General features: G+C 33.3%; 2 protein-coding genes across 12 annotated transcripts; one reads left to right on the top strand and one right to left on the bottom strand.

The window, feature by feature from the left end:
- Nucleotides 1-49,984: 49,984 nt before the first annotated feature.
- Nucleotides 49,985-175,020, top strand: LUBEL (Linear Ubiquitin E3 ligase). 2 transcript variants are annotated; one of them, XM_085822058.1, is made up of 24 exons: nt 49,992-50,322; nt 101,454-101,523; nt 103,581-103,903; nt 107,184-107,361; nt 113,054-113,160; nt 115,014-115,177; nt 120,435-120,793; nt 121,483-121,814; nt 124,369-124,549; nt 127,308-127,624; nt 127,739-128,485; nt 133,625-133,753; nt 135,297-135,560; nt 142,301-146,515; nt 148,994-149,191; nt 152,100-152,273; nt 157,201-157,299; nt 159,659-159,748; nt 160,901-161,015; nt 165,749-165,867; nt 167,172-167,285; nt 169,572-169,720; nt 173,129-173,297; nt 174,638-175,020. In XM_085822058.1, exons 2-24 carry the CDS (start codon nt 101,499-101,501, stop codon nt 174,680-174,682), a joined length of 8,613 nt encoding a protein of 2,870 aa, XP_085678184.1. In that variant the 5' UTR covers nt 49,992-50,322; nt 101,454-101,498; the 3' UTR covers nt 174,683-175,020. The 2 variants fall into 2 exon arrangements, with proteins under 2 accessions (XP_085678185.1, XP_085678184.1); XM_085822059.1 differs by lacking the exons at nt 165,749-165,867; nt 169,572-169,720; nt 173,129-173,297; nt 174,638-175,020 and having other exon boundaries at nt 49,985-50,322.
- Nucleotides 175,021-177,535: 2,515 nt separating this feature from the next.
- On the bottom strand, nt 177,536-455,079 carry LOC118193314 (uncharacterized). Of its 10 annotated transcripts, none has more exons than XM_085822060.1 (8): nt 454,913-455,079; nt 381,730-381,840; nt 310,766-310,848; nt 276,739-276,791; nt 190,714-191,066; nt 188,633-189,648; nt 183,960-184,333; nt 177,536-182,692 (listed from the first exon to the last, which is right to left on the bottom strand). In XM_085822060.1, exons 4-8 carry the CDS (start codon nt 276,746-276,748, stop codon nt 181,596-181,598), a joined length of 2,850 nt encoding a protein of 949 aa, XP_085678186.1. In that variant the 5' UTR covers nt 276,749-276,791; nt 310,766-310,848; nt 381,730-381,840; nt 454,913-455,079; the 3' UTR covers nt 177,536-181,595. The 10 variants fall into 10 exon arrangements, with proteins under 10 accessions (XP_085678186.1, XP_085678189.1, XP_085678187.1 ...); XM_085822063.1 differs by lacking the exon at nt 276,739-276,791 and adding an exon at nt 247,634-247,858; XM_085822061.1 differs by lacking the exon at nt 454,913-455,079 and adding an exon at nt 387,160-387,260.
- Nucleotides 455,080-576,716: the final 121,637 nt, after the last annotated feature.

The following is a 576,716-nucleotide window of genomic DNA, read 5'->3' as shown; positions in this document are numbered from 1 at the left end:
AGTTTAATAATTGCAAGCAAATTTTGTACTGTATACCGTGATTTCCTAACTAAAAATATCCATAAAGTAGGATTTAAATCAAATTCTGAATCTCTAGGGAGCAAGAAAAAGAAAGCATATATTTGGCGGCTCTTTGGTAATCATTAACAATGTTAATAAAACTGTTTGTGGCATCACCGCATGAGCCAATTTCGAGTTGCCACGAGTTGATAGTCAAGTGATGATGAAATCTAAAATGACAAAAACTTATGGGATATCTCATGGGATCCCAGTCTCAAAAAGAACTTAACAGGCTCAACAAACAAATTAAGAAAAATGTGAATAAGTACAGAAATGACAAATGGGAGAACAAAATTATTAGTTCATCAATAAATTTAACGTAAGATGTTGCATCAGGTTCTTCTATTTACAATACAATTAATGTAAAATTCCTTACCTGCTGCATCTTCAGTGTTCGCAACGCCAGGCTTCTAATAATCACGTTTTCAGTAAGAGTTTCTATTACAATTAACAGGCCATCTTGTCTTTTAATTATTTATTCAAAATAAAACACTATTATACACTATTTACAAGGTAGGTGATAATTATTTTAAAACAGTACATTTTTAATCCTTAGTCTTTACGCTCCTCAGAGCGGTTCCAATCTAGTGTCGTTCTCGGGACTCAATTCCAGAAAAAGTAAAGGAAGAGATGCCCGCCATCTAGTGGCAAGAATGCGACATCCTCCCACCTTTTGATTTTACCTCGATAAGACGGGAAAATCAAAACAAAATTTATCAATAATGAAACAAAAATTCAAGTACAACTTTCACAAATATGAAAAGTAACTAATGCTCTAAAATTAATACTTACAAAGAAGGATTACACATCTAAACATTTTCTGCATTACATTCATACCATATCCAGATAACATGTTCCAATTGACTACTGTTAGGACAATTAAATTTCTAAAATACTGAAAAGAAACAAAAATTAGTATAGCAATTTAAAAATATGTAACAGGTTTTACAGTTTTACGTCCATATCTAGTTTGATAGTTCATATCACTGTCACACTTATCGGCAGAGTTTTTTCTGTTCATGGTGAAGTCACTAAACAAGTTAGGTCTATCAAGTTCGAGAGGATAAATACGTTTCACAGGTCTTAGGAGTTCACCCGTTGCAGTTTTCACTTTGACAACACGTACTTCGTTGTCTTTCCCAGGATATAGTTCTACAACACGACCTATTGGCCAATCTATTCTCTTCTTGTTGTCGCTGCCGACAAACACCAAGTCATTTTTGTTGATAGTCCGAGTCGATCGTTTAGATGGTTTTTGCACTAGGATAGCTAAATATTCATCACGAAATCTTTTGCGAAAATGTTCTCTTAAGTTCTGCAAGAACTTGTATCTTTTTGTCAGATTGATGGTATCTAGGTAGTCTAAGTCTGGTACTCCGACGTTGTGCACATCTTGTAGAAACATTGAAGGAGTTAGTGCCGTTAGATCATTTGGATCTTCTGAAAGGTACGTAAGGGGTCTTGAGTTAATCACCGATTCGATATCACAAAGTATAGTCAACATTTCCTCGTAAAAGACACGGGACTTTCCAAGAACATTTGTCAGCATCTTCTTCACTGTTTGTACCAACCTCTCCCACCAACCGCCCCACCATGAAGCAGTTGGGGGATTAAACTTCCACTGTATTCTCATACTAGTTGAATGACATTCTATTTCTTTCCAATCTATCGATTTCAACATATTTTCAGTTCCAACGAAATTAGTGCCATTGTTGCTGTAAATAATACTTGGACGACCTCTTCTGGCAATAAATCTCCTTAATCCCAAGATGAACGCATTTGTTGATAAACTTTCTATCAGCTCAAGATGTATCGCACGATAGACTGCGCAAGTAAAGAGCACGATCCATGCCTTTTTTCTTTCCTTAAATAAAGAGGACCGGCTACATCGACTCCGGTCACTTCAAACACCAGAGCAACTCGAACTCGATCTTCAGGAAGAGGTGCTGGAACAGTCTCTATATTCTTTGCGCTATATCTTCTACAGCGAACACACTTCATAAGAGCTTTACGTATTGTTTCTCTTCCTCTCAGGACCCAGAATTTCTGTCGAATATCGGCTAGAACGAATTGCACACCAGCGTGGGATAGTCGCAAATGGTAATCTAAAATTAACCTATGAACTAAGTCATGATTTGAGGGCAATACAATTGGACAGAGAAAATTTTCTTCCTCTCTTCTAGTAATCTTGGTCTTTAACCGAATAATGCCATCTGAGTCAAAAAAGGTACAAAGGTTGCTAACTTTAAGTTCTTTGCCAAATGCTTCTATCTGTATTATCTTGCATATTTTCTTTTCTACAGTTTCTATTTCAGGGACCGTGAGTTCTCCTGATTGTTTAGAATCTGGTCTTCTGCAGTTGTTGATAAATCTGCATATCCAAGCAGTTATTCTTAACATTTTATGGTAAGATGAATATTTCTCAAAAAAATGTTCTACCCTTTGAGTATTTAGTGCAGAAATTACTGATTTCCTTTTTTCTGAATTCACTATTTCCATGTCCGGTATTTCCCTTTGTCTAGGCCATTCTTCCTGATTTTTCTTCAGCCAATCGGGGCGCTCCCACTATCTAACTACTAAAAGTTGTTTGGCGGTGCAACCTCTTGATGGGAGGTCAGCTGGATTTTTTGTTCCAGCAATATGTTTCCACGTTTTTGGATCAGTCAGTTTCCTAATCTCCTTGGATCCTCCAATAGGATCAAATATTTTGTGTGTTACAGCGAGAATTGTTCTCTTCGTTATTATACCCATTTCAAAATCTTCTAGCCAATTCAGATTCAAAGTTAAATTATCTTTCTGAGAGTTCCATAACAGACCCAATACGGTTGAAATAGTTTCCTGTTCCAAGTTATCTCCGTTATGTAACCAACCTCGAAGATTAAACTTTCCTTCATACATTATTTCTCGAGATTTTTCGATAAACTGGATCATCTCGGATTTTTTGTCAAAACTGGCAACAACGTTATCTACGTAGAAGCTACGCAAGAGTTTAGCTATCATCTCCGTATCATATGAAGAATTTTTCATGTACTTTTGTAGATGGAATTCTATAACAGCTGTCAAAAGGAAAGGACTACTTTTAAACCCAAATACTACTCTAGTATGACGAAATATTTTCGTTTTCTTTTCTTCCACATCATCCCACCAGAAAAACCGAAGCCAGTCTCTATCTTGAGGCTGTACACTGATCTGTAAGAAAGCCTTTTTAATGTCTGCTATAGCAGCAAACTTGCCTTCCCGAAATCTCAACAAAAGAGAAGGAATTAGTTCTATCAAATTTGGTCCACACTCCAAACACTGATTTAGAGAAGGAGACGATTGTTTCCTCGCAGACGCATCAAACACCGTTCAATTGGTGTTGAGCCATTTTCTTTGATCACCGGCCTATGTGGCAAATAATGTCCATAGTCAACCGCTATATTTTCTTTAACTTCTTCGATCACTCCTAAGTTACACAAGTCATTAAAAACTGCATTGTATGAAGAAAATAAATTTTGAGATAAAAGTTTCTGGGTGGTAGATTGTAGACGTTTCAAAGCTAAATCCTTGTGTGTGGAAAGTGGTACATGATTCTCCGCCCACGGAAGTGTGACTTCATAACGCCCTTCTTCGTTTAGAGATACAGAATTTTGGAACTGCAATTTTGCTTTCAAATATGTATACATGGATGATTTACTATCGGGTTTAAGTACCGATAGTGATGCAATATCACTTTGTAAGGAAATTACCAATATTTTAGAAACGCATGGTTTCCACCTACGAAAGTGGAATTGTAATTCAAATGCATTTCTTGCAGAATTTCAAGAATATTGTTCAACGGACACTAATTGAGAAATAATTCCTAATGATAAGGAAACCACGAAAGTCTTATGATTATTTTGGAACTATTCAACAGACACATTCATTTTCAAACCCGCACTTGCACTCACCTCACCGCTGACAAAAAGACACATTTTGTCCCAATCGGTACGCATTTTCGATCCATTAGGATTAATTTCACCATGTACTGTTGTATTGAAAAATTTTTATCAAAAGCTCTGGCCTACAAAAGGGGACTGGGATTCTCCTATTCCCCAAAGTCTTGCTGAAGATTTGTTTAAATTTCAGAAATCTTTCAATGCTGTTGAACATTTTACCGTTCCTAGATGTATCACGCTTATTTCATCTGACACATTTGAATTGCACGGCTTTTGCGACGCTTCAGCACTTGCTTACGCTGCTGCAATATATTGCAAACAAATACACGGAAATGAAATAAAAGTTTCTCTCTTAGTTTCTAAAACTAAAGTCGCACCTATCAAACAAGTATCTGTTCCTAAATTGGAACTATGGAGTGCTCATTTGCTTTCAAAGTTATATCGAGCAGTCATGAACACTCTCAAAAAATATAAGTTTGATGTTTACGCTTGGACTGACTCCAAAGTCATACTTTCCTGGCTTTCGGCACATCCTTGTAAATGGAAGACTTCTGTTGCAAACCGGACGTCTCAAATAATCGAAGTACTTCCAAAAAAATACTGGAGGCATGTCCCTTCGAAAGAGAACCCAGCAGATATCGCTTCGCGTGATATTAATCCCAAATGTCTTCCTAATTGCAACTTGTGGTGGAATGGCCCAAGTTGGCTTTTTTTGGATTCGTCTCACTGGCCGAAAGAGGAATCCGCTTCCAAAGAAATCAAGGATCTAATTAAAGCTGAACAAAGATCTGATCCTATATTTTCATTTCATAGTGCTATGTCAAGTGAATTATATAGTGATTTATTAAAAAAATATTCAGCATTTTCTAAGATTATACGCATTTTAGCATATTGTTTAAGATTCATCAATAAGTGCAAAACCAATAACAAATGTCAAACACTTATAACTGATTCCTTTTCTCCACTCACTTATACGGAAACTAAAAATGCGGAAATAATCATAATTAAGTGGGTTCAGGAAGATTATTTTAATGAAGACCTAAAATGCATTAAAAATCAAAGATCGTTGCCTAAGAAAAGTCAGCTACACTCCCTCCATCCGTTTACAGATGGAAACAGTCTTTTACGGGTGGGAGGGCGTTTACAAAATTCAGAATTGTCTTTTAATCAAAAGCACCAGTGATTCTTCCTGCTAAACACAAGCTAAGTGAGCTCATCGTAAAAGAAAAGCATGTGACTTATTTACATGCTTTCATTACTGTCCCACATTATCAAACAATCATATTGGATAATAGGTGGAAAAAAGCTCATTAATAAATGTGTTCACAAATGCATCAAATGCTTCAAATTTAAAGCATCCACCGCATCTCAGCTTATGGGTAATCTACCTAAGCATCGTGTAACACTCGAGAAGCCTTTCTTCAACTGCTGAGTGGACTATGCCGGCCCTATTTCAATCAAATTCAACAAGGGTCGTGGAGAAAACTCAACCAAGGGTTATATTGCTTTATTTATTTGTCTCGCTACTAAGGCACTACACATCGAGGCAGCAAGCGATTTAACCGCTGATGCATTTTTAGCTGCTTTGCGTCGCTTCGGTGCTAGACGAGGAGGTTCAAGTCACATTTACAGGGACAATGCAACAAACTTCGTTGGTGTGTTCACAAATGCATCAAATGCTTCAAATTTAAAGCATCCACCGCATCTCAGCTTATGGGTAATCTACCTAAGCATCGTGTAACACTCGAGAAGCCTTTCTTCAACTGCGGAGTGGACTATGCCGGCCCTATTTCAATCAAATTCAACAAGGGTCGTGGAGCAAAATCAACCAAGGGTTATATTGCTCTATTTATTTGTCTCGCTACTAAGGCACTACACATCGAGGCAGTCAGCGATTTAACCGCTGATGCATTTTTAGCTGCTTTGCGTCGCTTCAGTGCTAGACGAGGAGGTTCAAGTCACATTTACAGCGACAATGCAACAAACTTCGTTGGGGCTAATCGAAAGCTCAGCGAAATACAACGATTGTGGGCTTCACTTCCTAAGAACGAAGCCGTTGCTCATCATTTAACTGAAGCATCAATAGAATGGCACTTTATACCTCCAGCATCTCCTCATTTCGGAGGAATTTAGGAGGCCGCAATTAAATCAACCAAATATCACTGTAAAAGAGTAATCGGTGAAACTCTACTTACTTTCGAAGAATTGACAACTCTATTGGCTCAGATAGAAGCCATTTTAAATGCTCGTCCGTTATGTAGTGTAAACGATACTGACATTGATTGCATTAATATTCTCACTCCTTCACATTTTCTTACAGGAGACGTGATCCTATCCCCTCCTGAACTACCTCTTACTAGTCCTGCCAATATACGGAATAGGTGGGATCTCCTTCAAAAGATGCGGAAGGACTTCTGCAAATCATAGATATACCAAAGCATATCTATCTTCTCTTCAAACCAGAAAGAAATGGAAGGACACTCAGACGAATATGAAAATTGGAGACATCGTCCTGTTACTAGATGATGGTCATCTTCCAGGTTCTTGGCCACTAGGACAAGTGGTCGAACTTCATCATGGTGCTGACGGACTGGTTCGTGTGGCCACGGTTAAAACCAAAATCTCTATTTTTAAAAGAAACATTCATAAATTAGTTCCTTTGCCCATATATCAGGACTAATGCCTGATAGGGTGGGAGTATGTTCCATTGCACCGGAACAGAACAACTCAACCTGACTCTTTCGCTACTGAAACTATGCCAAAGAACATTGAATTCAGTTGAACTGTCGGACTCAGACGAACGCATTCGCAAGGCAGCTGGAATGCTGTCTATTTTTCACTATTTTTGTTGTGTTCTCGTGTTTATGCGTTTTATATGTCATTTTCTTGTTTATGCTTGTATTGTGCAATTATTTAATATAAGTTTTGTGTTTAAAACGAGGACGTGTATCGAGTTAATTCACATTACATCGCAACACTTATGTTTCTTAATGCGAAGGCTCTCTTGGTGTTTTGGTCTAAGGCTGTCTTGGTCTGACCAATGTGAATTAAACCACACTGGTAAGAATCATGTATATACTCCAGGAGTTCATACCTGAAATCGGGTCCTTAAGTATAGAACTATGAATTTTATTGACAGAAAAGAAAACGACACGAAAGCTGAATTTCTGTAAAATACGTGCAATTTTATTGTTAATCCATGAAAAGAAAAGCATTACAACAGAATTTTTATAATCTTTTAAAAGAGTGGGTGCTTTTTTGATGTTTTGAGATGAGTAATTTTTTCCTCGCTTGGTCAATAATGTTACGTGAAACGTCGCTGTCAGTAATTTATTCAGTAATTAATAACTGCTTTTAATTAATTTAGTTCTTGATCAAGAGCCGACTTGCGCACGAAAAAATAAGGCATTAAATGAAGCTAACATCTATTTAGTCTAATGACACGATTTAAAGTGTGGTGGAAGGCAAACAGATGAAGGTTTACGGTAAACAGTAGTACTGAAGTTGGATATGTTGCGTGCGATCAAGATATCGAGGAAGGGAAGAGAATTGGATGTCTCAAGTTCAAAGTGTACTGAATAGCAGGATAAATGGAATTCACTATTGAAAGAACTTTGTTTAAATTATCTTTATTGTCCTCAGACTGGATAAAGGCATCGCCCACGTAGCGGAACCACTCAGGGAAGTTTAAAATTTCAAATAATTATGACTCATAATAATGCATATAAATATCAGCAAGGTTAGGACTGAGAGGACTTTCACATGGTTAATCCTCATTTCGGTTGTAATACTTATTTCTGAAAACAAAATATGTTTGTTTGAGACAGAGTAAGTCGACAAGGTTTAGGGGAGTAATAAGATATTATTACTATCACATACATATATTATCACTTCCGCTGTCCAATATTCCATCGATAAATCATTAAAGATCATAAGATGAGGAAATTGATTTTTGCCCAGATGAATGGAACATAATTCTGTAAACACAGAAACATATTGATAATAAAAAAATTTTCCTAATTATCATTAGAAAGGAGATTTGAACTTAAAAACTGCATGGTGTAAAAAATTTGGTTTTAATCCAAGAATCTGTTTCGCTATAAAAGAAAAATTTCCGTAAATGTTGAATTATTGATTGCTTCTCTAAAAAATAATTATTTCCGTAAATTTGGAAGTATAGTTTTTAATACATCTTTATAATTGTATAAGAATCACAGCTGTTCCTTTTGTCAATCTTCAAATTTCAAAAGCGAACCATCTAAAAATTACAGTAAGAATATAATATTGCTGATACTGTTCATTTTCAACTGGATAAGTTAATCATTTAACATTTATGGAAAGGTGGGGAAACTAGGGACAAATAAGCGATTTTGCTGTGAAACATACTTAACGTAAACATTAATTTATTCTAGCTATATTTATGCAAATTACAATTATTTAAATTACAAATATAGGTAATATCAATATTTTAATCATAAAACCAAAAGTCTTTAGCGTAATAAAAAAAGATCAATCATTTTCGAGCAGTTTTCCACCATATAGAACATAATGAAGGTAAAGGGAAAAAATAAAAAAATTAAGGTTTGAAATTGTGCTGTTTTCCCCTGAAAGTTATCAAAATATTATTCTAAACTGCTCACTGAGCTTTTTTATTTTCTTTTAACTTGTTTTCAATTCTTCCGAAGCTTTCTTGTGCGAATTATTCCAATTTTCCTCTTGCAGTCTTTCAGTAACTTAAAACAAAATAAGGAACTGATTAATTACACTAATTAATAGCAAAGGGGCTTTTAAAACTCTTCCAATAAGAGAAAAGAACTTCTGATAATTAGCTTTAAAATTGTACATCATTAACTCGACTTAAAATGCAAATAAACAATATCATTAATAGAAGACTAATTGGAAAAAATTAGATTTGTTTTCATTCAAAAGCTATGGAAAAACTCTTAGAAGGGGATTACTAATGGATAATAGTTAACATAAAAATCTTTTATTTCATAATGTTTATATAGCAATACTTTTTTAATGCATACTACTTATGCTACACATTTTATTATTGAAGCTCTAAAATGACAACAATTAAATTCGAGAAAAACAATTTGCAAAAATTCACTGATGAATTCATGCAGAGATGCATATCGTATTATAATGAAATCTTGGATTACAGTGAAGTTCTTAAGCTTTCCTTGATCATTGAGAGGCTTAGAAGAAGCTTTTGTAGTCTCGCAGCCGGAAAACGATGATGCACACCATTACCCACAAATTATTGCCTGCACATTGTTACTCTACATTCCGCTTATAATTTTTAAAACACATTTAATTTAATGCAGCTTTGATAATAACATACATTACCCTTTTTCTGTTTCCTATTGTGAATAATCCGTTAAATCGATGGTCAGATAGGAATGAAATTTGGCAAGACAAAGGAGTAATATGACGCAATTTCAAATATTACAATTTGAAAACTTCAGATTGCAGGGTAATAAATGAAGAGTTATACTGAAATTAAAAAACTTAAATATATAAAAAATATTTAAATAAATAAAAACAAGAGAAATTATCACTTCTGAGAAAACACAACAGGTAAGGAAAAAATCATCCCGATCGTTGTTGCTAGAGCTTCACGCGTTTTAGCCTCTCTCTTTTCTGCTTTCTTTATCCTTTTTTCTGACTAGAAGCAAGCCCTCAACTTTATTTCCTGTTTCATTTACTTTATATAATAATTAATTATTAATTTGTAAAGATTTATTTTAGGGACCAGATGTTCTTAATTGATGATAAATAAAAATTGAAATAAAGCAATGAATCTGTTAATTTTAAACGGTTTTAATACTTTATAAAAAATTTGCAATGGTTTACAATTAAGTATTTTGTTTGTTAAACTGTATTTGGCAGGGTTTTGTATTCTAGTTTTAATAATGATGTTTTGGCAACTGCTAACGAAGAACATGATGCTTTAATCCCCTTGTAGCTATAATAATCTATGACGAATACTGTTAAGTTCTAACTCCTATTAATGAACTGGGAAGCCAAGTGTTGGTAGCCCGTTGCAAGGGCACGGAGTGCATCTGCTGTAGTCCTTTAACGCGGATGTGAATCTTTTTTTTTTTTTTTTTTTTTTTTCTTCGGGATATGAGATAATAATGGGAAAATTTCGAAGATTCATGAAAGCCTGCAAAACATTTCTTGTCGAACTTAGGTTTTATTTTAATGAGATCGCTTAGAATGTATTATAAGCATATCTACCAGTATCTGCATGGTTCCGTCTAAGTGTATTGTTCTACAAGATTTCTGTTCCCGACAAGAAGTCTTTGGGTGTGGGATGTCATTGGCTCGTAGTCTACTCAAAAGCAACTATTCCCTTTGGGTCTTCGTTTCTTCGAGTTCCTTATGTCAAGGGACATCACTGAACTCGAAGGCTGAGATGAATTTAACCATGTGAACTGACATTGGAAAATTCCTTGGTTTCTATGAGTCTGCTTCAAACCACTGGTCAACAAAAGTAGTCTGCATTTGGTAACATCTTCTTATCCTGGGACTTTGATGTTGATCTTGAGCTTGTACGCAGCAAACATTCTTAGCTAGTTTGTCTGATCTTTCATTTCCTGCGAATCATATGTGATCACGGATCCAATTAACAGTGGTGAGTAGTTAGGCCTTCATTAATGTAACTGTTTTAGCGTTGCTTTGTGAGGAGTTGGGGAATAAGACTTCGAAAGAGACCAAGAGAACGCTCATACTAAACGCATGTGTTTCACTATGTATACTAACGTATGTGTTTGCATTTTCTAATTTTTCCTATCCAAAAGGTTCCTTTGTGCAGTGCGAATACTTATTCTGCTTAGAACATTGTTTCGTAATCATTTAGTTTGAAATTTTGTGAGTAGATCTTTGCTATCTTAAAACATAAGAGATGTCTTTAGTTTCTTGAAACATTAGAGATGCTGCTCCTACTTTGCCTTCTGCTTTTGATCCATAATTTCAAAGTATTAAAAAAGAAGTTGTTGAGAAATACTATTAGACAAAGTGGCCGACAGGACTTTTCAAATGCTTATCTTAATGTTGTATGGGTTAAATATCATTGCATTAAATGCAACGAATTTTATAATATCGAAGGTGAATGAAACATGTTACTTGTCGTTGACTGGTTTTACGTCTATTTATTTAGATCCCGATTTTAGCTCTACAAATTTATAAAATCACGTAACATGTTATGAATGTCTATAAAAGGATAATTTTAAAGGAAAAAGTTAATTTATTCCATTTTATGAGTTAACATTCTATAAATCCTTATTAAAAGGGAGACTACATAATAAACTATGATTAGTCTATGTAACTACTTTCCCAAGCTGTACTAAAAAGGAATATACGAATATAAATTTGTCCTCTCTTAAACTCCCCAAAACACAATTATCTTCAAATGTATTATGAAGATTTAAGCGAGATTTTTTCCTAAATAATTTATAACTAAAGATTTTAGTTCTTTCGGTATTATTTAAGAGAGTTCTTTCTCCTCTTTACAGGACACAATAATTTTTCCTCGTACATCTTGCTTAAAAAGACCTCTTTCAATCGATCATATTCACCGTTGTTTAAGTGCCTGAATTACTGAAACTGGTTGCATTGTTCTCCTAGTAGATATAGAGGATTTTAAAAATAAAATGCCTAAGCTGTATAATACACTATCCGCTACGCGGCCAGCCTTCGTCTGGCTTTTAAATGTACAGGAAAAATGCCTAAAGGGAACACCAAACATTAAATTTAAGAACTGCACAAAATTTTATACTGCAGAACAACTTTATCAAAAAAAAAAAAAAAAAAAAAAAACCATACACACACACATTTTAATAAAAATGGATTACATATAGAAAAATTACAATGAAATAAGCTATATCCCTTAATACAAATATTAATTATCCTAATGAATAAATTAACCGACTTCCCATTGTCTTCTCTCGACAAACGTCCAGTATCCAAGAAAAACATTAAATTTAAAAACTGCACAGAATTATCGCCCTCATTTTTCCGAGTGTCAATCATCCCGATCGTTGTTGCTAGAGCTTCACGCGTTTTAGCCTCTCTCTTTTCTGCTTTCTTTATCCTTTTTTCTGACTAGAAGCAAGCCCTCAACTTTATTTCCTGTTCTGATATCAGATATTTATTTCCTGTTCTGATATATTCCAGTGCTGATATCAGCAACAGTGATATATCAGCAACAACGGCTGCGTGCCACTGTTGCTGATATAATGAGACAGAATTATCGATTTGATGCGATTCCATCAAAAAACATAAAATAAAAAAAACCTCTTCGAGGTGCACTCGCTATTGTCTAAATGCACTCCTATGTATCAAATTTCGTATCCCTGGGTATATTAGCTTACGCGCAGCACGAACGAAGACACACGCAGACAGACAGACTCTTCCTTTTATATATATACAGATTTATAGGCTTACAGGATAAAATTTCATTCTATGTGCTCCTGTTTTACTGAAGAAGTTCAATATTGTAAATTTAAATAAATGTTCGTGTTTATTACATTGTATCTCGATTTATACACATTTTATAGTGTTTTGAATTGTTTTTATTTATTTATTTAATGAGCTTTATTAGTCCAAAGGGGAAATTTGCCCAGAAGGACTATTAATTTCGTTTTGGCATTTTGCGTGGATTCACTATAAACGTTGATTCACTTTTCAAATTGTTGCCAGCAAATATTATCGCCGTGTGTTACATCTAAAGGAATTAAATAATAAAAAATCTGCATGAATGGATGTTTCTCGCATTGTGATAAAACAACGGTACCTAGAGCCATCAAATTTTGAATAACGTAATCTTCCACCGAATATGGGCATTTGAAAGCTCTAATTTGGAATTTGAATTTTGTTTTATTATGGATTTCCTATTTTGTAACACTTTAACGAATTTTTGATTAACAAATTCAATGACTTCAAACACTGTACGGCAACTCTGTACGGGAAAAAAAAATTCATATCCAGCGCGCGAGACTGTGTATCAGAAATTGTGCGAAGAACATGATATTTAATAAAGAAAGAAACACCTCTTTGGGCGTAATGTAAAATCTGAAAGCTTTCAGATTTTCAGCTGTGAGTGGGCATTCGAACTTTATTTGAAAAGACTTTATGCAATGGTAAAATTCATAGTTTCAATATAAAAATTAATTAAATATCGTTAAACTACGAGTAAATTTATCTAGCAGTAAGCTTATTCATTAAATGTGTTTGTCGTATGCATTTTTTTCAATTTCTCAATATCTTTAATAACGCGGAAAAAAATCGTTTCGCGGGTGTATGTAATTTTAATCGGATTATTGGATTTTTACTGTACACAGATATGTATGTGAAGAAAGAAAGAAAAATTCCAGAATGCATTATATTAACATGGATTAATGAAACACAAAAATCGATAAAGAAATAGGCTGAGTAGCATACCGGCAGTTAAAAATTCCTTTTTAGACATAGGTGACAAGTGTCCTTTAACATTATTTTATAAATATGAAATCTTTGAGTTATTTGGAAAACATCGAAATCTCTCGTAATATTTAAACATCGTAATATTTAAGCTTTAAGTTACTAAAAGTGAAGCATTTCTTCCACACTGAAGCACAATTTAATTAAAATGGTCCGTTTCATAAAAATATAATCTTCAAGCGAACTGCGGCATATAAAAAAATTCAAGGTCAAGATGATATCTAGATCGATGTAGAATATGCTGCTAGAAAATGCACTCAGCGTGAAAATTCTAATCCTTACTTCAAAGACACACCCTTCTCGGAGGCACCTGCCAGACATGATCCAATCCCCACCCTCCAGATATCTGGGGGGTCATCGACCCACCCTTCGTTGGGTCCGTGCACGGAACAGCTGAAAGAACTCTCCCAGAACTTAAAAATGTAAAGGAAATCGATATATCATAAAGCTTGTGCCTGTGACCTACCTTCCCCTCCCTCTTAGATATTTTACTTCCTCTTACCTTGTTTTGTTTGATTTCCCCAGGAAATGTGAGGTAAATGGCTTCTGTTGTTTTCGCTCTTCATACCTGAAGCAGGTGGAAGGTTCAAACGGTGTCTGTTTTTTCAGAAACATGGAGCATTAAAACTTTTGCAAGTTGCAGGTGTTTCCGATTTCGATAGCTTAGATTTTTTAAATCGTTTCTCTGGTGTAAATATTTCTCTTTTGTCGACATGAGAGTTATGCATCAATATCCTCATTGCATTTTTATCTTTATTGTGGACTTCATATAGTTGTTTTTTAGGTGATCCTTGACTTAGATGGTTCAAGTTATTGCTTTTACTTTCATATGCAAATAGTTTTCCTTTCCTTACATAATGTTTACAAAAATACAACGAGCTGGTATATGAAATCGTTTTTTATTGTGGGTAACTTGGTAGTATAGTATCTCCCTTTTATTTTAATAGTCTCGACTTTCCAGAGCCATAATTCATCCAGCTAGTTAAAAAAAAATCTTTAAAATTCGTCTATGTTTAATGCAGTAATTCTGAACAAATTAGTATGTTTCTCGAAGCAGAAAACATGAACTGTGCCATCGCCAGAATTCGAACCAGATCTTCCAGTTTGCTGCGTATGTTGGTTTATTACAGAAGCATACATAGAGGGAACAGCGATATTTCCTTAAACGCTAAACAGAAATCTACAAATAAACAAATACACCTACAGGAATTTTTCTTCGTTATTTTAAGATTTTATTTTAATTAAGATCATACAGTTAAAAAATGAATTTTTTTATTTTGTTACAATAAAATACAAACATCAGTTTTAGAAACTGAAAGAGGTATTATTATTTTCTGTTAACGTAAAAATCACGTCCCTAAAAAATCCATAGATACAATCATTTCTTGGAAACTAACAGACGAAGAACTGAAAGAATCTAGAAAAATGTTTCTCAGACTATGCTACATTTGTCAGTAACTGTACATTTTATTAGTTTTGTTGGAACAATTTTTACACAAAAAATTTGAATGAAGGTATAATAGCGCTTTTGGTACAAGATGGTGCATATATTTTTTATTTTTATTTATGTGATACAAAATTTTAAAAAAAAAACAAAATTGAGATCCCTTTACCTAGAAGAAGCATTTATCCTCCATGCACCTTAGAGAATGTTTCCATTGTGCGAAACATGAAGCTTTTCATTCATCATCCATGCATAGTCATTCTCGGAGAACTGATTCAACAAAGCACAAAATCTAATTTATCTCATGAATTTAATCAGTCTCTTTTTTTAAGATTAAGTGATTTAATCATTTAAATGTTAATTTTTAACAAACTCTCTAAACGATATAAATTAAAATATATTTAAATTACATCAAACTGTAATTATAGAAGTATTATAATCTCGAAAAATCATATTTCAGCGAAAATATTCATTTTAACTGTACCCGAATCCATCTGGACAGTTTCCTAATCTATTTGGACAATTTTTTGCGTGTCATCTGTACGTATGTACAGAATAAAAGAATAAAGGACTCTTTTGTTCCAAAATGGATTGTGAAAGGGATTTAAAACGGAGTGAAAAGAGATTCATTTCCTGACATCTGTAGGCACGAACGTACGTTTGTATTCGAAAATGATCAGTCATAGAACGTTTAAATTTTGTATAAGGGTCATCTAGATGTGCATCTCCCTTTTTTACTGTAATAGGCAGTACACCCACCGCCTTTCCTGGCTTGAAATTAATTAACCGGCCTTTATTTTCGTCATCGCTGGTCGTAGTTACGTACGCTCAGTTACAGAAGTGTTTCAAAAGTGTACAGGAGTGTTCAGAAGTGACAAAAAAGATATTCATATTTGACAATGTCAGATTAAAAAAAGTAATTTTCGACAAATAGAGAAATCTAACTCTTAATGCGGTCTCTCGGTTTCTGTACTCATATTTGAGAAAATTTTATACTCGTTATGAAAAAATAAAATTATAAGAAGTTTGACTCCCGTATGACAAAAATTCACCGGGATATTTATTCATTTTTCTTGAATATTTCATAATTTGCATATTTGCTGTGGTAAAGCTACTCATCTACACTTTTATTTAAATTAAGTTTATTGCTTCTTACAAATACAATACAAAGTACAATACAAAGTAAATAACGTCTGTATTTTCGTTTTAGATTATTTACGTCAGTCGAAACATAAGAATTAAGATAATTAAAAACCAGCTTAATTTTATTTGTCCTAAAACCTGAAATTCTGTTGCGCTAAAATTTAACATACGTGTTCCGCTATCCATTTTATTAAGGTGGCAACATGATATACAAAACAACAGCTTTCGAAGCTTGAATGACTTTTTTGAAATTCTAAAGATACTAAGAATATCTTTTTAACAAATGGCTAATTTAACATTGGATGATGAGAAAGAAAAAGTTAAAAAGCGATTAAAATTTGCTTTGAGTACTGCAATTAAAATTACATATTGCTTTAATCACAGAACATAAAAACTTGCTTAACTATATTTAATGGAGATATGATGAACTGTAGAAAAGTAAAATCGAGGAAAGGTAGTATTCGTTTATTTGAGAACGAAAATTAAGATATAGCCTAACAATGCAGATACTGGAACTTTCTTTGAAGTGGGAAGAGAAACAGGAAAGAGCGCAACAGCCGGAAACTTAGAACCACGCAATTCAGGCAATTAGAAAAAAAAAAGTAAATTTTGTAAAATTAGTATAAAATGCAAAAGATGTGATTTTGGAAAATGCCTTTAATAAGCCAGTCGTTTTCCTTGTATGTTTGCAAAGAAAAGTATTTATTTTTGTCCAATAATTTTACTTTATTTTTTTATCGCTAGTTTACCAATGCTTTTTATGACGTGTATTAAATTTATGTCCTGACTTATTCAGTAGCTGATGTGTCATTAGCACTGGAGATGCAAATAGTCTTGAAATGCGCTTTCAATCCGTATAACTTTTGCTGCAGAATCTCTATTTAAATTGTTGCCGCCGAATGTTATCACGACGTATTATAAAAAGTAGTAAATAATGAAAACGTGTATGTGTGTATGTATGTTCCTCTCATTAAAGGAAAACAACGGCACCTACAGTCATCGAATTTTTAATACACTTAGTCCTATACCCGAATATGGGGACTTCGAAGCCCGAATTTGGAATCTGTTTTTAATTTATTTCATATTCTCTACCAATTTAACGTATGTTTGCTTAACAAGCGCAGCGATTTTAAAGCGAGAGGTGGCAATACTGTCTGCAATAAAACATTTTCATCTTTCAGGGTACAAGACTATTGCCCTTCGGCAAATATAAGAAATTTATCTTGGACTATTTCAAAGCTATGTGTGACCATTGCCTCAAATAGAATACTTGTTATCCTCACGCAAAACGTGTTTCTATTCAATAAAGCGTAAGGTATTTAACTTCCGAATTTAATCCTTTTATTACTCAGTAGAAAACCAAATAATCGAAAAGCAACAAACGCAATTCAAAAAAAAATTTTTTTTTGCTTTTTAATCTGATTGATTTAAGTAAAAATACATTGAAATTATAAAGTTAAGTCCTTTTAGCTACCATAAACTGCAACCAAACTTTGGGTAGACTGACAGCGAAATATTGCTAAGTCTAAAATAATAATTGAGACATGAAAAGGGTGTAAAAGACTTTTTTTATTAAAACTAAAGTAGAAAAGAAGGCCCAACTGGTACTTACAACTCAGCCAGGACTTGTGGTGGGATAACGTAAAATAACATCAAGCTGAAATTTAAAATAAGTTAATAGTCGAAGATACTTTTGGTTTAAAATCTAATGTTATTGATATGATTTATAAGCAGGGTATTGTCCCCTTTATTTGCTATGCTTCTAGAGTGTGGGGAACAGCTTTAGAAAAGAAGATTAATTCCCGTATACTTCGCAGAATTCAAAGAAGAATTTTACTAAGAGTTGTGCGTGGCTACAGAACAATTAGCTATGAAGCCTGTTTCGCAATTTCAGGATTTCCTCCGATTGACATTCATGTTTTGAATGACAAAAAGTTTAAAGATACCATCAGCAAATTTATGTTCGATACCAAGGTGTTGTTTGAAGTTCTTCCTCATCCTGCCAATCGTTTGCCAATTCAAACTATCTTTTATGACAATTCTGTTGATGATAATTTCCCTGTTGTGTGTTATACAGATGGCAGTAAAATTAATAATCGAGTTGGATTAGCTTATGTCGCTTTCCATAATGGTTCTGAACTGGAATACAAACTCTTTAGAATTCCCAATGAATGCAGTGTTTTCCAAGCCGAATTACTGTGCATTAGTGAGTTAGTTAAGTGGATATCTAACAACTGTTCGCTAAGTGCTAAATTTCTTATTCGCACTGATTCTCTTTCATCCTTATTTTCTCTTAGGAATATCTTCTCATATAATAAATTAATTGTGACTTCCCATGCTCTTCTTAAAGACCTTAATAATAAAGGTGTTGATGTTATCTTTTCTCATGTACGTGGCCACACTGGCAATCTAGGAAATGAAAGGGCTGATTGGTTGGCAAAACAAGCTACACATCTTCAAGTAATTACTCCAATGATACTTCCTAAGTTTTTTTACAAGAACAAAAGTAGGGATGATACAATACTCGAGTGGAATGAACTATACAGGAATTCTACTACTGCCTTTTTGACTAAACTATATTTTCCTTCCATTCCTCACAGACTGAATAATAAACACTTTTTCTGCAATTTTGAAGTTACTCATTTTCTAACAATAATGGTAAATTCAATTCATATCTGAAGAGATTTAGATTATCTAGTACAGACTTGTGTTCATGCAGTTTCGGGGGAGTGCAAAATGTCGAACATTTGTTGTTCTATTGTTCAAAGCTTAAGGAAGGACGAAAGGAACTCATTTCTAGGTTAAAACTCTGTGAATATTACATTTCCTCCCCCTCTTCATGTATTTGTCCAACATAAAATGGCTTTCTCTTTCTTCTGTAAATTTATCTCTTACGTATCATCTGTGAATTTGTAAGTTTATTTTTTTTTTGTGTTGTGTTGTTGTATTTGTTTGTTTTTTTTTACTTACCTTTGTAAGCCTTGTGTAATATTATGTGGTGCACAAGGATTTAAAATTTTTAATAAAAAAACCTAACCGAGGTAGATATCAGATATCGGCAATTCTAATGAAGGTCCAAGGCTACAAATCTAATTTGAGCTAGCAAACTTAGCAACGGGGCCTCGAAAGGTGGAACACGCTTTGTGTATCAATATAAAAACCTGAGTTTAAATACTCGCGAACTAATTTGCATTCTGACGTGGAAACGGAAAGAAGAAGTTTCAGTAAAGATCCCAGTCATAATAACTGCTTATTTAAATTAATAAAAACACTACAATGTTCCCTCCAGAATTTAAGTAATCGCAACGATCTCCAACGACCTTGATAGGATTTTAAATTCTAAACCTAACTGGAGCCAACTTTTACAATCAACAGCTTACAAACTAATCATATTAAGACGAATTTCCACATAACAATTCTTCAGGAATGCGTCTATTTCTTCCTATAAGCATCTGCTTTCCTTCCAGTCATCTGAAAGGAAAAATACTTTAGCACAAAAACATTACATATTCATTTCCATTTTAGCTTTACATAGAAAACTGTTACTTTATACATTCCTTTTGGGATTTATTTCGCCCTGCCCTTTAGCCAAATGTACTGAAAGGAACAGCCTATGATGTTGTACAAGTATCACCTGAGCATTATCTACACTGTCACCCGAGCGAAATTCTGCATGTGAATAACGTAGGCACTAGACCTCAATGACGCCTTAAATTCAAAACTATTCCTAATGTGCTAAGTAAAATAGATCATTAAATTTTAGTGCTGGTCGGAGAGCGTACTTTTTAATAATTTTCATGGACATGGCTTGCTTTTACTTTAATTATGTTAGCTATTTTAACGCACACATCAAGAATTCAACTTTTACAAGCAGACAAAAAACTTCTTTCGGGTTTAACACATAGTTTAACATGTTAGTAAGTTATTATATGTTATAGTAAGTTATTTTTACGTTTACAAAACTAATTTATCAAACATACTTCATGAAACATTTACAATTAATTTATATTGAATAATTATCAATAAAATAAATTTCTCAGTTTGTACTTTACATCGTATGTACACAAGTTACTTAAAATTATTTTAGAAAAACCGCAAAGTTCCTCAAACAGTCTCTCGGACTAAACTCAGAAATCTTACTTTTATACTAAACATCATTGCGATAAATGCTTAATTAAATTAAAAGCTCCTTACTATGTAACAAAACTGAAGTATTCACGCTTGAGGCAAAAACTTTAGATAAATGGCAACTGTTCACGTTAGACATATATTAAAAATTCAACAAAGAACGAGGCCTCTTTGCCTTCCACATGCTCTGGCAATTTTTGTTTCTTAAGTCCTTCCCGGAATCTTGTAAATATCGTCTGGCGCTCGGAGAACTTTGGAGTCGCAGGCCGCTTCTTCTTGTCCAACTTCGGAGTTGGTTCAACGGAACTGTCCTCTGGTTCTTGTAAAATTTCCTCCTCCGGTTCCTCCTGGTTCCTCCCCATTGACACGTTGCGCTGAAGGTTCGTCGTTGGCATCCTTTCTCGGCAACTGAGATATTGTTGACTGACTCTCTCAGCTGGCGCTGATTCTCCGCCGGTGGATTTTTGAACTTTCTTTTTCATTTTTTGTTTCTTGAAGTCCTGGTGTCCTTTTCTGCGTCAACTCGCCTTCTTTTGGTGCGTCGAACCTTGTTTTTTGCCCCTTTTCTCCTTCATCATTTGCAGGACCCCCTAATTTTCCTTTCCGGCACTTTCATTCTGGCAGTTGATGAAACTTCTATGGCTTTTCCAGTTGGCTCTTAATTTGTGCGCAAAGCTGATGCCTGCAAAATATATTTCAATATGGGCTAGTCTTTTAAATACTTCTCGACAAAGTGCTGGTTTAACGCGTCGGTCAGACCTTCGAAGAGCTTCTAATTTTCGGGCAGAGTTTGAAGGATGTCCGCTGTGTCTGTTCTCAGAGAAGAGGTTAGATGGCAGGCTTTAGCTTCAGAATCCTAACCATTTGCGTTTATCACTATACAGTATTGAGTCTTATACACCTGTTAGGATGCCTTTCCATCAAATGTGGATAGCTTTAGAGAGCGTCGGAAGGCGAAAGTATGAGAACGGGAATCAGCTGTCATTATGGATATCTTCAGGCTATCAGCTTCTTTGGCCACAGCAGCAGAAACTCTTTCTTCAATTTTTCCAACTTTATTTTCAACCGTGTCTACCTTTTTTTTTCTATAGCCTCAAATTTGTTTGTATTTTGGCAGTGGTCTCTCTTTACATTTCCTCTTGACCAGCTTTAATCTCTTATTGGCCGCCTGCTTCCATATCTTCTTTAACGTATTTTTGAGTCGCATTCATCTCTTCTTTGAATGTAGTAAAGCCTGCTATTAGCTGTCTTAGTGGCTTCTCCATTGCTCTTGCTAACGGAATTCATTCCCACTCCTGGTACCAAAAGTTGTTGCGTGCGTGCGGTTTGGTAGTGTATTGAATGCACACAGAACCTATGATAGGTTGATGCGATTTAGTTTCCCAAAAGAAACATTTTACATTCTGGAACTTTCCACGATAGTATATAGCATTAGTACAGCTCTTCTCAATATCACAATGTACAATCAGCACTTACACTTCAAATTACTAAGAACGTTAAACAAAAAGCAACGTAAAGCGCATCTAAAAGGCTAAGCTTGCTCAGAGATCTCAATATTCCGAAGATAGCTCTGAACTAAAAGCTGATAACTGATGCTCTCTCTTGGTTTATACAGGCCAGTCGCCACGAAATTTCTAGACATTTCATTCCTCGAAACTACTGGAAGACCTTAAGACAAGACAGACAGACAGACAGACAAAGTAGACAGATGTCTTTTGTTGCACCCGCTAAGTCTTTCTGCACCGATGGGCGAAAAAGTTACATATAAAGGCCAGATACAGTTACAGTTACAGTGTCCGCCGAAAACATCGTGGGCGAAAACGTGGTGGCACAAAACATTGTGGGAGAAAACATCGTAGTTTTAAAACATCGTGGTACAAAATATCATCGTCGAAAATAAAGCGATTCAAAAACTTCGCAGTTTAAAAACTTCGTCGTCCAAAATATCGTGGTAAAAAATAAAGCAGATACAAAATCATTGCATGACAATAACATCGCAGATATGCGTTTTTCAGGCTTTAATAATTGCGAAAAGATACTCGCATAATAATTTGTGAGCGTAAGATGGAAAGAAGGATAATTTTTACTTTCATATTTTTATTAACTAATAAATATTTGCTGAAAATGTAAATTGGAAATTCAAGCATAGAAAATGCAACAACGTAATAGCACGTAATAGAATTTTAAATTGACAAAATTAACTAACAAAGATCATTAATAAATTATTTTTTATAAAGTTTTACTGGTAATTTTTCATGAAAAATATAATCTAAAAAAAAGATTTAAAAAAGTAAGATAAGTAACTGCATGCCCTTATCTATAAAAAATTATTGTTAATCATGAGATTATTTTCTTCAATTTTGTTAATCTGATACTCTTATAATGAAAATTATTTCTTTTTTGTTTAAATTTCTTGTTTTGTTTTTTATAAATTAATTAGTTGATAAAAAATATGAAAGTAAAAATTATCCTTCTTTCCATCTTGGGCTCACAAATCATTGCAAATATCCATTTACAAATATTAAAGCCTAAAAACGCATGTGTGCGTTGTTATCGTCATGCGATGATTTGTAGGTACTTTTTTTTTACCACGATATTTTAGACGACGATGTTTTTAAACTGCGATGTTTTCTCTTTGCTTTATTTTCTCCCACGATGTTTTGTGCCACTATGTTTTTGCCTTGCGTTTCGTCCGCGATGTTTTCGGCTGCATCCGGAAGTACCCACAAAGGCTATCTTTCTAAGCGAAGGAATGCGTTTCTGGAGGACTTCTGAAGAGAAACTGAGTCACATTCCCTTTACAGTACAGAACATCTATGACTATCTCCCATGCAGTCAGCCCATTGCCCAATAGTTGAACCCAGGTAAAACTAACCAGTGTTAAGTGATTGTTGACAGAATCATGAACTGTGTTGCATGTGCTTAATTTTAAGTGATAGTGATAGGTATCATAAAAGCGTGTATATTAAAAGCGTATATATCATTAAAGCATATTATTTGTAGATTGTGTGGATACATTCATAAATAAATTTGTACTTAGCAATATATTTAAAAAGAGTCGTTATAAACCTTCTTGACTACTAAAATCTCTCCGCCACTGACTTACTTTGAAAGAAAAATTTCGCGTTTGGGAGACAGAAAGGGAGAGGAAATAAAATCACTTGTTAGATAACTATAAGTATAAAATCCTTGTTAGATAACTCTAGAGGAAATAAAATCACTTGTTAGATAACTATAAGTATAAAATCCTTGTTAGATAACTCTAAGTATAATTTGTACCTACTGCAGATTAGTGCAGCTACGGGACTCTTACCTTTTTTAGTCCAACTCTGTTTAATGCAGAAGAAGCAGACTCAAATTAGCTCAGAAATTTCCAGAAAATTCATTCGCGAAGCCCGACAGCCGAGGCTACCTGAGTGCAGATCTCATCTAGCACAATAAAGAATCCCAAGGAGACGTTTATGAGATAAAGGGAACAAAATAGAAGTGGGAAAAAAGTTTGAGTTAGTAGTTAGTTCGTACAGTTCATTCATACTGATACTTCCAATAGCGTGAATTTTATCAGCTTTAAAACTAAATTACGAACCTAATTGTATAGCTTATCTGAAGGGTAAAGAGGAAAAATTTTATTATTCGGTTAACACACACACACGCTGAAAACAAGAAAGACCTATTAACCGAATTTTAAGAAAATTAGGATGACCAGCGATCACAGTTATAGTCCGAATATTTAAAGTTCTACTACACTTCAAACCACCTTCATTTCAAAGTAAGCCTTTTCCCGCACGTGAAAACAAATGTCAATTCGAAGGACATAGTAAAAAATCCAGCACACGCAATTCTAGGTCGCAGGAGTATGTCATAAAAGTAATTAAACTTGTTTTGAATGATGTATGCATACAACATGTGAAGGACGCTAGCAATTTAACTATGTTGCGTAATTACGACGATATCGGGGGCTACAGGCAGCAATAAACGGGTAGGAGAAAAGGCGATGCGTTGAAGGAAATGCAGCACGTACTAGGAAAAAATAGACATTTTTTTATACACAAATACACACTTGGAAGGAAACGAACTCACTTCATTCCTTTCGAACAGAGTTTTCTTTCTTCGCCAAGTTTTTCTCTTAACAGCCAGATTCCAAACGGCTCTCGTTTATAGTCATTTGGTATGTGTGGCACGTGTTGTCTGCATCACTTCCTGGAACTATTCTTGAAATGTGGAACACAATACTAAGCTTAGAGAGCACCGTATTATGTACAAAAATTTGAGGGGGTTATTTAGTGAAAAACAGTCTTCTGAAGTTCATTACAATAAAAAAATTTCAAGGTTTCGTGAAATAATGGCTAGCGGAGCTCTGTTCTTTCAAATATTAATGTCATTTTTTATGAAAATAATAAAGTTTTCCTCGTCAATGCACTATTGCCGACTTAAATAATAATTTTAGAATAAATGTTGTCGATTTGTCAATTTAAATATAAGCATTTTTAAACTTTTTGTATTCTTTAACTAGAGTAGCATTATGAATGCTTACTTAAAGTTTCAAATAGTGAATTAAAAGTAATTCTTGAGATATTAACAACAGCAGTTCAATACACTAATTAGCAATAATATTTAAAAAGAAGTATTCCGAATATTAATACGATTTGGAAGTTGAGAGAAAGAACTGTTGCAAAACAAGGCATGCGTCTTTGCTAAGTGTTGAAATTCGAACTGTTGATGCGATGTTTCTGGAAGAATGCCTTCATCCCATTATGAGATAGCTGTTACAGCAAATGTTCTAAAATGACCTGTAGGTATATTATTCACAAAGAGTAGAATTTAATGATGAAACTGTTATTTTTCACTCACTTTGCAAACTCAGCTGTAATTATCTTTCCAGTCATTTCAATCCCATTTGATCCGTCGATGTAGTTATTGGATTGCTTAGAAAAATTAGATTGCTCATCTTGGATAAGATTTGGATTCCTTAGATTAAATTGGATTTAGATCAAAAGCCGACTCATCCTAGCCAATATGTTTGCTAAGTAAAATAGATGGCTTAATTTTCTGAATGAGCATTTTTTAGCCCAAAGGAGCAATTTAACCAGAAGGGCTATTAATTTCGTTTTGGCATTTTGCGTCGGTGCACCATAAATGTCGGTTCACTTTTCAAATTGTTGCCATCAAATATTAGAGCCCTGCATTATATTTAAAGAAATAACGAAGAATCTGCATGAATGTATGTATGTTTTTCGCACTGTGAAAAACCAACGGTACCTAGATACATCAAATTTTGAATAACGTAGTCCTCCATTCGAATATCGGCATCTGGTGTGTCTGTGTGATTATGGCAAAGCCTCGAGGGCTGCCTAAGGGAAGGGATGCCTTCGTGGAGGACTTTCTAAGGGAAACTGGCTCGTATACGCGTTACACATGGGGAAAACCACGAAAACGCCCATGCAGCCAGCCCGTTCGCGGGATTCGAACTTTGGACTGAACTACCAGTGTTCAGCGACTTTACCGCTCGGCCGCTGGTGGGCTATGGAAGCCCTAATTTGGAATTTGTTTTATTATCTATTTCATATTTTGTCAAACATTAACAAACTCAACGATTTCAAAGCGAGCAATGGCAACACTGTACAAAAAACAAAACAAACAAAAAAAAAAAAAAATCTTATCTCTAGTACACGAGACTGTGTATCGGAAATTCTAATGATGTAATCTTTTAAATGTTTTGTGGATGTTGAATTGAATTTTAAGGTTTATGGTTTAAGTGCAAAGAATATGATATTTATTAAGTAAAGGTAACACACAAAACGTTAAAAAACGCCCATTCGGGCGTAATATAAAATCTGAAAGCTTTCAGAATTTTTAAAAATTGTTTCTTATAATTTCACGTTATCTTTTAACTCACTGATGTTTGCGAACGAATATGAAACTTTATAATGATTAAAGCAGAGATCGCTATCATTCCACATGCATTCCGGAATGCATACTTTGTCCGAGATCTTACTTTTTGTCATGTGCACTTTGATATAATGTTGAGTTACCTCTTTTTGCTGAGTGACAAGCAGATAGTAACTATCATTTCGCTATGGGGAATTTCAGATTGAAATCTTCATAGTGAGTTTTGAACAGAGCAATTAAAGATAAGGGTTGCTTTGGCCGTAATATAATATGGTAAAAGGCATAAAAACATAACATAGAAAAGATAACATAAAAATGTTTCTAAAGGCAAGAAATATATCTCTTAAAGTAGATAGATTTTAAATTAAACAGACCAGCGGGCAATAATGTCTACTAAGATTTGTTCAAATAGAATGACGATCTTTATTTCAGCGTCTTCACATGAAATCACATAAATAAGAATAAAATATAATATCAGGTTATACGTGTATCTTTTTAGAGAAATCAATGTGGGGCGTGTTTGTCCTATATCGGAAAAAAATAATAAATAAAAAATTGGTTGATTTGGTGTTCGTGTTTGCAAAATATTGATTGTAAAGTTTCCGAGTTTCATTTTTCGAGATTTTCATTTAACAGAACATCTGAAATTTTTTGTTGGATACTTTAGCTAACTTTGTTGTCAAAGTTTTAAATTCACAAATTTCATGTTCCGAGGACTGAGTGAGAACAGTGTTGGACACATTTGAATTACAGTGTAGTTGATCAATAACTGCGTTACAATGCATAGTTACAAGTAATCCAATTGTATGGCAATTATTACATAGTAACTGAATTATTTACGCTTACAATGTAACTGAGGTTACAGTTAAAGAAATTACCGCGTAATTGTAATTATAAATCGTGCAATTACAATATAAATGAAAATACAATTATATTCAATACAATTGTGTTACAATACAATTGTGTTAAAAATCATACAATACAACGTAACTGTAATTGCAGTTCTTTCAGTAAAACGTAACTGAATGCGCTCTGGCACGTAGCAGTTTCTCAGAATATTGTCATTCGGCAAACCGTAAGACTTTTAATTTATCTTTAAAATTTAACCTACCTGTTACAGATTGAACGAAGTCGGTAATTCATTGTAGTTATATTTCAGTTGAAGCTACAGTTAATGAGGTTATAATATAATAGAATTTAGAATAACAATGTTACTGCAAAAGTAATTACATTTTTGGCATAACATAAACCGAGAAGAAAAGGATTTTGTTTGAATAGTGGTAGTTCGACTTGATTTGGCTTGGGTTGGGTTTATTTAAGCACTCAAAGGCTATCTGCTGAAGGTAAGGTCTGCTTGCTTGGAAGATTTTCTAAAGGAAACTACCTGTATACACATTACGAACACGATAAACCACGAAACCTCCCATGCAGCCAGTCCGTTCACCGGGATTCGAACATTGAGCTTATTAGTATTCAGGGACTTTACCACTCGGACGCAGGTAGGCCTAGTTCGAATTTCGGCTTTCTTTGGATGTTTATACATTTTCGTAGTTGTTCTTATGTGTGACATGAATACAAACCAGTTTCCTTAGAACGTTCTCCCCAAAGATATCCTTCTCATACAATAACTAAGCAAGATGGTCTCAGATTCAAAATAAAGTCTTTTTTTTTCCACCAACTGTCATCCTTAGACAATTTTCTGAATAATAGTATGCTTTTTATAACAAGCTGAAGCTATGGAAAATAATTCATACAGGTGCATCCACTTTTAAAAAAATAATGCATTTTAACTATTTATTTAAAATAAGGATTATATTTAATAAAGACCTACTTCATATTTAATGTCATTACTGCAAGTTGGAGTTCCCGCAGTAAATGTGCAGGATGTTCTCGGATGAAATATAAGGTCCTTTCTCTGCATTCAACGCCCGTGGTAGGATAACCAGCGGGCAAGCAGTAAAAGCCACTGAACACTAGTATTCGAGTCTCGGACAACGGAAAATAATATTGTATGCAGAGGAAACTTGACTGTCAGACTTAATTTTACTTTTTTTCTTCAATATTGTGACAAAAAAAGTAAAGTACAGAACAATTCCTATTTATATTTGCACTACGATTTGCATGCGTAATAAAAACCTTATATTCCTAGCAATTATTTGATACTTCTTTCGTGTGACATTTAAAGTCATACTGAGCTTTCACCTAGAAACTACGTGTATTTTTGATTCAGCAGTGAAGAAAGATTAGATTAACTTTCGTAATAATAAAAACTTATATAATATATATTATGTATTTTTTCTAACTAAAATTCTGTCTCTAATACTTTTTTCTTTTTATTTTTAGAAATGATTCATATTACTTTAAGGAATCGAATACCCATAAAGTATTGAATAAACATAGGATAGTATGAACAAAAGTGAGGTTTTGCATTATTCCGCTGAAAAGTGGAGTGGTAGAAGTCCTGAAGATAAGTCACCTTAATTACCACCATGTTAAAAACTCAATATGACGGTGGATGGTCAAATTACCGAATATGCGGACTGGAGGGGAATGGGATGTGTGCATAGTGGTGCTACATACAATCAGTCCAAGTGCTGGGAGATGAAGCTAGGTGCTGGCGTCAACTGTCAACTAACTCAAGACCTTCACCTACGCCAACAACCACTCCTGCATTCAAACGCCTTCTAATTGCACAATTCAACTTCAGCTATAATGTAAAGAAAATAATATATAAAGTAACTCATATGGAACAAAAATTTGTCAAACTTCTCATGATATCCTAAAGCAATGAGACATTTCCTAACCAAGCAAGAGGAATAGAATCCATGTACCTCAGTAACGAAAAAGATTCAAATATGGGCTCAAGGAATTATAATCTGATTAATGAACTTAAATCCTGATGAACAACAAAATTAGGACCCAGGAGCTCTACACCAAGACTAGTGATGCTTAGCAACTCGGAACACGATACATCTCCATAGTGCTACAGAGTATTTCTACAAAACAGAAAGACCAATCCCTGTAACTACTACCCCTCACTTAATGTACTCCTGAAATGACCAAAACCAAATACTTTAAAAAAATTACATTAACTTACCTTATTTTATTTAATATTTATTTCATTATCTTCCCTTTTCTAACTACTACTTATGATTAACACTATAACCGGCAAATGGCGAAAACACACTTTGCGTCTGAGCAATCGTGCTAAATAAAAGGTTAATGTAACATTATCTTACGAATTATCTGTATTATAACAGGTATGTTCAATAACCCACGTAATGTAGTATATCAAGTTATATAATCAAGTACCAAAATATTTGTTCAATCTATTATAGCTACCTCAAATCGTGAAGTGAGCATAATTGCATATTTCAGTAAATCACAGTGTTATCCGAGTAATAATGAAATATATTAGCCCTCCGACCGATAAGGATAGCAGATGCAAGAAACGCGCTCTCATCCGGTAAATTACAAATTTAGACAAATATCTCAAAACTTCAAGTTTCGCCCAACAAGGCGCTCGCAATACACGCTGGAAGTGTTCTTTCCTCTAGAGCAGAGTTTCTTAAAGTGTGGGTCGCCAAAAATTTTAACAGTTTTGATATTTTTTTTAACTTATAAGGTATTTCTCCCGCCTTCTTAGCGTGCCTTCGTGGTGTATTGGTCTGCACGCTGGGCGCGTATCCCAGAGGTCCGCGGTTTGTTTTCCGGCGAAGGCGTTGCACATTTTTCATCACTTCTCCTGCTTCCAAAAAAAATACTGATGTCTCTACAAGTGACAAGTGACTAAAAGGGTGGTGGATGATGATTCTCCACACCCGGGATTTGGCGATTGGGTCCCCTAAAACACCAGTCGCCTTTTAAAAGGAGGAGTATATAAGGTATTTCTTCCGCCTTCTGAATGTGCCTTCGTGATGTAGTGGTCTGTACGCTGGGCGCGTATTCCAGATGTCCGAGATTCGATTCCCGGCGAAGGCGTTGCTGATTTTTCACTTCTCCTGCTTCCAAAATACGTAATGTCTCTACAAACTTATAATAAGTTTACAGTTACCAATGCATTTGAACACAATGCATTTGAAAATAGATAAAGATAAGACTATACAGAAAAAGAAGAAGCAAAAAGGTTTCGACGCATTCTTTTTATAATATAAACGTTCATTTTACTTGCTTTGCAAGTGACGCTGTCATTTCGTCTGTTACTTATTTAAAATTTTCACATTGCTCTATGTCTTAAAATTATAAATTAAAGTTAATGGCCTAAAACTGCAATAGTATATTACATTACGAGTGAAAAAACGGATAGTTTCACTCACGCGTGTATGGATTTGCGCAATGCTTATGGGGTCCCACAAAATTTTCGTAAATATTATGGGGTCCTGGGATCGCGAAACAAATCTCTGTGATATATAGGGGTCACGATTGAAAAACGTTTAAGAAGCCCTGCTCTAGACGATTATTATGAGGAGACAATACTTGGGAAATCTCATAGAAATTCTGCCGTCGCCCACACTTTTACCTGTCATCTATAATAGGGATTGGCGAGTGGGGGCAAGTGAGATCTCGCATGTCGCCAAATGTGGCCCTCGCGGACCCATCAACTGAAAATTTTCATAATAGTGATTGATCTCCAGTAAAAGGACCGACAACTGTGCGAAAAGACAATCCTCAGTCCCAATAGGAACGAATTCCGAGACAGGATATATAAGTTCCTTCTTCTTATACGATCACGATCTTCAACAGAATAAACCACGAATAAAAGCGATTTTTGAATCCAAAAACAGTATTTTACTCCCTTTTTATACTGTTTTGGAGTATCATTAGTCGTATCAGTAATTTGTGCATGTTGTCAAATGCTAATTAGTTGCATACTTGTTCTATTCTTATTCAGCATGTTCTATTCTTCATGCAGATCTCTAGTATGCTGCGTGCTTTGTGTTTTCATTTTTTTGGGTAACAATTCAAATGGTGATAGTGTATTCTCGGCATTAACTATCGTCTTTATGGCCAAGGTTTTCTCAGCTACTAATTCAAATTAGGAATTTTGAACTCAAACATCTGCTTTGCCATGTTTCTGACGTATTTGATCATGTGACCGAATAGGTGATCCTATGATATGACCGAATGGGTGATCCTTGAATTCTCACTTAATTCAAGTACAGATAGCATTTGAAATTAAGGGATCGAAAATCATAAAGCTGGTATTTCATTTCGTAATTAAAATTATAGAAGCTTATGTCTGGTGCCCATTTACGGAATTATATGAATAAGTATCATACTGTTTGTTTTATTCTATATTTTTCCTTGATTAAAATATGCGTTCAGAACTAGAAACACTGTCTATTTCTTTTACGGAATCTCATGCGGACTATCAAGAAGAACATGAAAGGTGCAACATTTAAAAGTAACTGCCACTTTCATTTCCTTGAAATCCGATAATAGTCACTACACCTCAGTAGACCCGGAATCATTCTTTGGAACAGCATAAATAAATTCGCCGAAAGTGAATTTGCATTAACGTATCTGAGAGTGAACATGCAAGGATAGCTTCAGTATTCGTGTCCAGATAGCGTGTAAAATTGGAGTAACCAACTGATAAATCTTAACACGCGAGATGGTTCGACAACTCTACAGAAATTTTCGTCATGTTCCGCTTTCTTTATTGTGGTATAAATTTGTTCAAATATTCGTGTTACAGATCAGAGTTTCTGACATTTCCGCGATATTTGATAAACGTTTTTATTTCTATGATGACTTCTTAGTAGTAGTAGTAGTGGGTTTTCCTTTATTCGCTTTGCACGAAGATGAAAGAATTTTATTAATCTAAAATCCTAAATAATAATAAAAAAGGGCAATAATTCTCACAAGAGAAAAATAAAGAAATATAAAACTGAAAAGAGGAAATGTTGTAAGTGTTATGTTATATATAATATGTTAGTAAAACTCAGAGAAACCCCGGATAATTCTCTGTAAAAGAAGCTAATTACGTATCATGAGCCCCCCCCCAGATAAACAGCCAAAATGCTGCTCACAATCCACTGTGAATGCATACACCGAACATCGGTTCCAGCGAAACTGTTTCGACTAGGAACCCTTATATGATAGGAAACGAAGAAATTCGTTTCTCGGAAAATTTCTCCTTGTTTTACATTTATTAAGATTTGGTAATTCCATTATCGCGCTATAGACTGGTCTGAGACGTACAATACTGCACCGTTTTTTGACGTACAGCATTAATACTATACTGGAAAATATTTTCAGAATATATAAAGCAATTACCTTTTTCTTAAAATGAAAATTTCTCCTAGCCTAACGTTTATTAAGATGTGGCCTCACGTTTGTTAAGTGCATGTCTTTTTGCTGCTTCTTGTGAGCATTTCCAGCATATCTAGTAGCACTTGTTTTGAGATATTTAATAGAAAAATTTATTTTGAATTCAACACGCATTAAAAAATTTAAATTATAATTTAAATTTGCATTAAATAACTGAAAACCGTAAAAGACTATAATTAATTGCAATTTCCATTTACGGTATTAACGAAAGGACTTGAAGAATTGTTTACATGAAAATAAAACTCGAAATTCAAATTCGGCAGTTTAAACAAATACTACAAAACATGGCAGTTTAAACAAATACTACAAAACATGGCAGTTTAAACAAATACTACAAATAATGGATACTAGTAAATACGATGGTTGTGAAATTAGCAAGTTAACTGAAGCATGTATTATAATTAAATTCATACAGATAGGGTTTAATACTGAATCGTTATATTTGTTTCCATTTCACTCACTGCAAATAGCATTGTGTGAAATTTTCAATAGTTTGTAGGTTGACATCTTGATAAATTTCTTTTTCTGATCATAGGTTTGTATATACTTTATGACAGTCAGTCACAAACTAAGACATATTTTACACATTTTTTACGAAGTTTTTTTTTTTATTTTTTTTATTAGCAAAGTAATAAAACGAATGTATTTATTTATTAGGTTATTTAGAAAATCTGGCCATAGGTTTTGCTTTCTTGAACGTGTGTCTTAGACAAGTATTTGAACAAACTTCTTAAAAGAAAATACAGAGATTTACTAACCTGGTTTCAATACTGTGGGAAAATAGGTTCTTTAAAATATGTATGTGTGTATGTATATATATGTAAAATATATGTATATGTATGTATATATATGAAAAATATAAAAAATACGATGGCTTTGCTCTATGCGAACTAGCAACCTCTAATTAACTTTCCGCAATTTCAGAATCTTCCCCCTAGACCAGTACTTTCGAGAACATTCGAGCCTATTACGTAACCGCTTCTATAAATGAAGAATTCGCGCCATTTTGCGTCAGAGACCGCTTTCTCCCTCTACTGCTGTTAAGACCTATGCTGCTGCTCTTCTCATCTGCCTCTTTTTGTCCGAATACTATGACGCAGTGAATTTAAAGTTAATCTTATCTTAGTAAAGACTAATGATTTGCCATTTGAATTGAATAAAGATATGGAGCTATAAATTTAAATCCTTCTGTGTCGTCATTGGATGCCGCCTTACACTCAGCCACAACAATGTCCAGAATTCTGATGTGGCCAAGCTTCACTCGTGTCCCCGACTGCCACAATATTATATATATACGTATATATATCTTATTTATACTGTCTCCTACAGCAAGTATTTCAATAAGTAGCTATATTTTATAAGCTATCCATAATTTTTTTTTAATCTGTCGACAGCGCTATACTCTCATGCTATCTCATCAGTGTGAGTCCACTGATGAGAAATAAACTTTCTGCTGCGTCTGTTGGAAAACAACAATTTGAAAGATGACTGTACAATTTTGTGAAAATAAAATTAAAATGACTTTCTCAGGTGATAAAAGAGTTATGCTTCGCCAGAATGGCAGCATTAGAATATTCTGAAGATTGGATATTAAAAAAATGAGACTTCTAGTTTTTGTTTAAAATGAAGCAGCTGTTTTTTTGTGCCTTAAAAAATACCAAAAATCACTATAAACGGCTGTATCACTTTTCAAATTGTTGCCACCAAATATTATCGCCCTGTGCTATATTTAAAGAAATTAAATAATTAAGTATCTGCATGAATATATGTATGGTTCTCGCACTGTGAAAAATCAGCGATACCTAGAGTCATTAAATTTTCAATAACGTAGTCCTCCACCCGAATATGGGCCCTTGGAATCCCGAATCCTGAATTTCAATTTTTTTTTTATTATTTATTTCGTATTTTTTAAACTTAAACAAATTTTCATTAAGAAACTCAACGTTTTCAAAGAAAGCAGTGACAACACGCTGTGAGGAATAAAATATTTTTATCTCTAATGCGCGAGACTGTCTATCGAAAATTCTAAAGATATGCTGTTTTTAAATATTTTTAGCTCAAATACTCTCGAAACGTGTATGTATGTGTAAATGCAAAAACGCCCCTTTGGGCGTAATATAAAACCTGAAAGCTTTCAGATTTTTTTATTATTAATTTTTATTTCAAAACCCTTTATTGAGTAAAATTCAATAAACTGAGGGAAGAGTCAACGTGGACGGAACAAGACACTTGAAATAGAATTATATTTCTGAGGATAGAAAAAAGCTTTCTGAGGCTATTTGACATATTGTTATGCTAGAAAAGCATAACAATATATCAAATAAAACGTTGATGTCTATAGAAATATGAAAAAACTCGTTAGCCTTGATTGAACTGACCAGAATTTTTTTTTCCGATGGAATAATATTAGTTCATCTAATTTTAATTATTTAATAAAGCATTCGAATAAAACCAAATTCTTTAAAGAAAAGGATTTTGCCTTAAAATAAATTTCCTTTTTTGTGAAATTATTACTTATGAAGCCTCTCATTTTCCATTACTTGGTTAACAGGACTTCAAAGTAACTATCCTTCAGAAGAGCTTCAGTTGCTCATCAGTCTTGGAAATGTTGTACTGACCGATGAATAATAGATAATGTACAGCATTTAAAACTCGCGCCATACTTTCAAAACTTTTCAGTATGGATATTAGAAACAAATCGTTCAATGAATGACTCGCTATACTATTACAAGTAATATATCACTTGAAATTTCATTTGCAGTTTGTGTTGTTAGCTTTAAAACACCTTGTTTCATGCAAGATAAAAATGAGATTTTCTCAAACAAAACGAAATTTTATGATTAAGCATTATCTCGCAAAGATACCCGGACGGCCTCTTCGTTTCTTATGGTGGATACTTTCAGTTTCTCGAAATCAGATTATAAAACGAAAAAACCGTTTTCTGGTTTCATTCACAAATTGTTGGTTTGGATTATTGAAAATACGGCAAAGCACACTAGGGCTGGGAAATTGGCTCGTACATACACGTTGCACATGGAGAAAGCCACTAAAGCGACCATGCGACCAGTCCGTCCGCGGAATTCGAACCTCGGACCGAACTACCAGTGTTCAGCGATTTTACCGCTCGGCCGCTGGTGGGCCACAAATACTTGGAAAAATCTCTTTAAAGGCGTCATTAATTTTTTTTAAAGTTGCGTTGCGAAATAATGCTCAGTCATAAAAATTAATCTTTCGTATCTTGCGGGGTCTTAAAGTTCAAATATTTACTTAAAGTAAAAGGAAATTTTCATCACCTGTGGGCTAACGAACAGAAAATCATTCACTAATATCCACATCGGCACACGTGTAGATGTCTCAGAGATAGGCAGCTTTCTGACAGGTTGCGACAGCTCTTTTTCGCAACAAATTCGGTCGCCATTTAAGCTCACCCTGCTTTACAGAAAAAATAGAAAGTATAGAAAGCAATTTACAGAAAAATAATGTTTCATTTAAAATAAACCCTACAAATCGAAGTTTTTTCCCAATCAGACTCTATTTAACTCACTCTTAGTCGAGATAATTAGAAAAAGCTCTATAATATTTAGACCCTCCTAATATTTTTGTTTCCGAAAGAAAACGTAACCTGGGAGAACAATCCTAACGCCTTGTGGACGCATTGCGTAGTTTAGTAATCTGAATGTTAATCTTAATGTGAATGTGATAAATCTGCAATATCAGATAGGATAGTCAGTGTTATGGTTGAAATTAAAGTATATTTTTCAAAGCAGTAAAAATTTTTATAATTCCTCCCTCCCTCCTTTTTTGTCTTCAAATAATAAAGACCACTCGAGAACTTTTACATTATTTATAATACAAATCATCCACCAGATGGCAGCATGAATCTATCCACCCTTTTAGCTGTCTTTTGTATTCTTAAAATATTAAGTTTTTAATCGCACTTTGAAAAATCTGCCATTAATTAACCGATAAAAATAATTTTTAATTAAAAACCGAAACTTTGAGGAATAACTTTTGTGCTTTATCAATTCTTAAAGCAATGTAGATTTTCAGGACAATGGATATAGCATTATGAAACTAGCCATGCTCCCCACAGACATCTTAAATTTTCTTTCGTTCCAGTATCGTTAATTCTCATACTAATATTATTACATGCGTTTTATTCGTTCACTAGCATAAAAATTCAAGTATAAGAGCTTTTTTGATAGTTATAATTTATCTGGAATGACGCAAAACCTTTAGATAATTATTTCTCTGAGAACAAGTAAAAGAAAAACATATTTCTGTCAGCGTACAATAAAATTCATGTATCGTCAAAAGCGTTTTCAGTTTATTAATATTTTCAATGCAGTTTAAATTTCAGATTCAAGAGGAATATCATACCTTCAAATCTAAAAAACCATAATTTGTGACATCCCCATTTTTTTTTTTTTTTTTTTTTTTTTTGGTTACTTCTCTAATCTTGTTCTTAAAGTTATAACACATTTTATGCTTAATCTTTCTAAAGCCCGTCATTCCAAAGTTAACGAAAAATCACTTGACGTCATTTGACTCCAGGATAGCACATATTAAATTAGAACGAATGCGAAAATGAAATCATTTATCCAATTGCATTCTTATCGAAACTTTGAACAACCAGTCGTAATAAATGCATATCATTGCTCGAGAAATAAAATAATTTCATCACTTTATAAGTTACTTAAAAAAACACGTAGATTTTTCGACTGCAGATTTTTAAGATGAGCCTGTTTAGCGTTTTTTCGTCCGCCTGATGATTTTCCGCCCTCTGTCATCGATTGTATAAAATTACAACACATTTTGATTCAATACAAAATAAAAATATGAAGAAACAATACCTGGAATAAGCCGCTGCATCATCCCACAAACATCTACAAAGTTTTAAGAATAAATTATTTAACCGATTTCAGAAACTTTCAAAACATAACTGACAGGATTTATTAATCTGATAACTCAACTAGCTTTTCCTAAAATAGCGTCTATTTCATATAATTTTCTATGGTGTTAAATCCTGTACTTTGAGCCAGTGCTGCCATGAATTCAAAATGAGAAAAGAATATAAATAAAACTGTAATGAAAAAATTTGATGTGTGTTCAGCGAACGAGGATCAAATATTTACACGATCTAATACTTTTTGTCAGTACACACAGTTTCGTGATGGATCCAGAGATATTAATGATGAACCGAGTATAGTCCTTTTCGGCAGTCTAGGATGCATAAGACACCGAAAAAAGTTCGATAACTGTTGCTGTAAAATTGTTCCCCTTCTTTTCGATCGATAGCTCATAAGCTTAACATTAGTAAAGATATTTCTCCAAAAACTGTCGTGAAAGACATTGAAAAAAAGAAAAATTTGTTCTCTCTTTTTAAATCACACATTGACTACGGGGGGAAAAAAGTCATGATTTGATTCAAATGACTGAAATTAAGAAACGTGGGGGTTTGGTTATGATCCTGAAAAAAATGGAGATCATCTCTATCATAGTTCTGGAGACTTTTCACAGCGACAATAAAACCTTCGATTTCAAAAATCTCAAAGGAAAAAAAAACCATAGTGTCCGTTTTTTTACTGGAAATGGATAATTCATGGAAAACCTTTTCTTGCAGGACAGTCAGGGGCTTCTTACTTTATAAAAACATAATGGATTAGCTTTTGAAGAGAATTTAGCATATTAGACTTGAAAAAGCCCAATCCCCAACTGGTTTCTGATGCACAAAAATGCTCCCTCACACTCCTTTTATTCATCAGACTTGGCACCCGCTGTTTACTATCTCTACCCTAAAGAAATGTCTGACCATAAGGTTTTATTTTAATTGCACTGATTATATTCAGGTAAACCATAACCTGAGACTTTAGCGATATTCTCAGATATGAATTCTACGAAGGATTCAAGCAGCTGCATGAAGATGCCAAGAACTGTATAGGCAGACTTTCTAGGATTGTGTACTGAAGATAAAGATCTGAGTAATTAGCATCATATTGAGGCGGCATTTTATTCTATTTTACACACACAAAAAAAAGAAAAAAATATTTCTTCACAAACATCTCACTGCTAATTATTACTCTTGACTCTCGTTACCTGCAACGGAATACAGGATGCTACTTATAAATACCTTGTAGAACAAAGAATAAGGTAGTATTTTTTATCGTAGAACAAAGTATAATGACTTCTTTAACTTTTGATTTCTTACAAACTTAGTCCTAATACTTTGTAGAGGCAATGCAAAAGATGACAACGACACGTCGCTGCGAAATTATATTCTTACTATTAAATGCTATTCCTGATGTAAAAAAGAGTGAATGCAAGAAGTATAGTTAGAAAACTGACAAGTAAAAGAGCATTAGTTTTTAGTTTATTAATGCAAGTGAAAAATTTAACATACATCAATATATTATATGGTCTTAAAAACATACTTTATTTATTAATTTTAGATATTTCCGTATGCAATTCTTATTGCAAGACAGTTAAAGGCATGACGTCATGTAATTATAACTACTAAGTAGAAGTGGCAGCAGAAGAAAATTTAAAATTAAGTAAAAAGGCAACTATAGACTGGAGTAGATTTTGAATAAAATTCTACAGAGTTCAAACATAGTATCTTTTTCTTTAGGAGAAAAAAATACTTAATTAAATCAACTTTAAATTAATTTCAATTTAGTAAATTAATTTAACTTATTAAATTATAAAATTTAAATAATTTAAATTTAATTATAGATTTTCAAAATAGGAAATACTATTATTTCTCCCTCCTAAAGAAGTTCCTATGTCTGAGTGTCCTTGAACTCGATAGAGTTTTATTGAAAATCCACTCCAGTCCTAAATTACTTTTTCAACCAATTTAAATTGCATATTTGTTTGTTTATCTTCCAGTTAGAACAACATGATGTTTTGCGGATAATTTTTGCTTTTCTGTCCATGCATACTCCCTAAGGGAACTGCCGTCTTCGCTGCTGTTTACCTGATATCAGAATATCTCTCTTAATCGATTAAGTTTGAGAAGTTCACTTTCTGTTCTTAGACGTAATCGTTTCCGTTTTACGATTTTTAATATTTCATATATTAGTTCCTACATTATTTCTGTAGTTAGATTATTCTTGTAGTGGAGACTGGGCCCAGGGACAGAACTTTCTCAGTTATCTGTGAACCGAGGCCAAAGTTTCTAAAAAAACAATTCAAAGCACGAATTTTTAGCTCAGTTATTCAGTTCCACTGAGAAGAAAATATTTTACAAATCGTGTCTTACAATGTGTTACGTTTCTTACAAAGCGTGTGTGCATGGCTTCTGAACAATTAAATTCCTGCTACCATTGAATTATTGCCTTTATTATCTCATTTCAAAGAACATAATGTAATAAGTTAGTAAACTGACGAACTTTATTCTATATAGGTATTTAATTTAGGCATTTCAAAAACTTATTTTATTAAAGGCAGTCTTAATTTATAAGCAAATTCCTTTATATTTTATTTAATTTTTTTTTACTTATAATCACTCTAATGATATAAAACAACAGTTATTAAAATTTTCAGATTATTCATTTGGTTAATCTGATGAGCAATGTTCTTTAATAAAATGGAAGATAAATCACTGATCTTAGGTACTGATGTTTGGCAGTAATTCCATACTTTTATTTGCATGTAATAAAAGCGATAACTATAACACTTGCACGTATTGAAAAAAAAAATGGTAAAAACAAAGAAGGGAAGAAAACTTTTAAGATCTTTAAGGCCAGTCTAAGACTTTCTTATGACTAATAATTTTTTAGAACTGTTAAAGTACGAAAAGAAAGATTAAAATTTTGAATTTTTTACATAAATCCTTTATGAATTAATATTCATCTTGTTTAAAATGTAACAAAACTGTTGTAACTAAGTTTCTGATCACAATAATATTTCTTTCTTAAATAATGAAATATTCCTTAAAAGGTTTTAACTTATTTTGAAAATTTTTATCTTATTTTAGTGTTTGAATCTTATTTTAATGCCAGAATCTTATTTCATTGCTTTATTTCCTCGCTTTTTAATGTCTTTCAAACCTTCAATGTCGAATCTTATTTCCTTGCTGTATTTCAACGTTTTCCCAAGTCCATAAAAGGCTGAAAATCATTGGAAGGAAGATAATTTCATATAACGAAAATTATTTCTGTAAATTAAGTAAAATTTACGGTTTAATGAAAAAAAGCTATTAAAAATATTGATGAATGTGTAAGTTAAATTCGCGTTAAACTGATATAAATTAAACCTGAAAATAACACTTTCATGATATTGTTTGTTTGGATATTTCATAAGAATAAGTAACTAATACTGTTTCTTTAAAAATAACTCTTTCCTTTAATGTAAATTAAAAAAAAAATTATTCTAATGAAATAAATATAAAAATTAATTATTTGGAGCATATTTTTCCTATGTTTAACACAATCAACAGAAATATTCATTATGTCTATAAAAGCCTCATGATTGAGCAAATATTGAGACATGAAAAGATGTTATTTAATGTGATGTAAAGATGCTTTTTAATGTGACAAGCTTTTGAAATATGATAGTTGACATCTCAAAAAGAAATCATTCGTTGTTAAACGACAATCTATGCATGCGCTTTTCCACCTTCTGTACATATCTTTCACATGCGCGGACATCTTTATACCTTTCCTGTTTCTTTTATTTACTGCAGAGTCTTAAAATCTCTTGCAGACGAAGTTGTCTTTTCGAATGTACGTCACAAAAATTTCTGCTTTTGTTGCGGTTTTAAATCTGTTTAAGGTCGTAGACACAAGTCGTCCATTTTCGCCCACGCAAGAAATATCTGCATAGCCGAGAACGTCATATACAAAGATAAATCGCTCTTTATAGAGTAACTATTTTTTACTCTCACCTTGAAGCTAAAAAGAGAGATAAAATTATATTAAGAAAATTTCCATGAAGGATGAATGTAACATATGAAAATTTTGAATGTAATGTAGCAATTAATAATTCACTGATTGTTTTTAAGCAAACGTTCCTGATCTTAATTTTGAACATAACGGTTTTGCAAGGGAATTAACGCATTTGCTTCCAGTGAATCTGCTCAGAAAAGTAATATGGTTCGCAGAATTTGAATGCCGACGCTGTTAGTTCAGGGTTGAAATTTTGGATAAGAGACAGGCATTCGTGACTGTAGTGCCATTGCGGAATGAGGATACTTAAAATCTGTTGAATGAGGATACTCACAATCTGTTGAATGAGGATACTTAAAATCTGTTGAAAGCTTTTCTAGAGTCGACGACAGGCAAAGAGCGATTACGAGGCCCTTGGATTTCCTTTTTTGGGGTGATGTCAGTGAAAACTAGGATGGAACTTTGTAGAGATATTAGGTATTTTTGGAAGAAGGCAAGATGAAAAATTAGCAACGCCTTTGCCGGGAATCGAACCACGGACCTCTGGAGTACCCAATGTGCAGAACCACTACACGACGAAGGCACGCTAGAAAGGCGGGAGAAATACTTTATATATCCCCCTTTTAAAGGGCGACTGGGGTTTTTAGGGGACCCAATCCGCCAAATTATGGGTGTGGAGAGTCCTCATCTAACACCCTTTTAGTTCGGGCGCCACTGTAGAGACTTTAGGTATTTTTGAAAGTAGGCAAGGTGAAAAACTAGCAACGCCTTCGCCGGGAATCGAACCACGGACCTCTGAAATACCGGCCCAGTGTGCAGAACCGAAGAACCACTACACCACGAAGGCACGCCAGGAAGGCGGGAGAAATATCTTATAACTTAAGCAGATGGTCTTCATTAGCTTTGCTTGAATTAAAGCAGTCGAAATCTTTTCAATAAAGCCTTGTAAAGTCTATGTATCTTTGGGGATATAGACTTTTAAAAGGACTAATGAAGAATTATCTTCTAACCTTGAGAAACAAAAAAGGAATCAGAAGGATGTTTAAGACTTGTTTTATTCAAACATAAAATTAACAAATGAGCTTATTGTAACTTGAGTTACAATAAGCTGAGCACTTATGGTTTAACAGAAATACGTAACAAATAATAATTTCAAGGTGTGGTAGGTTAGCCTAACGGAAGGCTCTGGTTTGTAGTTAACCGGTGAGATAAGCTTGAACACTCAACGCCACTAAAGCAAGTCGCTGATAATCATAGTACAACGTGGCCTAGAATAGGCAGACACGCTATAAAACTAACTTCCGAAGCTCTTGCTTAAATAGCACCTCTTTCTATCTTAATCTGAATAAACACTCGCTACCTCATTTACATTCTGGCATGAAAAGCGTGGGTGAAAAGAGGGTAATAGGAAAGTATAAATTTAAAATGAACTGTTAGTTTAAAATAAATAGATAAACCTTTATTGCAAAACGTATACAAACTAAGCTTTAATTAAGACACAATAACACGCCGAATAATTACTAATTCAGAAGTCAAACAACAAATCATTTGCGTTTCGCAGCTGAGGATGGTGGTTTGGTAAAACCATCGAAACTAATCCTGTGAAAATTTTGAAAATATAACGCTGATTTTTGTTGTTTGACTTCTGAATTAGAAACTAAGATTTGTTTTGCATTTATAAATAAAAGTATTTCTGGCGCTTATCAAGGATAGTTTTTTGTCGCAATATATAACTTTGTTTTCTTATTTCTGTTTTTCTTGCTAGATTAACATCAAGAATTTCACAAATATTTTAACTGTACCATAAAAATTTTAAATATTTGGAGTATACACTTATATCTGGCGAGCAAAAAATGCGTGAATCTGACTGCTTTTACTGTACAACTTATGTGATAAACTTTCTTGATACAATTATTTCATATCGCTGTATATAGAAGTAAAGAAAATCTGTGAGCTGTTTAATGTTAACCAGTGCGTATCATGGGTAGATTCAAAAATTTTTCAATGTATTCTCAGTGTGACTTTGGACAACCCATGGACAAACAGTATTTAAACACGATTTGTTCACTTAATGGCTTTAGTTCTGTAACCCAAAAGTATTGGGAGACAAGATAGGTAATGACAAGTTCCGAAAGCTAGCTGCGTGTAAGTAAATAGATGTATCACTCTATACTAATACACAAAACAATTTGAATGTTAAGAAAACAACATTTTGATGAGAACGCATCATACTTACATAAATCCATAAATATTACAGATCTTGTAGTATCTGAGAAATGTTTATTTAAACAAGAAATTATATGAATGTTTCATATAAAGATTGGGTAAGACTAGCTGTTTGAAAAATTATACTCATACACGAGTAAGAGTACCTATAACTACACTGAAGTGCCACTAAATTATAAATACCAAGTTAAAAACGAGTTTGGGCTCCTCTGACCTTGTTAATGGATGCCAAACGACAAGGTATATAGTCAATAAGTTTGCGAAAGCATTGAATGGGCTTGCTAAACATCGGTCAGAGCTGTCCATAATTCAGGCAGGGTCGCTAATTTTTGTGATTCATCAGCCTGACGCCATATTCTCAGCCTCCCGTTGGTATTAGGTAATCGAAATCGAAATCGAGAACTTACTTAAGTAGGTTATTGATAGTAGTCCGTGCTACTCGTTTTCAGTCTTCTAGCTGCACAAAACGCCCGACCATTCAGACATCGGCAGGTCCATCCCCCATAACGCCTGAATCATTTTTTACCTAGTGCTACCCCCATCACGTTAGTGCATTGCTCATTGTTCTCGGGAATTAATAACGTGTCAATCATTCTCTTGAAGCGACTAAAAGCGACTGTTATATTAATGCACCTTCTTTTTCCTTTGTTTACTGTTGCTAATATTTAGCTATTGATGCCCGAAGTTGCAATCCTCTCCCAAGAGGAAACCGCACACAGAGGTGAAAGCGTCCAAAAAAGAAGTTGCCGCTTACTTAAGTAGGTTATTGATAGCACTGTAGCATTCTACTTCATGTGGGAAGGAAACCCATTCCAAGAGAAATTCCTACACACAGGCACGTTTTTGATATTTGACGAAAACAGATTTGGTCTTCTCTCGATGCGAAAGAGCTAGAATCTATTCTCTAGTTTCTCATGGCCAAGTAAGACGTGCAGCTCGATGGCATGCATTAAGCAATGGCACTATCGTGGGTCTACGGTCCCCCCAAGCCCATACGGTGAAGCTAGCGTTGCACAATCCATTCACTGAGTATATGACTGGCACCCTGATTCTAGTGTTAATTTGAGCTAATATTGGCTGGTATAATACGGCTGAGCCGTCTCACGCCACACTCGTTCAAGACTAATTGTCCTTTGCAATTTGGCCGATCGTTAGTTTTTCCTCTCACCATCCGTGTATTCTCGGTATACTCCTGACACTGTCAACCTCGAAAATCCTAGCCTTCTGACAATTTCGAAAATTCAATGGCCCAATGCTTCGAACGCCTAATATCTGTCCGCGATCGAAAGTATCTAAATCAGAAGTTTTACTCATACTGACATTTGAAACGATTGATTAAAAACAACCATAGTGCTAGTTATATATGCAGTTACCATAACGCCTTCACGTCAGCGTAAATGAGGCGCAGCGCTACACAATTCGCATAGCCATGAATATCTCTAATTCAGTGGCACTTCAGTGCATATATATAATTTTTTAAGCACGCTTTCAGTTTAAACAGAGAGACAGAGAGAAATAAAAAAAAGAAAAGAAGAAATCTTTCATGTTTTTATATGCTAACGTAAGCAAAATTGAGGGAAATTTTGCTATGTTATATAAAACATGAAAGAGTTTCAGGATTAAATTTTAGTCTACTGGAAAGTAAAAGAGAAGAAATCTGATGTATTCTTATTGAATCATCTTCAGTCCCTCTTCCGTACGTCGACACTTAGCCTAGCAAATGATCCGTACATCGACACTTAGCGTTTTAAGGTTCGATGTATATGACCTTTATATGGTGATCTTTATTCTAAAGAAGAATAATCTGTCGGCGGCATTTCTGTTAGGAGCGAAATTTCATCTTTTATAATAAAAGAGTTAATTTTACTTTCAATTAGAATTCTTCGTTTATTAACATGACGGGAAAATAAAGATAATTTCTTCTTAAGTAAAAATTCAATCTCATTTGCCTCCAAATCTCTCCACTCTTTAGATAAAAATGCTTACGTTACAGTGTTATAAGATACTGGGTTTGATCTGGATTTCTAAACCAGAACCTCGATGATCCACGTTCTTACCAACATAGATATTAACTGTCATTAAATTTCTATCTAACGATATGTCTGGAGACATTTCCTCTTGAGTTAATTGTTGGTATTTTATTTCTCTTGTTTTCTGAAATCATAATGGTCAAGCAGTATATTTATGAAACCAGCTGACGATACCTTATTTACAAACATCAAACTTACGTGAAAATTTAAAATAATGTATAGAATTTTAGTGTAATGCCACAGCATTTGTATACAAATTAATTGAAAATGATACGCAGCCCGAGAATTAGCATTATTCACACGCAAAATGAATAAATTTCTTTGATCGCAGATTAATAAACCAACCTTAATGAACTTCTCCATAGCTGAATAATAATCCAATACAGTTAAACTGATTGAGAATTTATTTGAGTTTTTTGAACTTCTCATCGCTAAGCACTACACAGAAATCTTAAATAATTATTAAGTAATCAGTTGCATAAGACTCTGGTTAACAGAGGACTAACTGTTAGACATCTTAACCTGCAAATGACTGCTGTCAGACCAACAGGGTCAAAGAAGCTATGAAGAACAAAGCTCTGATTTCACTTTTCAACTTCATTCTTATTACTCTGAAGTAATCAATTTCGACAAAAACACATTATTTCATCCGAAATCTAAATATTTCCATATAGAGGTAATATTAGTGTGCTTTATTAGCAAAATTCGAAAAAGTTAACGTAAAACATTTCACGTAATTGCTGATTTGATTAATGTAATTTAAGTTCTCATATATTAATGCTGTTATATATATTTCTTATCGCGTTGTATGTTTCATTACTTAAGCTACTGGCATGAAATACTTTCTAAAAATAGACGCAACGATTGAAGTTAATTCCAAAAAAGATGACGAAAGTTTTCACAAAGCAAATGAGTTGTATTACATTAAGAAAGTTCTCATAGATAAATTTTTCGATTTTTCAAATGAACTCGTATTATATAAAATTTTTAAGTAAAACGTATCCAAATTTTTATTACTCTATCTCTTACATCTAACTGACATATAAAACGTTTTCTATTCTTTCTATATACGATTCTGACTTATTGAAATGAAGATATAACACACTTAAACGCTATTTTGGAAACATATGCTAATTAAAATGCACCTCTTGTATAAAAGCAATTGAATTAAATCTGAATAATAGCTATTTAAATCACACTCCTCATTACTTGTACTTTTATAACTACTTAGTTCACTGTTTTTCAACCGATACGGTATTCTCTCGCGTACTTTTCTCCCTATCGTTTTGTCGCTAGGTTCTGAAAATTTTAAAAATATTCGCCTAATTTTCCCTTTCCTTTGCTGTAAATAGTTTTTATCATTAAGAACTAGTAAATTTTATTGTTTGATTATTTTAATTTTATTCGGTGCTTTTAGTTTGTATTAAAATATTATCCATTTTAGTTTCCTGTGCATTTATTATTTGAAGCGCATTTTGTGCAGATTCTTTGTTAATCTAGTTCATGATAATTATTGAAGGGTGAAACAACAAAATATTTATGTCCTAGCAATTAAATACTTTTTACAGGAAATTCAAAGCTCTTACAAGCATATTTACGCAACTTGAAGATTTTTATTTTTAAATGGGCAGGTAGCACATGCTTTCGGTAATAATTTTTAACAATTATTTTTAAAGATACTATTTAAAAATACTTTTTTTTTGCTTACATCATTACGAAAACCCATATACACCCTTGTACATGAAATGCATTTTGCACGCTGTTAAACACAGAAACTGAAAAACAAAAATGATTCTGTTGAGATTACACGAGTCAGTATTTTTTCCATACAATTCTTCCCAAAGTTCAAGGTTCCGATATTACACGAGCTTTTTCAGTAATTAATCTGAATAATGTTTGACCTGGTAAAGAAATATAAAATCTCCATTCACAGGCAGAAAAAAGTCATATGTTTGCAGCTAATTAATATGATTTTTTGACAACGAAAATTTAATAAAAGATATTTTATTTATCTATATTTCAATGAATTGCGATGCATTCTGAATTAATGCAGCTTAAAATTATATGTTTCCTAACGGATACATAAACTCATAAATTTTCTCACGTCTCTTGTAAACTTCAACGTCAATTCTTCTGTTAATGTGAAAAATATTCACCCGTAATCTACTTCATCACATATATTCAAGCATTTGTGGTGCAGCACTAGTTCTACAGCTTTAAGTCTTTCAGATCATTTTTCGATTATGCGCTTGGTTTTTAGTAAGTGGTTATAGAAAACAGATTAAGGTATGGTGACTTTGTGACCGTATAATGACTGTTGGTACTCTCCCAATTCATCCTGCGTTGAAGTAATTATATATGAACGTATGATTATCATTAGCAAAGAAAGAAGAGACTTTGGCTGATGATACTGCCTCAGTTTCTTGAAAGAAACACCCTCTTGAAAGATCATCCTGCAGAAAACCTGAGGCATAATACTTAGATTCTCGAGTAACGTATTCCCTTTATATCTCATAGAGATATCATGTTTACAGAAACATGCTGAAGAATGTATATCCTCGTATATGTTAACAAGTCACTGTGCCTTTGAAAAAAGGTAAAGGTACTAGAGCCAATATGATAATTATTTTGAAAATTTTTTACAAGGTTCAAAACGTATATAATTACAGATAATATTAGGAAATTTTATCCCCGTCTAAGGAGACATCTTGTACATTATGTTCAGTAAGTTCGTTACTGCTGCATGATCTTTATAATTAGTATTTCGTAACAATTAAACAAAATTATTAAATTCGATGACGTGAGGCAGAGTTTACTTAATTAAGAGAAAATGAGTTTCTCATGTTGGGGGCGAGGTTAATGTGCAACTAAATCACAAATGACTTAGATGTACATAATATTATATTCAATATGCTGTACAACATATAGACTCCTTGAACAAATACAAAGGGAGAGCTCATACAGATTTCTTGGGCACAAGATAAGTGTTAAAATTAATTGCAAAGGTTTATGATAAACTGGTAAAAAAATTTGTATTTATTTAAATACTTCTGGAACACAAAGTATATCAAATTCTATTTACTTTTCATTTAGGAGCTACAACGAACAACGTAATGGTAACCAAACGCTAACTGCTTATTCGATTCTGGTCAAGTTCTAAGCTCAAACGAAATATGAACATTTAACCATCCATCAGAGCTGGGATGGAACTTAAGAAGATTAATTTTCGTATCGTTTATTTTAATTAAATAGCAACATTTGCATTTATATGAAATAGTCCTTTTGTATACCAAAGCGAACTGCTTCATTTCTGTCGTACATAATAAACTATTGTCTTTTTTAACTTATTCCTTATTAAATGCTGACATTTTTAATTATTTATGGTAAATTAAAAAAATTTTTATACACGAAGATTAAAACCTCTGAGTAAGGTGATTAAGGTCTAAGAGTTTAAGTAAGATTTCTAAAGCTCTAAGTAATTATATATAGATACACTACAATCTATGAAGACTTACTATAAAGCACATATAATTTTTCCTTATTATCATCCAGGCATATATTCCTCGTTATCATATCTACCATTATATATATTAAGCTAGAAAATATAAGAAAGTTACAAAGCTTTAAAATTAGACAAAATAATTTTATTAAGAATTTTTTTTATAAAATTATATCAGTTTTTAGAACGATCTATTTAGATTTAGGATATATGTCCATCTTCATCTCGAGTAAAATAATTTGACATATTTAAGAACACTATTATAGCAAAATTTATTGATGGCTGCAATGTTTGTTTCTGAAGAAAAACGTCTTTTGTCAGACCGCTTTCGAAATCGATAGAATTTTATTTAAAATCTGAGCCAATTTAGGGTTACTTTTTTGTCGAATTTTAAATTAAACATTTGTCTTCCAATTAAAATTAGCTTTGAAAATCAGTTGAAAAATTATAAATGAAAGATTGTGGAGGCGAATCATATTTACAGAAACAGCATTTAATGATTGACTGTTTTCAATAATTCTTTCTTCACGTATAGTGATGGCTTCCTTAGCATTTAGCTTCCAATTATGATGAGATGGATATTTAGTTCTTTAGCATTTGTTTTCATTTTGACATGAAATATGCATATTTCTGCAGATATTGTTTGAAATTTCTTTATAATTTTATGGATTTATGGCTATCAACTTTACTCTAAATTTTCAATCTAAATAAACTTTGTTGATGGAGTAGCGTATCTACTACATATGGAGACAAGCAATTATTTTTTGCCTCTGGAAGAGGTCATCCATGTGTGTGTGCTGAAATGGTGACTCACGGTGACTTGGCTTTCCGGCGGTTTTTATTTGCGAATGCGAGGTTCTTTTTGAAAGAACGCCAATCTAAGTTTATCCTCAAACTCCACTTTCCTCCCAGTCTCCAACATTGGATGTAAATATAGTTCCTTCTTTCTTCTTTTTTCTAAACTGTACCGTTTCTTCCTTGTCCAAATCTTTCAGACCTGCTGGAAAGTTTTCGAGCTGGAAAGGAGGAGTAGCCACATTCAATCATACCGCATAAGGTCAGACAAGAGTACCTTGAATGTCCATTTTCAGTTTGTTTTCATCTTTGGATAACGGTGGCAATCTTGATTCTTCTAGTTGGTCTTATGCTTAATGTTGACTGTGGATACTTCTTTTTATCCAGTGCAACTTGAACTGGCGAATATATTTTTATGCAAAAGGAATTTAAAATTGTAAATATTAAGCCCAAAAGAAGCAGCTGTTAACGTCTTCTTTTCAAGGTAGTCATTTAATGTATCTTTCCTATTACTGTTATAAAAGAAATATTATTTGATTGCATTCTTCAGGGAAATATATATTTTGAGAAACATGTTATGCAATATTATTTTAAATCCGGTCACTTCCATAATAGTATTAAATATTTATAAAATGCTAGTTATATTATAATTTCCAAATAATATGTCTGAATTTTGTTAAAAAATGAAATATTCTTAGTTTTTCTATGCCTTTCAGACTATTCCCCATTTATTTAGTTATTTAATATTTATACTACTTTAAATCTATACATAAAGTTAGATTAGTCTTTTATTATTGCGCGTTCTTCAATATAATATATTGAAGTATTTAGGGCATGAATTTATTTTCGTTAGTTGTTAAAAGTTTTTTATCACTATATGAGAAGCATGTTCCATGTTTCACAGTTTTTTTTTTTTTTTTTTTTTTTTTTTTTTTTTTTTTTTTTTTTAATTTTCGTAATGCTTTAAGTATTTTAGGTTTAAATCAAAGCAAAATAAACAATCTTTTTCTATACATTTTATTCTCTTACTTTTTTTAAGTTTTATAAAAAAAAAGTCAAACGTAAAACTTTATACTTTGTTAACAGACTACTAATTATTAAAAATTCAGTATAATTTATATAGTATATATATATATATATATATATATATAATGAAGAGCTACTAGTTAAACCAAAAGTAGGTGGGCAACAGTCTAACAGGAAGACAGATTAAAATAAGGAATTTAATATTTACTCAATTAGCCTACTTCACAAATTCGCAACTTGAATACTGAATAATCTAATCTCGAAATTTCTAGTGCTTTGTGTGTATAAGAAAGAGAGAGGAGCGAGAAGAAAGAGAGGAAATTATTAATTTCAAAATCTTCTTTTGTGGAGTTTGAATTTCCTTTCTACTTCACGTGCGACCAAATGATATTTTGTTGAAATCGTAATAACTCCTTGAGAATAAGGCCCACCAGCGGCCGAGCGGTAAAGTCGCTGAACACTGGTAGTTCAGTCCGAGGTTCGAATCCCACGAACGGGCTGGCTGCATGGGCGTTTTCGTGGTTTTCCCCATGTGTAACGTGTATACGAGCCAGTTTCCCTTAGAAAGTCCTCCACGAAAGCATCCCTCCCGTTAGGCAGATAGCCCTCGAGGCTTTGCCATAATCACACACACACACACCTTGAGAATAAATTAAATTAAATTATCCTCCTCACGATATTCAGTTAATTACTCTATTAATACTTTTAATCTTAAGCTCTAACTTCAAAACTCTAGATATCAGACGAGGAGCAAGATTTTATGTAGAATTAAAGTGTCAGTTACCTTTACAATATCGAATTCCAACTTTGATAATGTTGTTATTTTGAAATAAATTGACATCTAGGACAAACTGATAATTCAGTCTTAATAGTTTCATAAAGCATTTTATTTTTAAAACTCAGATTAATAACTGAAATAATTAATTCGATTACTAATATAAAACTAAAATAAAGACTTTAAATTTTGTATAATATGTAAACTATTATTATATACTTTTCTCGAAGTTTAATGATCTTTTAATGACAACAAAGTAATATTTTTTTTCTGACTATGGTTTATAAAATATCAAAGTATAAATAAAGCGTTAATATTTAACTTTAGATCATAAAAATATTTAAATGGTCTGCACAATAAAACGTCTGCGTCTAGAGGTAGTATTACATTAATACGGCGTAAGCTTTTCATTGGGGGCGGGAAGGGGGTTAATGTTGCTGCCATTCGTTTTTGAAATAACCGAGTGAATTTAGAAAAATGTCTTAGGAAAATTTCTGCAACAATTTGAGTTTTACAATTATTTCTGAAAATCTAGCATCTTCTTCTGATAACTTCCTCTTACTTGGGCTGTTAATCTGACTGTGTAAAGTTCTTTACTTTTCCAAATATAACGACACATGCCTCGATATTGTGATCCTCAAAAAAATCCTCCAAAAAACAGAAAAACGGAATTCTTCTCGTCTTAATAACAAATGCTTCAACAGGACATGCACAAAGAATTTGCTCTCTTTCGAACACTTTTATATTCTTCATTATTCCTTCTCAGAGTCTGAAAACAGAATCTTTGTTATAAATTTAGATTTAACATTTGCTTCTATTAATAAAATTCGAAAACATTTAGAATTCCCAGCGAAACGTGCATGCGAAAGGCTTGAAATGTGCCATACAATATTCACCATATCGTTAGTTTTATTAGTGTTGTTCTTGTATATAATGTATATAAAATGAAATATTAAAAGATTATAAGCATATAAAAAGAAACCACTTACGTTAATTTAATTGCATAAATAATTTCACATTTTGAAACATAATTACAAAACCGATAAAAACGTTGAAACATTAACCCAGAAGTTGCTTCTGTGATTTTATTACCACATACACAATTTTTTTATCTAATAAATTCATCAGTAACCTACATAATTTTCTAGATTAGCTACATATAATGAAAATCACGAAACTCTCATGTGTGTGTTGCGCTTAAACAAATAAAAAACAATTTCAGTGTTTAATATGGTTGGGAAAAGTGAATGTGTTTTGTATTTTGTTTAAAAGGAATGGAAATTTTACTATTTTTAATGGTATCATCTTTGTTAAAATAAAATAGTGTTTGAGAGGGGTGGCACTCAGCCTAGTGTGCCTTTTAAGCAGAATTTGTTAAGTTAAAAAAATAACTAAAGTGAAAATGGGAAACGTAAAAGTATATTTTGTGCATATAGAAGCATGAAAGGACTTTAGATTATGCACCAATAATTCCATTATCCTATACTCGTTAAATAATTAAATAATAAAAAAGAATCAGTTATCTGAATTCCATTCAAATTGAAATTTTTGCTGTTAAGAAAACAGAGTTTGTATTTGAAACTGGAGTCTTACCAGGGTACACAACAGATTTCCCTTTTGAAGAGCTTGACTCGTAAATTTGTACATCAGGAGTAGTCTAGACCTGTAAACTTTCAGTCTGATCTCTCTAGTTCGTGAAATTTGGCCGCTCAGATGGGAAAGTGGTTAGTGACACTGACTGCCGCAGCGAAGGGCCCGGGCTGGCAACCTCCAGAAGGCATGAATTTAAATTATGTGTCCTTTCATAGGTGGTAACGGTGGCACACCTATTTAGTGCCTCCATAATAAAGTGACCCCAGCTTTTGGGCTTAGTAGTGGCCAACGTGTATAATGGCTAGTACCCGCCACTGGAAAAAAAAAAGTTCTTGAAATTTTGCGTTTTTCAGACTCTAAGTTACACATTAAATACGCAAACCACGTTTAAGCTTAAACATGGTTATTTATTGCGATCTTTATAATACCTTCTTAAAATACTTTCTATAGAGAAATAATAATAAAATAATAATAAATCTTAATCCCACCATCAATGTACTATTAATTCCCTCGAACTCTGCGGTTTCACTTGAATTTTATCAAATTTCAATTCCGTTTTAATTTCTGTTCCTTATTCCATGCAAATGGTTGTTGTTTATTACTTTATGGTGTAGGATTCTCCACCGTGAACTTCTAAATTACAGTTGGATGGGAAGAATCTTAAGAACTAGTAAGCGAATAATCGCTTGAGTTCGTGAGGTAGAAAACAAGTGAGAAGGGTGAAGTAACCCTTTATTATTCAAATTAAAGTTTAACAAAGCTAAGTCTTGGAGTTGTACAATAAAGCCGACACTCGGGCTTCAACTTAAGAGACTAAGAAATAAACTAAACTAATCTTAACTAAAAAGATATAGCCGAAGTTATCAATATTCTAACAGAGTTGGTCCCTCAACGCTAATTGACTTCGAAGCTATCAAGGGCCTAAAGCACGGCCGAGCGTAATAATAGCTTACGAGAGAGTAGCCTAAAAAGGCGGACGCGTGCTAGCCAGAATTACTGGTTCTCTCTCACTAAGACAGTAGAACTTCGCACGCCAAGTCATTATTTACAAAACATTTGTTTCTGTGGATAATAGTAAAATAGTGTGCATATTACAATGAACTTCCAAATTGCAATTTCGTGATTGCCTTGTGGATAATTGCGACACAGTGTGCAAATTGCTATGGACGCACATAATGAGGTGTGCAAACTGTTAAGGACACGAAGTTATGATGTATCGAAGTGGACAAGTAGTATTTACTTGAACGATGAACTTAACAAAAGTGAACATTGAATAGCCTACACAACATCATATACTTTGGGATATGGAACTATCAATTGCCTGAACTGATGTGACTGGCTTACTCTGTGGATAACTGCAAAAATAATACGGACACACATCATTAGGTGTGTAACTGACATGAAGTTATGACGTATTGAAGAAGACATAGGTTTAAAAACTGGCTAATATATAAGTTCCACTCTCCACAACATAGATCCTATCCATGACAATGTAATTATTAATTGATCGTATATTTATTTTTCATACGGATTATTATGCAACAATTATTGTATAGATGACATTGTCAATTTAGCATTGTAATATTACTATCATTGATTCAGTGAATGCCGCTGGCGGTGGATGGTAGATTCTTTTCCGTCGCATGGGCATATAACTCTGATTAGTGTAGAACCTTAGGTCGGAGGTCCATGCGACTGCGTATCAGTAGAACTTCGCGTTTAAATGCCGCTCTTTCTCATTAGCATTCAGACGTGATTCAAAAACTACGTTCTGGCCGGAAGTGGTAAGTTGATTTAAGAAGCGATGGGAAAGGAAGTTTAACTCAAAATTTAACTGTTAATAAAATTAACATAATCCTTAAAATGTTATTTTTTAATGGGAAGTAGTAAAATCTAACGAAACATTACAGATTTAATTGTTGCTCCAAATGCGCATATTAAGTAAATTTCCTGTAATTTCAAAAGAAATTTTGTTTTATTTTCTCATATGTATTTATTTTTGATTTGAAATGTGATTCGACGCAAAAGTGAGGATCGAGTGCAATATTCCCGCTATTGCTAAAAAGGAAAGTGAAGGGAATCTGCTTAGTTACAAGACAGATGTTACAGAGTGTTTCATATTCATTGGGGTAAAAAAAAATCATAGTAGAAATTCTGTAACTGACTTATTAAGCCGAAACAAATTAATTCTGGAATAACAATTACACAAATTTTATCTGACAACAACGAAAAATCTTCTGATTACGAAATTGCCATTAGAGGCACTGTTAATGAAAACGGCGCCATCTATGCCGGAGAAAACGTACTGTGTATTGTAATACGCCAAAACATCATCGCTTTTCGTCGTTTAAATGCATTTTCGCGCGAAATTTGGTAAATAACTACATCATCGCCACTACATCGAACAGTGGGTGAAGCAGTTTCAGGACACGAGATGCTTGTTAAGAAACCAGCCGAGGACGAACAGTAACCAAAACCGAAGTGGTTGAAAAAATTCGTGAAATGTTTTTACAAAATCCCCAAAATCAAGCAATCGTACGAATTCTGAACTCGATGTAATTCATGTAACGATGTTGCGTGTGTTACAGAAACATCTAAGATTCCGGCTATTTAACTTTCAAATGGTGTAGGCGTTAAAAAACTTCCTAAAAACCATTGCTTAATGCTTTCTGTGAGAATTTTCAAAATAAACTACAGGTAATTGTTTTGCGAACAGACTTGTTTAGGGATGAAGCTACTTTTCACGTTTCTGGCAAAGTTAATCGCCGTAGTTTACGATTAGGAGACACGGAAAATCTACATGGTGTAATAGAATATAAGGGTGATTCTCCAAAGTTGAACGTTTTCGGATCCATTTACAACAGTTGAGTTTTTGGTCCTTTTTCTTCTTGGAAAAATTTATTAATGGGTGCATTTACCAAAATATACTATCATAGTCGTTGTTCCCTTAGTTGAAGAAAGCCGTTTTCGGCTTCATTCTTCAGCAAGACGGTGATCCACCACATTTCCAAAAAACAGTACTTGAATGGTAATCTACCCCATCGCTGCACCGGCGACGGCTTATCCCATTGCTTTCACGGCCACAGAAATACCCAGATCTAACCTCTTGTGATTTTTTCTTCTGGGGTTTTGTTAATAAAGGTGTTAGTGCCTCCAGTTCCCCAGGACTTAAGTAACAACTGACGCAGCGGACAACTGAAATGCTCGAATCATTAATAAATATATTCTATCCCGAGTGTACCAGAAGAACTTGAATACATCGTAGATATTTGCCGTTTGACGGAAGAGGCACACATAGAACATCAATAGAAGCTTGGATAACTATACTTTCAAATTGGATTTAAAATAATTGGATATATCAAAATATACTGAAAATTGGATTTATCAAAATATACAGCTTTCACGGGTATGCTTTGTTTATCTTCCATTCAGAATTAAACACACTGTATTTTGATATACCGACTGCACATAAGGATATAATAGAGGGGAGAGAGACAACAATGGCATGATGAGTATTATCTCGGATATTTCATTCTTCCCTCATGATGCTTTCTTTTAAGCCGCTTTATGTACAAAACTTACTCCGATAGACCCTAGTCTTTAGACAAGCCCAGAACCAGAGATCAGCTTTTGACAGATGAAAGGAATATAGCAGTTACGGGAACTGAAAATAACTGGCGGAGATGATTTCTAAATTGATCTTAAAGAAATCATTCATGGTTGTATGTAGTGGTACCACACCATAATTTGTATAACATTGCGTGCCCTAAACTCTAAACAGTATAGCTCCATAGATTGCAACTGTGATATTGTACATTGCGTAACTATAGGTATGTGATTATCTAAAAAACATGGATCTGGAAGAAGTAAAGCTGTGTTTCCGGATCATACATTCACTGTCTTAAGCCGTGTCCCCTATTCACACATTCACTCACTTCATCCATATCTGCTATTCATGTAGTCTGCAATAATTTATAGAAAGTAGCTTTGGAAACATATAAACAATTCTGGTTTAAATGCCGAATTATGAAACTGACATACGCTTTTAAAACACTGCAATCTTTCTTGTAATATATCTTCATGTTTTTACAAAGTTGGCTCATCCTTTTCTTTTTTGAATGTGCAACCAGTACAAAACAAATGGGAGAATGAGCTCTTTCTCACAATCCGGAGTGATGTTTATATACCTCAGGTAAAGTGCTACCGTCTTATCTGTGAACGTACTGTAGGCATTCTGCAGCGAACATTGGCTCGCTCACTTTAATAGTTTAAAGACTGCAAATTTTAAAATGTACACAAACTTTTATTTGTATATCTCTGCGAATTTTTAACTGTACACGCACGATTCGAACGCTTTGTGCCGTTTCTTCTCACGTAGAATCTTCTTTTATTGCGAACCCCTGGTTGAAGCTGCTTGTATTATCCTGCAAAAATTGCTACGAATTTCTGACTCTCTGTGCTTCTGAGTTGGTCATGTTATTTTATGTCTATCTTATCTACATAAATGGGGTTCACATAAAATAAACAGTATAGTTTCACAGTTCAAAACTGACAAGATCTGGAACACACTGGAAACTCGACACAGTAACAGTAACAATGGTGCATTTCAAGTGAGTCTCCGGAGATTTTTGTATCGGAAGATAAAGTGTCTGTGTGTAACAGAAAAAGAAAGAGAGAACAGGGATCACGTATTAATAGTGTCTTATTGTGTTTGCTAGGTCTTCGTTTTCTTTGCTTGTCAGCTTAATGATAAATTTTAACGTTCAAGTACATGGTGGCAAGAAATCCCTAAAGACATACATGCTTTACATTATACATTAATGATAATAACTTACTCATATAACCTTCAAATATTAATAAATAACATTAATGATATAACCTCAAGTAGACACGTAAAAACAAGTAAACTGTTCATTTTATGATTTTGAGAAATAATGTATAGCAATTTAAAAAATAACTGTTTACGAGTTTGAGAAGTAAGGCACAGAAATTGAAAAGAAAACTTACTGCTTCCAAATTTGAAAAAAAATATATATATAGATTTTTTTTTAAATTTCTAATTCCGACTTTGAAAAATAAGATGTAGAAATTTCAGAAAACAATTACTGTATCTGGCTTTGATAAATAAGGCATAAAACGTTTTCAAAACTGCTATTTTCCATGTAAAGATATTGCATGTTTTCTTTTCAATACATTAATGAATATTCGTCTGACCGAAAGTTTTATTTTACGGTAGTTGAATAAAAGGCTATACTTTATTTCTAAAGAGTTCTTTCCCGTATACTATTAAATGTCCTCATAAAATTTTCTGTTTCCTTTAAAGGAATTATGACACTTGTAAGACATTTTCTCCCTCTTTTCAGTATGGCTTCGTAGTGTAATTGATAGCATACTCGACGCGTATTCAAGAGGTCCAGGGTTCGAGTTCCGGCGAGGGCATTGCACATTTTTCACATTTCCAGCATCAAAAAACATAATGACTACACAAGTGGTCCTCACACTTAAATCTGATGGACCACAATTTGTCCCCACTAGGATTTGGTGACTGAGTCCCCTAATGCCCTTTAAAAGTAGGAGTATGTTAAGTTATTTTTGCTCCCTCCTTTCCCCACGCCTACCTGGTTTAATCGAAAGCATACTTGACGCGGTTTTGATAGGTCCAAGGTTCGAGTCCCGGCGAGGACACCGCACTTTTTTCACGCCTCTCGCTTAAAAAAGCCTAATGACTCTACACACTAAAGCAGAAAAATCTAGAAACATTCTATTTTTTTAATTAAGTATGTTTTTTTAACATTTAAAAAATTTAGTATATATTAAGAATCATAATTTAAAAAAGAAAAGCTTGTATCCATTTTTAACACCTTGTATTTATGTTTAAATAATATAACATAGTCTGTCAATTTTGAAAATAAGAATTGATTTTTAAATTTTAGAGATCACTAAATTTAAAAATAAGGTTTTATATCAGATACTCTACTTAGTTATATATTTCCAGGGAAAAGTAACAGCTTTAAGTATTGTTGTTAAACTCTTGTACAATTTAAATAGATGAATAATAATATATATGTTAAGGGCAATGCTTGAAACGCAGGCTCGAGAGCGCATGCGGTTCTCTTTCATCTTGTGAAATTAACGTGTTAAATAAAGTCATTGCTGTGTTCCATCAATGGAATTTGCTTCGACTGCGAAAGAAGTATCACAGTCTTAATTATTTTTGGAGGCACCGACCGAGATCGAATAATCGTGCGCATTTTTATTTTATTAACTGCAGAGTAATCCCGTTCAACGATTCCATAGAACGCTGAAAAGGGTATTAAGAGTCGTACATATAGGAGAGACCTTCTGATTGTGAGAACAATCTACAATCAGTTCTTTTTGCCCTCAGAACAGTCACACACGAAAGTACTGGTTTCAAACCAGAAGAATTAGTTCATGGCAAAAACCTATGAAGGCCAGCATTTTACTTTATGAATAGTGGCTAGAACAGACTGAAGAAAGAAATAATGTTGTCAGTTACGTTTTCGAAGTATTCATTTCCGAAATATTCACTAAAATAAATGTTGATGCTGTTGGTGCGCTACCTACTTCAAAGACTGGAAATAATATATTATTATAGCTTTGTGTATGTCGCCCAAGCATTGATGCTGTTGGGGTAGCAGACTTTTCTTTGCCTTTTCTTAAATAAATGAGAAAGCCGAGCTCGTAATCTTTCGAATTTTACAGAGCTTTTCGGAAAAAGTCTCACTGTTGGGGGAGAGGTTGTAATATATATAGATGATTAAAACTGACTGATATTAAAACTATTTAAATAGATGCAGAATAATATATATGTTAACGGCAATGTTTGAAACGCAGCCTCGAGAGCATCATGCGGGTTCTCGAACGAAGAAAGTATTTATTTAAAAAACGTTAGAATACGTTTTCTCTTCTTGTTTCCATGTCGCTTTTTTTCCTGAGTGTATCTTTCATCTTGTGAAATTAAAAAGTTTTAAATAAAATCATTGCTGTGTTTCATTAATGGAGTTTGCTTCAATTGCTAAAGAAGTATCATAGCTCTATTATCTGTTCTGTCTAATTATTTGTTTCGCATATAATATAAATATTGCATACTCGTCAAGAAAATTTTCTTTAAATCTGTACCATTGGTACCTGTATTTTGAAACTAAATCCACATTAAACTACAATTACTTGCCATCCTATTCACTTTGCTATTGAGATTTCTTCAAATGTTAAATTCAAGAATATTTTAAAAGTTTTAAATATCTTACGTGTATTTCTTGGCTTATAAATCGGAAATCATTGTTTTGATCATGAATAACAGAGACATCATTTGAATTTTAATGCATTCCGAAAGCTGGCCATTTAAACGGATAAGTTATTTGTTTATTATTCTTTCTTCCTGTAAACAGTTCTAATTTTCCTTTTTCATAAATTTAAATTTCGCTAAATGTTAAATTAAGCGAAAACCTCAACAATGCTTATTTAAAGGTAATTATTTTCCTTTATAAAGGGACTTCTATACGAGTATTTCTAGCTGCATAAATGAAGTAGGAATTGATTTATAAAAAATTTCATCTAAATTTATCTTGAGCATTTAGTCTTACACGGGATTTCCATTTAAAAAATAACTTAAGAAAGATAGGTTTCAAGCCCGAAAAGCCTGATCGAATAACAAAGTACAAGATATTAAAGCGGCGTTTATATAATTTCTATCGGGAAAAAATGTCAACGGAAGAATTAATTTTTATAGCAGATGTGATCTAACGAAACAAAACAAGAAAAGACACGCCCTTGTGCGGTTAAAATTACCCCACGTATCTAGCTGCTCTACGTCAAATTTTTAAAAACGTCTACAGGTATTATTAAAAATTGCTGCATTATAAGTCTGCTACTTAAACCATACCTTAATATATGTCTATATTATGATATTTTACTCAGAGCTGCATTCTAATTGTCAGTGAATTATCACTCTGACTCTAATTAGTTCATACCGCAAAACAGGCATTTTTGTCCAGTTGTTTTGCCCAGTCTTTGAGTTACAACTACCAGGACCAGTGTTAGAGCTGGTGGAACCGGTGCGTGTCAACCTTAAGAATTAAGAAACCTTGGATATTGCACCTGAAAGCAAAAAGATTAGAGATGACCCTGACAACTAAGGCAAAAACTTAAAACTAAAATGTTGGTTACTTCTCGACAATAAATTGTTTCGGCTACCTGCCTTTGGAATTCACAATGATCAAAATCAAAATCAAAATCAACTTCTCTCGAACAAAACGCCGGATTTTACTCTAAGTAATCTTTATAAAGGCACTTAGTACCTTCGATCCTCCCTACGGCTTCCATCAAATAAAAGAGGTCTCCTTACAGTAGACTGGTGCTAGTCTTTATGATCCGGAAGACAGTTGTTTTAAAGGGTAATGAGTTACAGTCAAGTTAGAATACTTTTAATTTTTCCCTGCATATTTTTAATTTGGATATGCTTCAGATTGGAGCGTATATATGTTACGTATATGAAAACGACAGTGTTAAGCTTAAATGTTAGTAAAAATTTCAAATAAATTGTCATAATGTAAATTAAGTTTTTAAATAAAAGTTTTTGAAAAATGTTCTTCACATCATTATGATGCCTTAAATTAATAATTATGATTAAGATAAAACTGGCATAAATTAGGGGTCTCAAACTGGCAAACCGCAAGCCTCTTGTGGTCCTTGAAGCAATTTCATGCGGCCCGCAAATTAATTAGCATTAATATAATATTAATTATTACGAGAAAAATTTGAAGAAAGTTTTAAAATTGTAATGATCTGGAGTCCAATTTTACATGATCTTCTTTACATTTGAAAACGAACATTGGTAACCTCCTTGAAAATCTACAAATGAAGCTTGTAGAGACATTAGGAATTCTTTTTGGAGGACGGAGAGATGAAAAATGAGCAATCGCCTTCGCCGGGAATCGAACCACGGACCTCTGGAATACCGACCCAGCGTGCAGAACCACTACACCACGAAGGCACGCTAGGAAGGCGGGAGAAATACCTTATATACTCGCCTTTTAAAGGGCGACTGGGGTTTTTAGGCAACCCAGTCGCCAAATCCTGGATGAGGAGAATCATCATCCAAAACCCTTTTAGTTCGGGCGCCACTGCAGAGACATTAGGATTTATTTGGAGGCCGGAGAGATGGAAAATGAGCATTCGCCTTCGCCGGGAATCGAACCACGGACCTCTGGAATACCGGCCTAGCGTGCAGAACCACTACACCACGAAGGCGGGAGAAATACCTTATAGGCTAATTAATTTACACTGCGATATAAATCGTATTCAAGGATTTTAAGATTCATTAACGTTTTTTTCATACTCGTCAAAGATGAGTACTCTCAGTTAATTAATTGCAATCGGAATATTTGCTTTGTTTGAGGTTGCATTTATATGTAAATAGTTTTCTCTTTCAGCAGTTGAAAATTATTAAGTTAAAAAAAAAGAATCAGATTGACCGATGAACATCTACAATTCGAGATGAAGACAGTTCCTAGTAATTTTTTACAAGGTTATAAACTTTATCAAAATCGAAACGGCAGGAGGCATTGTGATTAAAAGTTATAGTAAGAAATAAAAGAAATTTATAATTATTTATATGCATTTTTTCAGTATACGTGAAAGAAAAATTTAACAAATAAAAGAAAGAAAATAAGTTTTCAGTCTTTATTCTCTTGTTCTACTGGAAAAGTTTTCGTGATTAGTTTTATTTTTAATTTAAGTAATTTATTTAGTAGTTTATTTAACGTATTAGAAGAATTTAAAACAAATTTCAGTTTGAAAATTTAATATTTAATTGTCAATACAATTGAATTATAAAGTGTAAATATTAGAAGTTTCTTACTTCGTCAGATACGATTTATGTTTTAAACATAAATAAATATAAATCAGAATTTTCCTTTGGATCGTTGTTATTACTATTATGCATGTTTTGATATATATTTAGTAAATAAAGTTCTAAATTTAGTTTAAAAAGTTTGTTTTAAAAAAATACTCATTTTGATAAAAGAAAATTTCGGTCCATCAGCTGCTTTCGTACCCTGTATTCGGCCCACATGTAATTTGAGTATGAGACTACTGCCATAAATCGTTTTAAGTTTTAATACTTTTTTTAAAAATACTTTTTTTGTGTTACGGAGTAGGATTTCTCTGTGAAAGTTCTTTAGGATTAAAAACAGCTTTAGGATAAGGAACAACTTACATATTGAAACTTTCTCCTTAAGAACTTGTATAAAATTTTTAGTTACGAGTACTTTTATTAAAAAGTGTCTCATAACCAAAACCAACATACATTCTTAAATTCCCATCTTACTTTACTCATTTTCTGAAACTTTTTAGACAGACTATTTAGGGAATATTTAAATTCAAAAGCACGTAAACTGAAATAACTAAGAAATAACAGGTGTGATAAATGTGATTGAAAAGTTTTGCTTCCTCTATTGACAATGTACCAACCAGGTGGTTTGGCAACAAAATGGTGGATCTAATAGAAGTGTTTCGAAATTTCTTGCTGTGTTGTGACGCTTTATTCTTTGAAGATCTGCCAGAGGAAAGTAGAAGTTTTGTTCAATCTTATTTTAACTTCTGATTTCCGAGTTTGTGAGACTAATGCTGCTTGAAAAAATGCATACATTTTGTTGTCTCTTTGTTACCAGTACGCATGTGAGAATTTAAAAGTGAAATACTTCTTAAAATGCATTTTTCATAATTTTAGGGAACTTTGGAAATGAAGATTCATTTATGCATCAATAATAAACCGATACATATATATAATGACATATTAAGACTTTATAACCGGTTTAGATCAGTGAATTGGATTAAGTCGTTAAACTTGAACTGATTCAAAATTCCCATCAGTTCTGTATTTAAATAAATCATCTATTGGACAAAAGTTTCAAATGATTAATAATACGTGAGAGACTTTATCGTTCACAAATATAGTGAAAAGGAGGATATGCCAAAGTAAATAAAGAATTTAGAATCCTTTCAATCTAAGAAATGAAAAAATTATGCAGTGTTTGTTTTGCAAGTAGAAATCGCAGTTCGAACCGTCGATACGGTGTGTTTAATAACATCTCAGTAATATCGCAAATCAGTGCAAGGTTATTTGTTGTTTCAGCAGTGCCAAGAGATAAATTACTGCTTTCTAGCGACGTGCAGCCGAGAGAATTTAAACAAATTAATAGTTCACCGTACTGTCTGAGAAAGATGGTATTTAATCTCCGTGGTGATTTCGATAATCGCGCATACTTGTGCAAGTGCAGAGTTATTATCATAGTAAAAATGTATAACAGGCTCGTAATCGTAGATCATCAATGATTTTAGAAATTTTGGTTCGTCAGATAATAAATATTCATTCAGTGGTATTGGGACAGTCAAACTATTGCACGATCTTTGCCCAAGAATTTCTTCTTGCCGGAATGTACCATGGGATAAATTTCGAAGAAGTATGATAGCACGCGCAATATTTTCTTAGGAAGTACTTGGACACGTTCCTACAAAGCTCACTCCGGCAGCTCAACTCAACTTGAACATCATAGCTAATGACAGTGTCGGATTTACCTATAAGCTGCACAAGCTATAGCTTAGGACCCCACTTTCTTGGGGCTATCCCCATAAATTGTACCATATCCCATACAACAAAAATTGACCTCATAAAGGTCCCCATATCTCAAACAGCTTAGCATATCGTCAAATCCAAATCCGATCCTGCTAATGAATGATAATCCTATGCAGAGACTTTGTTCTCGATTGAAGCTAGCAACTTTCATTAAAATAATGTCCCATTTCATTCAGGGAAGGAGCTTAAGAAATACTTCCACGAATATAAAAAGCGATTCTAATAGCTTTATCCCCGAAACGTGAGGTATCAATCCAACACAGTATTTATAGTTTGAATTGGAAAAATATTGAGTTTATATTATATATTCCACTTTTATAAGCATTTACAAATAATTCACAGAATGCTATTTATTTTTAGACAACTAAAATAGTCGTTTATATGTAACATTCTTCTGTGCTTCATTTAGAATATTCCTATTTTCTATTATGCTCTGATTGCTTATCGACTAAGCAGGGAAAGGCTGTAGTTGTTTATTGAATGCTCCTTTGATGATCATAATATTTATTTCGTCAAACGTTAGGAGTTATGTAATTTGACCTATAAATAATGTCAATACTTTATGAGGAATACATTTTTGGGTGTGATCTAATTCAAAATTTAAATTCGTACGTGTAAGAAAGCCTTCATACTGTAAATTGTCTAGGCATTCTCTACTTTATTTTACTATTTCACTATTTCATAATGACAGTCTTGGAAATATATATATTTATATTGCTAGCATGACTGTTTAAATCTACTTATATATATATACAATAGAAATGAAGTAATTCAATAATAATGTCCAGTTATGCGTTGTAAGTTGCAACAATTAGGGGTAATATTGAAAAATAAAAACATTTAAATCCAATACGTATTCAGCCTGGAATAAGCTAATACAAAAAATAGAAAATAAAATTTTTTGCTTAAATAAAAAACTACTGTAAATAAATAAACAAGTTCAGAAGTAAAATTAATAGTGAATAAATGTTTAATAAGTGCTAAAAAGTACCAAAGAAAAGATAGAGAAAATAATGAAGAATTTACATCTATCGGTACATCGTTGTCAGGGAGTTGATGTGCCAAGGAAAGCAAAAGTTTCTGAACTGACATTGACGAAAAAGTTTAAAACCTTCAATAAACTACAAAACAACAAAACAGTTTGTGTCTGTATCATTTCAGTCTCTATAGGCTGGAATAAGAAGAGTATTTTGCCCAGTTTTCCAAGAAACCCAAATATGTAGAGATTAAAAAAAACGCATAAATCAACAACAAAACTTTTCATTTTATTTGAATACATAATATTTCATTCAGACTAAATTTATAACCAAATATACAAATAACACTCAAAATAATAAAAATAGCAGAAAGAATCAAATTGTATCCTGTAATAATCTTGTGTAAATAAGGAAATAACTATTGCGTTGTATATTAAAAATGAATTATATTAGAATATACAATCTAGATACCCTGCATAAATTAAATCCATGTTTATTCGAAGCGCTTGGATGAACTAATTTTAACATGTGCTTCGAAGCAATAAATTACTCTCCTACTCAAAACATAAACAACAATGGCAGAACACGGAGTAAAACAAAAAACGTTTAATGGATGTGCATAAAACTGATCCAAGATGTTGGTGGGGCATTATTGGACCACAAAGCAGCGAACAAAGTAAAGACATACAAAAGCATATATATTACGACCATCACACCGCCGAAAGACCAAATGAAAGGCCCGAAGAATGTGCAATGAAAACATCGCGCTAATAACGAGTATGATACCCTCAGGCTTAACAACGGCGAGGCAAGCTGGCAATAATATTAAAGAGGAAGCCCCTAGTCCACCTAGTTGGGCATATGACTAAAAGAAGGACCGGCCAATCCAACCAAAAACGAGGGAGCCAGCAGTCCGGCTGCGCCCTTCCCCCCCAAAAAAATACCAAAGTAACAAAATTAAATCAACCCCAAAGAAACCAGGTCAGGGCCTCGAGTAACAAGGGGGGGGAAGAAATTACTCTGAAAAAAAAGACATTGCAAACTCAAAATTACTGTTAGCAAAAGGTTGCAAAGCCAGTCAATTAAAGCAACACTCACGCAAAGAGCCTAAAAGTTCAAATATAATAGAGTTGTTAAAATTAAATTAAACTAGTCACAGATCTCAAAGGCATACATAGCCAATTTCAAATGAAAACAAAAATAAAAGTAGAATTAGTTCTCAACTCCAATAATCCTCTTATTCATATGAATAATGTTTATTATTTTTCTAGCATATCTTCTTGCATTTCTATTTTTCTTATTTAAATCTTGCAAATAGTGTCGTTGATCGCTTGTTGTGGCAGTAGAGCCCATTCCTGTATTAATAAATGTCGGAGCTCTTGGAGGGTACCTAGCGGCACCATGCGACCTACTACCCGTCGTCCCAACATGTTACACACATGCTGTCTGGGATTCAGATCCGGTGACCTAGCAAGCCACAGCAAATTTTGAATGGTTTCATTCTCCAGATAACAAAACACTACTCGACTTCGATGCTGGCGGGCGTTATCATCCATAAATATTGCTTTGGTACCTAATTCAGGGATGAAAGGACGCACGAGAAGGTGTAGAATCTCGTTTCGATATCGGACTGCTATAATGGAACCACCAGGAATTATTTAGAGATCGGTGCGACCGCTCGTTGCTATCCCAGCCTACACAAGTAAGCCTCCTCGTCTATAACAGTCTCTTTCGACAAAGTCTGACGCCCGATAGCGTGTCCCTGGGCCTTGCTATATTATTGCCCTTCGGGAATCATTCTGGATGTTAAATCGAGGCCCATCCATAAAGCGCCTGTGGCCCCACTGCTCAGGTAACTGCAATGATCACGGGCCCAATTCAACAGCCGTCTGATATACAGTGGGGACAAATGTACAGAAATCACATGTCATCGTGCATATGGTGCACCTTCATGCAGACGACGAGACACAGTTTGGCAGTATATGGGTCATGCTGAAGCAGCAAAGAGATGAGACGCTAGGTGACGTGCTGTTAATGATTTACGAAGTCTTGCACATGGCAACAGGAAACGATCATATGCTATTCTGGTAATCTTCTGGAATCCAGATCTTCATCTTCCACGGGGGTTTTGATCGGCTTGGTAACGACTCCACAGCCTACTGATGACACTACGATGCACATTCAGCTCTCTCGCAGCAACAGCGGATTGTCTTTCCTCAGCTTGCAACATCCCCACAGCCTTGAAACGCATTTCTACGTGCAAATAGTGTTCTTTGGACCATGCTTTCCACTTTGCTATCTCGGATTGCACGAAACTATCACTCCATACGAACTAATGCGTGCTCCTTTTTAAGGTATTATGGTCTGACTTCGAGATTTCTTTTTATGCTACTTTTGGTTTGCTATTTGCATTAAGCCATGCAACCTTTAGCTCATATGTAAATTGTACGCTTATTTCTTCTTTTTACATTCGTACCTTTTTTAGCTTTTATTGCTTACTTTTTGAGCACGCGTGTAATATCAAATAGAACTGCTAAATTAAAGCTAAAACACTTTCGCGAGCCAAAAAGTCTGAAAAGTTTCAGATTAAAGCTAACGCTTAAAAGAGTCTGTTAAGGTATTTTACTCTCTCGCTGTCTTCGCAATCTACAAGCCTGACTCCTACTAAAATCTTTTTGTCTTTTTAGCTTTATTATTAATCATCATTTTTTTCGCACTTACACCACATACAATTCAACATCAAAATAAGAAAATTTTAACACCAGAATAGTTGTACACGTATGGAATTTCCCATACAGCATACAAGTGTCGGCATACATTTTTCTTTTTTTTTTTTTTCTTTTTTTTTCTTTTTTTTTTTTTTTTTTTTTTTTCAGTCTTTTCTCAGTCCATTATATCAATGTTTTCTCACTAAGATGGCTTTACAAAATACTATTTTTTTATTGTTAACATTTTGCATGTTTACCTTATTTATTAAATATCAGGTTCTCGGCGCTTACGCCACATAAAATTCGATTCAAGATCAAAATCACAAAATATTTAAAAACAGCATGCATATCTTTAGACTTTCGGATAGACAGTCTCGCTCGCTGGAGATAAACATATTTTATTCCATACAGTGTTGCATTGCTCGTTTTGAAATATTTGAGTTCGTTAATAAGAAATTCGTTAAAGTTTTACACAACATGAAACAGATAAAACAAAGTGGAAATTCAAAATTCGGGTGGCGAACTACGTTATTGAAAATTTGTTGGCTCTCGGTATTGTTGTTTTTGCACAATGCGAGAAACTAACATACATTCATCCATATTCTTCATTATTTAATTTCATTGAATAACACAGGGCGATAATATTTGGTGGCAACAATTTGAAAACGGATACGCTGTTTTTAATAATTCAACGAAAAATTCCTTTTCGAGACTAATATCAAGGGGGGGAAATCTCGACAAAAATTAATCCAAAAAATAAACGCAAACTGAAAGGGAAAGAAGCGATTTTACCTTTATTTAGCTGTAGTTTAGAGGGGTCATTGTATTTTTATGAGCGTTGAAACCTGCCAAATATATTTCAAATCAGACTTTAAGATCGGTAGTCACTTTTGAACGAAAGCAGCAGTGGGAGTAATTAATCTTCATGAATTTTTCTTAAGCAATAAAAAAATCTTACATGTGGTGTCGTATGTAAATTGAATGTTTGAAGAATAAAATTAAGTGAAGCAAGTCAATTTAATGCTAAAATAAATGTGACTTAAACTTCAAATAGGTATTCGAGGAGTTCTGCTTAACGTTTCAATTCTCTGAATTCATTCTCTGAATTTCACCACGAACCATTATTAATGAATGCTTATTTATTGTAAAACAATAATATGTTTCGAAAGTAGCTTTATGTTTTTCTTTTTAATATTTGCTTAGATGAACCAATAACGAGATCCTTTTAAAAATTCTTGAGAATTCACTCTTCTCCACTCTTGAGAATAGTCCCGAAAAAGTGCCATTTGCTATGGGATTATCTCTTCCGGACTGCACGTCGGATCATCTGGCAAGTCTAACATACATGACATCACTGCCAATTTTGAAACAAAGCACATTATTTCTTCTGCCATTAATGTTTCATCATAGGATTTAGCGCATAAGTTATTGCCTTTGTATTCGATTGACAGAGAGAGCACATCTGAATACGATATGCAAATTATGCCAACAAAAACTTTTGCTAATTTTATGACATTTATATTTAGTTTGGACTACACTAATTTCCCATCTAAAATTTGATACAATATGTGCACAGATGTAACATTCACTATACGTATTCCTATTATATCGTACTTACTATATGTATCGTATTTTCATATCATAGACCTTATCATGTATTGAATAGATCGATATTATACAATAGTAAACAATAAATATATTCATAAATAATTTATTTTTCAAATGCCTAGCCATTGACCATCAGGTCTTTAGGCAACGAGCTCTCCAATACTTCTTTACAATACAATCCACACTCTTAAGTAATAGACCGCGCACACCTAAATATATACATCTGCACGCGTCCAGATGAGCAGCGTCCATGACTTGTCCAGAATCACACAAAGCACATAAAGGTGATGAAATCAAATTAAAATGAAACAAATGAGAACCAAGGCAGTCACGTCCAGTGAAAGTCTAAACTCAGCCACAACAGTAGCACGAGGAGAGTGCTTTACAAGTAAAGAGCGGTAATATATATTCATTTACGCCATCAAAACCTTATCCCCGCTAATTAATGAATTAAAATAATTTTTTAGTGCAAGAAGTTAGTAGTGAAATTATCTTAAATTTCAGATTCTGAAATTTGATCAGTATAAGTACTTTACTTTAATTGATGAGGCAACGAATGTGCCTTCCTATGAATTTTTCAGAAAAATATCCAGGAGTTTTTTGCAATTTAGAAAAAAATCTAAATTTTAATAAATGTCAGATCTAAGCTGCTTTCAATCTATTTTAAATTTTATTTTTATTACTCATCCCAAAACCACTGTGATATTAGGAAGCAAAGGAATCATTAAGGAATAGTACTAAGATTAAGGAAGCAATATTAAGGAATTAACTGATCAATTTTTCTCTCTCATGCTGTGAAAGAAAACATTATTATCTTAAGGTTACAATCAATCTTTTTTTTTCTATTGAATCAATAGATATGAATACTATATTACCGTAACCACATCAGTATAATATATAGGCCTAATTGTAATTACATATAGCATTCGAAGACAATCGTAAATACGTTAAAACCTAACGTAATATTCATAGCTATATATTCATGTAATGTACTATAATAGAATAACCATATAATTACACTATCCACTAAATATTATTGGGTATTATTCATGCGACAAGATATTACCAGCATTGAAAATCGTAAATTAATTAATAACGTGTATTTAATTTTTTTCTCAGAAGACGATATAGCAATGAGAGAAGACTATACTTACAGTTTGTAATATGATGTGCAATTTTGAAATATGATATAGTGATTAAAATCATATTTGCTATCAAAGCATTCATAATCTCATCCAGATTATGCATCTCTGTGTATACTTACAATAGAGATTGCCGTCTTATTGGAATACAGAGTGCTTTGAACTAAAGTTTTTCACCATATTATAACTAAAAAAAATGTCACAAAAACAAAACAGCAATTAGTGATTGGAGGGTAGTGATTTTGTGTAATATATTGATTTCGTTTTGAGATATTGATTTCGATATTATATATTCATTTCGATTTTGTCGAGAGTAGGACTGTTTTGTTTTTTGAGGCCACGATATACCGCGGTTGTAGTATTTTTGTATAATTATTTATTAGTCCAAAGGATTTTTCCCTGAAGGACTATTGTTTTCGTTTTGCGATTTTGCGTTGAATCACTGTAAATGTCCGTTTCACTTTTCAAACTGTTGCCACCAAATGTTAGAGTCCAGCACTATATTTCAAGGAATTAAATAATGAAAAATCTGCATAAATGCATGTATATTTCTCGCATTGTGATAAAACAACGGTACATAGAGCCATCAAATTTTGAATGACGTAATCCTCCTATGAATATGGGCATGTGGAAGACCAAATTTGAAATTTATAATTTATTTTATTATCGGTTTCATATTTTGTAAAACTTTAACGAATTTTTGAGTAACAAATTCAACGATTTAAAAGCGAGCAATGGCAACACTCTACGGCGGGGGGGGGGACCTTTTTATCTCCAGCGAGCGCGAAACTGTGTATCAGAAATTCTAAAGATATGCTCACTTTAAAATTATTTTGCGACATTGCTACTGAACTGAATTTTATGGTTTAAGTGCAAAGAGCATGATATTCAATAAATAAAGGTGACACACAAAACGTTAAAAAAACCGCCCCTTTGAACGTAATTTAAAATCTGAAACCTTTCAGATTTTTTTTGTTTTGTTTTGTTTTTTAGGATACCGCAGTTTTTGATATACCGCGGTTACTGGGAATCCGGGGGAGGTGAGAGTAGGACACGCATATTCTAAAACTTTCTTATATGTGCAAAATTGTGTCTCGAATAGATTTTTGTTTCAAATGCTAATAAAAGGATTCACATAGCTTTAATTACTGACTTGTTTATGCAACGAAGTGGCTGAAAATAATACTTTAACTACATGGCAGTAAGAACTTCACGTTATTCCAGACTTTGCATTTATAATGCATTCTTATTTACTTTGTTTTTGATACGTATTTTATAAGCGTATTTACAGAAATAAAAATGCAATAACAGATTATTTATTCTTTCTTTTAAAAATTTTAACAGAAAAGAGAACATTGTATGCCGTTGAGATTCATTATGTAATAAATATCTCTGTTCTGTATTTAAAAATTCTTTTTGTTTTTATTTCTTCAACTTTAAATGCAAATTTCACACTGCAGTATAGACTTACTTTTGAATTTGACACTTACTTTTGAATGAGGTCAGCAGCTTTAAAGAAACAAAAGAATAAATATACAGGTCTAGCATAAATGATTCATTCATTTTGAAAAAGCTATATTTTGAAACGTATTATGTGTACACACATGAAAAATATATGAAACGAACCACAAACTCACTACATTTTTTCCTCTACTTCACCAAGTTTCTCGGATAAGTGGAATCACCGCTAAATATCGTCTTGGTAGCTTCATCCTCCAGTGTTCACGCAAAAATCTAGTCAACGAGCCTAATCCTCACCAAAGGGTCGTGCCACCATAGGGGGGCACATACTAAATATTTGAAAGAGTCTATAAACTTGGTGAGTTTGTGGTTCTTTTCATATATCTTTCATGTGTGTACGTGATATACTTTTGAAAATAAGCCTTTTCAAAACGAATGAACCATTTATGCTAGCACTGTACTTCTAACCAGATATTTGTTTTAAAATCCATCATCCTTTTTACCCATAATTTTAAAAGCTTAAAGAGATCCGTTTAACATGAAGCTGAGGTAAATAAATCTTTCGTTTAAAACTAAGATAAATAAATTGTTTGTATGAAGCTGACATAAATAGATCAAAAAATAAAAGCATTCTTTCTAGATAATTGCTCTTAAAATCCATCTTCCTTTTACTCGTAACTTTTAACTCTTTAACGAGACCCGTAGTGAAGCAGAGGTAAATAAATCCTTCTGTTGTCTACTAAATCTTCGCGCATCATATTTTTCTCCCCAACCACTTTATATTTCCGCACAGACAATTTTTAATGGGGTAATATTTGCGACTTCTTCATCTATTCCATTTACATTAAAAAAATTCGTTATAACTTATTTGCAGTGCGATCAATGATTCTACAGCCTTTAAATCAACTTCGAGAATCCTCGGGTGGATTTCGTAGGGCATAATTTGATATAACACTAGAATAAGTTCATTCACGTTAGATGGTAAAACTGCCTTTAAATGCCTTTAAATTTGGGATGATTAGTTTTACAAGTTATTATGCCAGCTTAACTTTATTAAGTATTTCTCCCGTTTTCTTAGCACGCCTTCGTGGTGTTATGGTCAGCACGCTCGGCGCGTATTCGAGAAGTCCGAGGTTCGAGTCCCGGCGAGGGAATTGCTCATTTTTCAAGGTCTCTTGCATCAAAATAACCTAATGTATCAACAGCGGCGCCCGAACTAAAAAATTGTGGTGGATAAGATTCTCCACCACCGGGATTTTGCGATTGGGTCTCCTAATCACCAGTCGCCCTTTAAAAGGGGGAGTATATAATGTATTTCTCCCGCCTTCTTAGCATGCCTTCGTGGTGTAATGGTCAGCACACTCGGAGCGTATACAAGAGGTCCGAGGAGGGGAGGGCATTGCTCATTTTTCATCTCTCCTGCTTCGAAATAACCTAATGCCTCTATAACTTCATTAGTTAATCTTTGACTGTCATGACAGTAATACAGGATACTTCAGTTAAGTACATACAAATTTCAAACAGGAGTAGGTTGCACAAATGCAGGTTCAGAAACAGCAGTACTTTCATACGTTCGTTATTAATAAACATTATATAATGAATCAGGCATATTGTTTGCGGTCATTGATTTTCAAAATCACCGGATTAAACACTCACCGATTAGTATTTCTTCTGCGTAACAGCAAAGCCTCAGGTGTGATACGCCTGTTGAAAGTGAAACGAACCTAGTAACACGCATCTCTATAGTTGCTTCGAAAGTTAGAGACAACACGGCAAGTATTTTCCAGGATGTACGTAACTCCATGCGTCGATGATATCAATCACAAGTTCACGATCCCTATTTTGAACATCGTTAATTCGCAAAAGGTTTGTGAATAATAAAAAGTATTTAATTCTCTTAGAGCCCTTTAATTTCTCTTCCTTTCGGCACACAAATACATAAAGATGGCGGCTCCGACCCTGCAATGTTGCATGATTGCGATTTATCATTATACAACCTGACGGCCGTAAACTTTTGTACACTTTCAGCTCAATCGCTTTGTATAATTTAATTTCGTCCACAAATATTAAAACCTTTTTTAATTCATATGAAATTTGCATTTTATGGTGCTCGAACAGCTAGTTATAAAACTTAGCATATAACTGACCTATAATAATAATAATAATAATAATAATAATAATAAACTATTCTGCTGCTTTAAAAAATTATTTCTCATAAATGGTATGTGATACAGCATTTTAAAGGCCGATTTCCAAGAAAATAGATTCTAGGTTATATAGAATATCAATGAATTTCATAAGGAATATTTTGTTATAAGAAACAATAAGTAAGTTATCTTGCATATTTACCAAAATATATTCATCTTAGTGATCAATATGTTTTGATAAATTTATATTATTTATCAAGCTATATTGAGAGGGAAAAGCTATGTCGTGATTATTTATCAAGTTGTTGACGAGTTATCTATTATTGGTATCTGCATATTATTATCTCTGTTTCTTGTCTCTGTGGATCGTTATTTATTCTAGCATTTCCCCGTATGAATATTTTCTTGCTGATTTTCACATTTTCTGAGTTTCTGTTTCATCTGCACATTCATATCTCAGTTTTTTTTATAAAATACTTTCTTCATATAACATTAAGTACTGGTAAAAGAACAAAAATAATCATGCGTAACTTAATTCTTATTCATATGAATATAACGTTTCTAGATTTATTAATGTTCTTTTGTAAAAATTTTGAGATGCTTCTGTACACCTAGTAGTAATAGCAAAAAGACTACAAACAAGCTGTGGAGGTGTAAAGAAAGACACTCCCTCGTTGGCTAAAAATATCATGCAAGAAGTACGTTCAACGACATCGTAGCAGTGTTCTTTTAATAAAGGCTTCGATGGAGACAGTCTTGTAAGATGATCCTTCGTTTTGTGTGCTGAAGAGGGCGTTCCCCCGTTTATTTTGGCAAAGCTGGAGTCTTTGAACCATTTCTGGCTCACTCTGAAAACTTTTAAAAACATGAATTTTTGAAATTTAGAAACAATGGAATCAAGCTCACTGAAGTTATACTTTGAGTTTCGAAAAGATTGCGCTATAAATATCTCTTGAATATTGCATTGTAGACCGATGGCTACAGATTTAAGAAATTATTCCCACCTCCCAAAACAAGAGACATTCAGATTGCTGTAATTGGTTATGTAGTGTCTTTTGGTAAAATTTAAATGATTATACGGGTTCCTTTAGGATCAAAAATATGTCAGAGTAAAATAGATTTTCATAGCCAAGTTATCCAAAAAAAAAAAAAAATTCGATCCTCGTACAATTAAAATTACTCGAGATACAATTAATTAAACTTTTAGGGGAATGTCTTTTAGTGGATAACGATTAATTAGGTATGCTACGTTAAAAGACACCTTTAGTGATAAACAAACCTATCAGAAACATTGGGTTTAAATTACCGTTAAAAGGACTGTTGAAATTCAAAATTTTATATTTAATGAGATTTAATTTATACAAATTCTACGTATGTCTGGTGGAAGCAATCTAAATCGTGTGAATCTTGGCAATTTTTTCCCATCCTAATTCTGCAGGTTATGAACCATCCCCCCTTTTTCCTCTAAAAGTTCTTTAATCCATGAAAAAGAATTTAGTAATTGAACTTTTATTCGTAGATAACATAAAATATACTCTTCATATACTTTTATTAAAATAGGTCATGAGACCAAAACTATTTAAATCTGAAAAATCTACCGAATTTGATTTGGTTACTTAAACTAGGATCCCTAGTTCATTGTTCAAAAGATATAGAAAGCCAATTGTAAAGTAAAAATAGGCCCTTCTCACTAGGTTGGCTTCATTTCTAATTAAGACCCGAAGTTACGAATGCTCATGGTGAAATTTTCATGCACATTCAAGCTCATTAGGGGCAGAACTAGGACATCTGAACACTGGTACTTCGATCCAAGTTCGAATCCAGGTGAATGGGCTGCATAGGAGTTTTTGTGATTTTCCTTATCTGTGACGTGAATACGAGCCAGTTTCTCTTTAAACGTTTTTCGAGAAGGCATCCTTCCGATAGACTTTGCTTTAATCAATAACCCTAATCAGAAGCATTCACAACTTCGATTTTTAATAGACGTCTCTAGCGACATCAGAAAATTGTCGAGTGAAACATAAAATTCTAACTTACTGAAATTGTAGATTATGCTTATTGCGTACGTATCCGAATGAAACAGAATGTTCATTAAAAATAAAGTGTACGTACTCAAACAAGGAAATTTATTATTTGGATGTTATGATACAAAAATGGTAAAAGTTAGCGTATCCTTGACGCGAAAATTGCCAACATAAACACCAGGATTTTGTAACGGCTCAAGAATTTATATGTCGAAGCAAAGGTATTGGAATAACATGTGTTAATAGAAATACAGCTCTGAAACGCTTTTGACGCGGAGACAACGGTAGTGTAAAAATAACAGAAGATGAACAAGAAATATATGATGCTTAGTTAAAAGTGAAGAGAACCTATATAATTATAGTCAGATGTTTACATATCCTATATGTCAATCGTGATTATCAAGAACACACTTCTTAGGGTAAAAGATGGAGATAACAGTGTTACGATGCACGTTACTTTGAACACTCACTCTTTTCTTTATTCCACTAAATTTACGGGAACTGTTTCAGTACGGTTTAGAATTTAAATAATCTCAAAGCCTGAGGTCATTTAGTGTTAAATTAAGAAAGCAAAGAGGCCATAAGTACAGAAGATTACGCTACAGAAAATATCTTAAAAAATTTTAAAACACTCATTTCACTCTCATGACCACATATGGTGGTCTGTTTCCAAATGATATTCTGCAAAGAAAACCTGGAATCTCGTCTTCGGACAAATTGCTGCGTAACTTTATAATTTTGACCCTAGATATATATAAACTGTGCCTGAGTATTTTTGCAGAATCCTAAATCTAGGATAAGACAACGGTAACTTCAACGCATAGAGTCGCTGCAGCATCTTATAGAAATTTTAATGTATTATCAACAGAATCGGATTTAGACTTGATAAGGCTCTTAGCTATTTGAGGTATGGAGCTCTTTATAAGTCTGTTACACTATATTTTAATACTATATTTATAATATATTTTAATTTTGGGGGGCATCCAAGAAAATGAGGGCCCTAAGCTATAACTTGTGTAGCTTATATGCATTAACCGTACCTTAGATGGCTTTCTGAAAATAGCGGACTCCTTCTAATTGTAATAAAAATAGTTATGAAATCAAAAAAAATTTATTCGTCTTACATTGTAGAGTCATTAGATTTTTTTGAATCAGGAGAAGTGACAAATGTGAAATGCCCTCGCTGGGACTCGAAACCTGGACCTTTCGAATACGCGTCGAGTACGCTTCCAATTCTATCACTAAAGCATGTGGAAATGTGAGAAAAAGTACCTTATGCACTCTCTCTTTTTTAAAAGAGAGACTGGGGATTACAGGACCCAGTCACCAAATCCTGGGGTAACAAATTTTCACCTACCACCTTTTAGTTCGGGCCCTGCTTGTGGAGTCATTAGGGTTTTTTTATTTAAAAAAAAAAAAAAAAAAAAAAAACAGGGGACGAGAAAAGTGTGCAATGCCCTCGCCGCAGTATGTTTCTAATTACACTACGAAGGCACGCGGAAAAGAGGGAAAAAATTGTATACTACCCCTTTTAAGAGGCGACTGGGAATTGGCTATCCAATCGTCAAATCCTGAGGTGAAGAATTATCGTTCACCACCCTTTTCCGGTTCCTTAGATCACGTCCACACTTGAGCTAAGTCACAAAAATGTCTAACCCTCGTTTGAATTTATGGAATTCAACTCAATGAAACTTGATGTAGGTTATAATTATATATAACAGGAATTGTAATTAAACTGACATACCTCCTATTGACGACGTTATGCCGAAGTTGATTGATTCCTCTTCTTTCTTGTTCTTTTATATTCTTTTTTGGTTCTTGTTATGATGGTTTATTTTAAAATTTTTACGTTTTCAAATAATTCTAATTCTACAATTATATGAGTTTTTGAACTGAACTTCAATTTTTGGTCTTTGTGACAAATTGGTTCTAAATTTCTTTCTCTCTCTCTCTCTCTCTCTCTCTATATATATATATATATACACTGCTGGCCATTAAAATTGCAACACCATGAGGGAAAACAAATAAAAAAAACAATAAAAAAATAAAAAAAATTATTTATTATACTTAAGCGTATGGCATGAATACAAAATATTAAATTAAATTTCTAAGCAGTTTGGGGGTTTAGAATGGTGCGAAACTAGGAGAAACAGCTGCCATCCCTGGCAGCTAAAACGGCTCTTACACGATTAGACATGGAGTCGAAATGGGCTTGGATGACAGAAACAGGCAACTCATTCCTGCTACTTCAAGGCTATGCCACACTTCATCAACCGGATTAGCTGGAGAGGCATGGCGGGCAGTCTCTCAGCAACCCACGACCAGTTATTTTCAATGGGTGACAGATCTGAACACCGTGCAGGCCAGAGCAGCAATCGAATATCCTGTGTATCGAGAAAGGTCCGAACACGACGTGGAACATGTGGTCTTGCACTATCTTATTGGAACATAACGTTTGGGAGGCCTCGAAAATAGAGCACAACCACTGAACGTATAATATCAGAAATGTACCAATCTACGCTCAAATTACCTTCGATCCAAACTAGAGATGTGCGTGTCGTGTACCCAATGGATTCCCGAACCATCATACCAGGTGCAGGGCCTCTATGCCGATATCGAATGCAAACAGGCGACGGGGTCTCCTGGGGCCTCCAGATATGTATGCGGCCATCAGAATGCTTCACGAAGAACCGAGACTCGTCTAAAAAGATGACATTTTGCCACTCCTGTATTCAGCTTTGTGGTTCGAAGCACCAGAGTCACTGTCTCTCTCTGTGCTGCGTTGTCAAGGGAAGCCGAACTAATGGTCGCCGTGCTGAAAGTCCACACTGCTGCACCGTACAAGAGGATACTAGGCATGCTGCAAACATGTCCATTTTTTGACTAATTGTCCGTGATGCAGTTAAACCGTTTTGCAGGGCTGACCTCCCAATATGTCTCTCCTCTCGGGCGTTAGTCATGGGAGGACATTGAGATTCTGCATGCCGTTCTGTATGACCCTCAGCAACCTATTGATTCCATAGTCGCGTGACAGTGGTTGGATATCGACCAGTGCGATGGGTGATATCACGTAACGATAATCTACACTCTCAATAGACAACGATCCTGCCCTTATCGAATTCCGACACTTGCTGGTAAGCATTTCTTCTTATTATTCAAGTCACAACACGATCTTCTGAGAAAACTTACAAGGGCTTTCCGAATAAGTAATCCACTCCACACCTCTTCTTTATTTTTTTATGCTTCAGATGTCGTTTCTCCCTCCTGCTCTGAAATACATTTGCATATCCCACCTCTTCTTCCTTTAATGTGATTTTGACGTTCGTCAGATCAGTCCTTCCTGGTGTTGCAGTCATATATATGTTATAGCAAATTATACTTTGCTTTCAAATAGCATCATTGTAATTGATATGTATCAGTAGCCTTTTGTTAATTTGCCACTGTCAAGCGAAATGCATCATTCGAGTCACATTTACAGTAAGCTCAGATCATGCATTTTACATACAATAAGTTCTTAGGAACGAATGAATATGTTCACATTGTTCTAAAAATAGGAGAAACATTCACTCCCCAAACATATAGTACGTCATCTGCAGATAAAAATTTGTAAATTTATGAATTAATTGATTGGAATGCTAGATGGTTCTTATTTCGAAATTTTACATAGCTTTTTTAACGTTCATTTTATGAAAAGAGAAGTTACGTCACATCTGTTGTTACAAATTCTACATATATATTTGGACTACTCGGTATACATTTGCTTCGCTTTGGAGCGTTTGGTCCAACAGCCAAATACTTACCTGAAGACATTTGTCAGAGACTGCAGAACCTATTTTTCAGTCATCTGTTTCATCACCGAGAAAATTGTTCAGAGGGTAGACTGAGCACCACAAAAAGTAGACAAAGAAGGATGAGTAGCACCACAAAAAGTAGACTAAGAAGGATGAGTAGCACCACAAAAAGTAGACTAAAGTACTAGAAGGCTAGGTTAAAGCATCACAAAGGGTAGACTCGCTCCCGCGAGAAGGGAAGAACACTCACATTTAGTTAAGGTTTACCTGAAAACTGAATTTACACCCTTGGTTTTTGAATAGTAGGCAATTTTCGTTAACCACTACACAGTCCACGGTAACTCATTTTGCAACCTTTCAATCTAACATAATTCAATTTTTTTTTTTTTTTTTTTTTTTTGTTAATAATACCAAATCTAATTTTTATTCGTCACTATTTTCAACTGAAAAGACACAGTTTATGAGCGGTTTCTTGATGTGACGTGCAAATTATTTTGCGCAAGGGCCATGGGTCTTAACCCTTATGTACGGGATGTAGAATGCCCGCTAATGCGCAAAACAGTAGACAAAATCTTATGAGAGAAAATGAGTAAATATTTTTTTTAATTCTGAGAATTGCAGTTAAAATATTTAATTAAAATTTACAGACATTTTAAATGGGAAAGACTGTGATGAAATCTCTATCAGAGCTTTTTATTTTTTAGGCATAGGCATACTGCTCCATGTTTCAGTATTTGGAAAATTTATAATTTCTCTGGAAAATTTTATTTTCTTGTCAATTTAATGCAAACCGAAAGAGCAATGAAATTAAAGAATATGAATAATCAATACATGTTCAGTAGTTAAACCCTGCTGATTTTTTTATTTTTCAATTTCGTTTCTTTTGCCAAATCTATCCAGAATCTTCTTGATTTCATAGATTTATTTAAAATCTTTCCCTTTAAAAAATTTTTAATAATTTTGTTTTCTAAATTTGATAACAATTTTAAGCATCTATTGCGTTTACACTGTTTCATAGTTTTAACTAAAAAATCTACAGTATAAGTTATCATTAATATTTTTTCACTTTTTGCCTCGTGTTATGATGCCACAATATTTATTAATCGACCATGCTAACTGGCATATTGTCACTTCTTATTTGCTGTTTTTATAGGCCAACTTATGGGCAACGAATTTTACTGTAAAGCAATATTAACAAAAAAAAAAAAAAAAAAAAAAAAAAAAAAAAAAAAGGACGGAGAATCTTAGTTTATGCTAGGAGAATAATGCAAATTAAACGATGAAACTGACTAACAAACTGTCTTCTCTAAGAGCTGTTGCCAGTTTTATGAAAGATATTTAATTTATCATTCAATAATTACATATTTATAATTAACATATTTAGAGATTTAAAAACACTATAGGTATTTCTTAATTATTTTTTCATTTATTTTATTTGATGTATGATTAATTTTCAGTGCATTTATAAGGTATTTCTCCAGCCTTCCTAACGTGTCTTCGTGGTGTAGTGGTCAGCACACTGAACCGGTATTCTCAGAGGTCCGCGGTTCGATTCCCGGCGAAGGCCTTTGCTAATTTTTCATCTTGTCTGTTTCAAAAAATATACCTAATGTCTCTACAGTGGCGCCCGATCTAAAAGGGTGTTGGATGAGGATTCTCCACACCCAGGATTTGGCGATTGGGTCCCCTAAAAACCACAGTCGCCTTTTAAAAAGGGAAGTATATAAGGTATTTCTCCTACTTTCCTAGCGTGCCTTCGTGGTGTATTGGTCAGCACACTGAACCAGTATTTCAGAGGTCCGTGGTTCGATTCCCGGGGATGGCGTTGCTAATTTTTCATCTCTCCGGCCTCGAATTAACCTAATGTCTCTACAAAACGGAAGCTTAGTTATTGGCTGGAAGTAAGGAAAGCACCAGAGCACAGAAATCTACAGGCTTGTTCCAAATAATAAAATGCAAATAATAACACAAACAGGTATAACATATTATAACGGCTTTTAACAGCATAAAGTAAAATGAATAGAAGCACAACTAATGAATATAATAATCAGTCTAAATATCTAACAACGGCTCCAGGCCGTCTTCTGTTACCTTCATAATGAGGATCATAATTTAGCATTAGAATTGAGGGGTTGTTAACCCTGAAAATTCTGTTAATATTTTTTTTAGACTTCTGTCTCCCGCCTTCTTAGATAAGGTATTTCTCCCGCCTTCTTAGCGTGCCTTCGTGGTGTGAGTGGTCTGCACGCTGGGCGCGTATTCCAGAGGTCCGTGGTTCGATTCCTGGTGAGGGCATTGTTCATTTTTCATCTCTCCTGCTTTAAAAATAACCTAATGACTCTACATGTTAACTTCATGATAAGGATCCTAATTTAGCTTTGGAATTGAGGGGTTGCTAGCCTTGGAACTGTTAAAAACGTTTTTAGACATTTTTACAATAAATACAGCAATAGGTTTTATCCTGAGTTCTTCGTGTATGAATATTGATAAGAATATTGATCTGTAGAATTAAGTCTTCGTTAAGAATATTCTTCGTTTAATCGTTCGCTCTTCGTTTAAGAATATTGATCTGTAGATTTGTTTCATTTGATCACATAAATTAAATCAGTACCTGAAACATGAAGAACACCCTGAAAAAACAGAAAGAAAAATGTTTATGTTTAATTAATTCTTGTATTTCGGTAAGAATCAGTGTGGAACCGAAGATTAATGGTTGCTCACATGATTACATTTTTGACTTTTATGATTGAACAGTTTTCTTTCGGCAAATGATTTACCAATGCATATTTTGGATAATGCATTATATTATACAATTAAATTACGTATTGTTGTCTATGATAAACTCCCAAATATTATAATCGTGCCTGCTGTCAGTGCTATTATTGCACGCATTTTTATTTTTATTTTCCTTTTTGAATTTTCCACTGACAGTTTTGTTTGAAGCAGCTGAAATTAAACATTGCCCCTGGCCTTTGAAATAAGAAGTACAGTAGATTACTACCTATTATTTTTCAGCAGCATAAAAAGCTGTTACTTAAAATAGCGTACTAGATAAAAATGTTCCTTATGCATTTTTATTTTAGCATCCCTATCGCGTAAGAAACGCAAATTTAGAATCTTCTTTTTAACCTCTTTTGTTGCTACGAAGCGAACCGCCCTCGCATCTAAGTATTTTTATGAATAAACGCAACGCAGAATAAAATTTGAAACAGCTAGAGCAACAATAACTTTCATTTTGCAGAAATTTTCTGTGAAAATAATTATGTGCAAAAGTATAGTTACATTTCCAATTTGCGTCATGTAATTAAAAGACTGTTTAAGTTTGAAAGCTCGGAGATTACTACTTTTTTTTCAGTTATATCCATTAGAACGTTTAGAAGTAAATTATTGTTTCTGAAAAAACATTATGTGAAAAGATATCAGAAATTTTGACCGACGTATAATCCTAACAACAAATAAATTACACTTTCTGTAAAAAAATGTATGTGAAAAAGAAATTAAAAATTTTGACCAACATATATTTCCTCACAACATACTGCTCATAAATGCATTTTTAAGTTCAGCTTTTAATTTTATGTAAACATTTTATACCATCTTGAATTTTATGTTTAATAGATTATTCCTGCATAATGATTTGCAAGGAAGGAGTGAAAAATCATTTTCACATTGCAATTATAAATAGTTTGTAGGCTTTAGTAAAACCTCAAAGGTATATATTTCTAACGTTAAATCTTTTCTGCACTTCCACTGTTTTGTCTGTTCCACCAGAAAATGCAATTTAAGTGGGTTTAAATAACGAATAGGCCTAAAGATAAAGCTAGAGCTCTGACGAATTCGGCTCGGCGTGTCGTGATTCGAATTGTCCTGTTGGAGTGGCGCGCTGATTATGGATCATTTAATTTTTTTTCACTTGCAGTTACATGAAAAAGGCGTTAGAAAATAATTCCAGATTTTTCTTTCTTATCCTGTCGATTCGCCGCATATTTAGAGTGCCCCCATGCCACACAGACACTATGCATTTACAAACAACCATACATTTTCCAAGATTCCCTTCGGTACGGCAGCCGGCATCACTAACCACTATCTTAGTTAGGGGGCTCTCTATCTCTCTTTTTTTTCTTTCTGGCTAATATCCAAAAGCTCTCAACTTCTACAATTGCTATCAGCTTAAATACACTACAGAATACGTAACAAGCTAATTGGCATTCTAATGAGGAATACGGAAAGAAGCTGTTAAAGCTCAAAATGTTTTTTTTTTTTTTTTCGACATTGGCCACTCCTAAGGCCGGATCTGGTGATTTTCTTGTAGAGGCACCTAATAGCCTGACCACTATACCGCCTGGGCGGCCAAGCTCAAAATCATAATAACTGGTTAATTTAACACAAGACCCTTATAAAGTTACTCGGTATTTAGATTGAGAGTAATTAGAGCCTTACAAAGGGAACTTATGATTTTTATTTTGAATATTTTCCGCAAATGAATGATTACTTTTGAAGCAGACGATAAAAAGTTAACATTAATTTTTTGTCATAAAAGTTTAGTTACTTTAACACTCACATTTTCATTTCTGCTGAAAATGTTCAAGACTTAAATTTCTCGCTTATAAACTTCGGAATTTTTTTGAAAAGTTGCTTTACTCTACTACTCAACTTATACGTTGGTAACAATTGCTAAAGACGGATGACAGTAGCAGTGGTAGCAGTCACAAAATGGAAGGCAAGAAAATTTGGAAAAAGTGCGCGATACAGTACGAAGTATTGTGCGTATGCAAATTTCGGATTGCCGATGTTGCTCGTTACGTGATGCGCTGAGAAAAATGATAAAGGGTGTGGCGTATATTGACTTTTGTTGTTCAAAAGCAACATTTAACGATAAAGACTCAATTGACGAATTTGCAGTTTTGGGTGTGTCTTCTCGATATCATTTAGATAATTTTACGTATCACTATACGTTTCCCGATATCAACTGGATAATTTAACATTGAAGAAAGGTGAAAAATAACAGATGCTGCTTGGGAGTTCAACGTCAAGCACAGTGTTGTTTCAAAACGGAATGTGTAGCAAATGTCACGGGGAGGTCGTGTTCGCAGTGCGACGCCTGCAGAAGATAGCTATACAGTACTATCGACTTCAGGTAGCAAATCATTTAGTTGATGCTATTGACAAGCGATCTCCAAAAAAACTTTAGCCAGACGTTTGCACCAAGGAAAGCTGCACGCTCGCAGATGTGTTGTGCGCATTCTATTGTCCAGGCAGCAGCGTACCGCTCGTTTGCAGTGGTATCGCGATAGTCGTAATTCGACTCAATAGACCTGGATTTTTGTACTATTCTTAGATGAGAGCAAATTTAGTCTGTTCTAGGATTATAGACGCCAATTGATGTCGCGTGAGAGTGGTACTGCTTATTGCCCAGAAAATATCCAGGAAAGGACCGGTATCCGAGATGTAGTAGCATGGAATGAGCTGGTACTATGATCAATGGCCGCCCGCCTCTACATGTGATTGCAACTGGGACTATGACTGGGCAACGATGCATTAATGATGCTGTGTTAACTCATGATCACATGTTTGGTGGTACGGTAGGGGATAAATTTGTTGTCCAGAACAGTCGTTGTCCAGGAGTGTCTAGAGAGTGAGGACATTCAACGCCTCATATTATGAGCACGTTCTCTAGATCTCAATCCATTTGAAAATGCCTGGGATGCTTTGTACAGGAGTCTTACCAGTCGATAAAGCCCTGCAATAAACAAGGACACTCTCACCCGTGCACTGACAGAGGAATGGGAAAAATTGCCCCAGCAGCTGTTGGATAATGTTGTGCAAAGTATGAGAAGATGTGTGAAATCTTACATCGCTCTCCTTGGTGACCATATCTCGAACTAACATCTTACGCCAGAGTGCCTGTGGACGGTAACTGCAATTTTTTCACTTTTACGTATTCAGCACAATATGACCATTTTGTCCCTTAAACTCTTTTCAAAGCCTTCTAGATTTCAGAGCACAATAAATTATCTTTATTGTTATGTCCTAGTATTCTGGAATTATTTTATTTCACATGGCATCCAAAGACATTTACTTTTTAAAGCGCTGTGTAGTAATTTTTCCTTAAAATCATTATACTATCAGTAACATTCATGCCTTATCAACGATCAAAACTCCGTCTTAGAGTATTGCTGAGAACAGTTTCTAACCCTTCTAACACCTGTGATGTTATAGATTAATAGATGAACGATAATACAACGGTAATAATAGTAACAATAATATTCCAAATAATAATTTAAAAGCTCAATCAGTGTGTCACAAAATTCCTTCTTTAGTGTCTGGGAACCACATATTTGTTTGACATTTCGGGGAGCTATTTATTCATTCCAACGTGTAATAAAAAATAAAGAGATTTCAAACAGAAAGATAGTGGCAATAACGTATATTAAATTCCATAATTTAGTCTACTATTTATACTACATATTGTGTCTTATAAACTGGTATTCTTTTATTTATTCACTTGTTTTCAAACAATAGCTTTTGGACTGGCTTATTCCTCTTAGAGAGGATATCTGTCACGATAGTGAAAAAGATAGTGAAAAACGGATTACGCTTTGGATTTAACCTGAGAATGTATGAAAATGAATTACTAGAATAGTCTTTCTCCTTATTGTTAATTATGCAGTGGTTCAATAGGGTCTTATTTTAATATAAAGGGTTGATTTTGTATACATTTTTGATCTAATTTTATCAATAAAACGTTGCTACTTCATTCGAATTCTTTTACGCCGCAACACCTCGGTGTCCTTTCCCTGGGGATACGGATCAAATTTATCCATGCGCTAATGAGGTAATGAGCTAAATCCCTGGGGCCTGGGATTTATCTCAAACACACTACCATGAGTTCGGAACTTGTGAAATCTGTAAGTTTCGCTACTGATTCGGATGACTTAAGCCACTACCCTCCGGGACAGCATACAAAAATGTCATGCCATTTTGGGTATTCAATGTGCCTACAATCAACATTATAAGTACTAACGGCTATCAGTGAATCAATATAATCGCTTTTAGATTCTGGACAAATTAGAGCAGCAGATGAAAATGTAAAAATTATTTTTTTGTATTTCGCAAAGTATATTTTATCTCGACCATACGTAGCACAACTGTGCGCAATAACAAAATCAACACTTACTACCTGCTATGTTCAATAAATGCCAACTGATCAACCGGCCACACCTTGGTTGTGGTGGCTGGTGGGTAGTAGTTTTTTTTCCGTATGATGACATATTTTGTTTGTTTACTTGTGACATCTAAGACCAGAAGTCATACCGTCGGGTTAAGTACAAGACACTAAACTCGTATATGTTGTGCCTTAAAAGTCGAGTATGTTAGAGCATAATACTAAGCCAAGATATATGACCCAAGAGAGTATAGTGTAATTGTATGTTCGGAATATTGCTTGTTTTATACTGTACTATCATTAGTTAACTATTACACTGCTGTCATGACCTCATGACCGCCTTACTGTTGCGAGATACCTAAGGTATTTACACTCATGGCCATAAATTAAGGATAATGCAAAATCAGGCAAAGGAAGAGTTAGAAGCAAAACAAATTTGACTTATTTGTAAAGCTTATTTATTAAAAAAAAAGGTAAAGAGCAAAAAAAGATGCTATATGTTTGGTATTATTAAAAAAATTAGCGATTTTTTCTCCCTGGAGCAAATTACAAAAAAAAAAAAAAAAAAAAAAAAAAAAAAAAAAAAAAAAAAAAAACAATTTACAAGAAACCAATATTACATGGTTCGTATGATTGTTAATACATTGTATGTCTCCCAGACGATGCAATACAGTCCGTACAACGCTTAGGCATGCTGAGTATCAAATTATCGATCTGGTCTTGGGGGATATTGCACCACTCAAAAAGCAATGCTCTCCGAAGTTCCGGTAGAAATGTAGGAGGATGTTGACGGGCTGCAAATCGTCGGCCAAGCATGTCTCACACGTGCTCTACTGGATTCAAGTCCAGTGAGAATGCTGGCCAGCCCATACCGGTGATATCCTCCGATTAAAGGCATTCGCTTACGATGTTTGTACGGTGAGGACGGGCGTTGTCATCTATAAACACAAATTGTGCGCCCATGGCGCCCCGAAACAAACGTACATGTTGTTCCAGAATGACGTCCCGATAGATTTGGCTTGTCATAGTTCCAATTTGAACATGCAGGTCAGTTCTAGAACCCAGAATAATTTCACCCCGAACGAGCACTCCTGCACCACCGTAACGATGTCGTTCAATGATGTTTTCTTGGTGGTAACGGGTACCTGGAGCTCTCCATATGAAAGTCCGGCGAAAATCAGACTGCAAGCTAAACCTTAACTCGTCGGGAAACATCACACAAGCCCACTGTTGCGGTTTCCACAATGCATGCTCTCTACTCCAGGCTAACCGCAGGTGACAGTGAGTTGCAGTAAGTGGAACGCATCTGACAGGTCTACGAGCATATAGACCAATCTGCCCTAAGCGTCTGTACACGGTCTGCCTTGAAATTGTCGTACGAGTGTGGCTGAAGAGAGCTGACGAGACAGGTGTGCTCCGCCTGTTTCTTTTGGCAGTAACTGCCAAATACCGGTCATCATTCGGCGTTGTAACTCTGGGGCGACCTGTGCTGTAACGTCTACTCACAATACCATCATCTTGGAATCGTTGCCAAAGCCTGGAGATGACACTCTGGGCAATTCCAAGTTCGTCTGATACTTCCAGTTGGGTACGCCCACATTCCAGACTGCCAATAATTCTACCACGTAAAAAATCATCCAAATGCGTCCTTTATGTCATAACTATTCGGTTATTGCACTGAAATGCTTATAAAGCGCCTGCGAACAATTTTACTTCTTTGCCTGTATTTCTTATATATCACTCTCTTACACTCTCGTCATTGTGACGTACCATCGGTGTCATCTGAATCCTTCCTGAAATTTGCATATGATTCTGGAAGATGTGTGTTGTGATTTTACAGGCCATATATTTATTTTAGAGTTCGATATCCGCGTGACTCCGAATTATCCTTAATTTATGGACATGAGTGTAAAATGCATTGAAAGGTCGGCTTATTTTAGGTACCGTCAACGCACTTTCTTTAAAGTGTGCCAAATGGTCTTTCCTTGATCAACTAATTTGTGGCCTACGCAAGTTAGTTGACCAAGACAAAATGCTTGATTATAATATATGTTACTGTGGTCACTTTACAGTAGGAGATCGCAAGTTATTTAAAATAATGGGTTATAAATGTATTGTTTATGATGTGTTCTTGTCGTTCGTGTAACTGTTGAATGGCTAAAAATTTTAAGATTAGGGACTGTTGAATATTTTCCTCCTACAAGTATATTGGATATAGTCTAATTACTTAGCACTTACTATAATAATAAACTAACAGCGATTAAATTGCTTTTAAGTTTTTGATGAATAAAAAGACTTTGGTGACTCATTTTATTTCTAAATATTTCTTCTTGGAGTCACTAAGCTATATTATCATACGCTAATTCAAACCTTATCTCGTAAATATTTAGGTATTGATGACAAGATAATGTCTGTATATAGTGCAATTGATAAAACGTACTTTCACATTCGCTGAAACTTCTAAAGAAGAAGATTAAGAAACCTAGTTTAACCAAAATAAACATATTTAACCTAAATAAGTTTAACAAAGTTCAGCTCTTATGTTACCTTAAGATGCACGTATTAATTTCTTCAGTTTCTTTGTTAATAATGGAAACATCATATCACATGTTAAAGTGTGAGTGAAAAAGAAATCCATAAAACTGACAGAAGAATATTTGATTGCATTCCAAAGAACGGTAGCAGAGTAAAACAAAAGTTAAAAAGGTCTCTTGCAGTATCGTATAAAATGATGGAAGAGTTCCAAGAATATCGATGGACAAAGACACTTGAAAATCCCCGGCAGACATTCACCCTTAAATAACAAAAAGAGAATAAAAATGTGTAGTGTCTACAGGCTTGCAGTTCGTGTCTAGGATATTTATCCTGGCAGTTTTATTTTCGTTGCATACTGGTATTTCATTTCATGATTAACATGTCTTTTCAAAAACGTTTTTTCAAAACATAGTCATTGAGGCTTAATAACTTTAGAGTTTTAGGAATAAAATGCCAGCATTTAAGTTTATTAAGCTCTTAATAGAGTATATTTTATTAAGCAACTAAAACAAATATTATGAAGACTGAAATTATAATGTTGATTTCCCAAAGACGAATGTCAAAAGTTGAAATATTTATATCAGAAATGCTTATTTGATTTTACTTTTCAATTTATTTTTTGTAAAAGCAAGCAATTTTCATGACCCGAATTTTCAAAACGAATCACTCTGCACTCTCACAGTCACTTTTATTTTCAATGAATAATTTTAAATTTCAATCTTTAATTAAATTGACTCGTTAGTTTTTCTAGAACGGAAATATCAGATGTTGCATCGATTCGAAATTTTTCTTGTAGTTCGTAAATATCGTATATTTTAGAACAGTTTCTTAAACTGTAGGCCGAAACCCCGAATAGGGTAGAGAAAATTTAATTTTGATACATGAATTTTAAAATATTCCATTACCAGACTTTTAAGGAGATTGCATTGATTGACATAAATTAGATTAATCCGTTATTAAGCCCAAAAGGAATTTATGGGGCTAAGAGTGATTCAAACTAGAGCTTTTCAGAGTTTCTGAAATGACATTAAATGTCATTAAGGACAACTCACTTATATGAAACGACTTTTCAGTTTTAACACATTTTGAATCAAATATCATTTAAAGGTGAAAAACGATGCAGATGCTTAATGTCCAGCATAGAGCTCTAAATAAATAATAAAATAGAGCTCTAAAATTTAATATGATATGCAATAAAAATAAGCGCAGTTAAAACATGATTTTCCTTCATTAATTTTTGTGTACTTGAAGCAGATCCTAAAACTACTACTTTTCATACATATATTATTTACCAAAACAGTAAATGATATATGAGAAAACATTTATTTTTATATCCTTGTAGAGATATTAGGATTTTTTGGAAGCAAGAGAGATTGAAAAATATGCAACGCCTTCCCCGGGAATCGAAACGCAGACCTCTCAATTACTCTCTGAGCTTGCAGACCACTACACCACGAAGGCTCACTAAGAAGACGAGAGAAATACCTTATATCCTTATTGTGTATTTAACATCTGGGGTCGAGAAAAGATCTCGATGATAAAAAGGGGTTATGATAGACAAAAAATTAAGAAGCGATTTTTAATATAAGTCTATCCTTATATAAGCCGAAGTTTGATGCAAAATTTAGAAAAAAAAATGAAAACCATAACCGATTTTAAAATATCCGTATAAATCCCGCTTTGTCTTAGCTAGATTTTAGTAGACGAGTCGAATGTTAAGTCCCTATTCACCTTGAGCTTCAATTCGAAAACTGAAAGAAGAGTATAATAGAAAGCAAAAGCACTTTGGGCACCATTAGTTTCACTTTCTCAATTTCTTCCAAATTTTGATAGTGCCTATCATTTGGCTGTTTGGTATTATCATGAAGAATTCTGCTTTGGTTTGCAGTAACCATTCTCAAACAGTAAATCTGTATATACATTTGTGCTTTCACTTTTATGAATAAAACGCAATTCTTTATTTATTTTCAACTATGTATAGTGAAAAATGCTTCAAAAAAAAAAAAAAAAAAAAAAAAAAAGACTGCACTTTCTCCTATCCTTAAATTAAAAGCTAAGCTTATGTCACATTTGATGAGCAATTCTATAGATTGAACTAAAGATTGTGTTATCTACGAAGAGGGTGTCCAGCAGTACTAATAGTGATATTGAGGACAATGACTTTCATCTGGACGCCTCGAGCAAAAAGCTCTAAGAAATGGAAAAAAAACAAAAAAACGAGTCGGATATCAACATTTGCCGAGTTAAAACCAAACCTTAAGCCGTATTAAGACTAAATAAAATTAAAATAATATTTTTTCAATCATTGAACTTATACTATTATATTTGTGATCACAATATTTATAAATTATTTTTAATTCTTAGACCAACTTCCAAATCTCAAAGTAGTAGTGAAAGCTTTCCTGAAAATTTTCGACTTATGCACGGAAATATACGGTCTATGTTCCTGAAAACAAATTGCTTATAAAATATTCTTAAACGGCAAGTAAAGTTCTTAAGAATTCATTCGGCCTTTTAACTGCAGAATATTGCCCTTTGACTTTCACTCCTACATAAATGTTTTTAACAGCCTTCTATATTTATCGATGACGTAGTACATGTCACATGTCACGAAGTTGTTCAACATGAGCATCATTTAACATTTTGGCTAGAGCACGGCAAATTTTAACGTTGGTTTTAGTTCTACTATCATACTCAAACAGCTACAGTCCCTTCCCCCCTCATCCTGAACTTTCACTTTTATAAAATAAGGTGCGATTCTTCGTTTCTACTGCAGATTGAAAGATGCCCGGACAAAAACGGACTGCATATTATGGTAAATCTAATATAAAAGTTATCACTACTAATTTTAATCTAAAAGCTATCCCTTTTTTTTTTTTTTGAAGAACGACATGGATGGAATTAAATATGATATTATTTACAAGGAGGATAGCGGATATATTAATGGTGAAATGGAGGTCCATGGTAGTCACTAGGACTTGTTTCAAGCATAGACTTCGGAAAATTGTTGAGAAACTCTGAGTCGAATATGGGTATTAAACGATTTAATTAATATTTATTAGGATTAAATAAAACGAAATTAATGTTTTTTTAGTTATTTAATTTACAGCATCATTTTTGTAATACTATTATTTATCATTAATAAATTATTTTGAATTCCTATGTAAGTGGACCCCGAAACTTCAGTAGTAAAATATTTGCTAAAATGCCTCTGCTAATTTAGGAAAATATACATTAAGCTGAATTAGAACACAGGCCGATAAATATTCCGAATTTCAGCGTTATTCCCAAGGAAGTTCAAGAAAAAACAGTGTAATGAACTTTGTTGGATTTTTAACAACAGCACTGTAATTATCGTGGCGCAGTTCACAAGAACATGCAGTGTTCCAAGGCTAAATAACGTGGTATCGTTTTCTGATAGTGTATGGGGAAAAAGCAAATGATTTCCTAATTTTGCTCTAAAGAAACTGAAAAAGATCTGGCAGTACTGAGAACGCCTATAACATTTCTAAGATAGCCGCAAGTGTTGAAAAGAATTGTGAGCACATTTTAATTCTTTTTGCAACTGTAGAAATTATATGTGTGAAAATGGTAGATTTTAGTGCACTTGACAAAATAATTATTATTATATCATTTTCAGGCTTTGGTTATGCTGTAAAGGAAAAGAGGCTAATAAATAAATGAAACAGCATAGCGTTAAGAATTAGTTTTGCATAAGTAAATATATCTTGAAACAGTATTTGTTGAATGATTGGTTGTAGACATATTTCTGGCACCTAGAGACATCAAATTTTGAATAGCGTAGTCCTCCACTCGAATATGGGCATCCGGAAGCCCAGATTAAGAATTTCTTTTGTTATATATTTCATATTTTATGAAACTTTAACGAATTTTTAATTAAGAAACTCAACGATTTCAAAGTGAGCGATGGCAACACTGTACGAAAAAAAAAAACATTTTTATCTCAAGCGCGAGAGGCTGTGTATCAGAAATACTAAGGATATGCTCTTTTAAAATTACTTTATTACTGTTGAATTGAATTTTATGGTTTAAGGGACAAGAACATGATATTTAATAAATAAAAGTAACACACAAACCATTAAATAAACGGTCCTTTGGGCGTACTATGAAATCTGAAAGCTTTCAGATTTTTTTAATCCCAAAGGAGCGTTATCTCAGAAGGCTATTGGTCTCAAAAGGGGATTTTGCGTTGAATCACTATAGAAGACTGAATCACTTTTGAAATTGCTGCCACCAAATATTACAGCACTGCGTTATATTTAAAGAAATTAAATAATGAAGAATTTGCATGAATGTATGTATTTTTTCGCATGGTGGAAAAACAACAGTACCTAGAGCCATCAAATTTTGAATAACGTAGTACTTTTCCCTGATATGGACACCTGGAATCTCGAATTTTAAATTTGAAGTTGGATTATTTTATTATCGATTTCATATTAGGTAAAACTTTAATGCATTTTTGATTAACAAAGTCAATGATTTCAAAGCAAGCAATGGCAACACTGTACGCGGAAAAAAACATTTTTATCTCCAGAGCGCGAGACTTCCTATTAGAAAGTCTAAAGATAACCTGTTTTTGAATACTTTATTGTATATTTCAAATTTTATAAAACTTTAACGAACTTTTAATTAACAAACTCAACGATTTCTAAGCGAGCAGTGGCAACACTGTATGGAAAAAAAAATTATCTCCAGTGCGCGAGACTGTCTATCGAAAAATCTAAAGATAGGCTGTTTTAAAATATTTTGAACCCAAAGGAATATCAGCCTAAAAGCTCTCGAAACGTGTATGTGTATGCAAAAAAAAAAAGAGAAAAAAAAAAAAAAAACGCCTCCTTGGGAGGAAATATAAAATCTGAAAGCTTTCAGATTTTTTTGACTGCGCTGTAAGTAAAATAACTAATAAATTCAAAGAAAAATAAAGGAATGTTAAAAGATACTTTTTTATCACCAAAAAAATAAGTTACTAATTATTAAACTTCATAATCGCAATGATTTTGTTTGGTTTTGTTATTTAGGGGCGGGAGGAATTTCACTAGTTAAGCTTTTGTTTCTCAAGTAACGGGAGCTCCGTTATTTCTGGGTTTATAGATATTTTTAGGTTTATTTTTATTATTATTCCACTGACAAGAGAAAAACATTACCTTTCATCATTAAATCGTCTTAAATTAATTTACATATATATAATAAATGTGCTAGTTACTGCTGTTGATTATGCTGATAATTTATGCTTTAAGTCCTTGGTCTTTAACAGACAGCAGCCGAAAGAATTATCAGCACAGCCCTATTTCTGAAATATATCTGGATGAATTGCATAAGAAAAATAATAGAAGGAAAATATTCTGTTTTAATTTAAAAGGAAAAAATTAATTAAAAATAATTTTGCAAACCTTAAAAAAATTGAAGAAAAACTTTTAAGAAATTGAAAGCATTTTTTAAAATCATTCATTTAAGCTTAGGTTATATCTCGATAAATTCTTTAAATATTCTCAATTTTGCTAATTACATGGTCCACCTTAATGTGATGAATTTGTATAACATGATTATCAGCTTTAGTATTTCACACACATTCAAATAAATTAATAGTTTCATAGGATAAAATAACAATTTTTTTTCCAGTGGCGGTCCGAGCCGACTTTGCCACTACTAAGGCCAGAAATGGTGGTCACTTTATTACGGAGGCATCTAATAGGTGGGCCATCTTTGCCTCCTATGAAAGGACGGACAATTGCAACCATGCGTTCTCTGGGATTCTAACCCAGGCCCTTTGGTATCGCAGTCGGGTCTCCTAACCACTATATGGTGTGGGCGGCAATAAGTAACATATTATTATTATCTCTTTGTACTATTTAAATAGGCAAACAAAAATTTAACTTTCAATTGCCTCGTAAGGAAAGCAAGCTATTCGAATAATTAGAGTTCGAAATAAGTAGATCTATACTTTAAAGGAAAAAAACATAGTCGATATTTTTAATTCTTATAAGACTTCCCGAAGTTCGCAAAGTAATTAATTTAATTTCCGTCAATTTTCTAAAAAGAAAAAAAACATGGATGCTTGAGAAACGGCCTCAAAAGAACAAGTGATTCGGATAAATGGGTATCTGAATATCTGAAATTCTGCTACAAAAGCATGTACAGTTGATTTTGTGAATTTTTACAATTTTTCCAAAATTCCAGAAATAAATGTCAAGAAAAAGATACTGCAGATATGCGAAAGACATGTATTTGCAAAAATAATATTGACTTCAACGTCATTTACTTGTATTTTACTTTCCTAGCATTAGCATATTATTTCGTCGACGCTACCCGGAAGCAATATATAATGAACTCGTAAAACTGTTTTGAAATATTAATAACCCTTTATCATTTATCTCATCCGTAAGGTAGCATATTTTTAAAACTACAAAGTGGGCTTAAAAAAAGTGGTCATGTTTATAAATGTAATACAGTTAAGGACGAACTTGACGTTCCCTATGCTAAAAAAGAAAAAAATTAGAATGGAAAAGTAAATCCACGGCGATTGCTTCCGCTGAGCGAAACTAAGTTTAGAAGATGTAATGAGACTTCGACGACGGCAGTCCAGGCAGTGAGCCAAATACTTCGTCACACAGCAAGGCTAACTGCATCGCTTGATTCTTATTCACAACAAAGCTTACTGTTGGCATGTACATTTGGATCATTATCTGGACATGCCTCTGAATGTTATAGATATCTGAAAACAATGAACCAGGGAATGGGAGTTCTGAAATAAAAGAAGCTCAAATTGGAAATGTACATGAGGATGCATTGTACATGATTTTTTTAATGAATCCTGTTTCTGCTTCAAATCAAGAAACATACAAGTGAGAAAAGTTAACGTTACTTTGCTTATATAATCTGCGAATAAACACAGCAAATGGCTATGGCACTATTAGATTTAAGTTCAGATAGAAATTCGCTCAAATTCGGATCTTCAAGTGCAGCTTTAGAAGACATGAACTTACATTAGAATGGTATATACACTGCTCAAAACAATTAAAGGATATTGCGGTTTTAGGTGAATCTTGTGGCTGGGAAACTTTTTAGCTGATTGATACATGGTCGACAGACGTAGTAGGTTATATGAGAATGAATTACACATGTTTGGCAGAAAAAAAAATGCATTTTATTGCGCATTTGTGTACGAAAGGAAAAACCCACAATTTGTGCATATGAGAAAAAAAGAATAATAAAAGGTGTTTTCTTCAAAAGAAATCATTTTCAGTAGGAGGTATGGCTTCCACGGACTGCCAGCAACGTTGAACACCTTTGAGGCATGGAGTCAATGAGGCTATTAATCACAAGTTGGGGTATTCTGTCCCACTCTTCCAGAAGAGCTCTTTCTAGTTCTTGGAGAAGTTGTGGGGGTGGTTGCCGGCCAGCAACTCGTCTTCCTAAAGCATCCCAAACGTGCTCTATTGGAATCATGTCTGGAGAACACGCATTCATATTTCGGTGTCTCCGAGCCGTTAACACTAAATAACGATCTTCATTGGGCGTTGTCTTCAGTCTGCACTTCCAGTTTCCAAAAAACGGTTCCAGATCCTGGAAATCACACTTTGTGACACTCCATTGGCTTGCGCTACTTCGGCTTGAGTTTGGCCTCCTTCTAACCTACCAACAACTCTCCAACCTTCTGAATCGGTTAAATAACTTCGCTGAGACATCGTAGTCATCGAAACAAAGCAGTCACTGAATGCCGATCATCCTTGTCTTCATTGTCTTTTATTCAGTTGAAAGGCAAATTTCATTCGCTGCCGCTGAAGCGACGTTTTTGACGTCGAACTCAAAATTAGCATAGTATGAAAATCAGAAAAATGTGCATTTGTGATTTTCTTCTTCCATTTTCGGCAAAAAAAAATTTCTCTTATATCTTTATTTTATATAAAACTTATAATACCCTTTAATTGTTTTAGCAGTTTACATTAGAAATCACGAATAAGCATCAAAAACCATGAAGTCTATGAGTGAGATTTGTATTAAATATGAAGTAAACATGTGAACTAATGAAACCATTTAGCCATATACACGTGTTGGAGAAAACAAGTGCACAAGAAACTCTGTAGAAGGATAATGCGTTGAGACAGGATGCTCAGCTAGATGAACTTCATAAATCCTTTCGATATCTTTATTTCATATTTATAGCTTCTACATACAGCACTCTTTGAAAGTTTTAATGATACATAATTTTAAAAAAGTTCAAAAGTTTTAAGCTATTTGATTTGTGTTCTGTTAACTTTAACACCAAAAAAGAAAAAACACTTAAACTTCAAATAGCTTCTGTTTGAGTGTTCTGTTAACATTCTACAAAAGCTACCACAGCTTAAAGTCTAACACTAACTACTTCGTGGCTTCTCTCCCTCTCATGCTTTGGCAATGAGGAGGAAGCTGATGACTAAAGACGGAGGATTGCGTAACAGATAATATTTAAAAATTAATTATAGTGATATTGATCAAGTCTATGTAAAATTCCTAGGTTAATACTTAGGGTAACTAAGTTACAGCCGCCAAAAGGGATAGTGGTTAGCGTCGTTGACTGCCATACCGAAAGGCCAGTGTTTGAATCCCGTAGATGAAATGTATGTTTGTAAATGTATAGTGTCTGTGCGGCATGGGAACACTCTAAGTACGGAGCGAGCCGAAAGTCCTCTTGAGAGCTTTGTGGTAGGGAAAGAGGGGTGGCAGACCTCGGACCCGTCCTACCGGAGGTGTTCTGCTTCAAAATTGGGACGGAAGTGAGTACAGTCGTTTTGTCACCTATATGGTGTTCAAGGTTATTGCTAACGGCAGGCTCAGTCTTGCTCTTCTTGCCACGATGAATTTCGTGGGCTTGTTCTGATGTAACTCTCAGACAAGTGAGATAAGTCACAACACAAGCACACCGCACGAAACTTATTTACACATTTAAAAAATTATTTGTGGAAAAGAATGAATGCATTATAGGAGAGTCGAATTTACAGAGATTGTAATTAACAATTAAAAAGGTTTTGTTTTATCATTTTCGTTTAAAATAAATTTGCTATCACAGAAGAACTTTAGCTGCAGTTGATAAAAAATTTTAAAATCTGATTTAATAATAACGTTACAATAATACTGAATAACGTTACAAAACCAAAAATAATTTCTTCTATTTCTTCGATTCTAAGACCCAATGGATTTTAAGACGGATCTCTTAACTTCAACTTTACCAATAGAGAAAAATAGTTTGATTTCAAGAAAATAAAATGAGTAAAATCAAACGCTAAAACCATTTTAACGTTAGAATATACTGACTTCTTTTTCTTGGAGGCCAAAGATTTATAAAAACAATAATATTCCTGTTTAAATCAGTAATTTGGAAAGCTACGCTTTTTTTGAATAATTTAAGGTTATTAATCTGAGTAATTCTGTAAATTCGGCAACTCTAAGACGTCGGTAATTCCGAAGAATAACCTATTTTTAGGGACGTTTATATGGTGTTGTTACTAATCTTACTTGTTTGAATCATAATAAATCCACGAATTATTATCGTGACAAGAACTAGATCGTCGTACTAGTATTATCGCTGACCAGAGTCTTTAGGTGACAGTTCGACTTTGCTCATTTCTGCCCTATTCTTACCGCTAACACAATGTGCAGAATAATAGCAGCAATAGCAGATGATATCACAGTATTTAAGAACTGTTTTTATCCTCAACAGTACATACTTTAGTCATTAACATCAGTTAAAAATGAATTGCTAAGTCATAAAAATTAATTAAGTGCACGGCCATTAATATTCTGTTTCTTATTGACTTCTACCTAAATAAAAGAGTATCATAAACATTGTTCTCTCTGTTTTAAAGTGCATTCATTTCGTTTTGAATGCTAATTTAATTTACATAATATAAAATAATTATTCCACAATTTAAGCTGCTTAGCAAATGAAGGTAGAATGCCAATAGTATTTTTCTGCTAATTATAATATAGATTATCTCTCTTTTGTGTGTTTCTCTTAATTACTGTCAAATTGATTGGTATTTCGGATTAACATGTAATATTAGCATTGCGAATACTATGTCAAGAGTCATAAAAACTACTCTTTCAGCTATTGAAATCTTTTCGCGAATGAATTTTATATAAAAATCTACAGCTAAAATTTCTTATGAAGAGAAAATTCCTGCAAATTACATTAAGGTATTTGTCATTTAACAATGATAAAAACTGCGTATTTGTAAATTTTATAGCTTCTGAGAAAATGATGCGCAAATCTGTAAAATTTACATGAGAAATAGATATTTTTAGTTGTTGCTAATGATACATCTAGACTACGGAGGAACTTTATATTATTAAGTTATGTATAGATCAAACAATGTTTCTGCCGTGGTTCTAAAATATTCAGCACCAATGATACAGTATGACTTCGCTCAGTTTTTCAGAAGATGAACTCTACTTTAAAGAAAATAGCATAGAAAAGTACTGTATTCTCTTTCCTATCATCAGCCTCTCTACAAGACTTTCGGATGGACTATTTTAAGTGCACCCATTCCGCAAAGGTACTGCAATAGCAACAACCATGTATTTCTCATGCCCATAATCAATCCGAGACACCTTCGGCGTGGTAGCCCTATTAAGTAATAATTTGAAATAATTTCATTGTTAATTCATATACAAGGCCATACACAAGGTCATATACTATAAGTCATATACAAGGCCTCTACGTATGTAGTTGTTTTGAATTTAAGATATATGTTTCATTCTTGGAAAAGAAACGATAATTTATTGAAAAAAATAATTATTTAAATTTTAAAATTATAAAATTGGATTCTACTAATAATTGTGGATGTTAAACATTTATTTTTTGGAGGTTAAAAATATATAATTAAAGCGTTAATATGAGAAAGAAAGACACTTAAAAACAATTATAGAAGTTTATGTTCTTGAAATATATAAAATGAAAACTAATTTTTATGTTTAATTACGTTTAAAAGATATTTTAATTTTTCTTTCCAGAAACTCTCGCCATTTGGAAAGACGTAAAATACATTGTCAAGAATCATGATGGGCAAAACAGAAACCCGGCGTAAGTATCGTATGATGAAACTGCTATGAAACAAAATGGATAAATAGTACTTAACTTTAGAATAAATTTTTGAAAAAGTAATAATTAATAATTTGCAAATCGCTGATTTTCAAATTGACAAAATTTCTGAAATGACTATGTCGTATCTCGCGATAATCTTAAAATCTATAACCATATGATGCTTCATGCCGTTGTATTTCAAGCCGTAAAATTCCCAGGTTAACAAACTTAGTTTTTACATATCTCAGTAAAAATATTCCATTGTAAAAAGAAGTGCAAAATCAAATTTCGTACTCTCCGAATAAAACAATCTCACATGCAAAATGATACTGAATTTTAAAGGTGTTTACGAGAAAAATTGGTTGTATATAAGATAGTCTGAGTCATTAAGAGTAGATCTTTTACAAGATGGATAATTAAAGGTCTAAATATCCTACTTTGGAATAAAATTAAGTAAATATATTTTCTTTTAGTGTAAGGATAAAATATAAATTATCTTAACGTACCTGCGCTTGTACGAAGGTTGCGGTTCATCAAGGCATTTTAAATTGAAAATCATTGTCTTCATTTGAGTATATGCTATTTTATTTGCTATTTTAGAAAAATATTATGAATTATATTCTTTATTTTTCTTAAATTAGTATAGATACCTCGCTCCTGTGAAATTGTTCGTTCCTAACATCACTGCGTGAAAAGGTAATTAGTGAAGCAAGTCAATTAAGGAATTCGGATATTAATTCTGAGACGTCACTGTTAGATGATCTTTTTTACGTTGGATGAGCAAAACTGACGGAAGCAAAGGTTTATTATTCTAGAATGATGTGCCAAAAAAGATGGGCACCTATCCAATACTTAGTTGATCACTCATGGAAATATAAAGCTGCAAAAATGCTCTATGCGGAAGTAGTCCTTAGGAAATGAACCCTATATTTCCTATGGAACGTTTCATCACATCTCAAGTTTCAGGATTTGTGAGTTTCAGAAAGCATGACACTGCAAGTGTATTTCATACACATGGGATCTGCGTATCTTAAGTGGCATATCATAAGCCACAAACTCGGCTGTATCATAATCTGCGTAGCTGTGCATTGCCTTTCTAGAATAAGCTCAAAACATCAAAACGAATGCATAACATAAACGGGTTACTATTAGAACGAACACAGTGTTCACCTGTAAAGGGCTTTGTAGACGTACCTATCGTGAACACCAGCTTAAATTCCATATCATTATGCAGCCTCTACAGTTTTTGTAGTTTGGTCATTTCAGTGCGGCAAAGCAAAAGAGGGTTTATATGCCCAAGGGGAGGTATACCTTCGTGGAGAACTTTCTAAGGGAACATAGCTATAGCTCCTATTCACATTATACATGGGGAAGGCCACAAAAATTAACCGTACAGCCAGCCCATTTGCCTGGGTTCGAACTCAGGATGAAATAGCAGTATTCAGAAAACAGATCTAGAAGCCTATACAAATGTTTGTGTTGTTACTTTGCATAGGTTCTGTCAGTTTTGAACATAATGTACAAATGTAGTATTACTATGTATTCTGCGTATGCTCATCTGTACTAATTTTAATATTTCCTGGAGCACATTAAACTAAAATATCTTAACACCTCTCTGTGAAAATTTCATGTGAAAAAAATCATCGTGGAAAAACATCCCGGAGGAGACAAGGAAAGCAGTAAATATTGCTGAACAAATCACTGAAAAAGGATAAACTTCATAGTGTTAGAATATCATATGAGCAATGAAAGTGACGTCGAAATTTCGAAAAATTCGTCGAAAAACATTGTAGTAAAGCAGAAACCATTTACAAAGCATCACATAAACAAAAATTTTATGCTTCGAAATTTTTTTTTTCATTATGATCTCATGCACAACGTTGTTTTGAAATTTCGAAATTTCACAACTTTTTATTTTTTTCAAAAATTTCCAGCTGAGGTACATTTATAAGGCTTAAATAACTTAATGCTAATTTTCTTTTACTATTATTTCACAAATATTAATACTAATAATAAAAATGCGTTCAATAATTAATTTACATATTTTATTATTTCAGCAAATAGACCTCGAGATGGTCGTCACTGTGACTTATGTGGTTGCTCTCAGCCTGCTGTCCGTTGCGACAAGTGCGGCTGTCAAATATTTTGTCTCTCTTGTGACGACATGTACCACAGGCATCCTAAAAGGAGATTTCATCTCAGAAAAGCTGTTGATCCCACTCCACCCATACCACAGGCACGCCCCGTGTTGCCAATGAAAGTTTCCCATTTACCCACAACGCCAGGTGATCCGTCTAAAATGCCATTGCCACCGCCCAGGAAGAAAAAACCAGGGAAATCTTTTTTCGATACTTTCCGAAGAGGCAGTCCTTCTTCAGATGTAAGTTGGAATAATACATAAAGACAGAAATACTTTAAATAAGTAATAATCATAAAATTTAAATAGATTAGTGAACAATTCGTATTACTCACAGTACTTTATCGATGGTTGCTAATTTTACAAATTTTTATGTTTTTAACACATATAAAGCTCTTGTAGTTGTGCTGCAGGTATAAAGTGTGTGACATTTTATTAAATTTCAACTTAAGTAGTTATTTTTTTCTTAATTTGCCTTGGTCTTTATTACCGTTTCATTGTTTGTTTGCTCTCCTATCAGATTGCTTTCAAATGAGCGTCAAGGTTATGCAGTTCTTTTATAACTAAATTACTTGTATATAAAATAAATTTTTGTTGTGGGTAAATTACTTGCATTCAACGTTGTGAGTAAATTATTTGTATATAAAATAAATTCCAAAAAAAAAAAAAAAAAAGAAAGAAAGAAAGAAAGTGCAGTATTTCTATGCGAGAATAAAATTTGTTTGCTGTTAAATTACTCTAGATGTTATAAAGTATTTAAAAATCCTTTAAATACTATAAATTACTGTAAAAATTTCTAAATAGACATAACTCCTATAAAAATTCTTATTTTGGATATTGCACTAAGCTCAGAAAATTTAAATGTTTCTTTACATAAATTTTTCAGCCATATTTATTGTCGATATAGACTTATACTGAATGTAAACAGCCCTAACATATTTTTCATATTCTATTTTAAAGAAAACGATTGTAAAACTTACTCTAATAAGATATAGAGAAAATTTACAGAAAACGTTTTTCAATGTAAATTTTGCAATTTATGTTGCAATAGTACACCGAAAACTAGTTAACTAGGATGGAAATCAATTTATTTTTTAAAAGTTTCATACTCTAACTTTTGGGGGGATTTAGAAAGCTTCTAAGTCCTTCTATTTTTTTATTTATTTGAAAGAGTTCCTAATATAGTGCGATATCCGAAAATTAGAAAAAAAAGTGTTGTAATAGTTTTTATTGCTAACAATAACAAGAAATCTGTGATACAAACATAGTGGTTAATAGCGGCATACAGACATAGAATCAGTAAATAAAAAGCGAATTACTTTAAAACTAAAAAAGCTTCTTGGTTTTATTTAGGGTTGCCAACCATCCTTTTTTGGAAAGAACATTTTTTCAATCAGCTTTCTTTTCCTTGTCTTCTTTTTTTTTAAGTTCTGAAAAAAAATGTCCAATGATAATAAATAAGTAAAATAAATAATCTATAGAAATCACGCACATAATTGAACTATATTTATTATTCTCGCAATGTGTCGATATTCAGCCTTTGAAGAATTAAAGAGGAAAATATTTTGGCGTAGATATTTTAAATGTTTTGACCATCTTCAAAAAAGGCTTAAATTTCGATATAATGAAGAATTTTTTTAATTTCAAGTTCATCAAAATTGAAATAATTAGATGATGCTGAATCGCAAACATTATGGAAGTTTAAATTATTTTTTTCTTCAGCAATTCCTGTTTAGAATACTTTGATGAAATTCTATATATGTCAAACTTTCAACTCTAAATTTGTTTTCGAAGCTAAAAAAAAATCTGGACTTGAGTATGGATGACCTTTCTGGTGAAGAAACATTAACTAAAAAAACTTACAGGATCCAAAACAATAAGCAACAAATGCACATGGTTTAAAAATGTGCTTTTTATAAATGTATCAAGATTTCAAAACTAATTTCATACGTATTTTCATTACTGCAATATCAGCATGCTATGAAATAATTTTAGTGTCATGTGAATTAAACGGAAAAGTGAATGAAACAGGTGTCGATTGAATTTATAAAAAATGAATTATTTATATATTTTAATTTGAAAGAAAATTTTTCAAAATTTGCCAAAAAAGGGAAAAGCGATGCCCATTTTATCATGTCTGTCAAAAATCAGAACAAATATAATTCTAAAAATTAGAAGTTTACAGTAAAATAAAAGTTTTTAAAAGTGTCAAATGATTTTATTAAAGTTATTCTATATTTTTGAATTAACACATTTTTACGAAACTCAAATCCATACTGTAACAATGTATCTTTTCTGTTTAATGAGTGTTTAATAATATTTTAGTACTTAAATTACTGAACCTAAACTTTTCCCATTTATTTTCGAGGCTCTAAAAAATTCTTTGTTCATATGAACAGTAATTCAAAAATTTGATATGGACACCACCACATGACTTCATTTACACTTACTTTTTCGAATTATTCTAAGTTTGTTAACCGATCCCTCAAAGCAAATTGAAAATGACATCAAAAGTTGCAAATTTTGAAATTAAATATCCCGTTCAACTTTTGTTTTACGGAAGTCGAACTTCTCATATTTTTTCCATAACAAATATAAAACTTTCCTAAACATAAATATAGGAACCGAGAGACAATATTAAAAGTTAGATTTCATTATTTTTAGAATGTTTTTTTTAATTTTGCATTGCCAAAATATGAAAATTTACGTCATTGTATTTAGAAGTATATGTCCGTCAAACAATTGTGAAAAATAAAGGCCTAGTAAAGACTTTTAAGCCGAGTAAGGAAGTTGGTATATTTATACATAATTATTAGTAATAAAAAGCCAAATACTTGCACTAACGCTGATAAGTAATAAAATAAAAATTTATTTATTAGATTATCACTACAATAGAATCTTAATTAGCTTTTTATTTAAATTTTCTAAACTGCTTTATTTTCCTATTAGAAGATATATAAAATACCCTTCTAATATATATATATATATATATATATATGCACGTTTGGTACTACCTATTGCATTAAAAACAGAGGTGCACAACTAGATGTTGCAGCAATCTCATAGAAAAAATTTCAGCTTTCTACAGATAGGATTAATTTTTTTTGTGTCATGCGAAATACATACACACGTACCTATACACGTCACGGAAAAGTCCCTTTTAGGTCCCTTTTTAGGCCCATTTTATAATACATTTTTGAAGAAAGAGTCCTTTACTCTGTCCGTACATACAGACCTCATGCAAAAAAATCTTCGAAATGGATTCGGGAACATTCACTATGTATATTTTCGCTGAAATATCATAGCCGAATTTTTTCGCGATTACAATACTTTCTTTGCTTCGTAGAAGGAAGTAAAAATTGTATTTTAACAGCTTTTAGGAATGGTAAAAAAAGGAAATGAAATAAATAGATTTTGTAGTGTCTTTTACTGCCACGTGTCAGTATTGGCATTCTTAATTTTTGCTATATCAAGTAAGAATTAATTCTGTTTTAGCGATTTTTCACAAATCTGTATCATTCAGGTTAGTCCGACTCTACCTAAAAAAGAATATTCTTGGACGGATCGCTTGGGTAGCATCAAGAAATTCATGAGCAATCGTCCACTTCCACCATTACCTGTCAACAGTGACACTGAGGAAGCTCAGCCGCCGCCCACTAGCGACCTCCAGAAAGGTGATTTATCGTTCATTCACAAAAGAGGTAAGGAAAAAGATCAATATCATATACTTAAAATTATTAGTTAGCCGTGAACAGTTTTCTTTCGGGTATCTAACACAAAATACGTCATTACAAGCAATAATTAACTCTGCAGAGAAAACACAGAAATGTAAGAAAATACAGAACGATAATTGAATAGTTTTAAATATTCCATCATTAAATGCAGTTTTGAATGACAGCAGGAATAAAGCCTTTTAGACGGTTGATTTTTTTGTTTGTGATTGGGCTCTGAAATTTGTTCTGCTGGTTGAGGGGGGAAATCTGTCCTCTATGATTATGAAAATGATTAAAATAAACCCTTAAATGATTGTTTTTACAATCTGTGGTATTGTTTTATTTAGTTTCAAATAAATTAATGAATTGTTTTTATGATATTAAAAAAGCGTTGTGCTAACGTTTAATTCAGAGCAATAACTTTCAAGACAATGCAAAACTATCTGTAGATAAACAGACTAAACAGATACTAATTCAGAAGTCAAACAACAAAAACAGACTGAACAGATATTAGTGTGTAAAATTTGTCATCCTTTATATTTCAAAAAACAGGGACTTCAAGAAAATAATCTTATATATGCGCATGAAAATGCTACTCAATAAAACGGAACTAATTTATTACTAACTAAGGGATTCTGACAAGAAATGAACGTACGAAAACATTTAACATTGAGATAAATAAAGAAAATTTGAATCTGGAAAAAGTATCTCCTGTGAACCTGCATATTTTATTATTTATGCAGATTTGGAAATCACAAATTCTGCTTAACAATTCTACTTGTTTTTAAAGGTATTTAGAAACCTTTCATTATGGAAATAATGATAAATCATGTGTATTCGTTGATACCATAATGCAAATTCAAAAATAAACATTCATTTACATGTGTGTGGAAATTAGAATAATCAGATATTCCGTATCCAAAAATGATTTCAGCTTTCCTCCGTTAGATATAATATTATTATAACTAGCTTTAAGATTAAATTAAATCAGTGAAAAATGATCTATTGAAACCTATTTTGGGGCGGTTGTCAGTACATTTAAAAATATTGTGAAATTTAATTTTTTTAATTAAATTTCACAGAACAAGAACTAGCCTAAATTAAAGGCTAGTTCTTGTTTTGTTCCCTTTTTCCCCATTGAAACTGCATTTATTGTTTCTAACTTTGTGTTGTGTCATAATATCTGTTTCATAAGACGTATTTCCTTTGGATGGATAAGAAGTTTTTCTCAGCATTCTCTAGCCCTCATGTTTTGTAGATTTTTCTGCAGACAACGGTTTTTCTAACTGTGTGCATTCTTAATTCCTTCTAAGATATTTTTATTGTTGCTTCTAAGATATCTGTACTGTTATCTTTACTGTATCAAGGCCTACGCAGTAATTTACGAACTTGAGAAATCATCTAGTTATGACACTGTGCCATTGGGAGCATTAAATCTAAATTTTTAACTTGTACAATTTCTATTATTTTGCTAACAATAAAATCTTTCAATTAAAAGCATATATTTTACTACAGATTCTTTACTTTTAGAGCAGTCATTTTTGAGAAAATCACAAAAAGGGTTAATTATGCCTTTCTCTTCTTCAGCACTTCTCTGAGAATCTTGTTATTAGGGAAAGTTGAATAGAAGCGTTAATATGTATAACCGATCTCCACCCAAGCCGCCTTTCTACCACTGAATGGCCGATGCAAGTATTGAAAACAAATCTAACGCGAGAAGTTTGTTTATCCGGTCTTATCACTGCTCTATAGGACACACAATAACTAGATTCGAAATCTTTATTTTGATTCCGTCAGATGCAATTCCGTTTTGCAAATGACGCACTTCTGTAACCTTATCTAACTTTTCTCTAAAAATGTCAAAATGCTTATTTGCAATTTGAAAATTATTATTTAATTCATAATTCGTTCCAGAATTGCACAAATTAGCAGCTAATATAAAAGTGTTATGAGAAATTTGGCACTCTGTTACATTATTCATTTCTGCTATTTTATTGTTGTTATTTAGAATTGGACTGTCTGCCAGTTTTTAAATTTTAACCCATTGCATTTGGTTGCTGCAAATAAGTGACGGCTCCCTCCCACAAATACACGATCGTAATTCCTTTCTCCTTCACAAAGGATTAAAATCATTTAGTAATATGAATAATGAAGCTGCTGAGCCTACTATAAAAGTAAATGAAGTTTCAGGTTAATTGATTGTGAGCTAGGCGATTTTTATATTTAACAGTTCTCTGGGTTGTCTTTTCCTTTTAGAGGGAGAAAATAATCAATATGTCTGTATATATGAACATTTTTCAGGGTTTTTACTTTGAATTTTAATTTTTGTGAGATGCAAAAATTATATAAATAAGTTTAGTTGTGTTTTTTACTTATCTAGAGTGCTGGCTATTAAAATTGAACCATGAAGGAAAACAAGTACCAAAAATATATTTATTATACGTAAACAGTATGGCATGACGATAACATTATTAAACTTGTAAGCAGTTTGAGGGCTTCTAGGAGGGCGAAATTAGTAGAAACAGCTGCCACCTCTGGCAACTAAAACGGCCCTTTACCGGTTAGGCATGGAGTCGAACTGGGTTTGAATGATCGAAACAGGCAACTCATTCCATGCTGCTTCAAGTCTATGCCACACGTCATCAACCGCATTAGCTGGAGAGTGGTGGTGGTGGGTCAGTCTCTCAGCAATTCATGACCAGATGTGTTCAATGGGTGACAGATCCGGAGACCGTGCAGGCCAGGACAGCAATCGAATACCCTGTGCATCGAAGAAGGCCAGAACACGATGTGAAATATGTGGTCTTGCATCATTTTGTTGGAAGATGTCGTTTGGTAGGCCTCGAAGTTAAGGCACAACCACTGAACGAAAGACCTCAGAAATGGATCTTCGTTCATATTACCTTCGATCCGAACCAGAGGTGTGCGTATGGTGTACCCAATGACTCCCCAAACCATCATACCATGTGCAGGGGCTCCTATGCCGATATCGAATGCAAGCCGGTGATTTGTGGTCTCCTCAGAGCCTCCAGATACGTATACGGCCATCAGAATCAGAATACTGCACACAGAACCGGAACATGTCTGAAAAGACGACATTGTGCCCCTTCTGTGTCCAGCTTTGTCGTTCGGCGCGCCAGAGTCGCCGTCTTTCTCTGTACTTGCTTTAGCAAGTGAAGACGAAGTAATGGTCGCTGCGCGGATAATCCACGCTGCTGCAAACGTCGACGCACCGTATGAGCGGATACTGGGCGTGCTGCAAACATGCCCATTTGTTAACTAGTGGTCCGTGATGTGCTTGTACGGTTTTGCAGGGCTGACTTCACAATATGCCTGTTATCTCTAGCATTAGTCATGGAGGGCAGTGAGATTCTGCATGTCGTTCAGTATGATCCTCAGCAGCCCATTGATTCCATATTCGAATGACATTGGTTGGATGTAGACCAGTGCTACGGGCGATATCACGGAACGATAATCCGCCCTCTTGATAGGCAACGATCCTGCCTTTATCGAATTCCGACACTTGTTGGTAAGTACTTCTTATTATTAAAGTCATAACACGATATTCTGAGCAAACCCCAATTTTACAAAACGCTTTACGAATGAGAAATCCACTACACAACTTTTCTTTTATGCAGTGCTTCAGATGTCGTTCTTCCTTCCTGCATCGTCTAAATGCGCTGAAATACTAATCATTTGCATATCCCAACCTGTTCTTCCTTTCATGTGATTTTGACGTTCGTCAGATTGTTCCGTCCTGGTGTTGCAATTTTAATGGCCAGGAATGTATATATATATATATATTGAATTAAAGTTAACTCCAGATGGCAATGTCTTGATAAAGATGAGACAGGTCTATATAAGCAACTAAATTTAACAAGTATCCAAGCTATGGAAAGCATTTTTTTCACCTATTGCAGTGTTTTATTGTGCTTGACTTCGCGTATTTGATAGGCTTCAAAATCTGTTGGAAAAAAAAAAAACTCATGATACTCTAAAAGATTTTGCTCCTGAAGAACAGGGAGCTGTGTCTGATAACCCTCTAAATCGATAGAATTTTAATCAAAATCTACACCAAACTAAGTTTGATTTTTTGGCCTAATATTAAATACGAATTTAATGTTTAGAAGCAGCTATTTTAAATACAATGTTACTTTGATGCGTTATATACGAAGCTGCAAGACTTCATTTATCCATTTGAAAGCTATTCCAACTGTCTATCAATCTGAAACTTCCTTCTGTGGGTGCGACATCTGCCAGCTTCCGTGTGGAGCACTACGGGCAACATTCTCGATAACGAAATAATTAAACTATCAATGGTTTCAGTCAATTTCTTAGCTGACAAATTTTGACAGATGAGTTAAAAAAATTATTGACCAAAATCATGTAATAAAATGTTAAATTAAAAGTTTATTTTAAGGTTTTGGTTTTAAATATTAAAATAAAAATTTAGAAAACTATGAGTAACCTTCTGTATCCAGTTCTGTTCAGGTGACAAATATTCAGTCCTGGTAATAAGACACGATATAGAAATATCTTAAAAAAGTATTTGAAGCCAAATTTTATTTGGTATTTACTCCGAAAACCAACAGATGTAGAGGCACCTGTATTCACTTTGTGCAAATGTGTATATCCTAGCAAACTTTTTTAAGAAATGTCGATGAAAGGTCTTCATTCATCCACTTTGTGCTCGAAGCCAAATTTTTGCACCGAGTAATGAATATGACTGCAATAAACTAATTCACTCTCAGTAAAATATTTCTACGTAAATATACCGAAATTCCAACTGCTAACATTTGTTTCTCTTAAGTTGGCATCTAAAAGTGCAATAAATCCTTTCAGTCATTTCAACTTCTAAATCTTTCCGTCCTTGTTTAGTGACCAACTGGAATCGCAATTTTTTCTGGCACTGAAATTCTTCATTATTCTTGCAACAAATGGCAAACGGAACTTCCTTCAATGTTACAAAAGAATTTTATTTAAAAGTATGTATAAATGTATAGTTAGGTTACTGTTATAATATTGACATCTGTATGTATTATTAAGAAATTTCTATGTACTCTTAAGTAATTCGTATATTTATATTATAAATATTTACTTTTTAATTTGAAAAGTAAAAATAGCGATAAAACATATCAGCGTTACCTATAAAAACGTTCTTAAATATTTTAATCATATTGATAAATAATGTACTGTTACAATTTTAAAGATAAATTAAAAATGCTGAGCAAGACAAAATCTTATGAGCAGGACAAAATCTTATACAAACAGTTATTTTCAAGGTCATACGAATAATTCATTAAAAACATCACGTTGCTTGTAATAGCAATAAATCTCAAAACTGATGATTGTGACGCCACATGGTTGAAGAATGTGGTTACAAATAGACCAACGAAAGGTAATATTAAAAAGACTTCAATATAGATGTTTCTAATGTCAGGAAAAGAGCCTCCACAATTAAAACAATTATAGAAAAATCCATTCTATAAAATGAAAATTTTGTTATGGTTGTCATATTGGTGAACGTTGAAAACATATAAAATTGTTTAAGCGCATTTTCATCTCAGACCTCTTCGTGTATCAGTAATAGACTTCATTGTTAGGCAAATTAAATTAATCATTAATTACACAGAAAAAAATAGTATTGGTATTACATTAAATATTTGGCTTTCTGTTTCAGTCGATGACAGACCTCCGCAACTTCCACAGCGTTCTATGAAACCTCAAGAGTTTTCTGGAGACAAAGAAAACCACCCAAGAGATATAGGAAGACATTTCAACCCAGAGGTATTGTTCTAGATAGAGACTTACTGGTCGAATTTTCATATACTATTTTATATATATTGCATAATTTATACTAGTTCGAAACAGAACGTTTGATATTTTTAACCAAATGACTGGTACGTTTGTTTTATAATTCAAGTAAATCTCAAAACATTTACAATTTATAGAAAATAAGTGGATCGATAAATTTAATAATACTTATGATATTCTTAGTAGGTCAAATATATAGCAGTTGAAACCAACTATTTTGTTAATCTTGCTTTACTCATTTCAGAACATTTATTCAATACCTTTATTCCTTTCTTGAACGACTGGCATTTCATTATATAAGGAATGTAAAACAGACTTTCTTTGGAGTCGCTTTGCAGTCCAGTTTCATTTCTAATTACTACTTAAAACCGTAGTCGCCCTGACGGTATAGTGGTTAGAGGAGCCTTTTGGGGTACTGAAGGGCCCGGTTTCGAATCCCGAAAAAGACATGGGGTTTGTAAATGTGCCCGGCCAATTGAGGGCACTTCAAATATGCGACGAACCGAAAGTCCTCTCGTGTGGTTTGAGGGAAGGGGTGGGAGACCTCCGGAGCACCCTCAGGGTGCTTGCTCCCCCTCAAAATTGGAGTGGAAAATAGAAGTCCGGCACCTCGCTGGATGCTTAATTTTTTTGTAATATAAATAATAGAAGCTGACTCTTTCTGAAGCAATAAACTTCGAATTTATGGAATTTTTACTTTATTCGTCTTTTTTGTTTGTCTGCAAAAACAACAAAGTTGTAAAAGTATCAGAAGATGGCTTTCGTGTATACGTTTACTCAAATTGAGGCAGAGGGAAAATGTTGCATAGAATAATAAAGCTTGGAATGCAAAAAAAAATTAATGAGGCATTATTTATGTAAATACCATATCTAGATAATATAGTTTTTCTTGTTTTTGTAAGAGTGTTACATTTTGGGTGATAGACTTCGGCACATCTTCTATCTAATCCCGATATATAGACAAATCATTTCCACTTTTTGCTAGCTTTGTTCTCTCTCCGTTTCTCCTGTTTCAAATAGCGTGGCTGTAATTTGAGAATGGCCATAATTTAAGTGTGATGCAGAAGTTAAAATAACGGTGACATGTGAATTGACATACAGATCATTATGTTTTAGATAGGCATCGAAAACCTCGTGCCGCGCTTGAAATAAAAATATGCTTATTACTCAAATTCAGGTTTCCGATACTAATGAAAACAGAGAACTCCGAATACTGTCAACGCTGAAGCCGTAAAATACTATGAAATCCTTTCCCTTCGTCTGGTATTTAAAAAATCTTCTTCATTATGATATTAATTATGTTTCTTTTTTTCAAAATAACGTGATGAATTTTACAAAACATATTATCATTTTTCTTAGTATTCATCATAATTTATTTTGTTATTAATATCATAATAGTTTCCTCTTTATTTGTATCTCTTGTATCGCAATAGGTTTCTCTTTATTTTTAAACTTGCTTGAGATGTCATTACTACCTCTGTGAAAAAAAAATAGTTTTCCGCATAATGCATTCGTTATACCTAAATACATTTTGTGTTTGAAGTTTGAAATTGCTACTTACACCGATCCACTTTTTTCAGCAGCAATGCTGAAAAATTAAATTCTCCGAAAATTTCCCCGAACGGGGAAGTAATTGATAATTTTTATTCCATTTTTTAGAGCAAGTATTAGACTTTTTTCTTCTAAAGAAAGTGGACCCATTCATATGCAATAAACACCACTTTTTGTAACCGTACACATAGTTATAGGTAATAGTAAAATAAAAATGTGATTGCCAACCAAACTCTGCTTAATAAATTATTTTATTTATTTATTTTTCCCTCCAGATGCGAAACGGCACAATGGACGCAATTCACATGAATCGCAACCGAGGCTACAGCTTAGGAGATGAAAATCAGTGGGCTGCACGCATGATGGACAACCAATCGCCTCCTCAGCAGTTTGCCACCTTAACCAGACAAAATCAACATGCTTTTACCCAGCAAGGAGGGTAAATATTTTTTCCGCATTAGTACTTACTTAACTAAAATACATTATACTTTGAAAATTAAAACAGATCAATGAAACATATATCATTTTATCCATAAAATGATCGTATAAGATGATATAGTATAATACAGGGTGTCAAGCAACAAAGGGCATTAAAATGAGCCAAAAATATATCCAAATTCAATATGTTTACTGCATTGCGGTTTGTATAGCTGTAAAGAAGAATTTAAAAAGTTTTGTTCACTGGAAAGACTGAAGAGGCGCGAACTGGCTACTGAGCTGTATGCTACCTCTAAATTTGTATGCTGAAATTATGGAAACGAAAGACTAAGTATCCTCAGTAATGTTTTAGAAAGTGTTGAATGAGGTAAAGTATTGCTTAGGCATAGCCCAAGCTATATAGTCTATAAATGACGCTCACTTAGAGGGGCACTTAAAATTTCCAGTTGTGTAAATCAGGGTTTCTTAAACTGTGGGTCGCGATTCCCAAGGGGGTCGCGGGACCTGCAGCAGGGGTCGCCAAAAATTTTAACAGTTTTGATATTTCTTTATCTTATTATAATAATTTTACAATTACCAAATATTTTTGCACAATGTATCTGAAAATAGATAAAGATAAACCAATACAGACAAAGAAAAACGAAAACGTTTCTTTTATAATATAAACGTACAATAATTGTGTAATATAAACGTTCTTTTTATAATATAAAAGTATAATAATTGTGTAATATAAGCGTTCTTTTTATAATATAAACGTTCTTTTTAAAATATAAACGTTCATTTTATTTGCTTTGCACGTGACGCTATCATCTCGTCTGTTACTTATTTAAAATTTTCACATTGTTCTATGCCTTAAAATTAGAAATTAAAGTTAATGACCTAAAACTGCAATAGTATATTACAATACAAGTGAAGAAATTGACAGTTTCACGCACGCGCCTGTCTGTTTGCGCAATACTTATGGAGTCTCCCAAAATTTTGTAAATATTGCGGGGTCCTGGGGGTCGCGAAAAAATCTCAGTGATTAAAAGGGGTCGTGACTGAAAAAGTTTAAGAAACCCTGGTGTAAATCAAGTTTAAGAAACCCTGGTGTAAATCATAACGCAATAAACACATTAATATCGTGTATATGTATCGTTCTTTCCTCATTTCTTTTTCGAACACCCTATACATCTTGCATAGAAGAGTTAGATAAGTTTTAAATTCCCTATAGCGTATAATAGAAATGTGGAATGCGCAGAATCTATTATGCATAGCGATGTTAATATAAGATATGCATCTGTTAGTATCTCTCGCTTAAAAACTAATAATGTAAGAATCCGGCATTTCTTCCTTAGAATAGTGTAAAAAATGTAGCATCTATTCTATGAAGGAGTACAGCACGCATAGCTTCTCTTGCGTATGTAGTAAATGCTTCGTACAGTCCCGTTAACTACTAGACGACATTCTGGATTATCTAAAACTGAACGGTTCTGGGATTGCAATTTATGCGAAGTAGTAGTTAAGTATAAGAACTTAAGTCTTTTTCCACACTTGATAAAAGATTCTATATCTAAAATGAATAATTTAAAAAAGACGAACAAAGAAGAAAGACGAATAGTTTTTATAAAATATAGTTGAACAGCAAGTATTTAGCAGTTTTAGTTTCTAATAATATGCCTAAGATATGCTTTCCCTTCAAAAAAGTCTTTAGAACAACGGACTGTTTCGTTTAAAGACTGGAAAAATAAAATGCTATATTCAATTTTAGAATTGCTTTCCATAATATATATTCTGTATTCAGCCTAAATTGGCCTCTACACGAGGTTTTAGTCGCATACAGATTCGGTGCAAGCTATGTAGTATTGCTATAAAATAAAGCTGTACTGATGGGGGATTGAGAATGATAGTAGTATCAACAGAAATTTTATTCCGTTTTTAGTATTACAACAAAGTTTTGAAGAAATTTTAAACGTGATAGTACCTTTCAAAATTTCTTCAAATGTTAATTATTTTGTAACCATTTTTTTTCTTGATCTTACAGCTTATAATAATTTTTCTATCTGATAATTATTTTATTCTTTTAAATTTTTTAATAAGTTTCCGATCTGATGATTAGTCTATTCCTTTAGCTTTATTCAAGCAGGTGATTTGTTTTAGCAAAATATGGGCCTTCTTCGTAACTCTCAACTAAATCAAACTTTATTTTAAAACCACCTATTTAAATTTCTCAAGAACAGGAATGCTAAAGAAATTTACAAAAACCCCTTATGAAATAACAACGTTATTCTAAGGTGTTCTTTATTCTTTTAATAGAATACTGAGCAATGTGTATCACGCGCTTGTGTTATTCACGTATTCTTTCATTACACGATGCAGATTCAGTATACACTGTTAAACTATTACATTGTAGAGTCTTTTATTAAGTAAAATGAATAGCCATGAATGTACAGATGACGGAATGAGATGGAGAATTGTCGGTAGACTGTAGGCAGGCCAATCACAAGCACAGGTGGCTACAGAGCCCAATGTAATACTCAGTGTAAACAGTTGTGGAAGCAGGTTCAGGACATTAGATCCATATCGCGAAGACCTAAACAAAATCGACCAAGATCCACAACGGTGAATAAGGAAAGTTCTTTCGCACATTCAGCGTGGCAACGCAGGGTTGCTACAGCTTCGCAGATCTCATGTGAGCTGTATGTTGCCAATGAAACCCGAGTTTCACATTTTATAATTACTCGAAGACTTCATGTTATAGGGCTGTATGCCAGAATGGCGCAGACAGCAAGCGGCTCCATAAAGCACGGTGATTTTACAGATGATTTGAGATTCAGTATGGACACTGATGCTCGCCGTACCTATATGTGGAGAGAGATTGGAAAATAATACAGTAAATACCGTCTCTCCCTTTTCAGGGAAAAGGATCATTACGGTGGTGGAGGTGTGATGGTTTGAGAAGGTTTGGACAGCCGCACACTCCTCCATCATGTGTTTCACAAAGTTCACCATACTGTTACATGGTACAGAGAGGAGATCTTAGATCCCTATTTTCGACTTTTTAAGAGCGCGGATTGTCCTGAGCTCCTGTTAATGGACGACAACGCTTGTAACTTAAGATTCAACTAATCGACGATTACCTGGAAAGTGAGAATGTTTCTCGCATGGATTGCTTAGCCAGATCTATTGATCTTAACCTTATTACGATGTCTGAGGAGCTCTTAGGAGGGCAATTTCATCTCGCCATCCTCTCCGAGAACCATCCTTGAGATAAAAACTGCTTTGCTGCAGGAGTAAGGTCCACTATCAAAAGGATTTCTCAACTGTCTTATGTCCAGTACCCCGCAATGCAGCGCGATCGAGCTGACTGCTAGGAGGGGACCACACCCCATATGGGACTGATTTTCAGTTCGGATTTTGGATATACCTGTGCTACGAACCTTACTGTACCATACTTTGGTACATATTTTTTCTGTTATAAATGTATATTCATATCAAATTTCATTAAAATCTCTCCATTATTTTTTCAGAAGTTCTATGTAATGCGCAGATTATTTAAATTCTGCCCAAAAATGTATGCGTTTTTCGAATTTTGGAAAGGATGGAGGAGGATGATTCTCTAGTAATGGTGAAAGGAGTGCATGGAGCAAAATTTGTTGAGAATCACTATTTTAAGCATACATTCATATTCCACTATCAAAAGGATTTCTCATCTGTCTTATGTCCAGTACCCCGCAAAGCAGCGCGATCAAGCTGACTGCTAGGAGGGGACCACACCCCATATGGGACTGATTTTCAGTTCGGATTTTGGATATACCTGTGCTAAGAACCTTACTGTACCATACTTTGGTACATATTTTTTCTGTTATAAATGTATATTCATATCAAATTTCATTAAAATCTCTCCATTATTTTTTCAGAAGTTCTATGTAATGCGCAGATTATTTAAATTCTGCCCAAAAATGTATGCGTTTTTCGAATTTTGGAAAGGATGGAGGAGGATGATTCTCTAGTAATGGTGAAAGGAGTGCATGGAGCAAAATTTGTTGAGAATCACTATTTTAAGCATACATTCATATTCCACTATCAAAAGGATTTCTCAACTGTCTTATGTCCAGTACCCCGCAAAGCAGCGCGATCAAGCTGACTGCTAGGAGGGGACCACACCCCATATGGGACTGATTTTCAGTTCGGATTTTGGATATACCTGTGCTAAGAACCTTACTGTACCATACTTTGGTACATATTTTTTTCTGTTATAAATGTATATTCATATCAAATTTCATTAAAATCTCTCCATTATTTTTTCAGAAGTTCTATATAATGCGCAGATTATTTAAATTCTGCCCAAAAATGTATGCGTTTTTCGAATTTTGGAAAGGAGGGAGGAGGATGATTCTCTAGTAATGGTGAAAGGAGTGCATGGAGCAAAATTTGTTGAGAATCACTATTTTAAGCATACATTCATATTCCTCCTGAAGTAAATAATAGACATACACCTAATATTGTATTTTATGAATTTTACATACAGGCTTTCTAATAGTTTAATGTTTTTTTGGCATATAATGCGTATTATTATGCAAAATTAACTTCATGTATCATGCTTTTGTTATAGGTCCTAGTTAGTTACTCACGTATAATAATTTCTCTAAATATGTTTTTACTGTTTTTTATGTATTTTATTGTCTAAGTATGTTTCTAATAATCATTTACAAAATGTTTATTATTAACGAAAGCAGCTAATGTTTTCAATTTTCCGTTATTCCTTTTATATACCTGTGCACCCATTTTCGAACCAAATACAGTCTTAATGTCATCTTTTGCTCCTAATATTCACACTCGCCTTGTCAATTTTCATAAACTCTTTTTAAACTATCCCCTTGCAGATCTTTCATTTCTTCATATCAGTACAGGATACAGATTACGTTCACCAGATTAGTAACTTTCATCATATAGTTAACTAGAAAGAACTTTGGCAGCGTCCATTTATGTTTTCCATTTTAATATGACATACTCAGATATGCGTACCGTATACAGGCTATACCCGAATAGTTAATGCTTTCAATTTGTCTCTAAAACATTTTTCATTTAAAATTTTACATTCTTAATTAAAGTATCGGATAGTAGCAAGATAAAGCTGAGCCAAAGTGGGATAAATGAGGTATACCTGTGAAGAGTCATGTAAATAAGTAGTATGTTTTATGTTAGTTTTCTTTATTTGGAAGTCAAAAAAATTTTTTAATATAATACTTATCACATATATTTTCTGTTATTTATAGACCAAATTACCCTGTCAATCACGCAGCTACAATGCATCAAAGTTCCAGTGCGACAGATCTTCACAAAATGTCAAATGTCGATGGCATGCCGTTGCCAGGAATGCCACCTCCTCATTATCCACATTATCCAATGAATCCTCATTTACCACCGCACTATCCTTACCCAATGTATCCTCAGTATCCTAATTATCCACAGTATTTTGGAAATTCGTTTGCTAACTTGTCAAATCCACCAACGACTGATGGAGATTTAAGTGATTCGGAAGCATCTTCTCGTCACCATTCGGGAAAAAAGTATCCCTTCAGGAAAAGAGCTAAACGCAGTCAAAGTGTCATGATGGACAGAATGGCCTATCATGGTAAGTAAAATATCCTTTTCCGAAGTACAAACCGAATTACTTAATTAAAAGGGAGGGGAACTGGACGTGATTTTATATTATACAATCAATGTAGTCTCCAATCTATGCATGAAAAAAGTAGAATTTAAAACCATTAGTAAACATTTTCTCATATTGGCACCTTTTTTTTATCTACTAACGACAATTAAAGCACCACGAAAGCTCTTTTTAAAGGATTTTGTTTAGTCTGTACTGAAGATCATCTCTAAATTGGCAATAATTCTTATATTATATTTTACAATAGTAGAATAAGGAACTTGAGAAAATAAATACTTTAAACACAGAATATCGATAGTTTAAATTACTATAAACATATGCTTCTTTCTAATTTCCTTACTTCCTTGTAATTTCGGGAAATTTTCATTGGTGTTAACGACCAAAAGCTTCAATTTTCTTACTTCAAAATCTGAGTGATCATAAGAAAAAAGGGAAATTTCACTGAATTTCTTTAATGTTATTTGTGCAATAAAGATTATCATTTACTATTTTTCGTAGAACTTTTTAACTAATTACTCATGAAGTTTCGCATACCTTTATTTTAATTTTATTTAATCATAACACTTTGTTTAAACTTTTAGTATGTATCGATTTTATTTAAAATTATGTGAATGAAAATTTACCTTTTGATTGATATTTTTCATCTTCTACAGGACAGTTTTATCCTTTTGGTCCATTTCCCCCCGGTTATGGACCAGGACCCTGGGGAACTCCAGTTCCCATGGATGCTCCACCCTCCCCTACGAGTTCTGTCAGATCACTAAATAGAGTGGGCCGAACAAGACGGAGAAAAAAGGCGGCCAGCGAAGATGATGACGAAGAGTTTTCGGTGTCCAGTTCACCTATGAGTCGCCCAAAGTCTTCTTCTTCCGAACGACCGCCCCGCAGTCCTCGTAAAGCTCCACTGGCAACACAGACTACGTCATCAGAAGAGACCAGTGACAGCGGAAGAAGGAAAGAGAATATTAGTAATAACTCAGAAAAGGTAATTAATGTCATTTAATTCATTAAAGTCATTTTGTGTGTCGTAGAAATCCAAATATCTGCGCTTAATGGAACCACAATCCATTCAGATACTCCGAAAATTCAAGTGACTGTGTTACATTTTCATCTACATCAAAACTCAGTATACTGTAATGGAGATGAAAGAGTTTTTTTGAGCAATGAGAATATTCTTAACAAATATCTTGCAACTAAAATGATTATATTTGTAATAAAAATCATATAACTGAAAAAACTGTATTCACAACAAAAATTATTAGTCAACAAAAGCAAAGTTATATTTTTAGTAAAAATTATGTAACTAAAAAGAGCTAACTAAAAAATTTCCAATCAAAATAGTGCAATTAAAAATTTCAATGCCCCCAAAAAGCATGCAACTAAAAAAACGCATATTTCCCAACAGAAACATGGAACTAAAAATTACATTCCTAATAAAAATCGTACAACTGAAAAATGTAAAACATAAACAAAGCATGCATTTGTCGATAAAATTAAGCATTAAAATTATCTTTTATTTACTTACAAAGCTTATTTTTATTTTCAACTAATTTGAAATAACGGAATTACATTTTATTTTTATAGGTCCTAAAAACAAACAGATTTTTATTTTTGTTGCAATAAAACTAAATAAAAAAAACTATTTTAATTTGAAAAAAGCAAAATTCAGACATGTTTTTATTCAAGTAAATGAAGTCGTTATACCTTTATTGCATTAATGATTGCATAATGGAGCAATAAATACCTTTATTGCATAATGGAGTGCTAAGACAATTTTGTGTTCAAAAAGCAGAAAATATTATGTCATAGAATAAGACCTAAAAAACATAGTTAATACAGTTCGTATTTAGGCTGGGTATAAACTGATACTATTGAGTTATGCCGATAGTAACTGGGTATTAAAGCTGCTCATGCACGTAATTCATCATTAAAGCGATTTCTGGTTTTGGTTTCATGCGAGTTTGTGTTTGTCCTCTCACTGTATATCGCAATTACCAATCAATTTCCTTGTGGAAAATCTTTTAGGGAAGCATCTCTCATCTTCGGCAGATAGCTCTCACGTGCTTTGCTTTAATTAATCTAATTCATCGCGTGACAGTTTTTCTTCACACTGAGCTATGGCAAATTTTATGTGAAGCTGATTTCAGTCAATATATATATCAGGTTTATACCTTTAAGCCGAATGATTTTTATACCTTAAACAATAGTCACAATAGATATTCCAGGAAAAAGCATTCAATAATTGTCGGCTTTAAAAAAGTAATTTTTCTTTTCTAGAAACTTCAGAAAAATCAATCTAAATAGTAGTATAAGTTTAAGGGAGTATTTAAAAAATGATATGTAGGTTATTTTCTCATGAATCTTTACTTAGATCAGAAGATTACATAGAAAACTCCGACTTTTCTGAACTACCGACCCCTTTACCAAACAAAACAAAAACAAAAACAAAAAAAAAAAAAAAACAAAAAAAAAAAATCCAACATTCTCTCTTCTATAATAGTTAATTTTACCAAGTATTAAAATGTTGTTGCATATTATTCATATTTATTTTTTGGTCTCATTTGAAACCCATATGAATATGAAACTACTCGTAAATTTCAATAGTTACTCGAATCTGTGTCTTTTCAATTTGATTTACTCAAAACGTCACAAGACAGTTGAGAAATAATGGCTTGTTCTATTCGAAGTAATGCACCTAATCAAAATTTTGTTAGGTTTATGTCCCTCTGCAAGTCACTCCTCGCTTAAAGTTTCTTACCGTGCCTTTTATGCAGGAAAACCGTGCCTGTGTAGGAAAAATCCTATCTGTTGCGTATAACGCAACTTTTCACTGTACTATGTAAATACAGTTCAAAACGAAAGAATATAAAAGAAAAAACCAACAGGAATGAAACTCTAGTAATTTACTGAATTCCTTCATTTGCCTGGCGTCGTATGTACCTGTATAATGAAACAGTGAAGAATAATTTCAGCTAGCTGAATTTAAATTCGGATTTAGCTTCAAAGCGTAATGTTCTTTTTTGAGCGTAAATGTTCCAGCGTAAATGTTCTTTTTTGAGATTGTTAAGAACGCTGTCTTGGATGACAAGAAGGAGTTTTTATCCTCTGCACATATTTGAAAAATATTTTAGATTGGATTTTGTAATGTTTAACTTGTTTTGAAACTACGATATTTTTGCTGGTTATATTTAATTTTCGTAACTGAGTAAAATATGCAATTAATTAAATGATTTCCGAATGTATTCGCTGCTACTTTAAAGCAATATTTTGCTGAATTAGTGAAGATATCAGGTTAAGTGAAACGGATGTTTTTTCGCCGCTTATATCTTAAATAACATGTAAAGTTATGATGCTTCAGTGTAAACTGTTGCATGTAGAGTGGAGTAAAATATCAAACTCACTAACATAGATCTTTGGATTTTTACTGCTACAATGAGAAATGCAACTAAAATTTATTTCCTTTTAAGAGATTTCACTTTTTCTAATAGATTTCATAAACGTTTGCCTCTGTTAACTTAAAACCATCTTGCAATTTTCAGCTTTTACGGCGAGACTCTAGTTCAAGAAGGACAGAATCTCCAGCTACCAGGAGTCCTCATGGAGAGTCGAAAAAAGTCCAAAAGCAAAAACGACGAGAAATATCTAAACTTTCAGATGCCGAAATGCCAGATACTGCTAACATTAAGAATGATAGACGTTCATCAAGAGAATCAAATGCAGGTAATTTGTCATTGTGTAATCAGTTATTTTTAACAGAGGTTATTCAAGATACTGGAGTCATGATCAGCTTTAAATCTTCGTATAAGATTACTGAAGTTCGCAAATTTAGTGTCATTTTGTTGCCCCCCCCCCAAATTTTGTACTGTAAATTTTCATAACTTTTAATTTCATAACTTTCTTTATTGTTGTTAAGTTATTTCCTTGCTATTAATTTAAAGTTTCATGCGGTGTTTCAAATTGAATCCAGGAAGCCTTGATGAAGTAATGGAAAAGAAAATAATTTTGTTTTTCTTAAATGGTTGAGCATTTCCTGGGATGTTACTTATTCATCTGATCACCGAGAATATTTTCCACGATACATCACAGGGGTAGACTGATACTGCTTCCGTAGAGTGAGGGAAAAGTAATTTATATACGGAGTATCATGGAAGTCGAACCCATACCTTTTAACTCCAGTAACCGCCATAACTTTCACAGCAGCAAAAAGAAGTAAATACAAATTTTAAATTAATTCCAGAAAGGATTAAGCATGATTTAATTCGCAATAATAAATGAAGGCGTTATTTTTGTGTTGCGAAGCTTAGTGTCTCTAGATTGGCAACAAATCTACAACTCTGCTGTTTCAAATGTAAACAAATATGTTCGCCATGTTATTTAAAACTTAACCGCACTTAAACAGCTTTTAAATTGCTGATAATTGTACAAATATTGCTTCCAGAATTACGAAAGGCATAAAAACTTTAACCGGAAGATAAAAACAACATAATTCAATCATTTTTAAAGCAAAAAATGTACAATTTACAAACATATAAGAGTAAAGAAACTGAGATCACTGAGCCGGGTAACAGAGTGGATATATTTATAAATATATTTATATACGTTTGGCGCAGCCGATTGAAACCAAAATACGAGGTGCACATTTACATGTTATAGTAGTCTTATATACAAAATTTCAACGTTCTGAGGCCACTCGTTTTTGAGTTATGCGAGATATGTACGTCTGTACGTACCTTTGTACAGACGCCACGAAAAATTCTCAGCAGAATTCATTTTAAAGCAGTTTCTTAGTTTTTTGGAGGAAAAGAGTCTTTTATTCTGTCCTTACGTATAGATATTACGCATAAACATCGTTAAACTGCATTCGAAAGCGGTCAAAGTGGATATTTTCGTTGAAATATGCTGCCTGAAGCTTTTCGCGATTACAATGCTTCCTTTTTACTTCGTACAAGAAAGTAAAAAGGGTTAATGTGCACCTTTAGATTACTTTTGATTCCCTGAAGAGAAATCTCCTCTCATAAGGTACCATTTCAGGAGCTTTTCAGAAAGTTAGAAATCATGAAAAGTTTAATGACAGGACCAAATCGAGCTGCAAAAACTTATTTCTATAAACTAATCTGGAAGCTCTCAGAACGCGTCAAGGGAATCTTATCATAGTATCCGAAGGATTGAATGCCGAAAATTATATAGTGAATAATTCGTTTTCTTTAATCATCTAATAAATTAGTCCCAATTACTGAAACAAATTCCCATTTTCGGACAGCCCATAACTTTTTAAATCATAGAATCAAACAGAACACAACAGCCTTATTTCTTTTTCCATGATGATTTTTCTCGCGGTACTTATTATATATTTTTTATCACATCCACCACTGAAAACACAGCTTTGCACAAACATGATGTCACGCAAATGTGACTCATCTTTTGATAATACTTCAAAAGTTAACGAACTCTCTGCCATCGAATTTTGTCTTCAGAGCATTTCGCAAGACAGTTCAGTGAGATTTTCCTTCCACAGAAGGAAGTTCAGATAGAGTCATGTAGCTTGGAGACGGCCTTAAATCTATACTGTATCGAGATTATTTTATTGAAAGTAATTTTCAAGCAAATTGAAAGTTGATAGATAATTTTCAAAACTACGTCTGATATAATACTGAGTAGAGTTTTTTCTTGTCATACCATCAATACGTGAATGGCCTGACTTTAAAATCGAAACGGATTAATTAAATTTTCCATGAAAGTACAAGAATATTTTGAGTAGCCTAATCATGGCCCACTGTTTGAAAAACACAAGCACGCAATTCGCAATTTAAGCAACATTCGCATAATATCTGAAAAGTGACACATTGAGCCATACTTTAACTCGAGATTAATGTATATACAAAGCTGTGTCAGCCAAAACGCTTTTCAAATGTTCAAACACTTAACCTGAGATCTCACTTGAAGTCCAGGGTATTATTGATAAAATAAATCGATTTTCAGTTTCCCGTAGGCATTAAGGTTCATTTGCTTACACCAGTCTAGAATCTATTTCTCAGCAGGTACTAAGGCATCTTGCTACGCAACAGGCAAACTTTCTTCATTCAACTTCATATTAAATGGAAGTTACATAACTGATATGGGTTGCGTCCTTTTAGAAAATAACTAAATTTTTTTGTATATCTCAAATGGAATAAGTTAAAAATGAGACAAATAATGCAGACTAAAGAAATAACTAAAAATAAAACTTTTAAAACATTACTCAATCTTATAAAAAAATCACAAAAATGCTTTAATCAGTTAAGAGCTTCAAAAACTAAATTCCATCATGACTATTTTCTTTGAATCCGTTAGCGTACTATACTAAATACGACTACTAACATTTTATGAAATTACGAAATTCTCTATCGGCAGATAGTGAAAATTCTGTAGCGACTTTTAATTAAACGTTGAAAATTTTAAAATTATTATTGAAGTAAATTGTGCTTTGTACATTTTACAGATCAAAGTGATACAGGTCAACGATCTGCAGCTGCTACCCATACAAGCGAATGGCAGTGTAAACACTGTACTTTTATAAACAGCAGTGACAATCGAATTTGTCAAGTTTGCTGCAAAACTGCGTCTCCAATTCAAGGAACTGCCGTTTCGACAAGTCGTCCCAGTAGCGCATGCGCAGGGAGTAGAAAACACAGTTTGCAATCTGATGACGATCGTAGGTCACCGGTAAAAAAGATGGAAGTTGAAAACAACAAGGCAACTCTGGATGATAAGCAGGATATGGAGAACCTCAATTCTGCTTTGGATGAAGCTGAAAAGGTGAGCACTGCATGGCCAGCTATTGAATAAGAATTTCTCATTAATGATAAAAAACAACAGCAACGTAATAACCAAAACTATTATTGTATAATGCATAATCTCAAATATTTTCAGGAAATAAGCCGCGGCTTGGAAGAACTAATGAAATTGAAAGACGATTTCCTATCAGAAACGCCTACAAAACAAAAGAATACTGAATCTAAAAATGAAATGATAAGTGATTCAGGAGATTCCCCGGAGAAAGGTAAGCCAGTTTATAAATCTACTGGCAAGATGCGCACTAGCATTTTGGACAAACTGAATTTAGCTACAAACAAGCAACCCACTAAATCAACAGCCACAACATCAACTTCAACAGAAACACAGACCGGTTCTCCAAGAAGTGATTCTGGCTGGACAGCATGTAATGCGACAGAAATTAGAAGAGCTTCCAATTCTTCCACAACATCTGAAACATATAATTCTCCAATAGCTCAAAGTCCAGACTTAAAGAGGAAGAATCCACCAAATGACTCAAGCTCCAGAAAGGATTCATCATGTCAGACGCAACAGGATACCCTTCTGGAGTATTTACAACGTAAAAAAGCAGAAGAAGAAGCTTATTTTGGCAGACTTGGAGGCAACAATTCATTTGGTTATGGAGACAGAATGGACACAATAACATCACCTTTGCCAGCTATGTACGATAGGCCCTTTTTAGGTGGGTTTGGATTGATGCAGAGATCGCATTCCAGAGCATCCCTCTTTTCTGGGAGACTAAATGACACTGCTCCAATGGACTTTGGCAACGCGGGATTCGGGTTTGGACCAGTTCCTATGTACAGAAGTGTCAGTCGAAGTTCTCTGACTGGCGATTATCCAGTAAGTATTAAAAATGCGTCTTAAATCGTACAAATGAATCCAAGTTCGTAAGCTATTTGACAATTTTGTTTCACACCGTACATTTATACGTAAATGTGATTTGACAACATATTTCAAACAGTATATGAGTAATGGCTGTGCATTGCTTATACACTCATGTCCATAAATTAAGGATAATGCAAAATCAGGCAAAGGAAAAGTTAGAAGCAAAAAAAATTGACTTATTTGTAAAGCTTATTTATTAAACAAAAGGTAAAGAGCAAAAAAAGATGCTATATGTTTGGTATTATTAAAAAAATTAGCGATTTTTTCTCCCTGGAGCAAATTTCAAAAAGAACCTATTTACAAAAAACCAATATTACACGGTTGGTATGATTGTTAATACATTGTATGTCTCCCAGACGATGCAATACAGTCCGTACAACGCCTAGGCATGCTGAGTATCAAATTATCGATCTGATTTTGGGTGGGATATTACACCACTCAAAAAGCAATGCTCTACGAAGTTCCGGTAGACATGTAGGAGGAGGTTGACGGGCTGCAACTCGTCGGCCAAGCATATCTCACACGTGCTCTACTGGATTCAAGTCCGGTGACAATGCTGGCCAGTCCATACGGATGATATCCTCCGATTGAAGGCATTCGTTTACGATGTTTGCACGGTGAGAACGGGCGTAGTCATCCATAAACACAAATTGTGCGCCCATGGCGCCCCGAAACAAACGTACATGTTGTTCCAGAATGACGTCCCGATAGATTTGGCTTGTCATGGTTACAATTTGAATATGTAGGTCAGTTCTGAAACCCAGAATAATTCCACCCCAAACGAGCACTCCTGCACCACCGTAACGGTGTCGTTCAATGATGTTTTCTTGGTGGTAACGGGTACCTGGAGCTCTCCATATGAAAGTCTGGCGAAAATCAGACTGCAAGCTAAACCTTAACTCGTCGGAAAACATCCCACAAGCCCACTGTTGCAGTGTCCACAATGCATGCTCTCTACTCCAGGCTAACCGCAGGCGACAGTGAGTTGCAGTAAGTGTAACGCATCTGACAGGTCTACTAGCATATAGACCAATCTGCTCTAAGCGTCTGTACACGGTCTGCCTTGAAATTGTCATACCAGTGGCTGAAAAGAGCTGACGAGACAGGTTTGAGGCTGTGCTCCACCTGTTTCTTTTGGCAGTAACTGCCAAATACCGGTTATCATTCGGCGTTGTAACTTTGGGGCGACCTGTGCTGTAACGTCTACTCACATTACCCATCATCTTGGAATCGTTGCCAAGGCCTGGAGATGACACTCTGGGCAATTCCAAGTTCGTCTGGTACTTCCAGTTGGGTACGCCCACATTCCAGACGACCGATAACTCTACCACGTAAAAAAATCATCCAAATGCGTCCTTTGTGTCATAACTATTCGGTTATTGCACTGAAATGCTTATAAAGCGCCTAAGAACAATTTTACTTCTTTACCTGTATTTCTTATATATCACTCTCTTACACTCTCGTCATTGTGACGTACCATCGGTGTCATCTGGTTACTTCCTGAAATTTGCAAATGATTCTTGAAGATGGGCGTAGTGATTTTACAGGTGATATATTTATTTTAGAGTTCGATTTCCGCGTGACTCCGAATTATCCTTAATTTATGGACATGAGTGTATTTACAATAATTCTCAAAGAAGATTTTTATGAACGCAAAAATATTTATTAGAAGGAAGGATAGGCCCATTTTTGATTTTGAGAAATTTTATTGCATTTTATACCGACATGAAAGTCTAAACTCTCGTTTTTATTTTCATCAAAACTTATAATAAAACCTCAAATAAAATAATCTGGAGCACTAAATTATTTATCAGGAATTAATTTTGCCTAAGTTAGTACTGTGGTTAGTATTTTTTTAATCACTTCTTAGATCTCATTCTTCTCTGAAAGATTACTAATAAGGCCACCGCAGCATAACTACATCTCAGTTTTAAAGCAAAATCTGCATTTTGTTCTTTTATATTAATAGCATACATATTATAATATCCCTGAATCCTTTGATAAACACAGAAGTTATGTACATTAATGCATTGCGCTCACGGCAAAATCGCGTTCCGTAAAGTTAACTTTCCAAGAAAAAACACGTATTAGGGTTGATTCAAATTAAGAAAGTATACACAATTTAAACAACTGTTCCAATTAAAATAAAAATGAAACAAATGTTAATTGAAAGGTTTTTTGTTAATGTTTAATAAGTAGATACATGGCAATATTAGTTTTTAAAAAGCTGGTGACTTTTGCTTGAAAAACATTGCTGACGCTACTTTTCAAACATTTCGCAGTAAAGAACGCAGAGCTTTTCATCGTCTGTTATAAAGTTTCATTTTCTTTCTTCATTGCAAAATCAGACAGTTCCTGCGCCTTTTTTTCACTTTTAACTTCTTTCAAGTTTAAAACGTTTTATCTTTCTTCACTACCGTTTTATATTTTGTACTGCAGCTGCAGTTTGCTTCTATACTTGATCCACTTCTTCATTCGTCATATCTCGATTGTTTCTTTGACATTTTCATTATCTCAAAACTATTCACGGCTAGTTGCATTTGGAATTTCTACGATTTCTTTGGCTTCATTTTCAACTGATCGAAATCCTTTAAAATTGTTGAAGGCATCTGGCTTGAGTTAACAGCAGCAAGCATTCAATGTTGATAAATTCATTTTCTTTCCATTATTCATTCCTATGCAGCGGCTTATATTAAATTGCTTCCAAAATGACCAGATGCGTGCATGGGGGATAACTTGTAAAGTGTACCTTGCTATTGCAACGCGGCCATGATTTGCTGCCTACCGCGTATGAATGAAATTCTACAGTTAGACAAATTAAACGGAAACAATTAAGATAAAGCATATACGCAATTATAAGATATAATATGCGTATTAATACGCATATTATATCTTATAATTGCGTGCGTATTAATACGCATATTATATCTTATATGCTTATTATATACGCAATTATAAGATAAAGCGTATTATACACGCAAAATTGCTTTCTTCAGATTCGCGCCCTCGGCAAAGATTTACTAAATTGAACCGTTATTTGTTGAAACTGTTACCTCAGTAACGATTTGAGCTACAACGAAATATATTTACAAGATAACATAGTGATAGAAAATTTAAATCATCAGAGTTAAATGTTTATGCAAGTGTGAATATATTAAGATTAGTTTTTTGGGTTTACCCCTAGAACAGTGATAAATGCTAACTTACTGTACATGCCGCGGCGCTGATCAATGGAGACTGTGGAGCACCCTCTGAGGAATATCGTTTCAAAGAAATTCTGTATGAACTGAAAATTTTTCAATTCAAGTGACTGCAGATGAGTCATTCTTGATGATATCATAATCTGTTTTTGAAATACAAATTGGGTAAGAAAATAAGTCAGAGTGGAAGTGCCGAATGTTGATAGGAAATAGTGGTAAAGATCGGTTGGAGATGTCTTTAAATCTCTGAAGTATCGCTGATTGTTTATCATGATCGCAAAGTAAGAGTGTGAAGGAAACGGAACAGTTACAAAATTACTTGCTAAGAGTGAAATCAAAATAAAATTCATATAATGTACCTTTCTGGCTGCCGTTCTTTGTAACAAGTTCTTTTGTTCAGAAAGTTTGTTCTTTGTAATACCTGTAAACCAGCTTCACGGTGTACGAAACTGGATCTGAACTGATCCAATTTCGTACACCGTGAAGTGATCCAATTTCGAACTGAAATTGAATATTGTCAAGAAACAATATTCATTGCCTCGAAACAATATTTGCGCTCTTCTCAGTCTTAATTTTCTCATCAATCTTTATACCATTTCAGCCCCGACATTTGTGGCGAAGAGAAAATACAACAATGGACGCTGAGTTGAGAATCCTAGTTTTAGTAATCGGTAGGCAAGAATGTTTTCAAAATTTACCCGATATCTTACGCTATATGATTCACAGTTAACGTACAATTGCTGGTGATTGTTTTCGTTTCAAAGCTTGTATTTAAGAGCTTTTAACTTTCTCACTAAGAAATGTAGAATTATCTTCTTTACATTAATGCATTAATTAATGTAAAGAAGATAATTCTACATTTCTTACATTAATGCAGCTAATCATAAATTTCAATCCTTACATTAATGCAGCTAATCATAAATTTCTACCATTCTGTAAAGGAACACAACAAAAATAAGTCGAATTTACTTGCACAATGTTTCGAAATTTCCTTAGTTACCCATTGTTTTATATCTAACGAGTCGAGTTTCTTCCTGTGCTGCATGCCGTTCACGATGAGACTACAATAATTTGCATCTTTCAAGAAATCTGTCTATCTTGAAAGTTTCCAGATTATCTTCTCTTTTATGGTATTGCATTTTCAGTGGTCAGAAATATATAACTATTATATAAGAGATGTAATATAGTGTAATATCAAATGAGCTTAGAATACCAAAATAATTTCGATAAGTTGATTTTCTCTTTAAAAATTAAATTTTTATTTAAGGTAATAATAGCGTTTTTTATTGTATATCGATGCTAAGTGAGCAAAACTTGAAAAGTGTTTGTGCTTTTTATTATTTTTGCTTTCATAAACTTAACCCCGAAATTTTGAAACATTGTGAAAGTAGGAAACACGGAGAATTTTTAAGCATAATTTGTAAACCCTTTAACTTGTAATATTTAAAGTTAATTGCGAAAAGTAAATTTTAATTAATAGTAAATTTAATAACAATTCTTTTACCGTTTTATTTCAGAATTTATATAACAAGAAGAAGATATTTATATTTCGTAATTTTTTAAATTCTTATGGGTAACTGATTGAGTGAACTGTAGATAAGATTTAAGGACCAATATCAGAAGCTTCTTACAGATATAGATAGATAGATAAGTATAGTAAGATATTTAGGGCAAAAATGCATAAGAAGCAAATATTTTCCTATATATTTTAATAATCTTCGGATCACGAAACTTCCTTACATTGCAAACTTACATTAATTTTAAAAGCTGATAAAGCGGTACTGTTGCCAGAAGCTTTATAGAAATTTATAAATTTTACAAAAGTGTTCTTTAATTTTAATTATTATAGCTAACTGATCTTGAAGATTTAAAATTCGCCAATTTTTCATTTCAGGATAGTCGACTTTCTGAATTCCATAACTTGCGAAAGCCTGATTATTACCTCAGTATGGAAGAATTGGTAGAAAGAAGACGGCAAGAAACCATGAGAGCCCAGGGCTTAGAACTTGTTCGAATGATACGAGTAAGAAAACTTCTACATATTTATCATTTTAAAAGCTCAATTAAAAAAAAGAAAAAGGAAAAGAAAGAAAGAAAGAGCTCGCGTATTTTAAAAGAAAAAATATCAGCTTTCTTACTCAAATGAATAATTAAAAAAACAATAATTATTTTTCTTCCTTCGTAATATGGTTTCGACTATCAAGCTACTCATTCATATTCCTTCCAAACATTATAGATGTTGAAAAACTCCATTTTGAATTTTTAAAATTAATTCGCTTCGGAAAAATATTGTTCTATTCTCATGTAACAGTGTATTAAACCATTTTACTTTCTTCAGTGAGAAAAATGACTACGAAGAAAAGTTTATTGAAGCTTTTATAGCGATTTTCCCTCTCTTTCCTGAATTTCAGAAAGAATATGTTACTTCAAAACCTTAAAGTTTGCTTGTTTGATAAAAAAAATGTATGGTAATATACGAATTCTTAAAATAGCCTATTCTCATATTTTAGTACCGATAGTATCTTGAAATTAAATAAATATTTTTGCCTAAAATTATTACAAATGTATATTAGAGTACTTATTATGATAAAATATAAGTTTCATTTGACTGAGCCCTGACATTCATTGAGAATATTATAAAGTAGTAGTTACTACGAATCATAATAAAAACTATTGTGAATTACTTGTATAATCACTGATAAATCATAACGTATAACTAAATCATGACATATAAAACGCATAAAAAACATGATTTTTACATTATTTCACAATACGTTTTCTCTAAATTAAATTAAATGAAATGAAACGCTTGCCTTCCACGTCGTTTTGCGATGCAACTGTTAAGGACAACAATCCAGTCCTCGACTTCGGGCAACGGCAGGTTTTTTTTCTCCTTTTTTTTTTAATTTCCTGCTTCTCAATTATACTGATCCTGCGTAAAGTTTAATTTATTATTTTGCGAAAAGTGCAGGCGTTGTTACTATCTAAGCAATTAATAGAGTTCTGCTTGCTCTGAATGTTTTCAGTAACAGTATGAAAAGTATGTTATTAGTCAGAAGATTTTACAGTTCGCTGAAGCAATTACTACATTTATACTTCCACTTTAAAGCGATTTAAGGAATCTTCTAACTGTTCGTGCTTCAAACAATCAGTAACAAAGCATTTGGATGCTTCAAAAAATATTTAGATAACTTTTCAAAAAAAAAATTATATTTGCTCTTATTTGCTATTTGCTCTTATTTGCAAATATATGTGCAAAAAGAGATGCAATAAAATTCTAAAGAGTAGTTACATTCTAATGTAAAAATAATAAGTATTTTAGTCTCTGCTTAACTAATTTTCACCTCAAAGTGAAAGAAAACATTGCAATAAATGTATAGCTTTATTGTATATTATTCTTTCAGAGCGAAATGAATTTAGCTATCTTATATTAGAATGTAGTTTTTATGAACAAATTACACATACATTCTCTTAAACAAAACATGCTTCAGCAGAAAGACTTGAATGCTTAGCGATATGATTTTTCTTAATTTTCATTAATACATATAATTGTATCTAATTTCTAGGAAGCCGAACAACAAGGATTTACTGCCGAGGATATCCAAATAGCTTTAAGCAAATGTGGGAAACAGACTCCTATAGACTGGTTACAAGAAAATTGGAGAAATATGGTAGACAGTGTCGTCACTCTATCCACCAATTACGGTAACGATAAAAAAGAAAACGATATTGGAGTGCTTAGCGAGAGTGAAGCCAGGGAAGCTTTGAGACTCCATAAGGGTAACATCTGGGCAGCAGTCACAGAATGTGTTGAAAGCAGGCAAAGAAAGGTAAGTAAGGTACTCGGAAAGTTCATATACAAGAAAAATAGACTATAGTCAACTGCCCGACTTCTGGGGTAGCACCGAAGATTAAATTCATGATTAACTCAAAATCGTAGTTTATTCGAAGGCAGTTAAAAAACTACAGGAAAGGGGAATAACCCAAATTATAGTTAACGGAAAAAATAACAATTTTATTTTATTTTTAAGTGAGTATCGGTGAATAAATTAATTTGGTTAAGTAAACTAAATCAATATTCAAAGCAAAAAGAAAACTGTGAAACAGCAGAAGAATAAACATCGCTAGAAATGAAGAAATTAAGTAATAAGTGACAGTACAGAACAAAATTTACGAGAAACCTTGAAGAATGGCCAAAATATTCAAACCCGCATAAGAAATTCAGTTAAAACGTCTTGTTTCTTGTTGTACAATGCATATATTTTTTTTTCGGATTCTATGTGGTTAATTAGTTAGCTTTGTGAATAAAAAATAATTCCTAAACACGGAAGATTCCTAATTCCTAAATACAGGTAGAAGCTTATAGGTTACGAATAAAAGTAATTTTTATATGCAAAAGAATCCTAATTCCTAAATGCGGGTAAAAGCTCATAGATTGTGAATAAAAGTAATTTCTAAATACATGTAGCAGTTAGGCCAGCACCGATGTAGTGCCACAGGTGACTGAAGTATTGCTGAAGCTATCTATCTGTTAAGCTTCCTTCCCTATTTTGACGAAGAACATTCCAAGGAGCGGTCCGAGGGTCTCCCATCCCTCTTTTTTTTTTACTATCAACCTCTCGAAAGAACTTTGCTCTCGCCGTTTATTTTGAGTCACCCCTTGCCACACAGATACTGTACGCTTACAAACATCCACGCTTTCTAAGGAATTCCAGCCTCGAAGTCACTAACCACTAAACTATTGTACTTGCTTCGGCAGTACATATATTAAACTAACCACTATACTAGCATTCCTGTATTAGTCAAATCCTGATTAATTAGCGACGGATTATCCCAGCTACTGATTAACCGGGTAGTATGCGAAAAAAAATTGCGGAACGGTGCAATACTGTGTTAGAAAAGGAAAATAAAAATAAGTGGAATGACAGCACCAATAGCATATAATGCCAAGTACTTCGAAATTGCTTTCATGCACTATGTTTCGTAATTTAATTGCACATATTTTGGATAGAAACATTTTAGTGAAGGGAAACTTCTCTCTCTTTTTATACAAGTTTGATCTCAATAATATTTTTCAAGTTCTGTCCTAAATATTACCATTCATAACACAGTTTCTTCATGTCTAATGATGGTTCTATTTTCGTTATTTGCAATATTTTTTTCGTTATTTACAATTATTTTCTCGCGACCCCAGTTATTTAATATAAAATAAGGATATAAAAAACAAATATCCTCCGTAAATAATTTACTTCTTTGGTAAACAATATACATATAAAAATGAGGATTTACAGTAAGACCCCGCTTAACGCGGGGGATACGTTCCATCAAAGTAGAGCGTAATGCGAAACAGCGCTAAACGAGGCTATCTTTACATGTAAATATTGGGGTTAGGGGAAGATGGCTAGGAAATTGGTTAGGTATTAAATTTAAAAAGTATGTTTTTTTAATAAAAATAAAACCAAACATTTATTTCTTAAAGCCCAAATTAATACCACATTATTATTTCTTGCAAAAATAAAAACAAAATATAAATAACAAAACGAATATTCTTAAAAAAAATAAATAAATAAAATAAAATTCTAAGCCAGTCATATTTAGTTAGCCTTCCGCGTTTTCAGTGTTCTGCCTTTTTGTGACAAAAGCATCTAATGTTGTTTGCCTTTTTCTTTTGCGTTGTTCTCTTAAAAGTTCTTCATAAACGGATAGAGCATCTCTAACACCACGCCTTACTTTTGAGCTCCTGTCAAAATTCGGATCATTTTCAATGAATTGATCCATTATTTCAGTTATGGTAGACAAACTCCTTTTTACAAACGCCATCGAAAGTTCTTTTTGCTGAATCACTGCTGTCAACATTTTTGTTTTCTTCTTGTTCAGTTAATTCCTTGAGCTCATCATTAGAAAGACTAGCCGCTGCTTCTTGAATTATTTCTTCGACGTCTTCCACATTTACCCCTTCAAAATATGTCTGTACAATACCGCACCAAACAAGAAATACAAGTACACTCTTTCGGATATGTATTTGAAACCTATCGCTGCATAATATTTCGGGGAATCCCCGTATGCTGCGAGCGATTTCGTGGAATCCCCGGGTTGAAATAAAAGAGCGCTAAACCGAAACAGCGCTAAACGAAACAGCGTTAAGCGGGGTCTTACTGTATTTTATTAATTGTTACATTTTAGGATTTATTTTATTAAATGTTGGTGCGATATTAAATGTTGGTGGGACATTGCTGGAAATAAAGCATCTTCAGCATGTTTCAGCGTTGAACGACATTTGGTTTTAATTAGCATTAACGCTGAAAAAGTAGTTTCATAAAAATATGTAGTGCTTAATGGGAGAAGAATATTTAATGCCGTTTCAGAGATAGGGAGAAATATAGTTCTAACTTCGATCCAAAATTCATCAAGGATTTTTGCGAAAACTCAACTATTAAATTTGAATCGCTAGATAGCTTTACAAATTCCTTTTGCACTTTATATAATAGGTAATTAATCGCATTAATATCAATTAATATAATGTCTTTAAAAGTCTAATCTCATTAATGTCAATTAATGTAATTTCATTAAAAATCTTATGAATACAGTTTCTTTAAATTCAGCCATCGAATTGAATTTTCGCGACCCCAAAATTTCGATTTGCGACCCCATCTGAGGTTGCGACCGTCGTCAGAGTTTAAGAAACTCTGCTTTAGTTCAATAGCACATGCCAACAAATTGAACGTTACGTGTATCATTTAGATCGCAGCAAAAATTTCAGTCAAAGTAATCCTGATTAACTAAATTGTAAAACAATTTGTTACCTTAATATTATAATAAACTGTTAAGAAGATTCTCCAAAAATTCTCACGGATTAAAAAATAATTATTAGGTATCTACTCAGATTATGACTGGTGATGATATTAAATTGCTTCTTAAAAGTTTCGTTTATTCATGCGTATCTTACTTATTTTGCATACCGAGGTAAAATATGTTTTTGAGGTGAAAAAAGTAATGAAAATTTGAATATAATAAAAATTAATTCTGCTACGTCTGTTGGTTATTAAAATATTTATTCAAAACTATTTTGGGGGGAGGAAGGGAAAAGAATTAGAATCATCAGTAGTAGTGCATTAAAGATTAGATTAGCAATCTCACTTACTCTCTAAAGTAAGGGCATTTTGGGCTATCTTTATTATTTAAATATAAGTTGGTTGCTCTGTAATGACGCTAATGACTTAACACTTTTTTTAAAGTTTCCAGCGGAATTCTATTTTTTATTGCATCTCATTTTTTTAACTCGAGAAAAATTATGTTTGTTTTTAATTTATTTACACTTTTTTAATTATGTTCGCTGATTTAAATAATATATAAAAATATGCAGTCCAACGCTTATTTTATTAAATTATAATGTTAATTCAAGTTAATGTAAACGACGCAGGAGTTAGGCTGCAATGTGTGGTAAATACCTATTTATAAACTTGCAGAGACATTAGGTTATTTAAAAGCAGAAGACGTGAAAAATGTGCAATTCCCTCGCCGGGACTCGAACCAGGGACCTCTCGAATAGATAACCGAGTGTGCTGACCACTACACCATAAAGGCATGCTAAGCAGGCGGGAGAAACATCTTATATACTCCTTCTTTTAAAGGGCGACTGGGGATTAGGAGACCCATCGCCAAATCCTGGTGGTGGAGAATCATCATCCACCACCGCCTTTTAGTTTGGGAGCTACTGTGGAGATATTAGGTTATTTCGAAGCAGAAGACATGAAAAATGAACAATGCCCTCACCGGGACTCGAGTCTCAGACCTCTTGAATACGCGCCGAGCGTGCTGAACATTACACCACGAAGGCATGCTAAGAAGGCGGGGAAAATACCTTATAAACTTCAATAAAAAGGTAGGCTTACTTTTCTTAATTCAGTTTTAAAACTTACTTAAACAAAAATTAATTTTCTTCTAGAAATTTGTATTTCAAATGAAAGAGAAATGCATCGCATGTTTACTAAAATAATAATAATAATAACAGCGTGCTGACGACTACAAAGAGCCAACTACTATTTAAGTGAATGTCGTTTATAGTAATTTTTATCAGCAACTAAAAATACGACTTTTCAAGACTTAAAATAGTTTCCTGTTCAGCATCTTTTCCACTCTGAGCACATATAAAAAATGAAGTTCTGAAAGAGCCCAGGTTTTAACGTTCACTCAACGTTCAGTGCTCTTTTAAAGTTTAACATGGCTTATCAGCAGAAATTATGAATAGAAATGGCTCGGGTGGATTAGCAAAACGTTTTACGGAATAGCAGATGAATATGCCTTTAGACTAACATGGAAACGTTATATATCTTCTGTATATTTAAAAAGCAAATATATATATATATGTAGAATTCTCTTTTAAATCAGATCATGAGAGCAGCATCGTACGATTTTAGAATATGCTTTTATTTAAAAGATAAGAAATAAAAAAAATATAAAGATAAATTAAGTAAAGTTTAAATGTTGAATGGTTCATGTAATGATGTACAATCACAGACAGTCCTAGTCCCTTTACACAGAGTTCTAATTCCAGCTAGTTTTAAATAGTATGATCATCTAAAGTCATCACAGCTAAAGGCGAAAAATCAAAAGCAGAATCTAAATTTCATAAACTCTTGAAAACGAGTGAGCCGTCTGCTCACGTCCACCTTCCGCTCTCGACCAGGTCTGACGCTATCTCTCGCCGTTTGGGATGATTCTTACTGCGCTGGGCTATACTGATGACGTCATCTGGTATTCTAATTCAGCATTGGTTGTTGATGATTCCCACATATATATATATATATATGCAATGTAATCTTATAAAAAATATTTAATGTTTTTAATTAGATAAATCAGGAATTAAATGCATTTTTATTTAAATCGATCAGATTAAAAAGTACAGAAATATTATTTCCAAGAACTGCATCCATTGCTTTCAAATAGTTTAGTCTGTTTGTCGGTAGAAAACAGATTCGATATGAAAGAATAATAGCTTATGTTTTTCCGAAAGGCAACAGATTCGAATGAAATCTGAAACAATGCAAAATTGCGTTTCGAGACTAGCTCTTCCCTTTTCCAAAGAGGAAAATTAATTTTGCCTAATTTGTTTAATTTTGCCTAAAAAGGATTTTGTTTAATTTTGTTCAAAAGCATTTAATGCTTTTTTATCATTTGGTATTTTTCAATAAATGGTGGGATAGATGAAAAAAACAAGCCCTTTGTTCCAAACAAACTTTATTGCAATATATATGTATTTGGAATACTGTCGCCTTTTCCCAATACTGGAACAAAAATCCGATCTTTTATTCGTGTAAACGTAGTACTTTTCTTTCAACCAGTACGAAAAATTTCGGTGTCGATCTTCTAATACCTTTTTTCTTGCCAATGTAACAATTTAAACTGAGGAGTTTTCAGTCTGTTCATAATATTGCATAAAAGTGCAGGTATGCACTTTAAAAAATATATTCTATTCGTTGTTATTGATAAAGTACACTTTTATAATTTTCAATTTATGTAACTTATTTCAAATTTTGAATATTTATCTTAAAATTATTAAACGGTTTTATTTTTCATTAAGTGGGGAAAATCATTAATCAATAATATATAAAATACATAACATACGTAATATATATATATATAATTTATTTACTAAAGAAATGTTGATTATATTATCTCCTAAGATTAATTTTAGTAAAATATATATATATATATATAATAATTTCAATTTCAATATATATATATAATAATTCATAATAAAAATTTCAATGGCTGTAGAAATAATTGTTCTGTATAGCTTAGATAATATGAACGCATAAGTATTATCTTTTTCAAAAATATGATTTTTCAGTTCATTAATTACACATTAAAGCAAATAAATAAAGTATTCAATATCCCTTTAAGCAAAATAATATTTTGAAGTTTAATACAGTGAAATCACTGCTTCTCCTAAAGTTCATTATTAAGCACCTAAATGTCATATTTGCTTATGATTATTACAAATTATGCTGCATAATTACGTTGTTGTTTATATATATAAAGGGATCAGATTACTTACCATGGCACAGAGCAAGGAGATTGCATCCTACTTCAGTATTCTGGTTTCAGGATCAGGATCAAATAATTGAAAGTAAAATTTCAGTTTATTGTACAACAGTGCTCACATTTCGTCAACAGCCACAACTTTAAGTGGGTAACTTAAATCCTGTAATCCAAATTTCTAAGAAAGATATTTCCACTTTTGGTTACTTGAAAATTTCACTAAACGATGTCATTTAGTAAGATAATAACGTTGTATAAGGTTATTCAGTAAAGCAATAGCACAACAACTTTGTATAGGACCCTTTCATGCATCAACCTGCTATCAAAATGGAACCTTCAAATTGATACATCAATTGCACAACTGCTTAACGCCATCCGATGTCTTCAAAATAAAGTGCTCATGCAGTCTTGGAAGAAATTTTCTGATATCTTATTACAGTTTTATTTTATTTATTGTTTAATTACTTCAATTCAAACTGCCTTATTTGTGATATTGATTATTAAATTGTAACTTATAACTTTTTTATAGTTCTTGGAACTGAGTACTCGAGGAAAATTCAGCCGTAAAGATATAGTCGATGCTTTGACTACAAGTGAAGGAGATGTAGAGGGAGCTTACGCAAAACTGACTAAATCAACATCAAAACCTTTTCTTATGAGGATATGGGGTGCCGGAGAAGGAGTTCAAAACCAAGATGGAGCCATGCCTTTGACAATGGATGACGTCGAAAGTATTGAAGACAGGCATAAACCCGAAGAAGAATGTATAGAGAGCGATGAAATTTGGGAAGAAGATGTAGACTGGGAGGATGACGATGAAGAACCTGATGAAGAAGAGGAAGGAGATCTGGATGACCTACAGCACGTTGAAGAGGATGATTACCATTCTCAAGATATGAAAACTCCTGAAAGTGATAAGAGTGACTATTGCGATGCTTTTTCTTCCGGTACACTGGAAAGAAATGCAGCTTCACCGTCATCTGATGATGTGTTTTTTGTGATACCAGGCCAAATAGAAACAAAAAAGAAAGGTACTGGATTCTTGAGCAAGCTTGCATCTCTAAGGAATCAAAATAAAGATCAGAATGGTGGAACATCTACTTTCTGTGATACGGAACTTGAGACATCCCCAAAAAATATCATTGAAAATGATACCGTTGAAGAAACAAGTTCTATTTCAAGTCAGTCAAAAAACTATGGACCTTTTAATATTTTGAAAAACACTATATCTGCCATTAAGGACACTGTAACCGGTTCAGGTAGGAATGAAAAGAAACTGCCTTGTTCGGCACCCGAACGTAGAACAATTATTGTCAAAGGTCAGATTCCTCATGAATCACTAGTGTCCAATAATGATATTAAATCAGTTGTACTTACTTCAGTGAAACCTATGGCAGCAGAAGAAACATCAAGTTTCACTTCAGAATTAGAAAAGAAAAGCACGCATCAGTGTAACATCGAAAAGATATCAGAACAACGAATTTCAAACGAGAATATTGCTGATGTTGATAATGGTCCACTAAATACGCTTGTTATAAAAGCTTCCTCAAGTACTGAAACGGAAAATCATGCGAATAGTTTAGAAATACAAGCTTCAAACATAGAAAAAGCTGAGTTATCAGAAAAGAAGCAACAGGAGCAAACTAAAACAAAATTATTAATAAATGACATAAAATGTCTCGGTACTGATGATAGAAATTCTATTACTAAAAGCATAGAAAATTTATCAACTCGGGATTCAAAAGACACAGTAGTGGAAAAGCAAAATTTAACTGATAAATCTCATAAAGCAACAAAAAAATTAACAGAAATTAAATCTTCTGAACAAACTTTATCTAACAAGAACGCAGGAATATATGCGATAAAAAACGAAAAGGCTGAATCTGAAACACAAATCAAAATTGAAGATTTACCTTCTAATAAATCTGGTAACAGTAAATCGTTAACATTGGGTAAGGAAGAAATTTCAAATGCATTTGCAAAAAATACTGCAAAAGCCAGTGAAGGAATGCTAAACAGACAAATGGAATCACACAGAGAAACTATCAAACACGAACAACAACCAAAATCTAATTCCTTAACACCACTTTCCAGTAAATTCGAAATATCAATTGCAGAAACTTCAAAAGAGAGATCAGAACAAAACGAAAATCAATCTTCTGAAAGAATGCACTTAGTTCCATCAACTTCTAAAATGAAATCCCTAGATAACAGTCAAATTGATGATCGCAATTTATTTCAAGCTGATGCGAGATTACCACAATCGACGTCATTCAATCTCACTAATGAAATCCAAAACACAGACGTCCAGAATTCCAATGAAAAACTTCCTTATGTTAACACAGCTAGCACAGTTAGTAATACTGCGATAAATGTAAGTAACACTGAAATCAACACTACTCAAGCAAATAAAATTTCGATAAATGATTCGTTAAAAAAACAAGACAAGAGTTTAACTGAAAATACAACTATATCAGAAATAATAAGCCAACCACTTATCGAAGAAAAAGATTACTTGCCTGCTTCAAAAACTGAACACGGATCTGAGGAAAAATCCGATAACCTAGTTTCCGAACCGTCAAACAAATTGCTAGACTCGGATACTAAGATTACAGTCGTATCTTCTGCACCAAGTAATTCAGCATCTGAAAATAATGCACTTAATGGAAAACGGAGTACTGATGAACTGAATTCATTTATTGTAGATGATATTAAAGGGAAGAAAGAAACTATAATACTTTCTATGGATTCTGTCATAGTCCATGATCCAACTGCCAAAGAAACGGGAGAAACGTTTTTTCAAGAAACTGTGATGGAGGTCCTGGAAAGTAGAGGAAAGGTAGTACAGCAGCCTCAACATAATGATACTGCAGAAAACAGCGCGCACAATAGTGGTAATAGTGATCCAAAAATAAAAGAGACTAATGAATCAAGAAGAATTGATAATTCAAATTTAATAACAGAAAGCTCACTTCCCGTCCCCTCAGTTGCATCTCCTGTGTCATTGAACTCCAAATCCACAAAATATAAGAGCACATATGTACCTGACAGCTCATATTCACTACCTGAATGTTCCTCTTCCTTTATAGAAAGTAGAGCTTCAGCTGAAAATGTTTCGTCTCAAGTTTTCGAAATTTCTACTCCTATTGCTGAATGTTCATCATCTTCTACTGAATTACCATTTTCCATGGCTAAAACTAATTCTGTTACTAAAATTTCACCTCTTATTTCTGAAGATGCGTCATCACCTCTAAGAGAAAATAAGACTTTAGATGATAAAAGCGGACTTCTTATGTCTGAAAGCTTGTCTTCCATGAAAAACAGATCTTTTCCATCACCTTCATCCCAAGTGTCTGAAAACACACCCCTAAATACTGAAAGCATATCTCCAAAGCCTAAAGATATAGACCGAGTCATTGAAAGAGAATCTCCGTTGTCTCAAACAAAGTCTATGATACTCCATGACTCAAACGAAGTAAATGAAGCCCTTTCTTCAGAGCTTACCCAAATAGGAACATCTGAAACCCATTCTGCTGTATTAAAAAGTTCTGAAAATGAACTTGCAGTTGAAGAATTAAGTTCATCACCGAATAAGAAAACATCAAATACTAGTGATAATTTAGCATTAAATATTTTCAATGAGGTTAATAGTGAAACTGTTTCAAAAGGTAGGCCTAAATCTTTTTCAATTACAGAAAATGTAAGCATTGTTAAACACCAAGAAGCAAACACAAGTGACACTCAGTCGAATTCTGCAAGGCATACTGATTCCAGCACGGACACATCTATTGCTAAGGGGGATTCAACATTTAACTTGAATGCGGAAAATATTGCCACATCGGCAGACTTACAAGAATCCAAAGTTATTTCAAATTCCGCTAATACTGATACTATGGAGATAAATGAATCCAATACCGACGCGGAAGCTGATATTTCTAGGTCAAATACTCAGACTGCACATGAAATATCGGCAGCGCAAAGTGAAAAAATGCCTTCAGATGTAAGTGTTGGAAAGGAATCAGTTTTGAATCGTCATGTCTCCGCTGGCAGTTCATCAAATGATGGCGGCACAAGCACAGTTAAATCTCCATCAAAAGAAGATACAAATATTTCTGTACGTTTAAAAAACAAAAAGAAGTCTGGTAAGGTATCTCCAGTACCTAAAAATCTCGAAGAAAATAATATAAATTCGTCAAATTTCAATACACACGCTATACAAAAACCTCAAATTCCTGAAAGCAATACTGATGAGGAAAGAAGTGAAAATTCCATAGCAAATACAAATGTCATGAACGATTCCGCACAAGACCTTGCTCAGGAAATATCTAGTCACTCAAATTCTCAGGAAGAAAATGATGCTCAGAATACCCAAACGGCGGCAGAAGGAGTAGCAGCTACAGAAACAAATGGTGAAGTAAATGGTGAAACAAATAATGATGAGCCGCAAGATTTCGATTCGGAAGAAAGTACACCTTATAGTATCACACCACCAAGCCCGGTTGATGCATTAAGAAATAGATTTGAAGGTTTAATTGATGGTAATACTATGCGAAGAACGGGCACAATTCGGCCCCAAAGTCCATTCCGTCGTATGTCTTTCAATTCCAGAAAACAAGCAATTGCTCTGGAAAGAAAGCGGGAAATTAATACAGAGAAAACACCATGGTTTCTGCAAAAAGTTAGCAAGGAGCCAGTTAAGGTTGTTCTTCCAAAAAGGAGTATCAAACAGCAGCTGGAAATTGAGGTAAATTTAGAAAACTATTTTACAACTTTTTTATATTAAGTTGATTTTTTTATATTCAGTCTAAATGTGTAACGTGTCAGTTCCCCTTAGAAAGTTCTCCACGAAGGCATCTCTTCTCTTAGGCAGATAGCCCTAGTGTGCTTTGCCGTAATCTCAATAAACCTATATTCAGTCTAACTTTCATTTTTTTCTACGTATTTCCTCCCCTTTATACCGATTACTAAGTAATTTCTAGTCGTTAAGATCTAGAGTGTCTAATAATTTCTAATATGTAGTTCCTCAAGGAAACTTAAGCAATGACTTTAAATTTAATATAGTTTAAATTATTAATTTAATTTAAATAATTACTTAATTATTAACTTAATTTAAATATAGTTTAAAAAATTTTAAATATAGTTTATAATCTAATGCAGTTTACTATTGGGAAAACTAAACCAATTTCTCTAGAAAAAAATTCGCGTTCTCTAAAATTAAATGGAAAAGATTCTAGAAGTATAAAAACAATAAATTAATGTCCAGTATTAAAACTTTCGTTCGTAGTAAATGGAATTAATTAAAGTTATCAGGACTCGTATTCCTTTTTATCTGCTTCGGAAACATTACGTATCCTGAATAGGAACAGGGAGAGTACTCAAACCATGTTCAAGTTTGTGTAGAATGGACGACACAAGCAGGAAGGGTTGACTTTACCCTTTATTCTCTGCAAGATTACAGGTGCTCCCACACTTCGGGATACAGAGACCAACCATTTGTGGTCTGAACGCAAAACTATAAAACTCCTAAATAAAATTTTAAATTAGAGCTAACTTTGATTAGTTAATTAGTTTACAAATGCCTAACACTAAGACTGGCCTTTTAAATTATTACGTTTGTGATACTCAAACTGCCGAAACTACAATACGTTTTACAATATCAAGAGAACTAAACCTCTGGCCCTAAAGGCGGACAACAGCTGATTGAAAACTCGTACAGAATGCAGTCGGAAGGCGGCTCACTTTCCTTCTCTCTCTCTTGGCAAAAAGCCACAACTTAAATACTTGGGCGTTAGCAAGTACAATTTGCATAAACAAGTTAACACATTTAATTCTGGCCGGAAGTGAAAAATAAGAAAAGATAATAAAGTTTTAGAACAAAATATACGTTAGTAAAACTTATCCTTACAAAGACAGGTTCATAAAATTTGAATCGTTATAGTACTTTCTGCTTCCTAAGGTTTGATCTCAGAAGGATCCTTTTTCCATGTTCAGTTCTCTTACGGATGTCAGTTTCGCAAATTTATACTGTAGTCAGAGCTCCAAGGTTTCAGATCCATAGTTATCTTTGTTTCTTAGAAGAGTAGTAAGTTCATTGATTTATTATATTTCTAAATAAAAATGTTTTCAAGGTTAATAAATACTACTATTCAAACCTTTAAGGTATACTAGACACTTTCTGCAGAATATGTGTGTTATTGAATATCTATCTTTTTGCTGAGGATTTTAGGTTCCTTAAATGGCCTTTGAATTTGCATTTAGTTAATTTTAGAAATTTCTGGATACTAAAATTCTTGAACTACGATCTTAAGCGTTCTTAATTTTATTGCATTCGAGTATGATGTTACGATGTTACACGCTGATATTACACCCCGATAACAGCATTCTGAAATCATAGTACGAAAGTGTTTTTCTCCATAAAGATTAATATCCAGTCATTAACAAATATATTCACATCTTCAGGGCTACATGTCAGAATTACACAAGATACGACAAACACAAAGTATGCAAACGAGCGTATAATGCGACAACAAGCTTGAAAAATATCATCGCAGATCAATAATTCAATAAACAATGCCTTTGAATCAAACAATGATTTTAATGCAAAGGATGAAAAGAGAAAACTGATACAATGCTAATGTATCTTACAAACTTCTTCAGCCTTCAGACATTAGGTATTTAGCATTCGGACTTCTTTAAAAAAATATTATGCTTATCTTAATACCTTCTTTTTTACACAATAAATTCATCATCCAAAAGCGTTGCACCTAATCCCGGAAAAATCGCTATATTTATTTGCCCAATAATCTTCTATGGTTTACATTCCATTTAGCTCGTTTAAAACAGAAACCTGTGTACGGTTTGTCTGTATAAAATAATAGATATCTTAAAAATTGATTAACTCCAAATATCTTCTTCCAGAGGAAAGCAGCATAGATTTTTTTTTACGATCAAAGATGCTAAAAACGTTAAAATTTGTTCGCTTGCTTCAGACCATACTTCGTTTCGTTAAATTTATGTCTTATGTGGTATATAAGCTAAAATTATACAATCTGTAAGCTTATAAAATTTTAAAACTCAAATAATTAATAAAAATCTTTATTAAACTAATATCTGAATTGTTCTTAATGAATTAAAAATTCTACTTGTAATTTATAAATTTACGGATCAATTAACACTTTTTTCTCTTTTGAAGTTTTCATTTACGAATTGTAAATATTTTCAGAGGAAAGTTAGAAAAATGGTGGCAGATCGTAAATGTAGGACGTACAGAAAAGCTGAAATTGTGGTGCAGTTGATGGATATGAATTTCGAGGAAGAAGAAGCGATCCAAGCCGCCAATGAATGTTCTACTTTAGAGCAGGCAATCAGCTATCTGCAGCAGGAGTGTCTGCTGTGCGCAGGCTTCTTTCCCGTCTCACAGGTAATGTAATAAAGAAAATAGTTATACTACCTATCACACGTCCTTGCATGTAAAATAAGTATGATCACACTATGTAAAATAATATAAATACTTTCAGGGAAGAGCCTAAATGGAAAGGACAAAAGGGAGAAGGCCGAACTCAAAGCCGAAAATCATGATATCGATAGTGAAGAAACATGTTTTTAATTGCAAAATAAAATCTCCAAGTTATAGTCAAATACTTCAGAAAGTTAACCAGTAAAGTTAAAAAAATCGACTAAAAATTATAAGTTTAAAAGGAGTGCAATATAATCTTAGTATTCAGAACACCTAATATAGCTTTAAACTAAGCAGTTAGGATAGGATTACAATTTTAGAGTTGTCTTCTAGAAGTTAAAGTTATAGGATATAAACTCTTAAGTTTAAAATGGCAATTGTTAAGACATTATTTTATCAGCATTTAGAGATATATGAACTCATTTAATAAAGAACATCTTTGAACCAAATGGCTCCGACATTTGCAGTTTATTGCATTTGTCGACAATGGACGAACCCATTGGTTATTTAACTGTCTGATCATCGAGAACATTACCAAGGGGCGATTGAAATTACAACCCCGAGAAGGAAGTGGGAAGGACGCTTAGAAATAAAATTTTAATTAGTCAGCTGCATTCTTTTCATCAAAAAAGGCATCATATAATAAATTTATGTAAATATTCATCATTAATTATAAGGGAAAAGGAAAATGGGATTAGTTCAAAATGCTAAACATTTCTAATAGGCAGTTGACGAATTAAAAGTAGAGAATAAATAAAGATGATTAGCTCTGCTTGGATAATGAGGTAGCAAATTGCCCTTTTACCCTTTTGAAGACTGAAGGTACTATTTCGATACCTGGTCAAAGGAAATCTACACGATAATACTTCATTGAAGTAAAGTTGTTGGAGAAGTAAAATGAGTTTCTCTTCATAATTCTACATGCTGTTTGAAAAAGTTGACTTTTATCCTTATATATACCCTGCACATATGCTTTCGGTTTCAAAACCCTCAATATGAGGCTCATAATTTTATAAAAATGAATTTAGCTTTGAAAGTAAGAAATTTCTATAAACATAAAACCTAATTTTCACGTTGTTCGCCTGCAATTAGCATAACGGTCCTTATGCTTAAATAAATTAAGTAAACTATACTAAATTAATCTATCATGAGAATCAAACTTTAAATAATGTTCTACGTAGTTTTACGGATACATTAATAATTGTAACATACTTGAATATAAATTACAGAATATGCATAATTTATTCTTAATCGATTTGTGTTTTGGAATTTACTATATTGCTGTTGTTTGAAGACTAAGAATTCGAATGTCCAGTTCTTGTGAAAACAACATTGATAAAAATATGAAAAAATTCTTTATTTCTACATTAACATGGATTAATATGGGGTTAAAATTAACGATGGTAAATTCCACAAATGCATTTAATGGCTTAACGTCATTACCAAAAGTGATATTAGTTTAACTTTGTTCTTTGTCACACTCCACTTCTTTCCGTATTTTCTATAATCGGCTCATCTTTGAGTAGCCTATTCAAAAAATTTCGCCTTATGTGACCAGAGAACTTTTCTAAAGAAAGCTTTAGATTGATTTCGTCGATCGAGAGTGGATAATCGAGACTATTAAGACCTTTGCTTTGTTCGATAAAATTTTGCTACGTAACATTCAGCCATATTGATGCTGGTTCCAAAACAAATTGAGAATGCAATCGGTTACGTCTGTTGTCTGTTGTTGTTGTGACTTATCTCATTTGTCTGACACTAACATCAGAACAAGCCCACGGAATTCACAGTGGTAAGGAGGGCAAGATTACACCTGTCGTTGGCAAGAGCCTTAAGCATCATACAGGTGACCATACGACTTCGCTCAGTTCCGGCCCCCAATTTAGATTGAGGGCGTCCTAGAAAGGCCGGGTCTGAGGGTCTCCCCCTCTCTTTCCCTAACACAACCTCTCGAGAGGACTTTCAGCTCGCCGCATATTTATAATATCTCTCCATGCCGCACGGGCACTATACATGTATAAAAATCCATGCCTTCTCCGGGATTCGAACCCGAGCCCTTCGGTATCGCAGTAGGCTCCCCTAACCACTCTACCGTCTGAACGGCTCGATTACTTCTGAACTACATATTCATAGTTTCATCAAGTAGCACTCCTGTGAGGATATACGCGAACTGGATTATTGGCTGCGCAAATAATCGGGTACCAAACTATTGTACTTTACTGCAATAGTTTTTTGGGATATTAATAATCAGACATATTGCAGTTAATCGCCAAATTACCAAAACAATCCATTTTTGTAATCTGGTAAAACAGCTTGACAAGAGATCTGAAATGTGGACTAAATCAGTAAACTTGTTTTGAAGATCTGTATGATCTTGCTTATAAATGTAAGAGGCTTTTTATATTTAATTTATCAAAGCATAATGAAAATGTCGTTACTTTTTCCCTTAATGCAATTGTATAAAAAATTAGATTTTGCGTTTAAAGTGTTTTTCTCCCTTCAGTGCTGAAAACGTTTTCATAAAAATCTCTGTTTTATTTTGAGAAACTCTGTATTGGTAATACGTGTCTAGGCTCAATTTCGGGAAATAAAGCCTAGAATCCTGCTACCGAATACTTGATAATAAACAGGTATATGCACCTTGGAAGATTGTCTCAATCCACGAACTTGAAATTAAATAAGAGTATTCAGCGGTTTCGGTAGCTAAATGATGCTGAGGCTTTTAACTCCTTTCAAATTGAAAAATGTGACCTCCTCTGCGGAAAACTGAGCTGTTGGAACAGCAACGAAAAATTGCGGGAATGTTTTATTAGTTTCGTTTTTAAGTCATCACTCGCCGCAAATTTACTGTTTCATTCTTCTATCATTCTAGATCATTTCTATGGTCCATTGTCCTCATAAAGCATGCCGGGAATGCATACGGGCCTATTTCACAGTGCAGATACGGGATCGAACTATTGTGGAATTGTTGTGTCCTTTCTGTAATGAGCCTGATATTAGCGATGAAGATATTGCTCAAGATTATTTCAATCACTTAGATATAATGGTAAGTAAAGTACTATTCTTGTATGAAACGAATGTCGAAAAAATACGTAATTCATTAAGAAAATGAAACAGTAAAAGATATGCACTCTTTATGCTCATGCATGTTTCGGTAAGATCTTATAATCTACTGCTTATAAATACAAAGAAAAATTTAGCTTTTACATTTGGCACAGATGGTAATAAAAAGAAAATTCAAAAAGCATTTATTTTGAATTGCATTTTTGTCATAAGATCTCAAAAAAGCATTAAAAATTTTGAAAAATCCCCCATATTTAAACTCATTTTATGCTTATATTTTAGGATTAAAATTTGTAACGTTATTTTAGTTTTTCCAAGTCACTGAGGAAATTTTCGTATGAATCCAAATGTATTTTGTTATTATAACAATGCTATCAGATTATATACAAATGTATGTGTTTTATAGTTTAGGTTGTTAGATTTTGTCTTTCGCAACAATCTTCAAGTGTGTGTGACAATACCCATCAAATTTCAAGTGATTTGTACAGAATGTTTTAGTTACTCTTCCTACCGTAGCACAAATACACAGGTAATCCGACTCTGAATATGTACTGGACTAAGTTTCATTTCTATGAAAGTAATGAAATATTTTGCTGTCCTCCAATATATAAGCCAACCATGGTGTTACAAAGCGCCACGAAGCATAATTTGAGAACTATTTTCAGAGTGCGGCGATACGTAAAAATAGGGAAATAACATATAAATCATAAAACAGAAAACACTTTTTTCCCTAATTCGGTATTGTACTCGGATAACTTTGGTAGGGAAGCGAATGTAACTGGGGTTTAAGAGTCTAAAAGCCGATGATAGTTGAAAAGCTGCCTTTGGCTGCTGGCTGTGGTCGGTTAGATTCGCCTAACGTCGTCAACAGTTGTATGAATCTCTTTGTTCCTTGCGTTACCAATTCCATTGTTGAAAAAAAATGATAAATTAAAAAATATGGAAAGAGATTAATTTGTTCTTTAGCAATTTTCGTTAATTGTACATAGGCATTGCAAGGCTATGCATGCAACACAAATCTAACCGAGCACTGCCGAACAGAAAAAGGCACATTTTCAGTTGTCACAGACTAGAATCTAGTGTTACTGTATATGCGTTAGTGATGAAACAGGAGTAGTATCATGTGATTGGTTAAATAGAATGCCTAATGCGTATTTTTTATTTTATTGTTATTTAGTTTATTTTATTATTATTTTTACTACTATTTTATTAGTTAAAAGTACTAACAAAATATTCGATTTTGTTTCTCCCTTTTTAATTTCTTCAGTAAATTTTAACGGTGAAAATGTGACGATACTTGAAGACAAAAACCGAGATAATTCTAATGAGACTAATGATGAAAATTTAGAATCTCATGCAAAATTTCAAAAAATTTATAAAGAAAGAGATGCAAAATAGATTCCTTGTTATACTAAAAGTTTTTTTATCAATGGGCTTTACATGGACTTAATCCTCTTTCATTGTGTTACGTCTACGATTAAAAAAACTTTCGAACACAGCAGTGGTTCCAACAAAATTGAAGAGATGTTTCACGACAAATCATCATAATAATATGAAAAATAAAAATGTTGATTATTTTAAAAGTGTTAAAATCTCAAAATAGGCAGAGTGTAGCTTTTGTAAACACATTCATAGTTAACCCTTTGCGGCACAGTTTGTCCGGTCTGAACACACCTAAAAATTTCCTTCTGTACGCACAGCAAAATTGAATGGAAAAGGATTTATAGGTTACTATAGGTTACTCTGAACCTTCTTTATTTATAGTAGATGGCAGCTCAACACAGACCAGTCCATATATTTTAGCAATGTTTAGTTTTTTAAGACCCTCATTTTTCAAAGAAATCTTCCAGATTTTTTTAGGGTATAAAAGGAATTGTTTGAAAAGAAATTTCTATGTTATTTTTGGCTGTATGCTAATCTCCTTATTCTATGTTAGTTTTAAATTTTCGCCTTGAAATATTGCCTAAAATCAAACGGCGAACCCTAGGTGTGCCCAGACCGGGCTCACCGATAATCTAGGACAACTGTCTAGATTCTTTGTTTGTAGGTCTGTACTCTTTGTTTCTCTGCATCTCATCGGTCAGTTCATTGACAAGAATGCTTGTTTCAGCACTCTTTTCGAAGCTCTATTCAATCAGTGTGCCCTCTTCGGGCACACCCATAGAAATAAACGATAAGTGCTATCTTCACAAAATTTTACTTGCGTACTCCTCTAGGCCTAATTAGACTGCCTACTTTTTTTATCAAAACTCCGACTTTAAAATGTAGAGTGCCGGGAAGGGTTAATGGAAATACTCAAGAAGCAAGCTTTTTAATAGCAGAGTTTTTTGCACAGAAAAGAAAAAAATTACACGGTGAGAACCTGATAATGCCAGCATGTAAAGTTATAGTGGGTAAAATGCTGGGAAAAGATGCAGTAAGGAAAACTAAAAATATTCCATTTTCGAGCAATACAGTAATTAGAAGAATCAATGACATGATGTTGAAGAGGATTTGTGCAATAAACTGAAAAATGACAATTTTTCAATTTAGGTGCAAGAGTCAACAGTTTTAACTAACAAATATTATGTTCTAGCATTTGTAAGATTCTATATTATACAAATATTATGTTCTAACATTTGTAAGTTCTAGCATTCTAGCATTTGTCTGGAAAAAAACGATCTTTCTTGAAAGACTTGTATTTGCATTTGTATGGATGGTGCTGCTTCCATGGTTGGCCCCATAAAGGCTTTACAACTGTTATAAAGAAAAAAATTCCAACTTTGTTTCCACACACTATTTTATTCTAGAGAAGTGCTGATAGGAAATCTTTTGGTAATGAACTATCAAAAGGTTTTGACTGTATTATAAAAATGGCAAACTTCATTAAACGAAAGCCACTTTACTCTAATTTTCAATTTAAAAAAAATTAAAAACTCTATGAAGACATGGACAAAGAGCTCGCAAAACCATTGGTATACTATGAAATCCAGTGGTTAAGTAGAGGCAAAGCTTTTAATAAAGTTATTGAGCTAAAGGAAGAAAATAGATGCACATTTTCAACAGAATGACAAACAATATTTTACTACGTGCTTTGAGGATCAAAGATGGGCGCAAATCCTAGCATATTTAGAATATATTTTTCATCCCTTGAATCAACTGAATAAGTTATCACAAGACGGCGGAGAAAATATAAACTTCAAGCTACAAGGTTTTTGGATTTAAAAATTAAACTTATTAAAAGATCATGTAAAAGGGAATCCTAATATGTTTGAATCACTGGCGGGACTAAAAACGGAAGATGCATACCAGGAAATGTCAAGTTTTATTATAAGAAGCTGCCGAAACAAATTTATAATTATTTTTCATCCCTGTGAACAGAAACAATACGATTGGGTAAAGGAATTCATTCTCTTCACTTCCATTCATCCTCGGAACGTACTTTTAAAAGAAAAAAAGAAAAAGAAGAATTTTGGGACTTAAAACCGGATGGTTCATTATAAATGAGGTTTAATGACATGATATAGGACATTCTGGATTTCAGTTGAAAGTAAATATCCAACATTTTATAGAAAAACTATTAATATATTGCAGTTTTCAACATTCTAGATGCGTGAACAAGCTTTTCTTTGCCGTTTAACAGATATTAAGAATAAGAATAGAAATGGACTCTTTTCGATGAGAGATAAAAATCTGCGCATGTATATAAAAAATCAGACACCGAATTCAACATTTCTGTTCCAAAAAAAAAACAGTTGTAGAGTCACATTAATATTTTTCATAAATTCTTAGACTAAATAAATTTATTATTTATCTATACTTACTTATATTAAGAACTAGACCAATAGCATGTAACTGATATTTTTTAAATAAACGACTAAAATGTTGGTCATTTTTTGTTTCTATTAGTGACCATTAATAAAAATATTACGAAATATTGTTACAGGAACGATGGTGTTCCCTAGAACTTGAAAATTGTCTCAAGAATTCTATAAGAGTAAAAAGGTTGGGAAACGTTGCTTTACACAATTGCCATATATTTGTGTTTTGAAATCAAATTAAGTATTATTTGTGAAAATTTATATGAACAAAAAACTACTAGCCAAAATTACATTTCTACTATAGTTATTTAAGTTTTTTTTTTTTTTTTTTTTTTTTTTTTACCTTTTAACTTGTCTTATTGTATTTACTTACTTTTCAGTCGCATTTCTAAGTTCTATGATCCTAAATTTCTTCAAATTAGTAAAACATTTCGACGTAAAAAACGTCCCTCTTCTTTCCAATATTCTTGGGCCATTACGATACATTACATTACATTACACTACTCTAGATATTATCTGCTTGTCTTCGCGAGGGTGATCTCACATTTTTTCCAGTCAACTTATCTTCCATGTATTTCGAACATAACTAATTCTCAGAATGTTCGAAATGGAAATGGTATAATTTAAAGCTGCTAGATTTTTACGTTCGTAAAGAATTGGGAATAAATTACACATTGTAACACTTGGATACCTGTGGTGTGTAACACTGGAAGCTTACACATTGTAACACTTGGAGTCCTAAAACCAACCTTTGGTAACTGCTACCACAGTGCGAAACCTAAGATACTGAATCTGGGAAATTTCATCCTAGCAGGGTACAGAGCGAAGCCGAAGTGCGTAGTTGTCCGATATGGAAGCACACGAAGAGAAAGGTTTTGGTTTGAGTTAACAGTTTCAGTTCCCAATTATTACGTCATCAGCGCTGCGCAGGCCATGCAAAATCGAATGATCTTGAAATGACGCAATCCAGAGACGTTATTATGATTTTTATAACAGAGAGGAAGAATTAAATTATAATTTTGATTTACATATACATAATCAGTTTTGAAAGTGTTGCAATTCAAGTTGCAAAGTGTTGCAAGTGAACAGTTTTTATATGTTTCTTTGTAGTTAAAGAAGCTAGTGGAACCTGATATACATGAATTGTTCCAAAGGAAACTGCGAGATCGTGTGTTGATGAAAGATCCGAATTTTAGGTGGTGTTCTCAGGTAAGTTTAAGAAACATAATTCAAGAGCTATCTAAAATTTACTCAACAAGAAATCATTTTTAAGCTGTTTTAACCGCTTTAATTTATTTTCAAGTAGACCGTTATGTATTAGCTTAACTTTTAATTGCGGTGAAGAAAAAGAGTATATTTCATATTAAAATTAGAAATATAACTCAATTACTGAAATTATTTTTGTAAAAAAAATAATATTCTTTAAAAAATTTAAACCTTGCAACAATGCAAACAAAACAAGGCCCTCATTTGTCAAATGAGTTGTAAAGTACAATCAAAATTTAATCACGCTCCATTTAGGGTAATTTCTATTGAATTTCGTTTCATATTAAATTTCCTCATAACAGAGACTGAATTGTATAGATTATTAAAGATGATATTACTCGTATACTAATTCGAAGGAAATATTTATTGATTAATGTTTTATAGACAGCTAATTTATTACAAGAAGCATTTAAAGGTTCGATGTCTATGGAAATCATTAAGTGTTCCAAAGGAGGAATTGAGAAAAATCATTTGCTCCCTCACAGTGTCTCAAACCACAGGTATTGCAGTTTGCTAATCGAACTTGCTAACCATTTACACCATGACAGCATACACGATAATTCCTTATATGCCTCCTAAAAGGGCCAAATTTGGTAAAGACGTTTATACAAAACTGAACCATATTCATGTTACAGATGGGAAAAACCAAATTCAGTAGACAAACAGGTAACTTTTCTCTGTTCAATTCAGTGCCAACATTTGAATTATAGAATTAGGAGAAACGAAGAGATAAAGGGAGTAAGGAATAGTTGATTTTGAACAGGCAATAAGTCAGCGAACGTCATAGACTCAAAGATTTCTGGTAGGGAAGAGCAAACCGTGTAATACAGTAAGCCTGGGAAAGGCTATGGAACCCCTCTATGACAACCGGTTATTGAACTCGGAGCAAGCTACCAACATACAGTGATCTTATTCATTCAGCAGATAATAATAGATAGCGCGCATGTACTCATGGATTAAATGTCCATCTAATAGTTCCATCATCAAATCCTAAGATCCGTAGGTCAAATTTCGATGAGATATGAACCACAAATTTGTTAATTGTTAACTTGACATGCTAAGTTATTCAATGCTAAGCTCAAGTTATTCAATGCGGGAAACGTGAAAAATTTCGAAAAACTTAAAGTCTCTACAACATTCTTAGTTTAACTTGGAAGAGCATAAAAATTAGCAAAATAATTGACACTAAATAAAATGTGCTGTTCTGTGTTTCGAAGGTCAAAAAATACTTTCTTCTTGACTGCGATAGACAGAAACTGAAGATCATATAGGAACTGAAGGAAGAAAATATGTTTCATGAGCTAGAGAAAATTTCGTTTGTTAATTTTCGTTTTTTTTTTGTTTTTTTTTTTTTTTTTCTGATTCAAGTCATTTATGTTACATGCTTCGCTTTGTATAAATATTTTACACAATTTGGTTCATTTCAAAGGCTATGCTTTGTTCACGAATTTTACGAAAAGCAATTCTATGCTGCTTACATATAGGAATTCTACAAAAATTATTTAAACGTGTGGTAAATGGCAAGAATAAGCCGACTAGTGTCGATAAGGACATTAACAGTGATTTAACACATTAAGTTTTACGCAGTTTACTACTTGTTGACCAAACTTTACTACTTGTTGTTGTTTACTACTTGTTGAATATATTTTGGATAATATCCAAAATGTATTTGCATAAGTAAATATTTTTGCGAACCCTTAATTTTATTCTTCTTTCCTCCTTTCCTTTTTCTTCTCTTTATCTCTTTTTAATAGTATTTTACAAGTTTTTAGTGACAATTTTTAAACTCAAATGGAAGAGAAACAAGTCAATTTAAAATTTAAAATCAGAGGGGGGGGAAAGGGAAGCTTTAGTTGGGCGCAATTTTGATGAAACTATATCAATTTTAAAGGCGATGAGAAGCAAGTTCCTCTCCTTCGGGAGTAGTTTCTTGCTTTTTTGCCTAATTTTAAATATTTTTAGCTAACTCTTTAAATATTTTTTGTGAACAATGGGAGAAATATTGCCTCGAAATTGTCTAAGAAATGTTTAAAAAATTGTCATTACGTTTTTGCTTTCTTGTAAAAATATTTTACGTACATTTAAATTTATAAAAATTTGCAATCTATCTTTCCTGAAAATTTTCTTGCATACTCCTTATGTTCTGAAGTAGTTATTTTTGTGTCTGGTAATATTATATCCAGTACTTTTTCTTTTTCTTTTTTAATATTTACTGTGATTACTTTTCATATAACTATTAATCTGTATTTGAGAATTTTATTGGATGCTGGCTCTAATTTTTAATAATACATTTTCTTTCTAGTGTTCTTCAGGTTTCATTGCAAATCCAAATTTAAAACGTCTGGTATGTCCCGACTGCAATGCTGTTACCTGCGCAAACTGTAGACGTCCGGTAAGTAAAAAAGGCCAACAGCCAGGTATTTAGAGAATGGGAGTTTGTCTGTATCAGTGTCATTCAAAATGATTTTTTTCTCCCTATAAAAAAAGGAAAACAATAGCGCATAATATATTTCAATTCTATATAAGACTTGTTAAGGAAAGAATCTTCTTTAATCAAACAATCTAGAGCGTAATATTTGACCCATGACAGAAAGCGCACAATGTGATCCATTTCTTGTTAATGTTCCTGAAGAATACTGGAAAACGACTTTTCTTAGTTAATATTTCTTTTTGTGATTCCCATTCTAGTCTTACATTAAAACTGGAAAAATTACTGTACGTAAATTGATTCTTGATTTTTCATGAGTAAAGAAAGAAGGCACAACTTTACTTAAATCAACCGTAATGTAGGTTAAAATGATTAACGTTTCTATGTTGTAATGAAATTGGATATATATATTCAACTGCATTCCAACACTGCTTTTATTAATGTAATGTGAACGTTACATGGTACCTACCGCATTATGGCACGTTTAAGAGCAATCTCTCTATAGGAAATATCTGATCTGTAATATTCTAAAATGTACCTTGAAGCTGACTCTTAGGAATTTTCACAATTACTGCTGTGATTTTAATGCTAAGTTCATCAATGGTTAGTCGATTATTGGAATACGCTTGACCCTTAAGTGTTCTCCATAAGAAGTTACAGAGCAACAGATTAGAGGACTGAGCTAGCCACGCGTCCTTTGCTCACAATGTTTTCCTCGAGGAAGACTTGAAAAATTTTCCATGTTACATCCTCTTTATATACTGCACATCATCTTCAGTGATATGCTCATGTGCACTTCTCCAAAAAACGTCATTAATTAGATTCTTCGCATTGCTACTAACTTTGAATTAATAAAACAGAATTATCAAAAAACAAGGTACATCTAGCATTAGAGACACAAATCAAATCAGTACGCTTTTTTGATAACTTTGAGCATATTTTTATTTAGGAATCTCTGTATTTATTAAAAAGGAATAGAAAATAAAACGCTTGCATTTTCTATTTATCCAATAAAAAATGTATAAAAGTATAACGTAACTACTGAGCTTGAATCTCTGAGTTTATTAACAGATTTTAATATCATTTCTTATTCATGTGTGTTTTGTCTGTTGTTAGTGGGAAAGGGAGCATCAGAGGATGACCTGTGAAGCTTTTGCAGCTTGGAAAGATGCCACAGACCCAGAAGCTCACGCTGCTGGATTGGCGAAGCTTCTGACAGAAGACGGCATTGGTAAATAACTCTTCTTTTAGTAACCTACTCCACTTTCTACACATCATAGTTTTAAAATTGGGAATTTTTTTTTTCTTACTAACAGATTTTAAAAAGGGAAAAGAGTTTAAAGAATATCAATATACATAAAGTATGTTGTAACTAAAATTAACTTGCAGGAGCCATTAAAAAGGTATCGAATTCTGAAACAATTTGGGATACCAAGATATTCAAAAGTACTGACCATTAATTTCTTTACGAAAATTCTTGCCTCGCTCAGAATCGGTTCTCAATCTCTCTCTTGAAATGAGCATCGATTAACATAAATACTCAAGAAAATGTTCGTTTAGCAGAAGCAAAATTAAGCAACAGAAAAATTTTAAGATTAAAGCTGATTATTTCATAACTGTACCTTGTTTTGCTTAGTTTAATCTTTCTGCGCTGTAGATGAATGATCGTCCTTCGGCTAAGTTAAAAGGTATGGAACTCTACGAAACACAATCAGATGGTAAAACTAAACTAAAAAGTTTTCTTACGCTACTTTTCATACTCTTTTTCTTTCTGAAAATATAACAAAACTTTGAAGGGTCTTGAAAGGCAAAATCTTAAATATATACTGCATAATAAATGGATGTAATATCTATTAACTCGGCTTCAAATAACGCGAGACCTCTCATCATAAACACTAACAAATGCCGAAAACTAATAGAGACAGCAGCTTTCCTACAGTTTTGCTAAACTCTTTTTTTTTTTTAATTTACACCTTCGCGCGAGATTTAAATGTCACTTAATTTGCAGTCTGACATGGACCTTATAAGAGATAGACTAAACCAGTGGGCGGGGCGCGCGTCACCGACATATCGGCCAGAAAGAGTAGGGACGATCTGGTTTACTTTAACACAGAAACCTATGGCGTTTATATCACATAACTCTTTTTAATTATTAAATGCGATACGTTATATAGTGATGAGAATATGAAAGCCACAGTTTTTTCCAAGTAGGATTCAATATATATCATTAAAGCACTTCTTACTGCATTTCGCGCATTTTTTTCACGCGTAATTCCTGTACAAACATCTTTACTTTGGTAAAACGGTAAAAACTCTAAGCACAAAATTTATGAACTTAATTTTGCGTAAAAATAAAGTAAAATTAAATAAGATTGATAGTACGCGATGCTTTGAAATAAGTAAGGTAAAATTAAACAAGATCTGATAATTTTTTTTAATTTAATGAACATTTTCAGGCAGTGATTTTCCAAACTATAATAACATTACAAAACGATCATATTTATTTGATTATATGACCATTAAGTTATTAACATTAAATTCGATTAGTTATTTTAATAATTCATAAAATTCGGAGCATAAAATTTTCTGAGCGTAATGAAGGGAAAAAAAAGATAAAATAAAATCTAGAAACACTCAGATTTTATATTACCTCCAAAAGGAACCTTTTTTTAACGTTTTGTGTGTTACCTATATGTATTGAATATCATGTTCTTTGCCCGTAAACCACATACATTTGAAAATAGCATATCTTTAGAATTTCCGCACTGGAGATAAAACTGTTATTTTCCGCTCTGAACTCGTTGAGTTTGTTAATCAAAAATTCGTTAAAGTCTTACAAAATATGAAATAGGTTAAAACAAATTCGAAATTCGGCCGTAAAGATGCCCATGTTCAGGTGGAGGATTACATTATTCAAAATTTGCTGTCGTTTTTGTTCACAGTGCGAGAAACATACATGTATTCATGCAGATTCTTCATTATTTAATTTCTTTACATATAATACAAGGCGATAATATTTGGTAACAACAATTTGCAAGGAGACACGGACATTTATAGTGAAACAGCGCAAAATGCCGCTTCGAAACTAAAAGCCTTTCTAGGCTACCGCCCCTTTAGGTTAATAAATTAAATTAACAGTAAATAAAAAAATCTTATGCAGAACTAAAAATAAATTTTAAAAAATAATCACTAGAAAATACAAGCAAAATTAATTATTACGGTTAAATACAATTTTAATATTAGAATTAAATGTATAAAAATTTTTCAGGAGTCAAAAGTGTTTATCACTATGATGTATTATGAAATATAATTGAAATAAAATTCCTTTATACAAATTGTGCTATGATACTCATCTATAATTTTAAAAAAGCAGCAGAATTTAGAATTTTAAACAAAACTTTCAAAAATTCGTTTTTATTTACACCAATAAAAAGCATAAAATTGCTTGTTTGAAATTTTCTATTAGTTCAGATTTAAAATATTATTTTCTAAAAGAAATAGTTACAAATTTCCTTACAGCATAGAAAGCTAAAAATATATCCAGTTCTGAAAGCATGCAAGAGCTTTATAATTATTTGGAACGTTAATTATGCTTGATAAATATGCTAAATTTTTAAAAATCAGTCTCAATTTCAAAAATAAAAATATGCAGAAATTCTAATTTGTGAAATGAGGCGCTACAACCAGCTTTTTCTTGACAATTTACGCACTGCAATGGAAAAAACCCGTTTGGGTTAGTCTATTTCTTATAAGATCCATGCAGTCTGGTTAATGACGTAAGCAATTAAAGTAACAAATCAGAATTAACGCAAAAATAATATGCTTATTAAAATAAACCTTAGCATGTAGTTAATCCAGCTGAACAGAATTGCTATTCAAATGTTGCTCACAAACAGTCCCAAATCGGTTGTTAGTACTTTTTAAAAACGTTCTCCTTCAGGCTTGCACCATCTTGAAAATATCCTATTCGTTTACAAACTACTAAAAAACATTTTGACTATCTTTAGATATGCACAAAAAAACAATCATTTTATTCATTCGCTCGCCTGTTCAGCTTCCGTGGCTCTTAGTTATAATTCTATGGCCTTAATATTTTGGAAACAATTTTTTTTTCATATTTTCAAAAACTCCTATGCCAATTTCATGTGCTAATTACGCCATTCCCACTTGTAATGTCAATTGCTGCAAAGCGATGAACAAAATTTATTACAGCCAGTCAATGAGATTCTACAACTCTAAACATCCGCATCACTAAATGGACAATTATGTGGCTCTGTATCTTTTCATCTAAATGTTCATATACTCCATTAGCATATTCGTGTTTCTGTAAATTTAATATTAAATAATAACAAGCACATATTTAAACAAATCTATACGGGGAATTAGTATATAAATTGGCTGCTAGACCCTTAGCATAGAGAAAGTAACAGTAGTAAGCTATAACATTACATGCTGCTGTACACTATACTACACTTTAAAGTTATTGTATCGTGGAAAAGAATGTCAGTATCTCCGTAAACAATAGCAGCTGTTAATACGTTTGGGCGCAGATTCGAACAGAGATTTTGAATTATTGCTGTTTATGCGGCTTCAATTCCGTGTCAGACTTCATATGCCATCTGCCATACTGGCTGCAGGCATCTGCCATACTGACTGTCGTGCCTGTCCATCGGGAAACATTGACCGGAAGTTTTCAGTTGGTGAGCCCTGGAAATCGTCTCGGCGAAGTCAAGAGTCTAACATATTGTTATTTTTTTCCCCCTGACATCAGTTGTTACGTTATTTCCTTCCTTTTTGTTACGTACGTTACGTGGTTCGTGCGGATTTGGAGTGAATAAAGACGACACTTGATGAAGTATCGAAACACACTTTATTTAGCGAATATTAATCAGGACAGATCCAAAATTACGTTTTACAGTCGTCGAAGAACTACTAAAAACACGCTGGAACAATCAGCGACACAGCCTTCAGGTTATCAGGCCATCACAATGAAGACAGCTTCACTGCAAAGCACCAGAGTACAACTCCCGACTCTGCTTGGCCGTACTCTACGTACTTTCGAGACTCTCCACGCTACAACTCGCGTTGCACTCGACGGCACACAGAGCACAGCTTCCGACTCTTCGGTTCAGTCGTTCCCGGAGCACAACACGCTCTCTCGACGATGGACTAACCGCGATACACTGAGAGGATCTTTCGGTGCACTCGACGACCCACTCGGCCCTTGCTGCCCAGCTGTCAACTCGATCGAGTCCGCACGGACTAACTCGAAACTAACATCTCGCACTCACTCTCCGCGTACCAGCATTGTTTATATAGTTTTTGGCTTGTATTCGAGAACATTCTGGGCTAAACCAGTAAGAATTCGTTCCAGAAGGTTCTCCATGCGTCCATGGCATATCGCCAAATGTCGCCAAATGGGCGATTTCTTTTTAGATATGGCAACCCTAACTTTCCTTGCCATTTTATGGCAACCCTAAACCTGCTTTGCGGGGAAGCTATCTCACCGCGACTGTACATTTCGTAACAATATGTATTAAGGAAATGCAGGATATCATGGGTACTATTCGGTCGCAAAATTGAAAACTTCTTATATGAGAAATTTTATAGGTTTAATTATTATCGTATTTGAGGACTAGGCTGAATTATAACATACTATATTAAGATGAGACGACTGACCTCAAATATAATTCCATCGAAAATTTCCTGTGAAATAGGTCTTATATTGAGAGATATCACACAGGACAGAGATATCTGCTAAGTTATTATTTAGTAAACAAAAAATTATTTATGTTGCAGATCATCTATACTAGTTTTTATATACAAATATAAAATTTTTTAAAAATGCTAATAATTATTCAAAATGTTATTCCAGTTGACTTTCACTCATTAATTACTTAGATTCTGACTGTTGCTTCTGAGCTGAATACGTTAAATGCATATTTTAAATACATATTTTTGCAGATTGTCCAAGCTGTCATTTCCGGTATGCGCTAGCTAAAGGTGGTTGCATGCATTTCCGTTGTATTCAGTGCCAACACGATTTCTGCAGCGGTTGTTCAAGACCTTTCAAAATGGGCCAGGTAAAGAATCACAGTAAATTTAATGTTATTTTTACTGGTAATAATGAATTTGACGGCATCAAATTAGTTAAAATTTACGTGATACGTAAATATTTTTTGAATAGAGTTCAGGAAATATGTAAAAAATAAAAGAATATTTTTTAAAGTTTCTACTTAATTGCGCTTATCTTTTTCAGTGTAATTTCTTCATTTAAACTAGCCTAAATTAGACCTTTGTCTATAAGAAGTCAGAGCTAGCAGAAAAAGGAAGATATAAAGGCTCCTATTGTACCTCGTATATTAACTATTTACTATATTTGCTTTTTATTCAATGGCTCACTTGTTACTAAAGCATTCCCTGGAAAAAGGTTAACCATCATTTAGCCTTCTGACTACTAAGAACGTTACCCAGGATTGTCCCAGGTAGCGACTGATATTACACTTGCAAGACAGGGGGATAGATAATTTTTGCATATATCGATGTCTTCACCAGGATTCGAACCCAGGCCAAAGAACGTGCTTAGAAGTTCCTTGCCCATTCCCGGTGATATGGCAATCGGCTTAGTTAACCGCCACAATGATAAAGGTGGCATATCTTACATTATTAAATAATGCAAAAAGAAAAAAGAGAAAAATATCTCTTTATGACTGAAAGTTCCCTTGAACTTTATGGTAAGCAGTAAAGTCTTTGTCCGCATGGTTATTAGTTAAAATTTACGTGATCCGTAAGTATTTTTTGAAAGGTATAAACTGCCAAAATATGGAAGCATTAAGTATGCGAATGAATTATCAAAAAACCACTAATTACTAAAATTATGAAAAACAATAATTGTGATAAAGATAAATAAAATTAACAATTATTTTACAATTGTGGTTGCACATTATTTCCTTTAAGTAATTTAAATGAGAATAAAAATTTTATAATGAAAATTTAAAGTTCAGATTGTGAAAATATGCTCAAAATAGCATTGCTTTCGAAAAGGAGTTGCTCCAAAGTTAGTCATTTCCTTTTATTCCTAAAATCAAGCCTTGGATATAGATTATTTGTGGAAAGAAATGTTATCCAAAATGGATCCATCCTATTTAATAAATTTGCATTACTCAGAAATCAGTAATGAGATTCTGAGAATAATAAAATGAAAGGGAAGAGTAATTCAAAACCGAAACTGCTTAATTAAACTTACTGGTAAACTGGTAACTTATGCAGTTACTTATGTAATAATTTTATATAAAAATCCCGAAAACAGGAAACGTAGCAGCAGAAAATTTTATGTAACATATCATGATAAAAATTTGTTAAGTAATGTGAATTATTTCTCTTACAGAAATGTGGTGTATCAGAATTTTGTGCGAAACTAGGTCTGCACGCTCATCATCCAAGAAATTGCTTGTTCTATCTCAGAGATAAAGAACCGGGGGATTTACAAAAACTCCTGGATGTAAGCATACTGTAAACATTTTATCTTTTAATTACTGCATTTTATGCTTTTATATTTCAATTTCTGTTCTTCACTAATACAGCTTATTTAGACAAGTTATTGTATAAATTAGAGCAAAGCAGTTGGATCTGCAAGGAATCAAAGCATTTCCTTGACATGATTTCTTGATGCAAGTGGTCAACACGTCCAGTTGGTTGTTGAAATATCCGTGATTCGAGGAAGGAGCACAGTTGGATACTTTTAGTTCCCCGGTCCAAAATTATATCTATATATTATTATTTCTATATATTATTACTTATGATCTTTACCAATAGATTTCAACAATGTCACCCTACTATCGCCTTTCGCAATTTCCAATTTCTAGCCAATCATTTCATTTAATATTTAACTTAAGTGGCTAGAGTACTTATTTGTGATTTATCCTGAACAGCTTATATCAACAACAAATATATATATTTGCACTAACTAATATGAGAATTATAATAAAAATAGTGAACTGTAATAAAATAGTATAGAAAAAAAATTTCGAGAATTGCCTATTGAAAGTAAAAAATTCACTAAAAGAAAAAATCTTATGTTAATTGTGAATATTGAAACAATTATTGTTGTTAATCAGATATTAATTAAATTTTCAAGGGCTATAATTGTGATATTATATTGCGTATAGAAAAATATAATGAAAGTAAATAAATTTAATCGAACAAGATACAATTTAAAAGTACAATTTTTTTTTAAATTTTAAAGAAATTTTATTAATTATGTTCTAAACCAGCAATATTAAAAGCTTTAATAAATAAGTAATAATTAATAATGTATTGCTTTCCAATAAGAAACTAAAATAAAACACGAATAATAAAACGTGTATGCAGGCTATGTAATAATAAAAATTATAATGCACTAAATTCGAAAGATTTTGCGATTGGAAATTAATTACAATTTTTAAAAAATTATTAAATTTGAAATTTTAGATACATATTAAATTAAAATTTGGAAAAGTAAAGATTGAAAATAAAAATATAGCTAAATTAAATAAAGAAAGAATCATTCAGCCTAATTCTCTATTAAGGAGACAGCCCAACATGAATGTGTCTTTCTTCATTTATCAAAGAAATTTTCATCTGTTCCAGCTAACAACAAATAAAGTACTTTTGTGGATTTAGAATAAACTGCCCCAGTTTAATGCATGTATTAAACAACAAATTAGTGTACACGAGAACTTCGTAAGAAATCGCAGGATCTGGGGAATTTTGAGAATCCAGAAAACTGGATCTTTTCTCACAAATGGCTGTGCAATATTAGAGGCTAATACTCCTTATCCGAAATACTTAACGACCACAAGGATTCCAAATCTCGGTATTTTCAGAATCCGAATATTTGGGTAAAAATAATTGTATATTTTTTAAACAGGACTTAAGTCATGTTACTAACTAATTTTTATTTCATATGAACCTTAAAAATCTTTTATAAAGATGAGTTTATAAATTATTTTTAATAATTGTATACATAATAAATCATAAGAAAGTAAAATATCATTAGCTCCTTCAGCTCAGTGGTTATTAACATCGTTTTTTTCTCTGATTCTTATATATTGATAAGTATCCACTTATTCATGCAATAATAGAATTAAAATGAGATTCATATGACCACTCGTCATACATGTGACATAATTTCTGTACTTAAAATATTTTACGCTTTGGAATATTTCGAATTTCAAAATTTTAATAATAGATTCAAAATCTTTACAATACAAGACATAGGTAAGTTTGAATGCAAGTAGGAATGACTTAACGATTCTGCTTATATTCATACATATCAAGTTCTTGGAAAAATTCTAGCCGTCCCAAACTTTCGCAAAACATATCTTCACTGAAGCATACTTAAAATTTCTGTTGTAGACATTGTGGAATTACACGTTAGAATCAAAAAGTAAATTACATTTTGCGCTAGGTGGCGACATGTTGCAATAAGTCCATGCTCATTTAGAGAAGACGTAAAAGTAGCCACTATAGAGAGAAGTACCTTCGACTGGGCCTTAGTCCTGCGTTCTCTGCTACACTTCTTCAGATGCAGGCTCAGTTTTGTTAATTAAGTTGTCTCGTACAATTACATAAACATCGTAAATTATTTATGCAGTTTTAGGCTTAATTAATTTCTAATGTTTTTATTGACAACATAAATACTTATCTGACTTAAGACCTTCCTGCAGGTCTTATAAAATAGCGTCGTCATTAATTGTTAATATAGAAAAAAATATTGCTTTTTTATATTAATTCTGACCAATTCTAGATGAATAATATAAAGTACAATAAGGATCCGCCTGACGGAATGGAAGTGAACGGTGCTTGTCAGGTTATGGAGCAAAAAGAAACTGCAGATGGAATGATAGATGACCACTGTGGGAAAGAGGTAGAAGACGGCTTTGCGGGATTATGCAGGTAATCAATGTTTTCCAAAGTCTACATGCTCAAAGTTGATAATAACTAAAATTTTAAATCAACTTATTTCATAATTAAAAACGAAAAATTCAAAAGAAAAGTATATCAAAAGAAAAGTTAAGAGCAAGCTTTGAATAGATAGTAAAGAAATTCTTCAATGAACTAAAGTATTGAGATGTGACGTGTTCACATGCAAACTCGAGAAACATTTCTAAATGTTTTCATCAATCTTTGTTCAATACGTATTCATAGTAAGCCGTATTGCTATGCTGAACAATCGGTAATTCAATATTGGCCAAACTATTTTGGCATCCCAACCGGGACAGTGGTTAGTGACTCAATATTGAAGGGCTCGGGTTGGAATCCCGGAGAATGTTTCTAAATGTATAGTATCTGTGCATCATAGGAGCACCTTAAATATGCGGCGAACTGAAAGTCTTCTGGTGGTAGGAGATCCTCGGGCCCGTCCTTCTGGGGTGCTCCCTATCAAAATTGGGGTTGAACTAAGCAAAGTCGTACTGTCACCTGTATTGTGCTCACGGCTTTTGCCAACGACAGGCGTAGTCTTACCTTTCTCGCCACGATGAATTTCGTCGGCTTATTCTGATGTTACTATCAGACAAGTGAGATAAGTCACAACAACAAATTATATTCGGACAGGAAAGCTCTAAGTTGATACATTAGGAAAAAATTCCAATTTATCTGTTGCTCAAGCAATAACAACTTGCTCTCAGTCAACAACATGTTGAATAACAACTTGTTCTCAGTCATTCTGAAAAACAAGATGCGCAACGAGTAGTCTAATTCTGTATCGAATAAGGAAATATTCAGTCTTGAATCATGTATGCAGTTTAAGAGTTATGACTTGGGGCAAAATATCGAATAAAAAACCTTCATGCTAATTTTACTGACGCAGAATTGTATATTTGTAGCGTAAAGTCAGATTAATTAGATTGATTTAAGTTCTACAAAAACTAAATTCGTTTCGACAAACATTCTACAGTATGAACAGTACCAAGTATCTTCTCTATTTAATGCACTGTAATTATGGAAGAAAATAAAAGCGATGAGAGATAAAAAATGTATCTTCTAACCTCGCGAATCCTGTATTTTAAAACGCTACTTAGCTTAATAAATTCCAATGTATTTTTCAGTTATGCCTTCCGATGATTATTGAAACCAGATTAGATTGCATCAGTGAATCATAGATTACAGTGAACAAGCTGATGCATTTATAGCAACGCTTTCTATACATGTCAATTAAACCATGTATAAAATGGAACGAACTCCTGTCTGAAAATCGATATCAGCTGAAAATAATGGATGATTAATTAAAAGTCTTTGCTCACAAAGTAAAAGATTTTAATTAGTTTATAAATATTATGCCAGAATTAATTTTAAACTGAGGCAAAGTTTAAAATTAATTTCATAACGATTCTATTATTATTTCTTAAAATGGCGCTGGTTTCAACAAAAAAACTAGGATATGTTTTTTTCCAAAAACTACATTGCTGCGGAGTAGGACCGACTGCCACAGAATCTCATAAATTGCTTCATTTCCTCTATGAAATCACATTGAGAGAGCTATTTGACTTTTCGAGGGAACCATAACTCTATTAACCTCCTTTTTGTTCGATCTTGCAATCTTTCAGACCTTCCTGTGCCGTAAGGTTTATGCACGATTATATTTGTATACCATTACTGATGTACGGTATATTTTTTGTATTATATCAACGCATGTCTGCACCGAATTTCATAAAATCTTTCAATCAGTTCTGAAGATAATTGACCAAATGTGATTTTTTTCTTTTAATATGAATTTGAATACCAGTGTTATTTGCAGAACTGCAAACAAAGGAAATTACTACACACGATATTCGTCCTGTCAATCTTATTTTAACTTCTGAAACAAAAGGGCTAAAACTGAAACTAAAACAAAACAAACAAACAAAACAACAACAAACTGAAACAAAAGGGCTGATTTAAGTAAAAGGACTAATGACCATAAAAACACTAAAGAAAATCAAAGTCTCCGAATAACAGAAGTTTAATTTGACTTACGAAATGGGTGGTGCTGAATAAATTATTAATATTATTTCTTTCCAAAACTAGGCAATCAGTTTGATTACAAATATCGCAAAGATATGACTTGAAAAAACATAAAAATATATCTTCACTCTAACTTCTCCTTCAAAAAAAGTTATCTACTAATTCAGTGCTCGACTGTGCTTCATAAATATTCGACTAACAGCTCGCATTTTCGCAACAAGGTTAAGCTGAGAAATGAGAAAGAACTGGAGCAAAATGTTAAATGTTTATGACTCTCACCCATAGGACCTACATACAACTGATAATGTTGTAATAATGAATAAGAGGATTAACGCACATTTATCCGTTACAGAATCGTCACAAGTATGAGATCCGTCCCGCATGGTATCAAGAATGTGTAAAATAGACACACTGATAGGATTTAATATTTATATAATCGATATCAGCATAGAATCCATATTGGTATAGCTAACGAGGCTTAGAATTTGCAAAAGCGCATAGTTAAAAGAGTAAGAATGTGATTAAATTAAATGATTTTTAGGGTACTTGCATAGGATCATAGCTAACTTACAATCGACATTGGCACGTGATCGAAACCAATTTTGGTGTTTCTGTGTAGATCTTGTGCCGGCAGAGAACAAGTTTTCCTAAGCTCTCAAAATTCTTTTAATATTTTAGGGTTGATACGGATGATTTTAGAGCATCACAGATAGGTGAAAGCGAACTAAGTAAAAGTGAAAATACTTCTAGCCAAACGATGAAATCGAAATGAAGACTATTACGCTCTCATTCCTAAAATTGCAAAAATCCAAGTACATTTGTTCTACACAACTTTAAAATGTTAACCTACTAAGTGAACCGAAGAGAGAAACAGAGGACTTATTTTCCACTTTTACCTTCTTACTGCGGAAAACACATCTCAAATGAAGGTTTAAAATAAAAACTTCTGTATCAATACTTCAGTCTGACGGTAACACAAAACAGATAAATATAAAAAAATCCTCTCCGAAGCCAGTGGGTACTAACGAACGACAAATGTAAAAGTAAATTCAAATTAAAATGCGCAATATAATTTAAAACGCGCCTAAATAAACTTTGGTTTGGTCTTAAGTATTCGGGAAACCAACGCGACTTGCCGAAACTAAAGCCAATAAATCAAGCAAGAATGCTAAAAAGCTCTCTCTAACTCTCAGGACATCTGCGCTTTAAAAAGTAATCTGTATTCCGGTAAGGGTTAACGAGAGTAGAATTGAAAGTAAAGACAATGATGATAGGATAACTGGATTAATTAACGTGGAATTTTAAATTAAAAGGAAGGAATTGAAAGTAACATTATTAAAATTATTTTTCTTTCGTTAGAGTTCATTACGTGGAATACCTTGGCCAGTTGGTGAACAAGCATAAAGTAGATCCAATCCAGATCTTTGATAATGATGATTTGGAGCTCGTACTGAAAAGAGCAAGCATTCGATTGCCACCGAAGAGGTACAGGGAGTCAGACGCACAGTACAGAGAAAAGCTAGTACAGGTGAGAAAAATTTAATAGTATTTATTGCAATGTAACGCATTAAATAGTAATATATTATACAATTTAATATAAATTTACGAAAAAATATGCGTTGACATTCAAGGGGAAAGTATAATTGGATCCGCTATTATCAAGTTGTCAATTAACTAGGACACGTATTAACTTGTCTTAATTTTTTTCCTGTTCTGATCGTATTAACCTTAATTTCGATTCAACTTTGCTCCTTATCCCGATATTAATCGGTTAGTTACGTTGATGATGTGCTAAAAAGTCTTATAAAATTCTCTTATGAAGCAGTTTTTCCATGCGTATATAAATCTAAAATCTAAAGCAATAATACTTTATTAGAACAGAAACATGTCGCAACCGACATTTGAAATATATAGTATAACAGAAGAGAGACATGTTTACAAAATGATTACATTCATTTAAATTTCTCTTTGGATATATATATATATATATATTATGATAAAATGCCTATCATTCTTGGTAAATTTGCTCTGTTTTTTTATTTATTATTATTATTATTTTATTTTTTTTTATTCGCACATGAGGAAAAATTGTTGTAATAGCTAACACATACTTATTTATTCAGTGCATATAACTTAAAGAGTGGTGTAACTTAAAAAGTTTTATCTAGATATATTATACGTAAAAAATCGAAAATCTCTTCTTTCAGTTGGCTCCCAAGATTATATCTTTAACTGAAGTGGATTTTTTTTTCTTTTTGCCATTTACATTATTTGTGATTTTCAAAGTTATGTGGTACTACTATCAGGTACAGGAGCCCTATTTTTTTTTTATAAATATAAGCTTTACATACTGATGTTACTCAGCTTTTGCATATTGATGTTACTCAGCTTTTACATACTGATGTTATTTTAAGTAACAGATACTTTGTTTAAATGAGTGTATATGTGAGCATACAGTACACTAAAAGTAAAAAGTTTAAGTGGAAGAAGAAATTAAAGAAAATGAGTGGTGCATAGCTCCAAACTTCATGTTGACATGCTTAATTATTATTTTTTCTTTTTCCTAAATTTATCAAACTACATAACATTGGAGCCGCAATGTTACGTTTATATAAGTCGCGTTGAAGCCGAAATATTACGGTTAAGGATGATTGTACAATATACGCTTTCTTCCCGACTGTATAAATGGATGACCGAGCATACATTTTTCGTTCAAAGAATATTAATGCACGAAAAATTTTGTGTGTGCCTACTTAAAATTTTTAAATGTTTTACTCATCACAAATTTTATAAAGATATTTCCCATTTATTTCGGAAAAAAAATAGCACAGAACAATGAACTGAATCAAAATTTCTCTTTCTTTACAGCTAATAGAAGAAGAGCTGCCTTTAGATAAAATGGATGGCAGCTGATTTTGAACTGCAAGACAAAACTGCATGACTCAAAGTCAAACAAATCATCACCAAAACACAAGGGTGGTTCACTACGAGAAAATGATTGTACAGTGAAGCATGTACGTCATTCATGGATGCATAAGGCTACATTTGCTCCATAACATCACTGTCAGCTTGAAACTACAGCTGTGCTGTTTTGCAAGCACTCCAACATTCACGATAGAAACTGCTGAAGCTGATCAAAGATCATTAAACTTTAATGAAACTGTCGTAGGAAAGAAACGAATTCTTACGGTAACAAAAGTTGCTAAAATAGTGTGTTTTTTAAATAAATGGAATTAATGACAGTTATCAAATATTTGAATTTCACAGGAAGTCACTATATATTTGAACAGGGAAAAACAATCGACTCCTAAAATGATTATTTAATTCTTTTTTTACTCCATATAAAACCTCTTTCAGAACCAAATTTATACTAGTATTAATAACACTTGAATTATCCTTTTTCTTAATTCTAGCAAAAAAACAAAAGATAATAAAGTTTATTGCCTATTCACCAGTGAAGAATAATATATCGGATTCTAGTTACCATTAATAGATTACTATTTTATAGAACTCCGGCACTTGTCTTATCTTTAACTAAAATGATGGTAAATCTACGTTTGGAAATAATGAAAGTTATTCAGAAAATATACAGAAGATATGTTATGTAGATTCATCGTACAGCCCTCCCTTTCTGTCAAAATTACTTTTTTTATTTTAGTAACATTTTTTTAAAAACCAGAAAAGAATTAATAAATGAATTAAAACTTCCATAAAGCCAAACTCTCATTTTTATTTTATTAATTATGAGTTATTATTGAATTTTTCAAACATTCATGCACTTAAATATTTCAGCCAAAATATTAATATCTTACAATATATTGCATTACACTTTTTTATTGGGGCGCCATCTATTGTCATTATTATTAATATTTTTAAATTAACATCCGTCGCGAATCTTTTGAATTTACATTTTTTGTGCATCGCATCATCTACAGATATTTTTTATCTTTTACTTTTATTAATGAAACTTTTTTAATTAAGATCATATTTTTAAACATTTTAGATATGTTGAAGGAGGTTACGCGCAACAGTGATAATAGTTTCATACAAAATAAAATGAGAAAAAGAGTGCTCATTTCATCCGACTAAATATACCGTTTAAACAAAATTTTAAACTGAAATACGAGCGAAACTACGTTTCAAGCACGGAATTATAGAAAAGGAGCTGTACATATATAAATTCAATAGTAATTCGTAAAACATTTATCTTGGTAGGCTGTTGTAATTGCACTTTTTTCTATTTTTTTTTCGAAGACAGAACTAATAAATTCATGAACTACTGATCCAATCTTTAAAAATTAAAATCATTGAAAAAATTATTTTTCTCCACTTTTAAAATAAAAGTCTAGACAGATATTAGATTCTAGACAGAAATTCAATATAGAAAAATAATTACAGAAAAATTTACAAAACAAACTTTCAGTTTAAAGTTTGAAAAATAATTATATAACGCGTAGTTCTCAGATCTCATTGGGTAATTATTATCGATCTTAACAAGTCTGATATAGTGTTTAAAAATCTGATTACTAAAATCCCTTGAATGATTAGTAGCAGACACATGGTTTTAATTTAAAAACTCTGATTTCTGAAAAGTTTGATATTTGACGTAATTTTTTAATTGGAAGCATTAGTTTGCAACCAAACGTTCAAGAAATATTCAGTTATGCAATCTTTTTAAGATACTCTGTAGATAATGCAGTAAAACCTGTTTTAGAAGGTTACCGCTTAAGAAATTTTATTTCTCATCATCCAAAATATTTTCCTATTTCGGAAGTATTAAATATTCTGGTATAAAACGTTTCCACTTCAGAAATTTGCAGTAACCTTTACGGAAAATGTAGTCTTTCAACATTTGCGTAGTAAGCTTTATACAATTCAGTTATTTCCTCAGCATGAAGCAGAAACAAAAAGTCATCTTGTACTTAAATCTGTAACGACACTCAATCTAGTGCCAATGCTTCTCGATTGACAGCACAATACTTACTATCATCATTATGGTTAGCATAATCGTTAACGAAATAGACAGTTAATGCGGAAAGAAAGGCTGCTAAGATTAGCTTTATTTCTTTTAAAATTTATAAAATAGAAAAGAAGAGCACTCAAAATAGGAAAAAGAAGTCTATTGCAGTACCTTTTCTATTTCTTTTAAAATGGTTTTGTCCACATCCAAAAAATTACATGAAATTTTTAAAGAATTAACGAATGGATGTCTTTAATGAATTAGTTAATAAAAGTTTCAAGAAAAACATACCAAAATATTTTAAATGCTAATAATTTTGTTTTATTTTGCATATTTAAATAAATTTCAAATAACTAAGTTCTAAAATAATTCATTGAGATTTAAATTTAAATAATAAAATTTTAAAATAGTAACTTAGTTGAAAATGAATTTTAGTGTGAATTATTTAAATTATATTTAAAAATAAAAGTATATTGATTTAATTTCAAAATAGTTAATAAATTTAGAGTTTAGTATTATATCTTAATAAGCTGTTTTATGAATTTTGAAAAAAAGTTATCCATGTTTACGATTTTTTATTTGAGTTTCATGGAAAACTTTTCACTCGGCTCTGCTGTACATAAATTCAGAGAAAAAGCAAATATACATCATACACAGAAATGAAAAACTTTTTATAAAGAAAATGCACTGAGAAAAAGCAAATATACATCATACACAGAAATGAAATACTTTTTATAAAGAAAATGCACTGAAGTAGTTTAATTTGTGTACCTACATCCATGATTGTTAAAGAAAGAAAAGCTTACTTGAAAGTTAAAGACAATTTTATTGAGCATATATTTATATTCATTTATATATATATATATTTATAGAAAGTACATAAATCGAACATCTAATCATTTCTCAAAATATATAACTTTGATACATATATTAAATCACCGGTTCATCAAAATCATTTTGACACATTTCAAGATTTAAAAAATTCTCTCTTTAAGGAATAAAATATATATTTTAAATGCAACCATTTTCTCACCTCATACAATACTGTATATGCACTTTGCCCTTTTGATTATAAATAAATGAAAAGATAAAACTTTAATTTAAAAATCTACTCAAAAAAAATATTCTCTCAAACAGTATATCAATGAATTTTTTTAATGCACTCACCATGGGAAAAAAATTTCCAAAAATATACCCATAATATAATTAAAAATCACTTTATGAAATAAAAATTCGAATAACCACTTCGTGAAAATGTGAGTACAATTAACTGATACTCTGCTTACAGAACACATAAGTTCACATTCATGAATTTTAAAGAACAAAAAAATTAAATTTTTTTCAAATAAAATAACCAACACAATAATAACTTGAGATATTTTCTCAGTATAAATATGACCATAGTTAAAAAAAAACTATATAAATTTGTTTGTCTGAATACATAGAAAATTATTCCTATTGTATTTTATACATAATCAGTACAATATTAATGCTCTTTTCCTCTATTTCTTTAGGAGAAAAATAGTCATAGCATTTATCAGTTATTTACTGTTTTTAGAATCTCAAATTTATTTCTCAAATTGTTACTGATGCAAATATATTATTTTTTTATTAAATAACTGATACAACAATAGCATGAAATAGTTTAATGGTGAATTTATAGCTTAAAAACATTAGCTATTTCCCCGTTTTAAAAATGTAAACATTTTCAACATTTATATTTTTTGAAGTAAAAGTATTTTTTTATAATTTGAAATATTTTCTTATTAAAGAAATTATATACATTTTTTTTTAGAAAATACAAATATTTTCTGCTTTAATTTCAAAATAATCAACACATTAATAACAGGAAGTACTTTCACAATAGAAGAAATTACCATAGTTCAAAGAAATTACCTATATTTTTTAACGTAAAATTTTTTTATATATTTATTGATTCATAATAATGGCAAATATATTTCAGGTTACTTTGAACACATTCTTCACATGTTTATCATTGAAAATAGCACAAATATGAACGGAAAGTTAATACATTTCTACCAAGACTCATGGTCTGCCGCACAGATATATTCAAGAAATATATTTCAGTAATTTTTCTGACTCAGATGCTTTCTTTGAGATTATTAAGCATCTGTTAAATGGCAAGCTGGCAAGTTAATGTGTCAAACTGGACAGTGTATGATTAACTTAATGTGTCAGCTAAATAGCTTAAGGTGACAACTTTATCAGTATGTCAGCTTTCATATAATATGTTATTTAAGTTATTCGACCTTGAATAAGGATAGTAACTAAAAATGCTAAGCTTTAGCGTAACAGTCTAGCGTGTTTCAAACTACATTAAAATCATTAAATGGTCTAATGGTTCTTTACAAAAGACCACAATCAATATGTCTTATTTTTGTCAATTTATATTTTAGATTATCAGGTATTATTACAAACACAACATATAAGAATTAAAACTTTTCTCTATTACCACATAAATTTTAAATATATTTTAATTACTTCTATTAAGCATGAAAATTGGAATAAATAATATTTTTAAATTAAGAATACAAATCTGAACATTTGTTCACGTAAAAGGTTTCATTTGGTTGAAATTTGCTTTACGTTTACTTTCTTACGTTTCTGGGTGGATTCAGAAATTTGCAAACACGCCTGTTAGATTTTAATTATTTTTTCGTAACAGTTGTATTTTATTATACCAGTGTTGTTGATTTTATTATACTTCAAAAGATCTAAACTGCACTAAAATAAAAAAAAAAAAATTGGAACTACTCCCAGAGTTGTGAAATCCATTTGAATTTCTTGCAGTATTATCATTTATACTATTTTAGAGAAGTAGTTGTAGAGGGATTTAATACTATAAAATTTCAGTGAAAAATAATTTGTTGAGAGTTATTAAATTTTGTTTCCATTCATCCAATTTCTATGATATAAAAAGATAAAAAAAAAATCACGCATATAGCAAGACGTATAACAAATATTCAGCAACTTTAACATATAAAAATAAATCCTTACTAAATGTCTCATTTAGAGAACTTTTCAACAAAATTAAACTACAAATTCCGTTTTAAGTGATTATTTCACCTACGTATTATACATATTAAATATTCTGCCCTCCTGCATTACCAAACATATCTTTCTTTCAGTGCATGAGGTGGGTGGGATAATTTCTTTAAAAAAAAAAAAACACTTTTTAAAGTATATTCCAATTGATGTCCTAATTATTTTCCTACATAATAACAATTTATATATAAGTGTTCTAAAAGTATATAAAATCAATTGCAAAAAGCTATAAGTAACAGAAACACGAATTTCACATATTGTTACAGCAAATGCCTTTTCAAGAACAGCGAAAGTACAACCAAAATAAATAACAGATGTTGTTAAAAGTTTTTTTTTATTATATTAGTTTCAAAATTTAGTTTCTCAAAATAAAAAAAAAAAAATAAAAAAAAAAAAAAAAAAAATCTCGCCGATATCAAATAAATAAAATCAAGTTCAGCTAAAGTATGAACCAAAACTGATTTCAAAACAATTTCAGTTGCTTGATTTATTAATGGGTTTGAGTTACTAAATATATGCTATCTTAAATATGTACACTTCACAAAAGAAATCAAAGGTCATATTGTCTGGACAAACTAGTAGTCCATCATTTCCTAGAAGATTCAGAATTCATGGCTTATCTATTCCCTTGTTATGACTAAATCCCTCTTTCAGAAAATTCCTTGATCAGATAGTCCCGCAAAATTTTCTCTCAATAAAGAGATACCTCAAAATGCTGCTAAATGACACTGGATAAAAATTAAAAATTTGAGGATTGCAAAAAGTTTTATTAACATCAATGTAAATTCCTCTCGTTCAAAAGGAAAAAAAAAGGGGGGAGGCAATCATTTCTAATTACTGCAGCAATCTCCGTAAGTTACATTTTCCTGTTGTTTATTCATTTTTCACAAAAAAAAAAAAAAAAAAAAAAAGAACGGCTCACAGACTTCGAGTCAGCCCTGTATTTAAACATGTAATTTAATGCTAAAATTTATCCCCATTGCTCTCAAATAAAAACAAAATTCGGAAAAAAGGAATTAATTATCCATAAGTTCACATAAAACAAACTTACTTTTTTCATAGAAATTATATCTTTACCAAGATTGGTAAAGTATAAACTTGGTAAAGAAAACTTTTAAAAATATCACAAAATAGAAACAGATTTTTTGTTTGAAGTTTGACAAAAAAAAAAAACAAAAAAAACTGTGTTTTAAAGTTATCATGATTTAAACTAAAATATTTGATTTGAAACAAAATATATATTGACATGAAACATTTTAGAAAACTTTAAATGAACTGAATGGTTAAAATGTTTTTATCAATTATTTCATATATTTTCCCATGAGCTCAAACATTTGAATCTAGTTGAATGTAAAATCTTCAGTACTTTCATTAAGTATAAAAATACATTCAAGAACTACGAATTCCACAAGCACTGAAAAACTTTCCGTTCCGTCAATTTAAGTAATTATAATTTTTGCTTGTCGGTTTGTTCATCCTTCCTTTATGAAATCTGAAATTTATGAAGACAACTAATTCTAAATAACTAAACAGGATGTGTGTTTATACTACAGCTTTCAAATAACAAATATTAAAATGTTCAAGTTTGTAAACAGATAACTTATTATAAACTTGATTTCATCTGCCTAATATTATTGAGAACAAAAATACTAAAAGTTCTGAATATAATTAAATATTTTGTTTCTCTCAAAGCATAACCGATTTCTTTCCATATAATTCGTATCACAGTTATGAATATAGAATGATTAAATTTCTTATAAATATTCACAGGGAAATAAATTTGCACAGAAAGCACCGGTGCTATGAAAGAGTTTCATGCTCCCTTCTACGATGCAACAAAACCTGGTACAAATGTTTGAAGTTGCTTCCACATTTGTAGCAGAAGCACTTTTTTGAATGATGATACCAATAGAGATGACGAACGAAATTTATATTATTCCTGAATATAAAAGGATGAACGTGGTTTAATACACAACGCTTTGAAGGTACTTTAACATACTTGAGCAGCTTTTTCCTGTAACGCGTAACAGATGATCGCTTCTTCGATTTTTCTCGTTTTACTTCTTTGTTCATATCACAGATGAAACCCCCTAAGTTCAGCGATGGCAAGTGATGAGAAGTCGGTCCAACCTGCAGCAACTTTCTAGGTGTTGACTGCTTACGAGGTTTGTGGTTTGCTGCTGGGTGATGACGAGTTGGTGCAACCATGCTCTCTGCAACAACGTTTTGCAACGATTGTGGTATGGCTACAGCCACTTTAGACATGGCAGCATTGCAATGCGCATATGGTGATATAGCATTAGCCTTTTTAGAGTAGGGATTGTGATGAAGATAAGGTCGAACTACGTCTGGATTTGATAGACTATCGCTACTTTTAGACAAGGAACCAAGTTCGCAGTTCTTATTGGTTTTCGAAACAAAACTGTGTTTTATTTCTCTGCAGACATGGCACGATTTGGAATGGTGGCACTTCCTGTAGTGTCTGATGAAAGTGACTTTATCTGTGCAAAGAAAACCACAGTGAGGACATCTCTTCATTCCATCAGCATGCATTTCTTCCACGTGCTTCTCAAGGGTGGAATCGCAAACAGTTTGAAAGGCACATTGGGGACCAGCTCGACAATAGAGGACTTCACCCGTATGGAACCGCATATGTTCTATGATGGTCCGTTGTTTGTCGCTATTGAAATTGCAGATGGCACACGAAAACTTTTTGGTTCGATTTACGTGTTCTTGTGAACTGTTCTGCACCCCGGATTCCTTCAAGTCCTCGCGATGATACAGCTCTGTGTGAGTGCTTAAAGAAGAAAGATTTGCAAATTCACATCCGCAATGCCAACATGCTATATCTTGATCGTTGTTATCACTGGCAACATCTGCTACTCCGCTATCACTAGCTGTAATGAGAAAGAGAAAACATTTCAAAATGATGTCGATTAAAAAATAAGTACGCAAATTTTACATTCTAACAAGACGACTTTATTTTGTTTACTGTGCCCCATAATTAATCAATAATTATTTTTATTACTCTAGTTATCATGTCTTATAAATCGATGTTGTCATCAAGTGGCGCGTAAGGCATTCTGATTCCTTATAATATGTTTTGATTTTCGGGAAGGCGAATGTAAGGGGGCGGGAGGAAGCAGAAAGCTTCAAGCCTTAAAATGACATAGGCTAATAATTCTTTTTCAGTTTCTGCAATTTAAATAAAAAGTGCGTAATTTATGTACTCAAAAATATTTAGTGCTTGGAGTGCAAATTCTGAATCTTTACTTCCGGTTGAAACAACTTACTTTCATTTAAAGAAGTTCAGAACGTCGTTACATTATGTTCTTTCTTGCATGAACAAGTAAACAAGAGTTTGTAAATTAATAGATACATAACAAACTCCGTTCTGGTGTATCTAATATTCGCCGAATCATTTTTTGACATAGTGCAACTGGGTCATAAATTATTAATTTACAAATATTTTCCTTTAACCTTAATTAATAGCAAAGTATGTCACAGCATTTTGATAATCAAAACTTTTTGGCACACAACTCACAAAACATCAAACAGGTATGAACTTAAATTTCATGCATTTATTTCTTTAACTTGAGATATAAGGAAATATGGACCTTTCTTGAATTACTTTAATTAAATAACAACATTTGCCTTAAATTACATTCGCTGACGCAAGAATATTTTTATTGCTAAGATACAGGAAATTTACTTGAAGTACAGCAAGCGACCGCTGCATGTTAAAATATGCCTTCCGTTAACAGTTTCTAAGGCGAATGATTTCAAAAACTTAAGATGAAAAGAAATTTACTTGAATGGCAGCAAGCGACAGCACATTCATAATTTCTAAAGAATGATTCAGAGCTTAAAATAAAGGGTATTTATTTCAATTGCAGTAAGAAGCATCTGTCTATTAAAAGAGTAACCTTCCATTAATAGTTTCTCCAGGGAAAAATTCTGGGTTTATACATACGAGAAATCACACAAATTGTTTTAGATTTAAACCATTTTCAGCAAAAGAGTTATCAATGCTCAGTTAGACTTGTTTGGTCGTTCCTACATGTGGAAGAGCATGACAACTGTACATAATTGATTGCAAAAAAAAAAAAAAAAAAAAAAAAAAAAAAAAAAAAAAAATCTCTAGTAAAATTTACGGTCACTTACAACTTTGAACTGGAGATGCAAGCTCAGGTTTGACTTCTACTTTGCAGTTTACAGAAGATGTCGTCTTAATATCAGCACAGGCCTCAACCCTTACGTCCGGAACTCCATCATTCAGGCCGTTCATGAAATCAGGAGGATATCGAGGCGAGGCAGGATAACAATAAGAAATACTATTATGCAATGGCATAAGACTAACGGAACCCTTGACGTCGAATCCCATCCGATGTTCAGGCAAGACGAATGGTGGCATCTGTTGCATTTCAGATGGACTGGCATTCGTGGGATTTTGTTTACGATCTGAGCTGGCATCATCACTTTCATTTTGGCTCTCTTCAGATGTTTTGTCTACCCTAGAGCCCACAACGATTTCCAGGCTGAAAGATAAAATCAAATTTAAAATACATGTAAAGACGCCAAAGCTTCACATTTAAAACGAAAATGAAGTCTCTGATTATTTTGATTCATATGAAAGCGCCCTTGCTTTTAGGCTGCGTTTACTTTATCGATCTTAAACTGTAAAGCACTGATTGGTATTTTTTGGTTTACAATGCGCTAACTTTAATTCTGTCCCAAAGCTCCAAATAAGGTAACCTGTTTATGTTACATCACGAGTTGCTATGCAATGATGCCATTGTGAATAAGCAGGAAAAATTAATATCGATACAACAATGTTTCCACAGATATTTTCAGTGGCTTTTATGGTGAAGTGAAAGTTTTTTAGTATTAATCAATATGAAATAAGCACTAATTCCGAAATCAAACAACAAAAATCAGCGTTTTTTTTTTTTTTTCCAAAATTTTCACAGGACTAGTTTCGATGGATTTACCGAACCACCATCCTCAGCTGCAAAACCGCAAATGAACAAGATAGGAAATAATGATTAGATAAGAAAGCCTGGACAAGAATAAGCAAGTGGCGCCATCTGTTGATGAAACCAGAACTAAAACATAATTTCTTTAAAGACCGAAGGCAAAGATGGATTGGAATTAGGATCGTTAACTAGAACGGAAGGATTTTTTTTAATGTGAAATGCCTCTAAAAAATCCAGTTCTCCAATGGAAGATGTTTTTTGAATAATTTTGGCAGCAGAAAAATTGAAAGTGTGATTTTCGGACCAACAATGTTGAGCAACAGAAGATTTCTGTGTTTTCTTTTTTCTAACATATGCCTCATGTTCCTTGAAGCGAAATTTTAAGGCTCTCCTAGTTTGGCCAATGTAAATCAAACCACACTGGCAAGGAATCCTATAAATACCCCAAGAATTCATATCCGGAATGGGGTCCTTTGAGTATGGAACTCAGAATTTTATTGATGTGAGAATAAAAAACCCGAAAGTTAAATTTCTGCAAAATATGTGCAACTTTATAGCTAATTGATGGAAAGAAGGGAATAACAACAGAATTTTTATAATCTCCTAAAACAAGAGTGTGCCTTTTAATGTGTTGAGATGAGAATTTTTTAACTGCTTGATTAATAATGTTGGGTGAAAAGCCACTGTCAATAGCTATTGCTTTTAAATAATTTAGTTCTTCATCAAGGGCTAGTTTTTAAATAATTTAGTTCTTCATCAGGCAGGAAGGGCTAGTTTGGAGGAGCAAACCTGAAGAGCACGGAAAACATAGGAATAAAATGAAGCTAACTTTTGTTTAGTCGGATGACATGATTTAAAGTGTGGTGGAAGGCAAACCGATGAAGGTTTACGGTAAACCGTAGTACTGAAGTTGGATGTGTTACGTGTGACCAGACTGTCGAGAAACGGGAGAGAATTGCAAGTCTCAAGTTCAAAAGTGAACTGAATAGCAGGATCAATAGAATTCATTGTTGAAAGAACTTTATTTAAATCATCTTTACTACCTTCAAACAGGGTAAAAGTATCGTCTACGTAGCGGAACCATGCCGGGAAGTTTAAAGTTTCAAACAATTTTGATTCATAGTAATGCATGTAGATATCAGGCAGGATGGGACTGAGGGGACTTCCTATGGCTAATCCGGCAGTTTGCTTGTAATATTTATTTTGGAAAACAAAATGTGTTTGTTTCAAAACGAGTTGAGTGAGAGAAATTAGCTCATCAATTTCGATGCAAGAGAAATGAAATTCGCGAAGTCTGGTTTCTAGACATCTTAATGCACCCTCCACTGGAACATTGGTGAATAATGATTTTACATCAAAAGAAACCATGAGTAAATTTCTAGGAGAAATGTTTTATATGGTCCTTCTTTTAATCCGATCCCTAAAGATCCTTCACCTTCCGACCTGTCAAAAATAAAAACTGCAATCAAATCTTCACAAATCATTTCAAGGAACTTAAAGCATTCGCTTATCCCATCCGTTCCGAATTGTGCCAGATTATATGCTCTTCCCAAAATTCATAAAAGTGGTATTCCTTTCCGCCCTATTGTATCAAATTTAGGTACAGCCTCGTATCCCTTAGCTAAATATTTAGTTTCTAGATTTTCAACTCTGTTAGACAATAACATTTACACCATAAAAAATTCAATAGAGTTTGTAAAAAAAAGTTTAAAACATTTCTCCTAGAAATTTACTCATGGTTTCTTTGAATGTAAAATCATTATTCACCAATGTTTCAGTGGAGGGTGCATTAAGATGTCTAGAAACCAGACTTCGCGAATTTCATTTCTCTTGCATCGAAATTGATGAGCTAATTTCTCTCACTCAACTCGTTTTGAAACAAACACATTTTGTTTTCCAAAATAAATATTACAAGCAAACTGAGGGATTAGCCATGGGAAGCCCCCTCAGTCCCATCCTGGCTGATATCTACATGCATTACTATGAATCAAAATTGTTTGAAACTTTAAACTTCCCGGCATGGTTCCGCTACGTAGACGATACTTTTACCCTGTTTGAAGGTAATAAAGATGATTTAAATAAAGTTCTTTCAACAATGAATTCTATTGATCCTGCTATTCAGTTCATTTTTGAACTTGAGACTTGCAATTCTCTTCCGTTTCTCGACATTCTGGTCACACGTAACACATCCAACTTCAGTACTACGGTTTACCGTAAACCTTCATCTGTTTGCCTTCCACCACACTTTAAATCATGTCATCCGACTAAACAAAAGTTAGCTTCATTTTATTCCTATGTTTTCCGTGCTCTTCAGGTTTGCTCCTCCAAACCAGCCCTTGATGAAGAACTAAATTATTTAAAAGCAATAGCTATTGACAGGGGCTTTTCACCCAACATTATTAATCAAGTAGTTGAAAAATTCTCATCTCAACACACTAAAAGGCACACTCTTGTTTTAGGAGATTATAAAAATGCTGTTGTTATTCCCTTCTTTCCATCAATTAGCTATAAAGTTGCACATATTTTGCAGAAATTTAACTTTCGGGTTCTTTATTCTTCCATCAATAAAATTCCGAGTTCCATACTCAAGGACCCCATTCCGGATATGAGTTCTTGGGGTATTTATAGGATTCCTTGCCAGTGTGGTTTGATTTACATTGGCCAAACTAGGATTGCCTTAAAATTTCGCTTCAAGGAACATGAGGTATATGTTAGAAAAAAGGAAACACAGAAGTCTTCTGTTGCTCAACATTGTTGGTCCGAAAATCACACTTTCAATTTTTCTGCTGCCAAAATTATTCAAAAAACATCTTCCATTGGAGAACTGGATTTTCTAGAGACATTTCACATTCAAAAAAATTCTTTCTGTTCTAGTTAACGATCCTAATTCCAATCCATCTTTGCCTTCGACCTTTAAAGAAATTATGTTTTAGTTCTGGTTTCATCAACAAATGGCGCCACTTGCTTATTCTTGTCCAGGCTTTCTTATCTTATCTAATCATTATTTCCTATCTTGTTCATTTGCGGTTTTGCAGCTGAGGATGGTGGTTCGGTAAAACCATCGAAACTAGTCCTGTGAAAATTTTTGAAAAAATATAACGCTGATTTTTGTTGTTTGACTTCGGAATTAGTATTTATTCGGCGTGTTATTGTGTCTTAATGAAATAAGAAGTTTGGTCTATCGCAATTAGATCAAAATAATAAGATTTATTTTTGGCAAGAGAAAAGAAGTTCTGTGCTCTTTATACTCCTTGGACATTTATAAATGAAATTAATATCACAAACTAAATGCTCAACGTAGCACCAATATCAAAAATTCAAGTAGAAAGAGAAAAATATCATACAATGAAGCATAGGACTCAAAATGTGTGAAAAATATTAAATCTGTGTATTATGGTTACAACCTGCATCTATTTTTACGGATGTAATCCACAAAATATTCATTTTTAACGTATCTATTCTGCCGTTTATGCGTGCTTAATGATTTACTTACGTAACTAAATGGAATTTTTCCCCCACATAAATTTTTGAAAACAGCAATCAGTTTTTATTGGTATTACATTGCTAATTATCGTATGATGTATTCCTCTTTTCCGTATTTTTTTAATTGGTCTCGGATTAACCATGACTTAAGCGCGGACCTTGTCCCCGGAATTGGACGATTAATAAGAAGTTAAGTGTATTCTTATACTACAACTAAAAACCCAGTTGTTTTCAACCTAAGGATTGTAATTTATATCAGGTATTCCAACTTTTACAAACAAATTTATACCACATAAAAAAGAAACTTCCATGTAAGTATGAGTAAATTTCTGATTGGAAAGCTATAAATTGAAGTTCCGAAAGGAATGTGTTACTTACCAACAATCTTTAATGTGAACCTCAAACTCCTGTGCAAGATCAGTGAGAAATTTACACTTGGTGCAGACCAGCTTTTTGTGAGCTCGATAAGCATGGGTGAACAAACGCTCTGCCTTTCCTGCTTTAAACTCGCACACCGGGCATTCAAAAGATTTCAGGTGCACGTTCATGTGCCTCCGCAGACACCAACTATCTACTCCTTCCCACGCACAAGACGGGCATCGAAATGTCTTCAGTTTACTACCAACAGATCCAGCCAGAGAATCATTAGGGGACAAACTGCGATTACTTAAATCGATCACATCATCATGAGGTTTGCTATCGACAGAGGAAGAGATCAATTTATCGACACTAAAGTTAGTTGATGCCCCAGTCTGAGGGCTGGACACGTTAGTATTAGCCACAGAAGCTGGCACTCTAGGTGGTCGCCTCCTGACTAAGCTGATGTCATATGGATGACCTCGGTGAATCCTTAGGAAGTGCTTTTTAACGTGGTCTGCTCGATTGAATAATTTAAAACAGATGTAACAATGGTAAGGTTTATCTTCTTTATGGATATTTTCATGACGGAGATATAAGTCTCTCCGATCTGTTGTATAAGGACATTTGGGACAAATAAACTTTTTGTCGCAAAGTTCTGGATCGAGTCTCTCCCTACCTTGACTATCAACTGTTGTTTTTAGATTGGTCAATAACTGAAAGATTTCTTCTAGAAGAGGCTGACCTTTCCATAAAGATGGGGGAGCATTCGGCACACCGTGATGTTTAGCCATGTGCATGCGCACACACCGCGACCATGTGCTGCTGTAAGGACAATGTAAGCACTGGAACACCTTCGCACTGGTATGCGTCCCGAGGTAGTGTTCAGCAATTCTAGAAAGAAAACCCACAGCATTGCATACAACGCACCGAAACATTTTAGTGTCGGGGTTGTAACTCGCTACTGTGGAATTGTCCCAGCTCAGTTTCTGTTTGCCAAGGATCCAGGTACTGTTCTTGGACTGTCCATTCATCAACTGAAAGAAAAAGAAATTACGGATAAGAATTGCATTGGAAAATATATAAAAAAAAATCTAGTATCAACTACTTATATTACCGCATGCGCCGAGAAACTTCAACTGGAGATTGGCCAGCATGCGAATAAAAAAGCCATGTTTCTTTAGATAACTGCACAAAACTCAACATACACATTACTTGAAAGAATAAAATAATGCTGTCTATTAACAAGGATGATAAAGTTCTTGCAGCTCAATGCTTATACAGAACACTAAAAGATATTAGACCAGTCATTTGTAAAGTGTACTCTCCGACAAGGACATTTCTTGCATAATTTTGTCGTAGCACAGTCTTAGGTTATTATTATCCTAAAAGCAATGCCACAAGGGCAAAAGTTCTTATCCTCTTCCACTGCGGAAGACTGATGAAATGAAATAATAATAATAGATGAAATTATTTACTTCTGCATTCAGCTGACATATTAATAGCAAATCTTTTCTTATATCCACTGACCAGCTTCGAATTTCCTCTGCATCAATTTTTATTTTCACAAAAACTCCGCATGAGAAAAGAATATTAATACTTTGATTTTATTAGTATTTTTTTTCTTAAAAAAGTTTATTACATTTCTAGAATAACAAACTGTTGCTTTTCAGTATTAAATGCCACAACAAAATGCGAAATTCTTTTGTGCCAAACTTTACGTTTCTTATGCTAGCCAGCTTCTTATATTTGGAAAATCTAGCTAAATCAGTCTACAGTAATGGTATTCAAACATTATGGCAGTTCAATTCCATAAAAATGCAGACTACCCAATCACAGTGTCGACCCTTAGTTGTACCATCTAGGCAGATATTTAGGAATTTTATCTACTTTGCAACCATAACGACCCTTAGTAAGTGTGTGTTTGTGCATTCTGAATCAAAAATCTCGAATTACATTTTATTCATGACTATATAATAAACTAAATTTTCGAAACTTCAACACAGGTAAAAATATTTAAATATTCTGAGGTATCTTTATTTCTATAATTGCGGCATGATGTCCTTCAGCCGTGAGAATAAGAAGTGGGAAATATCACTCACTTGTGGTGACGTTCTGGCATCTGTCGGGGAGGGTGATTTCATCGGGGTCGGGGACGCAGGCGTGGGAGGTGTCGGCGGTTTCTCCTGTTTGATTGCGAAATTCAGGGGTAGGTCGGGATCTTGCACCTCGAACTTGACGTCCTTGTACACCTGGTATCTGGCCGAGTCGCTGAGAGCTGGGTACATGAAGCCGTCTGGATGGATGGTGGGTTTCATGAAGAAGTTCCCATGCTTTAGAAGGTAATCATTGGTAAAGGCCGTGTGGAAACTGCCATATTTGGCAGTCAGAAACGCTTCGCTGTGCGTCATGGTGTCGGAGATTCTATACACTACTTGATTAACATCGTGAACATCTGAAAATATATATATAAGAAAAGATTATTCACTAATGTTTTATGTAAACAAGAAAAAGCAATAGTATATGAAATTAGTATTAAAAATACTTGCAATAAAATTTTATTTTATTTTTTTGCGCGTATAAATCATTAATTTTTCAAAGCGAGATTTAAAAATAAGTAAAAAATTAGGTATGCTTTTTCTGGTATTTGAACCAAATCCCGGGTTTTCTAATTGCCAGATGGGCCTGTTAATCACTTAAATCACCGCAACACACTCAGGAAACTCGTAAGAATTCTTTACATTGGGTAATTTTTTTGAAATACTGCGAGGAAAAAAAATAGCCGACATTTTATCACAAAACTATACCACAATATGCTAAAAGAAGATAATAAGCAAAAGATATATGCTAAAAAGTAAGAATGAAAAGATGTATATGCTAAAAGAAAGTTAGAATAAAAAGATATACTATATGTTAAAAGAAAATGAGAATCAAAAGATACATATGCTAAAAAAAGATAAGAATAATAAGATATACATGTTAAAAGAATATACGAATAAAAAGATATATGCTACAAGAACGTAAGTCAAAAAAAAAAAAAAGTTCAAAATGGTAACTTTAAAATGATCTTTTTGATAAGGTAATACTGATTAGTATAATGACTGTCTTTATGTAATCTATTGCAATTTTTATAGAAACATAACGATGTAATCATTATGTCATAAGTTGAGCACACTAGTACTTAACTATTAGAACATTTATTAAAAATGAGAGTTTTTAAACATTACAATTGCATATCACTTTGGAATTTCTAAATATCGTATATTTTCTAATACAGGACGATTCGCGTATAAAACAACTACGATTTGATTGCAAAAATTCAGCCAAAACTGAAACATCCGCGTATAAGCCGAATTTAAAATCACTTTATGAATCCAGCGCTATATATATATATATATATATATATATATATTGCCAAGTATATGAATAATTGCTTATCAAGCTTAACTAGACCTATCAAATGAGCTGAAAGTGAATGCTAACTCACTTTCAGATGGAGGATGGGGAATGTCTTGTCGCTTTCCGATCGATTAAACTCTGAGTTTTTGATTTATTATTAGCCAGAGCTGTGTTTTGCTTTTCCGAAATTCAGAACTATCACAAGACTTTCGTGGGAAGCTTTCTTAAAGTATCAATCTACAATTATGCAACCGAAATAAATAGCCTCACAGTTAAAATTAATTCTCCACTGTTAAAAAAAAAAAAAAAAAAAAGCGTATCTCAACAATACATATACTCGCCTTCAGGCAGACATGATTCAGCAATCAATTTACGAATTGAATCTACATTGAATAATTGGCATTTTCATTGAAACGAATCAAGGAGAAGTCCAAACAACTCAAACAGGAGAAGAGGCAAACATTCAGCGCTTCTGAACAGCAGTTAATTTATAAACAAAATGTTAATTATTTTTCATAATGTAAAATAATAAGAAATTCTTTAAAAATATTACATAATATTTACTAAATAAGCATTTTAAATATAACCAAGTGCGATTTTATGAAACGACTTAGACCTGGTTGATATTCTATACGATTTATTTCGTTACAATTTTTGGCTAATCTTTGGAATATGGTAACGGGTAGTTTGGCGACATTTTGGTAAGGCGATAAAAGTTACTAGCTAGGACTTTAGTAGTGTACATGGATAAAGTCAAGAGTGTGCGCAATGCCATTTTTGTGCAATTCTGGGATGTTTTTTTAAGTGAAAATAGGTCGACGTGTACATGGATGTTATCGTGTATGTGCAATTGTTAAAAACGCGGCAAGCAGTTTGCGATTCTCCACTTTCTCCCAATTTCGCACCTAATCTTCGTCATGATTAAGCATTTTTGTTCCATAAAAGTTCTAGTATAAGCGTAATTCGGCTAGCAGATTGTTAGAAAAAAATGTTGAGTTTAAAAAGAAAAATGCCTTTACTTCGTCAAAACAAAATGGCATCCAAAACAAAACTAGCAGGTTATTGTAGCAGGGTTGGTTGCCAAATTTTCGCCAAAAAATCGCTAAGTTACCATAATCCAAAGATTAACCCAATTTTGAACATATGGATCTAGAGAATAAAACTTCGTTTTTAAGGAACAAAAATATAGTTTTTTTTTTTTTTTTTTTTTTTTTTTTGTTTGTTTGTTTGCTTCCTAAATCACACTGACCCCTCCCAAAAAAAAAGGAGAGGAAGGACTGAATGCAATCCAGCTATTCAATTTAAAACATTTATGGACTATCAACACGTCATATGTCACGTCATATTTATGAGGACTATCAACACGTCAACTCAATAACCGAATAATTCGACAGTGGTTGAAAGTCCTGCAAACAATCGCCAGAAATTTAAACAGAATTATCTATCAGTCGGCACTCATGGAATAATTAACCGAGATGTTATAACAAAAAGTACATAAATTATCTAATCTAAAATCTCTATAAAATTTTATATTAATCTGCTGAAGTAATGGTGCTGCCATCTATTGCAAATATCGAAAACTTCAGTACAAACTTTCAACTGTAATAAGTGGTGCTGCCATCTAGTAATGAAAAATATGATAAGCACTTTCACATCTCATTATAGCCGTGACCATGATTTAGAAGTTATAAAAAAAAATCACTTCAGAATTTTATTTCGATAATGCTATTAACTTCTAAATTATTTATATATTTTGCTTTCCATAAATAAAAAAAGCGAAACATTGTAAAACAGGTTATGCTAAATCAACAATGAATAAGTAGCTATTTTATCCATTCCAATTAAATTGCATTTAAAATATGCAATTTAATTATTAAACGACACTTAATATTATACAAATACATGTGTTTTGTAGACCAATATAAAAATGAAATAAAAATTTTAAAACATTAAATTAGTTTGAAGAATATAAACTTGTTAAATCTTTGTTTTAATTGCAGTTGGCCTCATATCATTAAAATGTAAAGACAAATAGTGTTTTTCAAAATATGGTATGTGGTAAGATGGTTTGAGTGTGAATATAAACATACTTCAGTGCGCTTTATGATTCAGTGTGAAAAATGGAAAAGAAAGGAACCATAATGTTTTGCTTAATGCGCTCAATATAAGAAAAGATGAAATAATTTCAGTGTCAAAAATAAAAATTTGGAATTGCACCTTTCACAACATATAAATAGTAATTGTTTAGTGATGCGCTACTTTAAAAAAGAATTATCTGAATGGTATGGCGTGCACTACTCAATGGTGAAACTAATCCGTAAGAAAATATGTGTTGATTAACATCTTGAATTAAACATTGCAATTAAACTACAAATTCTATGAAAAATGCTAAAAGTTCAAATTAGAACTTTCGTTTACGTGACAATGTGTTTTAGCATTTTTAATTTTTTATATCACGTATGTACACGATTTCAAACATAGCTAAACCGTAATAGTGTTTCATATTGGATTTCAAACACAATCAGTTAAATTGAAATCGTAAATACAACAAATCAGTTTCTTACAGCAGATTCATCCAATAATAATACAATGGAAAGAAAAAAAAAGACACAATACCATATTTTTGTTCCACGTGAAATCGTCTGCTAAGAAAGCCTTCGAAAGTGTAATGCTTTAGATTAAGTACAGGCAGAATTAAGCAGCGCCATTAAAAAGTAACCAGCATAAAAAAAAAAAAAAAAAAAAAAAAAAAGGATTAAAATTTCAAAAGAAAACTGATATGGTTTTATTAAAATTCCTTACACGTTAACACATTCACTCGTGTTAAATAAAATCTCAATAACGGAAAGTCAACTAAATTCAGAATAAAAATAATTAATTAAACCATAAAAGATCAAAAACGACAGGTTGAGGCAAAAATGAGTTATTTTTACCCCTCACTGAATTGTAGAATAGAAATTATCCGAAAATGTTACTATACTGGATTAGTTTGATACTATATTTAAAAACGACATAGAATAAAATTCAACAATTTCTATTTTATAATAAATAATGTAGATAACAAATAATTGCTAAACACGTTCGAATACAACCGAAGTCATTAGGAAGATTTTGGTCTGGTTTTTGAATTTTTTTTTTATATTAATGAGTCGTTTAGATCAATATGGACTGTATTGTTAAAGCTCGGTATTGCATGATCGTAGTGGAATTCTTAAAATGCTTAATTGCATTCTTAAATCATGCTATTCCCATTACTGTATTTGTAAAACCATTGTTATGGGGGGGATAGAACGTATTTTTTCAATACAAAAAAGTGAAAAAAGTTACACTCCGTCAAAAATTTCAATAATACTAATTAAATAAAAATTTAAAAATCGTTAAATGAAATGATATACGGGTAATTTATTTTCCCCTATGTTACGTATTGAACTGCAAAATCCTATGATATTATTTATTCAGATTTTCTTCAGCTGTTACAAAAATTCTTTGATGTTATACTTTTTTTTTTCTTTTGTAATATCAATCTGCAAACAGAATAATAATTATTCTAATTAAAATACGAAATTTTAACAGAAATAATAATACTAAAATTATTTCCTTAAATTTAATTTAAAATTTCTTATTTTAAATCACTCAATTCAAGCTAATATTCACTCCTCCAGAAGAAAACAAAGTTATCTCTAACACACGAAGTGGCAGTAAGTTATGTAAACAAATATAATACGTATTACACGTGGCAACGGCGGTTTAAATTATCCGCCTACTGAGGACATAACTGGGAAGCAGCCCTGTCGTTGTTATTTTTGATTTTGCAGCTTTAAAATTAACTTTCCAGGAGTTTATCAGGAAATTTCTATACGATTGAGTAAATAACACATTAACTGAATATCGATAATTAAGTTCTAGGATATTACATTTTACAGGAAGTAATAGTTAAGTTCGAGGAAGTAAGAGCAAATCTGATAATAGCTCAGTTTATTCACAGCTTATGATTAGTGTAAGGCACAGAATTTCCACTTTAAAAGTATATATAGAATTCCACTTCAAAGATACAGTATCCCTTATAAAAATCATTTTGTAGATGTTTTGTTCTTTACATCAATTAAAATTTTGCCATTCGATAAAGAAACTTGTCTATGACCAACTATCAGTGTCCACAATATTTCAAAAATATTCCTGAAATTTCAATCTTAAGAGTTATTTGGAATACTACGTATACTTTTTACTTTATTTGGAATACTATGAATACTTCTTACTTCACCGTATGTCATTATTATCAGCAAATGCTCATGCTTTTAAAGTACAGTCTTCCTCTCCTCCCACGTTCATTCAGCATGTTTTTGCCTAGTTTCATTAAAGAACATTCGTTCATAATTTCAACGGATTCATTGAAATAAAAATAAAATTTTGATTTAAATAACTAGTCTCTTATTTCTCTTATGTGATTTATATGATGGTAATAAGTAAATTTTAAAGTTTATATACATATTGATTTAAAGAATACCATTAGTGTTGGAAAACAAATGCCTACAAAAAATGAACCATTTTTTTATTTTAAATGACTGCTATGGCCAAATTTAATATATCCAGACACAGAGAATGTTATGCTTTAGTCAAGTCTGAAAACAATTGTTCATCGGTTTAAATAACACTGATATCAGTAAGCAATAAAATTCTCGGGTGTATTTGAAACTGAATTCTACTTTTTCCAGTAAAATTCGAAAATATATTTGAGACTGAGTTTACATAATTACCTCCTTCTTAAGAGCCTATTTTCGGTTTAAAGTATTTTTTTATTAAACTTGAGAAATACATACGAAAATTATATTTAGTAAATAAATACGAAACAAAAGTTTCTCCATTTCGGTAATTAATAATTTATTCTTTGGCAAAAGAGCATATTTGCAGTTAACCGCATAAAAATATTACTTACACATAAACTGCGAATTTTCCACTTATTCATGATTAATATCCATCCAAGTGCACTTTTTTAGAGAAAAATAATGGAAAGTATAACAATAATTATATAAAAACTTAAAGGGACTAACCGGTTCTTAAAAATTAGTTCCACACACCTTATCAGGTTCAATGTTTCTTCTAACCTTCTTCGGAAACATACAATGACCTGACTAGAACAGAGAGCTTACTAAAGCTATGTTCACTAATTGTAGTAAGTAGACAGGATACAGACGAAGGGTATACAAAACCCTTTATTTTTTCTTTATATACAATGACTTCCGTACTTCGGAATACAATGACCCTCCACTCGGGGTCTAACTTAAAAGATATCAAAATAAAACTAAACTCTAATTTAACTTTAGAATAAGATTGGCCTTATAATAACAGAAAGCGTATGTAGCACAGAGACTGTGAACACTACAATACGTTTAATTTATCAAGAGGATTAAAACCTCTGGCCTGGAAGGCAAAGTAGCAACAGCGTAACTTCTAAGGTAAGCGGCCTGCTTCGAACTCACGGCTTCCTCTCTTCTGCTTGGCAAAAAGGCCACACTTAAATACTTGGCGTTCGCCAGACAACTTTGCATAAACTCCTTCACGCTTATAATTCTGGCCGGAAGTAGAAAATAAGAAGTGATAGTAAAGATTTAAAATAAAATAAACGTTAGTAAAACTTAAGATCCTTACATACTTCCCGCCAGAGTTAATTAGTTTGAAACTGAGGTCTAAAACGACCTTGTTGAAAACTTTTAGCTCTAGAAACTAACGCGAGGCCAACCTTTTACAATCATAACTTAGCTAGAAACTAAAAAATTTTAAAAGAAAGAAATTTGTTACAATAGCAGCTCCCGGAATATACAACAATCTTTTTTCTTTTTCATCTGTACTGCATCTAAACAGGAGCTTTATTCAATTCTGGTTCCTCCCAGAGATCTGGAAGGAAAACTAGTTTAATGAAATGTTACAGAATGACATTGCAAATAACATATAGAATATACTTTTTCTTAACATTCTTATTTCATTCATGACTATTTTAATTATCTCTCCCCGTGCTCTCTGACATGTGTTGTAAAAACACCAAACACGAATGTGTTTCTGTCTATGTGTTCAACACTTCCTCCTACAATCAAAACACTAACGTGTTAAAATTCAACATACGAGACCTCTTAACACACCCTAATTTCAACTCTAGACCCTGAGGTACTATTCTGAAAGTGGCTAACTCTAAAGTGTAGCGTCAGAGAGCCTAACTACATCATTCAACCTTTAACACATATTCACCATGATTTAATCTTTACAGTCACACGAATAACAAATTTTTAACATTACTTTCACTTTTACCATATCACGGTATTTCTAAACATTCAAAATAACAGTTCACATGTATACAAGAACATATCAAGATGCCGTTAATTTTACACATTTGAAAACATACATTAGTAGTACATTGTTAACTTCTATTCTTTTCAAAGCAAGTGCCAATTTTTGAAATACTACATTTCAAAAAGTCTTTCAGACTAAAACTTCTTTCTTGTTAGAATGTTTTAAATAAAATTTATACAATAACTTTTTACAATATTTAAGTCTTTATACAACGCTATTATACATCAACTTTAGTTTTACGCGCGAGTAATTGAAAAACATAATAAGAAAATCGGTCACAACTCATTTCTCGCCCTTTTGGCGATAAAGGTAGACCTCGCATGAGGTAAAACTTCTTGAAATCTGCCACTTGCAGTAAGAATGAAAGATTAACTTAAGTTTGTAAAGTAACATAAAATTTTACTTATCTTTGTAATATTCAGACATCCTTTTCTGGGCCCAGTCTTTAAAGGTGCTGCAGACCGTAGCTTGGTTGATCCTCCTTCTTGTACGGGCTCGCCCTTCAGTGCTTTCCTCTGGAAGCTTCCGTTTTTCACCACTACGGCCACCCTTGAACATCTTCCTTTTGTGCTCTGCTTGTGGTTTTGGCCGTTTGAAGGCAGCTGGTCTTGGTGGAACCGGGAAACTTCTGTCGTGATCCTGCTTGGACCTCGTTGTTGGCCGTTCAAATTTTTCTTGTACTTTTTCCTCCGCCGCTGATCGCCCTTCCGCAGTTCGGCGACTTTTGCTGCGGAGAGTTCTGTCGGATGAGTCAATCTTCCGTTTCACAGCCGGGTTATAGTTGCCGTCCTTTCTCCCGGTCTTTTCCACATACGTCGTCCTTCTCCCTTCTTCATTCTGGGGGTGTTCGTGAACTCTGTTTTTTGGACGGTGGAACGGCTTCTTTTTCTTTTTACCTTCAGTTTTTCCGCGGGGCAATTTTCTTTTCACTTGCTTCTGTCTCTCATTGGCTTGCCCTTGTACTTGTCGTTTTCCCACCTCTGGAACTTGTACCTGCGGTGTCTGCCGTACCGGATCCTGCAAAAGATCTGAAAAGATTTGCATTTTATTACGATCGAAGTAGGGCTTGATTTGATCAATGTTTGCGGAACAGGTTTCACCATTTCTTGCCTTTAACACTACAACAGCGTGAGTTATTTTTTCTATAACATATGGTCCTTCAAAGCGTGGAAAAAATTTGGCAGTTTTATCTTCTGGTGCTGAAGAAAGTGAATGCTTAATTTTTAGTACTTCATCCCCTACTTTATAAGTTACTCCCCGTCGTTTCAAGTCATAATACAATTTTTGTTTTCTTTGTGCTACTTCCGTATTCTTTTTTGCTTCTTTTATTAGTTTTTCTATATCACCCATTTTAAATTCTGGGGCTCTTTGTTGCACATAAAATAGTTTATCTAACGGTGTTATAACCTTTCTGCCTAGAAATAACTCAGCAGGAGTTTTGCCCGTTGTATCATGTTTTGCGGTCCTAAGGGCGAAAGCAAATTCATTGACATAGTTATCCCAGCTTTTATGAAAATTTTTAACATAACTACGGATAATTTTCACTATATTTCTGTTGACCCGTTCCGCTATATTTGATTGCGGCCGATACGGGACCATTTTTAAATGACGTATGCCCAGTTTTTGGCACATGTCTTCAAATATATTACTTACAAATTGAGGACCATTATCCGATATAACTTTTAGGGACGCCCCGTATTTTAAAATATATTTATTTAAAATAGAATCGGTAACTAATTTCGCGGAGGCTGGTTTTAAGGGAACAATTTCGGTCCATTTACTAAAATGATCAACTATAACAAGGAGATAGCGACTTTTGTTTAACTGACTTTTTGGGAAAGGGCCCAATAAATCGATGCCGATTATTTCATTTGGAAATTCGGATTTAATACTATTTAGAAACCCGGCCGGGCGGAAATTAATATAATTAACGGCTTGACATGTTGGGCAGGACTGGACATACGCCCTTGTTAACTTTTGCAGTTCAGGAAAGTAGACTGCCTCGCGTACGCGTTGAGTAGTTTTTCGAATACCAGCATGAGAAGCTAAAGGGCTGTCATGGAGCTCTTGCAGGATATTTAATCTAAGACTAGCTGGGATAACAGGTCGAAATTCGTTGTTGGAATTCGTAGTTTTTGTGTAGAATAATAGACCATCTATTAGTTCGTAATGGGCCGCCCTATTTCTTATCGCCACAATATCTTGGTGGCTAAAATTTTCAGGATCCTTCAAATACTCATAAATACTTCCAAACTCAGGATCCTTACCCAGTTCGGTTATTACAGTTTCTCGGGAATTTATTGTACACGCTGTCAGCATTGCAACTTTTACGGTATTACCCTGTTCGTCTAATTTAATTCGTGACAGGGCATCTGCTACGATATTTTCCTTTCCGGGGGTATGCTTGATTACCAGATTATATTCTTGCAGCTTGAGTGCCCATCTTATTAACCTTGGGGATAAATTTTTCCCAGAGTACAATCTAGTTACCGCCGTATGATCAGAATATACTGTTATCGGCGCCTTTCCAAAATAGACTCGGAACTTTTGCACTGCTAACAGAACTGCAAGTGCCTCTCTCTCGGTCGCGGAATAGTTTCTTTGTGTTTGATTTAAAGTTCGGCTAAAAAATGCCACTGGCTGCTGATTTTGCGAAAGTACCGCTCCTACCGCATAATCCGAAGCATCCGCTGAAATTTCTAAATTTTCATCCTTTTCAGGAAATTTCAACACAGGGGCTTGCGTTAATGCTTGTTTTAATTTTTCGAAAGCACTATTGGCTTCGGCCGTCCACGAGAATCTTGCCTTTTTCCTTTTTAATTTTAACAATGGCTCAGCGATAGCCGCAAAATCTTTTATAAAGGACCTATAATATGAACAAAGTCCTAGAAAAGAAGAGAGCTTCTTTGCCGTGTTTGGAGTCGGATACTTTTGTACAGCGATTATTTTTGATTCATCTGTCTCGATCCCTTTTTGCGATATTTTGTAACCTAAATATTTTAATTCAGGGGCTGCAAATTTGCATTTTTCGACATTAACTTTTAGACCGGCCTCATTTAATAAAGAAAACACCTGTCTTAAATCCTGTACATGTTGGTCTAGATTATCACTAGTAATAATGATATCGTCTAAATAGATAAATGTGGACTTTCCGAGAACAGGTCTTAACACAATGTCCATGCATCGCTGAAATGTTGCTGGGGCGCCTGAAAGGCCAAACGGCATTCGCAAAAATGCATAAGTGCCAGACTTGGTTATAAAAGCAGTCTTAGGCACGTCCTCAGGCCTGATCCCTATTTGAAAATAACCATTCGTTAAGTCTAAAGTCGTCATAAATTTGGTTGATTTTATGTTCCTTAAAATTTCTTCTATAATCGGTAACGGATATACCGGATATTTCGTTATGGAATTTAATTTACGGTAATCAATAGCGAATCTCCACCTTTTTGGATGCTCCAAAGGATAATCATTATTTTTCTTACATAAAACCACCGGACTAGCATAACTACTTGAGATAGGCGTTACGATCTTTTTACGTAGCATATCGGTAATATGCCATTCTATAATTTTTTCCTTATTCTTATCATACCGGTATGGTTTTTGACGAACCGGCAATGCATCTCCGGTGTCAATACTATGGTTAGTAACCTGGGTAAATCCTGGAATAGCACTAAATAAGGAAGCAAATTCACTTACCACTTGTCGGATTCTATCTTGCTCGTCATTAGGCAGGTGGTCGAGATTTACCCTTGGCGGTTCAACCTTTTCTACACGCACTGGTTTCATCGTCAGCTTAAGAGACGCTTCATTAAAATCCAGTGTAGCTTGTGCGTCTGAAAGAAAGTCTATTCCTAGTATTAAGTGTGCTTGCAAATTCTTTACTATAAAAAACATCACCTTTACTTGTTCGTCCTTGATACGGATGTACAAAGGTACTTTACCTACGCACTTACATTGTTCTCCTTGCGCCGCTAATACTGTTGTATTATCCGCATTATATATGCGGTATTTGCGAAAATACTTTCTAAAAAAAGACTTCTGCCACACAGAACACTGCGCGCCGGTATCCAGGAGTGCGGTGGCCGGGATATTATTTACCAAGACTTCAATCTTCGGAAGAGTTAAATTTTTCACCATTACTGTATTTAACTTGTAGGAAGAGGGGTTTTCGTGGCCTTCGGATTTCCGCACCCTCTCGTCAGCAGAAATCCGTTTTAGTTTAAATTATTTTTCCTTTCGGTGCTTTCCTTCTTTCTCCACTGGCCTTGAGACTTTTTTCCTGGGTTGCTATTGAACTGTCGACGTTCGCCGGCTGTTTTTGAATGCTCGGGTTCTCCTTGCCCACTGATTCGCTTTTTCTCCGTAGCCATGTGCTTGAGTTTGCTGTAGTCTTGGCGTACCAAATTGGTTTCGCTGTTGATATTGGCGTCTTCTTTCGACGTCCGCCGTTCTTCTACTTTCAAACTGGATTGCTAGCTCAAATAATTTTTCCAGTGTAGTCGGATTTCTCAATTCAATAAAGTCTTGGGCCCACCAGCGGCCGAGCGGTAAAGTCGCTGAACACTGGTAGTTCGGTCCGAGGTTCGAATCCCGCGAACGGGCTGGCTGCATGGGTGTTTTCGTGGTTTTCCCCATGTGTAACGTATATACGAGCCAGTTTCCCTTAGAAAGTCCTCCACGAAAGGCATCCCTCCTCTTAGGCAGATAGCCCTAGTGTGCTTTGCCATAATTAAATACACCAATAAAGTCTTGCACTTGGGGTAGTAACCTCGGCAAAATCACTTGAATTATTTCAGGATCCGGACGGTTTCCATACAAGAGCTTGAAAACGTGAATTTTTCTTAAAATAAAACTCGAGAGGTTTTCCATTCTTTGTTGATATATACTGAAAAGTTCTGTTTCTAATTTCGCACGATCCCTTACAACAGGGAAGGCTTTTAGTAGGGCAGTCTTGAAATTTTCGTAGGTATAGGTGGGACTTCCTGCTTGACCCAAGAGACTTCTGCCGATACATTTGAACCAGTTAAGCGCTTGGCCCCTCAAAGCGCTGGTAGCTAAGGTAACTTTTTGAAACTCGTGCACGGGGTAGAGCATGAAGTGGTCCTCCAATTTTTCCAAAAAACTGGTTACCTGTGAGTTTCCATTAAACGTTGCTTCTGGTTTCATCGAAGCGCGCATGGTCTGGACAATGTACCCAAATCCTTCCAGGGCGGCAGCTGGCATTTCTGGATTCTGAGCTGTTTCTGCAGGCAGCACAGGTTCTTCTTGAAACTCGGCCATGGTTATTCTTCGTCGGGCGCCACTATCAGGTTCAATGTTTCTTCCAACCTTCTTCGGAAACATACAATGACCTGACTAGAACAGAGAGCTTACTAAAGCTATGTTCACTAATTGTAGTAAGTAGACAGGATACAGACGAAGGGTATACAAAACCCTTTATTTTTTCTTTATATACAATGACTTCCGTACTTCGGAATACAATGACCCTCCACTCGGGGTCTAACTTAAAAGATATCAAAATAAAACTAAACTCTAATTTAACTTTAGAATAAGATTGGCCTTATAATAACAGGAAGCGTATGTAGCACAGAGACTGTGAACACTACAATACGTTTAATTTATCAAGAGGATTAAAACCTCTGGCCTGGAAGGCAAAGTAGCAACTGCGTAACTTCTACGGTAAGCGGCCTGCTTCGAACTCACTGCTTCCTCTCTTCTGCTTGGCAAAAAGGCCACACTTAAATACTTGGCGTTCGCCAGACAACTTTGCATAAACTCCTTCACGCTTATAATTCTGGCCGGAAGTAGAAAATAAGAAGTGATAGTAAAGATTTAAAATAAAATAAACGTTAGTAAAACTTAAGATCCTTACAACCTGAAACTACTTTAATAAAATTCTCTGTTTCATTTTCAAAAATTTCGAAAACATATGCCAATACCTGCGGACCTTGAAATACAAAAAACTAGGAGTGTTCAGGAAATTTTTGTGCTGCGTGGCAATGTCATTTCAAAAGAACTACAAACTGACTTGAATTCACTTTGTAGTTCGAGATTCCGGTTGTTGAACTACTTCTAATAAGATTCTGTACTAAAATATATTAATATTTAATTAGATATTTTTAAGTTTCTATTTTCTTTGTTTAATTTCCTTTTTTAACATTTTTAATATTTTTACTACTTACCTCTTACTTTTTAATGCTGGGTAGGGAAGGAAAACTTTTATTCACTGAAGTACTCTTATACACTATGAAAATTAAATTACTAATTAATGTGCATACTAGTGTGCGGATAAATTTAGTGCATCATATATTGATCTAAAACAAAATTAAACGTAAATATCAACTCAGTAAACACTAGTTGAATATTCATAAAAATTCTACAAATATCTACAATAGATTAAAAGATTTCAGATCAAATTAAATAGTAATAGGCAAAATTACAGGGAAAACCACTAGGTAGTGGGAAAATGGAATTTTCACAATTTAAATTTAATAAATTTCAGTTTACTGTTGAAAAACATTTTCTTTAGTAATTTCCTTTAGTAAAGGCTAAAAATTAAAAACCAGGAGATTTAATATCTACCAGAAGACTGGGCGCAATGTTATAAAAAACAAAGACTCTTTCAGTAAAACCAAGATAAATAGCAGCTATATATTAAGATAATTATTTAAATACATTAATTAAAACTATTAAATTCATATTATTATAGTATAATATATATAAATTATTAAATTCATATTCTAATAGTAAAATATATATAAATTATTAAATTCGTATTCTTATACAGTAAAACCGAGAGCGAATCTCCGAAATGCTATTTTTGCATATAAGCATTATCTTAAATTGTTTTCATTTAATTTGTCCAACGCTAAAATTTCAATCATACATGGTCTTACGTGCATTCATCAACACTGAATGCTTGCTGAAATCAGCACTGGACAGGAGTCATCAACTATTTCAAAATATTTCCATGAACTGAAAATGAAGCCAAAGAAATCGTACAAGCTGAAAAAGCAACTGGCGGCGAAGGATTTTCAGATATGGAAGCAACAGAGAACAAGAATTAATCGAAAAATGACGATCCAGGGAGTGGATGATTTTGTAACACCAGCCAGTGATAATGAAGGAGACGATGAAACGCTTTTATATTACAAGAAGTTAAAAGAATTGCTAAAAGAAAAGCCACAGGAACTGCCAGATTTTGGAATGAAGACTAGTAAAGCTGGAGAAAGAAGTGGACAATTTATGAGAGGCATTGGACCCCAGCAAAATCATCACTCTTTTAAAAAAAAAATAATTGTATCACGTAATAAGAATCCTTTCATTTAACATTTGCTTCTTCTGTTTCCCTTTCAATTACTATGATATTTACGTTTGTTTAAATTATACACACTTTTTCAATCTCAGTTATATCTAATACTTTTCTTCTATAAGAAGTTAACTTTGCTGAACGCGATTTTAATGTACGCGCAATGTGTTAATGACGTAGCCTCAGCAGATTTTTTCCTTTAAAAATTATCCAATTTAATAATACTGATAAAGTTGCTGCTACTTTTGTGTATAATTACCAATGTATAAATTATAAACATGTATATATATTAAAATAAAGAAACAGAGTGGGATTTGTACACAGGATCACCGGTTTTATGTAACTAAGTTGCTCCTACCCATTCTTAACTGAGCCAAAAATCAGCTTAGGATAATGAGAATTTTAGAGTAAGACTCGGTTGATTTAATCTTGGCGATATGGTCTGACTAAATTTGTAATCAACTTATCAAAATACTAGGTGCGCCCATAAAGTAACCGGACAAATTAAAAGATCGTACGGTAAAATACAAAAAATGAAAAAATAAATGTATGTTTAAAAAGGCTGACATCTCAACTATTGTTAAAGCCAGTTTAAACTGGTCATTTTGTTGTTCCTTTGTCAAAACGCATGATGCATTTTCATTTACTGAGAAAACATCATACAAAAAAAAAAAAAAAAAAAAAAAAAAAAAAACTGCTTCAAGACAGAACAACGTTATAACATTACATTTTGTTACAAATTAGGTCAATTTGCTACTGAAATGTTACAAATGATTCGAACAGTATACAGTGATGCATCATTATTAAGAACATGAATATATGAGTGGTACAATCGCTTTAAATGTGGAAGCGAAAGCGTTGAAGATGAACCAAAGATAGGACGTCCTTTAGCTTCAATGCATGAGATAATGTGAAGGAAATTCGTTCATTGGTAAAAGCTGATTGACGTTAAAAACTCTGCAAATTATACCTGGAATAAGCAAACGAAGTTACAAGTTAATTTTAATTGGAAATCTGAAAATGAGAAATGCTTGTGATCGATTTCTGCCTCGGATTTTAACAAAACAGAGAAAAGAAGACAGAAAAGCTTGCTGTGGAGATTTGTTGTCTACTGCGAGATAGAACAACAATTTCTATAATGCACCACAGCAAGAGATGAGACCTGTTGTCTGCAGTACGACCCAGAAAACAAAAAGGCACAAGTGCGCATTGAAAAGGACCTTTTCCTAACACGCACACACAAAAAAAAAAGGGGGGAAGAAAAGAAAGGTGATGTCCAAATCAAAAACTAAGGCGATACTAATTGAACTTTTTTTTATTACGAAGGACTTATTGACCAGGAATTTGTCTCTGATAATCAATCAAACAATCATCATTTTTACAAGAAAAATTTTTTCTTTATATATTTATTTATTTTTTAAATTAAGAAATAGGATAAGGCAAGTTAGAAAGGAGCTTTCTGACTCTGGCCAATGATTTCTTTTCCACAATAATGTTAGGCCCCATACAGCATTGTCTGTACAATTATAACTTGCTAAGCATAAAATTGTAATCATTAACCACCCACCATATTATTCCGACTAATCGCCAGCTGATCTTTTTTTCCCCTTCTCCAAAGCTTAAGATGGCCATGAAAGGGTACAGATTTGGAAACGTCTAAAAAATAAATAAAATGTTACGCGTATTTTGCGAATGGCTACTTCCAACACCTATAAATAGTGTTTCGATGACTTGAAGAACCGTTAAAAAAACTGTATTGATTCCTCCGGCGAGTGGGCCTGCCAGCGGCCAAGCGGTAAAGCTGCTGAACACTGGTATTCGACTCGTGATCCAAGTCCCTGCGAAGGGGCTAACTCCATGGGCGTTTTCGTGTTTTTTTCCATGTGTAACTTGTATACGAGCCAGTTTCCTTAGAAAGTTCTCCACGAAGGCATCCCTCCTCTTATCAAGATAACATTCCGGTGATTTGCATAATTGAATAAAAGAAGCCTCTGGCGATTATTTCGAAGGAGATAAATTTATTTGAAGGTTAGTAATATTTTTCTTATAAAATTGTCCGGTTACTTCATCCAATAACCTTGTTGACCATTACTTTTAACAATATTTTATAGAGTAAATTTTTATAAAGTTTTTTAAGTAAATTTTGAAATAATAACTCATAGCATGTGAATGATCAAACTCAGAGATAATTCGGATTCGGAGATAATGCTAGGAAAGTTATATTTTTTTATCCAATATGTTACAAAGTAATCGATAATGTTAAAAAAGTTAACATTTTATGCAATCAATTTTAAAAATGCAAATATATTTTAGTAATATTTGACGATAATGCAAAGAGAGCTATCATGTCATGCAATCGATTAAAAAATGCAAAACCAGCATGTTTTAATAAAATTCGATGATAATTTTCGAAAAAGTTTCATTGTGTGCTATCGACTAAAAAGTGGAAAGCTATTTTAATAATTATTTTGTAACGATTTTAGTAACCTTATATATTAGTAACTATTTTAGTAGTGCCTTTGATATATTTATATCTAAATGTATCTAAGGCACTTATTATAATGACGTATACATTCTGCAAATAGCAGAAATAATCTGTCAGATTTCCAAGTTTCAAAACATTACATTTCGGTATTATACACTCACAGCATCGCTTTCAAGTTCAGAAACATTTCATCATTATTTCGTGATAATGACTATTAACTTTATGATAAGATTTCCAGAAAGAGGACCAAGCTTAAAATAACTTTTCCTGTTTATTGTTACAGGAACACTACAATTGTCTGATATGAGATGACCTTAGTAACAGATAACGAATACATTAAAACGGATTAAAAAAATAAAAATGTTAATACGTTTTTCAAGGAATATATTTTTGTATACCATTAAACGTTTTCTGAAAACTTTGCAGTTTCACAAACAGCCAAGCCTCTTGTATGAAAAAAGATGAGTCCCCTCGCATGAATGACTCGCGCAAGGTTCGAAACAGGAAAAATAATTTTACTTTTTTCCAGAAGTTCCTTGAAGTGCTGTAGTTTTCACTTTCAAGGAAAATAAAAGAAAGATGTGTTATTTTTCCTCCGCGGTAAAAATACAGTAAGGGTGGATTTCCTCCTTTCCGATTTCACCTTTTTCTATGGAATAATTGGAAGGGGAACTGAGAAGAGGGAACAAATTTAAGCAGGGAATTGCGATGAAAACAAGAAAACACGATTAGCGTACGAGCGGTGAGCATTTTCTTGTGATAATGGGGCGTATAAGACGGGCATCTCTTTCAAATGTGGATTTTATAGAATAAACATTACATTATATTCGGCTTACATCCATACAACGACCTCGCCTAGGAATGACAATACATACTTTCGGAACAACGTACAGCTGCGGATGTTAATAACCAGCACACGACTGAGATGAAAAAATAAAATTTGATAATGGTATAATTAATGAGTATTAATGCAGATTTGACACGTGCACAAAGTCGTCATAGGTATGATCGACAATATGCATGCATGGTCGATACCGGCACAGCATCACGAATTGAATACCCACAGAATAGACTGTGTAAAATTCACACAGGCAAACACTGGATTGAACCGATGTTGCGCAGAATCGGCGCTGGCATAAGACACAAGCATAGTACCGATATTGCGCATAATGAACACCGGCGTTGGTTCAATAACGACACGGAATACAAATGCATAGGACCGATATTGTTCTGAATCGACAATGGCATAGTACCGATTTTGCGCATAATAAACACAGGCGAAGAATCCACACCGATATGGGATAGGTCCAAACACAGGACCGATATTGCTTTGAATCGACAATCGATACGATCAATAGGATCGATACTGGCACAAGATCGAGTACCGATATTGCGCATAATGAACACCGCCATAGGATCGTCACCGACACGGGACAGACACAAGCACGGGACCGATATTGCATTGAATCGACAGGGCAAAACATTGGCAGGCATTCAACTTTTCCATAGTATGGATAAGGCTTATAATTAGCAACTGCACATAATCAAGAGCGAGAGAATTTCATTAAATAATAAATTTTGGGGACAGCTTTTATAGCATCGACATCGACGTAAGACCGACAGTGGCAAAGGATCGAAATCAGCAGGTAGAGTGGCTGTTGATCACGTGATGTCTCTTAAATTGGAACCAATCCCATAATAAAAATGTTCATCCCCCCCCAAAAAAAAATCTAATTTAAAAAATTGCACGCATATAGATACAGACGCACCTTATCTACAGTAAACAGATAAATAATTTGTGACGTATATTATCCGAAAATGGAGTAGAAAGTATACTGTAGTTGCTGATCGTTCTTGTAAAAATCTAACTTTCTTTCCTTGTAAATAACCTATGCTTAAAACGATTTTTCATTTCCCATGTTATTCATATATACTAAGTTTCCGCGTTCTTATTTCACCATACACTGTCTTAAAAAAACTGTTACTTTTTTACGTTTTGTCACTTAAAGTTGTGACCATCAGTTAATTTACATCCTATGCATACACGTGTGTGCAATTTAGAGAGCAATAAGTGGAAAATAAAGATCAAGAGACAGAAAACGAATGTAAGAGGGAGAGTGAGAATTACATGTAATGACAATCTTTTTAAATTTAGCCTCAAATTTCAGTTAGCAAATAACAGCAGAATTTTGACAGAGTTTCTATACGGGGATTTTCAGTATGCGCAATGTAGTTTTATTAAGCTGTTAGAAAAATTTAACATAGTGTGTTTCCCACAGGAGTTATATAATGATTTCAATATTATGAATGAAAAGTTTCTGTAAAAATAAACTTTTCCTATGCTCTTCATACAACAAAAATTCCGTTCAGCAAGTATTATGCTACCATGAATTTAAAAAAGTGTACCATACTTCACCATGCAATACACATCTAGTTTAACAGCGAATTTTTCAATATGCATCATTTTTTCGTGGCACTGGAAACTTACTTAAATTCAAGGCTGGAGAGCAGTTTAGGGAATACAAAACAAGAGCTACTATATATATATATATATATATATATATATAAAGGATTCGTCTTAGAAAATACGGCATAGACTATTAAATTTGTTATTAGGATATGCAAAGCTCGTGAGAGATATCTGTATAAAGACAGCGATGCTTTCCTGGTTCTATGAGAAGGCTCACAATCCGGTTACACATGGGGAAAACACTAAACACCTATTCAAGTAATACATTCGTTTATCTGGATTTGAACCCGTGTCGAACTCCCAATATTCAGCGATCTTAATCACTCGATCACTGGTGGGCCAATACTTTATTGAGCATTATCTATCGAGCATTCTTTCCATGATATTTATGAGGTAATACGGCAGCGAATATTTCCTATAAAAGTAAGGAAGGAACGTTCCGCATTTTTAAGTAATTAAAGCACAATGAATATTTGATTAACAAGATTTTTTTTTTCTGTACAGACTATATAAATCCAGATTTTATTTTTTCTCCTACCTACAGCGTTGAAACTGCTATCTAAAATTATCCGCCTGAATTAAAAACCTCTTTGAAGTACACTATCTAGGACCGATAATAAAAGAAATAAAGCCTATAGTCTCATTACTTTTCTGTGCATTTTTTTACTGTATGCAAGTCCCTCCCCCTTTATTTGTTTTTCTTATTTTTTATCCGAGTAACCGATAAGTTTAACCTCCCTCTCTCTGCTCAAAAATAATTACGCTGTAGCTGAACTCTTGAACCGAGGGTAGTGATTTATTATCGTATCATTTAATCCAATGAGTAAATACAACATTCCCTATTCGCAGGAAAGCGGATTACATTACGAAACGTTCAATTTACATATGCATGGCACATGATCTTTCTCATCGAGAACTACCGGCATCAGAACTTAAAACTGTTGCCAACAGTTTCGTCTAGCGACCGAAACCCTCCATCAATTCAAATGAGGCTTCGCCTTAACAACCCGTATGATCGTCATGCAATATCGGTCCCGTTTTTCCGTTGCGAAACCCCCACAATTAGGGCAGGACAATGGCACGGGGAGGGGGAAGACACCCTTATCTACTACTTAAATACTTCCCGGACACAAGACAGATGTCCTTTGCCGACTAATAAGCTGCAACGGCGCAGGTGACTTAACTCATTCTGAGGAGGGGGGCAGCCTAAGACTTGTTTTGGGGTCGTGTAATTTAATGGAGATATCATTAGAAAACTCAAGGCGCAGGATTCTTCTTTTTTCCTCATTATTATTGTTTTTTAACCAGCCGAGGGGGGATGTTGCGAAATACGTGCACCAAAGAGGGAAACGCACTCATGAGCATCATTACAAAGCGTGATCATTTGTGTCTTGTTTTCAACTTTGAAGACGATTTTTCGAAATACTTTCCCTATTTGTTTTTGCCTCACCCTTTCAAGAATAAGATTTGATTCCTTAAAGTGCTAAAGTGTCCAATGTAAATATCTATTTTATAAGCAAATTCTTTATATAAATATCTACTTTATAAGCAAATTCTGTAACACAGAGTTTAAATATTTCTATTTAAAAATGTTTCAAAAGCTTCCTTGCAAAAATAAACTGCTTTTCTTAGTCTTCAATAATTCTGTAAGTCTACACCACGCTTGTCATCTTCAAGACAAATATTTAATTTCTTCTTAGAATTTATCTTATGAATATTGCTTATGTGCTCAGTTTGTGGGCCTCATGAATTTTTAAAAAATAACGATTTTTAAGGGGAGAATTTACTTTAGGGGGACAAAGAATATTCTGCAAACACTGAACCTGGGTTTAAGAGGACTAGTTGAGAACCGCAACACTTTTCTTTGCTAGAAATTGTTTGACGAGAACTGAAGTGTGTGACGGCCCACTTGTCATGCAGCAGAAATCAGTTACTTGATTGAGCTTTCTCGGGCCGAATGAACTGAATTCTTTTCATTACAACTTTATAAAATACCCAGTTTACCGTGTGCTCTTCGAGGGGGGGGGAGGATTCCATGTGAATGGAAACAACATGTTTTATTTAATATTTGTAATGGTTTTTTCGGCAACTGCTGCCTAGTATTTAAATCATTATAGTAAGAAGCTTTATAACACGATCGCTCTGTACTTTTCTACTGTCAAGGAGAAATTGCAAAAGAAAAATATACGGCAGACATGGAGAGAAAAAAGTCTCCACTTGTAACCATTTTCTACTATAAATTTACTACATGATAATAGGCATATATGCTTTCATGCCAACGCCGATTTAACTAAGAAAATCTTTCATCTAAAATCACATATTTAACATTAAGTCTACTCTGTTCTTACTTTCATCAACACCCAGGAAGAAAATTATAATACCTGTAATATTTGGCTTCGGATTTCGAAGGGAGTGTAATAAAAAGGGCGACAACAAAAACGCTTGAAATAAATTATTAAAATAAAAATAAAACAGAAAGAATAAAGGTGTATGAAAAGGAAGACACGCAGCTGGTATTACGAAATGCCAGTAGGAGATGGCGGGAGGGGGGACATGAACGTGAAAGGCATGGCAGAAAAAAAAAAAAAAAAAAAAAAAAAGCTCGTTCTACCTGTGGAGGAAATTCCTGGTGTTCAGATGGTAGCGGTGTAGAAGAGGTGGGTGTGTAGACACAGACCTGTAGGTGGGCACATCGGGGGTGGGACTCGCATGTGCCTTTCGATGAAAAGGTTTTCTATTTTTTTGTATTTTTCCTGGTCTCGGTGACAGAGGGGAGACGTCGGTTTTCCTGGTAGACGCCTGTTATTGTGGCTTTGTGTGCAGAGAGGTTTGTATGTGGGGGTGGCGAACAATTTCGGGATGGTAGAGTTTCGCAAACTGGTGATGGTTGGCGAAGCACCTATACGGTGTTTTTGAGTGGGTAGACAGACCACTCTGGATTTATATTCGTTAGTTAAGGTTGGATGTTCCTGTGTCATAAGCAATGCTGTTGGTTGAGTAGTCTAAGAAGATTGTTCCAATCCAGCGCGTGGGTTTGAGTCCAGGTTTAAGCCACCGGTGGTTTAAATTCTGCGTCTTCTTATGACGGGTGAGGTCACAGCACTTAGATAACCCGTGAGAAGTTTAAGCAGAGGTGTAGCTATCCATATATTATTCTGATGTTCCTTCAGCCCTCAGGTTTAAGCATTCTTTTCAGTCCTACAATGGGTATTCACAGCTTAATATTCTACACCAAAAATATGATAGTTTGGATAAAAATATGACGGTTTGTAAGACCATCTAAACACAAAACACATTCACTTCTAAGAAACCGTTTTTATACAAAGTAACAAACAGCAATCTCTATTTTCATAAATTACGTAATTATAAATCGTACTATTATTTAAGACAAATGAACTAACACATATGAGAACATTTATTTAATTCAGAACACAGTATCGTCTATATAACGACAAGTATTTAACTTTCATTTAATTGTTTAAAATTAACAAAGATCGGATCTTTCAGATATTAAATACAGGCACAGTATTCTGCATAGGGACTGAAATTCAAATCATTAAATGTATACTTCAAAAATTAATACTAATATTTAATAATTACATTCTTTTTTTAAAAAAATTCTCAAGCAATCAGAAACATGAAAAATGAAATGAGTGTTGCTCTACCTTTGATGAGTTCGGAAAATTCTGAAATTCGTCTAGGGTTTACTAAGTAGTTCCATGAGATCTTTAGTTTCTACTAAAAAAATTAAGTATCATTAATAGAATAATTTTATGATTTCTTCAAGCATAGTTTGACGAATCTTAATTCATTTTTTGAGATAGACAGATTGATTTGATATCCAAAAAATACTCATATAATCATCTATGTTATATATGTTAGATTACTATATCTAGTAAATTAATCTATGAATCTATCATTCTAAAAGAAATTTACCTGATATTTTTTTTAAACTTATGGGAAAGAAATAAATCTTTCTAATCTCTCTCTCTAGCTATCTCTCTTCTTTTTTTTGGGGGGGGGAGAAAGAGAGAGGGAGAAAGAAAGAACAGAGAGTTTTCTATCTAAAAATATGGTACTTCATAGTACTAAAGATTAATTATCAATTTAATCGGTAGATAAAGATCTTTGAAAATATTCGTTTTCATACATTAAGCATTCCCTTGTGCGCACTTTCACGATGTAAATGATTAGCACAGCCAGCTAGCAATTGGAAGATCCGACTGGAACCTCCAAGGAAGCATAACTGATTTCTCATATTTTTGGCTCCAAAACTCCTAATAATTAATACAATGCTAATAAAAGACTTTTAAATTTATTGAGAAATGCAATTAAATTGAAATTAGTATTATTTCAAACAAATACCTTTATAAAAGTACTGTTTTAAATTTCGAAATGTCAATATTATGTAATTTAACAAAGGAATAAAGAGAATGCAATGCACTCAGATTTCTCTAAATTTTTCTTATTAGAGTCTAATGAAACCTGATAAAGACTCTTTAAAATATGTTTTGTGATGTGAGCATTATTTTTAATATGCCCTCAAGTATATGACATTTCGATAGTTACTTTCAACACGCAACAATAAAACATTATTATGCCATTATGTATGAAAAATGTACTGTTTAATAAACTAAAATAGAAAAATAATAGTTTTTTTTATATAATTTAAGAAAAAGTCTTGCATAATCCCACCTTCTTTGAGTAAATTAAGAATTATGTCACATTTAAAAGAGTTACTAAACAATAACATCGAAGATACTACATTTCTTCCCTAGAGAGATTAATGAAATAAATAGTCAATTTAATAAAATCAAAGATATATATTCGCAACTTGTAGTTAAAAATGGGTTATACAAATACAGAAGTCCCCCCCCCATTAAATAGTATGTTTTTAAATTTAGGAAAAGGATTTTAGCATCGAAACCGTTTGTTGACACAGACAAAAACACGGTAAATGGCTTCATGCAGCTAACTAAACAATCTTACGCCACATTCCAGAATTTTAGCAAACTGTGAGTAACTCAAGGTTCAAATTTAATTCGGACTTAGGGGAAGGGTTACTTCGCAACATGACTTTTATGCCAAAAATCTTATGGCCGGGGGGGTTATTAAAATTTAAAAATGGAATTATTTAAAAATGGAAAATAATAGAGCAGTTATACAATTAAAAATAATAGGGATTAATAAACATTTCAATTTCCTTCGGAAAAGACTTCATATTTGCGAAAGCACAAAATATTCCCTAACATTCACAATAATAGCCGCATAAATTAGAAGTCGCTATAAAATTTGTACCTTAATGCTTCAGTTTGACATTCTAGCGGTTTTAATATAAAACTCTCACAACAAGTGATATTTATCAATACTTACTTCTAAAAATTTACTGTGCTCTTATACAGCCAGCTAATTAATGAAGGGGGGGGGAAGTAATGAACTGAAAGTCCTCAGTCAACTCGTCAACGAAATTCAACAATGCCGGACTTTGTGGTTAAAATTAAATACCATAAAAAATAGCAAAAAGTAAGAATTTTTAAAACACCAACATCACATAAAAGGTTCTTATGTTCCCTTTACATTAGCAATTAAAAAACTTAACCAAACTAAGTGACCAGTAGCTAAAAAATCATCATTGTCAGCGCAATAAAAGATTCTATGGAACAAAAAGGTTTAACTTAAAAACATATTTCTATCTTAATGACAGAGAAAAGACTGTGGAAAGTAATAGGTATAGCTGCGGGTAGGAAAAAACAAAAAATAAGAGTATTTTTTTTTTCCAGTGGTACCTTTTGTTGTGTTTCTGCAAGGTCAGCGACCGGAAGTCACGTGACTTGCTTGCCAAATGTGTCTCCGATACTAATTGGAGAATCTCGTCGGCTTTCAAATTATCATCGCCCCAATGTATCTTTATGTTGTTCTTTTCATTAAAGTGAAGTGTACAATACAATAGCTGTGAGCTCTTTTCCCACTTTTAACTCAGAAACAGAGAAGTTTCATTTTTTATTACTTTTAAAATCCTGCATAATAGAGCGGGGGGGGGACTAAAAGACTTCTTTAAGAACATTTACCGACGATTTCATGATTAAAGTATATTTAAAAAAAAGGGAGGAACACCCTTTACTTCTTTCAAGCATTTTTCGAAAATAAGCAAAACTTCGTGTCTCTTCAGATGATGCAAATATAGTTTGACAGGCAAATTCAGTAATCGAAATATTTTATTTTAATTAAGAATATCAGCCGTTATGTGCGCTCAGCGAAATTTAAATAAATTAATTTTCCTCATGCCACGTACCATATCAATAAGGGAAAAGTGAGAAATAAAAATTTACATCGAATCCTCTTTAAGCCAACCAACATGGATCCAAATTATTTTTTATTGAGATGGTCACTTTCGCAGACGCTCATTTACAGGAAGTGGTATAATGTATATAAATATTCGTATAATGTATATAAATTATGTAGTTTAAATAGTTTTTTAACTTTCCAATTTAAATGAATTATTTTTTCTCATGATATACATTTAATCGGCAAGAAAAGGAATAAAAATTACACTGATCCCTTAATAAAACGATTCCTCATTGTTCCGAATGATTTTTCTACGAAGAACCGATGTCCAGTAACGATACATTCTTCTGAATACTAGTAACTTTCAAACATGTTCGTTTAGAGGAGATGGCAGCTACAAGGAGTACACGGTGTATTGAATAAACTACGTTTTATACATATTTCTTCAGGTTTAAGAAGGTTTATATTAAAATTGTAATCATGTGTGAAAAAAGAAAACTCACAAACATGAACGTTAATGAGATTTTTTTTTAGGTAGAATACAAATTAAAAAGCATTATCCGGCAATATCTAAAACACTGGTATGTATAGTGCTGTGAAAAATATACTGAGATAATTAGGAATTAAACAAGATAAAAAGTATTAGGGTACATACAAATAAGTTTAAAACCTAAATTCTCGTTCCCCTCCTATTTAATTTTTTAAATAATTTGAAGATAAATATTGCATTAAATGAGTTTGAAAGAAGAATGCGAATATTACACAGGACTGCTAAAACAGTGCTTAAACTCAGTATTTTTAATTCCTAAAAACTACTTTTGTAATGGGCACTCTTTTTTACGGTAATCATTAACAATTGAAGGCTGTAGTTGCATTAGGGTTCTAATGGAAATAAAGTGGTCATGATGGAAGTAATCTAATTGTTAAAGATTAAAGATTTCCTATCATAATCAACGTTATACATTAAAACTTCTCCTCTACCTTTAATTAACTACTGTAACATTTTTATGAGCTACTTCCACTCAAAATTTACAAAATGATATAAATTTTTTTTATGATATGCAACTAAATTAAAACGATTAAAAGAACCATTAAATCTTGAAATGCCCGTGGAGATTTAATTGAAAAGGCTTATCAACCTGAAAATATAAAACTTATATCTGATATGATTATCCGTAAAAAACCCTTTAATCCCCGAATCATGGATCCATAGCGATCAACTAATAATTACCTTATAGAGTCCACTTGATTAACTCCAGTGTGACAACTGTAAGAGTAGTAACTGCACAGAAGAAGGGTTAAAAGTACCCTTTATTAACTCTTTAAAATTTACAATGCGTCAATTCGACGCTAACAAACTACGCCTCCGCTTGGGCGGTAACTGAAATCAAAGAACTAATTAAAGATTTGAAGATAGGTACAAGTCGTAGAACTAAACTACAGGGCTCAGCTAATTCCCGTTTCTTAAACCCGCGTCGGAACTAGTGGCAGAAAGTAAATGCAGTTTTATATTACGAAAAACCGCAAAAACTTTGGGAGAAGATGCTTACGCAACAGAGGTGACGGCAATAGCCTAATTCTCTCCCTCTCTTTCCTACTGAAATTCTTTCTTCAAGGTAGAATTTGCATTCCTTCACGCGTGCTACCAAATTTAAATTTTCTGGCATTGACAATTAGGAGAACGAAGGCTTATAGGAAATAATAACAAACTAAATAAATTGGTTATTTAAAATAAATCCCTACAACCTATCAAATCATGCGATGGAAAATGATCTTGAAACATTCATGAAAAATAAATATGACACACAAAATTTATTTTAAAACAATGAGTGTTCAACAAGGAATTCTTTCTTTTCCAAACGACCGGACACTTACTAGAAAATATCTGTCGATAATGGCCAGTCCCACTGGTTATTTCAACGTCTCATCCTCCAGAACTTTGCCCGCGTCATACCAGCACGAAACATAAGGAAAGACATTACACTTACAACCAAGCCTTACGAGGAAGTCGGGACACACACTTCTGATTCGGAACCGCAGTCATCATCCGCTAATCACTATACCTTCCAAAGTGGCAGAAAAAATAAAATTCTGTGAGGAGTATGTTTTACCAATCTGCAAGAATACTGAAATCCACTAAACCATATACCCATGGCCCACATGAGATCCAACTGATACCTAGATTTCTGAAAATCTTAAAAAATCCACGAAACTGAAACAGGAAAAAGGAACTCCAAGTTGAAATTTGTATAATTATTTCTATAAACGGTGACCCATCATTCGCTAAATGAACGAAAGCGAATTAATAAAGGATAGGTTGTATGGTCCTATGTGATATCTCTGGTTGTGCAAAACAAAAAGTGGATAAATAGTAGATAAATAGTCTTTCAATCGAAAAATCCCTCCAGTGTTTTGCCGTAAGTTAAGCTAACTTCTATATGAAGGTTGCCCCGAATAAGGAGAAATACTACAACATATAAATGGGAGGTCAGAGTACCCGGAAGAAACTCAAGAGTTCCTAAATTCGAGGTTATAGGAAGAGTCAGACCTGGTAATGTAACCCTATGCTGCCAAAATAATTTTTGATAAATTCAAAAACACCTTATTTTTCTTTCTAAACTAAATTTTATTCATGAATAAACCACAAAATTGTTATAAGATGATTTTAGAATCCATTACAAATCATTTTATTCAAAATTGAGAATTTATTATATTTATTATAAGATTTTCCACAAATCTGCTCCACGTATGATACTGTAATAAACGCAACGAAATTGATTTGAAGAGCGTAGATTATAACTCTCAAGAATTGCGAATTCGCCTTTCATATCAAGATAATAAGCTGCAAAGAAAGGAACTAATTTTGCAATCGTTCGTTAATTCTATTTTTTGTAAGAAACAATCCGCAAGTATGTGTACTATTAAAATGTCTCCGATGTAATGGCCAATGTATTTTCTCCCAGGAAATAAAAAAAACTAAAATTTCTGAGCAGTAAATTATGTCAAACCTATATGAAGCATTTTTCGATCAAACGGGGCCAAAAATGTTACAGCTATTAAAAGAATTCTAAAAACTGAGTTGTATATTTTCTATAAGCCGTATATTTAGTTTAATATTAAGCGCGGGAATTTTATTTCTTATATAGCTGTTTATTTCTAGGAAGATTACATTAAGAAAAACGCGATATTTCTATTGTTTTATTTGGATGGTTTTTCTGTTTGCTTGCATCCAGGAATCTGGATTGCAAATCTTAAAATCAGCTTTCATCCTTCTTCTACCTAACAGGAATTTTACCTACATATACCGTACCCTTTCCAGTTTAAGAGGTTATCAGAAATGAAAGGCATTCTTCATTAATGTACCATTAAGAAAATAAAAGATTTCGATCGCAAGCAAATAATTCATGCATCTATGAAGAATTGTTTCTTTTCTTAACGCGAACGAACAATGGCTGAGTGGTTAAAGACCGTTGAATGCTGGGAGTTCGAGCCGGGTGCGATCGAGTGAACGGGCTAGCCGCATGGTCCCTTAGTGTAACGTGAATACGAACCAAGTCCAATTAGAAAATCCTCCACGAAGGCGTCACCTTAGGTAGATAGCGATCGTATATCAACACCATGGAGGTAGGAAGTAAGAAGGAGTCGCCCTAAACAAGTTTCTCCGTACCCTGGTCTGAAGCACCGGCGATCCCTACGTGGTGACCAAAACATTGGGTCATTTACCATTGAGTTCTATGGGATTTGACGCGTTCGGGTGTAAATATTTTGTAATTACGTCGCAAATATACATATAAATGTATATATTTTCTTTTTCTACAACACTTCAGAGTCCTAAGTATGTGAAAACAACATATTTTTAAACAACATTTCATTCTGAACGGAATTAAATGCTATACTTTTCACAGGACAGTTTTCTCAGAATGGTTTAATTTGAATGAAATATTTTCACAAGTTTTCGTTAATTAAATTAGAAAAAAAAATTACGGTAATTTGATTTTATTCGGTTAAGGTACAAAAATTAAGATCAAAGTTTATTGTATTATTAATATTAAAATTATGCATTATTTCTTTTCTATTTATAGAGCTTCTTCCTAAAATACTTTCTTAAACATGACATGATTTTTTGGCTTCTTTTAAATCGAAAAATGTAAGTCAATTTATAATTAATGCTCTATTCGGTTCATTTTAAATTAGACAATTATTAGGAATTAGCGAAATACTTAAAAGAAGTATTTCGCTAATTCCTAATAATTAAATAGGTATTAAATAGTATTTGACTTTCTCTGAACATTTCTGAAAGGGAATAAAATAAGTTTTTTTTTTTTTTTTTTTTTTTTTTTTTTTTTTAAGTATTATTTAAAACTTGTAACTGAGTTATTATAAAATGTAAAGGGAATAATTCTTTTAATTATACTTATCAGATTTTTTTTTTTTTTTTTTACCCTTCATTTCAACAATACATATTCCAGAACTTTATTACGTTCTTAAGTGCGCATCTCATAGCATTTGCTTTACAATACCTTTTAACAGATTGCTTTCCAATACGAACAATTCTTGCTTAAATAGTTTTATAACGTATTTGTCAACAGGATTTCAATTTATGTTTACAATTCAATATTAAGGTTATTATATATTTAGATAACATTTATAATCATTATAAATTAGATACATTTAATCATTAGATTTCTTCACAGTACTTTCACAGTTGTTTATAAGTGAATAAATTCTTCATTCCAAATACATTTATAAATAATTTAATGAATATTTAAGTATTTTGTCAAAGACAGATACATGCTTTTTGCAAGCACATGCATAAATACCCATACATATTTCCTATTTATCATTTACGGCATGTGCAAATCTTTAATTTCTGTGCATTCACTATATTTTTCGTGTAAAGTAATTTACACTCATTTAGCATACACCCGAAAGTTTTACATAAAAAATATATATGAATATAATTTGAATGAAAATTATAAGTATTATTTTTAATACCCACTCAAAGGTCAGTTTTTCTTCAAAATTCCTCCACGACGGCATCTCTCTCTTTAGGCAGATAGCCCTTGCATGCGTTACTCTATTTAATAAAAACTTAATCTGACCTATGTGCCTAATTACAAATATTTTAACATACATAATTTTATATTTACATTTAGCCATCAAGTTTCAAAATTTTCAAATCTTCTAGAAAATAAATTTTGGCAGATCTCTTTTAGCAATTTTCTTAAAATCTATATTTTTGTAGTGCAACAGCTTAGAATTTTATAAAACAAATTCATAATCAAAATCGCTGTTGTTAGTTATCGAAAAATAACCAAGATTTTTGCGTAAATGTCAGTAAACTATACAAACTGCTATTATCCATCACACTATGAATGTTTCTTTCATGCGAGAGTGTCCCTTTTTCGATTTCTATGACCCAAGCGTCACCAGACGAAGCTCGCTTGACAAGATTCTGATAGTATTTCGACACACGACAGTTCCATAGAAATCGAAAAAGGGACACTCTCGCATGAAAGAAACATTCATAGTGTGATGGATAATAGCAGTTTGTATAGTTAAGCAGTTTGTATAGTAAAGCAGTGCTTCACTTCTAGCGCGGAATGGCCTCTCCTCCCTTTCCTACCTCCATGATCAACACCCTAATAAACTAATTTATCTTCCTTATCGCGCCCCCACTTGGTGTAATTAAAACGACGAGCAATCCGAAGGTCAGAAGTTCGGATGTGGAAAAGGCATCTCTGCTTTTTCATTTAAAATGCTCTAAAAGTGGGATTTTAAATGCTATCTTCTACTAGTGGCGCCTGGACTAAAATGGGGTAGACGATAATTATTTGGCGACTGTGTCCCTGCTGTCTTTAAATGCAGAAAAAAGTAAGGAATTTTCTCCTTCATTATCGCGTGCCTTCGTGGCGTAACTGGAAGCAAGCCTAGCTAACATTGTTGCTTATCTGCCATGTTTTCTGCTCCGAAATGAACCTTACGACTTTTCAAATCTAGCAAATATATTTTAATAACCGACATCGATTTATTAACAAGTTTAATACATCTACTTAAATTATAAATTTGTAAAAATTAATTACTGGGTAATAATTAACCAGTTCAGAAAAAAATTGCAGTTCTAAACACATACAATTCTTAAAGATTCATCCCATTTTGTTGATATTTATAAGAAAGACAGCACAGCGCCTCAGAAGCTACGCAAATAGAATATTATTCTTAACACTGATATTTAAGATATTTTAAGATTTTCTAAAATAAAAAATATAAATATTCCTCAAAAAAAATATCTAAAATTAATTTATGTCAAAATCTGTTTAATCGACAAACATTAAACACTTTTTTAAACGTACATACGTACTAAAGCCAGAACAACCATGCATATGTACAGAATAGAACCTATTTTCCGATAACGATGTTAGGGATCAAAATTTACAAACTATCAGACTACTATTCTAAAAACATAAGCATAAATCCGTATTTGAAAAGATATTCAGTACGTCAAGCAGCATATTTTTTCAATAACGAGTGCTGTGGCAGGAATTTGTAGACGTTTTGAGAAAGCTGCCATCATTATCATTCTACTTCCTGATTGCAAGTTGAGCTGCAATATTCGTTGCAATGCAATTGGAAGAAATACCTAAAATTTTACAATCATTTCCTATAGATCGCATTCAAAAGACAGGTAATACAGCATTGTTGCAAGGGTAGGAGTGAGATGAACAAACTCGAAGGATGCATTAAGCGAAATGAACATAAAAAAGGGATAAAAACGGCTTGAAATTATGTGGTACTGAATGAACATTGTAGATTAATCCACATATTTATGGTCCAATCATTTCAATTAGTTCAAGACTTTCTTGAAAATATTAACAGCGTACAATATTATCTTATCACGAGGGCAGAAATTAAAAGAAAACTAATTTTAGTTGGCCTAGACCAAAAATAGTGATCTGGGTAACTTAGTTTTGCTGTACCTTCATGTCAAGGGGTGTGCAATTTTTTATTTCAGTTATTTTTCTCTTTTATGACGGGAACTGCCCTTTCATAAAATAGGGCCAATTCCAATGACGGCAGTTTGCGCAAACAAGAACATGCGCAAGTGCTCGCGTGCCCACAAGAAATCTATCCCCGATCTCTTCCCCACACCAGAAAGCGAGAAGGCTAAAGACCTTGACATAACTATCCCCTTCTTCCTTCAAAAGGAGTAGGAAAACGACACCTACATCGCGACGTACACTCCGCCCAAAGTGTTACCTGAATACCAAATTGCGACGCTGGGGCGCACCTTTGAGGGCGGCAATCGTTTTTCCCCAATGCTCCGCGCCCCGTTAGTGCTCGAAGACCTACTCCGCATTTTAAAGAGCATTTTGAATAAAATTTCTTTTTGCTAATGGATGACAACAGCCGTTGGCGCAAATTTTTACCTGTAAGAAGTTGCGCAATACATACGAAACATGAATTGTGAGCAATCAGAAATAACTCGATTTTTCTCCTGCAGTGACAACCGTGATTTTAAGACTTATGCATAAGCTATTATTTTAAGATTTACGCAAACAATGAGGAATAAATATATTTCAAATATGTTTATATAGTTGACCTTTACTAATGCGGATGGGTAACAGAGTTCTATTAATAACACCTTAAGTATTTTACAGTTATTAGCCTTATAAGGTATTTTCTTCCTCTTTATCGCATGCCTTCATGGTGTAAGTGGATAGCATGTAAGACTAGCATCGGAAGGTCCGGTGTTCGAAACCCGGCGAGGACACTGCGAATTTTGTCAGTCTTCAGCATCGATAAACCTAATGACTCTACAACCTGCTGTAGACCAAGAGCCTCAAATATCATGTAACGAATTTACTATGCTGAGACTGCCCAGCTCTGTTATAATTTTGATGGAGAGTCCCAGGAAGACGTATTCAAGAGTCTCCTATTTTTCCTACCATTAATCACTCGAAAGGACCTTCGGCTTGACAACATTTTAAATACTCCCATGCCACAAAGACACTATACACCTACAAAATCGATGACTTTTTCGGAATTCGAATACGAAACAACGGTTACGTCATATGGCTTCCCTACCATTATGGAAAAAGATAGCATATTTATTGATATTAGGCTTGTATTCTGCATTTATGACATCAACTACCTGCTAATACTAACATGAATACAATGTGTACGCATTGTTTACGAACACTAAAGGTGAAAAATGAAAACAATTTCGAACAGCAGTAAATGAACCTAGAAAAACACACTAGGATTACTTGCCCATGAGGAGGAATGTCTTTCATGGATACATTTTACGAAATTTGCCCACATTTGTATTATATTCTGTAGAGTCATTAAGTTAATTTGAATGAGGAGAAGAGAAAAATGTGCAATGCCTTCGCTGGGATTCGAACCTGGAACTCTCGAATATGTGCCAAATTTGTTATCGTTACACCATGAAGGCATGCAGAAAGGAGGGAGGAAATACCTTACATAATTAAAGAAAAATTACGGAAAACTTATACAACAAAATGAACAGCAAATAATCTTTAAAATTAACTTTGCTCACTAAGAACACAACTAAACGGGGAATGCTTACTTTAGAAGACATATCCCCTACACTCTCATTTTCAAATTCAAATGTAAAAGCAAAAGTATACATTTTAGAACAATAAAAATTAATTAAAAATCATAAGATCAAAAATGAGATACTCCTTAAAATTAAAATAGAATAATATAATAATCTTAATATAATAATAAATATTATAAAAAAATAAAATCTGAAAGCTTTCAGATTTTACATTACGCACAAAGGGGCGTTCTTTTTAACGTTTTGTGTGATTTATGTGAGTATCATGCTGATCGCACTTAAACCATAAAATTCAATTCAACAGTAACATCGCAATATTATTTTTAAATGAGCATATATAAGTAAAGACTATTTAACAGCCTCGCGCGCAGAAGATATTTTTTTTTCGTACAGCGTTGCCATTGCTTGCTTAGAAATTGTTGAGTTTGTTAATAAAAAATTCGTTAAAATATGAAATCGATAATTAAACAAATTTATTTCAAATTCCAAATTCGGGCTTCCAGATGCCCATATTCAGGCCTAGACGTACGTTATTCAAAATTGGATGGCTCTAGGTACCGTTCTTTTATCAAAATACGAGAAGCGTAGATACATTTATGCAGATTCTTCATTATTTAATTTCTTTAAATATAACGCAGAGTGATAATATTTGATGTAATAATATGAAAGTGAACTGACATTTATAGCGAACCAACACAAAATGCCAAAATGAAATTAATAGCCCTTCTGGGTTAACGCCCTTTGGGCTAATAACTGTGTAATAATTTGGAGCTAGGTCAAACTACTAGTATCCAACGGTTTTATCCAGTCAGCTGTTAAACGGCGCGATAGGAATTGCTTTTCTTTCTTCCCGGGTAATACTATATACTAGCTTAATACTAAACTTTGAGAGTCTATGCTCTGGAGACGTAAAATCCACAGACCCGTTTCCTAGAATCCGAAAGGGCAGCCTATGCTGTCCGGGAGGCTAATAACTTAAGTGAGTAGCGCGATGGGCAGTTAATTTTGAACGATTTCAATATGCTTCACTCTGGGATGCCGGTGTAGCAATGTGGTGTTTGAGAGATATGTATCGCCCTGTGTGTTGAGGAATCTGAGGCGTTGCTGCAAAAGAAACGTACTAATACTACTCTCTGAGCAGCTTTTGATACCAGCCCATCTCTGTCCTAATACAGAGGTAAACGGATAAGCACACGTAGTGCCTGAAATTGGGGCGGAACACGAACGGTAATTATTATTACACATAGTACAGTAAACATTGTTGTACGCAATGCCTTGTGATAGCGCAACATGATATAGATAATTATTTTTATTACATATATAGTTATGTGAAAACTCTTTGACTCCAGCAATGGGATCCAAAATGAACTATAGATGTTTCGTAGTCAACTCGGCGCCCACTGGCAGGCAAATTTAATTTGTAACACACTTCTGCATATTTTATGATAGTACTAAATGATAAGAGACATTACATTAACATTTAATGTAAATTGGGCTTACCTGACGACTCCATACTGATTCAGAAAAAATGTGTTAATTAATTTTACTTTCCGATCTCGCTGACTGCTGAACATTTCAGTATGTTAAAACAAACAGCGAATTACAGGAACAATTAGTGGGGAAATCGGTATCCATCAATACATTGTTTTATGTATTCCTAATAACTGGCCACTTTTCTTTAATTTTTAATAGTATGATATCTGCAGTTTCTTACTAAACTTCAAAACAGCACAAATATCAATTAATAAATAATAAATAAAAAAACTGAAAGCTTTCGGGTTTTATATTATGCCAAAAGGGGCTTTTTTTAACGTTTTGTGTATTACTTTTTTTTTTTTTTTTTTGCTAAATCTTTGTTCTTCGCACTTAAACCATAAAATTCAGTTCAACAGCAATGCCGCAAAACAATTTAAAAGAGCATATCTTTAGAATTTCTGATACACAGTCGCGCCAGCTAGAGATTTTTTTTTTTTTGGAAGGGGGGGGTACAGTTTTGCCATTGCTCGCTTTGAAATCGTTCAGTTTGTCAATGAAAAAATTCGTTAAAAGTTTTACAAAGTATGAAATATATAATAAAACAAATTCCAAATTTGGGCTTCCAGATGCCAATATGCGAGTGGAGGACTACGTTATTCAGAATTTGATGTCTCTAGGTACCGTCGTTTTTTCACAGTGCGAGAAACATACATACATCGATGCAGATTCTTCGTTATTTAATTTCTTTATGTATAACGCAGGTTTCTATTTGTTGCCAACAATTTGAAGACTGAAACGCCGTTTATAATGAACCAACAAAAATGCCAAAAAGAAATTATTAGCCCTTCATTATGCAAATTGCCCCTTTGAGCTTTAAAAAAAAATTAATTTTAAATATGCCTGCAAGTAATGACGGTCAGTTAAAAACGCGTTGTTTCTTAGATCAGTTGCATTAAATAAATGGAATATTTTTATTTTTTTTTAAAGGAACTGCATGGTTAGTTTTTAAAAAATTATTTCCTTCATTATTTCTGCTGAAAACAAATGATATGGAATTCTCCAGTTACTAAAATCCTGCTGCAAAAGTCTTCTGCATAATTTTATATTTTATTTCATTATTTTTATCCAACTTCCGTCAGAAATGCTTTTACCAACATTCCGATTCTTTCAACACCTATGCCCACCAGCGGCCGAGCGGTAAAGTCGCTGAACGTTGGTAGTTCGGTCCGAGGTTCGAATCCCACGAACGGGCTGGCTGCATGGGCGCTTTCGTGGTTTTCCCCATCTGTAACGTGTATACGAGCCAGTTTCCCTTAGAAAGTCCTCCACGAAGGCATCCCTCCCCTTAGGCAGATAGCCCACGAGGCTTTGCCATAATCACACACACACACACACACACACTTTCAACACCTAGCGCCACGAATTTAGGCTGAACTGTTATCGAGAAATATCTTTAAGTTACCTTTTAAATTACTAAACAATTTAAAAACAATATAATTCATAATTACCGTCGGTAACAAGATGATTAATTAGAAAGAGAGGAGAGAAAAAACATACTCTAAGGTGAATATACATTACATTATTTTATTTAGTAGTACAGTATACAGCATATTGTAGTGTACAGAATACTTCATTATTACTTTATTTATCAATAGCTATAAAGCATTCATTCATTATCACTCGCAGATTTACATACCCGGGGTAAATCTTGCAATGTTTTACTTCGAGGCACTATTATACAACATTGCGTAAGTTACAAATACATCTACGTATATAGGAATAATTATTCAAAAGGTAACTTTTAAACATATCAAGTAATATTTTCCAAGAAACGCTTAGAGACCTTCTGAGAACTACATGACCACTCCTTCCGAAGTAACTGGTCGGCATTTTAACTCCCATTACAGAAAGGTCAGAAACGTCAAGTGCAAAGTTGGTGGATTCCAGCAATTTTACAAGAAATAACCTTTTTCCGCATTCCCGTTAAGCAAAGAAGTTGAGAAAAGGATTTAAAGTAAAGCAGACATAGTAAAATGAAAAAGAAGGTATAAGTTATTTAATAAAATTTTTGTTCTACCAATTTTTGATGAAAATACAACTTTAGATATTAAGTCTTTTCAGCTTTACAGCTTTAAAATCCACAGTTAAGTTAAATCCCGAAACATATTTTAAATGAAATAAGTTCTTTACAGATTACACTTGTGGTCATCTTTCACTTTCTTTAAACTAAGGATTAGAAAACTGCGATACGAAACACTGTGGCAGATAAACTTGAAAGAACTGACCTAAAACGCAGTGAAATAGTCACGAGACAGCCCTTCTTGTATTAACTTTTCCTTGTGTGTTGATTTAAACGTCCAGCAACACTGTTATTGATTGATGGTTCTTCTGATCTGAATCTATACATGAATTTTATCACAACCAAGAGGTAAGAACTGTACTCGTTACTCGCCTTGGCCAGTTTTTCATGCAGAATTTCCAATGAGATGGATCCCAGGATTTCCCCCACCTCTTCCTACTAATAAATCTCTGAAACAGACTTCGACTAGACAGTATTTTAAGTGCCCTTACGCCGCAAAGACACTACACGCTTACAAACGGTGGCTTGGCAAATGCGGTCAAGAGCAGGAGACTGACGTTAATTACGGAAGGGGAAAATAAACGGCTGTGTCAGGGATCATAAGAGGAGATATATTTTTAAAAAAAAGTGATTTTAGGTCTCATTCAGTATCAGTATATCAGAAATAAATGATGCACATGGTATCAGAATGGAGACAAATTTCATACGATACGAAAAGTTATATTTATTTGTTTATTAACATTTCATTATTACATTGTTTTCGTTCAGGAATTTCTTTCCACCCCCTCTGAGCAATACATACAGGTACATGTAAGTCGGCTGAAAAGAACTGCTATAAACAAATAATCCAACCAAATTCCAGTTGAACAGCGCTTATTAATACTAATTGTTTACGGAAAGCATCCTAGTTTTTGAAAAGCTTCGTATCATCTAACACAAAATTAATTAATTAATCATCTTAAGAATGATTTTGTGTTGAATATGGCCAAACATATGAGGGTTGGCTAGGCATGATTTCATGGAGAATTTTCTAAGGAAAATGGGCTCATATTTACATACCTTAAGGAAATCCACGAAAATGCTTACACAAAGTGGTACGTTGCAGTAGGGTTCCTTCAATCCATCTGTTAAATTTGCATCTAATTGTCAAGTGCTCCCATCTGTTAAATTTGCATCTAATTGTCAAGTGCTCAATTTTTTTGGCTAGTTTATACATTCAAAGGAAAATACAAGTTACTCACTGAACTTCGCACGTTAGTCTGAATAACCTTTAAACCCGATGAACAGTATATTTCTGTGACAAGGCGAGCTTTCTGACTGTACAATCTGTTTTACATTTAGCGAGCTTGTGCCGAATAAGTTTATTCGCTATTTTATGTAATTTCTGCAATATTTTGTAATTTTTTATATTTTTCATCTGTCCTGTGTCGACCACTTTAGTTCAGTGATCCGTATAAATGCGCGCTTTTTTAAAAAAAATTAAATGCTTCAAGAATAATTAATTAGAAAAGGGCATAATTCTCTTCTTACCCTTAAATTATTCAATTAAAAAAACTGTATTTTCAGCTATAACCAAGTGAAATAATTTTCTAAATATAATTCAAAGCATGAAAAATAAGGTACATAAACAGCTTGGAAATGGAACTAGCATTGAGATTCTCTTTAAGAAATATGGTGAAGCTTAACAAAAAGTCTACGAAGTGAAGTAATTCCGTAGAATATTTTCTAACTCTTTATGATTAAATTGCACTCAATTATACTTTATAAACGACATGTAAATACTATTTAATGTATATGTGTGGATATGTGCGTGTGTGTGGCTCACTAGCGGCTGAGCTGTAAAGTCGTTGAACTCTGGCAGGTCGATCCGGGGTTCGAATCCGGATCGACGGGGATGGCTGTATTGGCGTTTTCGAGGTTTTCCCCACGTGTAACGTGCGTAAGAGCCAGTTTTGCTTAGAAAGTTCTCCACGAGGCACCCTTACCCTTAGGCAAATAACCGTCGAATGCTTTGCTATAATCAAACAAACCAGACCAAACAATAGATATATAAGTAAGTAGCTTAAAAAACTGCTATATTTTATGTATACTCGTTAAGTAGTATTTCAATATATAGATTAAAAGAAAGGAAAAGTCGGATCCTAACTGATTGTATATAATGTAATCCCTATGAAGGCCCTAACAATTCTTTCTCACTTAAAGTCGTAACCCAAAAAGAGAACAAATTAAACTTCAGATACGTATACAATACTGAATCTAATACAAAAAAATACAAAATATAAAAATAAATTATATATGTACGAAACCTAACTATTTATATTGATATTACGTAAATATACGTATGGTAATGAACATTGTATAATAAAGATATTTTATACCTTGTTCTATATTTGGTTCCATTTATACATACCTATACATAGATATATATAATTTAAGGATTCCGTTTAAGTATTATAGTAGTAGTTAATACTACTACATATAAAACACAAAAGTGCATCAATAATGTATTTCTCAGTATTTTTTAACTTCATTCTTAGGAATTTTCTGCAGTCTAGTTTGCGTTATTTTATTCATAAGTCTCAAATAAAAAAACAATTATTGTTTATATGCCATTAGAAAATTAACCAAAAAGCAGCGACCACAATGTAATTGAGAAACAGTCCTTAGCCGTGAAAAGGTTGAAAGCCATTCGGTTATGACTATTATCTCACATACTCAGCTACTTCGCATACATGGAACATAGCATTCGAAATGAAAAACTCAATATTTACTACAAATTCATTCGTGTAACAAATATCTGTCTTTCTACACCTATGGCTTTAAAAAAAGATGTCATTTATCTTACAGTTTATCGTTAAGTAATACATTTTCATTGTACAAAATTGCATTCCTTTGAAGAATTCAATTTGTATTTTCCTCTGTATAAAACTGAATGTAGAGAAGTTAGATGTTTAAACAACCCCCACAATTCCTTAAGATCCCGAGCGAGATTGTCCGCTCCTTGTCTGCTCTCCCCCTGAAAAAAAGGGATTGTAAATTTACGACCTGACCGCATATGAGGGTATTTCTTACAAACATCCATGTACAGTAGACTGCCATGGACTTGAATATGGACTCAATGACGGCTTTTCTACCACCACACGGACTACATTACGCTTATCTCACATAAAAAATAAAGTATGTATTTATTTGATACAAAAATTAAATAAATTTTGAGTCATAAGAGTACTCTTTCCCTTTTACATTGTAGTCATTAGGACTTTTGAAACAGAAGATATGAAAAATGAGCAAATGCCCTCGTCGGGATTAGAACCATGGACCTCTAGAATACGCACCCAGCGTGTTGACCATTACACCACGAAGGCATGCTAAGAAGGCGGTAGAAATACCTTATATATTCCTCCTTTTAAAGGGCTGTACAGACATTAGGTATTTTTTGGAAGCAGGCTAGATGAAAAATACGCAACGTCATCGCCGGGAATCGAACCACGGACCTCTCAATTACGCGCTGAGCGTGCTGACCACTACACCACGAAAGCATACCAAGAAGGCGGGAGTAATACATTATAGGGCAACTGGGGATTTAGAAGACCCAATCGCCAAAACCTGGTGGTAGAGAATGATCATCCACCACCCTTTTTAGTTCGGACGCTACTGTAGAGTCATTAGGATTTTTGAAGTAGGAAATGTGAAAAATGTGCAATACCCTCGCCAGGACTCGAACCTCGGACATCTGGAATACGTGCCGAGTGTGCTGGCCATTACACCATGAAGGCATGTTGTGAAGGCTGGAGAAATACCTTATAACATGACTGGATATCGTTTCATACTGCATATCTACGCAAGCAGTATCATAACGTAATTCTCTACTTCTCTTTCTCGCCGTTCGAAAGCAAGGCACCACTGCTCCATAAAGCAGTCAAATATAACACAATATAAAGATTTAATCGCCTTCAGACATTTTTCAAAAATACTGTTCTGGAGTTTTTCCACTCATACTCAAATATTCTTAGTAACGTCGAAAACTGATCTTCCAGCACAAATAAATTAATAAAATTTCTTTTGTTAGGTCGCTCGTGAAGGATATTGTGCTCTGTGGAAGTCTATGATTGCACGAATAATAACTTTTACTCTTCTTATAGTTGCCATTCTGATATTTCAAAACGAAGCAAAAATATTTTAATATTAATGCCTTACAGCTTTAAAATATTTTTTCATTTATTTTTAATAAAGAATTTTTTATCGCTGTGAGTTACTTTTCTACCCACATAAATGTAAAATGTTCTATTATTATTCCCCGGAATTTTAACATTTTTTTAAACCTATCCTTAATACCATAGTTGTTCGATTCTAAGGCGGATTCTTAGAAAACTGCAAAATTAGAAAGAAACTGCGATTGTAAGGTCATGATTAATTTCGGAGGTACTTATATGATAAAAAAATATTTATATCTAAAAATCGAAGGAAATATGGCATGAAGATGGTCTTAAAATGGAAGAAATATAGTATTAAAGACAGGTTCAATTTTTTTAATTATGGAAAATGATAATGGAGTGGGTTTTTTGTTTGTTTGTTTTGTCTTATGGTTTCTCTATAAACCCCTCCATTATCATTTTCCATAATTAAAAAGATTAAACCTATCTTTACTACATTTCTTCCATTCTAAGACGCACTTTTTAAAGTTTATATTAACATAAAAAACACATCAATATTATCAATCCCCATATTTTAAAATTTTTTAAAACCCATCTTCATGCCGTATTCTTTCGACTCTTAAAATTCCTACCAAATTAATCATGGCTTTACAATCGTAGTTTTTCTAATTTTCTTGCGCTTTGAGAACTTCACCTGAAAGTTTGTTTTTCGTTTAAAAAATATATTACAACACACTCCATGACTCGAAAGCTGGTATATAAAATGATAACGATGACAACTCAAAAGAACCCAAATTCGGAATTCGAAGCAAAGTGTTATATTGATTAAGAATTCATACATCGATGGCTCCAGAAGTATCAAATTTCTATACTAATTTAAAAGTAAGGGACGAACAACACATCTACATATTGTTGTCGGTAAACAGAATTTGATTACAATAAAAATATTAATTTTTTGTGCTTAGCGTTTTATTTATATTTATTTGATTTTCTTAAAATTCAAAGATTCCACTGGTGGTCTCTTAAGAATCGAGGGGGGGAAAAGCAATTCTTTCTCAGCAGGCATTATTGGACGAAATCGTCATTACCCATACTGTTCATGCGTGTTACTCATACTGTTCATAAATAAACTATAAGCAAGAAATTATACAGCCGCCAATAACCTTCAAAATGAAAAACTGGGAGGTCCTATTCACATAGCTAAAATAACATCAACAACGTTAAGATTTTCAAACTTTTTTTTGCAAGTGAATGCAAATCTCAAAGCAGTGAATGCAAAAATAATCACATGGGAAATCTTTCTGTAAACGATCAATTTCAAGCTTCTAAGTTCATCGACAGATTATGTCAATTAAAGCAAAAGTAATCTACTAGAAAAAGAAAATACATTTAAGCTTCGTTACATCAACGACATTTTTTTTTATTCTAAACGAGTTCTGAAAGAGAAAAATATTTAATTACTAAATTATTAATAATTAAATTACAGTAAAAAGAATTTCAGCATAACCGGAGAAAATTTTTGACGTCCTGTAAGGAAATTTGTTAGTGCACTACCAGTGATGTTCACTTTATTCTAGATTTCTGAAACTTAGAACTTAAAAAAGTTATTTTTGAGATATAATGTCACTGTTTCTTTAATTTAATGTTTTTCATATGTTGCATTTGTTGACAGAGCGATTTAAATTTTTATGTATTTTTAAGACATTACAACAGATTTCCTTTTCCCAACTTCGTCTACAAGAGGTTCGCTCAGGTTTAAAAAAAAATGATACTGCTTGCACTCGTCCGACTAATCAACGAATCTGAATTTTTCGTCTGCCACAAGGACGAACGCAGGTGATTTTAACTTAACAGACTTTCTTGAACATGAAAATGACTCAAAAAATCCGAAGCATTTTTCTTGCCAGGAATAAAGAGCGTGTTCTGCGACAAAAGAGAAAATATACAATTATTCTTATAAAACTGTTTCGTATTAAAATACAAATGCAATGGGTGAAATGTATAGTGTACACGAATGAAATACTCAACATAAATGTTTTTCTGTTATTCAGATCAAAAGCCATTTCTCAACATGTCCTCATGTCTTTGATCTTTATTTAGTAATCAATTTTAATAACTTCGCAACGCTAGCCTATTTAACGGCCCGTATATCACCTTAGTATATTTCAGCAATCTCTTTAAATACCACCTTGGGGATTTCATCCTAACCACTTTCTTCGTTGCTCGGGCCTTCGCATTAACTCATTACAAACGATTTTACGAAAAACAATTACGGAAAAAACATAAAATCACCTGAAAATTCAGAGTTACTCCGCGGGTTGTTGAAATGCTGACGCTCATGGGCAGTTATAGCACTGTCTCGAACAAAGGTATTCCGCGCAGTCGTGATTCATAGAATTCAACTCGTATTCTAAACAAGTATCGTATGCTAAAAAACACTTTCGCGTCCAAACAGAACGTATACCAAGATGTATGTATAACATGTACGTAGTTTAAAGCTGATATATACCGAGGTACCGGTGTGTGTGTCAGTATGGATTCACTCTTTTAAAATAATTCTACTTTAATTAAACTTAGGAGATAATATAATCAATTAATCAATACTGTTCAGGAAATAAATTATTATTAACTAACTTTGCAGCAATTGCGCAAGTAGTAATAACTTGTTTTCACACTAAATGGATTTAAGATCATACAACATTATTTACTAAAGAAATATTGATTATATTATCTCCTAAGATTAATTTTAGTATATATATATATATATATATATATATATATGTCTTGATTTGGAATATGCACTCGAACACTGGAACTCTTAATAGCTTTCAATATCCGTCATGGCTATGGTTAAGACATACAGGTGAAGATAACGACTTGGATTTCGATAAATTACTATCTTTACTCTTACACATATCCAATTAAGTGGGCAGACACTTATTCAATCATAATTAAATATGATAAATTTCTAAGTACATTGTTTTTTTTTTAATAATAAGACGTAGGCATTTGAGAAGCGAAGCGGCGAGAGGATGACAGAGCAGCAGTTAGGAAAGGGAAGAATGACGCAATTAATCCGCCAGCGGTATTTGTACTAAATCTTAGAGCTAATCTGTGATTGGCTAAATTGAGGCTGTTAGATAACACAGAAGATTCTCGAATTTGGAAGAACAGATGAATTAAGAGGGAGATCACCAAATCTAGAATCGTTAATTTTGAGGTCGCCAATTATTTTTAAAGCAGCTATCGTATTTTTTTTATATCTTACATAATTATATATATAACAAATTTGTCAATGTTTAAATGTAGCTGCCTTACTAACGTAACTGTGAAATCTGATCATACTCTTATTTAGCAGAGAAAATAGTACAGAATGCAATAAATAAATATCCTCAGTGAAAAACTCGCTTTTTTCAGCCCAGTGCTACTTTTAAAAATTTGTAAATTATAATGTATTTAAAGTTTCATATAATATACTAAATAGCAGACAAAAACTGTAGGGCACACCTGTGGCTAAGCGGTGAAATGAGTGAGCGGTAAAAGCCGCTGAACACTGATAGTTCGGTCCGGGGTTAGAATCCCGTCTTACAAGGTGATGTAACGTAAGATCATCCGAGATGGATAAATAAACAGACCAGCGGTCTTTTAAATATTTATTTTAACACTTAATATGGTTTTCTTGAATAATAAAAGTAAATAATAAAAACAGTACAGCCATAATACAAAAATCGGCGGCTTGATGCGGCTTCTCGTCGCTGGCGCGACTTCACTCAAGTCTCTCTCTCCATAAAATCACTCACAAAAGCCTCTTTCTTTCCCTTTAGTTAAACGTCTTTAGGAAAAGCTTTAGGGGGCGGTCTTTTACTACATCCTTTTTGTCCGGAAACCACACCAGATTTCCGTACCTCATTTCCGCAGATATTTCTAACTGAAAATTAGTCTCTGGACAAACAGGAAGTTCTCTAATTGTGGTTCTCAGAGATGATAAATTATGTTACAGTGGCTTCATAGACGTTTTCATGGTTTTTCCCTTATGTAACATGGATATGAGCCAGTTTCTTTAGAAAGTCCTCCACGGGACATCCCCATTCCCTCCCCTTCCAGCTTACCAGCAACCGAGCGGTAAAATCGTTGAACAGTGGTAGTTCCGACCTGGGTTCGAACTCCAGGCAAACGAGTTGGCTGCATGAGCGTTTTCGCGATTTCCCCCATGTGTAACGTTATACGAACTAGTGTCCAATTAGAAAGCACCTCCACGAAGGCCTCCCTCTCCTTCGGCGGATAGCCCTATTGTGCTTTGCCCTGATCAACTTTTAAAAAATATAGCCAAACCCTTCGTTTCCGTCTGAACGCGGTGCACGTAATGAACGACACCCCCTTAAAAAAAAAAAAAAAAAAAAAAAAAAAAAAAAAAAAACGAAAATTGTTACTTACTTTAATAAAAAAAGGTCGACCAATCTCTGGTGTATAGTGCAGACTACAGTATAGCCAAAGCCTGCAGACAATATAAAAGGTATTCTAAAGATTAGAAATATTTTTAACATTTCTTTCTCTTATAGTAAATATTTTGCTTTTAAAGGTGCTGCTTCAGTCCCCCCTCCACTCTCCCTGAATTTTTATTAGGTTTTTACAAATCAAAATTAAGGACTTTTCCTATATCATTTTAAGAATATTTATCCTAACAAATCTGAATTTGAAGCGCTGAAAAGACATTCCTCAGTAAGCCTTAGATTGTTTCAGTAACACAGAAGCTTGAAATTAATTACGCATAGTTTGGGGCTAGTTGCTATGTACAAAAATATTCTAAATAAAATTGAGTAAGTTTCATTCAAGTACTTGAAATAAAATTGTACCTGTCCTAGTCGAAATACGATGTTTTCATGGGTTTGCGAAGCTTTCTGTTGATTTAGCGTTACGTATAAAACTGATCTAAATATTTGACACTAATTATTTGTAACCATTTTTAATGTTTTGTTATAAATACGTTGGTGACGTTTATAATAGATAATTTAGAGGTAAAAGTTTTTGGATATTTTATTTATATTATACGTGGAAATGTTCATCCTTGGAAAGGATTCGCGATCAGGGAATTTCATATATGTGCTTTTTACCGAGTTTAAAGATTCACAAAATTTTCCTGCATTTTCGTGCAAATTTTTGTAATTTATGAGAAAATAGCAGTGTAGATGGATAGAGTCAAGAGTGTGCGTAATGCCATTTTTGTGCAATTCTGGGATGTTTTTTTAAGTAAAAATAAGTCGACGTGTACATGGTTACTGTGTATGTGCGATTCTGAAAAACGCGGCAAGGAGTTTGCGATTGTGCACTTTTTCCCAATTTTGCAGTTAATATTTGTCATGATTAAGCAGTTTTGTTCCATAAAATTTCTAGCATAAGTGTAATTCGGCTAGCAGATTGTTGGAAAAAGTGTTGAGTAAATAAAAAGAAAAGAAACATGTCTTTACTTCGTGAAGACAAAATGGCGGCGAAAAAGAAAATAGAGGGTTGCTGTAGCAGAGTTGGTCGCCAAATTTTCGCCAAGTTACCATAATCTAAAGATTAACCAATTTTTCTTTCTTCTCTCTACGTTAGCTTCTTCGGTCTCCCACATCTTGGTTTTACAGCAAGACTACCAGTGTCAAGATAGTTTTGAATAACTCTTTGCACACTAGAAAATGGTTTTCTAATGGTTTTACCTTCATCTCTGAATTTGATAATTAGTTGTCTCGTAACTAAAGGAATTTCTTTATTGATTGTTATTTTCATCAAAGAAAATAGAAATAACAACTTCCAATCAACGTGAAATTTGCTTCGGAAATCAATGACCTTGAAAGTGTAACCTTCTTTGCATTCTCAAATTTGAAGTTTAAAAGTTAGATAAGAAATCCCCCGCCTCCTTCACGTTGTAAGCAAACTTTATTGGCTTTGATTTCTGGCCACTTATCTTTTAAAAATTAGTGTGCATAAATTATTAGATATGAAAATATTACAGTTAAATAATTTCAAATTCTCTTATTGAAACTAAATATTTAAAAAATAAAAACTTTAAGAAACTACCCTTTTCGCACCTTAAAATTTGGATTTGATATTACTTTTCTTGATGTACGCAGACTTTATTGACTAATTGTACATAGACGTTCTTTGGGTCATTTTTGGTGTTGGCGATAATTTTCAAAATCGCGCCAAGGCTGCACCGTATACTAGGATTTTACATAAAAAGGTAGGCCAACAAATTTAAAGTTCAGATATCGTGCGTCTTCATAAATCAACAGAAAAAAGATGACTTACTGATTGCCGCTACCGTTCACCAAAAACTATACTGCGCATTTCAAATTCTAAATGAAAACACGGTGGGATGATTTCGTTTAGGTACATTGCTGAAATTAGTTCTTCAGATGTATTTTGCAAGATAAGGGGGTATATGAAAGACAACTGCATTAGGACTGAAAAATATTTCCAAGAAACCAACGCATACAATGACCGAAATGTCAACAAAACTGGTTAAATAGGAATAACTGATCAACATGCAATCTAGAAGAAGGGGTATTGTTTGTTCAAGAACGCCGGTCAATGTACTAGCACTCCCCAAGTGCTTAAAAAGAATTCACTATTGATCTGAACCTCCCTATCACTAAACTCCCTATCACCATTACTAAAGCATAACAAATACTCTTTTTTTTTTAAACAACAAAGTCAACCTTGGTGTTTACATTCGGCATTTCTCTGGTGTATATTTATAAGGATAATAGATATGAAAAGAGATAACAACATAAATATGAGTGAAATGATCTTACCTTTTTCGCCCGAAAATAAATCCACATTATCAACCAGCAACTCACAATCACTTTTCTTTTTCATAGCAATAACACAACCAGTCTCACTTTGCCACGTGCACAAAAAAGTTTATCCATAAACTAACTACCACCTGCGAAGTTTATTTTCCGACGCGCTCAAGAGTTCGTTGAGCAAAAGAGTTCGTTTTCTACTTCGCAGGCGCTCGGCCGCTAAGGTCCATTAAGCAGACTGCAGCAAAATATCACCGCGCGCGCGACTTAAACCTCATTTACCGGGTATAGTGTAGAGGTGAAATAAAAAAAAAATTACCAGAGAACAAAATGTACTATGGTGGGCGAGGGTGTGCGAAATCCGCTCGTTGGCAGGAAGTGCGGCCCCCAGGAATATGGGAGGGTGGGAGGAGGAAAAAAGGGTACCACCGAGCGAAGGTCAGTGTGGGAGAGGCTAAGTCTCTCACGTGGCCATATTTGGTCATCGATTGCGCAAGAAGTTGGTTACTGTTTGTATGTAGTAGTTGCGGCATAAGGACGACGAGGGAAAAAAAATCATACTAGTGGAACTTCCATGCTCAAAATGTGTTCATTTCCGCTATTTTTTAACCGCTTCCGAACTTTCGTTGACTCCCCTGGAAGTGGACTAGATAGTAACTTCCGGACACTAATACTGTGTCTTCTGAAACAGCAGTAAATATCAAAACCTGTTTTCCACAGAGTACCTTCAGCATTTAGGTTCAAATCTTAATTTCTATATTCAAAGAGCCTGGAACAACAGACAAAACTAAAATAATAAAACTGCACACGAGTAATTATTATCACATCTAAATAAGTGGCTGGTTGGCAGAATTCCTGGAGCATAACCTAAAAGGATATGTTTAAATATCTAAATATTAATTAAAATTAATGCCATAATAAATTACATTATGATAAATAAATTAAATAAAATACTTAAAAATGTTCATGATTTGCCCGTAGTTAGAAAAGACATAATATATTTCACATAATTCAATGTCAACAAATTCACACATATATTTGAAATTCTGACGGCAGATGAATTGCCAGAATTTCATTGTAACACCTGATAATGAAGAATACGCTCGGGTTTCGTATTTTTTTGGAACAATTAAAATTTCGTCTTTTCTTAGACTTTATATGGGATCTTGAGGAAACAAGAAATTTACGCGCTCCAAAATAAGCCCATAATATATGCCTCTTCCTGAAGGTACAGTAGTTCAGATGAGTTTATGGAATCTTATTTTCTCCAGCTGCTTGTTTCTTCACCAATTTTTACTTCTTCGGGGAAAGTGTGGTTTACGATCAGTAACTAATATATAGGTAAGTATTTCTATTTAAAGACAATTTGCATAATAATTTAATTTATTACTGAAGTTGTGACTCACGCTTATCACTAAGAGGTATCAGATACTCATTTTGTTTCAGACTCCAGCTGTTCAGTCTAGAATTATAATTTCTCTATAATTCTTTAAAACTACTTTGATAATCATATATATGTGTGTGTATATGTAAGATAAAAACTACCTAAATCAGCTTTATAATTTAATTTAGTAATAGGCTTTTAATTTGGGTATTAGTCTCTGTATTCTTTAAAAGTAGTAGTAACTTTTCCGGACTGCTCCATTTCTAGATTAATCTACGTCACATGACTTGTGTAACGCTCATAACGTACCTAATTCGGAACTTGAACTCAAAATTTTGAGAACTGAAACCTTTTCTAACATAAACCAAAACCTTCTCTTGGTGAGCTTCCATACTGGATTAACTGCGCATTTCAGCTTCTTCCTCTGTGCCGCTTCGACGTTATTTCTCTATGCTCTCTTTCTATCGCAACAGCATAAAAATGTAGATGTTCTTGAATAGGCACGATTAGAGATATATTGTGGCTTCAAATGTCAGTTGAAATAAAAATGAATATTTAATCTTACTCGACTGCCAAGTTTCCTCTTCAATATAGATCTACTTTCTATGCTGTCTACGTGCTGCGCCATCAGTATTTCTGCGTTTTGATGTCTCAGTGTTCCTACATCAGTATATCTAAATTTGCTTTATTACACACATATATACTAATAATTTTATTATTAAAAAGTTTTCTTATATATCATCTCCAAGGAACATAAATTTAATTAATACGATTAATTATTGGAATAAAGTTGAGTCCGTGTTTTATATATATTTCAGAATATACCTTAGTAGTTTTCAGGATAAGAATCTTCTAAAACGGACTTAGGTTTCAAAAAGTATTTAATCGAAACGTTTGATTTTTTTCAAGGGGGGGGGGATGAGAATAATAAAACCTCTTCCATTTGGGAGGAAAAATTATAGAACATCTTCTACGTAAAGTCAAATCCTTGACTGCGTTTCCTCAATGCTATAACAGATCAGTTCCTTTATCTTCAGAGAATAACAAAAAATTATGAAACATTGTAACACAATGTACAAAACGCACATTCTAGTCATCATTAACCACTTATAAGGTTTTTACGAAGATACTTCTAGGCGTGTGTGTACGTCCTTTCTTCAGTTAAGCGGACTACTTGTGAAAAACTCATTTCTTGTAAGAATTTCATTATGCAGTTTCGGTAGGCATACGGAATACGTGCAAACATTTTAAAAAATGAAGAATTTAAACCTAAAAATGTATTTATATTAATTCATATAATTAATTATACGAAATAATCATATTCATCAAAATCTGAAATAATGTAATGAAAATTCCCTAAACAGAGAAAATTACAACACTGACGACATTCATTGCTTAAAACAACACATTAAAAAAGTATGATCATAGCACAAGACGTAACAAAGACGCACAAAAATTCTGAGTTCAACTTGTAAACACTGTCACAAAGCCACCTTGAAGTCGAATCTAAATAAGTACGAAAGAGCAAAGGAAGATGACAGATAGTTTCAATAGCACAGTACAGCACATAATACCTCTCTCGCCTTGAAAGGCCTCCAACATACACCATCAGCATTAGCATCTGCCCAGTTTCCTCAGACATTAATTACACTCTTTCAATCTGTGTGTCCAGATCATATGACATAGAAATCGAACTCACCCTAAACTTGTTTTACTTTTGATAAAATCTTTCGTAATACATGCATTAATAGATTACGAAGTCCCTAGCTGGACGACCGGGAGAAGCCATGGATGTTTGCCATAGATGTTTGTAAATGTATAGTGTCGGTGCGGCATGGGGACACTCTAAATATGCGGCGAGCCTAAAGTTCTCTCGTGTGGGTTTGTTGGAAGGGGAGAGGTGTGGGAGACCTCCGGACCTGCCTGTTCCTTCCGGGTGTTCTCTATCAAAACTGGGGGCAGAACTGAGCTAAATCGCATTTTCTCCTGAATAGTGCTCGAGGTTCTTGCCAACGGCAGGCGTATAGCGCTCCTCGCCACGAGGAATTTCATGGGCCTTGGACTGACTACGTCAGTACATATATAAATATATATGTATATAAGTATATAAGTGGGCATAAGCAACAATAACAATCTTTACATCAGTTCATATAACAGCTAGTTTTCCAACATATCGAGAAATTAGTCACCATTCGCAGTTACTTCATAGAATAAAATATGTGAACGCCACATATCTTCCTTGTACAGCCTATTAAATTATACACAATTTTTTGCTGCATTTTATTTAAACTTATTTTCTCGAATTTTATTAGAGATTAATTCAGTCCTCACCGCGGTAAGGCAAAAATACATAAAAACTCAAAACATCTTCACTAAAAACTGTAAAATACAGAAAAACATAAAACACCAAGTACAGTTAGAAAAGAGGGTTCCCCCCCCAAATGAAACTAGATTTTCAATCCAAAAACAAGCAATTCGGCCAGCAAACAAGGAGGAGAGATGTTTTGATTAAAAAAAAAAAAAGTTGGTGAAGAAACTGATTTAATTCATAATTCCGATAAAAGTTTCAAATGTGAACATACTGCGGTTTCGTTAGCACTTAAATGACTATAATTCTACAACTATTGCATGACGATTGACTAAAGGCATAAAAACCTTAACCGGAACATAAGAACAACATAATTCAATCCCTTTTAAAGCAAAGAAATGCACAATTTACCTACATACAAGAATAAAAAACTGAGCTCAGCGAGCCGGATAACAGAGTGGGTACATATATAAATATATATGTATATATACTTTTGATGCAACAGATAGTAACCAAAAAGGAAGGTGCACTGTTACATGTTACAGCAAGCAGTCCCATACACAAAATCTCAACGTTCTGAGCCTACTCGTTTCGAGTTAAGCGAGATGCATACATACGTACTTACGTACAGAAGTCAAGGGAAAAAACTCTTCTGAATCCATACAATCCGTTTAGTGAAAAAGAGTCCTTTATTCTGTCCGTACGTACATATATCACGCAAAAACATCGTTCAAATGGATTCGAGATCGGATTTTTCCCGATTACAATGCTTGCTTTACTTCGTACAAGGAAGTAAAACGGGTAGTTTCTCGCAGAATATTGACAAAAAAAGCTGGCATTTGCTAACACTACAGCATATTTTTTAGAGCCGTGTATGAAATTCACACTGCGCAAAACTTGGCATCTCAAAATAAAACACACAGAAAGCCTACTTTCGTTACGAATCTACCTTAAAGACTCGCACCTCACTGCGGCTCATCAGTAAAGGATGAAAAGCGAGCGAATAATAGTTCATAGAAAAACCTGGGTGATTGCTACTGTCACGGAATGGTTTGTGCTTGTATGAGATGCTGAAATAGATTTGTTATTGAGTGTTAAAACTGCACTATTCGGTTGTACATTTCTGGTAAAAGAGCATAAAAGCAATAAGACATGAATTCGCTTCCAGGAACGAATCACTTAACAAGGCTTTTCCATTCTTTGTTTTTAATGACTACTGATTTCGAAATGTTTTAAAATTCGAGTGGAACTCGGACCCAGAACTTCTTTTTTCATGATGCACTTATACAACAGTGCGTTAAGCAGCCGGTAACCAGCTTCCCTTAATTCCGACTTTATTTACAGCCAGTCCCCACCCAGTGATGGTTTGGCGATCTAGTGAGAGATCCAAAAATTGGTTTAGGATGTTTATAGGTAAAGTTCTCAAAGGCTATCTGCCAGCGGAGGAACAGAGAAACAGGTTCGTATTCATGTTACACACGCGGAAATATGTAACGTATGTGGTATGATTCTGCTTTACGCGTTAACTTTACTACTTCTACGAAGCATGTGCCGTGAAGTTTTTCGCTCCATATTACATTTCATCAAGGGTTCTCATCTTCTGCAGGTAAAAGAAAACCTTAACATTCTCCTACAGTCCAGTGATTCATATTTCCAATTTAGCTGAAATTATTTTTCATTAACTGAAGTTGCATTGGTAATTCTGTTCCTGTGCGCCTTTCATATATTTAAAAATGCTTCATTTTCTTAAATGTTAAAAAATTTTAATTTCATTGCTTTAAAACAAACAGCAGCTTAATTTGTAAAATTTACATAGCATAAGAATTTATTTAACTTTAAAATTGCAACCATTCTGAGTAAAATTTGATGCGAAAGAATTTTTAAAAAAGCTGATAATTCCATAAGATACTCATTAATGAAACTGACTAATGTATTTCTTTTATTTATTTATTTGAAACAAGAAAGGAAAACGAAATGTAGATGCAGTTGAAAGTAGCTGCATATATATATATATATATATTCTTGAGTAGGAGAAAGCGAATTGAAAAAAGCTGCTAGCTTTCATCTGCGAAAGAAAAGAAAGAGAAAAAATAAAATAAAACAACCCAAAAAGGTACTTGAAAATAAATCACTACATGCCTCCGCGGAGGAAAAAGACCTCATTATAATTTCGAGTATTCACCGAATTGAATCAAAACTTGTAATTGGGAATAAAATTATGGCTTTGCTGCTGACCTCTTGGCAACATCCAACTGCATTTTAACATCAAAAGATTTGCCAATTAAGTGAAGATATTTTGCACACAAATGTAGCATAAAGCAGTAATCTCTTAGAAATTATCGTACGTCTTGTTTCTGTGCAAGAGAGTTATGGAACAAGTAAACAATATCAGTATAATTTCGAATTACTTCAGATCCTGTGTTCACAAGACGAAAAAACGACAGCCGTTTTGAATTGCATAAGTTTTGTAGAATTAACTGTGAAACATATTTACAGGGTGAATTGAGATAAAACACATCAAAAAGGAGTTTACTCAATCTAATCAATGGACAGCGGGGAACGGGTAATAAAACTGTTCATCACCTTCGCCGTGGCTACGCTCATCTATTAAACACGGTTGTATTAATCCAATTATCCCCTGCTGAGTGTTAGTTATCGCTGGAGATTATGTAGTGAAGTATTTTTTAATATTCTAACCCACCAACAGTGAACGGATAATGTCAATAAGGACCAACAGTTTTGACCCTTATCTAACTTTTTGTGGCCGCACAGATTGGTTACATGGATATTTCCGCAATACTTCATACTAGTATCATAAATAAGAGCCAGTTGCTTCAATTAAGCACTCAGCTGGTGCTCCCAAAGTATTCCCTCCCTGGACACGCTTTCCTCATGTGGTCTAGAAATATTCCCTCCCTGGGCAGGTATTTATTGTAAGCTTCAATATTCACTCCCTAGGAAGACATAATTTGTATGCTTCAAAAATTTAACCACGTGAAGCAGGCACTCCTCATATGCTCCTGCAGAATTTTCTTTCTAGGAAGGTGCTTCTTATGTACTCCATATTCCTCACCTTAGGGAAGCATTATTTGTCTGCTCCAGAAGTATTCTTTTTTTAGGCAAGTACTCTTCATGAACGTCATCGCAGATCATTCTCACGAGTTCTCCCCGCCCGGTTTAATTTTATTTCTTGTCACTGAAGGAGGATATCTTTTGATTTTGAAATAAATATATAGCTTCAGGCCTTTTTGTGCATTCAGTGTTGGCTAGTAGATTTATCCCATAGAAATCCATTCTATCCATCCAGCCATAATATGCAATCTAAATTATGATTATCAAAATAATTTCTGAGTATGGAACAGAACATCTTACATTACAGAACTCCAAAACTCAGGATACTTAGGAAAGTTGAGATTATTTTAATTTTAACTTGAATTGAGAACTGCATGTTGCAACAATATACACTGCAGCTTTACATTATATGCGGCACAACATTTTAAATTAAATTCTATTGCAGTAATCGTCAGAAAACAAATTATTTATCTAAATGTACCAATGAACAGTTTCCAAACTATTATTCCTCACAAGTAATTAAATGAATTAAAGAAGCTTAATTAAATGCACATCATTAATTGTCACTGGCAATGGGAAAGTATTCAACCCCGAATAAAGGACAAAAATAAATCACTACTCACTATAGAAGTTCTCCAGAAGAATCTATTTCAATATTTGTCTTCAATTCATAAACATTGTATGAAGAAATAGAGCAGTTTGCTTATTCCAATCGTATAAGATTCTTACACCAGAAAATAAGCGGAAATTAATTACAAAAAACAGTAAACGAAACATGAATTTAATCTGAGATACTATAAAACAAAAATCATTTTTAACTTATTAAATTTAGTATATTGTCTAATCTTCTATAACATCTTAAAAGATAAATAAGATCTAGCTTTATACTAACTTATTTTTGAAATCGGGCATACATATTTCTTTTCCAGTTCTCATGCCCAATTTCTAAGAAATGCAGGGAATAGGACTATCCACTTCTGCCGTTTTGCCGTCGCCACTTCGCTGTCATGCCATTTCGCCTTTGGGCAACTCGCCGTCGGGCCAATTCGCCGTCAAGGCACTCTTTACACGTCTACATTATATCTATTTTGTTTATCTATAGTATACCTTTGGCTGTCTTAAATTTTAAAAGAAAAAAGGTTTTGTAATTAAACTCAACTTTTAGAATTATTAAAATATATCAAAATAAAAAATATTAATGATATGAGGTATTTAGTGAAATTAAAATCAATAATTAAAAGCATTCATAATGAAGATGACATATAATCTAACTATACAAATAATATATAATAATGAAGCATAATATTAAAATTAAACATAGTAATATTACATTCATAATAAAAATACATTAACTTTTGACATTTAAAGAACCTTGTTAACGTTCATATTTCAGCAAATTCCTCGTATTAAAAACCTTTTGAATAATATATAAAATGCTTCTGCAAACAATTTCATATGAATATGTCCTTACGCATGACATATAAGTTAACTAGTTAGTATATCTGCCTATATATTTATTAATTTTAAGAGAGCAATGTACTAACAAGATTCAAAAGTAATTCGATTTTTTAATTAAGGTTTCATAAAAATGTGAATTTTTACTTGCATTAGTGGTTTCCCTGAAATGGTTGGTTAAAATTTCAAGTAATTTTGGCGAATCAGATAAGCATTGTGTCTGTATAATTTTAGAAGCGATATCATAACATGATGTCTCACAGGTTTAGCCCATAATTAAGAAATGTGATAATTTTGTTTTATTTGATATAGACATAGTTTTCTAACTAATTCTGTGCAATTTCTTTATATCCCATACTTGCAAACAAGCAATTATATATATTATAATATATATATAACCTTTAATGCGTATTTTATTTTTAGTTGACGGCAGAAAATCCTAGACTTGAAATGCAAGATTATACAAACAGCAAGTGCACTGGCAAGTAGTTTGTATATAGATGAAAAAGGTCCAGTATGAAGATGAAAATTCTCAACTGATGAACTACTTTATAGTTCGGAAATGCAGTACAGGTAAGCACTGCATAAAATCCACAGTCTTTCTACCAGCACAAGATTGACATCGTAGTTCAAAAACCAGTTTCGAACCCATGCCGTTGTCAATGCTATGCAAGATCAAGTTCTTTCTATCTTGGTCATGCGGTGTTGCTAACTGTAATCTCTGGCTATGTTAAACTATGCTGATGTCAGACTTACGTCGCTGTCGATTGTATGCAATGTTGTCCTGTATGGAGTCGATTCTGCCGATGTCGATGTATTGTCAAACCTATGATTTATCAATCCTGCGAAGTGTCGGTGCCATGCCACAGTCGACTCTACGCAGTTTCATGGTATAGAGTAAGTGACATTGAGTACGGTACGTACATATTCTTGCTGTACGTATGTTTGTGATAACATTATATAGATGATAAATGTGCATTAATGCTTTTGCTTTTTATTGCATCATTATAAAAATTTCATTTTTGGCTTGGCGATCGCACGCCTTTAACTATTATCAGTTGTATGTTGGTGTTGCTCTTGTGTCAGTATAAACTTTACGCCATCAACTTTACGCCAACAGAAGCTAGCCCATTTCGATCCTTTACAGTACGGATTCTGCCTAGGGTCGAACTAAGAATGTCAGTCTGCAATAAGAGGATACCAGTAGTGCCCGAAACTCTCCTCTCATCTCCTTTCATACTCAAGAGAAAAATATATGCAGCTCCCTCTACAGATTGATTGCTGCTGCAAGGAATGATTTAGTTAGGGTAAGAATGGTAACTGCACGAAAGTCGCAGCCATGCGGTCTGCACTGAACAGAAATATATCTTGGTCTTTAACGATAAGCATATTAATATGAGTGGTAAATACAAGTTTCTGATTAAGAATTCAACATTTGTATCTTATGTGAAAATAAACTAATATTTGAGTTGAAAAATTCAAAACTCCCGACTTTTTCCTTAGATACCAGAGAGGATCAATGTAAACCCTTCTAGATAAAAGGCTAAAAAAATAATAACAGGATCCCCTCAGATGTTACATTTAGCCCACATACGTTTGTCCCAAACTGAACATGAGGACATAGCTGCAACAAGTAAGAGCATATAATAATTCGAGCTGACAACTTGAGTTGGTAGATTGACGTGGTGGATAAAAACCAATGAAGATTTTTGACGCCAACAAAATCTTCCTCTGTTCTTTTGCTCACTAAAAGGGGACTGATGTAAAGGATCAGTAATCTTGAAAGAAGACAATCAAGGGAGACAAACATATCTCCTGAGAGAGGTCGCAACTTTGATTCTTGGTCAATGCTTCACAGTTTAGTACAACAGTTGTTTGCAAATGATATATGAGTTATTTTTTAATTGCAGCAAATAACACTTGCTGATATTTCAAGAGTTACTGTTTTGTTTCCCAAAAGAACTCATTCACCATATGCTTTCCCACTATAATTTACATGACAAATTCTTCTTCAGCATTTTCAGCAAATAAGATAATGAAAGATAATCTGGCCATAAAAATACACCAAACACTGGATTCAACTTACTTTCAGAAATTTCACACGCTTCCGTAGGCAAAATCAATCAAACAATCCCCCCTTTCCCCATTCTTCAAATTTATTGCATCCAGGAGAGAGGATACACGGACGAACTTTAGCGTAATATTACTCCCACGCTAGAATCTCGACTCTCTTTCCCCTTTCTCAAACCTTCATCCTGCCCCTTAGGGGTTACATCCACCACAAGTCAAAGTGAGTTAAAATGCTCACAGGGCAATGTAATAATTATGTCATCTTTACCGGTACCACCACCACGGCTATGAAGTGAAATGGGGGGAGTGACAGTCCTGGGTAGAAGGGGGCAGACATGGAGAGGAAAAAAATATTAGAAAGGGGTGGAGCAGGGCTGCGGTAGCCATAGCAACGACTAACAAGGTCGAGAGCATATTAGTATGAGCTTCTTTTATATATATTATTTTCTTGTTGAGAAATATATGCGATCGATAAAGCATCCCTTTTTTTTTTCAACCCCTGTCTGAAAGAAATAGTTTTTATAATGGGTGGAAGAGAAGAACAAAATTCACCTCATTCGCTGCACAGAAGAACAAGGGATAGTTTCTTTCTCGCAGAAGGTAGATTCTTCGAATACTCCTTCATTTCGAAACATGGGGTAATAGAATATACCCCCTTCCTTCAGTTTCCTTTCTTTAATGAAAGAGAATAACGGAGATCTGAGAAATTTTAATTTCTGAGCAATGCATTAAGCAGTGGATGGGGATGTATTTTACGGGTTTTTATTTTATCCTACATTGGTTTTATCTTAGGCCAATCAAAATGGCCAGAAATAACCCAGTCTAATTATGAGTACTGATCATTGCAATATTAAAAGGATAAATATAAAAATAAGAAACTAACTAAAATATGTATAATTTGCAATATTTCCCATGAACATACATTTCCTTTCCATTTGATTTGAGAAAGAAGACTTAATACAATCAGTTTCCAATTCCTATATTAAAAATTTTCTTTTCGCAAATGCGAAATAAGAACATTATGCCAACAGGTGCACTATAAAGAATTTAATACAATATGAAACATCCTTTTCGTGAGTTTTCGCTGATGAGGTTCGACTTTGACTATACTTTTTTGTAAGATGTAACTCAGATGTATACCGCATATAAGACCTCTCTTACATTTTAAGATATATTTTAAGAAATAACATAGATGAATGTTTGATGAAAGCATAATTCTGATTAAAATTCATTTGCTTCGGATTATAATGAAATGCAAGCTATCTAATTAAATATAGCATACTACTATGATATGGATAAAAAATTAGGAAAAATTAATGATACATTAGTACTTCTTTGTTTACAGATATACCAATAACCAAGTTACTGTAGATTGGTTTATTTGATTATGGCAAAGGCCATCTGCCTAAGGGAAGGGATAGAAGATTTTCGAAAGAGAACTGGTCCGTGTACACGTTACTTATGGGAAAAACCACGAAAAGGGCCATGCAACCAGCCCGTTTGCCGGAATTCGAATTCCGGACCGAACTACCAGCATTCACCGACTTTACTGCTCGGTCGCTGGTGCGCTTGATATAGTGGACATAAGCCTGAAATGAAATCGCTCAACTTAACGTCGCTATAAGAATTAATGGATGTTAAGCAGTTTATACATGCGGTAATTACCATTGAGGTTTATTTAATATTTAAACAGTAAAATTATGTTCTGTAGTGTGGTAGTTAAAATTCCTTCCTCTCATTCTGCAATATCATTTATTAAAACACGATTATAAGACTCTTACCAACTTTTAGAACAAAAATATAGGAAAAAAAAGCGGAGATCATATTTTCGAGTAAATCTCTAAAATCATCTATCAGTCTAAAAATATCTAAAATCATCTATCAGTCTAAAAATATCTAAAATCATCTATCAGTCTAAAAATCTCTAAAATCATCTACTTTTTGCATTCATACAGAAACTCTCTTTACTTGCTCCCCCTCCCCAATAAAAATATAATGTGGAGGAATAATTGATAATGACGACTTACTGATCCTACTTATCTAAAGAAAATGACCTAACACTTATACATAATTTTCACAAGGTATAGTAGTTGAATTTTCATCTACAATATAAACAACAAAATTTTCATACTTAATTCACTATTATATTGCTATAAATTAAATTGAAACCAGACATCGGAAATAAAATTATTTTCTTAACGTTAATTCAGTTCTAAACATATAATCTTCTGAAATTATAATTAAGATTATAAATTACTCAAAACTTTTCTAAGCGCGAATGAAGTAGAATAAAAAATCTTGTTAACCAAAATTAAATAAAAATTTAAAACGTACTTAATAAATAAAAACATAAATCAAACTTAAAATATTTTCGAGCCAACTAATAATTTCGTATGAAACATTTGAAGATTTTAATGAGCAGGAACCTTGAAAAAATAACAGTTCACTTCCCAGAAATAGTACCCAATATTTTCCAATTTGTTAGCTGGATATGTTGACCAGCTAAGCTTACAAAGGACACTTTCATTCCTTATAGTCTTCCCTAAATTAAAAGGCGATTGTGCAATTATCAGAAAGACCACGCTCATTGGTCATTTAGCCGTTTCATCACAGACCAAATCATCAATTGCCTAGGAAGTACCACAAAGGGCAACCGATTTTACACCCGCCAGATAGCGAAAGTTCCATACCACGGGGAATAGATTTGAGGTTCTCCGACCCCTCTACTACCGTTACCTCTACCTATCACCAGATCTGTCGATCAAGAATTTTAAATGCCCTCATGCCGCATAGCCATTTTAAACTTATGCAAACCCTCTCCAGGATTCGAAGCCGGCCCAACGATGCAGCAGCCAAGGTTGCTAACCCCTAATCAGAACGGTGTTGAAGATATAGTTTACAGGGATCATACGAGCCAACAAAATAAGCATGATTCAAGGAGTGTCTTGTTAAGTTTTAAGATGTGAGGTTCTGTTGTTCATTTTTTTACATTCAGTTGGTCTACTATATTTCCAACAGTTACGATTGCAATATAGTGGCAGTGAAAACCAGGAAACTCTTCTACCTATTATCTAAACTATTTTTTATATATTGAGTGGAATAGTTTACTTAACTGGGAATGTTAAGTAAACTATTCCACTCAATATATAAAAATAAGGATATGTAATAACAGTGAGTAAACAAATTATCAAGAAATTTATTACAGTCAGAGCTGGAGGTCAATCATTGCAACACAGCAGCGGAATCTTTCTGAATTTCAATATTATTATACTGTCCGGGATGTGTAGTTCTGCTATATTTTCCGATGCCCTACGCTCTGTCCTTCAGATAGGTCCAAATGAAAAAAATTCAGGTATAGGGAAAAGTCCAGAGCTATGAGTCGCTCCCTCCCATAGTCTTTTCAAAATGACACCTGCTTGTTTTAATGACGAGTACACATTCAAATCTACCAATGAGGCCCCACCTCCGAAAAAAAAATCAATTCATTCTGAATCATTTGTTAGAATATTAGCATACGTCTTTGTAATTACTTATCACCAGAAACATTTTTTTTTTTTTTTTTTAAATTTAAGAAAGATAAAACTGCATTTCAAAATAAATAGCAATTGAAGTATTAACAATAACGCTAGGAAGTATTCTTGGCTGTTATTTTTTGTTTACTTTTTTCACCCGGCAATCCGTTTGTCTCACGAAGATATTTGCTATCATTCTAAACATTAAAAAAAAGTAAATAAATAAATAAATAAAAATAAAAAATTGTAAGGTTTCGGATTTTAAATTACGTTCAAAAGGGGCATTTTTTTAACATTTTGTGTGTTACCTTTATTTATCAAATATCGTATTCTTTGCGCTTAAATCATAAAAATTCAGTTCAAGAGCAATATAGCAAAATAATTTTAAAATGAGCATATCTCTAGAATTTCAGATACACAGTCTCGCGCGCTGGAGATAAAAGTGTTTTTTTTTTTTTTTTTTTTTTTTTTTTTTTTTTTTTTTTTCCTGTACAACGTTGCAATTGCTGGCTTTGAAATCCTTCAGTTTGTTAATCGAAAATTCGTTAAAGTTTTACAAAATATGAAATTGATAATAAAACAAATTCCAAATTTCAAATTTGGGCTTTCAGATGCCCATATTCGCAGGTGGATTACGTTATTCAAATTTGATGCCTTTAGGTATCGTTGTTTTATCACAAGGCGAGAAACATACATACATTTATGCAGATTCTTCATTATTTAATTTCTTTAAGTATAATACAGGGTGATAATATTTGGTGGCAACAATTTGAAAAGTGAATCAATGCAAAATTTCGAAACGAAATTAAAAGTCCTTCTGGGCAAAGTGCATCTTTGGACAAAAAATAAACACTTGTAGTCACTGAATTGGACTTTAAAAGCAAAAGCATTTAAAAAGTATTTAAATTACAAAAATTATGGTCATTGAAGGAAAAGTGCCGCTTATCACGCGTAATAGTATTTTGTCATTATAAGATTTGCCCCAGTCTTCGCTAACACCTGCGTTAAGAAATTCTCTGGCGATGGGGGCATTACCTAAGATTTTGTATATATTAATATAAAAATAGCATATTTTTAAAAATTGATCTGCTATATTTTTCCTGTGAAAATATTTGATCGTAACTTAAGCTTTACAGTATAATTCGAAATTATTCTCTTGAAAGGCAATGTTTAGGGCTTTCAATAAACTTACCATTTAGCTACGCTTTGATTCATCAATAATCACATACCCTGAGCTGCATTAGAAAATGTATAATTTTATTAAGTTCAAACATTTCTTTATTTTCTATGACTACCATCTGTCTAACGCAGACATCATTAATGGGACACATTCAAATGATGTTCATTACGGATGGTTCGCGACGTGGTTAATCCATCCAATATTACTAATTCTAATATTCATTTTATTAATTCTTAGCTAACATGTATTCTGCTTTTTGACCAAGACCAATGTATTATTATTATTATTATTTTTATTTCAACCGTATGGGACCAGTTTTATATCCGCTGCACAAAAATTTAAAAATGTAAAAGCAAATTTAAAAAGGACAAAAAATATTAATATGAGATCTAACTGTATAAATAAGTATGGTATTTAAATTATTTAATTATTTTCCTTTAAGTGGAATGGCTTTAAATATATTAAGTTCAGATGTCTTGTAGACTGACATTAGAAATCTATGTTCTTGTAAAATAACTCCAAAAAATGCAGTATGCAAATCAGTCTTATGAGCAAATCAGTCTTTATCTCGAACATTAATTTTTAATTCCGCTCAGTTCAGTTTTGACTTTAAAAATGATGCTATATTGAAAACTTCTTACTCCAGTTCAAATGTTGTTGAGCAGCGGTTTTGGATTCATTACAACCCAACCTATTTAGTTACTTCATTACATATCGTTGAAACGCTATATTACTGAGATTAATCGATCTCTATTAAATTATACGAAAATTCATCTGAGACAATCGACGAGAAAATGAATACAAAGATACCAATTCAATAATTAGATACAATGTATACATTGGTGGCAAAGGCGACGAATTAGGAAGAAATATCTAGTAGAAGGAAATATGAAGAGAGGAAGAGAACGATGGAGTTACAATATGCAGCCAACCAGACTACAGAAAACTGAGGTCTGGCGACATTAATCCTATCACAAGCAAGATGTGGTCAGATTCCTAAAGCTGAAATCCCAAAGGCTTCCAGCTTATTATGTCTTCACCGTCTGACGAATTATGTTTTAATCTATGTTCTCAGAGTCGGGAAGCTTATTGCTGAATTCCTAAATTTGCTGATTCAATCAATTTTTCCTAACTGGAAAAAAAGGTCAAGCATTGGTGGTTAAATCCCAATCAGTTTCACATGCACATGGGAGGTATAAGCTGCTGCTCAATAAAAATGAATACAGTATCATGATCATCTATAAAGAAATCAAAACTAATGAGAATTATAAAATAAAAGTGTTTCAACTCTGAGAAATATGTCACTATGGTTTCTCAAGCAACTTATCCATTATAAGAGCGAGCAAACAGTGTCATGTTACAGCTTGCAAGCCTCTAATCTGAAAAGCCCAAACTCTCAGATTCTGAAACCTTCATTCAGTCAGAAAAGGGGAAAACAAATGTTTGCTTTTCCACAGTATATAGTTTCTCACAAAAATTAACACGGAGACAAATACAGGTTGTCCACTTGGGTAAATGAGACAGTAGCACTTTAGCTGTTTCATGCTTCAGTATACACAAACTTTGTTTCTAGTATAATATTAGCATACATTACTAACCACCGATTAACCATGGGAGGTAAACCAAATTGTGGATTAATTGGTCCCTGTCTGAAAAAATTTGTTTAAATTTGTGTATTGCAGAATGATGAAAAGATTAGATCAAAAGCTGTCAGCTTAAAACAAAACTACCTACAAATAAAATAATATACAAAAAGGAAAAGTACAAAAAGGAAAACAAAAAGCAAACGTGAAATCATGGGATGACACTAGCGATAGCAATTGATGTCCTTTATTTTTGAAAAAAAAGCCTATCCAGAAGCATATCTTTTGAAGAAAAGCATCTGTACATTCAATTTCACCTTCTCTACCTTTTATTTTCAGTATTTTAACAAAAATTAAATGGCATTAAACACGGAAATTCTTTTAACCTGAATTTTATTGAGCTGTTTAAAGGAAAGTGTTTTGTTCCCATTTGTCTGAAATTTTCAACTCAAAAATAAAATTCACTTTAATTCAGAAAAATTCAACTAGCAGTCACTAAATAAAAGGGTGCTTCAATATCAAACTTAATACAGCGTAATATAATTTTATCCAAGTTACAATATATATATACATTGTAATATATGAAAAGGAATTCATATAAAGTAAAATCCCAATCCAACTGTGCGCTGAAAGCAGCAACAAGTGATGCTAATAATGGAAAATACACTCATGTCCATAAATTAAGGATAATGCAAAATCAGGCAAAGGAAGAGGTAGAAGCAAAACAAATTTGACTTATTTGTAAAGCTTATTTATTAAACAAAAGGTAAAGAGCAAAAAAAGATGCTATATGTTTCATATTATTAAAAAACTTAGCGATTTTTTCTCCCTGGAGCAAATTACAAAAAACACCTGTTTACAAAAAACCAATATTACATGGTTGGTATGATTGTTAATACATTGTATGTCTCCCAGATGATGCAATACAGTCCGTACAACGCCTAGGCATGCTGAGTATCAAATTATCGATCTGATCTTGGGGAATATTACACCACTCAAAAAGCAATGCTCTCCGAAGTTCCGGTAGACATGTAGGAGGAGGTTGACGGGCTGCAAATCGTCGGCCAAGCATGTCCCACACGTGCTCTACTGGATTCAAGTCCGGTGAGAATGCTGGCCAGTCCATACGGGTGATATCTTCCGACTGAAGGCATTCGCTTACGATGTTTGCACAGTGAGGACGGGCGATGTCATCCATAAACACAAATTGTGCGCCCATTGCGCCCCGAAACAAACGTACATGTTGTTCCAGAATGACGTCCCGATAGATTTGGCTTGTCATGGTTCCAATTTGAACATGCAGGTCAGTTCTGGAACCCAGAATAATTCCATCCCAAACGAGCACTCCTGCACCACCGTAACGGTGTCGTTCAATGATGTTTTCTTGGTGGTAACGGGTACCTTTAGCTCTCCATATGAAAGTCCGGCGAGAATCAGACTGCAAGCTAAACCTGGACTCGTCGGAAAACATCACACAAGCCCTCTGTTGCGGTGTCCACAATGCATGCTCTCTACTCCAGGCTAACCGCAAGCGACAGTGAGTTGCAATAAGTGGAACGCATCTGACAGGTCTACGAGCATATAGACCAATCTTCCCTAAGCGTCTGTACACGGTCTGCCTTGAAATTGTCGTACCAGTGGCTGAAGAGAGCTGACGAGACAGGTCTAAGGCTGTGCTCCGCCTGTTTCTTTTGGCAGTAACTGCCAAATACCGGTCCTCATTCGGCGTTGTAACTCTGGGGCGACCTGTGCTGTAACGTCTACTCACATTACCATCATCTTGGAATCGTTGCCAAAGCCTGGAGATGACACTCTGGGCAATTCCAAGTTCGTCTGATACTTCCAGACGGGTACGCCCACATTCCAGACGGCCGATAATTCTACCACGTAAAAAATCATCCAAATGCGTCCTTTGTGTCATAACTATTCGGTTAATGCACTGAAATGCTTATAAAGCGCCTGCGAACAATTTTACTTCTTTGCCTGTATTCCTTATATATCACTCTCTTACACTCTTGTCATTGTGACGTACCATCGGTGTCACTTCCTGAAATTACTGGTTACTTCCTGAAATTTGCATATGATACTTGAAGATGTGTGTAGTGATGTTAGAGGTGATATATTTATTTTAGAGTTCGATTTCCGCGTGACTCCGAATTATCCTTAATTTATGGACATGAGTGTAAAATACAAAATAAATAAATACCTTTAAAATCAGATTTTAGGTTAAGTTATTTGAATGCAGCAAAGCACATAAGAGCTATCTGCCTATGGAAAAAAATGCCATTATGGATGCCTTTCTGAGGGGAACTAGCTCATATTCACGTTACAATGGCAAGAGTCATGAAAACCAACCGCGCAGCTTGTTATTCACCTGAATTCGGACCCGGATAGAAGTGCTAGTTTGCAGTGGTCTTAATTCGTCCATTGGTAGGATCCTAGTTAACTGGGAGTTTACTGTTAAGTTCCACGCTTAAATTACAAGCAAGGTATTCATAAATAATAATAAAAAAAAAACCTGAAAAATGAAGCCGTTTTGGTCTCAACAATTGAGCAAGTTATACTGAACATGTACTCTTATATAGAAATCGCAATTTACAAAAACTCAAGAAAAGTATTTAAATTAAACGAGAAATTTTCGCATAATCGTTTTTGCATTGATCAGATATAAACAATAATAATTTCAAAATGATGTGTTTATTGCTGTTTATAACATGACAGAACATTCTTTTATTTAGAAATTCATCCTTCTCCTCTTCAGTATATTTGATTCGGTTTCTACACCACGAACTTGAGTAAAATATTTAAATATTTTGAGACAATATCACTTTGATAGTGTCAGTGTCACTTTCAAAGAAAACGGAATTATTATACAGTGGAAGGAAATTCAAATAAAGAATATCAAATTTTAAGTAATGTTCAAAGTAAGATACAAGTGCATGATAATTATCATGCACCTTTTCTCTTATTCTGGATAACTCTAAAGAATAGTACCGAAAACCTACTAACGCTTGACTTTCACTTAACTTCCAGTCTGCATGAATTGTTATTACATAAGATAATAAATAATGAATCTTAAGTTATTACGGGAACTGATAATTAACCAGACAAACAAAAAAATGCGTTTTAAGCATCTAATAAGACACAAACAACCGAAGTTTCTGTCTTCTAGCTAGAGCATCGAATGGACTAAGGAAGAAGAAATCTTAAAAAACGTTAGCCTTATCCCCTTGGCGAGAAGAGAGAGGCTGAGCTTTCTTTATAATAAACTTTCCTCGTATCAAACTGCAGCCTTATCTGGGGGTGTTCCTCTATAGCTCTGCCATTATTTCAGGGCATAGCTTTCGCAATAACAATCTCCCTGGGGGTATCGTCATATCGGGGTCCCTTTGGCTTAACAGACGGAGAAAGTTCCCTCTTATTTCTATTTTTTCCTCTTATTTTTTGACGTAGCGAGAAAACGGATTGGTAGAAGGAGGCTAAAAAAAGTGTTCGACCTTCCTTGTCCCTTAGAAAGACTCGTATGTTTCCGAGTCTTTTTTTTTTTGCCCTTCGTATTATGATTCCCTTCTCTGTTTTCCTGAGACTTAACCCTTCTTGCAGGGGACGTTCAGCAAATGCAATTGCAACATAGCATATATTAGTTTAGTAAAACTTTAGAAACAGAAAGCGGATCTCTGAATTTAACATTGCGCTGTCTCGTTATAATGGAAGTAGGGAGATCAGAATTAAATCTGCTTTGTATTAAACCCCTAAATAAAAAATAAATTTAAAAAAAGAAAATCAAATATACAGTATAAGGTAAAATTTGTTCATACCTGTACTAAACTTCAAAGTCCATTGTTTACGCGTTCAGACAACAAGTATTGCAAATAGAATATTATACCGCAGGTTTTTGAAAGCCAAGCAACATGAAAAATTAATGATGCCATCGACAGGATTCGAACCCCAGATCTTCGTCTTGTTATTCGCAAATACCGCAAAGCACGTGCACTTACAAGACTGCAAAAGCAGGTGCGGGGTTATTCAGTTATTCCTTGTTTCTCTCCCTCCCCCTTAAAGGCGACTGGAAAGAGACACAAGACGCAATCCACAAAATCCAATGGCGAAGCGGCTTCTACCGCATATTTATTCACGCTCCATTCTAAAAACCATTATTATTATTATTATTATTATTATTATTATTGTTTTCAAATCGAAAAAATACACAGAATCAATTAGAACTACTAGGATTAGAATTACGGATCTTCCTCTTGCTAGAAGAAATGCTAATCATTTATACCAAAACAGCACGCATGAGGAAATGCGAGAGTTCCTTACAAAGCACAGACGAAACACCAGAAAATATTATAAGCACTAGAAATATTCGAATCTAGAAACTCTAAAAACTCAAAATATTAGAAATATTGTTAAATAAAAATTTTAATTTAATTAATATTCTAAATATTTGAAAATATTATAAATACGTGCAAAAGAGCAAATACATACGGACAAATGCATGTATGAATCGTAATCATATTACGGAGATTCGTTTACTTGCATAATATACATATGACATGGCATTTGAGTTCAGTAAAATAATTTAAACATTTCTAAAGCTTCGTACTGAAGTTTTTGATTTATTCGGCCTTTTTTAAAGTTAAACTTTTCATTTTGGGTAAATCTGATATTCGTGCACAACAAATTTCATATATAAATTATTGTATACTAAACGGCTGATCGATTTATTTAGACACTGGATTTTTCATACAGAAAGACTTTGGCTCTAAGACATCACTATATTGTCACAAAGTGCACTATTTCATGCCCGCATTGTCTCCTGCTACTAGATTTAAGGAACAAATTTTTCTAGTGCAACACCTGAACCTGCTGCAAAATATGGAAAATACGGAAAAATGGAACAAAAACAAAAAGCCATCCCATTTCCTCAGAGCCCGCGTTCTGCAAAAGATATTCAGTCTACTTTTCAGTACCTTCCATATTTGTACTTGTAAGATTTCTTTTTATTTTGTCATTCTGACTTTTATTTTTCATACAGGTTTATATGACATACGATGGTGTAATCGTTGAAATTGATTTTTCATAAAGTCTCTTGGACATGGGCATTCGCAAAAAGTTTTCACAGGGATGACAACAGACTGAAATGCATTTTAGAATACAGTATTGCATCAATAAAAACACGTGTATTTATGTCACGTGTCAATAAAAACACGTGTATTACACGTGTATTAACATTTTAATACTTGCATCAATTCAAAAGCCCATTTGTTACTCGATTTTGGGGGTCATGTGCCTCATGTCCACTCTAAAAGAATGCCTATGGTCCCGGACTCTTGTTTTTAAAATTTAGCAGTCCTACTTATAAGCAAAAACGTATTATACTGCTGAAACACTTTTACTCTAATTTCTTTAATTTATGAAGCTATTTTATATATTATCATATACAGAAATTAGGTGACAACTATGTGTATTACATTTATGCTGCATAAATAAAACATCACAAACTGGACCTAACCGTTGAAGAAGTGAGTGCAGTATAACTAACGAAACAGATTCAGTCTGACTAATTTTTAATGCTGATATCAATAATCGATGCTACTTTTATACTCAAATTTACTTTGTCTAATTTATTTCATTTTGCATAAGCTATTCATAATAACTGCTCAAGCCAGTCATGAAACGAAAGTATGCTACTTAGACATTTATTCTACTGATGCTGCAGCGGATGGATTAAAAATCCAGGGCTATTTCCCTTCCATTTCCAGCTATGTGCTGAACCCTAGGGGACCACCACACTCTGAGGTCCTCCTCTGCTCTGTACGCGGTTCCGACAACTAAGAGAAGAAGGAGATAGGAGGGGAAAAAATAATAAAAGCGCTCCATAACATCAGCCGTTTGCTCGCGGAATCGTTCGCTTTGGGACAAAAAGGAAGGGGGAAAGAAGCAAAAAGGACACAGAATAAAAATAAACTGGATTAGTTTCTTCTGTGAGGTGGAAGTAGTGCGCGATGAGGGGAAGAAGAGGGTTGTGAGATACTTTGTCCACATGAGATCTATCTACACGTACATTTCGCCCACAGCAATGTCTTGACGAAATGCCTAGGAAAAAAAAAATTGTTGATCTGATCCGGACAGTGCTTTCGAAACTGTAAAGCTCGGCTTTATCGAGATCTAACTCGGGGCGACTGCTCTGGGAACAACAGAGAAGTAAGTGAAGTTTTTTAAAGCTCGCGGGATTAATTTAATCGCCTTATCCGAGTATCGATAAGGCTCGGAACCGTTTGGCCTGTGTTCGTATCCTATGGTGGAGAGTGGTATCTAATTTTGATTGTGTGGAAGTTTCCTCAACGGATTAGAGTTGGATTTTCTATGCAACAATATGCTGTCTCTTTATCTGTAATATTTTCTATTTATAAGAATTGAAAAATTTTAAGAATCTTTTGTAACGATCCATTATAAAAAATTTTGACATAAAAACAAACTGTATATATGCATATATAAATTATATACTTTAATTGAATAATTTTAAGAATCTTTTTTAACGATCCATTATAACATATTATCATATAAAAATAAATTGTATATATGCATGTATAAATTGTATACACGTATAAATATGTCACAATACAAATATATTTTATAATCTTTTCGGACAGCCAAAATAAATAAATAAAAAAATGTGCTATATTTTCATAATATCGCTTTAGGAAGTTGATGCCATGAGGTAATATAACTGAACAGCCATTTTCTGAGTTGCAAAACGAGCAATTAAATTGAGCTAAAATTAAAAACCAAAAAATTCTTTCATTCTTGAAAATACAGAAACATACTGGGTTAAGGGATCAAGTAACATTTTTAAAAGTGTGCAATGTTTATATATTTAACAGGAATTTAAACGGGTTTTAAAGAAATATAAAAACTGTGTACAAAACTGAAAACATTATGAAAATATTAAATTCGAGAAATCTGCATGCCATCGTACAATTTTCAGCAGATGATCACTAAAATAATTCTTTTAAGTGATTAAATATAATAATTTTGTTTCAGAAAAGTAAGTAAGGTTGATTGCAGGAATAAAAATTGCAATAAAATAAAATTTATTATCATAAGAAAAAGCTAAATTTTAATCCTTGAAAATTTTTTGTCAGTGATACTCATTCAACTCTGAATTGTATAAATTCCATCACTATGAAATGAAAGTCACATACATCGTATAGCATATTTTAACTTATAATAAAATTCTTTTACTATCATCCATTTCATTAAGATTCTCTCAATGGTTTTGATGAAAAAAGTCATTTTAATATACAGCTGATATCCCACACAAGTTCCTAAAGAATTTTATCAGCAATATGAAATACTATAAACGTACCAGCAGTTCAATAGATAAAAATCTTGGGCCCCGAGTAGACATTTTTCGAACCGGTTTTTTACTCCACTGAAAAATAAATTGGTTACCTTCATCGGAATTTCGGTGGTTCATAACAGAAATGTGAGATTGATTCCTTTAAAAAAAAAAAAAAAAACTTCCATAAAAGTCACTTCTGCAATATAAATGAAACAGTCTTTATCTGCTTTTCCGGAATGTATAGAATTAAGATAATAATCTTATCTTCAATCTTAATTAAGATAATAATCTTAATTCAAGCTGATGATGTTGATGCCACTGCTTATCTCGAGTTTGATCACGAATGCACATCATGAAAAAATCATAGACTAGTGCAGTTGCGACTATTGTTGGTCACAGACCTTGAACACCCTTAAAAACAACATCTTTAGTTGGTCATAAACCTTCAGTACTTTTAATAACTCCGTCCAGATTCTGATCAGAGCACCTGTCGCTACTGAAAAATTAACTGACACATTTATTTAGCCTTCCCGTTTTGATTAAGTTGAAAGCCAAATCTCTGTACTCCTCTTTCTCTTCTATGAAACCCTCAAAAGAATTTTCTACCTATTGTTATAATGTTATCCAATTCCTTTTAAATGCGTGGGAGTTGTCGTCGCTTGCAATATATTTTCAGTTAAATCGGATGCCCTCAGAAGATGTGTTGTTGTGGCTAATTTGACTTGTGTTACCTAATCCGAATAAGCCCACGAATTTTATCGCGGCAAGGAGAGCAAAACTTACGTTTGTCGTTGGCCTGAGCCTTGAACACCATATTGGTGACAGTGCAATTCTGCCCCAATTTAGAAGGAAAACAACTTGAGGAAAAGGTCAGAAGGTACCCAATCCCTCTTCCTTTACTACCAAACCACTGGAGAGGTCTTTCATTTCGCGTATACTTTGAATGTTCCTAAGTCCAAACGGGCTTTGTCCTTGAAGGACTATTGTTTTCATTTTGCGATTTTGCATTGAAACACTATAAATGTCCGTTTCACTTTTCAAACTCTTGCCACCAAATATTAGTCCTGCATTATATTTGAAGAAATTAAATAATGAAAAATCTGCATAAATGTATGTATATTTCTCGCATTGTGATAAAACAACGGTACACAGATCCATCGAATTTTAAATGACGTAATCCTACTGCGAATATGGGCATGTGGAAGACCAAATTTGAAATTTGTTTTATTATCGATTTCATATTTTGTAAAACTTTAACGAATTTTTAGCAATGGCAACACCCTACGGGGGGGAAAAAGCCTTTTTATCTACAGCGCGCGGAACTGCGTATCGGAAACTCTAAAGATAGGCTCATTTTAAAATTATTTTGCGATATTGCTCTTCAACTGAATTTTATGGTTTAAGTGCAAAAAACATGATATTTAATAAATAAAGGTAACACACAAAACGTTAGAAAAACGCCCTTTTGAACGTAATTTAAAACCTGAAACCTTTAAGTTTTTTTTTTTTTTTTTTTTTTTAAGTAATTAAAAATGTACACATGGTTACCTGCTTTTTCCAATATTTTCCAATATTTCACAATACTACACTTTGCAAAGAATTTTTGGCAATTAAGTATTTTTTGGAAGCGAAGAAATGAAAAATTTGCAACGCCTTCGCCGGAAATCGAACCGCGGACCTCTGTAATACTCGCCCAGCGTGCAGACCACCACACCACGAAGGCATGCGAAGAAGACGGGAGAAATACATAATAAATTTAGTCTGAAATACGAATTTCATTCAATATAAATTCTTTTTGAAGCAAGACGGGGATCAAAGGTAGCTTCTTTTAAATCCGAAAATATAATATAATGAAAAATATAAAACGCTCTGATCAATTCATATTCACATGTAGACTTCTAAATTTCAAAAATGTAAAATACTATCTATAACGTTTTGAAATAAGACAGTTCAAAAAGTTAAACCTGAAGCTCTGCATTATTTTTCAGGAATTCGAAAATTTTCACAGAAATTTGCCAAATAATGATTATATGCTACCTCATACTTCGTACGATGAAATGAACCGATTCAACTTTGTTTATCACCATAACAAGCTTACATACTTTTTGACATAGCTTGACGGTACGTAGTAACTGAAGCAAGAGAACGAAAGGGTTCATGCAATACATGAAATGAGCAAGAAAAAAAATCTTAAGTATGTTCCATTTCATGTGATCGAGGCATTCAGTTGTAATCTCACCGCTGAAGGAGCAAAATATAGATAAATTCATAGGGAAGTAATTTCAAAAACGCATAAGAGCACTCAAGTTGCTAGTGAAAACCCACTGGTGCGTACTTTTGTTTTTATTGTAATATAACGATATCATTCATATCTCAATATGATTTTACCTCATTCAGTTTATTTTAGAGACAAATACAGGTATTTCTTAAAACCTAAATAAACTTAGAACTGTTTCTAAGTAAGAAATTAAAGTTAATTATCTGTATTTAATCTATTCTTACACTTACGACAAATGTATAGGTGTTTGAGACAGTCTAGAGTTCTGGTTATCATATTCCTAATGAACACACCGTTTCTGAATATATTGTTTAGTTTGTAAAGACATTAGGTAATTCCGGAGCTGAAGACATGGAAAATGCGCAGTGCTCTCACCGGGACTCGAACCTCGGACCTCTCGAATACGCGCCGAGTGTGCTGACCACTACACCAGGAAGGCATGCTAAGAAGGCAGGAGAAATACCTTATACTTTCTACGATTATACATTTGCAAAGGTATAATCTTAGAAATAAATAATAAAAGTTCATGCATGCCTATTCATTGTAAAATATTAAATCAAAAAAGACAAACAGACTTTTTTCACTAAAATTAATATTTTAAAAAAATGTTAAGACATATAAACACAGTTTCATTACCTTTCGAAAGAAACTTTCCCTGAAAGTTGTTACAGTAATAAGTGATAAAAAAGCAAAAATCATGTCATGTTTTCAAGTCAGTTCCATAAAGAACTTTCCAGATATAATAAATGTAATAATCTTAAATAAAATTGTCATTTTGCAAAGGTAGCTTTATAGCTGGTTTCAAAACATATCTGGTAAACTTTGATACGCCAGTTTCTGAGTGAGGTATCAGTTTAGCGACCCACAATCCATTGTGAGATTTTTATTTATTTATTTATTTTTAATCTTATTGTTATTCTAATTTAGTTCATTAAAGACCACTATTCTCCAGTTTTCGGAGTTTCAACATACTAAGTTTGTATCAAGGTAATTTGCTCATCTGAGCTTCGGAATACTTCTTATTCGAATGCCGAATGGACTAAAAAAAAATATGCGTGTTTTTTATTAATATCTTAAGAGGAATTTCAGTTGAATTTTTGTAGACAATAAGATATTTTCTTCCACCTTTCTGCATGCCTTCGTCGTTAATTGGAAGCATACTCGACGCATATTTAACAGGTCGATGGTTCAAGTCCCGGAAAGGGCATTGCATATTTTTAACACCTCCTGCTTCAAAATAACCTAATGACTCTACCAGTGGCACCCGAACTAAAAGGTTGCGGAAGACAATTCATCACCACCGGGATTTGGCGAATGGGTCCCCTAATTTCCAGTCTCCTTTTAAAAGAGAGATATACAAGGTATTTTCTTCCTCCTTTCTGCATACCTTCATGGTGTAATGGTGAGCACGCTCTGCGCGTATTTGAGAGGTTCAGGGTTTGAGTCTCGGCGAGGGTAGTTTTCATATCTCCTGCTTTTAGGACAAAAAATAATAATGTCTCTACAAGACAATTAATATATCAGAACTTAGCATTATCAACCTAAGAGAGAAAGTTTACTGGTTTGTGGTTTACTGGTTCCTACGTACATGCAAGCAAAAGCAAAACCAGGACAGACTAAATACAACCATTATCTTCAGCTGGGAATCTAATTGTAAGCAGAAGTAATACTGTCTAATGATTTTTATAGAGGACAAATATTTAGAACCTACGCAAAATTTAATTAATTTATTCTGAATTAAAACACAGTTAGCATTTTACAAATAAACATGCAATTTGACTGCGCATGAAACTAGAAAATAGAATCAAATTTACAATCTATTCTTTTTAAATTATTAACTTCTATCTGTTTGTTCTAAAGGAAAACAACCATTACTGAACTCTAATTTAAAAATGATTTTACAGTTCCGAAAACAGAAATTGAAGGATGGTAACCAACTATCACGATTTCACGCCGAACTAGATGAATGCAATTGAATGGCTAGCACATATTAACATCAATACAGACACTAGCAGTGCTCCCTTAATAATAGTTACGGAAACTGAATAGCCTCCATCACTACCTTTATGTATAAAATTGTAAAACGTATCTACTTTGCAGATGGATTTCTATTACCTGTTAACTTTGATGGAAATTGCTACCAAACGGCAACGGACTTCAGTAAACTGAGGATAGTTTGTGTACTTTAAAGCACAAATATTAGTAAACTGAAAATGACTGGTTCCTAATAAATTTGGTATCCTTCCTTCCCCTTTATAAAATCTGAGGTAAAAACATGTGCACAGTATTAATTTATGTCGGCAAAAAATGACGTGTAGACAAAAATTAATACGGACAGACATGCGTATTTCATGATCATGCACTGTTAATGAAGCAGAAAACAGAATTGTGTGGGAAGAGATATGATTCTTTGGACAGAAACCTTTGGAGTTCTACTGTTGCCAATTACTGCCAAAATAAAAAAAAAAAAATTGTCGCTGCAGAGACTGGCAATCGGAGAAGATTTATTTCAGGAAACAATTTTAGGATTTTCCATAGCTTTCTATTTTTTCAAGGAAAAGAAATCAGAGAGTGGAACATTAATGAATGGTCATGGGTCGATTGATTGTTACCAGATAGGGTGCCTACATTGCATTTTCAGAGCCCATTATTTTCTAAAGAAATAGTAAATTACTAATTTATAACTGTTTATTAAAGTACAAATCGCAGAAAGTTATAAATATATTTAAATATGAACTTAAACCTGATTTATTCTTTAAATATGAACTTTTAAAACTAAAACTAATTATAATTTATACACTGAATAATAAGTCTATTAATAATTTTTATTACACATGTAACAACAACGACATAAAATTTTTTACAAATCGCACTTATCCAGCTGGGGAAACAACAATGAAAATTTTTCCCTCTTCTAAATTTCAAACTAAGCGTTCTTAGTTTCTGCTCTGGCTTTTCATTGTTCAAGATCTGCTTTTCATTGTTCTCTGTGTGATACTAACTTAATCTTAAACTCAATCTTATGGCTAATACAAGGAGTTATCTTAACCTGTTGGCAAGTTAATGTCTTTAATAACTTCAATTGCAAAGCCCCAAAACAAATGAAGTTAAAAATCCGGTATAAATACTTATTAAATACTCCTGTGGCTTACAATTGAAAATGCAACGCAAACGAATTAAAATAAGGGTTTCCAACAAGGTCGGCATGAATCACCTGGCGGTTGACGAATTTTTAAAAAGGATCATTGATGAAGAAGGGGTCGATTGAGGGACAAAAGTCGAATATGCTCCCGAAATTGATCGGCATAATCAAGATCCCACTAATAAAAAAATAATAAAAAAGATAATTAATCGATATAAAGCTGTACCGTGTGGTAAGAAAGAAATCATATAAAATGAACACAAGAGGAAAAAAATGCATTAAAATTATTTAATGTAATTTTTTAAATCAATAACATTTTTTCAAATAGAAATTTTTTTACACAGTAAACGCAATAACGCAATATAAAAAAGCAAAATGTAAAAACACAAGAAAACACACACACACACACATATATACCAAAAAAAAAAATTAATTTTTAAAAAATCTCAGCTTTCTGATTTTATACTACGCTCAAAGGGACGTTTCTTTAATGTTTCGTGTGTTACCTTTTTTTTTTTTTTTTTAATTAAATATCATGTTCTTCGTACTTAAACCATAAAATTCAATTCAATTAAACAGATCACAAAATATTAATTTATCACAAAATATTTAAAATAGCATATATTATTTAGAATTTCCGATACGCAGTCTCACGTGCAGAAGATAAAAATGTTCCCCCCCTCTCCCTTACAGTGTTGCCATTGCTCGCTTTGAAATCGTTGAGTTTCTTAATCAAAAACTCATAAATGATTTACAAAATATGAAATATATAATAAACAAGTTCCAAAATTCAAATCCGGGCTCCCAGATGCCCGTATTCGGGTGGAAACGTACGTTATTCAAAATCTGATGGCTCTAGGTACCGTCGTTTTATCAGAATGCGAGAAACATACATACATTTATGCAGATTCTTCCTTCTTTAATTTCTTTAATACAGGGCTCTAATATTTGATGACAACAATTTAAAAAGTGATTCGCCGTTTATAGTAAATCAACGCAAAATGCCAAAACGAAATTAATTATAGCCTCTTGGGCAAATTTCCCCTTTGGGCTAAAAAGAGTACATTACGCCCAAAGGAGTAGAAAACTTTAAATAAAAAAAGTGCGCCCCAATTCAACAAAATAATTTTAAAATGAGCATATCTTTAGAACTTTCGATGCACAGTCTAGCGCGCTGGAAATAAGATCCCCCCCCCCCGCCGTACAGTGTTGACATTGCTCGCTTTCAAATCGTTGAGTTTCTTCATCAAAAATTCGTTAAAGTTTTACAAAATATGAAATTGATAATAAAACAAATTACAAATTTCAAATTTGGGCTTTCAGATGCCCATATTCGCAGGTGAACACGTTATTCAAAATGTGATGGCTCTAGGTATCGTTGTTTTCTAACAATGCGAGAAAATATATATACGTTACTGCAGATGCTTCGCTATTTAATTTCTTTAAATAAAACACAGGGTGATAATATTTGGTGGCAACAATTTGAAAAGTGAAAAGGACATTTAAAGTTTTCAACGCAAAATGCCAAAACGAAATTAATACACCTTCTGGGATGGGGCGTTAATATTTGGTGGCAATAGTTTGAAAAGTGGAACGGACATTCAGAGTGATTCGTCGCAAAATCGCAAAATGAAAACAATATTCCTTTAGGGACAAAGCCATTTGGACTAATAATACAAAAACTAATTAAACATAAATCTAATAAAACATTTATTTCAAAACATTTGTTCACATTCTTAATATAATTTCTATCTTTAAGCTATACATGTGTGATTATTTGTACTTATGCTGTGTACTATATGTTACAGAGAAAAATGTAAGGTGATCGATGAAGAAAACCATTCCTTTAAAAATGGTTGATGCAAGAAATAGGTTGGGAATCCCTGACTTAAGGCACTTAAATATTACAAGATGAGGCAGAGTCTTTGCGTTTGTCGCTCAGATTTCAAATTATTACAAAAAAAAAAAAAATTATTTACAAGTTCAAATTCAAAGCTAAACACCTGATCGATCTGCACTTTGATTAAATCTTTAACTCAGTTACAAACAACACAGCCCCTAATATCTGCCTCTCACAGGCTCAGCGGGAACTAATTCTTAATGAGACAGCAGCGATGCGGCAAATGCTATTATATGCAACAGTCAAACTTCTACTTTTAAAATACGTCGCACGTATTCAAATTTGCCTAATTTTCTGACCTGAGCGAAAATTGTGATATAAGCTCTTCTTTGGCTCATAATTCTTCTTCACGGTCTTCCTTGATGTAGTACTATAAGAATGTAGAAGGTGCGACTTTATAATATACACTCTTAGACAACAACAACAACAAACAAACAAACAAACAAACAAACAAACAAACAAACAAAAAAAAAAAAAAAAAAAAAAAAAAAAAAAAAAAAAAAAAGGCCAACCTGGGCTTACATTTTAGCAAGATAATATGCTCGCCCCCCATACTGCACATGTTTCTACTGCTTGCCTTAGTGCTTGCCGAACATTATCTTGGCCAGCAAGGTCGCCGGATCTCTCTCCTTTTGAGCACGTTTGGAGCATTATGGGTAGAGCCTCCAACCAGCTCGGGATGTTGACGATCTAACGCGCCAGTTGGACAGAATTTGGCACGATATCTTTCAGGAGGACATCCGCAATCTCTATCAATCGATGGCAAGCCGAATAACTGATAGCATAAGGGCCAGAAGTGGACAAACGCGTTACTGACTTTTTCACTTTGTAAAGCTCTATCACTTCAATAAATCATCCAATTTTTCTCAAACTGTAATCATTTGTTTTCTGTGCATGTACATCACTTCTACTGATTTTCGTCCCATTCGGATAACTCCCTTCTTGGTGCGTCTTTTTTTTTTTTTTTTGGTTGTTTTTGTCTAGGAGTATACATGGATTGAATATTAGAAATAGTTTACAATACTGATGATGGTGGTTATAATGCGAAGAAACGCGACTAACTAATCGCCTTTCATGTAGCCATAATATGAAGAATTTTACTCCATGTATAATTGACATATAAAGTAATATCGTTTTAGAATCAACATGCATTTTTTGGAATAAAAGTTATAAAATTTATTATCTATCTTCACCTACGTGAGAGACGTATATTATCGAAATGTCTGTCACGATTTTCCAGGATTTCGCGTCTGTTGTCCGATACTTCGCGTAGGAAAGTCTAACCAATAGTATATGGACTCTTAACGAAACATACAAAAAATATTTTAACAAATTAAATAAACGTTTAAGCATGTTCTCTAGCCAGATGAATGATTATCAAGAGTTTTCGATCTGAACGAGAAGACACAAAACATTAATCAATTGAGGATAATGGTATAAACACTATAAGAGAAGTTCACACTTGCTAAAAAACGAAAAGAGGAACCTAATTGCTAGACATAGCAATTTTTTTTTTTTTTTTTTTTTTTAACTTTTCTTTTCCCGCCAGCGCTCGAAGACGGAAGTCGAAAGAGATGAAAAAGGTGCTTATTCCTTGTCCATAATTGGCGGCTTGTAATAAATATGCAAGGATCTTCTTTCGGAATATCAATTAAGGGGGAACCAGGCGTGTGATACGGCCGACCCAGAACGGCTTACCTTGTCAAGGTTGTCCGGAAATCGGTTCCTTTCCAACAAATTCGCCCGGATCCATTCCCGATGGTACGGCCATCGGAGGTCGTCTGAAATCACCTGCCCCGAAGTTTTCACCTGACATGAATTCGAGAGGGTGGTCCACACCCCTGACCACATCGGTCAGTGTTTCTCTCCCCTCCGACCAATCCTCAACTACCTTGCATCGTGCTTCTTTTTCGCGAAATACTAGTTTGTAAGCGAAATGGGTACAGAGTTCATACCCTTTTCATGATATGAAAATTAAAAAGCTTCTTAAGGATCTCATTCTTTATTTTTATGGGCTTTAAATAATAATAGGTCACACGTAATAAGAAACATTACATTAAAAGTGCTGGCACTAATTAAAATGAGTTACAGGAAGATCCTAATATTCGAGGTGACAGTGACTACAGCCTATACGTATGATATTCTCAAAACGTGGCTAACTGGGGTTGTTTTTTCCTGCAGACGGATTACATACAAATGGATGTCTGGAACTTTTCGTTTGTCATACTTTTATTTCAACAAAGACTGTAGCGTTAAAAAGTAATGAAATATATTTATTTCTAACAAAAAATTTCGACAAAATTAATTTTTTACCTCTCTAAATATATCATATCAACTAAAATAGAGGAATTAAATTATCTGTCAGTTTAGTAGGGATTTAATACTAAACAAATAATCTTGTTTCAATGTTTACTGTACTAAAACCAAACAAAGCGATTACTTTTTAATTGTATTAACCAAAACTTCCCTGATTCACTAAGCACTCTTTGGAGATACCCCCTTTTCTTGATGCTGTTTATTTCCTCAATGGTTTATCCTGTTCTGCTTGCAAAGACATATAGCTGCATAGTTGATACATTGACTCATTGAATTCATTCACAATCGACATGTGTTATTAATGTTTACTTATAAAGTGATTATTATTACTATTATTATTATTATACCGCTTTCCCAGCTTACGCGCATTGATGTAAAAATCTTATATTTAGGAAAGCAGATAATGTTCAATTTGCAAGTCAATTTTTTTTTTTTTTTTTTTTTTCAATTTTGAACGCTATTTAATAATACGTGCAAAGTTCAAAGAAATACCTTTCTAAGATTTAAAATTTCCTTATACACGAAGAAGCACGTACCTTATATTTAATTTTACTCTGAAAAATACTCTGAAATAGCCTTTTTAAAGAACATATCACATCGATCTCTTGAAAAAGGTGTAATTTAGAATGCAATAATACAATCCTGTCGATATTCATGATTTTGATATGGATGGTCAAAGATCTCAAATTTGACTGTTTGAATTTCATTTGTCCGAATTTGGGATATAATAGCACTTATCCGATGCTTGCTATTGAGTGACATTCAACACTTTATAAAGTCTTTAAGGAAAAAAAAAAAAAAAAAAAATCCATTTAATTAGTAAAATTCCGCTACAAAACTCGTATTACATCCTAAATATAAAATTAAACAAAGGATACTAGACATTTTTCCCTTTCTTAATACCTCGAAAATGTTCTCAAAAATAATAAATAAATATATATTAAAAATAATTAAATACCTTATAAATATGGCAAACTCAAATGCTTTTATAAATTAAATACCAGTCCCAGGAATAAAATTCTGATTTTATTCAAAAGCATCACAACTGCACTAGCTATCACATTTTGTCTGGTTTTGACAGATCTCTAATTGCAGTGCTATCGCGAAATATGTCATATTTATATTTGCAAACTTCCGCTTTTTACTATAAGTGTACCGTAGAAAATTTTTACGTTGTTTGCCTTTTGATAATTTTTGAGTGCGGAGAGTATATGAAGCACAGAAGATTTTAGTAAATTTGAGAACACTTTTTATTATATAAATGACACATAGTAATGTATTTTAACAGCACTAACACATATTTAAAATTTAATAAATAAAATTTAGAATAATAAATTTTTAGGGTAGGGTTATTTAATTACGGCAAAGCCTCGATAACTATCTGCCTAAGGGGAGAGACGCCTTCGTGGAGAACTTTCTAAGGAAAACTAGCTCGTATACACGTTACACATGGGGAAAACCACGAAAACACCCATGCAGCCAGCCCGTTCGCGGGATTCGAACCTCGGACCGAACTACCAGTGTTCAGCGACTTTACCGCTCGGCCGCTGGTGGGCGAAAAAATAATAAATGATAGCAGACATAGTAAGAAAAAGAAATATTTTTGATTAAACAAGAATCATAATTTGTGATTAATTTTAACATTACATTAAAAAGTTCAGATACGTACTTTATAAAAGAAAGAACAGACTTACATTTTAAATACTGGGTATGTAAAATGCGAAACAAATTGATAACGAATTTACTAAATATTTAAATATACATTAAATAATATTTTTTAATGAACCATTTAAGAATTTTCAAAAATAAAGTTACATCATTTGTAATGTTCTGATTTGTAAAAGTAATCCTCAATATTTTGGTTTTACAGGTCAATTTTAAGCAGTCAGTATAATAAAATAATTTTTTATCAGAAATTAAAACAGACGGTTTCAAATCAGTTCTCTCTACATTACAATTGTTTATTAATCCCCTTCAGAACAGCAGCAGTAGTTCATAGAGAAAAATAACTGTCTCCTGACATTAAGATAGAAAAAATATTACCTATTTGTTATTCATAAATTTTAATCAATATTTAATAAAAAATAAATGACCTTTAAACTTATTAGCTTATTTTTATTTCATACTTAATTAATAATTAATTAAATTTAGTTTATTTTTATTTAATTAAAGGTAAACTTTTTTAAACTTACGAAATTTAAAATAAGATAGTTTGGCATATTATTTACACAGTTGTACTTAATATATAAAAGAAATTTGCCACCTAAAGAATTACAAGCCTATACAAATAGCCATCTCTTTTCAGGACATATATATTTTTTTAAATTTTATTTTAAACTATCATTGATGATTTTCAAAGTGAATTAAGTATTGTTAAATTTGTATGAAACTTAGTATCATTTACATTAACGAACACTTCACGATCAAACTTATGCTGAAGACACTCAAATAAATCAAAGGCTTACATTACGACAACACTGGATTGGATAAATCTGCATAAGATTTATCCAATCCAGTGTTGATTCGCATACAAATGAGTAGATACACATGAGTCGACGAAAGTGCAAAATTCTCTTCTTTTGTTTTCATTAATACCTAACTATACACAGCTAACCTCTGATTTGTTAAATTGTAATAAGTATTAAAACTGGTTTCACTTATTGTAATTTGCTTTATTCATTACGGAACATTTATTTCACTGGTCGATGAAACGTGACTCACATAGCCTCACAAGGAGTTGCTTGTTTCATGCGCGGTCAAGCATAGTTATGACTTCATATGGTCATTCACTGAAGGTAGAATTTAATCTAAAGCTGCAGCTGAAAAAACGTTTATACTAACTTTATAATGGTTGAAAAACTAATCTGTATTCTGAACAATCGTAACAAAAATTTTTAAATATTTTCAACAACTATTCTTGAATCATAGTTTGCTTGCACTTTCTTATTATCACGATATGTGATGGAAAGTAGTCATAGGCATGGAAATGGTGAACAAAACTCTCTTGAAATTAATGCAAGTTTTTCTTGTTTGTTTTTCAAACAGTCTTTATCATAATATAAATCACCATTGAAACCTTCCTCTCCCCAAAAAAATAATTGATTACTATTCTTCCACAAAATATAAATATAAGGTGACAAATCAGATCAGCAAGCAAGGAGGAAAAAATTTATTACTTCTGAAATAATTACTATACATTCATAATTTACTTACTTTCTCTCATCGTAATACTGTCATTCGTCTTGATTTTAAATCTCTCCAGCAATCTGCTTAACAAAAAAAAAAAAAAAAAAAAAAAAAAATGCTGAATTAATCTTCCAAATCTCTACTTAAACAAGAAAGTCGATTCTTTAAATCGTTGATGTCCAAATCAAATCTAAGATACCTACTTTTACTAAGTGGGTTGAAAAGTTAAATATTATTTCTGCAATTTTATACATTCATTTCTTACTACTTCATCAAATAACAAACGGTTTTGTTTTCCTCTTTTCAGACACTCCTGAGCAAGAGTTAGAAAAAGAGATTTTTCTAATATTTATTACTAATAAAGCGTCGAAGATCAGGTTTCGGTTGACATTCAAAATCTGGATCTAACTACTTACAAATGAGTAACTAAATCCTGTGGTCTCTAGCTTGCCTAACCACCTAACTCACCGACTAGATGTGCCCTCACAAACCAGCATTTAATTTTTTCCCTTCTTTATACATATTTTTTGGCCCTCCTACAAATTGTTTTCCCTATGAATTTTTTTATTTCACCTACAAATTTTCTTCCTTGCTGATAACATAATTGGGTTTATTTAGAATTACAACAAAAGCCTGCTAGGTTAGTATAAATTATTAAAAGGTTTTGGCTTAATGCAAATTATATTTCAAGTACATACATTAACTGGAACTTACTGTTATTAAAATAATAAACAACATTATTAGAAATATATAATAAGCATAGGAAACATTACTAATTGTTATCTAAGACAGGATATAAAAGATTATTTCTATCAGCTAATCATATATTTTAACCAAAACCTTAAGAATATTCTTCATTACGATGAATTATTACACCTAACTCCATCTTATTCCCCTCTTCCATTAGTTCCAAAAAATTTGCTTGGTTTCTCCCAAGGTTCAATATCCAAATTGTTTCCTCTTCTTCTTTAATATTTAATAAAATTCTCTGTTTTTTACCATAGTGGACAATTTTGGGGGTATTTATACAATTCCTCGGTAATTTAAAATGATTATTTTTTTATTTTAAAAAAATCCTCTTTTTGTATAAGCACAGTTTCGATATTTGCCCGTTTTCCAATATTTTTCGAATTAAAATTATTCCAAATATATTGTTCGCCTAGTAAGTTGCATTTCCTTAATGACATTAAAAAAATAGTTTACACTTACGTAATTAAGTTATTTCTTCTTTTTCTCTTTATATGCCCAATAAAGTCTATAAAAACGTGCCCATAAAAGCAGCATAATTAGAGCATAGCCCCCTTCTCATCCTTTTTTTGGGGGCCGGGGGAGATGAAAAACCATTCTTTTGATTTTTCGAAATACATTCAGCTAATAATTGTCGCTAGAAGGGTGCAATTCTAACAATCATTAATTGTCTTCTTTTCATTTTAAAAATATTTCAACTAATTAATTGTACAACGGGCCAGAGATTAGATTATTTAGACGTCTGAGCCCACTACATGATAGTCCAATGGAAAATGTTTCTAAAATTTTTCAATCTAGATAAATGTTTAGAGAAATATATCGACTTTCAAAAAGCTTCATGGCATTCTAATTGAGCCGTTACAAAATCTCTATTTTTTCTATTCTCAAGGAATAGAAAACTAGAATTCTTTTAATAGAAAAATGGAAAAATTTCTTATAACAGAACACAGTCATTATTCTTTTACATTAATCTGTATATCGAAATGCTAACAACAGGTATGAAATGGCTGCATATTTTTTATAGCTAAGTTTAATATATTTCTATATCAGCTTGATCTTTGCTCTAATTTTACAAATAACTGCGTGTTTCATTTGGAAACTTAAAAACCGCCTTTGGTAAAAATATCCTACTTTTTTATGATTTTCTTGAATACTAAACAACACTTACTGATTTTATTCTTATTTTAGCTAAACGATACGCAGTTACATTACATTCATTTATTTTACAACGAGTTGACCGAAGTGTTTCTATAATTCATTAATTAAATTTTTTCTTCTCAAATATGAGATTTTTTACTGTACCCTAAGGATCAAATTCCACACGTCAGAGCAAAGTAAAAGGGTAAAAGATCACATGGAAGCGGATACGTCTGCCACTAATTTGTCCTCCAGAAATTAGTGGCACAAGTTCGGTCGATGGTACAAAACATTTCTGGAGTAAAGATTGGTACCAATAACTCACGATTTTAGCACAGCGATTAGTGGCACTCAGATTTGTGAGCAATCGTTATTTATTTCCAGAAAAGGTGTTCAATGATTAACCACTTAATGCGTATGCATACCAGGCCATGACGTGACGAGATAGCTAAATATGTACATTAACCGGAATTGAGAGGGGGTAATAATAAGCATAATATGTTCATAAAAAGTTCAGGAAGCTGCTTGAAATAATCTGTCGCAGATAGCTGATGTAAGAAGGCGCGCGGGGGGGGGGGAGCAAAGATAAATATATGTTATCGGATGCGTTGAGTTCAGTACTTGCATCGATACAAATTTAGTACAAGTAATTGTGGTCTGGAGTATTTTTAAGATGTGTTTTTGATATCATGATACATTAACTGATAATCACACACGAAAGGGCTCCTGGCATTAAGATGTGTCGACCGATACGAAACTTTACAGAAATCGAGGCGCCTTCCCCCCCCCCCAAATGCAAGCAAATCCAAAAAAAAAATTACTATTTGCATTACGTCTTTGAAATTATGTATCTATCATTGTATTAAAGTAGAAATATTTTGTTTCTTTTTTTAATATTGTCCGAAAAAAAGGAGAAAAACATATAGTTCCTCAGAATGTATTTTTGCATCAATTAATTCAGATCACATGTAACATTTTTAGGAGCTAAATTTTTAATTAAATTTTTAGGTGATTTAGAGTTTAAACGCTTACATAACGTTAAAAACTAAGACTGATGGATCAGGTCTCATAGAGACTTTACATTATGAACTATGTAAACATAATTATTTATTTTTATTTTTCATTTCATGAAAGAAAATTTGTAAACATTTAATTACTGTTACATTAAATAGACTGTAAAAAATATGATTAGTTCAAATACAAATATGTAATAATCAGAAATACAAGAGATATAGTATGAATGCATACAATAGTAGCAGCTGATTGCTGACTAAAAACGTATGAAAAGAACCAGCAGCGAATAGTGGTGCTGTTATAATTAATAACAGAAACGTTAATAGTTGATAGTTTCATAGTGAGCTTATTATTTCATGTAATGAAAATCTAGGTGAATAACTGCAAATTATTTTAGTGTTAAAGTAAGCATAAGCAGTTGATACTCGCTATAACAATCCGTGCTTTATGATTATTACGTTTATACCTATCATAATAAAGCTATATCAAAGTATATTTCAGATGTTATATCTAGTGGTCGTTATAGCAAAAATTAATTTAGTTTCTCCTAAATCATTTAGGAATTTTTTGTGCCGGTCATTATAATGAAACTTTGCTGTAACGAGTGGTCGTCACACTAAACATAGTTAAAGTCATTTCGAAGGCAAATACGAAGAAAATTAAATTTTGAAAAAGCATAAATTATAAACAACGTCATATTAGTGACTGATACATTTTACTAAGAATGCAGCCGTCACACAAAATTATGAATCTTCCGTTTAAGCAGAAGACTGCAGATGTTATTTAAAATGAAATGATTTCTCCCAGCACCAAACTGCTTTCTTACTGAAAACTAGTCAAATATTACCGTAGAAATTAAAGGCGTCCTAAAGTGGCAGTAAAGGCATCAAGTTATAGAAATGTTACCTTGTCATAATTATGAAAAGCAATTTTTATACTGAACACGCCAGAAACAGAAATTCGTTCATGTAAATTATTGCAAGTATCAATGCAAACTTTTCCAAAAAACACATTAGAGTACTTTTCAAGTATATTGCAAAGCCTTTCAAAAAGTACTCTATTGTTGCCACACACTAGTTTTCAAAAAAACTTATAATAACTGGCTCTTCTCTGAATGAAGAGCATTTATAGGCCGTATTTAATTTGCAACATTAAACGCGGATCCTTACTGTAAACGAAAGGAAATCTGCAAAAGTTAACACTATGGGGGCACCCAGATGCACCTTTCAGTTTCATATCATCTGAAACCCCACCCTGAATTCATGTTTCCAAGGGCAATTTTCAAGTAGGCGGTCACAACAGCAACCAAATGAATGTTCCGACCATGATTTATGCAATTTTTACAAGCGAAGAATCTTTCGCGGTGATCAGTCGCAAGGCTCAGGACCTTATAAATCGAGATTAAGTGTGTCACAAGTTGACCTAAGCCTGTTTTTCTCTTTTTTATTTTAAAGTATTCCGTTTTCGCCACGCGCACCCGTTCCACATCATACTTTTTTCCTTCCTCTCTCTCTTCTCTTAACTTGAACAACGGATGAACTTGATCCGAATAGAGAGTCTTTTCAAACGGAAAAAAGGACTGCGAGAAAACGTGGCAGCAGAAAGGAGAAAGTCACAGCAGGTCGGTGTTAAGATGCAAATGAGGAGTAATAAAAACATGAATGAATAATGGGGTGGAAATTATGGTAAGTAAAGGAAAATGTGACAAAATAATGTGCACTTACGCAATGTCATCCAAGGTACACACATAGCTTATCATAAAACACGATCGATCAGACTGCCGTCTTGAATGCTCCCTAATAAACCTTTCAGGATGGCAATATTACATTCCCAAAATACACAGTAGTAAGAAGAGTTTTAAAACAAAAAGTGAGTTGGTTAAAAAAAAAAAAAAAGAAAGAAAGAAAGGAATAAAAACACGCAAATATCCGTAAATCGGATGAAAAAAATTATTTCTTACACTTATCGATGGTCTAACTGAATTCCAATTCCGTTTTCAGTTTTAAACAACGAACATCTGCATAAAAACGATATGGTAATATGTGGGCTGGCATCGTTCATTATAATCGGATGACGCGACAAGCTGTGACAATAAATCTTTGATTTTTCCGATGATAGAAGGCAGACGATTCCGCCATTAAGACGATGACGCGATTAAAAGATGTTTGCATATTAAAGAATATTCCTGCTCTTCATTTGTAAATAATCTCATCTATTTCCTTCTACGTATGTAATTACTTTGTAGTTTGTTGCAACTATTCATGTTTCATTAAATATTCAAGTTATTTGTAAATCGGACTAGTTTATTAGCCCCTAGACAGCCACATCGGAAGTAAGTTTACAGACATCATATTCCTAGACAATAAGTACCGATTCTACAGATTTGGGGGCTCGGCCGGGATGAACCTAGGAAGAAGTATTATGAATATTACAAAATAAGAGAAGTAAGTTTTGTTTCGATTATTTCCACATTGTTACTTCTAAGAATAGTGTTCTATGATACTGTGAATTAAGATGACTACCTTAAATTCTATTCCTAGAATTTCAAATTCTTTAAAGACTGGGCCTACTAAGTCAATTAAACTTTTACATCAAACTGTGTTTGGAACTTTGGGTGATCGAAAAAATAGAGCTAGATTGCGTAACTTTTGTGGTTTTCCATCTGATTTTAATATTGAAGAAACAAAACAAAAATTACTTAAAACTCTTACTGCAAGTGATTTTATTTCTGTGTGTAATTTGTTACATCTTAATTATGATTTAAATCCTGATAAAAACTGTGATTTAATATTGAATAGTCTTTGTGATTTTAAGCTTTTAAAATCCGAAAGTGATGACGATGATGAGTTATCTGAAAACGAAAGTGTTTATGATTCTGATAAGAATGATGATATTAATTCTGTTCGGTCAGAATCACCTCCCATAAATAACTCAGTGGATGAAAACATTATAATGCCTAGCACTATTTCCTTACATTTTCGTGATATTTTAGAAACTGTTTCTGAATTTAATGGCACTGATACATATCCAGTTGAATCCTTCATTGGTGATTTAGAAGAATCTTTTAAATTATTTAAGTTATCGGAATTACAGAAAATTGTGTTTGCTAAAAAATTGCTTACTGGTTCTGCTAAAGTGTTTATTAGGTCTTTGAAAGGTATAATATCATGGGACAAATTAAAAGAAAATCTTTTATCTGAATTTGGTTCTAAAATAAACAGTGCATAACTTCATAATTTGTTACAGAAACGACACTTAAAACCTGGTGAATCACTTTTCGAATATTTAATTGCCATGCGTGAAATAGCCAGTCGCGGTTCTGTTGATGATTCATCAATTCTTGATTATGTAATCAATGGGATACCAGATCAGAGTAGTAACAAAATTGTTTTGTACGGTTGTAAAACTATTTCTGAATTCAAAGAGAAATTAAAAATTTATGAGAAAATATGCGTTCCAGATACGAAGAATAAGGGATATTCAAGTACTAACACACAAAATAAAACACGCGCTGTACCTAGTAAGATTAAAGAGCCAAGGTGTTATAATTGCGGAAGTTTAGGTCATAAGTCTAATTTTTGTAACAATAAGAGTAAAGGATTTAAGTGTTTTAAATGCAATTTGTTCGGACACAAGGCCATAGATTGTTCGAAAACATCATCTAAAAATATCCAAGATGCCAAAGCTGTTACTCCGATAACTCAGACTTGTCAGAAAGAAATGCATAAAATTGTTAATTTGGGTAATTTTCAAATTGATGCTTTAATAGATACTGGTAGTCAGGTAACGTTAATCCGAGAAGATATACATAAGAAGATAGGTTCTCCTGAACTTAAGTCGGCAGATCTACAGTTAACGGGGTTTACTAATGGAAAAATTAAGCCTATAGGAAGATTTGAAGGTGAATTCGAAATTGATGGTTCTTCATTTCGATCAAATATTTGTGTTATCGCAGAAAACGAAATGTTTTTACAAGCGATCATTGGTACTGATATTATAAGGCAAGGGGAATTAACTGTAAATAAAAAAGGAGTCGAAATTAGAAAATTGCAACCTGAAAACTATTTGATGTGCATTCGTGATATTTATAATGACGAGGAAATTGATTTAAGCCATATCAAAGACGGAGTACATAGAAATGAAATACTACACTTAGTAAGGAATTATGAGCCGAATAAAATAAAAACATCAGGCCTGAAGATGCGAATAGTGCTGACAGATCAACTTCCAGTTTATTGCTCGCCGCGACGCTTTCCCCCAGCTGAGCAGCGTGAAATTGATAAACAGATTTCGGAGTGGTTGGAGAAACAAATCATTAAACAAAGCTGTTCTGATTACGCAAGTAATATCGTGCTAAGTAGGAAAAAATGTGGCTCATGGAGACTTTGTGTGGATTATCGGCGCCTGAATAAAAAAATAATTCGCGATCGCTTTCCTCTGCCATTAATTGATGATGTTATTGATAAATTACAAGCAGCAATGGTATTTACAACACTAGATTTAAAGAACGGATTTTTTCATGTTGAAGTGGACGAAGAAAGTAGAAAATACACATCTTTCGTGACACAAAACGGACAGTATGAATTTCTGAGGGTTCCGTTCGGTCTTGCCAACAGCCCAAGTGTTTTCCAAAGATACATCTACGATATATTTCGTGATCTTTTAAAGGAGAATATTGTTGTAATCTATATGGACGACATCATTATTCCTTCCGAAAATGAAGCTCAGGGAATTCAAAAATTGAAACGCGTATTACAGACTGCATCGGAATATGGACTAGAACTAAACATTAAGAAATGTCAATTTTTGAAGCGCGAAATCGAATTTTTAGGACACAAAATTAAAGATGGGAAATTATATCCTTCTTCTTCTAAAACGAAAGCAGTAATTAACTTTCCAGAACCTAGATGTTTAAAAGATGTTCAAAGTTATTTAGGTTTAACTGGTTACTTCAGAAAATTTATACCTAATTATTCATTAATTGCAAAACCGCTTAGTGATTTACTGAAGAAAGATTCTAAATTTAAATCCGAAACTAAAGAACTTTATGCTTTTAACGAATTGAAACGCATATTGACATCAGAACCTGTTTTGTGTATTTATAATCCGAAAGCAGAAACCGAAATACACACTGATGCTAGTGCTGACGGTTATGGTGCGGTTCTGTTACAGAAATCCTTAATTGATAATCAGATGCATCCTGTTTATTATATGAGTAGGAAAACGACAGACATTGAACGTAAATATTCGAGCTACGAATTAGAGGTTAAAGCAGTAGTAGAAGCTCTTAAAAAATTCAGGGTGTACGTATTAGGCATACCATTTAAAATCGTGACAGATTGTAATGCATTTAAACAAACTATGAGCAAGAAAGACATTTGTACTAAAATATCTAGATGGGCATTAATGTTACAAGATTATGATTACACAATCGAACACAGATCTGGCACCCGTATGGGACATGTGGATGCTCTTAGTCGAAATCCTGTATGTATTGTAATTCAAGATGGTATAACATTTAAAATAATTCAAGCTCAAGAAACTGACGAAAATATAAAAGTTATAAAAGAAGTTTTGAAGTCTAAGCCATATGAAGATTATTGTTTGCGGAATGACGTGCTTTACAAAATGGTGAATGGAATTGAAGCACTAGTAGTACCTGAGATTATGCAAATTGAAGTAATTAAAGACGCACATGAACAAGGTCATTTTGCTGCCAAACGTACTGAAGAACATGTGAGACAACATTTTTATATCCCTAAATTGAAAGAGAAAATTGAAAAATGTATCGCAAATTGTATTACCTGTATACTGGCCAACCGGAAATCTGGAAAGAAGGAAGGATTATTACATCCTTTACCTAAAGAAGATATTCCTCTAAACACTTACCACATAGACCATTTAGGACCTTTGGAGAGTTCTAACAAGAATTATAAATACATTTTCGCGGTTATTGATTCGTTTACAAAATTTGTTTGGTTACATCCAACTAAAACCACCTCTAGTAAAGAAGTAATAGCTAAACTTGAAATTCAAAAATCTTTATTTGGAAATCCCTGCAATATAGTAGCTGACAGAGGTACTGCATTTACTTCTCAAGAATTTGCTGATTATTGTACTAAGGAAAATATTCATCTATCCTTAATCACAACAGGATTACCAAGAGCCAATGGACAAGTAGAGCGGTTGAATTCCATTATCATATCAGTCATTTCTAAGTTGGCTATAGATGACCCTACGAAATGGTACAAACACGTAAATGATGTCCAGCAAATAATTAATTCGACTTTTCAGAGGAGTATCAATTCGACACCTTTCGAACTTTTGTTTGGTACGAAGATAAAGACGAATAAAGACAGGAAGATTAAAGAACTAATAGAAGCTGAAATTCAGAGGGACTTTATCGAGTCTAGAGAAAATCTACGTAAAGAGGCGAAAGAGCAGATTCGGAAGATCCAGGAAGAGAATCGAAAGACTTATAATCGAAGTCGAAAACTCCCTCGTAAATACAAGATCAATGATATGGTAGCTATTAAACGCACTCAACTAGGGCCAGGTATAAAGCTAAAATCCAAGTTTTTAGGTCCATACAAAATCACCAAGGTGAAGCCTAATGACACATACGACGTGGAGAAGGTTGGTTTTACGGAAGGACCGTTCAAGACTAGTACCTGTGCTGAATACCTGAAACCATGGACAGACGATCTTTGATAATGAAATACCAATTTTGATGATTCCTGATTTAGACGTTTTTCCCGACTAGACAAATTTCTCCCGATTTGACTATGGACTATTGTTTTAAAGACGTGAACTAATTTAAGAAGACTGAAGATGATGTCTAAGGATGAAATGTATGAAGGAAGACGGCTTAAAGAAGATGATTTTGAGAAGACGCATTCGAATGACGGTATCTAAGAAGACGCATTCAGAAGACGTATTCATATGATGTTTAAGAAGACGTAAATACGAAGACGAATCCAGACGAATTGTTCCAGACAACATGAAAGGAAGACGTGTTTGTAAAATACATGTATTCAGATAGACTGTTAAAGATGACCGAACACTGAAAGAGCGTTGAAGAAGAGATAAAGCCGTTATTTCTGAAGATGTTAAGATGATAAGGAAAGATGGCTGAAATAAGCCTTTTAAGACGACTTTTCCCTCAATAGTAATTAAAAACTTCTTTTTTTTTTTTTTTTTTTTTTTCAGATCTCTAGATGTGATGGTGGTGCTACGAGAATGCGAGGCCGCATTCCATCAGGATGGACGAGCATTTGTGGGCTGGCATCGTTCATTATAATCGGATGACGCGACAAGCTGTGAGAATAAATCTTTGATTTTTCCGATGATAGAAGGCAGACGATATCCGCCATTAAGACGATGACGCGATTAAAAGATGTTTGCATATTAAAGAATATTCCTGCTCTTCATTTGTAAATAATCTCATCTATTTCCTTCTACGTATGTAATTACTTTGTAGTTTGTTGCAACTATTCATGTTTCATTAAATATTCAAGTTATTTGTAAATCGGACTAGTTTATTAGCCCCTAGACAGCCACATCGGAAGTAAGTTTACAGACATCATATTCCTAGACAATAAGTACCGATTCTACAGTAATAAATGCTCGTATGTTGATGAAAGACATACGTTGCGACATATATTGAGAATCATTTAGCATGACAATCTTAAAATCTTATTTGAGTATGTGATCTTACGATTTAATTACTGAAATGCTAATAACTGACAGAAAATCCTAAAGATAATCATGCAAGGATAATTTATGTTCTGCATAAAAATCTAATTAGCTCTTAATATAACTGTTGTTCACCAAGAACCTCAGCAAATGCTTTAAATAATAAGACAATCAGAGACAATCAGTTCGCAGGTTTTGATTCCAGTGAACGAATTTTTGCTTAAAATTGTTCTTTTACTTTTTCCCTCATATCTGGGCTAATTGATGAAGAAGCAGATTAACTTAGAAAGAAGGGAAGTCAACTGATAAATACTTTTATTGATATTTAATTTCTGCATAGGGAAACAGAAAGCAGAGAGGTTCAGTTAGGTTACTGGGAATACAGCAAAGCACGCGAGTGTTACCTGCCTAAGAGGGATGGATGAGGAATTTTTACGACAAACTAGCTCAAACTCACGTTACACAATAGGAAAACCATGAAAAATGCTCATGCATCCAGCCGCTGCTCCAGCCCGGTATTCGAACTACCAGTATTTGGTCATTGGTGGACAGCAAAGAGACAAGACTTGAGTTACTTGGCTGCTGTCAAGCTATTATCAACATAGTACTAAATCATGTTTTGCATGTTTCTAGAATCCTGAGAAGATTATCAATCATGTCCAACTAGCTGCGTGATAATTTTACGTAATTCCAGTTAACGAGTAGATTCAAGTGCAGGTCTAATCCAAGACCTTCGATTCAGTTGCATGAATTTGTCAAGAGATGATTTTTATTTTTATGCTGATTGTTAATTGCTGCTTCGAATATTTGCAGACCATCTTAATATGAAATGAAACCAAGGTTAGTTTATAAATATTTCGGGATGATTTTAAAGATATCTACCTATTATTAGACTGCAAGTAGTCGCATCAAGAATTCCCATTTCTAATTCATTTCTGAAGTTACGGCCCTCTTTACTGTCCTCATATTTTAACATCGTCTCTCCCGCCCTCGAGCGACTTCTTAAGTGGTACTCTTCTCGGCCAACAGAATTTTGCGGTGTGTATCGGCCAGTAGATATACTTTCAAAGCTATATTTTCAGGATCAAAATTTTCGCTTATTTACTGCGGCTAAAGGTAGCTTCCAGGAAAAATTCCTACCATTTTCATTCCCGATTAGCAAACTAAGATTTTGTTCACAGTCTTTTACATTTAATGATTCGAAAGTCTGGGTTCTTGTCAGTGTTTTCTATACTTTTTACACTTCGCGGAAATCCTTTCATTTATGTCTTTATTAGCCACATCTTTACCCATTTTGTCTGATAATTAATATAGTTTCTGACAGTTCAAGTCAAACCTATATTATCATCACATCTTAATTAAAACTGTTAAAATTAGAACCAAAAATATTAATAAATAACATAATAGCTTAACACTGTTTTCATAAATTGCTGTCATATGAAAACTAATGCTTAAAATTATGGTCACAAATTTTGTAAGAAATTTTATTTAAATTAATTAGTTATTTATTTTTGAATTGTTACCTCCTTTGTTAAATTCAAGCTGGCTTAAATTTAAACTTAATTGTGTAGTCCTTGACTAATAGTCTAAGTTTTAATTTAAATTTGACAGTTATTTTAGTTACTTCGCCACAAGTTGTGGTTGATTCCGTTAGCACGATAAATACATTTATATTCAGTTTTTTTTTTTCTTTATTTCCAGTGGCAGATTAGAAGACAACTCTGTAGTCAGAAATACAAACAGAAGGAATAGGTAATAAAACTAAAGCTACAGTAAGTTTATAAATCGTTCATCTTGTGCCGAGTTCTCCAGTATTTCTCCTACAAGTGTTCCGAGCCCAGTGCAGAGCAGTGACTCAAATGATTTGCGTCCATTTCCTCACGAATGCGGCACAATTGGCAAAGAGGACTTGGCAGTATTTTTATATGATATAGATGCTTGGAGAGGCAATCATGGACATTAGCGCGGCGAAAGGTGGCGACAGATCTGTCCTTTGGCCATAGTGGAATATTTGTGATATAAATTCATTTCTTGTCTTTGTTTGCCTCTTTGATGTTTTTCCAATAGTCTTCTCTAAAAGATTTTTAATTGACGTTTGGCGATATAAAAATAAATTGGTTTATCTGTTGAGCAATTTTGGTTGCCTTCTTTGTCGCAGAGTCAGCTATTTCATTACCCTGGAGTCCACAGTGTGCTGGTACCCACTGCAAAGCAACCTCTTTATGGTTTTCCACTAAATCATTAAAGGTTAGACGAATATTTAAAATATCAGCTGAAACAGGAGCTTCCGATGAAGCAATAGTCTGGAGGGCAGCTCTAGTACACTGACTACCAATAAGTATTTGGACACCTATGCAAATGACGATATCTGCGGTCCTAAGGTACGTCACGGACTCCGCCGGTATATATCGTGTAGGAAAGAGCATCGGCTTTAGTCGCATGCAAGATGCCTCGCAGTTCGGAGCTCTCTGATTTCGAGAAAGGTATAATTATCGGGTATCACAAATGTGGCCGATCCTTAAGGGACATATCTAGCGATCTGAAGTACCCAAAATCGACAGTGGCCTATGTGATTAAGAAATGGAAGGTGAGGGTTGATTGTCGGAATGTGCCCCGAGTCGGCAGACCAACAAAACTGGGATATAGAGACCGACGAGTGCTGTCCAGAGAAATTCGGAAGAAATGCACCTAACCGATGGCCCTCATCCGCGAGGAGTTTCAACAGGCATCCGGGTGTATTGTTTCAATGAATACCATCCGTAAGAAAGCACATCTGCTTGGTTTTCATGGTCGTGCTGCTGCCCATAAGCCTTTGATCACAAAGTCCAACCGCGCTGCTCGGTTAATGTGGTGCAAAGCACATCGAAATTGGACCGTAGATCAGTGGAAACGGATTCTTTGGAGTGACGAATCAAGGTTCACCCTTTACCGTTCGGATAGCAGGGTCTGGGTCTGGCGTCTACCTGGAAAATGTCTCCTGCCAGAATGCACTGTGTCAACAGTCAAGTTCGGCGGAGGTAGAATTATGGTCTGGGGGTGTTTCTCCTGGTATGAGATGAGTTGGGACCCTTGGTCCCCATTCATGGTAAGCTCAACTCCGATGCCTACTGCATTATTTTGGATGACAATGTGCTTCGTACGTTGTGGCAGTTTTACGGGTAGGACCCCAGTTACTTTCAGGACGACAATGCCAGTTGTCATGTTTCGACGTTAACCAAGGCTTGGTATGGTGCCAATGGAGTTCATCGAATGGACTGGCCTGCCCAGAGTCCAGACCTGAACCCTATTGAGAACCTCTGGAACGAGTTGCATTGCCGAATTCAGGGGTGCACTACGCGTGCAAAATCGGTGAATGAACTTCTACGTCTTCTCCAAGCCGAGTGGAAGAAAATACCACTAGCTGTCATACAAAGACTTGTGGAAAGTATGCCCCGGAGGGTCCACGCTATAATTACCTCTCGTGGAGGCTCTACCAACTGTTGATTTTGAATAAAGTTAGTTTTTCTTTTCTATCACAGGTGTCCAAATACTTATTGGTAGTCAGTGTATAACAGCTCATGAAAAATGTTGAGAATGGCATTGAAGTTATGACAAGGAGATTTGAATTGCAGAGATCTCTACGTCAAAGGCTGTTTTAAACCTTCCAACAGGAGTGTAAAATGAGAAGAGTCTGCACAAACCAATCATCTGCCCCTCTTCTAAATCTAACGGCCTGTCACTTGCTCGCATTTGTCAAGAATGGCCGTTTCGTCCGTCATTTAGCCGTCTCATACCACGGAGACTTCCCAAGGTGGACCACAGAACATGGACCGATCTGCACACACGAGGAGGAGGCACAGACACATACCAAATCTTACATGGTAGTGGCGTTTGTAACGTTGCTTTGGGTCAGCAGTCAGCCTCCACGAAACATCATATTGTCCAGCGCCGATATAACTGAAGAAAATTTGATGCTTTTTTTTTTTTTAACTTTTAAGTGATAGCACCTTTTTTGGCTCCAGTTCTACTTGATTTAATTTTAAGGATTGTTCTTTTAAAGGTTGCTTAAGAGGCTTTTATAATTTCAATTTTGGCAATCAGAAAAATATTAATAAGATATTATTTTAAAAATATAACTTTACTATTTACATACAATACAATTTACATCTATTAATAATAAAAATGAAAAATTTCGATGTTTTCCCACTAACTTTTAGTTTAATCAATTTATTAATTTTATTTAATTTGATAAAACGAAGTTTATGAACTTAAGTTTACAAGCTCTTTACACCTCAACCCAGTTCGGGCAATTTATTACTTTCTTTTAGCGTACTACCACATACTACGCATTTACTTTTTTCCAAAGACTACTTTTTTCTACCCAGCATTTGGCCCACCAGCGGCCGAGCGGTAAAGACGCTGAACACTGGTAGTTCGGTCCGAGGTTCGAATCCCGCGAACGGGCTGGATGCACGGACGTTTTCGTGGTTTTCCCCATGTGTAACGTGTATACGAGCCAGTTTCCCTTAGAAAGTCCTCCACGAAGGCATACCTCCCTTTAGGCAGATGCCCCTCGTGTGCTTTGCCATAATTGAATAACCCTAACCCTCTACCCAGCATTTTCGACAGGTTTCAGGTTTTCATTTTTCTTTCATATTAATTTTTTTAATTAATTTATTCGGTTTTATTCTACATTTTACCTATTTTAGACATATTGCCTTTTTTTAAAATTTATATTTTGTTTATTCCTTTTTTCCTTTTCAGGTTAGGCCCACCAGCGGCCGAGCGGTAAAGTTGCTGAACACTGGTAGTTCGGTCCGAGGTTCGAATCCCGCTAACGGGCTGGCTGCATGGGTGTTTTCGTGTTTTTCCCCATGTGTAACGTGTATACGAGCCAGTTTCCCCTAGAAAGTCCTCCACGAAGGCATCCCTGCCCTTAGGCAGATAGCCCTAGTGAGCTTTGCCATAATTAAATACACCACACCACGCCTTTTCAGGTTAAACATCTTCCATTTTTGTATGGCTTTCCACTTTTTCTCAATTTGGAAACTTTTCTGCATTTTTATTTAAAAGAATTCACTTTTAATTAATTCCTTTTTAATGAATTTAATTTTCCTATTTTTACTTGAAATTTTTTTTTTTTTTTTTTTGGTTTACAAAGTTCTTTATCAATTCTGCTTAGTATTTGGTTCGAAATTTATTTAATAGTTTTCGGTTCGAAGTACTATATTTAGTTTGCACACTGATTTTAGTTAATGACCTTTTTCTGGTTTCCTAACTTACTTTTCTACTAAAATTTTGATTTCTACAATGATTTATTTTAGCGTCACGTCGGAGCAGATTATATCTTGATGAGATGATCATTTAAATAAAAAAGATATATTAAAATTTTTTATTTTGTTGCTCTTTTATTATTTAATTAAAATTTAATATGGCAATTTATTTCCTTCTGAATTTTTTCAAATGTTTGCTATTATCTAGATACAATTCTAAAACGTGGCTCTAGTAAAAATTCTTCGGCTGCTCCTTCAAAATAACAAAGAGTTTTTAAAAAAATTGTTTATTTTATATATTTTATAATATTTTATTAATTTTGGTGAAGTCCTTGTTTTTTCTTCTTCTCCAATTTTGATGTGCGTATTTCCTTTTACAATGTTAACCCTTACATGATTTAATTTTTATTTAATTATTATCTCTTGATTTTATACATGTGTGTGTGTGTGTAATAATTTGGAAATGATGAATATCGAATAATCGAAGAAATTGATGAATATAATTGATGAAGATCGCACAATTGAAGAAAACTGTACTCATGTCCAAAATTTAATATTGCTTTTTAGTTCTTGCTAACACATGTTTTTGTGCCTACATAAATGAATTGGTACGGTAGGTTTGGTTTATTTTAATTATGGGAAAGCATTCCAGGGTTACTTAATTAAGGAAAGGGATGCCTTCGTTGGGACTTTTTAAGGGAAATTGTTGCATATGAAGAAACCACGAAAACGCCCATGCAGACAGCCCGTTCGTTAAGATTCTCCACACTGAACTACTAGTGTTGAGCAACTTTACCGCTGGGGGGGGGGAAGCTGGTGCAGAAGGAAAGGAAAACGATCTTCGTTTGCAATTTCGACTTTTAATTCCAAATTTTCTGTGTTATTATCTTTACGTAAAGAATGGAAAGGAGCAATATCTAAAATAAATTAGAAACTTAAGGAACTATTGCATATTAAAGTTAGAATTTTTATTTATTTATTTTTTGATGTAATAATTTGGAAATTGTTGAAGCCAGATGTTGAAGCATAATCGAAGAAGAAATTTGCAATCGTGTCCAATTTTAATATTGATTTTTAATTTTCGTTACGTACATTTGTAGGCTAATACAATAAACTAGTGCATAAACACACCTGTTCCAGAGCCTTTTACAATTTTAAGAGAGCAGGCGTTAGCAGATTTAGACATCAGAAGAAGTGGAAAGCAAATGTGATGTGTTCAAGACAAAATCTTATTCTAGAATGAATTAGTTTCGATTTCGACGTCATTTGATTGGTCAATTAAAATTTAAAACTACACTTAATTATTATTGGCTGATTGAATTTCAGTTTTCAAAACTATCTACGCCACCAGCGTTATATAAAAGTCATATGATGGCTATTAATTTTGAAATGACGAAGTTTAGAGAGGTTTATTATAAGCAATTACGCAATTACAAATTTATAACAGAAAAGAAAAATATTTAAATTAAAAATAGAGCGTTACTGGACTAATTACAGTTAGTACATTGCTTTAATTTTTTTTTTAATTTTACCCTGGCAATATTCCCCATTTCAATTTGGCTATTTCTTCTTTCTGTTCTAAATTGTTAATAATAATTATTATGGACTGCGTCATTTCTAAATAAATCCATATCATATGACTTTTACATAACAATGGTGACGTAGTTAATTCGGAACTGAGAGATTACGTCAAATATTAATCTATACATTAATTAAAAATAGTGTTTTTTTATAATGGAAGCAAGAAAGATTATCTATTGCAATAATATCAAAATGAAAATGTTCTGGAAATAGTCACGATTAGAGTGCCAAGTGAATTGCAGTTACAAATGGGAACTGAAATAAAAAGGAATGTTTAATCTTCCTCGGCTACCAAGTTTACTGTTTATTACGGATAAACATCTCAATATCTACGCTATGAATATTTCTGCATTATTTAAATGTTCTTCATTACACACACAGACATATATATACATATAATTTAAAGTTAAGTTGTAAGAACAAACGAAAAAAGACCTATGTGGTCAAAATTTTGCGCATTGTGCTGCGAAATTAAGGAAATTAGAAGATAAATTTTAGTACGCACTCTAAAAAGTTACTAAAAACTGTGGCTCCGTGAAAACTTCAACATAAGCATATTTAGTTGCTATGAAATGTGTGAAAGAGGAGAAACGCAAACATAATAAACAGCATTCAACTGTTTCTGTTACATCTGAGATACCAGAAAAATTAACATTCAGAAACCACCGAGACTTTTTAATTTTATTTAAAAAGTGTCATTTTAAAATACATGAGAGGTGAGAAATGTACATGGTCACCATTTTTCAACTAATTTCACAAGTGAAATGTATTTAACATTCATTTCAACTAGAGTATGTTATCCTTGGGCTCGATTGAAGATACAAGTAAACTTTACGCGTCATGCATACGAAAAATCAAGGAATTGATAATACTTCTGCTAAAATATTTGATAAATATCTCCATAAGAAAGCACAAATGCAATTGTATCTATCTAAAGAATAAATCATTTCAGTAAAAATAAATAAATAAAAGATTCGTAAGGGATTGGGATGCAGTCTATGATGACACCCCTTTGGAGGTCACATTGTCTTCATTTCGCATCTTCTCCAGAGGCGGCACACCCGTCCCTCCACGGATTTGGTATGCATGACAAGAGTTGTCACCCCTCTCTCATCCAAAACAGGAATTCGTCGTGTCCTGGGCGTCAACCTCAAGGACCCGCGCTTCAGAGGTGGGCTGAACTCGGCAAAACCCTGAAAGAGATGGCTCTGCCCGCCCGAAAGTTTTTATCTCTCTGCGAACTTAATTGCGCCCTTCTTCAAGAGGGATTCCTCTACCAGATGTTCTATTGTGTCGCTTTCTCTGGCGGTGATGAGAGGAATTTTTATGATCGTGTCACCCTAGTTTCACGCTCGTGAAAGAAGGCGAACTTATAGTCTACGTTTTTTTGTTTTGTGTATGAAACTCCCACTGCATCCGCTGAACGAACTGACTGTATTTTTTCATAACTTTGTACTGAACTTTCGATTTAAATACAAAATAGAAAACAGGTCATTGATATGGTCTAGTAATCTATACCCAAAATCAAATAAACACCCGCGTTTTGAATCTAGCAGACTTTTCAATGATTCAGCTTTGAATAGCTTAAAGAACATTTAATTTTATATTTCAGTACTTTTGTTCCTACAGCTGAACCTCCTAATTCATTTCATCCATATTGCAGATGTGTCCAATCAGTATTAATCGTATTCCACTTAATCCTTTCAGAAGATTATGTTTTACATTCTTGTTCTTTTAAGCTCAAAGGGACTTAATACTCAAAGGGAATACTGCAGAAAACTGACATCCTCTCTGCCAGCACAAGATCGACAAGGTGGCTCAAAAGACTGATATCAAATTTTATGCCAGTATCGGTCCTACGACAATGTTGATTGTGTGCAGGAACCACAAAACTAATAATTTAATCAAATTATCTCCTTCTTGATATGCTTTCTGTTCTAATTATAATCCTTAGTTATACTAAGCAATGTTAATTGGAAACCGATATCATTCCTATGCCTTGTGAATCCTATGTAATGTCAATCTCATGTCTTTAACAACTTTATGAAGGTGAAAAATGTGCATTAGGCCTCTTACTCATGACTGCATCATTTCGAAAACTTCTATTTTATCGTATCTCCATGTCGGTATTTAGTCTATGCAGTATCGGTACTAAGTCGCGTCAGTTCTGCGCAGTGCCAGACATGCGAATGTAATTCTTCAAATTAAGATTCATCAACAAAGGTGTCACCATTAATGATTGACCTTTCAAGTTCAAATACAAATATTACTGCAACGCACTTGTTGGTTCTTGAATGTTCATATGAAAGAAATAATGCTAGAAATAATGGTCGACCCACTCGTGACTGACCGTCAACTCAATGGATTGACTCGATACAAAGTCGCTAGACGAGACACTAACTCTCTGCGTACTAGCAGGGTTTATATAGCTTTCGGCTTGTGTTCGAGAACATTCTGAGCTAAACCGGTAAGAATTCGTTCCAGAAGGTTCTCCATCCATCCATGACATATCGCCAATTTTGTCGCCAAATGTTGCAATCTTGTTTTCCCTTGGCATTTTATGGGAACCCTAAACCTGCCTTGCGGGGAAGCTATCTTACCGCGCCTTGACATTTCGTAACAATACATGCATGCCACATTACAATTCTAATAATAATAATAAACTGAGCTTTATGGATCAGCATTCTCAGGTTGTCTAGGAACCTAAACGTTTTTATGAATTTCGTGAGTAAAAAAAAAAAAAAAAAAAAAAAAAAAAAGTGGTTCAGTTGAAAAGCTAGGTGGGTTTTTTCTAATAAGACACCGTTTTATGCCATCGAAAGTATTATTGTGCAATTTTTTTGAAATTCTTTCATTTACATAGCATGCGAGAATTTACAGATTTTTAATAACTTTTACAACTCTAAAAGAAGAAAAAATTCTTCTTAGTCAAAGAACCGAAGTGGTTCCTTTTCTTCTAAGAATACAACATTAAATTCAAGAAAATCGTTTTTAAAAAGTTTTAATTACAGGAATACCTAAGAAGAAACAGTTAAGAAAACTAGAACGTGGTTTAGCATCCTTTCTATGGGAGTATTACACTGTAATGTTGAGTATTCAACACATTAGAAAGTTATGTTTTTAAGAAAAAAAGGCACGAAAGAATAAAAATGGCTCTGAATTAATTATTATTCAATGCCATTTTTATTCTTTATTCCATTTTTATTTATTATGCTATGTATACAGAGTAAACTTTTCATTTGACGAAACCAGATGAAAGATAGTCGAAAAGGACCAGCTCTGTGGATGTAATGTTATGCTGAAGGAAGTAACAAAATAAACTGATAATTTATGGTATTAAAGTATGCAACGAAAAGCATTTTAGAATTAACAGTTATTTTGGAACAATAATTTTGGAGCAAATTTCAATGTCCTGGCCAGGAACTGTCAGAAGCAGTCAGTAATATTCAAGCGCGATTTAAGATACTAAAATAATTAAAAATGTTTTAAACCTGTTACTCACGATCGATTTGAGACCAATAGCAAGAGTAAATCAAAATTAAGTGCAAAGCGATACAAAATATATCACATTTTAAATATGAGGTTGCATGCAAAATATTTTACTTCTGAGACTGCAGATCAATCGCTTCTGAAAAACTAAGAACAAAAATTGGACATTGATTGTCACTTGTGAATGTAATATAAAAGTAACCCACGAAAGAAAAGTAATTTACTTCTTGTGACTACTCGCAGGGTGTTTCCGTGATTCGAATACCTAATCAAATCACATAATTATGCAAAGGGGTCACAGCTTTGATTGCGTCGTTCGGTCCCGTCAGACATCCACCGACTGCCCCTTGTTCCACACACACTCACACATAGAACCCCAGCCATTTTGCGAGAAAGTTGCTTAACTTATAGTTTAAGTGTTAGGGTAAGACTGTAAAATAAGTTATCAGCGGCAAGATTTAAGGCACGCTTGACCTAAAATCTCAGCTAATTCTTTTAAAAAAGACTTTTATAAATCAAATAAATGTGAGGAAGCCATCCAGGTCACCGTTGGTAAATGGGTATTACACTGTAATCAATGCTAGAAACGAAAGCAGTGGCAAGGCTGTAAAATGTAAAATTAGATTTTGAAATAGTCCAAAGAATAATTACTTTATGATCACGTGAGTTACACGGGATGTCATTTACCGATTTAATTATTAGAATACTGGCAGGGTAAAAAAATTTCAATAATTAGTTGAAAGTGAGAAAGGATAAGTTTTCCTCTAGATTTTTATATTCTATATCTTTTATGGTAAAACGACATATATAAAATAAAAAAAAATTAAATATATATGTGTAGAGTTTACAGTAAAAACCCAAATTAACTGCCCCTTTTTTGTTGTTGTTACTGTTGTGGAACGATAGAATATCTACGAAAATACGAAAAAGGGCATCGAATTTTACTTGCTCTGGAACAAATAACTCTAACAGACGTGAAGCGAATTACCTTTAGATCTGAAGTAACTGCAAGTCATGATAAAGTTTTAAAAACCGTTTTTATTAAACAGAAATTAGAACATAAATCCGCTTTCTTTGTGCTAACATTATCAAACACAGCTCGGGGTAATTAGTAGTCAAAGACTACACAGTTTAAATCTACACTAAACTGGATCAGTAATGCTAACCAGAGCGTCAGAATTAATTTGTCGGCAGCGAATAACGCAAAGCCGAGAATTTCATCTCTCAAAGCTGGCAGGAACTAAACGCAGCGTGCGCGCGCAGGCCTCTGTTATAAGTTTAATTTAACAGAGGATGTGTTTCTGGCCTGCGCGTGCAAAGGAAAAGGAAAATAAGACAACTGTAGTGATAGGAGATAATGTCATAATACCTGGAAGTTGTTCTTATCCGCAGCAGTAGGTAACATAATTTACGTAATCGAAAATATGTAAACACTGTACAATAAAGCTAACTAAAGAAATAAACAAAACAAAGACCAACTAATCGACTTTTTTCTATGACTTTTAACTCTGAAACTGTTTAAAGTCTTTTGAAAATACTATTTTTTAACGCCAGTTGTAATTTAATTGCTTCACTTTATAACGATGTTTAGCCATCCATTATTTAAAAAACACACTTTTTGTTTTGAATACTGATTTAATTTACGTAGCCAAATAAAATCATTCTCGAGATCCAACTGCTTAGAGATACAGGAACACTGTTAATAATATTTTCTGTTAATTAATATATATGTTATTCTTTTCTCTGTGTCTTTTTAACTGTCCTCAGGACTAACCGTGACCATCGTCCCCGGCACTATCCTGGCAAATCGCCATTTTATGGCAGCAGAATTTTAAAAGGATTATAAACATTAAAGCATAGCATACGATACCACTGTGCTTTCTATGTTACAGATGCTACTTACTACATTCTACAAACATGCAATGTTGTTAGGATTTACGCAAGAAAGTCAAACCAGTATTTCAAAATACCTGAAAACCCCTAGAAAAAAAATTTTTTGGGAACTCTGTTATATAATGGACATACCAAAATTTTGAGAGTTAAATGATTATAAATTATTAGAAATCTTGATAAATTTTTAAACATATACATCAAGATAATGAAGATTAGGTTCAGATCTACCGCAATCACAACGAATTAGGGCAGACCACTTGACAGCTATCTGTCAAGGTCAGGACTGCCTTCCTAAAAGGCTTCTCAATACGAATTGGTTTCTGAACAGCACTATGAAACGAGCCACATGAAATGTTGGTCTCCCACTGCATTGATGAGTTATATTTTACAGTACATGTTCTGCTACAGGGTTGTCAAACTCGCAGCCCAAGGCAAGTACCAATGCGGCTCATACATCGAGCACGAAAAGTAAAAGAAATACCAAAAAACCACTCTAATGGCGTATTTTACTGTTGAGATTGGGGTTCGAGGCTCGTTTTCAACATGGACGGACTGGTTATTTGACGCTCCGAGTTGGAAAGAATTAACATGCGTGGCGTAAGGACAAAGCGATACTAAGAAAAGGCATTATATCTCATGAACAGTAATGTCACTCGGAAAGAATCTACTGTGAAGGATTCTCACAAACTTAATTGCCAAAAAAACTGAAATCCTTTTCTGATGGAGAGCTTTAATAAGGACGGGATGGAAATCGTAGTGTATATAATCTGCTTTGATAAGAAAAAGGATATTTCTAAAATCAGTTCGCCTCACAAAACTATTACCAGGAGAATTAACGAACTTGGGAAATTTATTGAAAAGGGTTTGAAAAGTAAAGTTTTAAATATTTTGCTTTGCAGATGAATGGAAGTACTGATGCTACTTATACGGCCATTTTTATTGCGGTTATTAATGACGAATATATTGACGAAATAGCTTCTTTAGCACCATTAAAAGACACATCAAGAGATTTTTATGAAACAGTGAAAAAAACATGAACGAGATTTTCTTCGTCTCTTGCCCGTCTATCTGGTCCAGTTACAGATGGCGCCCCAGCTATGACAGGTAAAAAAGAGGGACTTCTAAAATTAATAGAAGACGATACCACAGCTGTCAAAAACTCCCGTTTGATGAAGCACCATTGTGGAATATACCAAGAAAAATTAGGCAGAAAATTTTAAAAATGATGTTATGTGTTAAGATTGTGAACTTTATAAAGGGCCGGGGATTGAATTATCGACATTTACAGGAATTTCTCAAACGTATGGATGTCGAATATGGTGATGATTTATATTTTACGGAAGTAAAGTGGCTCAGTTGAGGCCAAATGTTAAAAAAAAAAAGGTTTTGTAACGTGCTTAATAAAATAAAATCACTTTTCATTTGCGCTAGAACTTAAAAATGCCAAATGGCTTGCAGATTTAACATTTTTGGTACATTTGATTGCTCTTTTAAATGATTTAAACACGTGTCAAGGTAAAAACCAACTTATTAGTACAATGTTTCAAACCACAAGAGCGTTTCAAATGAAACTGAAATTTTCAAAACGTTTGACAAACATATAAAACTAAAAATACGAAAAAATTCGCAGCCTTACTTTACGATTTAACACAACAATCTGAAAACAGATTTCAAGATTTTCGGAAAAGTAATCAAAATTTTTGCATTTTTGCGACTCCTTTTACAGTCGAAATAGATAAGCTGCCAGACATTTTGAAATAGAATGCATAGCGTTGACATTCAACAAAAGATATAGAGAGTGGAGCATAGAGTTGACAATAGCAGTTAAGATACTTCAAAATAAGAGAACGTACAGCATAGAGTTAAGCACAGAGTTGACAATCTGACATTCAGCTTCAGGAAAAACTGTATCGCGTTTCATTGTTGTACTTTTACAAACCATACCTGCCCAGAGAAAAAATATGTCTTATTACATAGTCAAACGTTACTTATATCAGCTTTATTTGTCAGATTTTATCTATATTTATCATCTTTATTTTGAAGAGTGAAACACACTTAGAGTAAAATTAGAAACAGAATATTGGATAACACCTTGAGAACTAACTCCCTGAGAATAGCAACAACATCAATCGAACCAGACACTGATGCATTAGTTTCTCAAATTCAAGACCAAATATCACATTAATTTTATGTTTTCTTGTTTTCTTTTAATTATAAATAATATTTATAATGAAATGTTGTGTTTAAACTGGAAAATAATTCTGTATTCTGTTGTTATATAAAAAAAATCATGCATTAATAAAATTTAAATTCAACATCTTCCCCCATCTCTAGTGTTAGACAATGCCGGTTCGTCAAGTGAATCACTAACTTACTTAAAATTTTTCTATATATGCGCTTTCTTATATAGAGCACAGACTGAGCAAATCTGAACTTTCGGACGAACCCGCACATTTCTTTCCTAGAGGTGAAATTCAAAAATTTCTTTCAGCGGTCAAGCCGCAGCAAACCCTAAAATTTCCAGTCAATTCTGCGCAGTTGGGCGATTCATTTATCGTCAGTATTTCATTCATCATCAATATTTTGGAGGTTTCGAGCTGCCACTGGTGTTGGAAATAATTTATACCGTCTAAAATATCTCAATTTTTTTCCAGAGTGGCCCAGCAAAGCTAAAACGTTGGACACCTTGCTCTGCTACTTTTATCGTTGCAAAGACCTTCGCTTTTTCATGATTCCTGTTTCTCTGTAAGAGCACTTTTAATTCCCTTCAAGTGATTTTTTTTTTTTTCTCTTCACAACCTCGTTAACTGTTTGAAACAAGATGTTTACTTTCTCACTTTCTTTGCATGAAAACCAAAGAATTCAAGATGCCTACTTTCTAACATGGTTTTCTTTGTGCGAAAACCAAAGAATTGTGCATTAAAGTACAAATTACTTTTGTCCTAAACATTTTTTCCTATTAAATTAATGTTGAAAATGATCACAATTATCAGAATGAATATATTAAAAATTGCACGTATACTACATTACGTTACGTTACGTTACGTTACGTGACATTAGATATACTATTCACGAGAAATAAAAACTTAAACTATTAAAGCCGTGTGTTTTTTGCTTTTAAACTGCCCAATTTGTTAAGCAATATAATTAAAACTTCAATGATAAATTTCAGATCATATTTGTCTATCGAAAAGCAACGCTATGAAAACTGTTTACTTGTCAGTCTGCGTAAAAGATACAAATTATCCCCCCCTTTCCCCGTACAAAACATCTCTCCTATAATCGCAAAACAAGTCATGTGGTTCTAATAAATGATGTCGTAGCGTAAAGAAGCTTAAATTTCATTAACCCCACAAACTAGAAAGAACTATGTTAAAGATGTTTCTAACGTCGAAACTTCAATTCTAACTTTTTTTATTTGAAAACGAGAGGCATGGAAATCTTTGGTTATTTAAACTCCCAAGTTCATAGCAATATTAATGAAAAGTTGTATTAGTGAAATTTTGCAAAAATTAACATTCATTAAATGTATGAAATATAGAGGCGAAATGCAATATCATAAAAAAAGATAAGACTAGAGAAAAATTTATAAAACAAATAAAATTAAACTGCAGTTTCTGCAAAAAGATTCAGATAATAAATATAATATTAAATAAAGAATAATTGCTGGCATCATACGCTACTTACTGGGCCTAATTTCATCATTATAATTCAAAATCCTGTGAAAATCATGAAATGGGACGCACCGACAGAAAGCAAGGGTACCCTGTCGGAAGAATGGAATCGATCAATTGGCTCGATATAAGGAAGGCTGTAATAAACCTTTCATGAGTAGAATAAGTGCGCAATATCTGGAAAAGTCAACAAAGCCACGGAGCAAATTACCGCTTCATCTGAAAAGAATTACTAAGTTTTAAGAAAACTTTAAAACAAACCTTTCTATTAAGTCAGAAATAAAACACAAATGCAGGCCTCGTGCTTACAAATCAGCCAACCATTTGTGACAATGTAACTTAAAAGTATGGATATGGATATGGATATGGAGAAATGTGGTGGAAACCCATTGTTTAACCATTGGCAATGTGGGTATTGTCCAGCCACACTAGATATCCAGATACATTACATCTCACAGGACTTACAGCGGATCCTGCCCTGTGGGATGTAATTTATCTGGATATCTAGTGTTCAAATTTTAAACTAAATCTTGTAGCCAAGTGTTACACAAATGTTTTAAAGCGAAGTTTGCCCAAGCTTCTCACCGGCGGAACAATTTAAGTGCCGCAACTATAATGGAAAGCCCAACAACACAAGCTTATCTGAGCTAACTCACCTAGTAAAGTGGCTCGAGAGGCAGAAACATGCTCTGCCTTACAGCTCGAAATAATCAGAATTTGCATTCTGATAGGGAAACGAAATGGCATGTGACAGTAAAGATCTAAATCATAAAATAATTGGTTATTCAAAATAATAACCTTACAAATCAGAAATTTAAATTTATGGTCGGCTCCTTCTTGGGCTTACAGAAAACCTCCATTTGGGTTTAGACTCAAGATAAGAAAATAAGTAACTAATCTAAATTAAACCGAAGCTATAGACAATTACCTAACGTAGTTGGCCCTTTTATTAAATGAGCCGGCGAATATCAGTAGGTACGTAAAATACCACCAAGCGTATTTAAATTTATGACATAATAACCTGGCTCCGCTACGTTAAGATTATAAATGTAAATGTAATTTCAGTCAAACGCTAACTTCTCAACCCATAACACATAGGCATACAGCACCAAAGGAGTTTCAGCAGGCAAGCTAAGATGGCTAACTCTCTCTACTAAACTCAGACTCATTATTTAAACTCACTTCATTTTCTGGCGGAGTAGACGGCACAGCAGAAGTGAAGGAAAGATACAATATAAAAGTAACGTATTAATTACAATATGTTTTGACTGATCATACATATAATCTAGCGAAATGCTTTGGGGATTAATATATATGAATGAATTTTGACAGAGTTTAAAATGACTGACTAAGTCTAAACAGGATTTTTGAACGGACCACGTATAGAACATATCAAGCTGTTTGGGGGATTAACGAATTTTAGATTCTAGAAAATCTATACATTCTGTATAGATCTTGCTTTCTGGAAATCTTGACAGCCATTGAAATAACTGGCTACTGTCTGAAAAAATATTTCATTAAAAACTTAATTGATTAAGTAATACTTATTTAAGTTTTGAATGTTTAATAGAAGTGACAGATTTTGAACGATTTGATAAGCAAACATTTGAAGAAGTTTTTTGGCACTTGATAGACTTGATAGAATTTGAATACAAGAAGACTAAAAGAATAATAAATGCAGCACTTTATGTCTCATTATACATTAGTTGGATAATATCAACCATAAAAACTAAAAAGAATTAAATCTCAAATATGAAATTCAGGATACCGTTTGAAAAAAAGTTTATGTCACAGTCGTTTTGGGTGACTCTGATATCCCCCCCTATCTGCACGAAGGATATAAACAAGAGGAAAAGCAAAGAGTGTCTGGAAGGAGAAATAAATTAAAAAGTATTAATAGAGGGGCTCATGGGAGACAGGCTACGAGGAATCTTATCTACTCGTGCTGATGATATACTCGTAGAAAGGATTTCTTAGAAAATTTCGATTGAGCTATGACTATTTTTGCGGTCGGGGTACTTTCTCTTGATAGATATAATGGATAAAAGCGGCCTCGAATTTCCTCTCGCATTTTTTCCCCACCAAGTTCCTGCAATTCCGAAATATATACTAAAAACATAAATAGAAAAAAGCATACATGCATAACATCAGAAGTCTGGAAGCAAAAAATATCGCAAATGTACTTTACAGAAATGGTGATCACACATTAAATTTAATGGGACACAACATAATTTCAAATCTTGAATTCGACATATTGATAAACACTGTATCGAATACAGTATTGATATTTTCGACAATATTGATAACAATTTTAAAATCTTGAATTCGACATATTGATAAATAACATGTCGAATACAATATTGATATTGTTGAGCATACTGATAATAATTTCAAAATCTTTAATTCGATATATATATTACATAGCTATGGAAGTTTTGATTTTTACAAAGGCCAAGAAATACAGTTGTGACAACTTTTTCTTATATATTTTAAAATTACAATACCTTTCCAAACGTTATTAATTCTTTGATTTTTATTTATTTTCAATTATTTTTGCCAAATTCCTCAAAAATATTCGAAAATAAAGCGTTTTTTTATGTTAATTATACTTATGTAAACGACAAACCAACTAAAAATTTGGCACTTACGTAGACGAATGAATTAGAACAGGATGTACAGTATCAAGCATTGTATATTTCAGACCTGTTTCTGAGGAAAGTTCGAGGAACTGCATAGATAAAATACTTTAAATGTCTCTGCATCATTAATAAGAACAAATGCTGCATCACATGATACGATGTGCCTATATGTAAACAATGAATATTCAAATGTAAAACTATTGATGATTAGCAATGCCAGGAGCAAAAAGAATTTAATCATACTTTTATTTGTTTTCCGAATTACCGAAGCTATTACTGTGTGTAAATAGAACAATGTTTCGCGTGCTTTAGAAGTAGTTGTTATTATTAATTAGCATCAAACGCTTATTTTTTTGCCTCAATATCTTACATAACTATATGCTTATAGCTGTCCTAAAATCTGGTAAAATGCAGACATTCGTTCTCTTGTATGCCAAGAAAATTAACACAATTGTATAGTATTTTATGCTAATTAACTAATATTTGTGATTTGAAAATTTACTATATCTTCTCCTTTTCGTTAGCCCTCACCAGGATGCAAACCAGGCTGAAGAGTATTTAAGGTGAAGATTTTGAACCTTTTTCACGTGTCCTTCTTCGATAAAAATCCTGATGACTCTATAGCGGGGCTCAAACTTAAAAAAAAAAAAAAAAAAAAAAAAAAAAAAAAAAAAATTGGCGGATGATAATTTGCCCCGACTACAACTTGAGGTTTCCTTTTAACCAGTCACCCTTTCCAAGATTTATTGCACGCACATAAGTGTGGGAGAATTTAAGGTTTGTCTCCGTTTTAGCCGCATGACTTCGTGGTGTAACTGCAAAGCACGTCCATATAGCAATCGGAAAATCTGGAGTCCGAGCTCCAAGAAAGGCATTGCGCATTTTTCATGTTTCTTTTTTCGAGAAAAGTCCTGGTGGTCTTACAGTTATTCTCGGGATCGCTTTTTCATTTTAATCTCAGAAAAAATACCGCGACTACACGATTCGGAAGCGATTTATTTGCAAAATAAGATAGATGGGTGCGATCCACGCAAGAGCGGTTTTCTCAATTAATATTTTTTCTCTTAATACACTTAAGAAATGGGATGACAGAAAGTAGCTAAAGCAATCAGCTTAAAGAACAAAGGTGAAAACCGTAAAAAGCTCGTTCAAACGTAGTGTTTTAATAAGTAAGCTGTCAGACAATCATTTCAATAGGCTCTAAATTTAAATGTTTGACATAGTGCTATTGGGTGCTCTATCGATAACCGATGGGGCCGTTTTACGTTCGCTGACAATACAATAACTGTCCAGGGGCAGACGGATAATAACATTTAATCCGTCTTTAAGAATATATTAAGTTCACTATCAGTGTCACATTATGACAAAGGCATTCAGTTAACTGAATTTAAAACAAAGGCACTACCTACATATTTATTTTTCAAAATGAAGTCTGTTTTAAGAATTTCGAAAAATTTTGATCAGGCGCTACTAAAAGTTCATTATATGCTGCCGGATCAAAATGCATATCCACTGCAGGTTTCTCGCTAAAATATTTTGGAAGGGACAAAACGATTTAAAATAAAATATGCATTTGTTACCAGTTTTATCAAAAGACATTTTTTAGACTTCCAAATACATATTTTTTTTCCTTTACAGCAACTGTAAAAGTATTTATTCTACTAAAAGAACGCTTAATTTTTGCATAAAAATATTTTGACAATGAAGAGTTAATGCAGAATATATTCGATGAAATAATGTTGAATAATTGTAACAGATGAAAAAAGTCAGCTGCTGGATTAAGGTATTTCTCGTCTTAAAATAAATTACGTGTTTTTTACAAATGTATATAAAACGATATCTGCCTGTACCTAAGTCTACCTAATTCTGTACTGAATGAGAATTAATGCATAACTGCAGCAACAGAATGTGCGATTTCGATTGAACAATATTTTCGATTAACAATATTTCGATTTAACAATATTTCGATATCAACAATATTTCGATTGAACAATATGTATATGAAGCAGAAGCACCTGGATTCAAACTTGCACTGCTTCCTTACTATAACGAACAAGACGCCGCCTAACCGGTATAGTGGTTAGCATCGCTGAGTGAAGGACCCGGGTTCCAATCCCGGAAAAGGCATGGGTATTTGTAAATGTATAGTGTCTGTGCGGCATAACGGTACTCTAAATATGTGGCGAATCGGAAGTCCTCTCGTGTGGTTTGGTGGAAGGGGAGAGGGATGGAAGACCCTCGGACCCTTCCCACCAGGGGTGCTCTCCATCAAAACTGGGGGCAAAACTGAGCTAAATCGCACTGTCACCTGAAAGAGGCTCAAGCAGGCGTATTCTAACGCTGCTTGCCACGAGGAATTTCGTGGGCTTGGGCTGACTACGTCAGACAAGTGAGCCATAACTAACAACAACAGCGAACAAGACATTACAAACATTTAAAGGTAGTTTTAGCCTACTGACGTAAATAGCGGGTTATTTTGTACACTCTGTGATGAAAAAATTAACTGTGCATTTTATAAAAGTCGTTTTTTTAATCAAAAGAACTTGATAATAATAAAGGAGTACAATTTCTTCAAGAATATTTTTCATTAGAATATACACTCATGTCCATAAATTAAGGATAATTCGGAGTCACGCGGAAATCGAACTCTAAAATAAATATATCACCTGTAAAATCACTACACACATCTTCAAGAATCATATGCAAATTTCAAGAAGTAACCAGATGACACCGATGGTACGTCACAATGACGAGAGTGTAAGAGAGTGATACATAAGGAATACAGGCAAAGAAGTAAAATTGTTTGCAGGCGCTTTATAAGCATTTCAGTGCAATAACCGAATAGGACGAATAACCGAATAGGCCGTATTTGGATGATTTTTTACGTGGTAGAATTATCGGTCGTCTGGAATGTGGGCGTACCCAACTGGAAGTATCAGACGAACTTGGAATTGCCCAGAGTGACATCTCCAAGCTTTGGCAACGTTTCCAAGATGATGGTAATGTGAGTAGACGTTACAGCACAGATCGCCCCAGAGTTACAACGCCGAACGAGGACTGGTATTAGGCAGTTACTGCCAAAAGAAACAGGCGGAGCACAGCCTCAGACCTGTCTCGTGAGCTCTTAAGCCACTGGTACGACAATTTCAAAGCAGACCGTGTACAGACGCTTAGGGCAGATTGGTCTATATGCTCGTAGACCTGTCAGATGCGTTCCACTTACTGCAACTCACTGTCGCCTGCGGTTAGCCTGGAGTGGAGAGCATGCATTGTGGACACCGCAACAGTGGGCTTGTGGGATGTTTTCCGACGAGTTCGGGTTTAGCTTGCAGTCTGATTCTCGCCGGACTTTCATATGGAGAGCTAAAGGTACCCGTTACCACCAAGAAAACATCATTGAACGACACCGTTACGGCGGTGCAGGAGTGCTCGTTTGGGGTGGAATTTTTCTGGGTTCCAGAACTGACCTGCATGTTCAAATTGGAACCATGACAAGCCAAATCTATCAGGACGTCATTCTGGAACAACATGTACGTTTGTTTCGGGGCGCCATGGGCGCACAATTTGTGGTTGTGGATGACAACGCCCGTCCTCACCGTGCAAACATCGTAAGCGAATGCCTTCAATCGGAGGATATCACCCGTATGGACTGGACAGCATTCTCACCGGACAAGAAACCAGTAGAGCACGTGCGGGACATGCTTGGCCGACGAGTTGCAGCCCGTCAACCTTCTCCTACATGTCTACCGGAACTTCGGAGAGCATTGCTTTTTGAGTAGTATAATATCCCCCAAGATCAGATCGATAATTTGATATTCAGAATGCCTAGGCGTTGTACGGACTGTATTGCATCTTCTGGGAGACATACAATGTATTAACAATCATACCAACCATGTAATATTGGTTTTTTGTAAATAGGTTTTTTTTTTTGTAATTTGCTCCAGGGAGAAAAATCGCTAACTGTTTTAATAATATCAAACATATAGCATCTTTTTTTGCTCTTTACCTTTTGTTTAATAAATAAGTTTTACAAATAAGTCAAATTTGTTTCGCTTCAAACTCTTCCTTTGCCAGATTTTGCATTATCCTTAATTTATGGACATGAGTGTAAAATGATGAAGATACTCAAAAATCATGATTATTCTAAAAGATTTTACTTATCGAACAGCTGTCTTTTATTTAAGAACATTCTTCATTTCCCTACATCCATTAATTGAACTGACGCACGATTCAGCAATATTACCTAAGTCGTGCAACAGTTCAATTTGAAATAAAAAGTAATGTGGGTCAAATTTGTATTATGCTTAAGATTGCCAAAGTTGCTCCGTCCTAAACAAGTATCACAAAAAAAAAAAAAAAAAAATCTGGCCACTCTATATAATTAATAGCTTCTCTTTTTTTCAAATACACTACACAAATAAATTTTATCAACTCTCAGAAAACCAATAATTAAACCGTAATTTAATGTGATTTAATTCGTGAACCGTAATTAAATTCGATTAAGATTTTTACTGTTTAACCATCAATTAAAAGCAACAAACAGTTTACCACGAACTAAGCGGTTACAGAACATCTGTCTCTTCGTTTGTCTGACAAGTGTAGGGGGTTTAATGTTTCAGCATTAGATAAAATTGTTTTAAGAATAAGTTTCTCATAACAATTTCCTTTTTTAGACATTATGTCGCAAGATATGCTCTGCTTTAATTTCATAGCACGTAGGAAATACAGACCGCTTGACATGTTTAGTTCCATACTCCTCGAAAAAAATTATAAAAAAGAAATAAAATCGTTATCTTGAAAAGGGTTACAAGAGGACCAAGGGCGCATCTTTTCACCCTCTCCACACTCCCTAGCCAAGTTAACCCTCAGAACAACCCTAGAGACTTAAGATGAAAATATATTGCTGAACGAGAAATGTTGAAAAACAACTTACCTCACTGTAACCTCCTTGCAGCAGAGGCCGCAGTAGTTTTTTTCTTCCCCCTTCGACAGGCACGTTCACTTCTTTTCCAGTAACTGAAAAAAAAAAAAAAAAAAAAAAAAAAAGAATAAAAATTTTAAAGAATTGTTTACGATAAATTATGCAGAATGTGAAATCGGCAACAGCACGTTGAGAAATCGGTGAGGTCTGTTTTACTTTTTTGTCCTTTGTCAGGCACACATGAGCAAATTCCCAAAACGTGAGAGAATACGCCGTTTTATAATTAGATGCGCGGGTTGACACTTGTGACAAATAAAGAAGTTAGGATTTCAGTAACCAGATAATTTTCACTAAGTCTGATACTAGTTTGAATTACATTTATTTAATCACACACACACACACACACACAGAATATATGTATAATTCGGAATACGGGAGAAAAGAAATTTAAATTCCCTTCATTGTACACTAACTGATGCTACATAAACATAAATAAAAAAGTTGGAAAATATTACCAAAATAGTTAAATTTTTTATAACCCTTATGAAAAGCAAGCCTAGATGACAAAACCAAAATAAAACCAAAAATAGAAACAATAAAAAAAATCTGAAAGGTTTCTGATTTTAAATTACGTCCAAAGGGACTTTTTTTAATATTTTGTGTGTTACTTTTATTTATTAAATATCACGTTCTTTGCACTTAAACCATAAAATTCAGTTCAAGAGCAATATCGCAAAATAATTTTAAACTGAGCACATCTTTAGAATTTCCGATACACAGTCTCACTCGCTGGAGATAAAAATGTTTTTTCTGTATAACGAAGCCACTGCTCGCTTTGAAATCCTTGAATTTGTTAATCAGAAATTAGTTTTAGTTTTACAAAATATGAATTCGATAATAAAACAAATTTCAAATTCCAAATTAGGGATTCCAGATGCCCATATTCGGTGGAGGATTACGTTATTCAAAATTCGATGGCTTTAGGTATCGTTGTTTTATCACAATGCGAGAAACATACAAACATTTATACAAATTCTTCATTATTTAATTTGTTCAAATATAATACAGGTCTGTAATATTTGGTGGCGACAGTTTGAAAAACGAACCAACCTAATGTGCTAAAACGAAATTAATAGTCCTTCTGGGCTAACAAACATATGACAGTTGAAAACTTGGAAATATGTCAAGTAACTGAACTTTTCTACAAATATAACTCTTCTCTGAAACAAAGCCACTGGCGTGGCTTTGTTAAAACAAACGTATTATGACATGTAAATGTTGCGTTAGTTACAGTTTTTTAGATTAATTGATGTTTGAAATTTTGTAACTGAAGACGATGTAAATTACATAAGAAGTCTAGAAGATCATGTTTTACCAAAAGATATCGTTTTGTACGCTCATTATTTGTTTAAGCGGAAGAAACCAATTATCATATAGTATGTTTTAAGCAAATACTTTGGACACTTGTATTTGTTCCGATATTAGCAGCAGGAAGCGACTGTGGAATTTTTTCATTTGTACAATGTGAATTTTTTTAATTTCCACAGTGGATATTACATTTATTACATGGTTTATCTTTACGCTTATATACATTTCAGTAATAGCTGGTAACGGCAAATGAAATCTGCAAATATTTGTGCACAAACATGTTACAGAATTCCAGCATTTTATATCAAACTGCGTTTAGTTCATGGTAATAAATAAATAAATAAATAGGCCCTTATGTGCATATATTTTATGAATCTACTCAGGTTTTCTTGAAATTTACAGAACATGTAATCTATCCATTGTTTTTTTTTTTTTTCCAAATAAATAAATAATAAAATGAAAGACGCCAAACCGCACAGTTCAAATCCATGTATTTCAAAAGTCAATTGTATATCATTCAGATAGTTATAATACAATGAAATGAGCATAAAAATACACTGCTGGCCATCCAAAATGCAACACGAAGAAGGATAGCATATACCAAGCCAAATTTATTTCAGAGATTACCCATAGAACCAATGTTGACTGATTTAAAATGCAGCCTTCTCTGAGGTGAGGAAAAGGAAGAAATCAGTGTAATAATGAGTGTTGTAATTAATCCATGTAATGAATATGAGTAACGAATAATATGTAATGAAATATGTATGTAGTATGTAATGAATAATGAGTGTTGCCTCCATGTTTTTCAATAACGGCTAACGTTTTTCAATAACGAGGCACTGAGTGAAAGAGATTTGGGATGAGTTGATGGAAAATAGCAGCCGTTGTTGCCTCTACATGTAGCCAAAGTTGATCTGGTGTACCCACGAGTGTGGCATGCCCAGCTAGGGGTTCTCCAATCATTGACCAGACATGTTCGATGTAACATGCAGTACGGCTTCCACCATGCTACATGTTACACCATACTGAGTATTGCGTGCAACGTGTGATCACGCACTGTCCTGTTGAAATGTGGGCGTCAGCAAGCTCTGAAGGTAAGGAAGGGGAAAATGTTGCAAAAACCTCAAAGATATAGCGTTAGCTGGTTAAGAGTGCCGATAATACATATTAGGATGTAACAGACAGGAATCCAATACAGCCACACACCGTACATCGGAGGCAGAACCAGTATGACGATGCATAACTACAAGAGCGAGCAGTCTCTCTCCAAGGTGTCTCCAAACTGTAATCGACCATCGTTGAATTGCAGTCAGAAGCGTGATTCGTCCGAAAACACAATGGCATGCCATTCGGATGCTCACCTCCGCCGTTCATGCAAACGGTTGTGCTTTAAAGCTAAAGGTAAGCGAAGCAATTGAAGCCTAGCGGGCAGTCCATTGTACTGTAAACGATATCGCACTGCATACATCGATTGTTGTGTTACATACTGCATTCTTTGTGATATGGTTGCGGATGTGGTAGTGCGCTCCATTAGTGCCATGTGCACAAGATGCCTGTCTTTCCGTGCAGCTGCGCGACGAGGTGATTGCAATTGCTCATGTCCATCAGTCGTTCCCTCCTTTGCATCTACCGATTCTATATTCGCGTGACTAATGCTTGGCTACGTTCAACACGATGACTGATTTCCTGGTAGGCTAATCCACAATCTCGTATGCAAGGATTCTACCTTAGTCGAACTTAGAAACTTGCTCGAATGATGCTCGTGTTTTCTACAAGAATGCTGAAGCTGCACACATACAAAATCTCACGACAAAACGATTCGCATCATTCAAAACAGATCGTGAATCGCGGTGGTGCACAAGCATTTAGCTACCGTGGGCTTTAACCTGTCTTTGGATTTGCTTCTTTAAGATGCTCTGCCGTTAAACGGAGGAGAAATGGGTTCAAAACGACCAGTATTGAGTTATGACTAATTTAAGGCTTCCAAGTTCCAATTTATTGCGGCGATTAGCATGCGCTTTGCATGCTTTCTTTCTTTATATTCCTTCTATGAGCGCTTCAGCGGTATTCAGTGCTTCAGAGTCGGTCCGCAGGACAGGGCAGCAGAGAGGAGGGGCGTGACCAATAGTTACGTGGATGTAGGAAGACATATCGTGTTGGTTGAGAGGTTCCAAGGCGATGGTCTGCAAAAATACATAATTTCTTGGCAAAAATACTGTAAGAAGTAAACAAAGTTTCTTAATGATAATAGTAGAATATGTCATCGAATCTATAAACTTGGTCTCATGACAGAGATTTCTGTAGGGTACGTAAGATAAATCAGGAAATGAGCAGGTGTGTAGTCACGTTATATGCATGCCCATCAAGATGAACATGAGGTGCAATATTTGATAGATATACAAAATGAAAATACATAAGCTGGATACACTACAAAATGCAATACAATGCAGCAGAAAATGATCAATATGATACTGTAAAATCGAAGAAACTATAAACATAGTTTGATTTAGGGCAATCTTATTTTCCTTTTATATACTGATTGTAAGCAGCGCTGCAGTCGCTCATGACGTGCGCGTGACCTAAAATCGTAATCATTTGCATATTCCATCGCGGTACACACATGATGCAAGTTTCATGCTGTTTGGATGTTTCCTTCGTGGTACTGCATTTTGGAAGATCAGCAGTTTAGTTTGAGGACAAAAATAGCATGACTTTCTTCTTCATGAAGTTTCCATAACTCTCGCAATCCAGATAACTGTATAAACTTTTTTTATAAACGAAACTAGTTTCATTTCTATGTTTGTGAATTCAACTTGTTTTATCTAGTTGTTTTATTTCACAAGATAAAACAATGATACTCGTGAGATAAAGCAAGAGATAAACAATATTTATTTCATAATAATTATTTTATATAATTTATTATATAATAAATAAATAATATACATTTACATGAAAACTTTTCGACTCAACAACTTCTACTGTTTTACAATTCGAATGTTTTAATTTTAATGTTTTCTAAAATGTATCTGTGGCTAGCATAGGTTAATAAAGATATATTTTCTAAAATGAAATATATTTAAGAATAGCGTATGCTACTAATATAATAGAATTCAACTGATAAAGGCTATACATATAGTATATATGCTTATTTCTTACGAGGACTTAAAATTTATTTGAAGTTATTAAACTAAGGCAACACGTTTGAATTTTTGTTCATACTTTTTAAAATAATAACATTATCGTCTGCTTTATACAGCAGTGAGTGTTAAAACGTTTAGAAAGAAACGACAGTCATAAACATGAATTTTTTATCACCACATACGCGTTTGAAATTAGCTTTAAATAAAAGCAAAATAAAAAATTAATTAATTAATAAAAAATACTACTATGTCTAGGTTTATAATAAATTAACGTTATTCAGAATTATATCTAATGATACGATAATACTCTTTACATTTGAAGGAAAAAGGTAAACACTTTTAAAAAGAAAAGTGTCTTTAATAATTATCCTTCTTCCCTTTACGTTTCTATTGATGTAACACACGTTTGATTCTTTGTTTTCAAAGTATCTTTCAGTTCAAGTACGTTTCAAAAAATGGCAGAAAAGTAAATTGAAAACTAACACTAAACTGGGCAAAAACTGCATTCGTTAGCTAAGAATAACAGTAAACTGAAATTCATGTTTAATACTTATTCGATTAAAAGTTCAGTAGCAAATAATAATGCAATAGCAAATAATAGATATTATCTTCGTAAAATCATTACAGAATTTAAAACCCTTACTTGTAAGATACGTGTCAGACAGGTGAACATTTGGAGAGTATATGAACAGGTGTATGAATTTGCGTAATATGTAATAACAGAGATTTATGGCCGCGGTAGGTATTACACCGTCGCATGCGAACAAATGAGTTTGACACTTGAAATATATGGCAATTCCATACTTTACTATTACTTTTCCGCCAGGGAGAATAAAAGCGGGGAAGGGGAGGAAAGAATGAATATCGAATACAGTTTATAGATATTTTTTTTTGGTTAGAAAGCTGTAAAGTTATAAACCAAGAATTCATAATAATTTATAATAAGAAAACTTTCCATATACCAGTTCCAAGGAATACAAATTCGATTTAAAACCATGAATGAAAAAAATTTAGTCAGAATTTAAATTAGTATTTTAATATTCAATCTCCTTATTTAAAAAATCTGCAAAGAATAATCTTTAATCTCAAAAATACCAAAACCAAAAGTAAATTTTAAGTATTTAAAAAGTAGCTATTATCATTGATCGCAGATTAATCGACTTATCAAGGGAATAAAGCAATATACCATCAATAAACAACAACTAAATTAAACTAAAATTTTTAATAGACAAGAGCCTTTTAAGCATTAAGAGATAATTCAAGAAACTTTTAAAAATTTAAATTAAAAAGAAAAAAATATTTATATAACAGAATTTTAATCCAAACTAAATGTGGTCACCATTATTTGAATATTTGAAAAAGGCTCGATAATTGGTTTGTCTTTTTTTCGTTTATTGTATTTTAACAGAGATTGGATGTCTAGAATATGTAAAATATTTTTATTTCTATAAAACAAATTATAAACTTCACTTTTTCCCAACGAAATTAAAAAATTCTTATCTGTTTTCCTAAACATAAAAGCCAATCCTATTTCAACTGAAATAAAACAAAGTAAATAATTTTATTTAGGAATGAACTAAAATTAAATAAAATCGATAAAGTAATATTCCACTTTATTTAGGTTTATATTTAAGAAAAAGATTACATTTTATCTTCAAGAATAAACATACACACACATCTACACCTAAATAAACGGAAAAAATTTCAGATTTGCTGTCTATCACCTCAAGACTTGTAATTAAAATAAATAATAAATAAATAAAATACAAAGTAAATAACATAAAAATTAAAAATAAGAATTTCAAGAAATTACAATCTGATCTTCGTATTCAGAATTCCAGTTTAACATCGCACATTATTAAATCATACATATATTAAAAACGAGTTGATCAAAATAGCAGTAGCAAAGGGAAGTGTGCATGATGTTATTCCACATAAATTATGTCACGTGGAGACTTTTGCAATTATATTATAAAAAGCCTTAATTAATCGAAATAAAATGCATTGTTTTCACAATATAATGCATTGTTCATGCATTGTTTAAATGCATTGTTAAAAGTTGCTTGCACACGAAATAAAATAGAAATCATTTCTCTTTTGTCACGTAATGAAAACAATACGACCTTCAAAGGTATTGAAAAAAATCCGTTATGTAAATCAAAAATTTACAAAAGTATGTAATTGCACATATTTTGTCAAGACAAATCAAGAACACTTTGCACAGAAAATAGAATTCTAATGTTTGTTTAATTTGTATTCGGAAAAAAAAAAAAAAAAAAAAAAAAAAAAAAAAAAAAAAAACGCGCTTGTTACAGCTAAGAAATAACTCATAAGGTATATTACAAACACTACACCCATATGCAATCATAGATGCTTTTCCACTAACATTTATAGGTTACATGTTTTACGAACAAAGTCACTAATATTTTTTTAATGTATACAATAAGTGAAGTTAATTTAACAACTTTTATAAGGCTATTTACTGCACCACATTATCTTTTATATTACATGCTACAAAGATAAAAATAAAATAATAAAAATAAAGAAATATAAAATCTGAAAGCTTTCAGGTTTTAACGTTTTGTTGGGTTTCCTTTATTTATTAAATATCATGTTCTTCGCAACAAAACAAAACAAAAAAACAATAGCAATATCATAAAATATTTAAAAACAGCATATCTTTAGATTTCCGACAGACAGTCTCGCGCGTTGGAGATAAAAGTGCTTTTTCTGTAGAGTGTTGCCATTCTTTGCTTTGAAATCGTTAAGTTTTTTAATCAATTATTCGTTAAAGTTTTACCAAATTATGAAATAGGTAATAAAAAAATTCAAAATTCAAAATTCGGGCTTCCAGGTGCCTATGTTCGGGTTATTCAAAATGTGATGCCTCTAGGTACGTTGTGGCTTTACAGTGCGAAAAACATACATACATTGATACATATTCTTCGTTAATTATTTCGGCCCACCAGCGGCCGAGCGGTAAAGACGCTGAACACTGGTAGTTTGGTCTGAGGTTCGAATCCCGCGAACGGGCTGGCTGCATGGGCGTTTTCGTGGTTTTCCCCATGTGTAACGTGTATACGAGCCAGTTTCCCTTAGAAAGTCCTCCACGAAAGGCATCCCTCCCTTTAGGCAGATAGCCCTCGTGTGCTTTGCCATAATTAAATACACCAACGTTAATTATTTCCTTTAGCTATAATACAGGGCGATAATATTTGGCGGCAACAATTTAAAAAGTGATTCGCCGTTTATAGTGATACGCCACAAAATTCTGTTTTGAGACTAAATAGCCCTTCTGGGCTATTGCCTTTGGGCTAATAATAAAAGTAAGTATACAAATTAGCAACAAGCTTAAATTTACTGGCGACAGAAAGAACAAGTGAGCTGTAAAATCGGGGTTCCGGATAACTGCAGTCTGAACGGTTAAAATTATGTTTTAGATGATTTTAACGTATTTATTTCATTTAATACATCTGCATTTTATTATGCCTTTCGGAAATATATTAATATTCTTTCACAAAGGTTTGTGAGACATGCAATCATCATTAAAAAAATTGATCTGAGTGTATCAAATTTTCAAAATTTGATACACTCAGATCATTATCGTAGAATAATAGAGATAAGAAAAATTTGAATGATAAAAATAATTCTTTCCTTTTTTCTTAATTATCTCCACATCAGTAACTCTCGTTATCAAGAATTCAACATTTTTTTTTTTTTTTTTTTTGAAATCGATCTTATTTCGAGGTTAAAGCATTTCACCTGGTCATATCAAATTTATTCAAAGAAAATTTCTCCCACCACATAAATTTTGGCGATTAATTTACGACAAATAACCTTAAAAAATTAAAGTTTCAAATTTAATTTGCACCCCCCTCAAAAAAGGGGGTCGTCGAATTTTATGCTTTGAATGCTCAACTTAATTCTAATTTAAAATCTAATAAAAACACTTCATTTCGATTTTTTTAATCACTAAGTAGAAAGAGAAGTAGTGTAGTAGTGTAGAATGGTTTAGAAAGATACTTTTAATATTTTAATATGTAAATGTACAGTCCCTACACGGTACTACTTCAAACAGTATCTCTACTTTGTCAATAGAAAGCACCAACTAGAATAGCAGAAGTTCAGCGGGGAAATAAAATTAAATGGAGAACTTCGTAATAAAATTGGTCATGAACTTGGTTAATTTTGTGTGATTTTTCTACCACTTGTGGTTTATCGTCTGTGTTTTCGGAAGGTTTTCTTTTGATGTAATCTGAGGATGTCTATTAAGATAGTCGAATAATCTTAGAAAAATAACTAAGTTTACGAGTACATTTTAGTAAAAAAAAATTCCATTTTACTGCAGCATAAATGAAGCATAGCGGATTGTTGCCGATCTTCAAGCAATACGAAGAAAATATCAGCCCTAAATATTGGTTTCTAATATAAAAATTTGAATGCAGAAAATATATTGTACATAAATTACATACCATTTTACAGAAAAACATATATTAAATTTACATAAATACTTCATTTTACAGTTAGCATATATCGGCGTAAGGTGTTTATGCCTTGAGCATATTATTTTATTTAATGCTATGAATAAATTTTCTGATATTTTAGTTCCTAATTCTTGTCACAAAACGCGAAAAACCTTATTCTTCGTGAATAAAGTTGCTTCCGGCACTACATGACACGTCTTGGAAATTATGTATACTAAACTGGATCCTAAATTAAACTATTTATTAAATATAAACACCGTAATTATTCAGCCTGAATTTTGCAATTGCTGACAAAACAGACAGATTTATAATTTCAGACAAATTTGTTTTGTCTACGACAATCGAATTTCGCTGTTCGATGATTTTACCTTCAAATTATGAAATTTCGATCGCAAAAGAAAACAGAATTTCAGAAGCTTAAATTACTTCAATATAAATTGTCAGCCAAATCAATAATTTGTCGAATTGATAAATTTCTATGAATTTGTAAATTGCTATTGCGATTTATAATAGTGATTATAATACTATATAATATTCTTTTTTTTACCTGATTTAGAGCAGTTACAGGTATCTAAAATTGTTCAGAATACGATTTATGGTAGGAATGAATAGAGTACTTTTGTTCACTGACGGAGAAATAGATATTCGTGTCAGTCTTCCTATTAATGAACAGAGCACTTCTAAAATTAACATATACTACATGTTAATTTCTTCCTAGTTTAAAGTCATTCTAAAAAATAAAATGTGTAGTATTAACAGTTGTTAAAGAGATATTGTAAGTATTATTGTTTACATTTAACCAGATAATATACTAAAATCGAGATGGAAAAGATCCTAAATTGTGTATCACTTTGAATTGTCAATTTATGATTCATTTTCTAGCTACTCGTCTCAAGAATGCACTAAATTACTTTAATGCCTCAAATGATCATTGATATAAAAATTCTTACAATAATAAACACCGCGTAAGAAAAAAGAAATTAGAAAAAAATTATCATCAAGATGGAAAGAATAATTAATGCTGCATGCGATTTTCTTTATCTAAATCTCTCTTTTAACTTCCCTTATGCATGGTTTATAATAAAAGGGATGACAATACTTCACTAAAATTACATCGCTTTAAAATTTCAAAAAAAAAAAAAAAAAAAAAAGGCTTAATTTCTAACGGCCGAAGCTCCATCTAAATCAAACATAACAACAACAATAAATGAATAAAACAGCAAATAAAATATTAAATAAATTAGTGTAATAAAGTAATTAAAATCCAATAATATGCGGAGAAAAAATATAAATTTAATAAATTTAGTTAAATTAATGCTAAAATTTAAATAATAAAATAAAATACTAAGACTCGTTTTATATGGGATTACAGCTCGAATTACGATTTCACTCAAATTACGAAATAGCACAGCCGGGTTCCTACTAAATTCAACCCTGAGTATAAAGTATAATATATTATTTCAAGGGATAATAGAAACAAAGATAATTTTTTAAGCACACTAATGAAAAAGATAAAACGATTAAAGCATCACTAATGAGAATAGAGAGAATATTAGAAAAAATACGAAAGTATGAAAGAAAATTTTAACAAAGAAATGTAAGTAAGAAAATAAAAAGAGAAGCGAACAACACTTTCTCACCATGATTTCCTGACGATATAATTCTAGACGTCAAGCAGGATCTGACAAGGGGGGAATCCCCCCAATCAGAGGGTTAATCTGTAAACTGAGAACAAACGGAAGGTTCTGTCCAAGCAAATGACTATTTTCACCTCATATTTGGTTAAAATATTCCGAAAAGCTTGCAGGTACATTTCTTCGTATAAATTTTGTCCAATGTGTTTGAGCCTTCTATCTTAGTATTATCACCATGCTAGTCCTCTTGTCAATTCGAGGGCATTTAGGAACATAAACAATAGTTCCCCTTCCCCGTTTCATTGCAAATCGCGAATAACTGAAATTGAATCAGCGGATATGAAGAACTACTATGGTTTTATTTTACCATGTAAACCATGTAATTACCAAATTTTTAATGGTTTCGAAAACGAAAAATTTACCCGTTCTCAAACAGGCTATCATAAATTTATTACACATCTTGGAAAATAAGGCTCTGATATGTGGGTGAAGGCTTTTGTTTCCTTAAAAGTCTCAACCTCCGCCTAAGGGTGTGTTTTCCAGGGTAACACATGCATGCATCTATTTTTAAGACCTACATATTTCTAAAAAAAATGTTACGAGACTAAAAGAATTTTCTGCTGAACTGTGGTTTAGTTTGATAAAAGAAATGCAACGACTCTTCTTTTTCAGAGCTCCTGTGCGCGATCTGCAGTCAGAATTATGATTTCATTTCCAAAATTGAAAAATACCTAAAGCGAGCTCTTGTGGGCTTTAGTACAATTCTGAGATACACAACGATTCACACTCTGAAACATAACGAGGTAGGCAAGATATAATTCATCACGATAATGACTCGATAGCTAACGTTTCGAGCAAAGATACTTTTCTAGAAGACATTCTGATGGATACTGTTTTAAGCCACAGCCCCCCCCAGAAGAAATACGAAAATATTGATATAGTTAGTTCGCTCAGACATCATGAAATAACCTTACAAAAATTGTCAACGCTCAATTATTTCATTAATTCAGCCACCATTGGGTGGCTGACTATCCGTTATTTAACAAAACAAAACAAAAATAATTATTACCTACAGTAATAATTGAATTATTGGCTACAGTAATAATTAGTACTGCAATTTGTTAAACTCAAACTGGCATACGGAAACAAAGAATGCTTTACATTCTAATGCTTTCTAAAGATTTCTTTGTTGAAAGAAATAAGTAAAAGAGAAATAATAAACACAGTTTTAGTATATTTTAAACTTTTTCATACATTTATATATTCATGAAGCTTTCTCCCCGCCAAAGTCTTATTTTTTCTTTATTTACTTCGCATTTTATATAATACAAATTTAGAAAACAAATGATGTTCGTAATAAAATAAAAATAGAATTCCAGAACTGATAAATTATTAATTTAGAAGTCAAACAACAAAAATCAGCGTATTTTGTTGTGTACGCTGATTGTTGTTGTTTGACTTCTAATTAATATTTGTTCGGCATGTTACTGTATCTTAATGATAAATTATTATTGACAAAAACAAAGATTATTGATATTATGATAAATGTTAAATAATTTACTTAGACTTTAATTACATCCAATCAGTAAATAAATGTAAAATTTCAACGAAATAAGTACAAAATCATCGCTAACTGCAGTTTCATAGAAGTTATAGTACTTGATGTGCGAGTGCTTGGTCCGCACTACTTCGTCCCTCTGTTTGGATTTCTTGGTATTTTTTTTTTTTTTTTTTTTGAATTTTCCTGTTTAGGAAATTCGTGATAGCACCTGTGATATTTTTCAAGACTGATCATTTTTAATATCACAGGCAATCAATGTTACTGATTTTTATGAACACTGAAATCCTATCTGCCCAAAATTAAGGAAAATCATTATAAATTAAACATGACATAAATAACAAGCAACTACGACAACCTAAATTTTTTTTAAATAATCAAAATTTAAACAGAGATTGACACTGGTTTTATATAAAACAGCCATAGAGAAAGACAGCAAATATCCCTCCTCTTTTTTTCAAGTGCAAAAGTATGCGACGTTTTGCGGGAAATGCGATATTTTCATGAAGTGAAATACATTATGTTAGAAAAGAAGATAGCAACTGCAGTGCCATCTATCGACTAAATCTGGAGAAAGTGAATTAAAATTATGAAATGCGCGTTTAAACGTATTCAAAAGAAACAGGAGTACTGAATTACTTACTGAAGTTGATGTATTTTAATGAGTATGAAAGAGATTCAGTTTACTAATTAACATATTCGTTATATCATACATAACAGGTAATATACTACTATGTGCTATACAAGGAAATATTAGTATTAGCAAATCAATTATTTTAAAGATGAAGTTCTGTTTAAAAATATAGTTTTATGCAATAGAAGGAACATGCATTCTTTGATTGTACCTAAAGTATATAAAAGTGAATGTTCTCTTTCATGTTTCAAAATCACACAGAACTAATGTGTTAGATACTAATTTTGTACAAAAATTAGATTTAATACTTAAGATGTTTTGAAATTCTTCAACTTCTAGAATTACAGATAACAATATTTCATAATCTCTATTACACACACTTGCGAAATTCTTATGGAAAATCAGCAACAGCTTTTCATTTAATTTTGAACACTTTTTTTGCGGGGGGGGGGGGGAAGGAGGTTAAATTATTTTTTTAACATACACGTGCTTCAATTTTCCATTCAGTGATTAATCAAACTGCGTTTACATAATCGGTTATTTAATGCCTGTTTAGAATGGCATATTATTGAACACTCTTTAAGTCTCCAGCTCATGATAGTCTGTATTGCTTTAACGCTAGCAATTAATACACGCATCCTTTCGTCATTCAGTGATTAGAAAAACGTTTTGGTGTACTTAACAAATTATTCGGACTGTGTTAATGTTTGAATTTGGCTTTTTTAAAATCACTATTATTAACTATTTATATTACTATCAATTAATTAAAAACTGCAATTGCTATGAAATTCCAGTGTTGTTGGATTCACCGTTATTTAGGGTTAACCATGGTACTCCGCTTAATCGAAGTCTATTCTATTCATGGTCAAAAACTTAAAATACATATTAAGATAACCTTTTTAAGGTAGAAAAAGATAAAAGATAAAAGATAAGGATATATTTCACCCTAAAGTATTATATTTAGAATACTTTAAACATATTTTGCAAAAAAACATATCAATCTCTATAGAATCTACATATCCCTAGGAAGCACACAACTTGGACTCTACGTCGAAAAACGAAGTAGAAAATTCTTGCTATGTCTTATAGAATAAAGAATGCAGAAGAAAGGTTTAAATAACTCTATTATTTAAACTAAATTAAAATAGATGCAGTATTTCGTGCTCACAAATCACCACCACTTGTAGAATGTAACAAATTACTAGTAAATTAAGATATCTAATGACTAGCACCTTAGCTCAACTAACGCTAAATCGGCTGCACACAGCAAAGCCGAGCAGAGGAATACCAGTATAAACTGAAGGTGGTCTAAAAGTATAAAAAAGGTGTCTAACACCGGCTAGAAAGCTAATTTCAAACATAAGCTCAGAACTATGTCCGCTACTACCCTTCTTGAACTCTTGACACACAGCTTAAATACTGCTTCTGAAACACCTTTAAATTCGAATACTTGCGTCTTAGCAAAATTTACATTCCGGCAAGAAACTGAAATCGGGAGGGAAAGGAAAGAAAACTAAAAATAATTGGCTAGAATAAATTAAATCCTTACAGCTCTTATATGAGAAGTCGTCCAGAAATCGAAACAAATAATGTATTAAATAACATTTGTAAACAAATAATTTTTCAAAAAAATTTATAAATGTTTTCAATGAAAAATATAAGCCAGTACACGTTTAAGCTTAGAAACTCAGAATTAACTCGCTCTCAAATGTGAAAACTTGCACATTTTTCAATTTATCAAAAAATTGGACCCTAAATAAAAACTTTTCCTCAAATATTAATTTAAACATAATGCTAATAATATATTGTCAGCACCACGTCAAAACAATAAATATGTTCAAATCCCGAATTTGTAAAACTGTGATTTTCATAAGTTTCATTTTGGGAAAAAAAAAAGAAAAAAAGAGGTATGACTTCTAAGAAATAAATAAATAAGTTTTTATATGCAGCTTGCGTTTTTAAATCTAAAAAAGGCATATAAGTGAAAACTGGGCAGAAAAAGTTTCGTGGTTTTGGCATGGTGCCGCGATATAATTGCTTACATGATAATACTAAAATCAAATTTCGGCATCAAAAACAATACTGCCTACATAAATTATGAATATACAGTAAACATATAAGAAAACAAACTTACTTCAGATTTGCTAAGATGTAATAGGTTGTACGACAGAATCATTCATCATAACTTCTCCCACACATCCTCAGCAATTTTATTACTGAATTTTTTATGCATAGTTTTCAGTCTAAGCTAATTTATATTACTTACACCGTTGCAGTGATTCTTAGATACACCTTTTCTTCAAACTAGTTGCAGATCCTAAGAGCCTCCGGACATGCATAATTGAACAGATAGATAAATCCTAATTCATAATTCACTTCTCTAAAGATAAAGTAAGCAAAAGACGTCAACTTATTAATGAAATAATTAAGTTTGCGCGTTTTATGATTCGATAATACTAATCCATAACTACATAACAGATAGCTCCTTGCCAAGAGAGACTCTTTATGTATAAACATGTAACCTGATAGAGATAATGTCATTGGGAACGCATAACAACATTATTGGAAGCGATACTGACAACGCTCCAGTGGCTCAAGGCGCGGAAATCGGCTGAACAAGAAAGAAACGCCTAGCAGGTAAAGGAAGGGGAAAAGAGAATAAAAACACTACACTCTGTGGGAAGGGGAGGGAAGAAACACTAAGGGTCATGAGGCACAGTGCTCAGAATAAGTCATAATCTGTTTTGCAACATTGTCACGTACCCGTTTAACCGTTCACCACGCGAATAGAAACACTCGGTTACGCAAAAAGGCTTCAGTGTGTGAAGACATTAAAAGTTTTCCAGCAAGATGCAACATGCAGCAGACATTTTAACACATGCAATATATGATTATTTTTAATTACATTTTTAAAAATAAAATAATTGATCATATTACGCCATGATCCAAGCATGAATAAAATGCAAATAAAAAAAAAACACTGTGAAGAATCATTTAACGCTATTCAATTAACGCTGATTCAGTAAAAGGCAGCCTTTTCCTTTTCAGACTCTTTTATTAAACTTCTTAAACGCCTAGATTTTAAAAGAAACGCTATAATTACAAGAGATTCACAAAACCGGAGGTTCGAGATAAAAACTTCTGATTGAACTTCTCTCCTATTTTTTTTTTCAACGCAGCAGATATTATTGACAAGAATTGTGCAAAGTATTTCGTAAAATAACCTAGCAATTCATCAGTTTTTAATTTAATAAAATTATTTAAAAATCTTCACCTTATTTTATACTTTTTTTTAATATTTTGTTTTCATGGTTTCAATTTATTATGTGCTCTATGAAATGCAAGTTTATACATTTTAAATGGAGATTAATCAATTATAGACAGAATAGTAAGAAATCTACTAAGACATGAAACCCACAATGGCATGAAATGCAAAACCAGTAAAATCCCAAAAATTTCCCAATAAAAGTGCAAGAAAAAAGTCAACTAGGTGTTTCCCAAACCAGAAGAAATTATTCCCAGAACAACAGAAATCATACTTTTTCTAAAAAATTAGGTTAGGTTAACTAATTAAGCCTACTAAGTAATTAAGCCTACTAAGTACTTATTAACTAATAAGAGCATACAACAGCTAGCTGTTTACTTTATCTCTGAAAGAATCTGGGAAAAAAAAAAGAATTATCTTACGAATTCTTAATTTTTTTTTCTAATTTTATAAAACCCAGACCTAAAAAAGTTCGTGAAATTTGACATGCTTTATATACTATAGAAGTTCTAGTGGTCCCTTACAAATAAATAAATGGGGTCTGGGAAAAGTGCTCTTGCGTAAATCAGACACTAATAATTACGATACTTCGTTATAACTCGGTTAAATGCGAACTTCCAAAGTGTTCTAAATTTACGCGAACTCATTGCTATCAAACTGAGTTATTACATTGTAATGGCAGCAGTGAACGATTTCAGCTTTCAATAGATAACGAACTGCTTCAATTTACTTAATCGTAGTAATTTTTGCCATTTTTCTTTCAAGGCGACGTCGTTCTTCTTGTCTTCTATCATTCAGCTCACTAGATTAACCAAAGGGCCACATAAATGATACAGCAATCTGTTTCAAGGATGCATGAATATGTTTGCTTGTTTCACAAATTATGGTAAAGCATCTGAGGTTGTCTGCCGAAAGTAGGGATACCTTCATGGAGAATTTTCTAAAAAAAATTGGCTTATGTTCAGGTTCACGAAAACCGCCCATGCAGTGAGTCCATTCTCAAGGACACGAGTTACCATTGTTTATAATCGCCTACTCATGGATATTAGCAAAAATTGCAAAAAACATATTTAATATTGAGGATACATAACTTGCATGTAAAATTTTAATGCCACAATAACATTCAGGTCTTTGACTTCATACTAAGGATATCTTATATGTGGAACTTTTAGAGTAGTTGCAGTATTCAAGCCTTCACTTGTGGTTTGAAAAATCGTATCTGAAAGATCATACAGAATACTTGAACTGCACTGCTTTTAATAATATCTGTCTCCTTCTAGATATTACAAAATTATTTTAATTTTCCATTCGCAAACGCTTATAGGTCTTCCTTATTACTGCAATGCCAAGAACACTCTTGGTAATCGACTTCATCAAAGTGGTAACCACAGTTAACCAGTCACTTATAGACCACCCGTCACGAGAAGAGTTCTGAATAAGGTTACCGCTTTGGCCCAGTCTATTAACATGAGACATGGACGCCATTTGAATACTGACGACTGTAATAATAAAAAAGTACAAAGCTTACTGACTAGCTTGCCCAGATTTTACGCTTAATAAGCAAGTGTGGTTAGTCGTCAAATCAGTTCAGTCAGGGAAGATGTTGCAAAATACATATTAATGCAGGCTAAAATACATTAAAATATTCTGATTCACAAAAATAAATTTCATAAATTATTGATTTACTTTTATGTTAAAAGTAACCTTTCTAGGAACCATTCATATCCACATTTACAGAATATCATTCTTCGATAACAAATACACTATATTCAATGAAACAACACATCGCAGAAAATAGTAAAACTTTCAGGTATGGACGCTGGTGCGGAATAGCAAACAATCAAACAAAATAGCAATAGTTCTTTTACTTTATGAACGAAGTAAAAGAACGAAGATTTTTACCCACAGTTTTGACAAATTATTTCTAGTGTTTGAATCGATGGTCCTTTTTTGTAAAACGAAACTGCAGTCGTGAAATTAGAAAGAAAAGAAATACTGGAAACTTCCAAACCTGTTTTCCGAACAGCTGAGTTTTCTAATTCAATTTTCTTACAAAACTCTTAGTGTGCACTTTTAATTTTTGCTTTCTTTCAGAAATTTCTAAATTTGAACAAATGTGCGTTCTTATGAAAGATGAGCTTAAGCTCTGCACAACGTACTTTATACATGCAGCAATAACAATAGAAATTTGCACCTAATTTTGGTGATGTAAAATCTCAAAGCAAAACCAAAATCCTAAAGAACCTATGAAAAAAAAAAAAAAAAAAAAAAAAAAATTACACATTTTCTGGCATCTCTAATGAAATACCTACTTTCCATAGGAATGCATGGGAACCACAAAGGGGGATGAAATCTCGTTATGCCCATAACAGGTAAGTTTCATGGCCATGCAGAAAGGTTACATTTTGGAAGTATAAATCAATATTTTATTAGAAGGCAAACATAGCCGATATAATCTGCTTCACTTATTTTTAAAAAGCCCAAGAAAAAAATAATAATTTTTTTGCGTTAATTGGATTTAATTAATGCACGGAAAACGGCTTATTCATTGCATTCAGGAATTTCTGTCTAAAAGATGCAGTTTTTTTTCCAGCTAAAAATAACAGGTGTGCATCATTTTTTTTTCGGTTAACTAAAAATTTCTTTTTTAATTAATAACTAATTAAGTGAGTCGTAATAAATAAAAAATCAAAAATATAGAAGTTGCATTTGTAATTTCATTCGCAAAATATTATGTAATTTCTGATGTTTAAAAAATTCACAATCATACTTATCTTAATTTGAAAACTAACTGCCTCTAAATTCTAATTAATTAATTAATTCAACTACATACTGGAAAACGAAACGCATTAACCATTAAAAAAGTATTCCCATTAGTGTATCAAAAATATTTTAATCTATATAGAAATATTTGATACTTCAGAATATGCTTTCCAGAATATCAATTTAAACAAATTTAAATTTAAATTTTAACAAACACGTATAAAAGTAAAAAAGCAAAATTAATGCCAAAATTAAAGCCAAAATAATTTTTAAAAAAATGTGCAACCATATAAAAGATTTAATTCTCGAACTAATCTACAATATCATTTAAATTCAGAAGTATAAGCAAATCAAGTGCAAAAATAATCCATGAATCTGAATTTAAATGATACTGTAGATTGGAATCTGAATTTAAATGATACTATACTGTAGATACAAAACAATCTGAATTTAAATGATATTGTAGATTAGTTCGAGAATTAAATCTTTTATATGTTTGCACATTTTTTTAAAATATTTTTTTAAAAAATTATTTTGGCTTTAATTTTGGCATTAATTTTGCTTTTTTACTTTTATACGTGTTTGTTAAAATTTAAATTTAAATTTCATTCCTTGCAGCAATGGCGCAAAGAATTATTTAATTAAATTTGTATTTATTTAATTAAATTCTAGTTATTCTTATGAAACAACTTTCCAGAATATATATATATATAGTTTGTTCTCCTTTCTTACATTATATATATATATGTGTGTGATATTTTGGCAGTCGTAACGAATCTCGGCATCAAAGTTCAGGCATGGCTTTATGCAGAGTGGTAAGGAGGATATCCAAAGACGGCACAAATTGATTTAGTTTTCAATCGCACATTTTTATTTACTCCAATTACCAGATCATTTTCCTTTTAGATGACACTCTCTAAATTACATATCCATAGTGCTTTAACTAAGTATGATTGAATTTAAACTTTATGCGTCATAACTAATTTTAACAAAGGAAGAAAAGATGGACAGGGCAGCGCAGCGTTTCGTAGCAGCGAGATTAGGAAGCAATCTGACTGAAAAATGGCGCGTACTCAGTATTTATAGTAGCGGTTACGCAAAAGGCTAGCAAATTCTAAAATGTACTGGCCTAGGGGAAAGATCCTGAATTGCAGAAAGTTAATTAGATTGCGTAGAAATAAATAAAAGTTGCGTGTTCGCATAGAGCAAAGCCATCGTATTTTTTATATTTTACACACACACATACATACATATATATATATATATATATATAATTGAAATAGAAATTGTAAAGCTAACTAGTAATGAGACGTAAGACCTATTTGGTCTCAAAAAAAGTTTTGCGCATAATGCTGCAAAAAGATACGAAATAATAGTAGGTAGAAACGTTTCAGCGATCTTGCTAAAAAGTTACCAGGAGCTGTAGCTCCACGAAATAGTTCAACGCTGTATTACTAAAATATGAACTAAGAAGAATTTTTTAAAAAAACTTATCTGGAAAAACAGGAAAAAAACTGTAAACACGCGAAAAAAACCGTTAAAATTAATGTTGGAAGACATGAGAATGCACGAAAATATATCTGACCGTTGTGATATGTGAAAAGTTAATACATATAAAAAATAGATTGACGGAAAAAATATATATGAAAAGTTAATACACATAAAAAATAGATTGACGTAAAAAATATACCAAAACATAAAATGCAAAAATTATAATGAAAACATAAATTACTAAAATACAAAAATACAATAATTACAAAGCGGAAAATGGTAATTTAACCCACTTGTACCCTCTGCCAGGCTTTTCAAGGGAAAAATGACTGATTGTACGAACTAGGCTAAATACCATTACTCGTTTCGCCGAAACAGACCATTGAAGCTCTTGTTTGATGCGAAATTTTTTTTTTTATAAAACATGAATAGTCCCGAATAAATCAAAAATAATAATCATTCCACTTAGATTAAGCTAACAGGAGTTCAGTTGTTAAGCAGTCATAGTTCAACATGAGTTCGATTCCAGGCGAACGGATTGGCTGCATGGGCGTCTTCGTAGTTTTCACAATGTGTAATGTGGATACGAGCCAGTTTCTCTTAGAAAGTCCTCCACAAAGGCCATCCTTTCTTTCCTTGGCAGATAGTCCTCCTGTTCTTTGCCAAAACCAAACCACCTGTATTATTTTATATTTGCCCACTTTATTATTTCATTTAAAGTATTTATATTTTATAATAATGATTTTATGAAAAAGATAACAATACTATTACGTATATTACTTTCATTTAAACTAATTTAATTCCTTTTTTAAAATACATATTGAGTTGCATCCTTTTTTTTATGTTATTAGGAAAAAAAAAATTTTTTTTAAATGTACAGTAGGTTTAATTCTGCTTGGCCTAGATAGAAACCGTATTTTGGAAAGTTAGCGATGAGCACTGTAAATAATTTGATATTAAAATAAAATACAAGATCTTCAAACATTCAAAATACTTTTTGTAAAATAATTCTAAGTGTGATTTAAAAAAATTGTTTTCAAGGTTTCGATTTTTTTTTTATATTAGTAGCCAAAATTTTAACAATTAACCCTATTCGTCAATGGGGTGAAAAATGCCAGAATCGTTAACCAATGACAAGACATTCAATTGCAGTTGTCTGCGATTTCGCAACAGAATTCTTTAATTCCTCATTAATCGGGCAACGAGTGGAAATCGAAGGACCTTGCATGATGTGGAAATGATTTAATTTAAATCATATTTTGACATTAAACTTTAATAACGAAGCTGAGTTTGCATGTGCAACTGGAAACAAAAATATAAGCATTTGTTTGAAATATAAACATTATTAGATCACCATAATTAGGCAACATTACTGGAAATTAAATAAAAATATTGTTTGCTTAATATGAATACAATGCAGTTTCATTGTTTATTATGTTTCATCCGTTTCACGAATTTATTTTAAAGCTATGATAAGAAAGCTCATATTCTTTTCCCGTTTGTTATCGTATACAAAATGGTATAAAGAAAAATGCATGTTCCTTACGAAGCGAAATTTTAATTGACGAACTGCACTTTTACGAAAATTTTGAATTTAAAAAACTTTCGCCGAATATAAATAAACCATTTTCATAGGTTTTATTCCCTTTAAAATGTTTTTATTTTTTAATGAAAATATTTTATTGCATTATATAAATCTAGTTGCTAATGCTTGCTAATATCTTACTATAAAAAACTACTAAATGTAAAATTTAAATTGTTTTACAGTAGTGAAAATCATATGAATAAAATTCAAAATCTATGCAGTTCACAATTTACAAGATTTGAGGCAATTCTCTGAATAAATTTCCCAAACTGAGTACTAAATAAACAAAACAAAAATGTTGAAATTTTATTCACTTTTTCTGTGACATTTAAGACATGCCATGGTCGCATTGTTAACTAAAGCAAAATATGCTAAAATAATACATTTTATTATGACTCAGATTAAAAATAAATGTTCGAGTAAAAGATACAGAGCTTTTCTTTGTTATTAAGACCACTTTGGCAGCGGTAAGAAAACTTTCTATAAAAAGCAAAAAAAAAAAGTATAAAAGCACGATTTTTATATTAGTAATTCATACTCATGATAAAATTAAATCGTAAACGAAGCATAACCACAGATATTCGAAAACCGAAATCTTAAACCAAAAATTTAAATTTTCAATGCCTAATCTCAGTTATATTTAAAATCATAATTCACGATTGCAAAGGGTTTGAAGAAAAACATGATTCTCTTTTAAAAGAGAAATATAAAAACTTTTGTGAGAGCCTTATTTTATAACGTGGTTGAATATTTCAGCTAATTTACATCGTTAAAGTGATCAGGAAATCAGGATGGCTGCCTGATTTAACAACGCAGCTGTTGTTTAGGACTTTTTTAATGAAAATGGCTCAAATTCTCGTACACGTTAGCAAACTGTAGAAAGCCCATCGTCTAACCAGCGAGCTTGGAAGTTAGATATCTAACTTAAAATAAACTACCGGTATTATATGATTTACTCCCTCAGTTACCAGATTTTGACCGGCAGCATATAGCATTAAAATGGAATTACAGACTTGTAGAAAAAGATATTGTTACGAAATGTCCAGGCGCGACGAGATAGTTTTCCCGCAAAGCAGTTTTAGGGTTGCCATAAAATGGGAAGATAAGGCAGGGTTGTCAAGATAAGGCAGGGCTTTGGCGACATTTGGTGATATGTTATGGATGGATGGAGAACCTTCTGGAACGAATTCTTACCGGTTTAGCCCAGAATGTTCTCGAACACAAGCCGAAAGCTACTATATAAACCCTGAGGTACGCGGAGAGTCAGTTAGTATCGATTTGGTGTCTCGTCTAGCGAGTCAATCCTTGCGGAGTCGATCGAGTTGGCAGCCGGAAAGCGACTGCCGAGTGGGTCGTCGAGTGCACCGAAAGAGTCTCGTAGTGTATCGCGGTTAATGAATCGTCGAGAGAGCGTGTTGAGCTCCGGGAACGACTGAATCGAAGAGTCGGGAGCTGTGTTCTGTGTGTCGTCGAGTGCATCGCGAGTTGTAGCATGGTGAGTCTCGAAAGTACATGGAGTTCCGAGAACCACCCAGCAGAGTTGGGAGTTGTAATCTAGTGCTTTGCCGTGAAGCTTTCTCCACCGTGATAGCCTGATAACCTGGAGGCTGTGTCGCTGATCGTGTCAGCGTGTTTATAATAGTGCATCGACGACTGTAAAAACGTGTTTTGGAAGTGTCCTGACAATAATGGCCAATAAAGTGTGGTTCGATACTTCATCAAACAGTATTGTCATTATTCACTCCAAATCTTCACGAACCCCGTACGAACGTGAAGGAAGAAGATAACGTAACAGAGGAAAAACGCAACAACTGGTGTCAGAAAAGAAAAACGTAACAATATCATGCATAAAATCTCTTTATGATTCAATTCATATTTATAACTTTTATTGCAACATCTGAATTTCTTTTTACTCTTCTTTCTTCATAGCCTTGAATTTTAGGAAACCGTTAGTTTAATTTTTTATTATTACTTTAAGTTTCTTTAAGTATTACCGAAGTAGGTTTTGACTTTAATCCCGTTTGAAAGACACTGACTTCATTTATTTGCAGTTACTCAAGCAAAGAACTGTTCTTGTAACTATTCGCAAAAGAACTCTTATGCAAGGTGAGAATGCTTTTATTCTACTTTGTGCAAGGACTTCATTAGACTATTACAGTGAAGGTCAGATATAACTACATGAAGTCTACTAGTTTCTTTTCTTATATTATGTATGTTTCATTCGGTTTCACTTTTAAAAGCTTGATAAAAACATTTGATTTCACATTTAGCCCTCATGTGACTTACTGTATGGCTCTGCTCTCCTATTCGAATGCGAATATCAAAATTCGCCTATTTCCTGGAGATGCGGGAAATATACGCGATTTTTTCTCCTTTTTTCAATACATTTTTTGTTTAATATTTTAAAATTCTGATTTTGCTTTGAAATTTTACATGAACAAAATGAAGTGAGAATTTATGTTACACATATCTTCTTCAATGAAAAAGATACAGATAGATACATGATGCTGATATTCACCCATTTCTTAAAAAAATAGAATCTCTCCCTTTTTTGTAAAATGTAAGCAGGAATAAGTTCAGCGTATAAGCAAGAAACATAACTGAAAACACGATATTAATAAAGAAAGTAAAAAATATGATGTGTCAGCATTTATATTTTAATTTCAAACGTATATTAAACTGAACACTCGATTCTTTATATATTTAAAATTTTTTCAAAATTTTAGGTATTCAGATTATTTTATTAACTTTTTAACTGAATTATTTTATTATTTATTTAACGAATCCTAAAATTATCCGTAACTGCCTCCCCCTTTGTTTTCACATTTTGTAACATTTTAAAGTAATTATTAAGACTGATTAAAACTTTAAATTTGTGCAATAGTTTTCAAATAATTTTATCCGTATTTCAGAAAAATTTAACTTAATGTTTAACTTAAATGTCCAGTTTCGCTAGCTAGTTAGTGCAGCTTCACAGAATTAAATGTTAAAGACTGATTAAGTTTGGTAAATAAAAAACAATATAAATGCAACTATAACAATGCTAAAATTACATCATTTTAAAACTAGAGTGGCGTCGATATTAAAGAAAAATTCCAATGTATAAATGTAATTTTCTCGAAATGATGATTTGAAATCTTACATTAGACGGAAATAAATTTCTGATTTCTTTTTAAATTTATTGTAGTCATGAAAATTTAATATGTTGTTTAGAAAAGTGATTATAAAAAGGACCATAAATAGATATGGTTCTGAGAAATAGGATTTTTTAATACAGTAAATTGCTGACTAATTAGCCCGAGAAAAAGTATTTTTAATAGCAAAAAAATTCTTAATTGATGAGGATCTAAATAAATGTTTCTAAGAAACAAAATATACGTTGACGACTCTGTTTAACTGGCTGTAGAATTTATTAGACGTTTTGATATGCGTTTACACAGTTCCTTGAAAATTCGCCGTTGGGATCTTTGTATACTTTCTTAGAAAACAGATGTATCAAATAATATTACATAAGTAATCAAATAATATTACATAAGTAAGTAAATATAAATTGTATAAGGAAATGCCGTCTTAAATTTTTTCTACCGAAACAATCTTAATATTTTTTACTGCCGAATGATTAGATAATGATTAGATATATTGGAAAATATAATCGAGAAGTTTATTTTCTGTATTTTGCTGGGCAACAATGAAAGCATAACGGTGATACTAAAGGCTAGAAAATACGTTACACTACATTGTTGCAGATATTACTTGAAACCAGAGAACCAAACTAAGATAGTTGAGAATTATAATCAACTCCGATTAACAAGGGGGATAAGTTGAGTTTATTTAATGTGGACCGATAGAAAAACCAGCATTAAATAAAACTGTGTACGTTAAATGCACCCCTCCTCCTAATACAGACATACACACACACACACACACACATACAGCCCCCCAAAAAATGAGAAAAAAGAAATAAAATAGAGAAAATAAATGTATGGCATAACAGTAGTGATAGTAGATGACGCCATACGATCATTCTACAGCAAAAAACAAAAAGTTCTATCCGAATTTTTTACGCCAATTTGAACTCAGCAGCATTGTTTAAGTTCCCTGTGAATATTGTCCTGAAATGTAATTTAGCAAAAAATTAGCAACAAAGGCAAAACACAGAATAAAACAAAAAATACTTACTGGATATGCTTGAAATTGATTCAAGAAGTCTGTGTGGCATTACCAAACACCACACAGCAAACAATGAACCACAACATAGCAAATAAAAACAACATATCGTTTGTTGTGGCAATAGCGCCCATTCCTGTAATGCATGACGGAGCTCATTAAAGATACCTTGCAGCATACGGCGACATGCTATCTGCCTTCCCAACATGTCCCACACATGCTCTACGGTATTCAGACCCGGTAATCTAGCAGGCGACGGCAGATGCGGTATTGTTTCAGTCTCCAGATAACTCCGCACCGCTCGAGCTCTATGCGGGCGGCGTTATTGTCATAAATATCGCGTCAGTATCCATTACAGGATAAAAAGACGCATAAAAGGGTGTAGAATTTTGTCATGATATCGGACGGCTGTTAAGTGAATTAGTTCTGTTTCCGCGTTTTTCAAAATGCTTCCTGTTCTTGCGAAATCGGAGAGTACAGCATCCCTCTCACAGCTCCTCAAGAGATGCCATGATGATTCATTAAGAAGAGCTTGCAGTTTCTTTGTGAATAAGTTAGTCTTCGTTAGATTGAAGACGTGTTTTAGTTTAGGCTCCTCTTGAAATTTTAATATTACCTGTTATTTTCACATCTTATATTAATCAATATGAATGTTTTAGAAATTATTGGAACTGAAAGGTAAAAACACTTAGCCCTTTATAAAGGTTATCAGTATCGAATTCAGAATAAAAATAAGGAAAATGTACTTTATTGGATTTGCATAAATGAAAAAATTAAAAGCTGCAAAAGCGCAATAAATACCAAAGAGGTCATTGTTTTAGAAGAAAGAATGTTGTTTTAGAACGAATATTATTCTGAAAGATTTTATTATAATTCACCTTTATGTAGAGTTTTGGAAGAATATTGCTTTTTACTTCAGTTGCGAAGTGTGAACATCTCTTTCTCTCTCCTTTTAAATACAATATTATCTTCATTCATGCAAAGATCTGAGAACGAAAATATTATTCGAATATTTCTTTTAAAAATTCTTCTTTTTAAATTAAAAAATAATTTGCTTTCCTACCTTTTGGGAGAGGCCATGGTCCACTCCTCCCCCACTATGTAACCCTTTTAGGAAGGGGGTAATGAAGATTGATGATTTCGCGGCAACAGGAATGATTTTGACAACAGCGGAAACAGGAATCGCGGAAAAAGGAAGACACCTGTTAAGTAACCACCGGGAATAATGGAGAGGTCGTGCGGCCTTTCTTGTTATCCCAGCCCACACAAGTAAGTTTCTTCTTCTGTAACGTGTCCCTGGCTCTCGCTATATCATTGCCCTTCAGGAATCATTCTGTATGTTAAATCGAAACTCATCGTAAAGATTACGTGGCTCCATTGCTCTGCTGTCCAACTGTAATGCTCACGGGCCCAAGTCAACCGCGCTCTGACTCGCGTCGGGAACAAAGGAACACAAACCACAGGTCATCGTGCGTACAGTCCACCTTCATTCAGTCCACGCGATACGATATAGTTTGGCGAGATATGGGCCGTCCTGCAACAGCAGAAAGATGCGACACCAGCTGTCATGCTGTTTACAGTGAATTGCGTTATGGCAACAGAAAGCGATCCTCTGCCACTGTGGTAATTCTTCAGCATCCAGATCCCCGTCTTCTGTATGGGTAATTGATTGTATTGATCCCCTTGGTAACGGATCAACGGATCGTCTTGGACCAGCTTGCAACATCCCTAGCCCTAAAACCCATTTCATCATGCACATGGTGTCTTAAGCTCATACTTTCCGCTTCGGCTATCTCGGATTACACGAAACTATCGCTGCTTGCGAACTGACGTATAGGTCTGTCATGTCACTTTTTAAGGCGTTGTCATGTGACAGAGGAATGCTAGTTTTGGTTGCCTATTTGTATTCCGAGATGCAACCTCTACCTTATACGTAAACTGTATGTTTTAAATCCCCTTTTTACATTCGTACCTCTTCTTTCGGGTTTTGTACCTTAATTCTTAGGCACGAGTGTATAAATCTTCATTACTAAGGATATTTATTCTTCTGGTTATTTATTCTTCTAATTCGTCTGATTTATTCTTCTTAAATTTACTCTTCTTTTTTTTAATACTAATTTTATTTACATAAGCAAAAATGAAATTATTCTCAAGATTAAACTGCTTAAAAACTTGATTTCTTTTTTTTTTTCGCCCGAAAGTCTAGAAGTGGGATTTTGCGTCGATTCATTATATATGCCAAATCACTTTTCGAATTGTTGTCAGCAAATATCATCGCTCTGTATTATTTTTAAAGAAATTAAATAACGAAGAAGCTGCATGTATGTATGTATATGTGTTTCCTGCATTGCCAAAAAACGACGACACCCAGAAACATAAAATTTTGAATAACATAGTCCTCCTCCAGACCATATTCACCTGGAAGCTTGAATTTTACATTTCATATTTTGTAAAATTTTAATGAATTTCTGATTAACAAACTCAACGATTTAAAAGCAAGTAGTGGCAACACTGTACGAATAAAATATTTTTTATCTCTAGCGCGCGCGAGACTGTCTGTCGGGAAATCTAAAGATAATACTATTTCCAAATATGTTGTTGTTGCTGTTACGAATCTCGCTTATCTGAAATCAGCACAAGCCTACGAAATTCATCGTGGCAAGATGATAAGATTGCGCCTGTCGTTGGCAACAGCCTTAGACACCATACAGGTGACAGTACACCCGAGGGGACGGTTCCAAGTGTCTCCCCCCTTCTTCCCCTACAAACCTCTTGAGAGGACTCGTCACATATTTTGAGTGCCCCATGCCTCACAGGCATTATACATTCACAAAAATCCAAACTTTCTCGACGATTCGAATAAGGGCCCTTCGGTACAGTAGTTAGAGTCACTAACCACCATCACGGTTGGGCGGAAATTTTAAATATTTTGTGATTTTGCTGTTAAATTGAGTTTTACCCAGAGCAAGTTTGAAAAACGTAATATTTACAATTAAAGTAAACCCACAAAACGTTAATAATAAAAAGAGAAAAAAAGTTCTGTAATCCATCTTACTAAAAAAACAACAACAGTGATATAATGACTGAGAAAAAACTGACAAAAATATAAAAATGTTGCGCTAATACTTAACACTGCACCGGGAATTCTAAACATATGCTGCTTTTAAGAGGCTAGTGTTTAAAGAAATAATATAGCGGATATAAAAATATGTGTGGCAACCACCGAAATTCTATCGGAAATTCTAAAGCTATGCTGTTTTTAAATATTTGTAATTTTTGCTGTTGAATTGGATTTTATGTGGCGTAAGTGCGAAGAATGTGGTATTTAATAAATATTTTTTATTAAATTTACTAATTTTACTAAGAAAACTGAATATCGATATGCTGAACTGAGAAATGACTGACAAAAACACGAAAATGTTATGTCAACACTTAGCACTGAATTTGAAATTCTAAACATATACTGCTATGCTGCTTTTAAAATTTTTGCGATTTTACTAATGATGCTTAAAAGCTAAGAAGACAAAAAGAGACGGGTTAGCAGTAGACTGGTAGACTGCGAGCTCAACGGAAGCATAAGGAGCAACGGAAGCATAACAAATCCTTTTGGGAGATCATTAAAATATGAACCCCTTCAGATTTTTTTTTTTTTTTTTTGTTAAAGTAACATCACTTATTAATTGTAGCTTTGTTAATTTTAACTCACCTGTGTTTTTTAACTGCCCTCGAATTAACCGTGATTTTGAATTAACCATGACCATCAAACTGAAAACTGACCAAACAATTTCACTAGCGACAATGCTATTAAATTAATAGTAGGGAAGAATCTATTTACAAACATAGATCATTTACTATTCAGGAATACACACCCATGGCGTACGCATTACACAAGCTGAGAAAAATTTTGCAGTAGAAATTATAACTACAGTTTTACGTCTAATTTTGTCAAAACTATTATGCTACTTTCTCCCATACAATAATACCCTCACCTCTCCATTTTGTTAAAAAAATCAAGCATTTCAGGAATGAATGAGCTCAACCTTGCAGCTATGTGGTTATAACATCTAATTGCTTCCCAGAAATTAAACCAGAAGCTCAGTATAACACACTTTTTCTCCTTTTACGTAGCCTTAAGCTACTTTCACATAAAAACCTAACTTCCTTCTGTTGTGCCAAATAAAATATTTTGAGATCTTATAAACGATTCATTAATTGCATAAAAAGTGTTCGCATCGCAGTCTATAGTTAATGTGTTTTTTGGAAACATACCAGCTTCTCGAGGGTTTGCAGACACGACAGATAATTTTATCCTCCTGGTATGACATAGTTTTTTTTACGCATAGCAGTTACTTACATCTGTGATGTATTTGGTACGCAATATGAGAGCGTATGAATAATATTCATCGCGATTTTAAAATTGAACTTTGCTGACTTATGTTAGCGTTTGTTTCCAGGATTTTTCTAAGGAAATTTCACATTCTTCTCTATTCCATTGAAATTACGTGTTATTTAAATGCTAGTTTGAGGGAAGCCTACGCAAAAAATCAAATGTACTGTAAATAATACATGAAAAGATAGAAATTCAAATGTATAAGATAATGAAATTTCTGCTAACTTTTGAATTGAAATAGAAGGATGATAATGATTTGGGGGAGGAGGTTACGCTCCAAACAGTTTTCACTCGTGATGCTGCACACTGACGTTTAAAATATTTTATGAAGAAATATTGCCCACAAAATACTTTGTATATAAAATATTTAAATCACGAATGAGTTATTAAAATTTCTATTAAATTACATTACTACAAGATTAAATACTAACTTTTTCTGAAATTACAAACATATTAAACATAAATATAATTCAAATTTTACTCAACAATCACCACAGTTATACGAATATATATTAAGTACAGGTACGACACACTTTTTACACATGGAAACCATACACATATAATCTACTAGTAAATAAATTATAATTTTATTACTTTACAGCTTTAGCCCAAGTATTAGGCAATTAATTACTAATAATGACTTTATACATATGTATATACACACACCTGTGCTACATGTTAGGAAATGCTAATACAAGAAGTTTTCGAGTCAGATTCAGACAGCTTTCATAAAAAAAAAATTCAAGTAGTCTCACATCATCAGTTAAACTGTTTTTATATATATATATATATATATATATATATATTTTTTATTTTGTCCACCGGCGAGCTTAGCCGACTTGGCCACTACTGAGGCTAAAAGTGGCGGCCGCTTTATTGTGGAAGCAGGGCAAAGTCCCCCCTTCATTAGTGAGAGATATTCAGTATCTGTTAATGGACTTTCCAACAGGTACAAAACCAAAATTATAATTGGCACGTGCCCATGTGGGTAGTGTCGGCAATGGAATCACTAATCAGTTAGCACGAGAGGCTGCAAACAGTACTTTAACATCAATTTTTTCCTTGACTAATCAATTTCTTACTTAAAATCTCATTTGAAAAAAGATCTTAAGTCACAATGGAAATTTGTATGGTCACAAGAAGTCACTGGAAGAAGAACATTTACCTTCTTACTCATCCCCTCACGTAAATTAGTTTCTACAAATAGTGTAGTGACTTATCTTCTGACAGCTCATGGACCTTTTGTGGCCTACTTATTTCGTTTTAGGCTACATAACACAGACGGTTAGATTTGTGGCTTACCAGGTACATTAGACCACTACTTGTTTCAGTGTCAAATAACCAAAGATCTACATGTTTTGCTCTATATATCAAACAATACTCATAAATGGTTTCAGCTGATTCTCAGGAATAAATCTCTTCGCCAGGAGCTTCAGACTCTAATGAACTATCTTATTACAAACAGCGACAATATCAAAGCAGTATAATTCTCATTTTTCTTTATAATTTATTACCTGTTAATGTTATTAACGTAAATAACAGTCACAAAATTGACTTATAATCTTAAAGAGAATAGCTTTACTTTTGTAATATTATTTTATTACTTTTTTTTTTTTTAAATAAAAGCCGCTAAATAAGCAGAAAACGCTGAAAGTCTTTCAGAAGAAACAGTGCTCATTCTGTGGTTTCCTGTGAAGGGACGGAAAATAACAGCCTTTCCTTCTCCGGAATTAGATCTCGGACCCTTAAGTATCGCAGTAAGCTCCCTTATTCATTATACCATCTGGGCGGCAGTTAAACTAATGTTGTAGTTAGAATTTTTTTGCTTAGAATCAAATGCGTAATTCTCGCATATTATCTAGCATTTAAGCAAACTGATGATTTCAGCGTCATTTCTTCAATATACACACTTCAAATTCAACAGTGTTAATTTATTTTCAATAGCTTTTAAAGCTTTCACATTAACCCTACATAGAACATTTATATTAAAAGGATTTCTGAATCTCATATAAGCGTTTTCATAAAATGTTTAATCTTATTTCCTTAGTCGTTTTCAACAAAAATAAGCTGTCAGTGTATTTTAGCTTATTTATTTGCAAACAAAATGTAAATTTTAAAGGTAACTAAGCTTCTACTTCTTTCAGTCTAAAATCCGCATCTCTGATATGTTAAAAAGTTTCCAGTACAACTAATTTTATTTACTTTAATAATATTGCATAGTTACAGTATATTTAAATTTAAAAGCTTTCAAAAATTAAAATACTTTTTATTCCATAAGATTTCTTTCTACTGCACATTTTGTGCAATATTAAAAACTTTTATGACTTTACATAAGCAACGATAAGCATGAAAGATATTTCTAATTTACAGATAAACTAAACATATGTAAAATGAAATTTCGAGCTTCAAGATTTATTTCTACATGCAACACTAATTTCTAACAGTAAATGAAGCCAGTACATATAAGCAATGTTATAAACACGATTGCGAAACCGAAAAATTACTCAGTAATTTTTGCAAGTTAGTCGGTACAAAATATCATGAAAGTTACACATATTAGTTCTTAATTCTTATATAATATATAGACTTATAAAGATGCGCGTTCATGTAACTTTGAGTTCCTGAACGACCTTAAATAGCCTTGACCTTAAATCTTCTTCATCATTCGTTTATGAAAAACCAAAGAACACTCAAGAACATAATACCGATTTAGCAGTTTAAAAAAAAAAAAAAAAAAAAAAAAAAAATATATATATATATAAATAAAAAGATTTTTTTCTCAGAATTAAAAACAAATAAAATATCGATATTCATCGTACTGTAATGATGTTCTCAGTGCCCTTAATGATACAAAATAGGTCAAAAGCCTCCCACACAAACAAGTAACACCTCAGATAAATACTAATATCATTAAAAATGAAAACAAAGCTAAAGAGGAGCTGGAGTTTAAGACACACATGAACCCGTACGAAACCAGTCAACCGTTCAGAGACTGGCAACACAAAAAGCGACTGTAAAGGAAAAAGAAGAAAAGGTATAGAAGAGAACGCTCCAGCCTTTCTAAAAGGGACAACCAAACCCCCGGTTAACTGGCTTCTGGCGTGTATATATGTTCAGGCCATTAAAAGTTCATCAACTACACGACGCCCCGAGCTCATAATGGTAGAGAAGCAGATCTCATACTTTTAAGATTAAGAAATAGAAAAAAAAAAAAAAAAAAAAAGATTTGGAATGCTGTTCGGTTTCCCAAGAAGTTCCTAAGCAGTGTTTTCGCCACCGACTCTCCTTTGCGGCCGTCACATAAATCTTTTCCGTAAATGAATCAACCACAGTTTACAGACTATTAATTATACTTAAGTTACTTCAGTTCAGGCAACGTATTCTGTTACAAGTGTTAGCGGAATCGTGCACCAAATTATACGCAATTATTAGAAACTGGTATCAGTGTCATACATTGCGAAGATCAGTTCCCTTTTTAAGTTAAGACTGTGAAATAACATGCAGATTATAGCTAAGAAGTATAAAAATCAGTTACTAATAAAATTATATGCTTAGGTATGATTATTTTCTAAGAAATACCCAGCGATCACCAACAGAAATCGAAGTACAGATTACAAATCATGTCACGGAAGTTATTATATTTCTTGATAAAATTAATTTGAATACTGTAGTGAAAATTGTTCCTTACGACCGAACACATCGTGGCTCAGTGGGTAAGACATCGGATTCGGAAACCAAAGATCCACGAGTCTGAAGTCTCTCAAAGGCAAGTTATCTAAAAATTGGGTTTTGTTTAAATTTACTTCCCGTTAATTTATATCCTGTATGTTCCATATATTGAAGAATTTTCTCCATTTTCTAAAACGTTACAAGTGTAGAATGTTCCAGCTCGTTCATCAAGTGTATATAAGTGGTTACTTACTCGGTTCGAATAATGTAGTCTCGAGTTCAGACTGGAGTACTTTGCTCTTCATTTATACGATCCCTTCAACCACGCGACAATATTTATAATCGTCATTAACTATCTACTACTTCAAGAGGTTTGCCATTTAAAACATTTGGATTAAACTCTTAACTAGTCAGACACCGTCACTGAGACTATTTATTCCATTTGTAATTTTCTGCATCTGTTAATACAGTCACAGAAAATAAGTGTTTAAATTCAATTTTTTGGCAAGTTTTAATAAATATTAACAAAATTTTTTTAGAGATTTTTAAAAACAGCAACCTTGCAAATAGCAGTTATTCAGTGCATGCTAAAAGTTGACATGACCATTTAAGTGTAAACAATCATCTGAACTAAACATGGGGTCAAATTACAGATCCATTACACATTCATAGACAGACCGATTCTTTAGCCTTCTAATAATAATTATTATTAATAATAATGCAACACTAATGCTTTATTTAGTGAAGTAATAAGTTGACTAAATGAATCTCGCTACGGCTGCATCGTCCATTTCGCCGTGGTATATAACAAAGCGACTTGTTACAAGCGACTGTCCCTGAGTTGGTATGTAAATTAAAAGGTTAGACACTCGTACTATCGCACTTAAAATTATAAATTAAAATATATACTAACTCAAAGACACTCAAAAGCATGTTAGCGAAATTTTATAACGCAACTCACATTTTTGTAATATTTACCAAAATGGAAGAATTTTTATGCAGAATCACTATAAAGCACTAATCTAGCTATAAATTTTTGTTTAATGCATAATTTCACATCAAAATAATGGCCACTGTACACACTGTAAAAAAATAAAATATAAGTACAAAAGATTTTTTAATTTTGACAAACAGCCTGTTTTGAATTTTCAAATGTTGTTCCGTAACTGACTGCATTTCATTAAGAGTACATAGTATATGAAATTGTAGCTTATCCACGTGAAATGTTATCTTGAATAATATAATAGCGTCACATAAATAAATAAGTAAAATTAATTAATGAGTTAAAAGATTAAAAATACATTTTGCAGAAACTTCGGGAAGATAAAGCTTGAGAATATGAATGATTTTCAGCATAAGAGTTTTTTAATGAATTCCAATGAATTTAATCAGATGAAAGATTACCGTTTATTCTGCCAATAACGATAATGATTATTTAAAATAAGAAAAAAAAAAAAAAAGCTTGATTAAGGTAGTAAAATCAAGATACATACGACAAGAAAAAGCAATAGCTTTATTATATCTTTATAAATAATATTTCCCAAAAATTCAAACCAAGATGCAGCTTGAAGGAAACTGACGTGAACTAAAAAAGATTTTAAAAAGGCTCTTACTGGATAAAAAGCTCTTAAGGAAACTATAAAAAACATTAAGCTGGGAAAAATATACAAGGAAACTCTGAAAAAATTACCAGCCTAGACCCGAGAATTGCAGGAAGGATTTGTAAAAGATATTAATAATAATAGTTTAATCTTTTCAAAAGTTAAAGTAAAAAATTGGTTCTTTTCACAGACGGGGGAAAATTTTCCAATATTTATCTACCTTGTGTGAAATTTCTCTTCTAAAACTGGACATAGTTTATTGTATTCAGAAGGCGATCATATAAATGTTTGAGCTTATTAAACAACTAATTGTATAAAAGATAACAGAGGAGTTAAGCTGTTATTTTCTGTGGAGCCTGACCTATTTAATAATTTTTATTTTTCGTTTACTATGTACGTGCTGGAATTTCTACTATACTTTATAAAGTATTTTCCCCCTTTTTTCTCCACGTGCTTTTGTGTTGTAACGGGATAGCACGTCCGGTTAACAACTGGGAGGGCTGATGTTCGAATCCCGGAAGGGCAATACGCGTTTTTCATGTCTCCTGCTTCAAAAGAATCTAATGACTTACTTTTCTAATTACAATTTTTCTTCATCTAGAGGTAGGAAATTACGTATAATGATATAGGTAGAGCTTAACTTCTAAAAGAGAAATGTTTGAACCTTCCGGAAATATCTCAGGAAAAATAAACAGCGTTAAAGAAATAAAATAATTAATAATAATATTAAATAAAATGTAAAGAAAGGCAAAATAAGTTAAATTAATAACAAATAATTTAATAATATAAGAGTATTAAACTACTGAAGCTCATCATATTTGGAGCTCCAGCTGGAAAAGTTCTGGATACAATAGCAGTTAACAATGTAAATGATGTTATGAACTACTGATACTACAGAAGTATCAACCACAGCAAAACGAACTACCGAATTATGGATAACTACTAGACTATTTCCAAATATAAAATATTCTAAAATATCAGTATTGCTGACACTTTTAATTGCAATAATAAAAGAAGTCTTAACCATTACAATTGAATTATTTACCTTGTTAGTAGAATTACCTGTTATTTTGTATTACTGAAGTAATTAAATTAATTTTATCGCAAAGTAAAAATATCTTCCTCATTCTCAACAGGGATTCTAATTTGTTTGACATTCAGTTAGCTGGAATAACACACGTTATTTTAACATCTTTACCATAACAATAATCATAATTATTTACACCAGCAGTCAATGTCTTATTAAAGCCAGATGATGAATCTTTTAAAATTACGTAATAATAATTTTAACAAATTAATCACCACTAACAAAGTAAAATACGAAAAAGAATTCTTAGCTTGTTTATTACCACCAGCTGCAAAATAACTAGCTCTAAGAAAGAAAGCTATACTTTTATTTTATTTACAGATTTTTGTCACAAGGATAAGGATGCTCAGGATGGCTTAATGTCACATAAAAACATGGCGTTCTTATTCTTAGTGATACATAATCAACAAAGGAAAAATATGAAGGTTCTCGCCTTTACAATTTTCCTTTGGCGAATCCGGAGAGTCCTTTTCGCCGTGGAAAAGAAAAACGTTCCGAAGTCGAGTTTACGATGCCGGGTTGCGACGTGAAGATCCCAGATAACAGGCGTAGGACTTGGCACTTTAGGTCTTTGGCCTCTGCCGCGCCAAAAGGGGTGTGACTCCTAAGACACCCGGTGCTTTTCAGAAACCAAGCAGGGGTTGGAGCATCAGGGGTACTTCCTCATCAACACTAATTGACGGCTGTGGATGTGGCCCATCTTTGTCCCAATTATAAAAAGGCTTTCGCTCCATTGTGTCTTGGGGAGTTTATTGAAAACCGGTTGCGCTCGGGGCAAATGGTTGTTCAGAAACCAATTATTATGGGAGAAGAGAGACTAAAAATTTGTGGTTTGTTCAACAGCAAGCTCTTTTATCGTCTCCCACTTGAAAATTTATAATTTAAAAATGTAATTGGACTAATAATAAATGATCATGAAACGTGACTTGGTTTCAACGAAAAAGCGTAAATATTTTATGTGACTTCAATGCTGATTTTGTTCACCTGTGATAATAGAAAGATAGCAAGTGAAAAACAGCTGACAACAAATGCGCTATATTTTTTAAATTATTAATAATATTTTAACGAAAATTATTAGATTTTGTAGCGCCGTGAGACACCACAGGTGAATAAAATACACATTTACACATTTTCCATACAATTTTGTCCACAAGATGAAAGAAGAAGGGACGAAACAATAAATCATCATAAGAATTTTCTAGCAGTATTTTTATTAATATAGTGCAACCCAACTTAATGACAACCGATTCAACGTTATTCTCAATTCAAGGACTTTTTTCCATGGTCCGGCCTCAAAGATACCAAACCAGTGGAAACGCATTCTGTATTGAATTCTTTGAAAGTAATATATTTTACTGCAAGAACGCTTAAAGCATTAAAAAACTGCACAATCAATGGATGCAAATATAAGTTTCATCACTTTATAGCAAATATTGCATTTAAAATTGAATTAAAACCATTCCTCAATTTAACGGAGAACCCCGATTTAAAGGTAATGTTCAGCATCAGAAGTGAACCGGGATAAACATAATATACTTCATAAAGATTTCAAATTAATACTTAAAACAATTTTTATTCTAATTTTGCAGCCCAATTTTATTTTTTGTACTTTTTAAACTTAGTTACGAGTTAGGGTTGAAAAACCGAGAAATCTAAAAGTTTCTAGCTCGATGGAAACAATGCACTAAAAATACCATTTTAAGTTTCAATCTTGTAACTTTTAAATTTTATAAATTCCTTCGAAAGATTTTTTTTTATTAAATTACGGCAACGCACTCGAAAGCTATCTGCCTAGGAGGAGGGATGCCTTCGTGGAGGACTTGCTAAGAAAAACTGGCTCTTATACAAGCTATACATGGAAAAACCACGAAAACGCCTATGCAACCTACCCATTCGGAGGAATTCAAACCTCAGACGAACTATCACTGTTCAGCGAATTTACCGTTCGGCCGCTGGTGAGCCGAACTGATCTGAATGATGTAAGATCAGCTTTAGTTCAAATCTAACCTCATTATTATTATCTGCAATAAAGCTCATATTAAATTGGAAATTTCTGTTTCGTAGTCCCTTCCCCAACCACCACTATTACAAGTCGTAAATTTTATTTTGCGTGCACTGCGTTTCTTACTTTCCTATTCTATTTCAAATAAAACTCAGAAATTTCCCAGTATGTTCTCTTTGTAACTCTGAACAGCGTACAAACAATAAATATTTAAGCACGTTCTTTACATTTCATGTTTTTAACTCAGTAGTCTAGAGGTACTGGGAGGCAAGACGGCTAATAGCTCAACTGGCCGAAAATCAGACATTCGCAAATAAAAATAAAATACATTCCTAATCTGTCAATTTTCTAACAAACTGGTCATAATGCATAGGAAAGGGTTTTGAAATTCCCTGTTACATATGCTAGTATTTTTTTTTTTTTTTTAATTTTATTTCGTACATACTAGCCTTTATTTCATTAAAGGAACTCTTAACGTAACCTTACAAAGCGGAATTTCATTGCAGGTATTTTAACGAAGAAATACTGTATTAATAGAGCTATGTAATACAAAAGAACACTAGAAATATAGCTGTGTTCCCAGAAATGAAGAAACTAAAATATGAAGTAAATGAACTACAGATATTACGTTATTAATTAAATACAATAAACGGCAAAAAAAAATGTTCAAAATTTAACTAGAAGAAGAAAAGAACTTTTAAAATCTAACGGAAAAAGGAAAAAAGAACAAGGTGATAATGAGAAGGAAATGACGAATCGTAACGAAAAGATTACCGACAAGAGTAATTAAGACTTAACAGAAGCACTCCTTTGACAATAAAAATTAGTCAAATGAGTGCTAAGAATAACATATATACAGATGACAGCAAATATGAGAAGAAATTTTAAGGAAGAGAAAGAGAAATTTTAACCGGTTACATCTGATATAGAAAGAAGACACTAGCGAGTGAACTACAGAAATAAAGAGGAGATTGAAAAAAAGGCTTTAATGATTTAAAAGAGAGAAAAGAGAGGAAAAAAGAAAAGAACAAAAAAAAATATGACGAAAAGAAACTGCAATATATTTTGAACAGAGAGAAGATAGAAAAGAAAAGGAAAACTAGAGAAAAGAAGTCGAAAAAAAGTGAAAGAAAAAGGACGGAAGAAACATCGAAGACGATAATGAAAAGAAAAAGTGGGAGCGACACAATGCGGGGGGATGAAAGAAATGGGGGAAACAGTGAAAGAAATTGGTTTGAAAAACAAAGAGAACCTTAATAAAGGAATGAATAGCAAAACAAAAACAACATAAACACAAAAAGAAGGAAAGGAAATTATAAAAAATTAAAACTACTCGAATAAGACATAAAAAGAAAAGAAAATATGGAAGAATGATAATTATAATAACAATAATAATCGTTTTACTATCATCTCACAATATTTGTTGACTTAAATCTCTTAGTTAAAGACTGCTTCGTTGTTAAGTCTACTATAAAAATTAAGATATTTGCTTGCTATTTGAAAAGTCATAGTTTTGAGGATTGCTTGGTCATTATAAAAATAAAAATTGCTTAAAATTAGATAATTTATGCTAGTTATTAAAAAAACTGCGTAACCATACAATACAAGCATGTGCAATTTTAAGTAATTCTGGAGCCAAACTAAGCTTTTTCTCGCCAAGGGCAATGACAAGGTTACACAGCATATATTTGAAATGCATAAAAAAAAAAAAAAAAAAAAAAAAATAATGATTAAATAATACATACGTAGTAAAACATTCCTAATAAAAAATTAACAGTATAATAACAGAATCGGATATCATAAATAAAAAATGAAATTAATGAAAAATAAAAAAAATCAATCAAGTAACAATTGACGGCAAACATAGTGGAAGCTCTTTAAGACAAACTCTCACAGTTCCAGATTATTTTGGGTTTCTGTAGAGATGGTCGCCTTAGAAAAACGACATTCAATACGTAAGTATTTTTTTATATATATACTGTAAGATGTACTGGTAATTTTCGCAAGCAGTCGTAGTGAGATGTTTCATTGATTTACTATTCAAACTACTGTTATCAAACAATACACTTATAATAAACATTTTAATGTTATGATTGGCGAAATTCGCAGTTGTTCAACAAAGAGAGTTTTCAAAATTTTCGTAGCCTGATATTACTGATTATATAATCGAAGAAAAATTTTAGGACTTCCCTAGACTGATGCATGACATATAAACGGAAAGAATTATCATCCTCGTACGCATATATGACATATGCTTTATTTTCAGAAACTGCCTTCGAACACATGTACGGCTAAAAATATTTTTGGAAAGATGCATCAATTCGAATACTTTCTTCCCACCGAAAATAATTTTTTTTTAAACTGGAAAAAAAAAACGCAGGCCAGGTTAGCGTCACGAACCGCATCTATTCTTCGGGCCTGCAGGTGTAAATTCAGGGTATAACATAACTAGCCAATTCATTAATTATCATTTATTTTATACTTAGATAAATCACACTCATTATAAAAATACACTAGTTAATTTATAAATGTAAACTGTAAATATACAAATATATGAACGAAAATGTACGCATAGCACATGCCCTGAATCACTTGAAAACAGAAGCAATGTTACTCAAAGGACTCGAAGAGTGTCTTCCTAAGGAGATATACCCTAAAAACAACTTCTAAGAAAAAGCATTTCATACTCATAATTGCATACATCGAAAACTATGAAAATGCTACCCAACCAGACAAGAATAGAGCCCGGAACGAATTACCGATATTCCACGGTCTTATCCACTCACTTGCTGAGAAACAAGAAACAGGAAGCAGGCAAATCTACGAAACTGTTTTCTTGAAAGTGTGTGTGATTATGGCAAAGCCTCGAGGGCTATCTGCCTAAGAGGAGGGATGCCTTCGTGGAGGACTTTCTAAGGGAAACTGGCTCGTATACACGTTACACATGGGGAAAACCACGAAAACGCCCATGCAGCCAGCCCGTTCGCGGGATTCGAGCCTCGGACCGAACTACCAGTGTTCAGCGATTTTACCGCTCAGCCGCTGGTGGGCTCATTACACATGGGGAAAACCACGAAAACGCCCATGCAGCCAGTCCGTTCGCGGGATTCGAACCTCGGACCGAACTACCAGTGTTCAGCGATTTTACCGCTCGGCCGCTGGTGGGCTCATTACACATGGGGAAAACCACGAAAACGCCCATGCAGCCAGTCCGTTCGCGGGATTCAAACCTCGGACCGAACTACCAGTGTTCAGCGATTTTACCGCTCGGCCGCTGGTGAGCCTGTTTTCTTGAAAGTAAAGTTTCAATGCCTATTCAAAATTCGGATGCCTCACTATCTCTGCAATTTGATTTTTATGGATTAATAGGCAGGAAATTCTATAGTGCTTTGCTATAATCTAAATAATCCAATCCCATCTGTTAAATTTTACTAAAAGGTGAATACTTACACGAATTAAAATCTAAGATATTTGTTAGGGGGTTAAAGACATAACGAAATTTGGTGATCAAATATGCGCACTAATTTTGAAGGTTTGTCGGGAACAAAATATCCATTGTAAGTATAAAATTCTAATATTTATGGGTAGCATGTCTTAGTGAGCATCAAGAATGAAGCAAAACATATGATAGATTTGTGTTCAGTAGCATACATTTACCCACAAACACGTCGAAAATAACATAAAACAGTTTTTTTTTGTCACATGGTGTGATATATGAGAGTGCTAAAGAAAGATGAAGAGCAAGAACATTCAAACTTTCCTATATTTTGACCGGTGAATTGAAAAGCTATACATCAGCCTCAATATAAACAGCAAAGGTTTATAAATAAGTACGAATGCATACATTTCTAGGCAACAGAAAAAGAAGCCATGAGAGATGAAAAGAACGCATGGAAAAGGGAAGAAAACAAATGAAGTATCACAAACTTTGCTGAAGTTGAAATACGGCAGACTAATGACGATGGGTGACACGATGGTGTACTGCTGTATATGAGTGAATTCCATCACAGAATAACCATGGAAAGTTTTTTTTTTTTTTCTTTAATAGTAGTTACAGGCTAGATTCATTTTGAAGATGATGAATGGGGCTGTGGTGGTGATGTTATCTTTTCAATTTGCAGCAAAAGAATTCCCTTCTTATCACAAGTTTTCCGCCAGACGTGAGTTGAGAACGCTCCCAACTTGAACCTTTAGGCGAAAACAATACTATTTTGAAAGGAGTGGAGAACCTAAAGGTCGACAACTCAGCGTGATCCTTTGCAAAAGGACAGGCAATCTTCTCCATCCACTGATCTGACTGTCTCTGCCAGAAATTTTAGATTTCACATTCAGCACCATAAGCCACATGCTTTCCATATGAATCGAGTATATTTTTATGGCTTCGTAATAAAAATAAACACAGAGAAAGCACGTATAACCAAACCTCTTTAACTGTCACAGTCACATGGCTATTTCGGTCTCACATTACTCTTTCAGACAACTGAGCTCCTTTTCCCTGTCCATATTCAAAACAAAACTTCGCTTACTATAAATCAGTCATTTTGAACTTACAATATACAGTGAAACATCTTTTAAAAGTTTCTCATTTATACATCTTTTATACTTATACATCGTTCTATTTCTCTTCCAGGTTCATTCCTATTTATGTTAATAGCAAACTATTTCATTTATAAGTTGCATAACTTCAACTTGTCTTTTAGAGAAATATACTTTAATACATTTGTAATGTTAAAACATTACAAATGCAAAACAAATTGCAGGGGGACAAATCATTAGGGCCCTTACCTGCATCAACCCATTCAAGAAAACAATAAATTTACCTAAGTATGGGGCCTTATACTTGCGGCGTTCTTAAGCAAAGTCCATCATCTCATACGTTACGAACTATTCTATCCTCTCAACAAACAACATAGAATTATGTTTATAATACTCGAAAAGGTTTATTCCACATTAAAATTAAACGAAAAAAGAAATTTTCTAAGTAGCCTAAACTATTACATGAAACTTATAAAGCTTTGAACGAATCTCATGTTTTGAAAAATGGTAAAAAAAAAAAATCTGATGGAATGCACTGTTTCAAGATTTAACTTTGTCAACCCAAATTCACAAGACAGACAATTATGTTTCCAGAGTTAATTCTATAAATCAAAGCCAAAATCCCACTATTTTGCATGATGACTCGGGATAACTCTTTTTTTTATTCGCTCAGTCATTAAGCATTAATTCTTTCTTACGAATTTATTTTATTTAAGGCCACTTAATTAATTAGCAAAGTGGATGGCACCTCTTAATACGGTAGTTTATCACGAGTTGTATAACTGGAGAACAAAATGTCTGGATGCAAGAGGTTTTTTGTGCTTTTTTCATAACGAAAATAACGTTAATGCGAGCCAGTTTTCTTTGAAGTAACTTAAAGCAGACAGCACTCATATGCTTTGCAATAACTAAATAACATAACCAGCGTACTTTATATATTTAAATCGGTTTAAAAAATAAATCACATGAATGCAAATTAATTACACAATATTCGATATTTATGTATAAATAATAAATAAACTGGAATTTCAAAACACCTTAAAATTTTTCTCAGCATTTTAACTTTAAATCACTAAAACCATATTTCATATAATGCTAAAATTTAAATCATTAAAAGGTCAACAGTCTTCCTTCCTCATACACACACTTCCCGAAAAAGGTTCTGCAAGTAGAAAACTAGTTTTATCTTGCTCAGGAAGTAAATTTCAGGTGAAAAAGTAATATATTAAATCCACCGTTTTCCGTTCTGCAATAATATTGTGTTCAAGCTACTATGCTTTTAAAGCACGTGACTTTTACTTAAATTATTGATTTAACAAGTAACTGCATTGAAAATGTTGTAAGGTTAGATCAGAAAAGGTTTAATGCAGTGATGTGAAAATAATTCTTCCGCATCTAAATACCGATTCTTCGAGGCAAGTAATTCGTCTGAACATTGATCCAGACAAGATTCGTGCCCGTAAACTAAACAGTGTGTTTAAAACTAAGTAAATGCCTGTAAAAGACAACTTTTTTGATAAAAAAAAATAATAAGATCCACAACTATTTATAAATTCTCGAAACTCCTCGCATACTTCGAATCTTTATATTTACCAAAGAATATTTTTTTCTCCATGAAATAACTATATATCTTTTTCTAGTTAAGTGTAGAAAGCTCTTCCACCCCCGTATATTCATAATGGTTTAATATGGTAAATGCTTTTAGTTAGAAAATCAAGTTTGTCTATTTATGACCCTTTCTATTGAACCAAGAATTTAAAAAAAAATTCATTTTCGAGATTTAGTTTCCTTCGTATGCGAGCAGAAATATACGATAAATTTCGGTAAAAAATACAAAGTAAACTGAAGTGTAAATTTTTTCTGCGTAGAATTTGAATGCAGCACTTTTAGCTCACACTAACAACACCGACAAATAGACTTAACGTAGCCTGTTAATTTATGTTATTGTTATTTTTAAAATGCTTTATGGAATTTTGAATAACCTGTACTATAGTATCGTAATTAACAATAATATGATGTAAAAAGTAACACTTTTTAAATTCACAGGAAAGTACGTACTTTATGAACGGCAGTGCAATGTATCGTATGAGGCGGCCACGAGCAGAAGAGCGGTAAAAGCCGCTGAAAATACAATCAAATATCGAAATTTGTGTATTAAATTCTATTTTTTTAAAAACAGGCATGTGATATTTCAGATGTAAAAGCAGAGCGAATTAAAGCTATAAAGGGGAAGTACACCGTATTTTCGAAAATTAATTATTGTTTAAAAGGTGAACAAAAAGCTTTTTACGCTAAAAAATATTTTTTAAACGACAGTAAGCGCGGAGCTGAATCTAGTTCCTCATTTAAGGAAATTAGGTAGGCACGTACAAGCTACAAATAAAATTAAACACAATTTCCTTTCACCCTTAGTTTAAAAAAAGATAAAAATTTCAAATAGATATCTTATACCAAAAGCACTTTGTAGTAGTCCATTCCGAACTATCTCACGTACCGACACTTCATTTTTTCCCATTAAAAATGACCTTGAGATATACTCGAAGGGAATATTTTTATACATTTTTTTCATACGAATACCAATAAAGAAAGACACACGAATACTGTGCAAGAAAACAAATACGTAGATTAAAACTATCTTCCACCATTTCTCACAAAATAGCCTTATCAGATTTAGAAAACGAAACAGTGAAATTCAGTAACTTTTTCCCGAATTTCTAATACAAATTCTATTTTTTGGTGTCGCCAGTTTTCAGTATTTATGAGACTCACATGTGCTATGCACGTGTTTTAAAAGCCTATTTGAGATCTTTTTTCCTCAATAAAAATTGTAAAACATTTCCTATGAAGTTGCGATAAGATCCTCAAACTAGTTGCGCGCTTCAATTTCTTGCGTTAAGTTCCGTATCTTTGAATTTGCTGTTCTCAAAATTCTGATTAAATGGCCAAATTTTCTTACATATCTAATTTACGTAATTCACAAAAAGCACTTGATAAACATCGAATACAAAGATTCCCTATGTAAAAAACGTTCTTGTTCTGGTTTAATCCTTAATAATTGGTCCGAACGTCTCAGCAAATAGAAAGTTTACTCCCTTCGACCATGTGTCGGCTAATCGCGGTCAATACGAACGCCTTCGATAGTGTCTGTAGAATAACATATTGCTAGAATAAAACGTAAACAAAACAGTGTAATGCAGTCTTGTTTTGTTTTTTATCTGTACATAAGCAGCTGTAAATGCAGAAGCTGAAGTTTCACAGAAAACTGATTCTCCTCTTCGAACTGTGCTAACTCAGATAAATCACAATTTACTAGATGTTCATATTATTTTCTCCACTATAACAACTATAGAACTATTAATTTTCATCATACATTTTTCTTCTGCAATCACAGGACATAAAACCGTGTCCATAATTTTATTTGATTAAAATTTTGCATTTTTTAAACGGGAAATATTAGAGTACTGTAGCGATAAAGTATTACAGTAACAAATTATTAGCGGCCTGAAAAAGATCATTCTGTACTTCCTGTATCTTCCTGTAGAATAATCTAATGTGAATGTGTACAGAAGCATACAACACAAGCCCACAAAATTCATCGTGGCAAAGGAGTGCAAGAGTGTACCTGTCGTTGGCCCTGAGTACCATACAGGTGACAGGACCATTTTGCTTAATTTCGCCCCCCCCCCAATTTTGATGGATGGCACCCCGGCGGGAAAGGTCCGAAGGTCTCCCACCCCTCTGCCCTTCCACCAAACCGCACGAGACGACCTTCCGCTCGCAGCATATTTAGAGTGCCCCCATGCCGCATGGACACTATACATATACAAATATCCATGCCTCCTCCGGGATACCAGCGCTTCGGCAACCCGGGCCCTTCGGTACGGCAGTCAGCGTCGCTAACCATTATGCCGGTTGGGCGGCATACATGATTTAATAATGCGATTATAAATTGTAATGCGATTATAAATTGTAACTTTTCCATTAATTTCCATGACTCAACTCTAAGTTGTAGCGATAACAATTTAACAACTTAACATTTTTATTTTGTTATTCTGCATCAATAAAAATATTCTTCTTAATATAATTTTAGTTGAACAGAAGCAGGTTTATGAGTAATACTTCGTTTAATTTTAATACAGTAATGGGGGGCAGGAAAATTATGTGTTAAACTTTAAGGCCACTTAAATGCTATGATAAAAAAAAAAAAAAAAAAAAAAAAAAAAAAAAAAAAAAAAAGTGGCAATTCTACCATGATCTAATTTCTAAAATTGGGTAAATTGTGATAACTTCTCTACTTTTGCAACACAAGATTATAAAATGTAAGTTATGTTAGTTTTATCCGCAGACCAATATCTTGTACAAAATCAAACTCTCCAAGAAAGATACATTTTTTAGGCTTTCTCATAATTAGCTAACCTACCTAGCTACCCACGTTTTCTTCGTAGAACATATAAGGATCGCTTATGAATACGTGATTCAATAATTAACGTTTCCAAGAAAACTTTTGTAACAAGCGTTACCACAAACCTCGATCTGGAAGTAAAGCTTTCTATAAACAATTTGAAATGTCGCCAACATTTCAAATTGTTCCACGATCTGGTCACTTTCGTTCTTCTAAGAAATCACCCGATGACCCAATATTCCACCAGTGATACCATGTAACCAATTGACTAGGTCATAAATAAAGTTTATCTATTGTTTAATATTTTTACGTCGGCTTTCAATCATCGAGTATAAGTAAAATTGTTATGAAACTACAATTATGTTCCGAGTTCCTGGAGTACTTCGTTTAAAACCAGAAACTGTTCTTTAAAAGCAAAAATGGCTCTCATTCCCAGTATGAATTCATACCTTACCCTAAGTACAGTAGAAAATGATAATGAACTAGTGAAATTAGTTTTATTGCTAAATAAAATCCCTTGTATACATAATCAACGAACATTTTTTTTTCTTAAAATATGACTTAAAAACATCATTAAAACAGGTTGATTAAGATTATACGTTAAAAGTTTCAGCAATTTTGAATCCTGAAATATTCATATCACTCTGTTTTTGCAGCATAATACTATTTTACTTAAATAATTTTAAAACCTTAATTAAACCATGTCCTCTTCTTTTATAAATATAAAGGAAAAACTATTTTCACCAGTGGCATTATAAAATTATAACAATAAATAAATAAAGTTACAAACGCATTTGTGAAACTCACTCTTTCTCATCCAATTCCCGCCCCCACCCCCGAAATTTTTATAAATATTATACAGTCTGCCGAGTGGCTACACACTGTTCTTAAAGCATCGAGTTTGTTAATCAAAGTTTCATTTAATTTGCACAAACTATGAAATAAATTTTAAAAAAAATCGAAATTCAAAATTCGAATTTCGAGGTGCACATGTTTGAGTGAAAGAGTATGTCTGTTCAAAATTTGGTGGCTGTATATGCCACCGTTTTTCCTCAATGCGAGGAACGTACATACATACAGATCTTTCATTATTTAATAACAGAGATACTGAGAATTTATAAATATATTGTCTTTCTTAATTCAGATTGACTTCCAAGAACATGTAAATGTCAAAATTTCGTACTGTAAGATATAAAAGAATATGAAAAGCCATAACTTCTCCCTATCCACTCACTCCCGTTTTCGATGATAACTTGAAGAGCTGATATAAAATGTTAAAAGACTATGCAAGATATTATAGTAATGCGAAAGAAGTTTTGTTACGACACAAACGAAAACTTGGGTGAACACATAAAGATGGAGATGATCTCCATATTACCATCATCTTTAATGCTATAAGTTATGTAAGAGTTGGGCACAGTGATTCAGCATATGCTGTCAATAGGAAATTTTGTAGCTTCTGAAATAGTCAGTAGCCAAGTAAGATCAACTGATCACTAAATTCAGTTCTGATCCACAACTGATCACTGTTAATATTGAAAGTTGAGGAATATCATGAAAGTCTGCTGATAATCTCGATGACGATATCAATAATTCATAAAATAATAAATATACTAATAATATACTCATAAAATAATAAATATACTCATAATAAATATACTAATAATATGTATATTTGCTTTATTAATGTTTATGTATCGCATACATGTGCAGCTATGTCACACACACAAATAACTGACTCGCAAACAAAGAAAAACTGAGAGCCTTTCATTGTTTCACTAAAATGTTTTATTACAATTTAAACAATATGATGTGACGACACACGAGTTCCTTGTGCGGCCTAATACATGATGTTAAATTATACACATTTTTACCTAATAATGTTAAATTATACACATTTTTTGCTGCACTTCATTTAAACTGATTTCCTCGAATAATTCTAAATTAACAGATCCCTCAAAGCAAGTTTGAAATGAAATCAAAAATTGCAAATTTTGAAATCAAATATACTCGTCAATTTTTGTCCTGCGGGAGTCAAGCTTCCTATATTTTTTCATAACGAATATAAACTTTCCCAAATATAATTATATGAAATGGGAGATCACATTAAAAGTTAAATTTCGCTATTTGCCGGAAATAATTTTTTTTAATTTGAATTTGCCAAAACATGTATATTTTCATCATTTAAATGCATCATTTAAATTTAAATTTCATCATTTAAATCATTTAAATTTAAATTCATATGCAGATATACGTATATGACTACGGCAAATGATTGCGAAAATAAAGGCCGAATAAGAATTTTTAAGACAATACATGTCGAATTCTCCTCGGCATTGGGGTGTATGATGTGCTGCGTACTAATTGCTGATCTCTGCGTATTATACTGCTGATAAAGTATTTATGCTAGCTGACTATTTGAAATAAGTTCATGTATTAGGTTGTCTTCATGCCAAAGTAAAATTCTTCATAACCATATTTGCAAAAGAGAACACTAGCTTTCAATAATGGCATTCAAGTGGGGTTTTGATGAATTTATTCGTGATCAGAAAGAAAGAAATGAGCAAATACTCAGCTTCAGATCTGAGTCAGAAAAATCTCGGTCTCTTGTTTGTATCTCCCATGTTCACAAGTATTTTCGTGGGTTCGTGACAAGAATGTATTAAGATCACTTAACTCAATTTCTTGTAACTTAAACATAAATCATATGTATGTGAAAACGTTTAACCTGCAAGTCATTTTTGTCTTATTAAACACCATCAAAAAGGTCGTGGTCGTCTTATAGTCAATCAAACTAGCGCAGTACTTTCATATAAAATTGTAGAAATATACAAAAATTAATTATATAGCAATGCATGTATAATTAAATAACCGCAAATTCATGAACGTGATTTGAAATTAAAGTAGCACTGTCATTTGGAACTTTTTCGGCTTAACAATGAAAGCAGACTTTTATTGCCCTAGTATGAGGTCAAAGCTCCGCTTACGGGAATCCCTTTAAAGCACTTTCTCTTCACAGCGCATGGCTCATAACGTTTCTGCATGAAACTTTATTTCTTTTTTACCTGTTTGTTTGTTTCATCGATTAAGGCAAAACCATTGAAGACATTTTCACGAATATTGGGTCTTATTCACATTACACATAGGTAAAACTACAAAAATGTGTGTCGCAACCTGATCGTTGGAGAAGTTAGCGACGCTGGCTGCAGTACCGTTGGGTACAGGTACCGTCCTTTGGCTGCCGTGAACTGTGCCGAACCGTTGGCTCTCAGTACCGTGCTATACCGTTGGGTTCAGGTTCGAATCACAGAGAAGGCTTGGGTATAGTATCTTTGCGCCATTTAAAACATATGCGAGCCGAAACGTTAGTGATAGAAGGAGAGCGGTGGAAGATCCATGGATCCGTTTTCCGGGAAATTCTCTTCTAAAACTGTGAAAGAACTGAGTCGTATTGCGAAGTATACGGTGCCCAACGGCCATGTCAACGACAGAGGCAATCCAGCATTCTTCACCATGAAAACATTTATGGATTTTTTATGATGTTACAGTCAGGCAAGTTACGTAAGTCAAAATAAAAATGTGTGGTCAGCTCGTTCGCCTGGATTTGAACAAAATATCAGTGTTCAGCGCTTTTATGCATGTAGGTACTCATGGGCCAGCGAAACCCTGTAAAAGCACACACTGAACCGAGCTTCGTGCTAAAAATATTTATTTATTTGCTGTGACCACGTGTTCCTGCCTTCATTCAAAGCATTTATTATTATATTGCCGTTTTAAATTTTGATAGTTATTTTGGAATTTCAGAAGTTATCTGTTTGATCTAAAGCTGAAACCGGGCTCTGACGCATTTATTTTGGATCAAATGAATTTACCAGCAATTTAAATTTAAATATTTGAATAGTTACGCCTATAAATCTTTTACGCCAACCCGATTAGACAACACATACAGAATTGATTTATTTCCATTATGCATTATAATAATGAAAAATGTTCAAAGTGTGAAATAAAAGGCTTTTCAATAAAAAAAATAAGTAAATTAATTTTAGGATTAAATAAGTGCATAATTATTACTATTGGTTCAACAGTTGGTTAGCTGTCGTTGTCAAAAATGTAATATCAACCTTTTACCATTCCATATCAATCTATATTATCATTTTTAGGTTATGCTACAAAAAATCCAATGTCATCATTTGTCATTTTTCATTGGGTTACGCATCATTATTTCTGATTATAAACTTCCAATTTTAAGAGTTTTTTATTGAGTCGTTAAGGAATATCACAAACAGGTAAAACTTCAATACAAGATCAATTTATATTTCAAATTATTTTCCGTCAATAGGGTTGCAAAGAAGACAACAATAAGATCTATTATAAGGCTATACGCATAAGAAACTGAAACTTTTCTTTGAATACATTTTTCAGTAAATCATTTTGTATCCTAAAATATTACGATTTAAAACTATCGACAACTTAATTAGGGCCCATGTGAAGCAAGAAGTCAGTTATCGGTGATGTTGTTGATATTTTCAGAAAGATCTGAATATATAATAAAATGCTCCTAAGTATAAAAATATAAACGCAACAGTTAAATCCACAATCACTAATAACAATAATAATAGATTTTTTTTAACTCTGTTTCAGACCGTAAAATAGAATCTTAGTGGTTGTACATCGTCCGTGGGCCGCCAGCTAATACTTTCCAGATTACACAGTAAACGCATGACATATGAAGTCCAGCGTAGTAAGCATTCATCACCATAAACAGCTGTCTTTTAGACTATACCGTGAACAGTAGCCAAAGTACTGATATATGCGAAACTCTTTTACCTATCTTTAACAACATTACGAATGTTAATTGATATGATATTGCTTTACGTATCCAAACAAATCAAATCATTTTAATAGCATTATAATTCATTTCTTTCCCTTTAGTTTCCTTATTGGTTGAAACAAAAACAATAAATCGCCATCCTTTTTTATTCTATTTTATTTCATTTTGCGCACCGCCCCTTATATGCACGAAATCCGATCGCAACCAGCTCAGCCGCCCCACCCACCATTTTTCTTCAATCCGTTTCCCTCAGCTATATAACATTACATCATACCTCTACCATTCAATCAAAAGCAACTATGGGGAAAGACAGAGACCGGGGGGCTGGTGCACACACGACACAAACGCATCTATATCGGTCACAAACGCACGAGGAAAGAAGGGGGTCGTCAAAAGATGATTCATGCATCCTGGATATTCTCAATAAGAAAAAAGTAAAAAAAAAGAAAAGTCCTTAGAAAGTGGAGGGGGGTGTTGGCCGGCCATGTAAGGATTCTGAACAGTCGAATGCTCTTTCCTTGGTACAAGAACTTCCTTTGACGTCTCGGTCATGTAAGTAACTCCTTCATCCCGGTCGATTGGGGTAGGGGTGGCGTAAGAACACAAAAAAGGATCGTCTGATACCCAACCATCAAGGGATTTCGAGGTCAAGCGTAACGTTTGCACTTTCCAAGGGGCTTTTAGATGATCAAAATTGGAATGTTAAGAGTTTCGTAGTACAGAATAAGAAATGGTTACAAATGAGACTTTGTTCTTTAACATAACTTTTATGATAAAAATAGGAATTTACTTGTTCACTATTAAAAATAGACCTTTGGGGCGTCATATTGCAGTTTCATTCATCATGCAAAGAATCGAATTCAAGATAGCATTCCCGACAATCAATAGCATCATGTATTATATGTCGTTACTATTACTTAATTAAAAATAATATGTATGGGAGTTTTTTAGTTGAAATGACAACAATAAATATAAACAGTCGAACAAAAAAAAAATTAGATGTAATGACAATTTAAAAAAAAATATTAGATACGATATCTTTTTAAACGACATGATGAACGTATTAGAAATGATCTTTCCAAACGTTATCTTGTAAAATTTGTTAAAGTAATAGCACTTATCGAAAAAATTTCGGAACGATATTTAATCATCACATTCCCTGTAGCATGCTCTCGTGGTTAACATGTTCAGCGGAAGATCAGCGGTGGCAATCCTGGCAAGGATACAGTTGATTTTTCTCGTTTCTTGCACTAAATATATCTATGGTGGCGTCCGAATTAAAATGTGATGGACAATAATTCGTCACCGTCATCCTGGACTGAATATTGGTTAATACACGTGGACTGGCAGGCTAAAACTACAGATGCAAGTTTGATTTCGGCGTAAATCTTCGTTATATGTAGGGCTTTTATCTTCTTGCAGACACGATATTAGTCTATAACAGGGATGGCCAAGCATCAAGACGATGGTAGCCGCATGATAATTTTCTGAATGTTCGAGAGCCGCAAGTCTAAATTTATATCTTTAAAAAAATAATGAGACAGGTTTTTAATGTAAAAAAACTTTTGAAGTAAATTAGTGAATATGTGATTAACATGATTACATATAAATATGAATAAATACATTTTATATCCACTGTTTTGTATTCAGAAAAATCCCAAGAATATAAAAATTTGTAACATAGCACTGCATGATTTCTATTTCAGATTCCATTTGTATTAAAAAAATTAAACTATATTTATTCAAAATCAGTCGCATTTCAGATGGCAAAGCATTGCAAGTAGCTCGCGAGCCGCAGTTAAGGTGTCGGAGAGCCGCAGTTTGGACATGTCTGGTCTATTCCTATGGATGCACGATGGACAGCATTCTGGAGTGAAGAGAAAGATATAAGAATAAGCGTCGTTACTGCCGATGAAATGTTCTTGATCACGTTATACAATTACAGGTGGTGGGGATGAGAAGGAAGATTTCGTCGTCAGCTAGATTTCAAAGGGAAGAATGCTGGCGCCCTCACGCCTGTTCTCATTGTTAAAAGGTTAGTATATCCGATTATCAATGGCACAATCAGTGGTTCGAATTCCGGCGAAAACACAGTTCATCTTTCACATTTCCTATCTTCGAAAAACCTAACAACTATTTAAAATACGTAAGAAATAGCATTAATTGTAGCATTAATTTTAAATACGAACAAGATTTTAACGTATAAAAGATACTTGTGGTTACAGAAAAAATACATAATTTCTATCGAGGTTAAGGTATTCAAGACTTTATATCACACTAGAGCAAATACTTTTTTATGCTAAAAAATAAAAATAAAAATAAATAAATAAATAAATAAATAAATAAATAAAATAAATAAAAAATAATAAAAAAAACTATCATGTATTTTAATGTACTTTTAAATTCAGAATTAGTCTTATAAAGATTTATTTAATTTCTTCATAAATTAAATTTATGACGAAAAATGATAAAGCAAATAAATTTGTTACCTGAAAACTTCAGATTTCATCTAACACCTTGCAAAAGAGTCAAACATTAAAAAATTATAAGTTTAAAGATATAAAAATTTTTAAAAAATCACTTTATATTCTTATATAAAAATAATATCTCTTCTTCCAACCCTCACAATAGGATCTCCATTCCAAAATAAAATTAAAATTCGGTTTAAAAAAGAGCTGAAAAAATAATGCAAATAGATCGTTTCTTTTTCGAAATGAAAAAAATATATATATTGTTACCAACTGAAACTACTGAATTTTCATTTCGAATTTTTATTTACTTTTCCATTCAAACAATTTTATAAAAATCGTATTATTCCTCTCAAAAAAAATTTCCATTTTGTAAGCTCCGATATTCATTTTTGAATCTTTTTCGAACGGAGAGTGAACATTCCTGATGCTTAATGCAAGGTCAAATAATAGCTGAAAAGCAAATTCCTGCATATAAATCTTCAGATAGCCTGATCACATTTCAGAAGCGTTAAAACAAATCAACAAGATTCAGAAAATCTATTTTGTCAATCTTCCTCTCGTTAGTCACAAAACCGGTTAACATCAACCCACCAATTCTGATAAATTTTACAAACTATCGCACATCGCTTACAAGTTCTTCGACCTTCACAACAACATCCCCACATTCTGAGAGGCAGTGAACTCTTTATTTCGATATCAAAATACATTAACTGGACACTGAAGACGTTTTGACATTGAGTACCTATGTATCTTTTATAAATAAATATAAAAAATAAAATAAAAAATTCACAAGCATAGTAATTCATTGAATTACATTGATAGAAACTTTCTTTCATTTCAACAATATTTTGTTATTACCATGAAGGTTGTAAATGTGTTTTAAGTATAAAAGAAAGACAATTTTACAGAACATTTGACATTTCAAAATAATTTTCCACTAGTAATAACCATTAAAACAAAGCCCTGATTGACTTAACTTAAGAGTAATAACCTATCTTAACCAAATTGAGGGATATATATATATGATATAGTTCAAAGGAGTAGAAAATATGATTATCCTATCTGAGGAAAAACGTGTAGGGTGGGGAATATTTAAGAAGTCTTAAAATTAAAAGTGAAAATTTAGAGTAGTCCAATATGGCCATCAAAATTTTTTGTACTCTACGTTAAAACTTCTTAAAACAGTGGTGAAATCTTTAAAATTAGGGAAGCTTTGAAAAAAATATTAATGAAAAAATGGTAAATTAACAAAAAATAAATCAATCATCCCTACTTAATGTTTTAAACAGTACTTGTCAAAGGATACGTATTTAAAATGTTAAACTGGATTGATTAATGAACGCTGAATAACATGTTCGTTCCTCTCGACACTCTAATATTCTAAACGTGAGTTTAAATTCACATAAAAAAGGTCGGTTAGAACTTACTGTTTTTGATTGTACAATGTTTGCATATTTTGGATTACGTTCAATTAAATTACTTACCGCTGAGGATAAAATAACTCCGAAATATTATGATATCATCTGCTATCCCATGCATTTTCCGCAGACTGTTTTGTTTTACGCTGATAGTTCGCAACATCAATTTTTTATCGCTCTGCTAAAAACAAACATTATTTCAGGGCGAGGCGATTAACCTGCATTCTGGTTAATGAGGCCTCCTTCGTTAATCGGGAGTTAACGTTACATATACTGCAATTTAAACAAGCGTTTTCAGTAATAGTAATATAGCGAACAAAAATTATACTTTAAATAACACTTAAGTGTAATTGTATAGTAAACTGTAAAATAACTCCGTTCTTGAAATGATGACAACAAACATTTATATTTAGGGGTTATGTTAGTTAAAACTAGGATCTGATTAGTCATCTGGAAATTTTTATGCCTCCCAAAATTGAAACATCAAACATTCGCTAAGAATTCTGAAGTACATAATACTGAAGGTCGTTCACCCTTTATGGAAATGATTTTGATAATTAATTAAAGAGCGCATTTTTTGCAGCGATTTGCTTTTATCTGATAGCCTCGATTCTGAGCTTATAATAGTTAGTATTATTAGTTCTATAATTCTTACAATTATTAGTTCTAGCTCGCATTTTCTATGAAAGCAAACATTTTTTTAACACCGACATGTCAATTTTATCCCCGTCCTCTTGAGAGTTTTTCCAAAGTCCGCTCAGTGTCCCTGGATGCCTTTTTCTAAGATTCGTTTTAACAAACCAAAAGCGCAAAAGTTCACAGGATAAACTGTCAGGTGATTTTATACGTATTCAATTAAATGGGATACATTTTATTCCTGTTTGTGATTTTTTCTTTGCTAATTAAGCGGCAGTTGACTTAGACATGTGACGAGAGGCATTTCTTCCATATAAAGCTCAACTTTAGCGATTCCTTTCCATGTAACCCTGGAGTTTCTTCTTCAAATATAGTTCTAAAATATCCGATAGATAGTAGTGAATTAATTTTAGCCTTACTTGGGATGTTTGGAGCTTTAAGCTGAAGTCAAAATCCTGCAGCTATAATCCGGTTGAAAACTTTTCGGTAAATTGACAAAGCCATTTCGTAATTTCATTTTCTTCAGTTCAGCAATAAAAAAGTGATTTTTTTTCTTACTTAGATATACCCGCCTCATCGAGTGTACCACAAATTTCTTTTAGCGGTCCATATAATCTTCTACAATTTGTTTTTCTCCAATACGCTTCGGCAAAAACAGATGAACTTGAAGTTTAAACATCTTTCTTTTTTTTTTTTTTTTTAGGTTAAATTTTATGTATGATTTTACTTACAGTACCAGAAGACACTCCCAGTTCCGACGCAATGAATCTTTGAACTGGCGGATTTTTTCTAGGACACTCCACTATCTTGATATATTATGCGATTTTGCGGCCATTTTTTTCCCTTTTCACTTTTAACTAAACCCTTTATCCCTTTCAAATTTAATATATTAAAAATACTGTTCTTTGAAATGCAATAACCTCAATTTTAACACCGCTTTGTAATTTGTTGATACGAATACTTTTGCTCGGAAAGAGCATTTACGTAACCTTCGAGCAATCTATCCGTTTAGGAGCCAATTCCAAAATAAATATTTTACTCTGCATTCCAACCAAAATAAAACATTAGCAGATGAATACATTGAAAATTCCAAATACCTCTATCTCAAAATGATAAAGACAAAATTTCAATAGAAAATCTTTTCCACAAAGTATGAAGGGCCTTCTGTAAAAGACTCATTTTACCATTCTATGATGAAACTGGCCAGAAGGCAAACTCGCGTTTTGATCCTGCCTTTTTCATTTCATTAAATTCAGTCACGAACACTGTTTCAATAATTAAAATTGTTAATTGTTATAAACATATGAATTTATTTTTTGTAGTTAGCTATCCATATTCTATTTTCACAAAATTGTGATTAAAATGAAGAAAAAAATTGCAAAAAGAATTTTTTTTTCCAAAGCAGCGTTAGCCCAGAATGGTTATTAGTCTCTAAGCGGCATTTTGCATGGTTTGACAATGAACGGCGTATCACTTTTAAATTACTGCCCCTAAATATTATCGCCCTGTATTATATTTAAAGAAATTAAATAATGAAGAATTTGCATGAATATATGTATGCTTCCCGCACTGTGAAAAATTGAAAGTACCTAGAGCCATCAAATTTTGAATAACATAATCTTCCACCCGAACTTGCGCACCTGGAAAGCCGAATTCCGATTTCGAATTTGTTTTATTATCTGTTTCATATTTTGTACAACTTTAACGAATTTTTTATTAACAAACTCAACGACTTCAAAGAAAGCAATGGTAGTACTGAACGAAAAAAAAAAAAAAAAAAAATATCTCCACTGCGCGAGACTGTGTATCGAAAATTCTAAAGATATTGCTGTTGAATATTACTGATGTCTTTTAAAATAGTTTGTGATATTGCTGTTGAATTGAATTTTATGAGGTTTAAATGCGAGGAACATGTTATTTAGTAAATAAAGGTTACGCATCTCCACAATAAAATGAGCACCACTTTTGGCTTTAGTAGCGGGCGGTGCCGTTATAGGCAAGTGCCCGCCACTGAAAAATAAAAATGTTCCAAATAAAACTGAAACAGGGCTAAAAAATTCATTATTGAAAACAATACAGGTATGCAAATATATTATAACATGTATGTTTGTATAGAATATTCTCTCGTTTTAATCACTGGAAATAATTATGGTAATTTATCTAGCAATGTATTGCCTGAAATGGATTCGCTTAAATTAGTTCGTAAAAACGGAACTCGGACCTTCTTTACTTGTTAATTTTAGAGTTTAAGATTTCAATATAATTTTATTATTTTCACAAACTTTTAAGTTTTATATGTATTGTGTTATATCGTGCAATATACGGGAGACCTATGTTTACTGAGTAAATGAAGGGAAATAAAGCTTCAGCAAACTTAATTCAGCTTCTACTAAGTTTCTAAGAATGTATTTCTTAAATGCACTGAAAGAAATTTAACAGAAGTATATAAAACAAAACCCAAAATTCTACTTTATAAAGAATGCCAAACTAGATTTTGAGAAATAATTTAAAATATTTTTAGAAGAAATTGAAAATTTCAAGGAAGAACATTTTATTTCTAATCGATTCCCCTAATTTAAAGCGACAATTAAACAATTTTACAAAGTGAAAAGTAAACTTACGCAGCCATTTACTCTATATTAAAAGATGTAAGCAAATAAAACCACAATGTCTAAATTACTAATAAAAATACTTTAATCTTTTCCCATAACTTATTTATCTCAAGCAATATTGTGAAGCATTAGCAAAATTACAAGTTATAGATATCTTACTGGCATTTTGGGTGTTTCCTTTTACGAAAATCTCATTCAAAATATATGTAATATAAAGCAAATATAGTCTTTCACAGAAAAGTTGAAAAGACTTAATTTTTCATTACGAAGTAGATCTGTTTTGTACAAACTAGTATGGGCACAACCAACTTTTTGCGGTTGATTCATATCAACTACAATACTTTTGACAATAAAAGGTAAAATCAATTTAACACTGTTAAATAAAAGCATATATAATGCATTTTCAATACCTATAATGCAATATATTTAGCTTCTTCTGAATTTTTTGTTATTTTTCGGCCTTCATATAATTTTATCCTGATTTATTAAAAGTCATGCTAGTTTTCGTTCAAAGAAAAAAGAGGAGATACATAAGGTTTAAAATTCTGTTAGCTGCTATACGTAGCATTAATTTTAACTGATTATCAGATTTTTAATGATTAAGTTTACTTGGCTTGTTTTGGTACACATCGTTAAGTTAATTAAGTTAGGCTTGTTTTAATACACATTATTTTCCGACAGTAATATACCTATTTTAAAATACCTTTTTGATAAAATTGACTTCTAATTTTTAGTTTAAAACTTTCTTATTTCCATTTAAATCTTATGAAGGAAATAACGTAGATAAGTAATAAATCCGCCGAAAACATTGAGGCAAACTCATTGCGAACGAAAACATCGCAAAGCGAGGGAAAAACATCGTACAAAATATCAGGAGAGGAAAGAGAATAAGTAGAAAGCATCGCAGTTCCATAACATAGTGGTAGAAAATAAAACGGTGCAAAAGCTTTACAATTTTAAAGCATCAAATATCGGGGGGAAAAAATAAAACATTTGTCAGCAGAAGAAGTAATGTTTTATCTCTGTATTTCATATTTTTATATTAACTAAGAAATTTTTACTGAAAATGCAAGAAGTACAATTAATTATTAAAAATCTGGTAATTAGTTAAAATTAATGCTACGTATAACAGTTAACGGAATTTTAAACTTACGTATCTCCCACTTTCTAATCTTTTTTATACTATAATTTTCCTGAAGCTATACTAATATACTTTATAAAAGAGATTACTTAAATAATCACTTTTAGTAGTTAAAAACATAAATTTAAAATTCTATTATTATATCCAGTATCAATTTAAACTAATTTTCAAATTTTGAATGCATAAATATCCTTTTTACTTCGTTTATAAAAATTTATTAGCTAATAAAAAATATGTAATATAGAGGTAAAAACATTACTTACTGCTTATGTACACAAATCAAAAGTGAAAATTCACTTGAAATCTTTATAGTCAGAATACGCATTTCTGCGAATATTATCATCATGCAAGGTAATAGGTGCTTTATTTTTCACCACGATATTTTGTTCGACGAAGTTATAAAACTGCGAATTTGTTGCTTTATTTTCTATCACATTTTTCCTTGCTTATGTTTTTTTCTAGCTTTCTTTTTTCCTACGCTGTTTTCCCAGAGATGTTTCCGTCCACAATGTTTTCACTTGTAACCATCAGAAATTATATAACAGACGTTCCAATTTCAGTTTTACCACAACTATTATTTTTAAATTAAAAAAACTAATGCTTCACGGATACAGTTGGGAAAAAGTATGTGGAAATTTAAATGTGGTATAGATTCAACACCTTAATATTTATCAGGATGGTGGTGAAGAATTCATAATATTTTATTTTCAAAACGTTCTTGGAGAAAATGTTTGTAAGGCAGTTTTACTTGAAGAGGGAGAAAAATTACATTGTCACTTTTGAAGTAACACCAGTCAGAACACTTGCTTCAATAATCTTGTGCCATTCTTGAAAAAACTGGAAGAAGCTTCTTTTGGTACAGGTTGTAGACTGGCCGTCGCGTCGTTTTGGTTAGCTTGAACTGTCTGAAAACATTGACCCCGTAGAACCATCTTGATAAGACAGAACACAAGTTAGAGGGTGAGAAATCATACAAATTAGGTGGTTGTAACATGACAGGAATATAGATAAGAAAATTCTTTAACTAACATGAACGCACGACTGGGACACTGTCATTCTGAAAAATTCATGTGGTCTCTTATTTCTCGGACAATGCGCAACTTATTCATAATATGCAGCACTGGCATGGTCTCTATTGGAATAAATTAATGACAGACGGTGCTCATGTTACCAAAGAGAACAATCAATATGGCTTTGATTTTCGATTGGCTGGTTTTCGAGTTTTTTTTTACTTAGAGACGTTGGTGTGTACCATTCTCCAGGCTTTCAGATCGTAGGCGAAAAATCAAGTATCCAAAAGGCATTCCCGTGATCTAATTCCATTTGTATCCGCACGGTATCCCGGATGATTTCACTTCATATATTTCTCCTGCAGGAAGTAAACTAGCAGAAGATTCAAAATTCAAGCACTGCGAATTTCATAAATATAACATGACTCTTCGAACACTGGGTTATTATGTTCGACACACATAAATAAATATAAATTTCCAGTGTTCTTCATAGAATGACAAAAATTTATTTGTATTGTATTGCAAAATGAGATAATTATTATAATTTTTGGTGTTGCCGTTTTCGGCAGATGGAAGGTTTCTCTAACTCTGTTACTACAGCATTCATTGTAATTAAAACTATCCACGAAATAGACGGCAGTATTTGAAAATCATCTCCTTAAGACAAATTTATTTTACAGTTATTCTTGCAAACAAAGTAGTATACACTAGTGGTTCTCACCTTTTTTGCTCCATGCACCCCTTTCACCATTGCTAAATCATTCTCTCTCCCTCCCCCTACATTTCCTAGTCGAAAAATACAGGCCCTGGTATATACTAAGATACCCGAACTGTTTCACTTTAATGGCGAGTTGTAAATTTAATAATTTTTTCCCTACTATAATTACCACATTCTGTTTTACTATTCTTATTAATTTCATCTATAATGCAAAAGTTATCAGTTTCAATATTACTTAGAGGCTGCATTAAAAAAAAGAGGGCGTTGTAATGAATAGCGTTAAAGGAAATAACGTTATGAAGCAATACACGCCTTCAGAAAAACCAGGGTGCGGCTTATTCTTGAGCACCAATGTAGAAAACCAACAGATTCTGATCAACTGTGGAATCATTGTACGTCAAAATTTTCGTTGATAAATTCGTTGTCTTCATAAACTTATTAAGGGAACTAAAAAAAAATAAAGAAAGAAGTAAAGAAATCTTAAGCATTCCCCCTTTAGTCTAATTTCGAAATAAATGGTCGCAGACGATAAAGTAGACGAAAGCATGTTCTAAAATAAAATAACCCGAAAAGAACATTTTGCAAGAAACAAGTTGCACACACATCCGCGACCTTTAGGATGCGACATGAATACAAATTCGGGTTTTTGAACCACTTAAAACAAAGATGGCTATTGTAAGTTTGTAATTTGTGAGTCAAGTATTATAACTTTCATTTCTAGTTTGGTTTACAAATGAGAAGCTCCAAACAATTCGCTATATCACAAAGAAACGAATGTCTATTTCGATACAACTCCACAATAAATAACAGCTTTACTTGCACGTTACATATCAACAAAAATAAGAATTTGTTAATTAATCTTCATTTTGTGATGGATGTTTCTCAATCTCCTACGTTGCCGGAAAATTTAAAGAAATATTTTGGCATACATGCATTTATCAAAAGGCATAAATAATTCTTAACTAAGTAATTTATCAATTTCAAAATTTAATGTCAGAATATGTAATTATTATTGTAAATTATTACTACCGTAAATTAGTTTACCTATTTTGTATTTTGCGCTATGGAAGCGCAATTCTTTAGCTAAGGCGCATAATATGAAATGTACGATAAGTGAAATAACATTTAGAGTATTAACTATAATTAACAATAGTTTTAGAAACGCCTGATAATAATTACATTAATACTGTAAACGTTAATAATACCTGACGCAAAATTTTAAATGATTCACTTGGCAGACACTGGTAAGTTATTACTGTTTACACTGATAAATATTTTTTCTTATAATATAATATATAAATGAAAGATCTTAAATTGAATGAAATGGCAACAACTTTGTTTTAAGTTTCGAAGCCTGATTTCCGAACTTGGGCATGGATATGGAGCTTGGGCATTAGCTAAGAAAAATAAAAGAAGTAACACTGAAAACTTTCACATGATAATAAAAACTCCGTTTCTCAGCTGAATTTCGTCTCAAGCAGACGACATTTAACTATCACCAGACGATGTTTAGCTACAAAATAATAACGCCTGAATAATAATTCCTTCAGATTATTAAAATGTTTTATCAAAAACCTTCCAAAAATGGGTAAACAACCTTTGAATATTATCTCTCTCCAAATTAAATTCCAATTCTGAACACCATTTTAGCTCGATACGCATTTCCTATATGAAGGAAAGTGTCGTGACGCAACAAATCATTTTAGGCAAACTTATGGTTTCACTCCTACAGTAAATTTAGCATTAATCAATTCTGAAGTGAATTAACATAAGCAGCTTATTCCATTTGTTCCAATATTAAAAAAAAAAAAAAAAAAAAAAAAAACATAAATTTAATTTGAAGATATACGTCTTGGAAATAAATTCAAGCAGGTTTCAAAATATCTCTCTTACCTAACAAACCCAAAACTAAGGTCCCGCTTATAATTCAAGACTATGTGCGAGTAGCATTCCAGTGTGTACAAGTAACAAATAAGCTTGTTTTTTGAGCATTCCGATGCGTACGAGCAATAAATTTATGAAATTTGTTCTCATCTAAAACAAGACTATTGTTAATAACTTCAAAAGCACTGGAGTTATATTCCATTCTTCGCGCTCATTTGTGCTGAGTGTATTCGCTTCAGATTCTGAATGAAAGTCAAATTTGTCCTTCCACAGGATTGTTTATTCTGGAGATCAAGCATGAAGCACGAAACAAAACGGAATTTTTAATTTTACATTTATCTTATTCTCATTTACATTTCCCATTTTGTTCTAAGTTCTAGTGCTTGATGAATAACATTAATTAATAGCTCTTGTTACCTCGTATAAATACCGCATAAGATACTCTTTTACATTCGCTGCACCACACATTATCTAAGTCTTCAGTAAATTCAGAATCTCTGAAACGTCACAGGTGTGAAGTGAATTCAGCGTATGAACCCTTTTTCCCACAATTACAACAGCAATAGCAATAAAATTATATCCATTAACCACTGAAATAAAACAATTCGAAGAACGTTGCTTTAAAATGCAAAAGCGGAGCATAAGAATTCACCTTCAAAACTATAGTAAAACGAGCGATTTGATAATACTTAATAGTCAATTACTCTAATGCAAAATAAAGTTGCCATTAAACTAGTTTTTAAAACGATATATTTAAAGATCAGAGATTCTATCTGAAGGTTTAAAAAATATGGCGGAAAAAAGAACTCGTTAATGTGGATTTTTCTTTACGGAATAATTTTTAACGTTATCTTAATATTTCAGTTATTAGTGTAAGTTAAACAGTTATGATTTCTTGCAAATATTCTCACATCTTTTCACTACTTTCTTTATGAAAACTCATAAAATTAGCAAGTACCCTTTCTTTTAAATAGTTAAGTGAGTAAAGGTGCAAGATGTTGGGTGTCCGCCGATAACATCGCGGCAAAAACATCGCGGACGAAAACGTTGCGGAGAAAACAAGGCAAGGCGAAAACGTCGTGTTACAAAACATCGTGGGAGAAAACATCGCAAAGAGAAAACATCGCAGTTCTAAAACATTGTGGTACAAAACATCGTCGTCGAAAATAAAGCGGTTCAAAAACTTCGCAGTTTAAAAACATCGCCGTCGAAAATATCGTGGTAAAAAATAAAGTATCTACAAATCATCGCATAGCGATAACATCGCAGACATGCTTTTTTCAGGCTTTAATAACTGTAAATGGATATTCCCATAATGATTTGTGAGCGCAAGATGTAAAGAAGGATAATTTTTACTTTCATATTTTTTATTAAAAGTTAAATTATTTATTATTTATTAAATATTAAATTATTTATTAAATATTAAATTAAATATTAAATTATTTATTAAATATTAAATTATAAATAAGAAGGAAACTTAAGCATAGAAAATTAATGCAACTTATAGCACTTAATAGAATTTTAAACCGACATAGTTAACTAACAAAGACCATTAATAAATCATTTTTTATAAAGTTTTTACTGGTAATTTTTCATAAAAAGTATAATCTATTAAGTTGCATTTAATTTTCTATGCTTAAGTTTCCTTCTTATTTTTTTCAGCAAAAATTTATTAGTTAATAAAAAAATGTGAAAGTAAAAATTATCCTTCCTTACATCACTTGCGCTCACAAATCATTATGGGAATATCCATTTACAGTTATTAAAGCCTGAAAAAAGCATGTCTGCGATGTTATCGTCATGCGATGATTTGTAGATACTTTATTTTTTACCACGATATTTTCGACGGCGATGTTTTTAAACTGCGAAGTTTATGAACCGCTTTATTTTCGACGACGATGTTTTGTACCACGATGTTTTAGAACTGCGATGTTTTCTCTTTGCGATGTTTTCTCCCACGATGTTTTGTAGCACCACGTTTTCGCCTTGCGTTGTTTTCTCCGCGACGTTTTCGTCCGCGATATTTTTGCCGCGAACCAGATGTTGGGAATACCCGCGTTCAATCCCGGTGGCTGAGCTTTTTCGCTCAGGGACTTTTGTAGTTTTTCCCACATGTAGTGTAAAAAAAAAGGAGTTTTCCTGAAGCGTTTCTCAAAATTTTTAATCTCGCAACTCACCTGTTTATATTTGCGATTTATCACGAATCGTCTGTTAAGACAACCACCACAGCAGTTCATTAAGACATACTGCCAGGTTTCTTTGGGCAGGGTAGAGGGAAGAAAATGTTATAATAATGAAACAATAGTCAATAATTCTAAGCTACTATCAACAATTAACTGCCAACTATTATTTATATCGTAATTACAGCGTGATATGCCGGGTGGTCCAGAAGTTGCGCATATTAAATTTTCAATAATTTTGGTAATTCCGAAATGGATATTAATGGCAGATTGCTTCAGTGACTTCCCTGTATTAATCAATTTTTATTGTTGCAAGTAATATATGGCTTAAAATTTCTGTTGAAGTTTATGCTATTAGCTTTAAAAACCGTTTGTTTGGTGCAAGATGAGTTTTTCTCAAGCAGAACAACTTTTTTCTGATTGAGCATTACCTCGTAACACATAAATCTCATTGTGATGTGCTATTTTCTCATATTCTTTGCTGGTGACAGATGCATTTTAGTCCTTATTTTATCCATTTCGTCCGAATTCAGAAGTGACGGGCGGCTACTTCATTTTTTACGGCGAACGCTCCCAGTTTCTCAAAATCAGCTTACCAAGCTGAAAATCGTTGTTTTGTAAGAATCACGATCATTTAAGATCTCTTTGAACGCTTCAGCAACATGTCCATAAGACCGCGGTACGAAGTAATGCTTAATCATAAAAATCGATCTGTTCGGGAACCACTCATCTCCACTCTCTTGCACCAAATAAAAGGGGTTTAAATCTAACAGGATAAGCCATAACTGAAATTTTAAGTGACATTTGTGTTTTAAGTTTACTTGTAATTGTATAGGGATGTCATGTCATCTACTAACATAATTTGCCATTAATGTCCATTTGAGTTTTAGTTTGGAACCACTGTCTGAAATCATGTCTTCTCTTTGTGAAGACAATCCTAAAGTATATTGACAAAATTAATTAATTGACAAATTCCTATTTTAGAGGATATTTTGAAAGGGTAGCTTAACAGAAAATTAAACACTCTAGTTTCCTCTGGAATGATCGATACGTGTTATCTCTTTAACATCATAATTAGACAGATTACATTTTATGTTCCATTCCACACTTTATCAATTTTCGTTAGATCCCCCTTTCCCTGATATCATACATCTAGTTCATTTCTATCTAATTCATACGGAATGAATCCTTTTTCTCCTTTGTGCAAGTAATTAGATAACTTTCAGATGAGAAATAGAAGAAAATAGTTAGTCAAAAAAAAAAAGGGGGGGAATGTTTTACATTTATTTTTCCATTTACAAGATAACAGATTTCATTTTACCTTCTATAGCTAAATAAGGAACCATTATATATGAAATAATTTCCCTCTACAGTAATGTTATTCTTTTTCGTTTTCATTTTCTCCATTTCTAATAGCAATACTACAGTAAACACGATACCTAATTATAATACTAACATTTTACATTGATTAGTTTTAATAAAGCTTGACAAAATCAATACATTCTCATAAATGGCCGTCAGCTGCTGAAAAAATAACTGATTCGAAAGATGTAAAAAGGGGCTATGTGACAAAAATTTTATAGGAGAAAAAAAAAAAAAAAAAAAAAAAAAAAACTATCCCATTCCTTACAAGTATGTCAAAAGTGAAGAACAAAAAATTATGAATAAATAGAATCCATCGTTGTTGGAACGTCGTCTGATATTTTGAGGAATGGGATAGTTTTTTTGTTATTCTTGTAAAATTTTACTTTTGCCACATAGCCCCTTTATACATCTTTCGATAGAATTACATATATATAAAAAAATTGCAAGGAAATTAATAAGATATGTTTTTCCGAAATGTATTCATACGCAAGAATATCTAAACGTTTCACTTGGATTAATAATGTAAATTAAGCACTGAAGTAATTTTCACCCCGTTTGTAAACTTATTCATTTTGAATTTTTCAATATTATTGCCGCCAAACACGTTAAATAAATGAAATTCAACGAAAACACGCACAGTAGCTCACCCCTCTTTTTTTTTTCTGCAACGTTAGAATTATAAAAAATAATTTTAATTATAAAATGAAATCCAGGTTACCTAATACTTAAAAAAGGAAATAATGATGCACAAATATTGAAAATTTCCTGTAAAATGTTAAGTAATATTAAAATCGTTTAATAACTGAAAAACTGAGATTTTTAAAAATTATAGAATGGATAAAATAAACTAATCAAATCGAAGAAATATTACACGAATAAAAAATAACATCTTATTAAAAGAATGGATAGTAAAAATTTATTTTCTTCAATAGTTTTAAATGGAAGAAAAATCACTTTTCATTTGAAAACATTTGGCCATATAAAATTATTACAACAAAGTCAATGCAGAGAATGCTATATATAAAATATTTCGTATTTTGATGATAGGTGGTAATTACTTTTATTTTCGTATAAGAAGAAAAAAAAATAAAGCAATTTTGCCGCTGCTAAAAAGGTAAAACAAGAATTTATTTCAGTAATGTAGTATATTAAATTACCTAAGTAATACTAGCTGTTACAAATTAAAGAGGGAGAACTGTTTAAATAACGCTCATAAATAAATGCGAATTTTGAGGAAAGAGAGGAATCATGACGCAACAATTGTCTACCTTAATTTTAGAAAACTGCTACGAAAACATAAATTTCAAATGCGAGGGGGTCGTTTTAGATAGGGTCATAGAAGAGTCCTGTATAATGTAACAAGTATTTATTTACAGGTTTAAGTTGCGCACGGACATTACATTTAACTTAATTTAATTACAGAGCAAGAGTCTGATACAACCTATCAGGTTAGACACTTGGCTTTTACTAAAGTTCTTCTCTGGCTACTCAGAGGGCACCCTTGTTGTCACAGTTAGTCCAACAGTTTATGTTAAAGAATTGGTTACACAAATAAAAAAATTCTTAAGAACCATTTTCTGGAATGGAATTCAAAAATCTTTTAACTCTTCAACAACAATGCACAGTAAAATGTTCAATGGCACATCACGCAATCGTTTGGGACATCTGATAAAATCTCGCATATGTGTATCCAATAGGAGTGCTAGCTGAGGGGAGTCTTAATAAAGGTCCTCGCACACTTATGCAAGTCAGCCGCTGTTCGAAAATGACAAGAACTTTTATAAAGGTGTCCGCACTCTTACTAAGATGGATTTCTAACTTTATGGGGAGAGAAACCTTTATAAGGGAGGGGGCACCTTTATGTGTAGGCATCCAAAGAAAGTCCATTTTCGTTTGCATTGTTGATGAATTAGTTAAGCAGAAGAAGAAATAAATCATTAGCATGACATTTATTAAGCAGATGACAACATAGAATTTGCTTAAAGCGAAATGATTTTGCATAAACGCGCTGAAGATTTATTATTTCCTAGTTTAATTAATTAAACGAAAATCGCATTTTAATAAGTGTTCTAGCAAAAAGGTGACGCATGAGGTCCTTATGAAGGTTGCCTTTTTCAAATTAAATGTCAGTATTCGTAAGGGTGCGGGCATCTTTATGCTGGACAGCGCTTATGGCCGTTTCTGTTTTTCCTAACAGTGGCCGACCTGCATAAGGATGCAAGCACCTGTATGTTGCAAGAACCCTAATGCAGCGATCCTCTAGCTCACAAGGTTATGAGCGTGTCATTCGTAAATAATCATAAGCATATGGCATTTTATTTTGCTACAACTTCATTATGGCTAAATGTTATGTAGTATTCTGTTGAAGAAAGCAAAACAATTGGTAATATTACGCGACACTAACCATTCTGAGCTGTTGAACAAAATCCAAAATATTCCTTCCTACCATTTTTCTAACTGCATTTTCTGAACATTTACTGAATGGATAAAAGAAAATTGATACATTTAATGAAATTTACAGATGTAATAATAGCAAAGCAATGAAAAAGTAATAAATCCTTGCATTATTCTCAATGGTGTTTTGACAAGAAGGTGAACATGCTAACACTGAACAGTCTTCATGCAACAGCAACACGGTTGGTTTCGAAAAGCAGATTCATTAAAAATGAAAAATTATGCACACTATGTAGTTAATAACATTTTACGTTTTCAATCATTAAACGTATTTGTGGAGTTACTCTATGCAGAATTCCGTTTAAAGTTGCGTTTTTTCTTGCAATTCTTACAATAGTATATTTCAGAAATTGTTTTCGCGGCAGTACATTGATTGATAAAGCCTGATAATTTAGCGTTATCAAAACGCTGAATTTTACTGCAATATCTTATTAAATTATGTAGAATGACAATATTTAATTAATTTTAATAGCAACTTACCTTTAACTGTATACGCTACAGTAATTTATGGATCACTGGCCTCATAGATCAGTTCATCCTCAAAAAATTATTCACGGAGCAAGTTTAGAGAATTTTCAGATTTCAACAATCCTGCAGATAAATAAATAAATATTTACAGTATACAAATAATTTAAATGCATCTCTATATTCTATGAACAGAACGAACAAAGAAATAAAAATTATGCGACAAATAAAATACGAAATTAATTAAATATGATTTAATGCATTAATTTATTTCTTCTCTGTTTTTATCTAAATTAATTTTTATTTAGAGAAAATCACTCATGTGTGAATGATCATTAAAAAATAAGTAATTCACAGCCATTATTAGGAGATCTATAGGGAGTTTATACGAGAGAATTTAAATAACGAAGTGATGCAGACCTGTATGCTGTCACTGGTGGCATCAGTCTTATTATCACAAGTACTCTACCATGAAAATCTGAAACACCATACGGAGAGGGGGGACTTACAAAGTTTCGGAAGCAACTGAATGATGAATGCTCTCAGATGTTAAATAATTGCATATCAGAACATGAGTGTCACTTGTTTCATCATTCATGACATATGCAGTTTCTTCGAGAAACAAGATTATAATCTTTCTTTGCTTAAATATTGATTTTGAATATGTGCTTCTAATTATGAATCTTCTTTAAATAAGGTAGAGAACAGTTTAAATATTATAGGTAAGAGGGCTTTGCAAAAAAATAAAATAACTTTTTTTTTTTGACTCAGGATAGTAAAAATTTCGTTTAGTAAAATATTACATTATTTAAGTCTTCATTCATGCACATAATTAATGTTTAAATGAGAAAACCATATACTTAATAACGACTATTTTTTGCAAATAAAACTATCAACAGTTGAACGAGCATTTTTTATTAGTGAATCCTTAAATTTGTTCGATATTAAATATCATTGAGTAATTACTAAAACATACTGATCATAAATGATACATAAAATGGTATACGTGCTAAAAATGTATCAACAAGATCCTTCTCGAATACCTCTGCAAATTTTAGACATGGAATTTTTTGTATTTTTCTAATCACAGCACATAATTAATAATTTATTGATAGGATGTTTTGGTCTACCGGATCTCATATAAAAAGTTTGATGAAGTACTCGATTATGGCAAAGCATACTAGGGCTACCTGGATAACAGGAAGGATGACTTCGTGGAGGACGTGTAAGATTCTCACTAGTGTATTTCTCAGTTACTGTAGAAAGTGACGAATCTTAAGAACTAGTTAGTGAATAATCGCTTAAGTTCGTGTAACAAGAAACAACAAGATGGAAGGGTAACTAACACTTTATTATTCCAATTTATTTATTATTCCAAGATTTTTAACAAAACCTCGTCTTGGAGTGTACAATAAAAGCCGACACTTGGGCTTGAACTTAAGAGACTAAGAAATAAACTAAAACTAAGATTAACTAAAGAGATATAGCCGAAGCTATCAAGATTCTAATCGAGTTCGCCTCTTAACTCTATTTGACTACGAAGCTTATCAAGAACCTGAGTACGGCCGAGCGTAATAACAGCTTTGAGAGAGAGAGTAGCCAAAAGGCAGACGCACGCAAATCAGAAAATCTGTTTCTCTCTTAACTCAGCAAATAGACTTCGCGGTTTAAATACCGCTGCTCCTCATTAAGTATTCAGAGTGATTCCAAAACTACGTTCTGGCCTGAAGTAGTAAGTTGAAGTTAAGAATTTGGCAGGAAAGGAACTTAAAAATTTAACTGTTAATAAAATTAACATAATCCTTACAGACGTTTTCAAGGAAACTGGCTCTGTGGTTGGACTAGTAACTGGCTAGTAATGTAAAATAAGCAACAATCGAATCCCCATTTATAGCACGAGCCAGTTTCCTTCAGACAGTCCTCCAGGAAACCTCCTTTCCTCCAGGTAGCCCCTTTTGTTTTACCGTGCTCAATGAAACAAACAACCTGTAACATGAGTAACCGCTAACTTCTTTCTAATTTTCTTCTGATACTGATTCGAGTCCCTGGTATTTCAATCAGATTTCAAATTTCGGCAAACAAGGCTAGTTGCCTGTTTTCATGATTTTCCTCACATATAACGTAAATACGAACACGTTTCGTAACATTGTAAAGCTTCCTGCAGACATGCCTTTCCTTAAGCAGATAGATATCGTGTACTGTCTCATAATCAAAGTAAATAACTTACTGATTATTAATATCATATATGTCTAAAATGTTTGCTGCATTAAGAAAAGTTTATATTTAATTTCTACATATGCTGAATTTCCATGATCACATAATTTTACTTGATTGATTATTTATGCAATCTCTCGTTTATTGAAGAAATTTTACTTACATTAGCTTATGTAGTTTATTTATAATCATAAGATGTAAATTACTGTATATTTTTCGAATCTCAGGATCATATTTTTTTCAGTATAAAAGTCGCTATAATGAAGATCTGTCTGGAATTGGTGAAGTTTTTGGAATCGCAGATTTTCCCCCCTATTACTAATTATTCCGATGTAAGTGATTTTTTTAAATCACTCAATTATATAGATATATAGCTAATTTTAATAAATTAAAATTGATTGGTAAAAATACTTTTTGCTAGATGTATTTTAGCACTTAATTCGAATTATATTATTTGTTAAGAATCAAAGTCTTTTTCTTTCTTCTATTGATTAGACAGAATATTATAAGAACCGCGTAAGCAAGTTTCCTTTAAAAAGCCCTCCAATTACATATGCGGGAAAACCACTCACGCAAAACGCCCGTTCTCCTGTGTCGGAATCCAGGTCGAACTGCCATAAAAATTACAAAAAATGGACTGAGATTTTTTTTTTTTTTTTTTTTTTGTAGTCTTTTCACACCATTCTACAATTATTTTTAAGGAAATTAAATTTAGAAAACGGAAACAATAGTTCATAACATATATTAAATAATTACGGAACTTATCACATTACAAGTAGTATAAATGCAGCGACAAATTTTCAATCTTTAACTCCCCGAAAGCCAAAGGATTTTGCTCAGAAATTATAATCAACAGAAAAACCTTTTTAACAATTTACCCATATTTTCACGCAATTTAATTTGGACAATAAGTTCTTTCACAGCGTAAATTAAATCAATATTCAAAACGAAAAGAATACTATGAAATAATTGAAGAATAAACAACATTAGAAATGAGGAAACTAAGATATGAATGGCATTAAGGAACAATATTTGCAAGAAAACTTGAAAAATATCATCAAGTTAAAATCTTTTAAGCGTTAAAGTACTTTTTTTTTTTTTCCCCGGAGGGCGGCAGAATTTATCTAACAGACATCATATCCCAAGCATTTTTCCTTTCCTTTTTGTATTTTGTCTAAATAGTGCTGATTTACGTTGATTACATTGAGGCTTGTGACAGAAATTTTTCCACTAACTTAACTTGGAAAGTTCGTAATACTCTGACTTAACTTGGGAAGTTCGTAATATTCTTTTCGTAATACACTAACTTAACTTGGGGAGGGAAAGGACAGGATCGGTTATTTCTCCTTTTAGTAACTCGGAAGCTGATTTTTATACTTAGTCTGCAAAGCAACAGTGCTGCATCATTTGTGTGGTCACTACAGTAATGCTATCAATTTCCTTTAAGAACTTTGCATTCACAACTCGGTTAACTGCTTGGGGCAGTTATTGTACGGGGCCTAAGCTTTGGTCTATCCTCAGTGTTAGATCTGTCTCCCTGTCAGACCAATTTTTCTGGTTTCAAATAACAGCTAAACGACTCCTTGCTTCGATTAAGGCAACTGTCCATTATTAATAACCCTGATTCCAATTTAATATAAAAGAAAAATCTTGAGCTACTTATGTATTACATATATGAAATTTAAAAGCATACTGCAGTACTCTGGAAATAGATAAGTCACAAGACATTAAATAACTTTCATTTGAAGATATACGTGATAAGTGTGCTATTAGTCGTCAAATACTTATATGTCAGTATATGATTGTAATTTATGAACAGGAAAAAATGATATATTGAAACACCAAAAAATTATATATTTTTACGCTGCGCGACAATTTGGTTACAAAAAGACATCAATGACAAACTTAAAGCGACTTTAGAATGCATATTTCGTGTTATTAAACTAATTATAACATGATTTGGACGAAAATATATTAATTTTATCCATTACTCAAAATTTTCCTTATATTTTTGGGCTTATATCGCATTCTTCAGTATTATAATATTGAGTATTTTTTATAAAACTACTACAAATTATAGCTTATATGTAGTTAACGGGTATTATATACAAAACTGCAATTTTCTTAATTTTATATTGATACAAAATATAACGGGGAAAAGCTGTATTTTCTTATTAAAGGTGATTTTAAATGAAAACAAAATCAGCAAAAAATAATAAATAATGTAAAAAATCAGAAAAGGTTCAGGTTTTAACTCTCGTCCAATGCGGCTCTTTTAAGTTTTAGCATGATTTATCAGCAGAAATTACCAATATCAGGTGAATAGCGAAACGTTTTGGGGATACTGGATGAGTATGCATTGTTATAGATCTTCTGTGTATTTGAAAAGTGAGAAAGTATATAATGCAATTCTATAAAACTATTTAATATTTTCAGTTAGCTAAATCAGGAATTAAAATGAATTTTTATTTAATCAGATTAAAAGCAAAAGAAAATAATATTCTTAAGAACTGCATCTATTGCTTTTAGATAGCTTAGTTAGTTAACAACAATTTCAAAGAATTTTTCAACATTTTTATAAAACAATATATGCTACTTTTTCTTTCTTGCAAATTTATTTATCAATAATTCTTATAAAACTGCGTATAATATAGCGCTCTATTCTCCTATTTATTTTTAGTAAGTATTTTAAGATGCATTTCAAGATGATCTAAATTCAGATAAACTAAAAACCGGGAGAATTGAAGATTTACTGGGAGGTCAGGTGATGAGATGAAAAATCGGGAGATTCCCGGGTTTATCAATGAGAACCACTGCTCTGATTTATTATTAGCAACTATAATTTGAAATAGTATTTGAAAAATCAGGAGACATGTAGCAGACAGACGCGAATCAAACATTTGTAATTGGTAAAACGGTACCTAGCGAGTGACTCGAAGCAGGATTTCCCATTGACATATAGAAATGCGCAAAACAGTTGCAAACCTGGAGCATGAAATAACATACAAAGCTGAATTTTCAAACACAGTATGGAAAACTAAATATATAATAGTACTTCAGATTACTAAATCATTCTTGAATAATTAGAAGCATTTTTGTAAATACTGTATACATTATACACGGTCACAAATTGCTGCCTAATGAACAGTGTTGCAAAAGATAGTTCGAGGCCGTGGTCAACGGTAAAAACAACCGAGATATGCTTATTTTATATGAATAAAAAAGTCTCACCAGATGGCGCTTCAAAGCCCATAATATTCTTCAAAACACTTAACCACATAGAATTGATTTATGAATTATACACAGAAACACTAGAGTGAGCGTAACTATTCGCAGGAGCTGTTTTATTTAGCCAACAAAGCAGCATCAACATAAAAATAGCCCGGAACGAAGCGAGTGACATTTATTTTCCGAGAAAGGACAAGGGATGGGAGGGTTTCCATATCTATTCTCCCAAGTCTTCCTGTTTGGCAGTTTGATACCGCCCTTCCCCCCTGCCATTTTGCCGGAACTTACTGGGAAATAGATGATTTGGAAGCTCAGGCGAATTCACCACTTTTGAACATCCTTTTGGCCCGATTACGTTTTCTGCCCACTCATTTCCTGCTTTGTATCGCAGTTCTTTTATACCACTCCATCCCCTTTCCTCCTCCCGTCTTGATCCCTTCGCTCTCCAGCCATCACCTCCATTGGTGGTGGTGCCCCTCATATCCAATTTTTCTTTCATTTTTTTGGCAACAGTCTGCTCTTGTAACTCGTGCCACGTGCAAGCTTCGTCCCCCCATCACTCCCCACAATAAATGTTTAGAAAGGAAATTGCATAGAAGAATGTGGTTTGAGAGTATGTTATGTAATTCGTCAATGCGGATTTTACTCAACCTATTTTCCTATTAAATACCTGTATATATATATACTCAACCTATTTTCCTATTAAATACCTGTATATATAATATTTCCTGTATATTTAATAGTTACAGTTTTTACCATATATGACTTTTGCAATTTCATTTCTTTGGAAAATGCAGAAATAAAATTCCGGTTGCATATGAAGAATCCGATCAACCACACTGCCTTAAGTGTGAATATCACCAGTAAGACTGTAGCATATCCAGATATTGAAAAAATTCGGATGACTGGCTTGTCATTTTTCTCTAATCCAATAGTAAGTAATTAGTGCAACGTAACTGAAAGTTCCTATTTCTCGCTTATTACATTTTCTTCCAATAAATATTATACAACTCTTTGTAGAATATAAAACAAAATAAATAATAACAACAATAATAAAGACATATTTTTCTAGCAAATTAAACTCTTTTTTTTTCTGCATATTGCATAAACTTTTTTTTTTTTTAACTAGAACGAAGTAATGAAGTTAATTTTTACTTATATAGGTTTTTTTTATTTTATTTTATTTTTTTATTTCACAGTAATTAAAGAACTTGTTTTCGTAAAGCAATCATATAATAAGCGTCTAACTTGTTTCAATTCAAATTAAACTAATATGCGTTTTACTATTGATATAACATAATTCGTTACATTTTCGCGCTTACAATTTGCAAGAAGTATATTAATTTAATAGAACTTCTTAATAAAAACAAAACGCACAACAGAAACATGTGAATAAATTAACAAAAAACTTTACTTGGCGTAGAAAGAAAAAGAACCAATTCGGATAACTGAAGTTCTGGATTTGAGGAGTACGGATGACTGAAAATTTACTGAAGACATCATGTTGCAGTTTGCGTACACGTCAATCAATTATATCCAATTCAGCTTTAAAACGATAGACAGGATTTCAAAAAATACGACAGCATATGAAGAATCCGAGTTAAAAAATAATACAATGTTTAAGAAAAGAAATAACTACGTTTACAGGAGTTAAAAACCCGATAAACATAAGAAGCTGTTTATGACAAATGAAAAAAAAGCTTTACTTTTATATGTATATGATTTTTTTGTTCATTTAAAACACATTGTTTCTTAATTGTTCTTAAACTAACTTAATAGCAAACATAGGAAAAATAAAAGAAAAAGAAAAAAAAAAAAAAAAGAAAGAAAGAAAAAGAAAAGAAATACTTTCAGCAAAATCTTACAATCTTCTTCAGCCACAAGATAATTTAAAGTTTAAATAACTTTCAATTCCTGCTCGCGTATAACTGATTTGTCCAATATCTGCGTTAGGCTCACACAGAATATTTTTTAACTGAATTTAATATACTAAATGATGAAAATAAATAAAATGCCTGTCAAGAAAGTTAATACATTAAAATCATACACACAAAAATCAAAACTCGTTTCAGTTTCTTCTATTAACTGCCTAAGCTACAGTTTACAAGCCATTTTACTTCAATGCCTTCTTTTCGAGTTTTATTTTGCTCAACCCCCCTTCAAATTTATTCAGTGTCCCTCTGACTTTGCAGCTTTGATATATTTAATTTCTTTTGAACGTAATCTATAGGCGCTATCTGAAAATACACACAGAATAAATAAATAAATAAATAAAATATTGTATTTCTTGAACTTGCACTACATTCAATTATTAATTATTCTCATAGCATAATATACGATGAAAGACTTTTTAAAATGACCCGAATGGTGATGATTAAAAAGATCTTAAAGAATCACTTATATTAAGGTACACATTATGTCCTCAAAACATTCCTGCAACACCATGAACAGTGATCTTTATTAGATGAATACGGTTGTTTATGCACTCAGGATGACAAATAAGGATTTGCTGTCATGATTTTCGAATTGTAGATTGATAGCATGTAAGTTCAAATTCCTTAGAACAGGAAAATGACTGCAGGCTACTTAAAGCTGGAAATTTTGACTTTGTAGAGTAGTTAAAACGCCGAACCCATCAACTTTCAAAAACTGTGAAAATTCCAAATTGGATAGTAATGGCAAATTGTTTCAATAGATTATATCCCTCTACTGTTATAAGTAATAAATCCCTTGAACTTTCATTTTCAGTTTATATTTTAGCTTTAAAGGTGTACGTTTGGTGTAAGATGGAGGTTAGGTTTCCTCATATAAAATTATGGTCAAACTGAGAGAAGTCAGGAATCCAGGAAAGAAATCAGGAAGTGTTCCAGTCACCAACAAAGAGTGTGAACAATGTGGCAATCAAATTTACATGCTGTGAAGTAATGTTCAATAATAAAATTTGTTCTGCTTGAGAAAAACTCTTCTCCATTTAGCACCAAGCAAAGCTAACAGAATAAACGGCAACGGAAATTATTCAAATTTTCGTTATTATTTGTTACTGTACAAAAGTGCTTTCTTTGAAATAGTTTGTAATTCATATTCATATCCACTTTGGAAAGTCCACAGTTGTTTAAAGTTTGAAAAGCGAGACTTTTGGATCACTTTGTATAGGTGAATGTTAAAATAATTATTTAAAAAGCGTTCAAATATTTAAATTTTCCAAGCGTGTTCTTATTGCTTGCTCGATGCTTAATGCTCCCTCACTATGCCTCGGACAAGTAACACTCCGTTTAATCTTGTTAGCACCCACCGGTGGGCGATGACACCTATGTTTGGACACTATGATCTAAACACTTCAGCTTCAGACTTTAAGCCTGTTAGAAGAAAATTCCATGCCATAAATTGTGGCATGTTGTGCTGTCAGCTTACAACAGAAAACAGGACATAATAAAACTTAGAACCTTCCTTCAAATAAAGTTCAGCATCGTGAAAAGTAAAAAAAAAAAAAAAAAAAAAAAAAAAAAAAAAAGAATTGGCAAAATATGTTCCTCTTAGGGTGTCAACACAGACTTCACTGCCGTAATAAGGTTATGAATTTGCGATGGGCGTATCAAATACTCCTAGCGCGATTTCATAACCTTATTATCAGTATCTGTAGGGGATTATGTAGAACGAGATGGCTTCTGGGAAAGTCTCAAGCATGCAATTCGTCTCCCTGAAGCATTTCAAACATGTTTGCTGTTGCCATGCTGTATGTACAGGATTCTCATTCTCATTGGAAAATTACCAATCCCTCAAACAGTTCCGTCTGTCATTATGGGCCATTAACTTAAAGTTCAAAGGGGTAAGGAAGGGGGAATAAAATACGCACAATGAACAAAAAATTTTTCCGCTAGTTCTGCGAAAGGCTACTATTATAAACCAAGAAAAAATGTAGCACATTCATAATAATTTCACACCCAATTATACCCCATTCATAACTGCCTTTTATTCTGCCAATTCTTTATCTCTTTTCTGGATATTATTGTGATATCCCATTTCCGTTTGTTCTCCATCTGTGAAATAAACGCTCTGAGGAAAATAGATCTGCACAAGAAAAATGACCATCAGCATATAGTGCATTACCATACTCCTGTGTTCATAAAGTTCGCGGAAAAGCTATGTGAAGCGCGTGAAATTCGCAGAACTTGAATTTGGTTATTAAAGGGCGGTAGTATACCCTCTACGGAAGAAATATTTAACATCATCCGAAGCAGCATTTTTCCGTACAAGCGGAATTTAAACGTCTTTCTACCAATCAGCATAACACCGTTATTTTAGAAAACGAATATTCAAACGAAGAAATCGGGCTTCTTTGGTCAGAAACATATCCTTGTCATGCCCTAAGCACTTTATTTACAACATTTTTCACCTCTGAACCCATCGTTCTATGTTTTCAACATGGGTTTACGGGGTCAGCGATTTCTGAAAATTCGAGAGATCCAAAAGGATGTGACAACCAACCTATGACTGAAACCATAATGTGTATTCTTCCAAAGTTTCCAGGAATTTCAGAAGAGCTGGAACAATGTGTTTTGATGAATGTTATTTTAAAGGCAACAGAATCACTCTTTTGCATTTTCAAATAGAACTGCTCTACAACCATGTTCTAAGAACTTTTTGAACATAGTATTTATCTGAGGAACAGAAAATACTGCATTAAAGCGAACTTTTTCATCCACGAATGAAAAGTACACTCATAAAGAATATTCTTGCATAAAGATTCCTTTCATGAAGCTTGCGTTAGATGGTGTTTCCAACCAAGAAACAAGATAGAATAAACTGGTGAGTGTAAGACTGCATGCAGTCCATGATAGGTATGATTAGTAATGATCTTTCTGAATGGCCGTTGGGTGTGAACTATACTTTTAAGAGATCTTTTGACTGCTTTAAGCTTCCTGTGATGATTGCTTGTTTTGTTACTCTTGGATTAGTTTCCAAAACTAAGTTGTCAATACAGCATCTTTTCACCCCGCTTTTCATATTTAAATAGTCATAAAAGTATCAGGGCTGGAACGTAAGAGTATTTGATTTCTGGCATTACATTAAATATATAAATTTTAAACCGCAAAGAATAAGACAGGACTGTAACACAGTGGCTTTATTTGGTTCAACTGGTATACACTGCAAATGTGATGTTGAGAAGCATATTTAGATCATAAGCAAAATAAATTTCTTCCTAATCCAAAATAATTTACTGATCTTACGTTGTAATACGGGATGTTTTATTTGTGATTGCTCATAATACATGGATACGAATGTTATAATTAACACATGCTGCTGTTTCTCCAGTTGCTAAATAAGCTAGGCACATAGAGAGCGCTGCTACGCTATGAAATATCCAGCGAGAAATGTAGATCCTTGCGCTTGAATATAGGCAATGCAATAACTGTGTTAGACGTACAAAAAATTAGTTTTGTATACGGTGTAAAATAAATGTTGACGTTCGGTAAAAATTGTGGAATTCTTTCAAACATTCATTACAATACATATAAAATACTGTGGATCTTTTGTTACGATTCAAAAACTGATAGCAAGCACCTGTGATATCTTCTTCGCACGATGCAATTTTCCCATACCAATTTATAGCAAAGAAAAGTGTAACTATACGTTATCATCTCTTTATTGCCCATATTTTGGTAAGTGCGGATTTCCCCGTCTCCATGAAGTTAAATTTGATATTTTAAAGGACTTTACAAGAACTCAGGAAAAACGTAATAGAAAAATACAAGAATTTTCCAACAGTTAACTTCTATGAAGGTATTAAATCTGTATACAAGCCATTAAGAAAGATGAAGTTGTTTCGTTCAAGTCTTGATTTTTTTTTTTTTTTTTTTTTTTTTAAAGTCCAAAGGGATTTGAATCCCGAAGGACTATTAGTTTCGTTTTGGCATTTTGCGTCGGACTCATAAATGTCGGTTCACTTTTCAAACTGTTGCCATAAAATGTTAGAGTCCTGCATTATATTTGAAGAAATTAAATAATGAAAAATCTGCATAAATGTATGTATATTTCTCGTATTGTGATAAAACAACGGTACATAGAGTCATCGAATTTTGAATAACGTAATCCTCCAACGAATATGAGCATGTGGAAGACCAAATTTGAAATTTGAAATTTGTTTTATGATCGATTTCCTATTTTTTAAAACTTTGACGAATTTTTGATTAACAAACTCAAGGATTTCAAAGCGAGCAATGGCAACGTTGTGCAGAAAAAACATTTTTATCTCCAGCGCGTGAGTCTCTGTATCGGAAATTCTAAAGAACTATTTTGCGATATTGCTGTTGCACTGGATCTTATGGTTTAAGTGCGAGGAACATGATATTTAATAAAGAAAGGTAACACACAAAATGTTAAAAAACGCCCCTTTGGACGTAATTTAAAATCTGAAACATTTCAGTGTTTTTTTTTTTTTTTTTTTTTTTATGAATTCAATTTTGAAGCTTGCAGACGCATTGTATATGTACAAGTACACAATTTTACTGTACTTCAAAAAAATAAAAGTATATTGTTTATTGTTTCTGAATTGTATTTGGGTAGCATTTGAGTTCTTATTATTAAATTTACTTCTTTGCGATTCCAATACACCGCAGAACGCTGACTGAATTACATGTTTAAGGCTGTAATCAGCTTCAAATTTCTAGTAATTTGTGAAAATATAAATTAATTTCTACCGCACAACATAAAGCCTATTTTCTTCTTAGAATGATTCGAAAAATAAATCCGTCTTACTTGATATACTAAATCAGAAAAAAATTGTGACGGAAGAAAAATTAGTTGTAACGACTAAAAAAAAGGATTGAAAAAAAAAGTAATTATTGCAACTATACAGTAGACTTTTTTCCCTCTTAAAAAATAATAATTTAAAAAAAATATATCTGGCAACACAAACTTTCTGGTTACTAGTTTCCAAAGCAGTTATATTATGTAGTCAGCTGGAAAAGGTTGGAAGCAATTTCTTTTAAAATAAATAAAATATCCCAGTTCTTGCAGCAGTCACATAATTCGAAGATCATAAGCCCCCTTAAGCAGAAAACCCGCACGTAACGGTGGAGTAGTCTATTAATTCTGAGTCTTAGTTTGTAAGCCTACGAACAACAGCAAATAAATATTTACTGAGTTTAATTTTTGTATATTACTGAAGTTCAGTTCATGCGTTAGTTAATTTACGATGATGTCATCTGCCCGAACAAGATACGGCTAGGCAAATGGGGAAAGCTAAATTACCTAAACCTTATAATGTTGGAAAAAATAATAATAATAAGTGTAAAAACTGTAAATATATGATATTTATTCACCGCCGCTGAAAGAAAATTATTTTCAGCACTAAACAATTCGACCATTTCCTTTTATGTAAGTTGTTAGCTATATTACCTAACTACACTTTTTTTTTTTTTTTATTTATTTATTACGTGCTCTGCCAGGCACTACACAGAGAGTAAGGGATTCCCCGTGGAGTCTTTTTAAAGGAAACTGGCTCGTATCCACTTTACACATGGAAAAAATCACGAAAACGCCCATGTAGCCAGCCCGTTAGCAGGGATTCGAACCAAACTACCAGTGTTCAGCGGCTTTACCGCTCGGTGTAGGTGGTGGGACACCCACCTACATTTAGGTTATTATTAGATGGCTAACTCATGACAAATTGTAATCAGGTAGAAAAATTGCTGTTCGCAGATACAGCAAAAGAAATATTTTCTACTCCTTGAAGTGCTAAAAGCTCAACTTTTTACTTATGACAAGAGTCCTTTTACGTTGGAAGATACTTTTGCGAAGCAGTTGCAAAATTTCTGATTATGTTACGTTATCATCTTGAGTTTAACATCCACATAACTAACAAGCGTTGCTGTAGCGCAAAATCCAAGAACATTAATTTGCCTTCTTTGTGGTCTGGCGGATAGAAAGCCTCCACACAGCATCCGTTTCGATGAGATATAAAATCCTCAACTTAGGAGAACATTATGTAATTCACCTCGAACTGTAATGTAACTTTTCGTAATTCCTTTTCACCCATGCTTAAAAGTAAATAATTTAAAGAGCATTTGCCGAGTGTCATGCAAACAGGAAATTTACGTTCCTGTTAACCAACTTAAGCGATTTAAATAGTATTAAACGTGCTCCTTAAGAGTTTAAATCTTTATTTTATTTTGGTAATATTTATATATAATTGATATAATTTTAAATATATTTCATTTATAATAGTCAGTTAAAAGTTAAGAACATCTTCAGCATTACTGTAATTAATAAACCTCAATTTTAACATCATCCTTGGAATATCTCAGTTTGATTATGGCAAAGTTAACAAGGGTTATCTGTCTAAAGAGGGGGATACCTTCGTGAAGGACGTCTTAAGCAAAATAGATCACATTATGGTTAGATATGGAGAAAACTGGGTTCGAACTACTATGTATTTGCGCTCTAACCACGCGGCCCAGTATCTCAGTACTAAAATGGTTGCGGTTTTAAAAGAAAGAAGATTTTGTGTCTTGTTTTGCTTCATAAGAATGTTCTGTCTAAAACTCTTTATCAATGGTGACATCATTATAGCTTAAAAAAGTGAGATTTCACTTGATCTTCCGATTTAGTGCAGAAGTTTCACTGAAATTGAGACTATTCATTGCACTGAATGGTTGAAGAATGAAGAACACTGTGTCTTCGTTGCCCTACTTTAACCCTAAGTATGAATATTTTTCTCTACCGATATTTTTGCTTTTCTGATACTATATGGAAAGATAAACTCAAACGCGGGGGGGGGGAAGATGACCTGATCTATGCATATGTCAAAATTAATTTCGATGCACATAAACATTCTTTATTCCACAAGGAGGGGGAAGGAAAGAATTATAAAGACTACGTTCAAAAAGAAGGTAGAATAAATATAAAACCTTGGCTCTAGCATAACTATGGAATTATTTACCTAAGTTTCTTCGAAACTTTCAGTAGTAGGTCTCAGATTATGATTTCTAAAATTTTAATTTCTATGCCTTAGTCCAATACCCTTCAGCCACACTTTAAAAAATGCATTCATGTAAGTAAATGCTTCTTGGAAATACTTTGTTTTACTTCTTTCTAAACTGCAGTCTTTCTAAATGTCTGAATTTATTTTCTTTCTGTCTAAATTTCTAGATAGTAGTACTTCTACGCGACATAAAATAAGAACTATTGGGAGAGGGGGAGATTATGCTAACATCTTTTTTTAATCGTAATTTTTGCTAAAGAAAGCAATGTTTTTTGTCTGCAGTTTGCCCGAGTACCAACTTTGTGTTATTCACCATCTGAAGCTAATTCAAAAATGAATTTTGGATTCTGTGTTACTAAGATTAATTAATTTTACAATTGTATTACTTCCCACCCTTAAAAAAAGTAATCCAGAATTTAAATTTGGAGAAATCAGATTTCTTGGAGACTTTTCAAATAACGAATTTTTAAAAGACAAATTCGTGAGCATCTTTTGCAGATACTTTGAAAGTGCATACATAGAGGGATAAAAAGAAAAAGACCATACGAAATTTGACAAGAAGCACAACTCTTCGAGCCCTTTCATTACACCACTATACAGCCGGTAAACTTCAAACGACTTCTTCATCGCATGAAGACAATGCGAAGCAAATCAGACGATGGTACGTAAAGGGGATGTAAGAGGGGAAAAATCGTCTGAGAACAGCAAATGCGAGACAATATCATACGCCGTCAAAAATGGCTGATATTGTTCCGAAGTCTCGGCAGCACCTACACTGGAGATGCATCGGGGGGGGAGAAGGGGGATGGCAAACAGCGAGGATTCCATCTCTCTCCCGCAGGGTGCGCACCTCCGCCCTTCCTTGCGACATCTTACCACCCATTGTCCCTTTTTCCTTGATTTGACAAAGCCAAGCCTGCCTCCCCCGCACCTATACCTTTCCCGGAAGACCTTGCAGACGAAACAAAGCACAGAGGTATGCTGTTGACGATCAGCACCCTCTCTCTGCAAGGACGACTTTTTTGGGCAGTACGTCAGCCCTCTCCAATAGATTTTCCAGAAACAGATATTGAAAGAGTTAACTCTCAAAACAGATTCCATCATATTTTTTTTTCCTTTATCTATCTATGACGGATAAATAAAAGAATGTCGAGAAATGTGAATATCCTAATGGTTTTGATGGAAAATACTCGTATCTGGCAGTCCTGAATTTGAATCAAGTATTTCTATGACAGTGACTACAATACTTACGTGTGAAGATAAAAATGCAAAATATTGTTAGCGAAAAATATGAAATTACAGTTAACTCCCTATTTCATGGGGACGAAGCCCACAATTAACTCAAAATAACGGTAAATTCGTGAGCAGTTTAAACACAGAAAAGAGAATAATTCATTAACGATTAACAGAAAAATAGCAATTTACCTGCATTTTTAAGCAATTTAACCGTAGAATAATCCGTAGTTAATTTGGTTAATTATTTAAATCAGCATTTGTAACAAAAAGCACACGCTAGAAATAATAGCACCGAAAAAAAAAAAAAAAAAAAAAATAGAAAAGAAGAAACTAAGCTATTTATAAACAGCATTAAAGAACTATACTTATCACAGAACTTAAACATGTTCATTTAACTCCAACTCACGTAAAAAAAATCGATTAATTATTTTTTTTAATTTCAGAGTATTTATATAATTAAGATTACATAATGCTGAGGAAAAATGCAACTCACAAATATTATGACATCATATGCTATAATCGCGAACGTTTTTCTTCTTTCTGTAGACAGTTTTGTTCTACGCTGACCATTTTTTATAGTAAATCTTCGACGGTTACGCAACAAGCAATTTTTTTTAAATTTTTTTGTTTCTAAAAAAAGGGTGGGCGATCCGGTTAATTCGCAAGCCTGTTAATCGGGAGTTGATTGTATATCCTTAAGGTTTTCGTATCTGCGATAACTTTTCAAAATTATTAAAAATGAAGATATTTAAAATTATTACATTTAAATTTTATTTATTTATTTTGAATTCTACATAAACTTCTTCTCAGTCACATTAACACTGTAGGGATCCAGTCTCTTCTCTTAAGCTATGTGTAATGAACCTCGAGAACTGATACGCGAATAATCGCTTTAGCTCAGAAACCAGTAACGTAAACTCAAGAAGGGTTAATCCTCCTTTATTTCTCAAAATAAGAATTTGAAGACGGCTCTTGTCTTAAAGAGCGTACAGAAAGCGTCCACTTGGGCTTGAACTCAAGAGTACTAAGAAATCAAACTTAACTAATGATTAACTAAAAAAATATAACCGAAGCTATCAAAATTCTAAAGGAGTTGGCCCTTAAATGTTAACTAAACGGCGAAGCTATTAAGGGCCTAAAATACGGCCGAGCGTAGTAATAGCTTAGAGAGAGTGTATCCAAAAGGCAAACACGTGCTAGTCAGAATCTCTGGTTCTCTAACGAAGTCGGTGGAACTTCGACTTAAGTACCGCTCTTCCTTCATTTGCATTAACCGCGATTAAAGAAACACACTCTGGCAAGAAATTGTAAGCTAAAATTAGAAGGGAAAGGAAAGTAACCTTAACTAAAGATAATTGTTAAAAACTTAGGATAAACCTCACAATACAACTATAATAATTATAAACCTCATTTTATATTGCATATAACTGTTGTTACATTGTATAGAGATTATTAAACTTAACGTGCTTAAAAATTAACTAAACGTGATTAAATTTTGATGTTTAAAATTCCTAACAGAATTTACGACTGAGATAATTTTTAGTTGAAAAGCTGATTATTATATTTGCTGGTATGTTTCAGAACCGGAAGACAGTGCCCTGTGAAAGTGATGCACCTTCCCCAACGGCACATTAATATGAAGCGACAACACAAGGGAGTCTTACTCATTCTACGAAACTTGCTGTTAACCCCTCCCCACCAGGGGGCCAAGACTATCAAGATACAGATTCCAATTGGCACATCAAACAACGCCAAAGTAATGTGAAACGGAACAGGGCGATTTTTAAAGTTAACTATATGATTAAAAGTAATACATAAAAATGTGGGATATTTTCTTTTACAAGACAAAATGTACCAAGCAATATTTTACTGAAAGCTATATGCGTCAGTTGTTAATTAACCACTATTGTATTAAATGCATTATTCTCATCTCTTTAAAAAATGCTCTTGTTTTCAAAGCAAGTATCACTAACAAAAAGTTTCTAAATGTGCGTCATTTTTGTTCTTTGTTAATTGAAATAAACTAACCTAAGAGCTATACTATTTCTTATATTTAGAAAAATTCTACCGCAACTGAAATGAATTGGGGACAAAAACATGTTTCTCGCTGGAAGTATCAAGGTGGCCCACATAATACCTTTCAATATTAAAAAAAAACTGTTCGGCGCATGCTGCCCTATAACAGAAGAGATCCAAATTCAGCACTAGAAATGATTTTATTTTGATCGAAAAAAATCGCCACCATGAGTTACGCCTTCCGACAGCTTACTCAGACGGGGGGGGGGAATAAAGCTGAGTAGTCGGTAAATATTTACAAAGTGCGTAAAATTTTGTTCGGTTTTCTGAGAACAATTGTTGAGTTTCCTAGTACATTGAAATTACAGTCTCGACTTAGACACGCATTACAGATGCCCTGGTAGCTGACTGGCTCAACGGGCGTAGGGTACCTTACGTCTAATGAGCAAGTTTCTATATTTACCTTCTGTGTTAATACTTTATTCCAATTAGGATTGACGTAGCTAAAACAAAAATCATAAGTTTCAAGCGCAGCCGAATTTACTGCTTCTTGCTGTTGCTACAAATGATTAGGTACCTTGCAACTTAATCCATTCATCTCGAATGGCCAACAGCCATCGTTCATTTATAGCAGCATCACTGCCGAAAACGTTGGTAAGGGTGCACCATCGGAAGCGAACGAATCACACCCATGAGAAAGGGGAAAATCCGTTCCAGTTTTGATGTGAAACACCGCAGAGGACAGATCCGAGGATCCCCCATTTTTCTTTCCCTACCATCTCTCCAGAGAAACTTTCACCTCGCCATTTTAATCGCCTCAAGCCAGACAAACATTACGCATTTTTAAACATCTAAACCTCTTTCGTGATTCGAACCCGGGCCCAACAGTACGGCAGACAGCATCGCTAACCACTAAGCTGTTCAGAGTGACTATTGAATTTTAAAATTCAACATCTAAGTGTTAAGCCAACTATCAGCCGATAACTCTTCTGTACAATGTATGAAATCGACAACGATAATGAAACAGTAAATTTCATAATAAATGGTAAATATCGTTCTGATTGCCTGATTTCTTAAATTTGGCCGCGTATAATATATTGACCAACTTCAATATATTATACGCGGCCAAATTTAAGACACATTTTGTTATAATCTGTTACTTTGGAATAGGCACTTCAAGACCATTTCTTTCCCTCAAACTACGACTCAACACCATGGCAGTAATTGATAAGAAAATGTGTCGAATCCTCTAATTTTTTAAACTCTCCTAACTTTCTCCGCTCCCGAATGGCGATCGTAAGTGAAGGGAGGGTCGCTACGACCTTGAAATGTCTATTTTAAAGCAACATACTATAGCATAGATTACATAATGTTTTGCTTTGTCAATATTTATAATTTTCAAATTAACTGACAAAAAATATTTATAATCCCAGATTAATTTACAATTAACATCAGAAACTACATATTAACTGACAAATTTAAGATGTGTATTTGTAACGAGGTAACACAATGCTTTGCTTTGTAAGTGATTTGGAGTCACATTCTGGAGTTATAAACAGGTATTATTTCAAATTAACAGTAATATATATTTCAAATTATGTTTATTATCAAAGTTCTTGAAACAAAAATGCAAAGATATGATACATGACACAAAGATACATGGACGTTTTTACAAACACAAGGAATTCAAAATGTTATTTAGAATATATTCTTTTCTTCAAAATGTTATTTCAATGTAATTCAAAATGTAATTCAAAATGTTATTTAGAATATATTCAAAAAGAAGGGGGGAAAATATGTCTTTCATTTTTTACGGACTTTTAAGACTAAAAATCAGTTAGTTACAAACATTTATGGGCCTTCACGAGAAGAAACCAGCTGAAATTTTCGGCGATATTTTTCATATTTTTAAATCTCGAAGTTAGTCCTTAAAGGTACACAGATGCAAACGCATTTAGAAAAGTTATAATTAACTTTGCTACTAAACCTTGCTAGATGCTATGCAGTGTAAAGTGTTGCCATACATTTCTATTTTCTTTTCTCAATTCATCTAATCAATGTTCATTTTCTTACTAAGATGGCTTGAGAGACGTTTGCCTCTCTATTATTAACATTTAGTGTGTTAACTTTATTAAAATATCGCGTTCTTCGCACTTGAAGCCACATAAAATTCAATTAAAGAGCAAAATCACAAAATATTTAGAAACAACATGGCTTTAGAATTTTCGATAGACAGTCTCACGCGATGGCAATAAAAATGCTTTAATACGTGCACTGTTGCCCCTGCTCGCTTTCAAATCAATAAGTTTGTTAAAAATTCATTCAAGTTTTACAAACTATGGAACGTAAAATTGGAAATTCAAAATTCGGGCTCCCACGTGCTTATGCTCGGGTGGAGGACTACGTTGCTCAAAATCGGATGACTCCAGGTTACGTCGTTTTCTTATAACGCGAGGAAAATACATACATAGACGGAGCTTTTTAGTCCAAGTGGGCGTTAGCCCAGAAGGACTATTAGTTTCGAAATGGCATTTTGTGTTGAATCAACGGATGTATCACCTCTCAAATTTTTGCCACCTGACATTATCGCCCTGTATTATGTATAAAGAAACCAAATAATGAAGAATCTACATGAATGTGTGTACGTTTCTTGCATCGTGAAAAAACAAAGCTACCTAGGGGTATTAAATTTTGAATAGCATAATTCTCCACCCGAACATGGGCACCCGGAAGCCCGAATTTGGAATTTATTTTATTGTCTATTTCATATTTCGTAAAACTTCAATGAATTTGTGATTAAAAATCTCAACAATTTCAAAGCGAGCAGAGGCAACATTGTGGGGAATAAAACATTTTTATCTCCAGTGAGCGAGACTGCCTTCAGAATCGGAAATTCTGAAGGTATGCTGTTCATAAATATTTTTAGCCCAATGTGGCATTAGCTCAAATGCTCTCGAAACGTGTACGTGTCTATAAATGAAACACGCCCGTTTGTGCGTAATATCAAATCTGAAAGCTTTAAAAAAACTTTAAAAAAGAAAATATATATTTACTCCAAAAACTGACTATATTCGTTGTTTCACGTCTTCAAAAATTATATAGAGCGATAATACTTGGTGGCAAAAATCTGAAAAGCGATTCGCCGTTTATAGAGAAACGACGCAGAATTTCATTTCGAGACAAATAGCTTCTTTTGGGCTGAAAAAAGGCATAAAAAATAAGTATTTGACACAAGTGTAGAAGAATTAATTGAAGCAGTAGAACTAACAAAAGAAGGCTTGGTGAGACGAGATAGAATAGCTCGATACCTTTGTTTTTGAAGTATATAATGATCAATTAAGCTTTGCCAAAAAAAAAAATAAGTTCCTACGCACTACTTTTTTTTTTTTTTTTTGGCATATAAAGTGTAATACTCCTACAACTGTATGAATCTGTTAGTTTGAATTTAATTTTTGGCAATATTATTCATTATGTAGTAAAAAATTTGACTATCGTGTTACATTATCTCGTGGCACCAACCACTCTGAAATGCAACACATCGTTTTATTTTTTTATCTACAAATGTAACACCTCCTTTTATATTTTCGAATTCTTGTTTTGAATTCGTTTTATTGAGTTAACTGTATTCCTCTGATATACCAAGTTCTAGCTGTTCCAAATATATATATATATATTATATAAATTTTGCTTTTTTAAATTATTCTTAGTAAATTTACTGTAGCTTTCAGCGTCTTATTTAATTCATGAATAGTCATCCGAGCGTATTTCTTTTATTACTTAATTTTAGCATTTATCTATGTTCATATGTAAGTCTTTGCAACATTAGATTTATTGAAACTGAATAGAATGAAAGGTTAAGCAAACAAGGAACACAATAGAAGATTCTACATCGCTTTATCTGTTTTGCTACTTCATACCACAGTAGGAAAAATGCAAGGAGCTCTAGACTTGTTATTGGTGTACCCCAACGACGGAGTGCGAAATCCCCAGAATTTTACACAAATCTTTTGTTATATATATATGGCTCCTCCCCTCCAAAAACAAACAGGGTAACTGAAGAGAGCTGCCCTTCCCTCCCCCTTCTTTATTTCAACGCTTCGGGGTTTGATAAAAGCGCAGATCACAGTCCAAACTCAAAACATAAAAGATAGGCGAAGAAAACACTGCACAAGATCTTACACCACAAAAACAAACAAACACTTTTTTTTTTTTATTTTTTTTTTTTTTTTGGAAACAAAACTGCTAGATCGCTGGGAGCGGAATTACGAAACGACCAGGAAGCGAAAGTAAGAAAAGGGAAAGAGGGGAAAAAAGAGAGAAAGAAATTGCAAGGGGGATAATAAATAAATAAATAAAGATTGCCAAAGTGTCTTGAGAGAACAGGGTGTCCTGGACGATCGCCAAGTGAACCAAAGGTCTCTCATTCTCTTCTTTCTTTTTTTTTTTTTTTTTCCTGGGGAGGGAGGGAGAGAGAGAGAGAGAGAGCCGTGGTGGAGAGTTTTTTTTTTTTTTTTTTTTTTTTTTTTTTTTGAGAGGGCGGGAAAAGTGGTTATGATTTCCAACTCTAGTTACGAGTGTCATCGGGATAGTCGGTTCGGGCTGGTTTCTCCGAAAACTGGATTTTCAGCGCATTTTTTTCTTTTTTCGTTTCATTGTGTCATAAGACCCCGTGTTTTATCATTTTACAGGAATATTTAAAATTCTGCTGCACAAAAGCCGGAAAACGTAATCGCAATTTGATCTTAATTTCAATTTGCTTTATAAACAACAAAAACTAAAGCTGATTTTTTTTTTTTTTTTTTTTTTTTTTGTTAAGACAGCATATAAAAGGAAACAATGTAGAACCATAACGCCTTGAGTTAAAGATCCTCTCTCCAATAGCAATAACATTTGAAAATTTTATATTCTTTGAACATCTTTACGAATGAGTTTCGCAGTTTACTGTAAAAGGACAGGAATCTCATAGAATGCTATGCTAGAGCTTAATACATTTATTATAGCTTAATTTAGCATTGTTGTATCGTAATCTACCTCCCCCCTTCTTTTCTGTTTTTTCATGTTTCTGGTGTGTGTAGCGTATATGTCATCGCTACGTTACCAACACATTTATCATCTCCACGACTGGACAAATGTTGCCATTCTACTACATGCACTTTTCTTTGTCATGCCTGTGGTCTAATAAATATCAGGATCTCAAAGGTACTCTGAGATCTCGACGTGACGTAAAATCTTTATGTTTCAAATTAAAACTGAACATTTTTAAAAAAAAATTTAATTATTTAAAAACAATATGCCACACTTTAATAAAATCTACCTTCATTTATTTTTAATAATAATTTAAATGCTGTAATTTAAAAATATTTAATAAAGATGGTTTATCATACAGTGAAATTTCTTATTGCGACTATATCAATAAAACAATAACACTTGAAAGTAATTCCAAAAAAAAATAAATAATGGTATGAAGCGTCACTGACAATAAAATCGCCTCTTCCTTCTCCACCCCATCCCCCTTAAAAAGTTGATTTGAAAGCCCCTCTGGTTATCCATTTGTTATTGTCCCAATAGTAACAACAGTTCAATAAGAAACTAACAGTTCGTCCACTCAATCACTAAGCTGCCTAGGTATATACACTCATGTGCAAAACTCAGAGATTATGCAAATTATGTCTATTTTTACGAAACGTACTGAACCAAAAGTACTAATTATGCCGCCGAAGAATTATAAAACATTCAGATTTGAATACCTAAGCGCATACGTGCGTGTCTGCGGACCTGTGACTGTGGAGAGGATTTAAGTTCAAATGGGATTTTCGGCGATTTGTATGCTTGTACTCGTTCACGGCATTCGCACCGAGTTTCTAGGAAGAGTTGAGTAAATTTTATATGGTATCAGGTAAAATGAGTAGCCACGAATGTATGGATGACAGAATGAGATGGCGAGTTGTCGGTACATTGGAGGCAGGCCAATCACAAGCGCAGGTATACACAGAGTTCAATATAATGCTCAATGTCGTGTGCAGTTTGTGAAAACACTTTCAAGACACTGGATCCATAGACAAGGTCAATCAAAATCCAGACCCATGAATAAGAATATTTATTTGGCATTTTTAGCGCAGGGACATAGAACTGCTAGATCTTCACAGCTTCCACGTGAGCTGTATGCTGCCACTGGAACCTAAGTTTCATGGTCTAAAATTGCCCGATGGCTTCATGAGACAGGACTGTATGCCAGAATACCCTCTGTTCGCATATTGCGTACTGTAGCTCGCAACAGATGGTGTTTAATATAGTGAAGAGACCATGCGCCTTTGGGCCATACTTTAGTGAAGCACCGTGCTTTTCAAAGATGAGTCCAGATTCAGACTGTACACATATCCTCGGTGTACCTGTATCTGGAGACAACCTGAAACACGATACCATCTCTGTATAATCAGGTAAATGGATCATTAAGGTAGCGAAGGTGTCCCCGCACATTGCTGCAACAAAGGCTCCGTGACTGCTATGAGGTAAAGACAGGTGATCTTAAATCCTTATGTTCGATTTTTCAGGGAAACAATTTACCCTCAGTTCCTCTTAACTAATGGCAGCGCTCGTCTACCTAGCGCTCAGATGGTCGAAAATTAACTGGAAAGTGAGGTTATTCGCCGCATTGATTGGCCAGCCAGATATCCTAAACCTTAAGCGTATAGAGTACATCTCTTAGGAGGGCAATTTCATCTCGCCATCCTCCTCCGAGAATCACTCCGCAGTTGAAAACTGCTTTGGTGCAGTAGTGGGATTGACTGCCACAGGGTCTTCTTCTCAGTTGCCTCCTGTCCAGTATGGCGTCATGCTGAACGTTGTGAGATGGGACCATACCCCATATTAGACTCATTTTCTGTTCGATATCCCAACGCGGAGTTAGGACATTCCTACACCTTGAACTTTGTTGATAATTATGCGTACATAAAGTAACTTTTGAATTCTACACCTCTTTTTCTGTTCAAATTGTATATTCATACCATATTTCATTAAAATTTATCAAGAGCAATCGCAAAATTTCATCGGTAACGGATCCGCGCCAAGAGTGAGGCGAATAAGGCATTTGACTCATTCAAACTGCGATGAATGGATGCAAAATTTAAATATAACATTATTAATGCGGAAGTGAAAAGGGATATTTTGGGGATAGTTTTGAGATCTGCCTCACGGACTTAATATCTATCGGGTTAACATCGTTGCTAAGCATCAACATGGGATCATAACGGGAACCGAGGTGTACAGATTGCGGTGCAAGATTTCATAGTTTTACATTTTATGCCCTTAATACCAAGAATTAGCGGTGCTCGAAGCGAAACCGACCAGTCACGACAAAGTTTGTGATGTTAGTTTTTACTAGATCGAAATTTCTCGTTGGCGGAGATGTTCAGCTTAAATCGGATCGTACCGGATTAAAGAAAAACTAGAAAAGCTTTTATGTTTTATATTCTTATTAACGGCTTAAATATTGATTTTTCAAAAGTTTTGCTATGGTAACTGCGCTTTTTTCATTTCTACAAATGACTGAAAATAAAAATAAAGAAAAGAAACGAAACTTTGTTGTAATTTTATCGGGAGTGTAACGACGCTCTTCTCGAGCAGATCTGAGATGATACCAAGTTGGCGTAACAATACTCCTTTTGTGTAATTGGCTGTGACTAGGTTATAAACTTAGCAAGTTGTGCAGCTTTTTCATTAAGTTCTGAAAGCTTATAATTTGTTCCTCACAGCTTTTCCTATCATAAATTTTCTGATGATGTCGAAGTTATGACTACGACAAAAATATCACTTAAATCATTGAGTAAATCCTCCCTAACATGAGTATTCGTTAGAATGTCTGCCATGAATGCACCACTACAGCAGAAGTGAAATATATCTCTACAGCTTGTTGGAATAGGAAACCGAACATTCGTCTGACTCTAGCAACTTTTAATAGAAATAAATAAATCAGAGACGATTCTTAATTCGCCGAAATTTTTTTTAAAAAAGAGAAGAGAATATAATTATTATTATTTTTTTTACTCTTACATAATATTTATACAGTTGATCCCAAATTTAGCGAATATGGATTTAACGAATTTTCGCGGTTTTCCCCATAAAAGTTCAGAGAGTACCCCAATTTAATAAATATTTTACCTCATTTTAAAAAATGGTTAAAAAGCTTCCTTTTCCTGCAATGTCACACTTTTTTAAAGAATTTGTTATTTAAAAACAGCAACTTGATATATAACATCCTTTAATAAATAGAACAAATGAACTTCTTTTTCTAGACAAGGGAACATTTGGATCACTTAAAATAAACTAGATCGATTTGGAAACGAAATGTCAAACTACGATACTTAAACTCCGTGTTCCTGATGTTCTTCTCTCACAGATTCTATAAAATGAAGCGACATAAAACATTACATCAGTAATTAGTTTCAAGATGTTGTCGGCGTCATCCACACAGTACAAAAATCTCCTCAGGATGTTAATTAACATCTTCATGAAATCTCATAATATGCCCTTATTAGCCTCAATATATACTCTCGAATATAATATATCACACCTTAGGATATCTCAAGGACATCTTCGGTTGATGGTTGATTCTCACAGCATCGTATGGAAATATTTGGAGAACTTAACGTCCTACATACCATTTCCCAGAGATACCCTTAGGAGCTCTCATATAATCCTTATGAGGGAGTAAGGATGTTGTGAGGACTTACGTTGCCCTATTTACGGTATCTCAAGGATATTCTTACGATCGTTTATTTTAAATTTAAAAGTGAATTTTTGACTCACTCGAGTAAAATTTTATAGGTGTATTAATGTCAGATTATGTTATAATTTGACTTTGACACAGAATGTGAAACAAGCTGTGTGCTGTATCTTAAAACGAGGAAAAAATATACAATATTAGATAATACTTTTTCTGGACTATAGACTGCAAAAAATACCCAAAAAAGTATGAAATAGAAGATGCAATATTTAATGTTTCAAAACAGAAATTTGGAAAATAGCATCTTTGAAATGAACACAAAGATTTATATTTGTAAGCTAAGTCTTTAAAAATTAAATTTTACTGTTATACTTCGTAAGTAAATTATCTTTTATTCATACACTTTACTGGGTTCTTTATAACACACACACACATATATATACATATAATTTATTTCCTAAACAATATACGGTATATGATATGAGCATATTCAATAATAAGCTTTAGATTAAATATGAACATAATGTTTCTGTTTCATTGTATATTTACATGACTTAATATAGTACCTCGCTTTTTATAACGAATACTTTCAGTTTAATTAATTATAATTGTGCTAAGTAATTGTGCGCTAATTAGGTTGTAGAGACATTAGGTTATTCGGAAGCAGGAGTCATGAAAAATAAGCAGTGCCTTCGCTAGAACTCGAACGTCGGACCTCTCGAATACTCGCTGAGTGTGCTGACTATTACACCACGAACGAATGCTAAGAAAGCGAGAGAAATACCTTATAAGCTTAGTCTAATAGATGAAAGCAAAACATACGAGAGTATCTGCCTTCGTGAAGGGCTTTCGCAGGAAAACAAGGTCGTATTTGAGTTACGCACGGGAAAAAACACGAAAACACCCATGCAGCTAGCCCATTTCTCGGGTTTTGAACCCAGGCCAAACTACGAATATTTAGCTATCTTAGTTTCTCGTAGACCTCTTTAGTGGAGAGCGAAGTTTTATTAACTTCAACTGAATGTTCGATGAAAGCTTTAAAAGAAAAAGAAAAGAAAGAAAGAAAAAGAAGAAAAGAAAGTAGGTGAACTTAACCATCTGACAGGAAAACAGCAAAAAACAAGAAATCCAGTGTTATCATTGGACATTACTCGTTAAAAATTACATGCTCATTACATTAATTATACATGCTCGAAGTTATCTAACGTTTGCAATTTATCAGAATTAGCACTCGTTACAATATCAGCTGTAATGCCTACGTAGAAGAATCAAAAGGTAATGCCTTTCCCCCCCCCCCAAAGTTTAGAATATAAGCAAAGTCAAACACAGTGAAACTATACATTTCTTAATTATATTTTTCAACACAAAACCTAATTTCTCCATAATTTTCCTTCAGCGTGTCATAAACTTCAGGATCCGCTGTAAAAGTTCATTTTAGAAGCTGACGATATAGCTAATCTACTTATTATATGATAATACTACTTGCATTTTGCTAGAATTTATCTGCTGCTTAAAACACAGTTTTACTGAAGCAGTATTTTCGTGAATCCCCCAAAAAACATAAATATCTAATTTTTACTTTCTTGTATAAAGTAAAATAAGTATTGCAATCGCGAAAAATTTCGGGTACCATATTTCCACGGAAATATCCATTTTTACCGTTCCATTTTAGCTACTTTTTAGTGATGTCTGTACGTATATATATGCACCGACCCCCTTAGCCAGCTAAAAAGTCTTCCCCGGCCTTTATTTTCGCAATCGTCTGTCGTATTCATATACTTCCACTTACAGAAGTGTTTCAAATGACGACAATATTCGCATTTTGGCCATGTCAAATTAAAAAATATATTAATATACGATAAATAGCGAAATCTAACTTTTAATGCGGTCACTCGGTACTTATATTTCGGAAATTCTTATACTCGTTATGAAAAAATAAAAATATGAGAAGATTTACTAACGTACGACAAAAATTGACCAGGATATTTAATTTCAAAAGTTGTAATCTTTTATGTCATATTCCAATTGCTTCGAGGGATGGTTATTAAGTTAGAGTAATTTAAAGATATAAGTTTAAAGAAAGTGCAGCAAAAAATATGTATAATTTAATAGGCCGTACAAAGAAATCATGTGGCGTCCACGTCACATTTTTTAATTTATCACCAGAAGCTAATCTATGTTTTAACTATTACTCGTGGTTACAGCAATTAATTTTAGCTTGAACAAAAAACGAAATTTCCCGAGATGAAATGTAAAATTTTACAGCTCAGGAAATACATAAATATTTTCGCAAAATTTATATTAATATTTTTGAGGAATTTATAGTACATATAAACTATATAATATTAATATTTTCACAAAATTAACATTTTTGCGGAGTTTACATGACAGTGAATTAATATTAATATTTTGACGCAATTTACATCAAGATTTTTGCAGAATTTTTATTATATATTAACGAATTAATATAAATAACTTTGCGAAACTAATATTAATATTTTTTCCAGATTTTATATTAATACTTTCGAAAAACTTACATTAATATTTAGTCCAATCCAAGCAGAAGGACTATTAATTTCGTTTTGGAATTTTGTGGTGTTTCAGTTTTCAAATTGTTGCCACGAAATATTAGAGCCCTGCATTACATTTAAAGAAATTAAATAATGAAGAATCTGCATGAATGTATGTTTCTGGCACTGTGAAAAAACAATGGCACCTAGAGACATCAAATTTGCTACTGAAAATACGAGCCACGGTAAATGACTACAGGATAATATCAACCAATCCATTCTAAAGACTTTCACGAAGATACCTCGTTTTAAGAAGATACACCTGACGAACCTTGCTTTAAATCAGTCAAGCAATCGATTTCATAAGGTTGGCTTTAAATCATCAATCAATCGACAAATCCAGTGGCCTAGCGGTAAGTTCGCTAAATACTAGTGATTAAAGTCGGGATTAATTCAGACTGGTTGCATGGGAATTTTCCTGTTTCCCGGTAATGTGAATAGGAGCCAATTGCTTTCAAAACGTCCTTCAGGATGGTATTACTCCCCTTAGGTGGATAGCCCTAATATGTTTGCCTTAATCAGTTAATAGCAATATTACATACCTTTTAATGAGGTCAGTTTTTGGAACTAAGTAATTGTGCGTATTATATTATATATGCATACATTTTCTTTCGTAAAATGTCATTTATTCTGCAATACCTTTTTAAATTTAGAAATAGCGTTTCAGGAAGCATACTTTAGAAATGAAAAACAAATCCTTCAGTTAGAATAAAAATTCGAAAAATTAAGCAAAATATAAAACTCGCGGATTTATTTTATATCACTACTGAAACCACTGAAAACCATCTGAAATTCAGATAAATAATCTGGAAAATTCGAGACACGATGAAATGATTACCCTAATAAGAAGCATTTTGTGAAATCTCATAAATCACTATGCCTAGGTAAATTTTACTTTTAACAAGTAGACACCAACTATCGAAAAATAGTCCACTCTCACTTACACCACAAGAATTTTTGAGTGTCTCGAAACATACCCCTACGCATGTGGTTGCTAAGGATTAGGTTTAGGAGGAGTCTGAGCCTAGCAACGGCCCAAATCGCTACGGAAACATAAATTCTAATCTCTTCAGCAAACGACACAGCTTGCCTTCATCCTGTTTTATGTCTTCAGTCGGCGAAACGATAGGCAGTTCGGACCCGTCATCCATTGCGCCCACTGTGTAAGAGGACACGAACTCTCTCCGAGTCTTGCCTTCATTACGGATGAGAATGGTAAAGAGGGGGGGGGAGAGAACCGTCGTTTCGTTTTTTGTGTGATCACCTGCGAAATGAAACCGTCATACAAACAGGTGCGTCCACGGTGGATTTTCGAATCTTCGAGTATCTTTCATGAAAACAGACGAATGAGAGGCGGCCGCTTTAGAGTAGCAAAATGGATGATGACGAGTAAAATTTACAAGGATTTCAGGTGGGAAAACATTGAACATACACTTGCTTTCTTAGATCTGACTTTGGAACTGAAGCAGATACTCCGAAAAGTCGGCGAGCGAAAAAGACACCAGACATGCCTTAACTCTCAATTTACTTCTTTATCAAAACCCTCGAAATTTAAAAAAAAAAAAAAAAAAAAAAAAAACACCCTGAAATTCCAAATAAGAATTTTTTTGCCTTAATATACAAATACAAATAAACAAAGTAAAGTATATTTTTAAAAGATTTTCAAATGTATAATTCACTAGCATTAAAAACTGCTTAACATATGCTCGATGAAATATCATGAAAATGTTTTCATATTTAAAATTTATTGTATAAATTGACACAACTCTCAAAGAGAATAACGTAGATTCCCTCCTCCACCTCCAGCAGTGAGCTTTCAAAAAGATTTTACAATTAAAAAAAAATTAGAAAATTTTAATTCATACATAAGGGATGGTATTTACGAATTTTTGTACTTAGTTTTTGTCAAGACACACACACACAGAAAATAATTTCCACACACACACACATATATCTAAGATAAATAATATATAAAATTCTAGGTCTAATTTATAATAGTTCCTTCAGTCTTCTTTTTAATTTGTTTATCTGTTCTTTCTACCCTAAAATCAACATAAACTGTATCATTTTGACATTGATTTTTAACTTTGAGTAAAATGTTTTCTCAAAGATATTTGAAAGCAGGCAAATATTCCTATTCTTCAGAAAGAGAAGCGTATATGCCATCCCCCTCAAAATTGATAGAATTCTATTTAAAATCTAGCTGATTTCCTGTTCACATTTTTTAAAAAAAGTTTTGCAATAAGTTCCTCTAGCAGATATTTAGTGGCAATATTAAATGAATAAATTTGAAAGTTTCGTTTGGGAAATCGCATGCGTTCTGTTTTAAATATTTATTGAATGAAGTGATACACTGGTTTGTTATTATACCTTTAAGACTGATTGCCATTCTGTGATTAAATTTTTGACTAAAAGGTCTTAATCCCAAAGAAATAAAACAAGGCTCGGATCATGTATATGGTGATTCGTCTCTTTTCTTTACTACAATGAAAGAATACGTAAAACAATTTCACATGGGCCGAGAATCCGTAGACAATGATTCTCGTGAAGGTCGACCAGTAGAGATATTGATTCATAAAATATTGCTCGTGTCCAAGAGGAAATGCTGAATCAAAAATGGATGTTAAAGAAGAAATACTGGATTCAAAATTAAGGAAAAAAACTGCAGGAGTGAATCTACCTAAAACAAGTTTTATGCATTCTATATTTATGTAGAATGTATTGTTCCTCTTAATACTTTCAGATGAACAATGTCTTTGCAAGATGGGTACCTCACTTCTTTCAGCAAATCAAAAAAAGCAATGTCGGCTTAATAAGCTTGACCACCATCTTCACAACCCACATTTAGTTTTTTTTATCTGTTCTCCAAACTGAAATTGTATCTTCGTGGGAAGAGATTTACTGATGATGATTGGGTGAGAAGAGCAGGTACAGAACTAATTTCTCCCTCCTTTCCGCATGTCTTCGTGGTGTAAATGGAAGCATATTCGACGCGTATTCGAGAGATCCAAGGTTCGAGTCTCGTCGATGGCACTACTCATTTTTCTCGTCTCCAGCATAAAAAAAAAGCTAATGACTCAAGAGTGCACTCGTCACCACCAAGATTTGGCGAATGGGTTTCCCTAATCCCCAGTCGCCCTTTAAAAGGGGAAGTATATAAGGTATTTTCTCCCTCTTCTATATACTTTTGAGTTGTAACTGGAAGCATACTCGGCGCGTATTCGAGAGGTCCACGGTTCGAGTCCCGGCGAGGGCATTGCTCATTTTTCATGTCTCCACATCAAAAAACCTAATAACCCTACAGAACATTTTGAGGACGGATCTTCAGATTAATTTTACAAGAGGGTAAGTTGTTCATTAAACGATGTGAATAGTATACTGAACTATAAGAAAATCGTAATGAAAATTTCTCTGCATTTCTTCCTTTCTATTTAAATGTTCTCTGTTTCTTTTAAATGTATATCAGGCCACAGACATTTGTATCTACCTATGTAATTCTATGTACGAAAGTATTTTTAAAAATATACATTTAGAATACAATAAAGGATATTTCACACGCCTCAAATTATGCGACAGCGATTTGCCTTAATAAATCGGGAGAAATGTAATTAAGTATTTTGCTTATAATTTCTTGTAATCTCGATAATGTTATACAACATAACAAAACAACATTTTCCTACTTAAAAACAAAACTAGAAGCATTTAGAATTGATACATCAAAAGCACTTTAAACTTTTAACTAGAAAGGTGTTTAAGGAAGCAACATACCGGTTTTCAGCATTTTGAAAGGTAAATTGCTCTTCTATTGCTTTTTGAAGTTTTTGATACTGAGAATTTTATCTCTACTAATACATTATCAAAGCTTCTGAAGAAATGAAATTTCCACATACGATGAGGTCTTGTGTGTGTGTGATTATGGCAAAGCCTCGAGGGCTATCTGCCTAAGAGGAGGGATGCTTTCGTGGAGGACTTTCTAAGGTAAACTGGCTCGTATACACGTTACACATGGGGAAAACCACGAAAACGCCCATGCTGCCAGACCGTTCGCGGGATTCGAACCTCGGACTGAACTACCAGTGTTCAGCGATTTTACCACTCGGCCGCTGGTGGGCCCCGATGAGGTCTTGAAAAACAACTCCAGATGACTACTAGAGAATGAAAAATATTGAACAGGTAAAAAGTATCCTCCTCAACCCATATTTAAACATACATAAATTTATAAATACAGTAGTGTATTTATTATTCGAACAGGATGGATTCCGAATATAGATTTTCTTTTTCAGTAAAATTATATCGAATTTCAAGTATTATTTTCGTATATTACGTTATTTACGTTAACTAAATAGAAGTTTGTTTTTAAGAGTTTTATTTCGAAACTAAATTAAAGAATTTTCCAGGAAAACAAGCAGAGGTAAACCATAAACAGTATGCCCAAGCATTCGGCCGAGAGAAGTGACGTCACAAGACACACTGATGATTGCCATACTGGAATAAGATGACAGCCTGAACTGATGTTATTGGAAGCGACAATATCTCATAAATTACGTAAAGAAGTACATATTTTTTTTCGAACTTTTGTTTTAGCAGTATGGCGGTACTACTGGTAAGGTCACGTGATTTGTGACGTCACTTCCATAGACATCACAGCCAACTCTCAATTTGAGTCGGCTGTGCATAGACATACTACTCCAGAAACAAGACACAGTTTCCCGATATTAATCCGTTCTTTTGAAATTCTTTAAACAATCAGCAGTTGCTGACTCGTCTTAATCGAAATCAATATTCTTTCGCGTTTAGCTACCATTATTAAGAATAATAATCTATCAGAAACAGCAACTGGAGACTTTCGTAAAGAGTTCCCTTCATCATTCAAATACTTTTATGTCTACATTCGAAATCTCTTCAAAATGACTTAATGAATTTGGATAACCGATTTGAGTAATTGAGGTTGTATTAAACAGCTTCAAAATAAATAAGGAAAATGAACTTCGAATTTTAATTATTTTTTATCATTTACTTAAAAATGGCAAAATTAATAGTGTATGGTTTAAAGCAGGGTTTCTTAAACTTTTTTCAGTCGCCACCCTTTTTTATCACTGAGATTTTTTTGCGACCCCCAGGACCCCATAATATTTACAAAAATTTTGTGGGACCCCATAAACTATTGCGCAAATCCGACACACGCGTGAGTGAAATTGTCAATTTTTTCAATTGTACCGTAATTGCATTGTACCTATTGCAGTTTTAGGTCACTAACTTTAACTTCTAATTTTAAGACATAGAACAATGTCAAAAATTTAAATAACACACGAAATGACAGCGTCACGAGCAAAGCAAGGAAAATGAACGTTTATATTACAAAAAGAATTCGTCGAAACATTTTCGTTTTTTCTTTGTCTGTATTGCCCTATCTTTATCTATTTTCAGATACATTGCGTAAAAATATTTGGTAATTGTAAAATTATTACAATAAGTTAAAGAAATATCAAAACTGCTAAAATTTTTGGCGGCGCCTGCTGCAGATTGTGCGACCCACAGTTTAAGAAACCCTGGTTTAAAGTAACATCTACAGAAATATTATGGTTACCGTTTATTTTACTTCTTGTATTTTTTGTTTATTTCTTTATTAGCCCAAAAGGTGTTGGCCCAGAAGAGCATTTAATTTCGTTTTGGCATTTTGTGGCGTTTCACTTTTCAAATTGTTGCCACCAAATATTATCGCCCTGTATTACATTTAAAGAAATTAAATAATGAAGAATATCCATAAATGTGCGTGTTTCTCGCATTGTGATAAAACAACGATACCTAAAGCTATCAAATTTTGAATAACGTATGTCTCCACCCTAATCTGGGCATCTGGAAGCCCGAATTTGGAATTTGTTTTATTATATATTTCATATTTTGTAAAGCATTTATGAGCTTTTGATTAACAAACTCAACGATTTCACACCGAGCAATTTTAACACTGCAAGGGAAGGAAAAAAAAAAAAAAAACCTTTTTATCTCCAGCGAGCGAAACTGTATCGGAAATTCTAAAGATATGCTAATTTTAAAATTATTTTGCGATATTGCTGTTGAACTGAATTTTATGGTTTAAGTGTGAAAAACATAATGTTTAGTAAATAAAAGTTACACACAAAACGTTAAAAAAAAAAAAAAAAAAAAAAAAAAACGACCCTTTGGACATAATTTAAAATCTGAAGCCTTACAGATTTTTTTTACTATTTATTTTTATATTTTTTTGCATGGCGCAACGGATTTGCCAGAAGTAAAACAGTGGTTATTCATTGCTTAAAAACGATTTTTTTGAGTAAAATAATTTGATTGAAAATGTATCAGTGCTATAAAAAAGATAATAATAGATGAATAAATCAATTAATCTTTATAAAATAAGTTTTAAAGTAAAATAAGTTTGTAATATTTCAACGAAATTTTAATTAAAAAATTGAACGATTTCAAAGCGAGCACTATACGGAAAAAAAATATATTTATCTCCAGCGCGCGAGACTTTGTATTGGAAATTCTAAAGAAATGCTCTTTTTAAATTAATTTGTGATACTACTGTTGGATAGCATTTCATGGTTTAAATGCGAAGAATATGATATTTAATAACTAAAGGTAGCCCACAAAACCTTAAAAAAGCCCCTTAGGGCGTAATATAAAATCGGAAAACTTTCAGATTTTTTATTTATTATTTATTTATTTATATTGTTTATTTATTTATTTAGTTATTTATATTTTAGTTACCTGGTAATGTGATAGCATTTCTGCTAGCAGATGGTAAGGTAACCAAGCTGAAAAACAAAAAAAAAATCGATGGCATGCATTTTCACAAAATTACAAATAAATACATAAATTAAGGATAATTCGGAGTCACGCGGAAATCGAACTCTAAAATAAATATATCACCTGTAAAATCACTACACACATCTTCAAAAATTATATGCAAATTTCAGGAAGTAACCAGATGACAGCGATGGTACGTCACAATGACGAGAGTGTAAGAGGGTGATATTATAAGGAATACAGGCAAAGAAGTAAAATTGTTCGCAGGCACTTTATAAGCATTTCAGTGCATTAACCGAATAGTTATGACATAAAGGACGCATTTGGATGATTTTTTTACGTGGTAAAATTATCGGCTGTCTGGAATGTGGGCGTACCCATCTCGAAGTATCAGACGAACTTGGAATTGCCCAGAGTGTCATCTCTAGGCTTTGACAACGATTCCAAGATGATGGTAATGTGAGTAGACGTTACAGCACAGGTCGCCCCAGAGTTACAACGACGAATAAGGACCGGTATTTGGCAGTTACTGCCAAAAGAAACAGGCGGAGCACAGCCTTAGACCTGTCTCGTCAGCTCTCTTCAGCCACTGGTACGACAATTTCAAGGCAGACCGTGTACAGACGCTTAGGGCAGATTGGTCTATATGCTCGTAGACCTGTCAGATGCGTTCCACTTACTGCAACTCACTGTCGCCTGCGGTTAGCCTGGAGTAGAGAGCATGCATTGTGGACACCGCAACAGAGGGCTTGTGTGATGTTTTCCGAGGATTCCAGGTTCAGCTTGCAGTCTGATTCTCGCCGGACTTTTATATGGAGAGCTCCAGGTACCCGTTACCACCAAGAAAGCATCATTGAACGACACCGTTATGGTGGTGCAGGAGTGCTCGTTTGGGGTGGAATTATTCTGGGTTCCAGAACTGACCTGCATGTTCAAATTGGAACCATGACAAGCCAAATCTATCGGGACGTCATTCTGGAACAACATGTACGTTTGTTTCGGGGCGCAATGGGCGCACAATTTGTGTTTATGGATGACATCGCTCGTCCTCACCGTGCAAACATCGTAAGCGAATGCCTTCAGTCGGAAGATATCACCCGTATGGACTGGCCAACATTCTCACCGGACTTGAATCCAGTAGAGCACGTGTGGAACATGCTTGGCCGACGATTTGCAGCCCGTCAACCTCCTCCTACATGTCTACCGGAACTTCGGAGAGCATTGCTTTTTGAGTGGTGTAATATCCCCCAAGATCAGATCGATAATTTGATACTCAGCATGCCTAGGCGTTGTACGGACTGTATTGCATCGTCTGGGAATCATACAATATATTAACAATCATACCAACCATGTAATACTGGTTTTTTGTAAATAGGTTTTTTTTATAATTTGCTCCAGGGAGAAAAAATCGCTAATTTTTTTAATTATATCAAACACATAGCATCTTGTTTTGCTCTTTACCTTTTGTTTAATAAATAAGCTTTACAAATAAGTCAAATTTGTTTTGCTTCTAACTCTTCCTTTGCCTGATTTCGCATTATCCTTAATTTTTGGACATGAGTGTATTTCTGTGTGCCAGATTTGCAATCAGAAAGTCAGGAAAAAATGTACGATATAATATCATTATACTTTCGCAGAAATAACGATGTTTAAATTTTACATGTCTGTTTCACTTTATGAGACAAATAAAATAAATGTAATTGTGAATTTATAAACAGAAAAATATTAATATCTCATAATCATTAAAAATGATTATAAGATATCTGGATTTATATTGGAATATCATTAAGCTTTCATTCAGATTAAATTATAGTATCATAACTCTGAAGCTAGATATGTATTACCAACTTCCTTTCGGTCTTAATTATGTTATTACAAATGTGGAATTATCATTACAGCGCTAAAAGGTTGATTAACTTGATTTAAAAAAATTGCATTACAACAGTTGTTAAAGCGAAGCAAATTCAATATTTACCTACGCCTCGAATAAAGAAACAGAATTAGGCAGAAAAATGCAAAAGCTCATTTTTATTACGAAAAATACGCTTTCGCAATTTGGCAACAATTCCTGTTCAAATGAACTAGAATTGAAAAATTTACATAAAGTATTGCACGGAAGTGTTTTCGCACATTATAGATTAAGACATGCATAAAAGAAATTCCAGTGAAGTAACTTTAAAATCTGGTGTGAGAGAACACATACAAAAGAGAGAACGAACTTTAAGAAAAAGCAGAAGAGTGAAATTGAAATGCATTAAGAAATTAAAACCCGTTAGCAAAAGTGTGAAGGAATTTTATGCTTTCCTTACGAAATACCAGCTCTCGTAATGATCGCACATTTCAATGTCCTAAATTTACAAAACAGCAATAAAAAATGAGTTTCAAAGATGAAATGGGGATTTTTTGAAAGCACATCTAAAGGATTTAACTGTAACTCTCCTCCTCTCAGAACGTTAAGATAATTCTTTTCTTTTTCCTTCTATTGACAGATTTCCGAACTTAGAAAGATTTTCTTTTTCGGTTATTTATTTTTAAATTTATAACGGGATTAAATTATCATAGAATATTTGTATATTGTTTATGACAGGGGAAAGTAAGAAAAAGGTAAATAGAATAAAAAGTGCTGAAGACTTAGAAAACAATGCTTGAAAATATTTAGAATGTGTCACTATTCTCATCGCCTTTAGAATAAACAAAAAAATTCATTATCTTACTATAAAACAAAGAAAATGATTATCTTACTATAAAAAATACAGACTACTAATAAGTATTTCTAGAAAAATTACTGTTTTTGGATGATGTTTAAGAACACCAATGACAAAATTTACAGATATAGGTATAATTACAAATATTTAATACACGTAGCTATGCAGTATGTAGTAATATCTGTAATGAAGGTAACGATATTTGTAATAATGTTACGACGTGCAAATAACATAAAATGTGGGGAAAAATAATTATATCTTTTTACCTACAGCGTTTTCGATTCGACTTCTTCCGTACACTTCGCAAAGTAGTATACTGCGTTTGCATTTGTAAAGAGTTATTTATGGTACACAGCAAATCTGAATTATTTTCTCTGTCTTAATATTTTAAACATGGAATTCTGAAATTAAGCTTCTTATGGGATTTGTAATGCTTGAGATGAAATGATAATGAATTTGAAATATCAGTTACAGAGCATTTTTTAAGTTAACGCAAAGACTTCTAAAAAATTTAGTACCATTTTAACTAAATTAATTAACTTGAGCTGAATTTGGTCACCTATTTATCAAATGTCACAAACAGTCAGTAGATCGATTCAGCACGTATCTCCGCATCTAATAACAATGCAAAAACTACTCATGTAAAGCAAAATAGTAGCAAAACTTGCAAGAGGTCAAACCGTTCCAAAATAAATTTTAACCATCTTAATCATGGTCATCCTATCAAAAATCAGTGAAAAATTGGTGTTTTCATTTTAGATGGTGCCTGGCTGTTATGAAATTTGTTTCATTTATTCCACAGATCAGCTTATTATTGATTAGTAAATTTCGTTAGCATAAAATACAAACATAATAATACATGCCGTTCGTTCTTAGGTCTATAACTAAACAAAGATCTTGTATTGACTGTTTACAATAATATTTACAAGACAATTAGCTGTCTTAATCGCTTATAGGGATTTGTCCTCCCTGAGTAGATAGTAACTTTATTAACATTGCATCTGAGCGCATATGTTTTAAACGCCAGAACTACAGACTAACGCCCGTAGTTCATGGCGGAAATCAATTTCTAGGGCTGCAACAGAACGTTCAGTAGCTACTTACATCAGATGAATTCGTAGAATTATCTTGCAAAAGAATTAAAATGCATAGATTTGCCACCAAATTCAAATTCTTAGTCGTAGTGGAAATTCAGCAATTCAAGTGTGCAAATTCGAAGTTGAAAAACTACCTACTGTTTTGCTTGATCCGAATGCTGCTACTAGCCATATTGATAAGCAACATGCATAATCGCGGTAGCTATTTTTGTGTATCTTAAATGACGCAATCAACTACATATGTAAGTACAAAATCTGCTGCTACTCTTGCAGTCGAGATTGTCGATACTAGCGGATATGGGTATGCAATGTAATAAATAATAAGATCTGTTACTTCTACCGCTCTGCCAAGTGTTGTCATTGGTCACAGAGCTAAGACACACGAATAATTACAGATGTTATGTGAGTGACTGTTGGTGGTCTGCGTCTAAATAATAACAAAAGTTATAGGTTATAAATTTCATTTCTAACTTAACATTAAGTTGGAACATGATATTATACAAAATTACCAAAACTATTAACCATTTCAAATGGGAAGAAAATTAAATCAGTAGTAATGCATATACATTCAGCATAATTATGAATACATACAATTATAATCTTATACAAATACATACAAGCCTGCGTTAATCTGTGCGCTTATTGCTATGGAAATGATCAATTTTGACCTGTAGCGTTTCTCCCTCGCTTTTTGCGCACGAGCACGAATCCAATTTCAACCTTGTTTCGCCTAGAATCGATGATTTGGTTTAGTATGGTTTATTTGATTCTGGCAAAATAAGCAAGGCTATATGCCGTAGATGGTGGGATGCCTTCGTAGAGAATTTTCTAGGGTAAAACGGCTCGTATCTACGTTACACATCGAAAAAAAAAAAAAAAAAAAAAAACACGGAAACGGCCATGCAGTCAGCCCGTTCGGGAAATAATCGAGGTCGAACTTTGAACTTAGATTGCGACAAGCATCGACTACTTGGAGTCTTGATTTGTAGATAGACTGGTGCCCGTGGCCAATTGCAGTTGTAAGTAGAGATGATGTTCCAAAACATCAACATCCGAAGGTGATTATTGAGAAATGCAAAGCATACTATTACCTGAGCAATAAGGCATGAGTGCAATAAAGGCATAATCAATGATTGCATTTTCTAAGATAAGTATGGCATCTTGCAGTCCTTATTCAGATAAGTAAAGTTGTTGAGGTCTTATTTTCATAAAGCAGTGCAGTGATAAGCATAGTCAGGATAAGTATGGCAGTTATACTAAAGCAAATAGCATATGAAAAGACATACACCTAAAAAGCCTGTCTGACTCGGCATGGCATTAAGCAATTTTCTTAGTAAAGCATGGCATAAAATAAATCGGCAGAATAATTAAAGGCTTGAAATGAAGATAAAGCAACAGGGGATCAGGATATTAAACTATGGAAGTAATGGCATACTATAAATCTAACGGAAGGCAATGTCCATTGGCAGTAAAAATTGCCGCAGTCTTTCACTAACGAAGTCCTAGCTCAGAGTGAGCTGATAGTAAAGTTGTCCGTAGCATTAGGAGAGCTAGTTATGTGAGATCAAAAGTCCAATGAGGTACTTGTGAAATGAAGAATTCTGATAAGTCCACAGCGGTCACATGGTGCACAGAATTGAAATAACATTGAAATACAAATAAATTATTTAATTTGAGTAATAAGAATAATAAAATAAGATAATCTTGAGCAAATAAATGAGAATGAAATTAAGTAACAATCTTTCGAGGTCGAAATAAAAGTGTTTAGCAACTTTACCGCTTGGCCGCTGGTAAGCTCTCGCCAGAAACTGAATCCCAGACTTTTAAAACCCATCTGGTGTGCTGACTATTATACCACAAAGACACGTAGGTGAAATGGCTTAAATCTCTTGGATTTCTTTCTCATATCTTATAGAAAGAGTCAGCTGATGATAGTAATGAAATATCGTTGAGCATATTTTAATTCGGATGCTAAGGTAGAACTAACATAGGGTGTTTTTTTTTTCGGGGGGGGGGCTGTGCGTGTACAGGAAAATCAAGTCTACCATTGCCACGAATCGAAACCGAAATCAGACATCTGTTAGCTAGATGCGCGGAACACAACATCATAATGACAAATGCGATAAATGCCTTTAATACCTTGTTAAAACGTTAAAAGATCCTGAAGTATTCCATACAGGTACATCCTATTTTTCTGTTTAGTTCTTTAATAACAGACAAACTGAGAAAACAAATCTTACTAAATTAAGAAAGCATTATTTATTTTTCTCAAAGATTTTTATATTCTGAAATTTAATAATCGTATTCAGTTCTACAATTTATTCTTCGAAATAATCAAATCATATTTTTCTCCTTCCCCCTTCCCTCCGCAACATACAAGGAAGCAAAGCACAAAAACGCTTGATGAATATTTTTGCGTCTGGTGCAACGTCTGGTTTCGTGCGAATTCTACTACAGCCACATTTACAAAGCCGAGGATAAGAAAAATAATTAAATTTTACGCAATTATACGTAGACTGGAATGAGAGCAAGTTCTACTATCACCTCTCACGTATTTTAGAACAAAATGCTCTAGAATCCCACATTTTTTAGGAGAAAACCAGAAACAGCAAATAACATACAATACGATATTATCTGACTTCTAAGATTATTTCTTTATTCGTTTCAAATTAAGTCTGATGTTCGAATGCAGATTTCGAATCATTAAATTTTAAATCTTAATAGAAGGAAGAAAAGCATGCTAATTTGAGCAAAACTGAATTTTAAACTGATGTCGGTTTTACAGAAAAACTTTACGTATTTTACGGAAATCAAGCACGCGTGTTTTTCTTTCAGTGAAGAAAAACAAACTGTTACAAGTTGACGAAAATACGTAATTTAAATAGGTAAAATAAAAATAATTGGCATTAGAAACCATTATTTAAAGTTAATTTTCAAGAATATGTATTAAACGAAAAACGTCTTTAGATAATTTCAGAAAAACTAAAGTGAAAAGAAATGCTTAAAAAATAATAATGATTGTAGATGGAAAACAGTTCGTTCTTTATGACCTAAAATACATGCTCTTCTATAAACAGTTTCAAATTGAAGTTACAAGGATTGGAGATTTAACAGTAACAGCATTGCTGTATGTATGCCATTAAATGGAATCAGTGCTTCTCACCTATATATCATTTATTTCATACTCAATTCACTTCAAAATAAATGGACTCTCTCTTTCGACGCTACATGCATGTGTTGTTACAAAAAGAAGAAAACAATCTCATATGATTTGGCGATCTAGAATAGCCCCAATGTTCTTGAAGTAGGAACAAAGAAATAGCTGGAAATGCAATAGAAATGGTTATGATATAACGCTGCTCAAGTCCACTTTGAACTACGCAGGCGAGGCTTACATATCCCATATTATTATGAACACAAGATATAGAACCAGCTCGCGCAACTCAAAACTGAAACGAGTACCATCACTGCCATTCACCATGAAAATAAAAAGTTCATTGGAATTTAACATTATTCCAAACGTATACTGTACCTTAAGCATAGATCATCAATGTGCAGTATTAATATTTATTTTGGAGCATAACACATAATTTTTATTTTGTGCAGTATTAATATTTACTTTGGCGACACGGAATCCTCCTATCACTTAAAAAAAAAAGAAATTCAGGAACAAGTAGCGCTACCTGTAGCTAGGTTTTTCGTTCAAAAGAGATGAGAAATGCCTTATCACTCACCATATTTCCAGGATTCAGGTCCGTATGATTATGATTAAACTCCTAAGATAAAGAAACCGCTTCTTGGCATTCGTTTCCAAACTGCTTCAGTATTCATCTGACAACAGATTGCTCATCTGCAGATCAAATATTGTTACAAATATACTTTACGCTCTAAGAATTTCCACATCACTGGCAATGGGTATACACAACGCTAGTAACTATATCGAAGGGCATGGAAAGTTTCACACAGGTATCTCTTTCATGTCAGCTGTAAATAAATGATTGCCATTTATAATGTTCCCACATTCTTACATAAAATTAAAAATGAAGCTTATAACCATTTCGACCGATACAAATTACACTATTGTAACAAGATATGCAACAAATTCCCCAATGATATCGGAAACTGGATTTTTGATGACTAAACAAAGGGTTATGTTAGTAATTCGTAAAAGGATGAAGGAAGACAATAGTGAGATTATTCAGATTTTTTAATAAAAAAAAATTGCTCTTTATTACAGTAAGAAAAACATTTTGACAACCATTTTAAAATTTACGTCTCCGATTTTTTGATCGATCCAAATTTTTCACTTACATTAAACTTCCATATTTAAATTGTTCATATTTATACTAGATGACTTATGAAGAAATTTATTACACATCAATATTGCCTACGTTGTAGAATACTACACCCAATAGCATGTTTACTTTATTATACTTTATAATCTTTCTAGGCATCATCAACTTCAAAAGATCCGTCCTTCTTTTCCCTGAAAATTAAAAAGCAAGCCACCAGCGCAAGAAAGAAATTTTTTATAGATCTACTGCGAAAAGCTTGCAAGGATACAAATACATACATGTACGGCCTCCGCGGAGCTACACAACACTCGCAACCTTGACAGAGTCGAAATTCTTGTTATCTAGCGCACAAAAGCTATTTTGTCTTAGTGGTAGAGGACTCTGCTCATATGAAATGGGCACAAGCCCAGCCAAGCAGCCTCTCGCACCACGCTCTGATACGACCCATAAATATCGCCACGAGCAACAACTACGAGCCACAACGGCCCTGCGGCCGCCCCACATGATTAGCCAGAATGAGTAATTTGATTTCAGATGAATGTAATTTTATACCTATTAATCGAGTATTAATATGGCATACATCGAACGAAGAACAACCTTTCCGAGTTTTACCATGTTACCAAATGTTGAGCGAAATTTCATATTTTAAACTATTTTCTCGACACACGCCGCTGAACTACCACCCATTAGATGTGAGACGTAAGTAGACACAAAATCGTCGGATCCATTTTAACAGTGGATCTCATGACTTTGCTTTACTGCTCCAACGTGATAGTCCAACCACATGATCCAACGCGGAGGAGACATTTTACAATTAGTTTAGTCAACGTTTTCGTGACACTTTAAAACTCAAGAGGCAGTGAACTCGGTGACTTGATTTTCAACAACTGCATCTACCTAGAGCCCTTAGGCTACAGGTTCTTACTCTCTGTCGCTTATATTCAAGGGGTACGTTAAGGATGTGTTCATATAAAAAATAGTCATTTGCCTTATCTACGAGACAATTTTAACAGATTTCACAAAAAGACTCAATAAAATTAATCGATTCCAAAGTATGTGCCCTTGCAGTCGATAACAAAAAATAATGCTGTCTGAATACCCATTAAGTGCGCGTAAATGAAATCGTAGCTGCAACTACATCGTATTTCCATTGCAATAAATCGTGAACTGAAGCACAAAATCTCAAGTTTCGATAAATCATACAATTAAAAAAATATATTAAAACCCCATTTATGTGAACTAACGGGCAGCAGTCATTTAAAATAGCCCCTCGAAAAATAAAGCTTTGTTGCAAATCAAATAAGAATAAATCTATGATGTAATAATTAATCATAATAGCGTAATTATCGTTAGGTTAAAAACATTGATTACTGATCGATCTTATGTGCTTATTTGAACTTCTACAATTAATTTTCTTGCAGTATTATCGAAGTAGTGACGTTTGCTAAAACATATAAATAAAAGATAATTCCAAATAAAAATGCTGTTAAAATTCTACTTATTTTCTACTGAAAGGATTTTTATAAAGCATTGCTAAGGATAATAAGAAATTATCAAAATAAATATTATAAATATAAAGAGTAAAAAAGGGTTGAATCCAGAATTTTCTCGAATCCGAATCCTGAATGCTTTTGGAATACTTCATACATATGCTTTCTGAATCCTTCATCAAATTAACTCCAAAAAATTAAATGTGGCATTAAGGACTAACATGAGATTCACGTCCATTAAAATTGCAAAATTGCATTCTTCCTTTAATGAATACTTCTGCTGGGCGTCAACAAAATTAATTTTTTACAGCTTTATGTTAAAAAGTATACCTGTTTTTAAATTAGAATCTCAAAAATCCGAAAGACGAACATTGACGTAACATGAACTTTTGCTGCTTGCGACGATTCATTTGCAGCCCCTCTCAAGTGCACACTAAAAGATTTATAAAATGCCAAAACGTCACATAGGAAAATAAATAAAATTTTTGTGTTCATTTTTAAAATTAAACCTTAATTCTAACATTCTAAAAAGCCCTTTTTGCTTGTTTTTTGTTAGCAAAATCGCGGATGACATTCTAGAAGTTTGTTTCATTATTTCAGTTGCCGTTCAGAGTTCTGAAGAGAATATAGTAACATTTTTTAAACGCAAGGTTATTCATTTTAAAGTATTAAATGCTTCGTAATCGATCTGTATTTAAAAAAAAATCCTCTTACAACTGACATTTACTCTAACTACGAGTATTATTAGGACAGCACTTGGCATTTACAGTAACTATGATTAGGAACTGCGGTGACAGCACTTATTAATGATCTTTCTGGCCTGACTCATCAGAATGGACGCAAGATATACTTTTTTTACTTTTGGTTTATTAAGGAAATTAATTATATACAGATGTATATGCAGCCGCACTGCTGGGAGCCACACTTCAAACACATTGCTATTACATTCCCAATACATCGCTATTACATTACATTCAATCCCATTCTTTTTATCTATCTGACACTTCTCAATCTGCGCCCTCTAACAGCGCCTTTCTTAATATATCATCTGTCGGCGGATTATACATTTTAGAATAAAATATAGGGTTGGTAAGAAAATAATTCCGGTTTTTAAGTGTGAAAAAAAAAACTCAGTTTTTCTACATAAAAAAATGAACTCAGTTGTAGAGACATTAGTTTATTTCGAAGCAAGAGACATAAAAAATGTGCAGTACCCTCGCCGGAACTCGAACCTCGGACCTCTCGATTACGCGCCGAGTGTGCTGACCAATACACCACGTAGGCATGCTAAGAAGGCGGGAGAAATACCTTAAGTGCATTCCTTTTTAAAGGGCGACTGGGGATTAGGGAATCCAATCGCCAAATCCTGATGGTGGAGAATCATCATCCACCACCATTTTAGTTCGGGCGCCACAGTAGAGACATTAGGTCATTTCGAAAGCAGGAGACATGAAAATGAGCAATGCCCTCGCCGGGCCTCAAACCACGGACCTCTCATATACGCGCCGAGTGTACTGATCACTACACCACGAAGGCATGCTAAGAAGGCGAGAGAAATGTCTTATACAGTTAACTATCTTCCTTTTCTTCGATGCCTTTTTGCCTTCTTTCTGGTAACTTCGTGATTCTGCGCTCATAGAACTTCTGGTCCTTATCAGCAGAAAACGCAAAACAACGGTCATCGTTATTACTGAAATTTTTACTATTTACGAAATTTCGTAAGCTTCGAAATAAATGATAATTCAACGATGCAAAGTCAGGGCTATATGGGGGGGGGGAGGTGCGATATCACTTCCCAACTAAGCTCGAATAATTCCATGCGTGTTTCTAAAGATGTATGAGATCTCGCATAGTTGTGGTAGAACACGATTCCTTTGCGATTTTCGAATTCTGGCCTTTTCTCTTTGCTTGCTTCCTCCAATTGCACACGTTGTTGGCAGTAAACATAAGAATTGGACGTTTCGTCGTTTGGAAGCAGCTCAAAATACATAACACCTTTGTAATCCCACCAAATTGACAGCATGAGGCAATTTAGCTTTCGACATGATTTGTGCTGATTCATCATACTTGGACCATGATCGTATCGTAGACCATCTACTTTTCATCATAGGGATAATTAATTTAAAAACAAAAAGCATTGCATTAAGCATTGCAAAGTATTGCATTACGTTTGAAATAAGTGTGTAAGGATTATGTTAATTTATCTAATAGTTAAATTTTTAGTTAAAGTTACTGTCCTATCTCTTCTTAATTTCAAGCTTACAACTTCCGGCCAAAACGTATTTTTAGAATCGTGTTTGAATGCAAATGAGGAGAAGTATTTAACTGTGAATTTCTACTGACTTCGGGAGAGAGAACCAGTGATTCTAACTAGCGCGCGTTCGCTTTCTTAGGCTATTCTCTCTTAAGTTATTATCAGACTCAGACGTACATTAGGCTCTTGATAGCTTCGCCGTTATTCAGTATTAAGGCTCCAACTCTGTTAGAATCTATATCTTTTTAGTTAAGATTAGTTAAGTTCTTAGTTTCCTAAGTTCAAGCCCGAGTGGAGGCTTTATTTTAAAACTCCAAGACGGAGTTCCGTTAAACTTTATTGGAATAATAAAGGGTAATTTCACCCTTCTTACGTGTTGTTCTCTATCTCACGAACTCAAGCGATTATTTGCTGATCAGTTCTTAAGATTCTTCGACTTCAACTGTAACTTAAAAGTACACATGTTAGAATCTCACAAGTGTCACAAATAATGATTCACTGTGTTCAGTCAATTTCTTTCAATTCATGCGGAACCCAAATATCGAGCTTCTTAACGTGCAGGACATCTTATATGATTTTCAGTGGTTATGTGTGATACATTTAACCTTTTTGCAATCTCTGGCACAGTTAGGTATATATAACGATTCAATTCAATTATGGCTTTAATTTTGTCACCCGTCAACTGTTATAAGGTTGGCAGAACGTTAGTTATCCTCAAGTGAAAAATCTCCAGAATAAAATTCTTTAAATCAGTTTCCATACATGCGTTCTGTTAAGCAATCAACACCATAAAAAATAAAATATGTAAATGCTTATTTTTGCACCCCATGTTAAAAATTGAGTGTTAACTAACAGTTGCAAACAAAAATACACGGAATTTGTTTTTGTAGCAACTTAAAAGTGTAAGATGCCAAATTTCAAAAGAAAAATATATACAAGATTTGGCAGAAGAATAACAAACGAATATAATGCTATCTTATTTATGCAAACCGATATTATTTTCTTGTCAAACCAATATAAAAGTTCAAAGCGACAGTCTTTCCATTCTCTGTTTCGGCTTCCCAAGCCTTAACAGAAATAAAACTTTGAAGTATTCGTCTCTCAATACGGAATTTATCCTTATTTATGTCATTATGATAAAAATTTAGTTAATATTTCTATTTTTCTTTCAAAAGGCTCGATGGACTAGGAAGCTTAACAACATGAAGCTGTTGAAATTTTGTTATGATCCCTCCTTCCGTGTGATTTCTTCTCTGTTCACTGTAAAAGCAACCATCTTTTCAATTTATTTTCGCAACGCGTTTCAGCATCTCTATCTTCACCTCACCATGAGTATGACTCCGAAATATCGGTGGTTCAGCCTGAAGTCAAATTCTAAAGAACAGGTTAGCTGCATGAATTTTTCATGGTTTACCGTATCTGTAACGTGAAGACGAGAAAGTGTCCCTTTCACAATGTGAAAAAGAGCAAGTTCCCAGTGTCTTAGCCCTTCGCGAACTCCATAAAAGCATCCCTCTCTTTAAACAGATATAACTACAGTAAGAACTACCATAACACAAAAAATTCTAATCCTTTTTTCTGTTCTAGTGATCCACAGACCTAAGTACTATAATAGTATGTTTCTTGAAAAATGTCGCCCCCCCAAAAAAAAATGTGCCGCCCAGAGAGGACCACGCCCTCCGCCCCCCACTAGTTACGTTACTGACAACGAAAAAAACTTGTATTTAGTTGCTCAATAGTATGAATAAATTATACTCTGAAAGGCTGAAAAACTAATAAAAGTTAAACTTTCAAACACAATACTGCAACTTTCTGGCATTAAAGAATAGTTATTTAATAAACAATCTGATCGTTATTCATTTAACAGCCAACCTTTACAGTTAATTAACTGGCTAGTACTAATATTATAAACAAAAAAATTGTGGAAAATCGAGACTTAAGTTTGAGTACTCATGAAGTCACTTAACTCACAGGAAGCATTCAATTATTAAAAATTAAAGCCATTCATAAAGATAAGAAAACTATTGAAATAACTGCAGTGCAGAAAATGCTTTTTTGAAGAAGATCATAATCTTTGCAAAGAAAGAAAATAATAAGAGGAAGACAGTACATAAAAATCCTTCAATAATTATCCAAATCTTTCGAACAATGGCTTTCTCAGCAACCATGCTGTTATAAATTATAAATGTAACACGTCATTTAAATCTACGACAGCGTTTATAAAAAAACAATGCTTGAACTTCAGCTAAATTTCTGCCAGCAAAAGTGTTGCATGTTACTACTTATTTGTTTTACACGCTAGTATGCTAAAAGAAGTGTCAGTGAGGCACCTGCCTCAGGCAAAGATTCACAACAGTTGCAAAATTAAAACACATAAAATGATATGAAAGGATGAAAACAATACTTAGGAGGCAACATTTTGAAATCTAACATAAGGTATTAAAAATCTGTTTGCATGACTATGATTCCACCTATTCATGCGTGCAACTGGCACTCACTGAAACTACTTTTTATTAAGCAATATATTAAATGAAGCATGGTTTCTCCTCGTTAAGAATAGTTTTTAATTGTAGAGAGATTCTGTGATAATCGTGACACGGTCGCAATAGTGGCCTCCCTTTGTATTAGCAGATCTAATGGATTGGAAAGCAACTTTATTAGAAGCGGATGTTTGTATCGTAGGCTATGCGCGGCTCATCTTGAGAGGAAAAGCTTCTTGCAGCGCAGATTCGAAAATCTCCCATCAATTTTCCCCTACCACTAAACGCCTCGAGAGGACTTTCAGCTCTTCAATACTTTAAGTGCCTCTCCCAATATTGCACAGACGTTATATACTTATAATCATCCATGCCTTTTACGAGATTCGAACCTGAGCCCAACGACACTTCAACCAGCATTGTTAATCACTATACCGATCGTCGAAATGAGCTGATGATAAAAGTATGGTTTCTTGCTGGAAATATCAAGATTGGCGAATACATCGTTTCGTAAAAAGTTGTTTGCCATGTGTTCTCCTGTAACGAAAAAGATACGAAATATTCTGAAAGAAAGAAATACGATTTAACTTGTTCCACCTTTACTTATAAGACCTTCTTCTCATAGTAATCCTGTTTTGTAAGGTCATTAATTGACCTCATTATCTATAAATCTACAAATACACATGTTCATTACAAGTTGCCCCTCTACGTACATGTCAGAGTCATAAAAATTCTACAGATGTACTTCTGAAAATCTCGTCTGAATGAAACTATTACATTCCACTGACAGGAATGATAAGCTGCCAAGTCAACCGCGCAGTACTTTTAGAAGGAAATCCAACAATGCTTTTAAGAGCTTTACCCATATCTATACAGCTAACCATCTACGAATCGTTACTAGAACTTACTCTAAAGCAGACTGTCATACAAATGTTAGAAATTCAGTTTAAAAGCACAGATATTTGCTGAAGCGTAAAGAAATACCATAAAAGTTTGATATTGGCAGGTTAAACGGACAAGTGTCGGTCAAAGAAATACCTTTCCTAAAACAGCGATTTTTTTGCCTGTAGCCAAGCAGGTGCTTGTGGATACTTGGGTCAGATTCTCAACATGTGTGGTAAATTATTAACTCATCAATGCCATAAAGAAGACGGGGACAGAGATTTTGAAACACTCTTTTTTTTTTTTCATGCTCCCCTTCCGAATTAAAGTGACTTGTCACGCGCACTTTTGACAACACCGCCCACAGAATTCCCCAATTTATTTTCTTCTTCTTTCATAATCTGATTTCGGGGCGATCTTGCACAATCTACTATGAACCCCGCTAAGCGATTCGTTCTTTATAAGGAGCGACAAGGAAGACGCTGGTGCAGGGAAACAGCATCTCCTTTGTGTGCCGCGAGAGGGCAGCGACGTCCCCTTCACCCCCCTTCTTACCCAGAAGTTGGATGTATTTGGAGAGAGGCCACTTACATGTAAATGATAGGGACGTCTCCAACCGAGCGAGAAGAAATCTTCGAGCTTCTCTTGAGCTGAGTCTGGGTTACGGATTGCCAACCCGTTTGGGCCAGTTGTGCGAAACGCCGCCAGCACGCAGCACTCCGTGGTTTCTGCACGCGTGTCTTCCTCTTGGGGGCCTCTTTAAGGGGCCTTCAATGCTGGAAAAGGGTTGTTAGTGTCGTCGCCCGCTTGACGAAACGTAGCCCCTGGCATGATTGCTGATTAAAAAAAAAAAAAAATTGCGAGAAAAATTCGGTGGAGTTGAAAACTACTTCTTCAACTCCTACCTTTTTTCTTTTTAAAGAAGACAGAGGAATGTTCAAAATCCACATCTGAGAAAAAAGGCAAGAAAAAGAACAAAAAAAAAAAAAAAAAAAAAAAGTGCAAAAGCAGTGTTTGTCTTTTCAAACAATATTTTCAATATAATCTCTTTTAAACCTGAAACAATTTATTCATCCCAGGATAAAGGGGATAATTAATTTTCGTATTGAATAAAAAATATGAAAGTTTGCATTATTTTAAAATTGATCAAATACAGTGGAACAATAAATTAGCTTCAATCGATTCAACAATCTTGATTAAATTAAATCAAGATATATATATAAGCATAGCAGGTGTCCCAGAACTAAAACAATCATTTTATCGTACCGGATAGCTTAGGAAAGGGACGTCTGATGAAATTTTCAATCATCTGAGAAGCACTTTTTGATAATACTGTCTAAGAAGTGCATAAAGAAGAACGAAACAGAACTGGGAGGGGAGGATAAGCATATAATTCGCAGTTACATGTTGAGAAAATCGCAGTATTAGAAAAACACCAGAAAATTTTTGTGATTAGGATTACAAAAAGACAAGATAGGTGACAGAAAAATTGAATTTTGAAGAATTCCCTTCACGACAGCGTAATCCATAAACAACGTGCGTGCAAAATTGCAGCTCGATAGCTTATCAGGATGTGGTTTAAAAAATCGATGCCAAATAATTTTATCTTTTATCATAGCGACAAACACCATGAATAAGCTAAAAGAAGGGTTATAAAACTTCCAAATACTATGATATCAACTTCCGTCAACTCACGCAATTTTCTTTTTTGTTTCTTCTGTAATCAGTTTTGTTTTACGCTGATGATTTGCGATATAATTTTTCACAGTTCCACAATAAAGATATTTTATTGTAATTTAGACGCTGCTAATACGCCCTCCGGTTAACTCGTGCTATTGGATTTTCTAACATGTATGGATATTTCGAGATTTAATTCAAAAATTAAAACCTTCACTTATCAAATTCCTCATAAAATTTATCAATTTATCGTGCCATTAGACAGAGAACATCACAAGGCAAAATTTAAAATTTCAATCTTCGAAACATTAAAAGTACAGAACACTTGGTAACAAAAAGTGAAAGCTGAATAATGAGGTGAAAGACAATAGTGAAAACGCGGCACGCAATTTTAAGCTCTCCAAGAGCAGAAGGAAAAATAACTGAGTCATTATTCTAAAGATCATATTTACTTGCTATTTTTAATTTTTTCAGAACGTCCAAATAAAGAAGCTTGCTTTAATAAAACTGGTGTGCTTGAAAGAATAATTCATACTTGTTCCACTAATCATTATAGAAATTTCCATTGCATCAGGAACAGTCAGTCAGCGAAAGCTGAAATAAAAATTAATTCCTGCTTTATGAAATGTGCATATATAATGCAAAAAACATTTACTAAAATTCAAATTCGATTATGAATCTTCCATTTCTAGTCGTATTAGACAAACTGCATACCTTCCTGAAACCTTTCAGAATAACCACTTCTTGCAACTGACCAAGTCATCGGTATTCTTTGAATATCAATAATTTTAACGAGCACGCCTCACTTTAAAGGCTATATGGAACCAGAGAAACTATATGGAACCGTGAGTGATAATCTTATTAGGATGCAGATCAACTCCGTTACAAGACAACACGCGACAGATAATTTTCTCTACAAAGAAATAGCTCCAAGTTACATGAAATTTATTCTTATCTCTTAGAGTAAGTAATGTTCTTTTCCAAGTAAGGGCTGTCAATAAAAGGCTTTTAAGTGTGTCATTCTATTTCGGTCTTTGTTCACTGAAATAACTAACCCTAGAGTTATTTCAGTGAACATTCAGAATTTTTCTGAATATATATTTCTTATATTCAGAAAATTTTTACCAGAACCGAAATGGGCTGATGACAGAAGTGCTAGAATATCTCGCTGGAAATATCACTTTCTCGCTGCAAACATCGGTTTGGGGTATGTATCTTTCAGCAGGAAATTGTTTGGTACGTGTTGTCTTACGGAAAGGAATCCAGTCCAGATTACATTATATTTTTAATGTTTATGTAATTATCTTATTTCCAGTAGAAAATTCAGTTCGTACAGCTACTGGCAATCACAAAAAAGGGGCAAAAATTACAGTCTGGAATCATGAGATTAGACTTTAAATACATAATTAAAATGGAAAAAAATATTTTAAAATAATTTTTTAATTAAAAATTAATAAGAAACATGAGATTAAAGAGTGTAGTTTAATCTCTGCTTCTTACAGATTTCAATTTAAAGCTAAGTAGTTAAGGAGAAGTTTACTAATTAAAGAATATAGCTCCCAAAAATTACAGATATAGAAAGAGCTGTTTAAATATATTTAATATAGCAAAGCCAAATGGTAAGGAAAACACAATTATCGCATTATTTTATCATAAATTAACATCACATATAGCTTACGTAATTACCTAACACAAAAAAGATTTGATCATTCAAAATATGGCTGTGCATTAAATTTTCTTCGATTGCTTGCGCAGGAGATTTGCAACAAATATTTTCTTAAATGGCAATACTTTCTATTTTTCCAGAAAATCAAGTTCGCGAAAGGAAATGAACTTCGATGTATTTAAGAAGTTGTTTAATAAATGCACGATAATAATGGTGTTATGTGTGTATGCTTAAATAACTTAAGGTCATGCCTCTTTTAAGCGATGATCAACAGAAAATAAAATACATTATACATGACAGACTGGTGTGTAAGTGTATATATATATTATATATAATGTTGAATATAATATATATTATATATAATATTGAATGAACTGAAATTCATTGAAATTGAAAACAAGTTTTCTATATATATAGGTAAAGAAATATGCCAAAAATTCACGTTTTTGACCGAAAGTCTAACATTCTTCATCCTATTACTTCATCTGTCTTGTATATCTCATAGATTACAATAATATTTTTTCAACATTATATCGAATTGAGAAATAGTATAACTATATTGCATATTTTCTGCTCTTCTTAAATCTTATAATGCCAAAAGATGTTTCATACTAACTGAGATATATGAGTTAAATTTTTGAACAATAATATAACCCAAAACAGATGCATGTATCTGCACATATTCGGATAAATATATATTTTTATAGCATCTGTAATATAATTTGGAACTTATATTTGAAAAATAAGAAAATGACATCAAAGTTTGCTTCATTGTCGAAAACGTGAAGTCGAAAACGTCTCGAAAAGACTTCAATCATTCATTCGATATTGCAATGATAATTTTGTCGTAATGTCAAATTATATTACTTCAACAATATACAACAAACGTGTCATAGCGCCCGCCTCCCTAAAAATGACTAGCATTTCTTAGAACATAAAGATTAATACTGAATACATCTTCTATAGAGAAAACAACCTCAACAGAAGAACAATATCGCCTGGAACCCGCTGATTGTAATTCTTAGAGTGAATTCGCTAATTGAGATTTTAATAAGACTTCTAATAATAATAAACTAACAATAAAATCCTAATAATAATCGAATTCTCCTTAAGCATCCCCAATTTAAAGTCCTCAGTTAATTTAATTACATTGTGAGATAAAACCACTAATTCGAATCGACCACGATGTTTTAAAAGTAAGTAGTATAGAAAATCTTTCTCTTTCATTGGAAATGATTCAAACAAACTGTTGTTAAGTTAAAGGCTGTTGTTAAGTTCATCACCTTTACAAAGCCGATACTTCAAAAGTCTTTAGTTTAGACAAAAAAAAGAGTTCCTTAGACCTCTTAGACGTAGCGCGCATTCTGGAGTTATCATTCGAACTTAAAATTGTGATTGAATGGTGTTACTAAGAAATAAAAAAAAGCATCGCTACTTGAATTACGAAGATGAAACCCTTAGAGACTGTTGGATGAAGCTCCATCTGAAGAAGGATGGATAACTGAAACTGATGAAGAATGGATAACTGAGGAGAATGATAAAGAAATAATTGATGAGGAAAAGATTTTTGAGACGAATCAAATGTGGAATGCAATCAATTTTATATCGGAAAAGATAGCACTATCCAATGGAACAAGGAGGGGGGAACAACCATCGAGAAAATGTGAGAGCTTTTCTACTATTAAGAAAACTACCAGGAAAAACTGAAGAAGCCAAAAATGTATACTTGCCTGTTGATTCATGGCAACTCATCATTGATGCGACTTAACATATTGCTAACACCTGCTGATTCTAAGAGAACTTACAGTAAAACGACCACTCGTCGTTTTGAGAGACATCGAAATATTCGTCCTACGAAGTTATCCAAAATAAAAGCATTTATTATTTTTTCTTTTTTTTTAACAGCTTAAAAAACCATCATTATTGCGTTAGTAGTTTTTCATTTGAGTATGTGCACTCGATAAAGATTTCTCCGAAAAGTTCTCCAAGAAAGCGGCACTTGTGTGCTTAGTTAAAACAACCAGATCATCAAATTTAAATGTGTGAGAATTTTGTCTTACCGCTGGATATATTGCATGTTGCATTGACTTTTATAAATTATCAATGCTAATATAAAAATCCGTTTAATAAAATAAAATTTGAATTTTTTTTTTTTTTTTTTAAAAACGAAGCATTTTACCGAATCTTTCGAAACCAATGAATTTCAATTCATGTATAGTAATAATACAAAATTTACTTATTTGTCTGGTCCATTACAGTCTACCGCATTTGTATACCTGGTCTTCGTTTTCGACCGGAAAGGAGAAAATGGATTATACACAGTTTTCGATGTTTCATTTCATCTTTTACTGCAGAACACAAATATTTATTATCACTTTTTGTAGCATTTTACAGCAATATAAGTACCATGACTTATCTCTAGCGCTTGTCAGTAGCTGAGAGGATAAGACCATTGAACATAGACAGTATGACCCGCGTTCAAATGTCAGTGAACGGGCTGGCTGCCTCGGAGATTTTGTAGTTTTACTCATGTTTAACGTGAATAGTCAATTTATCATAGAAAGACCTCTATGAATGTATCTCTTCCTTTAGGGCTCATATTGCTTTCGAGTGCTATACCATAATCTAATAAATTTAATCCTGTAATATCGCTCACTAGCGGCCGAATGGTAAAAGCCGCTGAAAATTGGTAGTTTGGTCTGAGGTTCAAGTCCCGACAAACGGGCTGGCTGCATGAGCGTTTTTGCGTAAGGTGGATATGAGCCAGTTTTCCTTAAAAAGGCCCTCCACGCAGTATCCCTTTCTTGTCGTGTAGTGCCTAACGGTGGGGCAAGTATTATATAATAATAATCCTATAATATCTGTAACAAACAATGATACAGCCCGCATATTCCTCCGAGAGATAAAACATATTTCACACACAATATTTTACATTGCTTAAGACCACAAAGGTTTCCTATATGCACCAGGGGGATAAAAGATAATCCTAATATTTTTTAAGGATAATACTGTGATTCATAATGCTGTATGTACTTACATTGCGATTATTATTTTTATCACCAAAATAAAATGATTGTTTCATGATTTTATTAAGCACTCCCTTCTCCAATTTCTGCTGTCATATGCACTTAGCGTAGGCTTTAAATCTGCATATTAGAAGCTAATTTTCAAATGCACTTTTTTTCTTTCTTAACTGCTTAATAACTAATTATGCAATAGCTCTCCCATTTTACAAACTAACAATGCCATCTGCCATATGCAAAAGAACAGCTATATAAATTAATATTATAAATTATCTGAATACGGTAAAGCACACGAGGGCTATGTGCCTAAGGCGAGGGATGAATTTTTGAAGGATTTTCTAACAGGAACTGGTCCATATTTATGTTACATACACGGAAAGGGGGGGAACCCACTAATGCACCTAGCCTGTTTGCTGGATTCCAAGCTTTCTGAATACAATATTCAGCACCAATATTCAACGGTCACTGATAGGACCATGCAAATCAAAAATTTAACCTTTATCTTACAGTGAAATACAGAAGATGTTTACACATTTTTAGAATGATTTCTAGGTCTTTAATTAATCTTTAAAAAATAAAGAGTAATTCTTTTAAATACTCGATATGATAGCCTTTCTTCTGGACTATAAGTCTGTATTGTGATTTCCATGACAGAAGGGCTTTTCATAAAATTTCCAAGGGTATCGATTTACTTTCCTCATCCACCCTTCCAGAGTTCATGAATTATGGTGGGTTTGCGCTTAGAAATAGCTTTTTTCAAGAGGCCAAAGGTACAAGATTCATAGGTGAAACGTCAGAGGACTTTTTAGGAATACGTTAAAAAGCTATATATGTAATACCTGTATCAGTCTTCAATTTTTACAAGGAATGCAGTGGTACTTTTCGAAGTATGACTCATTGCTTCGTATTGAAGTTTGACTCTTTCAAAGCCACTAGGACAAAGAAATGGAATTTCTTCTGTAAATATCAGATGCAAAACTTTCTCTTCATAATACGTTGAATTGATTTTGACATTTTTTTCCCATTCCTCTTATTTTTAATATCCCATTGTAAGAGAATCCTGCGATAATTTCAAACCTCTTACTGAAACCAGTTTGTACACTTTCTTTCTCTTCGTTTTCAATAATAAATAGATTCTTTTTTTTTTTTGTTTCAGTCATTCATGTAAGCCCATATCACTCACTATGTATTTCCATTTATAGAGGGCCACACTGTATTTCTATTTATCTCCTGCTATATGGTTTTCATATAGAACAAACTGTTCTGCGCCAATCCACGCCCCAGCATAAACCGGTGAACATTATGTTTTTTTTATCTTTTTTAAGTTGTCAGTCTTGGTTTATTATTTTGTTTACGTATTGTTGGTGCATATATATTTAAAGACTTTGCACCTAATATCTGCTTCGGCGGATTTTCTCTTGTTACTAACGGTTTAATGTTAGAAACATTAGAAAAAGTACGTACCTTTTCGAATACTCTTTTGAGTCTTCTTTCTATGTAGAAGTAATGACTGACGGTATTCCAATTTTGGTTTAATAATATTGCTCATTTTGCGCTTAGAAATTTTAATACCATGCATTTTACAATGCTTTTGAATTATATAACAGAAATATTTCTATTCGGAAAGCTCAAAAACATATCCTTCAATCCACAGCTTGTTTACAAGCCACATTTTGGAAGAGAATAAATTTAGCAGACGATATTTCTCATTTCAAATAAAAATTAAGCTTTTGCAAGAAATTTTATTCCAAGAAACATTTGCTTTTCTTAAATTCTTTAACGAAATCGTCCTAAAAATGTGTAAACATCCTCTGTGTTTCTGTAATATTTAATGAATCATCAATAAGATACCTCTAGAATTTCGGGGTGTGTAAGTAAATTATTCATTAAATTCATATAACAATTGAATTACTTTATTTTTAGGTTGTAATAATAATAACATGAAAAAAAAAATCTCAAAGGTTATATTATTGCAGTGAAAATAAATATAGTGTTTACTATCCAAACATTCTGAACATTTACATGTAATTTTAAATTATTTATTCTATTCTAATATATTTTAAAAATTTAAGAAATCTGAACAATAAACGAATGCGTAGAGGTAATATTATTTGATTAGCTAACGAAAATTGAAAATTACCCATTTGAAGTTCTTGGAAGAAAGATATATCTTCTCCTAAAGAAATCATATTTGTTATAAGGAAAAGCGTTCAACGATTGTGATTTTCCTCATTAAACTTTAAAAAAGAAATTAGGAGAAATTGGTTCAGGAAGGTGACACCTAAACTCAATCCTTATCTTGATCACTTACCGTTAATTACATCACACTTCTTGACTGTGGAATGAGAACTTTTTGAATTGCTCAAATTTACTTTTTATTTTTCTTAATTCAATCTTTACGCCTTAGTTTACTTATGTTACCATATAAAAACGAAATGGTAATTATTTGGAATAGTAAGTTTAAAGCTGTTAGTTCTGAAGCAGTGATAAAAAAAATTCAGATTTGAAATGAACTTGTGAAAAATTAATAACTGTTTTCAAAACTGAAAGTAGTTCAACAATTACAGAATAGGGTTGTAGAGTGAAACATGTCCGCAAAATTAATTTCTAAAGTACACGTGTTTCAGCACTGAAATTAGAACGCACTAGCTTTATATTTTATAAATATATTTAAATTGCTCAATATATTTAAACATAATTGATGAAAAATTAAATAAATTATAATAAGCGAAGTAAACGTCCTAATTTTTTTGCTATGCTTTTATCGAAATTTATTTCAATATAAATTAAATAAATCTGATGTGTACACCACATGACTTTTTTATACGGAATATTTCGTTAATGTAACGGAATATAATCGTTTACCATACCGACACTCTGGCGCTAGGTTCACTTAACAGCGCTACATTTTACTCATTTTATAACTCAAAATGCACAAAACTTATATGATTTCAAAAATTATCTAATCGTTGCCTCATGTTCTATTCAAATATTGTAATAAATCTAAAACGATGTATAAAAGAAATAATGCAAACAAAAAAAGAAAAAGAAGAAGGAAAAAAAAAAAAAGAATGAAAGAAAAAGAAACAGTTTTTCACAGACGATTCAGTATTTCTCATTCAAGTAATTCAGCTCTCACTTCGCGACAAGGCAAAAATACATAAAAACTCAAAATATCTATATTAAAAATTACGAAGTACTTATTTCCTCGAATAAATTCCAGAATGAATTAAGTACGATTTAATTCGCAATAATAAAAGAATGCGTTATCTTTGTTGTTGCGAAGCTTAGTTTTTCTTGATTGCAACAAATCCACTATTCTGCTAAGTTTAAAATGTAAACAAATATGGCCGCCATGGCAAAAATAATTAGGCTTAGCCGCACTTAAACAACTTTTAAATTGTTGATGATTCTACAAATATTTCATGCAGATTTACTAAAGGCATAAAAATTTAAATTGCATACGATGGTGGTCAAATTGGATATTTTTGTTGAAATATGATACCTGAAATATTTCGCGATTACAATATTTCCTTTTTACTTCGTACAAGGAAATAAAAACATGCAAATTTTGCCACTGAAATGCAACTAAAAAGCATAATCTGATCATGCCTCCGAGCCCATACTGGCAAATTATAATAATTAACTTCCTACCATTTTTTTCTTTAGTTTAATTTTTTCTTCTGACTTCAAATTCAAACTCATTCACTACAAAACAATTCATCTAAGAAAAAAAAATCATTATCTGGAGTTCTTATATTAGAAAAGGTGAAGAGAAAAAAATGTATGTGTCGTGGACGCAGTCATCAGATCAATGATCACGTTTACAGAGTGTTAGACTTCTTTTAACATTGCCTAATTTCTTTCTTGCTCAGTAATAACTATTAAATTATACTTGAAGCATGTTTTGGTGGAATAATTAGCAGGTGCTTTATCTGAGGCTCTTATACCATAAATTTACTACTTCTAAGAAATTATCTTCGTTGGTTTATAGCCTAACATAATTTCTGCTTTAATTTTAGTTTGCGCATTGCAGGTTGAACGGTTATGAACAAGAGTTTAATCCCTTTGTGAATTATTTTGTTACTAAAACTTGGCCGAAGATAACTTGCAGCAATATTTAAATCACTTACAAGTTGATTCGCTTATTAAAAAAAAATTATAGGTTGAAAGATTTCAATTTACATTTTGCGAAGCCTAATGCAAAGCAGTGTTGTGTAGGCTAACAAAAAAACTACATTCTAAAATCTAGTTTATGGCTAATATTTTCGTCAATAATCTTGACATTCGATCAGTTTTTCGTCCAAACTGTATAATCACTGGGAGTTTCTAAATAAGTCTACTATCTCAATACAGAGGATAAGTCATAGATCGCAATTATATCCCTACTTCCGACTTATTCCATAATGAAATCTCCCCACACAGGGACAAATTGCTTAAACAAAATGATAACACCAATTTTGCGTTATTTATTTTATTGTAAATTTTGAAGTTCTCTTATAAAAAATAAATAATTAAATAACACTTTTACTTACATCTTCCAATAATAATAATAAATAGACCTCCCTCCACTCGTTTGTAATCCAATGTAGCGCACACGTAGGTAACTTACAATTTTTTTTAGCCTGATATATTTCTAAAAGAAACACAAATATTAAAAGTTTATTAATTTATGAGATCTCCTTTTACATCCATACGCTTTTTACAACATTTAATGAGCAATTCTATGATCCGGAATAAGTAATCTGACGATTAGGCCATAAAGTATACCATAATTGCTCTTTTAATAACATTATCATTATTAATTTTATTTCCACGAAGGCCATTTCCGTTTGGAGAACAGATAACAATCACTTGGAGCGAAATCTGGGCTGTAACGGGGGTGGTCAAGAAGCTCTTTAAACCCACACTGTTGTTTCTCAATTTCAGTGACACATTACTGTCTTTAAATTGCCGAAAGAAGTCAAGGTAACCAACATGCAGGGACTTTGTTCATGTAAAGGTGTTTATGCACAATGAGTAAAACAGTTGTTTTAGACAGATCCAATCTTGATGCTCTTTCCTTGATTTTAAATGTCTTATCATTCAATATTTCCACGTGGACACATGATGAATAATATACGATATCAATACCTGTAATGGTGAACCTTCACGAAAATCATCTTCTACGGATTCTCGGCACATATGAGATTGTTTTACCCGTTCTTCAGTGGCGGCTCGTGGCTAAAATTAGTGGGGGTGCTGTTCCAAAAAAATTTAACTTTTGTTTTAAAATTGTGTAAAAGGAAAAAAACATATATAAAAAGAAAATTTAAGAAAAAAATTAAACATTTCTTAATTACTTTAACCAAAATTGTTACAGTTCAATCTTTGCCTATTCATTTAAAAATGAAATCCATTCTTCTTGTTTTAATTTGCGCGAAAAGATCAATAATTTTTTCCTTGATCTCTGGATGAGAACTGAAGAAATTTTTCTTTATTGAAAGCAATGCAAGCGCATTTAGTCTTTCCGAATTCCTAGCGCTTCTTAGAAAAGTTTTCATTCTTTTCAATGTTGAAAAGCAGCGTTCTGCTTTTGAAGTAGTCATGGGAACTCTCAAGAGAATTTTTATCAGTTTCGTAGTTTCGTAATTTCACTAAGAACATCATCTAGATTATTTTCGAAGATAAATTTCAGCAGCTCAATTAATTTGCAGTATTTATGGATATCAGACCTACAATAGAATACTTTTAGTTCAGTTTCAAGCTTTTCTTTGTCAATTATTGGATATGCTTCAGTGGTCAGTACTATTTCTTCTGTAGAATGTTCATTCCTAAAACTAGCATTTCTTGTTAAACAATTTAGCAGCTGCTAAGTGTTTAGTGCATTAATATTTGTGCATTATATCGATACATAGTATAAAGTCACATTTCCTTAGCTTCTGCCATCAATGTCTTTGAAAAATTCTCATAGTACTTTGAGTTTCTTAATTCTAAAATAGCAGTTTCGAAATTTATTGTATATTCATTAGCTTTAAACACACTAATTTCTCTGGATTGCATTTAGTTGTATATTATTTCAACATGAGGCATCTGAGAAAAAAGCTCTAACCCAAATTAAATCATCATCATTTAGACATTTTAAAATTCGTTTTGCTTTTGCAATAGTTTGATCTGCGTTTGATGTTAACTGAATTTCAGTAAGGCAATTTTTTAAAAGTTGCAAATTTTCATGAACTGTGTTTACGGTCCGTATAATGAAGTTCCACCTTGTGGAGGAATACCACACGCGAGGAGTAAAAAGAAATTTACGTTAAAAAAAAAAAAAAAAAAAAGTCATAAAAGTCATAATTTCGGCACTTGTACAAGCGACAGTGCTCTTCTCTCTACTCGGCTCGCGTGTTGCTTTCTGTGTGCGCATGCGCAGAACAGCCAAACACCACGTCGCTGGAACTGAGAAGCGCGCAGTTTCAAACAAAGACTTTCGTACCTTTTTCACAAAGTGGGGGATTTGCTACTGACATTAAGCTTAAGGATTATGTATTGTAAAAATATAAAGAAAGAATTAAAAACTAAGGACTTGCCTATATTAAATATTAAAAATAATAATAAGTGGAAATAGGGGGTGCTGCAGTTCCATAGTGCTTATTACGAGCCGCCACTGCCGTTCTTTCAACTGCAGAATTGGAAGGAGACAAATCATTCCCAGCATTGTTCTATTTCTTTGAGATTATGTAATTCTTCCACCAAAAACTTAATCACAGAACGATACACAATTTTAAACATTTCAGAACAAACCAGAACATTACTTCATTCAGGAAACATTAAAAACAACGTTTACGATTTCACTAATGAAACTTTCAAATTTTATTTCATCCAATTCAGCACTGCCACTACATGTTTACAAGAGGAATTTACTGGAAAACAATTTTTCACCTGGGAGGCCGGAAACTTTTGGATCTACCCACGTATGTTTCGTAATTATTTTCGGAAATTGCTACGTACCTAAAAATTTCACTTACGTAAATGTCTCCATAATGCTAACTCTTACGGAAGTCAGAGACGAGTCTATAAAAAGATGCGTACATTGTACTTGATTTAGTGCCACTGGCGGTACAATAAAAACTTTGTTATAAAAACTGCGCTTAGAAAGTACAACGGTGTAAATTATAATAAGCACATAAATATTTCCCTCTGTTCCCTCTCTTTGATCGTAGATCACTAAATAGAAATACTATCCAAGTAATAATGCATTAACATCCTACATTTTTCATACTCATTTTGTTTCTGGAAAGTGTGAAATTCGTTTATTAGAAAACTGCAGCTAGCAGATGCTTTATTATTGTTTTAAAAGTAAAAATTTTCGTTTTAAAATCCAAATTAAAAAAAAAATCAAATGATAGTGATGATTAAGGCATACTTGCCCAATTTTTAACTTCACTGTTGCGAATTTTAAATCTATAACACAAGTAACAAGTACTCTGGTTGAAAGAGACGGCACCAGCCATTACATCAATTAACCGATTTCAGTCCTTGGTAAACAACAGTGGTCCTTAGTAAATAATTCTGTAGTCTATTCTTATGATTATTATGCTCATATACAGTAGAAATATATTAAGGCTTTCGGTCCTAAATCCCTCTTGCGTAACTGGTAGTACTGGAAAATTTAATGCAAATTTTTGAGTTACTGACCTTCCCAAACAGCATCTCGGATAGTGTTTGACAATACAAATGAATTTATACTTTCTATACTTCCATAGATCTACGATAAGCGATATGCTTACTGTATTAACCCAGATGTAAGATTTTCTCACACATAAGACAAGAGTTTCGGCATTCCTCGTTCCGTTAGACTTGATAACACTACGAGTCCAACCCAACCGCCGAGCCAGGCTCAGGGTTTGAAGCCCTGTCCTTGCACCTTGAAGAGGGCTGGCCACTGGTCGTCAGTTTGTTATCTACCAGTCCACACGGGCAGCCCATCGCCCGTAAGACTACTTTGCATAATTGAAGTTATTTTGCAAGAATACAGAAAGTGTTCCATATAAATAGCGTGACTTATACTAGTTTTGATATGCAGATGATGTTCTACTAGAAAATGACTCATATTTTCTAGATACCATACTTTAGCAAAACTAAGTAATATGTTTCCTTTAATCTAAAAGTTAAGAGAGGAGTAATACATTATTAACCAGAGGCGGTTTAAATCGGCTGAGAATTCATTAGACTATGTTAAAAAAATTGAGTTTTTCTATTGCTGAGTGACAGAAGAATTTCTATCTTAAACCATCAGCGTAAAGCAAAACAACCTACTGTAAACAAAAAAAAAAGGAAACGACGAATGCGTGAGATGACAGTAATGATATAAGACGATGTCTGCCAAATGACTTCGAGAAAAAACAAAATCTTTACAGTTTTCTATGCAAATTTGAACTGAATGATATACTTCCAAGTTCTCTCGTAAGTACCGTTCTTTAATGCCCCTTTAGAATTTAGTTTTCCCCCACTTCTAATGATGTTTATTTTTCCTTTATTTATAATGTGTTCTTTCCGTTTTGTATACCGATTTAGTTTCTGTAACCAAATGAAGTTATTTTCCAGCTTAATTTGCTTGAAAATACAAGTAAATTGTGAATAATGTTTTTATGTTAATTACAATATGGGTTTATCATCTTTTTTATGCTTTCGACTGCCCTCTGATTAACCGAGATTTTGGGTTAACCATTCAGGTCTTCTCTAGCATTATCCCAGAAAATCGAAGATTGAACTTCTAATTTTTGAAAGTTAGGTTGCGGATAAGACCAGTTTGATTTATATTAAGTCTACTGCAGAAGATATGGGACTTCCATTCATGTTTCATCATCGATTTATTCAGGTGCACAAAAAATAAATAATTAGGAAAACACACTCAAACTGGTAGAAGTGCGTGGGACATTAGAATTTCACCATTCGTCGTACAGGTACAGTGTCCCACCACACTTATTGTGTAGCTCAGCCCCAGTTTTCATAAACAGCATTCCTCGGAGACATCTATGCCTTCTACGTGATTCGTTGTGAATAACAGTCTGTTTTCTTCAGAAAGTGCTCCATGAAGGCATCAATCTCCTTAGGAAGATAGCCGCAGCGCGCTTTGCCGTAATCGTATAAGCAGAACAAACTCCGAGATTAGAACCAGCGCCTAAGGATGCGGCAATCAGCATCGCTAACCATTATATTTATCAGGACGGTAGCTCAAGATTTACAAGGCGGAGTTATAGTTAATCCGTGGGCAGTTAATAACACAGGAAAGAAGAATAACTCATATTACAAGTAACACAAAAATATTATTATCAATTTAAATGTATTTTCGAGCACAATAACTTAAAGAATAAGTCAGTTTGCTTACGTAAATTGAGTCACACAGGGCATTAAAGAACAATTTTAATCCTCACTAACTGGGTGGTGATTTAACAAGGCCTTGTCGAAAAAAAGTTAAGTTTGTTTATTTGCGGAACGATATTAAAATTTTTGTTATAAACATAAAAAAAGTGAAATTTCTACGGGAATTACAAAATGTAGAAGAAAATGCGTAGAATAACAGAAATAACAGAAGATGGTGCTCCATTATTTAATTGTTGTTTTTATCGATAACTGTACGTAATCTGGAATATATAAACATTGTTAAATCGTCCGTTAAAAAAATTGCTAAATCGTAAAACAAAATTACGTGTACTAGCATAAATCTTCTTTTTCCTATTGACAACTATCGAAATATAAGAATAATATAAAGAAAATCATTGTTATTTCTCAAATGGAAGAGAAAGATGCCAATGTAAACTTAAAATTGAAGCAACTTTACTTCAGAATAGATTCTGAATATAACTATATCATTTCGAGGGCGATCAGACAATGGTTCCTCTTCTTCAGGAATAAAAAAAGGTTTTCCTCCTGAAGAGAAATGGGACCAGTTTCTATAATCGCCCTCGAAATCATACAGCTTTATTCAAATTCTACGCCAAAATAAGTTTACCTTTTTGCCTTATTTTAAATTGTTCTTTCAGTTCTGACTTGTGTTTTTGTTTCGAATGTTAACTTAATTTACATGAACAAAGGAACTTATTCTTCGAAATAAATTTCTTAAAAGCACAAGTAAATTGCAAACACTATTTTCCAGTTAATTATAATATAGGTTATTCCACTTTCCTCTGTTTTTTTACCTGCTGTCAAATTAACCGTGATTTTAGCTTAACAATCGACGTCGTTTTTGGTATTACCCCGTTAATTGGGAATCTTGTATTTCGATAGGAGTCTACATGAAAAAGGAAATTAATACAATTAACTAATTTTAACGAATGTTTTAACAATGTTTATATATTCCATATACTTTTTTTAATTTTTAGTCTGGACGGGCTTTGCTTTGTTCCTGAGGGACTATTGTTTTCGCTTTGGGATTTTGCGTGGAATCACTCTGAATGTCCATTTCACTTTTCAAACTGTTGCCACCAACTATTATCGCCCTATATTATATTTGAAGAAATTAAATAATGAAGAATCTGCATAGATGTATGTATGTATATTTCTCGCACTGTGATAAAACAACAGTACCTAGAGCAATCCAATTTTGAATGACGTAATCCTACTGCGAATATGGGCATCTGGAAGCTCAAATTTGAATTTTAGGATTTCGATATTATCGATTTCATATTTTGTAAAACTTTAACGAATTTTCGATTAACAAACTCAAGGATTTCAAAGCGAGAAATGGCAACGTTGAACAAGAAAAAACATTTTTATCTCCATCGCGTGAGACTGTGTATCGGGAATTCGAAAGATATGCTCAGTTTAAAATTATTTTGCGATATTGCTCGTGAACTGAATTTTATGGTTTAAGTGCAAAAAAAATTATATTTAATAAATTAAGGTAACACACAAAATGTTTAAAAACGCCCCTTTAGACGCAATTTAAAATCTGAAACCTTTCAGACTTTTTTGTTTTGTTTTGTTTTTAGTTTAGTTTTTATAATTTTTAGTTTTAATTAACATATCAACTGCCTTCTGTAACTTTTATTATTATTATTATTTACGTATTCCGTCCTTAGGCACTACACGGAAGGAGGGAAGCCTTCGTGGACGACTTTCTACGGGAAACTGGCTCGTATTTAAGCACGTTACACATGGGATAAACCACGAAAATGCCCATTCAAACAGCTCGTACGCGGGATTCGAACCTCGGACGTAACTATCAGTCTTCAGCGACTTTAACAGTTAAATTACACACTCTTGTGAATAGAAACAATTAAATATATTAATATCGCCTGCTATTATCGCCTTTATCTCACGCACTTTCCTTTTCTTTCTCTATTTTTATATTTCTTTATTTATTTTTTCTTTATTTCCCGTAAACAGTTTTCTGTTACTCTGATAGTAACTTTTCCATAGTTCTGCTATAAAAATACTTACTGTTTATAGACAGGGGCATTTAATGCGCAACCTAATTAAATCAGAGTTGATGTTAGATATGTTCTTGTCCATAATGTTAAGAAACGTTTACATTTTGTGAACATTCATCATCTAAAATTACATTTATACAAACAATATTCATTATTTAATGCAATGGGAAATTATTTAAGTGATATTTGTTCAAAACATATACAATTAAATATTTTTACTTCATATCCTCTACATATGGATACGTTTATACACTGAAAAAAGAAGGAAGTACAACAATTAGGAAATTGGTCGAATTACGTTATTCTAACAATGTTGAATGTTCTGGACATTTTCTAAATATAATATGACAAAATTAGTGACGATATGTAATTTAGCGGTCACGTGTGCATAAGTATATTTATAAACGACGTCAAAATGAAAAAAGACGAAATCTCACCCATTGGATATAATAAAATCCAATGGGTACTATTTTGCTTAAATCATTCAAGCTGAAAACCTTTAAATTAAAAATTTTTAAAGCATCGGCTGTCTTGAATATAAAACGATTCTTTAAAAGTTTTTTTTTTTTTTTTTTTTGTTTTTGTCGAAGGAAGCGCTCGGTACAAAATTCGTTAATGCCTTTTACGGCTGTATGTAAAACCTGTTTTAACAAATTAAAATCCATAATCAAAATTACTTGGAAACTATCGGACAAAAAACGGAAAGAATCCAAAAACAGCATGTTTCACACACGTATCTTGGCTAGTGTTGCCACTGCAAAAAACACAAATCTTTTTTTCCACGCGTTCTCGCACGCAGTGATGCTCTAAAAGTGATGCCAGCAAGAGATCCTTAATTTATCTTTCAAACATAATAAATTTGTAACTGATTAACGAACTAATAAAGTAAATAAACGAACTTTTTAACAGTTAAATCTTTGTAAAATCTTTTTAACAACAATCGTTTTTTTTTTTTTTTAATTTAATACTTTTTTTAAAAATAATATTCATCAAATTGACATTAATCAAAATACACTTAATTTACTACATATGTTCAAAGGATAATTTTTATGAACATTTTCAACTTTATTGTAATCAATAAAAGATATTTTTAATGCAGTATGTTACATATAGTATATATAATCAACTTTTTTAATTTTTGCAACATTTTACACTTTTTACTACTATTGCATTTTTTGAAATTTTTAATTATAAGTTTTTTTCCGAAGTGTTAAGACCGTAATCTAACATTTTTAGATTCACCTTTTTAAAAATTTAGATTCTATCTTAATAACAAAAAGCTTATTTCATTTTAACTATATATTAACAACATGATCATGTATTACCAATATTAATATATTGGAATGTCACTAATATATTGGAATTAGTATTACCAATATATTAGTGACATCTTCCGGTACTACCAATATTGGCAAAACAATTTATATTTCCTGTTGATGGAATAGTAAATTTGATTAGTTAGTTACTGATTACGAAAACATACACAAAAACTAAGGTCCTAAAGGATGAATGTCACTGTTTATGTATTTCAAAGGTGGTGTGTATTTAATTATGGCAAAGCACACTAGGGCTATCTGCCTAAGGGGAGGGATGCCTTTCGTGGAGGACTTTCTAAGGGAAACTGGCTCGTATACACGTTACACATGGGGAAAACCACGAAAACGCCCATGCAGCCAGCCCGTTCGCGGGATTCGAACCTCGGACCGAACTACCAGTGTTCAGCGTCTTTACCGCTCGGCCGCTGGTGGGCTTGTATTTCAAAGGAAATTAAATACATATTTACATTATACATGAGGGAATTGAACCGCGCGTTCAGGATTCGAATTCAGATTAAAATGTATCTTCTCTCAGATACTGTTGGTCTATAAATATGTTTTTCAAAAATGTAGGAAATAGTAATATATTTCTCTCAGTAACTAGTTCTGAATTATTGGTAGAAAGATGAACATACCAAAAGGTTTAATATCATAAGAAGATAATACTTGAGAACAATTCTATTGGAAAAGGAATTTTAAGTTATAGTTAGTAAACAGATTACATAGTTGTGATAATCCCTGAATTACAAACGAAGGAATAAATATTCTCCTAGAACGATATGGTTAATTTAATCAAATACAGGTACTTTTTCCGTTATGCACTTGGCGCATAACGGAAAGCGCATATTGTCGAGTTTATTAACTGTAAACATACAATGAAATGTATTAAATTAAACACACACAAACCATGGGTTGAATGATGCTATGAGTCTCGGCGTGTTTTGGTTTCTATTTCACAGGGGCCAAACTGCGTGGCAGAAGAATAACGGAAAATCCGTTATTCTTCTGCCACGCAGTTTGGCATCCATTATTATCAATAAATTAAGCTGGGTTTGTTTTCACTTGGTTGACAAAGTGCACGGGTGCTATCTGCCTAAGGAGGTGGATGCCTTCGTGGAGGACATTCTAAGGAAAATTGGCTCAGATCCACGTTACACATAGGAAAAGACGATAATGCCCCTGTAATAAATAATGTAACCAGACCGTTCGCCGGTATATTAAACCGAATCGAATTACCAGTGTTCAGCGATTTAACCTCACGGCCACTGGTCGATTATCAGCGAATTTAAAAAAATTGCATATTTTTTAAAAGGTAATTTGAACCTAGAAAAGCAACTGAAAATTTTTCGCAACAGAAATTAGAAAATCAATTTTGGAATTTTATCTTTTTACAGAGTAAAATATAAATTATGGTTCTCCATTTATTTTTCGGCAAATTTGATTAAATATGTAGAGAGAGAGTGAAACCGTTCATGGCGATTACCTTTGAAAATAATTCGTATTTCTTAGAACATAAATAAAAATCGATACTGAATATTACTTCTATAAGGCACCACCTCCGCAAAAGATCAAAACTGCCTGAATTATGGGTGGTTGTCCTATAAATTCCCGTTATAAAGATGATATAGGAATTTAATGATAATGTATGAATTTAAGTTATCTCAAATAAAAATTTAATTTACTAGACACAAAATTATGAAATTTTTATATTCCTATGACTTAAAATATATTCCAAATTAACCCTTTATATACTATTGCTTATAACATTGTAATTTAGAAAGAAAATCTAAATTCTGCGGCCTCAGAACACCGACATCGATATAATTCAATCTTTTACTAATACTAATTTATCTCTGTTGTATACTTTACAAACTTTATACATAATCAATTAGCAATAACTTAAAATTCAAAAGACACGCCCTTGCAATAAAGAATAACGAAGTACATTTTTGGTTTAATGAAATCAATTATTTTTAAAATCAGTTTCACTCAAGATGTAATCGAAATTAATAAATCATTACATAAAATATGAAAAATAAGGAATTTAAATACAGTTAAGCCTCTAGTGGTGACTTCCTTTTAAAGATTAACCACCCTATCCGAAAGCGGTCAGTATTTCTTTGAACAGAAATAAATATCTAGTATTGGACATCATTTCTTTTAAATCCCACGAAAAACAAAACCAGTTGAGACCATGGATAGTCGTCCTCACCCCCACCTTTTTTTTTTTTTTTTTTACAAATGTAGTTTTTGATTCGAAACTCTAGTACTAATGGCTAATACAGCTTCAATTACTGGAACTTCAGTTATATGGAATTTCATCTAGCTGGATCGATTATTCTTCCTTCTAGATAAAATAGAATTATGTACATTTAATTATTTACATGTTTAACTTTTTTTTGGCAGTAATTTAGATAAAAAAGATATGAAAGCACATGGAAACTGCGAATAGTTTTATCTATCAGCGAAATAGTCTTATAGAAAATGAAACAGCGAATAGTTTAGCAAATTTTAAAATTAATTTAGGTAAATGTGTACATGATGAATATTAATATTCAATGTCTGGTAAATATATATCGTGCAAATATTAATGTAAAATCCTATTTTTTAATGCATAATATGAACTGAAATAAAATATAGTCCAACAAAGAAATAAAATTTTCTCTCTTGCATTGCAATAAATAAGCGTACGGCTTGGTGGAGGGTGGAACGGAAGAAAAAGAAAAGAAAACTTAATTAACTGGTATTTTTCGAATAACTGGATGAAATCTGGTTTGAATTATTCCTCATATTTGAAGTTTTATTCTTCTCACAAAAATATACGCATATTATTTTAACATATAAACGTTGTATTAAGGTAACATATAAATGTATTAAAAAAAATGTTTTAGAAAGCGTTGACAAATATCCGAATGTAAAAACTCACAACTAAATGATCGAATAAAATTCCATATGCATAATTCATCACATCTGAAGAAAAATTATGTTCATTCAATGCCAATTATGCAGCGGTAATCCATTAGACAACTTCCTGAGCGGCAACAATAAAAGGCTTAAAAAAATATACATATTATATCGAATCATAAACCTCCGACTAAATCAAATGAAAGCACCGCCTGTACACGGAATTCTACGAAATATAAACGCACCTACCTCTCTTTCTGTTCCTTCACAGGTGCGCTGAGGTTAACAGGTGTGTCAAAATATTTTTTCCCCCTTCTCTATCACATCAACGTCACGTTCGTTATGACACGCCAAGAACAAACCGCACAACACTACTCTTACTCCTGTGCAGAACGCGCAAGGTCTCAGAACGTTCTGAGAGCGGAAAACTTGGTACTCTTCGCCCTTTCACGTTCTTCAGACTTTGCATTTTGCATCTTGGCGACTTTGGCGGTTATTTGGTGACTTTCTGGTCGATGTCATCGAGCCTCGTCAGGTGGTGATGGATGATTTTGATTTATCTCTGCGTTCAAAAACGATATTACTCTATTTGTTTATAAACAGCTATTATCTTTATTGTTAATTTCATGAACTCTTGCGTATTTCTCGGTATCTTCCAATAGAAAACGGAACATGAACTAAATTATATGGTAGCGTTTAAAAAAGGACGAAAAGCTATTTATAATTTATTTTTCATTTAGGTCTGCTTACAACTCAAATAATTCCATCATTTTATTTATTATATGTTCAACGCTCCTAGTTTACCCAAATTAACTGTAACTGAATCGCCATTTTCGATAGCAGTCTGTTATTATTATTATTGTTAATATTTCCCTAGATAACATATTATCTGGCCTGCTTTCATAAAAAAGTGAAAAAAATGACTTACTTTTTCGCTCGTCGCTTTCGACGATAATACTATCTTTGTAAAGCTAATCATTGAGCATACTCTCAATACCAGTGGCAGTCCAATGATTTCCTCATAGAATGATAATCACTCTCTAACAGACGTAGATCAAGTGGTGTTTTAAATATAATTTAATGAAAATTTTTATGCTTATGTGTGTGACGTGATGATTTCGAATCTAATCAACACGTCATCATGTTAGAAAGTCAAGTAAACGATTTCTCTGAGGCACTGTACAGTGGCAAAGTTCGAGTATCTGATAATTCATACTGTCACTACCATTGGCAACCAGCTGACAATTCTTCAGCTTCTAACACCCAAACATGCCATTTTTGGTACATTATTTTTATTGTAGTCCAAGTTCCAATGGTTTTTGATGAATAAATCAAGATTATTTTTTTATCTTAATTTTAAAATACTGAGCTTTTGGGATTTGCCTAAAAAGAAACTGCGGTAAAATTTCTGCAGCAATACAGTAGTTTGTCGCAAAATTCCTAAAGGAACAATGCTTCAAATCTCTTTCCATAGCAATCACCACAAAATTTCTCCTCGATAAAAAAAAAAAAAAAAAAAAAAAAAAAAACCGAAATTTCTCCTCGATAAAAAAAAAATCCTTTTGTAAGTAGGTTATTAATTGTTTCTTTAGGGGGGATAAATATAAATACATAGTTGAAACATAATTTATGTATATACATGCATGTATATAATAAAAATAATTTTTTACAACAAAATGTCATTGTTCTTTTCTTTCCATAAATTTCGCCAAACTGCGTCGAGGTGGTTGTGCTAATACGCAAGTAGCCACTTTTTATGCATGCAGCACTTATACTGTATGCATAAAAAGTGACTTACACAAATGTACGCATACAGAAGACAGTACTTACGTACTATCGCAAACATCTTGGAGCAATTTGGCGAATTTTTAGCGATGAAAATGCTGCCATATGCAAGTTGGTGATTTTCGCACTTTCTTTTTTAGAAAGATTCCCAAACTACCCATGTTTATAATAAGTTTCGTAAACAATATCAACATAGGAAAAGAAAACATACTTTAGCAATTTAAAATACAAATTTTAATTATAATTTTAATTATGAAATAAGGATTACATCATACATTAAAAAAATAAAATACAGTCATTTTTGAAACTTTATATAATTTTTTTAGCTTTATTTTTTTCCCGAAGCGATCTGTTTTCACTTAAAAAAACATCAGAGAATTACGGAGAATTGGCTTCGTGCAATATTCGGCAACAGGGGCTATCTAGAAAAACGCATTTCTTCGTTGTTCCCTTTAGAAAAATTTTAGCAAAATTCTGTATTACTGCCTAAATTTTACCGTAGGTTCTTCCATTGCTGGCGAATTCCACAAGCTCATACTTTAAAACTAAGGGGGAAAAATATCACGATTTGTGTATAAAAAACCGTTGGAGCTTGGAATGCAACAAAAATAGAACGCATACCAAAATGACGGCGTTGCTTGACTGAAACGATTGTTATCAGCATGTTTGCCAGAAGAATGATTATGCGCATGTTTGTGAGAGTTTTGCACTTTCTGAAAATTTGGTTGCTTGTACTGAGATGGTTGCGATAGTACGTAAGTACCCAGATGACTTATTTATATTTATAGAGAAATGATGTAAAAGCGAATAATTAAATAGAATATTGGAGATGACAGTTTTTCAGATGCATTGATTCGAAGTGACTATTTTCGTACAGTTTCTCTGAAGGTCGGCCTTAGATGACAATACAGATGATTAAAGCAAGGTTCTGCAGTACTTGAAATGTAATACGTTGCCCTTCAGAAGACAGAGAATAAACAAATTTTAGGCCATAATTACTTTTAAATTTATGTCGCAAAACCAGTTTTAGGAAACTATAAACATAAAATTTAGAATTATGTTATAATACAAAAAAAAAAAAAAAAAAAAAAAAAGTGTTGTTTACCAAAATATCACATGAGTGGTGAAAATTTGACAAAAATATTTCACAGAAAAAACTGGAAAAAATTAATAACAAACTTTAATATGCAATATATCCATTCTTGGCGTAAATCCAAAACTGCTCCAGTTTGTCAATCAAGTTATCAGACAGGTCAGTTGAAGTATTCTGTATGCCCCATGTATGCCTCAGGACTTATTTTGCGTTATAATAATTACACATCACTGCACTCGCTTGCATCACAATGAATACGCACATTTTTTTCATTCGGTGATCTTACGACACTCACTGGGACGATATAAGCTAGCCCAGTTGTTGAATTCTATGACTTCAGCGTACCGGCTGTAATAGTTGCTCTGCGAGGACGAGCATTATCGTTCATTAAAATAAATTAATCATCACCGATGGCAGCAAAGGGTCTCATTTTTTTATTAAGAGTTCTTTCTAATATCGCAGCGCACTTACAGATCCATCAACAAATGCATAAAGGTTGCAGTGTGGGATCTCGATCAATATATTACTTCTCTTAAATATCCTTTTCGGGAATATTGGACTGGTTGTTCGCTCGTGTTCCTTTCGCTAATCAGATCTTACAACAATCACAGTATAGAAAAGATCTTGATTCATACGTCAGTGTTAATGAATTTCATCGCTGAATGATTTTCATTGTAAATGTGAATATTGATGAGTTTCATTTCCTAAGTATTTTGCCCTTTGTGATTCAGATAAATGCATCAATGAAGGTGTTTTCGCAAACAGTTATTGTATTCGAAACCGTTTTATTACGGTTGTTGCAACTATCCGTCTTCTTATTTCTACGAAATTATTTGAAACAAAGTGAGATGAGTTGTAGTTCTTCTACGTGAGCAAGCCAAAAAGCAGTTGTCAGATTAGGTTGTAACGAATAGAAGACATGTACAAAAAATTCCTGAAAGTGTAGAATAGTTATGAAACTTATACCATACAAACCATGTTTAGCATCTTATGTTTTCAACTTACGAAAGCCCATTTCGAACTTAACCAAGAAGTCATCATCTTAGTGAACTAAGTAAACGATTACTCTCAAATATCATGAACTGTGAACAAAAAATAATTTAATAAGAATATTAACACAGATAAAGACGAATTGATTGACATTGATGACTGTTTTTGTTTTGTTGGACTAATCTAACATTATTAAAACGTTGTTGGCATGATTTAACACAGCCGAAGTTATAGTGCTTCATGTGCAAGATGGAATATCAGGTCGAAATAAGAATGGAGTTTTAGGAACAGGTTTTCCCACGCTTCCGATCATGAAGGTAGGAAATAAGACCTCCATGCTTCCGATAGGAACGGTAGCTCCAGCTCCTTGGATAATTTCTGCTGTGTTTATCCTGAGAACAATGTTTTGATAATGTTGGACTAGTCCCAACGAAACTACAATCAGCAACATTTTCACCTTTTGTTTGAGCTAATTTTTGCGGTGAACTACTTTTTGCTTATTTTAAATTGCACAAAGGTATCCCTCAAGTATTTTTAATGCATAATGTCTCATGTAGTCTCTTTCAGTTTGAGAACTGAAGTTTTTATACACATGAACATTTATAATGCTTGACAATATCCCAAATTTGGTCCGTTTAATAATAATTCAAATGATGTCTCTGTACATCTTCACGATGGAAGGATGGCAGGTATGATGCCCTCTAGGGTAAAAAAGAAACGAAAAGATCCACCATAGGAGAGGGTCAATTCTGCAGATTTGCTGCTAAACAGACACAGAAATCAAATTTAACAACAGAAATACAACCAGTAAATCATAATGCAAAATTACATGCATCTATCCGTCGGGTCCAGTTGGCTAGTACCATGAAACTAGCCAACTGGACTCGACGGATAACCAGTGGTGCCAATGGTGCAAAAGCCCCCACCATTGGTACCAAAACTGGTAACCAATGGTGCAAAAGCCCCCGACATGTGATATCTGATTTGTAAAATTAAGTTTCGAGAACAACAAATCATGAAAAACTCAGTAGCGATCAAATAAATCAGTGGAATAATGAGAAAGGAAATCATTTTGGAAGAATTAAAAATTACGATTAGAGCCAGTTAATATCTGCTGAGAAAGCTGGCTTGGCACTTACTGTTCTACATATTTCCCATATGTTTCACTATTTAAATTTTCTTACTGGGGGAATAATCGCAGTTCTGTAGCTAGATTTTAGTTGATTATTTTCAGTAGAAATTTCCTTTAAGGATCTCAAGCATAAACACAATTTTGGTGCCTGAAGATAAATTCTTATCGTTGAGGATGAACTATTTTTTCGATAATACTTCTTCGCTCCTTTTAATTTTCCTCTTTGAAAGCTCTGGAAAGTAATATTTAGTATAACGTGTTCCTAACTTCTTACTTAATGTGCTTCTCTATGTGTTTGGTATTAGTGGCAACTACGAAGTGTGTGTGTAATTATGGCAAAGCCTCGAGGGCTATCTGCCTAAAGGGAGGGATGCCATCGTGGAGGACTTTCTAAGGGAAACTGGCTCGTATAACATGGAGAAAACCACGAAAACGCCCATGCAGGCAGCCCGTTCGCGGGATTCGAACCTCGAACCGAACTACCAGTGTTCAGCGACTTTACCGCTCGTCCGCTGGTGCGCCGGCAACTACGAAGGCTTGTAGGTTATCTCTCACACGTCTGATCTCTTTTGCGTTTTTCTTTCATTCGGCTGCTGCAAATATACGTATATGACATTGTTTTGTGGGTATTTTAAGCATCTTGATGTGCTAAAGCAATTCGATTTGCCTGTGTTGAATTATATATATTTATAACACTACGCTGGATTTCTGCAAGACTTCAATATAATAATCTTCCCTTTCAAGATTAACAGGGTCTTGATTTTACATACTGAGCTCTCTCTCTTTTTTTCCTTTTGAGCAGGAAGAAAACGGAATTTTTCTCCTTCGGACATTTATTTGAAGAAAATGTTTCAGTCTGAATATAGGTATGTTATATCAGTGCAAATCTTCTTGAAAATGGGATTTGGTGTATTTAATTATGGCAAAGCACACTAGGGCTATCTGCCTAAGAGGAGGGATGCCTTCGTGGAGGACTTTCTAAGGGAAACTGGCTCGTATACACATTACACATGGGGAAAACCACGAAAACGCCCATGCAGCCAGCCCGTTCGCGGGATTCGAACCTCGGACCGAACTAACAGTGTTCAGCGACTTTACCGCTCGGCCGCTGGTGGGCCTCTTGAAAATGAATTTCGACAGTATAAATAGGAAATCCTCATATTTGATAGAGAAATTCTTTTAAATGGTAAGCGTTCAAGTTGGTTTCATCTTAGTTAAAGCATATTAGAGTTTTAACTTATCATGCGTTTCTAAAACCAAAAGGCAATTTCAATCTGAAAATTTCAAATTACAGTCTATCTCGATAAACGATTTACTGTTATTTTTTTACAACTAAAAAAAAAAAAAAGGCATACAAATATCATGTTTTTTCATGAGTAAAATTAATAGTTATTGCTATGAGTTCATGGAATTAATCTTTGTCATTGAATATAATTAAAACTGAATTCAAAAATAATTTTAATTTTAAAAACTCAACTATTTATTTATCATTTTCCTTTTTGAATGTAAAATTGTATTACCAAAAAATATCAAGATATTAAAAACATGCATTATTGCTTGAATATATTCATAAAAGAGCTATGTATAAAGAGGTAATTTCAATCTCTGTGTTGCTACAGAATTTCACTTCAATCAGATTTAATTTTGGAAGCAGACACATATGAGGAAATTTACAATTGGTGATTTATAGTTTGTTAGCAACATATTTTTATTTGTGCCATTCGCAATATAAAATAAGATTTTGAAAAAAGTTTAAAAAATCCAAATAATATGACTTTTAAAACATTTTAAGCTTCATTAAATGATTAACATCATTAAATGAGTAAGTTTGGTTAAGAAGGACCAATAAAAGGACTTTTTAAATGTGTAAATATTGAGTACGACATTTTTAAAATACTGAAAGTATAAAGAATATTTGATCTAGTTATGCTCGTAATCAAAATTTTTTAATTTTACAGAATGGCTTTCTTTGCTTGTACAGCCAGCAAAACCAGGTTAAAGAGACTAAAATATTAAGGCGACCTTCCAGCTAGACTCAAAGGTTCTAGATGTATAAAAAATTATTTTTTTTAATGCTCAAGTGCCCTGAAATGATTATTGCTCAAGAAGGGAAAGTATATTATACCTTCTTTCAGCATCTTCGTTTTATCAGAATTAAGGTTTCGCGCCTTGAAATGCAGTTGTAAGTTTAAAACGTTTCAAAAAAGAATACGAAAATCAGATAACGGGTAAAAATATTTTTACGCCCAAAGGTGCGTTTTTTTCATTTACATAAGCATACACTTTCAAGAGCAACTTTGCTAACGCCCCTTTGGGCTAAAAATATTTAAAAAACATCATATCTTTAGAAATTTCGACTATAATAAAACAAAATCGAAATTCAAAATTCGATCTTCCATGTGCCCATGTTCGGGTGGAGGACTACTTTATTCAAAATTTGATGTCTTTAGGTGCCGTTGTTTCGTCATAATACACGAAACATACAGTCATACAGATTCTTCAATATTTAATTTCTTTAAATGTAATACAAGGTGATAATATTTGGTGGCAACAATTTGAAAAGTGATTCAACGCTTTTAGTGATTCGACGCAAAATACCGTTTCGAAACTAATAACCCTTCTGAGCTTATAATTCAAAATCGACACTCTAACATGTTAGTTACTCTCTTGCATCTTAACTCCCTTGCATGTTAGTTACGTGCCAGTAACTAGGTTATTTAATTTTATGTAGTAAAATAAATAAGAAGAGAAAGTGTTCTTGCTCGTTCTTAATTGTTGCTTTCCAGAATGACAAATCCAATAAATATTTATGCGTGCACACACACAGAGACAAAATTTTATTTACTATTAAATTGCGCGAAGTCATTTTCCTGCATTATCTTAACTGCTGTAGCAAACATTAACTCCAGAATTCTTCAGTGTTCAAGTTGATAGTGACTTTAGAAAATAATCTTTACACGTTTCAATAAAATATCAGACGAATCTTCCTTCTTCAGTAAACAGCTGTAGATAAAAAATAAAGAAGAAAAAAAGAAAGAAAGAAAGAACCAACGAACGCATTTGCTTTATGTGTAGTCATTATAACCTGAAGTAAACCTGTCAGTAAACAAAAGTATTGCAGGTTGCAGAAGTATATCGAATTTTGAAAGCAAAAAAATATTTCCGCAGATTTAAAAATGTGAAAAAAATTCGTTAAAATGTTTCATAATTCATGAACAAATAAAAGACTGCCTGTGTAACAGAGGAAAAAAAATTAGTTTATGTAATCTGAAATTAGCTTTTCGTAAAACGATTCTATTTTCTGCTACTATATTATAAATAAATTCAAAAGTCTAATAAAGGACAAATCACTTAATATATTAATTACCACTATTACTATTACTGACACATTTCTAATAACTATAATTTTTTATCAAATTGCAGCAACAGAAATATGCTGTTTTGTTATGAATGTGCTGCTTACCTATAACCTTACAGGTATGGGTAATTCTTTGACTCTATTTTTTTCAGATATGCATTTTCGAATTATTATTTTTATCCCCCTTCAATACTAACTCAATATTACAAAAAAAAAAAAAATAGTTTGCTTTTTTTTTTTAAACACATTATGACTTTTTGGCATTTGGGGGAAAAGAGACAAGGAAAAAAAAATGTCAACAATGCGAATATTTTCCGGTCAGTAACCGTAAAATTAGCTGATTCACTTAAAGTCGGGCTTAGAGTTGTAATCAGAAATATGCCTGGGGAAAGAATATAATAAAGATCAGGGAAGGTAAAACAGATAATTTATTTGGACTTATATATGGGAGGGATAAGCTCAAAAGATGTTTTATTCTATTATCCGCTAAAAGCGCTGTACCTCTGGAATAGGTTGTTGTTGTAGTCTTGTCCACGAATTTCATCTGTGAATGGCTGCCAGAGTCCCAAGGAGGTTGGACTTCCATTTCCACCCCAATTTTGATGGAAATCACCCCGGAAGGTGGTTCGAGGATCTCCTACCCCTCTTCCCTACCACCAATCCGCACGAGAGGAATTTCGGCTTGCCATATATTTAGAGGGCCCCATGCCGCAAAGATACTGTATATTTACAAACATCCATACCTTTTTATTCCTTTTTATTCTATTACCTTCTTAATACAACCCCATCTATTTCTCTTCGCTAAAGGAGATGGAACCATTTTGGTTAACTCACAAAAATAACTTTCGTTTACAGATAAGCAATTTGTTTAATCAAAATAGAGACATTTTAGTTGACCCCCTTTTTTTGGGGTGGGGGGTATCAGTAATTTGTTTCACCGTACCGGACCCACAGGAATAATCCATAGGAAAGTTATGGCAGCAATAAATATTATAAGATTCTTAACTAAAAGAATGCTTTACAGTGAGTTTACATTTCTTATTTACTTAAAAGAGGGATTGCCAATTTCTGTTTATAAGTTATCAGGTTGAGTTGTTTGAATAAGGCGAAACACACGAGAGTTGTCTCTTGGAAAGATGTTTCGTGAAGAACTTTAAATAAAATTGAACTCGTATTAACGTTAGACATGGGTTAAAAACCACGGAAAGCAATCATGATGTCAGCACGTTCTCCTAGAGTCGATCGCGGTTAAAACTATTATCATTCAGTGGCTTTTATCAGTGTCAGAGAAGCTTCAGTTCATGAAGTGGTCTGCTCCACATCAGTCTCAATCCTGCATTTCTATATAGTTTTCCTACTTGCACCAATTGTCTATGCTGCTTTTTTCAGTTATTCACATTATGTTAAAAGAAAGGCTTATTATATGATATGGATACATGACAGTTATTAGAAAAATATCAAACCTTTTTTTTTAAGCTTAGTGCACGCCTAAAATTAAACACGTTTCTCTCGAAGCATTCAGTGATTTCGGAAATTTATGGCTTGGCTACGGTAAATACAGATATCATACACATTTCTTGCGGGCTGTCGAGATTCGCTATATAGTTTTCATGAGAGTCTATATGGTGGTAGAACCATCTGTTGATGACATTCGGAAAAACTGTATTACCATAGGGGGGTATCGAACCTTGGACATTTTCATTCGTAGGTTAGTACTTTAGCGACTCGACTAAAAATACGCTGTGACTGCGGTTGTTAAATAGATCATGTCTTTACTACAAATAAGCGAAATCAGTATAAGTCATATTTGCAAATTACTTCGAATATAATAAAAAGGAAACTGTTTCATCACAGATGGTATTACATTTATTTCAAATTATATTATAAACAATATTTCTGACGATTTAGGTTAGATACATAATTTGCGCTTTTGAATAATTTTCATTTAAAATATGTATGTTTTTAAATTTTAATGCATGAAATTCACTATAAGTTAATGGAAATATTATAGGCGCGTTTTCTAAGCAGCGAAATCTATCGCCAAATTTAGTGTCTCTCTATATGCTATCAGAAATGTATGCATGCGATGTGTATTTATGTAATCTACGTTATCATAGAAAGTTCAAACGTATACGCATGCGTCAAGAAGACTACGTTCAAAAATAATAGCAGCGATATAGTTTGCTAATTTCAGCCAGGTGTGCAGAAAAGGACATGTAAAGACAATAGGCAGTTAGGGCTTAGACTTTCCAAGTGGTTTCAGCAAGAACAAGTAACGGATTTTCAGCAATGATCGCATAGCCAAGGCGACCATCCGGGGAACTCAGAGATAAATCAACGCATGTAGTGTAATGTCACGAGCTCAGCATGTGTAAATCCCATTGTGCTAAGAGCTTACAGGGGGCGAGCGCACCGATGAATAGAGATTTCTTCGCTTCTTGAGAATACTCTTCTTCTCGAAGAAACGAGTTCCACCCTGGAAGTTGTGAGCAAAATCAAACAATTAAAAATAATGTGATAATCGAATAATGTGATAGCCTTTTTTTCTTTTAATCCAGAAATAAAGTTTTCCTTGCTTCGCAGTCCTAATTTGATAATTGTCTTGAACGTTACATACCTTACGAGAGATGTGACATTCGCAAACCACCAGATATAAGGAGAGATGTCTTCTTGGTGGACCTTGAAAGGAAAACTGATTCGTACACAGGTTACACATGGGCAGATTCACGAAAACGCACTTGCAGCCAGCCCGTTCGCCTGGAATCGAACTCAGTTTGGAACTACCAATGTTCAGCGAATTTATCGTTCGACGCTGGTGGGCTTGAAATGACAATAACTAGAACTTGATATGAAGCTCTTTCTCGGGGTAAATTTTGGGTAATTTCCATTTTAAAAAATAGAAACGAACTAAAAATTGCATTACACAATACTTAATGTACACTTAAAATTACTGAAATCTTTAATTTAGATAATTATGAATTTTCAAGGCCAAAATGGATGCGAAGATGACGTCACAGGTACTGCAAACTTTCCAAATTATTAAGATTGACAAAAAGCATCTTTTCTACTCGTAAATTAATACGTTAGCCAAAAAAAAAAAAAAAAAAAAAAAAAAAAAAAAGGACTCTTTATCACTCCACTCTAGCATGCACTGCAATTTAACATTTATAATTGAGTCTAAATACGTATTTTTTTACTTTTAGCACTTTTGATTTAAAGAGCAAAATTTAAAAAGTCAATATACATTTTATACTGTATAGTGTCACAATAACCTCAAGCAATCGTATCTTAATACAAGAAGCTCTGGTCAGATGCTATATTCAGCGTACAAGGCAAATCAGTGTAAGATAGCTTCGTTTTACTTCCTGGAATGAAGTAAAGGAAGTATTGTAATCGAGAAAAATTTCGGGTATCATATTTCAACGGGAATATCCATGTTGACCGTTCCCGAATTGATTTGGACGATTTTTTTACTTGACATCTATAAGTACGGACGCAATGAAGGACTAGTTTTCCATAAACGGTTTCTAAAATGCATTTAAAATGGACTTAGAAGAGATTTCTTTCGTGACGTCTGTATGTACGTACGTGTGTGGGTATATATCTCGCATAAATCAAAAAGTTCAAATTTTGTATGTGGGATTACTAAAACATCTAGCTGCGTACCTCCATTCTTTTTTGCAGTCCGGCAGTACCAATGTATACATATAAGCATATCTACCCCTCATTTGCTTAAAAGTCCTTACCCGGCCTTTATTTTCGCAATCGTCAGTCGCAGTCACATGCTTCCAATTACAGAAGTACTTTAAATGACGAAAATATTCATGTTTTGGAGATGTGAAATTTAAAAAAAAATTGACAAATAGCGAAATCTAACTTTTAATACGGTTCATGTTCCTACACCTAAAGCTGGGAAAGTTTTATACTCGTTATGAAAAGATAAAAATTACAAGAAGTTTGACTTCGTTCGACAAAAAAATTGGCCGGAATATTTAATTTCAAAATTTGCAATTTTGAATGTCATTTTCAACTTGCTTTCAGGAATCGGTTAACTAAGTTAGAATAATTCGAAGAAATAAGTTTAAATGAAGTACAGCAAAAAATACGTGCTATTTAATAGGCCAAACAAGGAAGTAATGTGATAACCACATCAGATTTTTCTTGTATTAATTTGATGATGTGGTACATAGATTGCTGATACATTCCCAAGCATTTCCTCTTCAAGTACTCAGGCAAAAATCTCTCCTGACAATACGAAAATGGTTTGTATCTCTTTTGTGCGTAAAGGACTTTTTGCTCATTATCTTATATCTGCGGAAATGAACTGGAATAAGATAACAGCAGTGACGTCATTTTCTAAGCCAGGGATGGGCAAGGCATTTTGCCATTTGACGTATGTGGTTATTTGGCAATAAGATTGGGAAAAAAAAAAAAAAAAAAAAAAGAAAGAAAGAAAAAGAAAGAAAGAAATTGGGTTATTGTACTCACCGTAAGAGGGAAATTTCTTAAATCGTACCGTTCTGAAGCTAAGAATGAGTGCAACATACAACGAAATTTTACAACTGAGAAGTGTCGTCACGTTTTATTTTCTGAAGCTATGTTTTCGCTTTTTCTTCGCGTTGTTTTGTTGGCGGCATTTTCATACGCGATTTTTTCCCGTGATATTCAGAAATCGATTTACCCATCGATTGATTCTAACACAATTTGAATAAACGCGACTCTATTATATTTCAAATGGGCTTCACGATTAAACAATTGATTAATCATTTAATTATTAATTGTTTAATTTATTTATTATTAATTATTTCTTTAATTATGAATTATTTAACTGATTAACCAATCGATTAATTTCTACATAATTGGGATAAACGCGATTCTGTTATATTTCAACTGGGCCCCACGATTTGTGTTATGAACTTTTCTGTGTTTTTGCTTTTTTAAGGCTTAAATATTAATATTTAGTTGGGAATGAAGTTAGGGGTGCTATATTTTAGTTTCGTGTAGAATTTTATGGATTATTTTCAAGTACAAGCTTTCTTCATCGCTTCTCTCATGCTGCAGTGCCATGACTGTCGCCAACAAGATCAGTTGTGCCTTTTGTAGCTACTGAATATTATTCGTACCGCGAGGAATGGCAAATAAGAAACAAAAAAGAAGAAACTGAATCGTATTCTGTGATTTCTATGTAGTTAGAAATTTAATTTCTTAATAATCATTTCTCTCTTCTCTTAAATGAGGTCATAAATTCTTACTTAGTGTCAAGACATTCCGCGTTATCAAACATATCTAGAGTGAAATTACAGAATGTTTACTTCAAAACAGTTCCTACAGCAATGCAGTCATCTCTTCACAGTTCACTACTCCAAAGGAAGCAAACAATATTTTTGCTGCATGAATGACCTCACTGTTTAAAAAAAACTGACATTGTCAGAAGACACTGTTAGACAGAAATTATAGATGAACTTGAAACTCTCTTTCAACGTATCCAATTTCTACACATTCATTTACCACAGCGATAGAGTAGTAACGTTCAACTTATCTGACAGACTTCCAAAACATACATCCAAGCTGAAAGGTTCATCGTTCCGTATCATTCACAACAGTTCCTGGATGTACTGATTACAACGCTATCGATAAAAAAATAGGAAAAAACATCCTTTATCCGTAAAGTAATCTACTAAATACCTCATGAAATTACGGGCATTTTTCGCAAATATTCTGTCTTAGTAACAGCTTTGCGTTAGGTTTTATAAGATCATGATATGTTACGAAGCAAGCAAAAGTGCTAGGAAAGATCCTCACAGATTTTCAGATGTTGAAAAAGAATACAAATATCGTATGCAGTTGCTTATTACGTAGCATTAATAAAAATCTTCTATTTTCCTCATGAATTTTGCATATAATCTACAAAGTGTTTTTTAAAACTTTATTAACTTAAAGGAAGAAAATGCTACAATATAATTTTCAATGTTGAACATGTTCGTTTTTATTTATTTACAGAGGCTTCAACTGACAGTCTGATAAGAAAAAACGTCTGACAAGAAGCTTTGAATTTAAAATTACAATCTTTATCAACCTGCTCGCACAGTATGGAGATCAGCGACCGCGGACTGTTAAGGCTGCCGTAATGCTTATCGTATGCGTGCGTTCCGCGCCTTCTCTCTTGTGCAATACCGGTGTAATACCAGGGTAACATTCTGATTGATGAGACGGTTAAATGAACAATGCATCCTACTTGTGAATGGCAGATGGTTCCCTTCTGGACAAGAAGGACTTCTGGTTCCTTCTGGCATCTACGCAAATGGTTTCCCTTCTGCACTTTACTCTAAGGAGATGGAACTCGTATTTTTTTCAGAACTTTTTTTGTTTTTATCTGCCAATTGGAAATTTCAAGACCCATTTTGATGGTGAGCTGAAATCAATCTATGTAACTCTTCAGCAACTTCCATTCGCTAGAACTGCTTTGAGAGGGATTCCTGCGATTCAACATCTACTCTTCAAGCTTTATTACCTATTCAGAAGAATACAAGCCCTCGCGTCCAAAGTGTAGATCTTTACTTAAAGAGAATTCAGCGTACAGTGTGTTTCCAGTAGGTGCCCTACCTCTGTGGTGTTGAGGAAAATGAGAAAGAGAACCTTTTTCACAAAGAGGTTGCAGTTTAATTCAGAAAACAAATATAAACTTGTCTTTTCATTCTTCAAAACTGGAGATTAAAAGAATCTTCAGACGGTCCTTTCATACAGTGTCTGCTCATTTTTCCTGTACTAAATCCTGGAGTTTCCTCAGCATCATTTTTCCCGGATGCTCCTCGTGCAGCTGAGGTAGTCGCTTTTAGACTGTTGATTGGACCTGACTGTCTCCATGCCCATTATTTCCTTTTAATATTCTCGAATCTTCTGTGTGTGTTTCAAGTTCAACTGGACAAGATATGATCGCTGCTCGCACTGTCAAATGCTCTGCAATATCTCATTTTAATTATCTTGTAGGGATCATCCCTTTAATCTGTTAACTAAGTGTGGAGGACTTAGAGAACTACTAAGCGAATAATCACTTAAGTCCAGAAACAGAAACGTAAAACTCAGGAAGGGTTAATTATCCTTTCTTGCTCAAAAATAAAGATGTACAGACTGTCCCTTCCTCAAGACGTACAACAAAGCCTCTACTTGGGCTTAAGCTCAAAAATGTAAGAAATAAAAACTTAACTAATGACTAATTAAAGAGATTTAGCCAAGTTAACACAATTTCTATCTAATTGGCCTCTAATATTAAACTATTTAGCGAAGCTATCTTGGCCGAACGGCCGAACGCAGTAACAGCTTGGAGAGACATAGACAAAGGGAATACGGCCGAATGCAGTAACAGCTTAGAGAGACATAGCCAAAGGGCAAACGCGCGCTATTCAGGAAATCAAGTTCTCTCTACCGAAGTAAGTGAAACTTTAACGAAGTTAGTGGAATACTCTCTACTACTCATTTGCATTTAACGCGATTCTAAAAATTCATTCTCGTAAGGAATTGGAAGCTGAAATTAGAAGAGATAGGAAAGTGTGACAAACTTAAAACAACAGTTATAAACTTAGGATAAACCTTACAATTTAATGGAAAAGTATTGAAGAGCAGTCTGCGTAATGACGTAGTGACCAACAGGCTGACATAAATAAAAATAACGCGTTCCCCCATTCCTGATGAACACTTCCGAGCAAGTGTTCGTCCGTGGAGAAGAAGGGAAAAATCATTCTTATCGGTAATTTTCTATTCTTTAAGTATCCATCTACTTAGTAAATAATATGCTGCTTTGTAAAGCTAGAGTAAAATTTCGCAATTTGAATTTATCCCTTTTAGAAAATTAATAGTTTCATTTCTGTTCTTTAGAGGGCTAATTGCAAGTAAAATATCGAAATCAGTTATGATTTAACAGCAGATTTACAGACAGAATTTTCGGAAATGCAATCTTTGAAATTACATAAATTTGATCTTTAAAGGGGACCTAAATTAAAAACAAAAATTATTATTTTGGTCAACACTATGATAATTTTAAGGTAAGCTGTATCCATTAAAGCATTACTTGAACATACATTCACATACATTAAGAATATCTTATCTGGGATCTTCCTCGGGTATAAATTAGGTGAGCATGAAAGGTAGTTCTTGCTTTCTGTACCCTCATTCTGCAGCATATTTGTAAACCTTTATTATCTGTGTAGACTTGCATTATCAACCAAACAGAAGGGATACCTTTTATGTTATATATTATAAAATATCTCAGGGTTATTCGTAGCTGACAGCTGCGAGTAAACCAATTCTGACTAACCTATTACAATCGCCAAAAGTCTAAGGTTTTCCAGCTCGAAATTCCTTCATTAATTAGTGTCCTACAAACGAAAGCTCACGTAAGTGTTGACTCATTCGTGAACGTATCGCCGTTACTCCTCAAAATGGTCTGTTATATTACATAATAAGTATCTTCCAGCTACTTATATATTACTAATTATTTGACGTACATTAAATTATTTGTTGTATATTAAAAATCAAGATAAATGGTTTCTGCGTCTGTAAAAGCAGTATATTCTAGGTTAGAATGCTAAAAGTAGTTCAGAACTATCCAAAGAGAAAACAGTGACAACGTAATGAATCTTAGTTAGATTAGTAATTTATCAATTACCTTTTATTAATCTTCTGTGTAACTGTCTTATATTTTGGATTCAGTTCTACAATCGCCGCCCAGACGGTATAGTGGTAGAGGAGCCTACTGCTGTACCGAAGGGCCCGTGTTCGAATTCCGAAGAAGGCATGGATGTTTGTAAATGTATAGTGTCTTTATAGCATGGGGGCACTCTAAATATATGTCAATTCGAAAGTTCTCTCGTGCGGGTTGTGGTAGGGGAGAGCGGTTGGAGATACTCGGGCCATCCCCCCCCGGGATGCTCTCCATCAAAATTGAGTGGAAGTAGAAGTTCATCCTCCTTGAGGCTCTAGCAACCATTCTTCTATGAATTGCATGGACAAGGCAATAACAACAGCTCTAAAATGCACTGACACTGCGCAGTTTCAATTATGTTTGCAACAGCTTGTTGAATTTGATCAACTTTCTGATCAATCATGATGATGAAACTTTTTTTATTTATTACGTGCTCCATCATTTAACACTATACGAAAGATGAGGACTAAAGGAGGAAACTATCCACATTACGCATGTGGAAAACCACGAAAGCGCCCATGCAGCCAGCCCATTCGCAGGGTTCGAGCCCCGACCGAACTACCAGCGTTCAGTGGCTTTTACCGCTCACTGGCGGTCCTAAAGAATAATATAATAGAATATTATGTGTAGGAGCTGTAATATTGATAGACTTCTAAGCTTAGAGTTTGTTGTGAGTTCAGCTTTTTCATAAGAGAAATAGAAATTTTTGGGCCAAGTGATAATCGACATAACAATTGCTGCTAAGAAAATTAATAAAATTTTCAATCAAGAACCTCTTTTTCCACTAATCATAATATACAAAAATCAAAAATTAAAAATACTTATCATATATTTAACTTTCTGAATTAAAAAATAATATGTATTTACATTTAATAAAAAAACACGCTATTAGAGAGTTCAGTATATTATTATTAGTAGTATTTTGTTGAAGCTGATTTTTTATTCAATATTTAAGCGCCATAGACTATAAAATCATTTCTTTCTTTTAATAGTTTAGCAAAGTATTCAAAACGAATTATGAAATAAATGAAAAAAAATCGGTGTTGTTTCAATGGTTTAATCATTTCGTAACAAATAAGATTCCACTTCAAAAACAAGTCTTGAATGGGAAAATAACTGGAATTTCATTTTTGGGATTGATCTCTATTGTCTTTTAGTTCACGCCATTTTATCGCAAACTATCGCTTTAAATGAGGTAACCGGGCTTATTGTTTTGATCCAGTGTTAGGGGGAATTCCATTTCTTAACTTATTACTAAGATTTATTTCGCAACTTACTTAGTTTAAAAACCAAAATATTGATATAAAGGCAAAGAGTAAACTTTTCTTCTTTTGTATTTCTCAAACCATCTGGCAAAGATTTAGTATTTCGAAAATTTCATCAATTGTTTCCATCTTCTTAGGAAATTAAAAATATTAAACTTCAATTGTTGATTTGAAAATTATATACGCAGAACAACTATGAGTTTGTTATTCTTTTTTAAAGTTATGCATGTATCGATTGATGACCTTTGGTATAAAGAAAAGGATTCAGATTTGCCCAATGTGTCAACGTGTTTTAATACTCAGAGGCATATTATGGTACTGCTTGACGCGGCTACAACTTAATTTTAATTCGATGTCATGTGTTTTTCCTCGAACTGTAAAATAGGTTAAATTTACGATAACTATTATATTATCATTACGTAACGAAACCTCGATTCACGAAATTAATTCACTCTAGAAGGCGGTTCATCCTCCAGAATGTTCGTAAACAGAATGACTTTCGCTATAGCAATTAAAATAAAACAGATTTATTCGTTTATGAACTACAGATGATTGCTTGCTTAAAATTTCATAACAGTTCTTTATGCACAAATTCGTGATACAAAAATCTTTGAAAATAATTAAATCAAGACAAAAAAGATAAAAAAAATAATAAACAAGTAAAATAATCACAATTTAATTTAATTTTACCATATACGAAAGCAGGAGCGTAAAAAGTGATGAGGAAGAGATTTTATTTTTAAATGAGAAGTTTTCCTCCCATAAAAACATTAGGTAACTGATAGAATATCATCATCATCATCAGCAGCAGCAGCATAAGTGTTAGGATAGCACTGACAAGCACTGTGTTAATGTTGACGAACGGAAATGTGAGTAATTATTGTAAATATTGTTGTAAAGAAGCATTTATCAACGCTTTAAGCAAGTAATTTATCTTTTCGTGTAGTTTCTTGAGTTCGTACCTCAACACGTCTCTTACGCCCGCCGATATATTCCTTTACAAAAAATGTTTGCTGTAGTGAGTTCTAGCACCTCTTAAAGTTTGTCCCATGAGTTCTTAATCTCCCTGTATGCAGAATTTCATGAACAATGTATCTGACAGAAGTTTCTCTTGATATAATTTCAGGAAAACTTCATTTTCTTTTCAACAGTACATAAATAAAAGCTATTTATAGTGAAACGTTAAAGCCAGTTTTCTTATTTCAGAGAAACAGCGTACCAAACATATTGCAACACCTTTGAATTATTGTATGTAGTTTCTGTATGTCCAAATAAATATATTTTTCTACATTTCACTAATGACTGCTATGCAATCGTACTAGAGGACCTCAGTTCACGCGCACCATAATTCTGCTTGTTAAAATTAGTAATAAATTTTGCATATACTGTTTCTGGGCGAACATGATTTATTATTAGAAGAAGACATTCCGATAATTTTGCCTGACATAGAGTTATCAAGTTACTTATAATTGTTCAGATACATACGATGGAGGTGTGTAAGAAGCTGCATTTGCGTACTTTCATTTCTAGACTTTAGAAGTTTCTGAAAGGTGGTTATGGCATCCGTTGCCAAGAAAGTGGAAGTCTCAGACTTAAAAATATCGTAACAAGACTCATACTCAGTGGACGTCTAAAAAAGCCGTAATAAGACAATTATTTTCTCCAAAGTGTTAGGCGATGCAGAAGATGAACAACAGGATAACATGCAATGAATCCCTCAAAAGCTGCAAGAATGACTGTTCTTTGGACAGTTTCTTAACACTTTCTTTAACTAACCCCTTAAGCATGTTCGTGCATGAAAAAGACTGAAATCTAAGTATTCTTATCTGCTGCCATAAAATCATGTACAGACAAATGTTTATTCACCAACATTATTGATAGCATGCGTGGTATTGTAATATGAAGTGATAACACGTTATATTCATGCCTATACTTGCAAGGCATTCCTTCTGTGCGAATTCTTGTATAATATATAAGTAAATACAAAAGTTCTCGCCATCACATATAAAAAATTATTTGGCAATCAACTCCTCTTGCAGACAGGTACTGGTAGTAATAAAAGAATAAATTTGAACGTTTCATTAAATAAATCATGTACATTCATTCCTTTTTAACTGTTTACTGAAATCATGTGCTCATTTGTTCTGAAATATTTAAAACTGAGTAATACTTAAAACTGAGTCTGTAATTAATTTGCTGAGAAAAGAAGGTCTTAATCCCAAAGAAATAAAACAACGTTGGAAACTTGTAGCTAAGTCTTTTTCCTGTTCTACAACAAAAGAATGAGCGAAACAATTTCACGTGGATTGAGAATCCAAACAGAGTGATTCTCATGAAGGTCGAATATTACAGGCATTGACATCCGAAAATATTGCTCTTCCGCAGGAGAAAATATAGAGTAATGAAAGATTAAATGTCAGAGAGAGAGCAGGAAGATTAGATCTATCTACAACATCTCTTTTGCGCATCTTAAATGAAAAAAATCTTTGCAAAGTAAACACCCCAATTTCTTTCAGTAATTAAAAAACAGCAACTTATGAATGCAATTCAGAAACAGTAATGGGAGTTTAAGAAGCTTGTCCACCCAGCTAACAGCCCAGATTTAGCTGAAAGCAATTATTATCTACTCTGAAAACTGAAATCTAACTTTCAGAGATTTAATGATACTAATGGCAAGAAAAGAGCAGTTATGGAACATTAAAGAGAGAAACTTTCAAATTACCTTTTCATCTCCCCACTAAATGATGCAAAAGTGCATCGAGGTACAAAGCGATCATGCTGAAATACAAACTGTTAAAATTTTCTTTGTTCCTTTTAGAAGTATTTCAAGCCGGAAAAGTTTGGATCTACTTTATTTATTTATTTATTTATTTGTTAGCAAATCAATCATCTAACTAACAAAAGGAAGATCCGTGGTTCGATTCCTGGTTAGCCACAGTTTATATTTCACATTTCTGACCTTTAAAAGCTTAAGAATGTTTACAGCGGTATCTAAATTAAAATGTTGGAATGAAGGATAACTCATCATTACTTGGATTTGGCCGACTGGGTCTTCCTACACTCCCTGTTCATCCTTTTATTATCGGCGGAAAGAGGGTAAGGAATGATGACACTCCTCCTGTGCGTGTCTTGTTATGCAATGCTTAGAACATCCAGGTAGCAACTGGAAGATTTATGATTCAACCATTGGCTTGGAAATAGCTGAATGTTTTACGTTTCTCGTACTGGTCATCACTATAAGAGCTTTGAGATCGGTGTATAAATGGTGATGTCCACTTTCAGTCGGTGGAAGGTGAGCCGAAAAAGAAAATAGTAGATTTTTAGCAGAAAATTCTCTCCTCACTTAAGGAACAGATGCAAATAACCGGACACGTAGTAACTTGCACATTTAGCGATAACTTGATGAATTTGGCCTATTAATGGACAGTATTTCTTTCTTCGATAGAGCAGTCGAACAACGGTGAAATCCAGTTCATATGAATTTGATCATATTTAAAATAAATTATAATGAAAAAGAAGTCTTTAATTTTGTTGTACAATTTCAAGCAAGAAATTAGCAAATAATGGAGAAATAAAATTCATGTGGATTTGATAGAGATTAAAAATAGACTGTAATTTAAACTTAAACAAAAACCTTTCACGTAGATTCATTTAAAACTGAGATACAGCAATACCTTGCATAAGTCTGGTTAATCCATTATCCCATATTGTTTGAAATAGAACTAACTGAAAAAATAAATGCATACAAAGAAAGATAACAGGTCCCAATTCTTCTCCCTTCTTGTCGTTCAACAAATAAAACGCACTTTAAAAATTTAAATGTCTTATTATGAATAATGCTTAAAATGCATATTTATCACAATTCTGGCTGCATGGGCATTTTCGCAGTTTTCAAAATGTGTAACATGCATACCAACCAGTCTCTCTTAGGAAGTCTCCCACAAAGGCATCCCTTCCCTTAGGCAGATAGCCCTCGAGTGTTTTTCCATAATCAAATAAATTAAACCAACTAGCTTTTGTTTTTCACCTCAAACATTTCTCTGTAGCAATGAATTGTGCTGTTTATTGTTCAGCAAATATAAAGCTATATTCAGCTTTGGAATTCATTCCCATTTCATGCTCTGACAAAGTTTCAATTATTCAATAATTTTCTTATAATTGTTCAGCTGTTAATAGTGATAATAATGATAGTTGTTCAACTGTTGTCCAGCAACAGCTGTCAAAGTGCAAGAACGAAAGGCCTGAGCATAGGTACACTGTTGTTAAGAGAAAAAGGAAAGTCCTACATATTTCTCGTTGTAGTGTGTCGACTGAAGAAATTCAACTTGCGTTTTTCATGTCTCGAAAGTGCAACTCGATCGGATATGTATCAGATTTATATATAGCACTGTTCTAATACAGGTATTTTGACACAAAATCGGACTTTTTCTCATATGACATGTCAATGTTTTTCCATATTTTAATTCTACGACTCAAATTATGCCAAACTGCCAAGTTTTGTAAAAATCGTATGAGTAGTTTTTAAAAAATTAGCTCTCAAAATTTTAGCTCTTCAATGTTAATTGGATTTGATATATATTTATTAATATCTTCTTTTTATTAAATTGATTTAATTCTTCCTTTCATATTTCGAAATTTATGTTCATTCCAAATAAAATTCTCCTATTTTTATGACTTATTTTTAAAATTTGTATTCTTAAATAATTTTTATGAATTTTTCAAAAAACATTTTGTATCATAACCTATAAAAGTTTTGCCATGATCTTAAAGTAGATGTATTTCCAAGCATACCTGCAAAAAAAATTGAGTTTTTTTACTCAAAATTTCCTAATATATATGTGAATTTATATTTTGGCGTGTTTTGAAATTTGGCATATTTATAATAAGCGATAATGACTAAAATGTGGTTTACGCACTTTGTTAAAATTATTTGAAAGTATGACTAATGACTTTTTTTCCGTTCGTGGATAATGAAAAAATGGAAAGGAAAATAGGTTGCCATAAATTAATAAGTTCGCCAAGTGAATTATTCTTGGCGCGAACTGAAAAAAATTGGCCAAAATAAAATTTTAAATTTATCCATAAATTTTTCACCAAAAATTTCAAAATTTAACATCTAGGCATAATTTGAGTCGTAGAATCGAAATATGAAAAAAAAAAATTGGCATGTTATTTCAGAAAAAGTCCGATTTTGTGTAAAAATATCTATGTTAGATAAATGCTATATATAAATGTAATATATATCCTAAGTCGTGCTTTCGAGACATGAAAAATGTAATTTTAATTTCGTCAATAGGCCCAGTAGAGCGGGAGATATAAATTGCTCCCCTTTTTTTGCGCAGTGTACCTACATAAACAACGGAGAACTCCCCCCCCCCCAAAAAAAAAAAGAAAAAAAGCTGAAATGCGCATTGTATCGCTTAACTTTAAAACCTTACAAAAAGGGACTTGATTATATAATGAGAATAAAATGTTTCAGTTATACATTAAAGATAATTTTTGTATCCTATTTTTTACTTTTCATTTGGACTACTCTGAATGCAGACTAATCAAAGCAAGACTCCGAGTAATTGTTGTACATAGATTTGTAAATCCTCCCTTTTAAAATGTTTATTAAAATTAACTAGTTTGTTCAGCTAGTTTGAAATTTCTATTTTTGATATATGATTTAAAAAAGAAACTGTATACAAAGCTTCCAGTTTTTATTTTTAAAGGACGGTAACTAGATTTTAATTTGATAAAATGAAACTTCATATAAGACATTCTAAAAATTATCTCACTGATATTTGTGATGACTTAACATTTTTAGTCTTTTCACTTCAAGGTTATTCAGTATTTAGTTTTTAAACATGATCAAATCTATAAAATCGTTAAGTATGCTAAATAATTTCGTTTAAAATATGATCAAAAGGAGAAAGCACAAATAATCTGCTCTGTAGAAGTTAGGGCTTATAATCAATTTGCTAAATTTGGCAAACGGTCGCCAATTGAAGATATCGGACTTAAGGAATAGTTAACGCGTAAGGCGGGCAAAGTTGCGAGGAGTTGGCTAAACGGGGAAAAAAAAAAAAAAAAAAAAAAAAAGTCGTATATTTATTTGCAACCCGCTTCGTTTTCCTTCTGTGTGGAATGAAATTTCGGCTCAAAGTATACTATGTTTCCTTTCGGCTAATTTTCCATTGACTAAGAACAAACCGAATAAATGCCGAAGGGGAAATGCTTTGAATGCGATAAAAACTAGATTTTATTCAGGTTAGTTTTCAAAATTGGATTGGTCTTGCCTAGTTTTTTATTCCGACAGTGTAGGTTATATACAGGTCATATTTATTTGAAGAATTACAATAGCAGAGAAGATTTGTTACTGAAGGTTATTTTTTTTTTTATTTATTTATTTTTTTTTTTTAATTTACTGAAGATTATACGCTATTTTCCATATTGTGTTTAAGTTTACGTTTTCTGTTAGGCATGCCGGCAAACAAAATCGATGTAGAATCTACTAGGCAATTAGGCCCACCAGCGGCCGAGCTGTAAAGTCGATGAACACTGGTAGTTCGGTCCGAGGTTTGAATCCCGCCAACGGGCTGGCTCCATGGGCATTTTCGTGGTTTTCCCCATGTGTAACGTGTATAGGAGCCAGTTTCCCTTAGAAGGTCCTCCGCGAAGGCGTCCCTCCCCTTAGGCAGATAGCCCTCGAGGCTTTGCCATAATCACACGCGCACACACACTACTAGACAATTATTATTTCAATGTTATATTTCCCACATTTTGTTATTTGGCTTTTAAAAAGTCTGTAATTTGTAAAGTCTAACTCTCTTGGGTATCATACAATGTTAAACTCTTTAACATTGAACGTAGACCTTAAACGACCTGTTGCTAAGCCTCAAGCACAACAGAAGCTGAGAAGGGTGTAATAAACCGTTTATTTAAAACTAAATAAGGTGAAAAGTGTGTGCGTGATTATAGCAAAGCCTCGAGGGATATCTGCCTAAGGGAAGGGATGCCTTCGTGGAGGACTTTCTAAGGAAAACTGGCTCGTATACACGTTACACATGCGGAAAACCACGAAAACGCCCATGCAGCCATATATAAGATGAAAAGAAGGCAGTCGTAGTACTCATAACTCCGCCAGTATTTATGGCGAGAAACTTAAAGCAGTAGATCAAATGTAAAGCTTAAATTTAAATAGACTAGTAGCCAAAAGGCTACACGGAACAATTCGAGCTGGTGAGCGTGGGGATAAAGGCAAGGTTAGGCGAACACTGGTAATTTGAATCCAATAAGTAAGACACAAATACTATGAAAGTAAGAATGCGTAGCAGATACAATAAGAGAAGGTTAACATAAACCGTAAAGGCATTACAATAAATATTACATAATATATACATTCAGTTGGGCCATGGGCCTGTCCATATTTGCTAGGTCATTGTAGTCATAATTGCAAATCTTAATGGTCGGGTTATTATTAATTGTTTTTGTCTTTCATGAAAGCTTTTAACAAGTTTATAATAATGTGAGCGTAGCTGCTCTATACTCAGTTTTTCATGAATTCGATTGTTACGGATATATCACTTCGCTTTAACTATTTGCCTAAGAACAGAATTCTGGCAAGTCTGCAATTTTTTCCTATTACATTTTTTGGCGTAGGCCCAAATTCGACTAGCATAACATAGTAATGGACGGAGAACGGACTTATAAATGAGTAACTTGTCAATTGATAAAGCACTGTTTCGTGTAATTAAAGGGTATAGTTTAGCTTTACGAACTCGAAACTTTTGTAATAGATGTAATGTGTAGGGCCCATGTAAGAGTTTTGTTGAGGATCAGCCCAAGATAAGGGAGCTGCTTGGCCCAGGGAACAGGGATGCCACTGAAGATGAGATTTTTCTTGAATTTGCTTTTTTCGTGTTCGTGAACGGCTAGCTTTGACGTAATAATTCAAACCCTCACTGTAAATACACGCGAACTAATTTGTATTCTCGCTCGAAAACGAAAGAGAGACGGGACAGATTCAAAACATAAAATAACTGCTTATTCAAATTAAAGCAAGCTCACAAATTTATTACTCATCAAAATATTCTAACCTCATATTTCAGACAAAAAGATGACAGTCATCTTCAGTTATTAGGTTTAATGCTTTCAAATACATTAACTGTAAAGTATTAATTTTAAGTGCTGCTTCTCAGCCCTTTATTCCGAACTTTCGGAAATAATTTAGTGCCTGTTTGTGTGGATTTTTCTACAGAAGAAAAATAGTTGTCAGTGTCATATTGTCTTATTACGTCATTAGTCCTCACAGGATTTCAAGTTTTTAACAACCAGTTAGATATTCAATATTATTTTAGTAACTACATAATACAGCGAGAACAACCAAATTAAAACCATTACGTAATGTATAACAAGTTATCAAAAAGAAGATACAGTGTTAATAATGATAATCACTTTATTTAAATTACACAACTGATGAACAAGTCGCTTTGTTGTTTTGTTGTTATCCTTGGCGGTGCGAGCTCTAATCTTATCGTCACGACTTCGGGTTACTTTGCTGCTTACAAAGCAGCAAAGTAACCCGAAAGTCTAAAATATGCTTGAACAGCCTGATGATTGATAGTCTTTCAAATTCATATAATCTCAAGGTTTGCTCTTTTCATATTTTTTGCATTATCTGAATAAATAACATAAAAGAAATCTATGTCTCGTAATGAATTACTAAAATGATGGTAAAAATAAATTGTAACCTTGTAGAGACATTAGTTATTTTTGAAAAGCAGGAGAGGTGAAAAATATGCAACGCCTTTGCCGGGAATCGAACTGTGGACCTCTCAATTACGCGCTGAGCGTGCAGACCACTACACCACGAAGGCACGCTAAGGAGACAGGAGAAATACCTTATAACCTTACTGTGGAATTATTACATTATTATGTCTTACATTTTCTCAGATCTTTACAACATCATTCAAAATCTTAACTGCATCTGCAGATAAGCAGTGAGCTTTGTGCGATGAGCTCTGTAACATTTCTACGGTGTAAAAAATATATTCACAAAAAGATGCACTTCAAATTTCTGTGAACATTCCCTTTTCCCATCTGACATTTTAAAATCGAATTTCTAATTGTTTTTTTTATTGAATTTCTAATTGTTTATTTATTTAATTTAGACTACTTGTACTTTCAATCTATTTAATTTCGAGAATAGGTTATGCAAATTAAATCAATATGTCAAGCAAAAAGAGCAATCTTTTATTTGATTTCTCTTGTTAACAGTCATTTCGATAACAGTCAGTATAATAGCTGTACAATTGGTCTATTTTTATGACCGAGCAATTTACTTGAAGGTCACATACAATTAAATTATAGTCTTTTAAACATTAAAAAAACTTCCAAATATTCTAACATCAACTGCTTTTTCTGATATTAACGTTTGCAGGCCATTTCCTTGTTCTTGTTCTCCGTAGACAATTTTGTTTCATCCTGAAGGTTTGGAGCACTAATTTTTTTTAAGACAGTTTCCGTCTAATACGCAAACGACCGAATCCGATCTCCGCTGTTAGAATCTGAAACAGCAGCTGGTCGAAAGTCATATTCGTGAATGGTTGGCACACAAGTTCAGAGATTTCTAAAAACCCAATATTTTTCTTATAATTAGACCAAATAAATATTAGAACTTTCCGTCACATTTAGCTACTCCTGCTTGGGAAGTCCTGGTTCCACCATTCCGCATACGATGATCACTTCGACACTTATAAGTATACACCGCCTCTTTTTTTAAGAATGTTGATCTTTATTTGCGAAATCTTTGCAACATTCAATACTGCAACAGCAGCCGGTCGCAGATAAGTATTTCATACATTTTGTTGTTTCTAATCCCCGAAGTGGTCCGACGTTTAAACCAATTCCTAAAGTCCAAATACCTCTAAAAATTCTAAAAACAGAAGAGTTTAAAAAAAAATTCTTATCCAAGGTAAAAGGAAGACAAAATAAAATGCGAGCAGATGATGTCTGATCAGCATTACACTTGGTACAGATCTTAAACATTTTCTACCCTTGTTCATAGCAGAGATATCTCAAGTGTTCACTGGCAAAATGTGATATGCAAGTCTACTGGCTTCTATGCCCCCCAAAAGTAGGGCGTCACCAGAGAAAACTCTCGAGTACCAGTCATGTACTGGAGGGACACTCTAGAGTTCTTTATGTGATTTCTTACACTCGGAGAACACCTCACTATAGGTGGAAAGTATATCTGACTGGGAAGTCTCTAAAGCAGCAGCCTTGGCAGAGAGTCCGCAATTTCGTTGCCACTAATGTCCACACGGGGGGGAAGTTCATTGGATGCGCACCTCGAAATTAACTGAAAGCCTAGAAAGCAAGTTCAGGATAGATAAGCCAGCCTTGTCCATAACCTCTGTCTAATCACTTAGAAGTTGAACTGATGATCGGTTGTCAGTTAGGATCCATATATCCACAAAATCAGATTCAACAATATTCTTCACATAGCTCGGCCTCTTTCAATAGTGATGAACTCAAATCTGAACGCAGAGCAAGAATTTGAATTTTTATTTTTAAATCTAAAATTTTACACAGTACGTCTAATGGCATAGTTCATCGTTACGTCATACAACACACCGTTTATCTCACATCCTACAACTGACGAACAATTTTTAACATTTTATTTTTCATCACTACATAACTACGGACTCGTGGTTGCTTGAGATTGGTTCACTCAATGATGCCACAAATAATTTTTTCAATATAGCTAAATAAATACCAAACATTACCTGTAGAGAAAACTTTTCAATGTCTAAAAAAAAATTCGGTAGACAGATTTCTCAATTTCTTAGATTCAGACGCATCAAGTTTTTTTTTAGTTTAGTAGAAGCCTGTGATGGCCAACTGCATAGGCTTTATTTCAATTGTAATAGAGACGACTATAAGAGGAAATGATTTCTCCCATGTGGTAACATAAATACCAGCTAGTTTCCCTCAGAAAGTTCTTCACGAAGCCATCCCTCTATTGAAATAGCCACTCAGTACTTTTCCATAGTCAAAATAATCCAGTCCAACCCAGTCCGTAAGACACAGGTCTCTTAGTCTTCTTTCCCTAACACCAACACTACGAGAAGAGACGCATTAGAAGGAACCTCTTTCAATCGTAGATTTATTTTTATTCAACTTAGTATTGTGAGTCAAGGGCTCTTTGCTATACTATTAATGATTTTTTTTTTTTTTTTTTTTTTTTTTTTTGTAGTGCAGTCATGAAACCATAGTTTGCAGCCGCTTCTAAATGGTTTTACAATTAATCCTTCTCAGAATTTCGTAACAGTTTAACCTTTAATGCTATAGTGAAATACTTGTTTATACCTGCTGGGATTGAATGGAAAACTTTAAATAAAAGTTGTTTTTCGCAAACTAGGGCTTCTTTCCCGGAATTCTCATATAGTCGCATCGATTTTTTATTTTCTGTTATTATAAAATTCCTAGTAACATTAAATTGCTTTAAAATACATTTTATTATAACAAAAATATAATAATTCCCAAAGAAGAAATCTAGGAAAAGTTATCAAAATTTGTAGTTGCCTAAATGAAGAGGAAATAAAAATATGTTAAGCTATTCACTTTTAAAAAAATGCTTTAAGCTAAAATAAAATGATGCATTTAACTAAAATTTTGTAATTTAATAAGAGTTTTTACTTATTCTACTATATACGTTCTAGTCTATAAAATACGAAAAAGTAATAAAGAAAAAAACTTCGTTTCAACACGCAAAAACTATTCTTTCTATTCTGACGTAAGATTATCATCAATTCATTTGAATTTTTGTTTGATTTAGGAATCTGATCTCATCATCACTCAGAAACTCGGGCCCATTAAGAAAGAAGGATTAAATCCTTTGATTTAAAATTTTTAACCGTAAGACAACTAACAAAAGTCCACTATTTTTGAGAAATCGTTAAAATTCGGTAAATTACTTCAGAAAAAGCTTAATTTGGATGATTATTTTTCGATCTATCGGATTAAGTAAAAGATCGAAATTTAGCGATGGTTAGATTCAGCAACATTAAACAAAGACATATATAAACGTCAATATTAAATAAATAAAAAAAATCTATACCAAATTTTGAAGTCAGAGGACACACGTTACATAATTCTTACCTTCGAGAAACTTAATGGTTTGCCCAGTGACGTCCGAATAAAAATAATGATGTTGACAAGAAAACATATGCATATTTGGAGATTCAATTAGGTATTTTAAGTTGAAACACTTTATGGATACTTCTGCTCTGTTGCAAGTACTTGTCATTAAAAGCGATGGTGCACAAAATACTGCAGGTGACATCTTGATCTTCAGGCGGATTTAACCCAGAAAATGAAAGGAAGAAACCTTAGATAAAATTGTATTAAAAGAAAAAATGTAAAAGAGCTGAGATTTTCGCCCTATACAATTCAACCGCAAAATGACAAAAATTTTAAAAGCGGCATTTGTTTGGAATTTCCGATGAAGTGTTAAATTTGTTGGCATACATTTTCCTATTTTCTTCAGTCTTTTCTCAGTTTATCATATCAGCACATAGTTTTCTTAGTAAGATGGCTTGGAAAACTTTCTCTTTCTCTTTTTATTATTAACGTTTTGCGTGTTAAATTTATTACTTAAATATCACGTTCTTTGCTCTTACGCCACATAAAATTAATTGAATAAACAAAAATAATGTAATAAACAAAATAAATTGTGTAATAATTAATAGTAATACTCTTTTTATGAAACTAAAGTTAAAAAAAAATCTGAAAGGTTTCAGAATTTAAATTACGTCCAAAGAGGCGTTTTTTAAAGTTGTATTATCTTTATTTATTAAATATCATGGTCTTCGCACTTAAACCATAAAATTCAGTTCAACAGCAATGTCGCAAAATAATTTTAAAATGAGCGTATCTTTAGAATTTCCGATACACAGTTCCGCAAATAATAGTTCTTCAGGGGCAAAGCCTCTTTGGGCTAAAAAAGATATTCAAAAACAGCATATCTTTAGAATGTTCGATATATAATCTCTCGCGCTGGACATAACAAAGTTTTAATCCGCACAGTGTTCCTTCTGGCGTCTTTCAAGTCTTTGAGTTTGGTAGTAAAATTTTATAAGCTCCACAAAATATGAAACATAAGGCTTCCAGGTGACCAGGTCCGGGTGGAGAACTACGTTACTCAAAATTTGATGGCTCTAGATACCGTCGTTTTTTCCCATTGCGAGAAACACACATATGTTTATGCAGATTCTTCATTATTTAATTTCTTTAAAAGTAATACAGGACGATAATATTTTGTGGCAACAATTTGAAAAGTGATTCAGACAAGTGATGGCCGTTATATCCCGTTTCGAGAATACCAGCCCATTTGGGCTAATGCCGTTTTGGGTTAACGAATGTAATGCGTTCGTAAAGGAGCCATGGAAATAATTTCCATGAAATTCCAGACATACAGCCACTCGTTTCATCTTGTTCTCGGAGACTTTCACAGGTTGTTCATTACGTACCCCAGAAAGGAAAATCTGGCATGTTTAAATTCGAAGAAGCCTTTTACAGGCACGAGGATTAGAGAGAGCTCTTCTATGTCCTGATAAGTTCTCAGAAACAAATCGATCTCCAAAATCTCTTGTAGTAACTTCTTGGGCTGCCTGGTTGTACGCGCAATTGCGTCGTCTTGTTGAATCCCAGCTTATTAATTTCGTCCTTCGTTAGCTCTTCCATGAATCTGCGAATGATTTCACAGCAACATTGCTTTTGTTACTATTATTCTTGTCTTGAATATTGCAACACATACCTCAGTGTCCTGATCATGTAAAAAAATTTCATATAGATCATGTGGATTGCTGACAGAGCAACATGTAAACACGATTTATGTGCATGCACGTGATAAATGGAACCCTGACTCATCGGTATAGAGACCATAGCTGAAATATCGTCAGAATTGTCCGTAGAAACTGATGAAAGAACTGCTGAAATTGAAAGTGTATAGTTATGTTTCGAACATAGAAGTAGTATAGACGAATTTCGTTTTAGATGCAACATAATTTCCCCTCTAAGCTTTTAATATGGTTAATGAACATTTTACCTCGACGCCCAATGGATAAATTTAATCCTTTAAAATATGTGATTTATTAAAACGTTACTCCCAAATCAACAAATAATAAACTCATTATTTATTTGGATTATGTTAATGCAAAATGCAGGTGTTCTTCTTTTCAAGCGCTTCTTAGAATAAATAGTTCTTAAATAAGACTGTTATTATTTCAGGAGTATAATGAAGAAATTATAGGTGTTTAATGAATTTTTCCCCTCGGTCTTTGGTAGATAAGATATGACACTTCTTTGGGTATACTGATTATGAGAGAGTCGTTAAACTGAGAAGAGATAAAAGATAAGAGATAAAAGAATTCAAGTATCTAATACCAGGGTATCATATCTAATCTATACAGTATATCTGATCTACATAACTCATATCTATATGCCACTAGTTGACAAATATACTGATCTATGGCTACAAAAAGCTTCAATCAATTAAGTAAAACTTAATGGCTTCTAATTTGCGCACGTCAAATGTTGCTTCTTTTTGCAATGAAATTAAAATTGTTTCTTAAACAATTAGCATCAAAGAATTTTCGAAATAAATTTCATCCTTTCACAGTTTCAGGAATTTCTTGAGTTAGAAAGATTCGGTAAAGTACTTAAATATTTGCTTGAAAATTTTCAACATAAAATATTTTTTGCACTCTAGCAATTAAAAATACTTCTTTTCCTTCAAAGAAAATGAATTTTAACAGTTTTGCAACATTTAAAAACAAATTACAGTAACAATAATGATGCCAATTAGAGTTATTATAGTATAATGTATTTTCTTCCACCTTCCAGCATACCTTCGTGAAGTAACGGTAGCATATGTGGCCTGTAAAACAAACAAACAAACAAAAAAACAAAAACAAAAAACATTTATGACTCTACAGTGGCACCCGAACTAAAAGGTAGACTACAATAATGCGTCACAACCAGAATTTCGCGATTGGGTCCCCTAATCACATTTTTTATGTCTCCAACATAAAAAAAAAACTTAATAGACTGTACAGTAATATTCAAATTATAATATTTCTGCAGTTTGTTTCGTTTTTACATATAATATTTAGCTGGATATAATTAAATTTGATATTCTCTTTCTTTAACATGCTTACTAAAATCCGAAAGTTTAAACATTTGTAATAAAGTTAAATTATTATCATCAGCAATAGATAGAAATGCTTTCCATTCAAGTTATCGTCTGGAGGTTTTAAAGAAGTTAGCCAGTCTTAAAAATTAATTTGTTTTGCAAATTTTTACGAAGAAAGGCGTTTCAACAATTTGCTATCTACAAACTGCACCTGAAAATTTTGTTTTGTCTCTTGGGTGTGTCCTCTTATGAAACACTGTTGCCCAAACTTCACATAAAATACTCGTTGCGAGTTTTTTATTTATCTGTGAATGAATTTACTTAGTACCGAATGTGGAATTTCAAAAGAAAGTTGCTATAGAAGCGTACAGTCCACGCTCCTAAGAATAGCGAGATGTCATTTTATCATCTTTGAAACAAGTTGCAATTTTTTTTAAAATTCAGTTCTTCGGGGTATAATTCTCTTACTTTAACGTGTAAGAAATTTTTCATATCTAAAGAAAACAGAGATTCTGACTGTGGTTTACATAATTTCTGACGTTGGTATAGTTTCATGCATGTTTTCCTTTAAATTTCATTATTGAATATCTAGCAATGAATGATGCAGGTAGTAGCAATTTCGATTTGAAACTTAATGTATTGACATAGAAAGAGCTAATATTTTATTCGAATTTAAAGACAAATTGATATTTATCAAGAAACGTTACGCAATGATTTTTCCTAAGTTATATTTCACATAATTAATTTATGTAATGCTTTCCATGACCTGTATCGAAGTGCTTGAAAATTTATCATCAATTACATGCGGAACATTCAAATATAAACATAGATTTTCATGCTCGGTTCTTAAATTATTGGGTAAACACACACATGCTTGAAGTTGCCATTAGTTGTGCTAGTTCTTGTTTTCATTACCAATGTTAGCTTTGACGAACATGTCAAAGCAATACGTTCCAATAGTGTTACGCAGCGAACCATCATCATGCTTTTGAATAATGAATTTTTAATTAAAATTTATTCAAGATTCAAAAATTCAGTTTGGATGTCCTTTAAAGAAGGCTATGTGAGAGTTGAAATGAGCCACATACTCGTCGGCTAACAATCTTACTTGATAAACTTACGGCCATTGGTATATAATTCAGGTAAATCTGAGAATCACCATTAGCGAAATCACTAAAGTTGATACTATGAAAAAGTTAAAGATCGTCCTTAAGTTTAACAAAGTGAACGCCAGGTGGATCCCTTATTTTTAGATACTTAGACACAAAGAAACAATTTGTTCCAATCTCACTGGCACAGTTGCCATCTCTCAGTCCATCTACTTTATTTTTTAACAGTCTTGCAGTTTTCCCTTAAAACTCATAATTTATACTTGAACAGTATCAAGCTAAAAAATTTAGAGTATTGTAAATACGCTTTAAAAGGCCCAGCAGCGGGCGAACGGTAAAGTCGCTGAATATAAACAGTTCGAGATGAGCTCGATTCCAAACAAACGGGCATTTTTGTGGCTATCCCTTTGTATAACTTGGATACAAGCTCATTTCCTTTAAAAATTCCTTTACGAAAGCATGGCATTACGAAAGCATCCCTAGGCAGATATGCTCTCATATGCTTTTCCATAATCGAATAAATCAAAACTTTGTTTCAAAATTTTCTAATAAATTTCAATGTAGTTTACTAATAAAAACTGCTACATTGATGTAGTAAGTTAAACAGATTTTGTACTTTAAGTGGTATCTTCTGAATTGCAGTAAATTAGGAATTAGGTTTCTTTAAGAATTTTTGATTGTATGCGGTGATTCAAGTTTTCAATATTTCATAGGAGTAACATAATTATTAACAAGAAATGAAAGTGTACTTTTAAACTGTATCCTTTGGATTTACACATTGAAAAGGCATTCCAGCTGTGGAATCCTATGAATTAAAAAAAATTCGAAATTAAAAAAAAAAAAAATAAATAAAAAAAAAAAAAAATTCGAAAAAAAGATTCGATAATTTAAATGTTCATGCTTTTTCCATCACTTGAACCTTTAGAACCCAACTTAAAACACTGTTAAACGTGTTTAACCTTGAAAATATTAGTTTCGTTGACTTCAATAGAAACATTAATTAAAAACGGGAAAAAACTTTTTGTTGTAACTTTTGTAGAATACGTTATCCCTAATAATACCTTCTGTGGTCCAATTTTCTCGAAAAAATTTAACATTCCATCTTCCGTGTTTAACTGTTCTCATTCTGTAACCATATGTTTGTTCTTGAATCAATCCCAATTTCTGCACCTTGTTTTAATTTAAAAGCTAAAAAAAATTAAAAAGTTTAACTGTTACTCAAATATATTTTGCCAAATGAAACTCAAGATTCGTAAAGTTTTAATTGTGTATTTATATTTATGAAATTTCATTTTTACTTACTTCACAAGAAAGTATGCTTATTTTTAAAACTTGTATTATTTATGGAATTATTGTTAAAAACTGTGTTTTTAAATTAAGCTCAAACCGTCAAATTTTTCCTTAAATTAAAGTTGTTTATTATTAAATAAGAGTGCTTTCGGTGCTTCTTTATTAAAGCGGCTACTACGGTTAGTTGCCAAAATTAGTGAATTTAATTGTCAAGTTTTTAACATACAGTTTTTCAATATCGACTGAAGTTTATGTTGTAGACGCATTAATAAGGAAGTGTTATTTTTCTTACCTTTCAATGTAACAATAATCGAGAACATTTTAGGATTTGAGAAAACTAGGAATTGGCCTCACATTTAATTTTATAATAGTTGAAAATTATTGTACTTCTCTTTTATTTACTTTTTATAGTCTTCAGCTACGATAAGAATTATTCAGCATACTATTAAAATTGCTAAATTTAGCATCTTTCCTTTAAATGAATGAGTACAAAAATGATTTATAAAATACATATTGTTATTAATTTGCATAAAAATGTTGAATACCTTACTGTATAAGAAATGGTAGTGCAATTTTTAGTTCGCATCACACAAAATGAAAATTACGAAGCCTTTTAGAAAGAGGGGAAAATGCGAGACTTAAAAGGCGGGTCATGAAAATACTCTACATTTACACTAAAGAAAAATGATGGTATTAGGGGTATTAAACTTTCTTTCTCAAAAGGTGTGGCAAAATACCTTAACGTGTCACGAAATAAAAACAAAATAACCGAAGTGTAAAAAGGACATGCGGTATATCATCAAATAACTCGCAATATATAAGATGCCGACAAGCCGAATGAGTAGCTTTCAGTTTTATTTTTAGATTAAAAAATTTGCATAGAACATAGGCATTTGAAGGATGGATTATGCAGAAAAGAAGAAAGCAGTTTACTTTGGAATTAAAATCTTGTACTGGAAATAAATGTATTCTTATTCTCAAATGGAGGAAGATATTTAACTCCTTAGAAAACTATAGGTGTGCTTTTGTTTCCTCCTTTTGTACTATTTTTAAGCATTGATTTCCATTTGTAAAGGCGGAACTAAAGGAATAGAATCATTAAGAATTTTAATACTAAGAGACTCAGAGCCGGAAATATCAACTCCTTTGTACATGTGTCTAGTATTCAAATATTTTTATTGCTTGACTCTAAAAAAGAAAAAAATATATATATTGATTTGCAGTCCTCAGTGAAAGAAACAGAAATGTATGTTTGAAGAAAAAAAGACGCAGCTAATTTTGGGTAAAGGTATGCTGTGCGTCTAGTTTGATTACAAAGGTGGTGACTCATATCCATCTCTTTCAGAGTAGTTGGTCCCGTAATGTTTAACCAGATTCTTAGCAGTTTGGAAAAGTGATTTTTCAGCAACAGTGATTAATAGAATTGAGATTAAAAGAAGATTGACTGGATTTCAAATGGTTTTATTATTTTTATAAACTTAAAACGTCATAGAATACATTATATGAAAGAAAAAGTGTTATGATTTTACTTATAAACCTTTTATGTTATTTACTTCAGCTACACGAGCAGCATTAAGATACGAATCAAATTATCTCAATATTCATATCCCCATAGCATTAGTTACTCTATAGCAGTGGCAAATATGATTTTAGAGGTTTGTGGATAAAAGTGGCTTCAAAACGTCTTCAAGATTCTTGACATTTAAAAGTTGCGTGGCGTAATATTATGCGACTGAGATGATCAATTACCAGGCCCCCCATCAGTGGTCGAATGGTTAAGACTACTGAATACATTTAGTTCGACCGGTGTTCGAACATAGCCAAACTAGTTGGCGGCATGTTTGGTTATCCGCATATGTAGCCTGAATAGAAGCCTTGCATTAAAAAGTCCCCTAGGAAAACCATTCTTCCCTTCAGCAGATAGCACTCGTGTTCTTTGCCACGATAAAAAAAAATCTAACTCAGCTGTCAGTTGCGGAATACCTTTGAGTTTTCAGAGATCGATTAAAGCTGATATTATTCCTTTATCGCGTTAATTTCTTTGATATATTCATTGAAATGACTGATACCACCAATGGATGCTTATCGTAAATGGAATTCTATAACCTTAATGAAATTAATGCTGAATTCTAATAACTGAATAAAATCTAAATAGTCTGCAATAAACAGAAAACTTTTTGTTGTCCAATCATTATTTTCAAGAAAAGCTGTTTAAAACATAATGAAAACAGCCCTAGGAAAAAGATATTTCTAACTAGTAATAAATTTCCGTTGAAAGGCATAACAGTACTTCTTATCTTCAATTTTCTTTATTTTCTTTTCATTTACGGGAAGAAGATTATTTAACTAAACTTTAACCTGTTTATTCCCCTCTTGACGGCTAAAAGGTATATTTTGTATTCTCAAATGACTAAAGTATGTTGTATAATGAGACGCCAAGTAGTTAATCAAAAAGCGAAGCTTTAAATAGAGTTATTCTGAATAAGGGTAAATAATTTTCTGCCTCCTTGCGGTGCGACTTCACTGTGCAATTGCAAGCACGTCCAGCTGGGAACCGGAGGTCCAGAGTTTAAATTCTGGGTAATGCTGATTTTTTCTGTTTCCTGCTTCGAAACAAATCTTAGCAATCAACATAGTTCATAGATAAAAATGCGTAACAATCAAAGAATAATCTTAAAAGTACACAAAGAACTTCTGTACTAAAAAGCAGCGCAGTATAACCGAAGAATATCCACAGCTGAAGTCAATTCCAACAGCCGGTACGATACAGTAATAACATACCAATACATACAATAACAAGATAGAGGAGAAGGGATATAATATAGGAATGTAAGTGGCTGTTAATAACTGTGATCTTAGGTTTATTGATATTATAATAAATCACGACAAGCATATTGACATTTCAAAATTAAATTTGAAACCATCGGGAGAAAATTTAATCTGCAAAATAATTCCGAATTCTACTAAAATAGTGGCTAGTGTTCTACTAAAATTCTACTAAAATAAATACTAAAATAGTGCATGACTATGTAGAATTCTACTAAAATAGTGCATGATTATGTAGCTCCGGTTTTTGAATATTCTTCAAATATTCATCATATCTCTTCAGTGTGCAGACTTTAGCCCTACGGAGCGTATTTGACATTTGTTTTTATTTTAAAATTTGAAAACAAAATATTTCCTTCAAACAATAATTGAAATTAGTTATGAAAAATGACTGCAGGAAGTTTATGCTGGAAATAATTAAAAACATTGTTCAATCCATATCAAAACGATTAAAAGACAGTTTTGTAAACTAATAATAACCCTCGAAAATATTAGAAAAATTTTAAGAATTTTTAAAAATAGTATCCGATCATTTTTATGACATGATTCACCCATCAAGTAAAAATCTGAATTTTTAATCTCAGATTTTACTTGTAACAGTAAATAAAAGTTTATTTCAAAAGGATCCACATTTTTCATTCTTCAGTTTAACGCATTTACAATTTTTGACTGTTTCTTCGTAAACTAAAAGTATCCGATCACTTTTTTAAGATACTGTATATACACTGCTTTACATTGAAAATGCAAAATCAAGAGGGAGTGGTGAGAAATTTATGCAAATTTTAGAGTAGACGCACGTCACTGAGTCATGCGAATGATGTGAAATGCGTAGCTCTCCGACGCACGTGAAGTAAGATATAAGGGAAGGAACGTGCAGAATGAGCAATATTCGTGTCGTTATTTTTGGCAGACGAATTATCGGAGAAAGTTCGTTTTTGTCCCGGAAGATACGTGTAATAGGAGAGTATGCCAAGCCGCCGGCAGCGAAGGCACTTCAAGCAGATAGACGATTTTACGAGGTGTATGGTGATCGGACTGAGAAGGGCGGGTTGGTCCTTACGCCAAATTGCAGCTGATACCCACATGGATGAGAGCAAGGTGCATCGGCTATAGCGAACATGGTTGGAACAAGGATATGTGAGAAGAAGGAGGGGTGCAGGTGCACCAGAGTGACGTTATCACGTGTGGATCGACGCATCCGCCGACAAGCTGTGCCGGTCCCGCAAGTCACTTGTACCGCGATTCTTCAGCATGTGCAGGATACCCTGTATGTTCCCGTGTCGACCAGAACCATTTCCCGTCGATTGGTTGAATGTGGTCTGCACTCACGGCGTCCGTAAGAAGACTGCCATTGACCCCACAGCATAGACGCCAACGTTTAGAATGGTGCCGGACTGGAGCGATGTGGATGACAGAATGGCGAAACGTCGTGTTCTCAGATGAGTCACGCTTCTGTTTATCCAGTGACAGTCGCTGCATACGTGTGTGGCTTCGACTTGGAGACACATTTAATCCGGCAGTAACTGTGGAACGCCCCACCACGTGATAATGGATAATGTACTGCGACCGGTGGCAATCCCCTACCTTCAGGGGCTGCCTAATGCAATTTTTCAGCATGATAACGCCCGACCACACAGTGCTCGCATCTGCCAACAAGTCTGCAAGGTATACAGATGTTTCCCTGGCCACCGTACTCTCCTGACCTGTCAGTAATCGAACATGTGTGGGATGTGATTGAACACCGTTTGCAGCCCCTTCCTCGTTCAGAAGACGAACTGTAGCAAATGGTTGAAAGGGAATGGAGAGCCATCCCTCAGGACACCATCCGCACTCTTATTGACTCTATGCCTAGACGTGTTTCTTCGTGCATCGCTGTCCGCAGCGTCCTACATCCTACTGAGCCGACGCCGTTCTCGCTGTTCTGACTATCATTTTGAAATAAAGATCACTTGCTGTCTCTGTCTTTTTTCCAAATTTCATCACTTTCTGACCACTCCTTCTTGGTGTTTCAAGTATTTTCAATGTCAAGCAGTGTATTATGTTCAGATTGTTATATGGGAGACCATCTCATATTCGGTCCAACTTCAGATTGTCTTATGTGAGACCATCTTATATTCGAGCCAATGCAATACAATAAGATACTGCATATATTACGTTCCAGATTGTCAAATGGGAGACCATCTTATGTTCGGGCGAATACAATACATTATTACTATACCACATTTACACGGCTGTATTAAAAATTTCCGGATAAGCTCTATAGCACAGATTTGCGCTCATAGCTATGGTGATGTTCAGATTGAAGGTACAGAAGAATTCGTGTATAAATAATAATTGATAAATGTTATTCATTACGCAGGCAGGTTAAAATGAATGTTATTCAGTACGCAAACACTGATGTAACTCTTAAAATTTTATTTTTTTAAAATAAAGTTTATGCTTATAAAATTCTATATTTAAAACCGTTTTGGTACAGATGTACCATTCATTAAAATGAATTTAAATAAAATCCATGCTTTGAAGAAAATGCATTTAAGCAGTTATGTGTAAAAAATAAAAAATGCCACTTCTTAAGTCTTGGTTTGTTTTAATAAGCTAAACAAAATAAACATTTATGAATAGTCTTTGCAAAAGCAACGATGTGCTAAATTGACATGTATCAATATAAAAACAGCATTAAAGTAATTTTGAGCTTGTAAGGATTTTATATTAAATAATCAATTATTCTGATATAATAAGGGGGTTCCAACAGGATCGGTGTAGATTCCTTGGGGGTCGATAGCGGAAGATGCAAAGGCAGCTGATTGGCATCACTAAGATGCCACTGATTGCCAAAAATTATTAAATTAAATTTACAATTAATTGTTTATTGATGTAAAGCTATATCATGTAGTAAGTAAGAAATCATAAAAAAGGTATGCAAAAACTACTTAATATATTTAAAAAAATCAATAATACTTTTCTTTAAAACATATAAATTTTTTTAAGCAATAAGTGTTGCATAAAAAGTAAAATTCAGGAACACACGAAAACAGAATGAAAATTACGGAGACCGCATAAACAAGGAGCCACAGCAAATCTATGATTGTTTAGCCTAATACTGGCCATTTAAACTTGTTAACAGAAGTTATTCTCAAATGGCAATAAATCATCGATATACAAGTGTACCATAAGAGAATAAACCTTTATACCGTGTTAACATATCCGTTGTCGAAACTGCGGATAAAGAGATACTGATAAAAAATAAAGAGAAAACTGAAAGAAGATAAAAGTATACAATAAAAGTAATAAAAGTATAAAAGGGTTACCAGCGGTCAAAGAATAGCAATATCACCATATTCGCAGTGTATTTATAGTTATCGACTTTGCTGTATGAGAATTGTAAGCCAATTTTAATTCTTTTCTTTTTTTAAAAAAAATGCCGGCAAGATTCTGAAGAATATTGAATGCTTGGCTTTATAACTTTACGTCTCATTTGAGGAAAAAACTTTCACAACTATGCAATGAAACCATAAAAAATGAAATACTCTTTAATAATAATGTACGCAAATAAAAAAGAAAGCAATTTGGAGCACTTCAAAAATCTCAAAGATAAATTTTTAATGATCACAAAGAGTTAAATCATTTTAATACCTTCCATAGTTGAGGACTCGAAGCTTCATATAAATAACATTTCCTGTTTAATTTCAAAAGGAGGATACCACATATAGTTGATGAAAAATTTTTATTGGCAGTAGTTCCAGAAGGAATAACGACAGTTATGACAATGAATCCGCGTCCAGTTTTACAAAATTTGCAGCTCAATAACAATATAATTCAGTGACGTATAGATGAAACGGTCGAAACTATTGAACAAAAACTGATCTCTGAATTAAGGGCTAATAAACTTGCCATACAGCTGGATGAATCGACTTTTGGAAGGAATGGAGTTTTAATGATATATGTGTGTTATTATGGGGATGAGTCCCTCCCTCCCCGTAAACCTGTCGGAATATATACAAGAGGAGAAGACCATATTTCGCTGTATTGAAAACATTTTCCAACGGTACTAAGGCCCTCTAACATTGCTGCAGCTTCTTGCGATTGTGCACCAGCAGTGATTGAAAAATATCCAGACTTGTTAGCGCATCTCAAAAACAAGATTCTTAACATTTGAACTGTTCATTATGTTTTGCAGAGGAAATATTTAGTTGAAAAAATATTCAGAAAGAGCTTAAGATGTTTCAAAGCTTTCCATCAAAGCGATAAATAGCATCAAAGTTAAAACTTTGACCGTCTTTTTGCGGAACAAGCTTAATGACTCGTCTTTTTTGTGTAATTGTTATAAGGTGTTATAAGGTTGTATTTCTCCCGCTTTCCTAGCGTGCCTTCGTGGTGTAGTGGTTCTGCACGCTGGGACGATATTCCAGAGGTCCGTGGTTCGATTTCCGGCGAAGGCGTTGCTAATTTTTCATCTTGCCTTCTTCCAAAAATACCTAATGTCTCTACAAATTATTATAACTAACCTCTCTTATGCTTCCAAAAAATCTTAATGTCTCTACACTGTGCGACCACAATGACAATTTGCTTCTTCACACGGAGATGTGAGGGTAACTGCTGGCCTCTGGTAACTATTTGCAGTGTTTTATATACATTTTTAATACCGTGATAGATTTTTTTCTGAAATTGACAATCCTATGGCGATACAAATTAATTATTAAAAGTGAAAAAACATATATTCTACTTGACTTGATACTATGTATATTCATTCTCAAGGCCATACAAAATAAACTGCAAAGATCATGCATCACTCTCAATAAAGCTAAAACAATAATCTTCGGTTTTCGTTCTAAAATTGATTTTTTTATATCGCCACTAAATCGAAAAGAATTCCACTTTACTTTCATAAATTAATGCGATTTCCATTGACTAAAAGGACTGTATTTCTTCAGAAAATATATTCACAGAAACACTTTGGACAGCGATATATATAATCTTGGTATTATGATGCTAGAAGCTTTGATTGCATTGAAGGAGGGTGTTCAAGCACAAGTCTTATTCAAAACACACGGCTACGCTAAGTTTTAGAATTTAAAAGTCAGCCTACAGAAATATCCCAAAATAAAAGTTGTCACTGTATAAGGTATTTCTCCCGCCTTCTTAGCATTCCTTCGTAGTGTAGTGTTCAGCACCTTTGGCGCGTATTCCAGAGGTCCGTGGTTCGATTTCCATTGTAGGCGAAGCTCATTTTTCATCTCTCCTGCATCGAAATAACCTAATGTCTCTACAACTGAACCAACATTATATAGTCTTTTCCCTCTTTTTATCTAGTGGTCACAGGCTTCAGTGAAGACAATAATTTAATACGGAAAACAAGAAACAGGTTGGATATTTTTGATTTAAGAATAAAGTTTATCAATTTTTGTGACCAAATATTAAAAAACTGCTTCAGTGCATCAAGCGCAATCATGACATTAACTCATATTGAACTTTTTTTACAATGGAAACTATGATTTTGTTTCTGAAAACTTATTCATATTTGTAAAGTTTAAAATATAGTAATAATAGCTAAAAAATGCAAGGGAGTCAATGAAGAAAACCATTCTTTCCAGAGAGGGGTCGATGCAAGAGAATAGTTGAAAATCCCTGATTTAAATTTTTACTATAACGTCCTTTCTGTAGTCCTCACCAGAATGCAGATTAGTTGTTTGAATATTTGAGGGTTTGAATGTTTTAGAGTCAGAGCTTTTGGCAACCTTGTTTGCAGTTTACGTTCTTTCGCCATAGCTCGGCATTAGACGTTTGCTAGCCAACATTAAAAACGCATCATTAATTATTTGAGCCAGCTTAGGTAGACCATTTTGAGTAATTTCTGACTACTTTACTTGAATTCGAATTTCAGTTTATGTTATTTTAGATACACATGGTTGGTGGACTTTTTCTTTTGTAAGCACAACTGCTGCCTTATGTTAAAATTGAAGAGTTAATAACAAATTTATTATAACCTTCTCTGGGTTTTGTCATCTTAATTCAGACTGGAGTAATAACTCGCTTTTCAATCTAGTAGCCACAGAAGGATATTGATAAACCACTGCACAATTTGAACCCTACAAGCTTTTAAACTCACTTATTTTGCTGAGACCTGCGTCAGTAAAACTTTTTACCTCATCCATTTCCTATTCCATGCTGAAAGGGGTTTCATCTTCCCGCACTTAATTTAATTTAATAACGTTTCTTGAAATAGCTAGGTTCTTCAGAAATAAACAAATCTATTTTGATAGCGTTAGGAATTTTACTTAAGCTTTTAGGAACCACAAAAATACAAACTACTCCATCTTACACATTTCTCTACTAGCACCATTTTATTTTAATATCAAATTTTTAGAATATCATTCTAACGCTGCCATTCCAACATTTTTTTCTCTTTTATTTGTGACTCGCGGTTTTTATTTTTTTAATTGTCTGCAAAAACTTTTGTATTTAAAATTCCCAGAGCTGTATAAACCGGTAACGCTTGGCATTGAAGCAGTTTGCTATAAAAACGTTAACTTATAGATAGCTGGTGTTACATTTAAGTTCATATTTAAAAATAACAAATAAAAATACAGTTAAGAATGGTTTCAAGCATCGAACAGAGCACGAACAATTTGTTTCTATGTCTGCTACTGTGACTTATTCTATTCTGATCATGTTCTCAAGCATTTGAATGACGAAAACTGTAGAATTTTTAATAACTCCAGTAAAACTACTGCTATGAAGGTTCCAAACCTTGAATTTTACTGCAATGTGTCTGGAACGTTGAGAACTGCTAAGCGAATTATCGCTTTAGTTCAGTAGACAGAGAACAGAAACTCGAGAAGGATTAATTACCCTTTATTATTCCAAATAAAGTTTAACAGATGACTCCTTTCTTGGAGTTTACAATAAAGCCTCCACTCGGGCTTGAACTCAGGAATCTAAGAACTAAAACTTAACTAATGTTAACTAAAAAGATATAGCCGAAGCCAGCAAGATTCTAAAAGAGTTGGTCCCTTAACGCTGAGCAATGGCGAGTTATCAAGGGCCTAAAGTACGGCCGAGCGTAATAATAGCTTAAGAGAGAGTAGCCTAAAAAGGCGGACGCGCGCTAGTCAAAATTTCTGGCTCTCTAACGAAGTCAGTAGAACTTTACAGTTAAATACTTCTCCTCATTTGCATTCAAACGCGATTCTGAAAATACATTCTGGCCGGAAGTTATAAGCTGAAATTCAGGAAGATGGGAAAGTACCTTTTAACTAAAAATTATCTGTTAAAAAAATTAAAATAAACCTTACAAAGAAAAGTGTGGAATTAACTGAAACGTATTTACGGTGTTGAGGGTGAAGACAGATGCCTCTGAATTATAAGCACATGTATTTCTGATTCCGAAAATGTTCTAGGCCCATTTCCATTAACGTCTATTACCAGTCATGAAAAGTTTCTTTTCCTAATAAGGAACGAAATCTTTGAATTTCAAGAGGAATCAAATCTAAATAGATAAATAAATCAAGTTTTCAATAGATTTTCAGTTAGGAGACTACAGTTTGGATATCTTTTGCTCTTTGAGGACTTAATTTAAAAAAAAGAGTTTTTAAATAATGGTGATAAAAAATATTTAATTATACTTGTAAGTGAAGAATTTTCTATTTCCTGGTAAAGACTTATTAAGTTAGTGAATATGTGATGATTTAGAAATTGACAATAAAGCGGAAGATATGATTTACAAATTACACAATATGTAAGACCGTGTTGTGAGTTTAAGAGTGACAGAGCATGCATGACGACCAACAGTCGTAGTGGGCGATTTAATATTCTTTTTATCTCTCAACGTTTTCAAACCAACATGGATAAAATGGCGCAGTGAACCCTTGATCTAGAATTTTTTACATTTTTGAAGAATGGAATAGTAGCAGCGAGTATGGTTAGCAAAAGAAGAAGAGAGCTAATGCAGTGTGTTCAAGATGAAATTTCCTTTCAAAACGATTTGATTTTGGTTTATGTTTACTTTCATTAATAAATTGGCAATTAATTCATTAATAAATTTAGTTAACATTAGCTAATTAATAAAATTTCGAAATTATTGTCGAATGAAGCTTTTTATGTAAGCGTGCAAATTAAAATTAGAATTTGCTTTACGTATGTTTGTCTAACATACATAAATATGCCGGAAATTATTTTGATGAACGAAACGTCTGTTCTCTCCCCTTTATTTACCCTTATATTTTCAATAAAAATTCCAAACAAAAAAAAATCTGTAAATTAAAAGGAAACCGGTTTTAATTGGCAATTTCACCGAATTACCAGTAATTGAAGTATTCGGTTAAATTTATAATCCCTAACACAGGTTTCAAAAGAAAACGTTGGCGACATTAAATTTGTCAGAAGAGCGATTCTTCATCTCCCGTAGCAACCGACACCCGTGACGTCAATTGATTGAAATCATGTGATCGCGAGGGTGGTACTGACGATAGTGGGGTGGGTGTGTACGGCGCGAAAAGCAAAAGGGGGAAACTAAATAAAATAATAAAACAATGAACTAGATAAAGAGTCAAAAACGGGGGCGAGGGGCATGTGGTAGCGGCGGATGTTTTATAAGGGTTGATACGGGTCTGGAAAGCTGTGTGGGCGATATCTTCTTGTTGATATGCAGTTGAGGGTACGAACTGTCACACCTTCAGCCCAAAAGGGAATCTATGTGCCAGCTGTGGAACGAATTCCTTTTTCTTTCCCTCTTTATAAATCGTGCTGGTCGAGGAGTGGAAAAAGAGAAGAGGGATGTCGAAAGATACTTCTTGTTTCCTGGGAAAAAAGTGGTAGCCGTCTGCTTCCAGAATATAACTTCATATCTCACAACGCTGATGAGAGATTTCTTTGCACAGTTGCAGTCAGTTTCCAGAATTTCTCATTCCTCATCTCCCCTTCCCCACACTATCCCCTCCCCATACCTCAGAAATCCTCAAATATGTGCGAAAGCAGGTGCATTTACTGATAAGGAAGGACTCTTATGCTCCACCGTAAGGTGTTCTTTAAAACTTTCAACGGTAAGAGAAAGAACAGTTGTAGTATATTTTCGCAACTGGCTACCCCCTTTTCTGCTAAAAGCCACGCATAATGATAATTCCAAAACATTCGTCTGCAGTTTTTGTTCTTCTTTTTCGTTTTCTTTCATTTTTTTTTTTTAAACTTTCAGTGTAATTTAAATTTAGAAAACGCCATTTGCAGCGGAAACGGTGTGACAAACAAATTATTGTGTCTTGAAAAAAATTTGTTGCATGAGTCATTTAAAAAAAAAAAAAAAAAAAAAAAAACCTGGCTCTAATATAAGACATCTATCTAGAAAAAGTTAAGCTAACGCAGAAATTTTCATGGATGGATTATAAAACATACTATTTTTTTTTTTAAATTTTTAGTCAAATGAAAGAATATGCATGAAGGCAAGTTTCAATAGAACTTTTTAAATTATTTTATTGCCAGGAATTAATTTTCTTACAATATTTAATGTGGAATTATAAATTTTTGTAATACTGCAAGCACTTATTGTATCATTTACACGAATGTGAGCATACAAAAAATTATTCTGAACGAGATTTTATGTGAATATATTCTCTCTTAATAAGTTAAATCTTAAAAATTATTTGAAGAAAATTTACTCCTTTATTCAATCATCATATATTTTTTATTCTGAATAAAATAAAATCTTGAAGACTGAAATCCAGATTTCATTAATCATCAGTATTTGTAAAAAATTTTTTTAAAAAACTCAAACTGTAATTTAACATTTTCTAAAACTACTTGTTTATGCATTCAAAACTTTTAATAGTTAATTATTTTGGAAAAACAAAGTTAAAATATTTTTAAATTATAAAAAATCATAAAACATTAAATAAATCTTAGTTTCGAATTTAAATTCCAATTTAATTCCTAAAATAGTTTTAAGTTAAACAGAATTGACATAAATTAACACCATATGGGTATTTGTTCATTTATTGAAAAAAGAAAATGTCTAAGTACTGAAGTCAGCTGTTGTGTAATTTTTGTTTATTGCACCGCTTGCGAGACTTGCGATAAGCATTTCACTCAAGTAAAAAGGCAAGAATTTCTCTTTTACAAAGTTACGTTTAAGAAACATATTGCTTGTAAAAAATAAAATTTTGAAAAGAATACTAAAGAAAAATTTCTTTAAATAAAATGTATCTTCAACTTTAGAAAAATTTTAAATACATTAAAACTCACACAGTTACCAGATGACGGTATTTAACTATATTGGAGCAAAATGTAACCAAACGATTTTTTATTATCAAAAATAAGTGTTATGTTTCAATATTGATACACAATATATGCATTTTAGAGTAATTCTTAAAAAAAAAAAAAAAAAAAAAAAAAAAAAAAAAAAGTCTGAAATGTTTCAGATTTTAAATTACGTCCAAAGGGGCGTTTTTTAACATTTTGTGTGTTACCTTTCTTTATTAAATATCATGTTCCTCGCACTTAATCCATAAGATCCAGTGCAACAGCAATATCGCAAAATAGTTTTAAAACGAGCATATCTTTAGAATTTCCGATACAGAGACTCATGCGCTGGAGATAAAAATGTTTTTTCTGCACAACGTTGCCATTGCTCGCTTTGAAATCCTTGAGTTTGTTAATCAAAAATTCGTCAAAGTTTTAAAAAATAGGAAATCGATCATAAAACAAATTTCAAATTTCAAATTTGGTCTTCCACATGCTCATATTCGTTGGAGGATTACGTTATTCAAAATTCGATGACTCTATGTACCGTTGTTTTATCACAATACGAGAAATATATATACATTTATGCAGATTTTTCATTATTTAATTTCTTCAAATATAATGCAGGACTCTAACATTTTGTGGCAACAGTTTGAAAAGTGAACCGACATTTATGAGTCCGACGCAAAATGCCAAAACGAAACTAATAGTCCTTCGGGATTCAAATCACTTTGGACTAAAAAAATTGGACTTTAGAAATTTTTACTCTGATTTTTTGCAAGAAATTGAGAAATAATGAAATAATAAATAAAATGTAATCAACAACAATCCTGATTAAATATTTTCACCAGATACTCCTCTTGGTCATGTGTATGCCCTCAGTTATTTAAAACAGTGCAAACATATGTCTGGTTTATATGGGATATGGTTATAAGTCTGAAGTTAAAATGCAAGCTTAATGATTTTTGCTGATTTAAAGCAGCTGTATTGTTATTTGCGAAAACTATTATGTCATTATTTCAAATCTGCTTGAATAAAGATGCAAGAACATATGTTCAAAATGGGTAGCCACTTCTTCCTTTCTAATAATAATAATAAAAAAAATTCTTTGAATAGAAATTTTAGTGTTAAATTTATAATGCAATAAATTTGTAAATATATTTATTTCAGTTTAATTTACGAATTTAGGTAATTGTAAATATTCCACCTGGGTCCCATTTTCAATCCACAAATGCAGTTTTAACTGCCAGATTAATAACTTGGATTGATTTCAACATTGACAGTTTTAATTTATTTTTTCTTGTACAAAGATAGGAAGTATTGTAATTGTGAAAACTTTCGGGTATCATATTTCAACGAAAATATGCGTTTTAATCACTCTCGAAACCATTTGAACGATGTTTTTGCTTAACATATGTATGCACGGACAGAATAAATGACTCTTTCTGCCAAAAATGATTGTAAAATGGATTTAGAAGATATTTTTTTCTTGACGTACGTACGTACGTATCTCGCATAACTCATGAACGAGTAGCCGTAGAACGTTGAAATTTTGTGTATAGGACTGCTATAACATGTAGTTGTGAAACTTCATTTTTCGTTCCAATCGGCTGCACCAATCTTATATATATGTAATTTCATTCTGTTACCCGGCTCGGTGAGATTAGTTTTTTTACTCTTATATGTTGGTAAATTGTGCATTTTTGCTTTAACATGGATTTAATTATGGGGTTTTTATGCTCCGGTTAAGGATTTTATGCCTTTAGTTTATAAGGTATTTCCCCGGCTTTCTTGGCATGCCTTCGTGGTGTGGTGGTCTGCACGCTGGGCGTATATTTCAGAGGTCCGCGGTTCGATTTCCGGCGAACGCGTTTGCTCATTTTTCATCTCCCTTGTTCCAAAAATTCCTAATGTCTTTACAAGCTAATTTGCATGCATAGTTGTAGAATTATCAATAATTTAAAAGCGATGAAACGAACCGCCATTTGTTTATATTTGAAACCCAGTAGAATAGTGAATTAAGTCAGTTTTTGGACCTTCAATGTCTTTTTGACGAATGTGACCAAAAGTAAACTTTCAGTTTTGTACACCGAAAAATTTGCCTTCTTGCCCGCTGGTCGAATAGCTTGTTTTTGCGTATAAACTCTAACTTTAACTGTAAAAATTGTTTTTCCATTGTTTTAAGTGTATTGGATGTTTTATGTTTTTTTTTTTTGCGTTTTACAATTTTTAATGGAGATATTTTAAGTTTTTATGTACTTTTGCTTTGCCGCGAAATGAGAACTAAATTGAATGAGGAATATATCTCTAATGAAATGTAGCAAAAATTGTGTATAATTTAATAGGCCATACAAGGATGTCATTAGGTGTCCACATCAGATGTTTCGTTATAAATTAATGCAAATAACAGTACGTTATTCAATAAATATTAAAGAATGTTAAAAATTATATCATAATAATTGAAAAAAGATATATAGAAAAGAGTGTCTCGATATTAGTTAACAAAAATTTCGCGATTTTGAAAAAATTGGTTTAGGAATTGTCTGGCTTCAGATATTTTTTTGCTTTAGAAATCTGTGTACGGTGACATCATATACTCCTATCGATTACTATCGATTACTATAGACTACTATCGATTCCTTACGCTTTAAAGTAAAGGTCAGCTAGACTACTCGAAATTTTATTTTGTCGAAATGAATTTTATTCTAAATAACCCAGCTGAAAAACAATCAAAACGAATGCGACAATCTGTATTTTTGCATGCGTTAGTTAAAATTTAAACAGGTAAAAAATAATATAATTTTTTAAAAAAAGGTCGAAATTAGTGACAAAATTTGATAACTATGAAAAAAAAAATTCGAATTTTCTTTTTCGATTCAGTTCTTTTCCCTCATTCCTTTTTTTTTTTTCATTTATTTATTCATCTATTTATTTTGATTTTCTGTTTAGGATTCTCATTGCTGTGACATCACATGCACAAAGGCCACCGACTTTTTATGATCTACAGTGTAATCAGAAATATCAACTAGGCTACTCAGAATTTTGCTTTGCATAAATCAAAAGATCGTTTTATTCGAAAGGGACCACCGCATAAAATAAATTCAGAGATTCACATTCGAATATCTACATTTTTTCCTGCATTCCATTTCGCGTCTCGAGAACAGGGCGGAGTAGGTAATACAGATAAAAAGATTCGCTGATCCGCATCCACCTTTGCATTTGAGAAGAAATTCCCCTCCGTGCGGACAAAAGGGGAGAGATGCGTTTCAGGGAGGGGCGGGGGTCGGGAAGAAGTTCCAGACTGATGCACGGCACGGTCTATATACAAGGGCTTTCCCGGATTGCTTTTCCTGGCTTGGAAGCTGAAGTCCTCACATGCACGCGTGCATGCATTTGCAGGAGGTTCTAAGAGCATTTACTTCAAATCAATAGTTTTATTAATGATATACTTCAGGGAAAAGAACTTTCGTTGAGATTCTTCAAAATATATTTATTTGCCATAAAAAGTTACCAACAAATCAAAATAATATCAACATCAAAATTCGTTCTGGAGATTCTGAAATTTTGAGTGCCGGGAAAAGATTTTTATTGCCGTACAAAATCATAACATTAAAAAAAAATACTTTTGCCGTGAATGAAAAATAATTTAGAATTATTAGGTGAGTTACAATTATTCATAAATGATTTTTCTCGTAGAAATTTATGACACCACAGCCAAAGTTTGTTTAGTTCGTGATAAATTAAAAGCTTTTCGCTTAAATTTTCTCATGTTACAAAGGTTCCGAATTCGATTCCAGGGAATCCAATTGTTCTGTGATGAGACTGAATTAAAACAGTAGGACTTTGCTTGGTAAAATTACATTCTAATCGCTAAGTTTAATTTTGACTTTTGCCTTCTTCTGAATCCCGAAAGAAGCAGTGAAATTTTCTGCTTATTATACGAGCTGTGTTAAGTTTCTAAGTTTAAATAAAAAGCTTTCTTCTGAGTTCACATTTATTTTAACTGTAAAACCAAGACGGGAGGAAAAATCATCTGATTGTCTGTTTATACAGAGCCAGAATTTAGCATTTGAGGTAGATGGATTTCATACGCAGTTACTATATTTGATTTTATAGTATTGTCGTTGCTTTGCATTGAATCAGCTCTTTTGATATGTAACTGCACAATGATTAGCGTCTCAAAAGAAAAAAAAATTAGATTGGTTGTCTAAATTTTATTCGGCTTCAATCTTTTGGGAAGATGTAAGGAATCAGAGGTATTCTTCTCATGCGCTCTTGTAGTTGTATCTCACAATAAAGAGATATCTTCGAGGATGCTAAATTAGAATCTGAGTAGCAAGCACAGATAATTTTTCAAAGAATCCTTACATCTGCATCCCTCTCTTTTTTTCTGATGCAACTACTCGAAAGGATGCATTAAATAAACTTCAACAAGAGCTTCTTTAAACTGGGCTAAACGTTTAAACAAGTCCTTCTTCAACCATCATATTTCCAAATGCTAGTAGCGAACTAGTTTGCTTAGAAATGCTCTCTTTCCGAAACCAGTGTGAAATGTAGATTCCTGGTGATTACTTCGGGACCCAGTTTTGGTGATTTTACTCCGAGATCCAAAACATTGTTTAACATAGGATTGTTGTCAGCTTAAGTAATCAGAAGCAAGAAAAGGATAAGAGACAGCTCATATTTCCTAATTCGAGAGATAAAGAACTTGTAATTGGTGTCAGTGGCGTAGCAAAGTACGGAGTTCTACCTTGTCAGCCCCATCTTCAGCAAAATATAAAATTAAATTTATTGAAAAAGCATTTTTCATTCATTAGTTTAAGTAATGAATTCATTAGTTAATTATTTTATTCATTCTGTAAAAAATAGCTAAAAGTGACAAAAACAAGTAAACTGTCTTTTTACAAGCTAGTTTAACGTACGATGTAAGAAATCTTTTTTAATAGTGATAGTACCTAATGCATAACTTTATTATTATTATAACATAGTTTTATGAAAACTCATTTGTTTACAAGTTTCCTTCCTTAGGCTCTATCCAACAAACTGTACTTTAACATGATATTCAGAACCGATTTTTTTGTAACTTTTTGTTTTACAAATTTTGAAATTTTGTCATCAAAATCTATATTTTTAGCTATACTATTCTCAGTTGACCAAATGGCTAGGCCAAAGAATCATGCTTGGTTCATAGCATATCTGAGATAATTCTTAATTAAATTGAAAAAAAAAATGACACATGATGCAATAAACACACATAAAGTCAAGAAGGATCTTAATGCTAAACTGAGAGTGGGAACAGAGTTTAAAATTTCATATTCAAACAGAAACTCTAAGAATATTAAAGAAGTCCAGCCATGAGATTTTTCTTTGGAATTTTGGTTGCTTTTAGAAATTTTCTTAAGCACAGAGTTTCTCTAAGGATACCAACTGAGAAACCTCATCGTAAATTTCTGCCAAATTTTTCAGAAATTTGAGAAGTTCAGTTTTTGAGGTTTCGATCAGATTGCTAGGCTCTAAGACTTCAAACTGATCTGTTGTACATTCTATACCTTCGCAACATGCATCGAGTTCTTGCTGAAACCCGTCCTCTAACATTAACCTTTTCATTTCATGGTCAGCGTCAGGAAAGCAGCAGCTCATTTGCAGCTCCGGGCATAATTTTCTTCTTCCTTCTGATTCTTCATTTTACTACAGGAATGCCCATTTCTTCACATATGTCTTTTCCAAAGTGCAGTGCTTCTTCAACAAGACCTTTTCTTTCGTCTTTTAAAAAGACTTTTATTGATTTTATTGAGACTCTCGAAGCTTATTCCAAGAATTTGTAGGTACTTTTGAACGTGGTTGATTTCTTCCAAGACATTATAAGCACATAAACGAGAAATCACATATTGCAGTGAGTTACTCTTCTGATTTCGATCGTTTCTAAAGCATTACACTGTTCCTCAGTAGTGTAGATTATCTTCTTAAAGCACTTAAACACAGGATTAACAGCTACATAGGGAGCACTCCATCTTGTTTCGTTAAATCAAATGTTGAAATTACAGTCGTTTAACTGTAACTTCAACATTTGTCAGAAGGATCATCTATCTGTGCGTAGAAGCTGAGAAAAACACGTACAAACTTTCTAACATTACAAAAAAGATCACACATAATGAAACTGTTGCGAAAAAGATTGAGAGTGAGAAGTAGCCTTGTTCTCGGCACATTGTTGTATCTAGACCATCCCGTTCAATAATATGTAAAATATCTTCTTATATTTAAGACACAATAACACGCCGAATAAATACTAATTCAGAAGTCAAACAACAAAAATCAGCGTTATACCTACAAAATTTTCACAGAAAATTTTCTGTGAAAATTTTGTAGTGAAAATTTTGTAGGTATAACGCTGATTTTTGTTGTTTGACTTCTGAATTAGTATCTTCTTATATGTCAACAGCTCTCTTCCAGTTAGCTGAAGAAAACTTAGACATTTCAAATTTTTATTCTTTATGTTGATATAAAGAAGGATTTCACTCATCGATCTGCGTGTGGGAGTATTGTCAAAGATGATACCAATATATTTGTATTTTTAATATCAGTCAAAATCATTTCCTTAACAATACCTCCCTGAAGTGAGATAAACTCATTTTATATGGTAGAAGACAAACAGCTTTTTAATATCTTACCCTATCGTTACTAAGTTGACTGTTCCACCATTAAGTGCTCTCTTAATGCAAGATCATAGTACTTTGATAGAAGTTCAATCAACTGTAGGAACTTTTCTTTGTTCTTCGCTAACATATGCTTTCTGTGGCCTCGGAATGGAAGATTTTGTTTAGTCAAAAATATAGTGACGTCACCATGCCCTTACCATGGACCTTATAAGAAATAGACTAACCCAAACGGGTTTTCTCCCTCGTCTGAGGTGTTGCCGGCTGTCACCTTGATCACATCCGGAGGAGTAGGGACGACTTGCAGAAATTTAACATTGGTTGCCTATTGCAGCGTGTATAATTGTCAAGAAAAAGCTGGTTGTAGCGCTTCATTTCACAAATTAGAATTTCTACATATTTTTATTTTTGAAATTGAGATTGATTTTTAAAAATTTAGCATATTTATCAAGCATAATTAACGTTCCAAATAATTATAAAGCTATTGCATGCTTTCAGGGCTGGATATTTTTTTAGCTTTTCCTATGCTGTAAGGAAATTTGTAACTACTTCTTTTAGGAAATAATATTTTAAATCTGAACTAATAGAAAATTTCAAACAAGCAATTTTATACTTTTTATTGGTGTAAATAAGAAAAATTACTAAAATATTTAAAAATGAATTTTTGAAAGTTTTGTTTAAAATTCTAAATTGTGCTGCTTTTTTAAAATTATAGAAAAGTATTATAGCACAATTTGTATAAAGGAATTTTATTTCAATTATATTTCATAATGCATCATAGTGATAAACACTTTTGACTCCTTAAAAATTTTTATACATTTAATTCTAATATTAAAATTGTATTTAATCGTAATAATTAATTTTGCTTGTATTTTCTAGTGATTATTTTTTAAAATTTATTTTTAGTTCTCATAAGATTCTTTTTTTTTATTTACTGTTAATTTAATTTATTAGCCTTAATGATCATATGATCAAATAAATGATCGCCTTGTAATGTTATGATAATTTTAAAAACCACTGCCTAAAAATTCTCGTAAAATTTTTAAGAAATATATCAAGTCTTATTTAATTTTGCTTTATTTGTTCCAAAGCTTCGTGTACTATCATTATTATTTAATTTTACTTCATTTGTACTCAAAAGTAAGTTCATAAATTTTGTGTTTAGAGTTTTTACCGTTTTACCAAAGTAAAGATGTTTGTACAAGAGTTACGCGTAAAAAAATGGGCGAAATGCAGTAAAAAGTGCCTTAATGAGATATATTAAATCCTATTTGGAAAAAACTGTGGCTTTCATAATCTCATCACTATACAACGTATCGCATTTAATAATTAAAAAGAGTTATGTGATACAAACACCATAGGTTTCAGTGTTAAAGTAAACCAGATCGTCCCTACTCTTTCTTGCCGACATGTCGGTGACGCGCGCCCCGCCCACTAGGTTAGTCTATCTCTTATAAGGTCCATGGCCCTTACTTAGACTCTCCATTATCTTTTTTTCGCTTTCAGCAGTTTCCTGGCTAATTGAATCAATAGTTGTATCGGCAATTAAACTTGCTGTTAAAGTTTTCCATTTTTCAAAACAAGCTTCATGTTTCGAGGTTGTTTGTTGTTTTGTTGTTTCGAGGTTTTATAGTTGTGATTTTTCGGCCTGAGTTTCCACCAAACTAGTTACAAATTTACAGTTTAATTTTGAAAACCAGTTAGAAATTTAGATGTATTACTTCATCATCCGTGCTAAAGTGCCTACAACCAAAACAGCATTTCGGCTTTGAACGGAGTATGCCATCGACGTTTTCAGAATTTTCTCATCATTTAGCTGACTGATATAGACCAATCAGATATCAACTGTCAGTCAGCATCCTTCGTCTTAGTTTTATCCCCTTGTCTCTTTACTGAAACATACGGTCCATTTTTGCTTTAAAAGATTTCACACATCTTCTTTTAATTAAGTCAATACTTAGATTGTCTATAACAGGAAAAGGCCTTTCAGAGATGTCAGAAAACAAAATATTACTATTAATTCCTTCTTCATCTGCTTTTCTTTCTCCTTCTTCCTCTTTGTATAATGTGCTATCTTCTAATTTATTTAACGCTAATCTTCTAATTTATTTTCTTCTTTATTTTGATTACCTCCGAAATTATCATTTTCTTTGATCTCTTCAGTTTCTTTGTAAATGCCCTCTCTAATTTGTTCTTCACTTTCGTGACGTACCAGGTTTACGAGGATACCTTACTTACCAGGTTATACTTGACCTTCAGGTGACCGAAAACCTTCAGGTTTTTCGTTGACTCCAACTTCACTCTTGGATTGATATAATGTTGCAACGTCTTCTTCCGCACTTGATGTTGATGTCGAAGGATTAACAAATTTTAGCATAGAAGTCCAGGGTCAACCAGGGTCTAAACTTCCAAACTTTGGCCTTTCGTTTCTTTTCTTTACAGTGCTCCATTTGGACGAGTCGCTTTATGATCATGTATCTGAAATATGATAAAAAAATCCAGGTTGCTTCGAAAAAAGTAAAAAATATTACATCATATTTTGTTTTGCAAAAAATGTTTAGCTCTTAAAACTTTAGCAATTAATTAGGACGGTTGCCAATTAATTATATATTATAAGAGCACATACAAATAGACATTTCGTAATAACCATTTTCTAACTCAGGAAACCCCCAAACGGTTGTTTCCTTCAAAATGTGATTTTGGTGGAAATAACAGTACTTTTGGAGAATCACCATACTTTCTTTATATTATAGTACCTAGTGAGAAAGTAATATAATAATGGATTTATTTTATTTTACAAACTCAAAACTGTACTTAACAAAATCAATATCATAGAAGGAAAAGGGAGGACTGATTCGATGAATAAAGTGAAGTACCGAATAACAGCACAAAAGCGTCTTCACTGTTCGCAGAAGTTTTGAATATTAAATTGCAATAAACCAAATGTTGCTCATAAAAAGGTGTAGTGGGTGCACGATCGTTTTAGGCAGTGGGATTCAGAGATATTCGCTCGTTCGCTCGTAGAACCGACCATAAATTAAACAAGTATATTTACATTAAAATCCAGCACGTTACTTATGTCTACTTAAGAGGGATGCCGAAATATTTGTTTTTGTTTACTTTTAGACCGTTCTACGAGCGACTTCCCATCCCACTGCGCTTTAAACGTTTCCGCGTCGACTATATTATTATGATGTTGGGGTTAAGAATATTGTTACGAATTTGGTATTTAAAAAGCTAATGTTAGTTCAATTATAAATTAAATGGTTTTATTTCTCGCACAGTGCAGCGCGTGATGAATATTAAAAGAAAGCTAAGCCGGAAAATTGAAAATACAAGAGCGCGTGCATTAAATAAATAATTAACTCTTTTTGATTTCGAGAAAGTACTGGAAAATTCTAGCGCGTGATTTTAAAATCTTATAAAAGGAGGAAAACATCTCAGTTTGTAGTAGTTGCTTAGTTTGTTGTTGTTTACAAAATTGCTCTTGTTGATTGTAGTGAATTCGCGGATTAGCGTTCTTTAGCTGTTTTGAATTACGTTCTATTGGACATTTGAGTAGTTAAAAGATAACTACTGTGAGATATTGTAATACTGCATGATAATTTGAGAAAATTTAATCATATTTGTTGTGATAATAATAAATTTTTGTTCATTGTTCATGCTAATGGATGGGATTCCCAAGCTAAGGCCTGTCATCTCGCCTCTTCTCTGCGAGCAGACGCAGCGGATATACTGCAGACGCTTCCCGAAAACCAAAGACTTGACTTCAAAGCTCTATCCGGCGCATTGGAGCTGCGCTTTGGCTAGAAATGTTTAAAAGACTACAGCAGGCTTCAATTAAAATCCCGTCAACAGAAGCCCACCGAATCACTCCAGGAACTTGCCACGGATGTTGAAAGGCTGTCTCACCTCGCCTTTACGGAGTGCCCGAGAGAAACGAGGGAAATTCTGTCGCTGCAATATTTCATCGATGGCGTCCGATACCCTAAAATACAGAAAGCACTGCGAATGGCGGATGTTAAAGATTTGAAAAGCGCTTTAGTGTACGCCATGAAATTCGAGGCAGCCCAGCAAGCCACTCGTCGAGACCGCCACCCAGTCAGAGCTGCTCAAGTCCAAGAGCCAGGGGATCAAGTCACCGCTCGTCTAGACGATTTAACTAGACAACTGAACGCCTTGAGACGAAATATTGGTGAGAAGAAACCGACCGTTAAGTGCTGGAACTGCGGTGCTGAAGGACATACGACGAAACTGCAGAATACCTCAGGGTACGGATATTAAGACCGCTCATAACAAACAGCAGGGAAACTAATTAGTGGCCATCTCGCGGGGCGGAGGTTGTCAGATAATGATAAGCACCACTTTAAAGCGCTTCAGATTTCTGCAGTGAGAGGCGGCAGTAATGGACTTTTCATAATAGGACATATTAATAGAGTTCCCTGCAATATGACGATAGATACAGGAGTCAACGTTACCATCATCCGAAAAGATTTGGCTGAACAACTAGGAAGCAAACTTAAGAAGAGGTGCGAACACTGTTAAAAGATATGGAAGAAGGCGATGTGATCGAGCCTTCAGTAAGTCCATGGGCATCTCCCATCGTCCTAGTCAGAAAGAAAGACGGCTCTACAAGATTTTGCGTCGACTATCGCCGGTTGAATGAGGTTACGAAGAAAGACAGTTACCCTCTTCCTAGAATTGATGACATTCTAGACACTCTTTCTGGAAGCAAGTGGTTCTCAACACTTGATTTAAAGAGTGGGTATTGGCAGGTAGAAATACAGCCTGAAGACCGAGAAAAGACGGCATTTACTACGGGACAAGGGCTTTGGCAATTCAAGGTGATGCCGTTTGGACTGTGTAATGCGCCGGCAACATTCGAACGTCTTATGGAGACTGTTTTGAAAGGACTTTCCTAGGAAGCCTGCCTGATATACCTGGACGACATCATCATCGTCGGAAAGAGTTTTGAAGAACATTTAGAAAATCTTAGGAAGGTGCTTCAGAAACTGAAAGAAGCCAATCTGAAGCTGAGTCCCACTAAATGCAAATTGTTCCGAAAGGAAATGACTTACCTGGGACATGTCATCTCTGCAGAAGGTGTGCGCACGGATCCTGAAAAGGTATCAGCGGTTAAATCCTGGAAACGTCCCGAAAATGTCCATCAGCTGAGAAGCTTCCTAGGGCTTTGCACTTACTATAGGAGATTCGTGAAGGACTTTTCTTCCATCGCAAGACCCCTTCACAAGCTGACAGAGAGCAACCAAAAGTTCTTGTGGCCAAAAGAATGCGAGGATACATTTAACAACTTAAAGGAGGCTTTAACATCTGCTCCAATCCTGACGTATCCTCAGCTCGACCGACCATTTATTTTCGACACCGACGCGAGCAATGAAAGTGTCGGTGCTGTTTTGTCCCAAGAAATAGACGGCCAAGAACGTGTAGTGGCGTACTGGAGCAAGTGCCTGTCGAAACCGGAGAAGAATTATTGTGTCACCAGGAAAGAGTTGCTCGCCATAGTTAAAGCTGTAGAACAGTTCCATCACTATCTATACGGCAGAAAATTCCTGCTCCGCACCGATCATGCATCATTGACCTGGCTTTTAAATTTCAAGAATCCTGAGGGTCAAATAGCCAGGTGGATACAGAGACTCCAAGAATATGACATCACTATCCGTCATCGTAAGGGATCATCACACGGAAACGCCGACGCCCTGTCTAGAAGACCTTGCCAAGAAAGCTGCCGATATTGTTCCAGGGTGGAAGCGAAATACGAGCTGCTGACTCCGGTCGCAAGACAAATTACAACATCAACATCGACTGATCGAGAACCGTGGAGTGATAATGAAGTCAGGAAAGACCAGCTGGAAGACCGCGACATTAAACCCATAATTGATTTAATGGAGTCATCAACCAGAAAACCTACCTGGCAGGACATTTCTATCTGTAGTCATACAACCAAACAGTATTGGGCACTCTGGGATTCACTTCACATTCGAAACGGCGTCTTATACTGGAAATTCGAATCGGATGATGGGAAGACGTTCCGATGGCAGCTGATACTTCCAAGATCCCGCATTCCTGATGTCCTTAAAGAACTACATAACAGCCCTACGGGAGATCACTTTGGAATAATGAAGACCTTACAGAGAGTTCGTGAGCGCTTTTACTGGAATAATGCGAAGGATGACGTGCAAAAGTGGTGCCGATCTTGCGATGCCTGTGCAGGTCGGAAAGGACAGAAGAGACGCAGCCGAGGCAAGCTGCAACGTTACAACGTAGGCGCGCCTTTTGAACGTATCGCCTTTGATATCTTGGGACCTCTGCCATGAACTGCTGATGGCAACAAATACATACTCGTTGTCGTTGATTACTTCACCAAGTGGCCTGAAGCGTATCCTATTCCTGATCAAGAGGCTGTTACAGTAGCTGAGGTGATGATACAGCACTGGATTTCCAGGTTCGGAGTGCCTCTTCAGTTACATTCCGATCAGGGAAGGAATTTTACCTCGGTAGTAATTAAAGAACTATGCAAACTACTCGGCATTGACAAGACCCAAACGACGCCATAACATCCCCAATCGGACGGCATGGTAGAGAGGTTCAATCGAACCATCCTTAATAACCTCTCATTAATGGTTTCCAGAAACCAGCAGGACTGGAACAAGAAATTATCACTGTTTTTACTGGCTTACCGCAGTACTGTCCACGAGACTACCGGCTATTCTCCATCACAGATGCTCTTCGGTCGTGACCTTTGTCTGCCTTGTGATCTATTGTTTGGCCGCCCTCAAATTGCTCTTTCATCGTCTGAGGAGTATATTCAAGATCTCCAGGCCCGGTTTGAAGTGATGCACAACTTTGCACGAGAGCGAGTCAACTTGGCGACGGAGAAGATGAAGACCCGATACGTCACAAGAGCTACTGAACATCAATTCCACGAAGGAGACAAGGTGTGGTTGTGGAATCCGACTCGACGGAAAGGACTTTGTCCGAAATTGCAGTCACCTTGGGATGGCCCGTACACAGTCCTAAACAGGCTGAATGACGTCGTGGTTCGGATTCGTAAGTCTTCGAACTCTAAACCTAAAGTCGTTCATTAGGACAGGTTAGCTCATTACTATGGCCATAGTTCGTAATGTAAATAATTGTAAATAGTATAAGACCATGGTCCTTTTTGTTTTTAAATGTGTATTTGATTTGATTTGTATTTAGTATTTGATTTGCATTTAGTATTTGATTTGTTTAAGCTATCTATTACATTTATTGTTCATGTTGTTTGATATTGTAATGTAATGTTTATGCCTCAGTTGCATTTATGCCTCAGTTGTAAGTTTGGCTTCCTGTCCAGGGATTGTACTGCCCGGAACGTTCAGTCCTTGGGAAGGGGGCAGTGTTACGAATTTGGTATTTAAAAAGCTAATGTTAGTTCAATTATAAATTAAATGGTTTTATTTCTCGCGCAGTGCAGCGCGTGATGAATATTAAAAGAAAGCTAAGCCGGAAAATTGAAAATACAAGAGCGCGTGCATTAAATAAATAAATAACTCTTTTTGATTTCGAGAAAGTACTGGAAAATTCTAGCGCGTGATTTTAAAATCTTATAAAAGGAGGAAAACATCTCAGTTTGTAGTAGTTGCTTAGTTTGTTGTTGTTTAGAAAATTGCTCTTGTTGATTGTAGTGAATTCGCGGATTAGCGTTCTTTAGCTGTTTTGAATTATTGGACATTTGAGTAGTTAAAAGATAACTACTGTGAGATATTGTAATACTGCGTGATAATTTGAGAAAATTTAATCATATTTGTTGTGATAATAATAAATTTTTGTTCATTGTTCATCGGATTTGTGCATTCATTTCATAACGAACCCGTACGCACGCAACAGTATCTTGTTGCACAGAACGACTTGAGGCGAATGATGTTTGAAGGAGGGATGAGACTGTGAGTTTTCAGGATGTCGTGTTTATTTACTTGAGCACCAGCACATTCCAAAAGAAAATAGAGGGAACACCAACTCCCCACCGCCACGCACCGCATAATAATACTGAATCATTACAGCATCCTATCGTTCACACACAATTTGCTACAATTAGCGATTGTAAAGGCCTATTTAAATTATATGGCACCGCCCAACTGGGATAGCGCTTAGCGACACTGACTGCCATACTGAAGGGCCCGGGTTCGAATTCCGAAGGCTTGGATGTTTGTAAATGTATGGTGTCTGTGCGGCAAGGGGGCACTCTAATTACCCGGCGAGCCTTAAGTCCTTTCGAGAGGTTGGTAGTAGGGAAAGAGGAGGAGACTATCGGACCCGTTCCCCGGGGCTGCTCTTCATTAAAATTGGGGGTTTAACTGAGCAAAGTCGGACTGTCACTTGTATGACTCTTGTCAACGACAGACGCAGGCTTGCTCTCCTCGCCACGATGAATTTCGTGGGCTTATTCTGATTCAGACATGTGAGATAAGTCACATCAAATTATTTAACATGTTATTGTATGTAACCAAAAAGGCGTATTAATATAAAACCGGCAATTTTTTGTTGACCCTTCAGAGCTTGTAACCGATGCGGGCCGCATCCACAGCACGCGCCTTTCTACGCCACTGATTGGTCTACGCCGCTGATCTGATCTGAGATAAACATTGAAGATGTCAGTCAACTGGATAAGCAGAATTACAAGAACCGTTGTTCTGCTCACTCGATGTTTCGGCAACTTTTGCTTCAGTCTGATAAAATCTTCATTTCCACCAAGAATGCTCAAACTTTGGTATTATGTTGCACTGGAAGTCTCGCAGATTTCACGAATTCCTACAAAATGCTTCTTTGAAATTTTACACCAGTTGAGCAGATGTCAGTGTGTAGATATAATTTTTCGAGCACTGAAGACTTCTTGCTTTTTAAGTTTCCGCATTCAAGCATAAATTGTACAAGCATTTAGCGGTTATTTCCGAATTTCCTATAATAATAGCATTATTCGGGTAGCTTTATTTCTGTTAATTACGAAATGTATAATTAAAAAAAATTCTGTCACTCTATAGCAATTCTTCTTCTTTGTCACTTGTATTTTAATAAATGGACTATGAGTTAGTTACTTCTGTCTTAAGAAACTTAATTTACAATTTCTGTTTAATAAGTAAAAAATTACAAAAGCTGACACTATAACAAAGTCAATCACTTGAAAATTGAACATAGTCAACATCCGATTTACTGGACTAATATCGTGGACGATTCTACAGTTAATTTAGAACTACAGTTAACCATCAGGGCGGTTAAAAAAACTCAAGAAAAAGGGGGAAATTTACATAACAATTTAACTGCATTTTCATGTCGTTTAATATGGAAAATGAGCTCATTTGGTTAGTTAAATTAAATCAGCGTTTATACATACACACTAAATAAAAAAGAAAAGAGAGGGAAAAGAAACATTCTGTAAATAGCGGAAGAATCAACATCATTAGAACATTACTAAGTTATAAATGACAATAAAGAATGAAAAATAATTGTATTTTTTTTTCAGTAGGAGTCAAAGTAAAACAAAAGATTTATGGCAAAACGCTTGATTTACTTTTTCAGCTCAAGAATTTACTTCAATGGATGACTTAACAATGTTTACATATTATGAATTATGCACAGTTAATATAACCGTTTTTATCACATGTTTCTCCAATTTTTATTATTGTTACGTTATTTTTCTTCCTCTACGTTCGTACGGCGTTCGTGTGGATTTGGATAGAATAACAACGACACTTGATGAAGTATCAAAGCACACTTTATTGGCCAGTATTATTCAAGACAACTCTAAAATCGTGTTTACAGTCGTCGAAGATCTACTATAAACACGCTGGAATAATCAGCGACGCGCCTTCAGGTTATCAGGCTATAACCGGTGGTGACAGCTTCACTGCGAAGCACCAGAGTACAGCTCGCTCGTTCTTGGAACTCTACGTACTCTCGAGACTCCACGCTACAACTCGCGATGCACTCAACGATACTCAAGAGTACAGCTCTCGACTCGGTTCAGTTGTTCCCAGAGCTCAGCACACTCTAAGACAAAACTCGACGACGCACTAACTCGCGATACTCTAAAAGACTCTCTCGATGCACTCGACGAGACACTCGCTCAATGACTGACTATCAACTCGATAAACGAGGTACAAACTGACTGTTAACCAGAGAACAGGGGCTCCATTACCTAGCTGACATGATGTCTGCCTTACACGGATTAAGGACCCTGCCTCCAGAAGCTATTTATTATGACAAAGCAGAATAAGTTTACAGTGGCATACAAGGCCTTCAAGAACACAAGAACATAAGTAACATAGTCATAATAGACCCTAAAGAAAGCATGCAAGTAGTACCTATAGCATTCAAACAATAAACCGAGTATACTTTCATAATTTGTACTGAAAATACGAAATACTTTCAAAACTGAGTCCAACTAATTTAAATAAAAACTATGATACAAACAAAATATAATACATCCATTACTGTATTATACACAATTAATATCAATTAGATTCACAATTTCAAGAAGAACCATTTAATTTAGAAAAAAATGCATAAAGATAAACTAAGACAATAATAATCTGCCAAATAAAATTTTTTCATATGAATTCAGAATTAAGAACCAATAACTTTGATTACTGAACAATATTATCATAAAATACACTGAACCTGAGATATTATTACAATACAAAACATAAATTTGGTTTAAAAACAAAACCACTCCAAGTAATATAAAAACTCTACATCAGGTTTGCTGGCAACGCGATAGAAATACAGTACAAGAATAATGCCAAGATAAAGATATGAAAAATTTCCAATTCCAAAAACCACATTCATTCAAAAATAAAGAAAATTATTATAAAATACTGCCTTAAATGCACATTTTACAATAGAGAACTCAAGTAAAACCAATCAAATTCACAAAAACAGGTCAACTATTCAATTCAGAAAAGTGCAAAAAGGTATACAAAATAATTATTCTAGATTAGGTTTGCTGGCATCGCTAAGACAAATGCAATACTAAAAAATTGCCGACATAAAATTTTACAGAATTTCAAAATCAAATACAAAATGCATTCAAGATTAAAGTAAAGAAAATTAATATAAAATAACTATCATGAATGCAAATTTTTATATTTATCATGAATGCACAATTAATGCCTATCAAATTCACCAAAGTGAATCAATTCAATTACAAAAGACCGCATTAAAATATGCAAAATAATAAAATTGTCACAAAAATTTTCTGTTAAATTTAATTAACAATTACAAAACTGAACAGAATAATCATGATATATATATGATTAAGAACGATTTCAGTACCATACAACAAATACTATGTGCATAACAAATAAAACCGACTATTTTTACAATATAAGAAAGTAATAGGCTACAAGTAACCGTTACAATTTATAAGAGCATAGATGTATTCAATGTCAGATACGTCTATTCTACGTAAAACCATTTCTAATTTTAAATCAGTAACATAAGTAGTGGAAACAAGAAAACTGAACAATAATAAGCATCAAACACACAAAGTTAAACAATTACCATTATACAGTAAAAATCTAACAGTCGCTGAAAGTCAATTACTCACTCCCAATAGAGATGATCTGAGAGAATTATTTACAGAAAAATTTAATTCCTGACAGAAAAGCATAATTTCCTTAAATTTCTTACTCTCACTAGAGTTTTTTAATATCAATTCAGCCCATTTTGGCCTGTGTTGATCTAAAGGTTTATTCAAGTGAAGGTTTTTAGTAAATGGACAGTGAAAGATAAAGTGTTCAGGGTCTCCCAACTCCCCGCAAGAACAAAGCTCAGTCGTACGTAGTCCAAATCGAAAGAGATATGTATTAAAAGGTCTATGACCAGTGAAAAATTGAGTATAAAAATTCGATGTGCTTCTTTGACTAAGTGAAACTTTTGGAAAGAAAGAGAAGACTCGTCTTCCTGTGGAGTCATTAGTCCATCTTTCCTGCCATTTCACAAGCAGTGTATTTAAAGTCTCGCTCTTCAAGTGTGAAAAAGGCAATTTCGTTAGATTTTCAATTCCGTTGATATCATTAGCAGCCCATTTAGCTAAAGTATCTGCTTCTTCGTTGCCCAGTATACCAACATGAACTGGCACCCAGGTAAGAAGTGGTCTTTCAGATGAATTAAATCTTAGCAATTTCTCTTGAATAACTTGTACAATCGGATTTCTGTTCGTAATGTCTGAGATAGCCTGCAGACTAGATAATGAATCACTGAAGATCTTAGTCTTGCCCGATAGATTTCTTTTAACATAAGTGAGAGCAGCGTTTATCGCTAAAAGTTCTGCCTGAAAAACAGTATTTCTGTCATCAAGCCTTCGAGTCCATGTATATACCTTTTGAGTATTGTTAAATACACAAAATGCACAACCTGTTACACGTTCAGTTTTAGAACCATCTGTAAATAGAACAATGTCATTGGCTACTGGAGCCGTATAGTATAAATTGACTGCAGATTTGAGTTTTAAAGAGGCAGGATGGCCAAGATTAGATGGAACCCGTAGTTAATAATCATTTACTAGGTGATGTTGCTTCCATAAATCCCCATTCAATCGTAATCGTAGGATCCGTCTTAAGAAAGAGTCTCTTTGAGCCTGCAGATCTAATGGAGGTATACCCTCCAAAATCTGCAGTGAGGCTGTCGAGGTTGTTCTATAACCTTTGGAAATAAGTAATAGCTGATGCCTCTGTATTGAATTCAGTAAGCCACTCATAGTTTTGTTTATATCAAAACCCCAAATGGAGACTCCGTACAAAAGAACTCTTTCAGTGATTGTTTTATACCACAGCCGCAAGATTTTTGGGGAAGTACCCCAATTAAGGCCCATAGTCTTTGTCATGCCATTCGTAAGAACGGCACATCTCTGTTTAAGATGTTTCACATGTGGAAACCAAGACAGCGTATTGCTGATAACAAAGCCTAAATATTTCAAGGTGTTTGCACATTTTATTGGCCTTCCATGGATTTTTATAGACGGATTTCGACGCATTTTTCTTTTCCTACCGATAAACAACATAGTAGTTTTTTCTTCGGAAATTCTTAATTTATGCATGTCTGCCCACTCTACAAACTTATTAATCGCTTGTTGAGCTCTTACTTCAGTGTCCTTTACGCCTGAGATAATTAACAGAAAATCATCGGCATAAGCTTGCAAAGTTACTTGTTCAGTATTTTCAAACATACCAAAGGCCGTATTAGCGACTAAGTTCCACAGGGTTGGTCCTAAACAGGAACCCTGTGTACAGCCTCTTTGCAAATCTTTTATTAAAATTTCATTATCCAGGGTTAATAGAATTTTGCGTTGTTCCAAATAATTTCGAATTAAATTCAAAATTTCTACAGGGCAGTTTGCGCTATCCAATGCATCAATTATGTCAGGCCACCAGACCGTGTCAAATGCTCCACGTATATCAATGGAGATGATTAACGTGTGCCTGTTACCATCCCTGTTGCGTTTTACTGTGTTTAGCAGATTAAAAACAGCCATTTCAGTTGAAACCCCCTTTTTAAATCCAAATTGAAAGTCGCTGATCACTTTATTTTCAGTTAGAAAATAATTTAGTCTGTTCAATATTAATTTTTCAAAGAGTTTATTTAAAGAAGAAAGAAGACTCACTGGTCTATAAGAAGACAAAATAGCAGGATCTTTACCTTTTTTGCCAAATAAAACTATTTCGGCAATTTTCATCTGCCGTGGAAATAAAGCCAATTTCCAACATGCTCGATATAAAGATAACAACAATTGGGGGAATTCTTTGAAAAGTATCTTTATGATAATATTATCAAGACCGTCTGGTCCGGGGGCTTTCTTAGACGGTAGAGAACGAATTGTATTTTCTAACTCCTCAAGCTCCAGGAGGGCAGTGTCACTTAAAGTAGAATTCCAAGTTTGATTTTTAAATTTTTCTCGCATTACTTTATGTAAATCCATATCGTCAATCTCCAAATCCAATGGAAATAACTCATCTAAAATTTTTTTATATTTCTCTCCCAGAGAAGTACAGTCCGGAGCTGCCTCTACTGGCAGCTGAAGAGGTCGAAATACTCTGTCCACTGCAATCTTTTGAGTGATGCCATAAGGATTTTCAATAGCAGCACAAAATGCCTTCCAAGATTCACTTTTTGTCTTTATAATCAATCTTTTAAAAATTGCTAGTTCCTTCTTATAAGAAATTTTAAGTGAATGCCTTATATTGTTATCCCTTTCTTTTTGCATACGTCTCCTTAAAGCACGAACTTTGTTCCTTTTTATTGTGAGCGAGTCAGACCACCATGAGGTACAGACTGACTGTCCACATCCACTTCCGTACAGTTATCACCGAAATATCGCGCAAGGCGCGACGTCTCCGGCTCTGTGACAAACAAAGCGAAAGAGGCACATGACTTTAGAAATGTCGGGCGAGTAATGTCCAGAGGAAAGAATCCTGAACTGCAGAGGGAGGAGCCTAAAGCATGGCAGGCGTAGAGAGAAGTCAGTCATGAGGAGTAGGCGTGACTTCTAATCAGAGCAGGAACGCAAAGTCCGGAGGGCGATGCCATCACCTGAGGCTCGAGCACATTAGAAAGTAAGCAAAGTTAATTTCAAGTTCATCATGCAGCGAAAAACAGGAGAAATTTATAAGTCCATTTTTATAATCTGTTTGACCACTCCCAAGGCAAGTAAAACTTTTTCCTGCGGAGATTCTACTTTCTTACATTTTTCTACAAATTCAAAGAACTTGGCAGCAATCATCTGTAAGTTTTTGTCCATCGCGAAATCCAATTTAGCTGGAGTGCTAGCATCTGAGTGGAATTTTGATGGCCATACGTCTATCTTTCCAGATTGGTTTTTCAGTCAGCAGAGGAAAATTCTTTGACTGCGGTTTCCGCGCTGAATTTATTTTCTTCTTATCAGAGGCTTCACGAACTTTTGGCCGAAAATCGCACAACTTTGAAGTGGCTATATGATCTTTTTTACAGTTCGCGCAAAAGTAGGTTTCACTTCTTTGGCTAACTTGCAGGTGTAGGTCAGGTGTCCCTGCCCGCTCTTGAGACATCTTGGCGAATTGTTGTAAAACATCTGGCCGTGCCCGTAACGTTGACATCTAAAGCAAATCATGTTGCTTAGATTACATGTGTACCTTCTAAACTTGACCCTAAGGTCCAGCAGAGTTTTGTTTCTGTAGATGCACCTGCTTTCATCATTCCTCTTGAATGAAGCAAAGAAAACCGGCAGCTTAACTTCTTTATCATCTATTTTCCTGATAAACTGCATCACGTTTAACACAGGAAATCCGTCTTTGATCAGCTCAGCCTTGATCTCCTCCACGTCAGGCAGGCCACGAATAACCACCTTAATTGGTGTTTCCTTTTTTGTACGAAAAGTGCTAAATTGCACTTCATATTTCATTAGCACAGCTAGTGCTCTATCTCTATGATCAGTTGAGTTGAATATCAGAGTAATTTTATCTTTAGTCAAAACACCAACGTAATCCTTAACACCATATTTGGCGAAAAGTCCTTGTTCTCCATTTCACATCCGGTCTTGAGCAGAAAATCGGAGGAAGTTGTTTACTTTTAGGATCAGTCTATGCCTAATGAACATCGCTCGGTCCTTGTGGACCAATTTTATGCTATTCTTCTGCAGTTTGGACATGATATCGAATTGTTGCAAAACATTGCGCCGAATCATGCGTAAGATCATTAACAGCTTTATCCGAATTTTCAGTACAGTCCATGGCCGCAGGATCAGGAACTGCAGTAAGAGCTTCAAAACTATTCGTCGTTACTACGTCGGAGGCCTCAGTAGCAGCGGGAGTCTTCTTCACAGGGAATTTCAAGGGTTCCTTAACAGGAGCAGTAAAAATCTTTGCAGTCTTTGCAGTCAGGCGTTTTCCACTCATCATCTGTAGACTTATCGGATTTGAGAAACTGCTTTCTCTTTTTATCAGCTTGTCTTCTATGAAATTCGATCACTATCGGATCCTTTTTAGAAAAGTCCCTAAGGAAGTCTTTAGAATTGTTTTAACCCATAGCATTCCTTCTCCATAAAGGCATAGAAAATCTTCTCAGCTTTCCGTAGCGCTGACTCCACAGGCTTGCCGTTTCTTAGTTGTTCTTGTAAAACATCTACATTATTAAGAGCTTCATAATTTCTTTCTTTTCAGGATGATCAATATCATGTCCAAACTGCAGAAGAATAGCATAAAATTGGTCCACAAGGACCGAGCGATGTTCATTAGGCATAGCGAAAATGCAGGAGGCAAGGGACGTACGTCTAAGTAATCACGTGGTTAAAACCAGATAGCAGCGTCGGAGACAACCTTCACGCATGAAAGCTACCCCTCGAATCCGAATGATAATGAGAATGAACTGACTGTCGGCATACCAGCAGGTTTTATACAGCTTTTGGCTTGTGTTCGAGAACATTCTGGGCTAAACCAGTAAGAATTCGTTCCAGGAGATTCTCCATCCGTCTATGGCTATCGCTAATTTTGTCGGCATGTGTCGCTACATGGGCGATTTATCGCCAAATGTGACAACCCTGCCATCCCTATTCATTTTATGGCAACCCTAAACATACTTTGAGGGGAAGCTATCTTACCGCGCCTAGACATTTCGTAACAGTATTTTTAGCAGACAATTTTATTTTATGCTGATGTTCTGTGCATTGTTCCACAATAAACAAACTTAACTTTTTAAATAAGACCTGGTTAGTTAATAGACAACTCAACAAATTCGCTCTCGGTAAATCGGGAGTGCCAAGACTGACTGAACTTAAAGTCAATAAAAGGAGAATAGTAGGATTCTGGAAAACTGAACAGCTGCAAGTAAATTTACCAAGAGCTACAAACAGATATTTAAGTCGTTTTAAAAGCATTAAAACATTTTTGAATCTTAAGAAATATTTCAGGTAATTGAATAATGATATCGTATTTTATAATTAATATGGTTACTCAATATAAGCGTAAATAATTCAATAAATATATAATTCTTGTTACGCCATGTTTCAGGAAAGAATATTCCTATGACACACAGATCTTAAATTTTTGTATTAATATTCTTGTATTAGCATTCCCTTTGCCCCAGGGAGAAAGCTAAGCATTTCTTTTATTTCCATTTTTTTTACAATTCTGATTATGATTGTCAACTGATTTTCGTAGAAGTAATTTGAAAAAGAAAGAAGACATACAAATCTTTACTCTAATATAAAACACTTTTAATGTAAGTGATGAATAACACAATGATTTGGAAAAGAGAAGTGGAGATATTCTTCAGTGTTTAGTAAGCCGAGCCGGCGCTAGTCATTTTGCCACCCGGTGCAAAGTCTGCGGCTTCGAAATTCTGCCGCCCGGTATCTTTCCTAAATTCTAAACATATCACCGCCTTCTTCGCCAACCTGTATTAATCTGGGAAATTATTATTCGTCCACTTTTTCATCACATATTCCTCAGCATATATATCTTTAGCAGTCACATCCACACTGAGTGATCTGATATCATTTTCGAATGATGCTATTCCCTGCATAAACATGGCAGTCTGCTTTTTGACGATGATGCAGGAAAGTGCACTTTATCACCATAGATTACAACCTTTCGGTCATAAAAATTCGTCGATTTTTTGTCAAGAATTCAAACTCTGCACAATGTTAAATATTTTCGATATCCGACTAATGTCAGATAGCTTCGATTTTAGATATTAAATGATGTTAAATACATTAAACGATATGAATTATATTACATAACGATGACGGATTATTATGCTAGATTATTGTCAAACAATATCATATATTTTAAGTATCTGTCTTCAAAAATCAAATAGTAACAGCTAGTGAGCGTGGTCTGAGATAACTACAGACTTTGTTGTAAAAGTCTTACAGTGTCATCTTGGCCGAAGGGATTATTTCTTCCGCATAAAAATATAAATATAAATATTGCATGGGCATACAAGGCCTGTGTATATGCATAGAATATGTTAATTACAAACATTGTATTGCGCAAGTTGCATGTGTTAGTTACATAAAATCATGACAGTTATGTGAACATTTAAACATTATCTGAATTCATATTTACAATACTTTTACTAAGATAATCAAAGCAAACTTCTAATTCATTTACACATTGAACGGATTTTCAATGTCATTTTTAACTGCTTTAAAATATTATTTTTAACAAGTACATACAAAATGGATAGTAATAGGCTTACATTACAAAAGTTTTTGCTCTTACATTCCTGTTACTATTCTACGGGCTGAGCTATTTTTCTAGTGTTGATTTTCGGTTGTTGTAATATTATCTGACTTAAATTCGGTGTGAAGTTATGTGACTCAATTTTTAAAATTATGCTGCAAACATACAATTCTCAAGGGAGGGGAAGAATCTTTTAGCACTTTGCTGAGCATAGCCTGATCACTTCCTCTATTTTAGTTATCGTCTGCTTGTTGCCAAAGGTATTCTCCGCCCATTGCGACCAGTATTTTTAATGCTTGGCATTTTTAAATGCAGTTTATCAGTTTGTGGGCAGTTGAAGAGGTAGTGATCTGCATGACCTACCGCACCACATTCACACAATTCTGATGCTTCGTTTGCCGAATCTCTTAAGATAATGTGGGAAGGGACCATGGGCAGTGTAGAACTGAGTTTGCGTTCCGCTGTTTGTTTTAATTGAGCACTTCACTTTCGGAAAGAACTTATAGATTTTCCTCCTTTTGCTCTCCCTTTCCCATCTTTTCTGCTATTCTCGCAATAGGCTACTGAGCTAGATTTTTTTAAAATAGGACTGCAGCACACTTTTCCAGTCTACTACAGTCATTGGCTGCAGATTTCGCAAGCACGTCCGCCCCGCCGCTTCGTTGCCAGTAATACCCACATGAGCTGGAACCCAGATCAGGATAGGTATTTTATCTGGTAGAACACTTAGAAGAATTTTCTGTATATCTTGAACCAAGGACTCCTTGTCTTATGCCCTAGGATGAACTCCAAACTTGAAGCAGAATCGTTATCTATATTTACCTTTATTCCTAATTGATATTTTGCAAAATTGATGGCTGCTTTTAATGCAAGATGCACCGCCTGAAAAACGGTATTTTTGTCTGCCAGTCTCAAGTTTTAACCACTTCTCCTTCTTGGAGTACACAGCCTGTGCTCTTTGTGTGCTTTGAGCTCTCTGTGTGCTTTGAGCCATCTGTATATATAGCTACTTTCTCATTTGGTGGGGTGTTTTGAGTGCGATAAATCTGTATCTGCCGGGTGTTCAAGCATGATCGGCGTACGCTTCTCTTAGTCTGTGTGGTAGAATGTCTTTTGCCACAGAGAGACGTTATTTTCTAGGCGCAATGTTCTTACTAATAGTGATTCTCTATCCACTAGAAGTTCCAGTGGAGGGATACCCGCCAGCGCTTACAGTGTCGTAGTCGGGGATGTTCTGTAACCTTTGCATATTATCAAAAGTTGCATTCATTGGATGGTGAGAAGCTGCCTCCTCATATGTGTGGTAAGTTTTCTTCCCCATATGGCAGTCGCATATAATATGATCTTTTCCGAGATTGTTCCGTACCAGTTTTTGAGCATAGTGATTGGAGTTCCCCAATGAAGTCTGTTGTTCTAACCATGGAATTGCTAAGCTGATTTATTTTCTGCTTAAGCTCTTTAATGTGAGGTACCCAGGAAAGCCTATTTTAATTATAATACCTAGGTATTTAAGGTCAATGACTTCTTCTATAGAGACTCCATTTAGCTTGATGCTGGGATTTCTTTTTCGCGCTCCATGCCTACATATAAACAGTTGTTTAGTTTTATCTGCTGAGATATTTAATTTGTGCTGATTTGCTCAGCTTGCAAAAGTATTGATCGCGTTTTGTGCCTTTAGCCTAATGTCCTCGCTACCAGAAATGACAATAAAAAGTCGTCCGCGTACGCCTGGATACCCACTCCTTGCTGTTGGTCATAGAGGCAAAGGATCGCAATTTTCTTTTTATACTTACAAACGATGGATGATGCACACATTTCACTACTTTTTGCCATCCCTTAAGTATTACATCATACTTAGGCTTAGAACATATTGAAGTCTCTAGAAAATGCGATTTTTATTTAGATTTCGAACTTGATTTGAAACAACTGGCTCAACCTGACTTTCAGAAAGCAATTAAAAGCAATTTGTTCAAATATTGTCAGACAATCATAGAGGAATAGGGATGAAAGAGTAATAAATTGAAATGGTAATTAAATTAAAATCCTCTGTTAAGGAAATCCCAGTACAAAGATAATTAAACTAAAATATTCCATGTGGTAAATTAAAAGTATGAATGCACTAAATAGCAGTTAAATGATAATAAATGAATTTTCTTACTTGGAAGTTTGCAAGAAACATGAAAATTCTTTAACCGGAAGAACTATACGGCATGGCATATGAAGCTGTCTCAGCATAAAAATTAGTTTTATTGTAATGTCTCCTTCAAATAGTGTAAATGTAACAAACTTTTAGTTCTTGTTCACAGCTTAAGTTTATGACAGGCATGTTTTACGTATGCTAATATGTTCATTAGGTTCGAAAGTACTTGCTTAACAATCTAGTGAGCATTTGGCGAGGAACTGCAGAGTCTAGCTATTTGGTGACCAATTCAAATTATTTAGTTCTGAATATTTAATTAATTAATTCTATTTAATTAGTCTCAAATTCCATTCAATTTAATTTCCGTACTTTAGGGGGATAGAATTCACTACTGTGTATGTAAATTGTTCCAAGAAACGAAGATATTCTGGCTTTTACTATAAGTGAAAGAAATGATGTAAATATGCATTTAAAATTATGAACTGGTCTTTCTTACTGCCCCTTTTAACATTAAAATATATATCACAACACATCAAAATAATTATTTCTTAACCTGCTGCCTATAAATAAAATTAATCAAAAAACTGCAAATAAAGCAATATATAAGCTAAAATTTAAATCGATTAACTTTGTTCAATGCAACGTTAAACATTTTACTTGAGCACGTTTCTAAATTCCTTTAAACCTCTCTTCTTTGCTTAATTTCTTAAGTAATCTCAGAAGAATGCTTAAGATTATTTAATTTAAATAATATATTAGAAACTTAGAAATTTAACTACTCATTCTCGCTAGTGTAGCAAATGTTTCGCAACTCTAATAAATTTTAAATACTAGACTACAATAGAAACGCAATTATCCCAAACTGAAGTATCAAGAACTGCAATTATCCACATTCTACATTATATGAATAAAAATGCGGATTATTTCTATTTTACCATCCGGTTTTTCCAAACATCTAGATCATTAGCTGGGAGTAGCTGTTGAAAGGTGGTAGCTCGATCCGGGTTTGTGGTTTTTCCATGTGTAACATGAATATGGGCCAGTTTTCTTTACAAAGCTTTGACAAAATCATCCTTTCCTTTAGGCCGATAGCATCAATGTTCCTTTTCATAAACTAAATAATCTAGTCTTCTTCCTTCCATAAACTAAATGATTTAGTAGTCTTTCTTGGACAGTGGCCGAGCGGATATGACTGTAATATACTGTGAATTTGACACGCCTACACATCCTAGTAATACAAATCTCTGTATTGGATTTTCTTCGATATCCCAAAGAATAACTTAAATAGGATTGTTGTGCATCCTTTCCATCAGGTAGTTAGTTCTCGCTGGAATTTTTTTAATCAATTAATAGAAGTTTTAAAAAGTAATTAGATTATTTTAGATGAGTTCTTGAATTATTTTAGAATGATACATAAATTAGCCTACAATATTTTGTAACTAGATAACTTGCCTGAAAGTTACTATAACAAAATTAATGGAAATTCAGTTAGGTATTATTTGCATATTTGTTGCTCATTGGTTAGTTATATTAAGCATTTGTTTTATAATTAAGTTAAAATGTGATGATATTTGTCCGTTTCCTATCTATTTAAGGAACAACTGTCTTACATTATGCAGCGTTTGCTGAAGAAAAAACATTCTTTCATCATTTCCCTCCCTTTCAATACAGTAAAAAATAATTAAAAAAAAAAATCTGAAAGCTTTAAGATTTTACATTAGGTCCGTCCAAAGGGGCTTTCTTTTACCGTTTCGTTTCTCACTTTTTTTTTTTTTTTTTTTTTTTATATATATCAAATATCATGTTTTTCGCATTTAAACCATAAAATTCAATTCAACAGAAATATCGCAAATTAATTTTAAAATGAGCATATCTTTGGAATTTTCGATACACTGTCTCGCGCGTTGGAGGTATAAATGTTTTTTTTTTTTTTTTTTTTTTTTTTCGTACAATGTTGCCACTGCTCGCTTTGAAATCGTTGAGATTGTTAATTAAAAATTTGTTAAAGTTTTACGAAATATGAAATAGATAATAACAAATTCTAAATTTGGTCTTCTAGATGTCCGTATTTGGGTGGAAACGTACGTTTTTCAAAATTGGATGGCTCTAGGTACCGGTGTTTTATCACAATGGAAGAAACATACGTATGTTTATGCAGATTCTTCATGATTTAATTTTTTTAAATATAATACAGGGCGATGATGCTTGGTGGAAACAATTTAGAAAGTGAAACAACGCTTGTAGTGAATCGACACAAAATGCCAAAACGAAATTAATAGTCCTTCTGGGGAAATTGCTTCATTGGTCTAAAAACAAGATAAATTGTATGTAAATAAATAGTTTTATTCTTTAATATTAGTTGAAACAGAAATTTATTGTAAACAGGGTGTTTTGGCCTCCTCGGTGATTGCGGTGATTTGTGCCCAGAGGGCGCACCGCACAAAAAGTTAGTTGCGTTACAGAACGTAAGGGAAGCGGACACGCCAAAATGTCGGGCGTATTACCGCTAATTGAGGTAATTGCATCGTATCTGTCAGGTGGCAGAAAACTAGTATGATGTATCAATTCACATGCCAGGTGGCAGAATATGTCTATCATGTACATGCCAGGAGGCATAACGCTTGTAAATATGCCAGGTGGCATACGACTTGTAAATAAATGTACAGTAAAATATCTTGGTGCAATAGATCAAGGAACACGCATCAACAACCTTCTGATCATTTGGATACGTACATTTTTTTCTGGTGACCCGGACGTGATTTGTGGAGATGAAGAATGGACGAAGAAAATTAGTGAGTTCATGACTGAAAAGCCAGGATTTAACGTGAAGAAATTCGAGGTAGGCCTTTTTTCATTTTTCCAGTTTTGAATAGAATTGTTGAATAAAAATCTTGGTGATTATTATAGTTGATAGAATCTAATGGTAAAATGGAGGCTATGAATAAGGCAAAGAAGTTGCGTACGGTGACGCGTAGCTTAACTACTAAGTTGATGAGTAAAATAGATTCTGCATTGTTAGAAGAGGGTGAAACCGCGGATGAGAAATTAAAAGAATTACTCGAAATGTTACTTAAAAAATCGCAGTTGTTGAAACAATACGATTCTGAGATTGAAAAACTTATAATTACGGAACAGGAGTTGGAAACAGAAGTAATTTCCGCGCAGGAATATCAGGAAAGAATTATAAGTTTTAAATGTAAAATTCACTAAAAATTAAGAAAAAAACGCGTGTAAAGTTGAATCTAGAAATTCTAGTGAGGAAACTATATCCTCGAAGTTGAAAACTTGTGAAGTTAATACTTTAAAATTGCCAAAACTAACGATTACAAAATATTACGGTGATCCTTGTTCTTGTCTTGAATTCTGGAATCAGTTTAGTAATTCCATTCACCAAAACGGAAGTCTCAGTTCGGTTGACAAGTTTTGTTATTTAAAATCGCTTTTGGGAGGTTTAGCTTTAAATGCTATTAGTGGATTAACATTTACTAGTGAAAACTATACGGTGGCTGTTGATATACTAAAAAACCGTTTCGGCAGAGATGACCTGCTAATTAATAACCGTTTCGGCAGAGATGACCTGCTAATTAATACGCATATGAATAAATTGTTGAGTTTAGAACCTGTAAAATATTCCGGAAATACGGCTTCTTTGAGGAAGCTTTATGACGATATAGAAATACAAATAAGGAATTTAAATTCTTTAAATGTTACTAGTGGGGACATTTATTATCCCCTATTTTGTTAAAGTTAATACCCGAGAATTTAACTCTAGAATTCACTAGGAAAAGAAGTGATAAACAAAATTTCGATGTTAATGAACTACTAACGTTCTTGAAAACGGAAGTGGAATGTAGGGAAACATCAATGATGTTAGCGCGTTCTAAGAATCTTGATGTAAATAAAACATCAATACGAAACAAAAGTTCCCATCAAAGTTATCAAAATAAATCTTACATGCATTCTAAAAGAAATGATTACAGTACGAATAAGCAAGGTGCTTCGGTATTAACTAGTCAAAGCGAAACTCCCTCTAAATACTTTCAAAAATCACATTTTAATCAAAATCAAAAGTTCTCTACCCCGCCTAAGGAAGAGAATCAAAATATCTGCATATTTTGTTTATCTGCTTGTCATATGAATCATGATTGCGCACTTGATTTAAAGGCTCGCCGAAAGGCATTAATGGATCGAGGTTTATGTTTTATTTGCTTTTCGAAAGGGCATCCAAGGCGTTTCTGTGCTCATAAAGATGAAAAATGCAGACTGTGCAATGTCCAAGGTTTACATAATTCGTTAATATGTGACGCCGCATCGAAAGGTTTAGAGACGGATACTTCCAATCAGACAAAACAAACGCCAATCCCTGAAGCTTCTCTTTCGCTCTTATGTAATGGAAATAATAACAAAATTAAACCACCGACTTCCGTTCTTTTACAGACGTTTACGGCAACAGTTAGGTGTAAAGGGGGGAACGAAAAGGTATTACGTTGTATGCTAGATTCAGGGTCAGCAAAGTCATTCATCTTACGAGAAGTGGTTGATTCACTGGGGTTGAAAATTATTAATAAAGAAGCGCTTATTATTTTCACATTTGGATGCAAAGATGCAAAAGAGCGCTTGTATGATATCGTAGAAATCGTATTGCAAAATGTAAGCCATCCCAGTAAAAAGATAAAAATTAACGCAATAGTCATTGATTCTATAACACTAGGGCAAGTAAAAGTTCCTTCTCGGTGGATACGAAAGATGGCGTTTGAGAAGGGAATAGAATTAGCAGATGCTGGTACGAGTGACGAAATTCAAGTATTAATAGGTTCGGATTATATTTGGGAAATTTTAGGAGAACGAAACGTGAAGATTTGTAAAAAATTAGTCGCAACAGAAAGCACTTTCAGTTTTGTGATTCAAGGCAAGGACGAAGGATCAAAGTGTAAGGACGCAAGAGTTAATCATATAACCGTTGTAAATGAGGACTTAGATTATGAAAGAGTTAAAAAATTATGGGAATTAGAAGCAATTAGAATAAGTTCGGATAAAGAAATATCTCTATCAGATAAAGAAATTTTAGAGTCATTTGAACGAAATACAACTTACAAGAATAAAAGTATGAAACTCGATTATTGTGGAAAGAGGGTGTTGAAGGTTTAAATAACAATTATGAAATCGCGAAACAGCGTTTTCAATTTTTAAATAATAAGTTTCAGAAAAATAGCGAGCTATATTTAAAATATAATGAGATAATTAATGAACACTTGAGAGATGGTATAGTGGAACGGGTAGATACGTATTTAAATAGTAGTTTGAAAACGGGGTATTACATACCTCATCACGCGGTAGTGCGCGAGCAGAAGGATTCTACAAAGGTTCGAATAGTTTTTGACGCTTCTTCTAAACGTAAGGGAAATTTATCACTTAATGATTGTTTGGAAAGCGGACCTAATTTAAATCCTGATTTGCTAAAGATTATCATTAAATTCAGGGTACATTCAATTGCGTTTTGTGCTGACATTCAGCGTGCATTTTTAGAGGTAGGCTTAGCTAAAGAAGATAGGGATTTTTTAAAGTTTTTGTGGATAAATGAAGAAGGGTCAAATCTCGATCACAGTAATTCCAACTTACAAGTTCTTCAACACAATCGAGTTCCTTTCGGGGTCAAGTGCTCACCTTATTTATTAACAGCTACAGTAAGACTGCATTTAAAAAAGTATGAAGATGCCTACGAAGAGGTATGCAGTATGTTAAAAGAGCTTTACGTAGATGATTTAATTTCTGGGACAGTTAATGTAGCAAAGGCCTTACATTTAAGCAAGGACATGATTTTCATTCTTAGCGAGGCCAGTATGAATTTACGTAGATGGGTTTCAAACTCACCTGAGCTGAATGAACTATGGAAACTTAATGGAATTGACTCTCGTGAAACATTTGAAGACTCTTTGGTACCGTTGGAAGTTTTAGGTCTTATCTGGGACAATGTCAATGATAATTTGAAAATAGATGTATCTCAGTTTGAGAAGTTACAAAATCTCAAAGTAACTAAACGCATCATGTTAGCAGCATGTGGTATGCTGTTTGATCCCTTGGGAATTATGAATCCATTTACTGTTCGAATTAAACTCTTAATGCAAACTATGTGGGAAAAGGGTATTCAATGGGACGAAAGTGTTCCCGTTGATACAGAATTCATATTTCAGGAATGGTTAAAAGAAGTTGAAAAAATAAAGTTTTTCGAAATTCCCAGACAGTACTTCAGTGATATGTGTTGGAAGTTTATAGAAGTTCACATATTTTCTGATGCCAGTCCCAAGTGTTATGGTGCCGTAGCATATTTTAGATTTAAGAAGAAAAATAAATGTAAAACAAGTTTCATAGTGTCGAAATCCCGTTTGGCTCCATTAAAAAGGGTAACACTCCCTAGGCTTGAACTTTTGGGAACATTAATTTCTGCAAGATTAGGTTCGTATTTGCAATCGATATTTCCGCAGTTGGATAAGGGAAATATATTTTACTGGACTGATTCCCAAATTTGCATTCACTGGATCAAGGGATCTGCCAACGAGTGGAAACAATTTGTTAGAAATCGTGTGGTAGAAATCAAGGAGAAAACAATTTTAAACAACTGGTATTTTTGCAGTGGGAAGACAAACCCTGCTGATAAACTTACGAGGGGGATGGATGCTGAAGCTCTAATTAATGATAGTGATTGGTTTTCTGGGCCACCCTGGCTTTCAGAAGTAGATATTCGACATCACATATACGAAATGAATACCGAAGCTGACTTGCAAAACGTAGTGAAGAACGTAAATGTGTTACTTTGAAAACACTTGTGGAATCTACAGAACCGTTACTAAATCTTGAACTGTACGGAAATTTAACCAAAGTACTGGGAATAATGGCTTATGTTCTGCGCTTCGTGAACAACTGTAAATCCGCTCGTGAAAAGCAATCTGGTGTGCTTACCGCCTATGAGTTACGGAAGGCTTCAGAATTTATTATAAGAAATGTTCAACTTAATGGATTTTCAGAAGAAATTAAAGCTTTAAAGACAGAACAACCGATTAAAACTAAAAGCAAAATCATTTCACTTAATCCATTTCTAGATGAAAACGAAATTTTAAGAGTAGGAGGTAGATTAAGAAACGCAGAAATTACCAGAGAAAGTAAACATCCCATTATATTGCCAAATAATAATCACTTCACAAAATTAATGATACAGCATTATCACGAAAAACATTTACACGGAGGGTTGCATTTAATGTTATCCGCAATAAGACAGGAATACTGGATAATAAGTGCAGAGAATGAAATTAAAAAATGCATTTGGAAATGCATAAAATGTTGCAGAGTACGAGCAGTAACATCTATTCAATTAATGGGAGAATTACCTGCAAGTAGAGTGATTCCAAGTAGAACCTTTTCAAAGGTTGGTGTTGATTATGCAGACCCATTTTCTGTGAAAAGGAAAAGGGGAAGAGGTATAAGACCAATTAAATGTTATGTCTGTATTTTCGTTTGTTTAGCTACAAAGGCTATCCATTTAGAGATTGCTAACGACTTATCAAGTGAAGCATTCCTAGCTGCTCTAAAATGATTTGCTTCGAGGAGAGGAAAACCTCAAGAAATAAGAAGTGATTGTGGAACTAATTTTATAGGTTCAAATGAAATCCTCAAGGAAGCAGTTTCATCTGTCCAGTCAACCTCAGAATTTCAAAGGTGGTTAGCAAATGAAAACATAAGGTGGAAATTCAACCCGCCAGCTGCTCCACATCATGGTGGTATATGGGAGGCAGCTGTTAGATCTATGAAGCTGCATCTAAAGAAATGTGTTGGAACTCAAATTTTGATTTATGAAGAGTTTCTAACTCTAATTGCACAAATTGAAGCATGCTTAAATTCGAGGCCAATAACACCGGTCTCCAGTGATCCCAATGATTTGACAGCTTTGACTCCTGGACACTTTATTATAGGGACTTCTTTAACAGCTGTTCCGGAACAAGATTTAACCGAAGTACGAGTGTCTCCATTGCAAAGATGGCAACTAACACAGCAGATGTTCCAAGGGTTTTGGAAGCGGTGGTCTAAAGAGTATCTGTGCCAACTACAGCAGCGTAGCAAATGGAGACAGCCTAGCAGAAATATTCGTCTAAATGACTTGGTTATCATTAAAGAAGATAATATGCCTTCATTACGTTGGAAACTCGGGCGAGTAATAGAAGTGTTTCCTGGAAGAGACAATAATGTCCGAGTGGTTAGACTAAAAACTGTGGACGGGGACATTAAACGTCCTATTACCAAACTGTGTCTTTTGCCAGTTGAAGAACATTAACTTAAGTGTTTGTTTCATATTGAATATGTTTTATTATTATTTTCATTTCTTATTGTACTAATAATTTTATTTGTTTGTTCTAGTTTAACCCTCATAGTTAACGTTTCAATATAGTAAGATATAAGATGTTTTGCTAGAAGATTGGTAAGTGTAACATGTAATTTTATACTTTTTGAAGGATTTTGTATGTTTTCAGTTTCTATATTTTTCATTTACTTGTTTGCATATATTGAAGATTGTATTAAGATGAATGTAATTCATCGGGGGGGGGGAGGATGTTTTGGCCTCCTCGGTGATTTGTGCCCAGAGGGCGCACCGCACAAAAAGTTAGTTGCGTTACAGAACGTAAGGGAAGCGGACACGCCAAAATGTCGGGCGTATTACCTCTAATTGAGGTAATTGCATCGTATCTGTCAGGTGGCAGAAAAACTAGTATGATGTATCAATTCACATGCCAGGTGGCAGAATATGTCTATCATGTACATGCCAGGAGGCATAACGCTTGTAAATATGCCAGGTGGCATACGACTTGTAAATAAATTGTAAATAAATGTACAGTAAAATATCTTGGTGCAATAGATCAAGGAACACGCATCAACAACCTTCTGATCATTTGGATACGTACACAGGGTGTTTCAGTAAATCGGTTACGAACTTTCAGCAGAAATGGAGTACACCTAAATGATGAAAAATCACACACCAAATGCATGGTAGGGAACTCTTACCTGTAGCGGTAGTGACAACACAAAACACATTTTCTGTTGAAGATACATTTCGAACGTCATTTCGGACATCTCCTTTGCTGACGATCGTCTGTTTTTGTTCTTATTTCTTGGTTTCCGCTGCACTAAGCATAATAAACATGTATACTCATCCTGTTCCTGTCCTTTTCTCGTGTTTTGTGTCGTCACTCATGCGACAGGAAAGCGTTTCCGACCATTCATTGCTATGTGTTTTTCCATCGTCTATACACTGTCTCTCCTGAAAGCTTGCAAACGATTTGCTGAAACACTCTGCCTTTTGGTGCGTAAAAAATAATTTCACAATTTAATTCTATTAAAAGTTTGTTTTCTTATTTTTTATAAATAATATTTGATAAATACTTAAATTTTTTTGTAAATAACATCTAAACCTTATAACTTTTGTTAAAATAAAACACAATAAGATGAAACCCCTCCATTTACGTTACTGTATATTCATATTTGACCTACCAAAAAAAAAAAAAAAAAAAAAAAAAAAAAAAAAAAAAAAAAACAATTATCCGAGTGGGCTGTGGTTCCAGTTAGTACGCATATTTGGAATTCTATTAGATAAAATTATTCTAAATGTTTCAAGAAAGTATTTTATCAGGTTTTTTTACAGCCGGAATTCAGTTTTCAAATCGCTAATGCTATTAAGTGTAGGATATTTTCGAATTTAACAGGCTGGTAATATGTCCATTTCTTAACTTGCTGACTTATCCCGAATTCTCAGAATTTAATAAATCTAGTAATCAAAAATAAATCATAAATCTTTGAGAGTATTAAGTTTCTCGAAAAACCACGTGTATCCTCATAGAGTTCACTGATGTCATTAAAGTATTTTTCATTTTATATCTGAAACAATGTTTATTACATCAGATAATTGCTTTAAAAAACTCGAATATTAATTCAAAATGAAATAATTATTGCTACTGTTGGAAACTTTTTTTAACAGTTATACGTTATAACATTTGAATAAACACTGACAATGTATTAGAAAAGTAAGTAAATAATGAATGAAACTCTGAATTTTAAGCACTCCTGCAATAATCTCCTAAAAATAATAAATATATATATGTATGTATATGCTAAAAATAATATAATGTATACGTGTGTGTGTATGTGTATATGTATGAGGCACAATATGTTTGTTATTTTTAAGAGGGCGATGTTGATAAAAATTATTCGAGGTAAGCTATTTTAAACTCGTGTTACTTTTAAGTGGATGTGTCAATTTATAAAATTAAACCTAATTATCTCTTAAGCACACACATGTTTAACCTTCCTTTATTACATATGGCTAATCGTCCTCGCATCTAACACAAAATTTTATGAACCGTTACTTGTGGTAATATACCTAAAAGTAGCAAAGCAACTAAATATTACTACCTCTTGTCCATTAGCAGATACAGCAGTTGGCTGGTAAGCTACACAACTGTTGTCTGTTGACTGGATTACTTAAAAAAAAAAAAAAAGCTGGGATTACTTTAAAAAAAAGAAAAAAAAACCTCTTCATGTGCAGTTTCAACACAGTGGATCGGATGGAAAAAACATAGCTTTCTATACTTAACGAAAACCCTTAACATCGACCTTTCAAACCTTCTGATGCCGTACTAAATGTTGTACAAGTGTTCACTGAAAAAGGTACAGTCTAGATGAGCTGTTACTTAATCAATAAAGTGACGTCGTTACTGTCACATGATAACAAAGTATTTGCATGTAAGTTTCCTCGAAGAGGAAGTGAATCTGAGATTTTTGCCTCGATGGAAGTACTGAATTTAAATTACGCCATATGACAGACAATAAAATAAAAACTAACGCAATTTACAATGAAGAGAAAAATACCGTTTTCAGATAATATACATATAAATTTTCAAATGAAAAGAAGAATATTAAAATTAAAATACAAATCTAGATTAAATTAAATGAAGAATAATGACTAACTTCGGAAAACTACTAAACACTTTGCAATGCACTGGAAAATAATCATTTATAAATATCATACAATAAATTTTTAAATGGAGGCTATTAAAAATTAGAAGCAAAAATTTCTGTGCTAAATATATTGAAGTCCAGGATTAAACAGAAATAAAACTATCTAATTACTGAAAATGCGTTTGGAGAAGAGAAAAACTCCTTTTAACTAGAAAGGTTCGCGCTTCCAAGTGCAGACTCAGAGGCATATTGTTTAATTTTTTTCCTTTGTTGTCCACCCTAACCTCTCGAGTATCAAGCTATTCGAAGCGGTAAACGCAATGGGAGAGTTCTATTTAGAGACTGGTTAAGTTACATCCTAGTTTCAAACTATATTGCTTGACGTACGATTTGCATAAAATTTACATGTCTGTTAAACTTCTGTCTTACATTACTTATTGGTAAAAATTACAAGGATGTCACAAGCTAAAAGCACAATTCCACGAAATTCCTCGTGGCAAGGAGCACTAGATTACGCGTGTCGTTGGCAACAGCCTTGAGCACATTCAGGTGACAGTACGATTTAGCTCAGTTCCGCCCCAGTTTTGAAGGAGAGCACCCCGAGGGGACCGGGACCAAGGGTCTCCCGCCTCTCTCCCCTTCCACCAAACCACACGAGAGGACTTCCGACTCGCGACATATTTAGAGTGCTGCCATGCCGCACAGACACTATACATTTACAAACTTCTAAGGGATTCGAACCTGGGACCTTCATCACGGCAGTTAGCGACGCTAACCACTATACCGGTTTGGGCGGCAAATATGGTAATTAATTCACTAAAATGAGAAAATTAATTTATCATATAATTTAATGGGAAAAATAAATTGAGTAATTCGATTCACAGAATTCATCTACAATTTTACATCGCGAATAATAAAAGTATGGGGAATTTAAATAACAAAATCTGCTAATTTAAATGCACTGCCAAATGCAGTTAAAGTAATAAAATTAGCAGGCTGTTATCTTTTTACTTCCTTGTACGAAGTAAAGGAAGTATTGTAAAGCAAGTATTGAAAAATTCCGGGTATCATATTTCAACAGAAACATCCATTTTGACCGCTATCGAATGCAATTTGTGACATCTGTTGTGACATAATTTGTGACATAAGGACGGAATAAAAGACTCTTTTTCCCCAAATGAATTATAAAACTGATTTAAAATGGATTCAGAAGAGATTTTTTTCACGGCGTTTGTTCGTATGTATCTAGCATAACTCAAAAATGAGTAGTCTCAGAACGCTGAAATTTTGTCTATAGGACTTTTATAACAAGTTATTGTGCACTTCCCTTTTTGGCTGCAATAGGCTACACCAAAAGTATATTAAATATATATACTCGGCTCAGTGAACTCAGCTCTTTTTATTCTTATATTTTGGTAAATTGTGCAATTTTTGCTTTGAAAATGATTGAATTATGTTGTTCTTATGTTCTGGTTAAGGTTTTTATGCCTTTAGTTAATCTACATGCAATATTTGTAAAATTATCAACAATTTAAAAGTGGCTAAGCCTAACGGGACAGTCATTTTTTTACATTTTAAACTTAGCTGAATAGTGAAGTCAGTTTCTACACCTTCAGTGTGTTTTTGCCGAGTAGGACCAAAAGTAAACTTTCAGTTTCGTGCACCGAAAAATCTGCCTCCTTTTTCCGCTGGTCGAATTGCTTGTTTTTCCTTAGGAACTCTAATTTTATTTGTAAAAACTGTGTATTTAACTGTTTTAATCCTATTTGGTGTTTTATGGTTTTCTATATTTTTCTATTTTTAATGAAGATGTTTTGATGTTTCATGTATTTTCGCCTTGCCGCGAAGTGAGAACTAAGTCATTGAATGAAAAATATATCTGTAATGAAATAAATTTGTATTGAAATGCAGCACAACATGTGTATAATTTAATAGGCCGTACAAATAAATCATGTGGTGCCCATATCAGATTTTTTGTAAACGTGACTGTAACAAAATATATTTGCAGTAATTTGGGTGGTAAATTAGAGCAAGTATAATAACTATAGAAACATGTAAAATAACTGTAATAGAAACAGTCTTAGAGTTACTACTCTTGAGTAGTGCATATAACATTAAGCTGTCTATTACACCTATTTAAAAAGTGATATTGATCATGCTCATGAATGCGCAATTCATTTTTATGAAATTTAGATGAAAGAAATGAAAATTATATTTTGGTTGTTAATATTTTATCTTAATCTAATTTTTTATCGTTGACAAAAGTTGCTTTATAAAACCGATATTCCATTCTTATGGATAATTTTCCATGATATATTTCGAATTTAAGTTGCATTTGTAGAAGTCTTTTACTTAATGGTTTAATGTCAAGAATGTGTTCCAGGTTTATCAGTAATAATCCTGTAAAGGCTGTCGCATTTTCCAGTTTAATACTTCTTCAAAAATTAAAGAAATGATCGATAAAATGTGTTTAGAGTAATTTTTACTCTTTTATTTTTTTTCCACACAGCGGGCATTTTGTTAGCTTTGCTTGTTTTCTAAGAAGCAGGGCACAGGAAAAAGAATTACATTTTCTTTTTTTTTATTTTAAGAATGTAAGAAAGGTCAATACTGGTATCATATTCAGCCATGAAGTTTTTTTCTCTCTAAGCTGATTAAATCTCTAATTTTTTTGTGTGTTACTTCAATAAACAGCTTGATTGATAATCTTCATTTAATTGAGGAAATATTTGAATTGTGATTGTGGGGGCCTTTTGAACTCCCACAGAGATCGGAGCCACTGGAAGCAGCAAGGCCCAGCCCTCGGTTGGTAAGCTTCTGCATTTACCAGGAGTATACGTCTCTATCAGCATCACACAAGGCGGGTCATATGAGAGAGGGGAAAAAAAGAGCTTTTCTCTTTGCCTTGGAAGAAGATCTGCACAGCCGGAAGCTTATCAAAGAATAAAAAAAGTTTCCTTTTTAAAATGCTACATTCATTACATTTTTAAAAACAAGCAATCGATAATTTTATTTTATCGCGCAGGAAAAGGAAGAAGAATTATAAAAAGAAAACAACAACAGAAAAACAGAAACTTCCATTCGTTAAAAAAACATTTTTCTTACGGAACCACCCCAAAATAGCATGAAAAAATTAAAAAAAAAAGTTCTTAGCATGTGAAGAATAAACGTATCAAAGGGACGAAGGAAGGCAAAAGAAAAAAGAGAAAAAACTATTTAAAAAACAGCCTTAGACGGGATTATCTATTACTGCATGATTAGAAAATGCAAATTACAATTAGGCTGACGTTCTTTTTTCCTTCGGTAGTTATAATAACTCCTCCCGCCCTAATTTTTTTGCCCTCCACTTGCAGTTTATGATCGAGAATTCTTTTTTTCTTTTTAAATGCGTATAAATATTTTTTTTCTAGCTTCTGCTACCCTCGGCTCTTTCCTCAACATCTTGATGAGATACATGTAAAAAGGAATTTTTTCCTTTCCTTTTTGTTACCATTTTCTCCCCCTCCCACTAACTTTTGCTCTTAAAATTGTTTTTTATATCATCTTCCTCCCACAGAGAATTCTTTTCAAAGGGAAAGGGAAGAGAGGGGGATTATCCAGGGGGCGCTGGGGTAGCTACATTTGGAAACACGTCAGGAAAATAGAGGGATAGCTCTTACGGGTAAGGCTTCTTCTATCTCGCTGTGCTTCGGCCCTTTTTTTTACGTTAGGGAAAAAAATAGAATTCTGATGGCTGGGGGGAAAATTTAGTCATGCATATAGATATATACAAATCAGATATAGAAGAAGTGCTTAAAAAAAGAATTTTTTGTGATGAAATAAAGCAGTGGTTGTGGTGTTGAGGAAGGGAAAAAAATTACGGGCAAAAGATTGTCTTAAATATAAGCAGGCGGGGCAGGGGAAAAAAAGGCCTAATAACCTTTGCGCACTTCTTCAATTTAGGGAGATTTCATAAGAATTCGTTACGGCCATTTTTAATCGTACGCAATGGGGCCCGCGCAAGTAAAGCCTCATAGAAAAAAAAAGTAGTAATCATGGAATTCATTCTAGCATCATATGCAGTGAACTTTTGACATTCCCATATCGATGGCGTTAGAAAATGTCTTTAAGTTACTGAGAATAACTCAAATGTCTTTGAGTTATTGAAAACCAGAGTTATCGAAAAAAATCAGAAGAAATTATAATCAAGATAAATTTAGTTCCCACTATTATTATTATTATTTTTTTTTTCATAGCAAACTCATTTTTAACAGGTAAAATGAGAAAATTCAAAAATAAATATCGCACAAAAGACTAGTTAAAGTAATTAACTAGCTAGGTTAATTAAAAGCTGGTTACCTCATCATTTTCCGGATATCACGTGACTCAAACATAGCGCCACGCTTGCTAAAGTCACTTCCGTCTCTTCGTCACCGGTGCTTACTACTGCAATTGTTATGAAAATTATTAGTAATATAGGGATGATGAAAGCTACTCGTAATAATCAAATCACCAAAATTATTAATTAATTTGAGATATTTCTGATTTAAATCATTGCAAAAGAAAACTCAAATATATTTTTAAACTTTACTGTATTTACCTCAATGAATTTAAATAAGGGCGCTATCTTTAAAACAAACATTAAGACTTTTTTTTAAAGATATGTGAATTAACAGTCTTTTGGCATAATAAGAGGCTAGAAAACTTTGTGAGTTATACCGCATTAATTTCTTTAGCAATTAGTAAATGAATGATTAAGCCTCGGACTTTAAGCACAACTTACTTTCGCGACCCTCGTGAGTAACTTTTTTTTTTTTCTTTTTTTTGCGAGAGAAAGCAGAATTATGAGAAATTTTGGAGAATAATGTCTGGCATCGTTAACATCGGCCTTGTAATTTAAGGCTTCAAATTCAAACCACGAATCTTCCCTTTGGCTAGCTGACCGTGTTAAGCACGTTACCAAGACAGCCTACAAGAAGCAATACGATATTTCCTCATAAACATTATTCTGGTTACATGGCATCCGACTGATTGCTATCGATCTATCTAGAAAAATAACGTGAAAAGGAGAAACGAAAGTAAAAGTAACGTTTACTACAAAGCTTGATTAAAGCCTTAAAATGTTAACCTTAAAACATTATTCGAACTAATTTATTTATTTTTTATCCTATTTGACTCTTTTTAATATCCTAATTTATAGGTCTAATAAACAAAATAACATTTATGTCAAATTTCTATTCAATGACCATCATGGTCTCATATCGATTTTACTCCATTGGACTATTTTCAGTGTCACTTTAATACATAGATTTTCAGAAAATCACACTTATAAGCGTTATACACAGTATAACAAATGTAAATAACAGTGCAATCATAGATGCACTAAAAAGGCATGCAGAGGCATTGTACTGCACGAATGTAAAAATGCATTTTCGCTGAATATGAATATTTTATGCTCTATAAAACAAATTTTAAACTTCTGAATTACTTAATACTTGATTGCCTAATGAGGGCAGTAGCTTAAATTGTATATGCTAAGTTTTTTTAAATTGTATATTAAGTTTACTTTTTACAAACGTTTAACACTAATTTTGCAACACGTTAAGACTTTACGAATGAAATTCTCTCTATCACTAATGGAAAACCAGGCACCATAGATATCAATCCTAAGAATCCGCTAGCTATCTTAAACCCATAATGTTATATTAATTTTCTAGACGCCTACAAAACACAATAAAAATTTATTCTAAATATTAGTTAGACGTATAGCTTGCGTTGCAGTTTTGAATATGTATAAGGTGTAAATACTTTTATTTTTCTTGTGATATGTATATTATATAGTTCAAGAGATAAGGGTTTTCAATATTTCATCTGCTGTAACAACTCAATATTATCACTAATTTTTTCCCCAAAATATTGGGTTGGCAACTAAGTAATTGCGGATTTTTTTTTAGAAAACCAAAGACAATTTTTTCATGGAACTAAATAACTTTATTCTGTAATGTATTGCTCATTTTGATCAATGACCTTTTGCCATCTTTCAGGCAGCATCATAATGCCACGTTCATAAAACTTCTGGTTTTTATTAGCAAAAAACTGAATCAGGTACGATTTGACATCATCATCATTATTGAAATTTTTACCATTCAAGGAGTTTTGTAAAGATCGAAACAAAAAGTAATCAGATGGTGCAAGGTCAGGACTATATGGTGGATGTGGCAAAACATCCCAACCAAGCTCCAATAATTTTTGCCGAGTGACCAAAGATGTGTGTGGCCTTGCATTGTCATGAAGGAATACAACACCTTTTCGATTTGTCAATTGGGGCCACTTTTCTTCAACTGCATTGTTTAATTTCGTTAGTTGTTCAATGTAGACATCAGAATTGATCGTTCGGTTGGGTGGTAAGAGTTCAAAGTAGACAATTCCTTTGTAATCCAACCAAACTGATAACAAAACCTTCTTTTGATGAATATCAGCTTTTGATGTTGTTTGAGTTGGTTCACCTGGATCAGCCGTTTTAAAAATGGATCATTTTCATTACGTTTCTTTAGCAAATCGCAGCTGTTAATGCGTTGCGTTAAATGCGTTTCTTTCAGTTCGTGAGGAACCCATGTATCGAGTTTTTGAACATAGCCAAGTTGTTTTAAGTAATTTTCAATGCATGTATGTGATACATGAAGCTTCTCTGCAATCTCACGTGTTGTACTGTGACGATCCGAATCGATTATTGCTTTGATTAGGTCGTCATCACCTTCAACTGGACGACCAGAGCGTTTTTCATCTTTGAGTGAAAAATCACCAGAACGAAATTTGGCAAACCAATTTTGACACTGCCTTTCTTTTAAGCCTTCGTCACCATAAACAGCACATAACTTTTTATGAGCTTGCGATGAGTTTTTCCCTTTACGGAAATAAAAAAAACAAAATATGACGAAAATGTTCCTTTTGATTTTCCATTTTTCAACGAACGCCAAACGAAAACTACGCAACCGATCCAAAAACTTTTTTTACTGATTGACAGCTGAATTGCCAACTATCAAATAACAAAATTTGTTTTACACTTGTACTACGTTTTCAACCCTAAAAATTCAACTGAAGCCATCTATGAGTGAAATCCGCAATTACTTAGTTGCCAACCCAATAGAAATGCATAGTTAGCTTACATCTTTCTTCAGCAAATTTTCAAATGTTACGAGACTCCAAGAGTTGTACAAACATTATATGTGTTTCTAGAATAGCTTTAGGGCAATAAAAAATTAGCAACAGCAATGCGAGGATACCAGATGTCCTAACTCTAAGCATTCAATTCCTAAGCTCATGTTATAGGGTTTGACTTGCTTTGGGAGCATAAACTAGATCCAAACTCTTAACGGACGTATAATGAATTATCGCTGTATCTGAAATTAACTGGAAAGTCTTGGAAAGGTTTCAAAACACCTTTTTATAAAAAGAAAATTTTATCATAATTCGCACTTCTCATGCTTGACAAGATCAGCCACCACTGGTGGCGATGTAACTTAAAGTAACAGTCAAATTCAAATTTAAACTAAGCCTAGTAGCCATGCAAAGCCGAATAATTTCATTCTCATTAGAGCTGGCGAAACCTAGTAATGTGGCCTCGTGAGGCAGAAACGGGCTCTGTGTTACAATCTGATTCAAATTTCTGGTGTAGAAACGAAAAAGGGGAAGTTATAGTAAACGTCTAATTCATAATAACTGGTTAATTAAAATAATAATAATCCTATAAAGTAACCAATAACTAATTTGAATTTTGGTGAGGACTACGGAAAGAAGAAGCTAAAATAAAGTTGAAATCATAATAACAGGTTAATTAACTAAAATCGTACATTTAAGATTATTATTAATTAAACATTTAAGAATCCTAAAATTTCGCATTGTGTAACTAAGTGCAGAACTAAGTCAAAGTTTTCCTGTTTTTTTTAGTGGCAGCGCTTCATTCCTTTCTTTACTTTTTTGGCTAGTCAGAATTATGAGGTTGAGATATTTTATCACATAAGAAAACCTATGCTTTAAAGCAACGGTTCTTAACCGGTGGTACGCAAGAGGAAAATAGGTGGTACGCAAAGAAACAAAGTATTTTTAATTAAATTCAAAAATCTCCTGAAGGAAAAGGACAATTGATGGAAATTTCCTGTCATCGAACTCTTAACTGAAGATTTCAAAAATAACATCCTTGTTAACTTTTGGCTGAACCGAAAAAATATAATTTAAAGACATTTCAAATAAAGCTATCACATTCTGTTTGCCTTTTTGTACAATCTATTTGTGTGAAGAAGGATTTTTTTCCATGTTATATTTGAAAAATAAATAAAGAACAAAATTAAAAGTGCACCTTAATTTATGGTTAAAGCTAAATGAAATTAAGACCAGACGTAAAGAAATTGATCTCTCTTAAACAGGCCTAAATTTATAAAATTAAGGTATTTTAACTTAAATTTTGATAATTAAAATGGCAACCAATTTATTCTAATATATTTTAATGATTATGATTCTAATGATTTTTGTTGTTTGACTTCTGAATTAATATTTTAATGTGTGCGCATTTAATTCAAATAATAAATAGGTTGTGCAAATTACAATATATATATATATATATATATATATATATATATATATATATATATATATATAATAGTAATATGTAATAGATTCTGTAGCAGAACACAAGTGGTTGAATCTGTAATAGCGAGAATTTTGACGTCGTGGAAGGCTGAAACTCCGATTCACAATGAGTAAAAAATTTGGAAGTCAAGGTATATCTAATTAAACTTTTATTTCAGAAAATATATTACGGCCACAATCAAGTTGGCACATTAATTGTGCCTATTTCAAGAGGTTTACATTTTTAATAACTTTGCAGTAAGAAGGAAGCAGCAGATAGATAGCAGTCCAATCAGGCCAAAGCGTTGAAAGCAAATGCTTTATGTTCAGGATGAACTCTTAATTCAGATTGAATTAGTTTTGGTTCTCAATGCATTTTGATTGGATAGTTAATACTTCTGTAAAGTTATTATTGGCTGCTTGAGTTTTAGTTCCATCTACACCATCAGAATTATGTAAGAGTCATATGACATAGATTTTTCTCGAAATGACGCAGTGCAAATAGAAATTACTATTTTTAGAATTGAGAAGGGAAATTTACGTTGCTAATTTAATCTTTCACACACACACACACACACACACACACATATATATATATATATATATTAATATTTCTATTGAGAAATTTAAAAATAATCATTATAAAATGCAGTGGTGGTACTAAAGTTTTTCCATTTTTGTTTAGGTGGTACGAGTTAGTCAAAAGGTTGAGAACCGCTGGTCTAAAGCATACAAACTTTAAAGTATCTTATCTGCTAACTCAGCGAATTGAGTTAAGAGCTTTTAGTACCATTTTCGTTTGTACAGTCCACTCTGGTACATTGTTTTTTATTCTTCCCAGCGAACAATATTATGATCAAAATAGCAACAGACGTTTTGAATGGTTTAAAAAATTGAGAAATTTCTGATTTTTTATTCAACAGCATATTTTAAAGTTATATCTAGTGTATGTTGCACACAATGCACAAAGAAAGCACGTAAGACTTTTTTATTATACCTTGTTGCACCCCATTGTATGCCTCCCTAATTACTGCTGCACCATCATATTCTTGCCCACTACATTTTATTAAATACAAACTTTCCTCATGCAGCAATTTCATCACTTTTTTAGGTCCATTTATTTTCCTAAAAGAAATAAAAACTTCAGAAAATTTTAATTAAGCAGGTTTTCCTGTTTTGTCGTTCACTATTTGTACATACTTATAATCTTTACTCACTTGGTTAACGTTAAAATCTTGGATTTTATCGAAAATCGGTGGGGAAGAAATGGGCATTTTGTAATCCCGAGTGATGTTATCTTTAATTTCAGATTCTGAGAAGTTGTAAAACTCATTTTCCATTAAGTGTTTTGCAACTTGCCTAACCCGAAGAATAACGTCAAGGAAAAAAGTCAACTTTTCCACGATTTGCAAGGAAAGGTGTTAAGACAGTAGACAGACATTAAACAAAGCTCTGAGTAAGTTAACTTGTTTCTTAAATAAAATAACAAGATAAATTTTTGTTTCCTGTTTTGTAGCTGAACGGAGTACATCCATGGTATGCAAAAGAACAGAGAGAAATAGTAGTATAAAAGAAACTTAAGAATAATATTAATAACAGTAATAAAAAAAAGATCTGGGAACAGTGTAACAATAACGAAAATTCAGTCAGCCTGGCAAAAAACCAGACGAAACAGTTTCCTTATTTAAAACTGCAACCATAGAGAATTCAATTTTCAAAACGGAAACTAATGTTCAGCTCTTTTGATCCATCGTTTTATCTTTTCCATTATTCTATATCTGCAGTTAATGTGAGATAAGTATGTTTAGTTTTGGAAGAAACCTATGAGTAGTCGTATGAGACATAAAACGACAAAAAAGCATGATTTTACAATAATTAAAGTAATAAAGTTATCCAACGCTAATAAAAGAGGAAAAACATGGATAAATGTTGAATCGTAATACGTTTTATTTAAAATATTTAATAATTCTTATCGAAGCACACTTTCAAAACACAAACTTATAAACACAAAATACAAAGCGCTCTAAAAGTATTTAATCCACCACCTTTGTAAAGAATTTCTACCTCACTTTATGGGTTTTAGATCTGTAACATGAATACGAGCCAGTTTTTCCTTGAAAATTCCTTCGAGATGGTACTCCTGTCTTATATTTTACAAATGGCCCTAGAGTCTTTGCCTGGAAGGACTGGTTTTAAACTGTTCAAATATTATATATTACGGAAAATGCACGTTTAATTTCAGCATTATTTGCCAGTAAACACAAACATAACTGTTAATTTATAGATTAAAAATAATGCAGAACCGAGGGATACGGTAACCAGCATACTGATCAGAATTTTAGAGACTAGAAATAATACGGACTAAACGATACGGTAATCAAACGAAACTGTACTGCTCAGGCTATTATAGATTAAAAACAAAACGGACCTAACGATACGGTAACTAGTCTAATACCATGTGCGTGCCATTAGTAAAATTTCTATTCTCTTGGAAACGGTCTGCGAAATGCCAAGAGAATAAAACGCTCTCGGGCGTTGGGAAAGATGTCTTATTCTTCTGTGATAATGTTGTAATGTTACTTACTGATTCGACACTGAGATTAACTAAGAATGCATTTGCTAAGTTTTTAAATAAGCCTAAAATGACAATCTGTCTTAATTATTTCCATGCTGGAAGTTCGGCGACGTTACACGGTGTCACTAACCGCTATACTGCTTAGAGAGGGTACTTGAAAGTGCGTGAGCACAATGCATAATATGGAACATTTCAAAAAACAGAACTCTGTATTAAAATCCGCGAAATCTGATCAGCATAGGTGACGGCAGTGGTTAGGAATAATTTATATTTTTTCTCTTTATTTCCACATATTAGATATCGTAATGTTTTACTGAAAATTTTTTCAGTGAACTAATACAATGCATTTGTATAAAAATAATACTTAACATGAATTCGTTTGTTATTTATAAATGTTGAAAGTTCTAAAATTATCTTTGAATTATTCGTGATATCAGGATAGAAGCACAAATATTTAATTAAATGGAGAGTGTTTCAAACATAAAGGTGTTCAATGTCTGCTCGGTTACTATAGTAGTTAAAGCTGTTATAGCTGTTGAACGGGCTTGGGTTTGAATCTCCGTCACGGTTTGGATAATTTTTTATCGTTATGTTTACACAGTCTACTTAATAAATTATACTTTGTTACCTGTTGTTAATAATTAGAAATTCTGACTCTGTGTAAAAGACTCCTCCTAAATTGAAATATTAGTTACAAACTTTTGCATTCGTAATATTAAGCAGATAATCGTTTATTATATCATCTTCAGAACTGTCATAAATTCGGTAAATATTTCTTTTTATAAGTTACGTTTCTCTTATCCAGCTACCCTCTAAGGTAAGCGCACTAACTTAGTACCATACTATGGCAGTAGCAAACCGGGGAAAAGTAATTTCGAGCCTGGCGATTCCACAGTCCCGAAGGAAGATCGTTCCGTACGGTTAGACCAAGGGGGGAATTGGCGAAGATTCGAAAATGTGACTCTGTGAGGAGAGGTAATACTCTGAACTCCGCCAGGTGTTTGGCCCACTAAAGGCTGGGTGGAACCTCTGGTGAAGAAAGAGGTAATAACTCTGTACTCCATCTGGTAATTTGAAGACCACTCAGATCTCCAGGTTTCCATCGTTCCCGTCTCTCAGCGGTGGGTGTGGTGTGACATTGCTTGCCCAGTGTAGTAGTGGTTTAGATAATTACTCTTTAAAGTCTGCCATTTTGGGATTGGGACTCCCGAAATTGGCATGCTTTCTACCTCTTTATGCGGACTTTGACTCGACGAGCATTTCGCGCCTAATACAGAGGCATCTTAGCTGGGCTCAGTCCATACAGTGCTTGAAAACAGAATGAAGAAACACGTACAGAAATACTTACTTCTCTTATCCATAATGAAATCACAAATTCCAATAACGAGAAGTGCCAGCGCTGTGGTAGATTTCGTATTAACTAGGATGCACCACGAGTAAGCCTACCATATATCCCAGATTCTCCTCGTACTGTACGGCTTTAACTTTGCTCCATCTTTTAACTGGTCATAATTGCCTTGATGTTCAGGTGTTTTACATTAGACTCAAAAATTGTACAGTTTGTTCTTTTTATGTCTTTGGATAAGACGGATAACCATTGGTACTTTCTGATTATCGGCAGGCTCCGAGAAAAGTCCATAAATGATTGGCGATTTTGTGAATTGGCGATTTTGTCAATTGCCGAAAAACACAGCTATCTTTATGGCTGTCAAGTACTGTTCTGTTTTAATTTGATATTTTCCATTGTTGAACAAAACATACTTTCTGATGTAATCCACGAAATCCAATGCCTTTTTTTTTAGCAGCCGTTTACGATTCAGTTTGTCAAAAAAGGAAAGCAGTTCTGAGAGGATTTAGATTTTAACGTCGCACCAGAGGGTTTATTAAGATTTTTTATGCTCTCGCTGAGCTCGCAGCTTACCAATCTGCTCTTGGACTCACTCCTGCTAATGCAACTTTCTTCTTTCTTTTTAACCTTTTCATGGTCAGTAACGAGTTCAGCTCGCATTCCAGTTGAGCACCGCAGTGGACGCAATCGAAAACAGTAACTTCATAAATTGACTGACAAATATGGAAAGTATCTGGGAAGAAAGAATTGCTTAATCACTGAGCTGCCGAAGGGTTAAATTTATTATTAAACATCGCTTTCATCACACTTACATCATATAAAATTCAACAGCAAAATCACAAAATTTTTAAAAGTAGCAGCGTATTTTTAAAATTACTGATTAAGTATTAAGTGTTGCATTGCATTCTTTTGTATTTACTACACTATTTCTTTTAAAATTTATACATGGCGATAACATTTGGTGGCAACATGTTTTTATTTAAAATACGATACAGGCAAAAAGATTAGGATCAAGGTTAATAGTATTCCAAAGTGGAGAATAATGTTGACAATTATTTACCTTTTTCCTTGTATTAAACGGTTAGACAAGGGGTTCCCAAACGGGGAGATTACCCTTAGGGGCAATTTCATCCACTTATATTCAAGTTTTAGTATTTACCAACCTTTTCTGTATTTTTGGTGCTTAATTTATAACATACGTTAATAAATAATTGAAATCTAAGTAATTGTATATATGTAGTTTTTACATTTTGGAAAGGAAGGGAGAATTATTTTCTAGCAAAGGTGAAAGAGGTCATGGGGCAAACAAAATTGAAGAACACTGGGCTACACACTTGTTTCTCAAGCATTTGTTGTGAACGGCAGAAACCATCTGTCATTTTGTCATGTGTCAAACAAACAAACGTACTTCACGCGGGCATTGAACCTCCACCTTGGAGTTCGAACTAGTAGTCTTTTGCTAACTGCTCGGTTGTTGAGGGCTGATTACAAATATAATTCATGCAAATCTGTAAGAAATTTTCCTCTCCTTGAATAACATGTCTTCGTAGTGTAATTGAAAGCACATCCGGCGAAGAAGCGGAAGGGCCGGAGTTCGAATGCTGGCGAGGTGAGTTTTGTTTTTCCTGCTTCAAAAATTCTAAAAACCTAATGAATCTACAAACCCGTTGTACGCAAACACATGTATGATACGTGCATGTGTCGTTTGATTATTGTCGCCTGTGTACTCGAAAATAGGCCCAGAACACAGCAATTTTACCTTATGCTGGAATGGTTACTTCTCAATTCATCTTTTCCCATTTCGTTCCATGATTAAAATCGTATCGATTCACGTGCTACTATCCACTATCCTTCTCATCGCTAATTCTACTGAGGAATCTATCACGTTCCCTGTTCTCTTTCGAAAATCTTTGTTGAGACAGGGAATATTAAATTATAAATGGGCGAATAAATTGTTACACTTAAGAAGCCGATAAGTAAGCCAATTAATACATTAAAGCATATCTTCGAAAAAAATTATCGAAAGAAAATTGTTAATAAATATTAGAAATCGAAAACTAAGACAGGCTAAAGTAGCAAGGCTCACCTTGCTTAAACCATTTTAACTGAGGAAGCTGGTTTCACTGCTTAAAAAAGTGAGCTCTCAAAACGAAAATGAAAGAGAAAGGAGGTAATCGACGAAGAACAGAAGGGCATAAATAGACACGATCTTGAGCAGAGGATGAATTGATAAATGATGAAAAGGCACTAAGCCGTTGGAACTAACATGTGAATAATAAAACGGTTTGAGTACAAACACGGGTGGTTTAATGGTTTTAAAGTCTGTAACCATGAAATATTTGAAGGCAAGACAGCTAAAGGCTTAAGGGCCAAAATTTAGGTATTTTAATATAATTAAATAAAAACGATGATTTGTAACTGAAGAAATGAAACTTTACCTGATAGACGATGGGCCGACTTTCATGATTACCGAATGATATTGCATACGTCTTGAGAGGGAAATCTACAACTTAGAAAAGACTTTCTTTAGGGTTTTCCATGTGTTATTGTAAGTTTTGATCTATTGTAGTCGTGAAGGGTCAATGTTGCAAAACTGCCGAATGGAGCCGTGTCAATAAATTTTAACACCTGAGGTGAATTCAAAATTACACCGATTTAATAGTATCTTTCATTTGAGAAGCTCCGAGCATATCTGCTTGAGCGATAAATGTGATTTTGCACCAATACTTAGAGATGCGCGTATCCTGCTCTTATCTGTAATTTTTGCTGAAAAGAAAATGGCTTTTCAAATAGAATGATAATAGGGGGGGATTGGCAGTCTGAACAGAAGTTTTAAGCATCAGTTGTCTCAAAGTCTAATGTGATATTTTTGAAAATTAAAATTATCTGATAATGGGAAAACAAGAAAAGGCAATAAATAAAAAGGATGAAAGTTTTTGTTTGGAAAAGGAAAGCAAAATAAAAAAAGGTGGAACGCAATGAGTCCTCTCTTGTTCTTCAGTACAGAATTATGTATAGAAAAATATTATTTAATATGAAAAATAAAGATATATATTTCATATTAAATGTCAGAACGTTATTATCTGTTTTGTTTATTAAGCAATTATAAGCATGTTTATTAAGGAATTATAAGCAATTTTTTTAAACGAAAGTAGTTACAGGTTTTATTTCGTAAACTATTAATCATAAATATACGCTTTCCGATCACATTTCATTCCAATTCATTTTGTAGATGAGACGGTTGTTATGACACTAAAGCTAGTCGGAATTTTGTGTCAGCTAGTATGACAAGTATTGATTTCAGATAAGTTTAGTTTTGTACAAACATTGATTAATACATGTTACATCACTTTAATTTATATTCATAGTCATGTAAATCAGAAGTTTCTATAACTTTCTCAGCTACAGTTAACTAAGAACAATATAATGTTTACGATTTTCATGGATGGTGAACAATATAATATTTACGATTTTCATGGATGGTGAACAATATAATATTTACGATTTTTATTCACGCTGTGGGGAAGGGAAGCTTCTGTCGGTGCTTGCTGTGAATGATACCAAGATTCTTTAAAGTAAACTTGAACATTACTAATCTAGTTTAAAAAATAATGCAATTTATATTACTAAATTTAATATGTGAGCCATTCGGAAAAGGTAAATTACTCACTGCGTTGTAATGCTTAATTACAAAAAATACTAGCAAAAAGGCAAAACCCAACTACTATTTAATCAATGAATATCAATAAACACACTTCACAGTTTTGCAATAAAAGAATTCAGTACTTATTGGCGCCGTTTTTAAAAAAAAATGGCTTAATTTGCTAGTATGTTCTCCACTGCAGAGTATATAGGCTGCCCATTCAATACAGTTTTAGGCAGCTTATATGGTATTTCTCCCACTTCCCTAGCGTGCCTTCGTCGTGTAACGGTAGCACGCTGGGCCGGTATTCCAGAGGTCAGTGGTTCGATTCCCGGCGAAGGCGGTTGCATATTTTTCATCTTTTCTGCTTCCAATTAACCTAATGACTCTACAAGCTGACCTCTCAAAATGAAGGAAAGCTAAGAACTGACATTTTAAGATATATATTTCCTGTCTGTTCGATAGCCGACCGTAAGAGACGCGAATGCGAGGGCAAATACGCATACTCTTAATCGGTTTATTTTCAAAATAGATACAAAATAGGCTGAAATCTGCCCAAGAGAAATAGCATCTTCTGAATCCCTCGTTACTCTTGACAAGGTGGTTTCATAGTTAACATCTCTGCTGGATGAGTCCAAGTGTTTTGGCTGAGTCAGCCAAGGTTACGTAAGCAATATTCGAACAGTATTTCCAAGTAAAAGGTTTCTGAAAATAAAAGTCAGAATTTTATTGAACTTAGCCTTAATATTGTAAATGGTGATTCTTTTTAAGTACATATTTCTTTCGGAGAAAAGTTCCAGTTAATAAATTATTAATAATTGTTTTTAGTCAAAAAAGCAAAATATTTTACAACTTAAGGGGAAGGATTTAGAGATAATGATGAACGTATTTTATAAAAAATAAGCACAATACGAAATATGATAACGAATGCCGTCTTTTCCATGACGAAACTATGAGTCACCAAAACGACAAGTTGTTTTGTAACTGATTTCTAAATTTTTTTCTCACACGTCACTAGCAGGCGGGAGAAACATTTTTAAGTTAATAAATTTCAAATTTAGTCATTTTCAATAAGATGCTGTGATTATTCAAAAGCGTGTAAACATAATAAAATCACGGGTAGGACACCCTTTGTATGTTACTGCGCATGGGCATAAACGACTAGACCATTTGTAAAAAAGATTTATTCTCCCTTGGCGATGTGTAGCTTTTTATGCTTACGAGAAGGCAAAGTCTCCGAAGTGTTACTGTCTTCCTTATAATGGGAATCGAATCTTCTCGACATGCTTTCAAAGACAGGTTTGCTTCACGTCGCGAAAATCATTAACGCTTGACACATTATTGCAACATCCATTATTATTTTACAGAAGCATTAAACAATGTTGCGAAAACAAGTAAAATTGCTATGGAAAGAAGCGTGGCGACTCTTAAATTTGGATATTAGTGTCCATCATATTTATTTTAAAGATTATTTCCATGAGAAACCTTTTAGAAATTTTTGCTGTGTATATTTCTCTCAGATATATCCGAAGGAGCCATATACAGCATCTAATAAACAATAAAGCTATTCTGATTAATTGCATCGAAACGATGGAGGTTACGGAAGTAAGTAATAACTTTACGGTTTTCTCATCTTATATTTGATGATTATCGTTTCTCTTTTTCCACCCCTACGCGATTGTAATGTTAAAAAGTGCTTTTACCCGTATTGAACAGATGTTTAACATACTACTTCTCATTCATATTGGTTCTCATCATATATGAAAAGCCACTTTTGGAGCCTGTATAGATCAGTAAAAAAAAAGAGGATGCTGCATTGCAAGGTAAAACATCTGCGGTAACAGTTTCTGTTGAGTTGTTTCAGGGAAAGAAAACGGATCACAGGACTGGGTTAATAACCCCGATTTTATTATGGAATTAGAAAATATCCTCGTCATGCTTGACAAGGGGATATAAACTTGTGTTATCAGCATTTAATGATGGCAATAAGTGAATGATGCAATAAAATTAAATCATGATTAGCTGTAATTATATTTTTTAATTTTAAAAATAACTGTTTCTTGATCTTTTGGCTAAGCCTGTAACACTTGTTTTTCATCGAGGAAGAAATTTCTTACACAAGTAATTAATTTTATGTTGTCATTGAACAATTTTATTTAATATATACAAAAAAAAATGGCTTCAAATTAAACGTGTATCAACAATTGTATTTTCCATCATCCCACGACTATCCTTGCTCTCCTCTGTCATTATCTCCCTCCTTTCTTGGAGTGTCTCGAAGTTGACCGTCAGTCAGTTGAATTATTTCAAACAAATTTTAAACAAGGAACTAATTTAACTAATTTTAAATACAGAAATTGGAATTTCTGAGGGACTTTCTTATCTTTTCAAGTGCTTCTGAAAATAAAATAAATCAAGACAGTCTGACGTTCTTTACCTAAGCGTAGTTACAAGATCAAAGTGTAGTTCTTATGATGATGATAGCTTCTTCAATCGTTCTAAAATTATACTACTGGCCATTAAATTGTATTACCATGAAGGAAAGCAAATACAAATAAAGATATTTATTGTACGTAAACTATAGCATGAAGACAAAATTATTAAATTTGTAAGCAGTTTGGGGTTTACAGGTGTGCGAAATTAGTAGAAGCAGATGCCCGCCTTTCAGCTAAAACGGCCCTTACCCGGTTAGGCATGGAGACGAACAGGGCTTGGATGATAGAAACGAGCAACTCATTCCATGCTGCTTCCAGTCTATACCACACTTCATCAACCGTATTAGCTGGAGAGGGGTGGCGAGCCGTCTCTCAGCAACCCATGACCAGATGTTCCAATGGATGACAGATCTGAAGACCGTGCAGGCCAGTGCAGCAATTGAACACCCTCTGTATCGAGGAAGGTCAAAACACGACGTGCCACTTGTGGTCTTGCATTATTGGAAAGTGGCGCTTTGTAGACCTTGAAGATAGGGCAAAGCCACTGGACGTAAGATGTCAGAAATGCATTGATCTGCTTTCAAATTACCGTCGATCCGAACTAGATATATGCTTGTCGTGTACCCAATGACTGATGAAACAATCGCATCAGGTACAGGTCCCTTATGGCGATATCGAATGCAAGCAGGCGACGTGCGGTCTCCTCGGAGCCTCCAGACACGTACACAGTCAACAGAATACTGCACGTGGAACCGGGACTCATCTGCAAAGACGACATTATGCCACTCCTATATCCAGCTTTGTCGTTCAGAGTCGCCGTCTCTCTCTGTGCTGCATTGTCAAAAGAAGCCGAAGTAATGGTCGCCGTGCTGATAGTCCACGCTGCTGCAAACGTCGGCGTACCGTACGAGCGGATACTGTGCATGCTCCAAACATGCCCATTTCCTGACTAATGGTCCGTGATGTGGTTATACGGTTTTGCAGGGCTGACCTCGCAATATGTCTGTCCTCTCAGGCCTTAGTCATGGGAAGGCGTTCAGATCCTGCATGCCATTCAGTATAACCCTCAGCAACACCTTACGAAACGCTTTCCGAATGAGAAATCCACACAGTTTTTTTTTATTTTTATTTTATTTATTTTTTATTTTTTTATGCGGTGCTTCAAATATCGTTTCTCCCTTGCATCGTCTAAATGAGCTTAAATATTCATTTGCATATCTTCCTTTCATGTGATTTTGACGTTTGACAGACCTTTTCTTTTTGTTGTTGGAATTATAATGGCCAGCAGTGTAGCTACGACAAAACTAATTTGTACTGCAGTCACACAAAAAAAATGTTAAGATCTACAAACGAAAACAAAATGATTTTATAATTTATAGTACTGGCTCTGACAAATGATATCCTCTTTGACTATAATATGTAGGTTTGTCGCTTGCCACAGTACTTTAATCTCTCCTTAAAATGAAATTAGCAAAACATCCTAACTATATACAACATAATACATCCCACAATGTCATTCTCTTGTGTGACAGCTTTTGTTTTCCTGCTAAATATTTAGTCAGTCTTAAAGTGCTTTTTATCTGTATTAGTGTTTGGAAATTCCTTTGGCAACAGGGGTAAAATTTGATGGTTTTAGTATTTGATAGTTAGCAGTCTGTAATCTAATATATGCAAATAAAGAAGACTGCATAGTTTCCATACGAATACAAAAAGCAACGAAACAAAATATTATTATAAAATATTATTATAAATATTATTGGAGAAAAGAAGCAAAAAGGAGAAATTGCATATATCACATATAGATACAGACATTGGAAGATTGCAAAGTGAGTAATTTGATATCAGAGAACTCAAAGATGTAATCTTATCTTATTTTCAAGATTATATTAATATTCAAAACAAAATAGTGTAACGGTTTTTAAAAAATATTACGACAATTTATATTAGGATTAATAAAATATTAGGACAATGTGAATACAATTTTTCTGCAGGACGCATCAAATGTTGAGAACATTAGTAAAATATAAGGTATAAAATTATTAGCAATAAATAAATAAGTAAATCCAAAATTTAAATATTTACGGAATTTAGAGGCTGTTCTCTCTCTCTCTTTCTTTTTTTTACTTCCTTGTACGAAGTAAAAAGGAAGTATTCTAATCGCGAAAAGTTTCAGGCAGCCTATTTCAACGAAAATATCCATTTTGACCGCTATCGAATGCAATTTAATGATGTTTTTGCGTAATATCTGTACGTAAGGATAGAATAAAAGACTCGTTTCCTCAAAAGAAATTATAAAACTGCTTTAAAATGAACTCTGAAGAGAATTTTTCGTGGCGTCTGTACGAACGTATGTACGTATCTCGCATAACTCAAAAACGAATAGCCTCAGAACGTTGAAATTTTGTATATAGGACTGCTATAACATGCAGATGTGCACCTCGTATTTTGGTTGCAATCGGCCGCACCAAACGTATATAAATAGATTTATGTATATATATCCACTCTGTTACCCGGCTCAGTGATCTCAGTTTCTTTACTCTTATATGTTTGTAAATTGTACATTTTTTGCTTTAAAAAAATGATTCAATTATGTTGTTTTTATCTTCCGGTTAAGGATTTTATGCCTTTAGTAAATCTGTGTGCAATATTTTTAGAATTATCAGTAATTTTAAAGTTGCTTAATTGCCGCTAAGCCTGTTCTTAATGGCGGCCCTTGATTGCTTACATTTGAAACAGTAGACTAGTGGATTTGTTGCCAATCTAGAGAAACTTAGCTTCGCAACAACAAAGATAACGCCTTCATTTATTATTGCCAATTAAATTATGCTTAATCCTTTTTGGAATTTTTTCGAGGAAATAAGTGTTTAAGATTTACTTCGTAATTTTTAATATAGATATTTTGAGTTTTTATGTATTTTTGCCTTCTCGCGAAGTGAAAACTGAATTAATTGAATGCGAAGTACTCAATCGTCTGTGAAAAACTGTTTCTTTTTTGTTTTATTTGCTTAATTTCTTTTATACATCATTCTAGCTTTATTATTTATTATAGTATTTGACTAAAACATGCGGCAACGATTAGATAATTATATTCTTTAAATTATATAAATTTTGTGCATTATGAGTTATGATATGAACGAAATATAATACTGTTAAGTGAATCTAGCGCCAGAGTGTCGCTATGGTAAACAAATACTAGAGTGAATTTTAAAAATTGCAGTTATTCTATCGTGGTTTATGCGCTGTCGGTGAAGTAGATTTAATTCAATCCGATAAGTTTAAATGAAATGCAAGAAAAAATGCGTACAATTTAATATTCCGTACAAGGAAGTCATGTGGTGTACACATCAGATTTTTTTAAATATATAAAACATACCTTTTTTTGGCTTAAAAAATCTACATTGGCGACAGAATCCTGAGGGCTATCTAAAGAAATCATTTGTAACTTAACCAGTTATCATTCATAGTACTGCTTGTTAAACTGAAAAAACACAGGTTAAGATTCAAATATAAAACTTAATACTGTGAATCTTCGATTCACTTGCAATTCCGAAATATTCGTAAACGGAAACTTTCTCTCAATAGATATTATTGTAAAATTGGATTAATCCGTTTCTGGATCCCACATACTTGCTTATTCTAACTGTATCAATACAGGGAGGCCTCCTACAACGCTGTAGATACGTTCCTTGAAAATACCGCGTTGTGAGATATTGCGTTATTGGAGTCACCAAACTGAATGAAAAACCTGGGGTTCCATTCTAAAAAGAGAAAAACTGGCTTTTATAGTGTAATATTTTCATCATTCTTAAAATTTATATTCATAAAAACCGCGGACAGTTTGGTGCGTATGGATAGCTTTGAAGGACAGGGTGAAAAAGTCATTCTAGTGTTGTGTGTGCTTAGGTTAGATTGTTATGAAGTATAGTGTACGTGACAATGAATATGACACATTTATGGGCGCTCGGCCCATTTTAATTGTCTTAGTTGACATTTAAGTCTTAGTTGGGTTGTACTTTTGCAGGGAATTATTTTATTCGCGCTCAGAATGTCTACATAAGACTACAATACTGGAAAAGCCAGCAAGCCACAGCTGTCGCGTAATCGCGTAACTGAACACAAGGGAACGTAATCGCGTAACTGAACACTCGAACATAAGGGAACAACGAGAATGACTGTGCGTTGGTGGCTGTCCCTAGAATTCTTGTCTGAAAGTTAAGTTTCTGCTTTCTCTGCTGGCGCGCTGTGTCTGTAAATTGAACTGAAGACCAAGGGTAGCTAGCTACCGTACATTCCCTAAACCCGCGTTGTAGAAGTACCGCGTTGTAAGAAAATTTCCGCATTTATCCAACTGCGTTGAAGCTAAAGCGAATTGTAAAGGTATCGCGTTACAGGAGGCGTACTTGTATACTTTATGTTCATAGAGTTACGGTTTACGAACTAGTAGAAATCAGTAAATCTGGTTCAATAAATAATTAAATAAGCACAGTATTAAGCGCATAAAATAAGAACATAATTTTAATTTAATTTTGCCGTATTGGCGGCTGGTATAAGTGAAAAATCATGGGGAAAAGACTCTGAATGAGGAGGAAGAGATGCTTGAATGAGGAGTCCTATTCCATAAAAACATCAGGCAACTGACTTACTGGGACATCTAAATTTTTTCTTTGTCTTTTAACATCATTCGACTCCGTTTTTAGAGACATGGAACCTCCGTTTGATTCAATATTTGCCCAGTGGAATATATTGTCGTTGGCGTTTTAAAATGTTTCTAAGGTGAGACATGGTATTGACATTCAAAGTGTGTCTACGCTGTACCTTGCTGCTGCTTTGTATGGTTTCCCTTATTTTGCATAACAAATTTATTTTAAGTTTGATACCTTTACTGAACTTTTCAGCGTTCCCTCACATTCTCTCGCCAGGATGTAAATTTAAAGTGAGGTGAAGTTCGTATTTAAACTGATGAATTTCTGAGTTTATTCAGAGCGTGTTTTCGCTAGCGTTGTTGTTTAGCTGTTACGCTAGTAAGCATCTTGGCCATTTAGAATTTATTATCCCGCCTGTTAGGTTTTTGTGAGTCCACCTGTTAGGCGTAACTTACGTGCTCTCCAGCACTACTTATTTTAGATTTAGACGTACTACTATTTTAGATATCTACGTTTTTGGTTTTACCGCAAGTTTGACGGTGCCTTTGTAACGCACGAAGATCGTGCCTTTCTATTAACTATTTTGAATTTATAAAGGATTATTTTCAACCTTCTTTTGTGTTGGTATTTATTCACGCCTGTGCGACAATTCGATAGGTTCATTGTAGGATCTAATCTAGTTTATGTGGTAAAACAGAGAACGGCCCTACAACTTTATCAGGGTAGTAGTGATACATGAAGACTTTGCACCCTATTCAAGTTTGCGCAAATTTCGCGGATCAAGGACCTAGGATCATTTTCCTTCCTCTTCTGAAGGCATTTCTTTCACAATCGCCTTTTGTTGATGAAGATCGTTCCTATTCTTTCAAATTGAGCTTATTTTTATGGTCCTTTAGTAAGTTATTCACATCTTTAATGTACACTTTTCAGCCCATGAGTTTGGACAGAGCGGAGCCGAGACAAACGTGACGCAAGTGAGACACCTGCCTCAAGAAAATAACTAGAAGGAGCGTCAGATTAGCTACGAAAAGACATAATATTTTCTTAAAATAATTATTGTTGTTTACTTTTAAATCTGAAACACTTTAAGATGTATTAAAATATATTTAAAATAACGGAATTTTTATTAACCCTCTTCATAATAATTTAAAAGAATTACATCCATAATAATATTTTTATTTTGTGTGCTATATGACCGAACATTTGTTATCCCGTTACCTTCTTTCATGTCTCTCTTCTCGGTCAGAGCAATGACTGAGTGGTTAACATCGCGGAATGCAGGTATTTCGGTACGGTTCTATCCCAGGCGAACGGGCTGGCTCCATGGTTGGCTTTCGTGGTTTTGCACCTGTGTAACGTGAATACGCTCCAGTTTGCCTTAAAAAGTCCTCCTCGAAATCATGCCTCTTCCTAAGCAGAATATCTCTCTTGCGCTTTTCCGTATTTAAATAACTTAATCTCTTCTCCGTCAGGATAACACCTCTTAGTTTGTTTAACGCAGTCAATAAAATAAACAGAAACAGAAAGATTATTTAACTATAAATTAGCTGATTTATTTTATTGCCTTATCGTAAATAGGCTTTTTTTTTTGTTATATTTTGTTACAAGTTTTTTTTAATTGCATAGTTTATATTACTTTTAAATAACTTACAAATTAATAGCATCAATTTATTTTCAAAATTGCTGATGTTTCATAATTTTGCATGCAATACTTTTTTTCTAAGAATAAAATTTATTGTTACTATTTAATTAAATTTCCTGTTTTCTAACAATAAAGTTTATTGTTAGAGCTAATGTACATAAGTTTAATTTATGCTTGTTGTAATGAACTTGCTAAGAATTCACCATGACGCCGACATTCGTAATTCTTTACTATTTTCATTTAAAATATAGCTATTATTTCTCTATAAAGTCGTAAGCTCATAAATTGAGTATGAACGGCAACGCTGTTACCTACAGTTTGTTGCAGCAAACCTAGCGCATAAAAATCCATTAGAATAGGATTGGGAGTTTAAAGAAGGTTATTTGAAAACAAAATATGCCGTATTATTTGTCGTTTGCTTCGTTTTTATGCAAAATTTGCCATTGAATGAGACTCATGGCTCAAAGTTTTATCTTGTTGTTTCCATATGTAATTTGCATCGGAATTGTGCTGTTAGTTTTATTACGGTTATTTCTAGAGCAGTTACACACTGCTGGACGGACTGAAAACCGACACATTAGTCTATCTTATTTTTTTCCAAGGCTAGAAAGTAAGCACATAATACAAAATATGACCCCACTTTTTCAAATTGTTTTATTACTTATAATGAATGAAACAATAAAATAAGTTATGAAGCCTAATAATAACAAAATAAGAAAGGAAAATTGTTTAATGTTCTGAATGCTTAGCGGAAGATTTAAGACAAACCATTCTCGTTATTTCTAATAGATGTGACAATGATATAAAACATGTTTTAAAAAATTTGATTTCGTTCCCTTGGTTCTAAGTTTAGAAAATATAATTAAGAAGGATATATTTCTTACTAAAATTTAAGAAATATAGGTCCAGAAAGACTGGAACATAAAGAAAATGAAATGAATGAACGTGATAAAACTGTTGATTTAAAGATTTAAAAAACTGAAATTGATACATCAAAATCAATTAGATTAGGGGTTGCAAACTTGTTTATTGGTGGGAATAAAAATTAATGGTAAACGCCTAGCATATTCGCAAAATTTCATACATTGAGACCTCAGAGTTAACTGATGAGGCGAGGTAAAGGCCAAGTATTAAACATCATTAAATCTTATTAATTAAAAATTTACACATACATATAGTATACTACACCTAAGGTTTAAGCGATATGCGAAAACGATACGAAAGGATATAAATGAAAACCTATAAAGACATTAGCTGGGAATATTTGCACAGAGAATCTGCTATTGGCATTGTTTCGTATTCAAATTACATTTGGAGCTAGCATTTTGTCTATACTCAGCCAACTCGTTCACCATGAGCCGTATCAGGATAAGCTTTCAGTGTTACACGCTCAGACACTTGTGAGCATGAGTATTGATAGAAAAAAAAGTAGTACATAAAACTCAGCTATTTAAAAGTTGGTAAGAAAAATTTTCGCTATCGGGGATATCTCTTAAAATGAAAGTAGCAAGTTTTAATTAACTACTGAAAGGGATTATTTTTTAATTTATGTTAAAGATGGCCAAAATGAAAATGAAGGAAGCTATAAAATTCATTGCACTTAATAGACTTTCAACTATCAATGGAAGTGTGCTAGGATAATTTTGAAAGTCCAGCACTTTCAGCATGAGAGTCATGTTCCATTTAAATCAATGTTCTTTTCTACATGGGATTATTAGTATTATTATAGTAATAGGATTTAAATTAAGAATTATCATGGATTCTGATACTTAAATAAAATAATTGTTGCTGAGAATTTAATACGGTTAAACTACCTATTCATTTATGCCCCTTTTATCATCGAGAATTTTTCGCAATCCCAGGTATTAAAAGTAAAATGAGGATATAAAAATAAATATTTTCCTGTCAATAATTTGTTTCTTTGGTAAGCAGTATATATATAAGAAAATATAATAATAGGCTAAAATTTAATTTTTAAATCTTTAAACCCGTTCTGCGCTATAGCTTGCAGGATTGAAGTAAAATAAAGCATTTAAGTTGAAATTAAATTAGAACCAAAACAAGGCAATTCCTTAATAATGTTAATAATTGAAAGCGTGAATAAGAGGTTTAATACATTAGCTAATCATATCAAAATTAAAATGAGAATTCATTAGTAGAAACAAACTAGAAGAATAAAATTGCGAAAACGAAAAATATACAAAATTATAAAAATATAGAAATTTATCTCCTTTTACTGAAACTCCAATTCAGAACTCATCAGGGAAAAATTAATTAAAGTTTCATAAAAGTCGATTAATATGTTTCGAAAAAAATGTTTCGTTCTCGTGGTTCATCTGAGATCAAAAACCGAAAAAAGGATTCAAGTAAATTTTCATTTAAAACATTAAAATTCATATAAAACCGAAAAATGGAATTTCAGATGTATCCAGAATTTTCCCTACATGCTTTCAAAACACTTGGAAGAAAGAATAAAACATTACATCGTACCAAATTGACTATTAAAAAGAACCATAAAGTTTTACAGTATGCAAATTGACTATTCAAAAAACAAATTGGTCTAAAACCATTACATGTAAATCCGATATTCAAAAGCAATTACAAATAAAGAGCCAAACAAATACACTTTAATTCAAATTGTCATTTAAACAACACTCAAAAATTGGATGGTCCCCAATTATGCTAACCTAAACTTGGTCGTCTTATGAATTCAGTAAGTTTGCACTTTTTTTGTTTCAAATAGATTTTCAGTTTTTAGCTGTTTAAGGCTCAGATTAGATTTTATTTTTTATAGAAATCTGTATAAAAAGTTTTTTTGTATTTTTGATATTTAAAGTTTAGGTTAGCATAATCAGGGACCACTCAATTTTTGAGTGTTGTTTAAATGACAGTTTAATTTAAAGCATATTTGTTTTGCTCCTTATTTGTAATTGCTTTTGACTATTGAATTTACATATAATGTTTTTAGACCAATTTGTTTTTTGAATGGTCAATTTGCATAATGAAAAATTTTATGCATTTTTTTTTGAGTAATTAATTTGGCACAATGCAATTTTTTATTCTCTTTTCCAAGCGTTTCTAAAGCTTGTAGGGAAATTTCTGGATATATCTGAGATTCGATTTTTCGCTTTTATATGAATTTTAATGTCTTCAATGAAAATTTAATTGACTATTTTTTCGGTTTTTGATCTCAAGTGAACCAGGAGAACGAAACATGTTTTCGAAACATATTAATCGACTTTTATGAAACTTTAATTCATTTTCTTCTGATGAGTTCTGAATTGGAGTTTCAGTAAAAGGAGATTAATTTTTATATTCTTATAATTTTATCTATTTTTCCTTATATAGATATAACGGGTGGCCATAATTAAACTGACAGTGCTCACAGTGTTCTGTAGCGCGATCTATTTGCGAGAATGACGCCACATTTTGTAGGAAGATTAAACAAGACGGAGGACAAAGGATTCCGAAAAAAAAAAAGTTCCAAAAGTCACCGCTAGGGGAATATTTGGCGCTGTGTAATAAAAAATCGTGTGTTAACAAATGCAAATCAGTACGGAAATTACCTTTTATTTTGCATTCAAATGAGTTTCAATGTGGCTGCCGTTGCTGTGAACCACATATTGCATTCTGTGCACAATATGCACACACAACAGCAGAAAGTAACATGTCTGCAGGAATCTCCCGTACAGTCCGTGATAAGTTATCCTTCAACGAAGCCAGGTCCTGGACCACTCCTTGATAGACCTTGAACTTAAGGTAACCCCATAGCCAGAAGTCGCATGGGGTAAGATCAGGCGACCGAGGTGGCCATGCAGGTGGAAAGTAGCGGATAATGACTCTTTCTGTTGTGAATTTCTGTCGTAGCATCTGTTGCACTTGTACAGCAACGTGTGGAGTGCATAAAAAGGATTTCCCACAGGCATTGCCTTTGCTGAAGTATTTCTCTCCGGTGACAGAGCAGGTTTCCGGCCCTGTTGGGGTGAAGTTCTCATAGAAGAATGGACCTACGATAAATTCCGCTGTGAACCCACACCAAACAGTTACCTTTGGTGAATGTAAGGGAATTGCTGTGACTGCATGTCATCCCAAATTCGGCAGTCCTGGGTATTCACAGTTCCATTCAGGTAACAGTGGGCCTCGTCTCCCCATAAGATTTTCCACGGCCAAGCATCATCCACCTCCATTCTGGCAAGAAAGGTGAGAGCAAAAGTCAATCACTTATCATGGGCGGGGTACAGTATCTCCTGTACACGGCTGATCTTGTACGGATAGAAGTTGATAATCTTTCGTAAGATTTTCCATACCGTACTGTAAGGCATATCCATATTCCATAAGGCATACCATAATAAAAGGTAATTTTATTCCGCATTAATTTGCATTTGTTAACACTCCATTTTCTATTACACAGCGCCAAATATTCCCCTAACGGTGACTTTTGAACTAATTTTTTTTTCGCGGAATCCTTCGTCCCCTGTCTTGTTTAATCTTCCTACAAAATGTGGCGTTATTCTCGCAAATAGATCGCGCTACAGAACACTGTGAGCACTGTCAGTTTAATTATGGCCACCCGATATATATATATATATATATATAAGGAAATAAAAATATATATATAAAATAAAAACGTAGTTTTATAATTTGTTTTAAGTATAAAAATTACTGAAATTAAAATCACGTTTTAATGAGACTGATATGCTTGGTTTTAATAATGTAGCAAATTTAATTTTGGTGCAATATTTGACATTACTGGATGTAAAGAATCTTCATCGTTTTCTATCCAAACGATGAATTCCATATTTCTATCCATATCCAAACGATGATATAACCAAACATCATCCAGCATATAGACCAATCAGGCATACAGCATTTCATCCTATCTATACAGGACAATGCAGCAATACGTATTGCCAAATAAAGAAGCTACACGAGAAACCAGTAAGTCCAATGAGAGCCAAGGAGGAAAGTTCTTCAATAATTTATTATTACATATTTATTGCACCAATATATGTTGTTCGTTTGTTTTTATGCCTATCGCTTTAACGTAATCAAATAATATTATTTCATACTAATGAAAGAGAATATATCTTTTTACAATGACAGGAAAGCTGCTCTTGGAATAGCGGAATACTTTCATTGATGAAGGGAAGAAAATACAATTTGTTTTTTCAGAACACAGCTATAGTGGCGCTATCTGTCGATGATCCTCTAAAATATCAATTGTCAAATATTAGAGAAGAGATTTCTTTTATTTTACACTTTTATTTGATACATTTTTTGCTCTCATATATTTGATAAGATGAAGGTACATATATTTATCAAAATGGAGTTATCTTTTTTAAATAAAATTATTTAAACATTTTTATTTAATATTAGGATTTTAAAAATAAATTAGTATTTTTTATATAAATTTAGTATTTAAAAATACTAATAAATTAAAAAATACTAAAACTTTTCTAGTTTTTTAAATAAATATACTGTTTTTTAAATAATCCTATGCGTTGTGCTTGTTTCTTAAATAATCCTATTCTATGTATAATATTATAAACATAAAAAAAAATCATTAATTTTATTGTAAATGCAAGTGTATTTAGAATTTATTTTAAGAACTTTTCACTGTGATCTAAATATACGATGTCAGTCTCTAAAATTACTCTAGAAGTTCCGAATTCCCATCTATAATTCAAAATTGAGGAAACATTATTTGGCTGCAGGATTTTCTGAACTATTAAAACTTTTCCGTATGAAAGTCAAGAAGGAAAAGTGTATGAGAATTGCACTTTGTTAGATTTTTAATAATGAAAGCTTGCATAAAAAGGGTTTTGAAGAACATAATCATTTTCATAAATATATGCATTTTGGTATCATACGTCATACGTCGATTTGCTTACGTTAAGGGGTAAATTTGGACCTGCTCTTTACGATTAATTAACTTGTTTTTACTCATTTCAAATAACGACACTATGAAATATAAGACTACAATGTTTATTTTAAATTCATAAACGAATTAAGAAAACGGACATGGGAGAATTTCTTTAAATTGAGTAATTTATTTAGAGGATTTCATTTAGCCAACTATGAAATATCAGCTTTGCTTTTAATGACATTTATTATTCATAATCTATTAACATATGTAATGTACTATGTATTTTTAACGGTGAGCTCTTTAAAAATATTGATTTGATTTATAGATTTACATATCAAAAAAAGTATTTCGTCAGACTTTTTCATTTAGTGCATTTCTTCAAGGAACTGAATCATTATGCTAGATTAATGTTAAATGAATAAATTGTAACTGCATTTAGTCTATGTTTTTGATTATTCCTCAAAGTTGCAAATATTATTTCATTTACTAAAAATGTTTTCATTCGCCATGCATTAAATTCTCTAAATATAGTGCTGCCATCTATTGGTGATAGGCTGAATTATTTATTTAAATTAAGAATCAAATGATTTTAGTGTTGCCATCTATTACCGAATAAATAGATTATAATGTAAATAATAATAATAATAATAATAATAATAATAATAAAACTGTCGTTATTAATAAAATATTTTGAATTAAAATATTTTGAATTGTTTTTCGTATAGTACCTTTTTGTGCAGAATCCTATTTCAAAGCTGCCTACAGGCGAAACCAGTTATCAGAAAATTGTTAAATTTTGTAATGGACTTAATGAAAGGATGAGAATGTCTTTCAGCGAAAAAAAATTACTTACGAGAGGCTTTCGAAGTGTGACTTGCGGCTCTATCTTGATCAAGTTTCACTCTTTGAAAATCATTGGGATAAAGAAAAGGGATTTCTTTTGTAAATATCGAACGTAAAACTTTCTCTTGAGAGTTAGTTGAGCAAATTAACATTTTGTTTTTATTTTTTATTTTTTTAAACATTTTTCTCAATTTAATTTTTTATGTAACAGAATCTTGCGACAATCACGCAATCCCTTACAGAAACTTTCTTTGCATCGACGGAATCAGGTTTGTAAATTTTTTCCTCTGTTGCAGCCGTCAAAGTAAACTCGTGCTTCTTAAAGGGCTGTAATTATCTCCTGTTAAATGTTTCATATGAGATTCTACACATTTTTTTTTTGCGTTGAGCCACATGCCTCGACAAAAGTTGTTTTCTAAGTTATGTTTTGACAAAATTATGTTTTTTAAGCTGTAAATCTCGGTTTATTGTTTTATTTATTGTTGGTACTGATGTGTTTAAAGATTTTGCACTTCCTTGCAGCGTCGGTGAATTTTCTCTTGTTACCTACGATTTAACTTTAGAAACATTGGAAACAGTACGTACCTTTCTTGGGTATTCATTTAGAGTCCTTGTTTCATGTAGAAGTAATACCTGACCTCTTTTCCCCTTGTTTGTTAATTATGTTGCTTATTTTCCCCTTCGAAATTTTCATATCATGGTTTTCAAAGCGTTTTTAAATCATGAAATAGTAGTAATATTTCTTTTCTTAAAGCCCCAAAATATGTCCTTCAATCCATAGCTTGGTAACTTGCGACATTTTGAAGCAAGAATAAGCTCAGCCGATAATGAGCTGCAGAAGGCCTACTTTCCTAACAAGCAAACGCAATCCTGAAACTACCCTGATAGTTATGGTGATTAGCGATGCTGGCCGGCACACTGGTGGGCCTGAACTCGAATATTGAAGATGACATACATACAAGTGTTTATTATATGTCGGCATACTTATACTTAAAACTAATACCTATATACTTAAAACCCTGGTGACGCGAAAGTGCACTCGAATGGCTTTGTGGTTGAAAGGGGGAATGGAAGAGCCTGGAATCTTTTCTCCGACAGTCAATACAGTGAGACTATGCCTGTACAGCTGCTGAAATTCTTATTTCCTGGCCTTATTTTCTGTCACTTTTGAAGGTTCTCTTTCAAAAGCTTATGCAAGAGTTTCGTAAATTAAATTAAAATTTATGTTTGAATTCTATATTTTACTAAATTCTTTGCTAAAGCTTGAAGAAGCTCGAGAACAAAGATTTTGTGAATTACATCAAAATCGAATTGCATTTTTATTTAAGTTATGCAATTCCATATAATTTCTTGTACTGATACAGCCATTCTTAATTTGTGTTGCCTTGCTTTCTTTTATGAATTTGGTTTATAAACTGTACCCAGAATTCAGCGTTAACGTTTCAAGAAATTCTCAATTTATAGAAATTACACTGCAGAGGAATACAATGAGAAACCAATTTGCGGTTTTCGAAAACTACATTAAGAAATGCAGTTTCTAAAAAAGGAAAAAAAAAAGCTAATTGTAAACTTCAAATAATAGTGTAACAGTCTCGAAGAATTTTTTATTAAAGTTTAGATAATTTTGAAAAAAAAATTAAGCAGGCAAAAAATATAGAAATTGTAAGATTAGAAAGACTTGATTATCTGATCTTTATAAACAGAATTCAGTTTTACACTTCGAAATTTTAAACCAAATGGTTACGAAAAATCTACTAATTCAAAATAAGTGCCACAAAGGTTACAGGTTTAGATTAAAAAAATTATAAAAAATAGCTGTTCAAAATGGCAAAGAGTAAAAGAAAATTGCTTAAACAAGTGTCGCTTGAAGACTTGTGCATTTGTTTTTAAAGAAACTACTTAATTAGTTAAGACATAACTGCGCATGTATTTCACTGGATATCTTGTGCACATGCCTTAGGAAAAATGTTTTCTCAAGTAGGATTCTGTTTTGCCAATGCAAAAAATATCCGAACTAAAAGAAAAAAGCATTTCGAACAGGTTCCTTCGAGGTGTTATAAAAAGTAATTTTATGCTTAGTAATGTGGCTATTTTTATGATCGAGTGGTGACAAGGTTGACGCCATGCTTAAAAACATCGACAGCTTTTTAATGTCTCACGCAAATTTTCCTTTTTAACTTATACTTTTTAGTACAATCACAAACTCTTCGTATGAAAATTACGAAAATAACAAACAGAAAAATAAGCGAAAAGCTATTGTAAGCAGCAGGAAAGTACAACAGCAACAGGAAATGGTAGTCATCCAGAATGCTTAAATATTATCATAAACAAACTATAATATTCTTGTGTTATTGCTTTTCGCAAAAAAATACCAGCTGCAGTTATTCATAATATTTGGTTTGAAATAGACGCAAAAAAATCTTCTTTTTTGATAATTGATGCAATTACTGCAATTTATAAATAATGGAAACTTCATTTTAAAATCATAAATAAATATGATTAATACAATGCGCAACAACTGCAGCTGTTAACTTTTATTCTCCATAAGTTAAATTAGCTGAACCTATGACCGATTTTAGGCTACATAAATATCAAGTCGTAGAAGTAAAGAACTTACAAAATCTAAATAATAATAATTAACAGTAATTAACAGTTTATTAGAGTGATGGCTTCTGAACTCAAATGATGTATAATGCAAAACTTGAAGCCATTTCACTAACTTGCGAAATATTTATAACTGGCCTAAGGTACTAATAATTCACAATTCTAACTGCTAAATCACATGAACATTTTCTATCTCTTAAGTTTCACTTAAAGTTTACACTTAAAAAAAAACGAATTCCCTAAGCTAGTTAACAGAATGTGAGTCAAATGATTTCTTTAGGATGCAGAAAATTGTAGACAAGAGGTGCAGCATTCGGGTGATGAGATTTGAATAAGATTTTGAAATTTTTTAACTAGTACGACCGAGTCACAGAATAAATAAAAAATGAAAATTACATTTTTAAAATTTTCATTTACAGTTTAACATATTTTGAAGAGTTTGCCGTTAAAACTTCAAAAAGTTATAAAAAATAATTTTAAAATTTCAGAATTACGAGATTCAAAAGAAGCTTCAGTCTCCTCCTGATGGATCTTGATTTCAACACCTGAAACAATTTTGAGCTGAGCAGTTAAGATAGTCTTATTGGTTTAAGAAAGAAGAATCTCCTAGAATGTTTTCCTGGAAAACATATTCATATAGTTTAGTCTTTTTAGCTATCATGTATTTGAACCAAACTTTAGATAGACCGACAGCAGATTATAGATAACTTAAAAACAGAGTCTTAAGAAGGTTTTAAAACTCTTTTTTTTATTAAATCAGAACTTGAACATAAAATACCCTACCCGTGTTTACAATTCAGCCAACCACTTGTGGCAAGATAAGTTAAAACAGTAAATTCAGATTTAAAATAAGTTAGTAGTCAAAGATTACAAAATTCAATTTAACTCGAAGTTGG

This window comes from Stegodyphus dumicola, chromosome 8 (assembly GCF_044657685.1).
Source record: "Stegodyphus dumicola isolate Sdum_Otavi_A_Nest chromosome 8, ASM4465768v1".
Classification (NCBI taxonomy): domain Eukaryota; kingdom Metazoa; phylum Arthropoda; class Arachnida; order Araneae; family Eresidae; genus Stegodyphus; species Stegodyphus dumicola.
Note: the sequence above shows the minus strand (reverse complement) of the source record. Positions and strands in the feature narration are given on the sequence as shown.

Coding starts and splice junctions, on each gene's coding strand:
- LUBEL (XM_085822058.1), top strand. CDS start 101,499: ATGATGGGCAAAACAGAAACCCGGC. Junction 128,486..133,624: donor CTCTGACTGGCGATTATCCA/GTAAGTATTAAA, acceptor TTTTCATTTCAG/GATAGTCGACTTTCTGAATT. Junction 149,192..152,099: donor GCTTCTTTCCCGTCTCACAG/GTAATGTAATAA, acceptor CTATCATTCTAG/ATCATTTCTATGGTCCATTG.
- LOC118193314 (XM_035364384.2), bottom strand. CDS start 240,050: ATGAAAAAGAAAAGTGATTGTGAGTTGCTGGTTGATAATGTGGATTTA. Junction 191,067..239,986: donor TTTATTTTCGGGCGAAAAAG/GTAAGATCATTT, acceptor ATATATTTTCAG/ATGTTCACGATGTTAATCAA. Junction 189,649..190,713: donor ATGCCAGAACGTCACCACAA/GTGAGTGATATT, acceptor TTTTTCTTTCAG/TTGATGAATGGACAGTCCAA.